We start from the raw sequence: 567630 nt of genomic DNA, 5'->3' as shown, positions 1-567630 counted from the left end.
TCTTGAATTCATTGACTAAGACCCAAGGGGTCCTCTCTCTCATCTGGCTGCCCCAGAAGTCTGTGAGTTGGCCAGTGCTCAGGAACTCAGACGCAGGTCCATTTCTAGCAATATAGGGAAGACGCTCTGAGACCCTGGTGTGAGGCAAAGGGACCAAAACCTGTTTCTACTTGCTTCCATGCTGCTGCGCGAATCGGCTGTGACCTGACTGTCTCATACTTGGTTTAAAATCTTTAATTCCAACTATACTCTGTTTGAGTGTTTCCACATGGTTATAATTCACTGAGAGGTAAATAGAATTTTTTGATTCTGCTATTTTAAGAGAGAAGAGAGATAATTTATACCTCTAAACATAGAACCCAACTCAAGTTTGGCTGGGTTTTAAGTCACCAGGTTTTGAAATGAAGGCAGCATTTCTGAAACACTGGTCCTGGTTATTCCTTCTTATTTGACTCTTTCTCACAAAACTTTTCAACAAAGTTTGAGCGCTGCCACAAATGGGCCTGGGTTAAAAGAACATGTTTAATTGGTTCTGGGTTTTAAAAATATATTAAATCAGTTTTGGGAGAAAACCCAAAGACCAGAAGGGTTACCAGCCCTAGCAAGAGGTGAGCCTAGACATCCTGTGAGCCATCAGTAGCAGACCCTTGGGAAGGAAGAGACAGAACTTTCTCTGGATTCTTTGATGAAATACACACTTGAATCACACACAAAAAGAAAAGGTGACAAGGAAATACTTTGCATCCTGAGCTGTGGCGACAGTTGTGTAGGAGAACACCCCATTTCCAGTGAAACAAACAAATGAGCGGTGGCAAACACGTTTTAAAAAGCATGGCGTCTCTTTGAAGAAGAGTGGAATTCGTACTCCACCTAACTCATTAAAGTTAGAAACTGCCATTTCTTTAATGAGCAGCCTGAGGGTGGGGAAAGGATCTTGAATAGCTATATTTCAGGGAGCACTTGGCATCATCCCTGAAACATAATGGGGGATTGCAATTGCGTGGGGGTTTTCCCCAGTGAATAGGAAGTGATCAAAGATAACATTGCCTGAGAAAGAATTAAAATAGTGTAACATTGCATCAAGTTATAGCCAATGCCAATCATCCTGTGGATGAATGAACAAGAGCCTTTAAATAATGGTGTAGACGTGCTGTGGCATTCAAAATATAATGACCAGCTTCAGTGGGGTTCAAATCAAAATGCAAAAGCATGTGCCCACTCGTTTGGCCAGAACAGTGAAGTAGAAGCACGTCTCTTTAAATAGATCCGTAAGCCACATCCTTCATCCATAAAACACTGGACTACAGGAAGTAAATTAACTCGAAAAGGCTGCCCAAGGAATTTTATCTGAGCAATGGGAACTGCTATCTAACAGGGGACTAGAAAAATTAAAGGCACACACACGTAAAGTACGTAAGTTATATAGTTAGTGTGATCACCTTTCCCTTTGTGAATGGACACGGAAGAAAGGCACAATACAGGAACTGAATTCATCATTGTGTAGATGAGCCCTCCCAGCATATAATACAAAACAGAGCTATTTACTGGAAAAAGTGTTGGTTTATTTACATGCTAAACAGCACCACCTTCTAGCTTCCGCTGACTGACAAATAACAGCACAGCAAGGAAAAGAAAGAAAAGGCCATCTTCCCTATTTCAGAGAAAATCAAAATAGGCCAGACAGGAATCGTCGCCAATCCAAAATCTTGACCCCATTATTATAAAATGGAATACGCGCTTCTCCCAAAACTCCAGAGATGATGTTTGCTTTTTGGGTAACAAGAACTGTAGCGAGGAGACTTGGCTGCTGCATCCAGAAAGGGGACCCTGGGGGGGCGGGGAGTGCACTGACACTCACCTTCAGCAGAGAAATCTCTGTGGCACAATTCTTTCAAAAGCTGGGAGAAATAAGATTTAATCTTTGTCAGGGGACTCGTAAACACCATCAAGTGCACCCTTGTGCACTTGACAAAAACAAAGGTGAAAAATATCTGATTTGCTGAACAAAGACTGGCCAATGAATGGAGTGAATTGTTTTAATACAGTAAACAGATCTGAATAAAGAGATCAAAGAAGGCCAGCATTGTGGGGCACCCACAATTTCAACTGCTCCCCAGGGAGTGACAAGAATAAAATCTGAAGATGTTGCCCGGAAAACTACCCTGACTCTGATCTGGCTGTCCATGCTAACCAACACAGCCTTTACGCGTCCTTTAAAAGTTTTCAATTTTTTGATTTAGAAAATAATGCTTGAACTTGAAGGTGGTGTGGATGAATTCTGACAGCTACCAAGAGGAGAAAGGAGGTCACTGAGTGGAAAAGCAAATAAAATATTTGTGAGATTGTTCCAGTCTTGTCCATTCCTTGTTACTCAAGCTTTGGAAAACAGTTTCATCTCTGTGCAAGAGTGGAATTGTATGCTTAGTTGTATTTAACAATTCAAAAACACCACACACACACACACACACACACACACACACACACACACACACACACCAACAACAATAGAGGCTGTTTTACTCTTAAAAACAAAATAAAACAAAAAACCTGGGTACAGAGAAAATTCATGTAAAAAAGTGTGCATTTTTCTTTTCTCATTTGACATTTAGTTTTCTGAGTGAGGAAAGGTGGATAAGGAGGTTTTCTGGGTACCGTTTCTGTTACTTTAAGATTTGTTAACCAGCCTACAGCTAATTGGACAGAGGTGAAAAATAAATGTTCGTACAATTCTGTTTGATTTTCAGTTAACTGACCTGATGCGTGGCGCCTAACTCACAATGACGTGACGCTTCAGAAGGTGGTGATGCAAACGGCAGGTCATTAGCTCCCAGATTCCCTTCAGAGAAAGTCTGTGAGTAAGTTCAGAGAGGGGCTGGCCTGTGTGAGCAGCTCCCGGCAGCCATTACCCAGCAGCCTCTGGCCTGCAGCCACTACCCGGCAGCCATTACCTGGAAGCTGATACCTGGCAGCCATTACCCAGCAGTTTTTGCCCAGCAGCCATTACTAGGCAGCATTACCAGGCATTATAAAGCGTGTTTGCTCGGCAGCCATTACTGACACCTTTGCCCACCCGCCATTACCGGCAGCGCCTGCCCAGCAGTCATTCCACGGCAGCCATTCCCCAGCAGTTTCTTTCCCGGCAGCCATTCCCCAGCAGCCGTTAACCACAGTCTTTGCTGGGCAGCAAATAGCAATTAGTCTTTGCCCAGCAGTCATTTCCCAGCAGCCATTACCCAGCATTCCTTGCCCCGGCAGCCATTTCCTGGAGTCATTACCCAGAAGTCTTTAGCCGGTAGCCGTTATCTGGCAGTCTCTGCCCATCAGCCATCACCTGGCAGACTCTGCCTGGCAGACGTTACCAAGCAGCCATTACCCATCAGACATTACCTGGTAGTCTTTGTCCAGCAGTCATTACCCTGCAGCTGCTGACCAGCCATCTTACCTGGCAGCCACTTTCCAATCACCCGGCAGCCATTGTCCTGCTGTTCCCGGCAGGATTTCCAGAAGGTTATTTCCCACCACCATTATCCACAGCCTTCGCTGTTCCTCCCCAGCATCCCAACATGCTTCTGCAGCCACCCATACCAAGCTGCATTCCTTTCCTTTCTTTTTTTTTTTTTGAAAGATTTATTTACACAAGAACTGGGGTACAGGCCAGATTCACGGGAGGGTGAGAGGACCCACCAGAGACAGAGCGGGGAACAGAACAGGCAGATTGACCGAAAGACACTGCTGAGGGGAGCAGCGGGGACACAGGAGAGGTCTGCTGCGCCATGTGGGATTCTCGCCGGCCGGGATCGAACCCGCGCTACAGAGGCTGCGGACAGCGTCACAGAGCGGCGTTTAACCACCTGAGCCACCAGGGAGCCCCCCAAGCTGCATTCTTGCAGGTGGAGCTGGCTGCAGCCTCCCTTCCTGACCAGAGAGTCTGGGCCATGAGCCCCTAAAGATTCCCTGCAGTCAGTTCCCAGGAGATGGTTTGTGTGAGGGGTTCCAGGATTGCGGGGGACAGACATCTTGGGAGGAAAAGTGACTTCTCACTGTGAGCTGAGGCTGAGTAAATCCTGACTACCAGGCACTTGCCCAAGACACTGGTAGAGGCCTAAGAAAACTGTAGCATCCTTCTGGAATTCTAAAGGGATTACTAGATTGGTCCATTTCCCACAGTGCATCTCACTTCTGGGGTTGGAGGGCTGTTTTGAAATGCTGATTTGGGTAAAAGAAACTGCTAAGGTGGCAGGTTAACAATAACCTTATGCTTTACCCGAATCCTCATGGTCTGTGGCTGGCTGCCCTCTACCTTACCCCCCTCACACCTGCATCTGGCAGAGCTCTATGAGTGAACTCATGCCAAAACAGTTATAAGATTGTGCCCCGTGGTGGAGGAATAGGTTTTGAGGTTAAGCAGGAGACTGTAGTTCCCGTTGTGCCCCAGCCCAGGGCTTTATCACTTCGGCTGGGTGGACGAAGCCTACATCACCTGTATATTAGCAGTGTGGCCTGGAGAGCCCTGCAGGGGCCCAGAGCGGCTGGAGGCCTCATCCACCAGGGCTGTCTACCAGCTCAGGGTTTTCCCTAGTCCTTGGGGGGGGTAGAGGTAGGAAAATCTGTTTTGTGGCTGTCACTGTGGCTGTTTTCTCCCCATGCTGTGTGGCCTGGGAAACGCAGAGAACTGGAGCTGCTGCAGCCCCTCAGCAGTGGATATTTGATAGACAAGCTCTGGCAGGGAGAGCGCGAGCTTTGTGAGTTATTTTGTAAACAGACTCCTGTTTGTGAAAGTGTTTGTGGAAGGTCTTAACATCTCACTTTCTGTGTGGAACGAGCGACAGATTTCAGAAGTCTGGAGCAATCCGAGACAAAAGCACCCCAATTCCTACGAAGGTGTCCCCACGAGATCTGAAGGGGTAGGAATACCTCTTTAATGAAATCAACAGAAACTGGATTAGTTCCCGTTAATGGAACTTCAAAATCCATGTCACATCTATATACGAATCACAGCTAGAATGATGTCCTAGGATGACATAAAAAGCAAAAGGTTTTGGGTAAAATCACGGCACTTCCATCCTGGAAACAGAATTGCATCTTGCAAACTTAAGTGCCAAGTTCTTCAGATTACCAGCTGATCCCAGCATGAACTTTTCAGGTGAGGTCAGTTTTGATTTTTGTTTTTACACCTTTAGGTGGAGGGATTTCTGATGGAAATATAATCCCCTAGGAGAACACCACAGGCCCTGGCCCCCAGGGCGGGACTGCAAGCCGGTGTGCCCAGCCCTGCTGCTGTACCCTGCTCTCAGCACCACCTTCCCTAGGACGGGTCATCTGCAAAACAGGGGGAGACAGAGAAAGTGGTGGGGCATGTTGGCATTTTCAGGGCAAACCCATAATGTGAGAAGGATTATTCTACACTTATTTTCGTAACACAAGTTACAGAAGTTAAAGGTTGACAACATCCTGTTGGCTAGAAAAGCACACATTGATCGAAGTAACAAAACAAAGATGGAGGAACTGTGTTACCATGACACTGGTCTGAAGAAATACTACTAAGAAGGACCTAGGTAGAGAAAATAAATCATATGAAAGCGTGAAATAGGGTTTAGATTGATGGAAATTTCCTGAGATCTGAATTGAAAACTGATGAAGGTTGCATTAGAAAACTTCATGATGAATGAAAGACTGGAGATTTCCAAAATGAAGAGGCTGTGATAATGAGATTCACCTTTTTGTTCCTATTTTTAGAGCAAAATAAATTTAAATTTGAAAGTAGACAAGTATTCAGATTCTTAATACTGTGATTTTATTCTGAATAATTGCCTTTTATTTCCAGTGCCCATTGTGTCTTTACTGTACCTCATGTCACAATCTAATCTCTCTTTAAACTTAATTTAATGCCCAATTTAATCTCAATATGACAGCTAATAATTAAGAGAACTCATGTTGTGTGGCTTAATGTTTGCTTATGTTGGTCATGTGTATGTGTCATGTACGATATTGTTTCATACCATGCAATTTAATGAACAGCATCACTTGATATGTTTATTTCTGAAGAACAAAAAACCCAGTCACCATCTTTTGAGAGTGAAAACATAGGTTTGCCTGGTGATATGAGCAGCAAAAGATTGTATGAGGTACCGAGACCTCCCCCTTTTGTTTTTTTTTTTTTAAAGATTTATTTATTTATTTATACAAGCACTGGGTACAGTCAGAAGTGCGGGAGGGTGAGAGAATTCACCAGAGCCAGAGCAGGGAGCAGAGCAGGCAGAAGGACCGAAGGACACTGCTGAGGGGAGCAGCGGGCGGCAGGAGAGGTCTGCGCGCCATGTGGGACCCTCCTCCCGTGGCCGGGGAGCAGCCGGGGATCGAACCGGCACTGCAGAGGCTGCGGGCAGCTTCGCAACCCAGCGCTCAACCGCTGCGCCACCAGGGAGGCCCTCCCCTCTTTTTTTTAAAGATGTATTTTATTTATTTATGCTTACAAGAACTGGGGTCTAGGCCAGAGGGGTGCTGGGAAGTGAGAGACACAGTGGGGAACAGAACAGGTGGATATACTGAGATACACTGATGAGGGGAGCAACGGGGAGACAGGAGGGGTCTGCTGCACCATGTGGGTAGCTCCCTGGCTGGAGACTGAACTTGTGCTGCAGTGACTGGCGATAGCTTGATAGCACTGAGACTTAACCCCTGTGCCATCAGGGAGGCTCTGAGAGACTCCCCTTTAGAACACAGCCAAATACATAAACCTGTAGCTATGTGTATCTTACTTGTACAAATTGGAACATTATATGAACAAATCTGAAATAGTCATTTTGTAATTATATTAATTTCTTGGATTAATAGTTTTTATCTGTGGGTTTATTTATATTTACATTTTATGTCACAAGGTATATCGTACATACAGGATGTGGCTCAGAGGTGCTGGAACACCCTCTTCAGAAGGATGTCAGCCTCACTCCCACCAGGCACCCACAGACTTCCACCACAGACTTCTGCCCTCCACGTACTCAGTGGTTTTAAACCTTCCTCTTTTTATTGTCAGTGAAATCTTTCAAAAGAATTCTTTTTACTTTATGGTAGCAATTATTCTTTTATAGTTTATTTTTTAAACTTTTTATTTTATTTTCTCAGGTATATACCTTTTCTCATTCTTTTTAAAAAATTTATTGTTCAAATTATATTATTTTTGTTAAGCTAACACTGGCTTAGAGCACTGCATATGATTTAGGGGTGCATGTTCACACCTCTTCAGAGGTGTACCATCACACCACACCCACCACCACAGGCCCCTGGGCCCCTCCAACTTCTGCTTCCTGCCGATACCACTCTCCCCTTCTGGTAGCCTCAGTTCTGCTATCATATTTCTAGGGTGTTTTTTGGTTTGATTTTGACTGTTTCTTTGTTTTGTTCGTGATAGTCCACATGAGTGAAATTACCTGATATTTGTCTTTCTCCTGACTTATTTCCCTTAGCATAATCCCCTCCAGTTCCATCCATGTTGTCACAAGTGGCAAGTTTCATCTCTTTTCACAGCTGAGTAGTATGCCATTATATGTAGATATACCACATTTTCCTAATCTACTCATCTGTCCTTGGGCCCTTGGGGTGCTTCCACAGCTTGGCGACTGTAAATAGTGCTGCAATGAACATAACAGTTCATACAGCCTTTCAAACTCGTGTTTTTATATTCTTTGGTAGAGAACTGGGTGTGAGATTACTGGGTCATACGAGAGATCTTGTACTTGGAAGTCCTGTTTGAAAAACAGGCAAAGAGGGCACTTCTCTGAGCAAAGTGTTTGCAGGGGCCTGGAGGCCACCTTTTAGATCCACTTTCCTCAAGGCATTCATGGAGCCCCTAGAATTCCTGGGGCATGGTTTGGAAACCACTGTCCTCCTTTTCCTCTTAACACCAGAGTCCTCACAGTTTAGATCTCCTCTAGATTAAAATGTGTCTTCCTGTTTGCTATGGAACTGTCCAATATTGATTTTATCATTCTGACTTACTTTGCTATACATACTGTCTCAAACTCCCTCCATTTTACTCAGAATAGCTGCATTTCATCCTTTGGCTGTATAGTACTCCATGACGTGGATATACCACATCTTGATCCAATTGTCCATCCAGAGACTTTGAGGCTGCTCCCACATCCTGGCTACTGTGAGAACTGCTTCCCTGCACCGACTCTTCCGAGCCCATAGATGTGATGTTTACACGTCTCCTGACTCCTACCATATTTTGCTTTGTACAATGATAGTTATTCACATTTAATATCCTCGCGTGTACATCCATGCCAGACACTGTGCTGAGGCCACAGAGGGCAGTGAGCATGCAGGGCAAAAAATGATATGTCAGAGAGAGATCGCTCTTTCTTTTTTGACAAACTGACAAAGAGTTGACAAGGAACACTCTATAGTGATGATACGGAGACATTTGAAATGGTCACCAAAACCAAATTAGCACAATCATCATCTTTCAGAGTTACCTTTTTTAAAGCTATGGAATGTTTCAGCGACACACGTGTGGCCCCTGCAAGGCCCGGTGACCTGCTCCATGTCATTCCAACTTCAGTGGGTGCTGTCCTGGCAAGTACCAGCCACTGTCCTTGACACAGTCCTGCATGATAGAAACGGAGACATGTAAACATTTATTCGTTTTAGGCATGTCAGTCTCTGTGCCTTCTCCAGTGCTGTGTTTTTTTCCTGGCCACCCCCCTCCCAGCCTCCAGTCTCTTACAGAAAGTGAAAGGTTCTTTCTTAATTGAGCTCCACATTCACGCTTCTTTGTGCAAAGAAATGGAATCATGTCTAAGGTACCCTGGACCTATTTTTAAATTAAGTGATTTGAAAGAGAGGCAAGGAATTTAATATTAATATTTCCTAATATTATATTCTTTCTTTACAATCTTCTGGGCTTACCCTTTAGTTCTGAAATGTTTTCCTCTTTCAAATTTATTTTTTCCACTTAAAGCTAAGTAACACAAAGTGAAATGGAATTGGAAAAATTAAAAAGAAAATAATTATCAGTATTACCCCTTAGAATTTTGCCTTATGAAATATTTTTGAAGCTATTATTCATGTTGAAGTTTTAGCATTCATTAATATATGTATTTTGTGCAAAATCAGCAAACTCTGCATTCCCCATTTGGCTGTTATACACACAAATTAATGAATGTACTTTAATGAATTTGATTAATATGCAGCAGTTTAAGATCCATTTTGTATTATTAGCACAGAAATGTTCCTCATTGAAGGCTGCTGAATCAGAATGCTGTGTTTGCTTGGGAAGGCTGTCACACATACACACACACGCACATCACAAATAATGTAAAGCTAAGATTTTCATAATTATCATAATTCACTCATTAATATGTTAGCAAACTGTTGCAACCACAAAGGACTCTGTATGCATGGAATTTTCCATCTTTTGCCTGCACCCAGGATATAAGGCAGTGCCATTTGCCAGAGAGTGTTAAATAGAAATCCTAGTTCTGCATTTTATTAGCAAATTTTGCAAACTACAAACAGCTTGAGTGTTGTATAAATTTATAGTTGTACTTGCACATTTGTGACGGTGGTTTTCGGCATGCAAGTTTTATCTAAGAGCTTGTGCTTGGAACTGCACAGAGCAATTCCAAAACCTGAAAACCAAAGGAAAATAAAATTGAAGTGCCTTTACAATTGAGTGATTTATACATTAAAGTATTTATTTTAAAACAAGATTAAAAATACTGCGCTTCTAGAAACATTCTCTCCCGGTAGAAGCCACTCAGATGGAAAATTTCATCTATTTCAAACTGATTTTTTGCCTGAATGACTCTCACATATTTTCCAAAAAACCTAGTCATGTCAAATGATTTATTTTGCTTTCACAATACTATGAGAGTAGCCAGGAAGACTCAAGTGTTGAAGCGGGCGAAGGTGTTAGCCAATTAGGCATCTGACTATATTTTGATTGTTTTATGCTCACGCACATTCTCATCTTACCCTCTGATCCCCACTGGGCAGGACTATCTTCTAGATGAGGATTTCTGCATATTTCTGTTCTAGGAAAACTTAGCCAAATGTGAGCCACAGAATACATTTTAGGGCAAAACCTCAAACAAGGATAAGGTGGGGAAACCCATTTTCCTAGTTTGAAAGGCAACAGAAGGAGGTCAGGGATGGCACATAAGGGGCACACGTCGCCCTGATGCCCTGCCTCCCAGTGCTGCACCATCTGTGCCCTGCACGGCCCTGAATGAGTAGGACATGCTGCCCCTGACCAGGAATGCCAGCCCACATGGCTGCCCACAGCCCATCCGCTTATTTGTGGATGCTCAGGGGCTCCCTGGATCCCAGGTCTGAGTCCAGGCAAGTCAGAGTCCAGGTGCACCACGGTCGTGGCGTCCCAGGGCAGGCCCTGGGACCAGTGGGTATGTGGTGGAAGTGCCATCAGTGACATTCTCTCTGCTGCCCTGCACCCAGCCTCAGCCAGGGAGGGACAATTAGAGCTTTCCCTGGCCCCTCTCGCACAGTAGGAAACCTCACCCAGGAAGCCCAACCCTGGACCCTGGCTGTAAAGAGGGTGCCCTGTCAGGTAGCCCACAGGGCCCAAATCCTCACACCCCGACTGCCTTGAGCTCCCATCCTTGTAGACTTCAGACTCGTGGCCACATGCTTTGTCCACGAGGATGCTTAGCTCACTTTTTAGCATGAGAGCACCGTCCAAGGTACAACATGCATGTAATATACAATTTGATCTGCAAAATACATGTGACATCCTGGCTGCACATTTGACCACTGTTGTGTTGAGAGCAGGGAATTCTGAGCTGCACCTCGACCACAGACAGGCTGGCCACATGTGGGGTGCATGACAGTCACAGGACACCATGTCCCGGCTTCTCGCCAGCGTTGAGTGGAAGAGAAAATGGAACAAGCACTTTGATAGCTCCATCGCCTTCAGCTGCTTGCTTTCTGCATTCCCAGGGATGTCAGTTTCTCCAACAAATAATGGCCTCTTGGCAAAGGCTGGGTTGGTTGAAATTATAAGAGAAAGGTTCATTGTAATGCACCTTAAGGTGGTGGTTCCAGAAATTCATCTAAAAACTTGCTATTTCAGGAAGATGGCCCAGCTCCTGAACTTACTCTGTAGTCTGTCAATTGGCGAGGTGTTACTCCACCACCGCCCGGGTCGGGAGTGGGAAGGGGCAGGTGCCAAGAGTCACAGCCGACGAGGTGGCTTTAGTCCCTGCGTTAGTCCTGTCCTTCAGGGCTGCGGAGCAGAGCTGCTCACAGCTAACACCAGAAGTGCTCGTTAGACTGATTTTCTGTGGGGAATGATTCCCCCCAAATGTCTCGGGCTATCAAGTAGCTCAGATTCTATCAGGATTATGATACCCACTGAGCTACAAGTTACAAGAAATGATACTTGAAATAAAGGCTTTGCAGGCAAATTAAAATAGTAATAATTCCAGTTAATGTAATATCTTTTTTTTAAATCCCTTAATATCATTCAGCCAAAATTACATATTTGGGCAAAAATGAGCTACTCAGGAAGATTTCCTCATTGTATGTAATATGCCCGAAGGCTTATTGCGGATGTGACTCAGATGCCTGGACACAGAGGAGGCGGCGCTGATGGCGGCAGTGTGCAGGAGGGCCTCGTTCTGCTCACAAACATAACAGCCAGCACGTAAAATTGCTCCCCAGGAAAAGAAGGCTGGGGGTATGCTCCCCAGTCTGCAAGCTCCGGAATCCCGGCCACACTCCGGAGACCATGTCACCACATGGGCCGGCTTCTCTGGACACCCCCAGACCGTCAAGATCCAATTCTGACAGCTCACACCCCACACTGCAAACGTTCGCGTTTATTTTCCTGAAATTCAGCCGCGTCTCTAAGCTCTCTTTGTATAATTTATGCCAGTGTGGTTTTCTCCCAAACAGTTCATTCCGGCTCACGACAGGCTAGCAAAGCCTCCAGCCATTTCTTGAGATGAAAGGAGGCTCGTTTCAACCAAGCATGAATCCTTTTCACTATTCACCAGGAGGAATAACGTTCCGCCGAGTTCTCCTTTATGTGACGCGGCGGAGCTGCCACTTGTTGTCTCTCTGTTCCCCGATGACATTTTACTGCAGCTCGGTGGCCGCAGGACGGGCCAGAGAGTGGCACAGCGTGCACGTGTGATCTGGACAAATGACTGAAAGGGAAGATTTTAGGACACTTGTTTTCTGATTTGGGATCTAACTCGGAGGAGTAAATAGGAGCTTTTTCTTTAACGCTCAGGCAGGGTTCACAGACCAGAAATGTCCTTTCGAGCACGTCTCCTGGTGGTTCCTACCCCGCCCCAAATAAGCTGGCCCAGGGGCTAGAGACCACCACCCCCCACACGCTGATCAAGACCCCTGAGACCGAGAGCCACGCAGAGAGCCGCGTTCTCGCTGCCTTGGCTCGAGTGGCACCTTCTGCCTCCAGGCGGCCAGTCCCTCTGGCCCTCCTTTGTTCCCCCTGCGCTGGGCCACCTGAGCACCACCGTGGGGCCTGCTCTTCCTCCTGCTTGCCTCTGGAGAAGCCGCAGCTTCCAGTCAGGCTTCTTGGCTGATCAACCCAGACTCACACGTGATCTTCCTCCGAGGCCTGCAGTCTGTCACGCCCGTCTCCCCAGGCCCCCAGGACAACTTCAAGGTCGCTTGTTCACCTGGGTCTCAGGGTGACCAAAGCATGACTGTGGGCTTTAGCTGCTGTTTGGCCAGGCTTGGACTTAATGCATGCAAGGGAGAACCCCAAGATGGGAGAGCAAAGCGGAATAAACAGTTGCTTGTCTGGCCGCAGTCAAAAGTCTCCACAATGATTTCCAGACACTTGGAAAGGGATTCAGTGTTCAGGATCAGCTCAGGGCTCAAGTCTTTCCAGAAGGCAAAGGAAGATGAAGCCTATTTCTAACTCCGGGGCAGGCTTTGAAGCAGGCCTCCGCCTCACTGCAAAGGCCCAGCGAGGCGCCTCCAGAGCAGGAAAGGCCTCCCACTTTTGTTTGATTCCTAGAAGAGGAATAATGGGCCCTTCCTGGCGCGGAGGACGATGCAGCTGGTGCCAGCAGACTCGGCCGGCGTCGGAGTCCGTGTGGGGAGCAAGCGCAGATTCCAGATGACGGTGTGAGACTCAGACCAGCACCGAGGGTTCAGCCGAGCTGGGGAGAGCACAGCCCCCGTGCCCGCCCGGGGCCATTTGCCATTTCATGATGCAGCTCCCCCCAGGAGCATCCCCAGGTCCCCAAATCATACCAAGCAGGGTCATTCTACTCTGGAGGGCAGGGAAGCTGGAGAGAGAGTTGCCTTCCTGTCTCTACCTCAGTGTGCGTAAGATGGCGGCTCAGCCCTTCCGTGCTGCCCCTGCCCGAGGGAAAGGCCCAGAAATCCACCGACTCCTCCAACCTCTGGGTCAGCAGGCGTCCTTGCGTGCCCAGCGGGGAGACCCTGGAAGCAGGACTCTGTGGGCGGATGGAGGATTGGCTCTGTTACTCAGGAACCAGGCTCCTCACCCCAACTTACTCCTCTGCTGAAAGGCTGACAACACACTCTGAGATTCCCAGTTCTGCCGAGAGGGGCTGTCGAAAAAGGAGCTTACGGACTCTTAGAAAAGACACTGCAAATGCCTGGAGATGATTCTAGTGAGCGGCAAACAACGTGCCAGGCACTGGGGTGGCCCAGGAGATGAGCGGTGAGGACCTTGCCTCCCAGAGACCGAGATGCTGCAGCCGTTGAATGACAGCATCTGCCCCCCAAGTAAGAGATGACCATGGGGGTGGGTGGGGAGGAGGAAGATCTTCTCTTAGTGACTCTGGTCAGGAGTCCAGCTGCTGCGGCCTGACTTCTTGCCAAGCAATGGTCCATATTTTTTTCCTGCACCTTTTCCTAATTTTCTTACAAATCCCTCTTCCTGCAAAACCAAAGTAGCACTTGGGAGAAATCAGGGGCAGTCAGGGCTGGGAAATGTGGCTCAGTTGACCACAGAAGAGAAGGGAGAGGCCTCCTCTCTCCCCCCAGCATCTCTCTCCCACACCGACAGGTAAAGTCTTGTACCGGGAGCCTCTGGGCTGGTTTTTTAATTTAAGAAAACGCTGGGATGGGGATGGAGAGGCCGGCCCGGGGCACACATCAGAAAGCACCGAGGCCCATGGGGCACTTCACTATAAACAAAGACAGTTCCCACAAGGCGGAAAAGAAGCCAGGATGCTCTTGGAGCACCCCCCCCCCAACCCACCAACTCATGGCGCAATTTATGGGCATTTGTTACTTGGCTGCTCTCTCCTGGGTGGAGAGCCAAGAAGGCCATTTTTTATTCTTCAATACGTCAATACCAAAGCAAAAACATTCTTCTGCATTCTAACCTTTCTGGAGTCCCACAATGCCCTTTAATTTGAAAGAAAATGAAGAATTGTTATAGAAATGCTCCCCCAAAACTTAATGTGCAATGAGCAGAGTTGTTTTGTTTCTGCTAGTAGTGCAATATTTTCTCACGGTTATGTTCTCGAAACATGAATCTGTGATAGTTTAAGAGCTGAATACATAATTTAATGCTGCCCAAGGCCAGCATTAGCTAAAGCAGATGTTTGTGAAAGATGCGTGTCTTTAGTGGAGAGCTGAGCCGCCCTAATTCAGTCCATTTCACTCGGCCTCACCCGCAGTGCCCACTAGAGCTCCCCCTTCTGCAATGATGGGGCTGGCCGTACCCACCCTGGAGACACCCCGGGGACCCGCCACACGCCTGATAAGAAAGCTGCCCTAAATGCCAAAGATGGCTGGTCATCTTTGAGGGACACCTTTCATGTCCTGGTGTTTGACGTGTTGAACCCCCAAATCTTACAGTGGGGAGACTCCCCTCAGGTTACAGGTTCTCCTGGATGCCCGGATCTCCTACTATATCCACTCAGATTGTCAAGCCCCTGCAGGATGAGGGGTGTCCAGAGACACACAATCGTGCTGTGGCCACGGGATCCCCACCAGGCAGTGGGCTGAGGGCGGGACTGGAGCACTGACCTGGTCCCCAGCCCTGCCCCGTCCTCGTGTGTGATCTGTTCACTTAGCTTCCCCGAGTCTGCGGCCTCGTGCCATCGACCGCCGAGGGCTGTTTTGGGGACCAGTGAGATCATTAGCGTAAAATCCTGCCGCAGTGTCTGCCCTACGGGAAGGCCTACGGAGCGAAAGCCACCGCTAACAAGCTTCGTGTTCAGTCTTGACGGGAGGGGCCATTCTCTGGTCCTGCTCCGCCCCCTGAGGCCAGCTGGCTGCGGAGGACAAACCCCATCTCTCCTCCACGTGCCCGTCCTCAAGTATTTGAAAATGTTCATCGCTTCCCTCCATCCTTTGGACTCTTTGTGGCAACATCCCTAATTTCTCCCATTTCTCTGCATGTCCAGTGAGATCCTGAACTCCTGATCCTTCCAGCCCGGGCTTCTTTCTTCCCTTCCTCTAGCCCCAGCTTCACCTGATTAAATCCAGTTTCTCCTTCAAGTCTCAGCTAAGGGCCTCCCCGGTGGCGCAGCGGTTGAGCGCTGTGTTGCAAAGCTGCCCGCGGCCTCTCCGGCACCGGTTCGATCCCCGGCTGCTCCCCGGCCACCAGAGGAGGGTCCCACATGGTGCACAGACCTCTCCTGCCGCCCGCTGCTCCCCTCAGCAGTGTACTTCGGTCCTTCTGCCTGCTCTGCTCCCCGCTCTGGCTCTGGTGAATTCTCTCACCCTCCCGCGCTTCTGACTGTACCCAGTGCTTGTATAAATAAATAAATAAATCTTAAAAAAAAAAAAAAGTGTCAGCTAAGACGTCCCTCTGCCTGCAAGCCTTCCCCGCCCCCCAGACTGGGTTAGATCCTCCTCTTCGGTGTCCTTAACCCCCTCCTCAGTGTCACTGCTCAGTTATCCCCCCCAGGGGCAGAACCTGGGCCAGCGCTGCCCACCACGGCTCCTCGTCTACCTGGGTGCCCAGTCAACGTTGCTGGAATTAAAGAGAAGACAGACTGATGTTGGCTGGTCCTGCCACCCGCGAGGCCTGTCGCCAGCGAGCACAGCGGGGTTCCTGCCGGACACCCTGAGTGAGTCAGTCATCGGACAGTAGAATCTGGACTTCACGAAAATGTCTACTTCCTAGAAATCCCAATAAAATAAAGCACTGAGTCATCCCCGATCACAGCACCATGACCCCTTCAAGCACAGCTCAAGAAGGGTTGATTCTCCCTTCCCTGCAGCCAGGGCCAGACATTGCCCCCCAGTGCCCCTTCCTCCCCCTCAAAATCCCCCTCTCGTCTCTGAGGAACTGGCTCAATTAAAGTCCCATGGTCCAGAATCTGGGGTTCTTCTCTTTCTTTCATGAATGGAGAATCCCTCCTCTTGTGCCTATCACCCAACACGTGCTCTTCAAAAGTTGCAATAAACCGAGTGTTCGAAAATTATGTTCAAAGGCCTCACTTTTACGACAATCATGTCCTACTCGACTCCTTCCATAAACATTTAAGTTAACTTCTAGATCCTTGTTGTCTGAGAAAGATATGCCAGAAACTTTATAAAAACAATCTTTCTAGCAATTTGCAGAAAGTCATTTACAATAAATGAAACAAAGATTTTACAATTCAGGCCCATGCAGAATACAGTATCTCAGCTGGCACAGTCAGGTTAAGGAGAGGGCAGGTGGGCAGGAGACGTTTCTTAAGTAGAATTCCACCCACCAGTGCCAGCTGAGGCCCAGACCAGGTGGGTCAAGGCTGGAAAGACAGAGACGTTTGCAGGGATTGTTGCGGCTTCAGTGGACGTTCATTTCCTTCTGGTCTAAAAATCTCGGGAGAGGCACTGATCTTTGCCAGCCGGACCCAAACACTCTGTGTAAGAGGAAGAAGACTCAGACCCAGCAGAAGCCAGCTCCCTGGTCCGCTGAGGAGTGGGGAGGACAGGCTGAGAGGGCCAGCAGGACCGACACACCAAGTGAGCTGATGCTGGTTTTCACTCAGGGGGTGTCAGAGGCTGGAAGTCCCGGCTGACTCTCCCCAGGCCCAGTGGCAGGTGCCTCAGCCTGGTGTCCTGGCCTCCAGGCCTTCTGGACGCCTTGGTGACTTGACGAATGGGGCTTGAGGAGAGGTACAGACCATGTGAGGTTTCTTTGAAGACTGACATTTCACCCCGGGTCCACCACTCCCCGAGGACCCCAGTGCACCCGCACATCTTTATTCCTCAAGGTCAGCACAGAGTCTGAGACCTGCAGTCTGTCCTGCCCATGCGTGTGTCCTTTCTCCTTCAAAAGCCATTTTTCAGGTTTGCATATTTGTGTGTGTTCAGCTGAAGCTAACCCGGCTGTCAAAAACGTCTCCTTTCAAATGGCTTTTGTGTCTGACTTCTTGAGGCCAGGGAAATGTTGTCTTTTCCTATCCGGTTGGTCTTCCTTCATCTGGCAAAGACCAAGCCGTCTCCTGTCCCCCTGATGATTTAGAACAGAGAGGAAATTAATATCAGGACTGGGTTTAACAGCAGGCGGCATCTGCCATTATCGAGCCACGCTGACTTCCTCCGCCAGCAGCAGAGACTGTCTTTCCTCAACCGAAATGTCAAATGTCCTTAAATAAGAACATGAATTTGACCTTTACCGGATGTCTTTATTCTTTAACATCCCTCAAAGATACACTTGGAAAAGTTCCCACTTACTGATACCCAGCATGGCCTCGGCTGCTTCCAAGCTGCCTGAGGCTTTTCTCCTGTGAGCAAAACGGCCATTTCCGTCCTCCCGAGCACAACTATTTATGCACCTAGCAAAGCAGGGGAAATCATTCTGAAACGACGCGCACAGAATGGGCTGTTTCCACCACAAACTTCCCGCAAAAGCAGAAATCTTACTTGGTAAGTAGAACCAAAACCTCGCTCCATTCTTCGCCCGGCAGAAAAATTACATGGCTTTTAGCTTTAATGGCCTTTTAGGCTTGTTGCCAAAAGAAGTTCCAAAAAAACTTTTCTGCTCCCAATCTGCCCTCTCCGTTCAGCTCTTTTGTAAGCAGGGAGGAGAGCGGCTGGAGGGCGGCCAGCGCCGAGCTCCATGAAACAAGCTGGGGCCAGAGGCCACGCCGAGCACCAGAGAGGAGCGAACAGGAGCCGGGGACCCGGGAGCCGACCCCGCGGGGCAGGGGGGACGGGCGGTGTCACAAGTGAGGGGACAGGGCCGCGGACCGGGCAGCGCCCCGGGCAGGCCCGTAGCTCCCCCGAGGTGGGCCGGGTTGAGAGGCTCCAGCTGCAGCTGAAGACGCTCCTTTGTTCCCAGCGGCCTGCCCATCTGCTCCTGCCTTCGGTGCCCAAACACGGCTTTTTTCCTCTCTAGAGAGTTCGGGTTTTATCCAAACATCTCTCATTCCTGTCCTAAGCTGTTCCTGAGTGTGACGCAATCGACTTTAATTCTGCACAGGCATCTCCAAGCTCCAGGATTTCAGAAGTAGCAAGAAGACGGGAGGGAGACAAGGCCAAGCCCTCTCTCTGGCAAGGCCTGTATCTGCAGCGGCTCAGACCCTGCCTCGCGGGCTAAGCCGAGCACACGGCTGTCACCTCTGTGCTGACACACACGTGTGGGTTTTCCTCTCCGAACACTGGCCTTCCGGTTGTCTCTCTCCTCCCACTGTGGATGTGCCAGAGCACAGTGTGGGATCAGGTTAAACGCCGCTCAGTCCCTGGCTTCCACATGCGTAGAGGGACGGGAGAGATCGGACCTGGCAGAGGACTTGTCTGAAGTGCCGAGCACCCCCGGGAGGGCCCAGAAGACCAAGAAGGCTCGGAAGGGCTGCCCTTCCAAGGAGAGGATGGTGCTACTGGCCGTAGTGATCAAAGGTGGCACCCATGGGGGCCTGTGTCTGGGACAGTGGGGGGGGGTCGTTTAGCATCCAGGGTGGTCAGTGTCCAGAATGGCCAGTGTCCAGGGAACTCAGAAGAATCTCTGGGTTGGTACACATGGGGACTGCTGGGAGGGCATTCCAGTTTGAGCTGAGGAAATGCAAAGAATGAAGCCCCCCCATTTCCTCAGGGGGTCTCCTGAGGGAGCCCAGTGCCACCGCAGTGTTGCTGGTGGCTATGCTCCAGCCCTCGCACTCCCCACAACCTGCCAGGTTAAAAATATGTAAAAGCTGACACAAATGGCAAACAAACCAAAAAAAAAAAAAGCCCCAATGCTTAGAATGATCTGGATTTGAGGATGTTCTAAAAGAAAGAGGTGCTCTGTCGCACCCACACAAAACCGGGGGGGCTGTGTCCTGAATGGTGCCTGGGAGCTCTCTGGCCTTGGAGTTGCTTGAATGTTCTCAGACCCAACGGGAGGACTAGAGCTCTGCCCTGGAAGCCTCTGGGGAGGGAGCTGGTGTGACTGTTATCAAAATAAGGATGAGTCCTGAGACCTCCTGACGGACTTACACCTTGGGTTTTCATATGAACAAATCCGAACCTGTGACTGAAATGTTCTCACAGTTATTTAAGGTCCCAGAGGGCGGTGAGTTTTCCTCCTCACCATCTCATTATTGTCGAGATGTAAGAAAAAGAAAGCTGAGAAATGACATCCTTCCTAATAGATGTTGAAGAGCCAAAAATGTAATAGTTCACAGACGATTCCAGGCCTTTCTGCTATAAGACAACACGGTTAAATCATGTTTATTATGGGCATAAAAGAAAAATTAGTATAAAATATTAAATGTTTATGAGCACAGATTCTGTTTTTAACAATTTCCAACTTAGGTGGGGCGATTTTTAGCTATGAAAATTATCATCACCTTCCTTGATACGAGAAGTTCATTTAGTGTCACCTTTGGGCCTGTATCGGCAAAAGACAGTGGTGTCTCCTGCCATGTTTGAAATATGCAATCCGAGGCCCAGAGTGCTCTTCCACTGAAGTCTTGTCTTTCCCTGTCCTCTCCTCTGAAAGTGCCCGCTGAGGCAGTGGGCAGGTTCAAACCTCTAGAGGGCCAGGCTGTGGGCAAAAGCGCCATCTCATTTCCTGGCACAGATGGCAGCTGCCCCCAGAATTTCCATCTTCAGAAAGGGTGGCTCTGGCAAAGGCACTGTCTGGTGAGGGTCGTGGCGGCTGCAAAGGCCAGCCATGCCAGCTTCCCAGGGCGCCAGAGCAGCTGGTCCTCAGGTCTCTGTGTCTGCAGCTTTCATTGGGCAGCCAGAGGGAGCAGGGAAGGACAGCCTCCCTCAGGCCATATTAGGAGGCTCCACTAATCCTGCCCCCTTGCTGAGATGGTGCAGACCCAGAAAGGCCGCATAGGTTACAGTGTCTTAATAAGGCAGCCTGGGTGGGTAAGAGGTGACAGTAAAGCCCCAAAGCTGGTGGGTGGGCTCGAGCAGGACAGCATCTGATGAAGCCTAAAGAACTGCAGCGGCCCAGAGCAGGCTGGTGCCCTGGCTGGGGTGGGTAGTGTGCTCATGTCAGGCTGGGTGGGGTGGCTGCCCAGCACAGATTGTGCATATGTGTAAATACACCTTCCCTGCTCTGTCCACCTTGAGGACCTGGAAGCTTTGATGGCTCAACTGCCCTGAGCACACCCAGCAAGGGAAAGTCAAGACATTAAAGAGCAAACAACCAGGCTTCCCTGTGGTGCAAGGGGTTAAGCACCTCACTATGAAGCTATCTGCAGCCTCTGCAGCACGAGTTCGATTCCCGGCTGGCCAGGGAGCTACCCACATGGCGCAGCAGACCTCTCCTGTCTCACTCGCTGCTCCCCTCAGCGGTGTATTTCAGTGGATCTGCCTGTTCTGCTCCCCACTCTGACTCTGATGAATCCTTTCACACACACCCCATCCCGCACCTCTAGCCTGTACCCCAGTTCTTGTGTGCATAAATAAATAAATCTTTAAAAAAAAAAAAAAAAGGAAGAGCAAACAACCAAAGTCAACATGTGATCCCTTTGCTATAGAAGCGCTATTGGGGCACTTATTCCGACTTCAGGACAGTTGGAGGGTCAGACGGTAGTATTACACCAGCACTAGTTTCCTGATTTTATGGCTGCATTTTATTTACATGAAAGAACAGGCTTGTTTGTAGGAATATACAACAAATATACAACAGTAGTCAGGGATGCCGGGAGCCATGTTCTCTGAAATGGCTCATAAAAGAGATCTTGCTCTATACATGCTTGCCACTTTGCTGTGAATTTTAGATTTCTGCTTTGAGAAAGCAGTTAATTCATTGCTTCTCTCTGCAATGAATGTTGGCTCTCGAGAGGAAATCAGCTCATACGGATTCCCACCATCCAGCAGCCTCAAATACACGCAGTGATGGAAAGATGAAGTTTGGAAACGTTAAGAATTGTTGACTGCATGAACAATTGAATTTCTTTTCTCATTACAAGTAGATACTCAATTCGCTTTATTAATCTTAGGTTCTCCCTCGTAGGGATTGCTGCATTGCGCTTGTCCAAATGGCTGTGTCATAGCACATTGAATAGAATCCTTCAGTAGATGCATCACCAGATCTTTTTTAAAAATAAAATACCTTAATTATGCATATTATTTAATTACGCCATTGTGGGAGCTTCTATCATCTTGATTTATAGAATTTCCATGTAAACACTCCTGGTTCATGGAACTGAGGCACATGAACATGCCAGTCTGCCATATCTAATAAGTAACAACTTTCTGGCCAACAAATTTGCCACTTACTAACTTATTCTTGATCTAAATTGATGAAGATCTAAAACCACAGTGTAACTTAGCACCTCAAGAGAATCTTTAGGTTACCCCTTCTTGGAATTTTTCTGTTATGTTACATAATCATTTTGTTACTGTCTAAGAAAGTAAACAGTGTTTTTGGATGAATAATGAATGAAGTGACATCTTTTTCTAAGTGAGACAATTACTTTCATTTCTTGGATACGTTTGCGTTCTCTCATTTTATGTCATCAGCAAACAAGAGTTTTTTTAATACTAATGACTTCATTTTTTAATGATTTTAATATACATATAAAGGTCCATATTATGGAAATACCTCTGAATCTTTTTTTAAGATTTATTTACTTATGCATACAAGAACTGGGGTACAAGACAGAAGTGTGGGGGTGAGAGGAGTCACCAGAGAGAGCAGGGAGCAGAACAGGCACTGACTGAAATACACTGCTGAGGGGAGTAGCGGGGAGACAGGAGAGGTCTGCCGAGCTACGTGGGTAGCTCCCTGGCCAGGGATAGAACTCATGCTGCAGTGGCCGCAGACAGATTCATAGGTTGCGTCTTAACCCTTTGCACCACGAGGGAGGCCCTACTTCTGAAACTTGCTTCTCAAATTCAAAAAAAGGAACATCATGAAAATCCCACCCAAATAACTGGTATAACTTTAATTTGTTTTAAATAGCGCTATTTAATGTTATATAATGGGGATGTACCATAATTTATTCAGCCATTCTGCTGACCGGGGTTAATTTCATTTCCTTTTTGGCTAGATAATGCACAAACAATGATCCTGTTATATGTGCCTTTCTGTGGATCACATTCCTAGGGACAGAACAGATGTTTCCAGCATCTTAAAAAGGCTGCAACAATTTACTGTGTGCCTTCTACACGTACCTCTAACAAACTAGGAGTTCACATTGAGTATTTAAACGTCTTTTCTAGTCCGACGACTGTAAGGTGATTCACTCCCTCGCTTAACACTGAGCACCTTCTCCATGCCAGTGGGCACCAGGACACGGCTGCGAAAGAAACAGGTCAAGTCCCTGGCTTCATGGAGCTTCCATTCAAGGGGTGGGGCAGACAAGAGACACCATGTGCCTGGACACAAAAGCAGCCTGTCCCTGGATGGACTGGATCAAGATGTGGTACGGCCACACGTGGAGTATGATATAGCCACAAGAAAGGATGAAATGCAGCTATTTTCAGCAAAATGGAGGGAGTTTGAGAGAATATTGTGCAGCAAAGTAAGTCAGAACAAACACTGGACGTTCACAGAGCAGACAATTTGATGCCATAAAACACTCTGAAAGCCCATGGGGTGTGAATAAACACCCTGAGGACTCTGAGGTTAAGAGAAAGGCTGGGAGGGATGTTGGGGGGAGGAACAAACAAACAAATGAAGACAAATTGCCACGTGTGCATTCACTTTGTACAGACCCCAGTGTGTCTCCCAGCAGTTTAAAACTGCATCTAGACAAGTTTCATTTTAAATCTAGATCTTCTGGGGTTTTGGTGCCATTAAGAAGGCCTTTGCAGCCCTAGATGTCAGGGATAGACCTTTAGATTTTCTTGAAATGTTTAGTGTGATTTTCTTACATTTAAATCTTCAGTCCATCTCAATGTGATGTAAGTGGGGTCCAGTTGTATTGTCTTTCCGAGAGCCATAGTCCTACGCTCCCTAAGGAATAACTCATCTTTAGCCCGAGAAATGACACTTTGTCGTCTATTATATTTTTGTATTTCGTGGGATATACTTTTGGCTTTTCGATTCTGTCCCACGGGTCCATCTCTCCCTGAATCTGCACGGCCGGTTTGCAGCATTTCCCATCACGCCCTGGCGCCTCTCTGTGCTTTTCACGACTTTCTTAGCTGTTCCGGGGACACTCACTCTCCCAGATAAGCTTTAATATGATTCCATCCAATTTGGAAACAACTCATTGAGATCTTAATTAGAATTAGATTACTTTTATATATTAATTTGGGAAAATTGACTTTTTATGATATTAAGTCTTCCGACTCAAGAAGAATATTTGTTCAGATCTTATTTTATATAGTTTAATAAGAGCCTTGGTTTTCTCCTTTTAGGGGTGAACTTTTTTTGTTCGATTCATTGCTGCCTATTTGTGGCTTTTGTTACCATCTGAATGAAATCTAATTTCCAGTTTCTACTTCTAGGTGCTGGTGTCTGTGTCTGGGCAGAAAACACAAGGTGGGCCCAAGTGCGGTGCCAGGTGTACTAGACAAGGAGGTATTTATAAAAGTGCGGGCACAAGTGAGGGAAGTCAGCTACCCTCGGCGCCCTGCTTTGCTTTGCCAGGCCTGCTTCTGCACTCACAGATTGGAAGGGAGCAGCATTAGAGCTTGGAGGGAAGCAGCGTTAGAGCTTGCAGGTATAGAAGGCAGGGGGAGAGCTGCCCTGGGCAGGGATGCCCCAATGCCCAGGTGCAGTCCAGCCAAAAGGGAGACACCCCACCCCTTCCTCTTCCCATCCACCCCTCCACTGCCCCAGCTGGAAGCCAGAGGGCCAGGACGTCCATCCACGCAGGTGAGCCAGGCAGGGAAGTCCCAGGTGAGCAGGGAAGTCCATGGACCAGGAGGCTGACAGAGGAGACCAGGACCAGGAGGCTGACGAGGAGACCAGGTTTAGCAGACAGGAAGGCTGCTGAGTTGTGGACCTTTATCTGTCATGCGACCATCTGACACGGTATCTGAGTGATTCCAGGAACTTAAAAACAATCGGGGCCCTTTGGGTTTTATGGGTATAAAATTGTGTCATCAAAAATAGTTGTTCTGTCTCTTCTTTTTAAAAAAGTGTATTGTTTTTCACTGTAGTGTTTTAGGGGTACAGGTTCACAGTTCTTTGGATGCGTGTTGCCACACCACATCCACCCCCGAGCCCCCACAACGCCCCCCATAGCCTACTGGGCCCCCCTCCTTTGCTCCTTGTCCCCACCTTCCCCCCTCAGGGGCCTCAGTTCTACAGTTGATTTCTAAGGTTGGTTTGGTTTCGTTGTCTGTGACTTTGTTTAGTTTGTCTTTCGCATGAGTGAACAGCTCTTCTTGTTCAATGTTTACATCAATTATTTCATTTGGTGACACAGAATCAGAAACCGCATGGCTGCAGCAGCAGAAATGCTGGTGTCCCTCTGGGAGCTGGAGGTGGGAGATTCAGGTGCCTGCAGTGGGGCTGGCCCCTCCCGGGCGCTGGGGGGTGTCTGCTCCCCAGAGTCTGCTGGTTTGCTGGCCTCTCTGACGCTTCTGACTGTGGGAGCACCGGCCACGTCTCTCACTGTGTCTTCAGTGGTGGTCCCCCCGTGTGGCTGCACCTCTGTTCAGATGTCAGAGTTTTATAAGGACATCAGTCGTGCTGAATTAAGGCCCGTCCTCATGGCTTCATCTTAACTTGATTATCTGCCAAGACCCTGTTGACAAATAAGATACTGGGTGGGGAGGTGAAATGGGGAGGGTTAAGATTTAAAACATTTTTTTTCTGGGGTGGACAAACACACCCCATACATCTTATTGCTTTTCTGAAAACCTCCAAGACAATGCTTAATAATTACAGCAATGACAGGCATCATTGTCTAATTTCTGTTTTAATTGAAATGATCGTTAGTTTTCCTCTTACAGCATATGTCTGCTCTTGACTTGATGTTCTTTATTAAATAACTAATAGTTTAGTAAACAAGTAAATAAAAGTCATTATTTCCTTCTCTTCCCATCCTACTTAAAAAGTTAATGATGAAATGACTGCTACACTTTATCAAGTTTCTTTCTAGCATCTGTTGATGTGATCAAGTTTTTACTCTATTAATTTATTTATGTCATGGATTATATTGATTTGTTGGTAATTGCAGAATTGTTGAACCTCTCGTGCCTTCCTGTAAAAAAATCCTTCTTGATAAAAAATAGTTTTTAATACATTGATGGGATTCTAGTTGCTAATATGTCACTTAGAATTTTTACATTGCTTTTCTTAAGTTAAATCAGAATACAGATGCCCTTTTCTGCAACTCAGCACCAGATTTTAGTATTAAAGTCCTGCAAACTTCATCAATTGAACTGGGAAGATTTCTTGCCTTATCTGTGGCCTAGCATAATTTATGTAATATTGGATTTGTTTATCTGATCTTTAAAAGTCAGATAAAACTCAGCCACGACCCCAGCATGGGAGGTTCTGTGTGCTCAGTGTGTTGAAGACCCGACACATCTTCAAGCAGTTTTGTGATTTCTTCTATGGTAGTGCCGCTATCAATGTTTCCAGTTTTTATTGAGTTAATCTAGGTAATTTATAGTTATTTTTTCTATATATTTTTCAAAGTATTTGCCATAAGGTATGTAAGATCCCCTTATATCTTTCCCCAAGCTCTTTTATTGAGATTCCATCTCTTTTCTCAATTTAATCTTATGTATTTATATGTTTTTGGTCTCATTCTCCTTTCCTTCAGTCAAATTTGAAAGGAATTTATCTTCATTCGTGTTATTTTGAAAGAAACAGCTTCTGGATTAATTAACCCTTCTCCTGTTTTTGTTGCTTTGTTTTTCTATTCATTAATTTTATCTTTTCATTTGATACCCACTTTCCAGCTTTTCATTTATTTTTCATTGGCTTTTCTCACTTCTAGCGTCTTATTTTTAATTTTATTTATTTTTTATTTTGATCTTATTTTTCATCTTCAATAATTAAATATTTAAATCTATAGATCTTTATCCAGTTAAAGATCTTTATCCAGTCTTAATGACAATGCTTAGGTGTGTACTGTAAGTTTCTACAACAAAGGGCTCCCTTGTCACTTTCTGGTGATACATTATTCTCCTTCAATTTTCCATTTGATCTAATGATTATCTAGCACTGTTGACTCTTCATTTTTAGGATTTTTGACTAAACTTTATTTATTTCTCCTTTCTTTGAATTGGACATGATAACATGGCCTCTAAGTATCTATTTTTCAACTTTCTGTGCCCTTGCTTACTTTGGATTTTTTTCATTATTGTTTCCTCTTTCTCCCTTTTCAAATGTTCTTGTTTAGTCAAGTTTCTGGTCATTTCATTTACTCCAGCCTAGCTGATGTGGAAATTTCACTGAACACATAACCGGACTTCCCCAAGAACTCTTGAACAGAAGCATACTCTAAATTATTATTATTTTAAATCAAGATACAAAATATTCTCTCCCACCAAATCCAGTTTTTCCGTTCTTGGACCTGGGGTTGGGTTGGACCCTGACCCTCAAAGTCGGGATTGTCTCTTCTTCATAATGGAATTTTAATTGATGACATGTGATTATTGCCCAAATTCAGAGTAGCAGTGACTTTTGAATATTGGACAGTCACCATAGTGACACCTTTTTATTACAGAGATAGAGAATTGGGGTAGCCAGTCAGCTCCAGCCTGATACACTTACTGGTGGTATTTCAATTCTACCTAGTTACACAAATGATCACATCACTCTTGACCTTTCTAACATAGGAAACATTTTACAATGAAATTTTTGATAGAGGTTCTGATACAGAATCTCCTGTAAGGGCTGAATTTATAGCCAAAGAAAAGGCCAAATACCAATTTTTCAAGAAGCAATCTCTTTCCTGCCTTCAAAATCCACATGTGCAATCCAGAGACCATTCAGCCACCACTTCACTCTATATTATTTTTATCTTCTCTTTCAAATACCACATAGCCTAGTTTTCCTAAGATTTGAACAGTGCTGACCACCAAGGATACAGAGTGCGCGGTCTCAGTGGCTTGCAGGACTGGGCGCTCCCGTGGGGCAGGCACCATTGAGTGCTCCGTCCCGAGAGCTCCCCTGGTGGCGGATTCTGCTACTGCAGGTGAGTGAAGGAAGGTCATCCCTACCCCACAGTGGACCTACCCCACAGTGGACCTAAGGGTCAGGCATAGGTCAACTTTTCCACCCCGAAACCCTTTGTGCCTGCTACGTGGGCAGACTGGGGTTAGCATATGAACTAGTCTCCAGTCCAGCATTGCACAGCATGGCAGTCACAGAGAGAAACTCCAGCAGCTGACTCCTGGGCAGCTCTTAATATGCACCAGGCATATCCTAAGGCCTGGTCAAGGATGAGCCTACTACATTCTCAGAATGCCCCCTTTGTGCCCTCACTGATTCCAGTTTACAGGTGAGGCAATGGCACTGACAGTGAGACAGCTTGCCAAGTTCATGCCCCATGAGCAGCGGCAGGCAGCAGGGGGGAGGGAGGGGTGGGTTTGGGCAGCAGAGTCCAGCTCCAGGCCTGGGGGGACGCTACTCTGTCCTGCGTGAGGACCGCAGGAATCTTGGGCTCTCGTCTTCGTCGGTGGCCATCATCTCCACCAACGCTGATCAGTCCGAGCTTGCTCTGTCCTCCTTGGCTTGAAGAGGGTTTGGGGTCATCTTTGGAAATTGGCAAGACATTTTCTTCTGGGCCATTGAAGAAGCTACGCTGGCTCCTTTCAACTGAACGCCGGTCTCTAAGACCTTGAGGGGGACAGTGGGGGAAACCTGGCTGTTAGTATTTGTAAAATTTTAAAGTCACTTTGGTATAAACTGGGCTCTGGACTGACTGTGGTTTCATCAAACATGCATGTTCTGGGCAGATGGGGGGCGGGTGGGCATGTGTAAAGAGATCCAGCATCAATCTGCCCTGAATCCAGGGGATAATAAAGTGGTGAGCAAAGAAACTTCTGTATTTCACTTCTTCATCTTTGGGGTGCCAGCCGCCTGAGACCCACATCAGAGACACAGCGAAGCCCAGCTTCCCCAGGAGTGTTTTAATCCCAAGAAGAGCACCTGCAGATAACCTTTTCCACAAGCCCCACCTGCTTCGTATTTATTATTTGGCTTCAAATTATCTCAGTCAGTAAAATTGCCATTGTTGGTTCGCACCTTTCAGAAAATTTGTGTGCATTAAACACTTTGGCAATATTTATTTATTCTGCCATCTGTCTCACTCTCCACACATTCTCAACAGTCTGGCCTAGAAAGTGCCCAAAATCACCTGAGCATCGTAAAATTAGCCCATGGCTGTCAGAGCAGCGCGGGGAGAACACAGCTGCCGTCCTGCTGCCTGGTTTAATGAGGTTCCGAAAGTATGTGGACAAGGATGCTTTCCCTTGGTTGCCATGGCAACAGGATGGGGCGCTCCGAGCAGGTGTCAGCAGCATGGAAATCAAGACGCATCAGCTGATGGCTCGTCAAGGCGTGGGGGTGGGGTGGGGTGGCCAGGCCCGCCGGCTCCAGTCTGCGCAATCGCCCCTCACCAGCTCCAGGGTGGAGACCCCAATCCCACCCAGACTGTGCTCCCAGCGCAGAGTGGCCCGGGCTCCACCTTGAGGGTCTAATAAGGACTTGGGGAATTTCAAACTTAGGGATGCCCTGGAGTATTTCTGTTCTTTCAGATGCTAATGAACGGGGGGATATGCTGTTTTATTTGAAAGGAAATAAACAATAGGGGATCCACCCTGCGCCCCCTCCCTCAACATGACTGTGTTTGATTTTATTCAAAGTCAAACTCTCCTCAGGAGGAAACTTTTTGTTGTGGTGAACAGAATAGGCGACCAGTCTTTCTGGCTAAACTCACCGTTTCTAGGGTCAAAGTCTTTTTACGCAAAGCTGGTTTTCATCCTAAAGTATGCTGCTGTGAGGAAACCAGTCGCTTATGAACTTTAGTGTGAGTTCCACTGGCCACTTCTCAGATGCCACATCGCTGGCAAAGACTGGGAAACTTGAATATAAAAGAATTCTCTCTAATTCCGCTTCTCGGGTGAAGGGGTGAGAGTGGCCATCGGGGCTGATGAACTTGTTATAGGACCTGCCTATTCTAAATGGGTTCTGCCATCCGCCGCATCAACACAAAACATAGGTAACTTTAATGGAAAGGCAGGTAAGGCAAAGAGTCTAGGAAGCACCCAAAGTTACCCATCCCTCGTGGGTAAAGTCCATCCATATGAGATAAAAGTCTAAAGCATCTTCCAGTGGGGACCCACAGCAAAGGGTCAACAAAATCAACATCAAGATAAAAGCTGCCATGGTCACCTCCCCACGGGTCTCACCCACATCTGTGTCACCCAGTGTTTCTTCACGTGTCTCTAGGCTCCACGCGCCTCCTCCAGGTCTCCTGGCTCCATCCTTTTTCCTTCCTCAGTCTCTTCTGCCGTGCTCAGCTCCACCCTCCCTTGGGTGGGGCAGGGCTGGGACCACCCTGTTACAAACTGACTAACTGCAGAACTGAGAAAAGACTTGATCCCCGATCTTCAGGAAGTTCCAACGTGGAGCCAGAAGCTTCAAACAAAATAACCTTTAGTAAAGATAGATCGCTCCGATTTGTGTAAAGGAGAAAGACTCTTTAATGCCTTGGCTTCATCTTAGGTTTTTTCTCCATCTTTGTTCAGGGTGAAGAGAATTCATTAGTCAATTAGCTCAGAAAATAAGGCCACATATATGCTACTTCATGTAGAAAAAGAGCCAAGTGTTCAATTCTTCTGCTTTTCGGCTGAACTGACAGATATTCTTTGTTCTCTAGGAATGTGATGATTTAGGCCGAAATTCTGCTTCCTGAATAATTCAGATAATTGCCTCAACCCCACACTTTGCTTGAACTGGAGACATTTGACTTCAAAAGGCAGGTGTAAAGAGACAATCATGTGATTCTAATTGATGGACCTTATTTTAAGCTCTTTCTGGAAGAAAAAAAGGCAGATATTTACTGCTTAATTAAACTTTTCTCTGTATTTCGAAAACATCGGAGAATCGCGTGAATGTGGAAGGATGTCGGCCTTGTGTTAAGAGGTGAGCGGAACTGAAACAGGCTGGACCTACGAGACTGTTCCGGAACAGTCATCCAGGCAGACGTCTTGAGCGGCAGACGTTGCCAGCTCTGCCCCAGCCCTCAGGAGTCCTGTGCCCAAGGTCACGCGTGGCTCTCTGGCCGCCCGTCCGCTGTCCTGCACTCTGGCCGGGGCTTGGGCCGTGTGAAGCATTTCTTGGCGCGGTGCTGACACAGGAGACTCCAACAACCGTTTAGGGAACCAAAGTTACCCCTGTAGGGGGAGTGAACTAATCAGGCTTTTCACACCACTGGCCTCTGCGGCCGTCACCTGCGGCCTTGATCGTGTTGGTGCAGAGGTGCTTGTGGGCGTGGGCTCGCGGGCCTGATGGTGGACACGTGCGGCGTGGTGTGGGCGTGCGTGAGTGTGCGCACCTGCGCCTGGAGGCTAGGGACAGAAGGCGGCGTCACTCCAAGAGGAAGACAGCTGCAGGAGGGCGAGTGACTACAGAAGAGGCCAGGCCATGAGAGAACGCCAGGGAGAGCCCAGAGAAAGAGTGTGGAGATTCACAGGGGGCTCTGTTGCCTCCCAAGCCTCCTGGCCCCCCACCTTGCCTGCCGGCCGCTTGCCACTAACCCCTGAAAAGAAACTAAGAAAGATTTGAGGGAAAGGAGCGGTGTTGTTAGCTGTGTCCACATTTCCTTGCCCCCAACCTGCTTCAGCCAGTAAGCTTCAACTCCTCTGTTCTCAACCTGTGGCCCCAAAACTGGTGCACGGGGTCAGCGTGAATGCAACCTCATTCCCTCACTTAATCGGGGCGAGTTCACCCTCCACTACTTGCCCACCAATTTGCAATAAAGCTTTTCTCCTTTCTTTTCTCAAACCTTGATGTCACAATCTGTACATGTTGGGTAGGGGGTCCCCCATTCAGCAACAGGTCCCCTGCTCCAGCCTCTGCCCAGCTCCATCCTGGGCAGCCTGCAGGCAACCTTGCCTCAGTTCGCAGGAAACAGACCCTCTCACAGAACACGGCCGACCTGCCTACCCCCGAGACTTGGCCCATTTTCTCCCGTTTTGATATCGCCAACCACAGGAGCAGCTCATGTTGTGCTTGCCGTGAAGTAGTCTGCACCAGCGCTCAGCCCTCCCAATAAAACCCTCATAATAACCCTATGAGGTAGGTGCTAGTCTCATTCCCATTTTACAGATAGAGAAACTGAGGCACAGAGGGGTTGAGACACTTGCCAGGGGACATGCCCGTCACGGGGGCAGAGCCGGGATGTGAGTGCTATTACCTCTGGGGATCTGCTTTTCCTCTCAAGCTACTTCTAACCCCACATACCTCTGGGGACTCCCTCCCGGGGTGTGGGGGAGAGCCCCTGCACCATCTTGGTGTTCAGCTTCTCGCTTCCCGCTGACCCCATGCACCAGCAGTTCAGTGCAACCCAGCCCCCTGCCCCCATCTCTCCATCTTTTTAAAATTCTGATCCCTCTTGTGTCGTCTTCTGCCTTCTCCCTTTTTCTCTCGTCTCCTCCCCACCCCTTTTCCTCGTATCCTTCTTTCTGTGACAGTCACAAGCACCCATGGGTGCCGCCTCCCACTGACCCAGCCCACAGCCTTCAGATGCTTGCCCCGTGGCCCTACAGATGCATCTCTCACCTTCCAGTGACCCCGAGGAGTGGTGACAGTCTTTATCTTGGCATGTAACTGGCTTTAAAAATGTTTGTGAAATAAATGAATAAACGGACAAATAAATATCTAAAATCTTACAACGAAAACTCAACTCACTCCCCTCCTGCACATACTGTGTCCTCCAGCTCTCTACCCAGCTTGCTTCTTGAGATCCCCCAAGTCAGCAACCCCCACAGCACAGTTTCTCTGAGGTAGGGGACCCTCCACATGGGAATCCACACCCACCCATCCCTACCCAGATCCACCAAGTGAGACTGTCTGTGGTGGGGTCTGCGCTATGGACAGGCACCCGAGCAGAACCTTAGGCCACGGCTGCCTTGCAGACTCAGAGAGGTTCTGACAGAGTCGCTCTGCCTTGGGGGCCCAGCAGTGCTGGTAGAAATGAGCCATGGACACAGCGTCCAGTCCCACCTAGAAAGGCCTGGAGACCAGCTCTCCCGCCGGGTTCTCTGTGGCAGTCACGAGATCCAGCAGCAGCCAGTGGCCACTCAACAGGGTTACGTGGCCAAGAAGGTCGAATGCTGTGGAATTTGGGTGCTGGGTGGGGATTGGAGGGTGGAACATGTCCTGCTCGGAGTGGGTGGGTACATGGGGGCTTCTTGGCTGAGGGGACTTGGATCTCTTTGCTCAAACTTTTACAGGTTAAGTGCAGGCGGCTGGTATCCTTGGAAAGACCAATTTCTTCCCTAGACTGGCAACCTTACTGCTCCTGTTTGGGTGAAAGTCTTTCTCCACCCCAAGAGCCCACTTTCTTTAAGAATCCTCTCACTTAGTATTCATTTCAAAGGGGTTGCTCCTTTTTTTAGTTTCTTTTTACTGTATTTATGATTTTAAAAAAGTAATCGAATCTCAAAAACAATTTGGAAAGTTGAGAAAAGTTCGAAGAATTAGGGGAAAATTCACCAATAATCCCATTACCTGGAGGCAACCATGGTGACTATTCTTGACATGTTTCCTTCTAGCATTTTTACAGCACTAGAGCATTCTTATAGGCAGAGATTCCTAATATTGATAAGCATGCATTAAATACATGGTTTGCGGTCCTTTCCACTGTCGTTAAAACCTCTTAAACCACTTTTTAAGTCATGACAGAATATGACATTCTTCATTACACTATGATTTAAATATCCATCATGTTTGATGTTTGGATTTTCTCAATTTTATGTTAATATAAATAAAGCTGAAATGAAATCGTTAGAAAACGATGCCCACGCTTTGGGTTATTTGCTTAGAATAGATTTCCTCAAAAGGGAATTATGGAAGTGGAACATTTTAGAATCCTAATTAGATATGTGTACCACAGTGCTTTCTAGAAAGTTTGCCTCAGAGTGCGCTGCCGGCATGGAGTCTACGAATTCTTTTTATGCGCCAATCCACTGCTCTTCCAGTTACATAGCATGGCCAGACAAACTACCACAAACCTACATGGCTATAATTGCACCCATTTTGTTAGATCTCACAATTGTGTGGGTCAGAGATTCAGGAGGGGCTCAGCTGGCTGGTTCTTCTGCCTCACAGGCATTGACTGGGGTTTCTTAAGCTCGCAACTGGTCTTATCTGGAGGGTCCAAGATGCCCCCCACACACACAGCGCACTCCCTGGCAGGGACAGCTGGAGGGCTTGACAGTCAGCTCCTTCTCTTTACAGCACAGTCTCACTCCCTAGAGGGTAATCCCTGGAACCGGTGTCACTTTCCAGAGCCAGGCAAGGAGAGCCGCCAGGCTCTGAAGGCCCAGTGTCCCTTCTGACATATTCTGTTGTCAACACGGTCCCAGAACTTACCCTGGTTCCACAGAGAGGACCAGGGCCCTGTTCCCTCACAGGACAGCTGTCAGAATTTGCAGCCACCAATAAATCAACCTATCAGCCATGAATATTATTGCAAGAGATATTTATTTGCTTGCTAATTTGAATGACCCGGCCAGCCAGCCAGCATCGCTTTCATTTTAATGATTCATTCCCATCTTCAACATTTTCCTTTACTACCACTTGATTTTTTCCACCTGCCCCTTGTTTGCTCCTGCCCGTGGGTCTCTCTTGGCTCTGCTGTTTATAACTTCCAGATGTTGGACAGGATGTTTAAACTCTGAATCTCCATGTCTTCATCTGTAGAATGGGGGAATAATATCTCAGAATCTGTGGGTTTCTCTAAAGCTTAAATGGGAGAAAGAATCTAAGAGCTTATTTAATACTGTGCCTCACCCATCATAGCTACTCAGCACACACTAGTGACTTATGGCGACTGTGCTGGTGTTCAGAGCCCCTGCCAGCACTCGGGGGCCGGGGTGGGGGGGGGGTGACATGCATCGGAAAGGTTGCAGGGCCCCTTGGGTTCCTGGGGGCACTGGTGGCTTCAGGCAAAGGAACAGCCAGGCATCCTCTGTGCTGGATGCGACACCAGCTGAAAGCCCTGATTCCCTGGCACCTCTGCCCAAGGGCAAGGAGCTGACAGCGGAAGAGCGGGCACTGTGCCATCCTACGAGACGGGAACAGGCAGCCAGGGGAACATGTCTGTGTCCTGCCGTGTTTGTTAAACAAACCGTTCCCAGCCGGGGAACACTAAAACAGCTGTCAATCCTGGTCGTACAACCCTGGTAATAGGAGACATGTAATCATTAATCCAGCTCCGGGAAGAATTACCTTTCATACTTTTTTTTTTTAAAGAAACAGTATAGCACACCTAACAAATACAGAGAAGTTGATTTATGCCTCATCCATCAACCTGAAATAAATGTTACTCCATGGAAACGAGACCAACACATTGAGGCTGGAGGTAGTAAATCCGCTGGCTGAGCCCTGGCGGCGGGTACTCACATTTGTCACTTCCCCCTCTTGTCTGAAGGTGACACTCTGCCCCCTGCCACCCGTGTGTGGCACACGCTCTTCCAGTGTCTCTCCTCCCCACCAGCGCTCATGGGCAGTGTCTGAATAGCCACACACGTGCCCTCCCTGGTTGCAGCCCAGTGGTGCCGGCAGCTCTGTGGGTGCCATTTTGGACTATGAGAACCAAAGGCTTTCCAGGCCTGGGCCCGCTGCAGGATGTCCCCGGGGGGAGGTGGGGCAAGGGGGGGCTGGCAGGTGTCCGATGGGCGGGGAGGCCTCCGGCAGCCTGACAGTCGCGTAGCTTGGCTTCCGAGGCTCGGTTTCCACACCTGCTCAGTGGGGACCCAAGAACGTGGAACCACCCGAGCCAAGACCTTACCCCGGGTGAGGGGCCATCACCGCTGAGGCGGCCTTCGTGTGTTCTTCTTTTCAAAGGTCTGTCACAGCTGATACAGATTTGATTCTCTCACAGCTTTGGAATGGTTTGAGGAATATTATTTCCCATTGCACAGAGGAGAAAAGCACGATGGGTTGAGGTTGGCTCGCCAGGGTCGGGCTGGGGAGCCCACTCCTCTGAGCCTCACAACTGCCCCTGGACCACACTCTCTCCAGATGGAAGGAGGGTCGGAGCTGGGAGAACGTCAGGGCTTACTCATTTATTAATGTTTAGTTCATCCTGGCCTTACCCCAGCTCCTGGCGACCTCCTGCTCTCGTCTCTGCTCGAGTAGTTTGGCCTGTTCCTGGGTATCAGGCGAAGAGAATCCTACACTACGTAGCTTTTTAAAATCACTCTCTCATTTGTCCCTACTGCCATCCCTTATACCTCTTCGACCCTTTCTTCCTCACCCTCCCTCTTAGCCACAGAAACCCCCTTCCTTATGAGTGCCCACCAGGTTTTACTGGTTATTTTGCTTCGTCCAGTCGTCCGCTGGGTCAGCGTCCCGGCTTTGTATCTCACAAGATGGGGAAGGGCGCGTTTCCCTGGTGACAGGCGAGGATGAGGCTGCTGCCATCTGTGTGTCTTCTTTGGGGAAGTGTCTGCTTCGCTCTTCTGCCCATTTTTTGATTGGGTTAATTGTTTCCTTGTTGAGTTGTGTGATCTTGGGAATCAGCCCTGCTTGGATGTGTGATGAAATGTGGGCTCCTGTCTCCAGGTCTAAGGGGGACGAAATTCTTTTTTTTTTAAAGATTTATTTAGTGATGCATACAAGAACCGGGGTACAGGCCAGATGTGCAGGAAGGTGAGAAGATTCGCCAGAGCCAGAGCGGGGAACAGAACAGGCAGACTGATGAAATACACTGCTGAGGGGAGCAGCGGGGAGACAGGAGAGGTCTGCTCGCCATGTGGGTTGCTCAGAGGCCGGCATGGATCGAACCGGTGCTGCAGAGGCTGCGGACAGCTTCACAGCGCTGCGCTCAACCGTCTGCGCCACCAGGGAGGCCTTGACCAAGGACTTTGTCACCTTTTGGGGCAGGGGGTTAGATGATCCCTGAAGACAGGGGAAGGTCTTCCCGAAGCTGACAGCTTTCTCCAGATATCTGGGAAACTGAGGCAAATCCTGGATGAGAACAGAGATACTGAAGTCCTGAGGGCTGACCATAGAGACCAGCGCATCAGCTCCTTGCATGTCATGAGTTTATTTCTAGAAAGAAAAGATTGCTTTTTTAAGAAATCTTTAAAAGCAATGGCCAAAATATTCCAGCAGGACACGCTGTTCCCGCCTCTCTCCCGCTATCTCCAGTTCTTGAGAACGAAAGTGCTTTTCTCCAGAAAAACGAGGACTAATGTTCAAAAGAAGCACTTGGGGGATTCTCCCTCTTCACCGATTTCACAAGTGTTCGCGGCACACACAGCCTGGGAGGAAACTGGAGGGAAAGCGGGCGCCTTCACAGGCTCTGTCAGAGGGAGCAGCCTCCCTCCGACACGGGGCGCAGGCGGGGGCCAAAGAAAAGAGCATCTTCCAACTCCAGGGAGGGAGGGAAGCCGGAGGGAGGCAGGAACACACGATAAAAGACATTATTCCCACTTTGCTGATTACAGAGCTCAACCACATCCTCCCACGCCGGAAAGAACAAAGTAATCGTTGCGAGCAACTCCAGAACAGAAGAGGGGATATTGGCGGAATCCCTCCATATTAAGGAGCAATTAAGCTATTAGGAGATTTCAGAGACCTTCCAGCGGAACTGGCCCTCCCTCCATGCGACAGACCCCCCGAGCCCTCGCGAGCGCACAAGGTCCAGCGCTGCGGGGTCACCTGCACTTGGGGGGCTGTTCTGTCCACCCACTCGCTTGCTCAACAGGTGACCTCTGGGGCGGGTCTGGAAAAGGATCTGAAGAACACACAGAATGCTCAGAAGGAGGAATCCAATGCGTTAGAAAACCTGGGCTCCAGCCAACTCCACCAGGCCGGGGTTTGGAACATCCTTTCTTTTAAAACTCCCGGGTCTCGGGTTTCTCATTTGTAAGATGCTGCCTGAGAAAGGCTTCCCAGAGCGGGTGGATGGGCTCTGCGGGCGCTCAAGTCCTCTACTAAGGTGAGGTGTGGCTGTGTGGTAGCTGCACGGGCGACCACACCCTGGTTTGCCCGAACAGCCCTGGCCACACCTGCTTTCCCTTCACTCTCCCCCAGGACCTGCTTGGGCAGGGACAGGATCGGGTCCCTCTGGCAGGATCCTCTGTGCAAGAGAAAAGCCCAGGCGGAGGACGGGGCTCGGACCCAGCGTTCCGTGGCCGTCAGCGCCCGTTTCTCACGAGCGCGGAAGCGCCTCTGCCTGGCAGCCCTGCTCTCTTGGAAGCTGCAGCCAGCTCAGGTGTGAGAACAAAATGTTTGCAGAAGTGCGTCCTCTGCTGCACGCTTGCAAAAGAGGTTTCTCTGAAAGAGAGAGAAGCAGTTGCGGTGGGTCCACCAGCAAGGCAGAGCCCGGGCGTGAGGAAATATTTTCCTGCACAAAACATCCTCCAATTCACAGGCTGAAAGATTGTCTGTCAAGGCCCAGGTGCTGCCGGCCTCGCAGTGGCTGAACCAGGAGAGCAGAGCCAGGCTCCTGGCTTGTGGTGGAGCAGAGGCACCGGTGCAGGCCACCTGTGCGCCCTACGCTGTGACGCTCTCGCCTCGTGCCCTAGGCTGTCATGCTGTCTCCCCGGCTTCTGTCTCCCGCCTTGGGGAGCGGGGTGAGCCTCCCTCCTCGTGCCACTCTAAGGCCAAGAGCTGACGCCCGCCATGGTGGGCTAGCATCTGACACCGCGCCCTCCAGGGGCCAGAGCTGGCCACACAGTCAAAGGCAGGAACTGGCCCCCAAGGGGCCCACAGCAAGGACATGCTGGGAGAACAGCGTCAAGAACGGGGGCCGTCTCGCAGCACCTCATCTTCTGCAGGAAAAAATGGAGGGAAAACATTCTGAGCACCTCCTAAGGGCTAGGGCTATTTTTGTTTCAAGAAGCCCTAAAAAGTAATGATTTCGCTCCATTTTAGAGATGGAGATACTGAGGCCTGGGGCTGCGCAGCTGGCTTTTGCTGGATGGCGAAGCACTCCCAAGGCGCACTGCTGCTTGGTCCACAATGGCTGTCAGCAGCGTGGGCTGATCTTGGCTGACCCCTGAGCCGGTGCCTTGGTGGGCGCCACGGCTGGCTGGTCTGCAGCGGCCTCTCTCCCCCGGGTGGCGGTGGTCCGACCCTGGGCTGGCGGCAGGGGTGCCCAGGCCATGTGTTTCTCATCACCCAGCAGACCAGTCTGGTTTGCTTACAAGTGGAGACCCCGGTTCCAGGGCAGCGGGAGAGCAAGCACTTTCCTGCCTTCGCCAGCGCCGAGGAGACAGAGGCCAGAGCAGCGTGGGAGGGGGCGCGCCGCGGGTAGACAGAGGAAGTCACATAAATTACGGCCACTCTGGTAATCCACCGCAAGGCCCTCGCTCGCGGCCACCATAAACGGGCCGACTTCCTCCTGGAGCTGGGGCTGCCAGTCACGTGGTCACGCCGCCTGCAAGGCTACGTGTCCCTGATGTGTTCCAGACACGCATGTCACTGCCCACCACGGCCACATTAAGGGCCCGCGCCTCCTTGCGCCCCTCACACACCCCAAGAGCCCCGTGCAGGAGTGAGATCAAAATTAACAAATGAGTGTTTATACCTTTGGGGGACCGTGAATGTCTTAGAGGCAAAACTGACTTTGGGAAAAGGAAACCTTGCACGTATCATGTCAGATTCTCAGAAAGCGCTTTCCTAGAAGGAAGGGGTGGGGGCCCCCGCAGGTCTCTGTCCTGCGACCCACAGCGGCACCCCAGCTTGTCAGCCAGGCTGAGTCTGCTTTCTAAAGCGGTGCCAGGGACCGCCGAGGGGCCTGGGTCTTAACATCTGAGCTTTCCCTATGGAAATCTGCTCAGATGCCTTCACCCATCCCGCACGAGGGATCTGGAAAAGGGCAGGACGGCGCTGCAGCCGGGAGGGGATGGCCGGGAAATGTGTTTGGTGTTATTGCAATTAGTCACGCTCTGGAATATCCTGGGGAAAGTCTACTCGCCAGTCATTATTGACACAGTGAAGTGGAGGAGGTTAAAAAGAAGTCTGCAGGCACCATTAATTAACCTCCCCATGGTTTTTATTTCCCCATGCATTTTTTTCTGCTGGATGGAGGATGGGGGTCAAGCCCTGTTAGAGCCGGGGCCGGCATTCCCAGCGCCCGAGCTTCCTGCTCCCCAGAGGCCCGGGGAATTGTCGGCTTCTCCGGATCATCGCAGCCGCCTCGGGTAGGCACAGACGGGTCCCCCATCCCCTGTGGGGTGGGCACCTCCTCCAAATCCTACCCGTCCTCCAAAGGCTGCTACTTCCCCAGGAAGCCTTCCTGGAATGAATTTCTCCTTCTGTTGCCCAAGAGCTAGTTTCTTGGTACCTCTTTGTAGCGGAAACTGGGCTACTCTGCCAGATGCCCTCTTCAGGATGAAACGTTCTTCCCCGCAGCTCACGGCCGCCAAGCTCAGGGCAGTGGCCTCCGGCAGGAGTAGATCTGCCCAAGGTCAGGCCTCTCCCAGAGCCTGTTCCAGCGACCGGCGGGAGCAGGAGCCCAACCCCAGGCCACTTCCCAGCACCTCCTCAAGCGCCATCAATCTGTCGTAGAGGACGGTCCTCTAAGAAATTCACTGAATGTTCAAGAAAAATCAAAAATGACCCTTTTTGAGAGGCCAAATAGCTCGATGCAACTTTCTACTTACTCACAAACTAAGAGGCCATGACTGTGCCAAGCAACCCTGGGCTTTGGGTCTTGGGCTTGCTTATTCAGGGAACCCCTCCACCCCCAAAAGAGATTTTGCCTCAAGAAGTCGTCAAATCAGAAGCGGTGTCATCACGCATCTTCCCATGCCGCGTGGCCCCGCAGGGAAGCTCCTGGTTGAGAAACACGGGGCAGTGAGTTGGGGAAAGGCGCCCACACCTGCAGCCGCGCCTGGAGAGCCCGTGATTCACAGGGTCCTGATCACAGCCCTTAGGTAACGGGTTCTGAAGTCCCCCCGCCCCCCGGGCATTTTATTTTCCGTGACAGGTGCTCCTGTGAACGGGTGGGCCCTGTCAGCCTCCTGACCCCGCCGGGGACGGGCGCCTCTCCGTGCGACGGCGGTCATCGCTCCGGTGGAGCGTGTGTGCGGAGGAGACAGGCGGGCCAGGCCCTCGCCGCGGCTGTCACTCACGCTGACATCTCCATGTCGGGGCGTTCTCTCTGTGCGACCCGCAAGTTCAAGATCAGGGGCTCCCTGCGCCCCGCCAGCCACGTGCCAATCATCCTCACCTGAAAATGAAAGTTACAAATAAGCGGGAGCCGCTGTTCATGCTCCTCTGCCTGCCCCCCGCTGTCAGCCTCCCCGGCAGGAGCCCGGGGCCTCTTCCGCCAGGCTGGACCCCAGATTCCTGCTCCTGGCCCTCCGCTGCTTGTTTCCAGTCATGTGCCCCCGGCCTGCGGGCGTCTGTCTCCCAGGCGGGGAAATGTCCCTCTGCTCCTCGTTCCTGTTTCCCTCTCTCCAGGGTCTTCCCTCCCTCTCTCCTTCCTTCTTCCCTCTCGCCTCCCTCTTCTCTCCTGGCCTCTGCTCTTCTTCCCGCTCCGCTCCTTCTCCTTCTGCTTTTATTTCACTTTGCTCCTCCGGCTTCATGGCCTCCCTGCCTCTGATGTCTTCGCACAGGAAATGAAGAATGACTCTGCTTCTTTCTTTGCTTCTGGCTCCCCACGCACCCCCACTCCAGCCCCCTGCCTGCCACGAGGGAGCCACCATTTATGCTGGACTCGCCCCCCCCAGGGTGGCTGGGCCTCTCCCGCGGCCTGGCCGTGCCTCTCCCCCGGGGTCTTGGCTTCCCTTCCCAGCAGCTTCCTTAGCCCCCCCATGCAGCGCTTCGAGAGAGAGGACCTTGTTCATCCGCTCACCTTCACAGCCAGCCCCTGGCACAAGCAAGACTGCAGGGGGACGGCGTCCTGTGCACAAGACGCGGGACACAGACCAGCTTGCGGGATGTGACAAGGCCACCGGAGGGACAGTCAGCCGGCACACGGGCACGGCCGGGTCCTCACGGGGCGGAGCAGCAGGTGCCAGCCTCTCGGGTGCCAGCCTCTCGGGTGGGGGCTGCTTCCAGGGTATTAGGGTATTAGAGATCAAAAAAAGAAAAAAAAACTGTGGGTAGCTTTTAAACTAGAGCAGAAGCCACAAGTCAGACAACGAGGTGGGGAGCTCAGGCGCACTTGCCGCATGCAGGGGGCAGGCCAAGGGGAGCCGGGCTCTGATAAGCTCAAAAGGGACCATCAGATATGGACGGTGAGGCTGGCAAGTGGCTGGTTTCCCAGCAGACTGTGCAGGTCAAAGCTGGCCTAGGAAAAGGAACACCCCAAGACTGGCCTGCGCTTCATCTGTACTATTATTAGGGGGCAATTTGTATTTCAGACCCATAGCTCGGGGGCCGAGCCTTTGAGAGGCTCACGGGGCAGGTTGCTCCTGGAGCGTCTCCTCCGACCCCCAACCTAAGAGAGACGGTGAGACAAGGCCTGTGAACAATGTGGCGCCCAACTGAATCCCAGCCCCGGAAGGCGGCCTTCTCTGGGCTCATCGGGACGGTGAGCTCGCACGGGGTGGCCAGCATCGTCCCGCGGGCGCTTCATCCTCTCGTAATGTCTCCATGTCCCTTGGATTCTCTCTCTCTCCAGCTGTCTCTCCAACATCATGGTTATCATCTTCGAAATCTGGTCTTCTTTGGGTTGCCAATGGTGCCATCTGTGCCCACAGCACAGATCCAGCTCCCCGATCTGTCCACACGCATAACCTTGGCAGCAGGTGAATAAAACACCCAGATGTGTGGCTGCCTCCATTTTCATCTGGAACCTTGGCAGAAGGCGGAGGAGTGCTGGTGGGGCAAAGCTTCCCTTTCCTTTGTCCACACTTGGTTGTCGTCCTAAGGCTCTGGGTCGTCCTTCTGCGCAATTTACAAACCCATCCAGGTAGCCATCAACAGGCATGCTAATGTGGTTAATATTCTACACAAACAATTATCCTTCACATGTAAGTTAGTAAATGGATTACAAATGAATCCAAGAAGATTTTGGCAAATATCCCCAGGACGCTGTCTCGGGACCGCAGGCAGGGTAACAAAGCGGTGTGTTCCGGCTGGGGGATCGATGGCTCGTTTGAAAAGCTCAGTAAGATGTTAAGACAGCTGATGTTGCTGGTGCCAGGAGGGTAGGCAGAGAAGTGTCATCAGGTATCAGGAAACACAGAGAATGTAAATAAAACAAACCGGGAATGTGTGTCCTGATAATATGTGTATTGGCATCTGCAGCGGAGGATGGCGCGTGGCTGGGGTACGCTCAGGGCACTGTGGGTATTAGAGAAGGCAGCGAGGTCAAAATATGCTGCCTTCTTCATTCCCAGCAGAGCCCGGGGGCTGACGGGCAGCCTGGGCCCTCCGCTCCCTCTCTCCAGGGTGCCCACCTGCGTTTCAGCCCAGCTCCTGCATCTCTGGAAGTTTCGGAAACCCAGATCCTCGGTGGGTCTTCCTCTGTGGCTCTTGCTAGAAGGCCTGTGTGTGCTCTTTTCTTAGTTGCTCTTTATTATAGAGAATTTCAAACATTGACTGGAATAGAGCCACATAACAATGGGCCACCTTTACCAAGCTTACGGCTGATTTTTTTAATTGTGTTAAAAAACAAGTAATATAAAATTTCCAACTTAACCATTTTTAAGTATACAGTTCAATAATGTTAAGAAGCTTCACACTGTTGTAAAACAGCTACCAGAGCCTTTTATCTCGAAAACCTGAAACTCTATGCCCATTCACCAATCACTCCTTTTCCTTCCCCCAAGCCCAGAAACCACCATTCTGCTTTCTGTCTTCAGGAATTTGACTGCTTCAGAAATTGCATACAAATGGAATCATACAGTGTTTGCCTTTTTGTGACTAGCTTGTTTCACTTACCAGGATGTCCTCAAGGTTCATCCAAGTTATAGCAGGTAACAGAATTTCCTTTTTAAGGCCTGCATAATACTCTACTGCACATGCACGCCACATTTAGTTTTCCATTCCTCTGGTGATGGTGATGGGCCCTTGGGTAGATTCCACCTCTTGGCTGTTGTGAAGACTACTGAGACGAACTTGGGTATACAATATCTCTCCATTCCCTGCTGTCAGTTCTACAGGGTGCATACCCAGAAGTGGCATTGCTTGATCATAGGAGACCCCTATTTTCATTTGAAGGTGGGGAGGCTCCATACTGTCTTCCATAGTGGCCACACCAATATACTCTCCTACCAACAGTGTACAAGGGTTCTGATATCTTTTTAATCCTCATCAACACTTATATTTTCTGTTTTTTGACACTTGCCATCCTGATGGAGGTGAGACAATGTCTCGCTGTGGCTTGATTTGCAGCCCCTGAGGATTAGTGAGGTGAAGCCTCTTCTCTCATGCTAACTCTGTTTATCATCTTTGGAGAAAAGTCTAATCACACCCTTTGCCCATTTTTTTAATTGGACTGTTTGATATTTTCCTGTTGAGTTTCAATGTGTTCATAAATAGAGACATGTAGAAGGCTTTCTACTTGGTTTTTAAACATAAAACTTATAAGAGAAAAAAATGACTATCATTGAGCCTAGAGGTCCTGAGCCAAGTGTTCCTTCATGGAGTCACCAGTCACCGGTTGCTGGACACGGAAGGTTCTAAAGTTAAATACTTATTTGGGTTACTTTTTTCCTTTTTTTTTTTTTTTTTTTTTGCCAAATTCTTCATTCCTATGGTTCAAACACTGAAGCAGCCCTAGAGGGGCCCAGTAGAATGCCTTCTGCCCAGTGCCCTGGTCCCAGCCCCCGACCTGGCCTGCCAGTCCCCCATCCCTCCCAACCAGCAGGGATGGGGTATTAGATTTGGATTTTGTTTTTGTTTCTTTTTGCTTGCAGAGATTTTTAAAGCCTTTATAATCCGAGACAAATAGATATTCATCTCCTCCTACTTTTAAATAAGTGATAGCATATTGTAGACATTGTTCTATATCTTGTGTCTTCCACTAAACAATATATTGGAGAGCTTTCGTGATGAGGTTTTGATCATACAAATAGTAAGAAATCAAGGCTTCTGATGGGAATAATTTTCGCAGAGCATTTAGTTATTACTTGATGACTGGCGTGTGAGTCATTTACAATCAGAGTCTGCCAGCACACACCAAGGTTCACAGCTCAATTACCTGGATCATTTAGGTGGAAAGAAACCCCATTTCAACCTGAATCACCGAGGCAATTGTGGCTGATTAGAGTGAATCTAAAAATACATGGCCCTTCCCCACTCCCCATCTGCCACACATTCTTGCCGACCTTCTAAGTCAGCCTGGCTGAGCTGTGGCCGGAACTAGGCAAATGCCAGGCAATGGCTCAGAAAGCTGAGAAACAGCTAGATGAGAGCCCGCTGGTCTTCTAGAACACACTGAAGAGTCAGTAAGGAACACCTGAAAGGCGAAAACCCCCTGTTACAGGCAGGTCGTGATGGAGTGGGGGTGGCATCCACGAAGCCTGTATGGAATTCGCTCAGGACATCCTTTCCCCTGGACACCTTCCCTGGAAGGGGAGGGGGCAGCGGATCCTGGTCAGTGGCTCAGCCTCTCTGAGCAAAATGGCGGCCATTCACCCAAAGGAGAGAGATCCCTCACGAGTGAGCACGGCTGTGGGGAACAGGATGAACAGTTCACCTGTCACCAGCGCTGGGCCATCCCTAAGCAGGGAGCGCTCAGGACACTCCGCTGAGGTGGATGGATTCATTTTATCAGATGAAAGAACGACACACCAAGACGGGCCGTCGAGTCCTGAAAGAAGCTAACCCATTCCTCTTGACCGTATGTGGGTGTAGGTAAGGAAAAATGTCAGGCTTTTCTGCCCTCCTGCCATCAGGAAAGATGATGGATCCTTGCAGTCCTGAACGCATGCCTGATGGCGGCACCTGGAGTAGGGTGTGGGCCTAGGTAGATGGGATTCACCTGGGCTGAGACTGGGCTTTTAAGGGCGGCGTCACGGGGACGCCAGCAGAAGCCGAGAAAGAAGCCAAGAAAGAAGTAGCAGAAGCCAAAAGAGAAGCCGAGAGAAGGCCGGAGAGCCCAGATATAGTGAGGATTTGCTGGGGGCTGGGAGGACTGCCAGCCTCTCGGCCCCCCAGCACCTCTGCCTGCCATATGCCTGGTGAATCCCAATAAAAAACCTGCAGAGCCACTAAGGACTCTGACTCCTCCTTTGCCCGGTCTGCGTGGGATCCTGGAAGACCTGCACTGTGTCCAGTCCTGGCCTTTACAGTGGGGAAATCAAGAAAGGTGAGAAAACTGGAAAGTTTCATTCTGAGCTGAAATAGTCCACCTCTAAGCCCCTGTGGTACTGGCCACCATCATCCTGTTAAAGTGTCCTCATGACCTCATCAGTTATCCCATCCCCCCATCATTGCATTTCAGCCCCCATCTCTTTGAAATAGACACTTCCCCAAGAAGCCTCCTCCTCTTTCTGACAAGGGACAGACAGACAGAAGAGAAACGGGCTCTGCCAGGCAGGTCCGCCCAGTGTGGACCCTGTCCCCGGGGCTCGGTCCCCCTGCCTCCCCCCCATGCCCCGGAGCTGCTGTCTTGTTCTGCAGCCGGACTCGTCTCCCCATGCTTCCTCTGCCTCGCTCAAGAATTTGCAGAATTTTACTATCTTCCCCAGATGTCCTGCGATGGTGCCAATTCAATGTTTTAAAAATAATCTATATTTTATTTCCTTAATTCCATGAACAGATTTATGACTTAACATTTCAGCAATAGCATCGACTTGAGGGATTTTAACCAGAGAAAGCCAATTTAATCACTGGGAATTGTCATTTGCAACATTACTCTTAACCCTCGAGTGAGAGGGGCTGGAGTGAGCTTCAGGGTCGGCCTGGGGATGACTCCATTTGGGCCACCTGCCCTGAAGCTAGACAGGGCTAGGGGGGAGAACCGGGGGGCTGGTGAGTGCATTGTTTTGGAGAAGGAGAAAGTGGCAGGAGGTTGTTATTTAATAACCAGTTGCCGTTTGAGCTGGGGAGTTAATCACTACCATTAAGCAGCGATCGCTCCAGGTGAGAACAGCTTGGAGTGTGGAAAGTTTGGAAGTGGAGGACCTAATGGGCTGATGCGCAGAGCGTGACAAGAGAGCTGTTTGCAGTTCCAATTGTGTTCGAGTGTCAGAGCCTGGCTTTTGGGTTGAGTTCCTTTTTTATTTTTTTTAATGGAAATTAAGATAAAACAAGTTGATGCCCCGGGACGGCCCCTTTCAGGGTTAGCCTGCCCATCATGCTGGAAAGTTCTTATAATAAGCCTGGATAATTTTTGTAATTAGGAAAAGCAATTGACATTCTTTAAAACAAAAGAAAACAATTTGTTGTTTTCATGCTCGCTGTTTCCGAGCTCACTCCTCTGTGGAAGGCAGAAACCGCCCGGGCTTAAGGATGCTCGCCCACCGGGGTGAACAACAGTAGCTCTCTGTATTCTGCCTCTGAGCCAGGAGCTACATGAAGACTGTTTCCAAGACAGGAAAACCCGAAACAACAAAGATGGCGCTGGAGAGGGTCGACACAGCATCCTGCTAAGCATTTGTCTTGGGCTCATCTTCAGTCCATTCCCCAAAGCCCTTCCAGCCGCCCAGCCAGGAACCAGCGCTGACGGGAAGAGCCAGAGGGGTTACTGTCGGGGTGGGGTGGCTCGTGGAAGGGAGTTGTGGAACTGATCCCGGCTCTAAAGCATCCGGTTGAGCCCTGCAGTTTTAATCACCTGGCCAGCTTCGCGAGACACTGCTGTCTCAGCCACCCCCTGAGACCCTGATGCGAGCGCTCTGGATACGGGCCAGGGGAGTCTATTGTGCACCAAGTCAAGCCCCTCCACCCTTCTCCTCCCATCTCCACCCCCTGCTGTAGCAGAAGCTCTCCCGTGACAAGGTGATCTATCTGTAGGCCTCGGCACGAGCCACATCTGGGGGCTCCACAGGAATGCAGCGTCCCAGGCCCAGCCCCAGACTTTCTGATTCAGAACCTGCATTTTAACAAGATCCCCAGGTGTGCCAGATGCACTGACGGGTGGGGGTGGGGGAAGGAGGTGGTGGAGGTGGCCCCCATCTAGGCCTCAGTGTCTCTTGCCTGGATTAATCCACAGTCTCTAAAGGGATCGTTTTCTTCTCTAGTCACTCCCACTTTAAGGCAACCTCCATATGTTGAAAGGACTCAGAATAAAATTATTTTGAGCTAAAGCCATTTGTATTCCAGAAATCACTTATCAGCCTAAAAACAGATAACAAAACATCAGTGGTCATAAATCCTCTCCCCCAAGCAACTTCAACTTTTCCCCTCTGGCCCGTAAGACGTCATCCCGAGACTCTCAGAGCTCCCACCTCCTCTCCGAAGGTGCATTTACCTTTCCAGTCATTTGCTTTTCCAGAAGTGTCCGTCCACGCCATCTTCTAAGAAGTCATTTGCTCTGCCCATCCCATTCCCTGTGAAGATGGTACATAAGCCCCAAATTCTAACCTTCCTCCTCAAGTCACATTTCATTGTGAACTCCTATCCTATGTGTATGTAATTTAATGTGTTTTTTTTTTTTTCTCTTGCTCGTCTGTCTTTTGTAAACTTCATTTGTAGACCCCTGAGCATGGATCTAAGAGGGTAGAGGAAAAGCTTTTCCTCCCCTGACAGTGTGCACCTGATCAAGTCCTGCTGCTGCCTCTAGAATGACCCCTTACTTAGCAACAGGTCTCTCAGAACAACACCTTTCTGGACTTACTGCATGTCTCTGGCCCTGGAATCCTCGCTCCAGCCATGTTCAAAGCAAGACAAGAATCTATGCATTTGGACAAACTGTTCGCTCTAAACACTGTCTTCCTTTTCCTCCCTGGTGATCTCTCTTCAGGAACAGCGCCAGCACTACCCCAGCCCCACAACCCACCCTGATTTCTTCCCTGCAGGATTCTCGTGCCTCCACTGTGGCTCCAGCATCTCGTTCAGTAGCTAGTATCTAAGAAGTAACCAAAAGTAGTTTTGTTTGAGTAAATGCTTGAGAGGAAGGCAGGACAGGTGGATGGAGGACTGAAATCTTGTTTCCCAAATTTCTTCACCCACAAAAATATTTAAAGTCCAGTCCCAGGCAAGAGGTTCTGTCATGGTTCTACACTTCTGAGGGCTCTATCACAAATATACACTCAATCCATTTTTTTAAAGATTTATTTATTTATGCATGCAAGAGCTGAGGTACAGGCCAGAGATGCGGGGGGTGAGAGGATTCACTAGAGACAGAATGGGGAACAGAATAGGCAGATTGACAGAAGTACACTGATGAGGGGAGCAACGGGTGAGTCAGGAGAGGTCTGCTTCGCCATGTGGGTAGCTCCCTGGACGGCCAGGGATCGAACTCATGCTGCAGAGGCCGCGGATTGCCTCACAATGCAGTGCTTAACCCCTTGCGCCACCAGGGCCCCTGTGTCATGGGGGATCTGCTAGGCAATGCTGGCACCATGCCACCAGCAGTCCCAGCCATCTACCAGGCCCTGGGAGGACAGCTCTCAACAGCTCCTGCCCGAAGCCCTCCTAACAGAAAGTGCCTGAGCCCAGATGCTGTGAAGGGTGGTGGGTTTGCCTGGTGATATCACACAGAGACACTACTTCAGGACAGGGAGCTGGAGCAGCAGAGTGCTTCCCCTAAGATCACACACTAATTAATTACCTTGTCAAATCCATCCAACCAGATAGGGTGAACACAAGAGATTCTTTCATAACGAAGCATTCTTGTGCTGCTGAGAGTCCATATTCCAATTTTCAACCCAAAGGTACTGAAGAATCAGTGCTTTATTTGCAACTATTAGTTGGTACCTGATGCATTTCCCAGTGGTGAAATAGCTCACATTACTCTTATATTTGCATATGTGTGGATCTGACTACAAAACAGGCATGAAGCCCCTACCAGCTCCTGGATGGGCATTGAATACTAGAACTGAAATTAGTCCTATTTTCGTAAACTTAATACGATTAGTTAAATTTTCAAAATGAAATAAAAATTCATCTTTTATAAAAGTTTCACTTTTTATACCTGTTAATGATACTTTCTACTTTTCCTCCTAATTTTAATTGATATTTTTAATATTTTGAAAGAGTGATTTTTAAAACATCTGATTTTGGGGGGTCATATTTGCTTTCATTTGCTTTTTTATATAAATATATTTAAGTTATTTTTACTGTAAAAACAACAACATTCCATTTTTTATCTTTAAGTCACCAAGAATAAATATAAGGCAAGATCATGATAGGAACAAAAAATAAAAAGTGAAGCTCAGAGAGGAACAAAACGCTGGAAATTTAAAATACCTTCAAACAAATAGCCTGCCTAGAAGCTTAAAGCCAGACGCAGTGAGATGTCTGTGACAGGTATGACCCACATAAAATCTGCTGGTAAAGCATTACTAATTCTATATTTAATAAAGTCTTAATTACTGATCAAAACAATGAAAACGAGTGAGAAAATTATTCTATTCAAATTCACAACTTAAAGAGGTTACATGAAATCTCTGGATTTCCTCTAAAGAATCATATTCTTTACTACATGAAGATTTAATTACTGATCAAAGCAAAGAGAATGAAAAAGAGGATGGTTCACAACAGATTCACGACTCAGAAGCAGCAAGTGCGACTCTGTCCATGAGAAGATGAAGGAAAATCTATTCAGAAATGAGAGAATTGGATGTGAAAGATGAACTCCTGGGAGTGTGGCTCATTTATTATAAGACAATCTTAAAAATGGCGTCAAGGTCTCTGGACAGTGGGAGATTGTTTCTGAAAAATGGATCCAGTTGAAACTAATGAAACGCAACTTTTCATTGGATGAGTGTGCCAGAGAACATAGTATTTCATTTCATACCAACGTTCTTTCAGGTGGAAAAAGACCCTCTAAAAGCAAGTTTTGAGGATGAAAGCCAAAGTATTTTGTTACACATGTTACATAACTCACATTCAATTTCCAAGATCAACTTTGGTCAAAGACGTTATCTGTGACCAGAAGCAGACTTGGAATTTTTTTTTATTAAAATAATGCAAAATGTCACTTACCCACATATCAAAAAGCACACTTGGAAGTACTAGACATTTTAAAATAGGCTGAATAAATAGCAAACTATCACTAGCACTCAACAGTGACAAATAAATACCAGTTTAGAACACTGTTGTGATGTTTTTAGAAATATATATTTTGGGTCCAATATTTAGCCAAGAGTTATGGTACTTTTTTACAGTACTAAAAGCACAATATTTACAGAAAGCGATAAAATTTTTCTAGGCTTAATAAAAATAATTCCAATTTTGGCTAGGGTAGCCAAAAATATAAGATGGATAAAAGTAATAAAACAATCACTATTTCGAATGAATAATTCAAAACGAGATGATTAATTCAGTAGATAATAAAGTGAACAAATCAATCAGCGTAACACAGAAACACAGACATTACTCAATGTAACTAAATGGCGTCACGGACAAAAGTTATATTGCACTATAAACATTATTATATGTGTTGTCGGAAGAGAAAACAAGAACATATTGCATTATTTCCACATCTTGAAGGGCCATTTTTGATTTAAGTAAAGAACTGGAAAAACAACTTTCAATTGTAGGCACTGATTTGAAAAATTGTTGAGAATAAGTAAGTCTGTGAAAATGGCATGAACAGAGTTGGTAAAGGTAAACGTGTGTGTGCCTGAATTGTGTCCCTAAATTCCTAAATAGCCCATGTGGAGCTCATAGTTTGAACTTGTTGCTACAACACTTGATCTCAAGTTGACCCACAGTGCTGCTTTCTTGGGGATAATTAAGCAAATTATATTAAGGATACAATTACAACTTGGATCTGCCCCAAAAGAAAACATCTTTATGATCAAATATGGCTCAAATCTGACCTTACAACCTGTCTCGGATGTGCAGTGGGAATCCAACCCAATTCTGTTCCAACAATTGGATTTAAACAAGACACAAGAAGCGTTAAGCTGAACAGAACACCCACCAAAAAAAGCAAATGGGTAGAAGATGAAATTAATTTTCATTTAGGGGAATTTGCATTATCCCTGTTGTTTGATAGATAATTGTTTCAATAACATGATTGAGAACTTTCAAAAGAAAAAAGTCATTTAAGTGTAGCTACTTCATTTATTATTATTAGAAGGTAATTTTTTGAAATTTGAAAGGAAATGGGCTTTCTTCATCAAAGAAAATAGCTGTGAAATTTGCAGCATTCCATTAAAATGTAAAGAACTTAGAGCAAAGAAACACAAATAATTGGCTATTAAGATCTACATAAAAATAATTCCCAAATTCATTTCTATAGACAACATTTTCTGATCCTTATGGATCAAGGAATAATGTCAGTTGAGTAAAGATTTGGCAAAGCAAGTAATTTACTGACATCTTCAGTTTTCTTTACAAAATCCCAGCATTCAAAATTTTGCAAGAAGAAATTAAGAAATATTAAATCTATCCAAAGACTACCTTAATAGATGGCAAAAACTGCTAAGTGAGTGATAATGGTTTGTATGATAAAATTACGTTTTCTGTGGTAAAGGACCATGGGCGCTTTGATGGGGGGTGTGGTACATAACATACATCTGAGGAGGTGTGAGCCTAGTCCCCTAAATCATGTGTCGTGTATGTTATTTTTTAAAGAATCCAGTCCGCTGGATGTTCTGGGGGATGGACAGAAGGCTGAGCCACCGTCCTGCAGGGAGGAGTGGTTTTCCAGAGAATCCGTGGACTTAGTGGGTCGTGGGGGTGCCAGGGTTTTCCAGAAGCACTGCGGCTCCAGGTGAGGAGAGGATGCCTTTCTGAGAGCTGCTGATAATATGCATCCAAACCACAGCTTCGAAACCACTTCATTTAAATTCATATCAAAACCGAATTCTGGTTTAGCTCAACTTGACTACTGGGGATGATGGAAATAAATCCCCGGGTCACACAAGGATAGTGGTTGAACAGAGCTTGTTTGCTGGCACAGAAACAACATTTCAACTGGGATTAAATTGTCTTTAGTTAACAGAACGAAATTTCTGTCATTCTCTGACTTGGATTTTCTTGTTTCCCAAGATAACGTGGACGAGACCCAGGTATTATCAGAGCCTGCAGAGGCAGCCAAGTCTGCTGCGGGCTTGCTTGGCATCCAATGGGCTCAGCTTCCTTTGGACAGAACCAAGGGAAGGTGCCTCCGTCTCCTCCCAGCCCTCACCCTGTCTCTGTCCACCAACGAGCACTGCCAGGTTCCAGATGCTTCAATCAGCAGCTAGACCACACTTCTCACTCCCCTGAACTCCAGCAGGTCACCCTCACCAGAGCAAGGGTGACCTTTGAGAAGCCAAAACCCAGCAATTCCACTCCTAGGGATCTACTCAAAGAATGCCAAAAACACTAATTAAAGGGATATGTGCCCTCCCGTTCATTGAAGCCCTATCTGCAATAGTCACGGTATGGAAAACAACCTAACTGCCTGATGACAGAGGAGTGGTTTAAGAGAATGTGGTATATATTCACAATGGAACACTACTCAGCTATGGTAAGGAGAAATCTTGCCATTTTTGACAATATGGATGGAACGGAAGTGGATTATGCTAAGTGAAATAAGCCAGGAGGAGAAAGACAAACACCAGATGGTTCCATGCACATGTGGAATATAAAGCAATAAAAGAGCAGAACTAAGCCAAAACAGACCTACAAATACGACTGCAGCATTGAAGCTCCCACTTGGGTTGGGGACTAATGTGGGAGGGGGCCCAGTGTATGAATATAGTGGAGGATTCTGGGTGGGTCAGTGGTGGGTGTGGTGTGATAACATACATCAGAAGGGGGATGATTTTATACCCCCAGATCATGCAGTGTTATGAACCAATGTTGCCTTAACAAAAAAAATAATTTTAAGCAAATTAATAAAATTTAATTTAAAAACCCCAAAACTGTGCCCCTGCTTCCTGATGCCCTGAGATAATTATCCCTTGTATTCCCACTGTCAGCTTCTCCCTACCACTGAAACCCTTCTGAGCCCGCTCTACCTCCCTTTGCTCATACACTGCGCCCAGCCCCTCAAGCCTTCTTTCTAGTTCCCAGACATCCCGAGCGCCTCAGGGCCTTGGCACCTTCTCTTGCCCCTGTCGAGCTGCTTCCCCCCAGGTCATCACACATAGGACTCCTGAATCTTTATTTATTTATTTATTTTTTAAACAAATCTTTTTTTTTTTTTTAAAGATTTATTTATTTATTTATACAAGCACTGGGTACAGTCAGAAGCGCGGGAGGGTGAGAGAATTCACCAGAGCCAGAGCGGGGAGCAGAGCAGGCAGAAGGACGGAGATACACTGCTGAGGGGAGCAGCGGGCGGCAGGAGAGGTCTGCGCGACATGTGGGACCCTCCTCCGGTGGCCGGGGAGCAGCCGGGGATCGAACTGGCGTTACAGAGGCTGCGGGCAGCTTCGCAACCCAGCGCTCAACCGCTGCGCCACTGGGGAGGCCCCTGAATCTTTAGATATGGACTCAAGGTCAATTCTTCCTCAGCGAGACTCCCCTGCATGCTTTCTGTTTTCATCTCTAGAATATTCATTCTTGATGGACTCCTGGTTTTTCATTCCTGCACGCTTATCTTCCATCTCGCCCAACTTGAAGGTGTTGTTAATGTCAGTCAGCACTATTATTGAGGCACCTGCTTAATAAGTATTAGCTGAATGAAAGAACAAGTGAGCACCCACTTCCGAAAAGACGGGCTTTCTGCTGTTAAACATGGAGGAGGAGATTTTGGAGGCTCAGCTTCACACCAGCCGACGTCTCCCTCGTCTTCACCAACTATGACAGGATTCCCTAACATTCTTTAAGGTCAGGCAAGTGAAAGTCTTATTTCTAGTAAGGGAAGCAAAAGCATGAAGTTAACTAAAATGTCAATTGCCCCAAGGTGTGAAAAATGTTTTAAAATTCTCCCTTTGCTCTTTTGTGGTAGTATCCTTTGTCAAACCTGTTCTCCAAATTATGCTCATGTCTGATAAATGGAAGGAGAGTCTTTCTAGAACACCATAAAATACTCGGAGCTAGATGGAGCACATGAGTTTTAAGTGTCTTCTAACTGGTAGTGTTTGGTGAATTAGAAGTGAAAGGAGAGAGGAAGGAGAGGAGTCGCTGATATATAGAGTTTGAAGATTGTGATGAGGAGAGAAGGGGGCACTTTTAGTGTCCAAAAGCCTTCTTAGAGGGAAGGGATCAGGACCCTCGCCCTTCTCACCCACGGTCAAAATGCCCAAAGCCTGCCAGGTGAGCTGGCACATTCTGGACAATGTCTGATAGACCAAGTATCCAGAAGCTTCTCTGGCCTCACACTCCCACTTCTGGGAACAGCCCACTGCTCTCTGAGCAGGGTGGGCAAATGAAAGCCCCCCCTCCATCATTATCAGCCAGCACTGTGATTGGTCAAGGGGTGGTCACATGACCCTAGCAGGCCTATCAGAGTCCTTCCCTGGGAATTTGCTGGCCAGAGCCAGAAGGGATGAGTCCTCCATGATCCTCTGGCCATCGGTCCTGTGGGACTTGAGATCCAGCTCCCTGAAGAAAGCCCCGTTGCTGTCAGAGAGCAAAACAGACAGCAGACAGACAATACATAGAGGCCCAGGGCATCAGGCTCAGAGCCGGAAGTGCTGGCTTCCTAGCCACTGCCCAGCCCAGGTTCTCCAACAGTGACAGCAGGAGGAACAGGCCTTTCCCTGCTGGGCTCCCTTGCCCCCCACTCCCAGGTCTCACTGTCTCTTCTCCACCTAGAATCCAGAACATGGACTCTGTGCCCATTTCACAGAGGAGGAAGCAAAGTTCCCAGGAAGCCAGGTGGCCAGGGAACTGGCCAGGGAGAAACCTGCCAGACTCCAGAGTGGGTCAGGTCTGTCCAGGGCAGCCAGTCTGCCATGTGTGGGCCGCCTGTCCAGCTGAGCGCGTCAGCACAGCTTGGCGCCGTGAACAAATGCTAGATCTTGCTGTTGATTGTAGGAACTGACAACTTAATGAGCCTCCTGAAAGTTTTGTGGAGAGAGTGTGACTCAGCAGCACCTGCACTTCCAGGCATAAACCCACCGCTTGTTCATTTAGACAATCAACAAATAAACCCCAGGAATTTACTTGGATTAAGAACCCAAAGTCTTCTTGAGATGTCATTTTTCAGTGCTTATTTCACTTTGGGTTGCTAGGAGATAAATTGGTTTTTAAAAAAAGCAATTTACATAAAGACCAGGAAAGCATTTTAATAATGTCAATATATCGCCAAATGGACTAAAGTGCTAAAGTGACGATTTTTCACTGGATAATTAAGCCTCCAAATTTAAATGTTAGAAAGGAGATATACTTGTATTCCATGGAGGTCTATTCCGCTTAGGTAGCTAATTATTTCTCAAGAACAACTGAGTCATGTTAGACATCTTCTCGCTAATCTAATAATGTGGCGCTACCGGGAGCCGGGTCCTAGCCTATCACATAATCAGGAATGGGAAGCGGGTAGGACTTTAATTGCAGAATTGTGAGAAATTCATTTTTCTAATCATGAGCACAAATCTGACAATCTGTCTGGCAGCCAGGAACTAAATTAAAGAAGTTTCCTTTCCCCATTCATATGCTGTAAATCTCTCTAATTCAAACTGATGGAGAGGAAGGGCCAATCTATTTCGGGGCATAATATCCACTGTAGGACTTACTTTATATTTTTTAAATGTTTTGCCTTGCACCCAAATAAAATCTTGAGTTTGGCAAAAAAAAAAATAATAATAATAATAATCCGTACAAAATCATTAGCCATCATTACTGTCTTATATTGGGGCAAGACTGGAAGGGAATGCGGGTTCCCCAAAGTGGTACAGAAGATTGTTTGCACACGTGCCCAGGACAATCTGTGCGTCCCTCCATCCCTGTGCCCCAGCTTCTCCCCAGTGGCTGAGTCACTTCTCCTCTGGCAGAGCGGCACTTGGTCCCCAACTTGAACCTGGCAGGCCAGTGACCTGCTCTGACCAGTGGACAGGGTGCAGGCTCATGGCATGAGCTGAGCACATCAGGAGGCCCTGCAGTTTCAGCCTGTCTGGGGGTACACTGCCACCGCATCATAAAGCCCCCATGCCCCCCTGAAAATGAAAGATCATGGGGAGAGAGGGCCAGCAGGGACTCAGCACCACCTGCCAGATCCCTTACACAGCCCCAGGAAGCTGCCAGAACTCTGGGGCCCCAGGACAAGTCCAGGCAAGAGCAGCAGAGCTCAGCTCCAGTCACTGGCCCAACGCATTGCCCACAAAGAAAATGACGTTGTCTGAACCCACTAAGTTTGCTAACGCAGCGCCAGGTAACTGACTGAGGTGGGTGTCTAATCCCGCTGGAGGCTCAGGAGCAAGGGAACAGAAAAGAAAAATTTCTCCAACAACTTTCCCCCAAGGTGAACTGGTACTTTCTTTCAAACTTTTTCTTCTGTGTTTTTTTTTTTTTTTTACAAGATTGGAAACATTGTCTTATAAACATGCTTTCTTATGCAGACAATGTGAATGCTTTTCTGCGTCATAAAATAGTCTTTGTCCAGGGTCCTTTTATGGGGTTCCAGCCACCCACACAGGGCAGAGGTACCCATGATAATGCACCAGACCCCCAGGATCCTGGGCAAGCAGCCTCGGATTCCTTCCTACAACCTGTAGTCTTAGTGCAAGGCCAACACGTCAATGTAAGTAAAACAAGCTGTTGAGTCCAACCCATAAACTCTAAAGGTGAAGAGCCAGAGGAGGGCACCACAAATGATAGAACAAAAAGCTCTGGAAAAAATACAAATCCAGCAGAACCAGACAATTTAGCTGAAGAAGTGTTTAAAGCAACAGCCCTAACTCCCTAATTACGCGTATTGAAAGAAGAAACATAACTGGTGAGCAAAATGAGAATTACAAGGATAGAGAAAATTCAGAAAGCTTCACATGGAAACAACGGACTTGAATTCTACGACTGACCTAAAAAGCACACAGAGGAGCTCAGCAGCAGACAAGCAGCAGCCGATGGAACAATGAGCATGAACACAAGGTGAAAGAAATCCCACAAACAGACCAGCAAAAAGAAAAAGCATTAACAGGAGTGAAAATAGTGTGAGAATCCTATGGGACAGCGTAAAACAGTATCCACATTGCAGGGTTCAGAAAGAGGTGAAAGAGAAAAAGGGGTAGAGACTTTATTTAAAGAAATAATTGCTGAGAATCTCACCAAAAAAACAAAAGTTCAGGACCAGATGACTTTACAAGTGAATTCTCCCAAACCTTCAAGGAATTTTTGCCTGTTTTATGCAAGCTCTTTCATAACTTATACCATGAGGCCAACATTACCCTGCCACACGGACAAAAAGATCCCAAAAAAGAAAACTACAGATCATTATCTCTAAGGAACATAGATGCAAAAATTCTCAATAAAATACTAGCGAGCAAAATTCAACAGTACATTGAAAGGATCCCACACCATGACAACTGGGATGCAAGGATGGTTTCACATACACGAATCAATTAACGTGACATACCACATCAACAAAAGGAAGGACAAAATCATATGATCATATCCATAGATTCAGAGAAAGTATGTGACAAGATGCAACATCCATTTGTGACACAAACTTAACAAAATGGGTGTGGAAGGACCACATACCTCAACATCATAAAGGTCATATACTGCAAACCCACAGCCAATATCATAATCAGCAATGGAAAACTAGAAGCTTTCCCATTAAGAGCAGGCACCAGGCAAGAATGTCCACTTTTACCACTTCTATTTAATTTGGTATTAGAGGCCTTGGCCCGAACAATTAGACAATAAGGAATCCAGATTGGAAAAGAAGTAAGATTATCATTATTTGCAGATGACACGATAATATACATAGAAAACCCTAAAGATACCGCATGTGTAAAGAACAGCACCTACTTCAAAGAACCATCATGGGGTTCCAAGAGAGGGCACGGGCAGTGCTGCTCATCGTGCCAGTGTGGATGGGTGTCTGGATCTCAGGCTTGGGCTGACCCTAGATCTCTCCACCGTGTAAAGTCGACGCATTGTCCATTCCATGGGGCCCCTGCAGAGCCTACCCACCGTCTGGGGAGTTGGGTCACCTGCAGTCTTGACACCTGCCAGGTGTCCAGCCTCAGTGGGACATGCAGATTTCCTCCTACAGGTGGTTGCTCGCCATGCCCCCTCGCCGCCTTGAGGATGTGAATGCCAAGCATAATCTATCAGTGACAGTAACAATGAGCACTGGTTGAGGTCACAGGCCCGGGCGGGTTCTGCTCACAGATGCCCTGTGGTTTAACAAAGTGGAGGAAACCAGCTGAGCTCACCTGGGCGATACCAGGGCCTGGGCTGGCACAGCTCAGCAGTCAGTTCACACTGACCTGTAGGAAGTGGGTCCTTGGGAAAGTCCGTGCTTCAGGCGCACAGCAAAGCCACAGCGCGCCCAGCCCACAGGGCCCAGACTCGTCAGCCATCGCTCAAATGGCCTAATTTTCACACCGAGAAGAATGAATCCAGAAAGTGCATTCTGCCAGTTGCAATGTCTCTTTTAATTCCGCATTTTGCTAATCAGTAGGTTTTACTGATTTCTCACTTGGAGGTTTTTAGAGACCCAGCAGATTCATTATAGGAAATCAAACCCATCCAGAGCGCAGGGCCAAGCCCTGTGCCAGCATCGACGGGGCTCGGAGTTGCTTCAGTGTGGTTTCCTGCACCTGGATCCAATCACTCCTTCTCCTAGGGCAAGACGACAGTGAGCACCCCTGAAAATGCCAGCCCAGGTGGCGCCCTCAAGCCAACACTGCATCGCTGGCCCCCTGAGCGGCATCCAGGTACTGGCACCCGTGCCGCTGAGCACGTCGCTGGTCTCTCCCCTCCCGTCGCTCTCCCTTTGCCACCTAAAAAAACCACGGCACGCTCTTGGCATGTCATTAGCATTTCCAGGTTCCGTGAAGCTGGATCCATGGAAAATTAAGATTTGATTTTGTAGCTGTGAGACGCTGAAGACCATGGCCATTGCGATTTCGGTCTCCCCGGGGTGACCTTGACCAGCCAGAGCCGCTGCGGAGGACACAGCTCTGCTGAGCCTGACGCTGGTTGATCTTCGCTTCCTCATGCGGCCGCGGGTCGGGCACAGCAAGTGCTGAGTCGAGCTGGTTGAAAGGGGAGATTCAGGAAAATGCACTCTGTGACGTCTAGGGTTCCTCTCACGGGCTCACATTTTTGGTGGCTGTGAGCTGGCCTCGTGCAAGCGACTTTAAGTCACGGTCACGTTCAATCTTCACGGCGATGCTATGAGGGCACGTGTTTTCCTGGAGCCGCCGGCAAGCTGCAGCCAGGCCTCCGGCTCAGAGGCCTGCTCTCCTCAACCTTCCAGCCGCTCGCCCCGGGGAAGGTCAGCGAGGGAAGCAGATGATTGCTTGTTTGTTTGAGGTGCAGACAGGGAAGATAATTCCGGAATGTGTAATTGCTCATCCCTGCTGGGGGCTATTAGCTAGACATTAGCGCTGATATGTGAATTGTGACACTTGTTTCCGGTTGAGTTATTACCCAGGCACATGGCTCTCGCCAGCATGGCTGAGCACACGCAGAAGGAGGGTCCTCACTCCGTTTTTCCCCTCTGCCGGTAGTTCGCCCGCAGCAGCTGTCCCTGGCTCCGGCCTCCACCAATACAACGAGCTGGGACCCTGGGAACGTTTTTAGGGATGTTGATCTCACAGCCCCTGAGCTCAGCAGACACCTGCAGTGTTTGGAGGGCACAGCAAATACTCAGCAAGGTTTGATGGAATGCACCTTCAGGCACCTCGACTTTGCCCTCAACAGACCTGCTGGGGGGAGCCTCCTTTTTCCCTGCTCTTGCAGCTCCCTGGCTGTCCCCAGTAGGAGCCGTCCCTAGAGGCAGCTGACCAGATTCCCAGCGACCTCCAGGGCCTGCTGTGGGCAGGAGGGGTGGCCTGCTTGGGGTCCCTCTAGGTGAGTCACAGATCCCTGTGCACTGCAGCTTCCTCAGTGGTCAAAAAGAAGGGGATAATGGGCCTCTCTGGGGATGCAAAGGGGTAAGACGCAACCTAAGAAGCTGTCTGCAGCCTCTGCAGCACCAGTTTGATCCCCTGGCCGGCCAGGGAGCTACCCACATGGTGCAGCAGACCTCTCCTGACTCGCCCACTGCCCCCCTCAGCAGTGTATTTCAGTCAGTCTTTCTGTTCTGCTCCCCACTCTGCCTCTGGTGAATCCTCTCACCCCAATGCCTCTGGCCTGTGCCCCAGTTCTTGTATGCATAAATAAATAAACCTTAAAAAAAAGAAGGGGAAAAGAGTGGGTTCAGCTGTGCCTGCAGAGCCAGGGTTCTGGATGCTCTTGGAGGGCAGGGCAGCCCAGCACCTGTCTCCCGGCAGCTGGGAATGCACAGCCTGCACCTTCATTGTGAAGTTCTGGAGCAAAAACTGTCATTTGGGTGATTAAAAATATAGGAAGGGAAACACTTTTCATCCACTCAGAGACAATCAGCTCCCTTCCACCACTCGGCTTCGTGTTCCAGTCTGGGAGGGTTTCCTTACTCCCCTATCGCCTCCCAGTGCTTTCCTGCCTTTCTATGCTGTCTGTCCCCACCCATCCTTGTTGGGGTCAGCGCGAAAGCCCCTGAAGTGCGGCTCTGGTGGCCTCTCCATCTGGAACTTGTGTGCACCCCGCGGCCCCCCAGGGCACCCTCGTACTCTGCCTGGACCCTGACTCTCGCTCCTCCATCAGGCTCTGGTTAGGCCCCTCTCACCTAGAAGATACTTGCGTTGGAGAGGGGATGGCGAGACGGAGGATCTCGTGGCAAAGGGAAGCGCTTTCTCTTTCTTTGTATTGTCTGGCTGAGAGGAGGTGGTTCGCAGGCCCTGTGGTCACCATTTCACAACAGATGTAAATCAAACCATCGCGCTGTACGCCTTCAACCTGCCCCCTGATTTATGTCCATTATTTCTCAATCAAACTGGAAGAAAAAGGAGAACTGGAGGCTGGGCACAGCGCCAGGGTTGGGGAGGGCACAGGCCGGGGCACCGAGCAGCACACGCCCCGAGCCCTCTCCACCCAGGGTTAAAGTCTGTTTAAATCTCCTGTCTATTTTTGAGAAACTGACATCCTGATCATTTCCATGGAATTCCTGTTAAAGATGAAGCAGAGGCATGTGGTGAAATGAGGCTTCCGAGTGGGGGTGCTCCTGGGGACCCCTGGCCAGCTGCACCTGCCGGCTGGGGTGACCTCTCTGTGGTGTGTCCTGGGCCCCACCTGGGGACCCTGCCCTCAGCCTGCCAGGTGCCCAGCACAGGGGGACGGGATGAAGTGAGAGGGTGATGGCCCTCAGGGGCAAGGTGCGGGAGGCTGGGGTGGGGGCCTCTGATTTCTCCCCTCTCCGAGCTATGCCAGCAGATAGCTGCCCCTGACAAGGTGGTTTCACTTTGATTTTTTTCCTGGTATCCGAGGACCTGGGAGGACAGGGAAGTTCCTGGGAAAGCTCTTGGGGTCCCCTATTGCTCCTCTCTCGAGCTCCCCCAGTTTCCCTCGTTTTTCTTATCCCTCCTCCCTCCTGTGCTCTTCTCTCTGACCTTCAGCTCATCTCCTGCCCCCCATTATACTCCCTCTGCACTGCCCCCTCCCTCCCTGGCTCCCTTCCTGCCCTCACCCAGTATTTTTCTAACAGGGCCCCCAAGATATCAGTTAACCTTTGCACTGCACAGAATAAGACAGCAAGAACATTCTAACTTCTAAATGACTGTCACAGGGTTAATGGCAAAATCTGGGGACCCCAATTCAGCCATGGTCTGAATGCAGGAGGCCTGAGGGGTGGAGGTGCATGGCCACCTCCGTGGCCCTGGGGTTCAGAGCCCGGGCATGGGTCTGGGGGAGCCAGTTCAGGGGACACCGGTTCTGGTGTTGGAGATCACAGCCCCTTCTCGGCCAGAGCTGAGCTGCTCCTGCCCCCTCAGGCCCCCTGAGAGCAAGACCCTCAGGAGGGCAAAGCACGGGAGGTAGCGACTCCAGAGGCTTGTAGAAGGGGGTGCTTCTGGGGCACCCAGGGCGATTTGGCTTCTGCACGCATGGCCGAGAGAGCTGGTGTCCTGCCCCGGGACCATCGCCTGTCCAGTCCAGGCTGCTCCCCAAGCAGAAGGAGCCTCGTGAAAAGGGTGACAGGCCTGGGAGGTAGAGCGGGGAGGGGGAGAAGGCTGAGCACAGGGGCCACTCCCCTGGGGGACAGCAGGCGCTGAAGGGCCCCTCCCAGCCGCCAGGGCCCCGCCCTCTGGGCTCCCTTCTCCCGACCCCCAGGTCCTCACCTCACGTTGTATTTCGTCCCCAACAGACTGCAGGCCCCGAGGTCAGGGCCCTGCTCACAGCGCTTCTGGGGCTGGATACATTTCCCCGTGAAGACGAGCGTGAACCGGGTCTGGGAGTAACACATTTATCAGAAACCAACCTTCTGGGTTGAAAAAAAAATAAAGGAAGATGCGTTCAATTCAGTTGGACTTTGCACAGCACTTTCATTTAGCTCTACTCAGGAATCCCCTTAGCCAGCGGGGCCGCTTCCCTCAGTGCCTGGATCCCTGAAAAGCAGCAGCAGTACCCAAGCCGATGTGGGGCGTGTTTCTTCCCGAACACACCTTCCCATGCTAAATGGTTGACTTACATATTAAGCACAGAAAGAGTCTATGACAATGACTAACAATAAAACAGTTCTACAACAACACGCAGAATCCAGTCATGCGGATGGGGCCTCCTCTTTCAGCATCTCCTGGACGGAATGTTCTCGCCAGGGGAACTGACAGCGCGGGCGAGGCAGGAGCACGCCACGTCATTGTTGTATTTTGGACTTTGCGGGTCTTGAGTATCTGAAACATTCTCCGGGCTCTAAAAATCAATTCCTAGAATCCCAACTGTCACAGAACTAGAAGCAGCGAAGAGACGACCCTTCTAAATGGCCAGCCTGACGGGATCGGCCCGTAATGAAATGTATTCTGGAAGATGAGATGTCAATAGAGTCCTGAGTTTTCAAACATCTCCGCGAAAATCCGAACCCTGACTGTCCAAACAGGTAATTATACTTCGTGTATTAAAGTCTTATATCTTTGACCTATCCAGTGCACAAAAAACAGTTTAACCTTTAAACCAAGGCATGTACACCATTTTACTCCTAGAAAGATGAATTTATGTTATTCCGTCAAATCAGTATCAACCTGACCTTTAAACACATCAGTGTTTCTTGGAAAAATATTATGGCTGGGTTGCCTGCCGAGGTAAACAATATTAGCTGCTCCTACCCGGCGCTGAGCCGTGCTGTGCGGGGGCCTATCAGAGTGAGGGGGTGGGCGGCAGCAGAGCCCAGAGCCCCTCTGATAAACTCCACAGGATATGAAGAACAATGTAAATGCACCGGAGCCGGCAGATATATTTCTATATTACTGTTCTGGAGATAACAGCTAAGGTGAATCATTTCCCACCACCTACCATTCCAAATTATTTCAAATTCTGAAGGGACCCTATTTATTTCATTGGTAGCTAGCAATTTACTTAGCTGCAGATCATTATATTTATGTGTCTGTGAAATCCTCACAATAATTACACATTTGAGCTGTCTCAGATGTGCTATCCATGTTCTCATTAGTCATATACTTGGGAGGATATTAGCACGTTTTTGTAGCAACCTTCACGACGCACATAGAAAGCACCCAACTGGATGTGAACTTTGATTGGGCTGGTTTTCTCGCAGATCAGATTTATCAAACAGCAGGAAGGCTTGCATTCACATGCAAATGCTTACCAAATGCGGGGAAATTGTCCTAATTTCTCTTTTCTCTCTATGGCTTCAGCGCGGCAGCCCTGGAAGAGATTGTATGGGGCAGCAGGGAGAACAGACCTAGCTGAGATCTAAAATTACTTTAGGAACTTACCAGAAAGTTCCATAATGGAGAATATTTATAAGGCAGGATGCTTCTTGCCCAACCGTGAAGTTCCTGGCTGGCGAGTCCAGGGCATTTGAGGTTGACAGAGATCTTGAGCCAGCGTCCACCTCTGAATTCTCTGGAAGACTCCCTGAGGCCGATTGGTTTCTCTCAGAGCTCTATTTGGTCATTTTAAAATCCGAGATGATTGGAGGGAGGAGCCTCCCCAGACGTTTGCCCTTCTCTACCTTTCACGTGTTTGTTTCAGAAGGGTTTGCTGTCACTACAAACAAGGCGGTTCTCTGAGCATCTCTGACCTGAGAGCACATAATCCGGAGGGGACAGTGAGTGGTGCCCTTCCTGAGAGGAGGAACAAGAGAACGCCCTGCCCAGGGTAGGCCATTCCAGAATCCAGAGCCTCAGGACTGGGAGCCTTGGTGGCACTGACCGCGTAAATTTCTTCTGGGGCCTTGTTAAAAAATGCAGACTCTCAGGCCCAACTGACCTTTTAAAATCAGAATCTGCGTTTTCCAAATGTCTTCTATGTCTTCTATGTCTTTCTATGCCCAGTAACGTCTGAGAAGCCCTGCTTCACGTTTCCAGAACCAACTCCTCATCATTCACATGCTTTCAATTCATTTCCTTTCCAGCTGGGAGTTCTCTCCATTTGGGGCTCAGATTATTTTTTTTTTTTTAATTTTAAAATGGTAGTATTGCCCAATCTTTTGTGTTGTAGTTTGTCTGTCCTTTGTCTCTGAAAAAATCCTTCTCTTCCTAAGATCCTGCAGCTCCTGTGCTGTGTTTTCTTCTAAAAGTTGCAAAGTTTTCCTTTTCACAGATTGTTCCTCCACCTGGAATTTTTATATTTGCCTGAGCTGTGCCATAACACTATCTGCTTCTCTTAATTTTTGCATGGATGGCAAAGATACCAGGGCCAGTCCTCGAATCGTCCCTCTCTCCCCTCTAATTCGCAGTATCTCCCGGCTCAGAGGTTGTCTGTCAAGTTCCCGACACCGTGCGGCCCACGCCGCCGCTGTACTTGAACTTTTCTGTTTTCTTCTTTTTTTATCTTGGAATCTTTTATTGATCTTCCATTCATAAGATGTAATATCTGGAATACAATATAGAGGGACATAAACAAAGAAGAGAGAGATGTATATGCTTCCAAAGCAGCTGTAACTAGAACGGTGAATTAAACAGAAATCACGGTTATTGGAAGACGCGGACATTTATCAGAGGCAAGGGTTCTTCTTAACCACGTATTGGCCACGCGTTGCCCGCACCATCCCTGTCCTGCTACGACAGGAGTGGGAACGGCCCTCAGGTCCCACCAGACTCCGCTTGGTCACACTGTGATTTTTTCCGTCTTGTGTACTGACTTGAGAGAGAGCCTCAGTGTGAAATGACCAAGTAGGTATATTTTTTAAAGCCTTTGATAGAGAGCATCAAATTGCCCTCCAGAAAAAAATGTGCCACTTTATATTCCCCTCTTCCCTGCTACCGCCCTCAGCGTGACTACCCCGGCGTGGAGATCCTGCCAAAGTTGCAGGTGAAACAGCGAAGCGAGGATGGGAGGTTGTTGTGATTCATGTGTCTGATGACAACCAAAGCGGAAGATGTTTACGTTTATTGGTCTTTCGTGTTCACTCCTTTGAACGTGGGAGAGCCCACCCTGTCCGAAACCCACGAAGGTGGGGGCCCGTGTTTTTTTTCTTGTTGATGGATAAAGGTCTTTATCTATGAAAAACAACAACTCTTTGCCTTTTGCAATGGTAATTTCTCAACATGTTGAAACATCGGCATGGTTAACTCTGGTCATGTTTTCCTTTAGTATTAGACCGAAAGAAAAACAATCATTCCTACCCTCAAATTTCTCCTCTGTGCTTGCTTTCCGCTCTTTTTAAATCTTGTTTTTCACATTTTACTGGTTCACTCGCTTGTTAGTTACACTCACCTTCTCTCCCTCTCCAGCCAGGTAAGTCCCCCTGGCAAGGCTCACGAGCTCCAGGTTCCTTCCTGCCCTCTTAGCTCTTTGCACAGTGTTTCTCTTTTATGGGGGGGTCTTTGACTGACGTCTGAGTCCTACCATGGCAGGGAAGCCCCAAGAAGGCAGAAGCTCTTTGTCCTTCCCACCATGGGTCCCCAGCACCCACCAACCTGCCAGACACCTGCTCCTCACGATGTGCTGCCACTTGGGCTTGGTTTGGGCTTGGTTTAGGGCACGTGAGAAGCCCCTTTCTTTCTTTTTTAAAATTTCTTAAAATATTTTTTATTTTATGTATTTTTACATCATTTTTCATTTTTGCACAGTGTATGCATTTTCACCTTGGTTATAGTCCCCGTACAATTCCCACCCCCATTCACCCATGAACTATCATATGGTCCCTGGTGCTCTTCCCACCCTTGTTTTGATCCTACTCCCTGCCCCCCATTCTTTCTATCCTCTCCTGTATGCATTCAGCTGGCTGATGTGTGTGTATAGTACACATATGTGTGTTCTATGTCTATTGCACAGTATGTATACGCAGTTGTATCCTATTCAGCCTTTATATGAGTTTGCAGCCAGACAAGGGGCTGCCTTGGTTCATTCATTTGACCACGACCTGTAGTGGTTGCTCAGGGAACCTCCCTGGGCTCTGCAAGCAGGCACACGTGCTATCCAAACAGAATTTAGTTTGTCTTATTTCCACCCGTCAGAACTCACATTTTTTATTTGCTTAATATTATTGGCTAAAACTTCCAGAACGTGTGGTCCTTTTATAGTCAGAGAGAAAAAATATATATACATAACACCAAAATAGAAGATGACTACATTGTATTTAGGTTGTAATTTTTTTCAGTTATAAATTCAAGAGAGCCCCTGGTGTGATGCACACACAATTTTCATCATTCTCTCCTCAGGACTGGCAGCAGCTCCATCCGCCCCCGGCAGCCCCTGTGCTTTGAGTCCTGTGTCCAGTGGGAAGCGAGGGCTGTGTTCCCTTTGGCAGAGGGGAGGAGAGTGGCAGCAGGGGTGCCATGGACGAGCCCACTGCCTGGGCGTGGGGAACTCGGATCCTATCCAAGCTCTGGCCCCAAGCCACGCCCTGGTCCTGGACACATCACTGTGCCCCTGTTGGTCTCACTCTCCCACTTCCCAATCCAGACAACCCTTCCCAGGTCTGCAGCCTGGTCTGCAGGCTTGTGCTGGAATGGCCTTCTGGGTCCTGTGGGTCCTGCCCACTTCCCTGACCTTGACCTCTGAGCAAGGCCATCCTTGCCAGAGCGAAGCAAGCCAAGTGGTGACTTCAGTCAGCTCTGACTTGGGAGCCGGCTGCAGGAAGCCTATTTAGGAGATAGGCCTCGGAGAGCATCCGATCCTGGCTGAGCTGAGCCTGCATGAATCAGGGAGAGAGTAAATGCAGGAGCACTGTCCACAGGGAAGAGCAAAACCAGCAGACGAGGGCTCCAATCCTCCATTGCATGCAGGTGCCATCTCCAGGGAGCCTTCCCTCCTTCCCCCGTAGTACCCCCACACCACCACCGACACCCCAGCATCATGGGGGTGTCCCCACCAACATGCTGTCTGCCTCTTCAGGGGCCATGGCTTGTCATGTTTGCCTTCCACAGACATCTTTAGACGCTGAGATGGTGGCATGAATTTTTTTCTTTTTCTAAGTCACATTTGTTTTTTAATTACAAAAATATCAAACACTCATTGGAGAAGAGCTACAGGAAAGAATCGATCAGAGTCACCCCACAGAAATCACAGATTGTATTTCTCTGTATTTTATTTTCTGTTTGATTTTTTTTTACGAAGCTGATCTTGTATGTGCATAACCTAAAAGCATATATCATTGTAAACGTTTCTTATATCATGAAATACCTTTCTGAAATATGACTTTCACTACCTAGTTTTTCAACTCGTAACTAAGCACCTTCCATTTGAGCTACGGTAGATAATTGCAGGAAGCATCTTGATACTCAAATCATTGTTGAAGTATCTTGTGGATTCCTCAGGATATGTTCTTAGATGGGCATTTCTTGGGCGAAAACACAGGCGTGTTTGTAAGGCTGTTCGTGTGTGCTGCTACTCCATTTCCTACAGAAACGCACCAGTTCTGTCTGAAGTTATCCATCTCGACAAAGCCTTGCCAGCACTAGGTATTTAAATTATAATAATAAAATTCTTTGCTCATTTCATAGTGAGAAATGGAAGCTCATTGTTGCTTTAATGGGCTTTTCTTTGATTATTAGTGGAGCTGAAAATTTTCTCATTTGGTTACTGTCCATTTGTAATTTATCTTTTGTGGATTTTCTCCTTCCGTCTTCCCTCCTCCTGCCCTCTCTCTTCTTCTCACTCAGTACAACCCTGCTGAGCGGCTATTCCTCGCTTTGCAGGCTTGAATCAGGGGACCCCAGTCTAGGACTCAGGGTGTCTGGGGGGACACACACCGAGGCAGAAGCCCCTGAACAGCCAGTGGCGATGAGGAGGTGACCGTCCGCTGTTTGCCAAAGTGGCCAAACACAAATACGTGCAACAAAAAATTCACCACCTTGACCTTGAGCTCAAGGGCAGAGGTCAGCGGTGTTGGCGGTCACATGTCATGTGACCGTCTCCAGAACTCTGGGTCTTGCGAAGCTGAAGCACTGTCCCCAGTAAGCAGCAGCCCCCACCTGCCCCACACCCACCACCCTGGCCAGGGGCCTCCCAAGAGCATTATCTTGCGGGTGCCCGTGACCCACACATCTCACTACACACCACCTCCTCAACACGCCCCCTCCACCGTGCTGGAGCCTGCGGCAGGATTCCCTTCCCTTTAAGGTCGAATAATAATGAGGACGTGGAGAGCCCACACTTTGGTTATCCCCCGATGGTGGGCACTTGGGTGTCTTCTGTGAAGAATGTCTCTGGCCTTGGGTGTCCAGATGTCTCTTCGAGATTCTGTTTTCAGTCCTTTAGTATCTATACCCAGAAGCAGGTTGGCTGGTTAAAAGGCAATTATGTTTGCAACGTTCTGAGGAAACGTGGGCTGTTGTCCATGGAGGGGGCGTCATTTTGTGTTCCCACCAACAGGGCACAAAGGCCCTCATTCCCGCACACCCTCGCCAGCACTTGTTATTTTCTGTTTTCTTTTTTTTTTTTTAAGATTTATTTATTTATTCATACAAGCACTGGGTACAGTCAGAAGTACGGGAGGGTGAGAGGATTCACCAGAGCCAGAGCGGGGAGCAGAACAGGCAGACTGATGAAGTACACTGCTGAGGGGAGCAGCGGGTGGCAGGAGAGGTCTGCGTGCCATGAGGGACCCTCGCCCAGCGGCCGGGGATCGAACCGGCGCCTCAGAGGCTGCGGGCATCTTTGCAACCCAGCGCTCTACCATTGCACCACCGGGGAGGCCCGGTTTTCTTTTTTGATGGTAGATCCCCTGATGGGAGCAGGTGGGGGCTCACCAGAACCGACTCGAGTTTCCCCACGACCAGCCATGTTGGGCCTCTTCTCACTCCCATTGGGATGGGCACATCTTCACTGCAGGTAATTTTTGAAATTGCATCCGCACACATTATTTGTGACCGAGAAACACTGGGAGGGCTTCACCTCTATGCATTCACTGCTTGCAGTAGCAGCTTTAATAGGAGGTGGACTTGACGTCTTCCCTGGGATTGGCTGATTTCAAAATGAGAGAAAAACTTCAAGTCAGCCCCTGATCGAGCAAATCCTCCTTGGCTCCTGGACCCTCAAGGTGTGGGCCTGAGGGGTCTGATCTGTCTGAGATGCCTTTGGAAGTGTGAGAAAAGCATTTTGAGTCCATCCCAGCTCCTCACAGGCTGACTGCGAATGTTTTATCAGCAAATATGTACCCAGGGATTTAATAACACATTAAAGAAAAGATTGGCGGTCAATTATTTTGAATGGCTGTCTATGCAGTTTGAATTTACAAATAATCAGTCGCCTCTGTGCTTTGCTCTGGAGACAGGGCATGGGGACATACTAATGTGGACTGTCTTATTCTCACCTCAGGGTAGACACGCATGTGAGAATCAGCTGAATTAACACGTGTGTGGACAGGCTGAAAGGTTTTCTGAGGCGCTGATTTTATCCGTAGCATCATCAGTTCTCAAGCCTTGGCTTTCGGAATGCTACAGCTGCACCAACTGTTTGTTTCTGAACTGGACAAACTTTGTGTTCCCAGATCCTTTCTTTCAGCTGTGACCTGTCGCAGGTTCCAGAAAGGCAAATTAATCCAGATTTGGATGCAAAACACATTTTGGCCAGTGAGCTCTTGTTCTCCAACCCAAGCCTCCTAGTATCACCAGTATCACCCTAAGAACTTCCCAAACAACAGTGAGATTTGGGGGTGATGCTGGGATGCTCACAATTCTCCATCTGCTGGAGCTCGGAGCAGTGCTGGCTGAGTTTGGGGAGTGGGGGGCAGCAAAGCCAAAGTCCAAAACACACGTCACCACACGTTCTGTGACCTTGGGCTGTTTGGGGTCTGAACTGAACTCAGTTCTCGACGCTGCCTTGAGAGAAGATTTCAGCTGGGCGAAGGGAGAGACAGCTCGCTCACGACTGCCGGGGCCCCCGTGGGTGCCCTTTGGGCCCCTGAGTCCTCCCAGGCTTCCTGGCCGCCTTGTGATTCTCGTCTAGTGTTAACTAGAATTTTAAGAGGTGTGTAGTGGGGCGTGAACTTGCCACAAGATGTCCAAATACTCACGAGATGTACAACCCCGCAGAGTAAAAAGGGGGAGAAAAGGAGACATAATGCAGCAGAGGAGACCCTGTGGCTTTTAAAGGAGCAGCATCCGGGGAGCTGGGGAGACAGAGGGGTGGCGAGAGGCGCTCAGACGTGGAGGACACAGGGCTCGCCCGCCCCTCCATGCTGCACGGAACCTCCCAGCAGGCGGCGCCCTCCTGCCACCCACAGGGCGCCCCAGCCCGGAGCCAGACTCGGGCCTGGTGCAGGGCTGGGTGCATGTTCTCTGAGAGGCACTGGGCAAAGCGAGGCCCCACCCGGCCCGGCACCTCCAGATGTTCGCGAGAGCGAGACGCAGGCTCCTGCGAGGCCGGAGAGCGGCGGAGAGGTGTCCCGGCTGGCAGTGACGCTCAGGTTTCAGCCGAAGATCATTTTCACTTTCTGGCTCGATTCATAGTTTCGTTTTTTAAATGTTTGTTTCCATCTGGGAGTTAGCAGCTTGTGAGGCGCAGAGCCCCACGACGCTTCTTCCTTGAGTCTACCCAGGAGGCAGACTGGGGTGGTCCAAGCCGGCGCTTTTCTTACCAACTTTAAACATTGAACATTGAACAGCGCCGGTGAGGTGTGCGATGTCATTTACGTGACGTGTCTCTGGAAAAGCCACCATGTCATAGGAACACAGCTGTGACTTCACACCCAGCAAGAGATGGGGTTGCCGGCACCCGGAGGCCGGGCCCCAGACTTGAGTGTCCAGCACCCAGCCTGGTGCAGCCACGTTGGGGGGGCGGCATAGAAGCTCCATGTGGTCTCAGCCCCCGCACTTCTGCTGTCAGCAGGTTTTGCTAGGCCATGGCTCTGAGCATGCCCCCTTGGGTCCTGGAGGCTATCAGCATGTGTACAGTGGACACTGGGGTGCCGACCCCCAGCACACAGCCTCATCCACTGTCTCACCTCCTTTTGGGGTGACCCACTCCCAACCCATCAGCACAGGAGAAAGGCCAGGCCACAAGTCAACACAGCTTTGGGAACCATGCCAGTGCCCTGCTCCTGGGTGCCAGTCAAGGCTGGCATTGTGGCCAGCATCACTGCCCTTCTCCCTCTGCCCTACCCAGAAACCCACAGCTGTGCCCTCCTGCTCACTGAGCTCCACCTGACTCTGCTCCCTGGAGGCCCCACCTGCCCCATGGGCCCTCAGCCTCCCAGCCTTCACTCTGGAAGCCAGTGCCCCATGCCCGCTCCATCCTGGGCACACAGGCTTCCTGAGGGGCGTCCACAGAGCTGATGCACACACACCGCCCCGCTTGGTTCCCGCTTCCTCCTTCATCCCTGCCGGCTCATCCAGCCGAGGCTCAGCGACGTAGCAGCTCTGCGCCGAGAGTGAAGCCACGTAAGCTACAAGGAGAAAAGTCCTTCCCTCCCCTCGAGCACCCGCAGCCCAGATGGCTGATGCCAACGGAGAGCCGGGGTTCCAAGCTGGGACACTCCGGAGCTGGGGGGGAGCGGGCAAGGCGGCGAGGCCTTCTGGGAGGGAGCAGTGGGCCCGGCAGTGGGTGCGGCAGCTGCAGGGCACGACGGATGAGAGCATACGTGCAGCATGGATGGTCACTGTCGGGCCCCAGAGTGCCAGGCCCCGGTGCCACCGCATCGCCACTGCTTCCACAGACTCACCAGGATGGCAGAAGCAGGGGCAGCCCAGTTCAGCCTCCCCAGCAGGGTCGGGGGAGCCTTCTTGAATTCAGCCCTAGAGGCTGGGGCCCTGGGCAGTTGAGCTGGGCAGCAGACAGGGGCAGAGAAGGAAGGAGGGCATCTGGGGCCGGGGGTGGTGGGGACTGAATTCCAAGCAACGAGCCTTGTGGCCTGGCAGGCTGCATCTCACCCCCTCCAGCGCCGGATTAGCTGAAATCCCTCTCTGCTGCTTTCTCAAGTCAACAGGATTTGTGGAATTTTGTATCTCCAGCAGGAGAAGAACCTTGAAAGAACAAGATTTTTCAAAATACACGAGTGAGCTGTTTTCACTAATTTGGTGCACACTGACACCTGAAGGAGCTTGTCAGTGCTTGAGTGTGGGTCAGACACACGCCTTCCCAGCACCTCCGCCTGAAGAGCGATGACCTCAGGCGAGGCTTTTAGATGTTGCAAAGATGAAAATATATCTTGGCTATTTATCAAATTAATCACCCTATAATGTAAAGACAAATGGGATTCCTAGGGTTGTATTCAGCCAGTAATTTAATACCTAAGTTTTTCTGATCAATAAACCATTAGCCTGTTAGCATATTTAAGTCGTGTTTAGAGTCATTCAGGAAAAAAAATCTATTAACTCAAGTTCTTTGAAAGCTTGTCTTAATTTAAAATGTCATTTTCTATTTAAGCATCACATTTTGTGTGATAAAAGAACACTGATCTGAATTTTAATAAAAATATTTAAAATTTTTTTGAATCAGAACTACGATGTTACTTGGTGAGTCTCTTTTTATCTAACAAAGGCCGCGTGCCGGCACCTTGTGCCCCACCCCCCACCGTACAGGGGCTGGGGCTGGGGCGCGGTCTGAGCTGTGACCTCAGGAAATGGTCCAGATCTGGGTGAGTCTCTTGGGGTGTGGGCATGCACTGCATGCTGAATCCCCCTCAAATCCACATGTTGAAAACTAACCCCCTTGGGATAGTATTTGGCAGTGGGGCCTTTGGGAGGTCTTGAGGGCAGAACCCCCTGGAAGAAGACCAAGAGACCTCAGACTCCTCAGCCTCCATAACTGTGAGACATCAGTGTTTGTTGTTTAAGACATGGCCGTCTGTGGAATTTTTGTTACAGCAGCAGAATTCTGACAGCTACCTGGTGATAAAGCACCATCCCTATCCTCAGAAACTTACACCTGGTGTGAGACCCACCCGTGGCAGGGGGTGGGGGTGGTAAGGTGCTCATGGTGCAGAAGTCCAGGGGCTACAGCACTGAGTGCCCAGGGCCAGTTGTGATTTCCACATGTTAAAGCCACAAGAAACAAAGCTGTCCCCTGAAAGGTTAGGAGGGGCCAGGGCTGGCCCCCGTGACCTTAAGACTAGATCACAATTTGCTTCCTGTGCCAATCGTGCTTGTCTGCACTCCCAGACTGGAGGTCAGGCGAGTTCTTGGTGCCTCCTAAACACAGACTCCTAATAAAATGTATTGGGGTCCATGTAGTGGTAAGACGCGCTTGGTATATCAAAGGGGGGAGTCAGCCCGTGTGCTGCTGTAGAGTTCTTTGCTATAGAGACAGCGGAGGCCATGCTGGGCTGGGGGCACCCCCAGAAGCCAGGCCGGTAAGGCAAACAACGCGTGCTCCATGGTGAGTCCGCCTTGGCAGCTGGCCGCGGGGCACCCCTAAGGCTGCGCCCGTGGCCCCAGGCAGGACAGCGACATCTGTGCAAAATCTCCCAGAAGCACGCTGCGGCAAAGATTCCAGAGGAACCAGAAGTTGAGCTGCTTTGGAAATTCCTGCCTGTTGTGATGGATCACTCTCTGATGACACCGGCCAAGAAAATCAGACACAAGCCTCATTCATCGGGAATTTCTTCCCAGAGCTGATCCAGCTTCAGGTCCAGCGTGGGAGCCTGGGAGAGTGTCCATTCTGAAGGGCTCTCTGGAGAGGCGGGGCTTCGTCTGGCCCTGCGGGGTGTACGGCTGGTAAGGGAGATGCTGCACTTATCTAGCATGTTTTCAAAATCATTTCTAAGGATTTTTATGGGAAAAAAGCAACAGTAGCCACTGTCTGCGGAGGTGCGGTGCGATGGGCCCCTGGCAGGGGGCAGACGCTCCAGGCTGGCCTCTGACCCCGGGGACGTGGGCGTGGGCCGTCACTAAGCGCTTACTGCAGGCCAGGCTCAGGCCCCGCTCCAGGCCAGGCTCTCCCCACCCTGGCAGCAGCCCAAGTGCAGCAGCTCAAGTGCAGGCTCCAATTTACATAAGAGAAGGACAGGTTTCTGGGGAGCGCTGGGCTCCACTGCAGCACTAGGCTGGCCCGGGGGCTTCCATCAGAGCCTCTGGGTCGCTGCCTCCTGGGACCTGTCAGCGATGACCAGGCCCGAGGAAGCTCCCAGGATGGAATGAGAGAAGCATCGAGAGCTGGGCCGTCTGCGGCTTGCAGGAAACATCTTGTGAAGACAATTGGTAATCAGAAGAACCCCGGGGTCTGCAAAGCCTGCTTCTTCATCTTTCTTGGAGAAATTGAGGTGACTTGAAATTACCCAACAAATTAGTTCATTTTAATGTCAGAATGCATGGGGGGAAGAGGAGGGTGTTCCGAGGTGAAAGAAAAATAAGTGTAATTGCTTCGTTTTTCAAAATCACATATTACTTTGTTCATTATGAAATAATGAAGCATTATTTAATCCCATTATGAGATAAATGAGATTGAGTAAATAGCACATCTGCATCCGTGCAGTGATAGAGAGTCAGGAAATGTTTATCCCACTGACATTTAAAAATAGCAGCTCCATTTTTCTTAGTAATGGAATGGTAGGTGTTTTTCATTACAAAAATATCTTTTCTAAGAAATACACATATGGCATTGTCAAATGAACGGCCAGGAGACCTCGCCCACCGAAGGCTCCCCGGAGTGGTGGGGCCTGAAAGGTAGAGTCCCTTCTTCACAACTGAAGCCTCTCGTGGGCAGTGCTCATGTCCACCAAAACCATCGCTGTCAGGCAGAGCCCAGGAAGCAGGTGCCTGGAGCAGGGCCGGCTGCCGCCCGTTCTGCACGTACCTGCGTGTGCCTCTGCCCTCTTGTGGCGCTCGTCTGCATGGTTAAGACCGAGCATCCCGAAGACCACCGGAGTTGGGGCATCCCGACCAGTGTCCCAGTGGCTGTCTGTCTTGTCTTGTCGCCTGGCCCCGGAGCCATGTCCCAGGACAGCGCTGCTCCCTCCAGCGAGCACTTACTGGGCGTCTCGTCCACCAGGCCCCTGGTGGTCAACGGCCCCACATTGGTGATGGCACCATTGGGGCAAATTCTGTGCCTGGCATTTGTTCACCATTGATTTTGCTCCAGCTGCATAGCAAATTACCCCAAGCTTAATGGTGCAAAACAACCATCGTGGGAGTCAAGAGTTGGGAGAGGGAGTGGTGTGCGGGGCCTGCTGTGGAAGACGCACAGGTGGGGTCTGGAAACAGGTGAGGCTTGTTGGCTCAGGGCTGGGACTAGAGGCTGGCTGGGGCTGGGGCCTCAGTTTCTTCTGCAGGTGGCTCTTCAGTAGGCAGAGCAGAGCGTGTGGTCTCTGGTCCAAGGGTGAGCATCCCCAGGGAGAGAGAGAGGGGTGGGGGAGGGAGGGAGAGTCAGGCTGATGCTTGATCCATCTCCATGTCTGCTCCTCAGAGTCAGATCTGCTCACTGCCACCATGTACTCCTGGGGACAAGGGGTGGACCCCGATTCAGCACGGGGGATCAGCACAGCACAGTGGACCTTCCAGGGAGGTGCAGATCATTGGGGACCAGCCTGAAGATGGCACATATTTCAGCAAAGAGCCTCTTTGAGTTTTGTTTTTAGGTGAGAAATCACTGCCATCATCTTCCACACCTGGTCCTAACAGGCTCTGTCTGGCTGTGGACCAGCATTTAGGACTGAACCCCCACCCCCGGCATTTCCACTCAAGTGTCTCCAGGAGAACGCTCAAGGGAGACAGCCCAGTTTGGAGAAATCATCCCAGAAAGAGATGAAATCTTGCAGGATTCAGTCCCGAAGAAAACAGGGAGGCTGAGGAGGGGGGTCCGGCCCTGACGGGGGAGGGGCCAGGTCCCTGGACTCAACTCTTCGGAGACGTCTTCTCCAGGCCGCCTCCCTCCCCCCACCCCCACCACCTGCATTTTTAAGAGGATTCTATCAAGGACTTCTGGCAGAAATGCCGATGACTAACAAACATCTTTTTAAAAAACAACTCAATTTCTCCAGTAACCCTGGAAACAGACACTGAAGCAGCCACCGGGCGTCCTGGAAGTGCTCGCGGGCAGGACGTGTGGTCGAAGCCCTCGGCCAGCGGGCATGACCTCGTTGGACCTGAAAGTCCGCTGCAGCCTGTAACTCTCAAGCACACCTCATGATTCAGGTATTTTTATGTTTTGAAATTGGGGTATTTTGGGTCACAAAACATGAGCAGAGGTCAGCAATGCAAGCACTGGAGATGACCTCTGCCCATAGCTGCTGGGGGCCATGGCAGGGGTACAGCAGGGCGGCGGAGATCTTAGTCCTGATCTGGAACATTCTGGAAAGGAGATGACCTGGGGAAGACCTGGGAGTGTGAGGCTCCTGAGGGGATGGCATTGAGCGACAGGTGAGGGCATCCTGGGGGGATCCCGATAGGGTGTGGTGAAGCTTTGAGGAGGAGAGCCAAGCCCAGCACTGGCAGCGAGGGCCGCATGCCCGGGCAGTGACAGGTGCCAAGGCCCTGGACGGTGACTGGGAGTGGGTGCAGGCTGCCCCTGGAGGATTATCCTGAGGGGACAGGCTTGGAGGGGGGTTGAACTCGATCCATCCGGAGCCGCCAGTGGTGGTTGACTGTTGGGTGTGTTTTAGGAAAGCCACCTGGAGTCTGGAGAGGCAGATGGGAGATGGCAGAGCACGTCAGCAGAAAGGGGAGTGTGAGGGAGAGGAAGGAAGAAGATGCTTGGAAACACTTCCAGGGCGGAGTGGCCGGGCACAGGGAGGGTGGTGGCCTCTGGCGGACTTGGGGGATGAAGGAGTCTGAGCTCACGGTTGGCCTTGCTGACTTTACGTGCTCACAGGACACGCAGGGGCCAGGCCCACCCTGGGGTATTTGACTCAACCATCACTTCTGCTTGTCTGCAGGCCTCCCCACTGGAGGCCCCCCAGGGCAGCGACACCCCTTGTCTTGCGTCTCCTCTGCCTGGTACAGGTCCTGGCACCCCAGGAGGGTGCAGAAAATTCGGCGGAGTAAACAGTTCACTATGGCCGATCACTACGGCCAATCTGTTGGTCCATTGGCCAACAGAGCGCACACAGGAAGAGGAGCAGGAGGAGGAGGCTGGGGAGAGGGTGCTGGGGAGTGGGGCCCTGGGGACCCCCATCCAGGAAATGGTCCAGAGAGGGGAAGCCAGTGGAGGTGAGTGAGACAAGAAGGGAGGGTACAAGAGAGCCAGGTCGGCTGATGCAGCTGCCCCCAGCTATTCTCTCCTGTCAACAAATCCAGCCATAGCCCACGAGGCCCCTCTGCTATGGTCCCCAGAGGATCACGGCTGTGAACTTCGACCTTGACAGTGTGGGCCCGGGGCCTAGGCTGGTGAGCCCCCCCCACCCGCCTGCAGGGTCCTTGTGAGTCATCCAGCTGTGCCCCTGCTCATTTTCTTACTAGACACAGGAACTAGGGGCCTAGCGCGTGGCTCCACCTTTCCATATCATTCTTACAGAGGGGTGTTCCCAAACAAGGATTACCTGAGAGAATCAGTAAGTGGGTAGGCCTGGTGGGGAAGCGCTGAGTAACCAAGGCAGCCGTGGACCATTGAGGGTTCAGGGTCCTCCAAAGGAGAGTGCAGAATCTCAGACTTAGGACACGTCATCGAGTTTCTTGGGTTTGAGCTGATTTACTTAATGCCCGAAGCCTCGTGCGGCTCTTGGTTCTGAATAAAAGCATCTGTTAAACAATCAAGGAATTGTTTTGCCAGGTTTTTTCCCTTGGTTATTAAACAAATATAGCCGCAGAAAATTTAGAAAATGGGAGAAAACTCCCCGCATCCGGCCCGGCCCACGGGTCTGATAAGGATTGAACAATCCCAGTCCGTTCCCCCAAGCAGGGAGTTTTTGTTGTAAACACAGTGTCCTTTGTATCCTGCTTGTTTTCACTTAACATTATCTGATTCCTTTTTTATGAGCAATGAAATTTGATCTGAGGTGCTGCTCACGGGTTTTTTTAAGGCTGTTCTAGGAAGAACTGGTGAGCACTTCCTAAGCCCCTTCGACTTCAGGGAATCAGGAAATTAAACTTTTTATTTATTGGTCTTTGACATTCCCATAAATGGACACAGCTCTGCCCAGTCTGAGTGCTGGTGGGAGCAGCTCCAGCTGAACAAAGGCGGGCAGGAGCCAGCAGGCCCCAGGGGCTGGCGGAGCTGGGTGAGGCCTCAGGCTGCCCGCCCCTCCCACAGAATCCTCCGCTCCTGGGTGCCAGATAACTTTAGCTTCCTTGGTTTAAAAAGTTACCTGACTTTGTTTTATGTTTTCCCAGTCCAAATGTTTAAAAACAATGAACTCAGCTTTTGCACAGTCTTATAAGGCCAATGATGAAGGATGTTGGCTTCATAGGTGATTTTTAAAAAGTTCTGGGGTACAGGACAGCGATGCGGGGGGGGGCGGGGTGAGAGGAGTCACCAGAGACAGAGCGGGGAACAGAACAGGCAGATCAACCAAGTACACTGCTGAGGGGAGCAGTGGGTGCAACAGGAGAGGTCTGCTGCGCCATGTGGGTTGCTCCCTGGCCGGCCAGAGATCGAACTCATGCCTGAGCGATATGTGTGGCCCTGGCATGGCCCAGAGGGTGCTGCCCAAGGCCCGGGTTCCTGAGTCTCCCCTGCACAGAGCAGGATCTCTCTCCTTGCTTCCACATGTGTGAGCCCCTGTCCCGCTCCTGCTGGGCTGTTCCTCCCAGCCAGAGTTCCGTGGGGGAAGCGGCTTTTGCTTTGGGGCCTCTTCCTCCTGAACTGGGTCTCTCCCTGGACTTAGTCCAGGGTCTAACTTGCATCTTCGCTCACTCCCCGCAAGCACAGCTATCACATAACTAAAGGGAATCTACCCTCAGAGGAGGAGCACATGCATGTGACCTCAGTTCAGTCTGCTCTTCTTCGTGAGCGCATCTTGATTTATCTGCCCTGCTCTGTGCAGGGAAACCACAGCGACCACCGCCCGAACGGGAAGATGCCTGTGCTGCCGGAAATCAGGTTAGACAGATGTCCACTTCTGCAAGCCCTGGTGCGGTACTTGGCTGTTTTGAAACACTGATGTTTAGGGCACTAAATCTGGGAAGGTCACAGAAAGAACTGAAGCCTGCGCCAGCTACAGGATGGGGAGGGAGGCCTTGTCCCCAAGCTCCTGCAGCCTGGGACCAGACAGAGAGCTAAGGGGCGGGGGGTGTTGTTGGGGGGGGGAGGGGTTCTGAGGAGGCAGAGGACTACTTCCCTGGGGCAGGGCTCCCCTTAGTGAGGAAGGATGAGGGGTCGAGGCCTCCCCAGCTCTATTATTGTCCCCCTAATGTCCTCAGGCACTAGAATAATTGTAACTAAGAACCTGATTCTGTGAAGATGTCCTGGCAGAGTCTTGACCAGAAGTGGGCCCCACTGGCTGCTCCATGCAACCAGGAGAAGGCACCAGGGGTCACTCACTGTCCCCCTGACTGGTGCAGACTCTTCCAGTTTGCTCCAGCCCAGAGAGGCAGAGCTCTGCCCTGGCCCCTGGAAAACCCCTCCCCAGCACCTACAGTGGCTTAATCCCAGGAGGTGGCACTGGTAAATAGCCCTGTGGAGCCAGCTCTGCCTGAGCAGGGTCCAAGCATGCCCGGCTTTACCCAAGGAAAACTCCAACTCTGAGATGGGAAGGCAGGCGGCCTCGTTCCTTCTGCTGAAAATAACCGCACCCTGGGCTCTCACAGAATTCATTCTTCATTCTACCTAGTGTTATGCTTCCAGTAAGTAAATAAATGAAACCAAAATAACTGCTTCTATCCACAAGTAATCAAAATGTATTTAGTGCTTTAGTAAATAGTTTGGTTTTCTAATTTTCCTGTAATTAGCAGAGAAAGAATTAAAATCAATTCCTCATCCAGCAGATAAAAAATTATACTCAGCTCTGGCCCTTACACACATCCAAATTTTAATGTACGCAAGAAACACAAATTCGTAATTGTTCTGTAATATAATACGTATCCAATATTAAACACATTTCTATGACATTTATCTCCCCGATCACAGCTTAATAAAATTATAATTATGACCTTTCAAAGCATTATCGCCTGATCCATGCTTAATCGGCATTCTTAGCTGGAATCCTTGGCTGCTGCAGGGGGGAGCTTGGTTTCACCCTCCGAGAGCCTGGGAGGTTTGGACTCCAAGCAAGGGGGTGTCTCTCTGCCACCCTTGGCCCCAGTGCCAAAGTAGTGACTTAAAAGCAGTCGTTGAAGGCCTCCCTGGTGGCACAAGAGGTTGGGCACCGTACTATGAAGCAATCTGCAGCCTCTGCAGCATGAGTTCGATCCCCGGCCGGCCAGGGAGCAACCCACATGGCGCAGCAGACCTCTCCTGTCTCCCCACTGCTCCCCTCAGCAGTATGTTTCGTCAGTCTGCCTGTTCTGCTCCCCACTCTTTCCCTGGTGAATCCTCTCACCCACTGTATCTCTGGCCTGCACCCCAGCTCTTGTGTGCATAAATAAATAAATCTTTAAAAAAAAAAAAAGCAGTCATTGAACGAAGATGCACATGGGGTGTCTGGCATGGTTCAAGGGTTCACGTGGGTGCATACGAGGTGCAGCTGCCCACAGGGCCCAGGGCAATGGTCAGTTGGGGAGGAACAGTGCAGACTGGGAAAGGGAAGCAGGGCATATGTAGGCGTGGCTGGAAGTCAGCCCAGACTCAGTTGGCACGTACACCTGCTTCACCCAGAACCAGCCTGCGCTCCCAGAGGACTGTGCACCAGCAGAGGCAAACCTTGCTTCAAAGACATAGAATATCTCAGATGTCAGGCCTCGTTTCCATACCAAATAGACTCGGAGGAACAGCAGGATTTCTCCCTGGGGTTACACTGAGAACTGCTAATCCTCTTGGAAGCACAAGGGCATTTGATGCGGAGGATCTGATTCAAGGATCTGACTCGATGCTCCACGACATTTGTCCTGGAACCTTAGACTGAGCTGGTAGAATGTTTAGGACACTTATGAGGCTCGTGCGGGCTGAGGAGAGGCCATGTTCTGCAGAGAAGGCTGCCGACCACGACGGCCACTTCACCCTGTGAGTGGCTGTTTGGGACGTGGTGCTGAGCAGAGTGGCTCTTCTGCTGGAGCTGGGATCGTCCTCTATAAACTGCAGCCGGACGGCGCCGGGTGGCATGGAGCTAACGGCCCTTAGATGCTCGCTCCTAACTAGGCAGCCAGAGGGGAAGCCGGGGGAAGATGGGGCTTGTGCTCTTGTGGGGGTATCACCCTGTTGGGGAGCTTGCAGACCTGTTTGATTCCAACTGGGAGGGGCGATAAAGCACTTGGGCCTATCCTGGCTCTTCTGCACGGAAGCCACACCCTGCCCACAGCACATGGCGGCTTCAGGGCCTCGGTGGAGTGCGTGAGCTAGTTTTATTCACCCCATTTATTCGGTGAGTCAGGCTCTGACAGGGGTTGATTTGTTGTCTAATGCTTGGGGGTATTATTTTGGTATATCCACGGCGTGTTTGCTTAAATACTGTGTGTTAAAGAGACGTTTTCGCTTGTTTTGATAGATACTCACAAGGCAGCGCTCGCGCTCACACTTCTGCAGCTCTCCCCACCCTCAGTGCGGGGCGGGGATCCAGCAGTGCCTGCCTGGGAGGTGCTGGCCACCCTGCCCTGAGAAAAGCGGGACGGCCCCGCCCCAAGCCCTAGCCCAGCCCAGCTTCCGGGGTCTCCCCCAGGCGTGGCTTGGGACACCGCACCAGGACCCTAGACTGTGGGTGCAGCAAAGCGCCTGGGGGAGGAAATTGACTCTTCCTGCTTGTTTTGTGGTTCTTGGGGTGTGAGTCTAACAGCAGGATTCTCCCCTGACTCAGCAGAACGTATGGGAAACCTATACTTAGCTGATGTGCTCAAGTCCATCGGCCCCACACCCAGTCCCCCCACCCCAGCAGTCCTCAATACCGAACCAATTCTGCAGGTTAAAAAATTGTTAAACTGGGGGACATGTCCCTTTCCCCTGACCGGGGGGCAGTGGTGCGGGCCCTGGGCGCAGACTGGAGGTGCAACTCACCACTCACCCGCCAAGTGGAGGCTGTTCCCACAACGGCTGGTCAGGGGACACACGCGGCCACCACGTCTGAGACCAGAGGGCACAACATGCACAAAACAAGAAGGCACGAGGCAATCTCTGAATTAGTCATGAACGTCAAAGCAGACCCGACGAGAACATGCTTCTCTGCCTGAAATAGCACAGAGGAGCTGGTTTTATCTGGAAACCTTCCCTCTGCTCTTTGCAGGGCCTCGGGATCCGAGTATAAATCAGACACTTGTTGTGTGCATGCCTATGCCGCTCACAGTGGGTCCCTGAGATTGTTCTAGAAAGGCAGCACCCCTGGAAACATCATTACTACCATCAGCTGTTCTTTTAGTGTCTCAGTCATTTCTAGGATGGCACCCGGCCAAATCTAATTCATTAAAACAGGAGAAATCTATGAACACCTGCAAAGAATTGATTAGTACGTTGGGGCTTCTTTAACTGGATGTTTATTCTTTGCTTCAAACACACTAAAACAAAGAACTGGTGATGCCAGGTCATCGACACCGAGCCACGTTATGGAAGACTAGTGTCTTGGTAAAGTGGGGGTTGGACGTGGGCGTCACCCTGGGGCCTCCGGGGCCAGCGCCTCCATTTTCTTCTATGAGGTCATTGGACAGTGTTGCTTTTCAAGTAGAAAGTGATTACGTGAAGAAAGACTGCTTTGCGGCCGGTGACCTGATGTGTGTTTCTATGGGTGGTCAGCATACCCCCCAATCTTTAACCCCAAGAGGAGAGGCTGATCCTCCCCCAGCCCCACATCCCTCGTTCACCTAACTCCTCAGCGCTATGAACCTCTTTGGCAATTTTTAAAATTTCAACTCTAGTGAACTGAATTGGGGGTCACTTTTGTTGTAGACTGTTGGTGTTAGGGGGAGAAAGGCAGCAGAAGGGGTTTGCCAGGGCACCCTGGGAGGGGCGAGCAAGCGGCAGGAGGCGCCTGGTGAGGGAGACAGGCCAGCCTTCCTGCAGGGCGCTCTGAGGGGCAGGCAGAGCCAGCCACGAGGCCTGAGGAGATGGGGCTGGAAACTTAAGCACAGTGGGGTTCCACAAAGATTTTCAAGGGTTTAATTCCTTCGAGTGTCTCGACCCATGGAACAGCCTTAGCAGCAGCGCGGGGTCCTGCGGGCTGCGGGGGAGCATGCTGTGCAAACCAGCTGGAGTGTGCAGAGCCGCCTGCAGAAGGGGCGGCAGGCAGCGCCCAGTTTCCCTCCACAAAGGACGCAGAACAGGAGCCGCCGTGTAGACGACTTAAGGTGTGTGGGGTGTCACGATAATGTCTTCATTCTAGTGTGTCATTGTTTCCAATTTATTTAAGTGAATTTGAAAGCAACGTGTAAAGGTGTGAGGAGGTTTACTATGACTCCACAGCCCTTTCTTATTTTTCTCCTAAGAACTGAAGGTTCTCAACGCTGGCTTCTGAGGGAACTGAAGGGTGAGCCCGCACCCCGACACTGGGACAGGCTGTGACTTTAAAACCAACACAAAGGGGCTGGGCTATTTGGGTGCTGGCCATGCTGTGGTCCCCAAGGTAGGAAACCATTATTCACACAATTACTCGGACATGAAAGCAAATACTACAGAATCAAAGCCAACTTTTAAGGGTTTGAAAATACACCCCACAAATTGGGGAGGACAAGGGCTGAGCCTACCCTCCACTGAATCCCTGTCAGGACCCTCAGGTCCCTAGGTGGGAGCAGGGAACCCATCTGGGGGAGACGTGACCGGCAGGTGCAGAGACCTGGTTTCCCTGCTTGAGAGTCTGTATCTCCTGAAATGTGGGAGACACTTGGGGTGGCTGGCAGAGGTGGCTCTAATAGTGGTGACTTACATGCTGAGTTGTTTCTTCTTCTACTCTATCTTCTGTGTCCCTTGAGGAGGAAGCTGTGGCCTTGGGGTTACGACTGCCCTTCTAACCCTCCCCTGTCTTTGCAACCCCAGAGCAGGCCTCCAGAGCCGTCTCTAGGAGGCAGCTGTGTCTGCTGGAATTTAATAGGGTTGCTCCCCCATCTGTTTGCTTCTGGGTTACTTTCTCTGTCTGACATGTGGGCCTGAGTTTTTAGGAGCTGGCCGCCAGGCTGCAAACATGGTGGCTGCTGCGGGGTGCCAGCGGATTTGGCCATGGATTTGGGAAGAAGCAGGCCCTGGCGCTCAGTGGGGTTATATATAACCCCCTGCCAGCATTGGTCCTCCTCGCATTGTCTGTGCCAAGCGGGGAACTGGACCATTGTAACAGGCGGGTCAGGCAGACGGCAGCGTGGCCCGATGGGGATCCCTTCCCAGAAGCCAGCCGGGGGCCCCATCCAGGGCGCCTGCCTCTCACTGGCCTCATGTGGACAGTGTGAGGACACACGCTCTGCTCACGGGTGAGCTAACAAGTGAGAGCTGGAAGTGGAAACCTGATTTAAAAAAATAGGTGCTTCCTGAGGGCTTCAGTGCTGAGCCCAGGACACAGTGCAGGAGGCGCTTGGTGTGTGCCCAGACAGGGGGGTCGTCCCCCTGCTCCCACGCACCAGTCAATTCCCACCAGCCAAGAAAGAGTCAGTATGAAGTCGGTGAAAAGTGAGAGTTGCGGTGATGGGGTCACGTTCAGTCTTGGGCCGGCGCGGCAGCTGGGTGTCTTCCCAGAGGGGAAGGCGTCCGGTGGGTGGATGTCTGGACGTGCCCCGGCCTGAATTTCAGTGCCTCCGACGCCAAGTTGGTCACCCAGACGTCCATGTGCTTTCATTCCTTGTCACAAGGATCCTTAAAGCCCAACATGAGCCTGAAACCGAGAATCAGCAAATGTTTGCACTATGCTGGGAAGACAGACAGACTTAGCAGTGCCTGAGAAAACACAGAGAATGGAGAAAAATAACAGGATGTTGAAATCAGTAAAATTATTATCAGACAGAATTAAACATTGCATAAATGAGAGCCCAATAGACACGTAGGAAATTTAAATGTTTGGTTACAGGAAGGCCAGGTATATTGATTTAGTAGCAGAATGGATCATAGAAAAGCCAGTTTGTGAACTGGAAGCTTAAGGTTTCTCCCAGTTACCAGTGCAAACAGGAAAGCAGGAAGAGAATATAAAGGATTAGTTGCAAATATTTCAGTATCCACCTACAAAGCATTCTAGAAGAAAAGGAGAACATGGAAAAGATAAAATAATCAACGACATAATTGCAGAAAATTTTTCTGTAGTGAAAAATCCCTGCTAGACCATAAAATGAAGAGCAAAAGAGAAAGATCTTCAAAGTGAAATAACCCACCCCATTCCCAAGTGTGCATATCTTGTAATATCAGGCTTGCCTAACCAATCTGAGATGGTCTATGTATGATGTTATAGCCAGTAAGGGACTCCAAACATAGATACACACACACACACACACGCACGCACGCACGCACGCACGCACGCACGCAGGCATGTAAAACAGGCAGCATCTGATAAAGTCAGTGAGTTGTACTGATGTCAGTGTCCTGACTGGGATGTTGGTGGTGGGCAGAATTCTAAGGCGACCCCATGGTGTTCACTCTTATAAATGGGCAGAATCTGTGAACATAACGCAACACCACTGCCATGACTATCACGGCCAGGTGGCTTCCAGATGTAATTCAACTTCCAAATCAATTGCTTAAGATGTGGATTGTGCCCTCCCGTCAGGCCCTTGGCCTCCTGAGCCCCCAGAACTGTAAGCAATAAATGTTTTTTGTTAATTTGGCAAAAGAAAGCTATGGAGAGTGTCCTGGGTGCATCAGATCCAATTCTGTGATCACTTAAACAGGTTCGGTCGCTGGGAGGTGGCAGAGAACACGAAGTGTGACAGGGATTCAGACTGAGCATCTCAGGTTGTGTTCAAAGTGTTTGTGTTTATGCTCGTCCACACAATTGCGAATCCACAGAATGAAAACACCTGGTTAGCTCCTTTCTGAGGCTCAGGACAAGGATCAGAGAGGTGGTAAAATCAAGGCCTGCTTGCTCAGTATTGCTTGACATTCCAAAATGAAAATGGACCCTAGAGATAATGCATCTTTATTTGATAAGAATGTGAATGTTTTCAAACTTACTGAAAATCATGAAACTGTTTTAAAGGTAGAGAATGGTAATGCAGTCTATTTCTCATTTCTCAATATACAGGCTTTTTTTTTTAGCATCTATATTATCACTACAAGAAAACTTAACCCCATGTTAAGGTTTGTAAAGTCTCTTGTTCTGAACAAATCTTATGTCAAAGGATAATGCTGGATGAGAAAGTACACGGTTTTAGAAAGTCCGATGAAACAGCAACATCACAAAACTCATGAAGAATCTTCTGGAAGGACTAGGGCTCACTTGGAAAAACGACATTTTTGTCAACAGCAAACCTGACTTTTGGACCATTTTTCAAAATCTCTTTGTGGCTTCTCTCAGGGATACATTTAAAAGTGCTCCAGATCTCATTATGGTGTCTTGGAAAGCGTCTGAAGAGTGGGACCTCCGCAGCTTTCTGACTGACATACGATATTTGGTTATTTGATAAGCCGTCCAGATGAGATGGAACATAGTCACACGCCCAAAGATTGAAATTTCTTGAGACATGTTGCCTTTTTTCTGGGGGGATCTTCTTACGCCCCAAGCCCTGGGGAAGAATTGCAGGAAGATTAAAAGGAAAATATTCAGGGTCACAGAGCTCAAGCTCTTTATTAAAACCAGTTACTTGACTGTTTGTTCTTAAACACACGAGACAGCCATGCCCAGAAACTCCCTTCAACAGCCCTTCGGATCCAACGTGTCATCCTGCTGGGGTCTGGTCTTTGTCCTCGAGGCCACCTCTCCACCGAGGGGACTGGACCAGAACCAGAAAGACCACAGGCGATTATCAACCTGGACTCCCAGGCACCCCAGGATGCTCTGTGCATCCAAGTGGCTCCTGGGCTGCCCCACTGGCCACGTCCCCAGCACGGGATGGATGTTCCTTACTGTGAAGAAGTTCATCCCTTCCCAGAGGGTTCCCATGGAGGAGGCAGCCCCTTGGGTCTCTGCCCCCAGGCTTCCTCCCTGACTCTCAGCCCTTCCATGTGAGCCTGGGGATTGCTGTGTGTTCTGTTTTATGCTTCCGATTCTGGCCTGACTAGGTAAGAAGTGAAAAAAGAAAACCATCCGTTCAAGCAAAAGACAGGAAGGGAATAGACACTCGTTGCACAGACATTAATAAAGTGAGCTTGTCTTTTCATAGGCATCGTTCAGAGCAGCAGCAGGAGTCACGCTCAGATCAGGCCTTCGAGGGGCGCTTAATAAGGGGACAGGGCCGGGCTCCGGGTGACCCAGCTCGTCACACAGATTACCCTGGAGCCCGAGCAGGAGGAAAGAGACAGAATGACTCAGAGGGGTCCCTGGCCCAAGCTCCTTCCCCCAAAAGACTCAAGGAAACCTGGGGAAACAATGAAAAGCAAACAAAAGGAAGAGACAAGGGACAGGGAAAAAGAACTACTACGAGGGAAGTAACAAGTAAAGCAACAAGTAGGGTTTGTATTTCAGCCTAAATACTTGCTGATAATGTGACTATGAAATATATTGATATTTTATGAATTCACAAAAAGGAAGGAAAGTAGGGGAGGAGGGAGGGAGGAGCAAGAGAGGGTGGGAGGGGAGAAGAGCAGGTAGGAGGGAGGAAGCCAGGCTGGAGCAGAAATTCCAGACTTTCTTTTTTTTTTTTTTTTTTAAACATTTATTTATTTTTTTTTTTTTAAGATTTATTAATTTATTTATACAAGCACTGGGTACAGTCAGAAGCGCGGGAGGGTGAGAGAATTCACCAGAGCCAGAGCCGGGAGCAGAGCAGGCAGAAGGATCGAAGTACACTGCTGAGGGGAGCAGCGGGCGGCAGGAGAGGTCTGCGCGCCATGTGGGACCCTCACCCAGCGGCTGGGGATTGAACCGGCGCTGCAGAGGCTGCGGGCAGCTTCGCAGCCCGCTGCTCAACCGCTGCGCCACCGGGGAGGCCCAATTCCAGACTTTCAACTTGACTGGAGCAGTCAGTGCCCCTGGTGTGACCTTTGGGAGGTGGCACTTAACTGTGTCCCGAGAGAATGGCCCCCCATGTGTCAGGAGAGCACAGCCTGGCCCCCCACAGGAGAACCCCTGGAAAGGGAGTGAGAGAGATAAGACACCCAGGAGGACTTGCCTTATTCTTGGGGAGAAGCTCTTAATTTTTATACTCACAGATTAATAGTGCTCATGTGATTCGTGAACGTTTATACTGAAGGTAACCACTAGTAGAACAGCATAAAAGAATGAGCAAATCCAATCTAGCAAAATCAGGGAGGCATCAAACAACATGCAAATATGATAAACAGAAAATGAAATGTCAGAAATAAAGCCAAAAAACATAAATTCTAACTGTGTGAATGGGCTAGACGCTCGTAAAAAGAAACTGGATTAAAAAAAATGTTAGTTCTATTTATGATAAAAGCAAACCCAAAAGAAAGACTGAAAAGTATAAAGACAAAGGAAAGGACCATAGTATAAAGAACAAACACTGGCAAAAAGAAATAGGGGTCATGCTGACGTCAGAGAATTCACCACTGGACGTACTGACACACATTAAAGAGGGTTTCTTCACTTAATAAATAACAAAAGCCACTAAAAGAATAAAATAATCATGAATTTTTATGCATAAGGACATGGTATGAAACTAATGTAAAAAGGAGAGAAATTCAAAAATAATCTTAGAAAGAGAAATTGATGGATTAAGACAAAAATTAAGAAAAGGAGAAAGGTTTTGAATAATATAATTACAGCCCAGAATTAATAAATACAAAGAACTTTATCACCAACAGAGAGGGAATATATTTTCTTTCTAAACACCTTGGAGCATTTGTTAAAATTAATCATGTATAAGCTAACAAAGATAATCTTTATAACTAAAAATGTAGAAGTGGATCATTTCCTATAAAGCTTATTAGAGGCCCTATAACTAGATATTTGCAAGAAAGGGATGATCTTTTAAAAATCCCAAACTTAAAGACAATTCAAGTCATTCTTCTAAATTTTTTTTTACTTTAAAGAAGCTAAAAATTAAGTCATGGACTATTTGGAAGCAAATAATAATGAAAACTTGCTAGAAAAATCTTTGGGATATAGCCAAAGCAGTAAGGCAAGGAATATTCATAGTTTCCATGAATTTATTAACAAAACAATTTCAAGTATATGTACTAAATATCGAACTGAAATAAGTTAAAAGAATAGTATTCAAATAAACACTTGTAAGATAAGACTATTCAATACATTTGAAATAAGTGTATTCAAATACATTTGAAAGTTACAAAATAAATTTTAGGCACCATGTATCCATAAAATAAATTAATAACTGAGGGAGAAATTAAAAAGGTATTGGGGAAAAAACAGCTCATTTTAAAAGATATCGAACCCAAATAATTTTATGAGCAAATTCTACCTAACCTTCATTAAGTTGAAAATCTGCACATTATGTAAACTATTCCAGAATGTAGAGAGAGTTGGAAAGTTTCCAAGTTTTTCTACAAGACTCGCATAACTCTGGTAAAATATATGTGTTATAAAATTTTGTTTGTATCATTAGCAAGATAAACACTTATGTGTGTATGTTTGCACATGAATTGCAAAAATTCTCAAATTTTACATACCAGATGATTAATGAATCACCAACATGAGATTGTGAGTAGGGAAAATAAAGGTGCAAATTTTTTTAATTTGATATAATTTTGTATTATTTGAAAAATGTAAAGATCATGTGTTGCTTTGGTAATTTAGTATCATTTTAAAAATTCCATTTAGAGAGGTGGCAAAATGTTCTGTATTCAATATTCTGCCAGAGGCAAACCAGATTTTTCAGGTTAAACCACTCCAATTAAGCTTGGATATTGTATCCTTCAGGGAATGAGTAATTTTGGGCAAGTTGTCTGACTTCACTGGCTCTCAGTTTCCTCATTTCTAAATTGAGAATAAGAGTAATTAACCAGTAGGGTTGTGAGGATTAAATGAGATAATATGAAATGCTAATACATGGCAAGGACTGACTAACTGGTGACCATTATTAGCATTATCATCACCATTATTAGCATTATCATCACACCACCATCACACCACCACCATCACCACACCACCATCATCACAATGTCTCTGTCATCATCACCACCACCATCATCACCATCATCATAGCATCTATCACCATCATCATCACCACCATCACATTATTATTGTCATCAACATTACTGTCATCATCATCATCATCATCATCATCATGGATTTTCAGGTTTGGTAAGGACTCTCAGAGAACTTCCATGTATTAAATCTGCCTAAGATGTGTTAACCCTGCCCTGTCTTGTTTGGGAACCCCTAGCCACAGGTGCAGTGGAGCCCTTGAAATGTGGGTCTTCCAAGTTGAGAGGGACTGTAAGAACAAAGCTCTGAAGACCTAGTAAGATGTCTGTGAGGTCTGTAAGATACATGCAAGCTAAAATGTAAGAGATCTCACTCATAATTCTCACATTGATTACATGGTGAGTTGATACTTTGGGGAATTATTGGGTTCCACGAAACAAATTATTAAAATTAATTTCACTTGCTCCTTCTTATACAAGGTGGCGACTAGAAAATCTCAGGTCACACACGCGGTTTGCACTGTTCCCACCGCAGCACCAAGTGCTGTGAGACTTTCCTTTCTCCAGGGAAGACCGTGCCCCTCTAGAGAAGAGACAACTCTGCTTCTAGGGGTTGCTTTGAGCCCTGTTTCTAGAAGCCTTGGCTCTGTTGTCCAGAGACATTCCTCGGCACCCCCTTCTCCCAGGACAGATCTTCCCCAGAAAGCTCCCAGCTGAGGACAGGTCTCGGGAGGCACGTCGGGGACCACGAGGCGTGGAGACCTTGGCAGCAGGAGCTGGGGTCGACTTTGAAAACTGCACGGAAGTGGCGAATGTCGTGCAATTTCTTAATGACACGTGACGAGACTTTACCTTCCACCTTGTCCCAATGTTGAGCTCAGTCCTTGAGTTTCCACTAGTGTCTGCAATGGCAGAGCCCTGACGCCCAGCCCAGCCCTCAGTCATTGGAGGGACGTGCTCACCATGTCCAGGTAGTGTCCAGAGTCCTGGAAGCTGTGCCGGTTGTCGTGTACGGAGAAGGGGAAGTTGTTATTCACGGCTTGCTGGAAGAGAGTGGGGGGGGGGCAGAAGAGTGACCTGAGAACCCCGTGTTTCAGAACCGGCACAGTCAGTGTGGGAGGGGGATGAGGGAGGCAAGGCGGCCTGGAATAAGTAGACCCGTCCCCAGCGATGGCCCGACTGCGCTGGGTGAGGGGAGGTCGGGTGCGCATCAGCTTCAGGCTTTGACACGTTTTTGTCAACTTACTGGAAACCAGAAGGAAGCAAGTCTCTTTCAAAACACCTTTGGAGGCAAGGAAGGGAAAGTTTATAGGTTCATGGAACCGAAAGCTGGAAGTCTTTTGAGGCCAACTTCTAGGATTCTTCCAATGAGGGTCCTGGAAGACCAGAGGCCTGGCCCCAGGGGCACGGGGTTTGTGAAGGTGTCAGGTCACTGCCAGCTTCTCCTCCCCACCCTCTGTGTCTCTGTGGCTGCTCGTCCCTTCCGGGTGGACAGTGCTCACGAATGAGCTATGAGCCTTGGCCAAGGCTCTGCTGCTTATATGCAGACAGTCTAACTCAACTGTTAGGGCCAGGAGGTGGCGCGTTCTAGAGAGCCTCTGGGGCACCACAGTGGCCAGGGTGTGATACAGGGGTGCCCCTGGTGTTGAGGGGCACAGGGATGGTGAAGGAGCAGTTGCTGAGAAGCAGGACATGTCCGAGGTGCCGCCCCTTGGAGAGCAGGGACGATGCGGCCTGGCCAGATCCGCGGACTCACCTTCTCCCGTATCTTGTAGATGGGAGGAAGCTTCCCCTCCACCTGCTGAGACAAATGTGGGCTGCGGGGCTCTTTCAGTGTGGCACTGGTGATGGATTCTGGTGTCTTCTGCGTTAGTCCGATGTGCGAGAACTGGAAGAAAGCACACGCCTTGATTCGAACCAGACTCATCTGACTCTGCTCCAAGTAGCAGGGCTTCTTTGCAAAGCGATTAAAATGCAATGCGGTCACGCCTGGCATGCGATGGAAATGGCATGATTTTTGTAATTTTCAAGTATTCTTTCCAAGACAAAAAATATTGTAATGGCCCGAGGCCATCCTCGCTGGTTGTTTCCAGTTACAGGCCCACCCTGCTGCGCTGGAGCCTGGCATTGTCTCTGCAGCCTGGTGGGGCGGGTGTGGCCCCCTGAGAAAGAGCTGATGTGTTCTGAGAGGCAGAGCTGTGTCATTTGAGATCTGGTCTGGGGGCTCCCTGCAGCTCACGGATCTCACTGGAGTTTGAAGGAAGAGCCAAGCTCCCGCAGGTGTGAGTGGGGCCAACAGCACAGGAAGGCCAGGAGGGACAGGCCCAGGTGATTCTGCACTGAGGACTTGGGGGGCGGGTAGAAGAGGGGAAGGTTATTTGGGGTGGGGGTCCTTGCCGTCAACCCATGGAAGGGAAGGGAAGAGAAGGACTGAGTGGAGGGAAGTGGCTCCAGCTCAGCCCTTAGCTCACCTCTCAGGGGCACTGGGTATGGGGTGAGGGGACTGGCCTTCATGTGCCCTTTTGGAGCAGTCATAAGGTGCAGGTGCCCAGGAAGAGGGGGTGACCTTGGGGAGGCAGCTGTCTTTAGCCAATGAACCCCAATGGGATGGCACCACCAAGAGCCACACCCTCAGCCGCTGGGAGAAGGAGCCCTTCACTCCGGAAGGGGGTGTGGATGGACTTGATGGCCACTGTTTAAGCACCTTTTAAAAACCACCCCAACGGGCCTCCCTGGTGGCGCAAGGGTTTAAGCCCAGCACTGTGAAGCTATCTGTAGCCTCTGCAACATGAGTTTGATCACCGGCCAGGGAGCTACCCACATGGCACAGCAGACCTCTCCTGACTCCCCACTGCTCCCCTCAGCAGTGCATTTCAGCAGACCCACCTGTTCTGTTCCCCACTCTGTCTCTGGTGAATCCTCTCACCCCCCACATCTCTGGCCTGTACCCCAGTTCTTGTATGCATAAGTAAATCTTTTGGAAAAAAATAAATAAAAACCACCCCAAGCTTTGAAGTAGGGCTCTCTAGGAGAGGAACATGAATAGAAACTACAATGTGACCAAAAGACAAGACCTCAGCTCCTCCCCACAAAGGGGACCATGGCACTGGGGTGTGGGGGGAGTCACAGAGGTGGGCTCTGTGGGAGTCACAGCAGCAGCCTCTCCTGCTAGGTGAACCTCATGAAGCCCCAAGTTCTTTAGCTATACAATGGGGATAATTGTATGTAGTCTGTGGGGTAGATGGGATTCAAAGGAAAAGACCTGCTCCCAGGGTCAACCATTCTGTGTCAGCTTGCATTTTGTTGACCCGCCGCTCTGGCCCAAGGCCAGGCTTCGACCTCCTCTCTTGGTTCATGATATTGGCCAACACCGCTGTCCTCGGGTCATCGTCGAGCTGCACGTCCAGGTGGCCAGAATCAAAGTCACCTGACACTGAAGGTGCCCTTCGTATGTTACCCTATTACAAAGAGGGGTGGGGATTGCATTAAATAAGTCATAGACTTGGGGCATTCTCAAGCCATGAGACAGAGGTCTAGACCGTGCAGCAGTGAACAGAGATTCTAAACTCGGTGCAGAGCAGAACAAGGAAAGAAACAGCGTGAGATCCCCAGCCAACATGATGCAAATAAACGATCCGGGACACGCAGCATGACATAACTTACAAGAACAGGTCCCAGTAAAGGAACTTCCATCAGACACATTTGAATGGCTGTCTGGGGAGGTTGGGGTGGCGTGGGGAGGTGTAGAAACGGGGATCAAGGCAGGGAAACCAGCTCACACCTCATGCCCTCAGGCACAGACTCCCCATGACAGACAGGAAATGACCGCAGGCTCCCCCAGGAGAAGGTGTTCGGGGCAAGAGGAAGACACTCTTGGCAAGATCGTTGAAAAGTTTCTTAGCTAATGATGTGTTTAACGTTGTCTTTTCTCTCCACAACAAATGTAACTCTGTTCCTGATTAGCGTTGTACTACACACTCAGGGTTTTCAGCAGTTCAAACGATGAAAAACACAAGGAAAAAAAGAACATCCCCCCAAAATCCTCAAACTTGCCCTTTCTGTTAACTCTTTGTGGCCCCATAGTCGTGCATCCCATAAAAACATACACCCCCATGTGCATGATTTTGCATACAGAGGATCACATTGAAGATCCCTCTGATTTCACAGTGACTTTCAGTGACTTTCTCCTTCCCTCTCCTGCCGCCCCTGCTGCCACACACATGATGTCGCCTGTGGGTCTGCTACTCCTAGGCAGCCTATTCGGCCGCCATTTTGTCACCTAAACAAGGTCAAAGTGGTCCGGCCAGTTAGGAACAGGAGCCCAATCCTTCAGCCCTTCAAATCAAACAAGAGCACAAAGCTGGATCACACTGGGAAGGTCATGCATCACAAGGCATGTCCAGAATGCCCAGGGGGCTGAGGACCAATGCATAACATGTGCATCAGGAGGTATGTCCAGAACGCCCAGGAGGCTGAGGAATGATGCATAACACATACTCCCGATTTATTCATCACGAGGTATGACCGGGAATGCCCAGGGGGCCGAGGACCGATGTATGACAAGGGACCCCAGAAGCTGATCAGTGGAGCGCCTTGTTGATAAGATTAGAACCATGGCTGGGGATTAGGGTGTATCATCAATTAGAAGTGCCTGGAGGGCAGACTCGCAATCCCTAATCTTCTACACCCTTCCCTTTTCTTTAATCTCCTTACAACCAATTACGTGTGTAAATAAAAGGACCAGGATCTTGCTCTTCAGCAGCATCCTGCATTACGTAGCCTGCTCCACGACTCCCGTTTGTCAGTGTGGTGTTGTCCGAGGCAATAGTCGCCAAGACCTGGACACTCTGTGGCCTCGTACAAACATCTGTACCCACAGAGGGACGTGGGTCACTTTACAAAAATTAGCCCCTATGGTCCACACTGCATCACCCCTGGCTTTTCCCACTGAACAAGATACTCTAGAGAGTTTCAAAGCCAAATTACATATTTCAATTTACTCTGCATTATATTTTTCGTTGTTTTTAAACTATTACTCCTATAGCAAATATCAATAATAAAAAGGGCCCCTTCCCCTCTCGCTTCCTCCAGCCTGACCTTATCCACACTCGTGCTCAGAATGGTGTAGAGCAGCCCCGATACAAAACGGGGTGCCTGACTGTGGGTCCTCACCCGCATGCTTAAAAGGACTTATCAATGCTCTACCGCAGGCACACGCGAAAGGTTAATAAAAGGTTTATTTACAAGGGAAGGGGAAATGAGGAAATGTACAGCTCAGGGAGAAAAGTGGGAGACAAAGTTTTAAATGAGTCCTACCCGATCCGCCGATCAGGAATCCCAAAATGGCACTCTCAGAGCTGGCCGCCAGCCAGGAGCGGTGAAGCCAGGAGGCGAGCGATCGCGAGCCAGAGAGCCCAAGGCCCACGTGTTTGGTTTTTATATCCAACCTGGCTGCCCAACTCCACCCTCAGGTCCCAGCCACCCTCCCTTTGGTGGTGACGGGATTTGTCTTTCCCAATGTCCTGATGGCTTTAGTCTGGAGTGGGGGTGGGGTCCACAAAGCCTGCATGGGATTAGCTCAGGACATCATTTCCCCCTAACAGGAACACTCCAGAAAACGAGACCGGGGAGGGAAGTTATGGTAACGCCTCTCACTAGCTGATGACAACTGACTTGAGTTAATCTGTATTCTGCACGTCTGTAGGTTAAATCTCTATAAAAATGGCTCTAGTATTTTAATTTCACTCTTTAAAATATACATTTAATGGCTATAGCATGATAGCTGTGGAATAAACCCTTCTGCTAGATATTGTAACCGTGAAATATAGCTTTTTAACTAGTTGGCGGTGAAATTTTTGCTGCATTCAATCTCTCAATGACTGAAATATTCAATAGGAAGGTGACAGTGTGTATAAAAAAACCCTTTCCTGCCCAGCAACAGCCAGATAACAACTTGCAAGGTCAACTGCAAAATGACTGTCACCTCTAATGTGGCAATTACTGTCCTCCCAAACGGCCACTGACTCAAAGCCAACAATTTCTTTAATTTTCCCAACTCATCTGCAAGTTACTTTGGAAAACTTCATGATCAGCACTATTTTTCCTCTGCTTTGACCCCTTAGTGAGAGATGAGCACCGTGGGCACCTTCCTGGATCACTGCAGAAAAAAGGTCCGTCCTCCCTCCCGAGGGAATGCTGACTGCATTTGGGGTTGCATTGGGGGGGGTGAAAAATACCACCCCAAACTCCTCTGGGGCCATGTGACCCAATGAGATGGACGACGGAAGCGGAAGTTTTCAGGGCAGGGATCCTGCTTGGGAAAGCTGTGGTTTTCCCACAAAAAGGAGCAGACTTAGCTGATGGGTGTTTTCTCTCTTTTTGTGCTTTGACCTTTCCTGCCCTGCCCCACCCTGAGTTGAACAGCCCTGCGCTGAGATGACAGACAGGTGGCAGGAGAGAACCAGACTGACAGCTCCCCGGGCTGCAGCCCCAGCAGCCCCAGCAGCCCCAGCAGCCCCAGCAGCCCCAGCAGCCCCAGCAGCCTGCTTCTGGGTGGATTGCTCCCCGAGGAAGACAAGCCCCTATTTGGTAAAGACACTGTAGTCAGCTTAGAATATTCAGTCAAACACAACCCTAACTGATATTGTAAGTGACAGAAAGAAACAGAGCTACTTAGTCTGAGAAATTTACGTTTTTCTCTTCACGACCAACTAGCATTATGTAGTTCACACCATTTCCTATTTTACTTTGGCTGCCAGGAAACTCAGAGCCAAAACGCAAAGCCCAAATAACTACCATGGAGGCCAGATGGCCTGTGTATCTATGTGGTACAGCTTCCCCATCTCAGTCTCTGATTTCAAAGTATATTTAAGCTGGCTTAGAATGTTTTTATTTCTATTTTACCATTATACTGTGGCTGTTTTCCACACATCACAGTTATGCACCACTTAACGACCGAGATGTGTTCTGGAAAATCATCCTTAGGTGATTTCGTCAACATGGGAAAGTCACAGAGTGTGATTACGCCAACGCAGAAGCTACAGCCTATACCCACCGGGGCCGTGGGCACCCACCCACAGGACCCATGTCACGAGCATGGTGTGGCCCACCGGCACCAGACACCACAAAGGGACACGTGACTGCATTTAGAACTTTGTGGAATGAAGCGGGACGCACAAACAATACATAGGTTGTCAGCGTATATTTCATAGACGGTGTGAACATGTGACACGTCAGTGGCACCGATGTGTGACGTGTCCACTGACATACATGTGAGTGCTGCGTGCCCGCCCCTCACGCTGGGCCGCGGGGCATGAATCCCTCCTGACCCACGCGGCCCTGTCACCTCGCCCGTCAGGCTCCTGGGATCAGGCAATAAGCTCAGATGTAGGCAGCACCGCAGCCAGCCATGCCCGGGGGGTGCGGTTGACTTTCTCGTGCCTGCAGACCTAAATTCTCCAAGATGTTTTTTCCACGTTTCCTTTTCCTTCCAGACAGCAGCGTGTTGAGCCTTTCTGAGTCCCCCGCCCGGGGACGCTAGCTCACACTAGCTCACACTTTGCTCGTCTCCCCAGGGTCGGGGCGGCGGGCACATCTTGGCCACCCTTTGCGGGTGGATGGAGGAACAAGGAATGGACAAGATCCTGCCGGAGACGCAACAGCCCTTGGGCCGCGAGGAGACGGGAGCTCCCCTTGGGGTGGAGCAGCGGTGCCTGGAGGGCAGCAGGATAGAGACCGTCCCCCGCTCTGAGGCACGCTCGAGAGGGGCCGAGGAAGAGCGTGAGGCTGCAGAGGTGCGTGTCCAGGTGATGCAAAGGGCAGCGCTGCGTTGCCAGCCCCTGCCCGTCTCGTCATCGGGGGCCACGGCCCGATTTTGAGGCGGCGGGAATTTGATTCTGCTTCTAGCCCTGTGTCCTCTCCCCCCACAGGTATTCGTCAAGCGCATCCTGTGTGCCGGACGCTGCTGGAGGAGCTCGGGGTACGGTCAGTAAGAGACAGGGTCTGCAGGCCGCAGAGGCCGCGCGCGGTGGGGAGACCCACAGGGCGGCCTGCGTTGTCAGTTGCTCGGGGTGAGAGACAGCGGCTGTGGGGAAGGCAGAGGCCGCAGCCTTGCCCCCGGGACACCGTGGTGCCTAGTGCTGAGGTTTCCACGCTGACTTCCTTCATCTCCCCAAGCTGCTGGGGCCCATCGCACAGAGGAGGCCCCGAGGCTGGCCTGTCAGGCTCCAGGGAGTAGCCGCAGGGGAGGTTAACTCAGTGCTGAGCCGCAGCACCCCTGGCTGAGGAGGCAGGAAGAGGGCCCTCCGCCTTGCTTACCCATCGCCCGTCCTTATCCGAAGGTGGGTTGAAGCGTCTCCCTTTGGCCATTTTTTACAGGAAACTGCTGGTGGCTGAAGGGGGCTCTCTTCCCTCTCCCCCACCTCATCAGCCCCACGTATCTGGGGAGCCGCTCCTCCTCCTTGGTTCGGATCTTGAGTTCTCAGCCTCACCAGGAGGGGAGTCCGTGGTGGCCATGGAACCAGAACCCGGCCGTCACAATGGGCTGAGGAGCGCGGGCCTTCCAAGCCTTCTGAGGGTCCCTGCTGCTGCCTGTCTGACCCCCAAGATGGGAGGCAGAGAGCACCTGGTCCCACTGAGCAAGTCCATGAGCAGGTCAGACCGGTGAGGACGAGGCGATGTTGGATCGTGGCAAGCTTTGTGTTCCGCCAAGCCCTGGCGCTGCAGATAGCTGAGTGGAGTGTCCCCATGGTAACCATCTGTCCCAACCTCTTGGTTTTCAGAGAAGTAACCTGAATCTGAGCTGGGGGAGGCCTTGTCCATGGGGGACACTGCCACGCGAGTTATTTGATTAGTTAACTAGTTAGTCGACTAGTTAGTCCGCTAGTCAACTGGTTAGTTAGCTAGTCAAATAGGCAGTTGGGTAACTAGTTAGCTAGCCAACTAACTAGCTAGCTATTCAACTAGTTAATCAGCTAAATAACTAGTTGACTAGTTAGTCAAGTGGTTAGTCAGATAGTTAACTAGTGAGCAGGCTAGGTGATGAGTCAGCTAGTCAACTAGTTTGTTGACTAGTTAGAACTAGCTAAAACTAGTTAGTCTGCTAGTTGACTAGTCAGCTACCCTTGGAAAGGTTTCTGTCATTAACACACTGCATCGTTGGAGGAACCTCCAGAGCCTGTGGGCCCCGGGCTGCCTGGACACAAGCCCTGAAGCCTATGAAACATCAACCCCAGGTCTGTGGTTCGCCTCCCGGGGGACGTACAGTGATGTCCGCCAATTTCCATGGTGTAAATGCTTCCACGTGGTGGGTTTCAAGCTACTAACATCACTGAACATGGAGTTAACGAGAGACGCACACAGTGGGCCCCGGGACCCCACGGCCCATGTTGTTGTCTCCCAGGCCTCTCCCTCCCAGGCCTCACTTAGGAAGGAGCCGTGTTCGTACCTAGCAACACGCCCACCCGCCGGGGCAGGGCCCCGGCCCCACAGCTGCAGCTCCTACTGTGAACGGCTTCCTCTCCCTGCCCCTTTGGCCGAGGGTGAAGGAGGCGTCCTGCTCTCCTGACCCCTGCTCAGCTCCCACAACCTGCCCACACCTCTGAGAGGAGTCCATTTATAACCACGCTCAAAGGTTCAATTGCCGACAGACCCTAGAGCACAAAACTAAAAAACACAACTTGTCTGAGCTTTTTCTCAGTTTGGTTTTCCCAGCACGGCAGAGCCCGGAGGCCTGTCAGCCAAGACACAGCCTGAGCATCCGCAGAAGCCACTGCCCTTGAGCGGAGTCCTAGGCCGGCTGGGGTCAGAAGGCACAAAGGCAGAGGAGGGGCCCCCAGAGGTGAGCAGCCACCCACGGAAACCCTAACTCCAGTTCTCTGAAAAAAGTCTGAGACGTCTCCGAGTGTGAACTGCCCATTCCTGGCCGATGAGCTTCCGCCAGGTTCGTATCTCTTTGCCCCAACCTGCTCCTTGGCCAATAAATTCAACTCCTTTGTTCTCAACCCTGGTCCTCAAAACCTATATCACCTCATTCCCTGTCTTAATCAGGGAGGGAATTGATTTATTGCTAATTGATTTGCAATAAAGTTGCTTTCTTCTCGCAAAGCCTGGTGTCATGGTAACGGCCCCGCTGCGCAAGCCCGTTGCTCCGTGACGCTTTCACTAAATGTTCTTCTTTCTTCAAGTGAATCTCCAGGTTCCCACTGGGACTCAGGCTGGGCGGAGGCAGGCGTTGTTAATTTTTTCTGGGCATTTTATTTCTTATTTTAATTTTTCCCCACCACCATTCCTCACAGCCTCCTGTCCCTTTCTCTCCTCCCGCTTAACCGCGCAGCCGCACAGCATTTATAAAGTCCACTAGTTTTTGTATTTTACTTGATGAAATCACCTGCTGTGCAAGTGTCCAGCATTTGTCTTTGTGATTCCCACTCGCCTTGCCACACGTTATTCCCTCGACTTACCTCCATTTTGCCAGCGCCAGCCTCAAGCAGGGCTCGTTCTGCTCACTTCCTGGCGTGTCACGTGAGTGGCCTGACAGGAGGGTTGCTTCCAATGCCCTTTCTTTAATCCGCATGAAACAGGGCTTGATTAAATGCCTAGTTCTGCACACGCCCTCTCTCCAGGGAGCTGTGCTGGGCCAGGGGTCAGGGGACCAGCATGATGAGCTACTCACACCCGACCAGTGGACACAAATCTGGACGACACTGCCTAAGTGAAATGGGGGTGGGGTGGGCGCTAGGTCACCATGCAGAGCCCCACTCCCTACACCTGAGACCCAAAATAGAGCACTAAGAGGATGAAAGCAAATACTGAGAATTTAAAAACCTGGAAAGAGGGCCACTTCCTGCGCAGCGTTTCACGGGCATTCACCTTGTCTCCACCAATGGAGCAGAAAATCCTTCGGGACAGAATCTCATTTTTAAATACATTTTGCATCTCCTCTGTCGTAAGTCTCATGCCGGGTGAAACAAGGGATAGGACCACTGGTTAAGGGGTGCTCCGATTTTCCCCTTTTCAACTTCTGTTTACAATTCTAACAGGTTCGTCCAAGAAAATCAAACCTGAATGGAGAAACCCCAGCCAGGAAAAATGGAATCCAGTTTGTCTTCGGCTAGGATTTCGCAGTCGCAGATGGAGGTAAGGCTGTGTTGTTGGTGTTTGTGTTTTCAGAGGCTCCGATTACCGGCCTGAACTTTGCAACCCACCTTTCTGAAAACAAGTCCTGTAGCTCTCGGGGGTCTCAAGTCATGAGGACTGGAACCCCGGGGGACCCAGCTCGTCCTGCCTCGGGCCTTTGCTCGTGCTGGGCCTGCTGGGAATGCAGTGTGCAAAGAGACAGCTGGGAGCGTCTGTGAGGGCCCCAGGAGCTCATGGCCACCTTTATCCATGCACTCAACAAGTATTTACCGGCCATCTACAGTTTTAAACTGCACTGACTTGTCGACCAAAATCAGTTCTTCATTAATAGTAAATCATCAATTCCTCAATACATCTGGTGACCTGGACCCCAAATCATTGATGAACCAAAATTATTTACCGAGAACTGTCCGTACCATTTGAAGTTAATTCACCCAATGTATTTTTTGACGTGACAGCTGTCGTGTGCTTTGACTTTTAAGAACTTTCATGCCCAAGTGTGAAGGATTTTATGAAAAGCAGGGAGGGCTGCCTCTTCTATGGGGCCAGTGCAGTCTGCCATTCCTTGTTTTAATTAACAACCTGCTGTCTTCCATGGGAGAGACAGGTGGAGCGGTGGGCACAGTGTGGGGAGGTCCGCACACACCCAGTCGAGACGCCCCGCCAGAGTGCAGACACTCGCATGAGGGTGTGCTTTCATTCATCATTCCACCAAGTGAGAGTTTCGTCTTCAAGTTCATATCCACAAATCCTAGACAATTTTACTTGTATCTGGGGAAGCCAACCCACCTGCACGTAAAAGGTTGAGCATCTGGGAAATTCACAGGCATCTGCGTCAGAAGACACATTTTCTTTTCGTCCTGCAAGGTAAACTATCTGGATTCTTTCTGCAAATAGCAGCTGAATGGGGGCTACTGAAGTGCACTTTTTATTGTGATCCATGAGTCCTATGGCATTGATGGAAATTGGAATGAGTGTGTCATGCATTTGCTCATCATCTTGAAAAGTACTCGGGCATCTGTAACATGAGGCAGATTTTTTTTGTTTTACCCTCTGTTGCAAACTAACTGGAAAACTAACTGCATCTCTCCCTTCTGCTCAAGAGAACAATTCCTGGATCAAGACAAGACTGATAGACAAGAAATTGACCTACTTGAAAGCTATTCAATGAAAAGGTAGAAATTCACCATAACATTTACAAAACCCTTGACTCTGCCAATGTGCATGAAACCCCAAGTTCAAACTACTCGAGACACTGTCGTTACAATGACTGAGTCTTCGCTAACCTTGCTGCAACATGAATTGAGACCAACTTTTCAGGTCATTGCAAATCAAATGGCACAAGTGTTTGGTTAACCGACCATACTGGACAGAGGGAGGGACACGGTGACACTTGCTCTGCCCCCGTGGTGTCACGCTCTTGGGGGAGACCAGCATTACTGCGGGAACCACTGGTCATCATCACAAGAGAGACAGTGGCTCTGAGGGCATATGGCATCGAGACCGGAGTGAACCCCAAAGGAGTTGATAAATAAATGAAGTAAAACTAACCACAAGGAGTGCCAGGAAGGGGGGGGGGTGCATGCCAGAGAGATGGAGAGCCTATCTGCCAGAGTCTGTGGTATGGGCGGAGCTTGAGTCACTGAAGAAAGAGAAAGGAGACCAGGCTGTGTTCGGCCTGGAGACAGCACTGGTTGGGGGGGAGAGAGAGGCGGCCTCTCAGAGTCTCCAGGCAGCCCGGGGTTGTGGGCAGGCACTTGCCCTCCGCCATGTCGAGACACCCCCTCTGGGCAGAAATGTCCTGGAATGTAAAGACAGAGCAAGAGCTGGAAAGCACAAGTCGGTGGCCACCCCCTCTGTGACCTTGGCCAGCTGGTCAACAACTAAAGAGCCAGTTGAGAGCTTGGCTTTTTGTAAGACCACCCCCCGAGATGCAGTAAGACCTGCCTCCCCCCTCAAGATGCAGCAGGCCCGTGCAGCTTATTCTGACCCAAATTCTGGATAAGAGAGTAGAACTGTTCAGTGGGATTTCACTTCTCCACATGTTGGGTCCCCCTGCTTCTCCAGTGTGGGCTTCTTGCTTGCCAGATGCACAGGGCACCCACTGCTGCTCTCACACACTGGAAAGACAGCTGCTGCATCCTCTGGTGGTTAGGGTGGGCCAGTCCTCCAAAAACAGAGCACAAGGCCTCAGAGACGACAAGAGTGGTTCTAAACGAGAGTGGAAAAATGAGAAATGCTGGTCTCCAGAATCATAAGCATGACAGCAAAGCGAATACCTAGTTTCCAGAAATGAATGGTATCTTGCCAGGGAGTTCACCCCTGCCCCACATAGGGAGAGCAGGCCAGGAGGGGGGTCCCTAGGCCTGTCTCCTGTTTTGAACTCTTAAACATAATGGAGATTTCATCAGCTTGGCAGGATATTGGGAGTTAATAAAAGTGCCTAGTTACAAAGATGATAAAAAGACAAAGTCATTCCAGACAGACTTAGCTGAGCCCTGGCCCTAGGGCCCTCGCTCTCCACCTCCACGGGGCCCAAGAGTCATCAGCCCAGCTCACAGCGGGGGTGGCCACCGACTTGTGCTTTCCAGCTCTTGCTCTGTCTTTACATTCCAGGACATTTCTGCCCAGAGGGGGTGTCTTGACATGGCAGGAAGGGAACACGCTGAACACTAAGTCTTGCAATAGCGCCTTCTACGCAGGTCCCTGCTCATGAGCTCAGTAGCCAAGACCCTGCCGTCCTGATCACACAGGGAACTGGATGCGTCCTTTTGCTGGGGAGAGCACTGGCTTATTCCTCATGACCATGCCCCCCCCCCCACACACACACACAGACACTCAAGCACTCTGGCTTCCAACCTGGCTGCAACCAAAGCATCACCTGTCTTTTTTCCTACTTTCTTCGATATTTGAGCCGCTGTCAGGTGAGGAGCAGAACTTAGTGCTCCAGATATGGCCCTCCAACCAGCTGCCTAGGGGGTTACTGGGGGAGTGCAGAAATGCAGATGCCCTGGCCCCGCCCAGACCTACTAACTCAGAATCTGTCTTTTGACTAAATTCACAGGGGACTCATCAGTATGTCACCAAATGCAGGCCTTGACCTACCCATGGCACCAAAGCCAAAACCCACACCACCAGCCTTGGAGAAAAGAACCAGTTTAGGGCAAGAGAGTGGAGGCAAAGCTCAAATCAGTCTCTTTGGGTGGAATTTTTGGGCCCGAGGAAGAAAGAAGACATAGCTAAAATCACAAGTCAGTAGAGATTTATTGGAAAAGTAGTGGATAAAGGTTTATTTGCCCCATTGTTCCACTCTCCAAGCCCGCCCTGCTAGTCTTTCAAAATAAGCAGAACCAGAAACAGATCATCATCGTATCTGTGGCACATAAAAGTTTGCAAAGCACCTTGCAGAGAATCAAGAGACACACAAGACCAACTGGGCCATGTCAGGGCCTTCCTGTGAAAGGACAGTGGACTCAGGGCACCGTGAACACTGCAGCCTAAATACGGGTAAAGATGACCGGGCCCTGCTGGATTTAAATATTCAGAAGCCAAAGCAGGAGGCTCCAAGGGTACATCATGTTTACCTAGAAGGTTTTCCCTCCTGAGCGCAGCACCAAGCCGCCCCTCAGCATGCCCAGGGCCCGGTACAGAAGTAAGGAGGTGGATGACACTTTCCCTGGAGGCCCTGAAACACGCTGTTTCTTTGCACAGTCACATAAACACGCGGCAGTGTGGCAGTCCTGGTGTGTAATTTAGATTGCTGCCCCATTGATTCAACTATGGCCCGGGCAGACGCAAGTAAACCGAACCCGCGGTTCTGGCCGGCCACGGTCCAGTTGCTCCGACTGCGGGAGAGTGACCACCTCGGCTGCACGCCTAACTAGGCAGTCGGGCAATAACCTGCGCCCTCTGGACCGAGCCATTTGCTTTATCCATTGCGGGAGTGAGATCAAGCTGGGCAGTGAATGTGGGTCATTCATGCAGGAAGAACTCATTGAAGGTGAGGCTGGATTGATTGGAATTAGTCATTCCCGAGTCGGCGCAAGGGCATGGCAGAGAGAGAGAGAGAGAGTTCTCCCTGCTTAGGAGACTCCAATACCCCTCTCCAAGGCGAGGCCAGGGCTGAGTCCAGCCTGCGGGGCCTGAGGGGGCCTGTGGGGCCTGCCAGGGAGGCTGCTGATGGCCGTAGCCCCAAGGGGGAGGTGAACAGCTCCTGGAGGGGGCCTCGGAGAGGGGGAAGCACTCGCATTGGTATGCACACAGCTCCCCGCCAGTGTTGTGTGTGTTCTGTGTGAGATAAGAAAGAACTCGAAGTCTCAGGACGGCTTATTGACCACACGCCTTTCTGCTCAGCCTATAACATCATTGTTAGGGGAAATGTCAGCGCAGGCACTGAAGGGTGGAAAAACATGAAGTCAAATTTCTCACATGACCATGGTTTGAATGTTTGTTGGGCTTTTGCTTCCACCGAATGAGGCTGAGGATTCTCTGCAGGCTGATTCGATCCAGCCAGCCTCACTGGAGTGGACACATTTGAACAAGTCATCTGCGCTTCCTCCTCGCAGAAGGGGGTCGGGAGCAGGCAGCCAGTTCAGCAGTCTCTCTGCAGAGAAATCATTTTCCTAACATCCCGCGCGTCCTCAGGCCGCGCCGTGTTCCTTCTCCAGCCATCTGCCGGGAGGATGCAGCCATAAGACATCTTCCCTCGCTGGCATAATTAAAAGAGATTCGCTCCTTTCAAACGTTGTGTTACATTTACATTCAAAGTTATTTTGCTCTCTCTTTGCCCTTGCCCTCAAGGAATTGTGGGATTTCAAGTTAATAGGCTTTTAATGGTTCTGTGATAACTGTGATTATAAACTGTGAATCGGATCGGGGAGCATCGCCGTTCGCCGGCAGCTCAGCAAAGACAACACTGTTGCTTTTGATCCTCGGTTGAAATTTGGTTTTCAGCGTTCAGACACCACCATCCTTCAGAAAGGGAAAACTGAAAGGCATCTCATTGCTTCACAATTACTTTGACAACAGTTTTAAAGCCTTGAACGACACGTTTTCCTTTTGATAGATTAGCAGTATTTAGAAACACATCCTGTTGCTAAAAATTAAATTTCAAAGTCTACAATTGTATTTCCTGCTTCCTTTAGAGGGGAAGCTACTGGGTTTATTTAAAACACATGCAACATGTTGGACGCACATCCGTGCCCGCGCACACACACACACACACACACACACACGTCTGCACGCGTGCGCACGCACCCGCCGCCTCCAACCTTTCCCTGCCAAATATTTAGAAATAAATTTTTACTGTGTTCTCGGAACATGTAATTACTGCTTTGAGGCTAGTTAATGAAAATATACTTTTCTTTGAAACATGTTGGCTCTCCTAAATGAGCTTTTCCTTCTGAGTCCGTAGATGAATCGATCGTGAGCCTTCTTGAAAAAAGGAAGATTCTGATGGTTGTCGCCAGATGTCTCCAGCAAGCCTGCCAAGCTGGGCCTGGGAACACAGCCTTAAAATAGTCCCGGCGTCGCCCCAGCAGCCAATTAGGGCCCTTGATGCAAATTAGCTCCCATGTCCCATTGGCCGGAGCAGCTGTGACCCGCGCCTGGCTGGCCGGGGTGTCCAGCGAGCCTCTCCTCTGGCCAGTTGGTGCTGGCATGTGACGAGACCACAAAGAGTGGCCAGCCTGAGGTCTAAACAATCGGCCTTGCTGACCACCACAACTCACTTCCAGGAAAATCCCCATGACCACTCCCGGGGACCGGTATGTTGTTTAGGGATTGGGATAGTTCCAAGTGACAAAACGCTCCCTGGAGTTGGCCTCCAGAGAGAAGGTCTCAGGCAGGGGGGCCCTCGTTGGGAAGAAATCCAGGAGATTTAACCTTAACCTCAAAGGGGTTAAGGCAGGTCCCGAAAGCCAAGTGATCAAGGCCAGGACTCAGTCCTAGTCCAGATCTTAATTTGAAGGACTATTTTGGGGGGGTCTTGGGGGCAGGATGACTGGGGATATGGAAGGCATTTGCAGCTTGCCTTTAGGGTTTCCACCTCCCCGATCCTAGCAATATCCCCCAACACTGCCACTTACTACGTGTGTGATTACAGGTAGTGGGGTTGTGGGGGAGGCTTGTAAGGACTGAAGCCGTTGACATAAACAAAATGCACAAAAAAGTGCCTGACTCATCATTTGGAGTCTATGCTGGCTCATTTTTTGCATATTACACGATCCCAGAGGACACATATTTTACCAGGATGCCCCTGGGAACTCAGACTTGGTGGGGGTGGGGGCACTAATAAATCAGAGATGGGCAGGACCCCAGCTGGGGCCTGGTTCCAAGGCCCTGGAGCTCTGCTCACACAGCCAGGCTGGGAGTGTGAAGGAGGCAGAGGTGCAGGCTCTCTCAGCCCACCTGGGGAGCCCACCAAGAGGACACCTCACTCCCAGGGGTAGTTTCTCCAGGACTTTGACAGCCCCGACCTTGGATTCTGCTCCTCAGTCTCTTCTCTGCTCAGACTGAGGTTCCCTGCAGCTGTAATGGCATCTGCCTTTCTTATGACTATTGGGGGGCAAAAAGAAGGGGTGCAGTGGGTGGCATTTGGGTGGGATGTAGGGGAGCGGTGCCGTGCAGAGGGGATTTTCGACAACAAAGGACGAGCATGGAAGAGGTAAAGACAAATGTGGGTTCTCTACAGCTTCACTAATAGCAAGTCCTGCTTCTGTCTGCATGCAGGTCTTCCAGGAAAGCTCCTCAGCCATGACAGCCTCTCCACTCCGGCTCCAGTCACAGGCCAAGGATCAAGCTTTGCTGAAGCAGAGTGAGGAAGGGAATGACAGTCAAACATCTTCTTTTTCCTCTTTCAGATTGTAATCAGCTCTCCACAAGGTCATCCGGGAGCGGCAAGGACAGTCTGGACCCCTCCTGGCTCTGCTCAGTAATGGACAGAAGCAATGGTGCAGATAATCTAGCCAAATGGTGGGTAATCCAAAAGTCATTTCCATGTGGCCTTGGGAGAAGTTTCCACGCTCATTCTGAGTGTGGGTGTTTGCGAAGCTCCTGGCCAAATCTGGGGTGCACAGTGGGTTGCGCAGTGGGTTGCACACACACGCTGACATCAGGCTGCACTGGGAGCAAGGCAGCTCCCAGCTGGGCATGGGCTGTGGTCACTGGTGGAGAGTGATGACAGTGGCCTCAGGGAGGGGTGTGCAGGGTCTCCATGCCCCACCCATTTCATCTCCATCCTCTCAGCCCTGCCCAGTCTGAGCCCAGTGCACCACTGCCAGGGCTCCTTTGTCCTCTGTCTTCCTGGAAGATCTGAGCCACAGGGGTGGAAGCAGACAAAACCCGACACACATTACCCCCCCCCCCAAAAAAAAGTGATGAATATTCCAGAAAAGAGACAGCACACATCTGGTTCAGCCCTTAGCAATATTTGTCACATTACAGTAAAGAAAATAGCTTTTTAATGTAGCCAAAACTATTGGGGGGGAGGGCTAGTGGGGAAGAGTATGTATGGAGAAAAGAAGGGCGTGGTTATAATTAAGTGTCCACCTGTCTGATATACCATGTATAGAAATCAAAATATAATGTTAAAAAAAGCCTGATAAGTGAAAAAGCAGTTGCCCAGACAAGTGAAGGATGAGGGTCAGGCAGATATTAGTGCATCTACATCTGGGCAGCGATGTTCAAAACAGCCAGTGCTGGAAGCAACCCAAGCGTCGGCAGGCAGGTGAATGGATAAATAACATGGTGTATACACAACGTGGAATATTACTCAGCCATAAAAAGGAAGGAAATGCTGTTCTAGGCTGCATGGTGGACGTGTTTCTGTGATGAAAGTAAAATTTAATTTAATTTTTTGAAAGATTTATTTATTTATGCATACAAGAACTAGGGTATAGGCTAGAGGTGCGGGGGGTGAGAGGATTCACCAGAGGCAGAGTGGGGAACAAAATAGACAGATCTACTGAAATACACTGCTGAGGGGAGCAGCGGGGAGACAGGAGAGGTCTGCTATGCCATGTGGGTAGCTCCCTGGCCGGGGATCGAACTTGTGCTGCAGTGGCTGCCAATAGCTTCATAGTGCTAAGACTTAACCTGTTGTACCACTGGGGAGGCCCTAAAATTTAACTTTAAACATATGCTGCAGTTAATATCTCTGTATTCCTATTTATGTCCGCAAATATCTGGTTCCTTCCAGTGATATATACCCAACTTTTATAAAAGACAAAGCACTGCACTCAGCTCATCTCATTGGCACAAAAACTATTCAAGTAACATGGATGCTGACAGCAATTGCATGTTTTATTGTAGAACTGGAGTGCAGAAACAAATGGCTTTCCTTGGTACTCATAATTTTTTCAACAGGTCTCCCCAGTTCTTTGTAGATCCCCCCCCCCCACTTTTCCCTCTTACTTTTCAAACAATCATCTCCATGATGCACCTGTGGAGTAAAACATAAGGAAAATGAGCACATATATCAAGCTCCCTTTAGAAACAGAAGAAAATAATTTTGCAGTTGAGAAAACATGTTGAAATATTGTTTTTATGGTGCAAATAGTTACATCACGATTTTCAATTACATTTCCATTTGAAATGGAGTTGATTTGCACCACCTACTGGAACATACCGCTTTGTATGGCCAGAGGTTTCAAAATTCTGAAACTGCTTTAAGGAATTTAGAGTTACATTTCCAATTATCTTTAAGAGGTCAGCCCCTTTGACATGTTGGAAATGTCAAATGCTAATTTACTTCAGGGAGCATTTTCTAAAACAAACTCTCTCTAGAAGCCAAATTTAATCATCTAACTAAATGAACAAATTGTACAACTGCTTATAAAAATAAAATGATTAAGGCCAGAAACATCAACCAAAGAGATAAAAATGTAAATTAGAAGCGAAACTGAAATCAATACACATTATCAGTTGCTAACTCACTATTGAAAAACAGGATTCAAGCAGACAACTGGAAAATGACAGGAAACATAAGCAAACAGGATAGTAAAGAGGACATAACTCAACATTAATTAAAAAAGAACTCAGCCAATGAAAATTTGATAGTGTTTATAGCCAAAGTAATAATCATTGCTGTGATATAATTGCAATTGAACATCCACGAAGTATTCATGTTTAGATTCTTTAACATTTTAAAGGAAACCCCAACAAAAACTTCCGTTTTTCATGACAAACTACTCCAAGCAAGGCATTTCTGAATATATAGTAGCAACATTTATTATTGTGTAATTGACAGATTCTGAAAAAATTACATCTACAATATCTACTATTCTGGATGAAATTGCTTTAGAATAGAGACCTAAATATATTACATTTTAATTTCTTGAAACCTATTATAGCATTTCACTTATTTTATGGGTATTTTGTCTGAAAATTGATTTTATTTTTATATGTCAACTAAATTAGATGTCAACTAAATTAACTGAAGCATAAAATATGCTGGCAAGATATATTTATAAACACACACCACCAAAGGGTGTGCAAATAACAAGAATCTAATTTAAACTCACACGCACAAAAAGACCCCAAGTGAGGGTGACCAGGTCATCCATAATCCTCTCCGTGGTTGCAGGTGATTTGTGTATGACAAGCTGTCTACAGTGACAAATGTCATGTGCAGGGGTGCTGGGAGGTGTTTCTTTTCCATTTTAGTTCATTGCTGGTAAGATTTCATTCTTAAGGTTCTCATCTACCCCCCAAAATGACCAAATCATTCTAAACAGGAATGTTCTACTTTCAGGTAATGGGGAGAACCTGTATTCTCCTGCCTTCTGGGTGCCCTCCTAGAGGTCTCAAAAGCACCCCAAGTTCCTAAATCCCAAACCCAGTGCATGACCTACTCAACCCTCCAACCACCCCTTTAGTGTTCTCAGCTTGTCCGTCCTGTTCCTCTACTGGTGTCCCTGATATCTGCTTCCCGAACTCATCATCCCAAAGTCCTGGCTATTTTCCTTTCTAAACCTCCCATCGATCTCTGTCCAGCTCCTCCATTACCCAGTGTCCAGAGGGCCAGCACATCTAGCTGGGCCACTGCACAAGCCGCGTTACCCTGATCATGTGGCCCCGTGCCCAGAGCCTTTCACTGGACATTCAGAGAAGTGTTTTAACAAGACCATGAAGGCCATGCCCACGCAGTACCCATCTGCCTCTCCAGCCCCACATCACACTTCAAGCTCCTGGGCTTCTGCCCAACATCACCACCTTCTTTTCCTGCTTCCCAGGCCCTGTTCTTGCTGCCATATTTGCTTCGCCCTCAGCCTGGAATTCTCTTCTCTCCTTTTTTTTTTTTTGGGTAGTTTCCTCCTTAACTTTCCTGACTGGGTCAACTCATAGTTGTGAGTTTTCATGTTGGGGGTGCTTATTTGAAAGTTCCTGCATGTCCCCACTAGGCTGTTTTTACTTACTTTTGCATTCCCAGCACCCAGAACTCCCTGCTTATAGAAGCATGAATTGCCTTTCTTAGACCAGAGCCAAAAGGATACCTGATGGAGCCCTCCTCTGTCCCCAACTCTCCCACAGGTGACAGGCCCACCTGGAGCTCCAAGAGCTCCAAGATAACAGCTCCAGGACTGCTTCTGGGGCCCACAAACAGGCCAAATCCTGTCCCCCAAAGCACCTAATGTATGTACCCCAATGCCCAAGGGGTGACTAAGGGGCATCTGTTAAGGTTGGAGGATAAAATATAATGGTTTGGGGCAGGGGATGATGACAGTGAAGGTATATTAAACAAGGAAGGAGGAAGAACATGTTTAATATCTGCCTAGCTTGATGTATGGCGTTAGATATTTGGACATATGCTGTGCCGGCCTCCGTTTGTGCGCCTCACCAGGTCCTGCAACAAAACAAAACAAAACAAAAATACGGGCATATGGCTGGTTTATTGCATATGCGAGAATAAACTTTATCTCTTCATGTAATAGTGAGATGATCCTCTGTATCCTTTCTGAAATGTGAATTCAAAGCAGAACTGACTCTGCAGTCAACAGCAATATTATAAATATGAATGCCAATATCCATTGATAAGCATGATGAGTGAACAGTTAAGCAGGCTTCAACTATTGAAGTCATTCAATGTTGAAAACATGTTCCAAAATCATTATATGACACTGAGATATGAAAAATCATGCTTGCAGGATGGTGGAACAATGCATATTCTTGCTTGCTTTGCATTTTGTTAGAGTTTGAATTTTTTAACATAAATATGCTTACATTTGTAATGAAAACCTTACTCGTTTAAAAAATCAAGTTACTTCCTGTTTCATTGACAAATACCAAGCTCACTAAACACTCTGTTATCACTCACAAAGAAGCAATGCTAGGAATTTTCTGCCCGTATATTTATTTCACTGGCAGAGGCAAAATTCACTTACTTCAGAACTCGGTAGAAAAGGACTATCGGTTAACTTGCTTTTTATAAACACAGAATCACAAATAAGTTTCATTATAGATTTTTTTTCAAGTTTAACTTGACCAGTGGACCCAGGGCCTGTTTTATTTTAGACAGCTACCTGAGTTTTCTTTTATTACCCCTGCTGCCTTATTAAACCCACCTTGATTTCCTTTGGTTTCCTAATTGTGGTTTTTTTTACTGAATAGTGGACTTGATACCCAATGTGCAGAGAACTCACTACCAATGACAGCAGGTTTTGAGAAAAGAAAGAAGGATTATTGTGATTCACCTGGCAAGGAGGCATGAGGTAAACTCAAATCTGCCTCTCCAACTGAGAAAGGAAATGAAGTTGTATAGGTTTGTTATTGACTAAGGAGTAGGCTATGGGGGAAGAAATATGGACTTGGTTGAAGCTCACTGTCTAGTTGTAGGGCAGTTCATACATGGAGAAGCATGAAGTGGTTTGCTTTGTTTTTTCAGATCACTGGAGTCTTGATTTTCTGTTGGTGGCCCTTGTCGCTGAACAGACCTCTCGTTTCTGTCTGCAGCCTCCTGGCTTCAGCCAGCCTTGGGGCCCAGCTCCAGGTTAGTCACTCCTGTTTGCTCAAACTGTGTCATCTGCAGATAAACTGTTTCTGTGAATACAGGCATCAAAGAGAAAGTTAGATATGTTTTATTTTGTGTTCTAGGGTCTAAGAGCAATTTCATCATTAAACCTCATTTTGGCCTGGAGATTTTTTTTAATAGCAGTGCTTTTTTTTTTTTTTTTTAATACAAGCACTGGGTATGTCAGACGCGGGGGAGGGTGAGAGAATTCACCAGAGCCAGAGCGGGGAGCAGAGCAGGCAGAAGGACCGAAGTACACTGCTGAGGGGAGCAGCGGGCGGCAGGAGAGGTCTGCGCGCCATGTGGGACCCTCCTACAGTGGCCGGGGAGCAGCTGGGGATCGAACCGGCGCTGCAGTAGAACCAGCACTGCAGAGGCTGCGGGCAGCTTCTCAACCCAGCGCTCAACCGCTGCGCCACCGGGGAGGCCCTAATAGCCGTGCTTTTAGAAATCTTCACTGGAAAATAAGAATTATCTAGTTACCAACCTAGAAAGAATTCAGAGGTTACCTTGAGAGGCCCAATGCGTGTGCTCCTTCTCTACCTCACCCCCACACACCTCCCGCCAAGCCCCTTGTACCATGTATCTGAGCCAACAACGGCGAGGTCACTCTCCAGTGCCCCCCATGACTCCTCCCGCCACACTTCGGCAAGTGGTTTTCCCTGCTGCCGCAGTCCTCCAAGTTCCTGCTCCAAACCGCCTCAGGCTCCACAGTCTTTTTGGACTACCTCCTACCCTCATCCTGCCCACCCCAGGGTGCTTCGCACATCCTGGTATCCCCAACATACATGGCACTTTCTGCAACCACAATCTGCCTTTTACTGCTGAGTGCTTGCTGCTGCTCTTGCTCTGTCTTGATCATGGGCCCCGGAGGCCACAGACCCTGCTGATCTCCATAACCCTGCGCGGAGCCCAGCACCAGGGAGGCTCCTGTTGAATGAAACTGAACTAAGCAAACATTGGCCAACTCCAGCATTTTTGTCTAAACCACTTAGGGCTTTTGAGAAATGTATCTTTTTTTAGCCAGCCCAACAGACTGACATAAGATAGTGATTGACAGGACAGATGAAAATAGCCATAAAGATGCAGCAGGGAAGATTAAACTAAAAATGAGATTAAGGATGAGCTAATTTTAATAATCATCTAAGAAAGGGGAGGGTAGGTAGAAGTAGACAGGACATGTGTGTGTGGGGGGTAATTGTTCGTGGTGGTGACGGGTGCTGCTCTACTTAGGCATGTTTTTGATGAAAAGATTTGAAGAGAGCAGCGAAGGAGAAGAAGCCGAGCTGATTTGCAGACTCGCACGAGTCCCAGGGAAGTTAGTGTTGGGACTTGGACGAATGGCATGTGTGGTTGAGATGTGCTATTGCTCCTTGGATACCATCCTTCCCTCTGCAGCACCCCAGCCCTCCAAGCACCTCTCCTCTGCATCTACACACCCCCAGACGTGCATATGCCCTCCCCCTCCATACTCATGCCTTGTCTTCTAGAACATTTCCACGTGGAAATGGGAGATCCTCAGAGCTGGGCTCTACTTCAACTAATTGGGTGGTAACCCTCACCCATGTATGCGATAAGACACATGGGTATCTACCTGGGCCAGAAAGTCTCTGATGTTTCTTAACTCATACCATGCAGAGCTCCCAAGAGAAAGGATCTGCAGGGGTCACAGGAGCCATCTTGGTGGAAATGACCCCGCTCTGGAAGCTTCCCGTGGCAGTGGAGGCCAGTACAAGCTACCCACCGCCCAGAATGCCTTCCTTCTAAATGTCCCCTCAGAGGGTCTGCCCAATAACTGTGATTCTCCCACAGGTAACTACCATCAGATAATAAATCCTGGTTGCATCCCAAACACAAAGCACTGTATTACTTCATACCAGGATCTTTCTGAAACAATCCCTAATACCCACACCAAATATGTCCAACCAGTTTTATGGATAAACAAGGCTGAGACCCTCCAATGGGGGAGCTTAAATTTCTCCTCCCACCCTTGTGCTGTCTCTTTCCTACTTCCATTCCATTAAAGGAATATTTGTAATGTAGATGAGGCCAGTCCTTTTGTGCAAGGTTGACGGACAAGAGGAAGATTCCAGAGAGAAATGCCACAGCAGCAAGTGAATATAAATGATCTTTTCCCATTTTGTGCTTATAAAATGCCTTTTGTCCCAGAATCTCCAAGCTGTCCAGAAAGGAGGCTGTGCCTAGAACTCCACTTCGGGTAAACATGAACCATCAGAGCTTCTCTAGCTGTCTGTGATAAGAAAGAACCAAGGTCCAGACATTTTAAAAATACAATATTCTTGCCTTCTGGGAAGTAACAAAAGTGTGCAGATGGGTAATGGCATCTGTGGATTCTGGCGCCATTTCCTAGAGAGGAAAAAATGTAAATAAATATGTAAAAAATTGTCATATGTGAATAACACCACGATTCACCCAGTAGTTACCAGACTGCCCGACCTCCCCTTGCTCCAGGTTCTCTCTCTGGGGGCCTGTGACTGCATGATGTGGGGAAAGTGTGACATGGCTCTTGGGTGCCCATGAGGAAGATGAAATGTTTAGAGAAATGTTTAGTGAAAGGTTCAGTGATGCTTTTTCATGAAGTGATGCTTTCCTTTTGTTCTCACTCTGGAAGCTTCCTAGCAAATGCTTGTAAGCTAAATGATTCATTAGGGTCTGCCTAGGCTGAAGCCCGTACCTGGAGAGGCAGAGGGGACTGACCCCCAAGCAGCACCTGGGATTGACCTGAAGTTTCATTTGGGATCCTTTCCTTCTACCCATAGTCATGGGGTGCACACAGCAAGGACGGCTGCTTGGGCTCCAGCAATGTGCTGAAATGCAGATAGTGATGGTGTGCCTAGGATTCACCTAGGGTAATCATCAACTTTGGAGGCTAAAACTCACAAAAACACTGAGGTTTCTGCTGTCAGGATAACACCCAGCAGAGACAGCCTTGTATTCAGGAAGTCGGCGCTAACAGCTTGCAAAAGAATTCTAGTTCATTGAGCCTCTAGAAAAGGCATTCCTTCAAATTCAATCCAAATGGCTTCCAAAGAGTTTCAAATACTGTCTTAAATGTTGTTAATCTTCAGGACAGAAATTAAAGAATTATCAGCTAATAATTAAATAAGGAATCACGTGGTTAAAACCGAGACTATCTTGCGATTGCACTGGCAAATAGCCCATCAACATCTGCAGGGTTTAGTACTTTAAAATTTTTCTGCTTTTGCCAAATGAAAGCGTAAAGGAAAGCATCACAGCTCTCGATTTAAAGAGTAGCTGCCCTGTGGTTTCTGGTACCATGGTGTGTCCACAACAGTCTTTCTAAAGCAACAATCTGTAAGCTTTCTTCTCTCGCATACCACAACTCGCTGAAAAATTTTCTGAACATGAAGCCCCATATAGGCCCATTTATTTATTTATCTATTTATTTATTTATTTATAAATGATATACTAATAGTAATACATTCACATGAAAACCAAAAGTAGAAAAGTTTTGAATCAAAAGCAATATTTGAAATGTTTTAATTTGTTGACTACAAACTAGCTCTGCTTTCATCACTGGAAGATAACAGTCACCACTGTGATAAGACAAGGTGAACAAAGCTGCTTTATTTTCAGCCCAGGGTGAGGTCCAGCCTGGGGAAGCAGGGTAGGCAGAGGGCTCTGGTCCTCTGAGCCCTCATCCCAGTGTAAGTGACAATTTATCAGTGTTGTAAAATGTGGGCTGAGGATAATGGGGGGAAAATTGGTGTAACAAAGTATGTGTTTCAGAAAGATACTAGATAATCTCCTAACACCTCTGTGTTAAGAGGAGTACATTGTTTCTGTTTGGGGGGGGGGTGTCTCTGTGGTCAGATGCAATCTACCAGTGAGAAGCTCAAGGACTAGATGTCAAAATCTTTATTTTAGAGGATGTGTTTTTTGTGACTGAATATGTGTGGTCAAACTATTTCATTGTTGTTTCTCCCAACAGTGATAGCAGGGAGACTTGGAACAATCATGGTCAAAACCTCAGGGTATTCACTAGCCAACATTACTTTGCTGTGCTTTGTGGTTGAATTAAAAGTCTTTGCTGCTAGGTTTTTTGTTTGTTTGTTTGTTTGTTTTATTGTTGTTGTTGTTCTTCCCAAGGCTGCAGATTCTCTTCTACACACCAATATTTTTTAAGTGGTCAAATAGTTTTATTTTTGAGAATCTTGCTTGAAAACTTTCTGATCTAATAATTTGAAGGTTTAAAGCACAGTTTACTTTAAAACTTGATTTTAATGGTTGTCATCACTTTAATATCTCAACAGATAAGTAAACTAACTTGGAAGAATTACATGACCTCAGGGTTTCCCAAGTCAAACTGCTCATTTTAGTTGCATCCATGTGTCATCCACGGTGCCCCCCACATCACCTAGTTTCCTTTCCATTTTTTGTGGGGATTGGTCTTTCTGGTCAACCAATTCAATGATCTCAAGGACTAATGCAGATTTATTTAGCGAGCTGTTTTACGAGCAATAGTTTTACTTGTATAGGAAGAAGGTCAGTAGGCTTGTGTCACAGAACAAAATTAAAAGCAGGATGCATAAAAGAGAGGAGAGCGTGAGAGTGTGGTGACAGACCGGATTAGAGTCCTGCAGGCAGACTGGTAGAACAATCCACTGGCAACTGACAAACTGAGGAAATCAACCAAACTGAGGAAATCAAGTGGAGGCATTAAAGAAACCAACAAGTGTGTCCTTACCTAGTAATGGGCTCTGCCACCTGATGTGCTCATCCCCTACATGCCTTGACTCTAGAGTTTGAGATAAGAAACTTTATTGCAAATCAGTTGGCAAGGAGACAAGAGGTAATGAGGTTATTTAGGTTTAGAAAGGAACCAGGGTTGAGAACAAAGGAGTCACATGTTAATGGCTAAGAAATAGGCTAAAGGCAAAGAAGTTCATTGACTAGTTACTGGGGGTCCAGGTATGCAGGGAAAAGGCTTTCCCCCCAGGTAACTAAAATTTGGGGTATCTGTTGGTAAGCCCCAAGTGGTCCCTCATCTGCATTTCTCTGCAGGCTCCAGCCAGCCTGGGACTTAGCTCAAGGTTAATCAATAAACCTCCAGGCTCTGGGCCTCCCCTGGTGGCGCAGTGGTTGAGCACTGAGTTGCGAGGCTGCCCGCAGCCTCTGCAGCGCGAGTTCAATCCCTGGGCACCAGCGAGGGTCCCACAAAAAAAAAAAAAAAAAAAAAAAAAAACCCTCCAGGCTCTGGGTGCCTTGAAAAGCAAGTCTCAGAGAATGTTGGAGGGGGAGGGCAGGGGGCGAGTTGAGGGGGGTGGGGAGGGGGTGGCTGAAAGTAATTTAAGCATTTAACGTCAGTTATAGCATGAGTGGATTTTTCAAAAACTCTGACAGGGCTGAGGAGCAGGTCTCTGTGTGACACCCACATCCCCTTTCCAGGGCTCGCACTGCTGCTCCCCACAGGTAAGCCAGCTCTGCACCTCCATCCTCCTGAAATTCTTCAGTATATTCAAAACAAAAATTCTTCACTTGGAAGATTTCCAAGAGGCTCAAAATTTCCGTTTCTAAGCAAAGTGTGTAGAAATGAGGTTTTTTTAAATAAGCAATATATGTCATTTTTAGCAACAGAATCACTCAACATTGGAAAGATCTCCAGACATCTACTTCCAAAAATGCTCTCTCCACGGGAGGATTCTTTTGAAAACCGATGACTCTCTCATCCACTGTAAAACCATCGCCGTTATCTTGAAGGAGCACGTTAAATCTGTTTATTTTCATGAAACTGTCTTAAACAGCCTCCAAATGTCAGCTGCTCATCATACAGAAAAGGTGAGGAAATGTGGGGAGCTTCTTGGAAAAGAAAATGGAGTACCCCATTTCTGATGCTTGACAGCTTTTTTAAGGTACTTTGTCACAGCTGATGTGTGATCTGTGGGGTACCTGAATTTCCAAGGTCACCACTCACATTATTACAAAACTCTGATAAGATCATCCTAAAAGCCTTGACTTGTCACCAAATTTAACCCAGTGGATGGCTCCCCCCACCCCCCACCTCCCCATGCCCTGGAAGACTATATAAGCTGTATAATATGTGTCCTGGCTAGGTCCACCATGCCTGGCACCCCTGCTGGGGAGTGTGGGGTAAATAAATTAATCAGGCTTTTTATGCCTCTAGTCTCTGGCCATCCTCTGTGGCCTTGATCATGCTGCTGCAGAAGGTGCTTGGGAGTGGGCACGCGCGCCTGATGGTGGAGGCCTGACCATGGGTGTGTGCGCATGCGTGAGTGTGTGCACCGGTGTGTAGAGTTTGGGATACAAGTGGCAGCAGTGGCAGCAGAGGAGGACACGTGGTGTGACAATAGGAGTGCCCAGACCAGACCACAAGACGCGTGAAGAGGGAATACCAGAGAGAGCCCAGAGGAGAAGCATGTAAGATTCGCTGGGGCTGGGAGGTCTGGTTGCTGACAGCCTCCTGCCCCCATCCCCAGCTCCATATGACCCCCGCCTTGCACCCTTGCACCTGGTTGCCCCAGACAGGGTGCATCAGTTTTCCCTGCCACACTGATGCCAAGCTTGGCTTGTGTCTCTTCTTGGCCCCCAAAAGTGTGTGGCGCTGATGTTTTCACTTCAGACCAAAGCTTGAGAACTAGTTTATGGCTCATTGATCTCCTTATTGCTCCGTCACTCCCACGGCAGAGCTCCAGATGGAGGCTTCTTCGTCTGCGTGGGTCCTGGAGTGAACATGACGTGGGCAATTAAAATTGTGTCCCAAAAGTGCAAGGGACAGATTAAATACCGCAACTAAAATATTCTACTAAATATTTGGGATAGTTTTACTCTAAAAAACTTTCCTATTGTTTATATAAGATTCAAGTTGAAACTGAGTGTCTTGTATTTTCCCCTGGCAACCTCATTGTTACTCACTGGTGTTTGGGGACTGTTTGATTCAGCTGCCTAACCCGGTATTACCTGATCACTGTATCAGCCACCAGGACCACGCAGAGCATATGTGTCCATCTGTATGTTATTAGTAAAGCTTAATTTTGCCCTGATTTTTCCGATTAAACAAAATAGAAATTACAGTTCTTCCAGCACCCAAGGGGACTATTTTGGGAGCTCACTATTAAGGTCTACAGATCAAAGTGATTAGACATCAGCACTCTCACTAGAGATGTAGATTCCTGGGTATCTTACCCCACAGATACTGATTTGGAACCTGGGCAAGAGGATCTGCTCACTTAGTTTCTCAGGTGAATCTGTGGCGTTGGTGGTATAGTGGTGAGCATAGCTGCCTTCCAAAGTTTCTCAGGTGATTCTGAAGCAAATAAAAGTTCTGCTGGCTGTGTTCGCAATTGTTTAGAAGGCTACCTGGGAGCTACACCTGGGTGCTGGTCCTGTCTTTGTCCTTAACTAGCTTTGTGTGCTGTTCAGTCTCTTCTCCTTTCTGAACTGCCTTGGTTTCACCTAGAGGAATAGGATTGCTCAGATAATCTCAAGTCTTTCTTCCAGGTCTAAGAGCCCAGGACCAGGAGTCAGAAACTCAGCTCCTTCCAAGGTCCAGCAGCTAGAGGAGGTTGGGTAGGTGTGAGGTCAAGGAGGGGTTTTGTGCAAACCAAAGAGCACATGGCCCAACCTAAACGATCCCCAAATGCCCCCCTTTTAGCAGCCAAGGCTGTTTAGGATTCCAAGGTCCCTAGTCTCATCTGCCTGATAAAACTGCAAAATTTTCTGAAAGGCTTTCTAATTTTGCTTTGTAAAATGCTGTGCACTACGAGTAACCAAAAGTATCTATGATTGACAGGGATTTCTTTGATATCATCGTGCATGCTGGGTTTTTGCAAGCAGTCTAATCTACCAACTGTTTCATAATGCAATAAACGGTGGATACTAACTAATAATTAATGGCATGGGCACCACAATACTTTGGAGATACTTCATTGGTCGTTTTTAGTTTCAATTTTGCAGATTAAAAAATTATTTTGGAGCCAAAGTTTTGTGTCTTGAAGATTTTGATTATTTGAAAAGCCTGTTGGCCATAGTCATTGTACCTACATCGCTGTGCCTGATGTGGGTGAGATCGGGATGCGACCTAGCTCTGCAGGCGCTCATCGTGGGCAGGGGGGCAGATACAAGTAGCTAATATTTTGGTAACGTGACGAGTGCAGGCCAAAGCTGCCGACAACAAAGGAACCCTAAGGAGATGTAGTAGGAGTGATACTTGAGATGAGGCCTGAAGAATAAGCCAGATGGGGAAAAGCAAAGCATTCTCTGGGGAGAGGCACCAGCGAACAGAGTGGAACAACTTGAAGAAAAGCCCAGGAGGTCATTTGACAGCTCCTGTGTGGAGGTGGGGGAGCTATTAGGGAGGTAGGTGTGGGGTCATCTCCCCAAAAGGGCCAGGAAGGCTTTTTTCAGAGTGCCCAGACCAGGCCTCCTGTTCCCTGAGTGCGGGAACTACACGCTAACGAGGCCCGGTGAACCCCCACCCTTACCCCACCCCAGGTCTACCCCTTACTTAAGGAAGGCAGTACATTTTAAGAGCAATGGGGGCCCTGCAGGGTGAGGAACTTGCCGGAGTCCCTCACCCTTCCCTGATAGAAGAAATTATCACTCCCCAAGCTCCCCTTTTTTGAATGGAGAAGTGATCACTGCTCCCCCTTTTATGACCTGGAAGAAGGAATCTGCGGGGTGTCTCATCCAGTGGCAGGCTCCTCAGTGAACATGTCCTCTGTAGCAGGCCAACTCATCTTTATAATCAGAGTCAGGCTGAGCACCCCCTCCTGTCATGTGACATCTCCCCACTGTCTTTGACACCCCAGGTCCCTAAATGCAGGATAACTATCGCTGGCATACTTGTGAGGGTGCAGACTGGTTACAATAACCCAGGGGAGGCCCCCAGTGTGTAAGTTTTTTACTAGGAAAAAGAAAAAAATCGTAAACACTTAGAGCTAAAAGAATGTGTAGTTATGGAACTCAGATGTGCCATTTCTCCTTCCCTCTGGGGTCACTTCCTTCCCTAAATCTCTCTGGCCCCAGTCCCTCCACCAGGAATCCCCCGGAAAACCTGGTCCTCCAGACTGCCCTCCCCCCCCACTATCACAGGTCTTCTCAGCTGTTGACCTCTTTTTCTGTGCAGAGTTCCTGGCTGTTTTACTCCTCTTTGCCTGTTCACAGGCTGTTCCAGCACATTTCCTCATTAAGCATCATCAACAAAGGTCTTCTCCAGGTATACAATATACATGAATCCTGAAAAAAGAATTACTGCTACCTTAGGAAATTCCATCCTATAAAAAGAAAATGAATTATGCAATAAAACAGAATTTAAAGATTGTTAGATGTTAAATTACATATATGTGCTTAAAAGCTTAAAATAACATTTTACTATAAAATAATGCATAAACAGGAAAAATAGGAAAAAACTTGAGTAAAGTCTAAATCACTTCATTTCACCACTTAGACACATGGTTTGAAGAACACAGAAACAGACACGTTTTTAAAATTAGGACCACCGAGCACAGAATCTTCATAAAATTTTATCATTTAACAGCTTGTCACCTACCATTAAATGCTCTTGCATTTTCTTGAAAAGCAAGCTAAAAGATGTACAATAGTAACACAATCAAGGTATTCTGCACCAAAAAAAGACTTAAGCATCCTAATGTCAGATATTTGTGTCCAGTTTTTTACACTAGGTTACCTGTAAAAATAAAAAACTGATTGCAAGACAAAATAAACCCCCAAATCAATACATACTGCAGCAAACGGCTACACAATGTGCCGTCAAGCTCATCGTTTCATACATTTCATAAAACTGTCTGGCTGCACTTGCAAGCGGAGGCTGCTCGGGCACAAGGCTTTCTGGACATGCACCGGTGGGTGAGCTCCAGTCAAATGCAATCATTTTACAAAAGCAAAACTAATGAGAAAAGCACTTCCAACCACTTCTGCAAAACCAAACACGTTTTGAGGCAGGAGGGGCGATTCCGCCCGGCCGACAGCCCCGGGGGCGGGGGGGGCCCGCCCGGGTCTCGGGCCTCGGGTCTGGGCCGGGTCTCGGGTCTCCGGTCTGGGCCGGGTCTCGGGTCTGGGCCGGGTCTCGGGTCTGGGCCGGGTCTCGGGTCTGGGCCGGGTCTCGGGTCTGGGCCGGGTCTCGGGTCTGGGCCGGGTCTCGGGTCTCGGGTCTGGGCCGGGCCTCGGGTCTGGGCCGGGTCTCGGGTCTGGGCCGGGTCTCGGGCCGGTCTCGGGTCTGGGCCGGGTCTCGGGTCTGGGCCGGGCCTCGGGTCTGGGCCGGGTCTCGGGCCTGGGCCGGGTCTCGGGCCCGTCCCCGGGGCTGGCGCGGGGCAGCCTCGGGCGCGGCGCCCAGACTCGGCCGCGGGTCCGGGCCCGGGGCTCGCAGCGACCGCGCGGGAGAACCCCGACCCGGGGGCAGGCCGGGCTCCCCGGGCCCCGCCGGGGCCGCCCCGGGGCCGCGGCCGCCGGGCTCTGTGACGGGCGCGCCAGCAGCGGGGTCGCCCCCGCCGGAGCCGGGCCCGGCCTGTTTGCCAACAAAGACGCGCGCGCGGGGGGCGGGGCCCGCGCGCAGATACCGCGAGACGTGGCTTCCGGGAGCGGCTCTGACAGGCGCAGGCGCGAATCAGGCCCCTCCCCCCGCCCCGCCTCGGAGGGGGGCCCCGCGCGGGGGAGGCGGGGCCGGGCCTCGGCCCGAGCTCGCGAGATTTGCGCGCGCCCCGCCCCTCCTTCCTGTCAGGGGCCGGAAGTGCGGCTGAGGGGCGTCCCCGGCGCCTGCTCGGCTGAGCCCTCGCCCCGCTGGGCTGTCGCGGCGCCCGGTCCCGCGGCGCCTCGCCCCCCGACGGAGGCGATGGGGGACCCCAAGGACCTCGGGGCCGAGGCCCCGCCGGCCGGGGCCGCCGCTCGAGGGGGGCTCAGCCTCGTGCCCCAGGCGGAGGCCGAGGAGGCTGCTGCCCAGGTGAGGCCGCCGCGGGGCACCTGCGGGGCTCGCGGGCCCGGGGCCGCCGGCCTGGGGCCGAGTCGCGCGCGGCCGCGGGCCCGGGGGGCCAGGGCGGGGGGCGCGGGCAGGGCCCGGCAGGCCGGCCGCGGGCGGGCAGGTGGAGGGCGGAGCGTGGGCGCGGACGCCCGGCCGGCTTGGGGGGTGCGGGGGTCGCTGCCGGGAGCCCCGGGGCTCGCCGCGCGGGAAGCCGCAGGTCCGGGCGGTCTGCGCGGATCTCAGGAATCACCGGTCACTCGCCTGAAGCCAACCCCAGCCCACCTGCCCGGCGCGTGCGGCTGGGGAGAGGCCGCGCCTGGACGCGGAGCGAGGTTCGGCCGGAATTTGCGTTTAGTTCACGGGGCGCGGGGACCCCCTCGGTTCCTCCGCCACTTGCGCTGAATAAATTTGAAAAGCGACCGGTGACTCGTTTCCTGGCTGGTCCCCACCGTCCCCACGCCCGGACTCTGTTTTCCCTTTGACATCACATCAAAAAGAAGTAAATGTCCCCCCTGATGCCTGTGTGTGTTGGATGCTTGAGTAACTCGCAGCCTGCATCCCCGGGAAGCCTGACGTGTGTGTCTTTTCAGAAAGGTGAGGTGTTTTTTTTTCATCCCTCCTGGTGTTCATTAAAATTTCATTCAATGTGTTAATTAGGGATCAGCTTTATTTCTTGGAGGCAATGAGGTGAAGAGCCGAGCCGTGGTGAAATACTCTTCTGCCCCTCCCCGAGCAGCATTTGCACGCCTGGAAGAGAAAACAGACTTGAAACTCCCACCTGCCAACTGGCTGCGAGAGAGTGCCAAGCTCGGGCCCGCAGGAACTACCATTCTTGGTAACAGTAAGAAAAGCAAGCCATTTTCAAGGTAAATATTTTCTACCTGTCCATGAGGCGCACCTCCAAAACGCTAATCCTGCTTTCTGGTTGAATCTGTAATGCCGATCAACTTGCTGAGGTTTCTCGTTAGGAAAAGATCCTATTTGGCTTTCAGAGTGCTTCTTGCCTCTAATAGTAGGAATAATTTATGATATGAAGATAACAGTTGCATGCACTTCTTTCAAGTCTGCCTCATGTTGCCAATGCTAATTTTTGACCACTAAAATTCTTTGAGCTGTTTCATCTTGACCCAGTTCCCATACCTTCCGAACACGTGAAAACAAGAATCAGGTGGCCCGTGAGGCAGCGCATCCTTCATGCTGCCTGGATTGGACAGTGACGGGTCATTGTGTTTGAACACGCCTACTGTAGAGACTCAGCATGTTCAGTGACCTTGTCCTTAATACTTGCTAGAAATTCTGCTGGCAGTATTTCAAGTTGAGAGAGTCATCTGGGGCCTCAAAGAAAAATGTACAAGTGTTGCACTCTTGCAGCCCGCTTAATGTGTGGGGGTGTCTTTTTCTTCTTCTCAGTGATTGACCCCAAAATATTTCCACATAGTGGATAGCAAGAGCCGTAAGCACGTAAATGCCTTGTGAGACAGTAGTTTGGGAATTATCCTAATGCTTCAGAAGTTAAAAGCTATATTTGTAAAATATTTGTAATATGTTTATATTAACAAGAAGTTGGAAATAGCCCAAAATCTTTTAGGCAAGTGGCTTAATAAACTGACATATTAGCACAATGGAAATGTTATCAGGTGGTTCAGATAATAATTATATTCAATGTGTAACGACACATCACTGTGTTAAGTACTTTACCTTGTTGAGTTTAATTCTCAAACACCTTTTTGACTTAGCTATTGCTAATTTTTTTCAGGTTGAAAAAATGAAGCTTAGAACGGTTAGGTAACTTGTAAGACTATGTGGCAGGTGATCAGCATGCTTTGCAGTGAGGCAGTGCTAGGTAGCTAGCACTTGAGTCTCTACCACTTACTAATTAAAAAATAATGACACCAGCTGTCATTATTTTCTGGCTTGTAGATTATAGTCCTGCCTCACGTGTGGTATCTGGCACAATTGGGTTGCTCACTTAACTTTTTCCTTTTCTCCTGGATGAATTGGTGTCAGGTACATGATTTCTCTCTATATATATATTGAGGGGTAGGGTGGGGAGGTAAGAATAGTGATCTCTTTCACTAGCACACAATCCCAGAGACGAAAATCCCGATAAATGTTTCTATTTCTACTTTTATCTCCGGATCTTAAAAGACTGTCTTGAGTTGACTTTTCTAAGAGAGATTTTTGGGTCATTTTTTTAAATTATAAAAATACAAATAATTGTTTTTATTCTAAATGTTTTCTATTAATTGCTTCTAATGATTATTACTATAGAAATTGAATCCAAGATGCTATTGATTTTTAAGTCACGCTGTTTTATCTACCACTAAGAAGGAAAAACGAACCATCTATTATGGTAATAGGCATAATGATTCAGAGATGCTAGAACATGAAAAACGTGTATCCTAGAAGCAGTGAGAGGCAGTATTATAAACTCTGCCTGAACCATTCTGAGCACAGCTTCCTAACCCTGCCTTGTTCCCTCCCTTAGCTTTGGTATGGCGTATGACTTTATTGATTCGGTGGGAAATGATGTGGATGTTGTCTCTGACTCTGAAGTAAGTGTCCTTATTTCGGAATGGTAATTGGGGTGTTTGTGCTGGGGATTTATAGCATGCTGTGTTCTGTAGCCATAAAAAATTAGTGATTAAAAGGTACTGATTATTGAAACCCATCTCCTCCTTTCAAAGAGGAGGGAGCAACCCCCCAGACATGGCAGTGGTAACTGACTAATGTGGGTGGATATGTTCTAGTAATAGCAAGTACAACTGATTATAATGTGTGGGATTATTTTGTATTATGTTACCAGTTGAGAATTAGAAATGATACGTCTGGTAAATTCTTTTGCGGATTTGGTCAGTTTTATCTACCAATCCAAAAGCCTTGGCCAGTGCAACAGTGTGGCTTATACACACTTAACCTTAAGAAAATCCTGTCATAAAAAAATTATTGACCATCATTTTCATTAACACACTATGACTGTTAAAGTGTGGATGATTCTGATTTTTAAGCTGTCTTCCTTGTGGCTGTGTGTAGCTCTTCTTGTAGAGTTTGCATGACTTTAGGAAAATAAGTTCATTCTTTAAAATTGGAAAGATTCCAGATCACACTATAAAGTCTTTCTAAACTGTTTTTCCCTTTAATTTTTTAAGAACATAAAAAAACTCCTGAAGATCCCTTACAGCAAGTCCCACGTTAGCATGGCAGTGCACCGTATTGGAAGGACTCTCTTACTGGATGAGCTAGACATTCAAGAGCTCTTCATGAGGTCGTCTCAGGTAATGCTTTTTATGAAAAACTACCAGAAAAGCACTATTTTAAACAATCACTAAAAATGATTGTGTTTCAAAGAAGGTCCAAAGGGGAAATGTAATTGAGTACTTCAGCCATGAAATGAAAAGTTTCATGCAAGATAAAGAACTTTTAATAAAGAAAAAAATAGGGGCCTCCACGTTGGCACAGCTGGTTGAGCACCGCGCTGTGAAACTGTCCACAGCCTCTAGTGCGTGTTCGATTCCTGGCCGGCCAGGGAGATTCCCACATGGTGCGGCAGACCTCTCTTGTCTCGCCCGCTGCTCCCCTCAGCAGTGTATTTCAGTCAGTCTGCCTGTTCTGCTCCCTGCTCTGTCTCTGGTGAATCCTCTCACCCTCCCGCGCCTCTCACCTGTACCCCAGTTCTTATATAAATAAATAAATCTTTTTTTAAAAAAAAAAGAAAAAAAGAAATGAGTACAGGAAAGAAGCCATAATTCTTGCAAAGAAAAGGATAGGGCCAGTGAAGAAATTGTGAAAAATCTGAAATTAAGGGACGAGTGTGTTCTTTTTTTAAACCTTTGATATCTCTAATAAAGTGATTCTCATGAAATATGGCTAACAAGGATGTGAAAAATGTTAAATGTTATTCTAGTGAATGTGTAGTTATTATGACTAGTTTTCTTAAAGCAGAACTTCTCACACTATTGATTGGTCCTTGACTGTTTCCCCCATGTGTGGAGCATGGAGACTACTGCAAGATACAGTAACAGCCTGGCAGTGTCTCCTGGCCTATTGCCCTTTTCTCCTCTTACCTTGTCTTGGGCAGGTTGCAAATAATTCATAGTCCTGCCAGCCCCATGGGCTACTGTTAAAGGAATATTCCTGCAATACTTTGATGAAGGAAAGTAACTTGCCATGGTGTAAGTTGACATTTAAAATAAATGTTTTTCTGATTAAAAAGACCTCAGTTCAAGTCAGTCTGTATCTTTGTGCTAGTCACCAGGTGGGGTCTTGGTAGGTGACCATGAATAAATCACAGTCCTTCAGTTACACACAGAAGAGCAGACCATTTTGGTGCAGTAGGCGCAGTGGGCCTTACTCCAGGCACAGCTGATCTCTGCTAGCCTGGCTTAGGGAGAGGAAGAAGGCAGAGATTTCCTAAAAGAGGTGGTGGGAATGGAGTCTATAAAAATAAGTGTTCCGTGAAAGAGTATACCAAAAAAAGAGTATTTTCTGTAAAAGAATAATAGGTAGCAAATTGTTTTTGACATGTATTAACTTTTTGTTATTCAGACTGGTGATTGGACGTGGCTGAAAGAGTTTTATCAAAGACTTATTGATCAGAAGTGGCAGAGGAAGAAAAAGAGCAAAGAGCACTGGTATCAGAAGGCTATTCTTTCCAAGTTTTTATATTACAGGTACCGGCTTCTTGCTTATCTGGAGTGAAAATGAAATTCTGATCTAAAATTTGATTTGAGGCATGTTTTGCCACTGTGATACTGTTAACCTTTGTCCTAAATTCCTGTTTTAAAAATAAGATTTGTGGGGCCTCCCCGGTGGCGCAGCGGTTGAGCGCTGGGTTGCGAAGCTGCCTGCGGCCTCTGCAGCGCCAGTTCAATCCCCGGCCGCTCCCCGGCCTCCGGGAGAGGGTCCCACATGGTGCGCAGACCTCTCCTGCCGCCCGCTGCTCCCCTCAGCAGTGTACTTCGGTCCTTCTGCCTGCTCTGCTCCCCGCTCTGGCTCTGGTGAATTCTCTCACCCTCCCGCACTTCTGACTGTACCCAGTGCATGTATAAACAAAACAAACAAATGAAAAACATGCCTCTATTAAAAAAAAAAAATAATAAGATTTGTGCTTGATTGTAGAATTAGTTTTTGGGAACGGGTAGACTGATAAGTGCAGTAGGCTGTGGTAACAGTGATCATTTTGTTTCCGGCTTGGCAGTATCAATGGTGATGGAGCCGCTCAGCCTGTCCCCTCTGCTGCCGAACAGCAGGAACCGTCCAGTTCAGATCAGGCAAATGAGTCCGACGGTGCTTCGTGGCCTGCCCCCTTTGAAATGCCAGCTTCGGTGTCAGAAGATCCCAGCACTTCCAGCCAGGTCAGTCAGTGCTTAGGTTCCGACTCAGTAAAACCGTATGAGAAGGCAGCACCACTGTTGTTGATTGGCGCCATCACTTACCTTGTTTTATTTTTAACAAAAAGCTGAACAGGAGTAAAAAAATTCTCTGAATTTATGACTTGCAATTGGAAAATATACTTTTTAGTGTTTCAAGGTAGAATTCACAAGAGCTATTTATGGATGACTTGATCAGATTTTTTAAAAAAAAATTCAAAATATTTAAAGGTTTTTCCCAGTATTTAAAATAGCTTACTAATAGCTTATCAATGCTGATTCCTTCCTTGGGTCATGAGCGCTATGTGGTGTGGTGATACAGTATGTTTGAAGCTTTTGGTATATAGTAATGCCTTTGAAAAACCACTACTCACAGGCCTCTTTGTAAGTTAAATATTGAGCTTTTCCCCTTAACTGCTAATGGGTGTTAAACCTAAAAAAGCCCTTCAGATTTGCTGAAGTTCCCAAGACTTAATCTTCATTAATGTTATAAAACTTTTAGAAAGGAAGAGAGAGTAGAATGTGTTGTCTGTTTTGTCGCTTATATTCTTGATCTCTCCTTATTGCTTGTTTATTTTCATCCTTATTATATCTACAAAAGAATAAAAAAATCCATCAATGTAAATTGTGCATGTCTGTGTTCAGGGAAACATGTTGATAAACTTGAAGAAGATAAAAATAAGAGCTTTGACTTGGTAAATTGTGCTTTTCGTCTTTCTGTGTGGCCTCACATATCGAACATTAGTCTGCCAGATTGTGTCTACACAAATTACAGGCCTATAGGAGGCAGATACATTTAACTTCAGTTCTAGCAGATTTTAAGGCCTAGAAAGCTCATTAAACTATGTAATGAATTTAAATTTTTTCCAAAGTGAAGAAATTTTTTTTCAAACTTGGGGAAACTCTCAGGACACAAGAGGAAGTCATCACCCCGCAGGTCCCTGAGTGGTGAGCCCGGGGCTTGGGGGTGACTGAGAAGGCACCGGCCGTCACGACTGGTCGTGGTTACGTGGGTGATTTACTTTGTCAGCGTTCCTTGGACTGTATCGTGTGCTATCCTGTATGTGGTTCTGTTTCACTAAAGGACTTTTAAAAATTCATTAAGCATTCCTTAATTTTAAATTCCTTGCTGCAGAAAGACCACATTGTAGAAATAATACTCTTGTACCCCCCACCTTTGCCAGCCTTATCACTGTGTGCTGTCCTTGCTTAGGGGATGCTGTGAGAAATCTTGGCGGCTTTCACAATCTGTAGACTTAGTGGTGGAGGAAGTGAGCTGGCATTATTTAATGCCACTTACGCCTATACTTCACGCCATCACACTGTGTGTGTGTGTGTGTAAAATTTGGAGCTGTTAATGTATTAAATGCTGTTGCCACTTTAAAAATAGGTCAGCTAAAATTCATAAAATGTCAGTGTTTTTTCCCATGGTTGCACAGATGGTGAAGTTCGAGCTAGGGTTTAGACCTAGATCTCTGCTATCAGAAGTCTGTTCTTACAGCAGTACTACATGTAGCAGGTGTCCTATCTCAACAATGCATATTCCTCAGTAGAACTAGCCTGCCATAAAAATAATTTAAAAATTGTTTTATGGAAGTGACATAGGTTTATCCCTTCATCGAGTGTTCAGGTGGGCAGCACTATCTTCAGCACCTGCATAGACTGTGCTGTGTTGGCCACTCAGAGCTTCAGCCATCCCCGTCACCTAACCCCTCTTACCTTATTTACCCGCCCCCCCTACTCTGTCACCCTTGGCTTTTGGTAGCTTCCCCATGAGTGAAGTCACAGATATTTGTCTTTCTCCACTTGATTATTTCACGTAGCCTAATGCGCGCGAGGTCTGTCCATGTTGTTGCAAATGGTGAGAAAAAATAGTCTTCAGAATATTTTTTAAACATACCATGCTGCCCCAATTTCAACAATGAGATATTTATTTTGGCTTATAAGCTGCCACCTCATGACTTCTTATTTTCAAAACCAAAACTGCTAGTTTGAGTCCTGTGTGAAGCAGTGATAGCGCTTAACTAGGTATGTGCCTTGGCCTTGAACCCAGCCTTTACTGAGAAGATTATAACCCAGACCCCAAATTCCCACTAGCTACCTGACAAATTCAGTTTTGGGGATCGGTTCATAGGTTGATAACTTGTCTATATAAACAAATAATAAAAGAGTTTGAAATTGTTTGAGAACACCTTAGGGAGCAATGAAGGTGCAGCACATCTGGGGTCTCTCCCTCAACCCCCCTCACCTCACCCCCACTTGCAGCCATGGACATTTCACGGGGGGGTGGCGAGCCTATTAGCATGGACCTATGATGAGAAGACAGCATTTTCCTGGAATAAGCAACACACACATAAATGCATGCCCGTCTTGGGGTCCGTAGAGCATTGATGTAATATAGAAATAGCGACAGCTGTCCTAATTCTTGGAAAACAGTGGAAGGCTGAGTTTACCCAGTGACGGAAGTCCCCCTTCCAAAATGTTTATCAAAATATATTCTATAGAATGTAGTAAGAATTGAAAACATTCTGAGATGACATCCGTTTGAGAGCAGCGGATAATACCCAGGTGAAGTAGGTTTTCCTACTGCAGAATCTCTTAGGGGCCTTTTTTTTATGGTTATCATTATTGCTGTTTTCCAAAAACAGACCTACAGAAGCAGCGTTTGACATACCTGGCTCTGGAAAACATTCTATTGCAAGATGTACTGTGTGATGCACCCTGAGAGAAGGCAGAACCACAGTCTGTTCTGAAGGCCGCTCCCGGCAGTATGCTGAGCTGCCTTGGGAATGCTGAAAATTCAGTGGAGATTAGAGGCAGGATGAGAGCAGTGCTGTTTGAATTCACCCAAAAAATGAAGAACTTTTAAAGCTGAGATACACCACGTAGTGATGAGTTCATTATTGCCTTAGCCCTGATTCACAAAAATAAATGTGGGGTGTGTGTTTGACTGTCTAGGTGATCGCTTTAAAAATAGGTCATTTTAAAGAAATACAGCAGCAGAATCACTCCTTATCCTTGCGCTTTTCACAGGGAAGTGAGCCTCTTGAGCCCTCATACATAGTGGGGCATGTGGCCTCAGCACCCAAAGAACAAAACCTGACTACTTTATTCAATGACGGGGAGAACAGTCAGGTATGCTTTCCACGGCGTCCGCGTTGCGACGTCTAGCCCCCAGCCTACTTTATTCAAAAACGAGTCTAAGTTGGAATTCATAGGGGAAAAAATCCACTGGATCCTGAAAATTGCCCTCTGAACACCTGTGCTCATGTAGCTCTGTGACTTTACTTTCTCTCCTTTGTCTTCTCTTTTCTAGTCTTTCTGTAGATCGTGGTGGGGAATTACGGATTTCCTGTCTACTCTATAGTAATGTTTCCTGTTTTATTTTAAATCAAAGGGTCTTAAAAATGACTTTGTTCGTAACATTTTGTGGACATTTGAAGACATACATATGCTAGTTGGCTCCAATATGCCTATATTTGGAGGAGGCAGATACCCAGCTGTCAGCTTGCGTCTCAGGTAAGACGGAGCTCTCTTCCTGTAGAATCAGAGCCCATTTCACGTTTCCCTTTGGGCAATGTCACCTTTTCCGAGGATTTTTCACTTCCCTTCTTGCCTGCCAATTAAAGTGGCCACAGTTAGGAAGGGCCCTGCTGCCGGCAGGGGCTGACAGCCCTCTACCTAGGTCTTCATGCTGGCCCTTAGTCGGATGGAGTCTGATCAGCTGGACTGGCTTAGTCTTAGGTCTGACTCTCTAAATTGTTGAGAATGTGGTAGAATTTAATTAGTGAAGGGGGTGGTTTTTACCAGCTTTGTTACCTAGTTGTGAGCATTTTTCTTCATGCTCCAGGCATATTTATTTGTTTTTGTTGTGGTTGTTGGTTTTTTGGGGTTTTTTTTTTTTTGTTGTTGTTTTCAAAGAGGCATGTATTTTTATTTATTTGTTTGTTTGTTTTGTTTATACATGCACTGGGTACAGCAGAAGCGCGGGAGGGTGAGAGAATCCACCAGAGCCAGAGCGGGGAGCAGAGGCGGCAGGAGAGGTCTGCGCACCATATGGGACCCTCCTCCGGTGGCTGGGGAGCAGCCGGGGATCCATCCGGCGCCGCAGAGGCCGCGGGGAGCTTCCCAACCCAGCGCTCAACCGCTGCGCCACCGGGGAGGCCCTCCAGGCATATTTATTTGTATTAGCGATATGACTTCTAACTTGGGTGTTACCTGAATGATGGTCAGGTGAAAATCTGATCATAGGGAACAGGTGCATGCAGTAGGCTTTGAGTCATCTGCTGTACTCCCTTGTAGTCTCTGAAAACTTAGGGAATCCAGCTAGGAACCCCTCATGGAGAGACGTGAAATACCGTCACGTGGCACATGCATCTCATCAGAAGGGAAAGCTGTGTGGCTCCCACTGGGAGAACTAGATCAGAATATTTAAATGGGAGAAAAGAGTGATTTATTATGGAATATCTTAATGAAACCAAAAAACACTAAAAATGTATATTTTTAGGGACAACAACAAACCAATTAATGTGTTAACTGGAATTGACTATTGGTTGGACAACTTGATCTGCAATGTGCCTGAGCTGGTGATGTGCTTTCATGTAAATGGAATTGTACAGGTAAGACAGTGTGACTTCTGGTAATTCTCGAACTCGGGCTGGTGCAGAGTACCTTATGTGGGGCTTTCACGAATGTACTACAACCTACAATCTATGCATGTAATTTTAATTTTAATGCCTTGTGTGTGCCCATAGTAATTACTTCAATGTGCTTATACAATGGAGGTGATTATTTAGTGTACAGATATCTACTCGGCACACGCAAAGCTTTAGGGAAAGACAATAGCAGTGATTGCAGCATGGATAGCCTCCATAGCAAGTTATTATTGGACATTTGTTCTCGTTTAAGATTTTTTATTTATGCATACAAGAACTGAGATGTAGGCCAGAGATGGGGGAGGGGGGCGGTGAGAGGATTCACCAGAGACAGAGTGGAGAACAGAACAGGTGGATCTACTGAAATCCACTGCTGAGGGGAGCAGCAGGAAGACAGGAGAGATCTGCTGTGCCATGTGTGGGTCAGCTCCCTGGCCTGGGATTGAACTCGGGCCATAGCATGATAGCCCCGAGACTTAACCCCTACGCCACTAGGGAGGCCCAGAAATGCCACATTCTAAGTGGATCTTGAATGGTAGCACACACCTTAAAAAACAAGACATGGATTTTAACAGGCTATTCTAAGTAAATGAAGAGGTTGATAACATCCAGTTAGGCCACACAAGGTTCATGTAGCAGCAGAGCAGAATGGTCATAGTTAAGTAATGGAGAGTGTTGGATACTGTACTTGGTTTAGTTTGTTAATCTGCAGTCAGTGAAGACTTTGTACCTGGGAGGTGAGATTTGTTATGTTGGAGTATTTATTTGGACTGTCACATCGGACATATAGGGAGAGCTTGGAGACAAGAAGGTTGGTTGGGCACTGTCCTGCCTTTGTGAGTAGTGTCATGTTCTCAACTACATGGAAATGGTAAGAATTGACGAGAACAGTGAGTAGCGTCATTTACTGAGGTCTTATTTTGTTCCAGACACTTTGCTGAGTGGCTTGCATGCATTACCATGTCTGGTCTCAGCTCCTCATATGCTGCTACTCTGATAGGGGGTGAGGATCAGGGTGCTCACGGGAGTCACCGGGCCCAATGTTAGTGAGTGGTGGTGCCAGTATTTGAGCTAGTATGTGACTGCCGCCTGCTTTCAGCCAGCATGTTCCAACCCAGTGATTCCTGACCTGCCAGATGTATCAGAATCACTGGTGGCCTCTTAAAAAAGACAGTTTCTTGGGCCCCCAGTATTTCACTACAGGGCCTCTGGGTATCTGTGAAAAAATAAAAAGAAAGCTTTGTAGATGATCAGAGCTGTACCTGTGATTGAGACCCACGGTTAATATTTTTATTCTAAATGGCACGTTTGAGGAGAGAACATGAGCAATGGGGGAGGAAGGAAGACTCAAAAGGTAGGCCCGGGGCCCAGGGACTAGAATAATGCTGCTCCTGTCATTACCCCAGATGGGAGCAGTGCCTCGATTTAGGCAGGGAAAGCGCTATATATGTCTTCATCATGTTTTCAGTGTGAGGAAACATAAAAATGCCCAGTGAGCATTTTGAAGTTGTAGTCATTAGAGAAAACGGAGCCAGAGAAGTAAGTGGGGGTGCCATCTGCCTAGATTCTATTCCAGTTCACCACCGAGGGGATCGATCAGAGTCAGGCATTGGCTTTTCTCCCTGCATGGCTGGAGAGGGAAGGGGAGCCGGCACCGCAGCAGACGGTCGGGAAAGGAGTGTTCTAAAAAGGAAGTGGCAACTTGGGGACTTTACATGAATCAGAATAGATGAAAATTAACCTTAGAAGACTATGTTTGGTCTTATTTTCCAGTTGCTTTGGCGTTTCTAGTTTTCGAGTGCTTCAGAAAGCATGCTAAGAAGCATTTAGGCAAGTGTGAGCAGAAGAGAAGCCAGAAAAAAAATATGAAGGTGCTTGGATAATGGTGGCGGTGGTGGTGTCTGTGCAGCCTTTACTGCCATCCTCTCCATTGCTGTACATAGCTCCAGAGAAGTGCAGCACGGGAGTCTAGTGTCCACAGAAAGCAAGCCAGAAATACTTTGAAAAAGCTTATCGGGTTCAGTCTCTCTTCACCTACCATCCTCCCAGCTGAAAACCATCAGGTGGAGTAGAGGAAAGTGTACCTGACATTGAGGACCTTGTTAGAGCAGAAATAAGGTCATGCCGCAGAACAGCCCAAGGTGGTACACCAAAGCTGCTGGGGGTGGGGGGGGGGGGATTCAAGTACCTTTGAGATGTTGGAGCAGTGAGGGGATCAAACCCATGAGTTTCAGCTCATGTTGCTTTGGCCTCTAAGCACAGGGTTTATGTATTAGATTGCTCTTTAACAAGAAGTGTTGCAGCCTGGGTTTTTTCAAACTGCCTGCTGTCGGTGTTTTACAGAAGTATGAGATGATAAAGACAGAAGAGATTCCCAATTTGGAAAATTCTAATTTTTCTACTAAAGTCATAAAAGACATTGCACAGAACATTTTATCATTTCTGAAATCCAATTGCACCAAAGAAGGCCATACCTACTGGCTTTTTAAAGGTAAGCTGATTCTTGAGTGAACCATAATGGATAGAATAACTACTGCACAATGAGGTTGTTTGTTTTTCTTTCCAGCAAGTGGCAGCGATATAGTGAAGCTCTATGACCTCACCACTCTTTGTGAGGAGACTGAAGACAAGTACCAGAACCCGTTCACAATGCCAGTGGCCATCCTCTTGTATAAGTGAGCGCTCGCAAGAGTGCACGTGAGGTTGAGTGTTCAGCAGTCTGTCAAACCAAGGCTTTGAAAAGCCTTGCTTTTTTTGTTTGTATTTTTAAAGAGTGTGTGAGGTGGGGGGGTTGAGGGGGGAGGGAACATAGAACGCATGCGAGTGCACAAAATAAAAGGGGGAGGCAGGTCACAGTATTTAGTTATTTCTTGTAGCCCTCTCTGTGGTAGAAAGAAGAGCATGCCTAGATTTGTGCCTTGCAGAGGAGGACTGGAGAGTAAAGTCGATGTAAACATTTTTTTAGGGTTGCTTGCAACATGATGATGAAGAAGAACCAAAATAAGAAACACTATGGGACTATTAGAACGTTGCTGCTTAATTGTGTTAAACTGTTGGACAAAAGCAGACATCCTCAAGTAAGGGTAACATTTATATGGTCTGAAACAGTCTGGTATGCTAACAGAGAACTGTATAGACATTAACTCCCCTGCCTCCTGACCACGCCATGCACGTGCCAGCCAGTGTCCTGGGTGTGTTGAACACCGAAACTTGTGCCTTCTCTGGAGTGAGATGTGCTTTGAAGACAGTGTGTTGAACATTTTGTTTCTGGACTTAAATATTGAACTATTTTAAATAAATAGTAAAATTAATCAGATTTTACTTTCTTAATGTACTACTAGAAAATTTCATTTGTGGCTCATAGGACATTTAGGACTACAAATTTCAAGCCCATTTAATTTAACAGAGCAGTGCTGTTTTGTTTCCTTTATCACTGTTAAAATGCGGAAAACTATCTTGTAGTACCTTTTAAAATAGCCATTTATAGGACTGACCTTGCTAAATATATGTAAGGTTCACATTCTAAGCTGCTCTTAAAATAATCTGTGCCATGCACCCCACGATTTTGCAATCCCCAACCCTCAGTTTTCTGAATTTGACAGTTGTTTTTTCAGTCTAATGCTAATTGTAGCCTATTTAAGTCAGAAAAGGTATGTCAATTTTTTTTTAAGGATCTAAGTTAATTTTAAGTGTGGCCACATCCAGTTTGATGATAAAGATTCGCCTAGAGACCAAGCCAAGAGAATTCTTTTTGAAGAAAATGGCAAAGCAAATTTTGAGTGGAATACCTAGTTGCTGAGTTAGGGTTACGGTGAGATGTGGTGTTTCATGGGAATGGAATGACTTCTGTGAAAGTATCTGTGTTTAAGAGTTCTTTACAACAATAGAGCAGAAGGAATGGTAATATGCAAGTGCTAGTTTAAAGAGCTACTGCGATGGGCTTTTCCCTTGTTCAGCTTTTGTGGGGGGATTCCTCCTTAGAACTGTAGGAAATGTAGTGTTTGTTGACCATTAAAGATAAATTCTTAGGAATTCATAGCTTGTGCAGAGAAATTCTGGTTCCTCAGCTTAGTTACGACACTTTACACATGCACTTTTTTGTCTCTGGTGAAATACAGTTGCCACATTTAAAGGATGAGAGCTGGGGATGGAATAATTTCAGAAACATAACTCTTGAGGGTTTTACAGAGTGTGTTCACAGAGTGTTGGCAACTTGGAATAGAACATTCTCTGGGTTGTTGCTGGCGAGGGAAATGCCCTGTGTGCAGAAGTACGAAAACTCATTAGTAAAATTTGCACCTATTAAGAGTGTTCAATTGTGGTAACAGTCATTTATACATGTTTCCTCTTTTCTTTTTATAAGATTATTGCTTCAGCCAATTACATGCTTTCAGAACTTTTTCAGTTGGATGAACCTAAAAAAGAAGAAAGTTCAGAATCTCCTTTAAATGAGAATTCTGATGAAAGTTACAGTGAAGAGGAAGAAGAGATGCCTGACAGCGATGAAAATGGGTCCTACAGCCCCAGTTCTGATCCATCAGATGATAACAAAGCAGTAGCTATAATTAAGTCTGTTGGAGAATTGTCAGTTCCAGAAAAATACAAATCCATTCATCAAATCAGAGTGAGCATACTGACATTTTATCTGTGCAAAAGCAAATAGTTGTTAGTTGAATTCAGTTAACTACTCAAAAAATGACTTCACTGCAGTAAGTCCTTCGCGGTCCAGGGTCTAATGATGATTGGCCTTGTGACATCTAGGTAGTTGTTGCAGGTAGTTGTTGCTCTGGTAGTTGTTGCAGGTAGTAGCTGCCACACATGCCCGCCTGATTTGGGGAGGTGTGTAAAACATGTCATGAAGTCGTTTGCACAGGGTTTCATTTCCAGTAACAGTGCAGTCAAGTCTCCTGCCCAGTGCCGCTTCCTCATCCCTGGGTGCAGGAGAATAGTGCGGAGCTGGCCTGGGAGCAGGCCCGGGAGAGGAGGTGATGGAGGGATGTGGCCCCTTATCTCTGTGTTCTCAGTGACTGGACTGGAGTGGACAGGGCCCTGCCCTGGCCAGGCCAGAGACCCCAACACCTCCCTGCCCTTCACGTCTCCATTGCCTGGATGGCCTTGATCCATCCAGGATCAAGGATGGATCCTGATCCATCCAGATCCATCCAGATCAGGATCCATCATACTTTTCAGACAGTATAATTACGTTTCAGTTTTCTAAATTACAATTTCTAGTCCCGTCTCCCTGTGATTACATCCAGGTCATCCTGAAAGGAGTTCTGGCTGTTCTTGGAACTGAAACACAGTCATATTTTATATGATGGTTTTAATTTAAGCTCTGAGTTAACTGTCAGATGGGAACTTTACAATCTAACTAGGGTTTTGAGACCCCTCCGCTGTCCTGCACCTCTCTGGTCTCTTCCCTCCGGTATCCCCCCACCCCGCCTGCCCTGACACTGCCCTTTTCTCTGTCTCAGACTCAATTCCGCTGAGGGCCTCTCGGTCTTCTCCTGGCAGCCTCTTCTAGGCCGTAAGTCTTGGCTGAAACTCCACCTTCTCCAGGAGACCAACCACACTAGCCAGTGTCTGCTGTTAGCTCCTTCGTGGAGGCGCTTATCTGTGCCTTTAGTTCTTGTCTGTCTGCCTCCTTTCCCTGGACGCATCAGCCCATGAAGGTGTGGACACTCTTGTAATTTCCGTGTCTAGAACACACAGTGGGTGTTCAGTAAATATTTGACTATAGCACGGCAGGAAAAGTTATTAACTGTCCATGTAAATTTTGGTATATACTTCCACCTTAAACTCCTCACGGTGGAGCAAAAGTTTTTCTGATTAGACATAGAGTTTTTAATTGCAAAAGTTGTGTTGTTATGATGCAAGGTCCGGGACTTGATGGTAAGCTACAGAATTCAGCACTTTGTATCATCCTTGAAGCACTGAAGCAAATGCAGCGGTAGTGTTTTTAGAAGCACATCTGGCCAGCACCGCCTTCTCGATGCTGTTTTCAAAGAATAGTCATCCTGTCTCCAGAGCTTCAGAGTCACCACTTGCTGTGCTCCTTGGGCACAGTATTCCGTCTCTGTGTTTGCTTCTCTTCCATGAGATGAGGACAGTAATTTTAGCCTCGCAGCTCTCACCAAAACGCAAGGCCCTGCAGAGGCCCTTACACTTGACGCCACTGAGTGGAGGGAGATGGCTAACTGGGTTTGCTCCCAATTAAGCTTGTAAATTACACAGTGAGACCATTGGTAACACTTGTTAGCTCACTGCTCAATTGATGATCCTGCTAACTGTGTTATTAAGTATCAGTGCTGATTAGAAATTGAGCTGACCTACTAGATTAAGTACTCATTTATCTAGAACATTACCACATGCGTTCTGACTTCTTTGTAATAGAATTATTTTTGCATTTTTAAGTACTTATAACAACTTGAAGGCAGGATAATCTTTTTAAGTCAAGTTTTTGTTGAAGATGCTTATATCAGTTTAAACTGCAATTAAAACAGTAAGTTAACTAATACCAGATAACCTCAATAGGCTGAATATGCAAGCAAATTTCAAAAATGTTGATTTGTAGACTTTTAGTAATTCCAGGAGATGAGAGCTGTGGGGTGTGTCGTGTTGCTGGCGCGGTGATGACTTTGAATCTGTCTCCGCAGCCGAGCTGCGCCTTTCCTGCGTGCCATGACACCGAAGAGCGCTGCAGGCTTGTGCTGAGCTATGTGCTGGAGGTGAGTGCGGGTCTGGCCCTCATGTCCGGAGAGCCATACTTGCTGTGTTGGCAGTGCTGTTGATGGAAGCCTGCGTGCTCTGAGTGACATTTTGCTGTGCTTTTTTCCCTTTAAGCATGAATTGAATATCGAATTAATTTTCCCCAACTCTTCCAGGTTAAGTGTGGCTTTTAATCTGTTTTCAAAATATAAATTCTCCTAAATGTATTTAGTAGTCCAGATGTTGCCTTATATTTAAATGTTTTCATCTGATCTTCAGCTACACATATCAAAAAATGTTTCTCTCTCTCTTTTTTTTTTTAAATAAAGGGTTTAAAATCTGTGGATAGCAGCATTAAAAAAGAAAGCGACCTTCCTGCAGCTGACCCCAGCACTCCAATCCCCTTAAAATACGAAGATGAATCCGCAAGGGGGGGTCCTGAGGGTTTGGAGAAGCAGATGGCCTTGTTTTTGGACAAAAGTAAGTTGAATTGATGTGCAAATAAGGCCTTTTCAGTAGCACAATATACTGGTCCCTTATCAATAGCAGACTTACGTCATTTCAAGCATTCATTGAAAGGAACTCAGGAAAGGATATCATGTGAATGGAAAGTAGGGGGAAATACCCTTTCATTTGAAGTGTAAAACAAAGGACAATTTCAGTCCTTCTTAGATACTTCTACTAGAACATAAAGAACCTGCTTCTTCTCCTTCCTACTGTGAGGAACTAATGTCCCCAGCCTGGCAGGGTTCGCCTAAAATTTCTGCTTCAGTAAAAGCAATTGAATGTTGAAGAGCACAGACTTAGGAGCCAAACGCCCAGCTTCAGATCTTGGCTTTGCTGGGGCAAGTTGTTCCACTTCTCGCTGAGCCTCGCTTTCTCTCCACGTGGAGACGACGGCGGTGCCTGCCCAAGAGGTTGTTACTGGGCTAGGCACGTCAGTGGGCCAGGTAGAGGGCGTAGGATGGGCACACCCTGAGCGCCGCCGCCTGGGAGTGTGGTCTTGCTGGCGCGAGAATAGGCTAGATTCACCGCTTACACAGTATCTTGTTCTCAGGAACAGCCCTTCTTGGGAACAGTGGGCTTTAAAGTGAAAGTGTTTTGAGTTTCTCGTTGGCTTTATTCTCAGTTGTATTTTTTTTAACTTGAGCTCCCCACTTCTTTTTTATTTAGTTGTTTTAAAAGTGTTTTGAAAGCCTGTGGTTTGTAATAATACCAGGTGCTTTCTAGACCTTTCTTTTCTTCATGAACGTAAGTGGGGATAGAGTTTTCTCAGGAAGCCTTTATGTGGCACCTCCTGTGTGCCAGGCTGGAGCCCTGGGGCAGTGAAGGGGACTGCACCAGGACTCTGGGCATCTCTGCCTTAGTTGTGGCATTTTCTGAAGTGCCTTTTCTGTGTCTTCCTTCCTCCTCCCTCAGCTGCTGGAAATTCTGCCCAGGTCCCCACACTACATGCTCAGTATCTTCACTCAGGACCCCTGAAGCCTCACTGCTTGTTCTCAGCACTTCCCAAGCTGCTGTGTGTGTCCTAGTGTTCAAGGGGTTATGTGCACACTCAGTTGTGAGCAGAAACTTCAGCTCACTCATCTCTGGTCTCACAGTGCCTCCCAAAAAACATTCATGAAGCAGAGGAGAAAGAAACGTACGCAAATGAGACTGATAGAAACCAAGTGCTTTCCATTGCATTGCGAGACTTGCCCTGTTTTCTGATAAAACTAGAGAAGTTGTGAAGGAAGGAGGGTGACATTGTTCCCACAGATTTTGTTCTTACTGAGCTACTTGCTTAGTGTCTTCTGCAGGGGCCGGAGTTACCAGTCATCTCCTCTGGTCTGTGCGGGCTCCAAGGAGGCCGCCAGGTGACTCCTTGTCCCTGTTTCTGGTGCCTGGCTCAGTGCTCATTTGTTGGATAAAGTAGATAGTAATGGTCTGGACTTGGAGTGTAGAATAGAATGTTAGAATATTCGATTTGAATATTCGAATAGAGTATTCCTGCTAGCGAAGTCAATTCAGGAGGCGGAGGGAGGGAGTCAATGTGGGCAACAGCAGTGACTCGCCCTGCTGGGAGGGCGGAGCAGCGGGAAGGAGGCTGAAGGCACATGGCCTTGGATGCAGTAACGTGCCCATGCACACCAGGTCAATGGCCAGATGCCACCCTGTATGCCGTGCCGGCATGCAGAAGTTGGAAGTAAGCCGATGCTCACCCAGCAGCAGGAGGCTGGGGTCAGCCCCCAGTTCAGTTACAGCAGTGACCCCGGGAGAGAGTGACGGGTGAGGCTGCAGGGAAGAGCAGCCTTGGGTGTTTGAATCAATAATCGAATTATTTTTTTGTAGTGAGACTTACATTCAAATAAAATGTGCTGCCTTTCCCCCCGTGTCACAGTGGGCTCACTTCAGAAGGGTAATTATTCCAGTCAGTCGGGAATGATCCCTGGTTCTTGGCAGCATAAAATGAAGCTCCAGCTGATTCTCAAGTCGTCAAAGGCTTATTACGTTCTGTCGGATGCCGCCATGAGTCTGCAGAAGTATGGGCGGGCGCTGCGGTACATCAAGTTGGCTTTGCAGAGCCACGGTGAGCCCCCCGGGAGGGCATGTCCGTGGGCAGGGGAGGGAGCATGTCCGTGGGCAGGGGAGGGAGCAGAGGCTTCAAGTCGCAGGGAAAGTTTACCCCTGTTTCTGTTGTGCAGCTTAATTTTAAAGTGACTTTTCTAGTCTTACATATCCTGTCTGGTATCTTATTTTCTGCTCTGAAGGTTTTAATTTAATCTTTTCGTTTTGAACTACATGATGCCATATGTGGTATCTGACATAAAATAAAGTCAGAATAGACACAGTGGTACAAAGCTTCCACCTGCTAGCAGATTTCTTTTAGTACTTTGTGTCCATTAACGTTCAGCGTGCCTGAGCTGCTTCTCTCTCCCACCCCATCCGCGTAGACACGTACTGCTGCCTCTGCACTAATATGCTGTCCGAAGTGCTGCTGTTCCTGTCTCAGTACCTGACACTGTGCGGTGACATCCAGCTGATGCTGGCCCAGAATGCCAGTAACCGTGCGGCACACCTGGAAGAGTTTAATTATCAGACGAAGGAAGACCAAGAGATCCTGCACAGCCTCCACAGAGAGTCCAGCTGTCAAGGTGAGCCAGCGAGGCCCGTGGGATCCCACCGAGGTTGCCAGTCCAGCTTGTGCTTACTTGACATGTTGAGAAAAGTGCCAGAAGTGTGTTTTGATGTTGCTGTCTTGTTTCATTCATTTCTTAAATTGAAATTGAGTGTGATCTTGGGTATTTGTGTATAAAGTGGTTTTAAAATTACTAATTACACAACTAAACTGAAGTAAGACCTCAAGACAAACTGTTGACTTTATGCATTTGTCTTTTCATGAGGTAATTCCCAGTAACCATTTTAGCCTGCCTTCCCAGGCTGTAACTTTGTCTTGAAAAGGAGTAAAGGTTAGTATAAGCGGATGGATTTCTTTCTGAATGATTCCTGAAGGCTAAGATATAACCAAGATCGTCATTTTTTATTTTTATTTTTTATTTTTTAATTTTTTTTTTTTGTGGGACCCTCGGCGGCGGCTGGGGAGCGAACTGGTGCTGCAGAGGCTGCGGGCAGCCTTGCAGCCGTTCGCTCAACTGCTGCGCCACCAGGGGAGGTCCAAGATCGTCGTTTTTTAAACGTGGTTCACAGCTGATTGTCTTAATGGATCACTGGTTTTGGTGTTGCCAAATCTTAAAACTGGGAAATAGGAGAATCGAGTCCAGGGTGCAGGACCCTCCCTCTCAGCTCAGCACCGTGACAAGCACAGCGTGACGAGCATAGAGAGGGAGATGAAGACCGTCTCTCTTGTTTACATCACCTACTACCCAGCTCCCAGAAAGTTTTGGAAGCCGACATCTAGAGAAGTACACTGGGGAATGTATTTTCTTGGTTTTTGTCCTTTTTCTACTCTTGCTTCTCTTTTCAAATCATAGATACAGCAGTGAGAAGCTTCAGTGTTTCACAACACTCATGTTAACTGGAAACGTGTGTTGTGAGATTGATGTTCTCGTTATCAGTGGTAGGTGAGCTCTTCCCGCCCCGGCTCCACCACCACCCCCCAGCCCAGGCTGGGGCTCTGTGCTGAGTCCCCTCCAGTCCCCACTAGTCTCAGAGGAGTGATAAACGGCGGCTTTTCCGTGAACTAAGATGCTAAGATCACCAAACTGCAACATACACCACCAGCCTCTGGAAGCAATCAGAACTTTATTTCAAGAACTATTTCTGTTAATAGGAAGAGAAAAGCTATATTGGTTTACAAGTGTCAGTGGAAAACTGTAGGTCTGTACCAGTAAGCACGTGAACTGGTAAATCTGAATCATGGGAATCATTTGGTGTTCAGAGGCAGGAAAATACTGCTTTTACTCAAGCAGTAGTGATCCAAGAGAATGTTGTTTTATAAATTTTAGAAATATTTTCTTTGCATTTATATTTTTATTTGGTATAGACTCTTAGTGGGTTTATACTCTTAGTGGGTTTATGCTAGTATATTTAATAGACTCTTAGTTTATACTATATTGCATTTATTTTATCTTTAAAATGCCAAATTACTTAGAAACTAAGGAAGAAGGGGTCATGAAATTCATGGTGATGTTTCCTTTTTTCTTTTAAGGTTTTGCCTGGGCTACTGATTTGTCTACTGATCTAGAAAGCCAGCTTTCAGTTAGCTGCAAATGTTATGAGGCTGCTAATGAAATCTTGCAATTTAGTGACTTAAAAAGTCAGAATCCGGAGCACTACATACAAGTGTTAAAGAGGATGGGTAACATTAGAAATGAAATCGGTGTGTTTTATATGAACCAGGCTGCTGCATTGCAGAGCGAGAGAGTCGGTGAGTATCTCTGGAATCCGCTCTTCATTGCCTGTTCTGTTAGAAAATCACTCCCGATTTTATGTGGTTCAAGCAAAAAACTATGGCGCTTGATTTTGTCATAAAGAAGTGCTGTGTTAAAGACACTGTTAAACTCTCCTGTAGTAGAATTGGGAAGAAATACTTCTTTCCCTTGGGGTTCATTACTTGTGTCCTCTGTCCTCCTGATCAGTTCAGAGCTAATTGAACAACCAGCCATGTGCTGGGCTCTGGTGATGGAACGTGGCCCTCGAGGTGGGAAGCCAGAGGTGAACACAGATCTTTGGCGCAGTATAACAGGAGTGGGGAGAGGAGAGGCTTAGGGAAGTTGTAGGTTTCTTGGGATATTTTTGGGAAGAAAGTGGATTTATTATCCATGCACGAACTGGGGTCTAGGCCAGAGGTATGGGAGTAAAAAGATTCACCAGAGACAGAGTGGGGAGCAGCCCAGGCAGATCTACTGAAATATACTGCTGAGGGGAGCAATGGGTGAGACCTGCGCCATGTGGGTCATCTCCCTGGCCAGGGATCGAACTGATGTTGGCAGTGGTTGGTGATAGCTTGATAGCGTTGTGTCTTTAACCCCTGAGCCACCAGGGAGGCCCAGAAAGTGGATTTTGACCAGGTTGATTTTGACCGGCAGGATGTACAGGAGAACACTGGGCAGATGTGGAATGGGCGGGAGGTCACCCAGACTGTGTGGGCACCATTAGGAATGAGCCAGAGGTGTTGGGACCAGTGGGTGTTCAGGGAGCAGTTGGGGGTCTTGTGTGGTGCAGGCAGGGGCCATTGGTTCAGCTGGTCCCATACTCAGAGGTATCCATGGACATGGGTGTGAAAAGGATGAATGTGTGCTTAGAGCATTGGGACTAGCAGGACATGACTGGGAACCATCCACAGGGGTCGAACAGGAGCCTTGAGAATGGGTGGCAGTGTGAAGTTTTGGCAGGCAGCATGAGAAATGGAAAGGGCTGGGCTAGAACTGAGGCTGCTAGGGCTACACAGAGTGGGTTGCTCCCAGGACAACCTGTGCTTTTTAGGAGACTCTGGAGGAGGCAGTCAGTGAAAGGAGTAAGACAAGCAGGAGTCAGAGACCTAGAATTAGATAAAGCAGATTGTGCAACTTCAAACTCCAGGGGGGCCATGCCTTTGCAATCTTGGTAAAATAGTGCTTTGCCCAGATGTCTCTGTTTGCTTGCTTTAAGATCAGTGGGTTAATATGGAGGAGGGTTGAGTGTTGTGTTCATCAGCCCGATCTGCTATAACAAGATACCACAGGCTGGGTGACAGCAGAAATCTGTTTCTCATGATCTAGAAGCGCCTATTCCCAGATCGAGGTGTCAGCCAGTCATCTCTCTGAGGCCTCTCCTTGGCTGGCAGAGACAGGACCTCGCCGTTCCCACTCACGGTCTTTGTGCATGCCTTGGTGTCTCTTCCTCCAGTAAGGACACCAGCCACGTTGGGCTAGGGCCCCCTCTGTGACCTCACTGAACCTTAATTTCCTCCCTAAAGGCCCTCTCTCAAAATTCACCCCTCCTGGGGGGCTAGGGCTTGAGCATGCATTTGGGCATGGACCAGTTGATCTCTCCACCACATAATATCGCAGCAAAAGACACTGGTGGACTTTCCACTGATAGCGGCTTACACAGTTGTTTTCTTTTTTTGTGAAGTGAGCAAAAGTGTGTCTGCTGCAGAGCAACAGTTGTGGAAAAAAAGCTTTTCTTGCTTTGAAAAGGGAATTCACAACTTTGAGTCAATTGATGATGCTACAAATGCTGCCCTTTTGTTATGCAACACGGGAAGACTCATGCGAATCTGTGCCCAGGCACACTGCGGAGCCGGGGCCGAGTTCAAGCGGGAGTTTTCCCCGGAAGAAGGCTTGTATTACAACAAGGTAACAGTGTTTGCTTGCCCCTGGGGCCTCATCCACTCGCACCTAATTGCCATTTATACTTTGCCATTGTGTCCCTAAAATATTATAAAGAAAAGGTAGTCATGACTGGGGACAGCCAGGATAGACAGGTTATTTACTTAGAAACTGACTCAACAATGTGGTATTAAAGATGACATCTTGAACTGGTAAGGCAAATTATTAATTTTCTGGTTATTCAGTAAATTGTTTTGTTGTAATCAAGTAAAGGTTAAGTAAATTAAAGATTTACGTGGGGAGGTAATATCTGTAAAGGTATTTAGAAGAAGATATAGGTATATATTCATTTGCATAGAAAAAGGCTTTCCCAGCATAACACAATAAGCAGAAATCACAAAGTAAAGATAGATTTCAATGTGTAAAAATAAAGTTGTGTTAATCCACAGCAAAAGGCAAAGTGGAAAAGGGAAAATCTAGCACACGTGACGGGTCAGCAGGTCAGTGAGCCTCTAGTAAGGAGAATTTCAGATGTTACGTTTGTATGAAATATAACAGTTGAGTTTCTTTTATTTACCAAGTTACCAAATATTTTTTGGCAAATGGTACATGCAGGTTAGAGCGGGCGCAGGGAAGAGCAGCATCCTTTAAGGGCACCTGGATGCTATGGAAATTCTGTCAAGACTGAGCCTTGCATGTAAGCTTGGAGATAGATGTGAGCTTGAGTTTTTCCTTCTTGAGTTCACATCTGTGCAGGAACAGTGGCCACGTCATCAGAGATGTAGAAGTTCCTGTTGTGTGTTAGCGTGACTTGTTTGCTTAAATATAATGACTGGATTGAAGAGTGCAGTACAACCCAGCAAACTTTCATCTATAGACTTCATCAGATTATTTTTCTTCTGGTTCACTAGTTACATGAACTGTAATTTTCATTTAAAAAGAAAAAGGGAGAACGCATCCTCACGCATCAGCCTGAGTCCGCGGTCCCCAGGAGAGCCTGACGTGATGGGAGGTGGGGACGTGGGCAGCTCGCAGCATCTCTGCGTGACTTTCTTTGAAATATTTTCATTGACTTAAGTTTTTCTTTTCCTCATAATGTCCTGTTATACATCTCCCAAGATTTACATCTGGGTAGGGGATTTGGATGGTTTAAATGTGGTGTTGGATGTAGATTTAAGCCGAGTCCGAAGTGCGCCCTTGTTCTTTCTTCCTTGCAGGCTGTTGATTACTATTTGAAAGCGCTGAGGTCATTGGGGACACGTGACATACACCCAGTGGTTTGGGACTCGGTGAATTGGGAATTGTCCACCACCTACTTCACTATGGCTACGCTGCAGCAGGATTATGCTCCATTATCTAGAAAAGCTCAGGAACAGGTAAAATGTTTCTGGATAAGAGAATGGGTTATTTATTCCTTTGTTAAATCTGGAATACCTGTATTGTCTTTTCTTGACACAATTTAAATGTTCTTAAAATGCTTATATAAGATCGTGGGCTTGTCTTTTATCTCCTCTCCCTTTAAAAAAACAGATTGAGAAGGAAGTCAGCGAGGCCATGATGAAGTCCCTGAAGCACTGTGATGTGGACGCGGTGTCTGCACGGCAGCCCCTTTGCCAGTACCGAGCTGCCACCATCCACCACCGGCTGGCCTCCATGTACCACAGCTGCCTGAGGAACCAGGTAGCTCTGTTCCAGTTGAAGTGGGGTGCCAAGTCCATTTAACTGTGTTTTGGAGCTTTTCTTACACTTTAGTGTCCAGGAGAGGCTGTGGGTTGGCTTCCAGAACACCTCAGTAAAGCTGGTCACGGGAATTGTTTGGTTTCCATAACTTTAGGAAGTAGTCTTTACCTATAGGCTGTTAAATGTTCCATAGCACTATGTCTTAAAAAATGTGTGTGACTTAATGAAAAATACTTGATTGCTAGGAGATGGCTGACCATCATCTGAACCTTCAGGGAGTCGTCTTTTTTCTGGCGGGGAGAGGAGCACCATGAAAAGCACTGTGTCTGCAAAGCATAGCACAGCATGGTGTGCCCTACAGGGGGAGCGCCCTTAGTCTCCTGGCCGTTTCAGGAAACAGGCAGTGTAGGGGTGTGCTCTACTCACGTATGCCATACGTTTTTCTCTACCGTGACTGATTGGGTCTTACTTTGCAAAATTATACATTTGCCTGGCTGTGTTTTTTAGTTTTTTTAAAATGTAGTTAGGCTTTATAGTAATGGTTCTCTGCAAATTTTGTAGTACCCATCTTCCATCTTTCACATTTTCACATTTTTTTTGTGGACTAGAGCAGGCCCCTAAAAGCATATAGAGAATGTTTGGAAAGCCTGCGTATAGTTTTCAAGAATGACAAAAAGAAGCCCCTTTGCCCATCGCTTCGAGGTTAAAGAATCGAAGAGCACTTGGAACTCTCCTGAGCCCCCTGTAGTCTCCCTCAGCACCCACCTAGATCAACTGCTGGCCCGGATATTCTGTTATGTCCATCTTTTGTGTTCTGGCACTTAATGTGTTTGTATTTTACCAGGTTATGAACTTTATAAAGACAGTATCAGGAATATCAGGAATACATGGTGGGGCATGGGGGTGTAATGTATTCTTCCATGGCTGTTGCCTGCCTTCTGCGGGGCTGCCCTGCTTCTGCCATCAGTCTGGTCTTTACAGCTTCTGAGGGCTGTCTTGTTTTACAGCTTCCCTTCCTTGTTAGCCACTTGCAGAATGGCAAACATCGCAGTCCCTCGGCTGTGGGCTTACTTCTGGGTTGTCCTTAACCTGAGAATATTGCCCTTTGAGGTCCAGCTTAATCTAAAGAGGATTTTCCCCCTACTTTTAGCCGGCCCTAGGCACTTTCCCTTGTCTGCCACAGGAGACCCCCCAACCAAAATTCAGCTTTGACCAGATGGTATAATATTCTCAAGGGAAGTACAAACTGAGGCGTTTGAAGACGGTTTGTCAGGGAAGGATGGTGTTTTCAGGAAATAATGCTGAGCTAGCTGGATATCCAGATTCAAAGAATGGAGTCACACTCCTCCCTCACGTCAGATACAGACAAAAGTTGAAAATGGATTAAATGCAGAAATGTGAGAGAGCTGAAACTATAAGACTTACAGAAAGAGCAGAAACTTGAAAAGCATTTACTGATATGCTCAGAGACTTGACTAAAGTTATTGTGAAACCCAAGCTTTAGGATTTGTGTTTCTTACTGTGTTTTTGGCTCTAGGTTGGTGATGAACATCTTAGGAAGCAGCACCGTGTGCTGGCAGATCTTCATTACAGCAAAGCTGTGAAGCTTTTTCAGCTTCTGAAAGATGCTCCGTGCGAACTGCTTAGAGTACAGTTAGAGAGAGTAGCATTTGCCGAGTTCCAGATGACCAGTAAGTCTTGCCCTTTCACTTCTCAGATTTGCATGCATTGGCTTCGTGCTGGATTGTCTTAGATGAGGCAGACCCGGGGGCCTCTCCTGGGTATGTCATGTTGTTTGCTTTGGAATCTACCCATTAAATGTCTTTGGCTAGGGGCCAGGAGAAGTCTCTGATTTCAAAGTGCTTTTTGAAATTTAGAGAAATAGATTATTTTCAGTAGCTAGGTATACTGAAATTAACTCAGGAGCCTTTTATAATTGTGGCAAGTCAGATGAGACGAAGATTCAATCCTTAAGAACATTTAGGGACTGGGCCTCACTGAATCCCTTTTGCATAGACCTGAAGCTGGCAGCTTTGGGTTCTGTTTCTAGAAAAGGCCATGTGTAAATCCCAAACAAGGCAAAGACAGGGTGGGAGTGTGTTTTTCTAAGTGCTAGTCGCCAGGTTCCCCTTCTACAGAGTGGTAGTTGAGAAATATCTCTTCTGTGGTAAAGAAAACAGAGACAATAATTTGAATCGTCATTTGTTTGGTTTCATTTCAGTTGCTTTCATCTATAAACTTAAAGTAAATTTAATATTTAACATGTATGTGACTCTGTCCAGTGTCCTTGGAAGGATGCGAAGGACGTGGTGCCATTATCACTTGGGGGGGGGGACTGGGGGATAATACATTCTTAGTTCAGTGTGTATTATCTATTCAAAATAGTTTCTAGAAGTGGTTTTTTGTGAAAGTGTTTTTGATGACTTTTTACAGTGTACAGCCTCGCTGAGTGAGTGGAGCAGTGACCAGAATTGATAGCTCTTTCTCGGGGTGGATTTGGGGTGGTCTGTTTTCATTTGCGTCTTTGGATTTTCCACCATGTTTGAATTCCTGAGAATGAGCAAGCATCATTTTCATAAAAAAAGGACAGATATAGATTTGCTAAGATGACATTGCATTTCATTCCTTTAAAAAATATTTTGAGTACCTTAGAATAATAACGTAATTGGTTTGAGGCTTCTGTTGACCAGGTTAATAAATGCTCTAGTTTACAGCACCTTCTGTTATATTTCATTATACCCAGTATTTTTTTCTCTAGTACACAGGACTCAGATTTACCTTCCTGGTCTTGATTATCTGCCCCCTACACCTAACACTTGCCTTCCAAATACCAAGTCTACACCAGTACCACCTTCATCTGTTGACTTTTTCATTTAATATATAGATTATGCTGTAAAGGAGGAAGGCAGCGGTCATTCCTTCCGCATCCTCAGGCGGCAGGTCCCCCAACCACTCCACCTCTGTGTCAGCAGGTTGGGAGTGGGGTTCCAAAGTCACTCTCCAATTTGACAGTTCACTTGGACTCAGATCTCCTGTCATGGCCTCTATTCACGACAGAGAAAGGCCAATGGGTGAAAATCGTCCATAGAAGGCAGCACACAGGGCAGAGGCCGGGAGAGCACCTGGCAGCATGCTCAGAGAAGCTTCCAGCTGTCCTCTCCACTGGTCACAGAGCATCACCTACAGGGAAGCTCACTCATACCTGTGTGTCCAGAGTTTTTACTACCGGGACACCAATAGACACAGTTAACTGCCTCATGACTGACTTGTTGAGGTCCTGAGACCCAACGCCAATCAAATAGCACATCATTAGGCTGTGACCCAGTGCCTCCTAGGTCAGCGGAGATGCTCTTAGCAGAAAGGACATTCCAGGGGCAAAGAGGTAAAGCCAAGGCCAGATTTGTCTAGAGAATGTTCATCTCCTGCATTCCCCACCACATGCAGCTGCTCCCAGGGCAGGCACAGAGGTGCTGTGTAGTCTCTAATGGCGATGGAAGGTGTATTCAGAGGCTCTAGAATAATGGCTTCCTGGGTTTGAGCAGTAACAGAATATGCTTATTTTGCAGGTAGGACCAATGCTCAGCAGTGACATGGCCAGCGTTGCATAGCTGCTCCAGTGGGGTGGCCTAGCCTGGGCGGTTCCCTTTGATGCACCAATAGAATGTTAGCTCTTATTCCACATTGGCCTAGCTCTCTCCCCAGCAGAATGAAATAGTGAGGCAGGGAAACAACTCTTACTAATTTGTGTAGACTTAATATCTTTCTTTCTTTCTTTCTTTTTTTTTTTTTAATATAGAGGCATGTTTTATTTATTTATTTGTTTGTTTGTTTATACACGCACCGGGTACAGTCAGAAGCATGAGAGGGTGAGAGAATTCACCGCAGGCAGAAGGACCGAAGTACACTGCTGAGGGGAGCAGTGGACAGCAGGAGAGGTCTGCGCGCCATGTGGGACCCTCCTCCGGTGGCCGGGGAGCAGCCGGGGATCGAATCGAACCAGCGCCGCAGAGGCCGCAGGCAGCTTCACAACCAAGCGCTCAACCACTGCACCACCGGGGAGGCCCTAGACTTAATATCTTTCTTTGGTGAAAATTGCTAAGCATGAGTTGGATTTAGAAGGTGTGTTAGGGGGCCTCCCTGGTGGCGCAAGAGGTTAAGCACCACACTATAAGCAATCCACAGCCTCCGCAACATGAGTTCGATCCCCGGCCGGCCAGAGAGAAACCCACATGGCGAAGTAGACCTCTCCTATTTCACCCGCCGCTCCCCTCAGCAGTGTATTTCAGTCAGTCTGCCTGTTCTGTTCCCCGCTCTGTCTCTGGTGAATGCTCTCACCTCCCGCATCTCTGGCCTGTGCCCCAGCTCTTGTATGCATAAATGAATAAATCTTTAAAAAAAAAAAATAGAAGGTGTGTTAGGATTCTCATGAACTGCCTGTATAGCATTTGAAAATCAGAATTTTCATTAATACACTGATAATGAGCGGGCTCTAGATTTATATTTAAAGGAAGGATCATTTTGTGTTTACTATCCTAGGTCAGAATAGCAATGTTGGAAAATTAAAGACACTGTCTGGGGCTCTTGACATAATGGTGAGAACCAAGCATGCATTCCAGCTCCTCCGGAAGGAGCTTGTAGAAGAATTTGACCAGGTAAACGGAAAAGATATCTGTCTTTTTTTTTTTTTTTTTAAATAATAAATTTTATTTTTATATTCCCCCATACAATTGCAAACGCCCCATTCTGACCCCAATCCTACCCTCCCGCTCCCCACCCCCCAAAAGATATCTGTCTTTATTTTCTTATGTGTCTTAAGCTAAATGGTGAAAGTGTGTAGTGGGGTGTTTGTAAGTGTGTATGTGTACGTTGTGTGTGTATAACACATACCTATGGCTGCATAAAAACACTTCACTAGGACTCCTATTTCCTTGGTGGAATTATTAAACTCTTCTGTTTACAAGTATCTCTCATATTTAATTTTTTACATCTGCTCTGATGAGGCCCATGGACTGGCCAGTAAGGCCCTGGACATAGAAAGTCTGCTAAGTTTAGCTTTTGTTTTTAAGAGAAAAAAGGCCTACCATGATGACTTTACAGCTTCCCCTAAACTGTCTGGGAGCAGTTCAAGGGCAGGTGGGCTTGGGCCGGCTCTTTGAAGGTCTTTCTGGGTTGCCAGGCATTCCTGTGTTCGTGCTTCTGCTGCTGCCGGAAGCTTCTCTGTGTCACCATGGGACAGCAGCCTGGTGCCTTTCACCCTTGACCTTGGTGCATCAAACCTGTGTGGTGTCCCTCTTCTGCACCTGATGTCGGAATGTCAGGAGGTTTTTGTTCAGGATTAATTTCATCTACAACAGCACCTATTAGGTGTGAGGCTTTCTGTTACTGTGTTTTAGTTCATCAAAATGACCTCAGGGGACGCAGAGGATGAAAAGGCCAAGGCCTCACTGCAGCCTCCACCAGGGCTGTCCCTGGGGGAAAAAAGATTTCAGATTTGCTTTTGGTTTTGGTTAAGAAAAGGTTTCCCGAGTTAGTGAAACTGCGATCTCATCACTTTAGTATGGAACTGTTGTAGCTGAGGTGAGATAACCTTGTGTTGTTTTCAGCGTGAAAGTGAGGAGACCTCTCCAGCTGCTGAGTCTTCTCCGAGTCTTAATCGAGAAGAAGTAATAAAACTCCTCAGTATATTTGAATCTCGGTTGTCATTCCTTCTCCTTCAGTCCATCAAACTGCTGTCTGCAGCTAAAAAGAAAACCAGGTAAATTCAGTTATTTGTGTGCGTTTCTTTACTCGCGCCTTTCCTGCAGAAGCAGCGCCGCCTTTCCTACTGCGCGGCTGGAGTGTCGCCTGTCCTGTCTCCTGTGGGTGAACTGGGGTTTTAACTGGTTGCTCTTGGCTGGTTAAAAGGTGAGAATCACCTCCTTAGTTCTCAGGTTGGTTCCTTGCCCCGTGACCCCAGTTCTCTGATGAAGTCAGCCAGTCATGAACTTGTAATGTGTCCTGCTTTTGTCGTTGCCGTGAGTGTGGGGGACTTTCCAGCTCTCCACATCCCAAGAGCACCCCGCCATCACTGCTTTGAAACCAGCCTGGGGGGCGGCGGGGCACCGAGAGCTTGTGTCTGGGGAGGGGCTCTCGGCGTTGCACCCTCTGCTCGTGTCTGCTCCGCGTCCCGCCCCCAGCAGGCCGTGTTGGTGACCGGGCCACAGTTTAGCTGAAAGGCAGAGGAGGCGGTGCGGGTGGGCACAGCGAAAGGAACCCAGCTTTTGACTCTGCCTTTTCATGGCCACTTTTTAATTTTACTGGTTTCCACAAGGGGGCGATATAAGCATAGGATGCGTGAGAGTGGGAGTTCATTGAGTTTCACAGTTGAGTTGTCCACTAAGAGGTAATAGTTCAGTCTTAATATCTTTAACAGTCATGTGAGTCTTGTGTCTGACCTAAGTAAATATTTTACAGGAAGGTTCTTTAACTTGTTTATTCAGGTTAATATGCTATAATACACTTTATGAAAGTTCTCACACATGATTTATTTTAAAATAATTTGTGTGGGTTTTTTTTTAAGATTTGTTCTAGAAAGACTAAAGTGCTATTCTGGAGATACAGCTTAAAGTGATCCTTGTGTCAGTACAATTAACATGTTGGTAGACTTCAAAACCTAGAGGAATTTTCCATCACTGAGTCAGTGGTGCTAGTCTCCTGTCCGCTGACCTGCCGAGAGAACAGCCTCTTGCTTTCCTATGGCCAGGATGCTCGGGGCTGCCAGGCCAGCGAGTCTACCAGGAATTAAAGAGCATTCCTTCTTGGAGAAGAGGGAAATGAAGACTAGACTTTAAAAAGAATATTGTTTTATTTTGACTATCTTCTTTCCTTCATCACCACCCAAAACCATAATAATCAAAGTCTTTGTTTTCTAAGAAAGCTGAATAATTACAATGGAATCCAGGAAAGGGAAGATGTGTTTATTTTAAAGCAAGTCTTTCCCATTCTCAATGAGCAGGTGCGTCCTCACCCAGCGGCCGCAGCCACGGCAGCACAGCGCTGCCGGTCAGGTCTTGCTTTTCTTCTGGGCTACAAGTGTATGTGCTCTTGTGCTGTATTTCACTATTCATGCGTTAGTAGATTGGAGCCTCTTGACCTTTTGATGACCTTGGGGTTTAATATTGTGAAAACCAGTAAAAAGTTGAGGGAATCTGCGGGCGTGGCCTTAGTGCAGGAGCAGGGCCTTCAGCGCTCTGGGCTCCCTGCCAGCCATGTGCATTTCATATTTGGTGAAGGTTATAAAAAGGAAAGTGAAAGAATATAAGCTCCTTCCTTTGGGAAAAAAGATAACCCTGTGAAACGATGGGACCATACTGAATAGTGTTCAAAGTCATTGTTCAAGGTCATTGTTGGAATGATTTGCAAGAGTTGAGATGAAGATTGAAGATTCAGAATCATGTCTGGAACATAGCTAAGGCGTGTCTTGTGTCTGACCTAAGTAAAATTTTTACAGGAAGGTTCTTTAACTTTGCGATCCCAGCAGCCACTGATTGTCTTGAGGCGGGCAGCCAAGATGACACTGTGGCCACCCGTCCCTGGAGAACAGTTCATATTTCAAACACCGTGTTAGTTGTTAACTGCTGTTGCCTTGATTACTGTAAGATTGGTTTTAATTGATGCATTTTAATAAATATCCGAACACAGGCCCATAGGCTGCAGCAGGTGTGACGAATCAGGATGTGATGCGGGGTCATCCTCTGCATCTCTTCCAACTGTCGGTGACGTTGTTCGTGTCACCTGTCCTTTTTTTTTTTTTTCAACCCAGTAGCAACATCGAAGAGGATGTAGTCCTCAAAACCAACAAGCAAATTTACTCCCAGCTTTTGCGAGCGACGGCTAACAGAAACACAACTCTGCCGGAGAGGATCGACGTCCTGGTGCGTTTGCTGGACCTGCTGGCTCCCGGCGCCGCTGGGCAGTGATGGCCATGCCGCACGCAGGGATGCTGTCAGTGCCTTCTGCACTCGGGGCTGCTTTGTCCATCGGTGCTTCGTGTCATTAAACATGAGAGGCGTGTCCACTACGCGGGCGCAGCAGTGGAAGCAGAGTCCCATTTCCTGTGCTGCCAGGGAGGCGATCTTTGGCCTCTTACTTGAAGTGCTAAAATCAGAGCCAACCTAAGCTCCCAGCGTTGGTGTCTCTCGAGGCATACGGTGCCCAGTGTTCTAGACCTGCGGGGACGCAGTTACACTCACGTATTTTTTAAGTACGGTAAGCTCCTTGGGCTTAAGATACGACTATTTTGTATAAATGTTACTTTGGTCAAGGGAACTTCTATCCACATGATTTATTGGTTCACGTGGGTTCAAGAAACGTCCCGTACATCAACATTGTTCCTTCTGAATCGCACAAAGAGGTCTCTGTCCTTTAAGCTTCGGGGCGTGAGCCCCTGGGGCAGCCTGTGTGTTCGTGGGTGCACAAGGGCCACCCTCTGACATTGTATGGCAATTGATCAGGAATAGGTACTTCCCCCCCCCCCTTTTTCATTTTAAACTTGAAACTGTGAATAAGGTAAGAAAACTATTTTGAATAAATAAATTATTTATTTAAGATGTCTTTGTATTTTTCTATTTTACATTCGTCATATTCAGTTTTGATTTGAACTGGCTTAATAAATTTTACAACTTTGCCATTCCCTGAATCCCCACTGGACAGCCCACTCCGCACCTGTTCTTGTCTGGTTGCTCACAGATGTGGCTTCCACCACCTGTGGTGTTCGGAGGCTGCCCTTGGCCTGACCTGGCCAATGCGCTCAGTTCCAGGAAGGCAGACGTGATGTGAATTGAGTCTCGGGTTTTTGCGGGGTGACTGGGCGTGTTTGAAGACTAGAACCGGCTCGTCCCCGTCCCTCCCTCCCTCCCCAGGCGTGGCTGCAGCGCTCCTCTCACAGCCACTCCTCTGAAGGAGTCTGAACTGCACTAGGAATTGTCTGCAATAAGCTTGTTTTACACTGAATTTTTACACACTGCTTTCTCATGTACCAAGGTTTTCTGACGTGTCGTCACATCTGTCACAGCTTGGCGAAATACCTCTTACCGGTTGTCTAACTCATAGTTTGCATTATCCTTGGGACAGACTTGCCTCAATTTTCAGAAATTAATCATTAAAGCTTTTAAAATTGTACCTAAGTTGTACAGTTGTTGTACACAGTCGCCGGTCTCTCCCGTCGGAGTGGCGCCCGCTGCTGCCCACGCGGCAGACACACGGGGGACGAAACCGGCTCTGCCCTCCTGGTTAAGCCTGGACACGTGCGCTGACTAGCCCCGAGTCTGCATTGCTAAATCAGAAAGGATGTTCTGTTCACGTAGAAACAGGCTGGAGTCAGGGGTGTTCAGAGTTATGGTCTTGATCTAGCCTCGCTGCTGGCAGCCTTTCAGGCAAGAGGAACATTTGTTTTGAAGCAGGAAGATAGAAATTCCAGCTGTCTTCCCTTGTGAAAACAGTAATACAGAGTTCCTACCAGGGGAAAAAAGGTCCTTTTCAAATGCGTAATTTGCTGATTTTAAAGTTGCTTTGTTTAGTTGTTCCTTTAGAGGAACTGGTGTGTGGCCTGGTCATCCAGACAACTGAATCTTTGTCGGGTGATTTTACTGCCCCAATTTTGTCCATGTCTTCACACGTGACATCAGGGCTTTGTGTTCAGCAGAGGCTTGACCCGTATTCTGTGAAAGCTAAAGGACATACATCCAGGGGTGATTGATGGAGGAAAATAAAAACTAGCTTCAGGAGTCTTACTGGTCCTAAAATGTAACTCCACGTGTCTCCTGCCATGACTGAAGTGAGCCAGGGAGCTGTTCTGTTGAGGGCCACTTGGGATGCAGTCCTGGATGTTGAAACCCAAGCCAAGTGGAAAGCCAGGCCCTCCCTGGGCTGCAGGGAGGGGCAGGACAGCTAGTGGGCTTTGGACCCTCAACTAGAAAGGTGCACAGCAGCATGTCTGCTGGCTGGCTGCAGCGACAGCAGAGGGAGGTGCCTGTGGAGAGTTACACGTCATCAGGTGCTGGAAGGTAGAATTCCTGGAGTGTCTGTCCCTAGGCAGTGGCCTCGCCTGGTCATGTGGGTGCCCCTGGCTATCTTCCCTCTACCCAGGAAGTCAGAAGCGGAGCAGGGGGCGGGTCCGTGCTGGGAAGAGGCAGGAGGGCGTGCAGAGCAAACAGGTTGCATGGGGTACTCTGGTGGCCTTTCCTGAAAGGCTTCTTAAGTTCATGTGATAATTCTTTGTTTTTTTGGGTTTTTGGGGTTTTTTTGGCTGAGAAGTATCTTTAGAGCAAGTATTGTAAAAGCTCCTGTGATGCGCTTTCCACTGGGCATTAGCCGAGGGAACAGTATGGCCTACGACTGGTGAAATCCAGTCGGTGCTCTTTGTAGAAGAAATCCTCTGTCTTCGCTTGCCTGTTTTTCTCGTCACACGCTCAGGGTGGAGGTGTGGACGTCACAGACGTCAAACCACTTCTCTGAGATAGACTGCTTGGGAAGTAAGCCGTTGGGAGGCAGCCAGGAGCGGTGCTGCTTGTCCTTGTCGCTAACCACTCTCCAGTAGGCGTTGCCTTTGAAGAAGAAAAGGGACTTGTGCGCGTAGGAGTAGTAAGCCGAGTCGAGGCTTCGGAAGGGGTGGTTCTGCGGCTCTACTCCTGGAAAGACCTCAGTCATCTTCTTCGGGTAAGAATCCAGCACTCGGTTCCTGTTGACATCAAATGCGAACACCTGCAAACCAAACAGGAGCGTAAGACGGGCTCCTCGGAAGGCCTCCGGTTGTCAGGTTCACGCACAGCGAGGAAGTCAGTAAACTGGGGCACCACGCACACCGCGTTCTCTGGCCTTGACCTTGGGGGTTCTCCATCTGAGGGGGTGAGCCGCCACTGCCACGTGGGTCTGCGTAATTGAGCACAGCCTTCAAGGAAGATCTGCTACCGCTCAGAGAGGGGCAGAAGCAACCCCAGGCTGGCGCGCCGCCTACTTACAAAGGCCTCCTTGAAGAAGTAGATGAGCTGCTTCCTTCGGTCATAAAAGGCGGTGTCTAGGGGACTTGGGACGCCTGGAAATCCTTCTGAAATCAGCCTGGGGTAGCGTTTTCCTTGTTCGTCTTCCGTGTGGGCTTGGTCCTTGTCACTGTCGTACCTCCAGTATTGATTTCCTGAGGGCCAAGCCAAAAATGTTAGTGCGATTTATTAATCCTCGACCACAGAAGTGTGACAAAGGACGGCTTTTCAAGAGGGGCCAGCTGCCTACCGCTCTGCCCCGAGCCCAGGGGCCCAGGGGCGAGCCGGACGGGGAGCGCCTGAGTGAAGCCTCCCCTCCAACGAGTGGTTGCTTTCCCCAGGTCTTGAATTACTTCTAGGTTTGGTCCCTGAAATCCATTATCCTGGAGGGCCACTGCTGCCGCTAGGTGCCCTGCCCACTGGCGGGCATCGAAGCAGACACAACAGGACACAATATGGTCTTAACATATACTCTGCTTTTACAGAAAAAAACCATGAGTTTTATTTTCGAATTCTACCTTTCCCCAGGCTTCCAAAAGCATCTCGTTCCATCAGCGCCACCATTTTACAAAAGGGGACACAAGGAGAGTTGACGCGAAGCTCAGATGACCCGGTTGCCCCAAAATGTGCGCAGTGGCTCACGGTTCCAGGAAATAGTACCTTGTCATGCTGCTGTGGGACGTCAAGGGCTGCGTGCTGTCGTCATGCCTTCATTCTAGGCTCCCTGGCTAGTCCCCTTCCTGCGTACCGGGTATTGTCATCAGAGGACATGAACCCACTCGTGCTTGCGTGTCGTAACGCACAAGCCCTCACACGCAGTTGCATTCCTGAGAAGCCAGGTATTTCTGTGAAGAGGCAGGAGGCCTCTTCTCTACAGAGGCCCACCATGGACAACAGTGACCCGTCCACCCGGGGTGCTGTTGACTCACTGGGATGGCTTCTGAGTGTGAAGTATTAAGGCACGTTCAATTCAAGGTGTTTTTAAAGCTCTAAGAAGAAGACAGCTGCGGCACCGCGCCCCCGTGGTGCCCTAACTCAGCAGCGGAGTCTGTCTCCAAGGAAACGTCTGGCTGGGCGCTCTGAAGGGCGTGCTGCCGGCCCAGCGTAATCAGAACTGTGGAGTGCACCGTGCAGGTTACTGAATGATCATCAGCCTTCCTCTCACCATGTGAAGGACAATGAGGACCAAACTTACAGCAGGACTCACAGGGTGAAGTTCGCACATGAAATTCCTCCAGTGCGGCTCGTGCCTCATTAACTGCAACTCAGAGCAACGTGGTTCTGTCTCTGGGATTCCGCTTCCCCGGAAGAGGCAAGGGGAAGAGAGCGCCAGCAAATCCCCTTTGCGGTTAAGCTGCGGGAGTGTGGTTGGCAAGGCTGGCCGGGCCCTGGCACAGAGGCTCCGAGCAAGGCTGTGGGTATGCTGGGGACACAGCAGCTAGAAGCCCCCCAGTCTCCTGCTGGGGGGTGGTTCGCCACTACCACCAGGCTTCTGCTTCCTGGCCCAGCACTGACCCTCCCTGCCAGCAGCGCCCCCATCCCAGCCCCCTCCTGGAGGGAGCCTGGCTTGGCGTTCAAGGCGCTCAGGCCGGGGAGCCTGTCTCGCCAGCTGAGGGACCAGCCCCCGCCGGGGCAGCTGTCTCCTGCACACCCCTTCCACTCGGCTCTAAGGCTCTGCTGCTGCTTCCCAAGTCCTCTCCTCCCACCCACGCCTCACATGTCATCCCTGTGTCCCTTTCTAGACGCCCCGGGGCCTCCCCCTCCTGCGTGGCCCCAGCGTGGGATTCCAGGCGGCCCTCGTCTCCTGTCTGCTCACTCTCCCCCCCACAGCAGACTTCCGGGCTTGAAAACGCGTTCAGAGAGACACATGCACGCCCGCGCGCAGCACGGCCTCCCACAGCAGCCAAGGCACGGAAGCAAAGCCCGCGCCCAGCGATGGACGATGGGGGAAGGTGTGGTCAAGATCCCCGTAGAAAGATGGGACGCTGCCGTGGGCGACAACGTGGGGAGACGGGGGGGGGGGGTGAGCAGGAGAAATACCAGATAATTTCACTCGTGTGTGGAATTTAAAGGGGAAAAGAAAGGGGCAATTTGGTGGGGGCGATTTGGTGATGGGCGCGGGGTGACCCCTACAACTGCTGAGGGAGAAACTGCGCCTGGAACCTACAGGGGTCGTGTCGCCCGGGCGAGGAGAGGACGGGCTGGACTTCTCCGGGTGGCGTCCGAGGCCGCGCGCCGCAGAGCAGAGGGCCCCTGGGGAAGGCCCTGCTTCCCGCCCTGTGGCCGCCGGCCGCGGTCCCGGCGAGAAGGTGCAGACCCCGGCGTGCGGGGCGCACGGAGCGAGCCGTCGGAGGGGCAGACGGCAGCGGCACCAGCACCCGCCCGAGGCCCGACGGGCTCAAAGGCACTGGAAGCGCCTTTGCTTCTCGGTCATCGAGCCCGTCACCCCTACCTTTAAAAAAGTAGCGCTCGTCTCTCCGCCACGTCCAGATGTGGACGAACGCGTCGACGTGTGCGGGGACCCCGCGCCAGCCCGTGAGGATGTGGATCGGGTCCCCGTAGCGTGTCCTGTTGTTGCGGTTCTCGTACAGCCAGTACCAGCTGTCGCGGAAGAAGTAGGTGCTGAAGCTGACCGTCACCTCCCCGCGGCGGCTTCTGGCCTTGCGGACCCAGTCGAAGGCGGCGTCGAAGGAGCCCTCGCACGCACCTTGAGGAGGAAGCCCAGCCGCTCGCCACCGGCACAGCCCACCCGCGGCCCTGCGCCCCTTCAGGAGACCTTCGCGAAGCGGGACCCGGGAGACCGCGCGGCCTGCCCTGGCCGAGGCCCCCGCCCGCCCTCGCTGCTGTGGGCCTCCGGGTCGCTCTCGACAGGCGTCCACTGGGCGCCGAGCTAGGGGCCAGCCTCCATCGGGCAGCGCCTCTGACCGTCTTCATGTGAGAACAGAAACGGCTGTTTCCAACGGGAAAGCGGGGAGCCCGCCCCCGCCTCTGTGCTAGAGTGATCATCTCGACTTTTCCCCCTAAATCTGTTGAGCTGTGCAGGCCACCCACCCACGCTGCAGGTCTGCAGGTGCTCTGCTCGCCTCCCACTTCGTGAGCGACGCCCGCCTGCTCGGGCCAGGCCCGCACATGGACGCAGAAGCCCGGCCGGGCCCGGGGCACCGCGCTGTGCCCAGGGTGGCAAACTTCACCCGCGCCCAGGCCCGCCCAGACACCGCCTGCTTTAGAGAACCACGTGTGCCCCTCCCTCCAGGAGCCCGCACGGCGGGGACACTGTCGGGGCACAGCACCTTCCTCCAAGAACTGCATCCCCTGCTAGGAGGCAGGCCCTCGGGTGCTCGGGGACCGTGCTCCCCAGGAGGGGTAAGCGGGGACCCTGGGCTCCAGGAAGGGCCTCCCAGCACCGCCTCACCATAGAGCTTCTGGATCGCCTTCCTGTCCGCCCAGTCCAGCTCAAAGGCAGGCTCCCGGGGGGTGTAATTGGGCTGCATGATGGACCCCGTCCTGTAGGTGTGGGGCAAGCCGAGGACATGGCCGATTTCATGGACGGCCACCTAGAAGGGAAGCAGGCTTGGGTGGGTGCCCCTGGCGTCCGAGCACCCCAGGACCCTGCCGGTGTGGAGGGCAGGAGAGGGGGCCTCTCGGCAGCCGGGGTGCTTCCCAGCGAGGCGGCTCTGTTCTGGACCCCGGCCGCGCGCCGCCCAGCCCCCGCAGCCGCCCCTGGCGCTCACCTTGAGGAGGCTGATGCCCGCGTCGCTGGTGGGGGCTGTGAAGTGCTCGTCGTCGTCAAAGTGGATGTCGCCCAGGCGCCAGGCGTGGGCGAACTCCTGCCCGCTGCCGTCGAAGACCCGTGGGCAGCCCAAGTGCCGACCTGGTGGGGAGAGGGAGGCCGCAGGTGCCTCAGCCACGCCGGGGGCACAGACACCAGGGGCCCAGCCCCCGGGACCTCAGGGTGCTGTGCGTGACCAGTGTGCTGCGCCAGGCAGGGAGCACCGGGGGCTGCGAGAGGGACAGGAGAGCTGGGTCCTGCCCGCCGTGCCCACACGTCTCATGCTGGGGAGTTGTCCCCTGAAACCAGCAGGGCGGCCGCTGTGGCCCTGGCTCCCGCGTCAGGCTGCGGACAGGCCGTGTAAGCCCGCATGCTCTGAGAGGCATGTGGACCTGCCTGGAAACTTGTCTGTGGCGGGCCCCTAGGTCCCCCGGCGCCTTCCCAGGAGTGGGGGACGAGCCTGGGGGGGCCGGGTGAGCAGACTGACCTGCCCTTGGCCAAGCAGGAGCCACAGCCGCGTCCCTGGGGACGGCCCTGGCTCATCTCTCCCAGCGAGGCCTAACAAGGTCCCAGGCACAGAGGCCTCAGCCCCCCACCCCGCCCCCCAGGGCGGCCACCGCAAAGCATCCCGCGGGCAGGGCAGGGCCAGCAGAGGGTGGGCCCATTGGGCTGATCCCTGAAGCTCCCTGGATGTGGCTGCGATGCTGACCGGGCTGACCTCAGGCCTGGGGGGGCCCACATAGAGCAAGGGTGGGCCCAAAATCTGCGCTCCTCACCTCGACCAAAGCCCAGCTTTATGTCCACTGCGGTCCCGGGGGCACTGAGGTCCTCCCGGAAGTTCAGGGGCGTCACCTCGCTCCACATCCTGAAGGCCAGCCTGAAGATGAACCTCTGCTCGTCCACTGACAGCTGGCTGCTGTAGGCCTCCCCCACCAGCCTCCAGGTCAGTGTCTTCTTGGAGAAGGCTCGGCTGCCCCCACCATGCGCGGCATCCTCGGGCTGCTGGGGGGGCCTGGGCTGCAGCATGTGCAGGGAGCGCTTTGGGCGGGCCCGGGGGAGCGGGCCAGGCGCGCTCGGCGGGGTCCCTGGCGAGGTGGCCGCAGCCTGTGGCAGGGGCCGTGTGTCCGGGACGCCGCAGCGAGGCCTGTTCATGGCGGCCAGCGTGGCCGAGTCCAGCTTCCCGCTCGCTGGCAGTGCGTTGACCTTCTGGAACCTTCGCATGGCTTCAGCCAGGGCCGCACCCCGGGGGCTCTGGGGTGGCCCCTCAGGGCTGGGACCCTGTGACGCCACCTCTGTCCTCAGGGGCCCCTGCGCCCAGCCGTATTTGGACAGGAACCGCTGCAGCAGAGAAAGCACCGGTCACACCCCGCCGCTGTGTGTCTCTGGGGGTGTGTTTTTTGCGGCTGTGGGCTGCTGTGTGTGTGTGAGGCCCCCGCCCCAGGGTGAGTCCACCCTGAGATCCCAGCTCAGAGTTGCGGGACCAGGAGCAGCCTGGCCCGAGCACGCTGGGAGGGGCCTCAGCTCCTGCTGGCCTGCAACACACGAGCCTGCGTGTGCAGCGAGTGGCCACAGGGGCGAGTGCCGGGGACGGCTTAAGGGGCTTTGGCCAGCACCGCCTGTTCCTTCGCTGAGTGCCTGTGGTCACGCAGGATGGCCACTGTGTGGGGAGTCCCGCCCATGCCGCAGTGGACATGCCCTAAGCACCGGAGCATGAGCAGGGCCTATGGAGTGGGGACGCCTCTGAGAGGAGGGAGGACAGTAGACCAAGGCCAGAAGAGCCCGACAGCCTGAACACACGCTCCACCCCAGAAAGTGGGGGGAAGGGGCACTCAGAGGGGCCTCCAGCCCAGCGGGGGAGAAAGTTCCAGGAGGAGGCAGGTGGATGGGGCACAGGTCACCATGGGCAGCAGCAGGAGCTGGGCTTGTCTGGGGAGCCCTTCGTGCAGCCCTCAGAGGGAGGAGATGAGAGCAGGACGGGGGTGACAGTGACATTACTGGGTTCTCCAGGAGCCGAGAGGGCGGAGGCTGGGGTGAGCAGGGCTTGCGAGCAGCAGAGGATCTGGGCACTTGCTGGGGGACCCTGTGGAGCCCCAGCATCATGAGTGAGGTGCTTGCCAGCACAGTGGGGTGCTCACCCAGCGGGGGCATTAGCACAGGGTCTGGCTGGGCCAGCAGGCATCCCAGGTGTGGTAGGACTGGGGGGCGGAGGGCCAAGGCTTGAGGTCAGAGGTCAGGTTGGAGGTGGACATGCTGAGTGCAAGGAAGGCCAGGCTGCGTCTCAAACCTTGGAGGAGGCTCAGTGAGGCCTGGCCGGGCCCTGGGGGCCGGGACCAGGGCCCTGGGGCTGGGTCTCTGCAGTCATGCAGGGGTTGGGGGGTGGCAGGGCCCAGGCTGCTCACAGCCTGGCACGACCCCGCGGCCACGGCAGCCGAGCCACCCGGGGCCACTCCTTCCTCACTGGCCTCCACCCTGGCCAGGCTTGGGCTGCACCTTGGAAAGGCAGGCCAGAGAGCTGTTGTGGTGTGTGGTGGCCACCGGGACCTAGAGCGGCCAGGCCGGGGCCAGCCTCTCCCAGGCCACACGCTGCCCGGCCCTGCTGACTTCCCCGGGGAAGGAACCGCCCCCGGGGCCCCTCCTCTGCCGTGGCAGGGCGTGGGCAGCACGGCGGACGGACAGCCGCGTTACCCCGGTTTCGCTGTGCGGGGCTCTCGCGGCTCGCCCAGCTCTGTGGCCGCCGAGGGGTCGGGGCCGTGGGGCTGACTAGAGGGCGGCTGGTTAGGGGGGGCTGAGCGTCAGAGACTCCCGCTTCCTGAGAGCCCCACGGAGCCTCCAGCCCCATGAGCCCCGAGCAGAGCGCCCTCCTGCCCGTGGCGGGCTCTTCTCCACCGTCCTTGCCGCCCCCATCGGCGGCTGCGAGCGGGGCCCCTGTCAGCGCGTGCAGAAGCGCGGCCCGCACCCACGGGCGCAGGCAGCACTTGGTGAAGGGACAAGGGGCCGTTTGCCGCAGCAGCTCTGCTCAGGGTTACGTGAGAGATGTTTCTAACCAGGGTGCCAGTCTGCAGGGGTGTGCCTGCGCCTGCCTGCGCCTGCTCTGCACGTGTGTCTGTGTGCATGTGTGTCTATGTGCATGTCTTTGCCAGTGTGAGCTTTGCACATGTGAGTCTCCATACATACATGTATGTCTGCGTGCATGTGTGTGTGCGTGCACTAGCGTGGGGGTGCTGGTCTCTGGGCTTCTCCTACCTGCGCGGCGTGGAGGTCGGTGATGGGCCTGGCCCTGCGCAGGGGGGACGGTGCCAGGTCCGAGCGGTCCCGGCTGTGGAAGAGGGTCTCTGGCCGGGCAGGCCGTGGCGCCAGGAGCCAGCAAAGCAGCAGGGCCGGGCGGAAGATGGCGGCAGCGCGCATGGCCCCTCGAGCCCCGCGTCCCCTCCTCTGCTCTGTCCGTCTCTGTCCTCAGGGAGCGGCTGGGTGGGCCGCTTTTATCAGCAGCCATGAGGGAGCTGCCCCGCGGCAAGCCTTTCTCACCCAGGCCTGAAGTGTGCCCACAGCAAGCCTCCTCTTTGAAGACCCCAGGAGCACGCCCGGCTGCGGGGGGAGGGCCGGCCCTCTCACCTCCTGGGTTTGCCACCGCGCCAGGGAACTTGCAGGCACCCTGGGGCGCCATCTCCATGGAGATAGGCCTGTGGGCTCCCGTGCCCTCTCCCCGCACCTTCCCGTGGACGGTCAGTCCACGCACAGCACAGCAGCGGCCTGTCCGACCCAGAGACAGCGACGTGTGCGGCGGCCCAGCTGGGTACACGGCAGCTGTGTACACGGCAGGCGTCAGCGGGCGGCCCGGCAGGCCACGGTGGTGGACACGAGAGGACCAGGGCAAGCGGCTGCCAGGGCCTGGGCGGAGGACCTGCTGGCCTCTCCACTGTGGGCTTTGCTTCCACTTTTTAAATTGAAGTCCAGGTGGGGTTTGCTCAGGAGACACCCCTATGCAGAGCCCCAAATGCTTCCTCCTGGGAGGAACAGGACCCTGCGGAGGGGCGACCGAGCAAGCACGTCCAGGCACCCCCGGACGTTGTTTTTCCCGGGAGGCTGCAGCAGGCCCGGAACAGAATTGAGAACTCGGAGGGCGGCGTCGGGGCTGATGTCACACAGCCCGCTCCTAGGCGGCCTCCGCGGGGGGCTGGCGCTGTGCTGCTGCGTCAGGTCTCCCAACCCTGCGGGGCCCCGGGCGCTGGGCGTGGGGTGGCTGCCGAAGGGGCTTGTTCCTGAGATTTTTATTTAACTGTTTTTTGCCCGTGCGGCCGGGCCGTGCCGTGCGGGGCCACAGGACGCCTTTTGGGCCGTTGGCTTCCTCGGGGTGTTTGCATCGTTTCTTCAGGTGAGCTGGATGGGAGGAAGTCGACAGGGTGCAGGAGGCGGGGAGGGTGTGATCATAAGTGAGAACGAGAGAGAAGCTGGTCTGTGCAGGACATGCCCCGTCTCTGAACCTGGAGGGGCTTGGCCAGAAGCTTCTAGACGCTCCTCAGATGCCAAGACGGCACGATCCAGTCGTCCACGGGAGAATTAAAACACTATTTTTCCTAAAACACGTACAAAATGGGTTTCCCCCTTCTCAGCCTGGCGTAAGACGCCCTCTTAGCTACTCCCCCGGGTGTCCTTTAGAGTGATGTCCGGGGGGGGGTCAATGCTGACTCGGAAAGCGGGCATCTTTTGGGGGGCCTGGTGTTGGGGGGCAGCTGTGTGCTCGAGCACACTTCTGAGCGGGTCTGGCACTTCCCACCCCCGAACTGACCTCCTCCCTGGACTCTGCCCCGCGGTGGGCAGCACGCGGTTGCCAGGTGGGGGCCGGGGGGTCCCACCAGCAGGCACCTCTCTGCCCAGGGGCGTCACGATGCTGAAGATGCTGGACTTCGAGATCATGGTGGCCATCGGGGGCGGCCTGCTGGTAGCCGCCTTCGTGCTGCTGTGTGCCGTCATCTGCCTCTACTGCAGAGTGAGCAACGCGCTGAAGTGAGTAGCGTGGGGTAGAGGGACTAGCCCCCCTTGAACGGGACCCCGGGTGCTCTGCTGCTGCAGGGTGGCCGCCCCCGGGTGGGCCAGAATGGCGGGCGGGCGGGCTGGAAAAGCAAAGGCAGGTGAGCGTGGACTCCCGGCTTCTCCCCTCCGGGCCTGGGGCTGTGACCTCTCAGGTAGGAGTTCGCAGCTGGCGGCTCTGCCATCACTTCACCTCCCCCAGGGGCCCGGGCCGGGCCCTGCTGTCCCAGGCCCTGCAGGCTGGACACTTGGGGGCTCCATGAACAGGTCCCAGCCTCACATTCACCCCAAGGTCAGGCTGAGCTCGCCCCCTCCTGCCTGGGTGGAGCTCTCGGGGTGTCCCACCTCCACGCCCGGGGCCTTGGGGACAGCGAGGTGGCCTCGAGGTCTCTGGGGAAGCTGAGTGAAGGCCCGGGGTCCCCCGGCGAGGGGTGCATTACCAGGAAGCTCTTTGTGAAATGCGTCGCACTTTATCTGGAGCAGAGGGGCGTTTTCGTGAGGGGATGAGAATGGTCAAGGTTTGGGGAAGTCAAAGCGGCGAGCAGCATGGGGAACCCCGAGCCCCGGTGTGGGGGTCACCCACCAGGTCGGGGGCCACGCCTGCTGACTCTGCATCTCGCACCCCTTGCTTCAGCTTGTCCTTGTTGACACTTCCCCGGCGGTGTGGGGAGGAGCGGCGGGGCTGCGGCTGGGGGCGGGGCGCCTCCTCTCTGCGGGCAGTCGCGGGCTGGGTCTGGGCGTCACCTGCCCGCCGAGAACCTCCAGACAACCCCGAGAATGGCCTTTAAAGCAAGAATCTAACACTTGCCCTAAATCTCCGCAGGAACCTATGACCGCCCATGGCGTCGGCACACAGGGCGGGCAGCGCGGCCTGGAAGGCCGTCCCCACGCTGGGCCGTGCCCTCGTGCTCCACCGCCAGGTGCCCAAGCGCCAGACCTCGGAGAGCGGCCCCGTGGCGCCTGCCCCCCCAGAGAGGGGGGCGCCCCTGTCTCCTGGCCACGGTTGTGGTGTGAAATATAGACTGGCTATGTTGAGTGTGGGCCTCCTGACTTCATTCTTTTGGGGTGTTTGCAGGCCTCAAGGTCAGAAGCTGGGCTGCCCCTCACCCCCAGGGAACCCCACGGAGGCCGGGCATCTGGGGGTGTCAAGTGGCTGCCGGTGCCGCCTTTGCCAGGAGGGAGCTCGGGGCAGCTCCATCTTAGAACCCAGACTCGCGGTTCGCCTGCGCTCGCCCTGCGGCTCCCTGGCGTCGGGCACGGGGCTCTGGTTGGCAGCAGCGGGCAGGGAGCCCACCTGTGTGGGTAGAAGCGCTTCGGAGCCACAACAGAAATCTCCAGAGGCGACAGCCCCGACCTCCCCTGACAGGTAGGCCAAGGCCGCTGGGAGGGCAGAGCCTTCTCGGGGTCAACCAGCAAGGGTGCCGGGGAGTCTGATGCCCCCTCCCCTCCCCCAGCTTCGTGAACCTTCCCGCCCGAGCTGGGGGTCCTGCCTGGCCTCGTGCACCCGGGCCGGGCACCAGGTTCAGTTATCCGAGTGTCTGTCCTGGGGCTGCCTTGGAGACTGTGGGGCAGAAGGGCGTTCACTCCCACCTCCCTGTCCAAACACCCCACATTTACAAAAACTGCATCTCTGGCGGCAGAGGGGGCAGCAGAGCTGGGGAGCACCTGGCCAGATGCCCAGCAGGGACTCTGCGGGCAGACAGCCCCGCCCCCCGCCGGCCTCTGGACACGCAGGTCCCGGGTGGTCGCGGACAGCCCGCGCCCGGGAGCCCCAGTAAGTGGTGGGTGGTGCCGTCTACACCGTCTGCGGCTTGGCAGGGCCTCAGGGTCTGCTCTGCCCCCTTTACACACCACCTCGTTTCAGAGACGCTCGCCTCCCCCAGGCCACAGGACGGCAAGGACAGGACCCGGGCACGGGAGACCTGCTGGGGCCGCTGCTCCCGCCTCGTCCGGGCGCGCGCGCCAGCTCCGTCACGCTGCCGCTGGTGGGCCGCTCGCCCCAGCCGGGCGCCCTCAGACCCGCAGGCCCCCATCGCTTCCTCCCCCTGAAATGGCCCCGGGGCTGCACCGCCTGCCTCACCAGCAGCACCCCGGAGCAAAGCCCAGGGCCCCGGGGGAGCCGGCCCAGCCTAAGGGCTGAGCCCGAGGCCCGAGGCCTGGAGGCCACAGCTTCTCTGGTCTGACAAAGCCCGAGCAGGTTTCGACGGGTCAGGCTCCAGGCCGGGGCGGCTGGTCGTGGGGGTTTCGTCCGGTTCCACCCCGTCTGCTGCGGGGGAGCCTGTGCGGGCCCAGCCAGCAGCCCCGCACGGACACCCTGCCCCGCCGCCCCTCGCCCCTGGCAGGAGCCGCCAAGGCTCACAGCACAGCGCAGGGAGGAGAAAGCGCGCCGGGAGGAGGCCGCCCCAGCGCCGGAAGCGGACTCGCGGCCCAGTGGCCTGCTGGCCGGCTCGCGCTCTGCCCAGCCTGAACCGTGGGCCCGACCCGGGGTCCCGCCTCAGCCAACACAGCGCGGGGAGGCGAAAGCCGAGGAGTTTGCACAGCAATTTGACACTGACCTCCAAGCACCAGGTGGGGGCGCAGGGTCACCCCCACGAAAGCCTCTCGTGGCACCAGCTGCATCTGGTCTACACCGTCCTGGCAGTGACCGCAGGCTGGCTTTGCAGGAGCCCCCCCCAACCCCCGGCCAGGGGGGCTGGCTCGCTTGGCAGGCGGGCGCCGGCGCGGCCATGCTGCACGAAGCACGTGACCGCACACACGCCAGGGTGGTTTATTTGGTTTCCTTCCACTGCCGGAAGCCTCACGACCTGGGAGCTGACATGCTCCAGGCAAGGGTCCAGGCGGCCTCCACTCAGGGGTCCCAGATAGTCTCCATGGAGGGAAGGTGAGTGCTCGTGGGTCGGCTGCCGGCCTCGGGTCGGATCCCCAGCGTCCAGATGATTCCACGCGGTACAAGGCGGCGTGTGCAGGCCCCTGGATCCCGGGCTACACACAGGGCCTGGCTCCCCTCGAGGCTGCGGCAGGCCCCCTTGTTCATGCTCAGGCCGGGCCCACGGGGGGCAGCTCCCAGCGAGGGCCTGGGGCGGCCTTCTCAGCAGTGGCCTTGGGACTGAAGCACCCCCCGGATGCAGGCGGCCAGGGCGCCCGGCGTGGGGCTCTCTGCGGTGCAGCTCACGGGCAGGCCCTGGGCGGCCAGGGCTCGGGCGGTGGTGGGCCGATGGCGGCGAACTGTAGAGAGGAGAGCGGAGTCAGCACGGCAGCAGGGCCGGGAAGAAGGGTGCTGACGGGTCGGGCCCGTTGCGCCTCACAGGAACCTAGGTGCAGTCACACCTCCTGGCGTGCCCTGGCCTAAGAGCCGTGAAGCCTTCACCTTCACACTCTTACCCAGCCCCGGTGGGTCTGTCCCTGGGTCTGGCTGCGGGGCCTGGACAGGGGGACCCGCTGGCTGTGACACTTCTGTTTGGTATCTCGGGGCCTGGGGTGGGGGAAGCGGGCAGGGTCGGGGGGAGCACACGGCCATCTGAAAGGGGCCTGGGTGAGGAGAGTGGTGGCTGGACCCCTTGGGAAAGCGGAGCGGTCAAGACCTGGGCCTGGAGCCAGAGGCTGGGGTGCAACTCCCAGCTGCCCGGGATGTGGCCTCTGCAAGGGAGCGCGCTCTGGCCTGTCCCCCATCCACAGAGCCGCGGGGCTCCTCACCGGGCAGCCTGGGGCCTCGCGGAGGCAGTGGGTGAAACGCCTGACAAAGGCTCAGGGGCCGCTGTGGCCACCGCTGGGAGGATCACGGTCACCCCAGATCCGAGGCCCCTGCGGTGCAGCCTGGTGGTTTTCAAGCGCACGCAGACTCCCAAAGTCCCCCGGGCGCACGGCAGGAGCGCTGCTTCCTGAGAGAAGCTGGAGCAGAACCCAGTGGCCGTTTTCTCTCCCTCTAGGCGGACGCGCACGGAGGAGCTCGGGTGACCGGGCGGCCCAGGCCCGTCATGGGCCCGGGTGGGCTGAGGCCACAGGGCCAGGAGAGGTGTGGGCACGGAGAGACAGGAGGCGGGGCCAGCCTGGTTCCCAACATCCCCTCCACCAGCGCCCACCAGCCACCCACGACCGTGCTGGCTTCACCCCCGCCGCTCCCCTTCCACCCGGGGGAGTCGGGTAATAGCTCCCTTCCCCGGTGACCCTGTGACTTTGCCAAGCTGCCCACACGCTGGGCTTCAGTTTCCTCCTTCCTTGCCACGAGGAAGCTGTCCCGGTTGTGCTGGCTTCCTCTGCCTGGCTTGGCATGGGAGTCACCTCAGAAACAAGCTGTCCACTGATCATGACCGACCTCGGCCTGTGGCTCACTGAGTGGCCACCGTGGCCATCCCGAGCTCGCATCCCGCCCTTGCTCCTGTGTGACCGGGCAGCACACCACTTCCCTGAGTTTAAGAGCTCTGAGCACAGGGCTGGGGGCTCTGGAGCCCCTGCTGTGGCACGTCCCCGGACGGCCACCAGTCGGGCGTGTGCTGGTCAGGCGTGCTTTGAGTTTCTGTGGAGACCATCAGGTCAGAGGTGAGGGTGAAAAAGAAGAATCTAGAAAGGACCCAAGCCCACTGAACAGCTCACCTTAATCTGGTCGATGCTGTCGCCTGAAAGCTCTTGAATGTACTTGAGGCTGTGTGTGAGGCCAGAGGGGCTGAAAAACGCGATGCTGGCTGGGATGCCCTGCAGGGGACAGCAAGTGGTCCTCACCCGGCCCAGGGGCAGGACGGGGCTTGAGGCCCCACACCCTGGTGCCAGAGCCACAGGAAGGGCCCCAGCCCGGATGCCCACGGGAGGGGCCCTGGCCCCGGCAGCCTCCTGCAGTCCTCCCGGGCAGAGGCAGGTCAGGAAGACTGGCCGGACAGGCCTCCCGCCACGACCACAGGGGCACCAGTGGAGGAGGCAGTAGCCGAGCCTGTTCTCTGGCAAACCCGCCTCCTTCCGGGCACAGTGCAGATGGGTGGGCCTGAGTGGCCTGGTTACCCCGGGCTGTCCTCCCAGAACCGCCAGCACCGGGGGAGGCAGAGAAGCGGTCTCGGGAGATGCCCGAAGGGAAGGCGTCCTGCTGAGTGAGGTGGGGCAGGCTTTGATCAGCTCAGAGCAGGCTGTGCCCGCTGCTGCCTGAAGCCTCCCAGTCACACTCCTCGCTGGGCCTGCAGCTTCCCAGTGCGGCCTGTCTCCCTCCCCAGGCTCTGCCCCGCGGCTCCCTCAATGGCCCCACAGCAAGGGACAGCGACGACCTCCAGGTCCCCGCTGGCCACGGGCTCAGAGGTCTGCAAAGAGCACCAAGGGCTTTGCGTGCGGTTAGACATGAAAATCTCACTCCTAGGTTGCCTCAGATACGGAGACCAGACCTGCAGGTCACGTCCAGTGTCACGCGCTGGGGGCAGTGGACGCGCGCGGCTGCCCGCCCTCCGGCCTGAGCGCCCCTGGAATCAGCACGCACCTGCTTGCAGTAGTAGCTGCTCAGGTTCCCCTGTATCCCCGGGTGTGGAATCGTCTGGTACACGGTCAGGCTTTCCAGGGGGATCCCTGGGCGTAACCAAAAGCAGGAAACAGCCTTTACTGCGCCGGCCATGCCCGGGCCTCACCCTGCACCCTGCAGGAACGCGCTCCCAAGCTACAGCAGATGGGGCCTGCCCTTTGACCCTCCATCAAAGGGCGGCCCACAGGCTGTCCCTGGTCATGCCGCCATGGATGCTGTGAGGAATCCCACTCTGGGGGGCGGGGGTTGCACAGAGCCTGAGGGGCCTTCAAATTCTGAGGTGAAGCAGGCAGCCGAGGACCTTCTAGGGCCTGGATGCTTGGGTCTCAGCAAGCTGAAGCCAGGAAGCGGGGCCAGGGCAGCCCAGGAGAGCAGCCAGGGGCGCCGGCTCGGCCGCGCCTCCCGGGGACTAGCCCTGGCCTCACGGGAGGGCTCCCTGACTGGGCAGCGGCTCCAAACATTCCCGGCCTTGAGGGCTGGCAGCGAGGGAGAGGCAGTGCGCCCGGCACAAATGTCCGTCCCACAGACACGGTCATGACCCGGGTGACCCCCAGGCTTGTGCAATAAAACGGAGTAGGAAAGAAAACCCCGCGAAGAAATGGAGATGGCGCTCGCGTAGAACAGCAACCAGCGCCAGGCCTCTGCCGGAGGCCGAGCACGAGGACACCCGGCCCACCCCACTTGCCCCGGTGCTCCCGGTGCAAGGCCAGCTGCTTCCGGCATCGCCCGGCGTCCTGTCACCAGCGTCTGCCGTGCTCCTGGGGGCTGGAGGGCAGCGAGGCCGGGGCAGACGGACAGCTGAGCTCTACGCTATTAACACGGGAGAAAGCTGAGGGTCTCGGATGCCCTGGGCGCTCCCCAGGTGCCCGGAGCTTTACAACAGGGGAGGCTGCAGCGGCTGCAGTCCCCCAGCTGCCCGCCCTTGGGGGCCTGGCATCCAGTGGCATCACCTCACCACGGCTTTGCGAGGCCCAAAGGCACTGCAGCCCCTCGCAGCTGGGCCCCTGAGGCGCGGGGGGGATGGGCGGGCCTTGGCTCACACAGCCAATGGGCAGCAGCGGGAGAAGGCGCAGCTGCTGGGGTTCGGACGCCAAGGCCCCGCGAGCCGCGTGCCAGGAGATGGGAGCCGGCGCACCTCGCTGTGGGGCCACGTACTTGCTCCAAGGTCAGGCCAGTTTCTGGGAGGGGCAATCCGGGGCTCTGGGGGCTGGCGCCAGAGCGGCTGGGCCGGAGGGCACTGCCGGCAGTTAGGCACCTTCTCAGCATGTGGGAGCTGCCCAGTCTCCCCCCATGCAGACACAAGCCTCTCTGCATTCAGCCTCCCTGGGGAGGCGCAGTGACCCCCGTGGGCTTCCAGTCAGGGCCCAGCGGGCTGTGGGGGCAGATCTGAGGTCAGGAAAGCAGGCGCCCACCCTGCTGCCGCCTTAAGGCCTGCTGGTCATCCCCCGCCTGCTGGGCCAGCCGGCTGTCCCGGTAGTCTGGCAGACTGACCGCTCCGCCATGCCGGGGCTCCTGGTGCCCCACCCAGGGGGAAGGCGGGGCTCCAGGCGGGCACCCCAGTTACCTTGGTCCTTGAGCATTTTCGGCAGGACTTCTCTTTTGAGGGCCCCACAGGGAAACAGCAGCGGCAGTGCGGGTGGCTCCCCTGAGGGCAGACAAACAGACGCTGCAGCAGCTTGGTAGCGACTCTGGGGAGACACACGGGGGCCTGGGAAGGTCCGGGTCCAGCGCCCGGGTGGGAAGAACAGCTGCTCCCTGGCTGCTCTTGTGGGCGAAGGTGCCGAGAAATCTGTGCGCCCACACAAGCCGGGGGTGCTGTCACTGGAGGGGCTCCGGGGCAGTAGTCACTGTTTGGAAGGGGGTTTTGCATCCAAATCAGAGTCAGGAATTAGAGGTCAGGCCTGGCGCTGGCCGCTGGCACTGAGGAAGCATTTCCTAGCTCTGGGGGAGCCCCGGGTTGATGGAGATGTGGGGCGCCAGCTGCTGAGGAAGCCGGGAAGTGGCAGCAGCCTCAGCAGCAAACAAAAGCCGCGTGCTTCAGCGCAGCTGTAAACCCTGGGTCCTCACAAGCCCTCCTCCCCACACCCACGCCCGTCCCTGCCGAGCCACGGTCCGCGGGGAGAGGGGCCAGAGGAGGCAGCTTTGGAGGGCAGGAGAAGGCCACAGTCACAGGATGGTCCTGGGCCTCCGCGCATCCCCACTGAGAACCAGTGCAGGCGCTCTGGCTTCTGGGTTGCTCCCCAAATGGTCTGTGTGGAGGGGTCAAGTGGCCGCAAGCCCTTTGGTACAGGGGGAGGAGGGAGCTGGGCTGAATCTCCGCCCGCACAGACAGACACAGAGACAGGAGCGGGGGCCTCCTCCTGGGAGGGCCCAGGGAATATTCCTGCCCCCCAAGGGGTGGTGGGGGTGAGACCAGACACAAGAAATGGGGGTCACCTTTTTCTACTTACTGGAGCAAATATATTCTGCAAGCCTCTCTGCATTGCCGCAGCCCTCGCCTTCCGCGTCCAGGCCAACTTTACTCACTGGAACGCAACAGAGAGACATTTCTTCACACGGTTTATTAAAGTCCTTTTTAATGTGCGAACCCAAAGGCTCGGGCTTCAAGAATCAACAGGGAAAGTCTCCTCTGGAAGCCGGGGCAGGAAGGCCATGGACCCGGGCCAAACTGGTGGGGGGCAGTGACACACCGTGTCTCAGAGCCCCCAATCTGGTCCACGAGAGGGAAGACAAGCACCACGGCCTGTTTCAGGATGTCCCGAGGTGACGAGAGCGAACTGCCTGCCATCGGGGGGAAGCTCAGCACAGACTGGCTCCTGTCTCAGGAGTGGGGCCTGACGCACCGTCACGGGGCCCGAGAGACCCTCATTTTCTCAGGGAGACAAGACCAGCCCCGCCAGAAAAGTGTCGTGGGTTGGCACCGTCAGGCTGCTCGGAAGGGGAGGAAAGGCCTCACCCATGAATGCAGCGGACACTGGTGATGTGGAAGCAAAGGACATCCCAGCCCCGAGCAAATCGGGAAGAATCAAGGAGCAGACAGTGGGGCGCCGGCGAGGTCTGGCAGAAGAGGCGCTGGGCCAAGGTTTCCCAGAGTTTACGACGTGGTGACGAAAACCAGAAACATCGTTTATAAAGTGGCCAAACACCTGTGTGCAGGGGACGGGGCAAAGGAACGCGGCCCAGGTCGGGCCCTGGCACCCCACGGCCTCCGTCCCCGGCTGCTGCTGCTCCCAAAGGAAAATGGGCTCGCTCAGGCCTTGCCGAGGAAGACGAGGTGGTGCTTACAGCAAGCACGCAGCGAGAGGCTGCTCTGCCACAGGGGCGCCAACGCAGCAGCTGTCGGGAGCCGGAGGGCAGCTGGCAATTTGTTCCAACAGAGCAAACAGACAGCTCGTAATGAAGCAGCCGCCTAGGGTCTGTCTCGGGTCTGAGTTAATTCCTAAGTTACCCTCTGTGGGGCAGCCGGTCTGTGGACGAGGCCAAGCAACATGTACAGATCATCAGGCCGGGAACCAGCGGGCCCAGGCGCGGATTTCCATAGAGCTTTTAAACACAAACTGACCAAGTATTTCTCAACAGATGCGAACCCATTTTTAATGCCACTCAGCAATATTTCAGTGTGTTTCCTGGCACCTTATCGGCAGCCTTACGGAACACACTGGCTATTTTTATCTACTTCATAAGCAAAAAAATCATCACATCTTCAAATGGAATGAAAGTATCGAAAAACCAAGGCAAGAGCGTGCAGGGGGACCAGCCACCGGGGCCGCTCTCCGCCGGCCCCACACGGGCGTTTCCCCACACCCAGCAGCCTCCAGTCGCAGCAATTTAACACCGTTCTGACCCCGGCCGCCGGCAGATGGCACTGGCCCCTACGGCGAAGGGTTTGGTCCTGTGGGGTGGGCCCCCTTTCAGATGCCAGTCAGAGGCCGGGTCGCCCGCGTGCTTCAGTGCAGCTACAAACCCACGGACCTCACAAGCCTCCTCCCCGTCACCTGCTGGAACGGCGACCGGCCCCGCCACAGAGGGGCTGCTCGGCGTGCGGCGGAACCCAAGGGTGGCGCCAAGGACACAAATGATCAGCCAGGTGGAGAGGTTGAGGACAGGACTCGGCGGACGTGAGGCGGGGGGGTGGGGGGCTGCCGTGGCGCTCCCACGGCCTCTCCAGGCAGGCAGACACCCTCCCAGCACCTCCGGGCGGCCCCACCCTTTGGGCTTTTTATGGGGGCTTCGCGACAGAGGCGCGATTAATGAGATCACAGGCCACCGGTCACCGGGGACCCTCGAGCCCATCTCTGCTTCCTGGAAGTCCTGATCCTCTACTCCCAGGGCGCGTTCCCCTGACAACCGGCCCTCAACCCGAGGGGCTCTCCAAAAGTCACCTCACTCACACACGCCCAGGTGGAGTGAGAAGAATGTCATTACACAGACACTTTTCCCCCGCCCTGAGGAAACGCCCAGGTCTGAGGAGCGGAATGCCAGGAGCGGGGACGAGACCGGGAATCTCGTGTGTGAAGCGCATGTCACGGGCACGCACCAGAGCTGCAGTGGCACTTGGCCGCTTACCCAGAGACGCGGTCGCCTTTCCCACCACGTACGCCGGCTTGGCATTCCATTTTTCTTTCAGGGATGCCTTCCAGGCTGCAAAGCATGAAATGATGTGTGAGTCGCAAGACCAAAGTGGCCGTCTGGCCGCTGCCCGGGCCGCGGGCTGATCCCGGGAGACTCGTGGGTGCGGCAAATTCTTAGGCGCGGCCGCTCTCGCAGCAAACAGCTGCAGGAACCAGAAAGCGAGGCTTCAGGGCTCTGGCCCTACCTCCAGAGTGCCCCTGGCGCGTCCCCTGCGGGTGTGCCGTGGCAGACAAGGCGATGGAGGGTCAGTGAGGTCCACGGTCAGAGAGAAATATGCTCGCGGGCCTAACCTGAAGCAAAGGCCTCTGGGCTCGACCTGCTGCTCACCCTCCCTCAAGCTCCCCGCCCCCCTCAGCTGGGCAGGCCTGGGTCTGAAGCCTCTGAGCTGGGCCTACAGTCTGGCAGGTGCCCACTGTCCCCGAGTCTCGGTCTCCTCATCAAACCCATGAGCTGGTCGCCTCGGATTCCAGGACACAACGAGCACAAGGTATGCAACAGGGCTTGGCACACAGCAGGCACTCCACACATGCCAGCTATGCGGCGGCTCCACCAGACAGACTAGAAGGCGGTGTCCAGTCTGAACCTGGGCTCTGCGCATCCGCTCTGACGGGGAGGGAAGGAGCCGGGAGGAAGGGCGCCCGCAAGCCTGGCCCGGCAGGGGCTGTCGCCTTTGTTGGGTCCTATCATCATCCTTTTGAGGAGGGACAGGAGCCCCCGAACTGAGGGGACAGCAAAGACCCCGGCCCTGTCTGCCACGCCTCCAGCCCCCAGCAGGGCTGGCAGGCTAACAGCGGTTCTGTGTTGGACACGAAGAAACAGCTTGCAAAGGGTCATTTTCTGTGCCCTCCCAAGAGGACAAAAACACGAAGAGACTTGGTACCGACACAGTTTTTCAACTAAAAATCGTCACAATCCTTCAAACCTGAAGTACAGTAATTTCTGGAATCCTGTATTCCCAATGGGAGGAATCAGAGTCAAGAAAAATCCAGTGGAAGTCACAGCAGCGCCAACCTTACCTTCAATTTTATTGTCTTTCTCCAAGCACAGTTCCACTGCTTCCACCGCTCGGGGGCTGGTGAAAATGAGTCCCCCGTAATCTTCCGGGCGAGACAGCTGCACCCAAACAAAGGTACTTTCTATGAAGGCTGAGAGAATGTGTCCCACAATCCCGAATGTTTCATAAATCCACCCGTCCACCCATCATCCATCTACCTACCCACGCACGCACCCGCCCATCCACCCGCGCGCTCCTCCACTCACTCACTCGACTCTTACTGGGCACTGACTCTGCGCCTGAAACTATTCTAGGCCTTTTGGCACATACAGGTGAATTCATGACTCATGGCACGTCCCTCGAGCAGGAAGGGAGGGGAAGGGCGAGCACAACGCTGGCTGGCAGGAGCAACAGAGCAGAGCACTGTGACTCGTGCTGGGCTGGGGGCGGCGCAGCAGGAAGGAGACGCGTCACCTGCGTCGGTGACGCAGGAGTACTCAAGGGGTGACGGCCTGGCTGAATGCAGGCCTGATTTTCAAAGGCAAGAACAGCGATATAATGTACTGAGCGTTTTTCCCCAGCCAGGCCCCGGGCTGTTTACACGCGCTCCGTCTCGCTGTGCGGACCCTGTGGAGTGGGACGTTCTTCCCACCTCACAGGTTAACACAGGCCGGGAGAGGTCCAGGAGCTAGTCAGGTGAAGCGGAGGCAGGACTCTGGCCTGTGTCTCTGAGTCCCAAGGCCGCCATGTATTCGCTGCACACCCAGAGCTTTCTGGAGTGTTCAGAGCCCCTCCTGGAGCACACTGGATGGGGGTGATGGGAGAGGCTGGGACCTTTATGACCATTAGGCTTGGAAATGATCTCCAGTGGTGAGCTCTTTCCTCGCTTTGTAAAGCCGCTTCTGGAAAAGTCTGCCCATTTGTCTACTCTCATAGGTTCCCTCAGCACGCAAATCCAGTGCAGTAGCCCAGGGCGTGTTCCCCTCAGACCGAGAACAGAACCCAGAAGGCTACCCCGAGGGGTGTGAGGTTGTGTTTAATGGGGGTGCGGTGACCTGGCGCCCACCCGGGCGTGGGGCCAGGCGATGGGGGCTGAGCCCCAGTCTCACCAGCCACCCTCACGTTCCCCTGAATCCTTCCTCAGAAACTTCTGGAAGGCCCTTCTGGATCTGTCTCTGGCAAGTATCTATCACTCCCACACCTGGCCGCAGAAATGAGCCTGCAGGGACCAATCCTGGTCCCCAGTCCCCCAACTGACTCGAGGCCTCCATCTCTCAAGTGGGACTCCCCCGGCCCCCCACCTTGGGCGTGCTGCTGGGCACAGCTACAGAGTTGGGGAAGGGGTCAATTGCTGGGAACAGTGGGGTGTGGGTCCCACCCGGCCTGCTCTCCAGCAGCTCCCTGGAGGAGCTGAGACGTCCCTAGCTACGGGCTGGAGGAGGGCAGCTTGTGCGGCCCTGGCTTTGAGGTGGCTGGTGACACGGGGGCTCCAGGAGCTGGAGGGGAGCCCTCCCCCGCAGGACGTACCTTCTCGGAGAGCCCAGGCAGAGACAAGAACTCAAATGATAACACAGGGATCAGAGTGGCTTCCATCCCGAGCAGCCCCAGGTCCTGCCGGGAGAGAGAGCAGTCCCGGGTCAGCCAGGGCCGTGTGGGGAGCCCCCACCCCGCAGCCTCGGCAGCCCGCCCTGACGTGGCACCCACCCGGATGTAGGGGTCCTGGCCGCCACTGTCCTCCTTCGGGTCTTTCAGTAGCAGGACCTTCATGGCGGCCTGGCCGGCGCTCCAGCTGCGCAGAGCGGGCACGGCTCCCAGGAGACGAGGCTCCCCTAAGCGAGGGGAGAAGGTAATGGGGTGCTGGTGCTGGCTGCGGGACTGTGCCCCGCCGAGCATGACTTGGCAGAAATCCGCGGAGGCCCCGTCGCTGATAAGGCCAGGCCCGCTTGGGCGCACCTGATAGCGCCGGGGGCGGTGGAAGGCCTCGGGGCCGCGCGAATCTGGGTGGTGTCCACCGAGGACAGCCGGGCTCCTGGCGTTGGAAGGACAGAATTACTTCTGTTTCAAGAAATACACTAAGTAGCTTCTAAGCTTTTTAGGAAATAGCTATATCCCTCTTCTGGAGGCTGTTTCATAAATGTTGTCGAGCGTCACCAGGTAATCTTTGAAAAAATTTCTAACAGCCTGGAAAACGATTTGTATCAAATGTCTCAAGAGCTTTACTTCTCTCCTAACCTTTCTTCCTGAAGTGTCACGTCTAGGGATAAACACGAAGGCAGCGCTCGAACGTGCAGGAAACGTCCAGGTTATTCCCTGCATTTACCGAGAGGTCCCGGACTGGGCGCGCTGTGAGAGGGGAGGCCGAGCTCGAGCCGAGGCGCCTATTCATCCTTTGCTCGCGGAGACAGCGAAGCTCTCCTCCGGCAGCAACTGGGAGGCGCTCGCTGCTGCCCAGGTGGCCGCGCCGGTCTCTCGCTTCCTGGCTTTGCTGGCCCAGGACTCCACGTTTGTGTCCTGACCTCCCTGATTACAGCAGGAGACGCCGTGACGCCCGACGTGAGCGAGACGGCTAACAGGGCAGGCCCATGACGTCGTAACATCACCCCAAATAACTTTACTACAAAGGTAATTTATTAATTAATTAATTAATTTATTTTTTTTAGATCTTAAATCAGTAAACTTTATTTTTTTTTGACAGGTTTATTTGTTCTGTTTATTCCAAGTGGTGATAAAATTAGATTTTATTGTATAACATTTTTTTTTTTTGCCCACTACATTTTGCTTTTATTATTAGTTACCATTAATCTACATAACAATCCTATTTTTGTTACTACTGTAATCCTGTTTTTTTAATTAATAATAAATTTTATTTTTATATTCCCCATACAATTTCAACCCCCCCATTCTGACCCCAGTCCCTCCCCTCCTGCCCCCCACCCCCCAAAAAGTGTCTCTGGTTCATAGTTTTTTGTTGATTTTGATTTTCACTTTCTTATAGTTATTCATTTTCCTGGTTCCTTATTTAAGTTTTCTAGATTCCTGCTATGAGTGAGACCATCCGGTATTATTTTCTTTCTGGCTTATTTCGCTGAGCATGATCCCTTCCAGCGCCATCCATGTGGCTGCAAATTGCATGAGTTTATCTTTTTTGAATGCTGAGTAATATTTCATGGTGTATATGCACCACATCTTCTTGATCCAGTCATCTATTTTTGGGCATTTGGGCTGTTTCCAAAGCTTAGCTATTGTAAACAGTGCTGCTATAAACATAGGGGTGCAGGTGCTCTTTGGAATGGATGTTTCTGTGTCCTTTGGGTAAATACCTAGGAGTGGAATTGCTGGATCCTATGGAAGCTCTATGTTTAGTAGGTCCAGAAATCTCCACACAGCTCTCCATAGTGGTTGGACCAGTTTGCACTCCCACCAGCAGTGCAGAAGAGTTCCTTTTTCTCCACAACCTCGCCAACATTTGTTGTTGCTAGTTTTTTTAATATGTGCCATTCTCACTGGTGTGAGATGGTATCTCATGGTAGTTTTGTTTTGCATTTCCCTGATTACAAGTGATGTTGAACATTTTTTCATATGCCTGTTGGCCATTCGCATTTCCTCTTCAGAGAAGTTTCTTTTTAGCTCTTCTGCCCATTTTTTGACTGGATTATTTTCTTTGTTGTTGTTGAGTCTCATCAGCTCTTTGCAGATTTACAAAGGTAATTTAATTGCGAAAGAATGCAAAATTCCAAAAGCAGGACTGAGAACCGGGCAGAGCACACGTGTGCAAGAACATGGCCCCAAACACTAGCAAAACACTTTTTCGGATGGTAGATGACGGGGGTCATCTTCTTTTTTACCTCTTTCTGCATTACCCCCAATTTTTTTATGATAAACATTAAATTCCTTTGGTATCACGGGGGAGGGACTACGCCTTACACCCACCCCAAAGGCCTAAAAACAAACGGCCCGAGTTGCTGCAGGAGAAGCTGGCGGACATGCAGCCGCCGCCCGCCGGCGAGTGTCCTTGGGCCTAGTCAGGACTCACTGGCGAGGAAGCGGCTGATGACAGCCCCCAGGCCCTGCTTACCCGTTGCTGCTGAGTCTCTTCCGGAGCATTGTAAGAACGAACTGCTTGTGTCGAAGCAGCCAAATCTGGGGGAACAAACGGGCGCCCCGCCGCGGGAGTGCGGGTCGGGGGAAGAGGCTCAGGGCCGGTCGGGACCCCCAGCGAGGCCGCGCGAGGGGGTCTGGGCGAAACCACCTGCCCACGACGGGTTTCAAAGGGTCGGGGCCAGGGTAAGGGTCTCTCTTCTCTGAAACTCCAGGGCGCCCGGCGTCAGCCTCGCGTGGGGCGCGGACGCCCGCAGCCCAGGCCCTGGCACGGCCCGCCCGCGTGTGCGGGAGGACGCGTGGCGACCTACTAGTAAGAAAAGCTGCGGCCGTCAGCGCACGCAGCAGGCGGGAGGACATCCCGGCGGCCTTGGAGTGGTAACTTATGGGCGGGGATGTGGCGTGTCATTGCTGTCCCCACGTCGAGCCTCCCCCCTCTCAGAGGTGGAGCCCCTCGTTACTGACGGGGCACACGGTGGCCCAAAATAAAACCATGTGGCAGCCGCGCCCACGGAGGGGGGAGCCTGAGGGACACAGCTCGGCGGCACTGGAGGGGGCAGGGCCGAGGGCGTGCGGGGTGCGCAGGGGAGCAAGTGGGGGCTACTCCCCCCTCTCTCATTTCTGCTTGCCCTTTTCTCTTCCCTCCCCGTGGGGGGATCAGAACCGGCCAGGCCGAGGGCCCAGGAGCTGGGTGCTGGCCACGGCATTGTCACCTGTAAACGGGAGTAACAGCTGCCGGTGCTGCCAAGCCCCAGGGCTGCGAGGGCCCCACAGGCGCTGGGGGGCAGGGGCAGCTCGCCGGGCCGTGCCAAGGCCGAGGCTCTGCCATAGCTTCCAGGCATGACATCTGTGGGGTTTATCCCGTTTTGTGCATAAGGAAACTGAGGCGCACAGAGGACAAAGCTCTCCGGGGTCGCAGCAAGTGGCAGAGCTGATGCTCACGCCTGACAGGGTGGTGCCAAAGGCCGGGGCCGCCCAGCGGGGCGCCGCCTCTCATCCCTTCCGCGCGCCCACCCAGTGCGGGCAGCGGAGATCAAAGAGCCAAGGGTCCGTCTGGGACACAGGGCTTCAGCGGGTGACGCAGACCCGTGAAAGCAGAACCAACCTACCCAGGCAAACAGAGCAGCCCTCTCCCGCCCGCTCCCTCCTGCGAGCAACCTGATGCCTCGCGGCAGGCCAGGGCCGCTGGGAGTCCTGCCACGGGGCTGACAAACAGAACCTGTCCCCAAGAACGCAGGCACGCGACAGCCACCGCCACACGGTCATTTAAGTTGAAGGTGTTTTGAGAGTTGATGCCCCATAATTGAACTTCTGGGTACCTTTAGGCTCCTCAAATTGGGGTGGGGGGTGTTTTCAAAAGGCCCTGCAGAGTCAAAGGGTCACAGCAATCGCACAGGGACTTGGTGACAGAAACTGCCCTTAGCAGGGGACATACTCCCAGGGGCACTGGCCATGGGGCAGCCGAGGGGCACCCCCTCAGCTAAGGGTGCTGGCTGTCCTGCCGGCCAGCACCTGACTGTCCAGACGCCTTCTTCTCACATTCCTGCTGGTTGCTGAGATGGGAGCTGCCCCGCAGGCCCAGGGGAGGACAGAGCGATTCCAGCGTCAGCGCAGGTGGCCGCGCCTACCTCGAGGACCCCCACATGCCCAGTGCTCTTGTCGCTGGCCAGATAAACAGCCTCCTCTTTGCTACTTTTTCCTCAGCAGGTCTCTGAGCCACAAGACCACAGAGAAAACAGCCCCAAGGAGAAGATGCCAGCACAGTCTCACCCCAAGTCTCACACAAGGTATGAGGAGATACAATGGACTGAACCGTGGTCTCCAAAAAGAAGTCCTATCCGCAGATACCAGGGATGCGACCTGGAAATAGGGCTTCTGCAGATGCCATTAGGTTAAGGTGGGCCAGTCCTACAGACCCACAGCCGACCCAGCACGCCTGGAGTCCGTATCAAGAATGCGCCCACCGGAAGAGGCAAGGAAGGACCCTCCCCAGGGCCTCCGGAGGGAGCGCCCCTGCTCATGCCTTGCTTCCGGACCCCGGTAGAATTGAGAGAATGAACGTCCCCTGTTCTGAGCATGTGGCCTGTGGTGTTGGTTTCAGCAGCCCTAGGAGATGACACAGAAGGTGGACGCCTTGGGGCGCTGTCCCCTAGGAGAGCACTGGGTGTGCTCCCAGCACAGACAAGCCTTTTCTTTTTCAGCTGAGGAAGTCCAACTTGGGGTGGGGGGGTTAAGAGGCCCTGCCTGAGCTCACACGGCGTCCAGGCAGCACTGGCCCTCAGCCAGGTCTGGGGGGATCTCAGCATAAAAGAGGGAACCAAAGCTCTAGGTCTGAGCAGCGTCAGGGCCACACAGCCCAGGCAGAGGCGGGGCGGGAATTCACTCCAGGTCTGGAGCCATGCTCTTCTCCTACCTGCAACCCTCTCTCTGCTGCTGGAGGATGAAATCTGAGCTAAAGGTAAAGACTGAGCCAGGAGGTCAGCAGGCCCAGTGAGGACACTCGTTGCCGGAGGTAGCGCTGTTTTCCCGGGTGACAAAACCCCAGGGAGTCCATGCAGTCACTTCTGCTACTCCAGTGCATCTGCTAAGTGCCCAACACCCAAAACTAATCTGAGGACACAAAGTAAGGCTTCCCCCCTTCTGTGATCAAAGCAAAATATGCTCATTTTGGAAAATTTGCAAACAACAATAAAGTGTGAAAGTGGATGCAACTATTCCACTTCTGAGTATTTAACCCCGAAGAATTAAAAGCAGGAACATGAGAAGATTATTTGTACACCAGGTCCACAGCACCATTACTCCCAGGTGCCAAGAGGTGGCGGTCACCTAAGGGTCTGGTGGATGAATGGATAAGGAAAATGTGGTCTCTACAAACAGTGGAATATCACTCAGCCTTAAAAAGAAAGTAAATCCTGACATATGCTACAACATGGAATCGGATTGAAGATATTATGCAGAGTGAAATAATTCCGCCATGAAAGGACACACATATGATTCTCCTAAATGAGGTGCAGCTATGCCTCTTTGTCCACTTTTCATGTTCTTTAGTTACCTGTGGTCAACCAGTTTGAAAATACGTGCGGTAAGATACTGAAAGAGAGACCACATCAGAATAACTTTTACTAGAGTATCTTGTTACAATTGCTCCATTTTATTATTATTCATTAATGTTAATCTCTTACGGTGCCTAATTTACACATGAAGCTTTACTGTAGGTTTGCAGGTACAGGAAAAACCAGCTGTTGCCATCCAGTCTCCGGCATCCGCTGGGAGGTCTTGAAATGCATCCTCTCTGGAAAGAGGGGATCTCTGTACCTAGAATGCCAAACTCATAGAGACATAAAGTAGAGTGGTTTCCAGGGGGCTGGGGAGGGGGGCAGGAATGGGGACCTGGGGTTTCAAGGGCACAGTTTCACTTTTACAAGACGCAAAGAGCTCTGGGCACGGACAGAGGTGATGTCTGCACAACACTCTCAGTGCACTTGGTGCCAGCGGGCTGTACACTTCAAAGGATGAAAACGGTGACTTTCATGCTGTGCGTATTTGACTTAAACAATATATATAAAGAAATGGGGAGAAAACAAAGAAGAAAAACCCCCCAACGGGGGAAAAAAAGACAACAGACAGGAAAAAAATGGTCTAAGTGTCAGTGCAACTCTAAAGATAAGCCGGCACTGTCTTCCTGATCTTTCCCCCCATCTTAACCTTCTGATGTTTTTTTCTCGCTCTCCTTCTTGTAAGGATAGGAAGATGACTTTGCAGTCGCGGGGCCCAAAGACCATTTTCAAACTGCCCCCTCAGGTGTGGAGCCTGGAGACATCCACGCTGTGGCCAGGCAGGCAGGGGCGACCTCACAGAGCACAGCGGGGCCGGGGGTCCGGGGTGTCCCGGTGGCTCCCTGCGGCTGGAGGGGTCAACCTCTCCAGCGGCGGCCGCCTCGCGGCGGGGGCGGCTCGCGCCGACCGCAGAGTCACGGCTGCGGCCCACGCGTCCCGCCGGACAGGGGAGCGCGCGGGCCGCTCAGGCCTCCCCCGGGAAAGCGCCGTCCCGAGCGAGCGACCTTCCCCCCGGCCGCGAGCTGGCATCGGGGGCCGCACCTGGGCGGCAGGTGGTTGTCACCTGGCGCCGGTTTTAACATCCAGATATTTCTTGGGAAGACCCAGAAGTCCGGGCCGTCTTGGAATGCGGGGGTCAGCGGCCGGCACCCCGCCGCCTGCGTCCCCTGTTCCCTCCGGGGCGCTCCGGTGCGTCATTTCGACCTTCGCGCGCGCCCTGCACCCCCGGGGCGCCCCCGCTTGGGCGGACGCCGGTCAGGAGAGGCGCTTCCAGGGCGGGATCGGACCCCGCAGCGGGGGGCCCCGCGCGGACCCCGCGACCTGCCGCGCGTGGCGAGCGCCGCCCGCACCCCCAGCGGCGGCCGGCCGCGCCCACCCTCGCCGGAGCGCGGCGGCACCTACCTCGCGGGGCCCGGGCCCGGGCGGGCCGCCCCCTCACCACGTGGCCTGCGCTGCCATGGCGACGGCCCACGCGGGGCTCCGCGGAGGGGCGCTCAGCCGGCGCGCACGGCGGGGGCTCGCGCATGCGCACCGCCGGAGCTCGCGCATGCGCACCGCCAGCCGGCGCCGAGGCGCACGCGCGGCGGAGGGTCGAACCACAGCGCCCGGGGGAGGTCGCGTCTTGGGGCGTGAGGGAGGATGGCGGGAAGGTGAAAAGGACCAAGATGGGAAAACAGGCTGAACGTGGCTCTGAGGTATTAAGGCTGTGGGCCCGCAGGGACGCTGGCGTGGACGCCGACTCAGCGCCGAGGCCGAGGCCCTTGGGACTCGACGCCCCCCGGCGTGGTTGGCCCGGAAGGCGGGCGAGGCCTCGGGTGCGCAGGCGCAGAGCGGGCCCGGCGCAGGCGCAGAGCGGGCCCGGCGCAGGCGCAGAGCGGGCCCGGCGCAGGCGCACAGCTAGGCGCAGGCGCGGGGGCGGCAGCATGGCGTCCAGGCCCAAGCGCCGCGCGCTGGGCGGTGTGGCCCCCAGACCTCCGGGCGCCCCGGAGCCGCGCGATGAGCACGAGGTGGACGAAGACGAAATTGAGGACGCGACCGAGGACGACGAGGATGAAGACAGCGACGAGGAGGAGGACGACGAGGTGGTGGACGAGGTGGGAGCGCGCGCGACCCTCGGGCGTCCAGCCGGGGACGCGGCGGCCGCTTCGGGGGGCGGGTCCGAGCGGCCGCAGGGGCCGTGGGGTGCGGGCGCCTCCTCCCCTCTGGCTTCGGTCTCCTGTGGAGCCGCGCGGGCCGCCTCCAGCCCCGGACCGGACCCGCCACAGCTGCCTTCACCGGCCCTGAGGGCCTTGGGCCGGGGCCCCGGGCCTGCCCGCCCCGGCCCGGCGGCCCCTCGGTGCCTGCAAGGGCCCTGCCCTCTCGGCCACGGGCTCTTCCAGACGCCCGTGTGCCCCCCGCGCCGACTCCTCTCGTCTGCTGGGCTGCCAGCTGAGCCGCCCTTTCGGTCTCCTGGGCCGCCGACCCTGCCCAGGCTCCTCGGGGATGGCCTCCGAGGTGGGCGCTGTCCTGCCCGGGCGCCCGCCGCAGCGTCCGGGCCTTGGCTGAGGAGTAGATGGGCCGCGTGACCCTCTGAGACCCCTGAGGGTCTAACTGGCCCCACACACCAAAGCCAGCCAGGGTAGGCCTGTGCCTCCTGCGGCCGCCCCTCGGCTCTGCCACTCGTGTGACCGGGTCCCCAGTTCACCAGTTGCTCAAATCGCAGATGTGGACGTTAAATTTAATTTCCCCCTTTTTTGTCAGCTCACACCCAGCCTGTCAGGCTGCCGAGCTTTGATTCTGCAGCCGCAGCCCCAGGGCCGCCCGCTGGCTGCCGCCTTCCATGCCTGTGCTGGAGACGCTGCCCTCCACCTGTCAGCTGGCCCTGTCACACGTGGCCCTGGTCTCCCCTGCTCCGAAGGCCCAGTGGTTTCCATTTGAGTTAAATCCACAGTTCTCACGTCTGAGGGACAGAAAGGCAGCCAGTACTACTGGATCACTATAAACTAGAGGGAGTGATGGGAAGTAGGTCGTGGAGGCAGACATGAGGCAAAATGAGCTGGGAGGGGCGCCCCAACATGGTTGGGGAGAGGGCAGACTGGCGAGGGTACATCTCCAGTGAGAAGCGCTTGTCGGGACACTTCAGCTTTGGCCCCTTGACTTGAAGGCAACCTCACCATTTTCCTCTTAGAAGAGCCTTTAACCTGATCATTTGCCAACGCTGGTCACAGAACCGGTGCCGGCTGAACGTGGCATCCATCAGGCTGCCAAAGAGAAGACTTTGTAATAGGGTCTGTAGTAGCTGAGGGGGCGGCGCTTGTGTTAGTGCTCGGTGGGTAAACTGCGCGGTCCCTTGGAGGACACTTGGCTAAACTGCTGTTTAGATGCGCACATGCCCAGACTCGGCAGTGCGACTCCAGGGGTCTGTTCTCCAGCGCCAGGGACAGCTGCTCATCCAGGCTCTGCTCTGTGTGGCCTGGTCAGCGCCTCTGCCTGGGGTCACTGCTACTTACAGCCAGGACACAGCCAGGAAGGCAGCGCATGTCATGCAGTCTTGGGGGAAGAGGAAAAAGAAAATAAATTTAATTTTGTATGTTTTTTTTTTTTTAAGATTTATTTATGCATACCAGAACTGGGGTACAGGCCAGAGGTGTGGGGGTTGGGGGGGTGAGAGGATTCACCAGAGACAGAGTGGGGAACAAAACAGGCAGACCTACTGAGGGGAGCAGCAGACACTGCTGAAGGCAAGACCGGAGAGGTCTGCTGCGCCATGTGGGTTGCTCCCTGGCCAGCCGGGGATCGAACTTGGGCTGCAGAGGCCATGGATTGCTTCATAGTGCTGTGCTTAACCCCTTGCACCACCAGGGAGGCCAATTTTGTGCATTTTTTTTGAAAGGTTAATTTACTGTTGACAGTTTACTGTTATGACCATGCGGGCTGGAGGGGCGGGAGTGGGGGGCTAATTATCTCTGCTCTCTCTATATTGTTTTCCGCTGGCTCCATTACTTTTTCGAAGAAAGCAGTTCTGAGGTTATTGGGGCAGTCCTTATTAGACCAGGACACTTAGTAGATGTTGATTGCTTTATTTGAAGAAGGCTTTCCTGAGAGTTTCGTTTATTCCCAACTCATTTCTTTGATGTAGAAATCAATGAGAATTACTGTGGAAATTCAGATCTGTTCTGAAACAAGGTGGTATAGGGCCTCGCTGGTGGCCTAGGGGTCAAGTCTCCGTGCTAACACTGCTGTGGCCTAAGTGTGATCCCTAGACAAGGAGCTGACCCCCACACACGGCGCAGCAGACCTCTCCTGTCTCCCCTCAGCAGTGTATATCAGTGGATCTGCCTGTTTGCTCCCCACTCTGTCTCTGGGGAATCCTCTCCACCCTCCACTCTCCCCCCCCCAAGATCTCTGATCTATACCCCAGTTTTTTGACTCATAAATCGATCTTTAAAAGAAACAAGATGGCATAGAAGGTGGGCAGGAAACGTGCCCGGCCATTTAAAGCCTTAAGCCCCTGGTTGGAGGCAGTGTGCTGAGCTGCAGTGGACAGTGCTCGTGAGGACTCTGGGAACAGTGCCTGGGTGGGGAACGGGCCAGGTGAGCTTCTCGAGTCCTGTTCTTTGGACTCTGTGTTCAGTTGAGTCCCTCAGAGGTTAGCGTCACCGAAAGGGGAATTGGTGGTAAAGATACGAGGGTCTCCTAGAGGCCTGCGGGGGCAAGAAAGCAGCTGGGCCTCAGGGATGGCCTCAGTCACTGAGCTGGAATTTTTCATCTCTGCTTTGTGTTTCTCTCTCTTCAAATATTTTGTTTTCTCTCCATTTCTGCTTCATATAGCAGAAAATAGAAAATGCTAGTGCCTTTGAGATGTTCCACTCCTGTGAACAGGCAGGTCACACACCGCATTTAGTCTTCATTATAAATTCTGTACCACCTGAGTGTGGGTGGTGGGGCTCAGTGTCACAGAGATGACTGTTGCACTTGAAACCTTGTGGATGGGGAGCCGAGCCCCGGGAGTGGGTGCGGGCCAGATAGTCTGGTGTCTCTTGCAGTGGTGGTGCCATAATAGCCAGGAAAGAGGTTTGCAATTTCTAGCTGGACAAGAAAAAACGCTAGAAGAGCATTATTTATTAACCACTTACTTTCAGGGCCTACCTTGAAGGCCCAGACAACGGGAAGTTGTAACTTGCTGTAGTTAGCGCCTGTCTGGAGCACCCTCCCCCACGCTCACCAATTCAGAGACTCACCCCAACGCCCCCCATGCAGGTCGGGGGTCAAAGGCTGAGGTTGGACTGACTGCCCTCTGTGACCGCCTTCAGCTGAGACCCACATTCCAGAACCTGCAGAGCTTCACGTCTGTGAACACACTGTTTCATCAGCGCCCCGAGTCCAGTGTCACTTCCTGGGCCATGATTTAGGACCCCAAGGACTGATTCTCATCACTGAAAAGCTTCTAACACTTGTCTTGGGTGTGAAGTAACCCTTCGCTTACTGTGGGCTCATTCAGGGGCGTCGTCTCTGAGGGCCTGTCTTCGTGGCTTGAGGAAACAGGTCGGGAGGCCCTGGACTCGCCGTATCGCCTCCCGCCCAGGGCCTCCGTCTGTGCTGTTCGTCCCTCAGTTCCCACTTCAAGTGTCAGTTCCCTGAGGGAAGGCTTGCCTGACCTCTGACCTCCTGTGTTTCAAGGTGTTTTAGAGCCCACCGGCTCGCAGCGCGCACACACTTGTTTCTTGGTGTCACTTGTTTCTTGGTGTCTCTTGGTGACACTTGTTTCTTGGTGTCCGGCCTGAACGGTGACACCACGAGCCAGGCTGTGCCAGGTACATGGCGGCACCCCCGGGAGCTTTGCCAAGTGAGCGCAGTGTCGTCTCATCAAGGGCCCTGCCGGCCACTTTGGAAGTGCGTCTGCTCTGCTCGTGGCTGCCGTGGCCGTTTCACCCAGACAGACCCGCGGCCCCCGCGTCTGCGAGGGCAGGTGGAGGCCCCGCGCCTGTGGGCAGGGGTCTCTGGGCAGCAGGACCGTGACAGTTCTTGGGCCCTGTTTTCTTCTAGGCCTTTCCCCGGCGTGTTCTGTGCTGAGCTCGTAGGGAGGGTCAAGCGTGGCGGTCAGGGGAGTCTTCCAAGTGGGAGATGACGCTGCATTACGGAGACATTTGTACGTGATGGCCGGTCTTGTGTTTATTCACAGGAAGTGAATGTTGATTTTGAAGCGTACGCCATCTCGGCCAGCGATTATGACGGAATTAAGAAGTTGCTGCAGCAGGTACAGCCTTAACTCTGAGCCCCGAGACTGCCCGGGGCCTTCCCCACAAGCTGTGGAAGATCGTCCTTGCGATTCAGAAGCACCCCTCCCGCCCGCTCCCTCCAGGCATTGCTGCTCCCCTCCAGGGCTAGCCCTGCTCTGTGCCTCCACTCCCAGACCCTTGCTGGGGTGCTGAACCCCACCCTTTTCATCTGCTGACGACTTGAGCTGCGTGTCTGGCTTTCTCTAACTCTCAGCTACACTTTTTAGGGTTGAATTATTCTTACGTGTAAGTCACATTTGGTGCTATAAAATCCATGCTTTGCTTCTGCTTATTCCTTTACAGAACCAAGTAGGGCTCCTGGTGCCCCACCCTCACCAGCCTCCAGTGCTCTCGTCCCCAGACCCTCTGGCCTCGAGTCCGTCTGCTTCCCCTCCTGGCCCTCCTGTCTCCCCACTGAGCGCCGCCTCTCGGCCTCGGTGCCTTCAGCTTCTCTGGCTCTCCTGGGCCTTCCCTTTCGCCCGGGGGTTGTACTTGTCGGGCATTTTCCCAGTCAGGTCATTGCTATCGCCTTGTTTTTATTTGAATGTGGAAATTTTTTTTTTTTTATCATGCTTTGATTTGAATTTGAAATATTTTCTTCCTTCTCTTAGCTTTTCCTAAAGGCTCCTGTGAACACTGCAGAGCTAACAGATCTCTTAATTCAGCAGAACCACATTGGGAGTGTGATTAAGGTGAGGGTGACGGGTGTTTATCCTGATTAAATTAGTTCTTTGTCCTACTGAGTTGCTCCTGGTTTTTAGCAAGCAGGTCAGGAGCTAAAGTTGGAAGGAAGTATTGCTGGGAACGGGAGACTGGCTCGAAAACCACTGCAGTTCTCCAGGTGCTGGGGGTCGTGGCCCCAGGAGTGGCGGTGGGCGAGGAGAGAAGTGGCAAAATCAGAGTCATCTGGAGGCTGAAATGGGGTAGTGCCTGGCGAGGGGTTGGGTCTGCGGGAGAGGGAAAAGAGGTCAGGTGACTCCCGCTACCTGGCGTGGGCAACCAGGATGGCAGCCTTGCCTGTGACGCGGCCAGCGAGACCCCGCAGGGAGTGGGTGTGTTCCCGGATTAGGCATAGGCAAAGGCAGGACTCATAGGCAGGACTGAAGGCGCCCGGGCAGGGCAGGGCCCGACACTGTGGTAACCGCATGGCCTGGACGGGGAAGGTGAATGGTGGAGCTTGCAAAGGAGACTCGGCGGAGCGAGTAGAGAGGGCCGAGGCCGTGCAGTGGGTGGCGCCCTGCAGACAGGGGAAGAGGGGATCCTCGGCCGTCAGCTGGAGCTCTCGGCTGTTGTCGCTGCGCCCCTCGCCGCCCCGCGTCATAGATTCTTAGGAGAGCAGCGGCCGTCTCCGGTCGGCCGTCTCCGGTCGTGCGTGTGCACGGCGTGCAGGGAGAGTGGCTCGCTCTCCTCGTGTCCCAGGAGTCGGGGAGGTGGGCGGGCTGGGGTGCCGCTTCAAGCCAGCTCGCTCCTGTGACTGGCCAGTGAGTACGTCAGTGCTGCCCGGCTCCTCCCCACGTGGGCCGCTCTGCGTAGGAAAAGCGTCCGCGGGTCTTGCATTAAGAAATGTAGAACAGGGCCTCCCCGGTGGCGCAGCGGTTGAGCGCTGGGTTGCGAAGCTGCCCGCAGCCTCTGCAGCACTGGTTCGATCCCCCACCACCTGCGAGGGTCCTACATGGCGCGCAGACCCCTCCTGCCGCCTGCTGCTCCCCTCAGCAGTGTACTTCATCAGTCTGCGTGTTCTGTTCCCTGCTCTGGCTCTGGTGAATTCTCTCACCCTCCCGCGCTTCTGACCGTACCCGGTGCTTGCATAAATAAATAAATCTTTAAAAAAAAAAAAAAAAAAAAGAAAAGAAACATAGAACAACACGAGCTGTCCAGCCTGTGCACGGGAGCAGGTCAGAGGGAGGCACGGGTGAGAGCAAGGCCGCGCGGTGTCCTGTGGGATGTTCCCTGAGGTGAGGAGACAGAAAGCTGGGTTTTGAAAAGTAAGACGAAAAATGAGGCTTAGATGACCAGACTTGGTGTTACGCTTCTTCCCAACCAAATATAAAGTTGAACTTCTTTTATTTTTAAAAATAGCAAACAAGTGTTTCAGAAGACAGTGATGACGAGATGGACGAAGACGAGATTTTTGGCTTTATCAGTCTCTTCAATTTAACGGAGAGAAAGGTGGGTCTCGCTGGGCGGCCTCTGGGTGCTTGTTCCTTAGCCCACACCCGTGTGTCTCATCGGATGAGACTGCTTCTCGCGGTGATGTTCGTCGTGGGGACGTGTGCCCTGTGAGGTTGTGTGGGCGCCCCAGCCAGATGAAGGTGTCAGAGGCGGTGAGTGGGCTGTGCAGCCCACGGCTCTGACAGCCAGTGCCGGCTTCCAGGGGCTGCAGCTGGGTGGGCGCCGGGCCCAGTGTGCAGGCCCCTGCCTCTGACCACGTGGGGGCTCTGAGGCTTTGTTGTCTCCTGAAGCTGAGGGCGCTTCCTGACTTTGAATAGTGTTTTCGTCTTTGTTGTCTCACTGACGAGTTCTAATAAAAAATAAAAAGCAGCTGTGAATCCTCCTCAAAACACAAGGTGGGCTGCCCTTTGACCTCAGAGAACTTTCCATTTACTCCCCTCCATCTTTATGATGGACTTGACCACTTATATTGGTGTGTCTGAGTGTTTGCTATAACCCTCGCGTGCTGGGCATGGGCAGCCAATGACCGCTGAGCTGCTTTCGAGAGCTGCTGAAGCCCACGCCGCTCAAGACAGCTGAGATTTTAAAGGCTCTGGCAGGAAACTGCCCTTACCTGTAAGATGAACGTGCCTGCCCTCGCGTTCAGGTGCTCTCCCCGAAGAGATGGCCTGTGATAAAAAGCCTCCTCTCTGCTTGCTAGGGTACCCAGTGTGCGGAGCAGATTAAAGAGTTGATTCTGAGCTGCTGTGAGAAGAACTGTGGGAAGAGCATGGTTGAGCAGCTGGAGAAGCTTTTAAAGGACACCACCAAGCCTGTGGGCTTCCTGCTGAGCGAGCGGTTCATCAACGTGCCCCCGCAGGTCGCCCTGCCCATGCACCAGCAGCTGCAGTAAGGGGCCGGGGTCGCCTTTCAGCACCATCCCCAAGTGGACGTAGAGTGTGGTTTAAATGAAATGCTAGTGTGGACAGCGTTCCCGCGGCCTCAGCGGCATCCTGGGTGTGCCCATCCTTAATGATCAGCTTGTTAGGGGCGTTGTGCCCACAGCTGCAGTCTTAAAGATTAACTGGTATAAAAAGAGACGCTTCATAGACATTTCTTAATCCCTCATTAGGACAAAGGTTTTCACCCTTTGAGAAGTTGCTGCCGCAGGTATAGCCTTAAATCTGAGGTGCAAGAAGAGCTGAGGCCTGGCACTGCCTGTGCTTTGAAGTAGAGGAAGAAAATAAAGACGGGTCCCCTGGGCTTACAGAACGTCGTTCCTTGAGGATTGCAACATGTGTTTAGTGTGGGTGCCCCTGAGATGGTGTGTGGGCCCGTCCCTGCGCTCTGCTAGGTTTTCCACGTTTCTTTTATGGATTCACTTTTAGTTTTACTGTCATTCTCCCGCAGCCCCCGGCTGCTCCGCGTACTGTGCTGGCAGTGCCGTCGGTGTTTTTGGTCTTGCCTTGTCTTGTTCCTGGCCAGCTGGAGCTTATTTGGATTCCCAGGAAAGAGATCTGCTGAATTGGGGTGTTCTGGGCTCCTTATGTCTTTGTTCAGCTGCACAAGTCATGTATGATTTCTAGTAAGAAAACTAAGGCTTCGTTGCCGTCCCCAGGACTGTTGGGGAATTTGAGGTGTCCCTGTCTTGCCCTGCTGTTTCTCAGTAGTCACCAGTGGCCCCGACTCCAGTGGCTGTGGCCTGTAGCAGGCCTGCGCCCTAATGCCATTTGGCTGTGGCCACGTGCCTTTGTGTGTTTCACTTCAGTGTTCCTTGCTTTCAGAATGCAGGTTCTTGCACCAGTTGTTAACTTCTGGGCCAGGGTCCTGAGTGAGACTGAGACGCATCTCTTAGTTGCAGGAGTCCACACTCGGCACGTGTCTGGTTCATCATAGTGTTCACTATTAAAACGCAGCAGAAGGTGCTGAGACCGCATAAACCAGACTCCTCGTTCCGCGTGTCCGCCCTGAAGTCTGTGCCTTAAGCTGTGTTGTGACCCCTGTGGCCTCGCGGGTCTGGTTTGCTCCGGGCTCTGGTTTGGATGGACTCGCCTGGCCACTGGGTAAACCCCCTACGCTTGCTTTGTAGAAAAGAAATAGCAGAGGCACAGAAGACCAACAAGCCCTGTGGGAAGTGCCACTTCTACCTGCTGATTAGCAAGACCTTTGTGGAAGCGGGAAAAAACTCCAAACAGAAGGGGAACAGCCAGGACAAAGAAGGGCTGATGTTTGCAAACGCGGAGGAAGAATTCTTCTACGAGGTGAGCCCTCCGCTTCCTCTGTCAGCTATAACAAGGGATTTTTTGGGCAATAATCAGGAATTATTGCTCTTCCATTAGTGTCAAAATCCTCCCACAGCGCCTTCACATAGTAGGTTCTTGGTGGGTTCGTCACTCCCCCCCACCCCCGGGTGTCCCGCGTGTGGTCCCCATGCTGCTGCCAGCACCACTTCATGCCTTTAGTTCTGGGTGATGCCTGTGGTGACTCCTCCTAGAAAGGTGCTTGTGCTGTGATGGCCAAACACCAGGATATTCTTTCTCATACTGCCTTTCTCTCGCGATCTTACATCTGAGGAGGGAAGATATTTTCTTGGATTGGATGATATCACCTACTACTTTCAAGACCTCTGTTGGAGTCTTTCAGGAAGCAAAGAGTGAAAATCACATTTTTACAGCTTACGCCTCAGCTTGTCAGGGACCATTTCAGGAGCGTGTACGAGGGAGTTAAGACGGCCTGGCTCTGCAGTCTTTCCTGTCTCACCAAGGAGCTTTATGCCAAGGAAGCAGCCGGGACAGTGGACACAGACCATGCTTTTTATTGTCAGATGCGCCAAGCCTTAACTTGTCTGTCACAAGATTACGTGGCGAATCGGGTGAGAGCAGGCTAGGAGTGGCTGTGCAGCCTTAGTGCGTCAGCACGTGAGCTGGGGAGCGGCACTTGGCTCTCGAGCCCCTTTTAGGAACAGGCCACTTCTCGCCATTCCTGTAGCTCAAAATTGTAATTTCTGCTTGGTGGTTTTTAGAATTTCTGCCTAAACGTCCCTTTTGAGCACATACTGCGTTTTGCTTCCTTTAGCCGTCATTCTTTAAGCAACTTAGTGTTCTTTGTTACAGAAGAAATGAGTTTGGTCTTTAATTCATGGCTCTCGGTTGGGTTTAGAAGGCAGCCCTGAAGTTCAGCTACTCGGTGCAAGAGGAGAGCGACACGCGCCTGGGAGGCCGGTGGTCCTTTGACGACGTGCCGATGAAGCCCTTGCGGACAGTGATGCTGGTCCCCAGCGACAGGATGGGTGCGGTCATGGAGAAGCTGAGGGACTACCTGTCTGTCTGACCGTTTCCTGCTGGGTGGGGGGCTTGCATTTGTGAAGTAACCGGAAGACTGAAGATCTTACTGGAAAACTCATGACTTTATTCAGATTAAGGTCCTCTACAAAATGTAGGGTCTGTCACCCGTGTCTGTGACACAGTACAAAATATTTTCATTTTGTTCGAATTATGAATGTTTAAAAACTTTTCCAATAAAAAGAAAAACATGAATAGTAATTTAAAGAACTCAATAAAAACTTCTATTTCTTATCTTTAAATACTATACAAGCGTTATTTTTCAGAGACCCCTAAGGGTTGCCGCCCCCCTCCACGGTGCCTGCACGTCACTCCAGGACCCCTCGCGAGGCGGCCCGGGTGCTTATTGCACATGGGCCCGCGGAGGGCGAGGTCACTGGAGGACGCATCTCTGCTCGGCGGCTTCGGGGCCCTGCTCGCCTGCCTTCTGCTCTGTGCTCATGGCTGAGAGGGCTGAGAGGTGATCCATGGCCTGCTGGAGGATGTCCTTACTTTCACTGGGAGGCAGGTTGCTGAAATAGTACTGTGGTGCCAGCTGTATGAATCTGTTTAAAAGAAAAAAAGGGATAGATTTTGGCGAGAGTCAATGTTTGGGCACGAACCTGCCCGTAGAACTTGGTGTTGAGTGCGAAGTCCTTGGTGTCCCGGCCTGCCTCTGTCGAATAAATGCTCTCTGTGGCTTTCATGGAGCCCGTCCAGTTATGTTTCTAGAACATGTGGCTCCTCTGGTGTTATGCCACACCTGGAAATGATGCCACCCCTTGACTCCTGGGGGAAACCGTTACTTCCCTGAGGCCTCTCACAGAAAGCGGGGTGTCAGCGCAGATGCTGGTGGGTAAGAGAGGAGGAATGGCCTTTCCCTCTTGTTAACAAATCCCGCTTACACCAGCTGCTGCGGTCAGACACCCACGAGTGACTCTTGGTTCCTGTCCAGAACCTCACAGCTCAAGTGGCGGTGAGCCCTTGGGAGGGTCGAGCCACCGCAGAACCCTCCCAGGGCCTGACCAAGGCCACTTCCACACTGCAGTCTCCTCATTTAGCTGGCAGAGCCACTTCACAGACTATGGACAAGACGTTACCCTTGCTTAACACTTTCAAACTGCACTTGGAATAAACAGCTCTGTGACCCAGCAGCCCCAGCCCCCTGGCCCTGCCTGTCCTCTGTGGGCGCCTCTCCCCAAGAGGTCCAGCCTTGGGCGGGTCTGTTCTGAGACGGCTGAGCTCACTCCACACCTGCGCCCACCACTGCTGCCTGCTCCGCGGCGTCTGCTTCCGCCCTGTGTTCTCTGCCACTGCGTTTCTTAGACAGTCATCCACAGAGACCTGCCCCTGCGCCCCGCACATAGGCTGGTGCCAGTGCAAACTGACAACTGGAAGTACAACAGAAACCACATTCGCCATTTCTCAAGCATGAATTCAAAGGAAACTGCTTTCTCTTCACTTACAGTTCAGGAGAGATTTCTGAGGTGACCCTGATGTAGTTGTTCTCAGATATGCTGAATCTGTGGAAGAGCACCCACTCGGGCATCTTCTTGGTGAGGGAGTAGCCGGATAGAGGGTGCAGCTGGGCCACCTGCTTGTGTGTCAGCATCAGGTAGTTCCCCGAGCCGTCAACATCCCGAGCGATCTGAAGGGGAGTTGTGATGCAGAAAAAGCATGCTTATGTGGCGATAAGGACACAAAAATATTAATAGAGCATTTCATACAGAATAGCTGAAACTACAAATTTGCCACACATTTCCATTTTCAGACCGAGAAAATGAGCCAGGAATGTTTTTCCCGAACCCTGTGACAGCGATGCTGTTGAACACCGGAGGCCCTTCAGGGCTGGTGTGGGCTGAGGCAGCAGCACAGCTGCCGGCAGGGGGTCTGGCCCATGTCAGATGTCAAGCCCACGTCAGATGTCAAGCGCTTTGCCTTTGATGTAGCTTAACCCTTACCCTACTCCTGTGAGAAGCTGCCTTAGGTTTTCACTACAGCTGAGGAAATTCATGCTACAATGTTATCTTTCTCCATGAGCCTTCTTGAGGAGCCAATCGGGTTAGTCTTGAGCTCACCTGTAGGCAGGCGGGATGAGGGTGACACGCTGCCAGAGAGTGAGGGACTTTCCCCCGGTGTTGAGACAGATGTTCAGTGGAAGGGAGTGTATTTAAATGCTAACTCTCTGATAGCACAGGTTTTTTGTTTTATTTCGAAGTCACCATCGGTCAGATCACCCTAGCCTACCTCTCAGCAGGTCCTGGGCTCACCGAGGCCTCCCGTCTCACCTGTAGGAAGTGGCCCGACAGCAGCGCCTTCTTGACGTTCAGGGTGTTCTCCTCTGAGCCGAAAGCGGGTTCTGCATAGGGAAGCTCGATCCGCCTGATGATTTCTAGGAGTTCTGCTCGGATAGTGTCTGCCATCCTGAGGGCAGAGCAGCTGAGGAAGCAGTCGTGGCACCACTTTTCCACACAGTCTGGGAAGGAGAGAACAAAGGCCGTTTAGAAAGGGCATAGCTGACAGGGCCCAGGCTGGGCAGGCACTGCCTCTCTCTCCTGAAAAGGACATCATGCAAAGGACTGGGCTCTGGCTGGGTGGCACTGCCAGCGAGTCAGTGCTGCTCCTGGACCTGCCGCGGCTGTGGGGGGCCCCAGTCCCCTAACTGCAGAGACAGCGTGTTCCCAGTGCTGCTAGGACCCTTACTCTCGGCTCCTGGGGGGCAGTGGAAGCAGCTTCGAGGACAGGCATGGCCACAGCACTTCACACAAGGGGGCCTATGGTATCGGCTGCTCAGACCGGAAAGGCCTCACATTTAACTGCACGGAAAGGGTTACTTCCAGGCTACCTGGGGTGTTGGGAGTCTGCTCATCTTCCGACCCTGGCTGCAGATTTTATTCCGACTCAGCCACCTGGCCCAGTGTGACCGCCACCCGTGCAGGCTGGGCCTGGCGCTGTGCTCCACCCGGGAGGCTCATGTGCTGGTGCACCTGGCAGAGAGCAGGCCCTGTCCTGCCCACTCAGCCTTGCTCGGAGCCATGAGCCCATCCTGCTTGTTCTAGAAGGTGCCATCACCTCCTTTCCGACCCTGCTGACAACTTTATCTCTTAGCTTTGAAAACGTCTTACACTTTATATCTTTCTACTGCCATTCAAATGGCTGTCAGTTTTTTTTTCAAACATTTTTATTTTTTTTAATTCTTTTTTTTTTTAAAGATTTATTGATTTATTTATACAAGCACTGGGTACAGTCAGAAGCGCGGGAGGGTGAGAGAATTCACCAGAGCCAGAGGGGAGAGCAGAGCAGGCAGAAGGACCGAAGTACACTGCTGAGGGGAGCAGCGGGCGGCAGGAGAGGTCTGCGCGCCATGCGGGACCCTCCTCTGGTGGCCAGGGAGCAGCCGGGGATCGAACCGGCACTGCAGAGGCTGCGGGCAGCTTCGCAACCCAGCGCTCAACCGCTGTGCCACCAGGGAGGCCCTGTGACAGTTTTTTGCTTCCCTTCAAATATATTCCACTCTACCTACTGGAGCAGAGGACGTAAAAGATGCTTTGTGAGAACAGCTGAGACTAAGCCTCCCTGTGGAAAAGGTGCTCCTGGCTGGGCCCCCAAGGTCTCCTACTCCTAGCACGGGTGCCACACAGAGAAGCTTCATGTTCCTGTCACTGGGTAGGGACCCTCCTGTGAAAGTCAGTATGCCCACTACTGCATGGGCACATCCAGGATCTCTGCCTCAGTTTACCATTCTGATATGGACACCCTCCACTGTTTCTCCCAGCCGGTGCTCCCCTGGCACACCCACCTGTTCTTTCCTGTGTCTGGAGCTGGGCTTGTTCTGTCTTATCGCTGCTGCCCCTCCAGCTAGTGGCGGGCAAGCAGCCCTGTGAGAGCAGAGCACAGCTCTGGCCAGGGGCAGCGCACCCCAGCTGCCTCCTCCCCAGGGCCGAGAGGGTGAGAGCCGGGCCGGGCAGTCTCTGTCACCCTGAATCACTGCGCCCAAGTCAGCACACCGGGGGCTGGAGTGCTGTGAACATGGCGCAGGGCACGCCCCTGTGGTGCCTGAGACCTAGGAGGGAAGGAGCAGGCTACCGCCGCTCAGCTGAAAGCTCATGCGTGGCCAGGGCCCACGTGCATCCCACACAGGAGACAGCGGGGCTAGAGAAGGGAGCTTCACGAGCAACAGCGTTCTAGGGGAGGCTGCTGTCCATCAACGCCTGCACTTACGCTCACTGGTGGAGTTCAGCGTCGTGTCTTGGTAGGCCTTGTAAATGTTGATAAGGGTGAAGTGGTCTCCTTCAGGATGTAAGAACGTCTTCCAGCAAGTCAAGGCAGCCTCCTCGGCGCCCGGCGGCAGGCGCAGAAAGCAGCTTGGCGCTTTAAGATGCAAAAGCAACAGGTCAGCAGCGCCGGGGCAGCCGGGAGCACCGCACGCGGGGGCTGTGTATCCCAGATGAGCCCTGGCTCATCCCGGGTCCAACGGACCTTGCAGGCCGAGCGGTCACATGTTCTCCTTAGCTGCGTCCGCTTTCCCCGCTGGGCCTGAGCACCAGCTGCCTCATGAGCAGTGAGGGGTGAGGGGCCCGGACGTAGGACCAGGACTGGGACTCTGGGTCCTAACAGCGCAGCTCTGGTCTGCTCTGCCCCTGAAAACAGACGGACACAAGAGGTGTGCAGGTGCTAGGATGTAAGCCCACCTCTCACAGGACCTGGGTCCACAGGGGCGCAGCCATGGACGTGGCGCCGCCACACTCCTGAGAAGGGCGCTCGAGTTTGATTTAGATTAAAGTAATTCTTACACTATTTCTTTTTAAATAATTTTCTCCTTTTAATCTATTAAAATTCTTCATTATCATTTCAAAAGGTTAATGAATCGCTCACAGTCACGTCACTCCTGGATATTCCCAGCAGCGTGTGTCTCGCCTGCTTGCACTTGGCCCACAGCGAGGGCGGCGTACCTGTCACCATGGCGGCGATCGTCAGCATTTCGTCCACACAGTCAAATTCACAGGATGCTAAGATGGACTTTGAGAGTTGTGGATCAAGAGGAAACTCTGACATGATGATTCCAAACTCAGAGAGATTCCCATCGTTGTCCAGTGCTGCCAGGTAATCCAGGTCTTCCAAAGCCTGCATCAAGCTTTCTGGGGCTGAGCAGGGCCGAGATAAAAAGAAGTGAGATAATCAGAAAATCTAAACCAAGGTGGAGAAACAGGTACTCGAGTTTCCCTCCTACACAAAACCACCACACACTGGGCCAGAATCTGAGGGACAGTGATTCCTGGGGGTGGGTGGAACAGGGGGGCTGAGCTCCATGCCTCGAGGAAGTTTCCAGCTATGGTGCTGGAGGGGAGCCTAGTGGGGCCTTCAGACCGGAGTCAGGAAGACCGTGCTAGGGCCCAGGGGAGTGAGGGGCCAGAGCTGGTGGGAGTGCCCAGGGAGAGAGCTGGGGGAGAGAGGCCCTCGATTCCTTGGCAGTGCAACAGAGGCTGGGAAGGAACAGTGCCAGGCGCTGGCACAGGATACAGGACACTGCCCTGTCCCGCCAAACTGGAAACCTCATGCTTCACAGGCACTGGCTAGGGAACCGCCAGGGAACAGCACTCCCCACCCAGGTGTCCTTCCCCACAGAACCCGACTGGCTGAGCTCCAGCACATGTCTGCGTTTTCCTTCCAGGGCATCAGCTTCCAGAACAAGAGGGTGGTTGATATGAAACGGGGGGGTCAGTCCACCAGCCCAAGAAAGCAGACCCAGAGCTGTTTCAGAGCAAGAGCTGGAGCCTGGAGGGTCCAAGGCCCTGCTGTGTCATTTCCAGAACCCACTGCCTTCCATGACAGCTTTGTTCATTAAAAAGCCCCCCCCCACACACACACACACAGGGCAGGGCTAGCTGCTTTGCTAACCTCTGGGGTCCTCTGGGCCACACAGACCCTGCTGCTGGCCTGCACCCACTGCTGGCTGCCAGGGGGCTGCAGAGTGACTGCTAGCCTCACAGCCCACTCCCCAGCGGGCTCCAGCCTCCTCTTAGCATAGACCGTGACACGTTCAGCCCTTTCAGTGAACTGCAAAGTCCCATGTTCCTAGCACGTGCACCAGTGAGGCCTCCAGCATGGCGGACAATCCCAGAAGACCCCGATCTGCCGATGCAAGACCATCTGGCTGACCCCACCATGTGCCCTCATGCCTTGCTGGCCTGGCATTCCCTCCCACTCACTTGGCCCGTCTTGTCCTGCACCCCTGTCTGGCAAGTCTGCTCAGCTCATGTTACTTTGCATCACCCAAGGGATCAAAGATCATTCTAAAGCCAGTGGCCTGGGCACTGAACACAAAGATGCCGTCAGGGCTGGGCCATCCTGGGCGCTTGTCTCCACTTCTCTGTGGACACCACCACCTCCCAGGATGGAAGGCCAGCCAGAACCACCATCGAGTCCACTGGTATTGGGTGAGGTTCCCGACCCAGGTCAATGTGGTGCCAGCGACAAGAACCGATAACAAAAGACCCGTATCAAGGGAATTCAATTAGTACCGTGTGGCCCAGGTATTTCAAGTTCATCTTACACGGTTCACGAATCCAGAAGGGGTGACAGCTTTGCTGCATTTGAGAATTTCAGTTATACAACAGCTGCAAGAGCTGAGCTTTTTTTTTTTTTTTTTTAATTTGGCTTCTGAAACGATGAGTCAGTTAATCCAGTTACGTTTTCTCCAAGCACAGCAGACAGTTACACGCGTGTCACGAGGAGACAAAGCCAGACCTCCACCCTGGCCTGCTGCCCCGTCCCCTGCGTGGACCGCCTGCCCTGGCATGCGTGGGCTTCCTTCTCCCCCACGACCAGCTGGCCACACGCCTGCTGGCTGAGTGAGCAGCCACCTGGTGAGTCAACCGTGGTGCCGCCCGGGCACCAAGAGCAGTCTCCACAGGGTGGGCGCGGGGATGTGGCTGTGGCTGGCATGCTGACGACAAAAGCCAGCCGCTGCCCGTGCTGGGGTCCCCAGTGAGGAAGGTGAGAAGCAGGTGGCAGAGACCCTCACGGCTCAGATTCCTTCTTCCTTGGGGACCAGGAGAAAGTGCCAAGACAAGGAGGGCCTCGATATTCCAAAGTTACAGGGTCATGGCTTCAGAAACACTGTCCCAGCATGTCCTGGCCTGTCTGGGCCACGCAGCGCCCTGGGCCCCACTGGCTTCCATGGTAACTGGCCACAGTCGTCGCCCTGGAGGTCTCCGTGTGCAAAGTGTGCTGGCTCTGACCCTGCCACGCACACTTCACAACTCGGCAATGTCTTGTGTGACTGTCCCTCCTCAGGACGACTCCTCTTAGGCATTTACCACAAAACCCTACCCATGGCTTAAGGTAGTTGGGGGCCAGGCCTAGTGACCCCGCTTTTCAGCTGGACAAGAGGATGAGCAGGCAAAGCGGGCTGATGCCCTCGGTGGCAGGCACAGGCATGGGGCCCCTTGCCAGCTGTCCAGGAGAGGCCTCCTTCTCCCAGGAACCTCAGTGTCCAGGCTCCGTACTCTGCATAGACTTTCCTGCGCGCTCTGAGCACTGCTGCCCTGCCGCCCTGCCTTGCCCGCTCTCCTCCTCCCCTCACCCCGGAGAACTTCCCAGTTCACACTGTGCTGAGACCATGGTCTCCGAAACCCTCTGGAAGCTGGTGGTCAGCCCAGGAACAGCTGCCCCCAGGGCTCCAAGCTCTAGTTTCCTGTGGCTTCAGGGCCCAGCAGATTTAGCACAGCAGGCAGCAAAAGGGGCGGGGCAGGGTCCTTCCTGCGGAAGTGCCAGAAGTGCGTCTGGACCCTGGAGCAGCCTGCACCAGGGGAGGAAGCTGCTGTGGAGGAGGGAGCTGCCCCTGAAGAAGGGTGGGGAGACGGGAGCTCACCTGGCCCCTCCCTCTCAGCCATTCCACTGCTCCTGCAGGAAACCAAGATTCCACAGGGTTCCCAGAAGTAACTGATTTGTCAGTGTTTTGGGGGTCATTTCAGGTAAAATACCCAAACTTTCCAGGAAGGACTGAGCTTTGTGAGGAGCATGGCCCTCCTGCTGGGCCTGGGAGGAGGAAGGCGTGGCAGGCGTCCTGGTGGGGAGGGGGTGTCTACTCTGCATGGTTCCCCCGACAGTGATGAGCTGTCCCCAAGGTCTACTTCCCTTTTCTCTTTTATTTCAGGGGCTGGCATCCTCAGGGGACCTCCCTGTCACTTAGAAAAGGGCCTACTCCACTCCAAGTTCTACTGGCCATTTTAAGTTTGACCTAAATGACAAAGGCGTGATCTTGGACTTGGCTTTCCCACTTGAGGTGGCTGGGCTGTGCCCCACCCAGAGACACCGACGACCCACAGTCCTCTGCTCTCCTGTGGCTGCAGCTCACCTCCACACCCCTTATTTCTACTCACAGGGCCCATCACCTGTGTCCAGGGGCCAGCAGCAGACAGTCCTGCAGGTGAGAGCCCACGACCCCAGGGTGTTTTATCAGCGCCCCCAGGGTGTGTCTCCCTCTGAGGGAGGAGGCTTGGGGCAAAGCAGAGCCCATACTTGTGGGTGCTGCTGGGGACACCAGCGCTGAGGCCCAGGGCGTGCAGACCAGGCAGCCCCGCCCACCCCCACAGCCCCGCTACCTGGCCTGTTCATGAAGTCACAGTGGCCGAGGCCCGCGATGTCAATCCTCTTCATGAACAGCACCATGCTGGTGAGGTTGGCTTCCTGCACTTCCGCCGGCTTAAGGGGCTGCATGTCTTTGGAGGCAAATTCCTCAGAATACAGGCAGAAGAGTTTTCCTGAAAAGAACCAAGGGACAGGTTTTTGTGCCCCTGTGTGGCCTTCACCCCAGACGAGAATCAGCGAGTCTCGTGTCCAAGCTGCTACCTGAAGCCGAGGACCCGAGAATCTGCTTGCGGGTCTCCGCTTGGCTCTGGCTGATGGGCTGCAGGACCAAGGAGTTGGCTCTGATCCGCGGGTTGTACACCTGGAGGGAGAGAAGCTGTTCAGCACCAGACCAGCCACTCCCCATAAAGCACCTCCCTGGCCCGGAGTGAGTGTCTGCGCCTCGTGAGACGCTCTGCTGAGGACTCGTTTTCTTGGCATAATATTATTGTTTCTCCCGCCCTAATATCGGAATGGTCGTGCTGTGCTAAGTGGGCTCAAGGGGGTCGGCTTTCAATAAATGGGGTGTCGGAGTCACCTGCTGAAACCCCAGGTCTCCTCTGTGAGCTCCCGAGAATGACGGTGGCTACGCACAGCCCCGTGGAGAAGGCAGCACTGCGGCTCCTCGGGGTGTCCCAGCTGTGCCCGCAGAGGCCCCCGCCTGTCACAGCCAGCTTTCCCAGCCACCTCTGCGAACACAGAAGCTGCATGTGCGGCTCACAGGGCTTTCCCTGCGGGCATCCCAGGCCTCCGAGGGGCACGCTAATGCACCAAGACCAACCCTCCCCGCTTCCGAGGGACCCTCCATAACCACCAGGGCGGCTGTGTCACCGGAAGACAAGGACGTCAGGAGACCAGATCTCCAGGGGGATAAAAGCCACGCCGCACCTGACGGTGGTAAGTGCATTCTCTTAGGCCTTCAAGGCCAGGATTGCTTTAAAGCTGGACGTTCCCTGGGGTTTTTTTTGCCTGTGATAAAATATATATCCATATAGCTATCTCTCTACATTTATCTTTAAAATTCGGGGTAGAATTTTTATCATATATTTAAGTCAGTGTAGTTGAAGCTGGAGGAGATGCTAAGTGCCTTGAAGACGGGGCGCCAAGAAGTGCCCACGAGGAGGGGAGCACACAGATGAGGGTGCCCTGCACCCCAGTGTCTCAGCAACGGAGGAAGCTGGGGCAGACATGACCGCCTTATTCTGCAGCAGGTGCGTCTTTCCTCAACGTGTTTTCCTCCGGCACTCCCTCACTCCCCAGACCGGAGCGTGTGCTCGGGCCTCGCATTCCTGGCTATCAGAGTCTCCTTTGCGCCCGGGGCACAGAGAGAAGCCCCAGATCGCACTGCTCACCCTCCCTTCCTGCCAATAAAATGGTTGGAACTCAAGAACTCAAGAACCCGGCGGTGGAGGAGCTCAGCAGCCTGCGTGGGCCCTGGCAGCGGTCAGGTCACCTTTCTTCTCTCCACGCCCACGTCGATGACGAATCTGACCGTCTTGCTCCAGATGAGCGCCTCCCCGGAGCTGGCCGTCAGCACCACCCTCCGCGGGGAAGCCTGCCACTGCTTCTCCGCGTCATCCTGGGTCCTGAACAGGGTGCACTTCTCTCTGGGGTACAGGGGGATCACCACCAGCTCCCCAGCATCCGGGTTTACGTGAGCGCCCTCCTGGCAGACAACTTCATAGGCCTTCTCAATGTCCTACAGCAAAGAAATGAAAGAAGAAGAAACAGATCAGAGAATGAGCATGTCCCAGATTACTTCACTACTTGAAACGTTAGCCAGTAAAAGTTTGGCCCAGTAACAGTCTGATGAGAACACAGGCACAGGCAGGAGCGTTCGCGTCCGCGGCGTCGCAGGGACGGGACGCCCGCGGGGAGGCCTGTGTGCCCGCAGTCAAGAGGAGGGGCGGCCGGGCCGAGACATCTCTCCAGGGACGTTAAATGGAGTTTTACACAATTTCACCGCTTTCAGTCCACGGTCTCCTGCGGAACGTACCATGTCTTTGCTGTCACGCGTCTCTCCTGGAGAAGGTGCGACGGAGCCTGCACTCGGGCGCTGCCATCATGCGCTGTGCCCTCTGGACGGAGGGGTGTCCCCAGGGCCAGAGGGCACCTGGGCTGTGGCAGTAAACCCCAGCACGCGTCCTGGGAACCGCAGGGTCTACCTGCAACCTCGGGGACCGTCAGTGTCAAGATGCGCGCAGCTGGCTTCGCAGGAAAGGCCTTTGCCGTCTGCCTTCCGGGAGGGCGGGCGCTGGCAAGCCCAGTTCCGTTACCAGCCTCGGCAAGTTGCCTCTTCCAAACTCAGATAACTGGGGCCACAGTGCCATGAGCTGCAGCTGAGGCTGAGCGACTGAGAATGGATAAAAAGACCATGCAGTCCCCCCAGTTCTGTTACAGGCTTTTTTCTTCAAAAACCCTTTTGGAACTTCTTGCTGACTCCATCTGAAGGACGACCACTCGCGCTACCTGTCTCATAATTACAGCATTTTTCTTCTAGAAACGGATGTCTTCTCTTTCAGCTGGCGATTCCTCAGATGGTCGGGATGTCTAATTCCGCCACTCTTGCCCTACGGCTTGACCTAGTCACCCTGAGAATCTCTAATTGTTCCCATACATCTTTCTGCCTGTCTCCTTCACGGTTTTATTACTTTCCTCAGGCCTAAATTGAATATCTTGAATCATGCAGGATTAAGGAATGTAATAGAATAAATCACTATAATAGGTAGAAGATTTACTATTCAAGGAAATGTGTATAAGCTATACACAAAAAATTGATAAATGCACCGTAGTTATCATATTTGAGGTTCTAAATTACTTTCTTCATGGAAATGGATAAAATCTAAGTTGTGAGAAAATCATCTCAAGCTCCCGGAGCCGGAGGCTTTCGTCCTCTGTGCTCGGAATGCAGAGCAGAGCAGACCTTCAGGGAGTATCTGAGGCTCTGGAGCCAAGGGAAAGCTGGGACAGGCGGGCGTGCTCGTCTGCGCGGCCAGCAGCTCAGTCAACATCCCACACTTTCTTTTTTGTTTTCTGTTTAATCACAAGAATCACAGCATATTTGGATCAAGGTCTGAACACTAGCAGTTTACACCCTGGCTGGGATGGCGTGTGCGGAAGCCCCAGGAGGTGACGGCACTGAGAAGGATCGTCGGATTCTTCAGATCCTGGGGGCGCTCAGGCTCAGCCGGAGCAGGAGGGAAGCGGGGCTGGGTGGCGCCAAGGAAGGCGCCTGCGGCCCAGGGCACACAGGGCGGCACGAGCCAGGGGCTGCTGGCTCTTTAGAAGGAGCATTCTCCAGAATCCACGTGAAGACTCCCCACTCCTGCTCCCCGCAGGAGCAGCCCAGGACGGAGAGCCCGCTGGGCAGTGACCAGCAGCCCTTCTAGCCCTCGTCCTTGGCCGATGCACAAGGGACACCGGGGGACCGTCCCAGTGTCACAATGTTCCCCCCAAGGCCACGGTGAAGTTGCTCCTCTCCCAGAGGCTCCTGGCCGGGGGGAGCATGGACTCCCAGCCCGTCCCAGCAGTTGTGGTCTGTGCCCTGGAGAGAAGCCAGCCCAGAGATGGCCGCTGCGCCCTCATGCTGCTGCCCCGCCTCCCCCCCCCCCCCGCCTTGGTTTCTAGAGCAGTGTATGATTTCAGAAACACTTCCTTGTTCTCCTTTTAGCACAGGCTTTATTTACCCAACCTGTGTTTCTTCTAAGGCATAAAAAAAAAAAACAAAAACCCGAGCTGTGATGGAACTAAATGTTTAAACAGCTCATCAGCAAACAGAAACCCCTGTGGTGGTTAGCAAGAGCTTCCCGACGGGCTAGAGAGGCCCCTGTGAGCAGCCTCACCGGGGCCACTGCAGGACATTACTTACTTACTTGTTCGCAGGCCAGAAAGATGACTATGTCGCCTGGCTCCCCCGAGCGGTGGATTTCAAGGATGAGGCGCGGAACGGACTCCAGGGGCTCCTTCTGGGCCCCGCTGAGGTGTACCACCTCCACGGGGTGCCCGTGCCGCACCTCAATGAGAGGCACATTTCCATAGTAAGAGCTGAGCTTGCCGACCAGGTGCGGGGAGGAGCTGATGATGAGCTTCAGCTCTGGCCTGGCGAGCAGCACGTCCTTGAGGAGCCCCAGCAGGACGTCGGTGGCCATGCTCCGCTCCTGCACGTCGTCCAGGATGACCACCCCATAGCTGCCCAGGAAGGGGTTGGACATCATCTCCCGCTGCAGCATGTCGTCGGTGCAGTACCTGTGGGGAGCGGCACTCCAGTCAGCGCGCGTGCAAGGCTCCCGCCCACACCGGGAAGCTGTCCCTGCGGCCTCCGAGCTCAGAAGCCGCCATCTTCTCCAGGGCCGAGATTCCTCTATGCCCGTGAAATGCAGAGACCTTGCGAGCTGAAGACGCCCGCCACCAGGTCTAAATGCTGCGTGTCAGGCCCGGCTGGCTCTCAAGACCAGCCTCTGTGCCACGTGTCCCTCAGGAGTGAACAGGACCACAAGGTGGGCATCCCATCCAGCTCCCGGTCAGGTCAGCGAGCCCCTCATGGGGGAATTCTGGGTGCCGGCACACGCGGTGCGAGGGGCAGGTGCGGGCTGGCCATTGAGGCGCAGACCATGGCCCAGCGGGCGCCCCGGAAGGATCTGCGGGTGACCCCGTGGGACACCGTCCCTGAGACGTCAGTGTCAGCACGTCTGAAATGCCCCTGAAATAACCACTAAGCAGAGCGTCTGAGAGGTGAGCCTGCGTGAGGGCGGCACGCAGACTGGCGGCACCTGGAGGAGGAAGGGGCTGATTTATTGGAATTTTCCACCGATTCTTAGAATTTTTTTTTTTGTCATCCAGCGCGTGCAAACACCTGCCATAGTCACTTCTCTGTTATTCCTTGAAGACACCAAGTGTGAGGCTTCTACCCAGTCTGTGTCTGCCCTCGCGAGTGACGGGCCTGAGCTGCTATTTTTAGAGGCCTGGGCCGGACACTGGGAACTTGGCCTGGGTGGGTGCTGCCTTTCCAGAAGGAGGAATGGCTCCCGGGGCTCACGCACACAGCAGGCCGCCCGCCTCCTTCTGAAACATCGGGACACAGCAGCGGAGGACACAACATGACCGGCCTGCCACGCACACCCCAGCAGCCCCGCAGGACCGCGTGTCCCGGGTGGGGGTTAGGCTCCCGGACGCCTGGCCCTCCCTGGCTTCCTCTGGCCTTCCCCCAGCGCCACTCCTCCCTGCCAAGGACTGTGCCTGCCGTCACTGCGGAAATCTGAGTTGTGAGCAGCTACATGCAAGTCCTCCCGGCAAGTCGTCTAACCTGGAGGTGGCCTTGGGGACCCTGACACAGTCTTCACGTTAAGTCCTTCAAACCAGCAAGGAAGCCCCTGGCGTGTGCCAGACGCTGCGTTGGGATTACGTTTCTCATTTAACCTTCAGAACAAGCCTCTGAGCTACATATTTGCAACCGAGGGAGGCTTAAACCTGAGTGTCTGTGACACTGACGCCAATATCATGTGATACAGGTGGCCGTGCTCGGCCCTTGTGTGGCCAGTGGCCATGTCCACATCGCTATTCCCACTCCCTGCAGCTTTGCTGCTTTTTCCTCCTTTTCTCAAACTTGGAGAAGAAAATGTACTGACTACACTTACACTTTGTATAAAAGGCAAACAGATACTTCTGAACCCTTGCTCTCGGCCCCCTCTCGCTGATGCTGTTAGTTTGCTACAATGACGTAGTCACGGTTTGCCTCTTGTCTAAAAACAAGCCAGTCTACGCTACTTCCTTCATGTTAAATTAAATCTTCATTCCCTTCTCAGCAAGACTCATCTACACGTGATCCTGCAGGAAGAAACGCACCCTGCCAGGTGGAGGTGGGTGTTTGTAAATAGACCTGGGCTCCATTAAAGAGGGAGGAGACAGTGACTCAGGACCTCACCCTGCCGGGCAAGCAAGGCCAGGCCTTAGGCCTTCCCACTGATTATGTAACAAAAGGGAACGGGCTGTGCAAACCTTTCATTTTCTACCTAAGACAGATCTAGCTGTTACCCTCATGTCGATAACCCAGCACGTGCAGTGTTGACAAAGGTGCCGTTCCTGTGTGCGCGCACGTCCCGAGGTGGAGGAAGCAGTTTATGCTTTAAATTCCTACAACTAAATGTGTGAAAAACAGAATGCAGAAATTTTCCCCCTAAAGTTATATACATCAAATCTGAGTAATTCTTTTAAAATCTGTATCCCAGGGGGTCAGGCCTGAAACTCTTGAGTCAGGGCCACACGTCATCACAGCAGCCGGTTTAGCAAGACTGAGCTGTGCTGTCAGCTGCCCACTGGTGAGGAGCAGCCACAGGGAAGCCCAATGAACTAAGCTGCTAAATACAGCCCTGAGAACGGTCAGCGGCTTTGCATCAGGTTAGTAAGTGCCAATTACACACCTAATCGACTAGGCATGAAGATCCTACAAAGAACAGGAAAGACAACGCAAACATACAACATTGTCTTTCACAGTCAAGTCGACCTTAAATCCTTTCATTTCAGTCTCAGTTTGAGCTCATTAGGAAAGGCAGGAACGCCTACATCCCGGGGAGGAGCACCTGTCTCCCGGCACGTCAGAATCATGCAGGCAGCCACCGTGTGCCCAGCACGCAGGGCCAGGAGCCCAGGAGCCCGAGGGCCCCCGGCACCCCGAGCAGGCCTGAGCACCAGCCCATGAGGACCCAGAATTGGGGGGAAGTGCCCACGTCCCCGCCCAGAGCAGGCTCACATGTGCCACGCGGAGTGATGGGCGTGTAGACACGCCGCTCTCAAGGTCCCCTGCTGGGCCGTCCTGTGACCGCCAGTGCCCAGGGTGGCTGAGGCCATGGGGCTGGTCCTCTGGCTGCAGGCAGCTCTGACAGTGCCCCCACCTCCTGAGTCCTGTGCACAGCGTGGGCCTACGAGGTAAACCTGCTCAAGGAGCCCAGGCCCACACCGTGCTCTGCCCGGCTGCACTTCTTCCGCTTTCTGTCCTTTCCTAGTGTTAAATGCTTGGGACCCTTTGTGGAAAGCAAATCTTACAAAGAAGCTAAATTCAAAAGGACATTGCTTCCCCACAACTTGTGGTACCTCCTGAGGAGGCCCTGGCACCTGGGGGGCTCGGGAAGGACAGTCTGAAAACAGTGAGAGGCACCAGGCTGACGAGGCAGCCGGGCACCGATGGACCCCCATGGTGGGGAGCTGGAGAAGCACCAGTCAGCGGGTCTCTGGGGGCCGACCTAACAGGTCCCAACTTCTGGAGACTCTGGGGCATCCTGAGGAAGTTCGGGGGGCTGGTGAGGGGGCACCACTGCGTGGGTCAGGCTGGTGAGAGGCCATTATTTCACCAAAGATGCTTAAAACGTGGAAGGCAAGAGTAAGGCTCTTCGAGGGTCAGAGAAGAGCAGCAGGCATTGGGGAGCGGCTGAAACCCCAGAACCAACCTCAGGATGGTCTCGCTGGTACAGCAGTTCTCAAAGGGGATCACGTAGCCAACCTCGTGGCCAATGTTAACGTCCATCTCATCTGCGACCCGCAGGGCGAGCTGGACCGCAGTCTGCTTGTGGACCTGCGTGCACACCACGCCCCCGTGCTGGTAGTGGACGGAGAGGCAGTACTCGGCGCACCACTGAGGCACCTGGCGGGAGAGACGAGGCGGTCAGCGGGCGAGGAAGCCGGCAGCTAAAGGAAGGCTCTTCTCACGCCAGTGCACACCCGGCTACTCCGCTCAGCGACACTGGGTAAGCTGTGCCTGGGAGCAGGGCTGTTGCCCGAAACTCAAGAGGAGAATAAACAGCAGTTAGCAGGGACCATCCCCGTTGAACTCCCAGATGAAAAAAAGGCTGATAAAGAGAAAAACTTAAAAAAAAAATGGAAACCTTTTACTGTGTTTCTCGAAAGACTAATGTCTTTCGAGACTCTTATTGTCATCCTGGCTACAAGAAAGTGCCATCAAAACATAGCTTCTGTCATCAGCCCCGTGTGTTAGGCAATGGATTTTCCATTTAGATGGAAGATAGCGACTCACAATTAAAATTTTTACAGCGACGTGTCAGTGATCATAAGAACATACCCAGGTAGGTCTGCTACCATTTCCCTGGCTGTAAACACTGCAGTGTGCTGGCATGACCCGCCAGGTGAGCCCACTTTGTTATATGTGTCTTTAAAACAAATCACCCCAGGGCGGGAGGGGAGGGATTGGGTTCAGAATGGGGGGGGCTGCAATTGTATCGGGAATATAAAAATAAAATTTATTATTAAAAAAAAAAAAAGAATTTTCATTAAAAAAAAAAAAAAAACAAATCACCCCAGGAGTGTTTTTAAATACATCTAGAATGTTTGAAAGGTTCTTGCCCTCCTGTGCACAGGGCGGCCCGCTTCACGTCCCGGGTCCTGGCACTTTGACTTCAGCCCAGAGTCATGGAGTCTAGAACCTGAACAGAACCCTAAGGACCGTCCATTCACCCATCCCGTGTCAGCTTCCTCCCCAGCACAGCACCTGTGTCCAGGGCTGCCTGGTGTGTGTGGCGTGACACGTCAGGAGAGCCGCCTGCTGAGGCCAGCGGGCAGCCTGTGTGTGTCCCGACATGCCCCCCATGGAGTGCACACAGGAGGGCGCTAGCGGCAGTTTCTCTGTGGGGTGGGGATGCCCAGACACCATGGACGGGGGATTGTACACCCCAGACACTGCTGGGCACACAGCAGACGTGCATACACGCTCAGGTGTGCGTTCCTTGCTCTGTCCGCGGAGGGGGCCCGGGGCAGTGACCAATCCATGTCCACAGGCACGCTCGCTGCCAGATCTCAACTCAGAGATCATTCTCCACTAAAAGGGGCCAGGGCGCCTTGAGAAAAATGGCATTTCCGAGACTAGGAGAGAAAATGTGCTGGGGGAGGGGGCAGGTAACACCTGAGAGTGGAGAAGTGCTCAGGGTGGTGAGGCCTGTCGGAGGGACATGGGCCCCTCTGAAGGGACCCCATGGGCCACGAGGAGCAAGGGATGCATGACACAGAATCCACAAGTCCTCGTTTAGATAATAGAGACAAGAAAGCTCAGCCGTACAGAAGAACTGCACATGCTGACCGCGGGAGTGTCAGGATTTCGTCACCACCGGTGTAGTGACATCAAGGGAGGAGCCATCAAAGGATCCTGACCGGGAGGGGCATCCTGACAAGAGCCAGGTCTGGCGTGGCCTGGGTCTCCTCACGACATGCAGTGACTGGGGCAGTGGCTGCAGCAAAGCACAGGACCGACGCCCCTGTCCCGTCACCAGTCCCGGGAGAAACCACCACTTCCTGCGCTGACCGCGGGGCACCAGATGCCTGACAAGTGCTCTTCACGGAGGACGAGGAAAGGCCGAGAGGCCATCATGGGTTAAAGGTGACCAACGAGAAATGACAATGAAATGTAATCATTTTGGGTTGGATCTGGACTAGAAAAAAATTAACCTTTTTTTTTTTTTTTTTTAATGGTGAAGGCCATTAGTGGACAGTTAATGAAATCTGGACGTCTGCAGCTTAGCAGACGAGACGCCACCAACACACACCTGGTGTTGACCACCATGCTGGCTGTGCCTTGTTTCCAGTGAATGCTCACGGTGGTATTTGGAAGCAACTGGCATCACGCCCTCAGCTCACTCTCGAGAGGTTTAGAACAAACTTGCATGTGTGTGAGTGGGTGAGTGTGTGCGTGGACAGAGAATGGTAAAACAGATGTGATACTTTCTTAGTGTTTAGGGAATGTGGATGAACAACATAATGAAAATCCTTGTACTTTTTTTTTGCAACTTTCTTGTAAACCTGGAATTACTGCAAAATAAAAATATTACTTTTTAAATTTGCCATTTGTCCACAGAAATCAGGAAATTATACTCATTCGGCTTTCATCATTTGCTTCTTGTGACAAACTGAAATCTTTTGTCATCAAGTCTTAATAAGCCCTCGCTATCTGCAGAGTGAAAAATATGAAAAATGCCTCCTGTTCAGCCCCACTTCCCTCAAGCTACATTTAAAACAAGTGAGTGCAAGAGGCATAGACAACTTGGAAAGAGCAACACAGAATGAAGAGTGTTCTATCACCCCAGCTCAGTGACCTGACACTAACGACAAATCGTCACCGTTTTCGTCATCTGAAAAAGGAACAGGTTTGTTACATCACCCACGTGGTCTATTCTAACTCTTAAATCATAAGAATCCATAAGTGAATTTCATAATAAAAACACTTATTGTTAACTTTGTAATTTAAGACCAAAATGCAGCGCTCACTAAAAGCAAAATTCATAGTGCATATACAAGAACTATGTGGTATCTGGACAATAAGTATTTGTGGGCCGCCTTAAGTCTTTCCCTCATAGGCGATCTCAGAATGTTTGGCCCTGCGCCTCAATCCTGTTTGGTCAAAATTTCCTTGTGCTTTTGAATTCCTGCAGCTTCCCCAGCTGCACCAGCCAGCAAGCGCCTCTTGGTGGACACGGCCCTCAGACCCGGATCTGCTAGCACGCCTCTTAAAATAGAATATGTGCATCGAGATAATGTGAGTGATTTTATTCTGCTATCCCAGAGAGAATTCAGTGCTACAGGAAATACAATTACTATCCACATGAGTGTTATTAACTGTGACTCCACTGATTTGAATAAATTAGGTAACTAAATTGTCACATCTGAATTGCTAACGCTCTTTGGTTTGGTTTGGTTTGGTTCAGATAACATCATTATTCAAACAGAAAGCTGCTGGTGACACATAATGATTAAGGATCAACAAAGCCGAGGTGGCAGCAGGTCTTGCCATGGAGGCCACTCACCTGAGAGCTCTTGCCGCATTTAGCATCTCCAGAAATGATGACAACTTGGTTTTGCAGCAGGTTCTCCATAAAGGAGTACTTTTCTTTCCATATTGGAAGCTCCTCCCTCTCTTTCAGAAGTTTATAGTAGCGCGATGAATACGGCAAACCGTCAAAGGGGTTGAGCTCCAGGTCCTCGCAGGCCAGGACCCCCTCCTCTTCCCCATCACTGGAGTCCAGGGACTCAGGAAAATAGCGTTTCTCAGGGGAAGCGTTAGAACACCCCAGTGCTGCCTCTTCCATCTTGTCCGGCAGCGAATGGATGCATCTGACGCGGGCCTACTGAGTGTGTCGTCCTGTAACCCCTGCACGCAGCGTCACGCAGCCCCTGCACCAGCGTGGAGGCGCAGGCTTCGGAAGTGCGAAGTGCGCGGTCTCAGGCGGTGCCACTCCTCAAACCTGCATCTGTGCTTCTCTGCCCTGCGGGCTCACCTGGCACCTCCCGACGTTCAGTGACTCAACCACACTGAAAGACAAACAACAGGAAAATCAGGTCCCCAGACTAGAAGATGTTAAAAACACAAAGCCCAGATGATCAAAACAAAAGCAGTATTTTTTCTCACTGGCTGGTGTCCTCCCTTTCTGTGGCCCGTTTAAAAGACCCACGGCTCGCCGAGCCGGGCTGCTGCAGTGTTTCCCTGGCTGACCTGGGAAATGACTCTGCACCGGACCCGGTGCTCTCTGGCTGACCTCGGTCACGGGACCCTGCGGTTGTGACTGACAATGGACAGAAAGCAACAGGGGATGGGCCGCTGTGGCTGAGAGGTCAATCACCCGACCACTAATTCCATTATAAAAGACATGCGGGGGCCTCCCCTGATGGCGCAGCGGTTGAGTGGGCTGCAAAGCTGCCCACAGCCTCTGCAGCGCCGGTTCGATCCCCGACCGCCGGCGAGGGTCCCACATGGCGCGCAGACCTCTCCTGCCACCCCCGCTGCTCCCCTCAGCAGTGTACTTCGGTCCTTCTGCCTGCTCTGCTCCCCGCTCTGGCTCTGGTGAATCCTCTCACCCTCCCGTGCTTCTGACTGTACCCGGTGCTTGTGTAAATGAATAAATAAATCTTTAAAAAAAAAAAAAAAAGAAAGACATGTGGGCCCTCACAAAAGGGGAAATCCAGCAGGCTGCAGCGCGCGCCCCCACCTGGCTACAAGGAGTCCACCTCACTACTGAGGAACCCAGTATTTGAAGGAGAACATTTCAGAGTCAAGTGAGAGGCGCAAACTACTGTTCCTCCCATCTGAGGCCATTGCTAACTTTATTAATAAGGTCTTTTGTTTGTTTGTTGAATTAAACCTGAGCTCCCACACTGTCTTGAAGCTCCGGGTCCTGAGCCCAGCATGGCAGATTTAAGAGGCAATCAAGGACATCCAGTTTCAAGGATCACGAGAAATCACCCAAGAAAAGGCCAGACTTACACCAGCAACTGATTCCCCACATGTCAGGTAAGAGGCCCCTCCTCTCCCAACCCCTGGTGATTTAGAAGGAATCCAACCACTAGGGCTGGAAGTAAGCCCTTCCGCCGAGCAGGTGAAAATGAAAAAGGCAGGAAAACCCAAGCAAAAAAGAAGAAACCCTAAATGCAGTTCACGATCTCTTGTCCATAAATTACTTCTCACCGTACCCCATTCACCACACTAGTGTCTCAGGGCGTCAGGACTGGTGGGCTCCTCACTAGCTGCCACGGGGTCTAGCCCGTGCCTCAGGAACAGCCCCGAGACCACGTGCTGAGCGAGGGCCTCTCCGGCCACAGGAACCAGCCCCCCCAGACACCAGGCCGGGAGGACGGAGGGGAGACTGACAAGCAGGGGAGAGACCCCTGCAGGGGCAGTTCTCCATCATTCTGGGCGCGGGTCTGCGAGCTAGAGGCGTGGCCGTGGTGTGACACAGACGCGCCACGTTCCTCCCGCAGCCTGACGGGAGCTGTGCGGCAGGGAAACAGGCGGCCGGAGCCCGCGGGCGGCTGCTGGCCTGGAGGAGCCTCCGAGAGCTAGGAAGCTCGAGTGCTTAGGAGGAATGCAGTCTTTGTTCTGGGCTGGTCAGAATCCCTTCCGAGGGGTCAGCTGTCACTACAGGCAATGACTGCCTGACGTTCTATTTCTGGACAGTTTTACCTTAAGGAGAAAAACACAGCTATTGTTCCTACCAAACAGATGCCCTTGAAATGTTTCTCTTAATTCTGTAATCCTCCCTAAAGGCACAATAACCTTTTGAGTCAAGTTTTACCGACAGAGGACTGGCCACCTTGAGCCCCCAGAGGGCAGTCCAGTGCATGAAGCAGCGATCAAGGAGGCCCCAGCCTCCCCTTGCCGCCTCTGCACCCTGTGAGCAGTTCCCTTGCCACGCCCGTCACGAGATTAGACATGCCCAGACTCCCCCGCTGCTCCCTGAGAGGGGCGTCTCTCCCCACTGGAGTCTGAGCTGACCCTGCAACCTGCTCTGAGCAAAACACTGGTGACCGATGCCCAAGCACCTCCTGGGCTTGGCTGTACAGACAGGCCGCCGGGGAGAGGCCAAGGCTGGGCCATCGACACGGGCTGTCAGCCCTGAGGACGGGCCATGGAGGAGGCGTCCCTCCTGACGACTGCAGTCCGGTCAGCACAGCCAGGGCAGAGGCCAGGAGCCCACAGTGTGTGGAGTGTGTGGACCTGGGTGCTGAGCCTCCAAATCCCAAGGTGACTCATGTGGCAGCGATGGGTGATGACCAAACCTATGTCTAGTAGGACAGTCCACTCACAGTCACTGCGACATCAGTTCCCATCCCGGAACAGGTCATCAGGTTTCCCCCAAGTAACCAGGGTCAGAGGCTGGATGCTGCCGGGACTCGCTGGTCACCTGCTCTGGCCTGCAGAAACCAGTCAGGCTCGTCCAACGAGAACCCGCCAGGACCCAGCCCACCTCGGTTCTGTAAGAACCCAAGTCTGGGGGGATGCAGAGCCACATGCCCCATCTGACCGCAGGACCCGGGGCTGGGGGACTGTGGGGCCACACGCCTCTGCTCGTCCACCCGCCACCATGCTCAGCCGATCCCTTTTTGCGCCGACGTGGAGCGGAACGTGCAAGGGACCCACTTCCCGGCCTTTGGCAAATGCAACAGCACTGACTTGAATAAGGGAAAACAAATGACATGGCAGGTTACGTGTCATTAAATAAAACTGAACAAGAACTGTTCCGTATCAGTATAAACAACATTCCACTACGAGAATTTCAAGCCTGAAAGATGGCCCTTTGCTCCCTGAGTTACCTCCAGGCCTCCCGCGGATTGCGTAAGCGCCAAGACTGCCCTTCAGGCGAAGCTACTCCGTGGCACAGACGGCATTCATGGGACACAGGCCCGCAGCACGAGACCACCTCGCGACAGACCCGGAGCCCAGACCCGCCTCCTGTCAGTGATGCGCATGTAGCTCTGGCCCAGTAATTCTAGAAACACAGTTCGTAGAAACGGGAGGGCGACGTCTGCAAGGGACTAAGTGAAACACCACCGCCAAGCCTGCCTCGGGCTCTACTGCTGCTCCTGTTGTCTGTGCCTCTCCCACGAGGGTGTCCGGCGGCTCCATCTCACTGTGCCCTCACACCCACCAGACGCTCACAGGCACCGGGGAGCACTCTGGGAGATCATCGTTCATCCGACACCTGAGCACCTACTGGGTGCACTGTGAGCGCCCCAGTGACAGTGTGACGTGGGCCAGCTCCTGCCCTCACAGCGCTTACAGGCCAGTTGAGGCCAAGGGGGTGTGACACGAGGTTCTCTGTCTTGCAGTCTAGTAACTAAAAGAACAAAAGCTTGTTCAGAACAGGAGAGAGCAAAGGACTCTGGGACAGAGTGGTCCCGCTGCCCGTGCTGCGGCAGAGGCTGCGCCTGAGTCGTGTGCCCGAGGTGCCCTGGCACTGGACCAGAGGCCTCACTTTTCAATCCTCTTGCTTGCCCCTGTGAGCCTCCTAGATTCAACACGCTGCCCTCCTTCCCAGCGAGCTGGCCGCGGCTGCGAATGCTGGCCGCTCACCCTCAAGGCCTGGCTCTGATTTCATTGCTGCTCTCGTGATGGGGCACAGTAATGCCCCAGCACCAGGCCCCACGTCCAGGCCGTCTCCACAACTGCCACAAATAAGATGAAGGGCTTTGCACAGACTGAGCTATCACTGTACCCAGACCCGCGATGACAGCACTTAGAAGAGGTTAGCGAGGAATGATGAGTAGATAAAATGATACTGAATTTTGGAGACCAGACGCACGGGTCCAACATCCCACGCCAGCTCTAACCCAAGTGTGTGTCACGGCAGGGCAAGAAGCTCACTCTCCGCTCCCCACCGCTGCCCCCTCCGTCTTGCTAGGAAAGACCAGCCGCACTAAGTGGTGTGGCCAGTGCCGCGGCCTGCTGAGGCTCCAGCGTGGGCTCCTCGCCGCTGCCAGACAGGGGTGGCAAGGCCTGGCCGGGTCTGCAGTCTCGCTCGGCGCCGGGGCTCTCCACACTGCTCGAATTGGCCTAATAATAATAATGATGGCAATAATGATAAGGATGCTAATTCCACCAATTAGCCTTTATAGAGTGCTTATTATGTGCCAGATGCTGTGGTAAGTACTTAAGTACTTCATACACGGATTATTTCATTTAAACTCTTAAGAACCCCTTGAGAGTTTACTTTATTATCTCAATTTTTCAAATGAGGAAATTAAGCCTTCGGGGTTTCCGCTCATTGCTGCAGCCTGCAGCGGCCCAGCTGGGGCAGAGCCGGTACCTGCGTGAGGCAGGCCGCCTCCAGCCTCACCTGGAGGTCGCGCGGGCAGGCGGGCACCTCGACCTCCCTGCATCCCAGAACAGGCCTCAGGCTCTGCCCTGCGGGCCCAAGAGGCTCCCGCCACTTTGAGATGCCAGGCGGGGGTCTGAATACCAGGAGACTGAGCATGTCTTACTTAATGGAAGCAAGACATTGAAAATTTTCGAAAGACGTGGTGCTAACTTGCCCGTATGGATTACAGCCACGTTTAGCACGCAGACTCTACCCGCTGGCACGTTTTGCTCCAACTGGTCCTCCCCGGCGCCGCTCGGAGGGTCCGTCTTTGTTTGCCTTTGTTTTCATCGGTGCTCCCCAAACACATCCTATTTGGTTTCCAGCATCTACTTTAAATGTGGTACAAGAGAAGACAAAACTTCAGAATTTCCTGTTTTTAGATCCCTAAGAAGTTGACTTTGCTTTCATTTTAAGTAGCCAATCAAGCTAATTGGCTTTCAAAAAACACTCAAAATGATTCATTTTTAATTCAGTATTGGCTGGTACCAAATACAGCTTAAGTAACCAATCCTGCAGGTTTTTTTCTGTTTTTTGTTTGTTTGTTTGTTTTTAAAAGAATCCTACCTTCTAAGGATGACTACAAAAAAATGAGTTGACAGAGGAGAGACTCCCCACTCACCCATTGCTTTTGGGTAATGACACAGCCCTGGGCACAAGGAGTTTCTATGTCAGGGGTTGCTAAATTTCAACACCCCCGCCCCCCGACTGGCCTGCTCAGAGCCCTTCAAAGCCGTTCCGTGGTCTGTGCCGGCACATGCCAGTGCGGACATCGGCGTGAGCGCGCGGGGCCTGCTGCGGTCACCTCCCACAGCAGCGCCTGCTCCCGCGGCCCCGCAGCCGCCCAAGGTCCCCTTTCACTGGAGCGGCTGTTCCCACGGGAAACTGCAAAACCCGCAAGATCAGGAAACTTTCCTTTTTGTTAACAAAAAAGAGCACGAGGAACAGCACTAACGTTCATAAAACAATAAACTAAGTTGTGCGTCTGTGGCTGAGGCGGGAAACAACCCTGAGGCTCGTGGGCTCCGGGGGGACTCAGTTCACTGCATCCGCCAGGCGCCGCCCCCACCCCAGGGGAGAATGTCCGGGCCGCAGGGTTTTGACCTGGACCCTCTTCTCCTTCCACATGGTCTCCCTGGAGGAAAATCGTCACGTTCTAACTTCAGCCACTGGAGGCCGGGTCCAGTCTCGGCCTGCACCGCAGACCCCTTTCTTGAGCTCAGCCCCCCCCAGAAGACAGGACCGCAGACGCTAATGCTCACAACCGCGCTCGGCGCCAGCCCATTTCTCACGCTCCTTTAGAGAAAGAAAAAACTTTGTCCTCTGTGTCCCACAGAATTCAACAGCACGCGGAGCCACCGCCCATCAACTGGGGCTCATCCCTGCCTTCTCCCTCTCCTCACCCCCACACCTGGCCTTCTCGGTTCTGCCGCTCCAGCGGCCCCTCTCCTCTCCCCGCAGCCCTGGCCTCAGTGGCCACGTTATCCCTCCCCGAATTGCCACAGAATCTCCAATTCCGTTGTCTCTGCCTGGACATGGGCTCCCCAGCCTTCATTCACAGGCTTCCCTTGACCCTTTTCAGATGCAAAATTGATGATGTCACTGACCTAAATCTCTCGTTACCGTTACCCTGGGGATAAAGCCCACAGCCCTCCAGTTCTTTCTGACTTGGCTGCTGGGCCTGCCCCCTCCCACGCTCTTCCAACAAGTTAGTACTCTCTGCTCCGGCCGCTATGGGTCTCTGCCGCTGCCCACGCTGCCCGTCGCCTGGGAGCCTCCGGCCTTGCACACAGCCCTCCGGTTGCTCCTTACTCCTTGGTATGCACAGCGACCCCAGAGGCCAGGAAGACCCTCACCCACGAGGTGCTGGCGGTGTCCTCTGTGTGTGCGGTCCTGACCAAGCCTTTACCCCGAAGTTCTCTAGTGCTCACCAGATGTTTTCTTCCCTGTCTCTGATCACACTTCCTGGACCAGGCGACAGCGAAGGGGCTTTACTATCCCCGAGGGCCCAGGAGGAAGGAGCAGCTCCTGACTTGCCCGGTGGCCGGTGGCGAGGAAGGAATGCAGCCATCCAGGACCAAAGCTTTCCTCTTTTTATTGTCCTACTTCAGCTGTCAGGGACATGCTGAGACCTACTATGCGCTGAAAGGAAGAAGCCAAAGTCACGACTCAGCTCCTAAAACGTTTAATCCAATGGAGGGCACTTGATACACAAAATGGGAGAAAATTCTTAGAAGACAACAGAGGGCCAAGTGCCAGGGGCGCCACGCCCCCAACAGGGAGTGAAGTTCACTTACTGGGCATCGCCTAGCTCTGGGAGACCCTCCAGACAGGCCACGGGACGGGCCCAGCGCCCCGCAGCTTGATCACAGGGCCGGGCAATCCTCAGCCCCACAACCTGAGGGCAGCCCGAGCCGGCCTGGAGGAAACAGCACAACGGAGATCTAGTTGTCTCCCATGAGCTCCTTGTGGACTTCAGAGGGTGGTAAAACAAACCCCCAAAGAAAGAGGAACATGTTCTCCGGCTTGTGATGATAAGGCGAGAAAAGAGAACACTTTCATTTATTTCTAAATCACCCCACTTGCATTAGAAATGTCAACTTTCTGATATTGTTATTTTTGCTTAGAACTCTGACGTGGAGGAGAGACCAAGGCTACCCTTTTGCTACCCTGTTACTGCGCAGCCACGCATGTAGCTACAGCGTCAGCCACGTGAGCAAGAAGGCGACTTTCTTTCCAGTGATGGGTTTAGAAAACATCAGGTGTTTGTTTTCACGTGACTACCAATAGCGTTCTGAACACGCTAGTGAACATAAATCAAAAAACAAAGGTAGAAAATCCCCAAAAGGGAATTCGATCGCTTTTACCACTCCCAACCCCAGCACCCAGCGGCTTCTGACCTCAGGGCGGCCCTCCAAGGGAGCAAGGCCCCTTTCCTGAGCCCCTGCTCTAACACCTTTCTCCTTCATTCAACGATAGTTCCGAGCTTTCTCTCCCTCCACTTCCACCTGCAACCTGCCACTTCTCCCAGGGGTGCCCTGCCCCCCGAAAACCAAAGGCTCTTTTTCATAGTGGCCAAAGTCACCATCACCTAAAAGACGCAAGACGTCCTCAGCGGCAGCCTCACCCCGAGGGTGTCAGCCTCATTCCCTGGCCAGCACCTCCCGCCACTCCCCCAACCCGCAAATCCGGGGCGCCGCCAGACTTCACTTGGTTACACTGGAGCCAGCTCTGCAGGGCCGCGTCCTGCTTTCTTGAGAACAGAAGGCCCAGTCCTTTCCCGGGGCACGCAGCCCTGTCTCCCTGTTCCTAGCGCCTGGCTCTGGCCCTGGCGCCCGGGGCGCCCGCTGCAGCGGCCCCGCGGCCCCCCAGGCCCCAGGAGCTGGGGGTTCGGGCCGGCGCCTCCTCCACCCTGGATTTATTCCTGGAGTCCTGCAGCTGCGAATCAGGGCTTCTGAACGTAGCAAAGGTGTGTCCCTGCCCCACCCGGGCCTTCCTGCTGCGACGGCCCGGCTGGAAAGGGGCCGGCGGGGCGAGGCGCGTCTCCAGCCTCCGGGGTCCCCTGACCTCGGGGCGATCTCCCGGGAGGCCGGCCCTTGCCCCCGTGACCTGGGGCGCCCGGGACGAGTCATCATCCGCATGGCCCGAAGGGCTCCTCTGGGCGCGCCTCCCGAGCTCCCCCCGACCCCGCGACTCCTTCCCGGCCCCGGCCCCGGCTCCCCTCCCGGCGCGCGGGTCCCCCCGTCTCCGCCGCCGCCTCCCGGGTCCGGCCGCCCGGGCTCCCGAGAGCGCCGCCGGCGTCCGCGTCCAGCAAACCCCCGCGGCCGCGGGGCGGGGCGCGGGGCCCCGGGCTGGGCGCGAGGCCGACACCGCCTCCCCGGCGGGGCCGAGGGCGGGGGCGCCGCGGACGGCTCGGGCGGGGCGCGGGCTGCGCGGGGCTCCCAGGGGCGCCCTCCCGGCCGGGCCGGCGCGGGATCGGGGCGCGGGGCTGCGGGGTCGGCGCGCGGGATCGGGCCGGCGCGGGATCGGGGCGCGCGGGGCTCGGGGCGCGCGGGATCGGGGCGCGCGGGGCTCGGGGCGCGCGGGCTCGGGGATCGGGGCGCGCGGGCTCGGGGATCGGGGATCGGGGCGCGCGGCGCCAACGGCGGGGCCGCGGGCGGAGGTCCCGGCCGGGGCCGCCACAGGTGCCCCCGCCGCCCGCCCGCCCGCCCGGCCTGTACCTGCACGGCGGCTCCGCGATCGGGGAGGCCCGGCCCGGCCCCGCCGCCAGGCCCGCTCGCCGGCCGCGCTCCGCGGGCTCCCGGCGCGAGGGGCGGAGGCGCGTCGCCCGCCAGGCCTCGGGGCGCGTCCCCCGCCGCCGCCCCCGCTCCGGCCCGCGCGCGGCCTCCTCGTGCGCCCGCGCGCCGAGGTTTGGTCCCTCCCGCCCGCCGTCCGGCCCCGCCCGCCCGGTTGCCAGGGCGACCCGCGCGACGCCGCCGGAGCCGGGCGTTGGAGGGCGGCGGCGGCCGGGCTCGGCCGAGCGGCCCGGAGCGCGGACCATGGAGCCCCAGAGTAAGGCCGGCGACGCCGCCCCGGGGCGAGGGGAGGGTGGAGCCCCCTGGGGCGTCGCCGGGGGGGGGGCGGGGGCGGGCAGCGCCCCGAGTCTTCCCGAAACCACCCCCGGGACCCCACGTCTCCGGAGTCACCGCGCCGGCCGCCGTCGTCTCGTGGCGCTGGGTGTCGGCACCCCACGGTCGCGCCGCCCGGCGGGCGGGCGGAGAGCGGGGCCGGCGTCCATCCGCTGGGGCCCCGCCCCGCACCCCCCGCCGCGCGGGAGAGGGGCGCGATCGGGCGTGGCCGCGGGGCGACCGGGGCTCCCCGCCCAGCAGCGGCCCGGCCTGCGGGGCGCGGCTCCGCTTTGGCCAAGGGTCCGTCGTCTGGAGTGACCGGATCTCACAGGAGCCCTAACTCTGCTCTCTTTCCCCAAGCCCCCAAAAGACGGTGCGGGGCCTCCGCTCCCGAGCTGGCGTTTCGCGCTCTGTAGAGTAGGAAAGTGCTCTGGGGGCGCAGGGTCGCCCTCCAGGAGGACCCCCGGCCTCTCAGGACGGAGCCCGCGTCCCTTGCACCCTCCACGCCGGTCCCTTCCCGGGGGACACGCCGGCATTTTAAACGTTCACTTGTTACAAATGAGAAGATTTCATGGAACTTTACCTTTAAAAAAAAAATTCAGTTGCCGGGAAAGCTGACCGGTGGTCCGCAAACAGTGGCTCGAGTGCGCGGGATTCAATGCCCTGTTTTGCTAGTTACCCAGCGAGAGAGCGAGATACCCAGGGACGCCGACACCTGTGTCTCCAGTTAGGCCGATGCCAGGCTCTGTCCTGCGCGCTCTTTTGAGAAGACACGGATGGAAATGAGCGACTTTATTTCTAAATAAACGTAAGCTGTACTTATGGTATTACTTAAATGTAAACTCCACTTTTCAAACTTTTTAATGCTTCCTGGCTTTATCACTCATCCACTCGTGTTATCTGTGCTGTTCGGACCTGTTCTAGGGGTTGGGGGTTCAACATGGGAAAAGACAGCGTCAGTTCTGGCCACCCCAGGAAACTGAGCAAACACTTGCCAAGAACTACCGAAGCTTTCCTGGTATCAGAGATTGAGAGAGAGGAGCTGGGGGAAATCGTGCTAGGTCTGCAGCGTGACACAGCGAAGAAAGAGGGAAAGGAATTCCAGGCAGAGGAGTCCCTTGGCCTGGGCCCTGAGGCTCAGAGCTAACCCGGGAGATTGGCGGAGGAGTAGCCGACACGCCTTGGGGAGTGGCGGGGAGCAGAAAAAAGAGATCGGATGAAAAAGTCACTGGTGTCTGATCGTGATGTCTTTGTGAGGCTATGTAAGAAATTATTATGTATATGAATGATAGAGTTATATCTCATTTCATTGGATTTTGAGGTCAAAAATATTTGTTGAGTCGTCTGTGGCTGGGGAATGACTAAATTTAGTCCTTCCCACGTATTCCTGAATGCTTTTTTCAATTTAATTTTAGATAATTCAAAAAATTGCTATTTACTGTAGGGACTCTTTCACAACCCAGTCAACTCCATTCTGGAAAAATACTTCTTACATCACTCACTGTTAGTTAATACCCCAAATGACAAACTTGATCTTCAAGGTCCCCTTTAACTTAGAAATTCATGTCCCAGTCAGATTTCACCTGAGGCTCGAGTTACTCCACTCTCTCAAAAATATTGAGCGCTACGGAGAGGACATTAGCAAGTATTCCCATTATACATAATCACAATTATATTGTTATCCACATTATCTGGGCATTCTATGATAGTGTCCCAATATTATCGAACATAAATTAGTAAGCCTGATGTTTACATGGCGCCTTTTGTTACTGAGGGATTTCAAATAACATTTCACAAGTATGGTTGACTATAGAGCATCAGTACATTGGTTAAAAGAAAGGCTGCTTCTTAATTGCTTTTGGGATGAGACATATATCTAAGGATAACACCAAAAAGCTACTAGAAATACCCCCGAGTCTGTCTCCATCCATTCTGTTTCCACACACTTAGGTTTCTATTACTTTTAGGAGTGACCTTTATTAACGGAGTCATTAAAATCCAATAACCATAAACTCTTCAAGCCCCACAGCTGGATCAGGCTCTGGCAATAGGCAGAGGATGATAAGGGCCACCACGGTGTTACAGAATAATAGCAAGTCAACGATCCAAGAAACGACTCCTCGGGGAGAGGGCAAATTACACACATTCTCAAACCTCAGGCTGTTCAGAGCGGCGTGGGCTCTTGGCTTACACATTTACATCTTTAATTATTTTCTTCCTAAACTAGCTACACTGTTGGAAAAACAACCCAGGTCTGCGCTAACATGGAAGCTGTACGCCAGACTCCTCTTTCTTTTGAAACTATTTAAGTTTGACAGTATTCTCTCTTCCCGAATTTCTTAGTGAATGACAGTGCAGAAGGGTGACTTTTGGGGGGATCTTTCGTCGTTTCCCATCATCTTCCTTTGCCCCCAAATCGCCCCAAGCGAACATACAATCTGCGTAAAAACTGCTTTGTTGTGCCCCATCAAGAGAAGTCCCCAGCGCTAACGTGTTGCTGCCTGCTCCCTAAAGTCCCCCTAAATAAAAAAAAAAAATGTAGGCCCAGTTAGGATCAGGCCGCAGTTTACATGTCCACTGTTCGGAAGCCACGCTAAATGGAGACGTGAGCTCCTGCGGTGACTAAGGAAGACTGAGCCGTAAAGCTCAGGCGTGACGGCTTCTCTCTCTCTGAACCTGCTCTTCCACTGGCCTTTCCCATCTTTGAACAGGATTTCACCATCTTCCCAGTCACTCCAGCCGGAAATCTGAGCGTCAGCCTCCACCGCTTTACTCACCTCCCTCCCTCCCACTCCACCCAGAAGCAGCCGGTCTGTCTGTGCCACCTTCAGGTGGCCCCAGCGCGGTGCCTCCCTCGCCCGCCCCGGTGCCCGGCAGGCCAGCCAGCTGCGTGCTCAGACCGGGCTGCAGGGAGAAGCTGCTGACTTCTGCTTCCCTCCACTCCGCTCCCCACCCACCCACGCTCACTCAGAAGCCAGAGGCAGCTTTTCAAAACACAATCGCCATCGTGTTGCCTTAAGCCCTCAGGTTCTCAGCACCCAGCGGCCCCTGCACCCTCATGGCAGTGGCACGGACTGGACTTCAGGCGTTTGGGTTTCTTTCTGTCCCGTAAACGTATCAAGTCCCACGAGGGCGAGTCGCGAGCTTTTCCCTCCACCAGGGAGACTTCCCTCTTGCTCCCGTGGGGCTGCCCTGACCCGAGTCCCCCTCTGAGTCCTTCCCAGACCCCTCAGGTAGGCAGGGCCCCTCCGATGAGTCACTCCTGTCTGCGTTTGTCTTCCCAGCAGTGATCGCAATTTGTCATGCCTTTCGGGAATGTAAAGAAGTGGTTTCCTGCTCAGGACTGTAGGGAGGTGGAAGAGGGCCCTGTGTGCCCGTCTGCCCATCCGGCCCCAGAGTCCAGGGAGCCCCAGGGAGCGCCTGTTGCGTGGAGGCTCTGAGAACAGCTGCCTGTCTCCTCTAAGTTTACCACGAGTCTTGCGTGGTGCTTCGAGAAGCAAGCCGCCTTCCGCTGCAGCGGGGGCTGTGCAGCAGTGACATTTGAGGTGCCCCCTGTGGGGAATGCGGCAAGTTCATTTAAAGCAGGTGCCTTTAAATGTCAAGTTGCTTACAAACATGGCATTCCTTTTTCTTCACCAGCCTAAATGAGGTGATTTAAGAATCTCATTCTATCCAGTAAAATTGAGGAATTAAGCAATCTGACTTTGGAAACCCAAGGACTGCCAGGTCATAACCCCAACAAAACCTCTGCATTACCATGGAGAACTGGCCTGAATTATCTGAGAGACTGGAGAACACTGAGGGGTCACACCAGGAAGCCCACGAATGTTCTTAAAAGTCTGTGTGACAATTTTTTCTTAAGTCCTCGTCTCTAAAGAATACGAATGTTGTCAATTAGGTTAGCGTTCAAGTATTATCATTAAGAAATAAATGCTGATATAAATCCAGATTAAAACTTAAAAAACAACAATTTCAAAGCAACACCTTTCAAAGCAGCTACAGTCAAATATCCACCAACGTACGAATCCTCGCAGTCCTGACCTCGGATGCTCAGCCAGTCACAGCGAGGGCCCAGGCGACTCGGTGGCGGCACATGGCTCTCTCCAAAAGCTCAGGTTCACCCCAGCATCACCCCCAGACCAAGACTGACCCCCAGACCTTGGATTTTTACCTTGTCCCGATGGGAAAAGGAAGCTCTGGTAGGACCTGTCTACCGGGGGACCTGCCCAGGACCTGGACCAGCCAACCAAGTTCAAGGCGGGGCGGCCATGCCCACAGCAGCGCGAGAGAGGCCGGGTGAGTCACGACGTGCGTGCGGAGGGTGGTGCAAGCCCATTAGCCAGTAAACAGCTCACCCCACTCTTCTGCGGATTCACCGCTCACGGGGCTGGGTGCCGAGGCAGGGGCAGCACTGGACACAGCCACCCTCGGGACCCTCCTGCCTCCTCCCGGGGTCCTGTCTCTCCTGCAAGGCAGAAGGAGGGGGAGACAGTCCTCTCCCTCAGACCCCATCCGCTCGAGGCTGGCAGGGACTTCCCTGGCCTGGTCTTCTCGGCCGGGTCCTGTCGTTCTCATGCTCACCTGCCTCCTTGTCGCTGCCTGGAACGTGCTCGCTGCCCACCCACTCGTCTGTCCTTCAAAACCCTCTTAGGAGCTTTGCCTAATGACCCACGTCCAACCCAAACAAGAGTTCATTGCTCCGTCTTGAGTACTATGTCCACATTTTATTTTGTGTTTATCTTTTTAAAAGATTTTATTTATTTTTGCGTAGAAGAACTGAGGTGCAGGCCAGAAGTGCGGGGGTGGGGGGGTGAGAGGATTCACCAGAGCCAGAGCGGGGAGCAGAGCAGGCAGACTGACTGAAATCCACTGCTGAGGGGAGCAGCGGGGAGACAGGAGAGGTCTGCTGCGCCACGTGGGTAGCTCCCTGGCCGGGATGGAACTCAGCTGGTTGCAGGATAGTGCTGAGACTTAACCCGTAGGCCACCAGGGAGGCCCCCACATTTTATTTTTCTAACACGTACAATCGATATTTATTTATATGTTCGACTCTCCCATTAAAAGTTAACTGGAAATGGATTAAGTACTTACACCTAAGGCTTGAAAGCATAACACTCCTAAAAGAAAACACAGGGGAAAAGCTCCTTGACGTTGACCTTATGGTGATTTCTCGGATATGAAATCAGAAGCATGAGTGACAATGGCCAAAATAGATGAGAGGAACTACATCAAAACAAAAAGCTCCTGTACGCAAAAGAAGCAGTTAACTAAAGAACAGGCAGCCTATGAGTGGGTGAAAATATCTACAAACCATACATCTACGAGGAAGCGATCCTCCAAGTGGATAAGGGACTCCTGCAACTGCACAGCCAAGCAAGCAAACACACAGCCCAGTTTTAAAAACAGGCGGATGATCTGAGTGGAATTGACGTTTTCCAAAGAAGATATACAAATGGCCCGCGGGTTCTGAGATGTTCCAGACCTCGAGCCCTCAGGGAAATGCAGGTGGAAACCATAACGAGGTGATGCCTCACACCTTGCTAGAAAGGCTCTTCCCGTGAGAACAAGTCTTGCAAGGATGGGAGAAAGCCCCTGGGTGGTGCTGATGGGAATGTGAATTACGGAGCCACTTGGAAAACAGTGCGGAGCTTTCTCCAAAACTGAGAAAACAGAACCGCGCCAGGATGCAGCACGGCCGCGCCGGGCGTGTCTCGGGCACAGGAAACTGGGACCTTGAAGGGAGGAGGCCCCCAATCTCCGCCTATCTCTACCCCGCAACCCCGCAAGGGGGATGGTGAGCTTGCTTCTGTTTTTCTTCGGGGTCGTGGTCCCTTCAGTCGTGGGGGTTTAGCAGTCCTCGGTGATTCTGTCTCCCAGCTCAGGCGCCGGTGTCTGCTCTGCGATGCCGCCTGGCTGGCTCACCGTAGGGGAAAGAAAAAATGTCAGACTTTTCTGCCCTCCCACCATCAGGACAGATGATGGATCTTTGCGGTCCTGAATGCATGCCTGATGGTGGGCACCCGGAGTAGGGTGTGGGCCTAGGTAGATGGGATCCACCTGGGCTGAGACTGGGCTTTTAAGGGCGGCGTCACGGGGACGCCAGCAGCAGCCAAGAACAAACAGAAGCCTAAAGAGAAGCCGAGAAAGAAGCAAGAGAAGCAGAAGCTGAAAGAAGGCCGGAGAGCCCGGAGTGAAGACCTGCTGGGGCCTGGGAGGCCTGCCAGCCTCCCGGCCCCCCAGCACCCCTGCCTGCCATATGCCTTGTGAACCCCAATAAAAGACCTGCAAAAACCACTGAGGACCCTGACTCCTCCTTTACCCCGTCTGCTGGATAGTAGAAAACCTGCCCTGTGTCATTCCTGACCCTACACTCACCAAGTGCCCAGGAGCCCACGGAGGGGGTGTAGGCCAACTTCCCCACCTTTTCTTCTCTCTGGGACCTTCTACCCTCAAGTCTTGCCCAGGTTTGTTGTTCTCGGATGCTGTCCAGCAGCTGCGCGTGAGATCCAGTTTCCTTTTCGTTCTTTGGGGATACATTAGTTTGCTACCTGCTGGGCGTGGAAATCAGTAACGAACATGTTAAGAGAGCTCTAAGGAGGATTAATTCCAAAGAATGAACCAGAGGGGCCTCCCCGGTGGCGCAGCGGTTGAGCGCTGGGTTGCGAAGCTGCCCGCAACCTCTGCGGCGCCGGCTTGATCCCCGGCTGCTCCCCGGGCCACCGGAGGAGGGTCCCACATGGCGCGCAGACCTCTCCTGCCGGCCCGCTGCTCCCCCCCCAAAGAATGAACCAGGGCTTTCAGTAACTCATGCTGGTTATTTTTTAAACATCTGAAAGCATGTGCAAAAATTTATTAATCTGACAGCATCTTTTATTCAGTATGCAGTTGGTAAGGGAACAAATGCGAATTAAGTTTATATGTAATATTCATCTTTTCCAGTTTCTGATCAAATGGCATAAATCTGAGTTAAGAAGGAAAACTTGAAACTTCAGCTGAAAATTTTTTAAGAGTTAATAAGTTTTATTTATAAGGCAATATTTTTATACTAAACCCTTGAAGAGTAAAAGAAACTTCTGTAACTATTTTATGAACGTGGCATAGAAAGCAGCTGTATAAAGTACTTTCTATGCCATGGATGTAAAATAGTATATATTTATATGCGATTTATCTTTATTATGTATGTACTGACATATTCTCTATAAGCACTTTTACATGTTATTTCGGGGCACACTCAGGCACACACATTTCTGAAACAGGCCCGGAGATGACTCATGGAACAGACACTCTCCAGGAAACTCATCTCCTATCTTGTCATATTTTGCTGATCAGCTGGTGTGGGGAGTACCCCCCTCCCTGGCGTCACTCTGTTCTGTCCCTGTGGCTGGCTTTCTTGCGACTCTGCATTTTAGGCTAAGGACACATCCAGTTCCCAACTTGTCATTGGTTTCCACTCCCCAAGGACAGGCTGCTCTTGTTAATTCTAAGTCCCCAGGAAGGAGCTTATTGAACCAGCTGTGTTGGATGCTGCTCCTCGACCGGAGCGTGGAGGGAGCGTGCCTCCGACAGCCCGGGGGAGGCCTCGAGGGCCTGGGGGCCAGGGGATGTCAAACAAGTGGCCGCAGAGCCGAGGCAGTCCTTGTGGCCCGTGGCTCCATGTTGTGCCCACCGGCCTTTCCACCTGTTGCTGTGGCGGGGTGGAGGGGGCTGGGGTCCTCGTGATCCATCTCCCCCAACATGGCCCAAGAGGAGCAGGCATGTCTTCTCGTTGAGTCACTTCTGAGATCCTCCAGAGAAGCTGGGATGTCCATTTAGCACCCACCTGACTGCCTTGCCTGAGGTGGCAAAGGTGAGTGCGGCTGAAACAGCATGGCGTGCCAGGTCTTGCTGACCAGCATCACATGCGCTCATAGTCCTATTTCAGTTGCCTACTTTTAGTTTAAGCATTTAATTTCTAATTTTCAATTGAATGCTTTCCCAGTTCAATTATTCATATTTCAAAGATAATCTCTAAACCCAAATTTATTTTTTAAAGATTTATTTATTTATACAAGAACCGGGGTACAAGCCAGATGTGTGGGAGGGTGAGAGGATTCACCAGAGACAGCGGGGAACAGAACGGGCAGACTGACGAAATACACTGGTGAGGGGAGCAGCGGGCGCGACAGGAGTGGTCTGCTGCGCCATGTGGGTTGCTCTGCGGCCAGCAGGGATTGAACCGGCGCTGCAGAGACTGCGGACAGCTTCAAAGTGCTGCGCTCAACCGCCTGCACCACCAGGGAGGTCCTAAACCCGAATTTATTAATTAGTATTTTCACTTTCCCATTTCTTAGAGGAAAACAGGAACATCTATTCTTTAGGAGGAGAGAACTAACACCATGAAAGAATCTTCCAGTGGGGACGGATAGTCTTCAGCTTCAGGGTAAGGGCGAGCCCTCGAGCAGGGCGAGAAGACCGAATCTGTGAATCACATGGGTCGAGCCTTATTCTCCATATTGTCATTTTCACGCTTCCTCCAAACACGTTTCCCCGCAGCCGACCCCGTCTCTTCCTGCTGTCCATACCCACCGTAGTCACGCGCCATGTTCTTCCTCGCCCAGGCCGGCTTGCTGGGCCCTGACGCCGCTGCTCGCCATTCTCTGCGGTCCTGGCCTCCAGGAGGCCCCGGTGGTGTTCCTCCCTCCTGGGATTCCACCCTGGCACCCTTGTTTGTCGTGCCAAGGCTGGGCTGTCTGGCCCAGGGTGTAGGGCAGAGGTGCTGCAAGATTCACTTATCAAAACTAGGGCTTCTGCCCTGGACTGTCTTCAGGATCTGTTTCTCGCTCTTTTTCGGGATCACTTCTAACAGCCACGGCTCACACACGCACGCCTGCCACCCCCCCCCACCCCCCACCCTCGCCCGTAGCTCATGGGGTGCTCTGAGCATGCACCCAGCTGTCGGCTCAGGGACCAGGCCTACAGCAGGTCTTCCGGGCCAGCTGAGTCTTGAGACCATGGCTCCTTGGCCGCCAACATCCCGGTTAGCAACAGCCGATAACTCTGCGAGCCCTCAGAGAGGCGCTGGCCAGATCCACCGGCCGCGTCACAGGGATTCCTGACCCTGAGACGCCGGGAGATGAAGGACGGCTGCTGTCCAGGCAGTTTGCTGGGGGCTGAGTCAGGCGCTGGCGGCCTCCCCGTGAATCAGGCCTTTGTGACGATCCTGCTCTCCCGCCTGTGCGCCCGTGGGAGTGTCTTCTCTCTCTCTGACGTCATCCCTTTACTTTTTGTGATATGAATAGTACAGTTACAAGCTTCAGAAGTCAAAAGCCAGAAGCACACATCAAGAAGCGCCCCTTGTTCTTGTGGGGCCCCTGCTGCTGCTCCTGAGATGCCCTGCGGGGGCATGGACGGCAGAGCCAGGCCAAGTCCAGGCTGCCCTTTCTCCATCTACTTCGCATTTTTCACTCGCCTTCCGTTTGGGGGAGCTTTCTGCTGAGCGGCCGATGAGCTTGCTCTTTGCAAAACAACAACATCCTAGCGTCCGGCCTGCCGGCCGCTGGCTTAACGAGCCACTGCTGATGGGGACCAGAGTTTGCGTCCAGACTGTTGTTGCTCTTTGTGAGGGAGTGAATAAAAGATGTCAGAATCCCCAGAATCTGTGAATAGGTTACCTCCCACCGCACAAGGGGCTCTGCAGGTGTGAAACGTTAAGGGTCACGCAATAGGGGCGTGGCCTGTAGGCCCAGGTGGGTCCCATGAGCTCAGCCCCACGTGTCCATGTAAGAGGGGCAGACGTGTCCAGTCCAGTCGGCTCAGAGCTGAGGGTGGAGGCGGGAGCGATCCTGGGCCGGGAACCAAGTCTGCCCGAAGCTTCTAGAAGCTGGCCGAGGCTCCAAGACAGCTCACCCCTGAAGCCCCCAGAAGGAACCAAACTGGGGAACCAACCACTTCTGACTCCACAACTGTAAGATAATACACTTGTGTTATTTTCAGCCCTTGCATTTGTGGGAATTGGTTGCTGCGGTGGTGGGAACCAGGACAGCAATTTTTACAAACGACTATAAACAAAGTTGATTTAATGACTTGCGCCTCTGGGGTTTTGCGGGTGTGCGGGGAAAACGCCTGGGTGTGGGGTGGCCCCGTCGGAGACCCTTTTGGTTCTGGTGCCTGGTTACCCACTCCGTGGGCCCCGGCTGGTCCACACCGCAGCAGCGGCCTCCAGCGCACCTCCATCCCGTGGCCCCGCAGCGTGCTTCCAAGCTGCTGCCGTCTGCCAGTGAACAATGGAATCGCTTTGACCTAAGTGCTAGTAAATGTCTCTCCCCTGCCCCAAATGCTTAGGTCTCCTTTAACCTCGGGACTAGGTCCTTACTCCTCTTGTATTCGAAAGTGCTTGTCTTTGTGTTCCTCCTGCTACCTTAGAAAGAGGGGCTTCTCCCTGGGGTGCTGGCCGGGAGTGTTTCCAGAGGCGTCGTTCTAGGTAGTGGGCTGGAGAGGTGATGTGCAACCCACTTCACCCACCTATGGAATCCACGAAAATAAAATCTTCCCTTTATTTTGGACAAAAGCACCCTAATTGCAATCGAGTAGAAACTCTCATGGTTGCCTGGCAACTACGTCCTGATCCTTCGGGAAGTGACTGTTGGACTCACTTGTCATCTACAAAGGCAGGGATGGGAGGGCCCCACCCACCGCTGGGCACCGCAGCTGCTCCAGACCCTCCCCACCAAGGTCAACATGACCCGGGCTCCGAGTAGCCGCTCCTCACCCCCAGTGTTTGCTCGGCGATAAGGCCTGTTTGCTGAGCCCTATTTAAGGACTAACAGCTGCGCAGCAAGCTAGCCCCAGTGACGAGTGGGGCCTAAAAAGCAGCTTCCACCACCTTCTTTCAGCTTGGGCGTTGTGCTTTTGTACTTCACTTACGTTCTTGCTTGTCCTGCAGACCCGTCTTTATTTAGGCTGTTGAGCTCTTACAAATTCAGGGAAAGAAAACGCTACCAACTTCTTACTAATAGCCGAGCCTTAAGTCAGCGCCTCTGTCTGTCGCACAGCCTGGGTGCTGGGGAGGTGTCAGGCTGGGAGGTGGGGCCTAGGACACTCGGCTGCCGGTGAGCGTGTCTCTGACGCCGAGTGCTCGCTCTCGGCCTCTGTCCAGGTGAGAGACACGGTCGACCTGTCACAATTTCTAAGAAACTGCCAAATGCATGAATTGGGGCTGCCGCACTGTGGGAACACAAAACTTTTGTCTGGCGGCTGTTTTGAATCACACCGCACAGGTGATCTCCAGGTGGCTGCTCCTCCATCCTGTCCCCACACACCCCCACATTTAGACCGTCCCTCGGCCCCCCACCCCCGACATCTGAACCTGAGCTCGTCAGCGGCCTGTTGCGGGAGGGCACACTGGTGAGCAGCTGTCGGGGAGCCTGGCACCCCCTGTACTGCTGGGTTCTCAGGGGGCGAGTTTGTACAGAGGACTTAGCGGGCAGAGGCAGGCTGCTTCCCCGCAGCTGCTGCTTCCAGCACTTTCTCTGAGTCACTGCCCCACTAGTGCCAAGTGGCATCTGTTTGCTTAGAGTTACTTTTAGATACAAATCAATTAACTTACAAAACTGTGGAAACGCCCAAGCACAGTCAGGCTGGGGGGACAGTGGCGGGGGGCAAGCCCTGGTCACCCTCTGCCACCTCCCCTGGCTAAGGGGGTGGGGACCTAGCCCCTGGGAAGAGGGAGCCTGGAGAGGTTGGTGTGTGAACAGCATCTACCACTGGGCCTGGCTTGTTAGTGACACTTGATATAAACCAGGAAATAGTCCAGGAGAAAACTCACCTGACGTCAATCCAAACTGGGTGTCTGAGGCTGGCATGGACACCCCCATCTCTACCTGAATCCACCACCCTGTCCCTTAACTTGCCATTAGAGCTACTACTTCTCCCCCAAGTGCCCACTGCCGTGTGGGACAGCGCACTCTTCCCCTCGGGGACAGCCCTGCTTCCCGACACAGAGTGACCAGTCTTCCTTCTCGAGGTGCCCCGTTGTGCCCCGTTATGTTGCTTTTTCTTCATTTTTCCAAATCCCCATTGTGCAGCTCTTACTTTCTTAGCTCAGCGACCTGTTTACGTGGTAATCTGGTGGCCCCGGGTGTAAGCCCCATGGGGCCAGGGGCTGGCCCGCCCGCCCCCACTGCCCCTGACATGCCTGAAGTGCGGGCACGTGGTAGGCACTCAGGTGCTGGCGGAGCAAATGGAAGAGCTGAGCACGTGGGCTGGGCTGAGAACCCGAGAGCAGAGAGTCCCCGTGGGGCAGGCAGGCTGGGCCTGGCCCCTCAGGATCCCACGACGTCTCCCTAAGGGCATCAGGCACCCAGGAATCCGATCTTGGTGCCGTGGGCTTCCAAGGCTCCAAGGGCCATGGCGATATTGTGACACTGAGATCTGCTCCCAGCTGCCTCGGTGCACCAGTTTTGGGGGGATGCGCCCCAGTGGGCAGGGCAGGTGCAGGCCAGGCTCCTGTCTCCTGTAAGTCAGCTTTCACTTCTGGAAGTTCTGCCTCTGAAGAGGGGAGGGGTGGTTGTGACCAGCAGTGTGGCCCGTGGGGTGGGGTTGGGTGCGGTGGGGGTGTGCAATGAGCTACAACTTCTGGCCATGACGCCCCTCTAATCTGAGAGGTTTGAGGACGGGGAACCTGTGGGCAGCAGCAGGTGGCCAAAACCCCAGAGGGTCGGAGAAGGCCCAGCCCATCTGTACCACCGTGCGCGTCACAAGGACCCGTCAGCTGCCGAGGAGGGTCCTGCTGCCCCTCGGTGGATGGAGCCACGGTGTTCCCATGGGACCCGCTCCTTGTGGGGCACCGGGCGTGAAGTCGGGGTCAAGGTGTGTACCTAGCCAGGCGCAGTGGAGCTTTCTGGCTGCACCAGGGTGGGGGTGGGGTCCTTGACAGGCCTGTCTCTGTCTCCTTGGGCCCCTGGTGAGCGCTGGGCCCACAGCTGTGGGGTCCCTGCCCTGTGCGTTTGCTGGAAAGACTGGGGCTGGCCTCGGACCTTTCCTTCCCCTTTCCTGCTGCATTAAGACCTGCAGTGAAACGCTGGCCGGGGTGGTCCGGGCCGCTTTCCAGCCTCAGCTTTCCCTTCCGTGTCTGCAGCCCCAGAACACGGTCTTGTGCTCGTGGCCAATCTCCGGCATTAGGTTAAGGATGTTCTCCTGTTTCTAATTGCTCAGTGTTTTTAATCAGAGACTCGGTCTTGAATCTTATCAGATGCTGTCTGCATCGGCGCCGGTCATTTGCTTCCCCCCTAATCCGCTAATATGGTGATTATCTTAATTGTTTTTCCAGCTTAAAATCAACGTAGCATTCCTGGAAGGAACAAAATTTGCATCGTTCTCTCTGCACGCTGCGGGCTTTAGCGTGCAAGCAGGTCTCTAAGCCTTGCTTGAATATTGGCATACAGCACACTTTCCCGTCGGGTGGACAGGCCGGGTGCGGACCACTGTGGAGTCACGTGGCCACCCCCACACTGAACACAGTCCTCTTGGCCGCTGCTGGCCGGCACCCTCACGGGCGTCACCTGCTCAGAAGGGTGTATAGACGAAAGCGTCCCCAACGCCAGCGTCTGGGGCTCTGTCTGGCTGCTGGCCCTCACCACGAGGCATTCGCGGCTTGGCTGTGTTGTGTGTGGTGACAGCGTGCATGGGGTTGTCAATTGCTTGTCATTGGGGGAACGCGAAAGAGCCCCACTTGGTGCTTTTCCACTGTACTCACCACAGGCATCCTCAGACTGGTTTTGTGCGAGTCTGGGATTCCTTTTCTCTCGGGTGAATGCCTCGGGGTCGGGGGCCGGGGCACATCGTTCGTTTGGCTTGGGAAAACAATTTGGCAATTTCTTGTGTCGCGGCTGCCCCATCTCGGTGTCTCTAGCAGACACAGGTGCCTTCACGCTGCCTATTTCTTCTGGAGTTTGGGTCTGCAAGGAGGCAAAACTGTCTCCCTGACAGTTTAACAAAGAGATTAGCAAGAGAAAAGCAGTTTATAAACAGCTGCAGGGCAGAACATATGGGAGAAAAGCAGTGCTAAGGGGTGGCGTAGACTTCGGGAGGAGATGGCCTCTTCAAGAGAGAGAACACACAGCTTTCGTGGGGAATGTCAGGAAAAGGCGGTTCTAGGCTTCCAAGGCTCTAGGCCAACTGTGGGGTGACACGTGGAGGGGGGAGGGGTGGGGTCAGGCCAGAGTGCAGATTCCTCTAGCGCCGTCCCAGGGCGGGGGTCTTGTTGGCTGGGAGAGTCCCATGGAGAGAGAGAGCTCATTAGGTGATCACTGGGAGGGGGTGGAATCTGACCTGGGAGAAGAAACAGGTGGCAAAGGCGTCCTCCCCAGCTGCTTCCGCAACTCCCACCCACCAGGTGGGGTTTGGTTTATTGAGTGTTGGAATCGGGGTTTCTCAGAGAAAGAAGTTACATTTGAGACCAGCACAGGCCGGAAACAAGGGCATCCGGAAGCCAAGGATTCATGTTCACAGGGAATACGTTAATTCCAGCCAGGGTGACTTCTTTATCCCTGGGAGGGGGGAGCTTGTGTGTGAGGAAGGCGAGCACTTTGGAGAGAAGCGATTTTGACATGAAGTGCCCGCTCGGCCGGATGTGGGCCCGTCACTCCAGAGGGGCTCTGAGCTTCTAGACGGCCGCTCCTGGTGCTCTGTGTCTGCGGGCAGGGCCGAGGCCAGGGAACCTTCCAGCAAGTCTCTGACCTGCTGACTTCTGCTTCTGCAAGTCCTTCTTTGCTCAAAACTGGTTGACTTTCCCTCAGTCTGTCCCCAGTGAAAGAAGAATTTCTATCCTACCTTTAGGTAGTAAAGGGGCAGGGTAGAGGGTGTTCTCTTGTGTTTGCCGCTGCACCACTGCCTTCAGCTGAAAATGATTATGTTGAAGAAGCAATTTTGTCTTGGGTACCTTCTGCTTCTCCTTCTTCAGTAGTTCGTGTCTCTCAAGGAGTTGATCCATTTAATGTGTAGAATTTCTAAAGCTTTCTTGCAGAATTGCTCCTTGGCCTCCTTGTGTCTGGCTTTCATCCCAGCTGCTTTGTGTTTCTCCCCTTTTTCTTGGGCAACCTGATTAGATGTTTTATCAATTTATTTTTTATTTTTATTGAATATTTTATCATTTGAAATGACTGAGTTTTTATTTTTTCAAAGAACCAGCTTTGGGTTTCATAGACCTTTTCTCTGTTTTTGCTGTGTTTTAATTTTATTCTTCGAGTTTGGTATAAAAGGTGTTATTTAGCTGGATATTTGGTCTTCCTGCTGCATGTCTGTCCCGTTCGTGTTCTTTAAAGTCGATGCTCACGCAACCGACTTGATACTTCTCTTTTCTAATAAAATATTTCATGCTATAAACTTACTTCTTAGTACACATTTTAATACTGTGATGTTCACTGAGTTGAAATATTGGCTCCTTTTCCTTGAGATAGACTTTTTGAGCCCTGGATCATTTAGAAGTACATAGTTGAATTTCCATTTCCATGTTTCCCTAGTTTAATTTCCATAACCGGAAGTTCTAGAACTTTTGGCTAAAAATGATCCCGATTTAATTCTGTTTAAATTAATCCTAGTTTGATTCTGTTAGCATCGGGGAACACAATTTTTTTGGATGGCAAGTCTTTCATTCCTTGACTTTGTTATTTTATGACTCAGATTATTGTCACCTCACACTGCCATACACATCATTCCAGTTTTGATTTCTTTCTGCATCTGTCTGCTACTTTTCAGACAACTTCATTAGGTTGTTGTATTTACATTTAATGCAGTTTTTGTTGTGATCTGTGAGCTGCTCCCTGACAGCTCACAGATCACATTCTCAATGCATTTTAAAAATTACTTCTCATCCCTGTTAAATAATACCAGCCTATAAATATCTTTTCTAGCACTTGCCTTGCAGCGTTTTGGTATTGAATCAGTAGTCAAAAGTCTCCCTATCAAGACAGTTTCAGACACAGGTGCTTCACCAAAAAGTTCCAGGAAACATACAAGTAAAAAACAAAACAAAACAATTAACATCCCAATTCACTTTGTGAGATTAAAAGTAACCAATGCGCGTCTTCTCGTGCCCAAGTGTGCACTTGGATGTGATCTGGGCCTGGAGGGGAGGTGGCATTTCCTGGGTTCGGCTTCCCGGAAAACGTGCTCAAGTTTTCCTGCAGTCATTCATACTCCTAACTGTCCCATCCTTTCCGTATACTACCGTGTCAGCTTTCAAATTTGTTTCTTCTAATTTAGTCCTCCTGGTGGGCGTGTTGTTCTGTTTGCAATACAGATGGTTTGCAGCTTGGAGGTCCTGGTGCCCAAGCAGTGGAGTATTTTTCATGTTCCAGTATTGGCCACTTGAACTTTCTCTTGGGGAAGAGTCTTGTTCACTTTTCCTGCCTAATTCTGTATTGTTTCCTATCTTTTTTTTTTTTTTAAGATTTATTTATTTTATTTTTATACAAGAATCTAGGTAGAGGCCAGATGCGTGGATCCGGTGAGAGGATTCACCGGAGACAGAGCGGGGAACAGAACAGGCAGACTGATGAAATACACTGCTGAGGGGAGCAGCGGGCGAGACAGGAGAGGTCTGACCCGTGATGTGGGATTCTCTCTGGCCAGCCAGGATTGAACCCGTGCTGCAGCGGCTGTGGACAGCTTCACAGCGCTGTGCTCAACCGCCTGTGCGCCAGGGAGGCCCTTTTTTTTGGTTATTCTAATTTGCAGGAATTCACAGACACATTCTGAATCAAAGTCTGTTGGTTATATTTTCACCCATTTTTCTCTGAATAATTTCTTTTGCTAAACAGAAACCATTTAAATATAGTCCAATTTATCAACATTTTCTTTTTGGATATTTTTGGTCTATTCTATAATTTTTTTTTTTTTTGCATAATCTAAGGTCATGATGTTATTCTGTTATTTTCTGGAAGCCTTTTCCTATTTATATCATCTATCTGAACTTGATTTTTATGCACAGTGTGATTTCTCCCCTATGACTATCCAGTTGACTTAGCACCATTTATTAAAAGGCCCATCTTCACCATCCTTCAATGTCAATATATTTATTCATCTCCAAACCGTTCCCTTGGTTGATTTGTCTACATTTTGTTTGGTTCTGGGAATAATGATCAAGCATAGTCCCTGCTCATAAAGTGCTTACAATCTAATGTAGGAGTCAACTAAATAAATAGCTAATTTTAATGTAATGGAGTATGAAAACTGTGCTTGTTTAAGATTTTAGAAAACAACTGTTATTTCCTTACGGAAGTAAAATGTAATGCAGTAGGAAGACTTTGCACGACTGAACTTTTCTTTTCTTTTTTTTTTTAGGATTTTACTTTTTTTTTTTTTAAAGATTTATTATTATTATTTTTTAATTTATTTGTACAAGCACTGGGTACAGTCAGAAGTGTAGGAGGGTGAGAGAATTCACCAGAGCCAGAGCGGGGAGCAGAGCAGGCAGCAGGACCGAAGGACACTGCTGAGGGGCAGCGGGCGGCAGGAGAGGTCTGCGCGCCATGTGGGACCCTCCTCAGGTGGCCAGGGAGCAGCTGGGGATCGAACCGGCGCTGCAGAGGCTGCGGGCATCTTCACAACCCAGCGCTCAACCGCTGCGCCACCGGGGAGGCCCTGAACTTTGCTTTTCATGACTTGGCTGTTCTTTAAGACCAGTCATGCACAGCACATCCGGGTACATACACTGTGTCATTTTGCCTGTTTGACTTGAATGTATCAGTATCACAGCAAGGTATTCTGTAGCTGTTTTCATTGTGCTTCCATGTGAGCTCCTATATTTTAGTGATGGAATTTCAGGTGGTGGAGAAAATTTTGTGCCAGGTGCTGATTAAATCAGTAGTTCCCGGGCCTCCCCTGGTGGCACAGCAGTTGAGCACTGGGTTGCGAGTTCAATCAGCGCCAGTTCAATCCCCGGCCACTGGCGAGGGTTCCCCCCCCCCCCAAAAAATAAACAAACAAACAAATAAATAAATCAGTACTTCCCACAACGGGCACATAATAGGACTTTAGGTGCTATTTGGACAAGCATCTCAAAAAGTGATTATTTTTTATGTTTATTGTTTTAGTTACTTTCTGAGGATTAAACAATTAAACTGGTTTTCCATTTGCTCTTAGCTTAAGATTTCCAGTCAGTTTATTAACAATTAAGCCAATATTTTTTATCAGTTGCAGATACTTCTGTGTTGTAGGTGGCATGCAGAACCTGGGGGCTGTGGGAATGGCACTCTTGGGTATAGCATGGTCTCAGCTTGTCCGTCCGGGGCTGGGTGAGGAGGGTCGTCGGTGCCCGCTTTGTGCCAGGAACACTCCCTGGTCCAGGCAGAGCTGTTCCCTAGGAACGTGAGCGGTGGCTGGGAGGGCGGCGGTGGGACGGGCGAGAGCCACCTGAGACTTGCTGCTCCCGAAACTGCTCCCTATGACTCAGCATAGTACTAGGGACGGTGTAATTGGATGTCAGCACATTTGTGATTTCTTTGCTTACAAGATGCAGCACCGCCTGTGTCTGGTCTTCTCCTCTGACGCATGGGGAGGTGAAGGGTGCTCTCTGGTGCTGGGTGGGGCTCTGGGTTGAGGAACCGATGAGCAAATCCTTGCGCTACAATATCCCGAGGAGGCCTCAGCTCCAGAGACAGCATGAGGCGCAGAGGGTGGGTTTTGAGGGACAGGCCAGAGAAGTAAGGCGCAGAGCCGAAGAGTTGGGGGTGGAGGCTCCTGAGCTGGGAGGATATCCCCGTCCCAGGGCAAAGCGCCAGGCCCCAGCGCATCCAAGGGTGGTGAAATGGAGCAGATTTCATCATGTGCTCAAGTCCCTGCTCATAGGTCATGCGCTGACAGGAAAGAAGCAAGAATCCACAACACCCGTGGCCGCGGCCGTGGGCGCTGGGGGCCGTCGGAATGCAGGTGCAGGCGGGTCCAGGAGAACTCGTCTGTCTGACAGCAGGACCGGTGTGGAGAGAGCTGGGCTTGGGGGGAGGACAGGCTCCATTTTAACATCATTGTGAAGTGTGGGGCTGTTGGGCCAGCGTGTGAGGCTGGATGATCCATCGGGGCAGCCTAGACAGGCAGACTTCGGCTCCGCGTCTCATAGTATTTGTCGGGACGTGTGTGAAATAGCTGCGTGGACGCCGGGGGCCAGGGATCTAGCAGATGTAGGGAGATTTCAGCTTCTGCGGGTGGAGCCGTGGCACGCATGACCGGCCCGCGCCCTGGAGCTGCAGGACGGCTTCAAGCTCTTGCTGTCGCAGGTCACCTGAAATAAACCCTCCAGCGCCTTGTGGGCTCCTTTGAGGTATGGTTCTTAGTAAGTGACTCGAGACCCCGCTCCTGGGCAGTGGCTGAGGCAGCACCACCGGGGGTGAGGCCCAACCTCTGGAACCGGGGCGGAGGGGTGGCCCTTGATGACCGTATGTCGCTGACCACACTGCACTTGATGAGCGTCCACTACTAAAGACACGGGGCTCTTTTTGTAAACACAGAAAGTTGGGGAGAGAGGACAGGATGAATGGGGGCAGGTCACACCCCTGCTGGCCCAGGGGCGCCCCCCAGCTCCTGCCACTTCCTGGGGCGCCCAGGAAAGTCCGAGCTTCCGAGGTGGCAGCCCCGGGCAGGCAGGCCAGCGGGCGGGGTGCTGTCGCCAGGGCCTCTGCGCAGATAGAGGCTGATCCCAGTGCCCTGTGGAAGGAGCTTTTAAAACAGGCTCAGCGGGGCGGGGGGTAGAGCTGTGGGTGTCTCGTCCTGATAGAAACGTGCAGACGTCCCACGTGTATCACACGTAACCCGGCTCCCTGTACCCCCCAAAACCTTTTTTTTAAAATAGAGAAATTTTCAAAGGCTGGGTTGTGGCAGAAGCAGGACTGCACCCCGTCAGCCGCGTCTCCAGCTCCTGCGGCAGGTGTGCGCTCCTCCCCGCGGGGTGTGCCCGACTGGTCTCAGGGGCAGCTAGTGGCCGCCCCGCAGGCAGGTGCCATGGGCCTTGCTGAGCTGTGGATCCCAAATGCCATTTCCCTCTCCACCCCCATATTACCTACTACATTATGACCCCAGATGGGCACAGCCGCGCTCAGCTGGGGGGCCGTGAGGGGAGCAGGCAGGCATCTGCTGGGCTTGGCGTGGCTTGATCCCCCTGACTCTGCGTCAGGCTCGGCCACTGCGCATTGTTGCAGACGCCGCACTCTCGCTGTCCTCCCTGTGTATCCCGCACGTGTGGGTGGGCTCTGGGCAGTGCCTACATCTGACCACTGTCAATAGAGCTGCTGTGAACATTCTGGTTCATGGTCTGGGTGGGCCTGAGGCAGCGTGTTGCTGTGCTGGACAGAGACTAGCCGGCACTGGTGACACAGGTGGCACCGTCACCAGGGGTCTGAGGCCTGGCCGCTCTGCCTCCACAAGCACTTGGTATTTTCTGTGTCTCACTTTACACACCTCGTGCCTGCAGGCTGGGCCCTCACTCAGGTTTTGATTTGCACTGCGATTTTTGAAAGTTATCAACAGCCTAGAAAAGGTTCTGCTTTGCAGGTTGTTTTTAGAATTGTGCAATTTTTCAACTTTGTTGTGAGATGTGGGAAAAGCGACCCATTTTATTTCAAGTAGGAGCTAAAGGCCTGGAGAAATAATCAGTGCTACAGCCACTCACAGACATGCCTGACCGTGAGCTGAACTATAGGGAAGGTTTCAAAAAGATGGTGACAAAAAGCAAGTCACAGAGTGTCAGTAGCTGCCTGTGCTGCCTGCGTGCGTGTGTCTGTGCATGTGTGTGTCTGTGCATGTCTGCAAAATACGTGAAAGTAGAAACATTAACAACGTGAGGTGGGTGGGATCAGGGGAGGAGGGTTAGGGGAGTGAAAGAGACTTAAAGCTACTTAGAAAAGTAACTTCAATGGTTCGCTGTTAATTAGAACAGTTAAATTTACAAGGATGGAAAGCAAACATTTAATACAAACAGAAGCAAGTGGACCTGCCTGTTCATCAAATTATTAGCCACGCAGAAAAGTAATTCATTTAACTCTTGAACGTACTTTCAGAGCCTACAACTTAGTGGTTTCTGTTCTGAAGATAGACTAAAGGATGGTTACAGGGCAGGGAGGGGGGCACCTCAGACCCCGCAAACCTGCCAGCTCTAAATAGGTTCTGCCATCCGCTGCATCAGCACGAAAACCTATGAGACTTTAATGGAAAGGAACTTTAATACAATTAAACAGTACAGGAAAGGCAAAGAATCTGGTTTCTAAATCAAGCACCCAAAGTGACCTGTCCCCTTATGGGTAAAAGTCCACCCCAGCAGGATTGGCCCAGAGCAAGGCCCCAAAGCTGCCAAAAATCCTAAGCGCCTTCCCGTGGGGACCCACAGAAAAGGATCAGAAACACCCAGACAAGTCTGGGAGGAAAAGAGCAGAATCAAAATCAAGATAAAAGTTGCCACTGTCGCCTCCCCACGGATCTCACCCACGTCTGTGTCACCCAGTCCACGACCAAAAGGCAAGCGCAGCTTCTTCACGTGTCTCTCGGCTCCACGCGCCTCCTCCAGGTCTCCTTCTGGCTCCATCCTGCTCCTTCCTTCCTCAGTCTCCTCTGCAGCTTCTTCTCTCCCTGCTCAGCTCCACCCTCCTTTTGGGTGGGGCAGGAAACCTGGAATCTCCCCCTTTCCTGGGGACCCCCCTGTTGCAGAATGAATGTTACGGATTTGTTGATACCAGTTTTGATACTATTTTTATGCAGGTTCTGAGATTGAGCAATTGAGAAAGCATGTTCGTGCTGATGGAATTTTTTTATTTCTCAATATTTTGTTTTGTTGAAGTTACATTGCATGGTAACACCCCCACTTCTGGGGCTCGTCATGGAGAAGGAACATGTGTGTGTAGTGCATGGAGTTCCCCACTAAAAGTCCAAATTTATCCTTCACCCAATTGTTCCCCTTCCCCCAGCTTACCCACCCCTTCCCTCTGTGACCATTGATTGGTCTTATCCAAAAGTTTATTTTAGTCTTATCCAAAATCCCAAAGTTCATTTTATTTATTTAGTTCATCTGTTTGATGGTGCAGTATGCGTGAGAGCACAGTGTCCATCTTTTCTGTCTGGCTTATTCACGAGCACCGTTCCCTCTAGCTCTGTCCAGGTTGCTGCCAAGGCAGGGCTTCCTCTTCCTGCTCTGGTAGTTGCTGGTAACCGTCGTGTACACGTGCAGCGTCTTCAAGCCTTCTGCCAGTCAGTGGGGCTCGGCGGCTTCCACTCGTGGCTGTGTGATGCGGCGGGACGGCACACATGAGGTGCATTGAGTTAGTGTTTTTGTACTTTTGGGGTAAACATCCAGAAGTGGGATAACTGGATATTTTAGAATTTTTCTTTCTAGTGTTTGGTGGAATCGCTGTGCTGCCTTTCATAACAGCTGGACCAGTTCACACCTGATGTGGCTGCAGCTTGCCCTGGAGGGGGGACATGCGACTGTCAGGAGCCACAGGTCGCTGTTGTGTTGGGCTTGAGTTGCAGCTGCCAGTGTGAACTCATTCTCTAGACATCCCACCTGTCCCCGAAGCACCTAGAATGACGTCTCCCCGGGAGAAATGAGCACTCTGAGGGAAGTGGCTTAGCGGACTGGATGACACCAGTGTTGGGCCTGAAAATACCAGGTGAGCTTAGGATGCCTGGATGTGCCACAAACAACAACACACCAAGGAGATACTGAACAAATCCATGCAGGCATCTAAAAAGATACAGAAGCCAGCTGGACAGTCTCTCATTGGCCAGCGTGGGGTGATGCTTTCCCAAAGTATAGTCCCCTGGAGCCAAGGGCTGAAGCTGGACCTCTCCGAAGCACGGCCTCCGCCGGATGTGAGGCTGTGGGAAGCTCGTGACAGCAGTTTCTTTGTTAGAAAGGTTCAATCTGAAAGTGGTCATGGCTATACAATCAGAAAAATTCACATTATAGCACGTTTTCCAAAGCAAATGACCTGGACACTTAAAAATTGTGAACATAATAAAAGACAAGATGAAGATCTATCCAGAAGAAGAGACGTAACAGCTAAAGGCAGCTCATGGTTATTGCTTGAATGCTTGGATTCAGGGAAGACTCAGGGAACAAGAACATAAACAGGTCAAGTAGCCCACAGTCAAGTTTCCCTATAATATAATATAATATAATATAATATAATATAATATAATATAATATAATATAATATAATATAATATAATATAATATAATATAATAAAATAAGTTATGCTGTCCGGGTATGGCCATGTCTTAGGTTCTGTGGGCACTGTTCTTCTTCTTTTAGGAGACATGGGCTGAACTATTTCGAGAAACATGATCTGTAACCTACTTTCACATGGTTCAACAAAAAAAAAAAAACAAAAAAAGACATATGCACCTATGTGGACAGTCTTAGAACAATTCGAGCTTCTAACTGAAAGCAGCATAGACAATTAATGTGTCCCAAGCAGTTGTTAATTTCAAAAGACCAGTTAATGTTAGCAAAACTGTAAATGTTTTCCATTCACACACAAAGAGAGAAATATTTGATCATTTCAATGGGAGCAGAAAAATCATTTGATAAGTCAACACCCAAACATGATGATGAATGCGCTCCAAGCTAGCAGTGGGACTGCCCTTGACCTTGAGTGGCACGGACCCAAATGGTGGGGTGGGGTGGCCTTAGAGCATTCCTTTAAAAGTTAGAACCGGGCCTCCCTGTTGGCGCAAGGGGTTGAGACACAACCTGTAAAGCTATCCGCGGCCTCTGCAGCACGAGTTCGATCCCCACCCGGGGAGCCACCCACATGGCGCGGCAGACCTCTCCTGACTCCCCGCTGCTCCCCTCAGCAGTGGATTTCAGTCGATCTGCCTGTTCTAGTCCCCACTCTGTCTCTGGTGAGTCCTCTCACCCCCCACACCTCTGGCCTGGGCCCCAGTTCTTGTATGCATAAATAAATAAATCTTAAAAAAAAAAAAAAAAAGGACCGTGAACACAGCACCATCGCTCGAGCCTTGCGGACAAGAACAAAGGCTAAAGACTGGAAAGGAGAAAAAACCAAATGGTCCTTTTTGAAAAACTCTCAGGCCCACACAAAGCCCAGGCAGGATCCTGCTGGCAGCTTTATTTCTGTTAGTCAAACTCAGACATGACCAAGTGTCCTTCGGCGGGTGACCCCCCATCCAGACCCGGCGAAGGTCACGGTGCTCAGGGGAGCCAGCAGGTCCCGCTGCATGAGGCTGCGCTGACTGGAGATTGTTTTCTGAAGTTCCCGCTTCCCGTCTGGAGTGCTCTGATTCTCAAGATCTTATTCATCATGTCGGTTGTCACTTTTACTATCTGTGCTCTTGGCAATCGTGACTCTCTCTGAAGTGACCCTGCGGATTTGCAGCCGCCAGGTCTTTTCATTCCCGTCGTTACCGAGAAGTTTTTGACATTTTGAAGCCTCCTGCCAAGCCTCGGTCTTCCGATTTTCACTTTCCGCTTCTACCAGGATCCTCCATTCTGTTGCTCCTGAGTCCTGAAATGATCAATAACTGCAAAGAAAACCGGCAAGTTTCCCCGAGATGAAGGCAGACATGAGAGCAGTTCAAATGCATTTAAAAATGGCTACGGTGTTCAGCTGAGCCCCGTCATCGTGTAATCAAATTTTTCTCGTACTACAAATCCTGAATTAGTGATGGAATGTGTGTGTGGGGGGGTTTTCACCGGAACATTTGTTCCTTCAGGCTCCTTTGCCGTGTTGCGGGCGGCAGTTTTGCATGCTGTTTTATCTGGAACCGTCGGTCTCTGCGAGAAGCTACTCTGGACAAGGTGTGCAGAAATCCAGCCGCCGCCTCAGTGCTACCAGCTGTTTGTCCCGATATCTTGTGTCCTATAAACCAGGGATTGGGATCGATTTTATCTCATGTGATTTGCTGTGGGGGAAAAAGACCATTCATTTAACTAAAAGTTCAAAAAGAACCGTTGCCTAAAGTTAGAACATCAGCAGAAATCGCCTTAGGTTATTTTTTTTTTTTATGTCACTTGCTTTGCTTGCCAAAGAATTTCTGTGAAATATTCAGTAGTCGATGCAGGTGACTTGCTATTTTTTAAGCTGTGTTTTAATAGAAACTCAGTTATATGCTTCATCTTGAGTGATTATTGAGCTCCCCCACAAATTCAAGTTCTTTCCAAGAAATAAGATACATTCCACAGCGGTGGAATTTGGGGGGGGGGGGTGCTTAGCTCATGCTTCAGGAAGATGAAAATATTTAAAAAAAAAAATATTTATGCAAGCACTGGGTACAGTCAGAAGTGCTGGAGGGTGAGAGAATTGACCAGAGCCAGAGTAGGGAGCAGAACAGGCAGAGTGACGAAGAAATACACTGCTGAGGGGAGCAGCGGGGGCAGGAGAGGTCTGCGCGCCATGTGGGACCCTCGCCCGGCGGCCGGGGATTGAACCGGCGCTGCAGAGGCTGCGGGCAGCTTCCCAACCCAGCGCTCAACCGCTGCGCCACCGGGGAGGCCCAAGATGAAAAGATTTTCACAGTTTGACTGTTTTCTATTTAAATGAACTGTCCTCAATTATCTCGGCCAAAGCAGGATTTAGTCCCATTTTTAAAGACAGAACCAGAAGGAAAATGGAGATCTATGGAGAGCTGGGCCGTGTAGTGGTTTGGCTAGAAGGGTTTCTTCCTGTCTACTGGAATAAAGCTGTTGCACACTTCACACCAAATGTAGCCACTCCTGCAGCTTAAACTTATTTATGATACTTTTTAGGGACCAGCAGGGGAACAGCCAAGATAACAACTGAATATATTTGAAAAAAAAAGGAAGGCTTTCTCAGTGCTGTGCGAGAATGGTTCCTGGAGATGCACCTGGGTCCTGTGTTCCGGCGCTGACGCTCCCTGCAGGCGGCAGCGAGTTCTCCTGCTCTCGAAAATGGGAAAGAGCCATCAGCCCCGCTCTACAGGAGCACGCACCATTGTTTATTTACATGTTTTTACATCATTGTTCATTTTTGTGCAATATTTGATTTCTCCTCTCAGGTGTTGTCCCCTAAAATTCCCAGCACCGAGACACCCTCGCGCCGTCACCATACACGCGTGTGGTCTGCCTCTTCCCTCCCAGTTCCCTCCCTCTCCCTCCCCTCCCTGATGAATGTCTTCCATTCATAGTTCGCCTGCGAGTTTTCTTTCCTCCCCCCTGGTCCCTTGTCTGGCTTCCCTGTGTTCCTCCTGTAAGTGAAACCATCTGATATTTATTTCCCTTCCGACTTATTTCACTGAGTGTGATCCCTTCCACCTCCATCCATGTTGCTGCAAATGGCCCGAGTTTATCTTTTTGTGATGGCTGAGCAGTATTCCATTGTGCGCATGGACCACATCTCTAGTCCAGTCATCTGTTTTGGGGCATCTAGGTTGTTTCTATATATTACAGGCTGCTGTGGACAGTTGCTGCGATGAACATAGGTGTGCAAGTATCCTTTTCAAGGAATGTTTTTGTGTCCTTTGGGTAAATTCTAGAAATGGAAGAGCTGGGTCCTATGGTGATCCATTTTTAGCAATGTGAGGGTCCTTCAGTGGCTTTCCGTAGTGGCTGGGCCAGTTTGCACTCCCACCCGCAGAATAAGAGGGTTCCTTTTTCTCCACATCCCCACCAGCATTTGTTGTTGTTAGTTTTTTCACTGTGTGCCGTTCTTACTGGTGTGAAGCGATCTCTCTTTGTGGTTTTGATTTGCATTGCCTGATTATTAGTGATGTTGAGCATCTTGGAGCATGAGCAACTTTTCTTTTTATTGCTTTCCCACTTCAGATCAACTTTACTTTTGATCAAGGGCTCTTGTTAGTTTTGCAGAAAGTTAGCACTGAAATGCAGCACATTGACTGGGAAGCTTGTGACGGGATAAAGTAATTAAAGTGAGACTAGGCCATTTACAAAATATTTAAAGTTATCACTTAATGATTACATCACTATGTGATCCTCTGTGGGGCGCTGACCTGGCACGGGAGGTGGTTCCCCAGAGCAAGGCGCCCCCATTGCACTCCGGATTGGCTGACCCCTGAGATTTCTGTAAATGTGGGAAACTCACCTGCATAACTTGTGGTAGTGGGGGCCACGCTCGCGCGCTCCTAAAAAAAAAAAAAAGAAGAAAAGAAAATTAAATGGGAAGAGAGAATCTGTGGGAATGTTCATTTGGCCATTTTGTTAACCCAGGAAGGACTCACTCATGTTCCTTATAGTCTAGACAGCTGGACAAACTAGAGCAAAGAGAATCTTAACAACCATGAAGGGGAAATGTGGACATTTCCGCGGGTGCGCGGGGCGCTGGGCAGGCACGTGCAGTGAACACATCATCGCTGGTGCCGGCTCCGGGATCCCACCACACGGTTTGAGTTTACCACACTCTGGGGGTGAGAAGACACCTCTTTACATTGTGTATAAGAGCTGCTCATTCTGGCTTCTTGCCCCTATTTATATCTTTGATCTTCCTTTATTCTGGGCACGTTGGGTAAATTCGTCAACTGTTGGATTATCTCTGCTGAACTTAGCAGAGTCCGCCCGCCTAGTTTTGGTCTCAACTGTATTCTCCTTTCTGGAATTTCCACTTGCTTTTTTCCACAGACATTTCTAATAAATTTCTGTAAATAAAACTTTCCTGCAGCGCTTGTGGGTGCCCTGAATGTGATCGTTCTAACTGCTGCCGTCCAGGAAGGCTTGCTCCACTGCGGGGCTGCTGTGACTCAGCTATGGGGAGGCCACAGGCACTGGAAGATCGTTGGACTCAGGGTTCCCTGGGGCGGGGGCACCCATGCGAGCCGCGTGGGCTGGGGTCAGCCAGGAGGTGGAGGGAGTGAGGGGGCTCCAGCCACAGGCTTCCCCGTGGTGTCTGTGGAAAGCCTGGCAAGGGGGCCGGTAAGCGTTGGGGCTGGCTACTTTGGAGGATGTGGGCGGCCTGTGTTTGGGGCCTTGGGGCCGTCCACGTTGTTTGGGGCCTGACTCTCTTGGCCTGGAGTGTAAGAAGCGTCAGAGGAGCTGGGCCGTGGTGGGTTTGCTCCACTGAAAGGTGCATTGGGAGCCTCTCCTGGGGTCAGTGGGGCCGTGGGTGTGGAGCACCAGACGCTTCCCGCACGCCTTGGCCTCGGTGTCTGCTCACCTGCCTGGGGGTTGGTCACCTCTGCGTCGTCTTTTTTTTTTTTTTTTTTTTAATGTTTTTTGTTTAAATTGCTATTAAGTTTTTTTTTTTTTTAAAGATTTATTTATTTATTTATACAAGCACTGGGTACAGTCAGAAGCGCGGGAGGGTGAGAGAATTCACCAGAGCAGGGAGCAGAGCAGGCAGACTGACGAAGTACACTGCTGAGGGGAGCAGCGGGCGGCAGGAGAGGTCTGTGCGCCATGCGGGACCCTCCTCCGGTGGCCGGGGAGCAGCCGGGGATCGAACCGGCGCCGCAGAGGCCGCGGGCAGCTTCGCAACCCAGCGCTCAACCGCTGCACCACTGGGGAGGCCCAGCTCTGCGTCGTCTTAAAGGCAGTGGGTAACTTGGGGCATCTTTCCTTCACAGGGCAGTGGCTTCTGCCCTGGAGGTGACCGAGGGTTGACTGGACGTGGCCTCTGTGGGTGCCCTGTGGCACGCCCAGAGCCGGTCTTGGCTCAGCCCTGCTTCTCGCCGCTCTCCAGGGTCTGCGCAGACAGTTGCGGGATCCCTCTGGCCTCCTGGGCACCCCGGGCCCTCTGCCTGCGGATTCGGCCCCGCATGCCACCGGGGAAATGTGCTAACCTGAGGAAGATTTAGATTTCCAATATCTAAACACCGCCTGGGTTTCTTTCTCGAGGCTTCCAGCACATTTGCTAGAATTCACGCCACGGCGTGGTGTTTATCACGTTCTCCTTACGCAAGGCTGCACCACAGGCCCTCCACGCGCCAAATTTCATTTTTAGGGTTATTTCGTAATGTGAGTTTGACAGGGATAGGCAGGTAGTGTGAGTGAAAACGGGTTTGTGGCTTAAAGAGCATTTGAAGTACAAATCTCTGAAAGACTTGTTGGAAACCTAGGGAAAGGCCTGAAGGGTAGGGCGGGGTATACGTGGGAGAAGGCTAGGGAGGGGTGAGGAAGGCAGCTGGGGGACGCTGAGCTCAAGACCCCGTCGGGAAGAGCTGGCGGGCCTTGGCGTCCAGGCTGAGCTCAGCGGAGCGGGCTTGGGACTGCTGCTCGGCAGGGAGTCACTCTGGCTTCAGAGCGGCCCTTCCACGCCAGCCGAGAGGCTCTTTGGAAGGACCACTGTGGCGGAGTAGCTGCCTTGGAGATTTCTTCACCGAGAAGGTTTAGTGACTATTTACAACGAAGGGACCGACATGAATCTTTGCCTCTGAGACGCTCTTGAAGCCGAGACACAGATGAATAGGAAAACAATCCCCTATTACAAGCAGGGGATTTCCTCTTCAGGACATTATTTTGATAAATGCATGGAACAATGACCATTATTTATAATTAATACCCAATTTATGATCCCCGTTCTTTCCATCCTGGCAGCAAAAGTGCCATTTATTTCCTCCCGTGTACCCTGCTAACCTATTTTGAATGAGTGAGCTTGGAGAGATTTATGGTCAAAAATTTGTTTTTCTATGGTGCGATCACCCGGCCCTTCTGTTGTTTCTCTTTTACCGCAAGCCCTTGCAGGAAGCTGTTGAAGAAGCAGGGACGTGGTTATAAATTATAAAAAAAAACCCCATTTGGAAGAGGCAGAGTGTGAGGCGAGTATTATGGATTGGTCCATAACAGAAAATTCGGCGTTTTCATGAATAAATTACAACTTTTAAAGATCTTAGGTATCAGGTATTGTGATGACAAGGGCTGCGTCTCTCTCGGGGGTCTTAACATTAGTGGATTACTGACTGGGTCGCTGTTAAAATGACCTCATTTTCGGGTGTGGGTTTCCACCCGGCCACTCTGCGCCTCACGCGGCGGCTGTCAGCGTGTGCGACGCGGGGCCCTTTTCCCGGCTGTCGGGTCTTTGCGGCCCTCTCTGGCCTGTGCCCTTGAGGCCTGAGCACAGAGTTCTCTCGGGATCTTTGTTCTTCCCCTTTCCAGCAACAACCCCCATCGGGAGTCGCTTTCAACCCAGTGGGCTCGGCTTTGTGGCTGTGTCTGCTGCAGGCCCGTGGGCTCGGGGAACTGGATGCTTCTGTTTGTCCTACCCTCGCCTCAGTCCTTTCCACAGGGTCATGTTTAAAAGCAGTGTCCAGAATCAAAGAACAGGGCCTCCCTGGTGGCGCAGGGGTTACAGACACAGTGCCGTCAAGCCAGCGCCAGCCACTGCGGCCCGAGTTTGATCCCCAGCCAGGGAGCTACCCACATGGCACAGCAGACCTCTCCTGCCTCCCCGCTGCTCCCCTCAGCAGTGGATTTCAGTCGATCCACCTGTTTTGCTCCCCGCCCTGTCTCTGGTGAATCCTCTCACCACCACCCCACCACCCCCACCCCACACTTCTGGTCTACACCCCAGTTCTTGTATGCATAAATAAATCTTTTTAAAAAATCAAAGAACAGAGAAGGTTAGGAAAAGGGGCTTTGGCAGGACGGGGAACAGACAAGGTAGTTGAGGGAAATTCGAGACGATGACCCCTGTGGAATCACTCTTTGTACCGTGCAATATGCTGAAAGCTCTAGGACCCCAAGGGTTTGGTGTCAGCCTGCTCCGTTCCACTGTGCAAATAAGAGAGATCCGCGCAGCCCAGGTGATCTGTGTCACAACCTGAGTTGAGTTCATTGCTAGCACATTCCACAGACGGCAACAACCTCTGAGTCAGGCATGTGGCGTCCTCTGGGGTGGACACGCGGGAACAGGCGACACGTGTGGGGATGGGGGGCTCTGCTGCAGAACTTCTGGAAGCCCCTCCGAAGGGGCTGTTTCTCGCCCCCGTGGCAAAACAGTCAGCAGTTGAATTACTGATCCGTATTGACAGCTGCAGCGTAAACTATGTCAAGCTCTATTGTATGTGGAGGAACTAATCTTTCATGGTTAAATTAATCGTAACATGTTTTAAGGAATTATAAAACAATCTCATGAATACTTGAATCATGTGAGATCAGCTCAAAGCAAACACGTGCTGAGTAGTGCCGGGGCGGAAAGCGACCGAACCTCCGCTCACTCGCCTCCGGGAGCTCGGTGTCTAGGTGCAAGTTGACGATGGAGTGTGACTGTCTCAGGCGGAGGACCCCTGTGGGGTTCTGAATTGAAGCTGAGCCACCTTTCTGTGGCACGTGAGGATCGCGGTGACGTACACGGGGCCGAGATACCCGCTCGCTCGGGCGCTGGCCGAGACGGTAGGGGCAGAGCAGCGGCCAAGGTGCAGCGCCTTGTTCTGTTTCATTAAGCAGTTCAGGCATAAAATCAATACCATGATCTTCACTGGCTGCCACCCAGCTTGAGAAACAAAATGTCCCCGAGGCAATTATTTTTCTGCTGTCCCTTCTCCCCCACCTCCTCTTGATAGCCTTTGATTTGATCAAACTTCATGAAAACGGTTTCATTCCGTATGTACGGATTGTGTGATCCAGCCTCCCCCCCCCCGCCAGATTTATTCACCCACATTTATTTAGAGCCATTTAATTTCAAGTGCTGCCCAGTCTCCCAAGGTGTGATCGCGTCCTCACGATCCGCCTGACCCCCTCATGCCGACCACTGAGGGTCTCAGTTTTCCCCAAGCGTGAGTTGCCGTGGACATTCCTGCCACGCAGGGACTGCGGCTGGGGCGGAACTGCTGGAGTTGAGAGAATCCTTCCTGAACTTTCTTTCTCCGCGTCCATCTGCTGGCCAAAAAGCTTTCCCGGTTCAGACGTCCACCCGGGCATCTTGCACCATCTCCCTCCTCTCTCATGGGCGGACTTAGATTGATGACCATGAAACCTCATCACGTCGACCCGACTGTCCCGATTCTCAGCGCAGTGGGTGCATTTCACTGCCCTGCTGCTTCTGCACAGTTGTTCCTGGGGACACAAAGCAGGTGTCCCACAAATGTGCTGAATGGAGGGGTGTAAATTTTGATTTTTGCACAGTTGGTTGGTCCCACCCTCTACTAGCATCGTTTTCTAGAAGGTCTGTCATCTAAGCCAGTGCATTTTGAGTATTCCCCTATTCTACTGTTAGAACCGCCTGCCATTTTCACTGTAAGTGGATTTTAAGCCTCAGAGGCGTTCTCCGTGTTAGGGTTAGGAGAGCAGAAATAGCAATTTGACTTTTCATACCTGCTCATGAAAGACGCTGCCATTTTGCAGGAATCCACTGTTGGTTCCCACAGAGACTCCGGGGGTGGGGGCATGGGTGCCGGTGCTGTCGATGGGCTGGGTTCTGGTGTCCAGCGATTAAGGAATAGTCACGACACTGCAGCTGGAAGATTTGCAAGCTCAGGTTTTCTGCAAGGAAGTCTCCTGACAGCAGGAGGGGCCCCACGGGAGGAGCCCGTTACCGAGGGAGGTAGGCGCCCTTTCTATATGTGCTTTTGGGGGCCCTCCACCACTCTCAAAAGCCCCCAGGGGCTTTTTTCTACCTTGGGGTACTTTTCCACTGCCCTACTCTGCCTCATTGTCCCCTTTTGGCACCCAGAGTTGTGTTCTTTCCCCACCTCTCCTGGGGCTGCCAGCTCTGGGACTGTCAGCCTCTGCCCCCCGCCCCTTTGCCTCACCAGAGACCTGGCCGGAGCCTCTGCTGCCCGCAGCCGGGACTGGAGCCCTGAACAAGCTGCTTTCCCTCTCCGAGCTCAGTCTCTCCCTCTGCCTTCCTCATCTGTACGTTTAGCGCCTGGGCCACTCACGAGGGTCCGGCCCAGGGCCTGGCGCAGAGCGGGCCCCGCGGCGGGGAAGTTACTGTGAGTAGGTCCAAGAAGAAGCTCAGACGGTGCTTCCTGTCCGCCTCCAGCACGACGTGGGTTCCAAGCAGGGTTTTCAGTAGCAAAAAGCAGAAAACAGGTGAACACTGGGAAAGCTCAACCACTCCTCTGTTTTTATTTTAAAAATAAAAGCCCCTAATGTATTTGAAATCATCTTACAATTATTTATCACGTCGTTTTTGGGGGCAGTAACCTGAGAGGGAGGCAGCAGAGCCGGCAGGGGAGCGGGCCAGGCTCAAGGTTCTTGCTCCAGGAGGTTGTGTTTATTTTTTGTTAGTTTACTGTTAATTTTTTATTTTTTGGGTAATCTTTGATTTCTGCCCTTGAAGAGCTTGTTCGCAAAGTAGACGGAAGCAGTTCATTTTATATAATTTTTTTTTTTTTTTTTTTAAGATAGGGCTGCTTGGGAGCCTGAACAGAAGAATGTCTGCAAAGTAACTGAGCATGGTGTGTTGTCTGCCACAGGCTCTGCTGGGCTCATTCCCAGGACCCCCAGATCTCACTTTGTTGCCCCCCCCACATCAGCAGAAGCCTCCCTAGAGGTCCCCCCTGCACCTGCCTCCACACCCCAGGGGTGTGTGCCTCTGCGGGCCCTCAGGCAGCATCTTTCTTAGATCACTGAGAAAGAAGCAACCTGGGCCAGCGCTGGAAGAATCCACGCTCTCTGGGGACCTGCCCCCTGGGTCGCTCAGCTCGCAGTGCGGTTTCTAAGAGCCCGTCCTGGACATTACGTGGGGACCTCGTGGATGTGTTTGGTGTCCAGGTTCCCTCGTCCTTCCCCACCTTGGTCTCGCTGAGCCCTGGGGACACAAAGCAGGTGTCCCACAAATGTGCTGAATGGAGGGGTGTAAAGTAAACGCGCTCCTTTGGGAATAAATGTGATGTGGCTCATCCGCCGGCTTCCCTAAAGGGAGCCACAGTGTACACGGGGCGGCCCGGGCGCCGAGCTTCCTCGCCGACTCCTCCTGGTTTATTTTGATCATGCTTGTTGCTGTCTTGCCCGTGTAGGCTCAGGGGAGAAGAAACCAGGCTGGGGCTTACCTTAGCTCAATTTTGTTTTCATTAAGAATGAGTGAACATGTGCAATTTACATGTTGTTTGTTTCCTTATTTGATGCTCTCACAGCGTCAAAATTCACCTCCACGACAGTCATTACTTGGCCACTTGAATTGTCTCTCAATCCTTTTTCAGTCCTCCTGTCGCCGTGCACCTGTATGTGGTCACTCGTGACATTCCGTCTATCTGGGTAGTGTCCGTCTGTGCTCTTCCCTCAGCACTTAAGTCAGTCCAGATCCTTCCAGGTGGCTCTGCAGTGGCTGCCCTGTCCTGCACTGGCATGGCGTATCACGGTGCGCAGGACGCGCGCCCTCCCCATGGACGGCACCGCGGTGCGCAGGGCACGTGACCTGTCCTTGGCTGGCTAGAGCTCCTGCAGTTCTCGCCGCCGGGAGTGACAGGGGATTCTCCAGGTCTTGGCTTGCGGTGTCGTGTATGCAGGTGTGCACGTATGTGACCACAAGGGGGCAGTAGATCCCGCGCAGTGAGGCCAAGGACATGGCTCTGGAGTCCGGCACGCGGGGTTTGAATCCCTGATCTGCAGCTACCCGGGCTCCCCCGCTGGCAAGCTGCCGGACCTTGTGCCAGGGCCTGTCTGTAAAATGGGTGACATTCTGGTCCTTCACAAAGTGTCTGTAACGATTATTATTTTTTTTTTAATCTTAAATTTTATTTTTATATTCCCCCATACAATTGCAAACGCCCCATTCTGACCCCAATCCTTCCCCTCCCGCCCCCCACCCCCCAAAAAGTGTCTCTGGTTCATAGTTTTTTGTTGATTTTGATTTTCACTTTCTTATATTCATTTTCCTGGTCCCTTATTTAAGTTTTCTAGATTCCTGCTATGAGTGAGACCATCCGGTATTTTTCTTTTTCTTTTTGGCTTATTTCGCTGAGCATGATCCCTTCCAGCGCCATCCATGTTGCTGCAAATTGCATGTGTTTATCTTAACGATTAAATGACAGGCGGATTGCTCAGGATGCCGTCGGGTGCAACACCCAGTCTCCCAGCGTTCAGCAAAGGAACCGGCCTGGCGAGGGGAGCGCAGCTGAAACAGCCACTGGCCACATCCTGCCTATGAGTGGTGGAGCTGGGTGCCGGGAGCGCGGGCACGCACCACGCAGCTTTGCAGATCCACTATCCACACTTTGCTTATGTTTAAAATTTCTTAGTAAGTGGAAGTATACACTATACAAAAACATTTTAGCTTTTACATTTATTTTTTCATTTTGGAAGATTTTCTTTGGGCCCGTTTGTAGGTGGGGACTGGTTTCTAGGTGTGGGTATTTTAAAGTTATTTGTCAAACACTGCCACCGCCCTGGTGAAGGCTTGTTGAGCACCTGGAGCTGCCCAGCCGTGGCCTGTCCACCTGTGGTCTGTCCACTGTGGCTTGCGGCAAGCCCGTTTCTTCTCAGTCTGAAGAGCACCTTCCCATTCAGTTTTATAGTTGCCTCACAATTAATTTCACTTTCTTTGGTTAGTAGAAATGGAGCAATTGCGTCTCCTGGTGGTTATCGCCACGTCCGACCTTGGTCCTTTCGTCTACGAGGCTTTACAGGATTCTGTGTCGTGCACACAGGGGTGACGGCACCACACACTCGTCTGCGTCTCACTCTGTTTTCAGGTGGAAGGAGAAACTGTCGTCACCACGTGACAGTTACGATATTTTGCTTGAAAAATTCCTATTTCGATACGTATTGATGACAAGCATTTTCTGACACCTGTAAGGCCCGGGACGCGGGCTGATTGTCCGCGTCACGCTGACGTGGGTTTGTTTCCACTCGTGGTTGCATTAGACGGGACAAGGCGCCGCTCCCAGGTGACGGCCACCGCTGTCCTCCAGTGTCCCCACAGCATGTGGCCTCTTGGTCATGGGCCGTCGGCCACTAGAGGCCAGGCTGCAGGTGTCCCTGCCACTGAACTTTGACCTCGGTCGGTTTGCAGGTGTGTTTGAGAGGACAGGACCCGTGATTCTGACCTTCTGTGTTCTGCTTTGCTACGAGCATCCGCCGCGGCATCCTGTCCAGCTGTCCCCGCCTTCCTCGACCTGGTCGTGACGGCTCCGTCCAGCACACGTGCCATCACAGGTGCCCCTGCAGGATTTGAAAGGCAGGCAGCGGCAGCCTGGGACGCTGAGCAATCTGCTGCTTTAGTGACTCAGCTTTTGCGTCTCCTCCTGCGGGGTTGGTACATTTCTGTTGTGTGATATGATTGCAACCTCTATCTTAAAAAATTTCGAAGGCTAAGCCCTAATATTTTAGAGTGGTTTGCTACTTCTTTGTCATATTCTGTGTTTAAGCCTATAATTTGTAAATGACAGCTTTTAAGAACGGGGATCTGGCGCGCTGGAGAGCCCATGTTTTATGCCATCTCTGTCTCCATGGGGACTGAACAGTGACAGTGTCTCAGACCCATATTTCATGTTCATGTTATTTATTGCTTGACAAATGGCAACAGGGGCATAAAATTGTTTTATTTGTCAGATTTGCATAAGAAGTTTCTTACAAAAAGCTTTTATGGCACACAGCACATCCATAAATTCTGACATAATTGTCCTTTGAGGTGGGCCTTGTAGTTTCGTTGTTGCTGTTTTTCCTTCTTTGGAAAACTTTTAACAGTAGAAAGCGCCTGCCAATTATTTAAAGGAACCGTGCAAAATTAAGAGAATTTTCTTTTTGTCCGTAATCTTTAGGAAAGTTAGATGTTGTATCTGAGAGCCCGCGACTGGCTTCCTTTGGATGATGATTATCAGGCCTAACGCAAGCAAGCAAAGCACTTTTTCGGAGGTATACTTGGGAAAAAACAGAGTTCTAGAACTTCTGTATAAAAATCAACATCTGAATTGTTTATGAATATGCGCTTATGGGTATGTTTGTACTTTTTATAAAACTTCTGAATGCAATTCCCAAAATAGTTCTTCTGCTTACCTAAGATAAAAACAAGTGTGGCTAGAAACGCCGTCGTTAATAAATTAATAGCAGAGGGCCTCCCCTGGTGGCGCAGTGGTTGAGCGCTGGGCTGCGAAGCTGCCCGCAGGCTCTCCAGCGCCAGTTTGATCCCCAGCTGCCAGCGAGGGTCCCACATGGCGCGCAGACCACTCCTGCCGCCCGCCGCTCCCCTCAGCAGTGTCCTTCGGTCCTTCTGCCTGCTCTGCTCCCCGCTCTGGCTCTGGTGAATTCTCTCACCCTCCCGCGCTTCTGACTGTACCCAGTGCTTGTATAAATAAATAAATAAATCTTTTAAAAAAAAAAAAAATAGCAGAGATGTCAGCTTTTGAGTTTTTCTAAACATGGACTTGGGAAAGGAGTTTTACTAGTCACAGCAGTAGGCCAAACCTGGGGTAGCGCGGGGCCGGCGCTGTGGTCCAGGATGCACTCATGACCCCTCTCCCCACTTCAACTCCTAGGCCAGGTGACTTTGGACTAGAAACACCAGTGACTCCCACTTCCATGGAGGGGGATTCGTGCGCTGAACTAGGTGGAGTGTGCCCGGCTGTGCCCGTGCCATCTTCACAGAAATTCCAAGCCTGCATTTTTCTTCGCATCTCGATTTTGCTTCAACAGTATCTTCTGGAAATCCTTCCAAGACATCTGGAATAGTCTCATCCATTTTTAAAAGTCTGCCTACTCTTGATTATTCTATGCTGTAGGCCGATGATTTATCTGATGGTTCCCTTAGTGGGTCAGCGTCTGTCCTTATAAGCTGCTGGGAGCTGTAGCAGTTGGGGTGCTCACATGCGCGTCCCCATGCGCCTGCACGCTGGTGTCTCTGGGAGAGACTGGCAGGAGGGCAAGCCTGGAGAGGCCGGTAGATGCATTGCTTTCAAGAAAAGGCAGAATTCGCTTTCTCCCTCCACCAGTGTGTGCGTGTCCTCTCCCTTCAATGTCTCGGCCAATAGCTAATCTTTTCACTTGTCCCTCTGGAAAGGGAGTCACATCTCGCAGTAGCCGTAGGCTAGACCACTCGGGACACGGTGTCATTTCGGCTCTCTGGGGGCTGTGGGTTTTGACTCCCGTGTGCACTGCTCGTGTTTGCTGGTTGGGGACCAGCCTCCAGGTTTTCCCTTGGTGCACATGGACCCTCATCAGCACTGTCATCTGGGCTGCAGATATTTGGAGCAGAGATGCCCTTTGTCTCTAAGCTGCGTCCATCGGTGGTTCACGGAAGGTTCTCGTGTCTGTGGGGTTTCTTCCGCTCAGAGACCCGTCTGATTGGTCTGACAGGTTACACAACCTCTCGGAACCTTTGCGAGAGGTGGATTTGACGAGGTTCCTGGCAGGCCGTGGTGTTCACAGGTGTGGGCTGGGCCTGCAGACCCCACCTGGGGCCCTGATCCTTGAATGCTTCCCCACCCATGGGCCACCCCCCTCAGCCATGAGTGAAGGGTGATGCTGCTGGGCACGGTGCAACCGCGTGTGAGGGCTGGGGCAGCTCACATCAGCCGAGTGTCCCATCGCTGGGCTTCTCAGAGGTCCACGTTGGGGAGCGAGAGGGCGTGGTTGCCTGGCGTGTGGAAGACAGCTTGGTGGTGGGCGAGCAGCTGTCATGCGCTCAGCTCATCTCCTTCCTGGAATGGAAGTCTTGAAACCCTCTATCTTTTTTTTTTTTTTTAAAGATATCGAACCTTCCTCCAAGCCTCACCCGCCTGTCGTGGGCAAAGTGACTCATCACAGCATCGAATTGTACTGGGATCTGGACAAGAAAGCCAAGCGCCAGGGGCCTCAGGAGCAGTGGTTCCGGTTCGCCATCGAGGAAGAAGACCCCAAAATGCACACTTTCGGCATCATTTACACGTAAGTGCGGCACTGAGTCGCTGAACCTCGCGCTTTGATTTCCTGATTAGCTGTGATGGTTTCTATTGTCTCGAAGAAGACGCGTTCTTGAAATTCAAGGAAAGAGTGAGTCAGTGCATGTGCATGCTGCTCCTTAGGAATGATAATAACTTTGAAAAATAAGCATTAGCAGCAACTTGGGGAGGAAACCACCTTACGATCGAGAGCGCCTTAGGTGTCTGAAATAGTCTAATGGCGTATTGAGAAAAATCCACACCGAAGAGACAGAATTGACAGATGAAATTCAGCGAGGTTCCCGTCAGGCTGCACTGCTCACAGGCGTGGCTGGGGCCCCGCAGACCCCACCCGGGGCCCCTGATGCTTGGGCTCTCCCCACCCATGGGCCACCCCTCTTAGCCTCAACCAGCTGCTCCCACACCGGGTCTGTCTCGTGGCCTTTCCCTGGAAATTGTCCGGTTTCCACGCGACTGGTTCCGTCGGCCCCTGCAGACATCAGGCCGAGTGCTCCCGCCTGCAGAGGCCCTCAGTGGGAGCCGCGTGCCCGGGGTGGGGTGGGGGGCACGAGGGCTCGGCCGCTGCCTGAAAGGACATCCCTAAGATATGACAGATGTTCTTTGAACCAAAGAAAAATTGCATTATCCAAAACGTGCTCGCCATAGGAAAATAATTCCTGGCCTGGCTGATCAAAGCTGTGGTTTTAACCATGTCACATGTTTCTCTGTTGACGCGTTTCCACCCGCCAGCCTGCACGAGGGGGACGTCAGAGCAGGTCTGTGGAGGAGGAGGGCGTGTGGCTGTCCTGGGCAACCCTTCCCTCCCCCCTGAGTGTCCCCTCTACGGGGCGGCCAGGTGGAGAGTGGCCGCGAGCACCAGCCCCGCACGTGTCCCCTGGGTGGTGGCATCTCCCTGCCCTGCGTTCTCCCGCCCTGGGGGTGCGCTTGGACCGGCCTGGCCTGGCTGGGGTGGAGAAACGCCTGTGGTCCCTCGCAGAAGCAGCCGCGCACCCTGGACACTAGGTGGCAGGATGGGACTGTCCATCCCGACCTCGTCTGCTTCCTCCTGTCAGCTTCTCTAGGAAGCGTTGACGCTAGCTGAGCCTCTCTGTATAGAAGCGTTTCTCTGGAACATCTGACCTTGGGGGTGTGGATTTCCCGTCTCCTCCTGACCTAGTGTCCATCCACGTCGGCCACCAGCCAGTCTGGAATTGATGTCCTGCTGCTCTGGGCTCCCTCCTCAGCGCCAGTGGCCTGGTTTTGTGGGCTCAGCCCCTTTGATCCCCCCGTTAACCTGCTGTGTCTCCTTACAGGGGCGCCGACTAACGCCATCTGCTCACTAGTGCGCCGCTGCCCCAGGGCCCCGACCCAGCACACCGGCAAGAGCATGGGTGGGGCGTCCCCGGTCCTGCCCCTGCCCCTTCTCGCCCTCTGTCTGCAGCTCCTTGCCCGCTGGCCTTTCCTCTGCCCTCGTCTTCAGCGGTTCCCTGTGGCTTGGAGGACGAAGGTCAGGCTCCTTAGACTCTGCTCAGGCTCCGTGCTCGGAGGCTCCATGTCCTCCAGCCCCACACGGCCTTGCCCTGCCTTGTCTGCGGAGGGCCCTGCAGGCGGCTGGGAAGTGGTCACTTCACGCCGAGAGCCCAGCCTTCAGCAGGGCACTGTCCGGGGCCTTCGTGGCCCTCCCTGCAACAGAGTCACTGCTTGTCTGACGGGGAGTTCAGGACGGGGATCTGGGAGGTCGTCTGGGTTTCTCAGAGGAACCAGAGGCTGCTCTTCCAGCTGCCGCCCGGGCTGCTCTCCAGCCTCGCCCGTGGGTGGCTGCTGCTGGGCTGTGAGGGTGGGCGTGGCCGTTTAATCGTTGGGTTGGCATCAGATGCCCACCCGGCCCAGGGCTGGAGCCGTGTTGTCAGGGGACTTGAACCAGCCACGGGCTGGCTCGGCACCGTCGCGCGCCCGCCAACTCTTGGCCGCGCCTGGCGGGAAGGGGCCCTGCGGAGCTGAGCTGCGTGGAATGAGAGGGATGGACTGAATACATGTTTAGGTTGCATGTGAGCCCCAGAGAGTGCGTCTGGCCTCAGGAGAGCTCTGCCGAGGAGGAAAGAAAATTGTAGGACAGAAAATGGAGGGGCAGTGGCCGGGGAGGCCTGAGGTGCAGGGGAGTCCACGGGGGAGGCGGGGCTGGCGGGAGGTGAAGCTGGGGGAGGCCTCCGAGGGGGACAGCAGAGGCGTGACCACCCCAGCCAAGGCCAGCCCCGGACTGGAGACGGATGTCGCGTCCCCCCGCTCTTCCGCTGCCTGGTGTGGGGGTGTCGGTAGCTCACTGGTGTCCCGTCTCCAGGGGGTACGCGACCAAGCACGTGGTGGAGGGCCTGGAGCCACGGACTCCGTACCGGTTTCGACTGAAGGTCACCAGCCCCTCCGGAGAATTCGACTACAGCCCCGTGGTGGCCGTGTCCACGACCAGTGAGTATGGCCTTACGGGCGCCGCTGCGGAGGACAAGAGGGGGCGAGTCGACGCTGCCCTTGGGGGGCTTCCCTGGAAAGCAGAGACGACCGTTTCTTCCAGACAGTGATGATGTTGCTCCCCAGGGGACCTGGCAGGGGCCTGCTTGCCCTCGGCAAGCGGGGGCTGTTCGCTGTGCCGGGACCGCCCTGCCCCGCGTCCCCTCTCCTTGGGAGCCGGGGGGCACGGGTGCAGGCTGAGCACTCGCCCCTCCTGGAGCCGGGGGCTGCCTGGGGTCCTCAGGAGCTGGACCAGGTCTCGCCACGCTCTGTCTGCCTGGACGCCCCCACGTGCGCGTCTTGGTCCTGGGGCTGCTGTGGGGCAGGCAGGACCCTCTGCCGCCCGGGTGAGGGGGGGGCGTGCATCTGCTTGGACGTGGGGGCTCGAGGCTACCGCCCCAACCCACTCCCTTTGCCCAGGTCAGGTTCAGGGGTGCAGCTACTTCTTGCGATCATGGTGGAGGCATGTGAGGCAAAGATTAGCATGGGCGGAGCTGTGCTTCCGGCCCACAGAGGTCTTGCCTTTGTGAGTCAAGCGCTGTCCGGCGCGGCGTAGCTTTGACCGGCACATGTATTTCTTGTGGCTTTCAGCTGTGTCCGTGAAGCATTGATTCATGGGAGCCTGGGTGCGGGATACAGATGATTTGGATCTAGAGTTAGCCTGGAGTGTCTACACCCTAGCACATCCCCTGCATCTCGCTGGACACGATTTGGCTCTGAAAGGGGGTCAGCTGCTGTGAGCTGGCAGAGGCTCCCCACTCAGTGGGCCGGCAGAGAATGAAAAGGCCCAGAGGCAGAACTCTGAGGAGGAGGGAGGCCGAGTTCCCGCCATGTCAGCTGGGAGACTGTCTCCTTCCCACAGTGGGGAGTCTGCCTGCACCAGCCAGGAGGGGCCAGCGGGGTGCAGTCCAACCCTGGGGCTGCCAGGGCCGAGCTCTTGACCTTGTCCGTGTGCGTGGATGGCGTTGGTGAGCCGCGTGGAGCTCAGCTGGGAAGGCAGAGGCCATCTTTGTAGGGACAGGGCTGTGCCTTCCCCTGCAGCTGCTTCCAGAGGCCACCAGGGTCCCCTGGTCTCCTGGGCCAGCGGGCCAAGGCATTTTCCACTGAAGTCTGTGACTTCCATGGGACACGGCCTCCTGTGGGGCCAGAGGCGCTGTGAGGCCCCTGTCTACCCAGAGCCTCTCCCTGCCAGTCACAGCAGGAGGCTCTGAGCCTCTGACCTGTCCCGAATGCTGAGGCCCCAGAGCTCTCCCTGCTGCCCCCTTAGGCTGTTGACACGTTTATGGTACCCAAAGCAGACCCAAGCAAGGAGGCAGAGGATTCTACACAAAGAATTAAAACTGCAGCCTCATGCCAGAGAGGCGGGGCTGCTGCAGGGAGCGGTGATTTGCATGGGGCCTGCAAGTGTTTTAATGGATCACGAAAGCAAATATTTTGCTTGAAGAAAGGTGCTCGGCCTGTTTTTTCTTCCTGCCCAGGTAAAGTACACGAGATGCTTGCTTAAATGAGGCATGCAATTTTAATCAGCTGGGTTCTTAAAAAGAAAGAAAAACAGCTGCTGCTCATTAATTGGCAAATATCCTCTCCAATGCGCTCACCGCTTGTCGCTGCTCCTGATAGAGACCTGCACAGCCTAAGCCTGGGCCTGCGGCTCGCCACCCTCCCGGGCCCCTGAGCGGGCGCTTCCAGACTCCGCCCGGCCCTGGCCTGCTGCAAGGGCCCCGTGTGGGCCTGCCCAGTCCTTGTCGCTGCAAGACGGGGGTGAACATTAGAAAAAACACACCCACATGGGCAAGTCCTGCCTGTCACACTGCTGGAGGGTGACCCCTCAGCCAGCCCCATAATACCCTGCAGGATTTGGGGGCGGGCAGAGTAGAGTTCCCTCTCTGCTGCCTGACCCTGCCCATGTGGGGAGCGCGGCTGCCTGCGCCAGCACCAAGCAGCTCTTCACTTTTCTGTTTCTCTACCAAGTTCCTATAAATTGCACAGCTTTTCTGAGCCTCTGTGCAACCCCTTTTGGTGGGGTGGGGACCCTCCCTGCCTTTTTGCCTTCCTATTGGTGGCCCAGGAGGGGTGAATGAGTAATGCTGAGAAAGTGCTTTCAGATCCCAAATGAAGCTGCGGCTTCCTGTGGCTGAGCCAGCAGGCTGGGTGGTGAGCGCTGCTGTTGTCCCTGGGTCTTCCTCGGGATGCTCGTGGTCCTCAGAATAAGCTGTGAGGGCGCGAGTTACCTCTTGCAGGAGCTGCAGCACGTCATGTGTTTATCTGAATCACATCCTAACATCGAAACATCCGGGTCTTTGTGCCTCAGTTCCAGACTCCCAGCTGGAGGTGGAGTGACTGGGTCTCCCTGTGTCTCAGAGTGTCCCGATGGGGTGGCTAGAGTTGCCCCGTGGGGGAGCGGAGCCCCCACTGGGCTGGGCAGGGATGAAGGAGGGCGGTGCCTAGTGTCCTGGAGAGGTGACGGTGCCTAGGAAGCTGCTGGGGATCCCCCCTTTCATCTTGTAGGGATGGGCGGGGAGGTCAGATCTACTTATTTGAGGTGAATGCTTGGCTGGGAATTTAATCAGCACAAGCGCAGCCGGTGAGCGGCAGGCAGGTGCCTCGCTCCAGGGGGGCTGCAGCGCACGGGACCCCTCATGCCTGGATGACTCCGATCAACTCACTCGACCTTTCTGGGCCTCCGATTGTGGCCTGAGGAGACTCTGAAAAGCACAGTCACGTGCTGGATGCTAGGATGTGAGTCGGGGGTGTCAGATTTAAAGTGTGGTGGAAGTGAGGTGAGCTGCTTTGTCCTTCTAGATGATTCCATGCCAGGTACCTGTTTTCCTGTATTTTTGTGGCAGTGGGAACTTGACGGTCATGGACGTGCGGGCTGTTTGGGGGGTGACAGACCCTCCCCCAAGCAGCCCTCCCCCCTCCCCAGGAAGCAGGAGGGAGAGGAGCTTTCCCTTTGTCCCTGAGCCGTGCTGGGCCCCCCGAAAGGTCAGTGAGTCCACATTCCTCTAGCCCAGGGTTTCTCCACCTTGGTGCTTTGGACCATCAAAAATACCACTGGACGTTTCCAGTGTCCCCTGGGAGGGGATGCCCTGCCCCTCCCTGCTCCCGGGTGGCCCCTGGGCTGGACGAGCCCTCCCTGGGGGCGGGGTCCACGGCGGGCCTGGGCCTTTGACAGTTTATTATGATACTTTGATTTGCGGCTTTTGGTCTCAGCATGTGTGGGATGATGGAAAGGAAGCATCACGTGCTTCAAAAGCTTTCGGAGACTGGTGCGCTCTAGCAGGCGAAGCTGTTATTTCAAAACAATTTTGACTCGGCTGGCGTTTACTCTGCCCAGAGAAGCAGAAGGGTCTCGGCCAAGTCCCTTCGGTGGTGACCCCTTCCCGCCTCGCCCAGCGGGGCCCCGGGACACGGGCCCAGGGCTTCTCCCCAGGGACTGGGCAAAAGCAGGATCGGGGAATTTTTTTTTTCTTTTAGATTTTAGAGCTGGCGATTCCATCATTCTTTGTTAAGTTTTGTTCTTTAGTCATGTAAAATAAAACATGCCCAACATCAGAGGCTGGAACTACTGGCGCCTCTGTCCTGATCCCTCTTGATTCCTACCATGAACCCATCTTTCAGATTTGGATTTCAAAATACGCCTGACCTTGCTCCTGTAGCTCTTCAGCTCGCGCCTTGTGTGCAGAGTAAGGGTCCCGGGGTGTAAATGATGCTGCAGTGAGGAGCCAAGGGCCCTCCAGCCCCACCGCCCACCCACCCCTGCCCCCGTCCTCCCACCCCGCCCTGTCTCCCCCGCCTTCCTTCCTGCCTCCTCCTGCCCTTCCTTTCTGCAAAAGGGGGTGCGACTTCCCGTCTGGCGAGAGCTCTTTCTAAGGAGCCCAGGGGTGGGTGCGGCCCGGAGAAAGCCCGCGGTGCTGTGCAGGAAGACAGGGCGGCGGGCATGTCCTTTCAGCGTTCGGAATGAAGCTGTTCTGAACGTGGGTGCTTGGTGTGATGGTGAGAGAGGAGCGCGGGGTCAAGGCCCCTCTGGACCCCCAAGTGCCCAGCACAAGACCCGGCACGTCCCTTACTGAGTGAATAATTGTTGAACAAATGAAGGGGAGACCTGGGAGACGCCTACAGCCAGGGGCTGTAGCTCACAAGCCTCGGGGTCAGGAGGGTGTGGGGGCAGAGGAGGGGGGCTGCCCTCCGGGCCTGTGGGTGCCCTGCAGGCCCCACGGGCTGGCCAGGCAGGTGCTGTCCCAGCGCCTGCTGTGTGTCTCGTGGCACCCGCAGCATCGTCATGCACAAGATCAGCAAGTCGCAGTGTGGGGCAGATGAGCGTGGGGGCGCCAGTGCCGCCCGGTTCCCGCTCTCACCTCAGCTGTTTCCACCCTGGGGACCGGGGGCCCTTCCTCGGGGTTCATGCCCCGTCCGAGGGCCGCCTCCTTTCTGGCCCTTCCGGCTGTCTCTTTGCCACTTGGGTCCCGGCTCCTCTGTCCCCACAGGCCCCTGCCCGGCCTGTGCGCGACCCACTGGCCCCCCGCGCAGAGGGACAGGGCCGACCGGGCCGACGGGCGCGGCTTTCCCGGGGCGAGCCGACCTCGGGCTCGGAAATGCAGGAGCAGTTTGTCCTTTTATTGCTCGTTTGTGGCTCCAGCAGTCCAGTGACTGGCAAATAAAACCGCTCCGTGGGACAGGCCCGGAGCCTCTCCCACTGGTGAGAGATGTTTGTGAAGCCCGATGACATCGGGACGGTTATTCTCAAAGGTCAACATAGCTCGACTCAAGTGCCTCCCTAATGTGAAGACACCCCGAGTCTTCAGGGCCGGCCCAGAGCCGAGCTCCGCCCGCGTGGAGAGGCCCTTGCTGGGCCAGGGTGGGGGGCGCCAGGGGCACCTGCCACCCCAGGCCCTACGGGCGAGGCGGGGGCTCCTCCACTCTCTTGGGCGCCGACGCGTCCGTCTGCTTCCCCAGGAGAGCCCATCAGCAGCGAGCACTTCCACCGGGCGGTCAGCGTCCACGACGAGGATTTGCTGGTCCAGATACTGCAAGGAGGGTGAGCGGCGCCGCAGGCCTGTTTTCTCCTTCCCGCCGCCTCCCGACTGCGGGGGGAGGCGCAGGGCAGCGTTGTGCCCCCCGAATTCCCGTCCTTAGAGACAGGCTCCTGAACGATGCCGTGAGTCCTGCACACCCCGTCGGAGGGTCGTCCAGCCCCACGCGGGGGCCGGGCACGGTGGAGGTGCAATGACGTCGCAGAAGGGAGTCCCGAGTCCGGGCCTCGTGTTTGCTTCCCAGAAGGAGGTTCTGCCTCTTGCGCCTAGGGACGGACGTCGCCCCAGGGCCCGGGTCTATTTAACCGACGATGAAACGAAGGAGTCGCTCCATCGGTTCTTCCTGATTCAGAGGCTGGAGGACCCCTGGGACTCGGGCCAGCACGGGCGCTGCAGGGGCGCCGCAGGGGGGCAATGGAGCAGACGCCGTGGCTGGGCTTTTCCTAGGATCCACAGTCTGATCGCCTCTGGCGACAAGTCGTTGCCCAGTGGGGTGCTGTAGTCAGAGACAGCACCCACAAAAAGCCTGAGCTGCTGAGCTGACTGCCAGGGCTCCGCTGTGCTTGGGCCATGGTGCCCTGCGCCCCCTGGGGGAGGTGAGACTCAGAGGGAAGGTGGGGCGCCCGGCAGTGGGGCGCCTGCTCGGGGGCGTGGAGGTGCGGGTGTCCCCCCAGCGCTCTTCAGCGGGGTTGTCGTGCGTGCTGGTTTCGAGTCAAAGGCAGGGCCTGTTGGAAGTGAGCGGACAGCAGTTCCCTCCTTTCCTCTTGTGAATCCAGATCTTTAAAAATACCAGGTAGCGCGGCCTGAGACAATGAAAAGTCAATGGCCCAGGAGAAACTGGAATTTTCAGGAAATGTACTGTTTTAGCCACCTGCGCCCACAAGAGGGACAGGTGGGTGTGCAGGCCCTGCCGGGCGGGGTCACGGCTCTGTTTCTCCCCAGCAACATCCAGGTGGACGTCCCCAACAAGTTCGGCTTCACCGCGCTGATGGTCGCCGCCCAGAAGGGCTACACCAGGTGGGCACGGCTGCTGGCCCCGAGCCGCCGGCCATTCACGGCTCCCGGGGGCTCGCAGGGGGGTGGGAGGGGCCCTGGTGGAGCCTGGCTGCTTCTCTTTCCAAAACGGCACCCCAGAAGGCTGACCGAGCCCTCAGCTGTGCTGAAGTTACAGAAAGATGCGGGAGAGGAAACAAAAATGGGGAATCCTGTGGCCAGAAAGAGCGGCAACCACTTCATGGTACTTTTTGACCTATTTGGTATGTTGCTGGGAAAACTAGTTATTGGAATTTGAATTTCCTTTAAAAAAGAAAGGGTTGGGGTTTGTTGCTGGTGAGCAACCTTCCCTGGCTGCTTGGTTTAGGCGTCCTTTCTGCTGACACTCTGTGGGATGCAGTTCTCTGGAGATAAGCATCAATCTAAGTAGCTTATTTAGATATTTTATATATATATATATATATATATATATATATGTATAGGTGTTCTATATAATGTAAATATTAATCCTATTTTTATTTTAACTACTAAAATGCCATTTTGACAATAATGGAAACGAAGCCCCCTGACAGCTGCATTTGCCTTCGTGTCCTTTAGGCTGGTGAAAATCCTCGTTTCCAACGGCACAGACGTGAATCTGAAGAATGGAAGTGGCAAGGACAGGTGGGTGGGTGGTGGCACGGGCCCGGAAGGGTGCGTCTGTGCCCATAGGCTGCACGGCCATGCTTGTGCGAGGGTTTTTGATTTAACCCAACTGTCTGACCAGTTTCTCTCGACAGAACGGAGAGGTGAATTGGCCGCAAAGCAAAGGTGGTGATGACGAAAGTTGACTGTCGAAGGGCAGTCTGGGGGAATCTGATGCTATGTGCACCCCGTCCCTAGACCCGTGCCCAAGCCACCAGCTGCTCAGCCATGGCAGTTGCTAGAATAGTTGCTACCTGCTCTGGGCATTTGCTTCTAGGTACCGCGGTCCGTCCCTGGACCTCCCTTGAGGCTGTCACTGCATTTCTGCCTATTCTGCAAGTAAGCATCTTATGTCTCTAAAGACACAAACAGCTCTGACCAAAGAACTTCCCAGAAGTTCCAGGAAAAGTTGATAAAGAGAGCCTGACGGGGAACCCACATTTGGAGATGACAGAGTGTTTTTGAGAGAATGAAAGCAATCACTAATCTAGCAGTTAGGCCTAGTTAGCCAATTCAGTCGAATCAGGGACTTCACTGATTGGCGACAGGACAGGCCTGAACTGGGCACCTGGCCCCACGGTAAACAGAATGCAAAGGCTGTGCTCAGGGAGCCCCTCGCCACCCCTGCCCTGCGCAGGGGCTCTGCCCTGCCAGCCCCGCTCCGAGGAGCTGCTGAAACGACAGAGAAACTTCGGCTTCTCAGACCCCAGAGGGCCTCCTGCACCCTCTCCAGACGCTGTGCTGGGCGAGAGGTTAACTAGCAGTTGAAAAAATTACTTGTAAGTATAAAAATGTAGTTTTCTACTCCAGATGTTTGCAAAAGGAATAATGACAGTTTAGGGGCCTCCCTGGTGGCACAAGGGGTTAAGAACCGCACTATGAAGCTGTCCGCTGCCTCTGCAGCATGAGTTCAATCCCCAGCCAGGGAGCAACCCACATGGTGCAGCAGACCTCTGCTGCACCTCTCCTGTCTCCCCGCTGCTCCCCTCAGCAGTGGAGTTCAGAGATCCACCTGTTCTGCTCCCCACTCTGTCTCTGGTGAGTCCTCTCACACCCCGCATCTCTGGTCTGTACCCCAGCTCTTGTATGCATAAATAAATAAATCTTTAACAAAAAAAAAAAATAATGGCAGTTTGAAAAAAGAAAAACATTTAGAGGTAGGAAAAGGGAAGAATTAAAAGTAAGGTAGAAATTGATTAGTTCAAAAATATCATCAGAGTTGCCTCTTAAACATCCAGGCAGTAAAAAGGACCGAATTCTCGCAAGTCTGAGAGTAAATTAGAAGTTTCAAAGTGTGTAGCTGATGGTTCTAGAGGCCGTGTAAACCGGAGAGGAAGCAGCTGCTTCTGTAGCAGTAAATCTGACAAGTTTGTGGGTGTAGCTATTTTTATGACAAAATTTAAATCATCAAAATCAACCCAAGAAACATAAAATCTGAAATAACCAATATCCGCATAAGAAATGAGAACGTGTGTTACGGGGCCCCCCAGTCCAGTCGGGGGCTGGCTGTGCCACCAGCGAGCTTGCTTAGGGTCCCTGGAATCATTCTTGGTGCTGACAGTTCCCCTTGGAAAATCCGCAGCAATGTCCCCGCAGTCAAATCCTGATTCCTCTATGGTTGCGGGGAGAGTGCGCGGCTGTGGGCAGGTCACTAAAGCTCTCTGTACCTCAATTTCCCCATCTCACGCGAAGAGATAATACCAGTCCTGACAGACTCATGGGCACTTAATGAGTTTCATGTATCACGACACCTGGCACGCGGTGACAGCGAGTTCCATGTTATTTTATGATCGGCATTTTGGAAGGCTCATCAGCTTGGTAAGGGTTGAGAGGAGGCTTAAGAGACAGGGTTCATTTCTTGCAGAATCCAAGAGAACCAACTTTCAAATATTTGGACTTAAGGTGGAGGCTCAAGAAAGTGTACAGACATGAAGAAAGAAGAGATTATCTTAAAGAATGGCACTAGCCAGTCAGTAAATACAACGGGCGAAACAAACTAGCATAAAAAATAAAATATACAAGAAAACGTTAGAAACTTGTATTAAAAACCTATGAAAATGTACTGAGATAACAAAGATTTAAAAAATATATATGCCACAATGACAACGATTGAGTACAGTACTTTTTATTTTGTCCCAAGTTAATATACAGAATCAGTGTGGGCTTAACTGGAATTTTTCTTGGGAACCTGTCAAAATGATTTTGTAATTTGCCTGGAATAAGATATAGATGATAGCAGGTAATTAAACTTTCTTGAAGAAGAATGTGGATTTGCTTTGACAATTTTTAAAGCACCTTATCAAGTGATAGTGACCAAAGTAGAAGGATAATTGGGGAAAAGGAGAAAAGGAAGGAAAATGCAGTCTTGAAACAGACCCTCATATGCCCGAACCTCGCGTGTGGTCACGGGAAGAGGCACAGCGCTGAGGAAGATGTCGGAAGAACAGACTACTCGAAGGCAACAATTTAAGCTAAGTTCTGATCTGACAGCATGTACCCAAACAAATTCCAGATCAACTAGATGTAAGTGCAAAAAGAAAAACCAGAAAAAAAAAGGACCAGAAAATACAGTATGTGACTCTGATCTTACAATGGGAAAGACAAACGCATTGAAAGAAATCACCAAAGAAAAGATTGAGCAGTGACACATTTTTAATGACTTGATTCCACAGTTAAGGACATTCTGGGGAAATATTTGCCAACATAGTAAGGAAAATAGCTGGTCTCTTGAATAGGTAGAAGATACCTCCTTCCCCCCAAACCCCCGCCCCCCAAAAATCAAAACCAACTATACACTTGAAAAATAGCATTTTTTCCAAGAGCATTCATAGTAGAATACATTAAAAAAGTTGAAGGTGAAAAAGGTTTAGCCTTGTTAGTAATGAAGATTAGAAACTTTCAGGGATCATGCTTTGGTGGATTTGGAAGTTAATAGCAGGGGTGCGCCGCTGTGGCCCCACGGTGAAGGGGGTGAGTTAGATCCAGGGTTTCAGCTGGATTCAATTCCGGTGACGTTTGCGCAGGGACGCCTCAGCTGGTGCTGTGGCTTCGGTGGGGCACTTCCATCGGGGCCCACCGTGAGGGTGGTCTCCCCACAGCTGGCGACGGGGCTCGGTGAGTGGGTTAGGGTGTGGCCCTCGGCCTCCTTCGTAAGGAGAATTTCCCATAGCAATGAGGAAATAATGGGTGGGGTAGCCCTCTGGCCGCCGTGTGAGTGTCCCTCCTCACCGGCCTTCATCAACGTGCTCAGCCTCCCCCCGGGATCTGTCTGAATTGCCGCCTATTGAATTGGGAGTTGCGAAAATGGGATTTCTGAATTTCATGATTTATTTTTACTAGCTGTGGGGAAAAAAGACCTTTCCCTCATCAGCTGAGGATGCTACTTCTCCTGTAAAGACAGAGTAAATGTTTAACAATTTTCTTGAAATACCAACATTCAGAGTAAGGAGTTGGCTTGGTAGTTCCCTCAGATAGTGTCAAATGGGAATTGTGTTTCCCTTTCCTTTCAAATAGCATCACGGCTCTAGGTCACGCAATCACAGTGACTCTTCACTTTTAACACAGGTAAAACTCGCGCGCCACAAAATCTACTCCCTTAACATGTGCAACTGGCATTTCATTTTCCAGTACATTAACAAAGTTGCAGCTGTTTCTACTAATTCCAGAACATTCCATCCACTCGGAAGGAAGGAAGCCCTCTACCCATTAGCAGGCTCTCCCACGCCTTTCCCCCCAGCTCCTGGCATCCGCAGCCTGTTCGTGGACAGGACAGTTCACATAGACGCAGTCACAGCAGAAGTGGCTCGTGCGTCTGGCGTCTTGTATTTGACACAGCTTTTTTTTTTTTTTAAAGATTGATTTATTTATGCATACAAGAACTGGCATCCAGGCCAGAGTTGCGGGGGGTGAGAGGATTCACCAGGGACAGAGTGGGGAACAGAACAGGCAGACTGACTGAAGTACACTGCTGAGGGGAGCAGCGGGCGAGTCAGGCGAGGTCTGCTGCACCATGTGGGTTGCTCCCTGGCTGGGGATTGAACTCATGCTGCAGCGGCTGCAGGTAGCTTCATAGGTTGTGTCTTAACCCCTTGCACCACCAGGGAGGCCCTTGACACAGCTTTTTAAGGTTCATCCATGTGGCAGCCTGTGTTAGTGCCTGAGTCCTCAGTGTCAACCTGAGGCTTCAATTTTATTGATAGGTTCTTGGGAACTGCAGCTGAGCAAGAGATTGACTAACAGGAGCCAGGCCTGGAGTAGCATTGGTTTGTTCTTTGTCAATGAAATTTAATGTTTTTTTTTTAAATTTTTTTAAAGATTTATTTATTTATGCATACAAGAACTGGGGTCCAGGCCAGAGGTGTGGGGGAGGTGAGAGAATTCCCCAGAGACAGAGCCCGGAACAGAACAGGCAGATCGACTGAAACACACTGCGGAGGGGAGCAGCGGGGAGTCAGGAGAGGTCTGCTGCACCTTGTGGGTAGCTCCCTGGCCGGGGATCCAACTCGTGCTGCAGTGGCTGTGGACATCTTCATAGGTTGTGTCCCAACCCAACCCAACCCCTTGTGCCACCAGGGAGGCCCTAAATTTAGTTTTTCTTCTCAATGTTATCGTGAAATGATGTTGAACCAAACATTGTTGCTTGAGGAGCTGGCCTACTCCATTTCCATGGCTGAATAATAATCCAGGTGTGCTAGACCACGTTTTGTCTAGGTGTGTTTCCTATTGTCTCTAAGTCATTTTTAAGGCTTTCCCACTCCAATTAGGCTTCTCTTGGGTAAGCCTGGGAGGGTGAGAGAGGGCCTGAGTCTGCAGACGGCCCTGATCGCCCAGCGCCCCTGCTGTGTTGCAGTTTGATGCTGGCGTGCTACGCCGGCCACCTGGACGTGGTGAAGTACCTCCGCTGCCACGGCGCCTCCTGGGAGACGCGCGACCTGGGCGGCTGCACGGCTCTGCACTGGGCTGCGGACGGGGGCCACTGCAATGTGATCGAGTGGATGATCCAGGACGGCTGTGAGGTAGGGTCCCCGGCCACGCTGCCTGCTGGGCCGGGAGGGCCTCCCGTGGGCACCTCCACAGGTGGCTTTGATTAGGTGAACTGAGTTGCTGGAGAACTTTCTGGGAATTCTCAGCATGGAGGTCCCCACAGCCTTGGGGAAAAAAGACCACTGGGCACTCCATGAGGCCGCAGACTGTCCCGGGGCCCATCTGGTCTGGGGAAACCACAGTGTTGACTGCTGGCTCCTGCTGTTTCTCCCACGGTGTCTCTTCTGCCCCACCCGCCCGCTGAATTCTGGGGGGCACCTACGCCAGGCGTTTTCTTGGGTGCCGCTCCTTGGCTTTGAGAATCCGATGCCTGATTCTCTTGGTTTGCTTTCAAGGTTGGTCATGATACCTTTCCAGAGCGTGAGTGGGCCGTGTCAGGGTTAGGGCACGTCGGTGCTTAGTGTCTCCACCTTGAAGCAGGCCCCTGCTCGTTTGTGATTCCACGTGACCAGAATGTGCACGTGAGACTCAGCAAAGAGAAGCAGAGTTGCTGGGACGTCTCTGAGTAACTGAGGATGGGCAGTAGCGTTCGCTCAGTTCTCGTAACGGCCGGTGACTTTGAAAACTTTAGCCCGAGGTGTCAAAGGAGCAAAACAAAAACGGAAGCCCTGGAAACAAGGCGTGACCGGCACGATGCTGCCGGCTTGTGCTCACAGGCGGTGCTGGGTGGCGAGCACGTAAATCCACGCCTGGGCGGCAGTCTCTCCTGGAACACGTCGGCAGATTCGTCCTGGTCTGTCTCTGAGGCGTGAGGCGGGAAAGCAAGGCCTAAGCGGGGGTCTCACCACCTGCTGCTGCTTCAGAGGGTGGAGCAAAGGGCCCCAGATGTGAACGTCTGTTAGGATAACGCCTATTTATTTTATGTCCTGTGTTCTTTGTTTTGAAGCTGTAAGGAGGTCAGGCGGGTGAGCCTTGGGCCTCGTGGTGGTCCGGGCCCCTGCCTTGTGTGGGGCAGCCACCCCCAGTCTGGTTTACGACGAGCTGCGCTCGTGCTGTGGAGTCCTTGAGGGCTGGGAAGGAGGCCCTTGCCGAAGGGGCGTGTTCTCCACCTGGACACGGGCCCTGGGCCTCTGGGAATGGGCTCTCGGGGCCTCGGGGACAAGCACACTCCCTCAGGGCGGTTTCCACCTTTCTCTCTCCCACTGGAGATACATGAATGTGCCACTGATGATTCACATGTGGCTGGCAGGTGGGGAGGGGAGGCTGCCCTGTGACGAGGCTCAGTCGGGAGAACCTTGCATGGCCGTCTGCAGGCTGGGATGCGTGTGCTGGATCTGGCTGCTTCTGCATTTGCTCTACCTCTGGGTCTCCCACCTAAAAGCCACAGGTGCTTTCAGTTAAAGGGCACAAGCATCTAAGTATCTATTAACAGGTTAGTCAAGAAAGGATTTAAAAGTGCTTCAAAGGCGGGCCTCCCCGGTGGCGCAGTGGTTGGGCGCTGGGTTGCCGGGCTGGCCACGGCCTCTGCGGCGCCGGTTCGTTCCCCGGCTGCTCCCTGGCCGCTGCGGGGGGGGGGGGTCCCGCGTGGTGCGTGGACCCCCCCTTGCCGCCCGCTGCTCCCCCAGCGGCGTGCCTCGGTCCTTCTGCCTGCTCTGCTCCCCGCTCTGGCTCGGGGTTCTCTCGCCCTCCCGCGCTTCTGACTGTGCCCAGTGCATGCATGGATAAACGAACGGACAGATAAATAAATAAATAAAAATACATGCCTCTTTGAGGAAAAAAAATAGATAAAACTTCCTATTTCCTAACCTTGATTAAAAAAAAAAAAGTGCTTCAAAGGCACTTTAAAGTAAATAGAGCAAACTTTAAAAAACTGGTGAGGTAAGTCAGACAAGAGAAAATAAGGCAGGCGCCCAGGAGTGATCATTTGCATTTTTTCTCATCGTTGAACCATTTGAACAGAACACAGAGATGTGGGGGGCCCCTGGGGCCTCTGCGCCCTGGCGGCGAGGCCAGCGCAGCTTCTCACTGTGTGTGAATGGCAGCTATCGGGGTCCCAGCTCCGGCCCAGCCCAGGGAGATGCCGTCTGCCCTCGGGCGCCCGCTGAGGATGCGCCTCCTGCAGGGCTGCGTGGCCTTGGAGCAGCAGGGCCGGGCTCAGGCAGGTTTCCTCTGGCATCACAGGTGGACGTGGTGGACACGGGCTCGGGATGGACCCCGCTCATGAGAGTCTCCGCTGTCTCGGGAAACCAGCGGGTGGCCTCGCTGCTGATTGAGGCTGGAGCCGACGTGAACATGAGGGACAAGGACGGGAAGACGCCCCTGATGGTGAGTCCTCCGTCCCAGAGCCGCCAGGCCTTCTGCGTGGTGCAGCCAGAGCTGCTTCCCGGCCGGCTTGCAAAGGCCTGGCAGTGCCCTGTCATGGTTCTTTGTCTGTGGACAGCGATCCCTTTCCAGACCCCCAATTCCAGTGCCAGGTCCCTGTAGGACAGCACAGGCCTGTTAAAGCAGCTCTGCCCGCAAGCCGGAGGGCCTGGCCTGCCGTGTGCTCGTGTGGAGAAGGCAGCTCGGTGTGCGTCTCCGCGAGGCTGTCCTCCCTGCAGAGCGAGAGCCGCACTTCCAGCGCCGTGGCAGACCGAGGCCCAGGCAGCCCCGCCCGCTGCTGCTGGCACCGGCGCGCCCCTGCGGGCAGCTCACTGAGCCCCGACTCTCGTGTTCAGGTGGCTGTCTTGAATAACCACGAAGAGTTAGTCCAGTTACTTCTTGAGAAGGGGGCAGACGCAAGTATAAAGAATGAGGTAAAGAAGCCAGTCTCTCTCTGAGGTGCTCCCCTGGAGGGGAAGAAAGAACACACGGAAGATAACAAAGCTCCTTGTTTTCTCTTCCAGTTCGGCAAAGGTGTCCTCGAAATGGCCAGAGTCTTTGACAGACAGGTTGGAATGGTCTTTCCGCCTCTCAAGGCTGATTTACACTACTTAAAAGATGAAAACAAAAGAACACCACAAACACCCCAAACCTTGGATCCCAGTCACGTGTTTTTTGTTTACCTAGAATGTGATCTCCTTGCTGGAAGAAAGGAACAAGAAGCAAATGCCCGAGAAGTCTCTGGTCCGCTGACCGCCGTCCGCTGGTCTCCGAAGGCCCAGGGCCACAGGGCAGGGCCTGGCTGTCGAAGCAGAGAGATGCGGCTGCAGCCCAGGGGGCTATCGCCGGATTATTTATGTAGTCGAAGATTGACAGTGACTTTTGTAACCTACAGATCTACAACTGCTCCCATTTTGAAATACATCGTTTTACCTAAGTGCCACCGTGTCCTCACTGGGGCCATGGAACGTGCGTGTTTTCCTACACTTGTGTCTTTTGAGCTAGACATGAAATGAAGCATTTATGCACCAGAGCTGCTCGCACACAGGTCTCTTCCTTCTTCCCCGACCCCTGGCTGTCCCCCTTGTGTGTTCTCAGTTCCATCCTCCCTGCTCCAGGCTGTGCTGGGCTCCCTCCTGGGTGAACATCCTCCTGAAAGCCCAGGAGGCCAGGTGAAATGTTTTCTTCTCAACTGTTGGCCTCCTATGTAAGCACAAAATCGGTATTTCAGGACTCCCATTCTGCTCGATGCGGGGGTTGAGGGTCAGTCTCTCCTGGACAGACAGGTCTGAGCAGGTGTCTGTAGCTCTGTACCCTGACAGTGGAACCACCGGCTGACATTGCCCAGGGCGGTGCACTGAGTGTTGTCTTGACAGCAGAAAGGTTTTGATGATCGCATGGTTCGGAGTCAAGGAAACAAATGCAACTAGGCCTGCTGACAGGCTAGTCACAGCGTGGGGCACGCCGATTCAGCAGGAACACGGAAAAGCCAGCAAAGGAGTGAGCGAGGAGACCACGTGCGTTGTGTCTCCACCAGACACAAGCTGGGTAACTCGGCCCCAGGAGAGCACCTGCAAAGGTCTGCGTTGGAGCGGGGTTTTCTCGTGGGGGAAAGACCACTGGAAGCTTTGGGAGAAAGGCCCAGAGAGAAAGCACACACTTTTGTCGGTGTTGGCTGTTCTCAGCTTATCCCATGCAATGGATAGACAATCTACTGCAGGAGGTGGATTCGTGGGTCATAGTCCCTTAGCTGTTTTGTTAATGCTTCACTTTGTGAACAAATGCATGATCCTTTAAATTGGATAGATTAGGTTGCTTAAATCTCTCTCAAAATCAGATCGGAGTCACACAGTTCTAAAGCTCTACTTGAACTTGTGATCAAGGTTGACGCCCGCCTTCATTTCATTTCTCCCGTCTCTGCAGACAGCACTCACTAGCCCGCAGAGGCTGAGCTCAAACCCCCGATGACATCAAACTTGGAGACATCCTCCTGTCCTCGGAAGCCATGGCCATGCGCGGGAGCGGACTCTTCGGTTAATGGCACGTGAGTGGAGATGACTCCTCCCTCTCAGCAGAGGTTTTAAGAGTCTCCCTGCCTCAGTGGTGACCACTGGCCCAGGGCCCTGAGACAAGGGCCAAAGCTGTCTAGGATGTGAGGAAGAAATGATCTTTAATGTTGGAAGCCACTGAAACTTAAGAGTGGCTTGTTACTGCTGTGTGACAGCCACAGTGACAGCCCCTAAGGCCCGATCATGTATCTGTGTTTACTTTTTCACAGATGATGCCACCATCTTCCAGCTCCTGTTGTTTGCATCTTGTTTTATTCGAAGTTTTAGTCTCAGGAGAGGGTTTATATGGAATGTTATCAGATGCCCTTTCAGCGTCTATGGTAATTGGATTATGGCCTTCCCTTATGACCTATCGGTTTGGTGGCCGACATACAGCTTTCTTATATTGAATTATCCTTGTATTCCTGAGATGACCTTACCAGGCAAGTGGGCAGAAGGATGCTGTGTGCTCAACATGCTCCCTGTACTTACGTTTCATATGCGCTTTCCTTAATGAGATCAGATGGTGGATTATCTTGTGTTTCAATTTTCCCAAAGCAGCAGCTCATGGTTTTATTCTATTTTTTATGGTTAAAAGTTTTTTATTTGTACAAATTCATTCCTGCTATTCCCCCCCCCCCAGGTTTGTTTTTTGTATTATGTAGTTTTTATGGTGGATAGTAAATTCACTGATTTTCATCTTTGTTAATATGTGCGTTAGGGCTACAAACTTTCCTCTCAGCACAGCCTTATTTGTATTTCCCACAGGAGGTTTTCTAAATGTTCCCATTGAAAAGATTTAATTGGGATCTTTTTAAAACATAAACTTGTAGGTGTCAACTCAAACCTTCCCAACTGGGATCATCAAGTAGAAGGTAGGAGGGATGGATTTTCACAAGTGTCCCAGGTGAGTTCTTAGAGTTAAGGGGGATGAGAAACAGGTGTGTGTGTCATCACGTGTGCTATGACACATGTTTTGTTATTTGCTAGATAATCTGATTTGTCTTTGACTCCAGAACCACGACATTTTTGGGGGCCCTAGAATTGTTTTGCTCTTTTCAGTGCATTATACTTTTGAGAATTTGTGCCATCTGGAATTTGTTTGCTTCATTTTAATTATATATACCTAGATTTATATTTTTATGTTTACACATTATATATTAAAATGTTATATATTATGTGTACATGGGAACATAATTTTCTGGAGGCACTTTGAAAGAAGGCACATTCTGTATTTCTGGAGTGTCCCATTTGCTATATATCAATTTGATCAACAATATTCATGGTGTTTGTACATATTTGGTATGTATTTGTTTTGTCATTGGTGGAGAGTGGTAAGAAGAAAACCCCTTGTTACCATTCTGTGTATCTATCTTACTTGGTAGGGCATTCATTCTTTACGTATGTAGTGGGTGCGATTTAAAAATTTTCGATATCAATTACGCTTAGATTTTCATTCTGGTTAAGTCCGATATAAATGTTTTAACCTGCTTGCTTTTAAAATTTATTTTTTTGGTAAACAAGGTAAGTTTGAAATTTATTCTGATAAGTTATGTATTCATATTGTTCCATAAAACTGTTCCTCTCTCCCCCTCCCGCAACCCTCCCCCCTGCCATGCATGTGCAGAATCATCTTCTTCCCTTCTTGGCCGGTTACTGGATGCCTCCCCTGAACCCACCCCCACCGCCCACCATTCTTCTTAGCTCTTCTGTTATTCCAGACTTTCCATGTGCATCTACATGAGGCCCAGGATACATTTTTCTATAGCAGGAGTCCTCCCCCTTAATTGGTAACATCCCTAGCAATGAACGAGACACATCTTTACCTGTATACCATTTATTGGCTATAATATGCTTAATGAATTTTTCCATGGAAATAGCAGGTTGCATTTACCTGAAGAACCCCAATGCGTGTACAAAAGTGACAGACTGTAACATAACAAGGTACGTGGAAAAAATGAGCAAACCAAAGCATTATAAATGAATGAAGCACTATAAAATTAATGTACTGGTGTAGTAGCTACAACTGTACTGTGCTAAATCGCCCGTAGCCAGGTTTTAGAGTCACACGCACACATCCCAACAACGGACCTGATGGGAGGTAAGGAGAACTCAGCACCTGGCCCGGCCTCGCGCTCGTGAGGGCTTTTGTCTTTCTGGTTTCCTTTACTCTCCCTACCTAAGTACCTGCTCGCAGGCCGTGAACATAAACGTCATGGCACTTCTTTATAAAACTAAAATGATCACCTGATATCTAGTATCTTGTTTGGATTAAAATGTGCACAATTAAGAACTAAACAATTATGGGAGATGCACAGGGAACGTGCAAGATGTTTCTGGAAGATGATGGGGAAAACCAGGGTAGGTTACAGAGAATTCAATCTGAAAGGTCCTAATCGCATTGAGAACCACTTTGTGTTAAATTTTCTGGCTCAACAGTCATCCCAGGCTCTCACAACAACCTCACACGCAGCGTTTCTTCTCATCTTTCCCATAAGGAACAAGCTCTAAGTGGCTGGACTCTGAGCTGTCCTTGTCCTGAAGGTGAAGAGGGGATTTCCTTCATGAAAGGTAGGGACACTGCACACCCCACCTACAGGGAGGGGGGTGGCTTCTGGGAGATTCCTTACTGCACAGAAGTGGTTCTCAGCCTGGGGCTCGTGAATCTCTTAGTATGTTTTTTAAGCAGGATGAGTTTTCAAAAAGGTTTAAGAGATAGCTGTCACTAGGAGCTTTGGAGGGAATCATGATTATAGATGCAAAATGAACTGATGTCCTAAGGCAACTTCCCTTCCTGAGATGGGAGGTCCCTGTGGGTGGGTGACTCTGCAGGGGTTTGCGACTGCTGGGCTGCTCTACCCTGCAGCCCTGGGAAGGCTGGGCGTCTGCCTGTGGGTGGAGCAGCTGCAGCAATGCCGGCTTTGGCTGGGAAGGCAGAGATCTGAGATCGGTGTGGGTTCGGCCTGGGGCTAGGGCATGCATGAGTGACACAGGGAAGCAGACGGATCTACTTAGCCAGGTCTCCCTGTGTCCCGATGAACCTGGGCCTGCTCAGTTCTGGGGAGTAACTGGCTCCTCCAGGGAGCAGGCTTCCAGCATGGCCTCTGTGGTGGCAGGAGAAAAAGAAGGGGCCTTCCAGCACTCACAGTGTATGCCCTCCCCAGGCTGAGTCCTCGAGGACGTAACCCCAGGAGGAAGGCCCGCAGAGGGTCGGCCCACGGACCGTGCAGCCCGGTCCACGGCGGCCGTGTGGTGTGGGTCTTGTTGGCTCAGCGTGCGTAGTAAACATGGGAGGGTGCTGGGCCTGCTGGCTGCCCGCACCAGGCTCTTTTTAGCACCATGGGAAGGTCACAGGCTCCTAAGAACAGATCAGAGTTCTAGCAGTTTTCCTTAGAGGGCCACATCCATGATCTGTATCAATTTGCCAGACAACCGTGGCCTGTGGTTCCGTGGGCCTGAGAATTCCTGATAAAGTCCGGGAGGCGTAAAACGTCGCTTCTGAGGCTCGTCAGCAGCATTTACTCTCATGCCAGCGAATTTGTTGCTTTTGTGGTTTTTGTGTTGTCCCCCCCACACGGCTAGCCGGGGCAGCTGGCTGGGATAGGCGGTCCGCGAGCACGTTGAGAGATGGACAATGTTAGCCTGTTTCTCTCGCTGCTACACGTCTGATCCCACGTGTTAGAGAAACAAGCTATTATCAAACATTTCAGGAGATAAACTTGTAAATAGAATGCCTGGAGGATGAGGCGTCTTACTTCCCAGGAAAGTGAGCTCAACACCTGCAAGCTACAATGAGACCAAGAAAGAAGAGGCCCCGGGCCGGCCTGTGGCTTTCCCGGTGAGTGAGGCCTGAGGAGCTCAGGTCAGCTCCTCGTGTTTTCATGTCTCTACAGTTTTAAAAAAGTATTAAAAATAGACCGTCTTTGAAATATAAGTATTGACCTTTGTTTCCATCATCTATGAAGCTATAAAAATGGGGTAACACCTCCCCACAGAAAAATCTGGCTACTGATTCCTTTCCTAAGTTATGTTAAAATGGAAGTTATTGCAGAATATGCTTCATTTCGTAAATATTACATCTTGGAAGTATTGCTCCTTTGATAATACTCTCCGTGTAGCATGAGGGAATATTAGCTTTAAATATGCTCTTATCTAGAAAGAAATTGCCTGGCTCTATAAAAGCAGTGAGTCCTGCAGGGATAAGAAGGTGTCATCAGCCGCAAACCCTCAGTGGCCACTGGTGACATGCGATCCCAGTGTTAACCTCCATAACACCGTACTCTTCCCGGGCCTCTGAGAGAGCTAGTGTTCCCATTCTACAGACAGACCCCAAAGAACTCTGTTCACATCTTCTTACCGTAGGGGGAGGGCTAAAATGCCAGATCTGAGCATTTGGCATCTAGCAAGACAATACCCACTTAATGCACCATAAAAAAATTCTGTAAACTTTTTTCAATAGCATGTGTTTTGGCCCCAATACGATGATCCCACATGATCTCCGTGACGGTCTTTCTGCATGCACTCGGCAGCGGTAATGCTTTCCAGCCTGGCTTACATCTTTGAGACGTGACTAGCTGCCTAACAAGCCGATGCGGGCTCTGAGACATGGAACGTGTTTACGCGGGTTCCCCTCTGTCTGTGTGTGTGATGTGGATGGGCCACAACCGGGAGTCCTCTGTTGCCTAGATACGGTGGGGAGTCAACTGCAGTCTTATTTTCTGGAAGGCAAGCTGAGATTCCTGGTATGTTTTCGCTCTGCTCCAAGGCATAGGCAAACCACTGAAATAAACCCCAATGAAATCTTTGCCCTGAAACACCCTGGCTGAATTATGGAGTTACCTTTTGAGGTGAAAACTAGTCATGGATGACCCCACTAGAAGCAATGCACTGTGGCATTTTACCTTGTCTATTTTTTAGAATATTCTTGCCATTAAATGCGGGCATCTTCGAGATCTTGTGAAAACAGCTCCCCAGCCAGACAGTGGAAGAGAAAGAGGTTGAAGGCACTGCCGAGCCTGCAGCTCGAGGATCAGGAAACTGACTTCCTTATCACATTCCGGCAGGGGCCCAACAGGCAGGCCACACAAGTTTAAGGACTAGATGGTGAGGGACTTGATGCTAAAACACCTTTTAAAGCTTCTTGCGGCGAAGCTGGGAAGAGAACTTACTAGCACCTTCTGCTCCTTGTCCAGCCTGCACTCACAAGCACTGCAGGCCGAGCCAGGGCCGGCGAGCAAGGGGACGGCTTGATGTTTCCTGAGCTGCCCTTGCAGTGAGAGGGGTTTATCTATGGAGCCAATTCTCTGCATCTGGCGACTTGGTCACATCCCATGGGCAACCTAATACACAATCATCGGATTAAGCTGTGGAGATGAGGGGTGATTTCCTTGGCTCTGAACAGCTCGGGGCAATGGCCTTCCTGGAGAGACCCCGCCTTGCCCATTCTAAGTGGTGTGCCCGCACCAGCGTGCCCCTCCATAAAGGGCAGCCGGGAAAAGAAGTTCTGGGTGTTTCTGTAAAGCCCCTTTTTGCCTGCTCCCCAAATGTGCTCAGGGTCAGTGAGCTCAAGGTCAAGTTTCTGCCTGGAAATTCCTTGATACAACCCAGGTCCTCTCCGGGACTTCCTGGCTGGAAACCAGACCTTCCCTGTGACCTTGGAGCTTCAAGGCATAGCAGGTGGGCTTGCCTGTCGGCCGTGGGTCTCCCTGAAAGCCAAGCACAGCCTGACCCTGAAGCCCCTGGCTCTGGTATGAGGTGAGGGGTTCCAGACCATCACTTAAGGCTCTACCTGGGGTGTCTTGAGCTGTGTCTGACACCAGAACCACAGCCGTGGGTTAAATAAAGCCTCGATCAGAACGTAAACATCCCGTCCAGAATCCCATAAAGCACATTTCAAGTTCATTAAACAAGTTCACTAAATAAGCCTTCCTTCCGTGGAAAACTCAGTGATGGTGAAGATGCCCAGGACAGCGCCCCGCGCCCCGCGAGCATCCTGCATAAATTAGTAATTTACAAGTACCTGAGCACGTGGACAGAGCCGCAGCGCAGCGCCGCGGGGGCGGCAGGAGCTCCGAGTTCTCAAAGTAACGGTGTTTCAAACATTAAAAAAATTCTAAGAGTCGGTACAAAAAAGTAACTCCAACTGGCGCTGGAAGATAGTGCAAACTTGTGTCTCCACCGCTGAGCAGAGCCGCCGGCTGCTTCTCATTTCGCGCAGGTGGCGTGGGCGGACCTGGGCACTGGATGCGGGTGTTTCGGAGCAGGCCTGCGTGTGGGCCGTGGAGAGAGGAAGACGCAACAGCCGTTAGAGGCCCGAGAGCGACGCCTGCACTCGCAGACCTCAGGGGTTGGTGCTCGCCCTGCTCTCTGATGTGCTTCCAGAACCCCACCCCACCGCCCCCTGCCTGGAGCTGCAGGTCGCATGGGGGCCTGCTCCTGGGGGCAGGATGTCCTGTGGTCTGGCAGAGGACCCCTAGGGGAGCCCTTCTCAGAGCTACCCCTCGCCCACCACAGACGTAATTGAGTTTCCAGTCATGAAAAAAGTAAAACAGGGATGCCATGCATTCCGCTACTGTTATTTAACCTTGTCCCTCCGGAGTGCTTGCATGTCAGCATGCGCCCCACTGAGTTACGAATGGGGTCACTGACATTTCCTGGGTGCTGTGTCTAAAATCCAGTGTTTTCCTGCCCTCACAGCTTATCTCACATGTCACAAGGCACCTGCACTGTGTGACTGTGCGGTTCTGGGGCGCAAAGCCGCCATGCGGGATCCCTCAAAAATGAACATGCAGAGTCATCCTTCCCTCGCGGGACAAGACCCATGTCGGCTGGCACCTGTGGAAGCAGCTACCAGAGGTGAGACGGGCGCCTGCTCGCACCGAGGAGCGGCTCCCCCCTCACACCCCTTCACACTCTGTGCAGGAGTGGCTCTTGTTTGCTCCGTGAGGGAAACTTCCAGACCAGTGCACACGCCACCTCGAGACAGTTAGGGTGTGGTGCTGCTTTTCCCCTATTTACGCAGCTGGGAAATGAAACCATTATCCGACCCTTTGGCCGGCTTTATCTCTGAGACTTCTTGGGCCCCAGTTTCACAGACTGACCATTTCCCCCTAGAGTTGTGGTGAGATCACAGGTGTGTGGCCCCCTTTGCAGAAGCTGAGTTAGTGACCCAGGGGCTGGCTCTTGCCACCCCTTTGCCTCTGATGAGCTTAAGGAGCCAGCCTCCTGCCGCGGGAAGCACTGGCTACAGGTTTAGCCCCCGGCGGGGGAGAAGAGGGGGCAGTGGTAGCCTTTGCAGACTCCCACGGTGTAACTGGTCCGTGGCCACCAAGATCCCAGCAGAAATGACAGAGGTGTGAGCGCCAGGAGTGTGGCCAGTAGTGCAACTGTGCTCACACCCGGGACTGAGCAGTCTGGAGCATTTACCTTTGTTTTCAACTGAGCCGACCTGATTGCAAGTTTTTATTCCTTCGAACAGTAGGTAGGTCTTACCCCCTCGCCGGTGAGGTTCCTGGGCGCGCAGCCACCCCCGCAAGCCCCTGTGAGCGGGCTCTCACCCAGCTCTTGGTGTGCAAGTCTGCAGAAGTCAGGGTGTAGGGCTCCGCCTGCCGCCTCTTCCATGGGAGGGTGCAGAGGTGACTCGGCTGGAGAGGCCTTCCCCGGCGACAAGAATCGCCTTTTAAGCAAAGGTCGGGGTGCCTGGGGCTCCCTCTGCCTGGCCACTGACTCTCATCCTCCTCTGGTCTCCTCCACTGCCCCCCCGGCCTCACCTCACGTCTCGGGGCCCAGGGGCCGGGCAGCGTCACAGATCAGAGGGAGGTTTCTGGAGCCACAGGCCCAGCCTTCCCCACACCCCCACCCAGGTCTGCCGGATCTGTTGGGGACGGTGGGGCCGTGGCGAAGAGCTCTGTGGTGACACCTGGTTATCCCCACACCTGCCCTCTCCTCCCAGGTGGTTCCCAGGTGTGGGGTCACGGCCTAGCCCACTACCCACCTCCCCTCCCCGCTGCCAAAACCCCGGACTGGTCTCAAAAGCCTGGCTCAGCGAGACTGGCCCGGGACAGTTCAGGGGAGGAGGGACAGACGAGGCCGCATCAGACCAACCTGCTGGGCGCCAGGCGGAGGCTGGACTCGGGCCGGCCCAGGGTCCTGGCTGCGGTGCTGGCCGGCCGGGCCGTCTTGCTCAAAGGGTCTGCAGGCAGAGGCTTCTGAGGAGGGTTTGGCTTACGAGTTCCCTGCAAAAACCCACAAGACTAGGCGTCATTCCCCGTCTTGGCGAACGGGGCCCACACCCAGTGACCCCATGAGCCCCGAGTTCTCTGCCCAGGGGACACGGCCTCCCTCCTGGAGCTGACATTCTGAGTCTGGGGGGAGCTGGGGCCACCTTTGGTAATCTCGCCACAATCATCTGGAGCGGCCTAGGGGTGCCCGCCCAGAGAGCCAGCCCCGCTCTGCCTTGAGGGTCTTTCAGCTCAGAGAGGCTGAAGATGAGAAGGTGGTGGAAGGGGAGGAAATGCAGTCATCGCTTCCCCTCTGCCAGCGTCTACGGCAGACGCGTTCACCGGGGGTGACTGGGTGAGGAGGGGCGTCCTCTGCTCGTCACTGCGGGGTCCCTTCCCCCGCGTGGGCCGTGATTGCTCACTGAAGGGCCCTGAGGCACTGGGAGATGCCCAGAAGGAAGAGCCAGGACTCAGCGGTCTGGGGGCAGGAGAGCCCCACGGGGACTCAGGAGGCGGGGGTGGGGCAGCGGTCGGGCGAGCGGGGATGCTCTGTTTGGGGTTTGAGCCGAAGACCGACATTTTTGAACTCGGGCTTGTCATGTTGTTAGGGGGAAAAGGCAGTCCCAAAGCAAATTCCATACAGGCTTTGTGGACTCCACCCCCACCCCAGGTCAAAGCCAAAGACACTGGGAACTCCAAATCCCATCACCACCCAAGGGAAGGTGGCTGGGACCTGAGGGTGGGGTTAAGCAGCCAGGTGGATACAAAAGGCAGACACGTGGGCTTTGGGGGCTCTCTCTCCATTTTGGGACCCTCGGCCAGCTCGCGGCGTCCGTCTAGCTCTGAGAGTGACTTTGGGGTTTCCAGGTCGTCGGATCGGGTAGGACGCATTAAAGACTTTATTTCCCTATTTTCTCCCCGAGTTGTACATTTTCCTTATTTCTTTTTCTCTTGTAAATAAACCTTTTATTAACCCTTTTGCGTGTGTCTGTAGTAGAGTATTCATAAGTCCCTTTAAAGCGCGCGGGTGAGGACCCACAGCCAGGAACCCATTTAATATCGGGGTTGCTCTATAACAATGTGACCTCTCTAGACCCAGCTTTCCCCCCGCAAGTGTGCGGAAACAAGGCCAATCTCAGAGCACTGGCAGCCAAACCAAGTAAAATAACCGTAGGAAGCTCCCAGAACAGAGATATCAGCATTTAATAACATCAGCATTTCCTTAGCCACAGAGTTTACAATGCTGAATGGAAACATGAGCGAAACAGCAGAAGCGTCTAGAGCAGTAAAACCAGGATGGATGTGCAGGGCCCCTGAGGCCGGCTGCCCCCAAGCGGGGGGCTTGGCTGGCCGGCTGGCCAGTGAGTGTGGCCAGTGCCCCCGGGGAGAACAGCCCTCAGGAGGCTCACAAATGCACGGACGCAGGCTGGAGCCTGTCCTAGGGGGGTGAGTGGGGACAAGTCACTCCAGAAAGTAAGGATTCTGTTCACCACCTGGGATTCGGGAACACGTGGGGGGACCCTAACATGTGAGTCCAGCATCTCACAGTCCTCAGCCCCCTGAAAAGGCATATCCGCAGCCATCAGAGCTGGGCTGAGAGGACGCCACCGTCCAACGGCCCAAAGTTGCTGCCCAGGACTGTGAGAACCACAGCTGCATGGGAACCGGGCTGGGAGGCGAGGCCAGCGGGGCAGGAAGGAGCCGCTGAGCAGGTCCCACTGAAAGGTGGTGGTTCTGGCCCTGCTCGCCGGATGGCACCAGCAGCTGCGACCTCGACCTCGCAGGCCCCTGGTCTGGCAGCAGGGCCGGAGCCTCAGCCCACGGAAGCCTCAGCTCAGGCTCCCGCCCACAGGCCCGTGCGCACACCTGAGGCACCTTCCTCTGGGCTCCCAGGCAGGTAAGATCACCTGTAAGTCCTTTACCCGAGCAAAGCTCTTCAAACACGGTCAGTGATTGCTGCCCATGGACTTTGCCAGCCAGAACACCACAACACTGCCAGGAGCCAGGGGTCCTCTCCCATGCTCTGGCTGTACATCAGGCTCCATGTCTCACAGGGCGGCAGAAAACCGTGAGCAGGATGTTAGAGGGAAATGTAAGAGTGAAGACACCCTCCATAAAATTGAAAAACTATGAGGATTAAATCATTTACTACTAGATGATTCTAGTCTTGTTGCTAAATATGAATAAGTATCTAGTCCTGGCAATAAAGATAATGTCCAGTTTTTATTGTAATGCCCTAGAAAAAGCGAGATATATGTCACCGTGTGTCACAATATATTTGGATTTACTGTGGACACTCGGGAGGTAATTGGCCTGGCCATTCATTCAGGTTTGCCTGGGACATTCCCAAGTTACGTTTATGGCAATGTTTAATTATTCATCCCCCTCGGCCGTGTCCCGGAGAGGATAAATGATGTGGTCACGTGGTGATAATAGGCTCCCAAAGTTGAAATGCTGATGGAAATTCTGACTTCAAACCTGGGGACTAGCTGAGGCAACACCCTGACTCCCTTTTGCCTACGACATGGTTCTGATGGTGGCGTGGACAGATGCCACTCGCCGGTCTGCCTCGGCCCCACGCTGGCTTCCCACCAGGCCCAGCTGGGCCCAGGAGGCCGTGGAGGCAGCAAGTGAGTCCAGGTGATGCGTCCCGATCCCTCAGTCTCCAGGTACGGGGCGAACGGTGGGGCTCAGAGGACGCTCGGGAAGAGACACCAGCTACGTGTGCTGTGGTCTGGGGGGAAGGGGTGACATTTTCACACTCCCATGAGCTTCTCTTGCTGCCTTGGCCAAACCGAATCTGGGCTACTCCTGAGCAGGCCGGTCGGGCCTGGCCACCAGGTTCGTCTGAGTGGAGGCGGGTGGCTCGGTACGCGGTCCTTCAGACCCGCTTTCCTTTTAAACAGGGGAGTGAGGATTCAGACCCTCGTTTCTTTCCCTTTTCAAATTCTAGATCGTGGTGGGAAAAAAACAAGCTATGCTATAAAACGGTCCCATTTCTCATTTCTTCTGCTCATGTCCTACTAACAATAGCCACATATTTGAAATTTCTTAATCCAAAGACAGCCCTTTGTCTTGGCCATCAGGAAGAATTCTCAGCTCCTCTGCCAGATAAGAGCAGACGCACCCTCTTCCCCAGGGAGCCGGTGCAAGATGCTGGCACTGTCACAAGAGACGCAGCAGAGCTCACGGGGCGCAGGGAAGAGGCCGCTCTCCAGCCATGCTCCCCTCCTCCACACCGCCCCCACCCCCCAACCACGGCCGCTTAACGGGTCAACGAGAAAATCGAAGGTGCAATAAAAGATTCTTAAAGACAAATGCAAATGAAGACACTGCTTACCAGAACCTACGCTGTCTCATAGGTTGGAAATTTTATAGCAAGCAGGCCCACCCCAGCGACCAAGCAGCAGCATGGCCAAGCCTCTGAACTTGCCCCCCAACAAACTAGAGAAGCAATTCCGGCAGCCACGAGAAGGCAGGAAACAGTCAAAGTTAGAACAGAAATCAGATAGAGATCAAAAAGCCAGCCCCAAAGATCAATGAAACCAAGACAAATCTCTAATCAGACGCAAAAGGAGAAAACAGGTGAATAAAATGCTAAATGAAAGGCGATGTCACAGCAGACACTGCAGAAATACCAAGGATTATGAGTGTGACGAGCAGATACAGCCCAGGGCTGAATGAGGAGGAGGCAGAGACCTCGGGGGTCGGGCCTGAGACTATGAGGCGCACAGGAGCAAACCCCGGTCACGCTCCTGACACCTGAGAGACGAGAGCTGTTTGGGGACTCAGCCCCCGGCAAGGGCCCTGAGCAAGGACAGGCACCGGGGACGACGCCAAACCCAATGAATTCCGCACAGCCGAAGAAAGGATCAAATGGACAGACGGCCCATGGACGAGAGAGCTGCACACCTCGCACAAGTGACCTGAGAAATACCCAATTAAAAGACGGGCAGAGGCTCGGAATAGACGCTTCTCCACAGCAGACGCACAGATGCCGGCGCGGGACGGCCTCGCTCGCTCGGAAAAGCGAAGCAAAACAATGGGCGATCCCCTCGCCCCAGCGAGACCGGGAGAGAAGGGGCCTGGGTCCCTGTGGATCGGAACGTGAATCATGGGAAAGGGTCTGGATGATTCCTCAAATTAAGAAGGGAAAATCCCACAGGACCTCGCCGCCCCCACTAGTCTTTGCCCAAAGAAGGCAGAAGCTTTGCTCCAAAGAGAGGTGGCTCCGCGCTTTTCTCTCCAAATCTTAGAACCTCTCTCTGCAGGGGGGACTGAGCCGTCCACTGTGCTCCACGTCGTGATCGTGATCTACAAACGCCTCGTCCCGAGGATCCCACCTGGGAAGGGAGCCTGGTGGCAAGGTGGGAGGGCGGCTAATTGTTGGAATTTTTCATAATGTGCATAATTATTACAAAAGGGAGAGTGGAAACGTAAAACCCGGGCTTCTGGTTTTCTCACATATAATCTGTGTTCACAGGCGCAGAAATGAGTGGGGAGCAAAGACCCCTTTGGCCATTGTGGCCCCTGGAAGGGGCCTCCTGCCGTGTGTTCCGAGTGTGCTCCCGGAGGAGAGGTGCTCCCACATGGCACAGACGCCTCCGGCGTCCTCAGACGGGCCTGTCACGGGAATAACCCACGCGCGGCGTGGAACCACGGCTGAGCTCAAGTTTCTGGAAGCACCAGCAGGTGGCAGGGAGAGGTGACCAGGGGGCCAGGACCTTGCAGCTATTTTTTTAGATTTATAGGAGGAAGGGACTTGAATTTTTATTAATCCATGACTCATGGAGTGTGACGGCCGCGGAGGAACACTCGATACTGTGACAGGCCGGCTCTGTCCACAGCGCAGGATCCTGTCAGATCCTCGTATTTCCTCCATGCCCGCCTGTCGGGGAGGGGCCTGTGTGGAGCCTGGGGTGGCCAGGCGTGAGGGGGCTCCCCTGAGGCAGCAGGATGCGGGGAGCCTGGGGGAGGTGGGCTGGGGAGCACCCCAGCAGGTGGTGGCATCCCACGGGCAGGCCCAGGGGGTCCCGCCCAGCCCCTTCCTCAGGGAAGCCTTGTGAGGGGGGGCGTTTTCTAAAGCGCAGTCATCTAGGGTTTCCTCTGGCTTCTCTGGGAGTCATTTCCCATCAGAATTTCTTTTGGCCTCACATATTGGCATCTCCGACGAGCAGGGGCGAGGAGGTCGGCTCTCCAGGCCCCGGGTGCTGGTTTGAACGTCGGACACCCTCGCGGCCACGGAACGCAGGTCCTCAGCGTTCAGCGCCGACGGCTGCAGTCCAGCCTGGAGAAAGGGTCCACGAGTCTGGGCTCCCCCCACAGAGCAAGGGCCTGCACTGATCATGCTAGAGTCCTGGTAGAAATGGGCTGGTTTTGAACCCAACAAAGCATGTTGCTTCCCAGTAACTGCTGAGCCCACTGTCCCTCACCAGGTGTGTGTGTGTGTCTGGGGGAGGGGGTGGGCGGGAGGAGGCGGGGGGGAGTCTAGACCTTGAATTTGAAACCCCTGTATGTGTCCGATGCTCCCCTGCTGTCCTGCTCAGCCTGCAGAGACCACAAGTTTGCCCGGTTGGTCTTGTTTTTAAAACCGTGTCTTGTGTGTTCTCCAGACACAGGCAAGGTTCCGACTAGGAGGAACGCCCCGCCTACAGAAGGTGCCACCGCTCAGAAAATTCATAGAACCTTCTCCAGGGTCTGAGATGTAACTCTCCTGCTCGGTACCTCTTAGCAGCAGCTGAGTCCAGGGGAGATCAACTGAGACAAGAATGACTGGAGCTTAACAGTGTTGCAAGAAAAAAGATCCACAGGGCTGTTGTTACAGGCCGAAGACCAGACGGGACTGCCCTGCCCATCACTTTGCCTCCCTGGCCACTTGGCCAGGGTGGGGGCGGGTGAATGTTCTAGAACATGCTGTGCAGTTTTCTCCACCCCCCCCCCGCCCCCACCTCTGGCTACCTCACTAGACAAGGTCTTTCTGTGCCTTGACACAGCAGCACCCACCTCCCAGGCGCCTCTGCTCCTGCAAGCAGCTTAGGGCAGCAGGACCAGCCAAACAGGGGGTGCTCACCAAGTTTGAATTTTACAACCACTCAAAACACACCTAGAAGCTCCTTGTACCAAAAACAAACACCACAGCCACATAAGCAGAAACATGCATCACTTGGCTACAATGGCTGTTCACAGTTGGTGCCGGAACACTGGGTTGGCAAATATTCTCAGGGGCCTATTGTCTTTTTCAGGAGAGGACTTTATTCAGCAAAAAGTCAGCCTAAGAGATGGGTTCAGTTGTCCTTTTGGGCCTCCTATCATTCTACCGAAGAAACCAACAGAGCTGGAAAAACACTCTCAGCCGGTGGGTCCAGCCTGACAACTCTCTGGCAAGACAGCGTGGAGGGAAACTGCTGCTGAACTTCAGGAAACCAAGAGCTGAAAAACCCACACTCACAAATACCCCGACGCGGACTGAGCACATGACAGCACAGGTCAAACGCCAGCTCACACACGAGCCTTAAATCCAGACAAGTGCCGCGCGGCACCTTGACGGCTCCTCACTCGGCTGCCGCAGTGACCGGGGCCCCCTTAGACGCAGGGAGCCCGGGGGCTTGACAGCGGGAAACTGCACTTCGATCTGCCGAGCAGCCTCCTCCAGACAGGACCCTCTGTGAGCGATCTACTTCTTAGATGTGACATCGAACATGTTTTTATTTCAGCTTTAAATGAATTGAGTCAATTAATCGGAACAGACTGCGCAAGTATCCCAGGGGATGTGTCCGAGGCAGCTGACCGAACCCCGAGGGGGTTCATCCCCCTCCTTTCCTCCTCTCCTTCAGGAGTGAGGCACCCCCGGACAGGTAGGAGTAGCGCCTCGTGTCCTTGTGTTCCCGGCCTCTCCTGGGTCACGCTGACTGACCTCAGTAACTTGAGACTCTTGCAAGAGTGTAGGACACACCCTGCGCGCCCCAATCCCTCTCAGGATCCGGTGTTGTCTCCGTCAGGCTGCCCACTCCACCCCACCCTGGGCACAACCTCTCTGAGCGTCTCAGGCCCGACTGCAGGAACTTGTCCACCCCTGCTCATTTGGAGCTTTTCCAACCAACTCGGGACTCACAGGAAATTAGCACATTTGTTTCACAGGTTTGAGGATGTTGTAAGGGAACCAGCATGTAGAGAGGGAAAAGGTGAAACTTCTCCCAAACAAATGCCCAGAGTCAGGTGGCTTTACAAATTCTATCCAATTGTTAAAAAAGAAAGTATGCCTGTTGGGCCTCTGTGGTGGCACAGGGTGAAGTCTCAGCACTACGAGGGCTCTCAGCTGCCACTACGGCCTGAGTTCGATCCCCGGCCAGGGAGCTGACCCACATGGCACAGCAGACCTCTCCTGTCTCCCGCTGCTCCCCTCAGCGGTGGATTTCATCATTCTGCCTGTTCAGCTCCCTGCTCCGTCTCTGGTGAATCCTCTCCCTATCCCTCACCTCTGGCCTGTACCCCAGCTCTTGTATGCATACATAAAAATAAATCTTTTTTAAAAAAGTATGCCTGTTAAATTATTTCTCGAATTCCAAGAAGGAATGCTTCCTGTGCATTTTATGATAACATCACCATAATGCAAAAACCAGATAATGACAACACAAGAAAATCATAGACCAGTATTCCCTGATGGACACGGGCGCAGGAATCCTCAGCACAGTGCCGGCGACCCCAATCCAACAATATACCACAAAGATTACACATCAAGCAAGATTATCCCAAGGACATATGTAAAGGACATATGTAAATCAGTGTAACATATCATGCCAACAAAGGTAAGATAAAGATGATAGTATCAGTGGATGCTGAGAAAGCATGTGGTAAGATTCCGCACCCATTTATGAAGAAAACTGAACAAGATGGCAACAGCAGGCCCCCTACTCTCTCTAATGAAGGCCACATCTTTCAAACCACCAGCCAGTACAATCTAATACTGAAAGCTTTCTCCTTATAATCAGGAACGAGGCTGTCCACTACCACCACTTCTGTTTAATTTAGTGTTAGAGGTCTTAGCTGCACAATCAAAAACAGGGAAAAAAATAAGGAATCCAAGTTGGTAAAGAAGTGAAGCTGTTATAGAGCAGCCCCGATATTAAACCGTTTCCTGGCTGTGGGTCCTCACCCGCGCGCTTTAAAGGGACTTATGAATACTCTACTACAGACACACGCAAAAGGGTTAATAAAAGGTTTATTTACAAGAGAAAAAGAAATAAGGAAAATGTACAACTCAGGGAGAAAATAGGGAAATAAAGTCTTTTAATGCGTCCTACCCGATCCGACGACCTGGAAACCCAAAGTCACTCTCAGAGCTGGCCGGACGCTGCGAGCTGGCGGAGAGCCCAAAAATGGAGAGCCCCTCAAAGCCCACGTGTCTGCCTTTTGTATCCACCTGGCTGCTGAACCCCACCCTCAGGTCCCAGCCACCTTCCCTTTGGTGGTGATGGGATTTGGAGTTCCCAGTGTCTTTGGCTTTGACCTGGGGTGGGGGTGGAGTCCACAAAGCCTATATGGAATTTGCTTTGGGACATCCTTTTCCCCCTAACAAAACTATCACTCTTTACAGCTGGCGTGATGTTATATAGAGAAAACACTTCACAGATGCAGTGAAGTGGCAGGTTACGAAATCAGCATACAAAAGTCCATTTCATTTCCATATACAAACAATGAATGATTCAGAAAGAATCAAATTACAGAATTAACCTAACCTAACCTAACCTACCAAGGCAGCAAGGAAAACTCCAAGACATTGTTAAAGGATTTATATCCTGACATGAGGTAGAAGGACATTTCACACGTTGGGGGAGAATCTATAATCAAGATGACTTTTGCCTAAAGCAATATATAAATTTAATGCAACCCCCATCAAAATACCAACAATATTCTTTAAATAAGTTGAGGAAAAATTACTGAAATTTATTTGGAACTGTAAAAGCAATCCTAAAAACAAAAAGAGAAATGGAGGCCTCATGTTAATTGACTTTAAGCTACATTATAAAGCAACAGCAATTAAAACAATATGGGCTTGACATAAAAATAGACACATGCATCAGTGGAACAAAATTGAAAGCCCAGAAATAAATCCACACACGTATCAATACTTAATTTATGATACTGCAGCCATAAACACACAGTGGGAAAAGAGCATCTCTTTAGCAAATGGAGATGGGAAAACTGGACAGCCACATATAAGAATGAAGGTGGATCACTCTCTAAGTCCATGCACAGAAATAAATTCCAATGGATGAAAGATTTAGATGTAAGACCCACCAGAATAAAATGTATAGAAGAAAATATTGGTCCTCTGTTTCAGGACATCAATGAGAAAGATGTTTTTGGAGATTTGACTCAAAAGCAATAATAAAATATAAAAGCAAAAACAAATAATTGAGATTACCTCAAATAGTTTTTACATTGCACAAGAAAATATAAGTAGATTCAAAAGACACCCAACTGAATGGGAGAAAATATTTACACATTACACAACCAACCAGGGGTCACTAGCCAAGTATCTAAGAAACATACAATTCAATTAAAAAATCCAAACATTCCAATTAATAAGTGGGCAGCAGATCTGAACAGACAGGTCTCCAAAGAGGAGATGCAGAAGGCTAATAGATATAAGCCTTGTGAATGTTCAACATTGCTTTTAATAAGAGAGATACAGGTCAAAGCCACAATGAGATCCCATCTCACACCTGTTAGAATGGCACATGCTAAAAAGGCCCCCCAACAACAAGTGCTGGACAAGACGTGGAGAAAGAGGACCCCTACAACACTGTAGGTCAGGAATGTGAACGGGTGCAGTCATTTTGGAAAGCAATTTGTAATTACCCCCAAAAATAAAAAATGGAAATATCCAATGACTCGGCAGCCCCACTCTTGGGCATCTCTGTAAAGAACATGAAACCATCACTCAGAAAACTCTCTGCCCTGCGATGCTTACGGCAGCGCTGCATTCCATAGCTAGGCCAGGAAGCACCCTAAGTGCCGCTGACGGGGAACTGATCCAGACGACGTGGTCTAGCCAGACAGTGGAATACTCTTCAGCCATAATGAAAGCCAAAATGGTTCCACTTACAGCAAATTGGAAGGCGTTCAAGGAAATTCTATGCAGTAAATCAAGTCAAGCAAAGACAAATACTGGATGTTTTCGTAGGGGACATTTTGACAAAGGAAATATGTATAAAAATGAGGGGACGCTGATGAAGTGAGGTCTTTGAGGTTGGGAGGGAGAGGAAAGATGGGTGGACAAGGGGTTACAGAAAAGATACGATTACAGAAAATATGGACTTTGGGGGGGTACAAAGTTGGATGATTATTAACATGTTGTAATCAGAGAAAAACAAAATATTTTAAGATTAACCATCGCCAAGTGTCAGAGACCCAGCCACAGCCACGCCTGAACTTCTCCTATGCTTTAGTATTTTTTTTAACCTCCTCTTTCCCTGCCAGAGTCTGAGATGAACGCTGCCCCCAGCAACCAGGCCGGAGGGCTCCCCTAGTGTTTCTGAAGTGCTTGTGATATGCAAATGTGTGCCCATTTGTCTGCGCTCCCCACTGAAGTGCATGTCCCCAGGGGACAGGAGCGCAGGCAGGCAAGATCAGTGCCAGCCACAGGGAAGATACCCCGAGCCTCTGATCCGCGCCCACACACAGGGGCAGGCGATCCTGCCTCCAGGAGCCCTGGCTGTTTTCCTCACGTCACTAGCCTCTTCCCAGTTCCACCCTTTTTCTTTTCATGCTCAGCTTGTGGTTCAGGAGAACTTGGCCAGAGCCAGCTACGAGGTAGATGAATCCACTGATTTTCCTCCACGATAGCGAAGAGGATGAAAAGGGAGTGAAAGTGGCTGAGGAGTTAGGTTGAGAGGCTGAAATTCCCAGGGTCCTTCCACGGGGGCGGAAAGGGTCCCCTGGGGAGGTCTGTTTGTGGACAAGGGAAGGAGCTGATTCAACTGTCCTCCAGTGGGAAGAAAAAATTAAACAGAACGGTTGATGGGGAGAGGGAATGTCTTCTCCAGAGAGCTGAGGCGGCTTCCAGGTGCGAGGTGGGCAGCAGTGCAGTGCTCCGGACAGCGTCTTCCTGCGGGGCTGTTGAGCTGGCAAATGTGTGTGTGTGTGTGTGTGTGTGTCAGGCTGTGTGGGGCAAGGCAGGGGGACGCCAAAGCACAAAATTCCAGTGAATTCAACCCGTGCTGCAACGGAGAGCCCCGCAGGTATCCGCCACACCTGCACGGGATTACCCCGCAGTGCTCGCGCGCAGGTGGGAGGGGAGCGTGAGCTTTATCTGTATCCTCTGCCTCGAAAAAGCTCCCGAGAGACAGCAGCCTGCAGTGAGAGGTGCGGGTTTTTCAGTTACTAATGTTTAAAGGGTAACATTTCCTTGGCTTCCTGAAACAGAACCAAGGCCTCTTTAGGGTCTGCTTGAAAGGAAAATTTGAAGGTGTTTCTCCTGCCGGCATCCGCCAGGGTAGGAGAAAAAGAGCCAGCAGCAAGTCACGCATCTGCCCTCGGATCGCATGGTCTTTCGGAGACAGCCCCAGCTTGCCTTGGCTGAGTTCTTGGAGGAAGACGCCAGCCCGGGGAAGGGGCTTGTAGGTTCCGGGCTGGTGGAACGTTGCATGCAAAATATTGAGTACGGGCTTGCCTCGCTGCAAAGAAGTGGAGCATCCTCATTGGTATGATTTTGTGGGTTATTTTTCAGGACTGGAAACACTGGTATGTTACCATTAATTTATATGGACTAATTTTTAAGTGTTCTCTGGCCCCCCAAATAGTCCACCAAGTCATACCAAGTACGAACAGTCTACTTTCTGATAACAGGGGAAAGCTGCGTTGATGCATATTCTGAGGGTGCATAGATTTCATCAGCTTCTTAAGTCATCGGCCCAGGAAAGCTTAGCATGTGCTCACCACCTTCCTTCCACGTGTAATTGAAGGCGTTTTAGAAAAAAAAAGTAAAAGAACTGTCAACAGAATGAGTTCTCTGTGGATCTTAGCTGATACTGAAGTGGAAGAGAACTCTGCAATCATGAGAGGAAGGGAAAATTCACCAAAGAGAAGATGGATGCATTTAATATTCAAAACTGGAATTCTTTCTATACAAGAAAACTCATTAAAAAAGACAAATCAAGGGAAAGTGTATGAGTTGTGGAAAAGGGTAAATCTACTGGGAAATTCTTTATCTACTGGGAAAATACTCTCACAAATCAAGGAGAAAAAAACTAGGAAAAAAACAGGCAAAGAATAGAAAAGAGTTTAGAGAACAAATAGTTAACAGCAGCGGGAAGCTGGGCGCAAGCGAGGCTCCCACCAGCCCGTCTAGTCCTCGCTCAGTGACATCACATTAACAGCGAGACTGGGGGGCCATGGGGGGAGATTTTACAGCAGAGAGAAGATCTAGAAACCCAGGCTTTTTTTTTTTTTTTTTGACAGCCAATTTGCCAGCACACCACTGGTTAATAGACATGTAAAAAGTGGTTCAGTAATCACAGAAATGTAAAGAAATGAGTCTGCACAGGATGAAATAAGCACATTTTACTTGATTCCTCCTATACATTACAACAAGGAAAACTGGAGAAAATTCATAAAGCAACTTGTGATCAATTTTGAAAATTATGCTTGAGGGTTGAAAGCAATCACGACACTTCTGAAGTGATTTTCAATGTACCAAAAGGTAACACTTAGTGTCATAAAAGGAGGGAGATAAAGGAACCTAAGAGGCATAAAGTTTTTACATTCCACTTGCCATAAAATAGCGACACCATGACTCTGTGACAAATTGTGTACATATATTGTCATCTCCGGGAGCAGCCATGTTTCACTTAGATGATTTTGCCCCCAGAGGGCACCTGGCAGTGTTTGCAGACATGCTGCTGACATCCAGCTGAGGGAAGTCAGGCTGCTGCTAAGCCACCTGTGAGCCACGGGGCCATCCCCGCCCATAAATGTCATTGATGCCAAGGTTGAGAACACCTGCCCTAGAGCAACCACACACAAAACTACACAAGATGGACTAAAAAACAAACCACCACTATAGAAAAACCAACATGGAACACTAGAAAAATGTTCAACTCGTAGGAATTCAAAAGAGCAGCAAGCACAATTCTACAAAAATCAGGAACTAACAATACTGAAACAGTAGACTTAAATCTTAACATTGATTGCATTAAATATACGTGGTCTAAACAACTATTTATTAAAAGACACTGACGGCCAGAGTGTGTGAAAGAATCCACATAGCCCAGTCGTGTGCTGTCTATGGGAAATCCATTTCAAATGTTAGGACATAGGTTAAAAGTTAATGGTGGGGAAAGACACACCTTGCAGATGCTAATGACAACTCAAGTGGATACACGAATCTGAGATAAAGTACACCAGTGAAAAGGAACCAGCAGAGCTAAGGCGGGACGGTGCACAATAATACAAGGTCAATTCAAGAGAACACAGCACCCCTAATTGTGCGTCACAAACAGCAGCTCTTCAAAACACACGAAATGAAAGCTGATGGACCGAAAGGAGATACATTTTCAGAAGGAAACTACAACATCCCCCCTCAGGAATGGACAACACCACTAAACCGAAACAAACAAACAAACCAACCGATACTTTATGCCCCACATTGACAAAGTCCTGAAATGTCAGTGCTGCCGAGGTGGCGGATGCACTGTGATAATGTGGGGACATACACGGATGCGACATCCTGGAGAAATATTTATCCATCAGGAATCTTCAGTGGAGGAACCATTTTCAACCCATTATTTCCACTTTTAGGGATTCTCTTAAAAGAATCATTAACTGGTTCAAAATTAACATCTATGACTGTACCCAGTGCATGTATAAACAAAACAAACAAACAAATAAGTAAATAAAACATGCCTCTAAAAAAAAAAAAAACAAAATTAACATCTAGACCTTCATAGTGGAGTTATTTACCACCTCCAAGCAAAAATTAGTGATGCTTAAACACACCTGTTCATTGGCACATTCTTAAAACATTATTCTATGTCCACACACAATGATATTATTAAAATAACATCTTTAAGAATTTTTTTTAAACTTTTTTTTTTAAACATTTACTTATTTATTTATACAAGCACTGGGTACAGTCAGAAGCACGGGAGGGTGAGAGAATTCACCAGAGCCAGAGTAGGGGGCAGAGCAGCCGGCAATTGAACCGGCGCTGCAGAGGCTGCGGGCAGCTTCGCAACCCAGCGCTCAACCTCTGCGCCACCGGGGAGGCCCCATCTTTAAGAATTTTTAATGCTACTACAGTAAACAGGAATGCTTTTAAGGCCCCAAAAGACCAGCATATAAATCAACGCATGTAGAGAATAACTTATGTTAAAACAAACATATAACTATACTAAAAGTCATCAGAAGAAAATAAAACAATGATAGCAGTGAAAAAACCATCAGTGATTATCGCTGTGTTTTCATTCACATATTTTTACCCATCCCCAACTTGTGAAATGATATTGAGCTCGTTTTTATCCCTCAAGTGACTGTTTCATTGTCCAGCCCAGTTATTAATAGCGCCTGCGCCATTCCCAAGTGTCAGGGTAGACGTAAGTTGCATGGCCGACCCCGTCATTCTGGATCTAAAAAGATCTTTTATCCTTACTATCCACCAAGCCCCATACTGAAAGCTTTACGTTACCTCATTGTCCCCTACCCGGAGCTGGCTAATCTCCGTTTACAGAGGCATCAGAAGCTAAGCTGCTGGTGGGCCTCCCTGGTGGCACAAAAGGTTAAATCTCAGCACTATGAAGCTACCGGCAGCCACTGCAGCATGAGTTTGATTCCCAGCCAGGGAGCTACCCACAGGGCGCAGCAGACCTCTCCTGTCTCTCTGCTGCTCCCCTCAGCAGTGTGTTTCAGTAGATCTGCCTGTCCTGCTCCCCACTCTCTCTGGTGAGTCCTCTCAACCGTGCCCCCGCCCCCACATCTGGCCTACACCCCAGCTCTTGTATGCATAAATAAAACAAATCCAAAAAAAAAGCTAAGCTACGGGTCCAAGTGCAGTCATCGGCAAGTAGCACAGTCTGGCTTTGAACCCACCCTGCTGTGCGCGGCGAGGGCCTACCTGGGCTTGCCGAAGTGCGGGGTTGGCCGGCAGGGGTCTGGCGGGAACGCTGGGGGCCCGAGGAGCGTGGTGGAGGGGCAGGAGCACTCGCTGAGGCGAACTGGGCGGAGGGAGGTCAAGGGCCGTGAGGGGTCCACTGATGTCCACGTTCTGACCCTGTGGGAGTCTCCTGGGATTGTCCTGCAGGTGGAAGCAAGCAACCATGATGGAATCGGCCTCAAAATGTTTCTGTAATTCCTTACAGCTGGGGTGGGTGTGGGGGCACAGGAGACAGGTCAGGAATCGTTGGAGGGGGAATCTACTGCTACTTATTTCAACTTCAAAACCCTGGCCCGCAGCCGCCCTCATGTGCACAATTGGGTAGGCTCTGGCAGACGCCCACACCACGAAACCATTGCCATGAGCAAGTGCTGAACGGGGAACACCCCCATGGGTTCCCGCCCCTCCACCCTTGCCCTTCCCTGCAACGATGGACTCCCCAGACAGCCGCCACACATGAGCCCGCCTGTTCCAAGTGCCACAGAAGGCGGCACTGGGCGCGCTCTTGTCCTGGCCGGCTGCTCTCCCGCGGCACCAATGCTCTGAGATTCATCTGTGGCAACGTGCAGCGGGGAGCACTCCCCTCACCGCCATGGGGCGTTTTGGGTGGAGATGCCAGAGTCCATTTGTCCTCCTGCCTGGTGATGGTCTTGGGGCTCGCTGGCAAAGCTGCTGCTGCTCCAGGCCCACGCTGCCCATGCAAGGAGCAAAAGCTCACGAGGAGCAGCCGCCTCCTCTCTGGGGCCTGACACCTGACACTCTTTGGATGGGGACATAGACAGTCCATTGCCTGCTGGATATGGGGCAATGATTTCTCAAGCTCAGTGCTGACCGCTGACTGCTCACGGCTGTCACCTGGACACATTAAGCTCAGTGTTCAACATTTCTTTGGTGGGGAAAATGAAAAATTCGAGTGGACCCTGGTGCTAATTCCCCAGGGGAGTGGAAGGTGAAGAGACAGCAGGGAGCCGGGAGGCACCCCGGGTTAGGGGCCAGTTCTCCGTGATGGTGGGTGGACAGAGCTCCCACCAGCAGGGCCAGAGCAGCTGGAAGGGCCGAGGCTCTGGGTAAGTCTTAGCAACACCCCGGGAGTAGCAGGGGGCGCAAATCAGCTCACCCAAACTGAGTCGGTGGCCAGAAGGGGCTGAGGGTCACAAGCCTGCGTGGGTGGTGGGCCCAGAGGCCCCCTGGGAATCTGGCCAGTCAGGATGCCTGGAGGCAGCAGGCTGACGATGAACCACCTGCCATGCCATGCGGGGACTCGGTCCACCCATGCGGGTCCAGCCGTGCTTCCCTGGGCACTGAGAACCTCCCTGCGGGCCCTGACTGTCCCTTCCGTCAGTCTGTCTTGCCGATCGCCTGGACTCAGCCTCTTCTGGGGGGCCTCTCGAGGATCATTCCCACTCTGGGGTCCTCCTCACATCCATGCACTCACCTTCGGCGCACTGGAATGTGGTGGCTTCCGCATCAGGCCCTGGCCAAGGGGGGCGAGGTGAGCCTGACCAGGCTGGGAGGCTCCGGGTGGCTGGGGCGGCCGCACACACCTGGAGGAAACCCCAAAACACGATCAGCTTTCACAATTTAACTTTCTCTATTTGCACAGTCATGCTCAAAGTGCAAGGTGCTGACTTCAACTCAGTGCGGTAAACAATAAAGGAAAATTATCCTCTCAGAAGATTAAAAAATATCGATTCTCCCCACCCCCCCAGCTGCCATTCTGATAAATTCTTATCACTCATAGAAACACAGCTTTGCTGCACGAGGGAGGCATTAGGTACAAAGCTGGCATTTCAGCTATAATGGCTTTGAAGATATTTGGATCAAAAGTTACCCAAACTGATGAAAAAAACTACATATCCGTCTCGTAAAAAGTACTAATGAGGGCCTCCCTGGTGGCGCAGGGGTTGAGCGCTGGGCTGCAAAGCTGCCTGCAGCATCTGTAGCACCGGTTCGATCCCCGGCTGCTCCCCGGCCACTGGGTGTAGGTCCCGCATGGCGCGCAGACCTCTCCTGCTGCCCGCTGCTCCCCTCAGCAGTGTATCTCGTCCTTCTGCCTGCTCTGCTCCCCGTTCTGGCTCTGGTGAATTCTCTCACCCTCCCAAGCTTCTGGCTGTACCCAGTGCTAGTATAAATAAATAAATAAATCTTTAAAAAAAAAAAGTACTAATGTAGGCGTGAAAAACACACATCAGCAGAATTCATCAATGACCCTACTCTTTTCTATAATAAGCTGCACAGCATTTGAAGGGAAAGTAAAGGAGACAGTTGGTCTGGCAGGAACTTAAAAATGCCAAAAAGTGTCTTCTGAATGTCCAGGAAATCTGGCCTCTTCCTTCCAAGGCGAACAGCCGAGAGGCAGCTGCAGGCGCGTCCTTTCAAACACCATTTCCCACAGAGACGGCCCAGCCCAGCACCTTAGCTTCTCGATGGTGGTCTTCTTATTTGTAAACAGCAGTTGTAGCAAGGCCTTCCTCTTGAGGTAAACCACAAGCCCGGCAGCAAGCAGACACAGGATGGTCAGCAGAATCCCGATAGTTAACCCTTGGTTATCTGCAATGAAAGGTCTCCGGCTCAGGGGACAGTCACGTGAAGAGCATGCGGGGGCACCAGGGCGACACCGATGGCAGGGGCAGTGCCCAGCGGTCACCGGACCAGCCTCCATCAGCGGTCGCGCCAATGCTCAGCTGTGGGGCTTGCTGCCGGGACTTCCGTCGGGGAGGTGGAACCCGCGCTGACCACAGAGGACCCCACGTGCACCAAGAGGGGGCAGTGACCATAGAAAGTCACCGGGACCATCATTAAAAGCCTGTCAGATTAAAAGGGGCCCCCAAACGAAAGCCTGTCTCGCACCCACCACTGCAGAGCGACCCAGCCCTTCCTCCTCAGCCCTTCGTGTGCTTACCCTGGCCCTGTTTCACCATTAGGGACTTAAAATCCCGCCTCTGGGGGCCGACTCCTTTCCCCGGGAGCCCGTGTCTACTCCCTGGACACATCCTCGGCCGGGACTCGTCCACGTGGTGAACACAGGGCACCCAGGTTCCTCAGGGTGTGGGAGGAAGAGGCCAAGTCACCCCCAGGGTCCTGCCTGGCCCTCAGCTCCACGTGTTTGCTCCTGCAGGTCCCTTCTGTGGAGGGAACACCGCTCCTCAGGCCCGGGGCCTGGCCGGCGCCCACAGGGGGACCCTCATGCTTCTCGTGTCCGGCCTTTGTCCCCAGCCAGCGAGGCCTGTCGGGACGCGTCTCAGCCTAACTGGACCATCAGCAGGGGCGGCGTGATGCTGGGGGAGCCTGGGCTTCCTGGCCCACACGCCACGCTGGCTCCTCGGCCTGCTGTCTGTGGTCTTTCGCTGGACTCTTGAGCCACGGGTTCTAGTTCCTCACAATCAAATGCCTAACTCTTAAACGAATCAATTTATCCAGTTGGACACTCACAAGGCCCCCAAATGAGCCGGTTCCTCCCCCGACCCGGGCGCCTGTCTCCATATCGCCATAAAAAGCGCCAACCATTGAGCTGCTCGACCAGAAACCTGGGCAGTTTGGTGACTCCCGCCCTGTCCAGCGAGCACCGTGTCCTCTGGAGCCCACCTTCCGCACAACCCCCCCTCACTGACGGCAGCTGTCTACTCTGTTTCTGCCTGCTGCAGGCGGGGGCCGAGGTGGTGACCGCGGGAGCATGTGGAGACACAGCCACAGTCAATCAAGCAGGATGACCCCTCCTCGCGACACGGTGCAGAGGGTCCTGCCCTCCCGCGCGCCGGCCTGGCCCTGCGCATGTTGTGTCTGTTGTCATGGAAATGATGGTCGAGTCACGGGTCAATGTGCTGCTCGCAGCGGGACCCAGGGACATGCCACGTCCTCTGCGGCAGCGTGGGCCACTGTCTGGGTGTCCCTGGGCCTGGGTGACGCCCACCTGCCCCCCAGGGGGCCCTGTCTTCACTGCCTTTCTTTGCCTTGCTTCTTTCACATCAAACCTCACCGGGCCTTGCCCCGCAACCGCCAGCCAGAGCTCAGCGCAAACAGTCAGCACCTGGAGGCCATTTCTCGAGGTTGAGAATCTCAAGGTCGTTCGGGCACTTAGGCCTCTAGCACAGCTCAGCTGCCCCAGAGAGAGACAGACTCACTGCTGTCCTGGCTGTGCCACTTCAGACGGGCGCTGAGCCCCGTGGTGCCTCCGGACCTCCGCATGTGGGGAGAGGGCAGTGACCTGCCTCCGCGTCCTCGGCTTTAGGTGGGACACCACCTATGAGGCCTGCCGGCAGGTGCATGCACCAAGCAGGCTGTTGCCACGACTGCTGCTCCTGCTGGGAGTGGCGTTGGGGCCGGGCCGGTGGGGTGGGGGGTGGGGGGTGTCTCCTAGTGAGAGTTTAGAGGCATTCAACCTCACCCCCCTGGGCCCTAAACAGAGCCTGACCTTTGCAGCCCTGTAGCTCTGCGGCAGGGCTCACAGCGCTCGGGCAGTTTGCTGTTGAGATGCCCTCATGCCCACCAGAAGGGCCGCAGACTGAGAGCTGCCTTACTTCCCGCGGTTAAAACAGAGCCCGAGTCCCTGCCAACGTCAGGCAGGGCTGAGGGACACCTCAGGCGTGCCCAGGGGTGGGGTCCCCACCAGGTTCCAGCACAGCGGGGAGCCCAGCACCTCTGCCCCCGGCCCGTCACGCTCACCTGCTTGCCGGCTGGGGCCGCTGTCCGTGCTCCCTCCAAAGCCAACCCGGTCGCAGAAGGGCGGCGCCCAGCGGGCCTCGCAGTGGCAGTTCTTCCTGTTGTTGCAGACCTGGCGGCAGGGACCCCAGCGGGGAAGCAGCCTCAGAGCCCGGCCCGCCGGGGACTGCCCGGACTCTCAGAGCCCTGCTGGGCTGGACCCGGAGACCCCCCACCTTGGGGCTCTGGCAAGTGGCCCCAGAAGCTGCTTTCGGCAGAGCGAGCGGCAGCAGGTGACGAGTCTTTCACGGTCACCAGTGGCCCCACTGGGGCTCCGGCTGCAGGCAGAGGCCAGCAGGGATGGCGGATGGCGGTGCCCCGGGGCCGGCTGTGGCTCCTCCAGCTGCAGGCAGTGTAGCCCGGGGATTCAGTGCCGGGATTAGGGGATGCCCCATCAGGTGGGAGCCGCGAGCTGGTTGGTGCTACCGTCCAATCAGACCTGGGGAGGGCCTGAAAGAGGAGACCAGGCAATACCCGCCTCCTTCTGGCAGCCTCCTGGGGGCTGCCGGGCCTCATGGTGCGAGCTTGGCTCTGGGCGGCAGGAAAGGTGCCAAGGAAGCGGGGCAGGGGCCTCACTCTGGGTGGGCCCCGGACACATGTCCTTCCTGGGAGACCAGAGCACTGTGGGCAGGGCCGGCTCCCGCTTGCCTTTCCGTCCGTCTTGTTCCCCGGTCACTCGAGACCTACTGCGTGAACCAGCACAGGGGGCATGAGAACAAGAGCGCGCGGATTCTGCGACTTTGCGCTGAAGACTTTGGCTGCACAAGACTTTGCACAAGCCTGGCTGCGGAGCTGCAGCGGGGCAGGCCGGAGGGACAGGCTAGGTGGCTCCTGTGCTCCCTGCCACTTAAAGGGACGCACTTAGTCCCACCGAGGAGGCACCTGGAGGCTCAGTCCGGGAGTTAGCTCAGGGCTGCCGGCCTCAGCCCTGCAGCAAAGTCTTGCACACATGGAGAAAGAAAAGGTGTGGAGGTGTGTCTCGTCCGTGGGGTCCCCTGTCTGCACTGGCTTCCTGGTGAACCAGCCGCCTGCACAAGGGGAGCCCGCACTGAGGCTGCCTGCAGTCAGGTCGTGACCCAGCATGGCCTCGGCCAGATCCCCCAGGTCTAGGTGCTGTACCCACAGTTTTGTGGGGTCTCCCCACAACTCACAGCCATGTGCCCGTGACATAGCTGGTAGTGGAGAGGGCCCCCGACACCCCAGGTGGGGGTGCTGCCGGGGAGTCTGCTCCACCCACCCAAAAGACCTGGGCCTTCCCGGCATGCCGGGGCCCTAGGGTGTGGGAGAGAGAGGAGCCCAGGGCCCCCACTTAGCCCTGCTCCCCGTGACCACGCAACCTTGGGGCAATGCTCGCTGTTCCTGGGCCTGGGTTGCTCTGTCGGAAGATAACGAGGCCACAGTGGATCGTCTTGCATTTGAGGGAAATCCACGATCCATGGAGACAGGAAAAGATTTCATTTTATATCCTGTGTCGCCTGACTCAGTCAGCAAGCCCACTGGAGGTGGCGCCCCCTCTTCTATGGCCACAAACCGCCCCCCCATTTCTACAGAAGAATAGTGTCTGCAAGATTTGAAAATAGAATTTGGAGCATGATTTCTATAGGACAGGTCTCACAAGAACAAATGAGCTACTGGTGTGGCTAATCAAGATGAATATGATTCCACTGGAAATAATTAAGCCCATCAGGAAAAATAAATGATGTTTTAAACAATTAGAGTCTTCTCCCCTAAAATGTCTCTGAACTAAAATAACAGCCTTTGGTCGAAGGCTATTGTATGCGACTCCAGGAACGTGTGGCCCGTCTGCCCTGTCTTCTTCGCTTAATTCCTTTTGGAAGTATTTGGGTTCAGAGGCGACTCTGCCCCTGGGGTGCTGGGGGGCAGCTCTGTTTGAAATGGTAATGCAGAACCCTCCCAGAAGGAAGGTCACTTTTGAAATTACTTTGAAGATGACAAAGTCCTTTCTTAAAATCACAGAATGTTAATTTGAAAGATAATTACTGCTCAATCTGATTTTCTTTGTTAAATAAAAACCATTTCTTTTGCTGTGTGAAGGTCAAAGGAAATGACTGTCTTCAGAAGAAAATATCGAGAAGTTTCTATATGTTTAAAGTCATGGATGTCCAGATCTTAGGAAGGCCTGAGTGCTCAGCTAGGGGGGTGGGTGGGGGCTCATGGGGTGAGTCTGGCTCCCGAGGGCCCTCTTCCCTGCTTACCCCTCTGCCGCGGCACTGCCTGGCACACTCCAGAACCCCGAAGACGCTGATATTCTGACACCGGCGGTTGAGGCAGAGCTGCAGAAGGGAGGAAAACAACAGCCCTCTCAGGCCCTCTGCAACTGAGTCGGGTTAACCAGGCAGCTTCAGGGACAGCGCAGGCTGGGGCTTCGGGAGAGAGAAAGAGGCTTCTGAGATCAGGACAACTGAGGGGCTAAGGGAAGCCCCCGAGATAAGGGCAGCAAACTCCAAGGGGGGTTAATCAGATACCCCAACACCAGGGACAGTGGCTGTCCCTGGACAGGGCAATAAGAAGCGGGGTTCTCTGATAAGGCTGTGACGCGGGGAGAGTCCAGGCACCGTGGCAGATTAAGTGAGACCACCGAGAACTGACTGGTCACAGAGAGATGACGGAATTTTAGAAGAATTAGGTGGGAAAGTGTGTTCCCGCAGCAGGACTCCAGAACACTCCCTTGCCCCTCCCGGGACATCACCCCCGGGGTCTTTGCTTTTGTTTTTTTCCCTAGATAAGCTTCACTTTTTTTTTTTTTTTTAAGATTTATTTATTTGTTTATACAAGCACTGGGTACAGTCAGAAGCACGGGAGGGTGAGAGGATTCACCAGAGCCAGAGCGGGGAGCAGAGCAGGCAGACTGATGAAATAAACTGTTGAGGGGAGCAGCGGGTGCAGCAGGAGAGGCCTGCACACCATGTGGGACCCTCGCCAGCAGCCGGGGATCAAACCAGTGCTGCAGAGGCTGACGGGCAGCTTCGCAACCCAGCGCTCTACTGCTGCGCCACCTGGGGAGGCTTAAGTTTTACTTTCTTGAACAAGGTTTGCTTCTCTCTGCTTACTTATCTGAACGGCCCGTGAATTCCCTTTTATGGCTTTGCAAGGCAAGAACTTGTGATTAAGGGGTCACCAGGGCGGGCAGTGGGGGCAGCTGTAAGCACGGCAGCAGCGCACGCCGGCTCCACAACCACACACAGGCCCGCGTGTGCATTTACCAAGAGAAGCCAAGGGATGTTTCGGGGAGACTCTCCTCTGGGTGAATCGTGCCTCCTCCATGGGGCACTGCCTGGGCACTGCCAGCCCCACACTCAGCACATTTCCAGACTCACACGTGAACACAAGCGAATTCTTCAACATCTTAAACAATTCAGTCAATTCTGACTGTAGGGCAAGGAAAAATATCAGGCTTTTCTGCCCTCCCGCATCAGGATAGACGATGGATCCTTGCAGTTCTGAATGCATGCCTGATGGCGGCACCCGGATTTAGGGTGTGGGCCTAGGTAGATGGGATTCCCCTGGCTGAGACTGGGCTTTTAAGGGCGGCGTCACGGGGACGCCAGTAGAAGCCGAGAATGAACAGAAGCCGACAGAGAAGCAGAGAAGGCCAGAGAGCCCAGCTAGAATGAGGACTTGCTGGGGGCTGGGGCCTGCCAGCCTCCAGGCCCCCCAGCGCCCCTGCCTGCCGTGTGCCTAGTAAATCCCAATAAAAGACTCTCAAAAGCCACTGAGGACTCTGACTCCTCCTTTACCTGGTCTGCTGGGTCCTAGAAAACCTGCACCGTGTCTGTTCCTGCCCTTTACACGGACGTTATAACTGGTTTTTTGTGACTGTAGAGCTTGCAAAGGAATCTACATTCCAGCATTTTTTCCCCTCCATTATAAAATACAGGAGAGGGTGAGATGAGCTAGTCCTTACGCTGGGTCTGCACAGACTCAGAGCCTCGGCGAAGCCAGTGGAAGTCTTCCAAAGTGCCGGCGGACAGGCGCTATCGCGTGACATAAACCATCGACAGAAGTGCCCGGCGGAGGAAGCAGCTGAATCCCCTTGTACTTATCCCGCCTTCACAGAGGCCGTCATTTGCTAAATGAGAGTGGGCTGGTGGGGGGAGTTGAGTCTAATTTCAAAGGTGTATAACATTCGCCAGACTCCAGGGATCAGGCACTTTATCTCCCATAAAAAGTTACAAATTAGTGCAGGCAAAGGCAGAGTCTGAGATTGCAGAAGCATTTTTGATCAAGCCGACCCTTCCTAAGGGATCCTCACCACCCGCCTCCACGGCTCCCACCAGGCTCCGGGAACGCCCTTGAAAATCGGGCTGCCAAGCACGGCTGCGGCCGGGGGCTCTTGGCCGAGGGGATCGTCACATTCCAGCAGATAAAATAAATTGTCTGGGGTGCAGGCGATGAGCACAGCAGGACCCCAGGAGAGCCGTGTGGGCAGAGGCGGTTCTGGAACCCAGGGGAGGCTGAGACGCCGTGGAAGGCCTCGCGCTCAGCACACGGGGCCTCGGAGCCCTCGGAGCCCACGGGTCTTCCCGCGGAGCGAAACCCACGGATAAGTTGAGTCTCTGGCATTCCCGCTTCGGGGCTGCTGGCCCTGGCCATTCAGACGGTTTTACAAACGCTGTCGCTCTAATGTCAAGGCCCGAACGTGAGCTGGGGTGTGCGGCTTGGGAAGACCCCAGGAGGCTCGGCACGTCCAGAGATCGCCCCGCTTCCGCTATACGCGCTGCGGCTGGCGCCGGGAGAGGGGCGTGAAGGGGACCCTGTGGGCCTCGGCTGCAGGAGCCGCCTCTGTCCTTCTGCTCTGTGACCTCACGTGACCTCCAGGTGAACATGGAGCCTGCGGAAGTCAGGCGGGGTTGACTCATGTTTCTCAAACATTTGAAGCCGCTGGCTGCCGCCTGATGGGGTGGTGAGACGATCCATGGGCAGAACGTGAACCCCCCCACTTCTTTCCTTCGTTTCCATTTTTCACTTTACTTCTAAACCTCAAAATATCTCATCGCCCCCCCTTTGGCTAAGACTGTCCTGTCTCCTCCCCCCATTCTCTCTGGAAACACACCTGACCCCCTCCTGTCCAGGTGAGAACAGGCCTCCACTGACTCGCCGCGGCCAGGTTCCCCAAAACAACCCAGGAGGCAACTTCATTTCCTTCCCAGTGATTTCCTGACTGGGCCCCACGGGGCACTCGGGTGAGGAAGAGACTTGTCAGCACTGAGGCGCAGGGCAAGCGGAGAGCCCTTCGGGTCAGAATAAAATAGGAAAAGCCTCGGGGGAATAAGGAGGGCTCCAGAGAGAAGGACAACCACTGAAGAGGGCTAAGCACACTCCCAGGACGAGGGGCAACAGGACGTTCCGGAACAAGGATGACAAAGAAAAGTGTGCGAAGATCAGGGCTGGGACGCGCAGACGGAGTTCTGGGCACAGAGACAATTAGGCAGTGAGACTATAACAGGGGGGTCCCCAGGAAAGGGGGAGGTTCCAGGTTCCCTGCCCCACCCAAGGGAGGGTGGAGCTGAGCAGGGAGAGAAGAAGCTGCAGAGGAGACTGAGGAAGGAAGGAAGCAGGATGGAGCCAGGAGGAGACCTGGAGGAGGCTCATGGAGCCTAGAGACACGTGAAGAAACTGCGCTTGTCTTTTGGTCGTGGATGGGGTGACACAGATGTGGGTGAGACCCGTGGGGAGGGGACAGTGGCAGTTTTTGTCTTGATTTGCTCTTTTCCTCCCAGACATGTCTGGGTGTTTCTGTGGGTCCCCACGGGAAGGCGCTTAGGATTTGTGGCAGATTTGGGGCCCTGCTCTGGGCCAATCCTGCTGGGGTGGACTTTTTCCCATGAGGGGACGGGTCACTTTGGGTGCTTGATTTAGAAACTATGTTCTTTGCTTTCCTGTCTTGTTTCCTAACTGTATTAAAGTTACTTTTCTTTATGTTTTGTGCGATGCGGCGGATGGCAGACCCTATTTAGAGCAGGCAGGTTTGCGGGTCTGGGCTGCCCCCCTCCCTGCCCTGTAACAAGACCACCGAGCACTAACCAATCAGAGGGACTGGATCAGGGCTAGACGGTCTACATTCCCTGAGGCTCGGCTCCACTTTGGCTTCCTTGCCCCTCCCTGGCCCGGGAGTCCCACTTTATTTCTGTTCCTTTTCTCCTCAATAAACCTTTTCTGTCTCTAAACAAATCTGCCTCTTCTCGCTTGCTTATCTGAGTGTCTGCCGAGTTCCCGCTGCGGCTTCGTGAGACACCAGCCCCTGGTGGTCTAGGGGCTGGACTCGGCGCCGCCCTGCAGCCTGGAACCCATTCGGCTGGGAGACTAGGCCTGAAGCCCTGAAATTACGGTATCAGCTGGAAAAGGTGAGAAAACAAGTTTGATTTCTCCACAGGCTGATCTCGGTGGTCAGCCAGATGCTAGGACTCGCTGATTTTTTTCATCTAGGTGCAAAGAACTTGCTTTCAGAGACAAGGTTCTGGGAAGCAGTGGGTTTAGAAAAACAACCCCACAACTCAGTCCTGGACGCACGCCCTCAGCGGCCCGTGGGGTGCCGGCTAGGACGCCAGATGCCTTACCTTCCCCTCTGCACACTTGGTGCCTGCAAGCACCAGCCCGGGGTCTGGCAGGTCATCACCCAGGTACACGTGGGTCCCCCGGCACAGGATGCGACCACCTTCCTGCAGTGGGATGTTCGTTTCTATGGAAACAGCGTTGGTACCAATGACGGGCCGGCTGGCGCCTCCTTGACACTGGATTTTTCCACACTGAGCATCTCTGGAGGGCGAGAACAAAGGGCCCCAGAGGGGGAGGTCTGGAAGCAGCCCTGTGGGGGTGGGGGGCTCCCGTGGCCGGCGTGGGGCGCACCCTCTGTACCTGGTCTCACACTTAGCAAAGGAGCTCTTCGAGTCCTTCCCGCAGTTGCCGTAGGGGTCGCCTGCAGAGTTGACTCTCTCGAAGCAGATCCCCGGGGCCGGCTTAGCACCTGCAACAGAAGCAAGGTGCCCTTCACCTCCTGCAGGTGTCGCCAGTAGTTTCCACGGCGCAGACCTCTCCTGCTTCCCCGCTGCTCCCCTCAGCAGTGGATTTCAGTCCATCTGCCTGTTCTGCGCCCCGCTCTGTCTCTGGGGAATCCTCGCAGCCCCCGCACCTCTGGCCTGCACCTCAGCTCTTGAATGCATAAATAAATCTTTAAAAAAAAATGAAAGGCACCGGGCCTTCAGGTACAGGGGAGGTGTGTCTGTGGCCCGGGAAACCACGCTAGCATCCCGCTGACACGTGGCAGCTGGCGGCGGGGGCCGGGGCAGCAGCCCCTGTGCGCAGCTCAGGTCAAGCAGCGAGAGCTCCCTCCTCGGTGCTCAGGGCCCGGGCAGCCTCTGGGGAGGTGAGGCCTGGAGGCAGCCCAGCCCTTCCAGCCCAGCGAGGGGCCGGCCGGCTGGCTGCTGGGAGAGGGGAGGCTTGTTCTCTTTAACGACTTCCCACGCAATTCCGGTGAGAAGGCGCAGGCGAGGGCGGCTGCACGGAGTAGTGACTAATGTAGGGGAGATCAGACCAGCGAGGCACACAAGGAGCTTGTCCAGCCCCGGGAGGCGCCCGGGAGAGCACGCACAGGCCCCACCACGTGCAGGGCACTGCGCCCCCCAGGGGCCGCGGAGATGAGACCCAAGGCCACGGCCCAGCAGGGAGGCCCGCGGGAGCCGAGGGGCCCAGGAAACAACCGTTCTTAGCACATCTTCCTGCCAGGGAGAGAAAGCAGATAAATTGCAGGTGGCGCTGCCCAAGTTTTGGAGGCTCCAAACCCAAAGAGTAGTGACAGCTGCTGAAGGCTCTCTGAGAAAGTCAGGAAAACGCTCCACATCGAGAAGGAGCCGTGCCCGGGAGTGACCGCTGCTCCTCTCCCCATGCTGTCCTGGCCGGACGAGCCTCACATTCCCGTCCACCTGCCGGGACGCACCTGGCCCAGAGCCCCGCTCGGCCCCTGGCCCCTGCGCTGCCAGCCCTGGGGCTCCCTGTGCTGTTTCAGGTGCCACCGAACAGCGGACAGGCGCCCCTGCTCCTGGGAGACACGACCCCTCCTCCTTCCTTCAACCCGCACCCGGCTCCGTGCCCCCAGCTGTGAGCAGACGTGCTCGGCACCTCACTTAGACGGCAGGTACATCGAACCCAACAACACCCGGCCACAGCTGAGGCCAGCAAGGGGTTCAGGCACTGACACGGGAAAAACATCACTCTGGCCCCGGGCCTCTCATTTCCCCATGCTGTCTTTAAAACTATTTTAGAGGCGCCTCCCCATACCCCTTTATCAGGGCATCACCCCAAACCAGACACAATTCTCTGTCACGGGAAAGCTGAGGGCCCCGGTCCTCAGCATCAGGCTTTGTTTACTGCTCCCAGGCTCGCATCTTTGCTCGTGGTGTGACGGCACCAGTGCATGCCATGGGCCCTCCGTTCCCACATCCTCCCCTCCTAGGCTTTCTCACCAACCTGTTAGAGGGCGGGGTGAGGAGGATGAGGGACAAAGAGCATCCTCGCAGCTGCGCCTTCCCTCGCCCTTACACAAGCACACCCCGGCCCGCCCTGGGGCTCCAGCATGGGTGGGTCACATACCAGGTACACACACGGATCTTAAATCCTTATCCCCGCCTTGTGAGGCCCACATAGCCCTTTGCACAGCTTTCACCACGCTGCAGGCTTGCTGAGGGTCACACGATGAGTAAATGGTGGAAATGAGCAAATGGACGGAAAACCAAACCGTCTTTCCGTCCAGGCACGGTCCTGCTCTGCCTTCCCCTCGGAAGCCCTTGCGGGCCAGACTCCTTTTCCTCCAGGACCACCAGCAGACTCCGGTCGCCCACCTGTTCTTGGGCTGGCCCTACCTCCACCAAACCCCTTTCCAAAGAGCACCTTGGCAGGCCAAGACACAGCTGCCTGCTGGTTTCTCCTGTGCTGGCCTGAACTAGGTGATGAGCCCTTGAGCCCAAGCCCCCGGGGGCCTCCCTCCCAGAGGAGGAGAGAGAAACTGCGGGTGCCTCAATGCCTTATTGTTGACGCTCCACTGCTGCAGGAAATGAATGGAAAATTCTCAATACAATGACTTGGAAGCTTTTCAGGGGGAAGCCAGCCCACAAAGAAACAAGCTGAGGAGTCAGGCCAGCAGTGCGGTGGAGGGAAGGGAAACTGGCCCAGCCTCCATGGGAAACAGCTGGAGATCCTCACAAGATTAAAAATATAACTTCCGCACAATCTAAGAATTTCTCTACTAGGTGCTATCCCAAGACGGCGAAAACACTAATTCAAAAAGATCCACGCACCTTGGGGCCCCGCAACTCTATCCACAACGGCCACGTCCAGGGAACACCCTGATGCCATCAGTGGGGGTGAGTCAAGAAGATGAGGTCTGCGGAGGGGAGCAGCGGGCGTGTTCTGCTCCCCACTCTGTCTCTGGTGAATGCTCTCACCACCCACACCTCTGGCCTGCACCCCGGCTCTTGCGTGCATACATAAATAAACCTTTTTTTAAAAAAAGATGAGGTCTCGATACCCAATGGTCCGTTCTACAAAAAAGACGAAATCCTGCCTCTTGTGATGTAGTGCAGGGAACTGGAGGGGATTATGTTAAGCAAAGTAAGTCAGAAGGAGAAATGTTAGGGGGAAAAGGATGTCCCAAAGCAAATTCCATATAGGCTTTGTGGACTCCACCCCCACCCCAGGTCAAAGCCAAAGACACTGGGAACTCCAAATCCCATCCCACCAAAGGGAAGGTGGCTGGGACCTGAGGGTGGGGTTCAGCAGCCAGGTGGATAAAAGCCAGACACGTGGGCTTTGGGGCTCCCATTTTTGGCTCCCGCCAGCTCGCAGCGTCCGGCCAGCTCTGAGAGTGACTTTGGGTTTCCAGGTCGTCGGATCGGGTAGGACGCATGAAAGACTTTATTTCCCTATTTTCTCCCTGAGTTGTACATTTTCCTTATTTCTTTTTCTCTTGTAAATAAACCTTTTATTAACCCTTTTGTGTGTGTCTGTAGTGGAGTATTCATAAGTCCCTTTAAAGCGCGCGGGTGAGGACCCACAGCCAGGAACCTGTTTAATATCGGGGCTGCTCTATAACAGAAAGACAAATGCCGGATAGTTCCAGGCACACATGGGATATGAAGAAACAAAGTAATGAGCTAACAAAACCCAAGAATAACGATTCTTAGACTGGGACAGCAAAATGGTGGCTACAGAGGGGAAGGGATGGGGTGTGATAAACAGGCCTGGGCATCAATTTGAACTCTGGTGCTGGGGGAGATGCAGGCTACACGGGTGAGGCGTGGAGCCGCACTCCTGAACTCCACAGTGTTGTAAACCCACGGCAAGGCAATAAAGCGCTTCTTACTTCACTGGTATTCTCTGGCCTGGTGGCTTGAGCAATGCAGAGCTCCAGAAGTAACTTTCTGTGTGTCCAGGGAAGCAATGACTGTCTATATCCAAGAGTTTTGTTTATTTGGGTTGTCATCCGAAACTTCAGGTGCAGGACATGCCATGGGACACATGTTGCCCATTGCCAAGGGGCACAGCTCACCACAGAGGCAAAGAACCCCCCCCCCCCACGGATGAGCTGTGGGCAGGCATTCACCAGCACACAAACCCGGGGAGAGGACAGACCTCTGACCCCAAGAGCAGGGTATGGCCCCAAGCCCCAAGGCATGTTCTTCCTTCCCCCGCCTGGAGCGTGATGGGCAGCCGTGCTGGAGAAGGTCTTTCGCATCCTGGGTCATCCTGCACTTAGGGACTGAACCCCCACCGTCCCTCCAGACCCCCGAGCTGTTTCCAAGGTTGGGGGTGTGAGTGGGCAAGCTGGAGGGGGCGGGGCAGGGATGGGTTTACGGGGGTGTTTCCATCCAGCCGACTCCTGCTTCCTGCCTTGGAGTCTCCTTACTGGATGAGAAATCCTCCGCAGAGACACCGATGTTCAAAGGCCGAGGGGTTTAAGATGAGTGGAACTTATTTTAGAAGTTAATAAGCAGCTGAGACTGGGCCCTGATGCTTTTCCTCCAGGTTCAGGCTGTAGGACGGTGCCAGGCACGGCCCGGGCCACCTCTTGGGGCCAGCAAGCTTCCAGCATCACCTCTTCTGCTAGCACCAGCTGCACCCCGGCCACGCCTCCTGCCGAGATCGCTGTAGGACAATGCGGGGAGGACTTTGCTTTGGGGCCGGGACAACGTGAATTGCAGGAGACATGGGTCGATCAATTTCTCTTTCATCTGACATCTCTCCTGTATTCCTTTTTCTAGAACAAATACACTTTTCTTCAGGGAAATCCATTCTCTATAGTTCAGGCGGGACTGACTTTCCTGCCCAACACCAAAGGGATGGGCACACAACCCGAGTGGCCAGCGCACAGCTGCTGAGGCAGGGTCTGGGCCAGGCACACAGCTGAGCCCAGGAGACCGGCGTCTTCCTTGGAGTCTCCTGCTGGAGCGGTTACCAGCAGGTCCCGGCTGCTGTTCTGCCCGACTTTGCCCATTTTTCCTTCATGCCTTCCTCTGTCCCCACCTCCCCATGCGGCTGGGGTCCCCCCTTGGCTCTCTTCCAGCCGTGTGGGCCTTCTCCTCCTTGCACCTGCCACCCTGGCTTCTGCCTCTCGTGCTGTTGTCCCAAGGCGGCCCCCGCAGAGCGGGGCACAGAGCAGGCAAGTTCCAGAACCGAGCTAGGGAAGCGCGTCCCCTCTCCAGCCCCTTCCCCAGAGGGTGAGGATGGCCATTCCCGGAGAACAGAGCATCTGGGGGAATGGAGGCAACCTCCTGGCTTATCTCGTCTGTGACAGGGGCTTTTACTTTCTCACTGAAGCTGTTACCAGGCTGCCTTACAAGGAAAGAAGATCGAGTGAGACCAGGAAAGGACAGATATTTCAGTCCCTGGCGAGAGAAATGGTCATCCCCTCCAGCTGAGGTCAAGTGGGAGACGCGTGGGCAGGGGTCAGGGTGGACGCTCAGCACCAGGCAGGGACAGCTGGGGGCTGAAAGGAAATAGACAGGGCCTCCCCGGGGGCGCAGCGGTTGAGCGCTGGGTTGTGAAGCTGCCCGCAGCCTCTGCAGCGCCGGTTCGATCCCCGGCTGCTCCCCGGCCACCGGAGGAGGGTCCCACATGGCGCGCAGACCTCTCCTGCCGCCTGCTGCTCCCCTCAGCAGTGTACTTTGGTCCCTCTGCCTGCTCTGCTCCCCGCTCTGGCTCTGGTGAATTCTCTCACCCTCCCGTGCTTCTGACTGTACCCAGTGCTTGTATAAACAAAAACAAACAAACAAACAAATAAAATAAATAAACAAAACATGCCTCTATAAAAAAAAATAATAAAATAAAAAAAAAATGAAAGGAAATAGACAGCAAGACACAGCCCCAAGACAACTTCCTGGGGGCCTGGGTCCTGCCAACCCCAGTGATGACGGCAGAGAGGACTGCGGCGCGTTCACGTGGCTTTGGGGCGCGGGGGCAGCCGGTGTCCAGCTCACAGCGGGCAGCAGTGTGGCAGCGTAACTGATGTCTCTGCATGCGCAGGAGGCTACAAAGGCACAGTTTGGCCTCAAAGTTGTGGCTCTTGAAAATGTGCATCTTGGGCCCTCTTGGTGGTGCAGGTGGTTGAGCGCTGCACTGTGAAGCTGTCCGCAGCCTCTGCAGTGCGGGTTTGATCCCGGCCGGCCGGCGAGGGTCCCACATGGCACGGCAGACCTCTCCTGTCTTGCCCGCTGCTCCCCTCAGCAGTGTATTTCGTCAGTCCGCCTGTTCTGCTCCCCGCTCTGTCTCTGGTGGATGCTCTCACCCTCTGAGCATGTGGACTGTACACCCCAGTATAAATAAATACTTGTATAAATAAATAGATCTTGTATAAAAAATGTGCATCTTCATGTTTTCATGAAGACGAGAGACTGCGTGTCTGTCATCAAAAGTGACAGTGGCTTCCTTTTTGTTCTCAATAACGGAATGATTAGCGCTTTGCCATTCTCCAGAGGTAAGGTTTAGCTCTTCAGAGGGGATTCTGACATTCTACTGTATTTTATTATAGAGGAAGGGCTGGATTTTAATCACCGGTTTTACCTTCAGAGGGATCTAGCTTAAATTTATAATTGTCTAATTGTTGTTTGGAAGTTCCCGGTGTCATTATGCCTTCTGAGAGAGAGAGGATGACATCTCAGCATTAAGCCCACGATTTACTCCATCCTAATCTTTCCCTGTAAATGACTCATTATGTAAATGTACTGCTCCAATTCAGTCCCATCAGCCCCCGAGCCCCCACCACCTCCCTAACCCGTCAGTAATATCCACAGAAAAAGACATTTTGATAAACAACTCAAGGCCTCTTCTCCTCCAAGTTCCTCCCTGTCTTTCATCTCCAAATTGACCTTTATATTCATTGGAAAATGAAACCCAAATGAACAGATTTGATCATTTCCTTTGCACACAATGGGACCAAAGGGAGGCCCTCCTGACTCCTGCATGATCTGATTCTTGGCAAAAAGAGCTTTTCTTCCCATCTGTAGCCACCAGAGTCACAGACGATTAGTCAATGTGCTGCCCCAGGTGTATCCAAACAAAGAAAACACATCGAATCCAGCCCTGCAGGTAAACACCGAAGATTAACCAGCCCATCCAAAGGGTCTGGCCCAGCTCACACCACATCAGTCGCCACATCAGTCACGTGGTGCTCTTTTCTGGTCCATGATAAAATAGATAAAACTTGTATATTTCAGGATTTTCCTGATGCAAAGTGTTTGTGGCTCCAGACATGCAGCTACTGTAAGGTGAATCTCTAAGAAACGCCTCCAGTAACTGTGCTGGGTGTTCAGATAAATTACAGAGGCAGGAGTCAATTTTCTACCTGGAGAAAAATACCCAGCTGCATTTCAGAAGGACTAAAGGTCACGTCACATTGACAGAAAATCTTTGTGGCTATTAAGACTAGCGTGGACAAAGAGAGTTAAATATAGTTACACAGTGTGAACTACAGATAACATTTATGTGTTTGACATCAACACATAAAGTCTGAAGATCTAAGACGTGTGAGAGAAAAATTTGCGTGCACAGAATCTAAATTCCTAACAAGAACATCCGTGGTTGATATAGAGTTGCTGAGGTGAGACATTGTACACCTGCAACCTATACAGCATTGTAAACTAATGTTACCTCAATGACCTACACGGAGAGCAACAGGTGTGGCTTGTTGAGGGGGTGGGGAAGAGGAGACCTCGTGCACTGTTGGTGGGAAGGCAGATGGGCCCACAACAGCCTGGAGGTTTCTCAAAATATTAAAAAAAGATCTGCCATATGATCTGGCAATTCCATTCTTTGTAGTCAAAGAATACAAAACACTAATTTTCAGGGATATCTGTACTCGTATGTTCAAGCAGCACTATTGACAATAGGCGAACATGGGAACAACCAATGGAGATGTGTAGGTTAAGCTATGGTCCACATACACAGTGGAATACTACGCAGCTATGAAAAGGATGAAATCTTAATTTTGCCATTTGGCGGGCTCCAATACAGACTGAGCTGGAGGAAGGATGCTAAGTGAAGTCAGTCAGAAGGAAAAAGACAAATGCTGGATGTTTTCACTCAGCTGTAGGCGATAAACAAAACAGACAAAACAAAACCAATCTGCCTGCAGACCTGAGGCACACGGGAGAGGGCCCAGCGGGCTGTGGTAGAGGATGGTGGGGACCTTGGTGGTAGGTGGGGTGTGGACACACTTCTGGAGAGGTGGGAACCTGTATCCCCAGATTATGTACAGTGTTGTAAACTAAGGTTATCGCAATAAAAATAATTATTTTAATAGACTATATCATTAAAAAAATCTACAGAGAATATGAAAAATAAAACCACAGAGCAGAGGCAGAAAAAAACCCAGGGACTGGGCAGGGCAGGGGGTTCGTGGCGTCTGCTTTTAAAACCCTGCAGAAATGTTAGCTCTTCAAAGCATGATGTGCAGTCCTTGATAAGAACTGAAATGGCAAACAGGAAAACCAGTCAACAACGTGAACCAAGAGAGAGACGAGACCAGTAGCCAGGAAGCAAGAAAACTGTAGGGAACTAGAATACTGTGGGGAAAATGGAGAGGCTCAAGTTTCTGTTCTGCCCTTCCGCTGCCAGCTGGAGCGGTGGTCTCCACGCCTCCGGGGCGGCACTGGCTGCTGGGTCAAGAGGTGCGGGTGCGGGGTGCGTGCACCCAGGGTTATGGATGCCTGGGCCCCGGGAGCACGGGACGTGCGCATATGTAAGTGCAGGCACCTGGGCCCAGGAGGCACCAGGAGAAAGGGGCTGCTCAGCTGGGGTGGGGGGGTCCCTCTGAGGCTAGGGGCTCAGTTTCTGAGCTCAGGTAGGGGTTCTGTCTCCGGATTCAGCATTAAAGGCCTATAAAATGATACCGAGGGCTCCAGAATTCTCTTGTCCTCTGTGAGAATGGAGGATGAACCTGCCGGCCTGGGATGGCTGCACAGCGCATGCTCAGCCCCACTGGTAAAGAAATTCTTCCTAAATTAGGTATTTCCCCCTTCAGAGTAACAGATTAAAAATGCTGATGATTCCTTCCCCTCCCCTTCACTCCGGGCCGCACACTGTTGGAGTTGTAAACTGCTGTAACTTTTGGGGGCAGAAATCCCTCAATAATTAAGATGTGTGCATCATCTGACCAGGCAATTCTATTTCTAGCCATTCAGGCTACAGAAATGCTTGCCCAGATATACACATTATATAATACCCAGCAGATCACTGTCAGGACTTGATAAAGTGTTAGGTAACATTTGTCTATCAGTAGAAGTTAAATTAAAAACATCTATTTAGATCCACCTGTTCTGCTCCCCACTCTCTCCAGTGAGTCCTCTCACCCCCTGTACCTCTGGCCTGCACCCCAGCTCTTGTATGCATAAATAAATAAATCTTTAAAAAAATCTATTTAAAAGACTACTAGTAGGGCCTCCCCGGTGGCGCAGCGGTTGAGCACTGGGTTGCGAAGCTGCCTGCGGCCTCCGTGGCGCTGGTTCAATCCCCGGCTGCTCCCCGGCCACCGGGGATGGTCCCACATGGCGCGCAGACCTCTCCTGCCGCCCGGGGCTCCCCTCAGCAGTGTACTTCGGTCCTTCTGCCTGCTCTGCTCCCCGCTCTGGCTCTGGTGAATTCTCTCACCCTCCCACGCTTCTGACTGTGCCCAGTGCATGTATAAAAAAAACAAACAAACAAATAAAAATAAATAAATAAATATGACTCTATAAAAAAAAAATAAAAAAAAATAAAAGACTACTATGTAGTTAGTACTTTAAGAGGATGCCATGCACAGCCCCAGGGTAGTTTATCTGAGAGTCTTAGGTGGAAATGCTGCAGGACTTCATGAACGCCACAGATGTCTGCAAATGTACAAACACGGATATACGCACAGAACAAATCGACAAGGGTAACAAATTGCTAACAGTAATTTTCCCTGAGCATTTTTGCTCTCAATAGTACATTCATATTTGTCTTTTTTTTTTTTAAACTATTTTTATTCATACAAGCACTGGGGTGCAGGCCGGGGGCACGGGAGGGTGAGCAGATTCACCAGAGATGGAGCAGGGGAGCAGAACAGGCCAGAAGGACCGAAACACACTGCTGAGGGGAGCAGCGGGCGAGACAGGAGAGGTCTGCCGCGCCATGTGGGTATCTCCCTGGCCGGCCGGGATCGAACCTGCGCTGCAGAGGCCGCGGACAGCTTCACAGCGCTGTGCTCAACCCGCTGAGCTACCAGGGAGGCCCAACATTCCTATTTGAATTTTTTGTAACAAACATGTAAGGTATCAAGACCAAAATAAAAACAGAACCAAACCTAAAAAACAAAAAACAAAAAACAAAACCCAACAATAGGAACTAGAAAAACAAATAAGCAAACAGAACACAAAAGGTGCCCACGAGTATCTTACTTTGCCAGTTAGGAGCTGCGGGCATATGTTTTGAATTTTCTATTGTTTTAATTATAGCAAGATTTGGAAGGAGGATTGATTCATTGAGACAGCGCTGGACTGAGAAAGGCCCATTTCAAAAGGGAGTCACGTGGCTGGAAGGAAGCGCTCCACCTGCCTGGTGTCTGTGCTGGAGCCGGTTTCTGATGACTTCACAGGGTGACCGGGTTGTGGGTGGGGGAGCTGGCAGGGCCAGTGGAGCAAGAGCCACTTGACACCTCCAGTTCCGAGTCCCTGGGCCTCCTGTGGGGCCTGAGATGACCCTGAGCAGACAATACCCAGAGTCCCGAGCACTGGCCAGCGCCGGAGAGAGCAAGATCTGAGGGGCCTCCTCGACAATCACGTCCTCTTTTTCTGAATCACGGAAAAGTGGAGGCTAATCATCCACAGGAACAGCCTTCAAATGCTCCCCCCTGCAGCGAGCTGGCCGGCGGCCTGGCCAGGAAGTCCCCCGCCCCCGGGAGTGTAACGGTCACATCCTGACCAGCCCAGGCCCAGGGCAGCGCACTGGGGCTGTGGGCAGACGTCACGGGGGAGTCAGGGCTCTGAGTCAGCGCCTTACACTAGCAGCACATGGACAGATACTGAACAAGTGAGAAAATGGAGTAGCAGAGGAGCCTGCCCCCCAGGTCACGTCCCCGTTCCAGCAGCAGAACTGTCCCGGCGTCTGTTCCGTGTGCTGTTGCTCACGCAGGACACACCGTTCCTCTCCCAAAGCTCTGGCAACCCCTTGGGCATGTGGCCTGTGCTGCCCCCCTACATGGAGCCACCTGTGTGCCGGGCTCTCTCCGGATCACAGTCCTGCATAGTGTCAGGGTGACATGTGGGCCCTGGGTCACGATGAGCTGGGCACAAATCCTGGCCTCAAGGCCTCAGAAACTGGCTGTCAGCCTCGAGGCGACTTGGAGGCTCACCCTGCACAGCCTGGTAACATCGTGCCTCCCCCAGGGGGTGGCTGGAGAGCCTCAAGAGACAGCCCTACTGGGCACCTGGTCCACAGGTAGGGAGCAGTGAGGGGGACAGCAGCCCCTGGCTGGCCCTGCATACCCGGTGCTTTGTCTGGAGCACACGAGGCCGCACCTCTGCCTTGAGAACCAAAATGGCATTCAGGGCCTGCACCTGTGTCTCCCACCTTGCTGCTCCGAGCTCCCGCGCCCAGGGCCCCACCCCAGCCGGCCCTCTGAGTCACCCCTCAAAGCCGCTTGCTGCTCCTGGCAGCACTACAGCTCCCTCCCTGGCTCTCCTGGTTGTTGCTGCTCCCACATCATTTGCTTGGGGTGCCCCAGGCAGCCCCCACCTTTCAGCTGCAGCCACTCCTGGTTTGAGCTCTTACTCCATCAGAGTAGTGATGAAAGGTCTGTTTGTCCAACTACCCGTTAGCCCGAGGGCAGGAGTCATGACTGACGGTTCCCTGTTACCCCATGGGGTACAAACTGAGCTCCTCGGGGCACCCCAGTGCCCAGCATGGCCCCAGCCCCCCAGCCAACCACGCATTCCCCTGAATGCAAGGAAGCTCCTTCGACAGTGCGTGGTGCGTGCTCGGAGCGAGGCTTCCAGAAACGGAGCACTTGCCCCCGCGCCCCGCCCCGAGCCGGGCACAGCCACCTACCTGGCCCCCAGAGCGTGACGCACTGCTGCTCGTGGGTCTGGCAGACGCCGTTGTAGCAGTAGCCGTCCAGGCCCTGGCACGCGTGGCCGTCGTGCAGGTACACGTTGGCCGGGCAGTGGGGGCTGGCCCCCGTGCAGAACTCCGGGAGGTCACAGGAGTTGCTAGCGCCCCGGCAGGCTGTCCCAGCGGGCTTCAGCTGCAAGGAGAGGGTGTCATGGCGGGCCCGATGGGGCGGGGCGGCCAGTCTCAGCGGCACCCTGGGGCGCTCATTAAATTAACAGGGGCTCGCTCTGGGCTCCGGGTCTCCACTCCAGTCTGGGTGGGGGTGGGGGCTGCCTCTCTTCACGTTCCTGCAACATTAGGGCTTTCTGAGCAGCAGACAAGAGGGCGCCCCGCACCTCACCAGGAGGGGCAGCGGAGTGAGCCTGGGAGCACGACTCTTAGGAAAAGATGCCGGGTTTAAGAGGAAGATTTAGGGCGTCAGCATTCGTGGGCAGGGTGACTGGAGGAATTCCGGGGACACAATCCCAACAGCGGTTTCACAGTTTCTGGGCTTGCCTCCGGCCCCAGAGCTGGGCATCCGCCTGCGGGACTTTGCGGAGGAGGCGGAGAAATGAGGCCCATCTGACCAGAGGGGCTTGTCTGGGCGCTCCACACCCCATCCTGGGCTTCCTTCCCTGCCTGCTCCCCAAGGCAATGAAGCCAGACACCCATGCCTTCTGGAAGGTCTGAGCTGACAGGAACTGTTTAAAAGCCACGGGGGGAGAGGGGAGCACTCCGGGCACAGCCACGGAGCCACCCCTGATGTCCGGGGTCACCTGGAGGGGAGCCCAGTCCTGCTTCCTTCACTCCTGCTCAGTCCCTGGCACCACCCGCTTCTGCAAGTCGCTGGGGCCAGATTCTTTTCATACCCCCACCGGGTCATCCCAGCAAGGGCAGGGAGGGCATCTTAGAGCTGAGTGTGGAGCACCGCCATGCGCAACTCCGTGCACGTGAGAGGCGGCCAGAGGGGGTCCCCCGGTCGGGATGCCGAGATCACTTGCTTAATTAAAGAGGAAATAAGACTCGGCCCTTGGAGCCTCCGAATCGTGAGCTCAGGCTTCTCCTGTCCGGGCTCGGCTCTGAATAACGAGGCCCACCGCGGAGCTGCCCAGACCGGGCAGGCGTGGGGGCAGAATGGCCGAAGGTTCAAATCACCCGGCCGCACCTCCCCAGGAGCACGTCAGGCTCACCGTGCTCAGAGTCCCTGGAACAACACACAGCGCCCCAGCAGGCAGCCGTTCTTGGGGGTCAGCAGCAGTGCCAAGCGTGACACTGTGTGAAGGGGACTGAGCTCCACTCGCCCCGGCACGGGGACAGGGGACGGGACCAGAGCTGCCGCCAGCGGCCCAGCGGGATCGTTTCCTGTCAAGTTTGGGTTTTGATTCAGTTCCTTTCTATCCCACCCACAAATGATCACAGATACCAGCAATTAAATGGGAGGGTCACACCCGGTTATGACATGGGGGGTCGCTGATACCATGAATGTGATGAGGGGCTAGGCTCCCGCAGGGGGTTGGGGCGGCCGCTCCCCAGCTCGCCCGCCTGGGCGTGGGGCCGCCGCACGGCGCCCGGGGGCTCACCCGGCAGTCCTCGCAGCACAGCCCGTGCGCGCACACGGCGTCCGGCTTCAGGGTGCAGGTGGTGGCGTTGCAGCAGCGGTTGGTGCATTCCTGGAGAGGGAACGGGACCGTGGGGCAGGGCCCGGCGGCTGCTGCCCACGGAACACAGAAGCGACTGCAAAGGAGGAGGCCGGAGCCGAGGGCTGGCTCTGGAGCCGAAACCAGCCCGAGGCGCAACATCCTCCGCTAGAAAGCAAAGCCTCTGTAGGTGCCATGAGCTGCCTGGGGTCCCGGGCGCATCAGAAGCACCGAGTGGCTTTCATGAAGGGGTCGGGGGCAGGCAGGCTGGCCAGGGGGCCAGTCAGCTCAGCGGGACTGGGGCTTTCTGGAGGGGAATCTCCTGCTACTGCAGGTCATATTGCAAGAATCGTAGCAGAAATATCGACTTATTTAAAAATAGAGAGGCAGCCCTACGCTACTCTTCAGAGCCTGCCTCATTCTAGAGCACTCCGGCAGGAAATGAAGTTTGAGCCACTGTTCCCCGCAACCCAACCAAATCTGGGTCAAGGAGGCCTGGCCCGGCAGGGGCGGCTCTGACCTGGTGAGGAAAGAACAAGAGGCCCGAAGGAGGCCCCTGGGCTGTGCCTGTGGACTGCAAGGGATTTAACCAGGGGGAGCAAACCCTGATGTCTTGTCCCCTCTGAATAACAGTGAGGAAGGAAATGAACTCCTTCATTATGCTGTGCTTCAGAAGTACCCACTTTTTCTTTTTCTTTTGTTTTTAAAGATTTATTTTTTATTTATTTGTACAAGTACTGGGGTACAGACCGGAGGGGTGGGAGGGTGAGAGGATTCACCAGAGACAGAGCGGGGAACAGAACAGGCAGACTGACGAAGTACACTGCTGAGGGGAGCAGCGGGCGAGGCAGGAGAGGTCTGCCGCACCATGTGGGACCCTTGCCGGCCAGCCGGGAATCGAACCAACGCTGCAGAGGCTGCAGACAGCTTCACAGTGCGGCACTCAACCCGCTGCACCACCGGGGAGGCCCTACCCACTTTTTCTAACAAAACAAGATTGATCCCCTTTGTCTAGCTCTCTAGAAGAGGCCGATGCCTGCCCATCTAGAGTGCTTATAGAATCTTGTGCTCGAGAACTTTCAGTACTTGGAGTTGAGACACTTTAGAAGAAATTGAATTATAAGAAGGAAGAGTTTGCAGGCTCTCCTGTACTGATTGATCAGTGACCTTTTATTCTATCCACTGCGTGTGTTGCATTTACATACTGTGGGCTAGAGTGAAGCCAACCATATACTCGATTTTAACAGCTTCATAGTTTACTCCTGACAACCACCTTTCATAAATTTTTCACTAGTATCATAAATGCAATTTGTAAAATGTTATCAGGGATCAGACTGATGACATCTGGCGAACCTGGAAATCGGAACTGGATCCACATAAAACTCTGTGTGATGCTCTCATTTCGCGCTAAGCATTTGTTGCTATTGTACATACATCCAGTGTTATTGCACTTCAACTTTGTTTAAGGACTTTATATACATCCGGAGCGTATAAGATAAACATAAGATAAAGCTGCCAACTAGAAGTCATTGCTGTAACTTTCATGACAGTAAGGGTTCCTAACTCCTGTTTCCAATCCTGAAAGTGTAGGAAGTTGTTTTGTTTCAAAGGATCCCTTAACTGCCACCCTCTGATGCCATCAAAGGCCAGCCGCGTCCTCCTGCTCATTAGGGTCTCAACGGCTCTGGGGATGACACATCGGCCAAGGTACAGGTCTGGAATGCCTAATTAAACCAACTGTCCTACAACTGGGTTCCCAAGACCCTTTAAGAACCACCTCCTCACCCTGCTAAGTCACTAAATAATATAAGCATCAACTCAAAGGGAAATGCAGCCAAGTAGGATGGCTTTGACTTCAAAGGGGATTGATAATGTGAGAAAGATAACTAAGTTTAAAGAATATTTGCAAGCTACTGGCATCCTATTGACTTTAAACAAGGAGATAAGGCGACTTTCCCAAGGCTGTGAGCTGGAAGAATGAGTGAGTTGTCAGCCTATCCTTATGGCTGATGTAAATCCAATGCCCTGTACGGAGGCCTTCAGTAGTCGCCTGCCGTTTTCTTCTGCAGGACTGTATTTATCAGAGGAGACAAATTCTTCCTCTGCTGATACATCTATCATTTTAGTACTCGATAGAGAAGTTCAACAGAGCCAATGAAGTCTCCACAGTAGAGAGAATAATGAAGCCATTAGAGAATTCTCTGCAAATGCCCTAATTGTCATTCTCTTGCTGTAGGTAGTAGACATAGATTCTTAATCACTGTGAGCTGGGATAAGATGATAATGCATCTTCTTGAAAATAGTGGAGATTATTTCTGGGAGCAAGGGAGCAGAGCTGGCTGCAGCATGAGCTGGAGAAGTTGCTCTGACCCTGTTCAGATCCTGATGTGGGGCTGCACACGACCCCTCTGGGGGTCCAGGGAGCAGCACTATGAATAGTCCCAGGGCCTGGGCCAGGGTCAAAGAGCTCCAATTGGCAGGTCTGATGAAAAGTCTTGGTTGAGGTAGTTTGGAAATTGGAAATGGGCTGACATATGACTAAGTATAGTTTGAACTTGGACCTTGAAAAATAAACCAAACCCCCTAAAAAGTGAGGTGAAAGGCGAAGCTGTGACTTTGGAAGATTTCTTGGGAGAAAGAACTTTCTTCCAAGTTCTCTAAGGAGAATGAGAGTTCCCTATAAATACCAAGAACTTATCCTATGAAATAACCCTAACCGCAGAAATAAAAAAGCTGGGAATTGCATGCCAGTAGAATTTGGCTCTACATGAGGAAGCATTTTATCTGATCCAAGCTGCCCTGCAATGTGATGTGTGGGCTGGAGACAATGAGCATGCTGTCCCAGTCGGGTGTCTCCAAGGAGGAGATACGATGAGAGCATCACAACATCGGAGCTGGATGGAGTTCAGACACTGGGGCCTTTGCTGACATGATGGTAGTGGTGATGATGGTGGTGGTGATGGTGGTGGTGATGCTGGTGGTAGCAGCAGAGATGGTGCTCATGGTGGAGGTAGAGATGCTGACAGCGGTCGTGTTAATAGTGATGATGGGTGGATGGAGAAGCAGGCGATGCTGCTGGTGAATGGCAAATAGGACTGCTAAGGTAGTCATTCCCAGCCTGAGAAATCATGGTTTCTGAAGAGCTGTTTATTTTAATTTATTCAGTAATTGTAGTGAACAATTACAAAGAGTTCAAAGAGAAACCATTTTAAGTTAACTGGGTCCCTCCTGGGAGATACGGGTAATTTAAAGTGATTTTGTTTTTTCCCCTCAAGTAATTAATAGAACTTCCAAGGAATTCTCCCTCTGCTATGCCCCTCTGAGGATAGTAGTGATGTTTAAAGTTTTCCTCCTCTAATCTTTGGAGGAGTTTCTGCAACATCACACGCAGGACTGGTTCCAGGGCAGCAACATTCCATGCTGGACATGAGCGGATCGAAATGCTGTGGACGGAGCCGTTACCACTGACACGCACCAGTTTGGCAAAGGCACCGACCACTCGATAAAAGCATCTCTACCACCACCTCCAGGCTTATTCACACCCAGCATTTCTGCAGAGACGGTCAGACCAAGACCAGGATCACGTGACCCTGCTGGCATGAACCTCAGAGACTTGGGAGTGGGATTTGATGAACATTCTAGAAGCTGCTGTTTGATGAACACAGGAGTTTGAGGGGTAACCCAGAGTCTCAGCACAATTTTCCTTCCACCCAGACACCCCTTTCAACACAGCCCCCCCACCCCCAGCCCCACTCTCCATGAACCCTCATCAGCCTGTCTGTGAGCTTAGCTGGCCGGCTGTGAACGTGTCTACCCGCTCAGCCGGCAGGAGCTCCGGGGAGGGAATCCCGCAGCAGATCGCCTGCGGGACCCACTGCTGCTTTGACTTCTAGACACAGCCTCCCCCGGGCTTTGAGGGGACACTGCTGTTCCCAGGAGGGCGCCCTGTGTCCTCCTCCTGCCTTTCCTTCTCAAGATTATTCAGCATTGACAAAGGGACTGTTATCATTTTATGCTGATTAACTTTATCTTGGGCCCTGCAGAAACAAGAAAATTTCCTGACATTGCCTGGAAAGAGGGTTAAATAAGCCCTTTGCTGGATAAAATGTTCCCTGCTCTTGCTTATTACCTCTGAAAGCTAACAAGCAGAGAGCGGCCGCCTCGCCTGCCTCTGGCCCTGCATACAGAGGAGGCTGCAGGCACCAGCAGAATTTCAACTGGGCAGGAAGTGCTTGGTCAAAAATGAATGCTGCTTATTCAAATTCCCCTCTGGTCCTCGTCTTATAAAGAGAGAGAAATGGTGCTTATTAGCCATTTGGAGACAGCACCCCAAGGCTTGCTTCTCTGTCAGACTCCAAGCTGAAGGCCTTGACATTGTTCGTGGCCTCATCTCGCCCAGCACCGGTGTCCTTCAGGGAAGATGATTCTTTATCTCTTTCAGGACTGGAACCACTTACTTCTTGCAAGAGTTAAAATCCAAGAAGGCCGCCTTGACTCGGGATGCTTCGAGGTGGCCATCTTGAATTTTCTGTCCTGAATTTTCTAGCATTTTCAGTCTGCTCCCCACCTCCTCCAGGATCCCCCTTCTTTAACAACCAAGAAGAGGAGGTTGGGCCTCGCTGGTGGCGCAAGGGGTTAAGACGCAACCTGTGAAGCTGTTGGCAGCCTCTGCAGCACGAGTTCCATCCCTGGCCAGGGAGCTACCCACATGGCACGGCAGACCTCTCCTGCTTCGCCCGCTGCTCCCCTCAGCAGTGGATTTCGGGTCTGCCTGTTTTCCCCCGCTCTGTCTCTGGTGAATCCTCTCACCCCCCCCACATTTCTGGGTTGTACCCCAGTTCTTGCATGCATAAATAAATCTTAAAAAAAAGAAAGACCGGGAGGCACACGCTCCAGGAAAGGCCGCTCACCTCCGGCTCGCCGCAGTCACACTGCTCTCCTTCCTCCACGTACCCGTTCCCACACTGCTGGCCCCCGAACGGCTGCTTCACCTCGGGCAGGTTGAACAGGCACATGCCCACGCCCTTCTCCAGGCTGGCCTCCAGGTCCTCCCGGCTGCAGCTGCTGAACACCATGGGGAACGGGAACCTGTGGGCGAGCACCGCCGTCAGCCGCGCACCCCGCGCGCTGGCCCGGAGCCCCAGCAGCCCCGTCCCGACACCCTCCCTGGCGCCGCCAGCACGGCCCACCAGGAGGTGCTTTGTCCAAAGAAAAACCCCGTGTTCATCTTTGATGGTTTTTAAATCAACACCTTTAGACAGTCTCCTCACAGACATCACCAGTGGCTGTGTGCGCATCTGCAGGCTCTGCAGCTGTCCCGCGAGCACGCGGTGGCCTCCATGGACGCTCAGGAGAAAATTTACAAGAGGAGCGAGTGGATCAGGCCGGGGCTTGTGGTTCTGAGGACGCGGCCCCCTCCGAGGGCAGGGCTGACCGGCGCGGCGATGGGATCTGTGAGGGGCCCCCCGCCGTCCCCCGAGCACAGCGCTGAGAGGACGGAGCGCCCCCCCCACCATCCCCCCCCCGCGGGCCCAGCTCTCCCCTTGAAATGCCAGGGCCGCAGGGACGCGGGGGAGCAGGGCAACTTCCCTGCAGCATTCAGGCGCCCCCCCGCCCCCCACGGACTAGAGGGGCTCAGCCCTGTCCTGGTGGGCCTGCAGCTAACTCCTGGCCGTGGGCGCTGAACAGAGCAGGTGTGGTGTGGTCACTCCTGGCTGACGGGCTCTGGCGGCAGTGACCTCCAGAAGACGCTCCTTCTCCGTCCTTTCTATGCCCTGCTGCCCGCTGAGCTCAGGGCGCTGCAGGGTCCTAGGAGAGCGGGCGCCCGGCACTCACTGGGCCCTGACCTGCTGCCGGGGGCAGGTGCCCTCTGGAAGAGCGACACACCCCTGCGGAGTAAGCCTCTGAGGCCGGGCCCGTCTCCCACAGCAGCCAGCGCCAACCTGCACGCGGGCGTGTCACAAGCTCTGTGACCAACGCCCTCGCCCGCGTCTTGAGGCACAAGGATTGTAAGGGCCGCGCCAGACTCCCAGGAACGCTCCATCCCGGGCAGGCATGGGGCTGGCCCTGCAGCTCGCCCAAGCGCCCTGTCCCCCGCACATGTGTCCAGGATGACACTAGCAGCTCCCGCTCGGGGGCGCAGCCAAGGATGACTCGTGAGGAGTCCCGGTCACGCTGGCACCGCCAGGGGCTATGTTCTGAGATGGTGCTGAGTCCACGGCCAACCTGGTAACACCCACCCACCCCCTGAGTGTTTTCTATCCACTTCAGGCTAGTTGCCCTGGAGTATAATTCTTATCTACAAATTAATAAGTCAGTCCTGCTCTTGGATGCAATGACAATAAAGCATAAAAATCTTTGTAACTCTCCAGATGGATGGATTATTCTTGCCATCAAAATGATGTTGAGTAGCTCCAAAGGACCAGCCCGCAAGAAACATGTCCACTGAGCGGGGCTTTGTGCCGAGAAGACGCTGGGACACAGGGAACTGAGTGCTTTTGTCTCTTGCAAAGAAATAAGCTTCGTATATTAGCAGTAAATAATCAAGACACAGACAATGGAAGAAAACAACGTAAAAAAAAGACAGAGCTGGACCTGCCCCCCAGGGAGGGTTTTGCTCCAACTCGTGCCTTTGGGGGGCGGGGCCCAGATCTGGGAGATAAGACCATCCTCCCTTAGGGATAAGGAAGGGGGTGTGGTCGCCAAGTCCTATCAGTTCTTCCTGGGAAGGAAGTGACTTTCAGAGAACTTAGCAGTTAATTAGGATAGACAATAGGATGTGTTCAGGCCTGAGATGGGCTTGGAGTAACGGGGTTCAGAGGCGCCTGCTGGGAGCAGGTGGGAGTCACCCGGCTTTCCCAGGGCATCTATTTGTGCGCAAAAATAAGAAATGCGAAGAAGATGCAGCACAGGCCACCCTCCCTGCTCGCGGGGATTCTCTACTGAGGTTTCCTTTTCCAAGAAGGGCCCAATCAGCACACAGCCCCTTGAAAACCCTGGGTGATTTTTGGGCTATCCTTCCACCGCTGTCTGTCTACCTGTCTCTTAAAGCCAAATTCACATCACGCATGGATGTGCACGTCTCCGCAGGACGCAGCAGATGGGCTGAGTCGGCAACGCCGTTCATCAAGGTGCCAGGTGCTGCTGGCTGGGGGCACAGGACGCTTCTCCTCGGAGCCAGCTCCTCCCACGCTCCAAATCTGAAACAGGGTCGTCTGCCTTTCTGCTCCCCCGCCCCCTCACCACCGCAGAGCTCCCTTCTGGCTTGCCGGCCTTCCTCCCCGGGCACTGAACTGGACCAGAGTCGCCCCGACATCCACGGTCCTGCGTGGTCCCCTGATCAGTCGTTGAGAAAGACAAGCCTCCTCCAGGCTCCGGCGAACTCACCGCAATGTGCATTTTTAAAGTGTCATCTATCACCCCCGCTGTCAGGACAGCAGCTAATTGAATTGACAGATAGCAAGACAGACCTGCGCACAGCAACGCGAGGGAGAACTATTCTGAAAAGCAGCCTTTCACTCTTACTTTCCCTTGGCACAGGAATGCTCGACAGTGATTATACCTCCGACCCAGAAAAAACTGCTGTTTTCAGCTCCGGGCAGAGGATTTGTCTCGGACACTGCGCCGGGGTGACCGTGGCTCCTGCTTAGCGGTGACCTGTTTTATTCGACACAACCGCCTGTTCTCTAATATTTAGTACCCACAACACCGGGGGCAGTTACCATGTGAATGCAAGCGTAGAATAAAAGGGGGGTGAAACAGACAGCTGGCAGTTCGGGAAAACTAAACCAAACCTCTTTTCCAAAGAGGATGCCACCTTCAGCCCCCGCCAGAAAGGATGGGGGCGCAACGATGCAGCAGCCACGCGCGGCCAACTGAAACATTATCAGGGCTTACTCAGACTCTGACAACTCTGCAGTCAGAAACTTCTTTTTTTTTTTTTTGGAGGAGCCTATGGTGTGTTCCCCACTGTATTCTTGGGGTGAATCATCCTAAGCTAACTTATCAACCTTGGCAGGAGAAGTCGGGAGTTATCTGCCTTGCAAAAGCTCTCTGGGAATTATCCAGAGACAACTTATTGGAAATTGGGCAGTCCGGGAAGGAGCTGGAACCAGGCTGAATCCACGGGAGCTGCAGGTCACTCTGGGCCGCTCCCTGGAACTTGGGCGCCTCAGTAATGACCAGGCATGCACGCAGTGCCAAGGGGTCCCGATTTCCAGACGCCAAGCTCTGGGGTGACATGGGCCTGCCTGCTGATGGAAGGAAGGACATGGAAGTGGCCAGAGGAGGAAGGATCAAACAGCCAGGGCAGCTGCTGGGAAGAGCCCGCAGCTGACAAACTGCAGGGCAGTAAAGTCAGCATCGCAGGAAATCAGGGACTGGACGTCTTCCAGATTTCTGCTAAAATCGATTGAAAAAAAAAAAAGAAAGAAAACCTCACATCTCCCACTGCTGATAAATGATCAGACGGTAAAGGGATAACTGGTTTTGGAAAAGATGTTGCTGACATTCTGCTTCCCACTAATTTCTTTTGCAGACTAAAATGGAGTTCTATTTTCTCCTGACAACCCAGGTGACAGCTTCAGGCGGCTGGGGTCTCCGCTCCCCGGCCCGCGGCACAGGAGGTGGGGAAGAGCCGAAATCGGAATGAAGCCTGAGTCTGCCATCTACGAAAACCAAAGCTCGGTTTTTACGCAGAGCCTTGGTGACAGTGATGACCACCACAGCCTGGCGGGGAGGGCTGCCGGGCTTCAAACAAAAACTGTGAGTCTGGTTAATTTCAAGGCAATGGGAGATGCTAATTGCCCATATTTATGTGAAAAGCTGCGGGTTCCTTTTTTTCACTCAGAGTTGGCGCTCTGGCGATTTCAGTGACTGACGGCCAGGACGTGGTCCATTCTAGTGCTTACGAAATTTCCAAAGCGGTGCAGAATCTATTGTAACTGTGGCCCGCATGCTGCAGTCTTTAAACTGTAAAACCACAAGTACAAGTGGGTTTGAGAGGAAGATGATTTGAGAAGGCAAAGGAATGGCCCAGGTGTTAGACATGATCCCTCGACTTCACACATCCCTGAGTGTTAGACAAGCCAACAGAGCCCGCCCGGCTCTGGGAAGCTGCTTTTCTCTCGCAAAACCTCAATGAGGACTTGGGGCATTGATAGCCAACCCAAGCACCCACAAACTGACACAAAGATGTTGCTCAGAAACCTGGTACGTGCCATGCCCCTGGGGAGGTTTCAGTTCCTGGAAGCTTTTTCTAAATGCCTTTCCCAAAACTCATGTCACCTGTCATGGGGGCAGCCAGCTCATTATCTTGTTCTTCCACAGCCAACGCCAACTGGGCATCCATCCACCCACCCACCCACCCACCCACCCATCCATCCATCCATCCATCCATTCTCCTAACCATTCACCATCCATCCATCCATCCATCCATTTGCCCTTTTAGTCAAGAGGTATTTGCTGTGCATCAAACATGGTCCGAGGCATTGGGGATTCAACAAAGAACAAAACAGACAAAAACCCTTATTTACTGGAGCTTCAAGTTGGTCCTTTGGGACACTACTGGCTGGGGAGAGACCCAGAATGACTTCTACTCTCAAGCGGCAGGCGTCACAGGCCGCGAGCCCCAGGGTGAAGAGGAAGCCATGAGCGTGGGGTGGGGGCCGGGGAGGGATTGGCAGGATTTCAGCTGTAATGTTTTCACACATGTTCTACCACAAATAAAATGCTGGATTAACGAGCAATGGCAGGAAATAATTCTCTGCTGTTGTAGCAAAACTTGAAGGAGGTTTGTAGAACTAAATGGGGCAGCTTTCCTGCTACCACAAGTCACACAGGGACTCTGCTCTGTCTTGAGCAGGCTTCACTCTCCACACAAAGTCCAGACACGGCCGTGGCTCCCTCTGTGTGGCAGACACACCGGGGGTCAGATGCAAGGCTGCCCTGTCTCATCGCAGCTTCAGCCCAGACCCAGCCAGGCCTCAGCCTCAGCCCCAGTCCTAGCCTCAGCCCCAGCCCCAGCCTTGCCGAGTGGAGCCGGCTCCACGGCGCTTCTTTAAGGCTGTAGTTGGAAGCTGAGAGCTTTTTTTCTCTAACATGCTTTTCTCTTCTCTCTAGGTTTAACGGCTGCTGCAATCTTTTATTTGGGGTAACGCGAAGGTGGAGAGGCAGAGGCCCGGCTCTGGTGATTGAATTTATGACCTGGGGCTTCCACTTGGGCAGTTTGGACAACACAGGCAGCTTCTCTGAGCTCCGGCTCTTCTAGTTTTAAAACAGGCACGATGAGACCCGCCGCCTACTGACTCCTGAAGTCAGACACCCCGAATGCAACCGCCAGGGTCAGAGTCAAGTTTGCCTAAGTGCATTTCCCTCAAGAGGGGCCCTCACGGAGCCGTTCCCCGGCAGCCCATCTCCCTGGCTGCCTCCTCAGTCCATGGCCAGTGTGAGACCGGGCAGCCCCCTGTGCCCACGGGCAGAGGCCTGAGTACCCCAGCTCTGCCCTGATGGGGGGAGAGCCTCCAGCCCCAGAGGCAGGAGCCAGTGATAGGGAGAGGGCGTCAGAGCGTGCGCCGTGTGGATGCACCTGCCTGAACTGCAGACAAGACTCTCCCCGCCAGCTCACGTCCCGATGAGAACGTCTGGACGCGGCTAAATGGCTAAATTACTCCGGCTGGATCATTAAATTGTTTCCCGCCAGTCGGGTTTTAATCTTACTAGAGTTCCTCACAGGAACCTTGTTTTTTTTTTTTCTTCCTTCAAGATTTCCCCTTTTCCTTTACACTTGGAAAAAGGAAGGGAAGATTTTCTCAAACTTTTCACCGAGAAAATAATTGCCCTCAGGGCCCGGGGCGAGGGCCCGCCTCGCAGCTACGTCCTCCTGGCCCCTGTGCAGCCGCCTTCCAACCTGCTCCTTTGCATGTGCTGTTTTCCAGTCTGTCTTCCCCACTGGGATGCAAGTTTCGGGAGGGCAGAAATGCCCCCTCTGTTGAGGCCCTCAGGGAGCCTCCAGGCTGGGGGGCTGGGGAGCAGGTCACAGGCCCGGCTGCCTCCTCCCCTGAGTGGGATCCACGCTTCCCACTCTCTTTTTAACACAAAACTCTCTGCAAACAAAGAAGGAAGGAGTGAGTCATTTTTTGAGTGCGAACACGGCTTTGCGCCTCCTCTAGGAAGGGACATTGACTATTATGCTGACGATTCAGTCCCCAAAATATTCACATGATTTTTCGTCCCCCCATAAATATGGCTCGTGACCCAATGCTCCAAGCAGCTTATTATCAGAGACTCACTGGCATGAGAATCCCCAGAGGTGGGGCTTGCCAAAGGGTCATTTCCAAGACAGGCCTCGTGAGCTCTCCAGACATAAAGCACACGCTCCTGCACTCGGAGACCCGCAGCCGGGAAGGCCAGGCTGTCAGGAGCCCCTGGCAGGGGCCAGCGCAGCAGGGACACCAGGCTTGGAGCGCCCCAGTCCGTGCCAGTGTTCTCTGACTGTTTTCAGAGTTTGGCTTCTGGACTGTTTTGATAAAGAATAAACAAGATCTGTCAGAGGATGCACTTTTCCCTTGAAACCATCTGCGATTCTTTTTGATGCCGTGAGAGCTTAAGACCTTCAAAGCAGCCTCTGCTTCATCTCTTTGCAAGTCACCTCTGGGGCTCAGACTTAGTAACATTTTCACGTTACTCAACCTGAGTCGACGTGGGGGGACATCAGGGGAGGTGGGGGTGTGGGGGTGGGCCAGCTGAGCGCGAGCCCCTCACAGAGACTGAGGCACTGCCCAGTGACCACTCTGTGGCCGCCTGTCCTCAGCGGCCATGAGCAGGAATTCTGAAAAGGCCTCTAACGTTTCTATAGTTCCACGTCCCAGGGCGCTAAATAATGGAAACAACACAGCTGTGTATCTGTGGAGTGATTTACAATGTACAAAGAACATGATCTCATTTATCCACTCTCCCGCTCTCATGGGGACCCGATGAGGTAAGAGAGCCACCATGTTGAGATAATACTGGAGATTAAAAACAGCCTGGGAACTCCAAGCGTGATGGACGACCGAGGGCTCACTGGCCAGCTCGACCTCCCCCTCGCTGTGGGCTTTTGTGATTAATTCATCCATTTGCTTAGGAAGTTTCTTTCCATCTGAGAAAATTAAAAACACCACTCTCTGGGCAGGAATCTGGGATCATAAAGGAGAACCAAATAGAAACGATTTATACAAAAGCACAAGCTCAGCAAAAAAGGAAACTTAGAAATTGCTAATAAGGTACATATAAATCAAGTAAAGATTATTAGCCAACCCCTGGTAAGAAAGAAAAAAGGCTTTTAAAATGATTTGCTAAGCTCCTAACAATACCATTTCTGCCTATGATTTTCAAATATCTCCAGGGTAGTTTGGCTGGGGTCCTCACGAACAGCTGTGAAGACGTCCCTACAAGAAATGGTGTAGGGGACCAGAAACTGCTTTGCCATCACGCCTCACAAGCATGTGGTTCCTGAAGCTGTAGGGGCCATGCCTTCCTCACAATAAGCAGAGGCCAAAAATAGTTTGGTATGTGAGTAAGTGTGATGGGTAGAGGGATGGGTAGAGCAGTGACTAGATGGAAGGATGGGGCTGGAAGTCACACCGTGACTGCCCCCTTGCCAGCAAGTCCTCCAGCAGCCCAGTCTCTGGGCAGCCAGTTAGCAATTGCTTCTTACTCCCAATGTCCCCTTTCAGCAAGGCCAGAGCGTGGGCTTGTCCAGGGACAGCCAAGGACATCGTAAGCGCCAGGTTGTTCTCAAGCGCCAGGTTGTTCTCAAGGTGTACAAATGAAGATGGTCTTTTAACAAGGACATGACTCCTTCCTACTGAACATCTTCGCATTAGCACAACCTTCTAGTTGGGATGGGCCCTTGGGGGTATCAGAACACACAAGAATCTCTAATTACTCTGACTTGCATCAGCATCTGCCTCATTTGAACGCTCCAGCAATGAAGCTGTCTTCCTTTTTTACTGGGTGAGCCAAACCTAGTTTTAGAAAGTCATCCAACAAGGAGGAACAACATAATTCACTGAATCAGAAAAGTCATTTAAACCTCTTAAGAACTGAGAAGGTGGTGTGCATAAGATGTGCCCTCGGGCCAACCACCCCCAAGGGAGGCCATGCCCCCACCTGGTGCCCCCTGAAGGCATGTGCCTCATTTACCCTCACACCCCGCAGCCCGTTTTCACCAGGTCCTCGGATGACCCTGGGTCCATAGGCTCAAATTAAAAGCAAGTGCTGGGGGCGTGGGACCACTTTCTAAACCAAGACAGCACCCCCTCTACCACTTCTCGGGGAGGGCGGTGCTCATGCCTGAGACTCACCCACAGTGTCACGGTGCACTGGGCTCCCTCTCACTACATGGGAAGGAACTTATGGGAAGGAACTTCCTTCTGGAAGCTTCCATGGGTGTTCTGGTCAGAAATCCCAGGACCTTTGTGCCCAGCTGCTTCCTGGTATGCGATTCATGCTGAGCGCTCTCTACAAGCCTGCACGGCGCCAGTACTTGCCCTGTGGAGGGGTTCATGATGCATCCCCCTTTGTCAGCCGCCATCTTGCAGGTGCAGCCCCGCTCCAGTGTGTCGTGGTTCATCCCAAAGTTGTGGCCCAGCTCATGCGCCAGCGTCACTGCCGCGCCCAGGGGGCTGTCTGAGTGGTCCTCCAATAAAACACAAGGGCACAAATGTACAGCTCGCCTCTCTTCAGCCTTATGTCCCCAGCCCCCGCCGCCCATATTTCTTTCATCAACATTTGCCCGGATGCTGCTCCTCGTAAAGAACTGACAGAGCCTCATCAAGCTTTCAAAAAGGATTCAACGTGTTCTATTAAACCAGTTTGGGGGCCCCCTGCAATCTCTTGGAAAACACCTCTCTGTAGAATGGATCGAGAGGCTCATCCTCCTGGGGGACCAGGACCCTTCGGCATGGACCGAGGGGCTGCTCATGGAAACCCTTGGGCTTCTTAATCAGACCCGAGCAGCTGCTTCTGAGCCTGCCTCTCCCTGTCTACTTGTCAGAGAAGGTCGCGCGAGAAGTCCACACTAACTCACGGCAAAGGCTGACCCTCTGGAGACGCAGTGACTGCGACCCAGCCGCACCGCGGTCTTGCTGGCCTTTAGTTCTGTCGTGCAGACTTTAGAGATGGATGGCGGTGTCCTGAGTCTCTGAGTCTGCTGCTGGGGTCCCTTCTGCCTGTGGCTTGGTTTTGGCAGGCGAGGTCTTCAGCGGCGCGCAACGCCGGCCACCCTGGCTTAGAGGAGGGCATGGCGCACAGAGAATCTCAGAAACTGATCAAGGATATATAGTCACGTCACTTTAGCAAACTAAAATCAACTAATTAATGAGTGGGATTGGCAGAAATCATGCCCATGAATGGCACAGCCGGGTAGCAGGGGCACGTGAGTCGGCTCCTGCTCCAGGGAGGGGGAAGAGGTTTCCAGGCAACAGCGACGCTATGTTGTAGGGAAAGTGTTGCTCTTCTTACACACTCTCTTGGAACAGGTGTTTTTATCCAAGATCCCAGGTGGTGGGCGGTGGCATTTACAGCTACAGCGGCCTCTCTCACCATTCCTCAGTCTAAGCAAAGAATGGCGTGTCAAGGAGCCACGTTCTTCTTAGAATAGATGAAATTCCTAATAAGTTGCTTTGTTTAGATTCTACAGTTTCCTGTTGTAGGAAGCTTCACAAATCTGTTTCAGGAAATCAATTCTCAAGAATAACACACGTTGGTGAAGAATGCAGTCCTTGTAAGAACGTGGAGCACAGCTTTAGCAAGCTCTGGCACAGAATACAAGGAATTCATCCTTAAAAAAAGACTCCACATCTGATGCTTTTGTGTCACTGAGTCTCTTGGTTTTGTTTTTAATTGGCGGGTTGTTTTACATTCTTTCACGCCTAGGTGATTGCAAACAGAATGTCTCTTAAGAGATCCTGATAAACAGTTTATATTTGTAATCAGGAAAAAAACTGCTTCTTTATTCATGGGTTATCCTCAAGCCAAGCCCGCTGGAGTCCAGCTAGATAAAGCCATGAGTGTAAGTTACTGCTAAAGTTCATGATGTGCTCCGTCTTGAAAGAATAGAGACATTTTTCATTTGATGAGACGCCTGACTTCGTGATTCCCTTCCTCTTAGGGTCTTGAGTTCTCCCATGAGGCGCTGCCACCTGGCACCCCAAGGAGGCAACCTGAGAGACATGACAGGAGCAAGACAACCCTGGAGCCGTAGAGTTGGTCGAGACATTGTCCTTGCTTATCTCACAAATTTCATAGAAATTGAGGCGCTGTGGCTTTTTCATCCTACTAGCTGCTCCTTTTACATGTGGAACGAAGAGAGAATGTGCTGGAGGATGACCTTACAGGTCCTGTGTTGGTGAAACATATTTCCTGTTGGTTAATTTTGGTCTTGCTCTGGTCTTATGGCAGAATACATATTTGCTCATATTTTCCATATTCCTCTTGGTCCATTTTCTTTAAATGAGGTTGCTCTGCATACTTTCAAGGAAAGAATCTTGATAAAATACTTGTAGGGAAACAGAGTAAGAGGCGGGAGCTGAGGTCATCTTGCTGCATGCTTAGACCGCGTACAGAGGCAGAACCTGTCATTTGTATGAAGAATCCAGTTTCAGGCCTCAAGAATAGTGATGCCAATTTGAAGTGGCCTGGTCAGTAGCAACTGACCATGGGAACATGAAACAAAAATACTTCCTCTTAAGACTGTATAGACTGCTCTGTAAACATAGAGTTGGGGTCTGATTGAAATGAACCGGGCACTGATGAGAACTCAACTTTGCAGTGATTTCTTAGGGGGACAGCCCATCCAAGGCTGCTTGTAGGTTCACAGAAAGCCAGAAGGCAGCCCATTCAGGTCAGAAATCCCAGGAGTGGGCGCAACCACCGTCCAGCCTATTCAGCTTCTATATTTACTGCTAAAGGATCAACATTGCCCAAAGAACAGAATGTTGGGTGGTGGAGCTGCTCTAAGATTGGGAATAATGTATGGGCATGGAGAGAGGAAACACTGGTCGAACAGAGCTCCTTCTGCCCTTCAAGACAAACGGCATATTCCTTGACGTTCACTTGATGGGTGTGGAGGAGTTCACGGTTTCTTGACAGGACAGGGTTCTGTTAAAGGGATGGTGGAATGGGCTCTGAGGACCCCCCGTCTGGGGGCCGGTGCCAGGGGTGCACTACATTTCCAGAGTAGAGGCAGCAGGGGTGAAAACCTTGCCTTTAGTGATCTGGCGGAGTGAAGTGGGGGTTGCCTGTTGGGGCGCCTATCAAAACTCCCTCCCTCTGAAATTCATAAGCAATGAGTCCCAACTAGTCTTCCCATTTTATTTCCTTTTCCAAACATGTATAGCCCATATGTGATTCAATTATTCTTGTAAAGTAATAAACTCAGGTCTCTGCCTTCCAAGAATAAGGTTATTATAAAGACAAATTGGACACTGGCTAGGAGGAATGTGAACTGTCGGCAGTGGCAAGAGTTAAAAACCTCAGACTTTTGGCCGCTGGGCCTGGAGGCAGAAGCATCGGGAAACTGTCGTAATGGGGATGCTTGGTGAGATTCTGGTCCCATCCCAGGGTACCCAGAAGGAGGGCAACCCCGGTGCCCTGGCTCCTCAGCGCTGCGAGGAGTTCCTGGACCGGGAGGCTTTGACCGGAGCCTCCATGGAAACTTTGCTCCATGAAGAGGACAGACAGGCCTCTGTGGGGCTCCTTCCATACTCACCTTCCTGTGTGGTCTTGATGTATTCTATACACAGTCCCGAGAGCACTGTGGGCTAGGCAGGGTCACAGAGCTAGAAGGGGAGGCTTAAGTCTAGCCTGTATCAGAGAAGTGGACAGGGTTCCACAGTCCCAGGGAAGTAGCCACACCCCGAGGCGGGAAGTCTGGCTGGGACCTGTGGTCCGCACTGGGGCTCTGGCTTCCTTACCATGACAATGCCCCCCGACTGCTCCGCGGTGCACATGCTCATGATGGGCGCCATGCCGATGGTGGTCCCCTGGAAATACACGCCGCTGGAAAGCAAAGACAGGACTGTCTCAGGAGGATCTGGGAAGAAGACATGCTCTCACACTTGAAATTCTCTTGGACATTCCTCGACTCTGCAAGTAAGAAAATGCTGAGGGCACGTGGACCCGCGTGTTCAGCTCTAGTTCCTTTAAGATTTACTTTCCTGTTGCGGAATGGTTCCACGACCCTTTCAGATCTTTATTTTCAAGACTCAGACAACCGCCAGTCATACTTCTGTGTTTGTAGGTTGTGTTCCTGCCTGGTTTCTAATGGACTGGAGGAAGCTGCTCCTTTTAAACACGGTCTGCTGCTGGAGGGGCTGAGAGCATCACAGAGAATCACTGTTAACTAACGAAATGCACTAGATGGTTTACTAGATTTTGTTTGTAGCCGCCTTTTGCTTTCCTGTGTAACATACCATGAGGCCAGAAGCCCAAACTCCTTCAAAATGTCCTGCCAATGTAGCTTGAAAAAGTGAAGCTGGCAGAAAAATGACTGTTGCTCTGAAGCCAGCTGAGCGGAAGTAAGTGCCTACAAAGCCTTGGCATCCTGGCAGGAAGCTTCTGGAAGGGGACCTCATGGCTTAGGTACAGGCTTTCTCCTACAGGGAATCTTAAAATCTGATCAGAGTCTAAGGACCTCAAGGCTTATTTAATGCAAGGGCTGTTAATTCCAACCTCATGCATTAAAAATGGAACTTGCGGGCATCTGCCCAGAGGACATGACGCCATCAACTCAACAACGACACGCTCTCCCGTGGCCATGGCAGCACTACGTACAACAGTGAGGACAGGGGACAAAGCAAGAGGCCGCTATTTAAGGACTGATCAGGAAGATGTGGTCCACACCACACCACAGAACACAGTCATAAGGAGACACAAGGTTGTCATTTATGAGGCATGCTGTGTGGGAAATGCTGTGTGATAATGATAAAGAAATACTGGGCATTTATATACACAGTGGATGATTTGACAAAGCAAAATACTTTCTAAAAACTAGCAGACAATAGAGAAGTGAGGTTCCTGAGGTTAAGAGCAGCAGGGAGGGAGGAAAAGGTCGGAGGGCATAAGGGAGAGTGATGGGGGAAAAAAAAGAAAAACATGCAACACTGCATTGTCAAATCTCCTTGCAGGGAAATACGTGTGTACATGTTTCCCTGGTGCGTGCTCACATAGAGTTTATGTATGTTATTTGATCACTTAGCCATTCTGGCAGTGATCAGTTGGACAAGGCGTGTGTGTGTATGTACGGACGATGTTCTGTCCATCCACCCATCATCCGCTCATTTCATCGCACTCACGGCCGGCCGGGGGATTGCAGGTTTTATATTTATATCTATAGACACCATTTTAACAGATACACTTATACTTGTGTATAAATAATAAGGTCCTAGAAGAGGCTAATTTATTTCCAGATGTTCAAGTTGGACAGACTCCATTTGGGAAAAAACCCAAAACAAAACACTCTGACTCTACTTTTAGCAGCTCAGGATTAATCAATGCATAAAATATGAGGCGACCACAAGTATCCACGGCGGGCAAACCTGTGAAAATGGCCAAAGTAAATGATCAGGGAATTTGAACAGCCTGTTTGCACGTGGGCATTTTCTAAAGAGAGAAGGGGGGAGGGCTTTTTTTTTTTTTAACTTTTCATAAATGTTGAATAAACTAGACTGGCTCGCCAGAGAAAAGTGTCTTTGACCCTGTAGTTTTCAGTTCAGGGAAATACCCGAGAAGCAGGGAATAACGGTGCAAACAGGTGATGGCGGAGCCGCTGTCACTTTAAAAAACATCTCCACGCTGACTTGGATTACTATAAGGTTTTTCTTTTAAATACGGAGGTGTCTGCAGCGCATCACCAATAGATGATGCTACGTGAGCCTCTTTCCCCCCAGGTCACTACTTTGACCACATTCAGCGCCCTCGGCATTTCCTTCTCTGGGCGCTCAGGGACTCCCTCCAGCTGGGAGGTTTACAGGTTTGTGTTGAAAGCCCCTAAAACAGGTAGGTTCCTAATGGGTGCTGAATACGTATGGATTGAGAGACAGAACACGGGGTTAATACGCTGCACCTCTGGGGTCCTCTGTCGGGAAGCCGAACCCTAACAGGGAAACAGGAGGAGAAGTGGTTTCTCCCGGATGCACGGCCTCAGCGGTGCTACAACCATTTTTCACTAACAATGAAACAAAACGAGCTGTATGGAAAACAGCCTACTCAGGGCGACTTTACATCAAGACAGAGATGAGGAAACATGTGCACAGGGAAAATGCCCGGCGCTGGAAGAAAGAAATGAGAGAGGGGTGGTTTTACAGGATGTCCAGAGGGAGACTTTCCCATCAGACCCACAATGCCAGCCGTGATGGCCTCTGTCCCGCCCGCGCGGCCTGAGAAATCCCCCGCAGACGCCCTGGTGCCTGCAGACCGGGCTCCGCCTCGGGCCAGGGACACTCCGAGAGCGCACAGCGCTGGGTCTGTCTCTAAGCAAAGGCGAGTCACCCGAGCCCCACCTGATAAGTTGGGCATTGTCGTGCGATTTTCGAGGTAGAAGCTTCATCTTCCTCCAGTCCAGAAATTCGTGGAGGCTGGTGAATGGGTCCTGGCTTATAGAGCACTTGTCGATGTCATTCCACACCTCCACGCCAACCAACACAACTCGAATGTTCAGCGGTCTGTAAAACTGAGGAAGACAGGGGCCGTCGGGATCCCATTAATGAGAACATAAACAACAGGGTGGAACAGATTGGCATGTTTTGATTCATTGACACAGGTGAGAAAAACATCCCCCTGCTCTCTTATTCCCAGAACATTCGAGCTCAAGGAATATTTGCAGTGTCTGACGCAAAGTGTCAGGAGTCTCAGATGCTGCTGACCAGTTAGGTGCTGATGTTTTCAGCCTTTCTGATGTCTGTCCACGGAAGCACACGTCTCTGGTGATGCATTTACCGGTGACTTACAATGTGCGTGTGGCTGTGTGTCACGGCTAAAGCAGTCATGCCATTGTGCGTGGCTGCCAGCTAATATCTACTGCAAGAAAAACAATGAGTGAATTAGGATCTTTGAGACACTCTGCCAAGGACAATAATTTGTTCACTTTAAGCAAAATGTTCTACCTATGAGTTAATGAAAAGGAATCTGCATTAATTTTTCAGCAAAGATTCAGACTTGGCTGACACTATCCTATTCTGTCACCTATAATCCACCTCGGAGGTTTTAATTAAATGAACGAGTCAATATCTTTCAGCATAATAAAGGCACACACAGAACCCTCTGCATGCACTTTTATGGCCTTTCTCCTCACAGCCAGGAGCAAGCTCAGCGACAGTGTCAGGGGAGAGCTCTGGTGAGGGAAGTTCCTCTATGGCAAGGCTGTGAAATGAAGCTTCCAGGAGAAGGCAAGTCTTCCCCTCATGTCCACTTCTGTCCATATTCCTGACCTCAGTCCACAGCCCTTTCTCTGCAAGCCTGGGGCAGGCTTGCAGAAGGGTGGCTCTTCCAAAGGCTGAGGAGGGCTTTGTTCCCGACAGGCCGCTGTGGATGAGCAGTCAGGGTAGAGGTAGGACTTCCCACTACCCGCACTACCTCGATGCCCTGCATGCAGGCCAGAGACAGGGAGGTAGTGCTGTGCTTAGGGTGAAGGAGGCCAGGACATGGGGTCCCCTGGCTGGCTGTCCGATCCTTCAATGCCTGTGGTGTGTGAGACAGGACACAAAGGCAGAATCTTCTTCTTGCTACTCCAGGCAGCCAAGGAGAAAGATGTGGCTGGAGATAACAGCCAAAGACAAGTTCCAGATGTGAGCAGGTTTCTTCTCGGTTGCTAGAAGCATCTGGCCAACAAGTCACAAAAATCACAGGAGCTCTGCAGCTGAGAGCTAAGCCCCATTCCAAAGCGGTGAACTCACATGCAAGAAACTCCCCAAAGCCGAGCCTCTGACCCAGGTCCTGACCCGTGTGAGAGAGGCTCATGGTTCCCTGGCCCATCTCCCATCATCTGGTGAGCATTAGGTTAGCAGAGCAACAGGACTGAACACGAGCTACGGCAGAGCCGCAACCGGTTGCTGCGGGTCAGCATGGCTTCAAGAGACACCACAGGGGCACCACACAAGTGAGTTAACGAGGCGATCGCACAACCCAGCACTGCTGAAGAGCTTGCCTTGAGCCAGGACGGCTTGTCCTTACCTCCCCGGCTGCCTCCAGTCCAGGCTTCCCAGAAACCCCGGTTCCTGGCCTCCTGGAGCCCGCAGGCACATGCTCGACTGCTGTCCTTTGGTGGATAGATCATGTGGGGGATACCAAGGAGCCTGGGAGAAGCAGCAGGAGGCCAGCGGGGTCCCCACCTGAGCCAAGTGCACCCTTGGGCTCAGATGCCCTGTGTGGGCTTCGGGGTGGCAGCTCTTTGCCTCCGAGGAGCGATGCAGGGAAGCTGTCCCCGTGTATGGTGATGCCCACAAATGTGGCTTCTCTGGTCACTTCCTTAGAAGGGGTTTCACCCCCACAGTAGATGCCGCACCCCCCTCCAAAACCCGTGCTCTGAGGAATGGGTTGTGTGTGACCCACAGAAGTGGCCGCGCACCGTCCCGTCCTGCCTGCTCTGCACGAGCCCCCCACAGGCTGCGACGCCCCCTCCAGGGTCTCCCTAGCGAGAGTCGCGCTAACACAGATGAGCTCTAGAGTCAGAGGCAGGGTCCGAGGGCCTCTGTAGCGCTCAGCGCCCCCAGTGACCACGTGTAAAGCTCCCACTGCGCAGTTGAGGGCGTCATGACGCAGAGGTCTGTGGCCGGCGGCCCAGCGCCAGGCTGTAACCGCCAGGCAGCACGGCCACCCTGGCCCAGGGCTCAGGTGCCCTCCCCCGGGGAACCCAGAGAGAAGGTCCCCTGGGGCTGGGCAGCTGCCTGCATGGCTAGGAGCCTAGTCTACGCGCGCGTGGGTCTGAGACCTGAGTCCAGACGCCCGAGGACAGAGGCAGCAGCGTTGCCTGACTCTTGCTGCGGCTCTGCACCTACAACACCTGCCTTGAGCCCCTGGCTACCCCGAGGTCAGCAGGAGGCATGAGGCACAGGGCACGGAGCCCTTCAGTACCGAGATCTGCCCAGTAACAGAGGGTTCAGGGGAGGCCTAGTTGAGGCTCCGGGAGGGCTTTCTGGAGGAAGTGGATCTGAAAAAAAATGGGTAGAGTGAAGGGTGACCCCTGGGGTCCAACACGGGAGTGTGTTTCCTTCAGGCTCAGGTACCTGGAGAGGGAGGAAGACCGTGCACAGGGGAAAGCGCCCCGAGAAATTGCATGCGTGGAAAAGAGCTCTTTCCCAAGCAGGTCACGGAGGTTCAGCCTTAAGGAATTTGCAGCTGGGGCTAAATCCTATTGAGTAGGAAGTAGGACAGATGGGAGGTGAAAGGTTCACGGCGGGGGGGGGGGGGGGGGGGGGGGGGAGCATGGCCACCCCTTTACTGGGCAGGTGCCCCCACCTCTGCAATCTGATGGGGACCTGGGGGCGGCTCTCAGCAACTCGGGGAAGGTTGGCTGGGCGCCCGCGGGCTTTCTGTGTCGGCTCCGTCACCGCATCCTTCTCTGTCACCTGTTCTGGGGCTCCCTCCTCCCCTCCCCTGCCACCCCGTGTAGCCGGCCAAGCAGTTATTATTTCAGAGTGCAAAGAGGGCGCGGATTTCGGCAAATGAGGATGGTGGCCCTAGAACAGTCATTTTGGGGGCTGGGTCACTCCCCCTGATCGGCAGCAGCACAGATCCGGAACCCACGCTAGGGCCTGGTGCTCCCTGCTGTCCCCCGGGCCCACGGGCACACGTGCGCTCAGCAACCCACGCTCTCGCCGCCAGGAACGGGAGCACAGCCAGCCCAGCCAGCTCCACGAGCCCGTCAGGACTTCTCCGAGCTACGTTGTTCTTTAATTACCAGTGCAAGCTGTTAGGAAACCCCCGATCGCTCATTTTTGCTTTTGCAAACTGAAGCAAGCGATGCTATGGGACAGGATGGCAAGAAGCACGAACGGGGAGTGGACGTGCCTGTGAGACGGAGCCATTGCCAGCCGGGCTGGATCTTGCCACGCTTTCCTTTGCCCTCGGAGGCCGGAGAAAGCTATGTCCAGTGCCATCTGAATTCCCAGGGGCCCCCTGCACGGCTGGGACTGTCCAGAGGGCAGGGGGTTGGCTACGTGGGGTTGGATTTCTGGAAAGGCCTTGCCGTCATTTTTCTGAAAACTTGGAAAACCCCATTTGCGTGTTCTAGGGCTGTTTGCAGGACGGTCACTGGAGGTGTCCTCCCTGCTGCGATGGCTGCCTTAGGGTGTGGCTGCAGCAGGGAGAATCACCTGGGGGTCATCGATGATCCTGCTGTCTGGCTGCCCCCCCCACCCGCCCCGGGAGCCAAGCCTGGGGAGTTCCAGGAGCAGGAGGAGCCCTGCTTGAGGCCAGGGGCCACCAGCACGAGAAAGCTCAGCGCAGGAGAGACGGGTGAGGACCATTCACCATCTTCTCACGACATGTAGGAGCAGAGTGATGTGCAACCCACCCTGGGGTGAGCCAGGCCTCCAGGGGCCCTGTGGGCTTTGAAATCACCTTTGCCCTCCCAATTCTCGGTGAGGGGTTTCCCACAGCTGATTGAGCCCAAAGTCAATTTCTGTGTCCAGGACGGGGAGCCCGGGTATCCCTTCTGAATGGCAGCAGTGATGGGGGCTGGTGAAGAGGCCTGTGGGGGCTTCCAGAGAGACCTAGGTAAGAGCCCAGAGGGGGAGCCCTCAAAAGGGCAGATGCACCCTGTTGGGTTCTAGATCTAACTGCAGAGGCCGAGGTCTCTTGGCAGGAAGAGCCTGCAGGGGCTGCAAATCGGCTCAGACCATGGGGGTGGCCCGGGAACCCCGCACTGGAGGAGGGGATTCCGCTTCCAGCCCGGGACCAGGAAGGGGGGCGGCCAGTCGGATGAGGGCACTTCTGTCCCTCCACCCATTTCCAAGCATTTATAGGATCTGAGTGATTTAATTACCTGAAAAAGGACTTACCTTATCAACGTGATTAGCAATCTCTATTAATCGCTGCTTAACTTTCTCCAGATCCTTTCCTTGCCTCTGAAACTTAACAATTTTAAATGTCAGCATTGTTAGTGGCAAGAATATCAATCAAATCTCATCTCCCCAGCTCCTGAAAATTTGAAGACTTCAGCTTTACAAACCACCCGGGATCCTCCCCGGTTCCCACCCTGCCGAGCAATTTCCCGTTCAGGGACTTTCTGAAACTCCCTGAATTTCACCCAAGCCAAGTGTGCATAAGACAGTAACTTCTGCAATTTTTCCAGCCTCATAAAGGATGGAGGCAGTGACATGTTTTGGCAAAGAGAAAACAGACTATTGGAATGCGGTCTAAAGCCATTTCTCATCTCATCAACTTGATTTCAACTTCCTTAGAAATTTCGTTTATATTTGCTTTTAAAAATTAAATAGTAAAAGGAATTGCAGCTTGTGGCAAATAAGTCACACAATGCAGAGGAGAATGGATAAAAAGTGAGTGAATTTCCCTTTCTCTCCTCCACTTTGAGCTTCCAGAATGGGAATAACTTTCTGAGAAATTCTCAAGCTTGTTTTGTCCATGAGTGTTGAGCGGGACTTCGAGAAAACGTCACTGAATTCATAGCATGTAGCAGAGGCAAGAAATGAATCCAGAGAAACTAGCCTAAAAAAAGCTATACGATATTAATTAAAAGAAAAAACCAACTTAGTATCAAGCCATACTGCAGTAGGCTTTTTCTGCTGCATTTCCTTTTTTAAAAGAAAAGTTTTTTAAATTTTCACTGACGTGACATTGGTTGATAGCATTGTATAAGCTTCAAGGGCACCGAGTTGTATCTCGACCTCTGCACAGGCTGCATTCTGCTCAGCACCTGAAGTCTAGTTTCCACCACACCGCAGACTGACCCCACTGCCTCTCACCCCTCTCCAGCAACCACCATTTTGCTCTCACAATCTAAGAATATATATATGTGTGCATGGAGCTGCTCTCAGCACTCATGAGATGCATGCTGAGGGGGTGTTCTGTCCCAAATATTCCTGCATTTCCTTCTTTTTAAATCAAATGTTATTGATTTGCTATTTGTTTACAAAACTATCTGATATGGGGAGCAATTCCTGCTGCCTTCATTCATTCATTCATTCATTCATTCATTTGACTTAGAACATAATTGGACATGTTTTAAATCAAGCTTTTCCCCAAAGCATTTGGGAATATATCCTAAGGCCATCTGCTACTTCCCCCAAATAATTCTTGTTTGGAGAGCTTAGCTACCCGGCCGCTCGGGGGTTTTGTTTGTTTGTTTTGGCAAGCTTTGCTATTATTTTGTAATATCAGATATACTGTGAATATTTTATACTTTATAATATCAGAAAACCACTTTTTTTTAGAAAGTTATTTACAACGCTTTTAAGGACTCATCGAAATGAGGTTAAAGTACGTAATGATGCGCTAAACATTTTCTTTACCCTGTCTTTAAATTTTTTCACCAACTCTACTGAGAAATTTCAGAAAGTTCTCACCTCTCGGTTATCTGCAACAATAACCAGCTCCACGTACTTGGTCATCTTGAGGGTTTCTCTTTTTTGCTGCCGAAAACAAACATGGACTTAAATCCCTTCAACACTTCTCTGGGGCCTCCAACACCTCGCAGACACCTCTCTGATCTAAGCACCTGAGCTGGGGTGACACTTGCCAAGACCACCGACCACCGACTCCCGAGGCTCTAACGCTGCCCCTCCAGGCAGAAGCTACCCCCGCCCCGACAACCTCAGCAAAACCTCAACACGAAAGACCAGTTCCCATGTCATCAGGGAACCCTGAGGAGGGAATCATGACCCCCGCTGAGTCACTGGTCACCCGTCAGAAGCAGTGAAGCTCATCAGTCAGCAGTGCACACAGACCCCGCGCTCCCGGGGGCGGCCAGCCAGCGCAGCCGGCGCACCCGTCGCGAGATCCTAAAGGTGAGGCTGGAGCTCACAGGCTTCCCTTCGCCTTTAGTGTTATCTTTGTCTCGGTTTTGTGATCTGAGAAAAGTGAAGAGAATATACTTTAGAGCAGGAACCGCAGAACGCCCCGCGTCACCCATGCCAAGGGGCTCATTTCGTGTGGCCCGTCAGAAGCCAGCGGACACACGTGGGCTGGACAGCAGGGAACACACCGACGGGCTGATCATCAGGGAACAGCCCAGGCGAGAAGAAGGCGTCCAGAGGAAGCCCAGAGAGGAACCAACAGAAAGAAACAACGTCCAGGGAAAAGCAGACTGAGATGAGTGCCCGGAGCACAGGGGCAGGGGCGGGGCCGAGTGGGGGAGGTGAGCAGGACTTTCCCCAGGGGCAGGAACAAGATGACCCAGGCAGCAGCCATGGGGACGCCCTCTCCAGCACAGGCAGCCTCGGAAGGGGTTCCATTTTAATCATATTTACTCATAAAAAGCCATTTGCCTTCTCCTTGAACGACTGGGAGAGCCCCAGAGGCGTGTTCAGGAGGACGAGGGCGATTTGCTGGGGGGTGTGGTAGGGGGGGTGGCCTTACACAGCAAACACCAAGAAGCAAAAAACAAAGCCTCCTGTTCTGCCATCAAAGGCAGTGGGAGGAGACGGCCGGAGGGGCCTGGGCGGGGGTGCTGCCCATGAGCTCACACTGCGTGGCCCTTCCAGGCGGCCCGTGGCGACCGCACCTCAGCCCAGAGCAGAGACGGCCGAGGCGCGCTGGGCTCGGCCGGCGGTCACAGAGCCTGAGGATCTCGTCTAAAACGAGCCGGGCGCCCCAGCAGGTTTCTGCAGGAAGAGTGTTTGCAGGCGGGCAGTGCCCCCGGCCTCCCCCGGCTGCCCGGCTGTGTGGCTCCAGGTCCCTAAAGAAGCCTGAAACCTGGGGGAGGAGGGAAAAACAGCCGGAGAGGTCCGAGCGCTCACACTTTCTCAGCGTTATGAAAAGTCAAGCTTTGGAGCTGCAGGCGGGAAGCGCGCTGGAGGGGGACAACTCTGTGTTTATAAAGGAAACGAGATTGCTCCCAGGGGTGGCCACAGGTGCACACAAAATGAGACACCTCCGCAAGTGGGGGGACGCGCCCCTTCCCGGGCGGGAGAGGCGTCTCCCCCTCCCCACGGCCCCCCGTGGGCATGAACAGGCCCGGCTAACGGCAAGGGAGCAAACTGCTCATAAGCGAGGACGACATCAGCCTGGGCACTGCACTGGCGGGAGCTGCTGGTTTGGGGGACCGCACTGTCCCCCGCAAAGTGGCGAAATGAACCCCTGGGGCCTTGCCAGGAGGCCTGGGAGCATCAGTCAGACAGACACAATTCCAGACACGAAAGCAAACCGAGTACAGTTTTCCTGTCCCTCCGGTTTTCAGAGTCGCCCAAAGGCTCCTGTGAATTCAGCTCAGGGAGAAGCATCACCACGTGATGATCAGAGCTGGGGTGGGTTGGGGGCCCCCATCAGCCGCACACACAGAGGCCCCATCTCCTGCATGCCACTGCGGGGCGCCCGGGGAACAGATGGACAAACAGGAACATATCTCCGCGGGGGCCCCCAGGGTCCCGAGATGTGCTCCTGGCCCCTCGAGGGCGTCACAGCCGGTCCCGGGAGGCAGGGATCCGGGAGGCTGCTCCGGGGGCCTGGACGGGGCTCTCGGCTCGCGCCAGCCCAGTCTCAGAAGGAAGGGACACGAGGCCACAAAGCCTCACTTCTTTCTTCACCTGGGCCACACCCTCTGGGTCTCATTTTTCAACCCCAGAGATGCCTACTGAGAGCACTACAGTGCCAGTCACTGGGCTGGGAGCTGGGGCTACCTGGACGGTCAAGCGACCCCAGAGACTGCCCTCACGAGGCCCGTCCTGGCAGGTGGTGGGGGACAGGCGAAAAAAGGAATCCACAAAAATACAGCGAAGTCCGAGGAAGGCACAGCAGAGGCAGTAAACAGAGATCCAGAGCAAGAGAGACGGAGGGCGGGGCCGCGCGAGCCCAGACCTGAGGACGAGGAGCAGGGAAGTGTGGAAAGCCTGGCAGGAACAGTGTTTCTGGCAGCTGGAAGAGCCACAGCGGGGTCCCTGAGGCTGGCATGTTGGCACGGCAGGCAGCATGAGATGGGGCCAGGCGCCTTGACAAGAGGTTGGTCTAATAACCTAAGAGCAACGAGAAGCCCTTGAATGTGAGAATGACCAAATTCCAGCCTGGGTGCTGGAAGAACAGATGACAGGAGACAACAGCAAAGCAGGAGGCAGGGGAGCATGGGGGTGGCCGGGCAGGAACAGAGGGCACAAGCAAACAGCTTCCTGTTGGGTGTGACATCAGCAAAAACCAAAGGGCAAGCGCGGTGGCCCGGGCCAGCCTCACGCAGGTGGGAGGGCAGCGAGTCTGTAGGGCCGAGGTGGGCTCGGCCTCCTGGGTAAAGGCAGATGTAGGCTCACGGGACGCCTCGGGCCCTGCCTCTCAGGTCATTGCACGAACACTCCCAAGCTGAGCTTGAAAAGCCGTGTCCACCACCACCCCGGGCCTCGCGCAGGGCACACCCGGCGTCCCCTGCCTGAGGTCAGCCTGTGCTGCCTGACGGAGCTAACAGGCACCAACAGGGGGCGCTGCTGGAAGGACAGGCTGCCCTGCAGGGGCCAGACGTGCACCCCGACCTTGCGCCCAAGAAGCCAGTGGCCCCCGTGAGACCCGTTACTTATCCAGAGGCTTAACAGATTCCAGACGCAACAGGAATTCACACCTGGAGCCTCAGCTCACCTGAGCGACCAGGCCCAGGGCAGGGAAGCAAGCTGGGGGCTGCCTCTGCCCTCCGCGGAGCGTGAAGAACCACCAGGCGGGAAAGCACGCGGCAGGGTCTCTAGTGGGGACGGGCGCGCGGCTGTTATGTGAGAGGAGCTGAGTGTGTGTGCGGTGAAGAGTGAGTTTTCCAAGGGTTCTGGCGGGTCCCGAGAGCAGGTGTTATTAGACACCACCTGCGACGGGCGTTACATCACGGGGGTCGGTGACACCAACGTGATTGTCGGAAACGTCAAAGGCAGTCGCACGGGCCTGCGTGGGAACTGACGCACAGCGGAGCCTCTGGACAGCGTCCTGCTCCTGCTCAGGAGCCCGAGCAGGCCGCGTCTGGGGAAGGCGTGCGCTTGTAGCCCTGACCCCTAATTACCCAGACAGCGGAGGGAGCAGCCGCATGGATAATCTCCAAAGGAAGGGTAATTCACGAATGATTGACGTTTGCCTTTGGGGTGCACCGCATGACTCCCCAGCAGCAGATGTATCCAGCGTGCTCAGGCCGGCGCTACGGGGAGTCTGCATTCCTGGGCACGGGGCTGATGGAGGGAAGGCATGGGCCGCAGAAGAGCTGTGAGTCAAGGGAACTACAGAGGGAACTGCCTCTGAGGCTCTGGAACCCACACTCCCGGTAAGATGACCGACAGCTCGAGCTTCTGGTGCAGCCCATGGACACCCAGTGCAGACTGACTCCTGCCGCCCCGTGCAGGAAAATGCCCACGTGGACAGAAGAACCGCGGCCTGCAACTGCCCTGCAATAGTTAGCTCTAGGCAGAGGCAGAGACATGCTGGGGAAAGCAAATGCAGTTGGTGCAGGATATAAACCAGGTGAACGAGCTGCACTTCCAGTGATCTGGAGCATCAAATACAGGCAGTGCCAGGAGGCAGGAGAGGAAGACCCAGCTGGAGTCAGCCCCTTCACATGCACCAGGTGCCACCCAAACCAGTCTTGTTCCCACTTACTTGTAAATTATTTTCTGTACCCTTCAATCAAGGGTGCCTTCTCTTTCCTAAGAACAATCACAATATCTGCAGAGAAATATTGAACTGAGCTAAGACTGCGGGGACTCACTCCTTTTCAGTTTAAAGGTTCATTTACACTTCACTATGCATTTTTAACAAAACAATGTCGCTATTCTGCTTCCCCCATTTCTAGGCAAGTCCAAATGACTGGGATTCCTGTACCAACCTCGGTCGAGAGAGCAGGAAGCTCAGGTCAGGGTTAGAATATGGCCAGCGAGCCCCGACCTGGCTGGGGCTTTCAACAACAGCCCTCCCTGTGTGGCTGACACCGCCGACTTACACATCTCGAGTGTGGGTAACGTGTGGGCACCACGGTGCTCGGAGCAAAGTGCCCGGAACACAGAATGTAAATGTGGGGCTTGCTCATGTCTGGAAAAGCTACAACTTAGTCACCTCTTCTCTGGGCCCGGATCAAAGTGAAGCATGCCCGGGACCATGGAGTGGTGGTCCCAGCTCCCGAATGTGTCATTCTGCAGGGGTGGCGAGAAGAGCAGGGGAAGCTTTCTGGAGCCGCTGCTGCTGGGGGTGCGGGGGCGAGGGGGTGATGGGGTATCTTTCAAGTTCAGGGATTTAGATCCAACCTCCTCTCCTGAGTGTCAGTGTCAAGGTGAGCTGCTGTACCTACAGGTGTCTTTCCTACCTGCGCCTGCATGGTGGGGAACAGAGCTTGAAAGCACCCGCCATAGAGAATCTCAGGAGCCTCTTAACAAACAGAGGAAGGTGGGGTGACATGGGTAGAACAGGAGGAGGAAAGAGAATCACGTGAAAATGAAAAGTACAAACCAGCTCAGAACAGGCTCCGGGGACGCACACCTATCCACAGGTAAGAAGGGCATTTTAAGGAGGATGAGCCCTTCAGATTGCCCTTATGGTTTGGAAACACAATTAGAAATGAACCAAGAGGTGGGGCCTCCCCTGGTGGCGCAGGTGGTTGAGCGCCGCACTGTGAAGCTGTCCACAGCCTCTGCAGTGCTGGTTCCATCCCTGCCGGCCAGCGAGGGTCCCACATGCAACAGACCTCTCCTGTCACGCCCGCTGCTCCCCTCAGCAGTGTATTTCGTCAGTCTGCCTGTTCTGTTCCCTGCTCTGGCTCTGGTGGATCCTCTCACTCTCATGCGCATCTGGCCTGTACCCTGGTTTTTGTGTAAATGAATAAATACTTAAAAAAAAAAGTTTAAAAAAAGAGAAATGAAGCAAGAGGAATAGTATTGATGAAGAGCTGAGTGTTGAGTAGAGTAACATTCACAGCCATGATGGCTGCAGTGAGAATCTCTGAGGTCGGGGGTCCAGGGCAGCCCTGCCCCGCACGTGGCGTGAGTCGAGGGGCACTGCAAGGAGCTGCCTCTAGGCTGCCCAGGGCAAGCCCAGGGGCCTCCTGCCCACATCTTGCTTCCTGCCGCTTCCTGGCAGCTCATCTCAGCCCAGGCCTCCAGCTGAACAAGGCTGCCGGCTCCTTTGGGGAGTCTCTGCAGCCACTTGGGGGGACCCACATTGTTCAGGATGTGCCATTCGTTCCTGGTGGAGTTGCTGGGGTTGTACCGTGGGGGGCTGGGCACCCTGTTTCTGTCCATATGGCGGGGAGAGCAATCTGGGGCCTACACTCCACTAGGCCACTGCTCTCTGCAGTCCCGCAGCAAAACGGAGGCACGGGGTGCCCCGAGCCAGGGGAGGAGGCCGAGGACACGGTCCCAGCGGGGGAAGGACGGGCGCAGACAGTTGGACAGGCTCCACGGACTCTGCTGCCCCTGCGGGCCAGCACCGGCTGCGGGCAGAGCGCCCCGAACACCCCCGTGTGAGCCGGGCGTGCAGAGAGGAGGCGACTGTCCCTTGGGGCAGCTGCCCAGAGCTGCCAGTTCCTCTTATTTGCTGGTGGCGCGCCTGGGTCCTGCACCCCGCTGAGGCGTGGACGGTGGCCTCGCTGTTCCCTGAGCCTGGGCTACCCAGCATGGTTGAGGAGTTGGAGGCCCCCGTGTGCAACACAGTTTCAGGATTTGATTAAGCTCCACCCGGGGGTATCAAGCACCCAGAGACGCCGTTGAGCCCCTCCTCCCACCCACACCCAGCTGGCGAGACTGTCCTGGACGTCTGTGCGCTGGGCGCCCATAGCGGGAACCCCGAGCTCCCCACAAACACGTCCTGGGGCTTCCTCCTACCCTTCTTGCCCGCGTCTGGGAGGGTGGTGGAAGCCGGTCCGCAGCTGCGCCCCAGGGCCCGGGGTGGGCACCACAGGACCCCCAGAGGCCCGCCAGGCTCTCCGCCGGGGAGAGCTTGTAGGCGCCGGCTGACTCCTCCGTGGGTTCTAAGACGTAGGTTTTATTTTCAAACATAATAAGTCCCCTGTTGAAAAAGAAATGAGAAAAACATATAATTTTTAAGGGTAGCTTTTGGTTCCTGGCAAACTCCCAGTTCCTAACAAGACAGACAATGAGAGGAGAAACACCAATTTATTTACATTCCCAGGTTTTAATCAGAAAAGACACTTCTGTGCCATATGTTGGCACGGGTTTCTTTTGAAAAGCCTGAGAAATGTTTTGCTTGTAAAGAATAGACTGAGTTTAGTCTTTGCTTTTTTTTTTTTTTTTTAACCTCTCCGAGATATACGTCCAGGAAGAAAAGTTGAGAGAGAAGAGTGTTCATCTCTTCGGAAATAACTATTTGAACTAGCACACACGATTCAGAAGGCAAATCCTTTTTTTTAAGGAAAATTCCTGCCTCAGAATGTCTCATCCTAATCAGCCACATTTCCTGAGTATTGCAAGGGCTCTGACAGAGGATGGATCTAACCACGCCTCGCACAACATGTCACAGATGATCTGGACTCAGCACCAGTTCAAGCTCACGTACACTGCGCCAGCCCAAGGGCGTGAAGATCCCTCATCCTTAAGAAAAAGCTGAGGGCCTCCCTGGTGGAGCAGGGGTTAAAGACACAGCTATCAAGCTTTTGCCAGCCACTGCAGCACGAGTTCAATCCCCGGCCAGGGAGCTACCCACATGGTGCAGCAGACCTCTCCTGTCTCCCTGCTGCTCCCCTCAGCAGTGTATTTCAGTAGATCCACCTGTTCTGCTCCCTACTCTGTCTCTGGTGAATCCTCTCACCCCCCCCCAAAAAACCTCAGGCCTGCACCCCAGCTCTTGTATGCATAAATACATCTTTAAAAAAAGAAAAAGCTGAAAAAGTGAGGTACTCCCTCCATTTCCTTTTGAGGACCTCAGCTTGTTTCCAAAGGAGGGACCTGGCAGGGGTTCCTGCGTCAGTCCTCACTGCTCACTGGCTTAATCAATCACAAATTTATCCAGAACTCAAATGGGGAGCACAATCCAACAATCCACTCTTTATTGTTCAACTGGGGGGCTGCACCCGTCCTACTGTCTGATGCTTTCTAGGCAGCGAGTGAAGCAGGAAGTTCAGCTTGCACCCTGGTCCAGGAGACAGCTCTGAGACACGGGGACAGCCAGAGGCGGAGGAGACCCCCAGCCCAGAGATGGGGGAGACCCAGCCGGCTGTGAGCTGCCCACACACAGCACCGAGTACTCAGAGACTTGGAGCAATTGAAGAGTTTCAGCTATTTTCAAATCTCACGGCTGAAGAGCAGGTCCGTGCAGCCGCTCTGCACATCCCGCCGCCCCTGCCACCCTGTAGGGAGAGCGGACAGATTCTACTCTGGGGCGCCCCTGGGAGAGACGGTCTGCACCTCTTCGCTGGAGCTGTTCTTCGGGCAAGCAGACGTAGAGCTCTGAGTTTAGAAGTGGCGAGTAGCTAGCAGATGTTCGCTGATGAAAGTTCATAGCAAATAGCCTCAGTTGAGGAAACAAATCAAGGAAAAGCAGGCCAGGGGACGGGAGCACAAACACGCTTCAAGGCAACGCAGGGATGTGCTAGAAACCCGGCTCCCTGTCCTGGAAGGGAAGGGAGCTGGCTCCTGGCTCTGCGCTGCGCCCCCCGGCCCAGCGTGCACAGGTGGGCTCAGGACAGGCCGGTTGCTGAAAAAGTTTTTCTACTTAATGGAAAACTTCTAGAAATTGTTACTGAGTCATAAAAATGTTCTCATATCTGCTTTTATCTCTTAAGTCATCCAAAGGCCAGATGTTGAGAAACTGGGGTGAAGCCTTTCCTTTTGCTCCCAACAATTGGCAGCCTAGAATACAGTTTAATTAAATAATTGCTTTGGACTATCTTGGGTATAATTAATCACTTAGCTCTGGAGATTGCTGGAAACAACAGTGGACACGAATTTCAAGGTTCAGGGTTTCTGAGATGTAAAAGTTTGATGTTCTCACAGCCCTGCCTGGCCCCAAGCTAGATAAGCGAATGCAATGGAAACGGAATGTCATAAATATTAAGCTGCAAACTTGGAGCTGGAAGTATCTCGGAGCATGGGATGTAAATCTAGCAGATATTGAATGCGGAGTTCTTTTCCCCATGGAGGGGTGGGGGAGATGGAAACAGCTGATACCTTTTTTAGGGGAGACACTGGGCCAGCCGCCACGGGAGGGTGAGGCCAAGGTCCGTGCTTGATTTGGGTGTTGTGAGTGTCGGGCAGAAAAGAAGGGGCGGTCGGGGTGATGCGGACCAGCCCTTACGCCCCCTTCCTAGGACCCAGGCTCTGGGCCATCACGGTTACTGTCCAAGGATCCTCACACAGCTGCTGCTCTGGCCACGTCCCCACGGTCAAGAGCTCACAGATAACGCGATCAGAGCTGGCACCCGATCTGGACCCACGTATCCAAGTCCTGTGCTTTCCAACCCCAAGCTGTCCCGCCTCCTCCCAGTGCTGGTTTGGGGGGATGTGGGCCCCAGAACAGGGACCAGCGAGCATGATGGAGGCGGGAGTCGATAGCGGACAGAGATCCAACTTGCTTTGAAACGGGCAGCCCGACGCTCCAGTGGAAAACCCTCCTGCTTTCCCTGTGGCGGAAGTGAGGAGGCAGCTACGGGAATTTGAAGTCGATTTTGCAAGTTTTCAAAGTGAAAACTCAGGCGGCCTGCGCATCCTCAGCATCAGCGTGTGTCCTTTTTAAAATTCATTTTAAATCTCTGAAGCCACGACGTGTCAGGCAAGGTCGGGCCTGCACGTGGTTGTTCTTATTACGATTTTCCTCACTGCTCCCGGGCAAGCGGGTCATGGCACATGCAATTCGCTACCTGTAATAAGCTGGTGATTAGAAAACAGGAATTATCTTGGCTAGTTCTGTGTTCAATTGCTAATTGCATTTTCTCGGAAAGAGACTTTTGGTCCAATATCGTGCTGTCAATCATAAGTTGGAAATGCAGTTGGCATGAAATTTAATTTCAGTCCTTTTTTGGAGTAAAAGTAATATCCCACCTCCTATATGCTCGACACACAGTGATGGCAGCAAAATTAGCTCACACAGAAGCACCGCGAGGCTTATTTTCAATAAGTGATTTCCATGTGAAACACTCCCATGTAATCAAAACAAACAGTCAGGACCCCCTCCTGTGCGTGAGGCGCCGGGCAGCTCCGGGAAGACACGAGGTGACATGTGCATCATTCCCCCGTGGCTACGTGATTCATAGCCAGGGAGGGGAGGCAGGGAACAGAGCTCAGATGCTCCACTATTATACAAACTGTAGGAGCAGTTATGACTAGAGCATCCATGATGATGATAATGATCATAATAGTTGCAGCAACAATTCACTAAGAGACAACCCTGAATCAGGCTTCTCTTTAAAATAACGACTTCGTTGAGAGTTGATTCACATACCATTAAATTAGCCTGCGACGCTGTGGTTTTAGTACTCACTGAGTCGGGCCAACATCAATGCTGTCTACTTCCAGAACACTCTGACCACCCCAAAAGGAACCTGGTACCAGTAGCATTTAGTCCTCGCTCTTCCTGGGCCCCTGAGCCAGGCCCTCCATGTATGACTTTCTCTAACATCTGCCCCAACCCTGACAGCAGGCAGCACGAGCTCATGGTACTAACAGGAGGCTCAGGATAGACTCAAGGCCATGGTTGCAGGCTGAGTCGTGTTCCCCAGAAGGGATGCCCAAGTTCCAGGGCATGGTGCCTGTGAATGTGACCCTTGGGGAAAGGGTTTTTGCAGGACGATTAAGCTGAAGGGTCTCAAGAGGAGATCATCCTGGATTTACGGTGAGCCCGAAACTCAGTGGGGGTGTCCTTAAAAGAGACAGGAGAAGAGGACACAGGGACACAGGATGATGGTCACGTGAAGATCGAGGTGGAAACTGGAGGGGTGCAGCCACAGCCAAGGAACTACAAGAGCACCAAGGGCACCAGGAGCACCAAAAGCACCAAGAGCACCAAGGAGCATCAAGGAGCACCAAGAGAAGAGCACCAAGAGCACCAAGAGGCGTCAAGGAGCACCAAGAACACCAAGGAGCACCAAAAGGCATCAAGGAGCACCAAGAGACATCAAGGAGCACCAGGGGGCACCAAAGAACCCCTGGAAGGCAGGAGAGATGCCCAAAATGGAGTTCCCCTTGTAACAGGGTGGTCCCCAGGAAAGGGGGAGGTTCCCTGTCCCACCCAAGGGAGGGTGGAGCTGAGCAGGAAGAGGAGAAGCTGCAGAAGAGACTGAGGAAGGAAGCAGGATGGAGCCAGGAGACCTGGAGGAGGCGCATGGAGCGGAGAGACACGTGAAGAAACTGCGCTTGTCTTTTGGTCGTGGACTGGGTGACACAGATGTGGGTGAGACCCGTGGGGAGGTGACCATGGCAGCTTTTATCTTGATGTTGATTTTGCTCTTTTCCTTCCGGGCTTGTCCGGTTGTTTCTGACCCTTTTCTGTGGGTCCCCACTGGAAGATGCTTTAGACTTGTGGCAGGCTTTGGGGCCTTGCTCTGGGCCGATCCCATATGGATGGAGTTTTACCCACGAGGGGATGGGTAACTTTGGGTGCTTCATTTAAAAACTAGACTCTTTGCCTTACCTGTATTGTTTCCTAGTTTTATTAAAGTTCCTTCCCATTAAAGTCTCCTATGTTTTGTGTTGATGCGGCGGATGGCAGAACCCATGTAGAATAGGCAGGTTTGCGGGGTTTGGGCTGCCCCTCTCCCTGTCCTATAACACCCTCAGCCTCCAGCCCACAGAGCCCTTGATCACAGACTCCTGGCCTCCAGAACTGTGGGAGAATGGTTTCCTGTGCTTTAAGCTGCCCCGTTGGCGCTTGTCTGTCCCGGCAGCCCAGGACACTGACCCGGCCACATAGCTGGCCCGCAGCGGAGCCGAGGGTCCCCACGTTCACTGGCTCCCAGCCCCTTCCTGTCCCACCCACGCGGGTGGTCAGCCCTCTCCACGGGAGGCCACAGCCAGCTTCCAAAGCGCAGCGCCAGAGCTGCCGTCGGCCCAGTGGTCAGCTCGACATTGACCCAGGGAGGGTCTGGGTGGGGCCGGGGGCAGGAAGGGAGTTTTGGAGGACAGAGAGGAGTTGGAGAGGTGGGGAGCATGGGGGTCAGGTGGGGGGCCTTGCAGGGGCAGCAGTGCAGGCCAGAGAGAAGCCAAAGGGGCACAGAGTGTGCACGGGGCAGGTGAGGACACACGCAGGTGGGCAGTGGGAACCGCCGCAGGAAGGGGGCACTGGGCGTGGGGGACAGTGAGTGAGGGTGAGGTTCTGGGGGCTCCATTCACTGCCATTCTCTTTAGCTTAGGCCTCGGGTCCCACTGGCGGTCTCGGGGCTCACTGTCCTCCATGCTCTTGACGCCTAGCCCATACCCGCCGCGTCTCTCCTCCCTCAGCCCTCCCGGGAGACCCCTATCAAATTCCCCTGTTCTGTGGCCGTCACTGCTGGCGGCCGCCCCGCTGGCCTCGTGATGCCGGCTGCTGCAGGGGCAGGGCTGTGCCTTCTGTCTGTGCACCCACCCGAGGGTGCTCCCGGGCAGCCCCCGGTCAGAATGACCTTCTAGGCCAATGTGCAACCTTGAGTTCTGAGTGAGTCGGTCTTCCTTGCGATCCCTGGCCTCAGGGCCCTTGCTCGTATCTGCCGCAGCTCTGTGCACTAGAGAGCGCCATGAAAGGCTGCCACGGCCCTGACGCATGCTGTCGCTGCAGCCCCGCCGTCGCGGGGGCGCCATCACGGCAGTGAGCACCGGAGGGGGTGCTCGGCGCACATTTGGGGATGCAGCGGCACAGCTGTGCGTGGATGAGGCTTCTACTGTGGTCACCGCAGGCCGTGGTGGCCCATGCCGGAGTGAGGATGTGCCCGACCAGCCCTTGGAAACGCCGCCCCCGATGAGCGAGGCGGTGCGGAGGGGAGGGGAGGGTGGAGGCAGGAAGCTCAGGCGGAGGCCAGTGAGGGTGGCCCCAGGGTGGTGTCCAGGGAACGTGAAAGGAGAGACAAAGACAAGGGGTGTGGTCAGGGGAGCGCACGGGTGGGGAGGTGAGTGCATAAGGAGGAGCCCAGAGACCCCCAGGGTCCTCGCTCGGGAGCCTGAAATGGGGGGACCTGGTCAAGAGGTCAGCGTGGGGGGCCAGAAGAGCTGGGATTGGGACATTTCAAATTTTGAGCAAGTGAAGAGACTGGGGAGGGTTGCAAGGCTTGGCCTTGTGAGTCCCTCAGGGTGGAGGTCAGTGGAAGGTTGAAGGGGGCACAGACGGGCGCTGAACCCAGCAGCAGCTCCCCCGACGGGTGTTTACACAGGAAGCCCACGTGACCACCCGCCTGGGAGGAAGCTGCAGGGAGCAAGGTGGAGCCCCGCCAGACAGAGGCTGCGGACCAGAGGTCACAGAGCAGACATCAAGGTCAAGTTTTCATTAAGGTTTTACCTCCACTCCCAGCTAATATCATATCTTCCTTAATATGATCACACACTTTAAGGATTTTTTTTTTAGCACTTAAACTGGCTGGGATTAGGCTTCATTGACCCCGTGATGGCTTGGGGAGAGCACATCATCCCACCCAATGCTCTGCTGGCCACACGCAGGCTCCAGGCAGTGCCAAGTGGGCACAGGGCCTGCCTGCTGGGGCTCGGGGTCCAGCGGACAGCAACGCGGCAAGGGCATCGCCTTGTGCCGACTTTCCTGTCTCTAGACCTCTGTGCTGGGGCCATTTAAGGTGAGCTGAGATCAGGAAAAGCTAAACCACCTGGGTCAGCAAGGACCGGGGTCGCTGGAGGTGCAGGAACAGGCTCACTCCGGGCGCCCACTGCCCGTCTTCTCTCCCTTCTAAGACGCTTTTCTCTGGTACTTTCTCAGCTGAGATTTCTGGTTGGATTTCTTCAGCTGGGTCAATCAAAATTGTTAAGATGTAAATAATGAAAGTGCATCCACGCTGGCCTTTTTGCTTTTTAAACATGGTTGCGTTTGCCCTGATGGCTAAATTGGGGATGATTATGTTCATTATTTCTGATTCCACGGACCACAGCACTGATCAATTCTGCCCTTGGAGAAATAAGTGGACTGACTGTTTTCTATTGTGTGGGAGGGAGAAATGTCAAGGCAGCTTGTGTTATGGTTGTTTCCACGATCTAAGACCCGGTGCAGTAAACTTCATCACACAGCTAAAATCAATGCACGGCTTTGGAATGATAATGTGTAGCTTCTTCAGGTACCGAACAGCCTCCCGTCTGCACAGTTTTATTTAATGGACTCTAAAAGGCCAGTGCTGAGAGTCCAGGGAATGTGCCAGAATGTCCCCCAACCTGAAGGTCCTACAAGAGGGGAGCTGGGAGCTGAGGCAGGGGTGATGGTCAAGGGTGAACGGGGCGAGGATGCGCCCCCAGACACCCCGGGATGCCCACGTGCAGGGGTGACACACGAAGCAATGGAGGGTGCAGATGTAACAGAGAGGAACCTGGCACTGATGAGGTGCTACGGGGGGCTGTGCATCTTGGGGAGACCCTGATGGGAGACAAAACTAACTTAGGGCCTGACCTTTGCATCTGACCTGGTACCCTCCGCAGGAGCAGACTCCACAGTGGCCCTGGTGGTTACGACCTGGTTTCCCCCTCAGACTCCACTCCCTCCATCAGAGAACCTGTTTGCTACGAACCCCTCTGCCTGCTGGGGCCGGGAGCTTGTCTTCCCCTCAAGCTTTCAAATGAGAGAGACAGTTTGGGTCCCTCAGAGCTTCTCCTGCCTGCTGTTGGGCCCCGCCTTTCCAAGTGGCTCGCGCCTCCTCTGATTTCTCGGCACGGCTGGGCTGGGATGAACGCTTCCCTACGGCTCCTGCGCTTTCCCGTGGTTCCTAGATTTTAAAGTTTTAACATAATTTTAATCCCGACTTTCTTTCTCAAAATCTACTCAGCTTGGAGCCACCCTCGTGCATTCCCCCTTTATTTCCAGGCTCAATCGATTCCTCTGCCAGCGAGCAGTTGATGGAGCCCAGCCTTCCTCCGCTCTGGTTGTCTGCTCATAAGATCATAAAGTTGACGCCATAACCTGAGAGTGTCCCTGCGGATACGTGGTCTCCTGCCTTCCTGACAGCAGCACAGAGCTGGGAAGTCAACATTCTCAGGAGCAGCATCCTGTTCTGGGGGCGGTTCCCACCGGCTTGGTGGTCGACACCGCACGGCACCACTCAGCTTCCCGAGTCCCAGCCACAGCGTTTCACTGCCACGGCACCAAGAGCCTGCACGCCAGGCCCTGGGAGGGGGCCGCTCCCCGGTGCCGGAGACGAGAGGCGGCTGGGGTACGCGTGGGAGAGCCGTATGTGCACACACTCGGGAAAGTGGGCGTCCAGCTCTCCACTCGGGGAGACAGGCAGGTCAGGGGACAGAGCAGGCTGGGGTGTAGGTGCTGTGGCCCGAGTACTTTGACAGCAGATGCCCCCCTGCCTGGACTGTTTGCTGCATGGGAGTGAGAAGAAAACTGGGGGCCACACCCCATCTGTTGTCCCCTGAGCGGGCTGGGAGCGGGGCTGGGAGCAGAGACTCGTCATCATGAACATGCTGGTTGATCCCAGGGGCACGGACTCAACAGGTCAGACCCGTCGGGCCTTGGGGAGACGCGAGGAAACAGACCCCTCGACCTCTGACGGTGGGGGCAGAAACGAGGTGGGTGCGCGGGGAGCAGAGAGGCAGGCATTGGTGGAAGGCCGGAGGACTCATGCAGCCTGACCCGCACCTCGTCTAGACCCTGGCCCCTGCCTGGCACACCACGTAGCCGGGCAACGTCAGAGTCACACTTGGGTGTGGCCGGGCGGCCAGAGCAAAGCAGGCCTGGAGGGCGCCGGCTGTGAGCTCACCCACTTGCTCACAGATCGCGCCGGCGGAAAGGCTGAGGGAGGCTGGTGTTCTGGGAGCACACGCGCCCCGGCGGCTGCTGTGGTTTGGAGGGAGATGCCAGAGGGAGGATGGACTGGCTGGACTGGCTGCAGGCCGCTGTGGCCTGCTTTGTGCCAGGGCGGGGACCACGCCTGGCCCCCCGGTCCCATACCCACACACCCCCATGAGTGCTAAGTTGGCCCCTTGACCTTGTCTCCTAGAGGCCCTTTCAGTGCTTGCCAAGCCAGAGTCTAGTGTTAAATGTCAACATCGAGGGCCTAGAGCTGTCCTGGGAACAGCAGAGCATCAGAGTGACATCGATGAAACAGTCTCCAGCAGCCCAGCACAGTGGCACCGCTAGAGGCGCAGGCGAGCTAGTGGGCAGCTGTGCTCTGGGCAGCATCCCTGCAGGCCCGCCCCGTCTCTCCCGGGAGCGGAGGCCCTGGGCTTCAGCCTCCCGGTCACTTACCTGAGGCCAGAACACGCGCTGAGGCTGACCATGGAACCCACGTGTCCTTGCACACTCCCGTGGTAGTAACAGTGACCCTGGAAGGGAGAGATTCAGTTCAGTCAGGTCTTCAGGACGTCCCGCAGTAAGCCAGGCCCTGGATCCGACCATCTGTATTTTTAGCTCAGAATTCCCTTTGGCATGAACTATTGGACCTGGAGTCTATATTCAAAGCCAAGCCCACCGTGCGCCTGCAGGAATATCTGGTCTACTTAGAGGTCATCAGGAGGGTTCAGAAGGCACCCCGGTTCCCTCCTGCCCCTGACACCTCTGAGCCCTGCGGGTGCAGAAGGTTCCGCTTGACCCAGCAGCACAAGCCCGTCGCTGTGGCCATCTTACCCTGAGGAGCCGCTCAGGGTGTTTAAGCTGGGAAATGTCAGAAAATGGGCTTAAATCTATGGCTATGAAAGCAAGTGAGGAGGAGGGAGTGCGAGGAGAGCCGGAGGCATCTCTGCGAATGGTCCAACCGAGAGCCAAAAGCCCACGGAGCAGGAAAGAAAAATAGGAAGATTTTCTCGTCCAGGACAGAATCCTGCGCCATGCCGCCCACCGCCTGTCTCTGCGACAATGTCACTGTTTGCAAAAGGAAGCCGCGGCGTGTCCGTGGTCAAGACAGAGACCTACCTGGAATCAAGGGTAATTTTATCATTGAACACGGCTACGCAGCAGCCCCAATTAAGTGGCTGAACGGCAAGAAATGACCAAGCACACACAGCTGTCCTCGGTCAAGGCCACCGAGTGCCCGCCGTGAGGGTCTGGCAGGAAGGTCAGGGTGCTCGGCTCCCCCGGCCTGCCTGCTGTGCCCGTCTCAGCATAGGGTGCCTTCGCTCACAACCACAATAACCCACGTTCCCCACGGTTCAGGGTCCAGCTGTCCCACAGCGAAGACAACACGTCTTAGCAAAGACCACCTTTGCTTGGCCAGCCAGCAGGCCCAGACAGGAGCGCGTGGCCACGGAAATGTGACAGCCCCTGAGCAGGCAGCAGAGGGCAAATTTCCAGGATCATCACAAAGGGAACAAGGGAGGGAGCTGGAGGCAGAGTGGGAAATTTGCTATTTTGCTTGGCTTTTTCTTATTGACTGTAGAAGCTCTTTATATAGTCAGGCTATTAGCACTTTGTCTGTTACTATATGAGACATGCTTGATGCTTGAACTTTACAAAGACTGAGGTGTAACTGACATACAACATTCCTCTCACGTGCACAAGCTAACGCTTCACATTTGCACACACTGCAGTGAAATGTGCAACGCAGGTGACAGGTTATAGCCCCAGGGGGTGCGTTACTACTCCTCAGCTTGTTTAGTTTGTAACTGGGAGCTTGTACCTCTTGATCCCCATCACCCACCCCCAAAGTTCCATCCCCCGGTGACCACAAATCTGCTTCCTGCCTTGGTGATTTTAGTTTAGTTTATTTTGATTTTCATACTCCATAGATCAGTGAAATCATACCATACTTCCCTCTCTGAGTTATTCACTGAGCATAATTCCCTCAAGATCCACCCAAGTGGCAAGATTGCCTTCTGTTCTTAAGGCTGAGTAATATCCCCGCCTCTCACTATCTCCTCTCTAATTCCAAGACATTTCATCACGACAAAGAGACTCCTACCCGTGCTATCCCTTCCCATAGCGCCTCTCACACACACTCATCTTCCTGTGCCCAGATCTGCCTTTTTAAAAAAAAAGATTTATTTTATTTATATATGCACACATGAACTGGGGTACAGGCCAGATGCGAGGGGGTGAGAGGATTCACTAGAGACAGAGTGGGGAGCAGAACAGGCAGATCTGCTGAAATCCACTGCTGAGGGGAGCAGCGGGGAGACAGGAGAGGTCTGCTGCGCCGTGTGGTTCAGCTCCCTGGTCAGGGATCGAACTCAGGATGCCATGACAGGTGATAGCTTGATGGTGCTGAGACTTTAACCACTGAGCCACCAGGGAGGTCCCAGACTTGCCTCTTGTATGCACTTCACGTAAGGGGCACCCTACGCCGTGACATCATTACTGTGCTGTAGCCCACGGCCGGCTGCAGCGGGCATCGAAGCTTCATTTCTTTTTACCAGGGACTGTCACCCCATCGCACGCATGTATCGAGTTCTGACACAGCCTTTCATGGGCGCATGGGCTGGGGTGTCTCCACTTTGTGGCTGTCAGGGGCAAGGCTGCCGTGAGCACCTCTGCTCGAGCTTCCCCGAGGACACATGTTTGCAGTTCTCCTGGGCATTCGCTGTGAGGAGGTCCCCGAGCACATGCCTGCAAGTGAAATTGCTGGGTCACATGTTTTAAGTCTGAGTTACTGCCAAACTGTTTTCCCAAGCAGCCGATCTATTTTATATCCCCAGTGTAGGGGAAGGACGGGCGAGGCTCGACTTCCCGACTGCCTGGCCGGCGCCGGCTGCATCCGCGCTGGTGCTGTCCCCGGCCCGCGCCGCCAAGGGGCACCTCGCCGTGGCTCGGTCGCCTCTGTCCTGGCGAGGGGTGCTGAGCATCACAGTCGGGGCATCTTCTTTGGAGAGATGTCTATGCAACTTTTGGCCTCATCTTAAAATGGGCTATTTGCTTCGTGTGGCGGAGTTGGGAGAGTTCTTTATATATTCTGGAGTCGAAGTCCTGAGCTGATCCCTGACTTGACGGTATTTTCTCCCATTCGGCGCGTGGTCTTGCATTTTCCCGATCACGTATTTTAAAGCATAAAAGCTGATTATTCTGACTAAGCCCAAGCGACCTATTTTTCCTGCCCTTGCTTGTGCTCTAAGTGCCTTCTCTGGGAGACCCTGACTCACCCCAGGGTGATGATGCCTCCTCTCTGTGCTCCCTCGTGAGCGCTGCATCGCTTTGCTCCTCACACTTAGATGGTTGATCTCTCTCGGCTGCTGGTGTATGTGGCTCGCAGCAGGGGCCCACATCACTCTTTGGTGTGAGGGCATCGGCTTCCTGGACGACCACCTGTGTCCCCCGTTTACCTGGGCATCTTTCTCGGGAGCAGGTGACCTTTGGTGTTCTTCTTTTCAAAAGCTTCTAGGACTTTTTTGCCTAGTTCTTCTCTCAGGTAAATTTTAGAATCAAATTTCAAGCTCTGTAAGCACCCGTGGCCACATGGCCCACACCAACAATCAGGAAGCTTCGTCGTGACGGGAAAGAGGCGTCCCGGCGGCCGGGCACAGGCAGGCTCTCCCTCCACACGGCGCTTTGTTTTCCTGGTCTCGCTTCCGGTTTATCTTTCATGCATTTATCAGAGGGCCTGGGCATTGCATAATTTGCTGATACTATGACTAGGATCCTTTTCTCTAATGTCCCACACGCGCTTCCTTCGCGTGCCAAGCCACACTTTTGCTCTTTTAAGTCCGTCCGTAGAGGCCTCTTGCTGGTCCCTCTCATCAGCTTCATAGTTTGCAGCCTGTTCGGGGTTTCATATCGATTATGTCACTGGAAGCAATGAAACTTTTGTTCCCTACACGACACTGAAGAGGGGGCTCTCTGCATGTCGGGGGCAAAGGCAGAGGGAGAGCCGCAGGAGTGGGCAAAGCTGGGGCAGGGACGCTCATGCCAGCTTGACTCTCTAGCTTCCCTGTGAAGTACTTTCTGGAAGGCTCCGTGTCCCTCTCCAGGCAATGCAGGCATTTGGGGGAAGGCTTTCGGAGCTCCCTGAGCAGGAGAGGACTGTGTACCTGGGTGTTAGGCCCAGGCTCCGGGGGGCCTGGTGCACTTGGGGTGTTTCCAGGCTTGAGCTGAAGAAGACTCGGAAAGTGGAAGGACAGAGGCTAATGCTAGGCTCGGGCCGCCTGGGGGAACCAGAACCGCTGGTTCTGACTGCGACACATGTCTGAGGGGCCCGTTTATTAGAGAAATTGTTTCATTTTCGAGAAATGTGAAATGTTGCTATAGGCAGCTCAGTATTGGTTAAAAAAGGAAAAACCAAATGGTGACAATAATTGTAATTACTGGCCTCTGAAATCTGAAACTCATTTATACTCAGCTCCAATTTGTTTTCTTAATAGATTATTTATCAAATGTAGTTTCAATTAAATATCCAGAAATATAAGCTCATTAAAGCATGCGCTGCAAACAAATTAGTGTAAAATTAGTTTCCAGTTCAACAGTTTGGTTGAAGGAGGGCTTAGAAGAGGTAGTTTCAGCTCTCACAGACTGTTTTCGAAGTGAACAGTCCTACCTCCTCAGTCCTTGCCGGGATTAACTTATTTCAGGACTCGGGGCTGCGCCGGCTTGGCCGTGGGAGGTCCGCAGAGAAGCCCACCGCGCACTGGACTCCATCCTCAGTCACCAAGCAGTGTCATCCCACCTTTCAGATCCTCTGGGACAGTCACAATTTCATGAAGTTTTTTTTTTTAAGGATTTATTTTATTTATGGGTGCATACAAGAACTGGGGTACAGACCAGAGGTGGGGGGAGGTGAGAGGACTCACCAGAGACAGAGTGGGGAGCAGAGGCAGGCAGATCCACTAAAAAATACTGCTGAGGGGAGCAGCAGGGAGACAGGGGATGTCTGCTGCACCATGTGGGCAGCTCCCTGGGCAGGGATCGAACTCAGGTTGCAGTGGCTGCCAATAGCTTGATAGCACTGAGACTTAACCCCTGCGCCACCAGAGAGGCCCAGGTTTTTTCTTTTTAAGAAAATATAATTCACTAAATGTGGATGTGATGTCGTTTTGATAATGCATCTTAGAGATAAATGCACATCTAGGAAGACGGAGGATGTGCTCTTCTCGTGAATGTGACATCTGTGGCGGGGGGTTTGGTCTTGGGGTCAGCAGTGGCCCCTCAGGGGAGTCTGCTGGTGAGCCTGTGCCTCACATGCAGGGTCAGGGGGCGCCCCCATGCAGTGGTGCCGAGAGGCAGGTGGCCCCGGGCTGCGGCTCCACCAACACTGGCCTGCTGGGTCTAGGTGTGGATGAGCCACAGGCAGCCACACCTCACGCCTGAGAAAGAGGCCTTGCGTCCCAGGCCCATCGGGTCTGCTGATAACCACAGCCTTCGAGAACTTTCCCTTTCTGATTACCTCTGAGTGCAAGCCCCGCCCGGTCTGTGTCCTGCCCTGGCCGCGCAGGGGCTGCTGAATAAGACATTGTCCTATTAGCGCCGCCGCCGCGCCCGGTTCTGCTGACCCCAGACATTCTATTTCTACCAAGAAAACACAACGTAGAAATTAGTCCCAAACACACTTAACCACAAAATTACATCTTTTCCTTTGCAAAACCTCTAACCATGTATTTTATAGACTTATTACTTAACCTAATACATTTCCCCATTCTGGTAAAATAAAATTTCCTTCTGTTTAATACTATCAATCAAATATAATGGTGGGTAAGAGGAAGATGGAATAAGAACTCTTGAACTTGAAAATAGTGGCCCTCCGCGGGAAGTCAAAGTGGAATTTTGTTACTCAGCTCTCGCTGGAATAAAAAGAAAGGAATTTCACGTGCTAAATTGCTGACAAAAATGGTCTGATCTTGTGACAGGAAAGGACTGCCAGAGGAGGTCTGAGGGCAACATGCGGCGGGAGTTCTCTCCCCTGTGCCTTCACCTTGGGGACTCCACAGCAAGCCCCTGCCCCCCGCAATGCACGCCCGCCCCCACGGACACAGGCCACGCAACCTGCGTTTAGTGCTCAAGTCACACGACCCTCTCGTCAGGCCAGCCTTCCTCTTTCAGCCCCTGCCCTGCCCGGACGTGGACACCGAGGCCCCGATGGGGTGGGCAGCCAAGTCCCGGAGTTGGTTGGTGGCAGAGCAGGGACTGCAGTCCAGGTCTCCAGACCCCCGTGCAGGCGGCCGCCCTCCATCTCTGGCGGTGAGTCCCTCTTTTGGAAATCTTTGGAAACCTTAAGTCCACACTTGGATGGAATGCTCTCTCAAATACAGCAGACCCCACTACAGGGTCACCCAGAGAACCGCAGGAGAGTGATGTCATTTCCAAAACGCAAAGCGACCTGACGACAGGAGGGGTGGGCGGGCGCCTGAGTGTGTGCGGTCCGTGTGGATGTGTGTGTGTGAGTGCATGAGCTGGTGACCCGCATTTCAGCATGACCATGGGCTGACCTTTGTTCCCTTGAAGGGCACGACAGGCCTCTACACGTCACGTGATGGCTGAAGACTAAAGCAAGGTGGCAGTGCGTTAGAATGGGGAAGAAATGACTTTGCTGTCCTGAGTGTCTCTGTGGCCACGCCACGTTATGCTTATCCCTGAGCAAGTGCAGGACGGGACTGTTGAGAACATCTCAGCTCACCCCCAGGCGATCTGAGGTCCCAGCTCTAACGAGAGCTCCTAGTGCTAACCACGTCTGGTGAAAGGACGAGAAAGGATCAACCTCAGGGGCCACGTGCGCTGCAGGCGGCGTGGAATTCAGGGGCCCCCCCCTGCACCTCGGACCTGTCGACGGCCTGTCTGCTTACCCGGAGCACTGGACTGGGCCAGGAGTCGTGGGGTCTGAGACCTCAGTGTTCAATCTGTCTAATGGGATTCACACATATTGCTCAGGGCTCAAGGGACTGAATCAACATCCCAGGAGGAAGCAGCGTGAACAGCAAGTACTGTCACTCGTCTGGGTGAGGGTCCGTGTGTGTTAAGCCCACTAGACTATAAGCTGCATTTTCCACCTGCCTGTTTCTCCTGCAGGGAACTGGGTGCATTTCAGTGGGATGAACGCATGTGTGTGGGAGAAACAGCCCCACTCAGGAGGAGGGAGTGCGACTTTCTGACACTTCCTCTCTGGGTCCTAACCCCCCGCTCCTGATCTTCTAGGAAGTCGTGTGGGACGTTGTGCAGGTCCTGAAAATGAACGGGAGGCGCGGCGGGGCTGGAGCTGGCTGCTATTTCACGGGGACACTCACGCTTCACAGCTGAGTCCCAGCAAGACCCCTCCTTCGCGCCCAAAGCCCACCGAGTCTCCTAGTCTCAGCTCTCTGAGGCACTGCAAGGGGGACAGACGGGAGGGGTGGTGGGGGTTGTGGGGAACGGATCATCACAACAGCAGGGCCTGCAGCTGGCCCTCGTTCTAAGGGCCCGACAGTGTGCCGCAGGCTCAGGGTCCGTCTGTCTCAAGTTCAATTCACGGCTGGGAAAGGACTTGTGGGGTTTGGACCTGGACAGCCTGCTTGCCGGCTGAGGGCCACCTCTGCTGGTCAAGACACAGGCCCAGCCCAGACCCCTTCCCAACCACTTTAGAGAAGGCAGTTCCTGGGGACTCAGTCTGGCATCCGTGTGGATCTGCCTCTTCCTCTATCTGGCTCCCAAAGTGTCTTTGTCACTGGCATGTCACTCATCTGCTGTCGGGCTGTAGGTCCTGGGGGGAGGGGGGGGCGGGGCTCTTCCTCCTGTCTGCATGCTGTCACCAAGTGCTGGGCCTTTATGGGTCTCTGTTCAGTTGGGCCTCACAGCCATGCAGGGAGTGAGCTCCCAGGACTCGTGGGGTCTGACCCCTCCACAGGACATGGGCAGCAGACACCCTTGCTCTCCCTGGGGATGGCTTTGTCCAGGAATCCCCTAGGCCACCTCAACACAGCTTCATAGACTGACTCTACTACAGCGGCCCCTGGCCAGGGATGCAGAGCAGAGACACTCAGCGTCTGTTCCAAGTGAGTCAGAGGCCGTGCATAGCGCGGCTGGAAGCTCAGTCCTGGAGTCGGGCTCTGTGGGTTTGAATCATGATTAGCTGTGGCTTGGTCTAGTTGCCCAATCCCTCTGCCTCAGATTGCCCATCTGGGTGTAAAAGGAGCAAACATTACTGCAGTGCATAAAAGTGCTTCACACAGTCCATGCACGTGGCTGATGGTCACTCCATGGCAGCGTACCGGGCGCCGAGGACGTGCTATTGAGCTTATGTGTGTGTGCGTGCGTGAGTGCACCAGGAGAGGCAGGGCCTCACTAAGCACAAAGTCAACACCCGGACCAGGGCCTGGTTGGGGGTGCTGGGGGGGCTTCACGATGAACTGGGAAGACCAGAATACAGGAGCAACAGGAAATGGCATGCATAGAAGGATGTTCTAGAAGGATCACTCAGGAAGGCATGGGGGTGGACAGAACCTCGGCGAGACTGGATGTGGGGAAACAGGCAGATGATGATCACACGCTCCAGCTGAGAGCAGGGACTTGATGGGGTGCGGCAGGGGTAGAGCATCAGGCCAGGAGACCAGACACGTGGGAGTGACCTGGGCGATGAGGGTGTCGGTGCCCCAGGCAGAGAGAGAGAGAGATTGAGGGAGACAGACAGAGACACAGAGAGAGAGAGGGGCAGGCCTGAAAGAGCTGATGAATTCCATGTGTGCAAGAGAGCACTGGGATGGCAGGGAATTAAATCATTTTAATTTATTATTTTAATATGAAGACTATGGTAAAAGCCTTGCTCAAGCCCGCACACTCGAGACGGGCGTCTCTGAGGTCCGCCCACCTCCTGTGCTTTGCAGATGCTCTAGCTGTGCTGGGCCGTGGCGGACCCCTGACATCCATCTGCCCCAGAGGGTCAGCCAAGTCCCTGGTGGAAGATGCTACGCCTCTGGAATAGGAAGCAGTTGCCATGGAAACAGAGGGAGGTCACCCAAACCATACTTTTGACCAGTTATTGGATTCCGGACCTGCTGATGCCTCCCTTTCAACATCTCTCAGAGCAACGGTCTTTGTAAATCTTTCCAGGGAGAAACACACACGGTCGGGGGCCCTTTGTGGGTGCCGCACACGTGTCCAGGGCCGGAGAGCTTTCCCTCCCCACCTCGGGTCCCTGACCTTGGCAGCCACCCTCTCCCCCCCCCCGCCCCCCCGCTGTGGGCTCTGCCCCAGGAGCGGCCGCTGACATCCCCGTCCCGCTGTGGTTCCCTGGGTGCCCGCTTGGCTGAGCCGCCCGGGTCTTCCAAGACCCCTCCCTCGTCATGACCCCCTTGGGTGATACCCCCTTTTGACCAGCTCCCCAATTCCTCCATGACGACCAAATTCATTGCCAGGACTCTCAAGCACTACACCCCCAGCGTTGTCAACTTGCAAATGCCCCTCCCAGGAGGACTCGGCCTCGGCCTTGGCCTGCAGTGTGCGGCCCTTGCTGCCCCGGGCTCGGCCTCCTTGCCCTTCAGATCTGGGTTCCCATGTTCCTCCTCCAGGAAGCCTCCCTGGCCCTCAGCGGGGTCTGGCCCCTGGGCCTTTCCTTCTGTGTACTTGGCACAGACTCTCCCTAGGTTTGTGATTCTTGGAACACGTCTGTCTCCTTGGCTGGCCTGCGGGGGCCCGCCTGCTGCTGCCCAGGCGCCGTGGGGCCTGGCGCTTGTGGGCCTGGCGTGCCACACGGGGGAGGCATTTCTACCCGCACGGCAGCGCTTTCGGGAGCCTCTCCCCTCTGGCCATGCCCCGACTGTCTCTGGGGATGTGGCGAGCTCAGTGTCAACGGGCACGGCCGCCCACCAGCCTGGTCAGTCGTGGCCGGACGTGGCAGCCGGCAAAGGGTAAAGCACAAGCATTTCCTCTGGCCTGGACGGCAGAAGGAACAGGGCAGGCCGTCAGTTCCCAAGGTACAAGCAGCCACCCCCGGGCGGGCCGGCCAGCCCGTTCACGCTGAGTGCAGAGAGCCGGAATGAAAAAAAGGAGCAGGCACGGCAGCCAAAACGCGGTTCTTATCTTATATATAATTTCACATTTAGGAGAAGGCTCTGTGTGCTGACTTGGGGGCTAAGGAGATGACTCAGCACATTTCTTGTTGTTTTCCAGCCTGATTCAATAACACCCCCGCTCCCAGCTGCCTCCTCCCTGGGAAGACAGCGCTGGCCTTGAACCCTGGGAGGGGGTTTGCGGGAAGAAGCAGCTGTTGAGGGCTGTGGGGTCTGCAGTGAACAGGGGCTCATGCCGGTCTCTGCAGTAACGTGGCTGACGGCACAAAGATTTCTGAGAAAAGGCGTTGCTTTTCTTCACTAAAAGCAAGAGGGCAGGTTGTTCTCAGAGGCCTGGGGCGCCAAGGAGCCTGGCCTTTGACAGAAGAAAGATGCAGAGTCAGACAGGGATCAAAACACAGCATCAGCTGAATTATCTCCCGAAAGGGGCTTCTGGTACACTCTATTAGGGACACAATTTAGGCCTGGGTGGAACTGAGCCTCTTGGGGGGGTTCCCCCCAGGCCCCTTGTTTGGGCCAGGGTCCCCCTGGAGGAGGCCGAGGCTGCAGAATGCCCTGGTTGGAATCCCCCGTGGAGGCTGTGAGCCAGGTTCACTGGCATCCCGAGGACAGCAAGCCATCCTCCCTCGTCCCCAGTGACCCGGGGCACGGCAGTGGGCTGCCTGGCCCTCATCCCCCTATCTATGGTTTCCATGAAGGGGCAGGAAGGGGATGGGGCAGGAGCTGTCTCTGCCCTGTCCCCTCAAGGGGGAGTGAGGAGACAACAGAGAACGAGACCCTGGTCCCCAATGCCCGCGCACGGGGAGCAGAGCCTGCAGAGCTCTCCCTCCACACACACACGACGGACGCCTGCGCCCTTCCATCTGCCGGCCCAGACAGCCCTGGCAGCAGCTGATGCCCCCTGATCTAGCCCTCTGCTTCTTCTCTCCTACCACGTTTGTCCTCCCAAGTGAGACACGAGAACAAGAGCCCAAGAACAGGAACATCAGTAAGTGAGCGTGAGACAGAAAACACGGGCAGCGCGTCCTGGCGGGTGTGGCCCGCTGCCCACGCCGTCCACCGTCAGGGGCTCGGGGGTGGGGGTCCAGCAGACCGGCACGGAATTTCTGGATCTCTCATCTCCGTTTCCACTTGGAACAACAGTTCACACTGTGAGGACAGCCCTGCGCTAACCCTGCAAACACGCCTCACATGAGATCATCTGAGGGAAGCAAAGGGGGGACAGAAAGTCAAGTTGCAGTTCTGGCCCCAGCAGTGACTTAACTCTGGGCTTGACTGTCAGAGACTCAGATCTGGTCTCCATCTTCTGCCTGTGCCCGGCTTCACAGGCCTACTGCGCCCCAACACCCCCCACTGCCGCCTTACCGGGCTGTCCTGCTGCAAACTCATCAGGGGCCACCTACGCCATTGTCTCCTCTGCTTCCAGAACCAGTGACTGCCCCTTTGTGGCACCAGCGAGATGCAAGTGGCCCCTGGGAGCTGTGCCGACACCTCCCTCACCCCCTTAGGAGACCCGGAATCCTGCCAGGCCCAGGTCTGCTCCTTAGGCAGAGCTGGCACCTACTCGCGCGGACCCCAACACGGCTCCAGCCTGCTGCCTGCCACGTCCCTGAGCAGCATCTGCCTCCAGAGAGTGTGACCACTTCCTATGGCTCTGACCTTCAATAAGACCATGTTTTCTCCATTCGGCACATTTAAAGATCAGGGTCGAGTATCACCTGTGAGCGGCTCCCTGGGTTCTGTGCACACCTGTTACGGCACCAATTGGAGTAAAACCTAATTATCTCTAAATTCTTAAACGCCTTTGCTCTAGTAGAATTTCTGTGCTGGGGAATAGGTGTCACTTGCCTGTAGGCTCAGCCTGGCAGCACCTGGCTCTGGAAGGCGACGGTGTTTGCTGACATAGCGGCGGAAATGCTAACGCGTCACAAAATCCTATCAAGCACGCCACTTAAAAATACGCGAAGACCAGATGGTGAGTGAGTGGATGTGTTCTCAGTGTGCATTCCCCGAAATGCGGCGAGGGCCATGAAGCAGCTTCTGAGAGTCCAGGGTTTCTCGGTGCTCTTGAGGCCCTAAGGGACCAGTGCACCCCTGGGCTCCCCCGGGGCTCCACGCGGGCCCACGCAGATGCAACTGCGGGGACAAGATCAATGATGAAACTTTCCCGTGGAAGATATGAACAGGTGGAATTGGGTTAGTGGAAACCCCAGTCAGTGTTGAATTATCTTTGATTTTCTCAGCGAAGTGCCACTTGGACATTAAGTATTTCTTAAATTACGTGCTAGATGCGATTTGTGAATATTTAGGATTTGCATCACTACGTCAGCCATTGAAACTAGCCCAGACATTCACTCTGTGCTCTCTTCCTGATTCTGGTGGTTTCTCTCTCTCCCTTAACATTTTCTCACATCCTTAGGAGCCATTTGTTCCTTAGAAGTTTGGTAAAATTCACTAATTGTTTGGGTTTGATGTTGTTTTGGGAATGGATTAAAAAATTACTGTTATTAATTTCTTCGTAGCGTTATACGGAAATTTTTCTGTTGCACCCAAAAAACAGGATTAAAAGTTTTCATCTTAAAGACATTGTTTATGACATAATTGTGGTTTTATAGATTGTGTAGCAATCTATAAAAAAAAATCTATAAATAGATTTATAATCTATAAAAATCTATTTAATCTATCTATCTATTTATAATCTATAAAAAAATCTTTGTGTAGCAATAATTACACTCACCTTTGTATTCCTACCATTGATGACCTGGGAATCCTTTTTTCTTTCTTTAATTAAACTATATCTGACATATAACATCGTGTAACTTGAGGTGCACAACATGTTGATTTGATCCATTCTTCTGTTGTAAAATAATTGTCATTGCAGCAGTAGCTAGCGCCCCGACCTGTCCTACAACTATAATGTCTTTGTCGTGGTGGGAATAATTAAGGTGTAATGCACAGCGGAGTGAAACAATCATATTGGAATATAATCCTCAAACTCACTAAGAGATGAGATCTGAGCTCCTCTTTTTTCATGAAAAAGCTGTAAATATTTTGCGGGGGGGCGGAGCAACATGGCGGCGAGGAGACGCTGCGAGTAAGATCTCCCATTAAAAAAAGTGAATAGGGAGGAAAAGCGGCAGGTCCCAGTGAGAACTGGGACACGGAAGATAAACGGGTGACGCCAGTGAACTGCCCGAAGAAGAAAGTGGCCATAAAAGAGGACGAGAAGGGAGGGAAGCGCAGAACCCTGCTCCCCTCCCCCGCCCACAGAGGCGGCACTCTCCGACCGGCAGAGAGGAGGAAACAACAAACCAAAACGGCCCACAAGAACAAACGACGCAGCAAGCGGGACTGTGAGCGGAAAGAAACTATTGCAGCCACCACACCCCGTGAACGGGAGCTGAGGCGAACCCTGCAGGATCCGCCGCGGCGGTGAGCGAACGGCTCCGGGCGCCATTAGAGAAGAACAAAGACCCCGGGAGACGCGCACACAGCCCGGGCTGCCGGTAAGCCTGCGCGGGAAACGCGGCGCGCCTGGCGCGCTTGAAAAGCAAGTGCAGACCGGGATCGCGGCTGCCCAGGTCCCCGCGCCTGCGACCTAGGCTTGCGGGGAGACGACCTAGGCTTGCGGGGAGACGCACGGAGGTCCTCACTGAGGTGAAGGTCCCTCCCTGAGTAAGCAGGAACCAGGCGCCCAGGCACGGGAGCCGGGTGCAAAAGGCGCCATTCCCGCGCCACTGAACTGGGCTACAGCCCGCGTCCTGGACCTGAGGGCTTTGAACTGAGACCCGGGGCACGAAAATTCGGGGCGTGGTTTCTCCACGACGGTAGGGCACAAGGCAGACACAGCACCCCAAAGCTGTTGAGGTGTACCCTACCATTCCCGCTCTGTTCTCTGTCCCACGGGGTGGGGGGAGGCGAAAAACAGCCCCCCAAGGACAATAGGAGAGATCTCTGGCGCCACCTAGCGACCAGGAAAAAAAAAAGTCACTAACACCCTATAAAACAGGACATTTCTTAAGTCTGCTTGAAAAGGGCAGAAGGTTTCTGGAGGACCCAGTGGCCAGCCGGGAAGTTATTCCACGCCAGGCCCCTTCCGACCAGCAGTCTGAGCCCACAGAGGGAGCAGGCACCCACGTCCGGGGCAGACCGGGTGCGCAGAAGAGTGTGCCTGAAACCGGAGGCGCAGGGACTGCATCCCGCTTCGCCATTTGAGAACAGGGACATTTCTTCAGTAAAAACTGCCTAAAACCAGCAGAAAGCTCCCCCAGAAGACAGAGATGGCTCCTGGAAGAGCCAGAGGGGAGCGGAGAAGTTCACCCAAGATGTCAGTCAGTCCGAGCAACACAGTGTCCCAACGCATACGACAAATTAGAAAACAGACAGTAGGGAGTAGAAGAACCACACGCAACCTAAAAACTCCTCAGGAAAGAAGCACACCACAAAAAGAAAACCACTCCCCAGATTGCAACGACAGCAACTTGGAAGAACTTCTGAGCCTTCCAGAAAGAGAATTTAAAATTGCCATGATTAAAAAAGTGATAGATCAGAAGAAGGAAATTGAGTCCCTAAAGAGGGAAGTAAGAGAAATGCAGGAGATCAAAGAATTAATGGAGGAACTAAAGAACTCTGGGAAAAGCAATGAAAGCAGAATAGATGAAATGGAAGAACGAATAAGTAATCTTGAAGACACAGAAATAAAAAGAACCAAAACAGAAAAGGAAAGAGAAGTACGAAGGAAAAAGAATGAAGAAAGACTTCGGGAACTATCTGACTCCATGAGGAAAGGAAATATAAGAGTTATAGGAATTCCAGAAGGAGAGGAGAGAGATGTAGGAACAGAGAAAATATTCATGGATATAATTGAAGAGAACTTCCCAAATGAGAAGAAGGAGCTGAAAATTGATATACAAGAAGCAAGAAGAACACCAAACTTCCACGACGAAAGGAAAAACACAGCAAGACACATAATAGTAAAGCTCCCAAGAATCCAGGACAAGGAAAAAATAATGAAGCTGACAAGAGGGAAGAAACAGATAACATTCAAAGGAAAACCAATCAGGCTGACATCAGACTTCTCTGAAGAAACACTACGGGCAAGGAGAGAGTGGAGGGACATAGTCAACAGACTCCAAGAAAACAGATGCCAACCAAGAATACTCTATCCCGCAAAGCTCTCTTTCCTCCATGAAGAAAGAATATGGACCTTCCCAGACAAAGAGAAACTCCGGAATTTCATTGCGACTAAACCCCCACTCCAAAAAATACTACAAGGAATCCTAAAGCCAGAACCTCAGAGGGACGAATAACAACGAAAGAAGACCAAAAAAAAAAAAAGTTATTAAAAGAATAAATAAATAAAATCAAAGGAAAGACAAACATAATGGCAAATACAGATGCTAACATATCAATATTAACTCTAAATGTAAATGGACTAAACTCTTCAATAAAAAGACACAGAGTTGCAGCCTGGATTAAGAAACAAAACCCAACCTTTTGCTGTCTCCAGGAAACACATTTAGCTACAAAAGATAAAAATAGGCTCAAAGTCAAAGGATGGAAAACAATCCTACAAGCAAATGGGCCAAAAAAGAAAGCAGGAACAGCTATACTTATATCAGATAAAACAGACTTCAAACTCAAAAAAATAAAAAGAGACCCCAATGGTCACTACATTATGATTAAGGGGACAATACTTCAAGAAGAAATAACACTCATTAACATATACTCACCAAACGAAAGAGCACCAAAATATATCAGACAACTGTTGTCCTCTCTGAAAACAGACATCAGAGAAAACACATATGTAGTGGGAGACTTCAACACACCACTATCAACAATGGATAGATCAACAAGACAAAAAATAAGTAAAGAAACTAAAGCTCTAAATAAGGACCTAGAGCATTTGGGCTTAACAGACATCTATAGAACACTAAACCCAAAAAAAACGGAGTACACATTTTTCTCAAGCGCACACGGATCATTCTCCAGGATCGATCACATACTGGGGCACAAGACAAACATCAACAGATACACCAAGATTGAAATCATACCAACCATCTTTTCTGACCACGAAGGCATCAAACTAGAAATAAATCATAAAAAGAAGGCAAGGAACTATCCTACCTCATGGAGATTAAAAGCCACACTACTGGAAGACCACTGGACTAACGAGGAGATCAAAGAAGAAATTAAAAAATTCTTTGAATTGAATGACAAGGAGGACACCAATATCCTAAATGTATGGGATGCAGCAAAAGCAGTAATAAGAGGAAAATATATAGCAATAGAAGCTCACATCAAAAAACAAGAAAGAACTCAAAGAAACAACCTAATCTCGAAGCTCAAAGATCTAGAAAAAGAACAACAAAAAAACCCCAGAACCAGTAGAAGAAAAGAAATAATAAAAACCAAAGCAGAAATAAATGAAATTGAAACTAAAAAAACAATCCAAAAGATCAATGAAACCAAGAGCTGGTTCTTTGAAAAAATAAATAAAATAGACAAACCCCTAGCCAGGCTCACAAAGGAAAAAAGGGAGAAAGCACAAATACACAGAATCATAAATGAAAGAGGAGAAATCACAACGGACACAGAAGAAATCAAAAGAATAATCAGTAACTACTATGAACAGTTATATGGAAACAAGTTCAACAATCTAGAGGAGATGGACAAATTCCTACAACTCTACAATCACCCAAAGCTAGATAAAGAAGAAATAGAACACCTAAACAGACCAATTACAAGCAGCGAAATTGAAATGGTAATTAAAAACCTCCCCAAAAACAAAAGCCCAGGACCTGATGGATTTACAAATGAATTCTACCAAACATTCAGAGACGAATTAGTGCCTATCCTTCACAAACTCTTCCAAAAAATTGAGAAGGAAGGGACAATACCAAACACGTTCTATGAAGCCAATATTACACTAATACCAAAACCGAATAAGGACAACACAAAAAAGGAAAACTATAGGCCAATCTCCCTAATGAACACTGATGCAAAAATCCTCAATAAAATTTTAGCTATCAGAATCCAACAATGTATCCATAAGATAATTCACCACGACCAAGTTGGATTCATTCCAGGGGCACAAGGATGGTTTAACATCCGAAAATCAATCAACGTTATCCAACACATCAACAAAAAGAAATATAAAAACCATATGATAATATCAATAGATGCTGAGAAAGCTTTCGACAAAGTGCAACACCCATTCATGATAAAAGCCCTTGAAATTCTTGGGATACAAGGAACATACCTCAACATCATAAAGGCCATCTATGACAAGCCAACAGCCAGTATCATTCTCAATGGTGAAAAGCTGAAAGCAATTCCATTAAGATCTGGAACAAGACAAGGATGTCCACTCTCACCACTGCTTTTCAATATAATACTGGAAGTCCTAGCCAGAGCAATAAGACAAGAGAAAGACATCCAAGGAATCCAAATAGGAAAAGAAGAAGTCAAACTAGCACTATTTGCAGATGATATGATAATATACATAGAGAACCCCAAAATCTCCACAGAAAAACTAATTCAACTCATCAATCAATTCAGTAAAGTGGCAGGATACAAAATCAACACGCAAAAGTCAGTGGCCTTCCTATACACAAACAATAAATCTGAAGAAGAAGAAATCAAAAAAACCACCCCTTTTATTATCGAAACAAAAAAAATCAAATATTTGGGAATAAATCTAACAAAAGAGGTAAAGGACCTATACAAAGAAAACTATAAAACACTGTTAAAAGAAATAGAAGAAGACACAAAGAAATGGAAAGACATCCCCTGCTCATGGATTGGAAGAATAAACATTATTAAAATGGCCATCCTACCAAAAGCAATATACAGATTCAATGCTATTCCAATCAAAATCTCAATGGCATTCTTCAAAGAAATAGAACAATTATTGATGAAATTCATATGGAATCACCAAAAACCCCGAATAGCCAAAGCTCTACTGAAAAAAAAAGAAGGAAATGGAGGCATCACACTCCCAGACTTCAAACTATACTACAAAGCCATAATCATCAAAACTGCATGGTATTGGAACAAGAACAGACATACAGACCAATGGAATCGAATAGAAAATCCAGAAATAAACCCACAGATGTATGGTCAACTAATCTTTGACAAAGGAGCAAAGACTATGCATTGGAGCAAAGAAAGTTTGTTCAATAAATGGTGCTGGGAAAACTGGGTCGCTACATGCAAAAGAATGAAGCTTGACCACTACCTCACACCATACACAAAAATCAACTCAAAATGGATTAAAGAACTAGACATAAGACCTGAAACCATAAAATACATAGAAGGAAATATAGGCGAAACACTACGGGATTTGCACATCAAAGACATCTTTACAGACACATCACCCAAAGCAGTGATAGTGAAGAGAAAGATAAACAGCTGGGACTACATCAAATTAAAGAGCTTCTGCACAGCAAAAGAGACAATAACAAAAACAAAGAGAAACCCCACCAACTGGGAGAACATTTTTGCACCCAACACTAATGATAAAGGACTGATCACAAAAATCTGCAAAGAGCTGATGAGACTCAGCAACAACAAAGAAAATAATCCAGTCAAAAAATGGGCAGAAGAGCTAAAAAGAAACTTCTCTGAAGAGGAAATGAAAATGGCCAACAGACATATGAAAAAATGTTCAACATCACTTGTAATCAGGGAAATGCAAATCAAAACTACCATGAGATACCATCTCACACCAGTGAGAATGGCACATATTAAAAAAACTAGCAACAGCAAATGTTGGCGAGGATGTGGAGAAAAAGGAACTCTTGTGCACTGTTGGTGGGAGTGCAAACTGGTCCAACCACTATGGAGAGCTGTGTGGAGATTTCTGGACCTACTAAACATAGAGCTTCCATATGATCCAGCAATTCCACTCCTAGGTATTTACCCAAAGGACACAGAAACATCAATTCCAAAGAGCACCTGCACTCCTATGTTTATAGCAGCACTGTTTACAATAGCTAAGCTTTGGAAACAACCCAAATGCCCAAAAATAGATGACTGGATCAAGAAGATGTGGTACATATATACCATGGAATATTACTCAGCATTCAAAAAAGATAAACACATGCAATTTGCAGCAACATGGATGGCGCTGGAAGGGATCATGCTCAGCGAAATAAGCCAAAAAAGAAAAGAAAAATACCGGATGGTCTCACTCATAGCAGGAATCTAGAAAACTTAAATAAGGGACCAGGAAAATGAATATAAGAAAGTGAAAATCAAAATCAACAAAAAAACTATGAACCAGAGACACTTTTTGGGGGGTGGGGGGGGGGAGGGGAAGGATTGGGGTCAGAATGGGGCGTTTGCAATTGTATGGGGGAATATAAAAATAAAATTTAATATTTAAAAAAAAAAAAAAAAAAAAAAAAAAAAAAAAAAAAAAAAAAAAGCTGTAAATATTTTGTCCATCGCATTCATATTTTCAAACACCCAGTTTTGGGGTTTAATTTTTCTCTTGAAATGTTTAATCTTCTTTTTCATTCATTTCTGCCCATTCTTGAAAACCTTCATTTCTGAGAGAGGTATATTTCAGTCTCTATCTCTGCTTGCAGATTCGTCAATTTATCCTTGTAATTCTTTCGTTATTGCTTTATATTTTGAGCCTATTTGCTGGCATATACAGGTTTACAACTCTTTCACCCCCCTTTGAATTGTTTATCATTAAGTAATAATTTCCTTTATCCTTAATGATACTTTTGTTTTGCCTTAAGGTCTGATAGTAATATTCCTATAGCAGCTTTCTTGGGGTTGAGACTTGTCTTCTCTATCTATTTCCATCCCTTCTATAACCATTTTGTACTTCGAATGTGAAGCTTATGATGTAGCTGGGTTTTATTTTAAGTTCTAAGCACGGATTCTGTTTTGATTTTAAGAAACAGATTCAATCCATTGCCACAGAATGAGATTAATATGTTGACTCATTTTCATGTTATTATTTTGTGTTTTGGATTTGCTCTGCTGCTTTTTTGATTCAGTTCCTTCTTTCCTGTCCTCCATTTGGAATGCTGTGCTATTGTTATTCTCCTTTGATTATTTGGCTGTATACACTGTTTTTCTGTTCTCTTAATGGTCACACTTAAATTTGCAAGAGACATCCTTTACTCACCAAAATCTAAAACTTAATCAGAGCCTCTATTATTTTCTGCTCCAATACAAATTCTTAAACTGTTTTAAATCTATTTGCTCATCTTGTTTTCAAGCCACCAAATAGAGTCATTATTGTTGTAATTATTATTTTAAATAGTTTATTTGGACGTGCTCATAGGCGATGGTTTTGCTTACTATCTCCTCTGAAAGCCTACTCCTGCCTTCTGGGTTCGATTCCTTCTGACAAAGATATTCTTGGGCAGATGCTCCTTTGCTAGATGTTGTTTTTTTTTTAGGATTTGCGGGTAGTAAACTCTCTTGGCTTTGCAGGAAAATGTATTTCAGTCTTATTTTTGTAAAAGATTCTGAGTGTGGAGTTGAAGTTGACAGTATTTTCTCTCTGCTCCCGGGAGTTTAGTTCTCTTTGCTGATGGAAGTCTGTGGTCAGCTGCTCTGTTGTCATTTTGCACAAATCCCTTTTCTCACAGGTGGGTTTGCAGCTTTACCTTGGGGCCCTGCACTTTCCCCAGCAGCTCCTGGAGGGGGGCTGAGTTTATTCTTCTGCTTGGCTGCATGACTCTCTTCAGTCCAGGGGCATCCTTCACCCTTGGTCTAAACATTGCTTCTTTCTGCCTTTCCCTGTATTTCACCCTGGAATCTCTAACAGTCCTATTTTCATTTCTTTCTTTTTAAAAAAGATTTATTTATATTTCTTTATGCATACAAAAGCTGGGGTGCAGGATAGAGGTGCAGAGTGGGGAGCAGAACAGGTAGGTCCACTGAAATACGCTGCTGAGGGGAGCAGCAGGGAGACAAGAGAGGTCTGCTGCGCCATGTGGGTAGCTCCCTGGCCAGGGTTTGAACTCAAGCCGCTTAACCCCTGTGTCACCACGGAGACCCCTATTTTAATTTCTTTAGAATAATTTTCCCCTCTGATTTTTCTCTCTTCTCACATTCCTGGAGGTGCTAATTCTTGGTGCTCTTGCCCACTGATCTCACGGCAGCTTTATCATCGTGTGGTTTCTTATTTGGGTTTGGGCTCCTCTCTGAGCTGGCACATGCATCACGTGTGATCTGGCCGTAGGAACATGCCTAGACCCATCTGGGTTGGCTCCAGCATGGACTGGCACCGACTGAGGTCAGTGCATTTTCTGGGAGCTCCATTCCTAGCCTGGCATAGAAATCTGACTCCAGGCCACCACATTTCACATATCCTCTTAGGAGGCAGCTGGGCCCACTGTCTCTAGTTCTTAGGAAATCTTTCTTCGATCTGGGACACGTGGAGCTAATTTCCTCTGCTTCCCCTTCTCCACATTGGGGTCTTCCTTGTACCTTTTCCCCAGCAGAACGGCTCTCCAGGGCTCCAGCTTTTGTGGGATTCTGAATTGCTGTCACCTTCCTCTTGTCCCAACCCCAAAGGTCAGGTCCCCTTGCTGGGCTCTGACTAGCCTTCGGGGTTGCAGGACCCTGACTCACTAGCCTCTGCTCTGGGCTCACATCTTCTCTTCGTTTCTGCCTCCTGGGGTTTCTCTGGCTCTCAGGCTTGAACAGCATGACCAGCAATTCTCCGAAGCTGCTATTTATGCTAGATTCCTGTGTGCTGTGCTCGGGCTGGGGCTGCCGCCTCAGCTCTCTCCACCAGCTTGCGGGAAGTCTCAAGGCATCAGTGTGTAGGCGCCAACCACACAGTAAAGAGCAAGAGCATTGGCACAAGGCAGGGGAGGGATAATCACTGCAGACAATACTGGCTGCTAGACAGCTCTTCCTTCAGAAATGCACAGTCATCCCCGAGGCTTACCCTGTGCAAAGCCAGGACCTGCAGCTCTTTAAAACAAGTGGACTTGCCAGTGCCCAGAGGGCAGCGACTCTGCCCTTACTCTCCGAATCCCCATGTTCTTGTGAGCCAGCACGCTCCAAGAGGGCACGGTAGGCATTTGACAAAAGAACAAATAAAATCAGCTCCTTGTCCAAGTTACATGTAAAACTTCAAATTCCAGAAAAGCTGCCCAAAGAGGGGTAAATGTCACCGGGTATTAACTGCCCTGCCACAGGGTCAGATCTGCCTGGTGGGTACACTGAGGCATGGTAAGCAGAGTCAGATGTCCTTTGAATTTTTTTCTTTTTTAAAGATTTGTTTAGTTATACAAGAACTGGGGTACATGTCAGAGGCGCGGGAGGGTGAAAGGATTCACCAGAGACAGAGCAGGGAGCAGAACAGGCAGACGGACCAAAGACACTGCTGAGGGGAGCAGCGGATGAGACAGGAGAGGTCTGCCGCACAATGTGGGTATCTCCCTGGCCAGCCGGGAATTGAACCTGTGCTGCAGAGGCTGTAGACAGCTTCACAGCTCAACCTGCTGCGCCACTGGGTGGGAGGGGGGCTTCCAAGTGCAATGTGGCCAAGTTCAGCCAGGGTGACGTTTTCTGAGCCATCTCTAACTTTGGCTCAGTTCTCCAGAAAGTGTCCTGCAGTCCCTGGCAGGTGGTTTCTAGGTCAGTCTGCAATGAAATCATACCTCCCTGGGCCGTCCCGACCCCCACCGGCCAAGGCTGAGTGTTCCCAGAGCTACCAGGGCTGGTGAGATGCTGAGTGACAGGAAGTGAAGGATCTGGGGGTCTGACCTTGCAGGACAGAACAGCCAAGCACAGTGTTGCTTAAGCACAGAGTTGCTAGCACAGCGCGGTGGCAGCCCCGGCTCCCGGAACTTACCGTGTAATTTCGAGTGAGGGTGACATCAGTGCCATCTTGCAGGTAGTGGGTTTCTGTGAAGCCACCAGCAATGAGGCCTCTGCAAAAAACAAGAACGCACAAAGATGAGCAGTGTGGGGTCACATGGGTAGGTTGCTCCTGAAGGTCTGGGCCACAGGCCAGCCCAGGGCTGACCCGCCCTCATTGCACAGACGGCCCCTGTGAGGCTGCGGGGGGCCTGCATCCTGTTTGTGTTATTCAGGGGTCAGGAGGAGACTCAGGCAGGTCAGATTCAGACGTGAGCTTCCAGCAATGGCCCTTACAGTGCTCGAGAGCCCCGCCACAGGCACGGGTATGCACGCTGGAACACATAGAAATGTGTGCTGGAACTTACACACTTGTGCAAATGCATGCTGAAACGTACACACATACACTCTGCTACGAGTAGCACTTGCAGATTTCTGCGTACCTACTACGCACTCGGTGCTGGAGATAAACAAGAAGTCGCGAGGCCCTGCTTCCCAGAATCAATGACTAATCCTGGCAACGGTGGCCCTGGGGGGGCTCCCCCTGGCTATGAGACCCGGCTGCTAACATTAAAATGTCACAGAAGCGTTGGGCACAGCAGTGAAATATTGAAAGCAGTGCTAGAGGAGTCGAGGAAAATGCTCTGGGAACACCCAAGGGTTGCGTTTCTGGGATGAATTGAAGGAGAAAATCTCTCATTTATGGTAACTGAAACTGTGTGTGAGCTGCTAGAGCCTCACTGACGAGGGCGAAGCATGGACTCATTTAGATTTTAAATTATTTGGCAATTTCTTTTGCACTATTTTATCCTTCCAGCATAGCTGCAACGGGTGTTTCATGTATATCTACTATGTGCTTGGGTGCTGGGGCTACAAAGATAAACAAGGACATGACACCTGGCATGTGAGAGGTGAAAGGTAACCGGGGTGGGGAGGGCTGTTGCCAAGGCGGGAGGTCTGGCTGGTGGCTGGAGGCATAGCAGGGTGGTGGCGCGAAAAGGGAAGGCTGTGCAGAGGAGCTGGTGGGTGCCACAGAAGTCGGCCAAAGGAGGGTGGGAAGAGAAGGGCTCTGTAAGCAGAGGCTGGCAGGACCAGCAGGCCTGAGGGTCTGGAATGCAGAGCCAGGTGGGTGCTGGGCAGGGAGAGTTGGGCTGGAGCCTGGTGGTGTCTCTGGGCAACAAGGATGGAGCGTGTTTTAAATACCAGCCTTTGCAGCGCCTGCAGATAGAGCCCTGTCTTTAGAAGACCTGCTGCCCACCTTGGTCCTGCTGGGGGTCACTCCATGCCCTGTCTGGAGATGAACGTGGCACGCATGCTCAGCCAATCACAAATCTTGGCTGAATCACGCTTTGGGTGGGCGCTTTGGGTGGGGGCTCGTGGGCAGAGATCTTGCCTCTTAGTTCCCAAAGCCCCAGGTGTGAGCCCTGGGCTCCTTTGGCCTGGCCTGGGGCTCCAGAGGGCGCTGCCCCCAGGGCAGCACAGCCAACGGGCAGAAGGCAGAGCGGGGAGGGCTTCCAGGTGCCGGGGCCCATCCCACCTCCCTCTCCTGGTCCTCAGTAGCCCCCTCCTCTGGCTCCCACGGGTGGGAGCTGGGGTTTGCGCCAGAGTCCTGATAAATACCATCAGGGAAGCTGGACGTGGGAACGGGACACAGGAACAGATGAGACGTGCTTCCTTCCAAAGTCAGATTTTTAGACCCTCTCCCAGCCAAGTCCAGCGCTGAGAGTAAGTGCGCTGTTTTATATGGATTTCCATCTACTTAGGACATGCCTGGTTTAAATCCAGAAGCTCCTTCCAGCAGGTCTGAGATCTGCTCTCTCAACAGCGAGCCTCTGAGAAGCGAGGGCCTAAGTTATGAGACAGACGATGCCCCCCACTCCCTGACAGAGGCCCAGCCCCCCGCCCCCACCCCCCGCCTCCGCCCTGTTCAGGGGTGAGATCAGGCCGTGAGGTGACTCTCCCATTGGCTTTTGGTCTCAAGTCTGCATCTTCTGAGCACCCCTGCTTGAGCTCCTACAGAGCCCGTGGGCAGGCGCATGGGGTCAGGGGACCCCCCCAACCCTGCAGAGAGGGCCAGGAGCAGCGGGAGGGAACCTGGGCAGGGGCAGGAGGGGGTGCTTTGAGGGCGGGGGGGTGCCCCACATGGCCAGAGAGCTCCAGGAAGCTTGGTCAATGAACCTTTCCAGAAGGTGGTTCTGAAGGAAGCAGAGATGGGATGTGAAATTGAGAGGGGTGACTGGAGGGGAGGGGCCCCCGCAGGGACAGGTGGGGTGATGGGGATGGGTGGGGAGCTGCAGCCTCACAGGAGCCGAGGGAGGATGGGCAGAGCACAGGGGAGGCAGGAGCAGGTGGGCGGCCCACCTCCCCCAGCAGGGCAGGGCCTCGGGGGTCTTGGTGGAGGAGGAGCTTGGTCAGATTCAAGCCCAGAGAAAGGGCGAAAGGAAAAAAATATAATTTAAATTATATGATTATTATATTATTAACTTTACTAACACTTATTATTTTATTAAGCTCACAGTTTATTAATCGTTCAGTCATTCCATGCTTAGCAAAGCCAGGCCGGGCCCTTCTTTGAACAAACAAGGCATATGAACACTTAACATGAAGAGGATTAACTGTCATGGAAACTTCTAGACCAAAGAGACATGATGGGAAGGCTTCTCACTGGGGCTCTGAGACTCGGCAAAGTGAGGTGACCCCCTAAGAGGGGCGAAGGGTGGGTGGACGGATGGCTGGAAGCTGGGTGGCTGAGGGGAATCCCACACGCACATGCCCTTGTCCGGCGGCCCCGTCCTGCCCCACAAACACCGTTCCGCGTCCTTCGCACGCGCCTGGACAGGCCGGGGGCCGTGGGGGACGCTGAGCAGCGGCTCAGCCGGGCTCTCTGCAAACTGGCTGCAGCACAGCTGCTTGAGCAACCCAGAGACACAGGTGGGTAGCGGCCTGCTGGCCACAGAACAGCAGCGGACCTGTTTCCTTTAGATTTCCCTGAGGAGAAAATCCAATTAGTTGGATTCCCTATGTCAGCAAATGGAAACAGAAGGTGAATGCATAATTTCGCGAGAACATTCTTTTCTCTGCTTATTAGGTTAGCCGCTCTAACAAGGAATTCTGCCCCTCTCCACACGAGAAAAGGAGATGAATTTTAACTGTGCTAGGAGTTAATTTTGCTGTTAAAGTGACACCTAATTATTCTCTCCTTTAACAGTATTTATGGTGCTCAGCGCAGAATAGGACACCCCAAAAGCTCACCATCTGCTGAAGGAATGACCGAGGGATGACCAGCACCCAAGCTTGGGTGGGGGGCTCCAGGTTTCCAGCCCAGAAGCCTGCCTGGTGCCCTTGTGGGCCCAGAAAGATGGGGCAGGAGCAGGGCTGAGTGGGGTGCAGCGAGGTGAGAGGCAGCGAGGAGGGAGGAGAGCATTCCAGACAGCAGAAGCTATACCTGCAGGCATGGAGGGCACAGAAACAACATGAGCGGGGGGTGGGGATAGGAGCTTGTGGGGTTCCAAGTTCTTGGGGCAGAGGGACATGCAGCTGCTGAGATGGGCAAGCTGGGGAGCAATCCCATAGGCCTCAGGTGTCACCGACTTTACCCAATGCGACGGGGAGCGCTGGACCAGCAGCCACCTGAACCCACCCCTCTGCAGCAGGTGCTTGAGACCCGGATGGAGGGTGGGAGGCAGCAGGGGCTGATCCTCTGAACAAAGGGCCACACCAGGGGGGTCCTTGGGAGGGGAATTTAGGAGCAGGGGCAGGGCTGGGAGCCTCACTCCTCTACAGAGACATTTGAGTCGGGGATCCCTAGTGGAGGTGGGAGGAGGTAGGAGGCTCTGAGCTCACCCGCTGGAGGCCGAGACTCCCCAGAGAGCTGCTGGGAGTGAGCCGTGGGCTCGGAGAGCCCCAGTTTAGGAGCTGACTGGTGCGGAGACATGCGTCTCCTCACGGGTAAGCAGCAGTCCCCCCTCTGGTGCAGCATCGTATTTTCTGGTTTTGAAATCTTTGGGTTCAGAAAGCTGGAAACGATCATTTAGGATTTGCATTAAAACTTTAGGGTTCTTATTTATACAATGCTTTACATTTCTGAAACAATTGAGTGCTGGAATAAAAAAATTCCCCCAAATTGCTTTCCCAAGATCACTACTGAAATGACCCTCCACTAAATCCTCCATTACAGAATTTAATTATATAGTTCAAGCGAGATGGATCTCATCAAAATGACATATTTTATTCCCCAAAGCACAGGGGAGCAGGCAGAAACCCCCTCCGGGAGCCCTTTCTCCATCCCCACCCCTGGAACGAGTTAAGTCCTTGGGCCCTGCCAGGATGTGTTCCAGAACTCGCCTTATTCTGTCCTTGTGGACTTGTCATGTCCCAGATTGGGCTGAGCCAGAGGGAGGAAACCACTTCCTAAGCCCAGCAGAGCGCCTGGCACACAGCCCGAGTCCCATCCATAATGGATCACAAACCCAGGGCGCTGGTGCAGGACAGAGACCCAGCTTGGATAAAAAGTGTTCCAAGAAAGTGGCTCAATTAAAGTTGAAAGATTCGCGGCGCAGAGGTGCCGCCACTGATCAAGAGGGGTGGGGGTTCGCGGCGTCACACTCTCTTCCCCTTTCTAGGAACTCCGGATGGCGCCAGGTCAAGGCCAACCCTCACACTGAGGAATCACTTGAGGCCCACTTCCATGAGCGAACGGGCAGCTGGGACTGGCCTCGCTCAGAACGAGAAGAGACTCATCGACGGCAGGTCAACTTTTCATCATGTTTCTTTGAAGACAACACACGTGGCTCGAGGGCTTAGTTATTCTGCACAACATAATCACGGAAAAGCGTCGCAAGACAGCTCTTGTTTGTCAATTAACACCAGGAGGCACACGGACCCGCTCGCAATTAAATCCCACATCCATGGTTGGCTCCGCCATCTTCCGTGCGTCCCACTTGATATTCAAAGGGCTCGACCCAGTTTTCTGCTGAAGATTGACTTCGCCATGAGTTATTATTCCACAAATTACAAAATCATTCATATATAAATTTGGGTAATGGCTTTCTTTTATGAGAATTTGGGTACAGCTAGCTACAAATACTTTTCTCTGAGGGCTTAAGTGCCTGGAGCTTTAACAAAACAGCACACAAGAAAAATCATAATTAAAAATCGTGAGCAGGGTTTTTGTACTTACTAAAGTGAATCTCCCTGATTGAAAATTATCTATTCCTCCACCAGAGTGAAGTAAATCAGAAAGAAGTTGAGAGCGGAGCCAATATGGCCCCTCAAGACCTGGAAGAGCTACTTTATGAGTGACGAGGCCACGGGGCCATTCCCTCGGAGACAGCGCGCGAGGTGTGACTGACAGGAGGGAAATGAGAAGAAAAGAATCCCAGATGCGGCCTTTTCCATATCTTTTCCAAGCTCAGCTTTGCTTGAGCTTCTTTGACAAGGTGGTCTTTGCAGATATGGACGCAGTGGGTCTTCCTTAAGGACAGTCGCTGTCACCTGGTAAGGGGTGTGCGTGCTCTGGGTTCTAGATCTGGGCAGCGGGAGCAAAGCAGCACCACCCTCGCCCCCTCCCGCGCCTGCTGCTGTTAGCTGAGCACGTGCTGGTCAAGAGCACCTCCCTTCCCCACCTTGGCCAAGCCCCGTGGGGGAGGGACAGCCATCACCTCCTCGACAAGGGAGAGGGAAACACTCAGAGAGGGTGAGTGATTTGCCCAGAGCCACACAGCAGAGACCAAATCTGGCCCTGTCTCCAAAACCCACCACTCAGAGACCTCGGGTCAGTGCGGCCTTGCCTGGGAGAAACACCACACGCGGCTCTGAAGGTCTGGAAATTCAGCAGCAGCCAGTAACGTTCTAGCTTTTTCTGAAATATTTTTTCCCCACAATGCAAAATGTGGCTTATACTGTTTCTCGATTCGTTTTAGCTACAAAATTAAAATTATTTTTGGTTATAACTTCAGCATTTTGGGATCCTAAGTGGAACTGTGCATCTGTAAGAACAATGGGGCATTTACATTCAATTTTCTTTTGTTATTCTCCATTTGCTAAAATACTCAACATGATCAAAACAATTTTTTTTTTTCCTGGAAGAAGAAAATTCTCCCTCTCCCCAGCACTCTCTCATTTAGTTTCACAAACTATAATAAATAAAACTGTTGATACAGCATTTTGGAAACTGCAGGGGACAATTAAATTTCCTGCAAAATAATTTCTAATATACTGCTTCCATTTAAAGCCAAACATGCACAGAATTTTGTCTTAATTCTTGTGGCATTTATAGCTAATCGTTCCTGTCATTTGAGACCCTTCAATGACTGTACCCTCCACGGGATGGGCAGACTCCATGTGCCACCCTGGCTGGTGGAAATCTCCGAGGATGGTAGGGTTGGTTTGGAAATTGCATCTTCCATTCAAAACCTTCAAGTGGAGGAAGAATGGCAGGCTCCCCGCCGCCAGCAGAGCTCCCCTTCTCTCTCCCCAACTGTTACAGGCAACCCCCATGTGCAATGGGTTGAATGGGTTGGACTGACTGTGGGTCCTCACTCACGCACTTCAAAGAGACTTACAATGAGACTCTACTGCAGACACACACAAAAAGATTAATAAAGGATTTATTGACCAAAAGGGGAAATGAAGAAATGACTAACTCAGGAAGAGAGAGAAATTGGTGAATGCTTCCTACCAGTTCTGCTGATGTGGAACCCCAACAGCACACTGAAAGCCGGTGAAAAACCCAGGACCCCCAAGACCCACATCTGGTTATACCAACCCTGGCTGCTGACTCCACCCTCAGTTCCCAGCACCCTCCCTTCAGTGGCGATGGCGTTGTGGGGTTTGTCGTCCTTGGTGTCTTGGATCTCTTGGGTCTGGTGGGGGCGGGGCCATAACACCTATGGTGGAGTTTGTGCAGGACATCCCCTCCCCCCCACAACTCCCTCCTTTCACTGAGAGAACTGATTTAGAGCAGGCAGGCTTGGGGTTTTGGGGTGCTCTTCTCCCTGTCCTGTAACACTTCCAGAATGTCATCTGCAGCTTTTGCCACGTGGCATATCCACCGTCCCAGGCTGCTCTTGGTGGGATGTCCACAGTATGTGTTTTGTCAAGTTTAATTCACACAATTTGTAGAAAAATAGGTCTGTGGGACACAGAGAAGTCAAAATCCCAGCAAGCACCATCTCCACAGGCGACAAGAGCCTGACCTCTTCGGATGCCCCTGCCAGCTCAGGTACAACCCTTGCTGCTCTTTAGCTTCCAAATTTTCCTTCTTCCTTTTCATAAATGGCAGTTGATGATAACAGAAGCACCAGGAGCGGCAAGCATTTGCTTGAGCCCTTTCTATAGACGTGATTGTGTTTAACTTTCATAGCAACCCACTTCTCGACGAGGATGTGGCGCGGGGCCTGCTGGTTCTGTGCGGGCGACGTGTCCCGAGCCCAAGCTCCTACCGCTGCCTTGTCCCTCTGCTTCCCCCTGGCTCACACTGGCCTGTTCTGTTCACTTCCCTTTACACGGTCCCTAGAGTTAAAATGCCAATTCCTGACTTTGAAAAGAATTAGAAAGGAATCCTAGCTTGGGTTGGCCGGACCTGTCCATTTCCCATTGATTATCATGGGTTCAAAATAGAAAGAAGCCATCAGGAGCAGCAGGTGGGGTTCTGCTCACCTCTGATCTGGAGAGGAAACCCCCAAGTGGGGTGGTTTTGGGTGCACTGGGATAGCAAAGGCTGGTGAGTATTCCACATGGGAAGGTGGGTGAGAAGTCCCATGATGCCAGTGAAGAATCGGGTCCACCGACATTTCTGCAATGGTGTGAAACATGATCTGAAAATAGTCACGTCGGTCTGACCCCAGAAGGAAGAGGGGCCTTGACCTTGGTCCACCTTCTGATCGATTGTCCATCGTGGCTGGAGTGAAGCTTCTTCAAATCTGCACACTAACCCTGCTGAGCTCCTAGCCACGCTGCTTTATGGATGTAGAAACTGAGGTTTGGAAATGCTGAGAAGCTGGCCGCAGGCCTGAGAGCTTCTTAGTACTTAGCGGCAGCGGGTGGGATGTTGGAGACACACCTTGCACCAGCTTTCGGCCCTCACTGTCCTGGAACACTCGCCTCCCTCCCCGCCCAGCCAATAAAACCCTTGGCTGAGGATTCCAGAGGATGCCTTTACCTCATCGAATAACTCAACAGTGCTCAGAGGGATGCAAGCTACGGGCGGGGCCTCCGGGCTGAGCTCAGCACTCAGGGCTGGGTGGGGTCTTCCAGCCCCTGCAGCTCCGGCTCCCTGCAGGCTCTCAGTCAAGTCTGCGGGATGCTGGGGCGGCAGGATTCTGAGTAGCAGAAGTCTGGAAGAAAGACAACCCCCTTTGGGTTCTATCCTCGGTGGCGGGTCACACTGGGAGGCTGTGTCCTCCCCATGTCCTAGCGGGAGCCCAGCGCAGGGACACAGCTGAGCCCCGTAAGCTGTTTCACAGAAAGCTGGATGCACTTCAGGCCATTTTCCTTGCCATGCTGCTTGGTGAAAAATTTTACTAACTGGAGACAGGAGAGAGGGCATTCTCTTGGCCTTAGTGGCCGCCTACTGCTCGCAGGCCGGCAAAGGGGCTGCCGGGCGCGTCCAGTTGGCCTCCAGGGGCCGATCCGTAGCCGCGTGCTCCATCGAACGTGCTCTTGCCGCTCGCTCAGACAGGCCTGCAAGTCTCCAGCCAGGTGGCCGAGGCAGGCCAGAGCAGCGGGGCGGGAGAGCCCTGGCTTGCTCTTATTTTCTAAATTGGCCTCTGAGCCCCTCAGAGCCTCCTGCAGAGGCGACCCAGCGCAGGGCCTGGGCTTTGAAATGGACACCTTTCTCCTCATGAAGGGCGCCTGAGCCTGTGTACGAGGCTCTGGAGAGAGCACCCCTCTTTCACCTGCTCACACCCCAAGGCTGAGTCAGACGACCTGAATCAGCCACATGCATCCCCGTCAGCAGAAGCTGTGCGGTATTCCCAGAGAGGCCAGGGTGAGGAGCCTGGATCTTTGGGGCCACGAAGGGCTGCTGAATGTAAAATTGCAAAATTAAACCCTAAATCCTATCGGGATTCTAGCTGCTGCATTCTTTGTAGGAAATATTCTTGTGTTTTCTTTCTTTCTTTTTTTGTTTTTTAAAAAGAAACCACAATAAGAACTTAGAAACCCCCAGGGTGGGTATTTCCTTCTGCCAGCAACTGTGCTCCTCAAGTGTGATGATTTCTGCCTGGGCAGCCCCTGGGAATTCGTTGTTGGTGTTTGTACCTGGAAGGGTTTTGCATTTAGTTCTGATGCTTTTGAGAACCCTCTGGGAGGAGCCAAGAACAGACACCAGGAACAAGGGCCATGCGGCTTCCTCACCAGGAAAACAGCCACACCAAGCAGCAGCCCACGGTGCTGTGATTCCACCCAGCTCCCCAAGGGGGAAGGAGCACGCTCCACAACACCTCTGCTTCTTTTTCAATCCTAGCCCCTGAGGGTGGTTACAAAGAAGTTTGGCTAATTCTAGCAGCTCACTTTCCACAAGTACCTAAGATATTTAGTCAGTGACGGCTGGGAATATTTTAAGTGGCTTTCGTTGTTCTTCACATAGGCCAGTATGAATGACCTTGTTGGTTTAGTTAAGCGACGCAGGGCACGCCAAAATGTTACCGTAGGTCCTGAAAAATGGAGAGCTCTAATAAGCATCATGGTCTCAAATTGTAAAACTGGCTACAAACCACGACCGGTGACTCGCTGGCTCCTATCTGATGGAAGCAGTCATCCATTACGTTCACGAGACCTTCCGAGCTCATTTGCTGTCTGAACATTCTGATGTATGACTTACTTGGGATGCATTTTTAAAAAGCTGCTGGCATTTGAGCGCGACAAATCTTACAGCGCTTGCTATGGGTCAGAGCTTTTTTCTTCCAGACAGTTCTTCCTCACTGCTGAGTGTCCAAGATGTGCTGGGTGCTGAAAAATTTGGGGACCTGCTTGTGCTGCGTCCCAGAACATTTCTTCACCTCCCTGGACGGACTCTGGCCAGAAAAAACACAAACAGGCTTCCAGTGCTTCTGACTTCCAGTCGTGGGACTGTTTCTCAGATGACAAGATCATGGTGTCTTCAAAAAGGAGACTAGAAGGCTACTTCCTGCGAAGAGTCCAGCGCTAGGATTCAGCTGGGATGCTGCATTTCCCTACAACAGTCTTGCACGCAAAGTTGGGAATTGGGATTACATCATGTGCGCCTCAACTCAAATTCTAAAAACGAGCCCCAGAAAGGAGTTCTTCATTAGGAGCTCAAATCATTCCATGTGTCTGGGGAAAAAATAGCAAACTATGTTGGGGAAGAGGAGGGCACACTTAATGATTAAAAAATGCAATTTACAAGGGTTGGTCTCTGTAATCTTTCCTAATAGTTTCATGAAAAAAAAAATACTATAACCACCTACAAGCTTCTTGAATTAATCAACACTTCTCAGGGGGCAGCAAATAATCCTGTACCTTGTATGTCAGAAGGCTGAGGAAATGGATCAAACTAGAAAATGGATAAAGTGTCAAGTTCGTGCGATTTATTTTTCCCATAAGGGCAAACTTTTCCAAGATGAAATAATCCTATTTCAAGCGTTTGGTGCAGGACAATGAACCTGGACCAGTTATGACCTCACACATTCCTGGGAATTACTGTTCATGCTGCTGGGTGTGACGTGCCGTGGTCACATCAGAAAGTGCCCGTATTATCAAAGAAACCACATTGTAGTGTGAGCGGGGAGTGATGTGATGTCTGGTGTCTGTTTAAAATGATGACAGAGGGCCTCCCCAGTGGCCTAGGGGTTAAGTCTCAGCGATATCACCTGTCCTGTTGGCCTGAGTTCATCCCTGGCCAGGGAGCTACCCACATGGCACGGCAGACCTCTCCTGTCTCCCCGCTGCTCCCCTCAGCAGTGTATTTCAATCATTCTGCCTGTTCTGTTCCCCGCTCTCTCTCTGGTGAATCCTCTCACCCCCCGCATCTCTGGCCTGTACCCCAGCTCTTCTTTAAAAAAATAAAATGACGTCAGAGAAGGGGCAGACGTGGATCAGGTGCACCCCAGTCCTGCAGTGCTGCCTGGGTGATGGGTACAGGGTCGCGCTCCACCCCATCCCGTTGGGTTGGCGCCGGTCACTGCTGTGGTGGGGCTGTCCTGGGCCCTGCGGGGCATTTAGCGGCATCCCTGGCCAGTAGGTGCCAGTGAGAGTGCGCAGGGGTGATGCTGCCCAACTCCCGGGGTGCCCGTCACCTCCCCAAGAGCCTGCCATATGGGAGGGGGCAGCACTCTCTGCTCCCCCGAGGGTATGTGGGCAGTTTCAGGATAAGATGCTTCAAAGTTAGTGGAGACACAGAGTGAGATCTTGCTGCTTCAGACTCTCGGCTGTTTGGAGAAGGTTCCTGGGGGTGTGGCCACGTGTGCCAGGGCTCGGAGCAGAGAATGTCCTGGACCCCAGTCCGGAACCTCAGCCGCGTGCAGGCCTGGCTGGGGGGTGACATCTGGGCCCAGGAATACGCGCGGAAAAGAGCTGCAGCGGGGGATCATCCCATCCTGCGCCATTTGTTTTATCCTTCGTACATTCTCCCCTTCCCCTTCCACCCTCCCTTCTTAGACACACACACACACACACACACACACACACACACACACACACACACACACACTCTCTCTCTCTCTCTCTCTCTCTTTCTCTCTCTCTCTGATTTTTACCCCCAGACCTTTGAGGGCAAGTCACAGGCACCACGTCCACCCCCTGCGCTTCCCCTCACAACCCAGCGCCCTGCCTGTGCCCTGGCTCCGAGCTGGCTACTCATCCCTGCGGCATCAGTGGTCACCGACCAGCATGTCCCCCTCCAGTCCTGGCGGCTCGGCTGCCTCCGGGGGCTGAGTGGGCTCCTCCCTGCCAGGAGCAGACCCAGCCTGGGAACCTGTACTGCGTGCATGGCCTGTCCCAGCCTCCTCGTGACACCGCCACAGTCACCAAGAGCTTGGAGAAACATAGGCCAGGCGGGGCGCGCATTCAAAATGTATAATCCAGTATTTTTCGCAGACTCGCAGCTGTGCGGCCGCCCGCCCCATCTGACGTCTGTCCTTCCCCCTCCCGCTGCCCTTGAACTTACACTCATCACCCTTCGTCTCTGGATTTGGAACATTTCTGCTGCCTTTCATTTTCTTTCCTGATGTGGACATACACATGGGGTACGCCTGCCATTTCCCTGTGATTCTGTGAGGACACACACTCTCAAGCCAACCACCCCCAGCCCCCCACAGGGTGCCCGGGCCTCCTCCGACTTCAGCTCTGATCACCTGCCTGGGAACCGCCCAGCTTCCCCGCCGCAGGGACAGCAGCGGGTGCTGATCCAGGGGGTTTGCAGGAGGAGCCAGCTTACTGCCCTGGCCAGCATCTCCTCCCTGTCAGGGTGCCCAGCGGGGAGCTGACCACCGTGGTCACCTGGCAGCCTCAGGGTCCAAAGTGGACTCAGCGGCTGGCTGCTGGGTGTGAACAATGCCCAGAGCACAGCACGTCTCATAGAGAGAGGGATGCTCTAGGCCTTTCTAGGACCAAGGGGAAGAAGAGAACACACTTTTGGAAAGAAGGTCACCTTGACTTCATGTGTGAGGGGGGCACCTGGCACGCCCGCTCACCTGCTGCTTCCTGAAAATACTCAGCCACCGTGATGAGTGCGAGGTGCCCGGGGCTGCCCACCTCGTGGCTCCAGCCTCTCGTGTCCCTCCGAACACCTCCTCTGCAAAATAGGGCCTCCACACCAGGGAGGCGGCCTCTCGCTTCCCTTGCAGGGTGACACGGAGGTTGCAGGGAAGGTGATGTTCAGCTGTCACCAACTCAAAGGCAGCAGGAAACAGGTGGCGATGCTCAGAGGGCTCCCTGGGGAGCTGCTTTCTCTCTGGACCAGAGCAAACCCGTCCTCACTGCCTGAGCCCTGGACGCAACTGAGAGCCACAGAAGCCAGGGGCTGGCGTGGGCGAGTAGGGCATCACTGCTCAAGAGATGAGGTGTCTGGGGGACAGAGAGGAGGCAGAACAACCTTGTGAGCCAGGTCCTGCCAGAGTGGCCAGCAGCTCAACAACTAGGACAGCCCTTCCCGAGGAGCCACAGCCTCCACCACCGGCGTGGACATGGGGTTTCCTGGGAAAGGACAGGATGACGTCGGGGCCACAGACAGGCCTGTCCGGCCCCGGGCCCCACCGGCCACACAGCCAGGTGCAGAGCGTGTCAACTTGCCTCAGCCTTGGCCTGCCTGCCGGCCCGGCTGCCTTGAAAAATATTATTTAATCGTAACAATAACAATTGCCCAGAAAAGAAAAACCAAAACAGGCAAAACCTTTGGAACACCAAGAAGAGATTTTGAAGGGTTTTTTATTTTAAACACATGTTTCTAAAACAGCCAGTGATCGTGCCAGAGACACAGCGCCGAGTCTTCCCTCTTTCTGTGTACACGGTTTGCTTTGGAAACTGCCTGTGGATGCCCGAATTTTTTTCTCTCATCCAAAACGATGAAGGAACAGCAGAAGCAGCTCTGAGGCCTGACCTAGTTATTTCCTCTGAGTGGGGAGATGTGATGTTTGTGTGACCTGACCACAAACTTGGGGGTATGGGGAGAAGGGGTGACTCAGCCCATCGTGGGTCACACAGTTGGGCTGTGCATGGTTGTGCGGAAGAGCCAAGACCCTCGCTCCCCTCCCAGAATCCCACGAGGGGCCCACGGGAGCCCCGGTGTCCTGCAGGGAGTCCGGCTGGCGTGCAAACCCTCGAGGCAGGAGGGGGGTTCTGGGCCTTTCTTTTGACCACACGGCCCTGGAAGGTCTCAGCCCAGAGCTGCGGGATGGAACCCCACTCCCTGCGTGTGATGTCAGCCGAAAGAAACGCCGGCCTGGCCCTCACCCCACACACCACATGGTGCTCCTCTGAGGGGCAGTGCCCGTGGGCCTCAGGCCCAGGTAGGGAAACTTGGCGGATAGTAAAACAGAGCGGGCGCTGCGTGTGGCGGTGATGTCACCGAGCTGACGTCACAACCCCATGCGCGGGAGAGTATTCTTGGGGACTCCGCCTGAATGAGTGTTCCGAGTTAACACACATTCGGGGTCTTCTCAGGCCCCCTGCCTTGGCCCTGAAGCTTTACAACCCAAGTGAGGAGAGTAACCAGAGCTCTGCCCACGTGGAGGCTCAAAACCAATTCCTGGCTTTGGCATCCTGCTGCGTGGGAGGAATTATCACAAGGCCGCTTAAGAAATCATGTAAATGTGATGTAGAGTTTGCTGTCACTTAAAATAAAAGCACTAGACAAAATTCGAGGACTACGGAGGGCTGAGAAGATGCCCCAGGAGCGGCAGGGTGGAGGGGTTCGGTCCCGAGACCCCGCCCCGCTGCCCTCCTGCCCCGCCCCGTGCGCTCCCTCCTAGGCGCACAGTCAGGAACAGCGGATTAAGTCCATTCTGCATTATTTGTGCTTCGGAGTAGCTATTCTAAAGGAAGCAGGAGTGTAACTGAAATATGAAAATCTTTTAGACCAAGAATAATGAATTTATAGGAAATTAACTGGAAGAGAAACTTACTGGGTTGTCAGAAAAGTCATGACATATTTTTGCATAGAAAACATAGAAAACTATGTCATGACTTTCCTGACAACCCAATAAGTCATAAGGGTTTTTAACAAAATCTTTTATTGTCTCCTGAAGTCTGGAGAATTACGGTTAAACGTCAAGTGGTCGCCTAGAGCGATGACAGTGGGTGGTGGACGCCTTCCTCCTGGGACTGACCACCTGCACCCCAGAGGGGAGAGGCGTGGAGAAGCCTGGGCCACCGTTCCCGGTCGCCAGGAAAGGGCTCCCTCATGTGCAGGGCTGTCTCGCCGCTGGTGGGAGCCATGGGGAACCCGTCACTGCATCGTACTTCACCAGCAGAGAGAGCAAGAGATGGAGAGTGGGGCAAGGAGGGAGCTGGCCGAGCCTGGCCAGGCGCCCTTGGTGTCTGTTTATGGCTGCAGTTGGTGGCAGCTGCTTTATGGGCAATTCCTTTCACAAAACCTAAGACCAAGAGATCAAGACATAACAAGGAAAATGTGAAATTACTTTACTTTGGAGCAAACTAGATGGTCGCATCAGATAATGAAAGGAAAGAAGAGGAAAGAGGATGGAGAGCTGATGCTGGGGATGCAGAATGCAGATAATGATTCCAAACCCATGACAGCAGTCACCGACAGTGACTGATCTCTGACAGCGTCCAGAAGAAGGCTAAGCACACACTCATTTAATGTTTCGAAAGACTCAGCTATTCCTGAGATTCTGCCCACTTCACAGAAGAGATAGCTGAGGCCCACAGAGACCCACAGAGGTGTCAACAACACAGCTAGGAGGCGGCAGGTGCAAGACCGGAACCAATTATAAACTAGGCCACCTCCAGAACCCGTTTCAAGGATTCTGATCGAAAATTGGAGACTCATAAGAATAAGCTTCTTTTCCCCAACTGACTGTTTACGAGACAACAGTAAACAACATTTTCATTTAAGAATGCAGCAAGGAAGCCCAGAGAGAGAGCTTAGACAAAAATTTGCAAAGAAACAAAATACAATGCAATGAATGAAATGAAATGAGATCAAAAGCTACCCCATGCTTGATTCTGGTGCAGGGGAGGGTGGGAATTAAGTTGCTACATTAGCAGGTTTTTGACCAACAAGAAAGGAAGGTTTTAACTTGACTGGAGGCACTTGGATATAAGCAATAGGCCATTCAGCCTCTGGCATCTTAACTCAGCTTCATTAAATAGGAATCACCAGGTGTTCATTCAATTTAATTTGTTAACCTCAATTTGAATAGAATTTTAGTCTCTGGTTTAATTTTGGAATCTCTTGTTAACAATAATTTTGTGTCTGTTTATGACCATCAACGACATGGCAAATACCATGTCATATCTCTGTGTCTACATTAGACAAAATCAAACATCACAGCCATTTCAAAAATTTTCCAATATAAATGAGATCTACTCTCTTGTGTAAAGAATCAATGTAGCCTCAAACAATCAAGAAAAAACCATTGTCGTATCTCTATCAGAGGACTTTTTGCATATAAGAAATGGTACTGGTATTAATTCAGTTTTTCTGGAATTAAGAGAATTTAGTGCCATATTCAAACCAATCAAACATGTTAGAACAGCTGCAAAGTCCTTCTTTATTTCCCTTTTGACTTACCCTAGTCTTGATTAAAGGGCATCGATTTTTTTTTCTATAAACATCTCCAAGCTGGATTAAAAACCCAAGTGTCTGAGTCTTTTTATGTAAAAGAGCAAAATGTGGAAAGGCAACACATTTCCTTATGTGCTTATAAAAACAATTATTTATTACTCTTTCATGGTATCAGAAGTACTCAGCGATCTCATCTGCCATAGCATTGTGAATGTATGTGCAAAAAATTTAACCAAGGAAGTAAAAGATCTATTCAAGAGAATTACAAGGCCTTGATGAAAGAAATTGAAGAAGACACAAACAAATACAAAAACATTCTGTGTTCACGGTTTGGAAGAAGGAAGTAATAGTTAAAATAGCCAGTATAGTCAATGCAATCCCTCTCAAAATTTCACCGGAATTTTTCACAGAAATAGAACAATGATTCTAAAATTTGTATAGAACCACAAAACCCCACCAAGTATCCAAAATGGTCCTGCAAAAGCCAGAGACATCACAACTCCTGATTTCAAACTATAGTACAATCCGTAGTAATGCAAACAATATGGCACAGTCATAGAAACAGACATGCAGACCAATGCAACAGGCTAGAATCCAGAAGCAAACCCCTGCATATGCCATCAACTAATATATAACAGGGCTCAAAGAACACTCAGTGGGGACAGGATAGTCTCTACAAATGGTGCTGGGAAAACTAGATAACCACATGGAGAAAAATTAAATTAGATTCTTATCTTAGACTACCCCAAAATTAACTTGAAATGGATAAAAAACTTAAACATAAGACCTAATACCATGAAACTCTTAGATGAAAATATAAAACATAGGAAAGAAACTCCTTGATATTGGTCTTGGCAATGATATCTTGGATATGACACCAAAGTACCAGTAACAGAAGCAAAAATCAGTATGTGGGGCCACATCAAACTAAAAAGCTTCTGCACAGTAAAAGAAACTATCTCAACAATCAGTGATATGAAAAGGCAACCTACAGAAGGGAGAAAACATTTGCAAAACACATGCTCATACCTGCTGCAATAGCTGCAGACCTCCTGTTACTCAAGAATAACCGCGAACCAATCCAAGTAAAAAAATGCACATTTCCCAAGGGTCTCCCTGGTGGCCTAGGGGTTGAGCTCAGTGCTATCACTACTATTGCCTGAATTCAATCCCCAGCCAAGGAGCTGACCCACATGGAGCAGCAGACCTCCCCTGTCTCCCCGCTGCTCCCCTCAGCAGTGGATTTCAGTGTTCTGCTCCCCACTCTGTCTCTGGTGAATCCTCTCACTCCCACACCTCTGGCCTCTACTTCAGTTCTTCTACACAAAAACAAATAAATAAATCTTAAAAAAAAAAAATGATGGGAGATTCCTGACTCCAGGGGCTCAAGTTCTAAACCCCAGCAAGGCTTGTGGTGAGGAAAACCTTTTTGAGCATCCACATTCAAGAAGCAGGCTCTGGGGTGCTGGGGGGTACCCCAGCAGTCAGCTCTCTGTGCAAGACCACACTGGCTTGGCGCTGGCAGGTGAGTGTGGCTGCTGCACGTGGCAGTGGTGAGGGCGATCACCTTGCTTGAGGGGAGGAAGCATCACGTGTCAAACAGTGAAACATGGGGGATGTGACCGTGCAGGGCCAGCGTGCTAGTTGCTAGCCCGCGTCTCCAGGTGCTCAGCTGCTCCAGAAACCTCGCCCGCAGGAGTGGGCCGCAGACACCAACCGCCGCCCTCCAGAGGCAGGGAGCCCAGGCGGCATGGCATGGCAGGCTGAGGGCGCTTTGAGTAGCTCATAGCTGCTGCCCTTCACTGCGTCTCCCGTGCGCACGGACGGATGAGGGACTCTGCGGTCCCATCATCAGGGCACTCATCCCATTCATGAGGGCACAGACTGCATGACCTCCTCACCCCCAGGGCCCCACCTACTAACACCATCACCTCGTGGGCTTAGGGTTTAAATATGTGAATTTGGGGGACACATGCCACCGTGACATATGCCACTCTTTTTTCCAAAACAAAAAACAGGAAAAAAGCAGAGGATTTGCTGCCTGGCACTTGCTCCAGGAGGATTTCAACCCAAATAGCCACTGCCTTATTTTCCATATATAAATATTTATGAGGCTTCATTTGCTTTTGCATCCGAAGCTATTGATTCTTCTGCCTCTTCAATTATAAAACCTTATCACGTACAACGAAGCTTCTGAGAAAGTGAATGAAGAGCAAGTTGGTTATTTTGTTGGTTTTCATTTCGCAGGCAGGGAGCAGGTCCTACGTGACCTTTGCATCTGGTCGGACACTTGCACTATTGAGCCACCGGCCATGGTACTGTGGAGGGGAGACGACACCACCGTCGGACGAGGGATTTCAGCTGTTTAAGCCTCTGATCTAAGCAGTGGGTACTGCCCCTGCACAGAGCCGCGCTGGCTCAGGAACATGAGATCCAATGAAACATCTGATGACCGTGAAAGCAGACCGTGCTCTACGCGGGAGCGGGCTCCTGCCTTATTCATTCCTCAAAGTCCTTTCAAGAGTTATACCGATGTTCATTGCTAGGCACACCTTCCCACTGTTTCTATGGTATTTGTCTATTTATCCAGCCATCCAGCCACCCATTTAGTCATCCAAGAAGCTTTAAATAAGCACCTGTGTGGGGAGAGAATGACAGATGTGACAAGAGAACTGAAGAGAAACATCAGGAACGAGGAGAGCCAGAGGGAGCTGTGTCCTGGGGTCCCGTCCCCGGTTCCTACATGGTTGACATCTCAGCCTGTGTTTGCCTGCATTGGGGATGCACTACATCACCTGGAAATTGCCCAGAAGCTCCCACACACCATTCCAAGAGCTGAGGGCGTGAAGAAAATGAAGACCAAGCTGTGGTTTCATCCTTCCCTAAGCACCTTGAAAGCAGAAACAACAGCTGTTCTCTCAGAGCCCACACCACAGGCATCCAGCACAAGAGTAATGGGTGGGTGGGTGGATGGATATATGGGAGAATGATGAATAGTTGGATGGATGGACAAAAGCCGTAAGTGATAGCGTGCTGTGAAGTCCAAACACGGAGCTGTTACGGCAATTTATAGGTAATGATAGAAGAATCGATTACCGAGTCCTGTGACTAACTCTCAAGAACTTGGCATCACAGAATGTTTCCTGAGTCCATGTTTAAGCACTGATGATGTAATACAATGAATTATCTAGTATTCTTTCCTTACATCATTACTCTCTGTGTTTTATGCTTGCTCTTCTCCAAGAAGAACATGAAATCTCTGTTTAACTTATAAGCCAAGGAATCTGGATCTGGTCCTTCCAAGTCTGTCCCCAGGACCAGGGTTTTATCCCACGAAGGAAGATATTTCTTTCCCTCCCAAGATCCTCTCCATCCCCCCTTGTCTAGTGCCCTCCAAATCCAGAAAACACCAGAACTGAACCCTCAGAGAAGGAACACGCCTATATTTAAGTGCCACGAAACCTTACTGTGTTACAGCAACAACTTCTAGATAATACTAACGAATTCACCTACTGCTGATTTTTCCATTTTTCCTAAGAAATGCAGGGATTCTCTACAGAAAACCGGGCTCTTGAGAATTACATAAAAGTGGTCTCAAATTTTTAATATGGCACAGAGCTTCTTCATCCTGCTCAGATTTCATACTTAACCATCCATTATGACTTGAGTCATCCAAATATGATTTATTTGGACTTACACACTCCAGTTTTTATGAAGAAATGGCAAAAGCTTTATCCTATTTCACAGATTACAAATGCCTTCTTTCTAGACTAGAATGAAAGGATTCTGCAGTAAGTTCAATTTCAGTTTTGTCAAAAATGTAGTAACTGGGTGTCTTCAAACTCAATGACCCCCGTTGGCCACACACTGCTGGTGTCTCTCCAGTAACTGTGCCTCATCTGTTGACAGCCGTGTTGCAAGAAAACCACTCCCGGGGCAGCCTAGGGCAGCAGAAAGAACAAAAGACCCACCTGGGAAGGTCAGAGTTCCAGCTCTGGCCAGCCCCCTCCCTTCCCATGTGCATGTGGACAGCAGGAACAAGACAACGCCATCCCGCCACCAGATGGACACCCAAATGCGGGGCGGGGGCGCTTGGGCATGTGCGATGGCCTTTGCAGGATGCACAGACAAAAGCCAACCTTGCACCCAGACGATGGTCCTACTGGATTAAATCCAGACGCCTAACAAAGCCAGGGCGTTGCCCAGACACCCCCTTCTTTCTGGGCTTCCTTCATGTTCAGGACTGCCTTCCACAGTGGTTTGGAGTTTATGATGCAAAGCGGAGGCCTAGCTCATGGCGCGGGTAAGGAGGGGGGACTGTTGCGGGCCGTGGGCTGACCTGTCCCCCAAGTCAGATGGCAGCTTTTTATTCTGATGTCCATATAGAGTAGAAGATGTTGGACGGCTCTGCATTTTTGAACATGTTTTCACAACTCAGCAATGGAGTGAAATGCCAAGGGTCTGAACTTGCTCTTGGGCTCTGTTTTTGGCCAGCCGGGGCTGTGGTCCGAAGGAAAGGACCCTCGTCGTCCCGGAGGCGAACGGCAGCACCTCTTGTGACCATGGTGCACCCACATGCAAGAGTCAGGGTTGCTGGAACATGGAGGTCTATTAACATCTGTTTTTGAGAAGAAAGGGAAAGTGATTTTCAGAAAACGTGTAACGGGGCCAAGAGTGATGCATCTACGACCGATGTGGGCGTGCAAGGGGAAATGAGAGGCTTTGCAAGAGGCAGGGCTGCCAAGAGCGGCATGTTTGGGGGCAGCGTCTAGCATGGCAGAGACGGCCGTGCCACCCAGGGGTTGGGGAGCCACAGGGACCCCGAGAGGACATGAGTGATAAAGAGCAAATGGAGCTTCCGCGGCCGGGAACTCACTGGCCAGCTGGTGCAACGGCGGCGGTCACTTTACCAGCTTTTGACTGGCCCTGAAACAGGCCTCTCCGCTCTGGGGCATGAAGCCTTGGAGGGGGTGAGTTTTCAGAGCTGTCTGCAGATTAGCTGGGGGAGTGGGCTAGGGGGCCATCATTGTCCCCTGTGATTCTGAAGTTGGAGGCTATTCTGTTTAATGTGCGTTATAAGTGTGAGCCCATGACCTCTCTCTGGAGGCCCCCACCCCACTAGCGAGGAGCAGCTGAGAGGGGCAGGTGGTCCACCCTGCGTCCCCGGACCTGGTCGGTGATGTTCTGCACCAGGAAGGCCTCCACAGTGACCTTGGACTTCTGTCTTCCAACTGGACAGCATGCAGCACCAGGTCTTCACCTGCTGCCCCGCAGGGCGGCACTTTCTACTGACCAGCATGGCAGCCTCGCCTTTGAGCGACTCCTCTCGCCAACAGCAGCAGAGTCGTGGCTGGGAGCAGAGGCACAGCGCTTTGTCACAGTGACATGTCTGGAGAGGTGGCTATCTCCATGGGGGCACTGACCTCCCTGAGCCACCCCACGCTGCTGCTTCAGCAGGGAGCACCATTTGACATTTTGACATATCTTCCTCAGTGCCATGGAACTTGATTGTTCCATCAACAACTCTTAGATAATACTAACAAATTTACCTACTGCTCCGGTGAATGGATTGTTTTCCTTGGGGTATCGGAGGCAGGCAGTCCTGGGGTATCGGCACTAGCAGCCGCATTGTACCGATGGGGACACCGAGGCTGGGGGGGTGGATGTGCTTTCCAGAGGTTGCCCAGTCACAGGCACGGGCAGATCAACCCCGCATCGGACCCAAGTTTCCCATGGCCTTTCCCTGCCTGGGTCTTATTCTCCAGCTGAGAATGTCAGTGATGCAGCAGTTGATGATCTTGTTCATTTTAATACTGAAGTGCCGCTTTCACTGGAAAACACCCGCATTATGGGAAAGACGACTTAGCTAAGCCACCTCACGCTAGAGTCCGTCTCAAAGCACAGGCACAAAAGGAGCAGCGGCTGGGCTGAGGCCCTCCCTGGTGAGAGAGTCTGTGGCGATTTCTGCTGTTCTCCTGCCTTCTCTTTCTTGAGTGCTCCCGACTGTGAGGGAAATGAGATGAAAAACACATTTCAAGTTGCAAATGAAATACCAACGGCCTTTTTGCTGCCAGGAGCATTTCAGTGGATGGTTCTGACCTTCCTTCCTTCTAGCTCCTTCTAGTTCCCTCTACAAGGCCAGGAACAGCCGGGGGCAGGCAGGCTCCGCCTCAAGGGATTTAAAGCCTGGGGGGAAGCAACAAGATGCCGGAGCCGGTGACCACTGGCGGCTGTGCTCCCTGCTTTCTGGATGCCGCCAGCCCATGGGGTTGACACCATAGAGGAAGACCTATGCTTTCGGAGACTAATCAAAGACAGAGACATGGGAGCGCCCACCTCGCCATTGAGTGAGGAGCTGGTTTGGGACAGACACGGGTCGAGGCAGCATCGTCCCCCACGCGGAGAAGAGTCTCCGAGTCTAAGCGATGCTGGAGTTGACTTGAGTCATCCAGCGTTATCTGACATGATCGTGGACGCCTTCGCCTGGTGTGCTTCTCCCAAACAACATTGGATTCACCCGGGGTCGTACTCCAGAGCTCCGCAGAATGAATGAACTCGATCCAAGGACAACGTCCATCGCCCTCACGGAATAATGTGGTCTTGGGCAGACAAAATCGCTGCTGTGGAGGGCCCGAAAAAAATGTAACCGGGAATCTGCTCCTGCGCTGGTTCGAATAATATACCCTGTGCATAAGGGCTAGTTACAGAAGCGCATGGAAACCTTCAGCTTCGTTCGCCAGGAGAGCACAGTCAGATCTCAAACGTCACCCAAGAAATTCTGTCCTGGAAGGCTGTGTCGGCAGGAGGCTGAGCGCCTGGGTTCCGAGCCCAGGTCAGCACCTTCAGAGAGTCACGGATCTGTATCGATTACGCATCGATCTTAAACATTCTTGGATGTCTAGGACATGTTGATTATTTTATTTTTACTACTTTATTTAGAAATGATATGCTCTTGGGAACTGGTGTCTAGGAGATGGGAATCCATGAAATTGCTAAGAGAAATGAACCAGAACTTGGAAATACGACAGAAAGCTTAGACCGCGTGCCTTCCAAGCAGAACCAGCGCCCTTGTCGGCCAGCTGGCCGAGGTCGGGCGCATTCAGGCTGGGCTACAAGAACACCCCCTCCCGTGGGGCCTGGTGCCCCAGGGAGGCACGGCCTGCACACCTAAGATATTAAATATCCAGTCCTTTGCAGAAAAACTCGCTTCCCTTCTTTCCGATCATGCTATTTGGGCTGATTCACTAGCTGCTATAGATTAGGGGCTGGATTTTGTAAAAGCAGATGTTGCCCCGGAGAGGACTGATACCCTGCGGGGATTCTGCCGGGAGAAAAGACCCTGTAACATTACAGTTTCATTGCCCTGAAGGACGCGAGGAGCCAGGTACTGCCGCGCCCTCATCTCCTTCTTCATCCCGACACTACAACCTGCTCGCCCCCATCAGCGGCCGCGTGGACCCTGCACAGACATCACAGCAGGGCTGTGTTTGTGCTATTCTGAGCGTGTTGATGAGCGCACAGACTGACCGGCTGAGGGTGCAACACCCATGGGGCCCTTTCTCCGTCTGGAGGGATGTGGGACAAAGACCTGCCCTTGATGGACAGCGTGGACGTGACGCAGCAGTCCAGCAGCCACCGAGCGTCACGCACGTGCGCTCCGAGGAGAGTGTGGCCGAGAGCCACAGCTGTGGGACTAGGACTCCATCGTGACCAGCTCCTGGCGGGTGTGGTCACGGGGAGTCGAAGCTTTGCTTGTTTACTCTGCATTTTCTGTCAAAAGCATCTCTTGCTTTTTATAAAATTTCTTTAAACAGGGAAGATTTTAATTTTATAAAAAACTAACATAAAGGTCAAAGGAAAGGCACAAAGAATTCACTTAGTGTCAAAAGAAGAGGTGGTTATTTTCCTGAGGAGGTGATGCATGTGCTGACATCTCAGGGGGACCCCTCAGGGGGGCCCCTCAGGACCCAGGGGGGGCTCAACTGGGATGTGGCATGTGTGCAGACTCGATGTGGGCTGGGCCAGAGGCAGGGAAGAGGAGGGCTTGGACGCTGGGGTCAGGGGTACGGAGGAGCAGCCTGGGCTGCGGGTGTTGCCCTGCTGGGTTGGAAGGGGGAGCACAGTCAACCGGGCATCTGGAGAGGAGCAGCGAAAGCATCACAAGTGTCAGTGGGTGGTCTCAGGAGCCCCCAGGGGAGGCTGGCGCACCCAGCACCCCAGGCATAGAGACCAAGGAGCCTGAGAAGGGCCCGCAGGCGGGAGGGAGCCGAGACATCCGCACCCTCCACACCTGGGCAGGCTCACAGCAGAAGCACAGGTCCCAGGGCATCATGGGCGCCATGGCAACTGGGCGGGCAGGCAGGTCGAGTCAGCTGCAGGAGGGCAAAGGAGACAAATGCCCCTGGGGCCATGGGCATGACAGGCGGCAGAGTCGAGCTTTCCCAGGGGCCCCGGGGCGGGACACTTGGCCCCGGGCGAGCCACCGGGGTCCCAGCACAGGACGAGGCCCCGAGGGCTGTGAGTCGAGGCCGGGAGAGCCGATGTGCAGGGCAGGGGCCTGCTGGCCCAGGGCGAGACCAGGGCATGGACTTGCAGAAGGTGGAGGCCAGAGGAAGGGCCACTCGTGAGGAGGAAGGGCTCGCCTGGGTGGGAGCGGCGTGAGGCAGCCGCTGCTTGGAAGTGGCCATTTCCAGAGAGTGGAAGAGCCAGAGCCAGAGCTCCGGGAAGGGGGACACCCGCACACTTGGGGGCTGGAGGGAGGAATGTGTGTGGCAGGAGTTACTAGGAGAGGCCGCAGCAGTGGGGCGTCTCCGGGGAGGCAGGGAGGACGCAACTGGAGAAGCAAGACCGCCGAGGGGGCCCACGGGGCGCCGGGCTCACACACCCACACTCGGAACGGACATCCGGATTCGCAGCAGCAGACGCGAAAGCAGCGTCCCCTGCACCGGCTCGGCCAGCTCTGAATCAAGCCCAGGAGCCCGAGGGGGTCCCCTGCGGCCCTTCCCGCAGCCCCTGGCCACAGATCTGCAGACGGGGGCGGGGGGCGCAGAGAGGGCGGAGCCACCCGGCCGATGCCCCCTCACGTCCAGAATCAGCAGACGCATTTCAAAGATTTAATCTCCACCTTGGCACAGGCGAGCAGGGGTGAGGGAGTGTCAGAGGGCACCACGTACACAGCCAGGGTGAGGGCCACGGGGCCACCGAGCCCCGCCTCTGAGAAGGAGCCCCAGGGGCAGACGCTGCGCCTTGCTCTGGCGGGGAAATGTTTGCCATCTGGTCTGCAGAGGAGAAATGTGCTCAGCCCGTGGACGGACGTTCATCCTGTCGCTGCCATTTCCAGGCCTGAAGACCAGGAGGCCCCCAGCCCAGCCTCCTCCCTGCCCCCCCCCCCGGGCCGTGGGTGCCCGGGGTCTCTGCCCAGGCCGCCAGTGAGGGCCGGGCGCCTGGCATCCGTCCTTGCAAAGCAATGAACAGCCAGTTAGAAACAAACCCATTTTTCGTCTCAAGGTCCACCTGGGCTTCAAGCCGACACTGGCTCTCTCCATCCTATTTTTCTTTAAACCCCACCACATTTCATGTGTATTTATGAATATACTGTTACTGCCAAATTCCCGGTGATGTATTCACATTCGAAACTCCCAGCTGTGGTGGGAAGAGAAGCTTTTCAAGAGGGGAAGAAATGGCTTTGCCAATATAGCAAAAGGACGTCCTGGTCTGGCCACGGGTCTGGTATCCCAGAGTCGAGGGCGCAGGCTGGAGGGGAGCCGGCCCCGAGATTCCGGAGTCTTCCTTCCTCCTCTCGCGAGCTCTCCTGCCTCAGGAATAACGCTCAGGGGCTGCACGACTCCTCAGCAGGCTGAGGGGCCCGCTGCTCTCAGGCTCGCCTCGGGAAGGCTGGGGTTGGGGCCATTCTCACGAGGGTCCAAACAATGTAAGAAAAAGTGATTTCAAAGACCTAGCGGCTGTCATGAGGAGAGGCAGGAAAGGCAACTCTCCAAGCACTGCAGTCCCCGAGCACTCTGCATGGTCCCCCGAGGCCACAGCTGCCTGGACACGAGTCCTCCAGGTACGAGGTGCCTGCCAGTCTCCCGAATGACACCCCTTCATGACCAACTGTCACGTGACCAGGCCCTCTGGCTTCCACGTTGGCATCAGGGATCATGACCATGGGGGGCAGGAAGGGTGCACATGAGTCCTGTCCACCCTGATGCCCACCTCCCACCACGGACACTCTCCTTCACCTCGGAAACCTGCTCACGGGCTGCGATCGGTGACACGCGTCTCTTGGCCCTGACAGGAAGCCGGGACAGCCTCGTCAGGAACCAGGGTAACGTGTGTCCTGGTCACGTGACGGACACACCGAGTTCTCATTCGCAGACATTGTGAGTTTCTTTTTATTAAATCAGAGGAAAATATTTGAACTTACAAATAAAATAATACAAAAATACTGTAAAGTTTCCCTCCATGTCAGCAATATCCCTTGTTCATGGACAGGAGAAGGAATTCTTCGAATCTGTCTGCCGCCCTCTCTCTAGCTGATTGAGATGGTACTTGATCTTGAAACGGTAACTGAAGCTCTGCCTACAGACACAGGCAGGGACGATGTGATTAAAGCAGGCGTTTGGGTCAAACAGCTGACTCTGCAGCTCTCTGGAGGAAAGGAGAGGGAACTACTGGTGATCTGGGGGCTGCAGCCCTAATTGTGGGGTTGGCCTGGGGCCCTGGGCAGAGACCGCTTGGTGCTGGCTTAGCCATGGTGCAGTCCACACAGGGGACGTCTGATGAAGGACGGCAGGCGGCCTCTGCATTTGTAGTGGACAAGTGGATTTTACATGGTGGGTGAGCACCGGAGGCCGCCCTGATGTAGCTGGAGACCCACCCCACGTGCAGAAAACAGCTCACAAGGGTCTAAGCCATGAGTGCCCGTGGAGATCTTCTGGCTTATGTCAAGATCTTTAGAAAAATAAACAAGGCATGCCATAATCGTAGCTTAATTTGTTTTCAGTTAATTGATTCCAGATTTCGGCCTATCTGATCATCACCACTTTTACCTCTTTTGGGCCGCCCTTAAATTCACGGGGCTGTAATTTTGCCTACACTAATGACACCATGGAGTCTGAGAACCGTCCCTTTTCATCTGGAAGTGTCCCACCCTGTAATACTAGGGCATGGCCCGCTCCCCCTCCTCCAAGGGTTTCCTTCTTCTCGCTCTCTCTTTTTTAACCAGAAGAAAATAAAGGTCACTTTCCAGTCAGAATAATTGCTAGAGTGGAGAGAAGGTATTTTTAAAAACTTTCTCTCAAAATTATAGATTCAAGATGACAATGAAAGTAAAATTGTAGTTGAACTCGAAAGCAAAACTGAAAATACCAGCCGCTCACAACGTGTAATTTGGCTGGGACCGAGAGGCCAAGGGCACGTTGCTTCGACAGAATGTCCATCGCCACGGAGTGTCCACAGAACTCAGTGGCTCCTGACCTATGAGGTCCCCCACACGCCTGTCTCTGATGTGCTATTTTTCCGAAGATCAAACAGAGTCAATCCTCAAGCTACTGACAAGAAGACCACACCTCCCTTCCAGAACTTTCTCTATTTCCCATTGTTGCTGACGGTCAGCTCCAGGGGAATAATGTGAACGCTTTTCTGCTGGTTCCTGCTGCTCCCTTGACCAAGTCATCCCAGACAGATCTTTCCCTGGGACATCTTTCACTAGATCTCTTGCTAAAGGTCAGATTTTCCAGAGCACCTGATTTTAATCAGGTGAGAAGTTAGCAAGGAGAACAGAAGTGCGGAGCTCAGACGGGCAAGTTGTTAATACGACAAACAAAACCACGCAAAACCCTTATTTCTAAGCCGAACGTTTATGTGGTGCAAACAGGCGTTTGAATTTTATTTAATCTTAGGAGTCACAGTGGTGATTTTCTATAAGGAATTGGAACATTCTTTCTTTGATATGTATATTAATGTTACCAGCCAGTCCACGGACATCCATTCAAAAGAATTACCGTTTTTGAGGGAGAAAGAAAATACCTCTGCTCAATTGTAACTAAAATCATCTTTAAGGTAAATACTGCAACAGACGTTTTAACTTTATTTTATAAAAAGCAAGTATAGTGGAATTCCTGTATGGAATGTAGGTGCTTCAGCCAAGAAAAATTATGTTTTGCAGATTTCAGACGTTCTTTTTTGAACAGAGAAGCACAGCCCTGCAGAAACACAGAAGTCAGTGAGAAAAATGATTCCGGCTGAACCTACCGAAGCATCAAATACCACTTTACCGAAGAACCATCTAGTTCCTAGATAAGAAACCCGTTTTCACAAACACACCCTGAATATCCTGCACTTCCCTGACAGGATCTGACCAGCTCTTTTCCCAGTTGCAGTTTCCTCTCAATTCCCACGGATTCCCCTGAACGTGTGGTCATGTTTGCTGGGTGGGGGGTGGGGTTACCCCTGTGCGGAACCCCCAGGCCTCTCTGGGGAGCCTCTGTCTCCTGACCAGCCTTCCTTTCCGTGGGAGAGGCGTTCTTGGGAAAGTGGAGTAACTCAGACTTGTTCCTGGGACCCGAGCCGCCTTGTCGATGCCCTTGGGAGCGAGGGCCCCTGCAGCGAGGTCTCTGCTGGGGAAGCTGCCCCGGTGCAGCTGTCATGGAGGCTCGGCTGCCCCTCCAGCCGGTGTCCCAGCTTCTTCCTCCCACTGTGGAGGCTGAAAAGGCTTGAGCTTCTAGCCCCTGACACCCAATCACCTTTTTTTAAATTGTTAGACGTGTTGGGTGAAGGGGTGGCATTTGGAACTGCGGCACTGCCTGAGAGGAGAGCCCAGAGATACCCTCTCCCCCCCAAGCAGACATCTGAGGGTGGTTTCCAAGAGGCCTCTTGGGCTGGGGGCTCCAGCCCTCCCTTGGGAAAGCTCCACCAGCCTCAAGTCCTGTCATCAGGGGTGGAGCCTCTGGAGACGCCTCTCGTCCCTCAATGTTTAGCCAGTGGCCAATCTCGCCTGATGCTTGAGGCCAGACAAGTCACCCTCTCCTGCACCCTGGACTGAGATACACTAGGCTTTTATGATTATTTGCTTCTTAGAAGGACCAGCTACACAGCCTGCGGCGTCCCAGAGCAAGGACAGCGTGGGGCTACTTGCCTGGACGTTATTACTTTCAGGACAGAGACAGCAGAGCGCTGCAGCCCCCGGGGTCCCCTGGGGCCAAGCAGCCTGACACCCGTGAAGCTGGCTTTCCTTGCTCCCTAGTTCTTGTGCCTAATGGAACGGGGTCAGCAGATCTTTTCTGTCAAGGGCCAGATAGCAAACATTTCAGGCACAGTCTGTCAGGTGTGCCCAACTACCCAGGGGCGGCAGAGCAGCCACAGACAATCCATAAGTGAACGGGCGTGGCTGTGTCAATAAAACTTTATTTATAACTGCAGTTGGCTTTGGCCCGGGGATCCTTGTTTGCTGGCCAATGACCTAGATCAGAAGCTCCTAAACTCCAGGTGTGCAAGGATCCTGAGGCTCTTGTGAGACTGCACCCCGCTGTACTGAGGTAGTGCCCCAGGTAGTGCTGAACCCGCAGTCTCTGGGATCCAGCCTTTTGTTTTGTTTTGTATTTTGGTAAGTTAGACACTGTTGGGTGCAGGTGGGATGCCCAGAGTGGCCACCCCAAAGCGCAGTGGTGAATGTAGTGAGCTGGCCAGGCTGCCCCGGAGGACCGCTAGGTGAGATAAGACCCACCCAGGACACATTCATGTCTGACACACACGGCTGGGAGGGTGGGGCCCTGTGGTTTCTCCCTGACCAGTGCCCTGCCCCTACCCCCTTTGGGGTACCCCATGAAGTCCAACACCCCGTGGAGGCAGAGACTGGACTTGCTCTGTCCAGCGCCCAACACTGATCTGGTGTGGTTGCACCTCCACAAATCCCTGGAGCTCCAGGAATGTCTGCATTCACCAGGACACAAGCTCCCATGGAACAGGAACTGTTCCTATGACCCTGGCACCTTCTGGACTTCCCAGGCAAAAGCCTCTGCAGTACAGATTTTGAGTAAGTGTTGCTGACTCACTTTGTGGTTGTATCTTATACAGGTTCTATTTCCACACGTCCAGCACTGCAGCTTTAACCATGCCTTTCTTTTTCCTCTCTCCATTAATCTTCCCCCCTTCTACTGATAACACAAACCTGGACTCCTGTGAACCCCTATTCTTAAGGAGATTAGGCAGTCCAACCCCATCCACAGTCACGAAAATCAAGCTTGACTAGAAGAACCCATTTCCGGGCGCGGTGCTGGGCTCAGGGGCAGATGGGGGATGCAGGTGAGCAGAGGAGACACCAGCCCAGGCTTGGCTGCAGGCTCCACCAGTGGCCCCTGTGGACCGTGCATGTGTCTGGGGTGCTGATGACTTCTTGTCCTTCATAGCAGGAGCCCCAGAGCAGACAGGACCTGATCACCTGCTCAGCCCTTGGATCCAGCCAGGCCTGAAGCAAACTCTCCCTTGCTTCCCGGTTCTGTGCAGCAAAAGCTCCTTGACCTGCTCTCTGGGCACTGAGTTGGTTTCTGTCATTTGCAACCAAAAGAATTCTGGCTATATAGAAACAAAGCAGTCCAACAATTCTATTGTGGGCCACCTTCATTCCTCTTAAGTTTAATTTGTTTACTCACAAGGACCCGCTTGGCTGGGGCTGGCTAAAGATTTAATCTCCTGTTAGTGACTGTGCAAAATCTGACCTCAAGGGGACACCTCCACCCATTGACATGTCACTATTTCTAGAAGCTCAGCTCAGTGCACACCGACTTATGGTCAGCACGCCTGTTAACAGGGCCTGACCATCACACCGAGAGTCCTTTTCCAGGGACAGACCTGTCATCACCCTGGGTGAAGTTCAACCTTACACATTTTCTGCAAGTATAGGCAGAGCCCAGGCTGGGCACTCTTGTCTCAGGCCCAGAAAAGCCCCTGACTTCCTTGCCCGTCCATTGCTGCCCGGCCCTCTGTGGCTATCCGTGGATGTGCAAAGCTGGTCGGGGTAGCAGGGGGTATTCTTTTTTATTGGTGTCGATTCTTTGTAAAATTTGAGATAGTCTGGTCACCAGAGGATCAGTTTTGTTTTTTTTTTAATTCTTTTTTTTTAAAGATTTATTTATTTATTTATTCATACAAACACTGGGTACAGTCAGAAGCGTGGGAGGGTGAGAGAATTCACCAGAGCCAGAGCGGGGAGCAGAACAGGCAGACTGAGGAAACACACTGCCGAGGGGAGCAGCGGGAGGCAGGAGAGGTCTGTGCGCCATGTGGGACACTCACCGGCCGGCCAGGATTGAACCAGCACTGCAGAGGCTGCGAGCAGCTTCACAGCAGGGCGCTCAACCACTGCGCCACCAGGGAGGCCCCAGAGGATCAGTTTTATGAGCAAAAACATCCCCAGTATCTGAGTAAATGCTAATAGCGGACACTAAAGCACTCATTCACCCACATTACACCAAAAAAACCCAAAAACACATCAGAGTCTAAAAATCTGGGTGGGAAGGCTGTGACCTTGCTTTCCCAGCAAGGCTCCATGTGTCTGGAAAAATCTCTCTTTTTCTCATACAATCTAAACAAATTACCCCAAGTACAGCAAAGCCGGGTCTAACCGGGCCTCCGCAAACTCTGACACTGTGTTGTGGCTCAATTTTCTTTACTGGGAAAAAAGGGATCCTGAGAAAGCAAGGTCATTCCAGAAGCCAAGACCACTGGCACACAGAGCTAGTGCACAGAAACCGAATTTCTCTCGGACCCTTTTCAAAAGTACGTCCTCTGCGCATGAGTGTGACCTCCTGAAAGGCTTCAAGACCCGACATCCCCAAACATCAGCAGGTCGGCACAGCACACTCCGCTGGGGCTCTCCTACCTGGCCTAGGAAGACACACTAATTCAATTTTGAAAACATTTTCCAAAAAAGCATTAAGGTAAAAGCATCGACTCCTGAACCCTCAGCCAGAGAGTTAACCTCATCACCACATCACGTGAATAGAGAGAAACCACCTCCCACTTCAAGAACATTTGTGAATATATTAAAAATATTAAGGTGTGTGTATAATGTATCAATTATATGACATATAAAAACATATCTCTAAAGAGTTGTTACCAAAAAATAAAAAAAGAACATGTATATTCGTGCCATATGTTGACAAACACAGCCACTGTCTGCTGTCAAAAGTACACTTTTAACTTATTACAGATGCTTTATCGATATCAACTAAGATCAAATACTAGATAATTAAAGATAATCTGGTCAATACCGACATGGAAAAAAAATAAACACAGGAGAGTTCCTGCTATGGTCTAAATGGGCTGAGTCAGTGGGTTTCCTTTCTTCTGGAAGACCAGCACCTCTCCTGTGACGGGGAGAGGCAAGCGAGGCTTTGGAACACACACTAAGAGTCAGCTCCAGAGGACGCTTGTGCTGGTGGGCTGCAAAGGCGGGGCGAAGACCGGGGGGAGAGAAAGGATGAGGGGCGAGGCCTCGCACCTCGTGTCAGCGAAGGCAACGCTGCATGGCCCCCAGATCTGAGCAGAGCTGACAAACTTCTGAGAAAAGGGCTGATGCACAAGCGTCTTCTTCCCACCTGAGCTGTGTGACAACACGCGTTACGTCAATGACCACGACTCCGTCTGGAGTCTGAGAGCTCCTGTGAAACCATGTTCACATGCTCACGGAGGAGACAGTTCTCAGAGCAGGCCCACGCTCCACGTGCGGGGTGGAGCAGACGTCACGCCCCCAGGTGGGAAGTGCCGCTGGCATCTGGGAGCTTGTCTGGGCCATGTCTGCCCGAGGTAAATTGGACATAAACTACGACAGCTCCCATCCTAGTTAAACAGAGTCACAAGGCCACCGGCTACCGCGCTGTCATTTCGCTCGTGGCTCTCTGATCTTTTTGTAAAACTTTCAAAATTCATATCCTTCTAGATGATTTCCTGATACGAACAAGACGCCCACCACGTTACTGAAATGGCTCTTGAAGGCCAATGTTCCTCCAGATTCCCGCGGCACTCATCTCTTTACCATCACCCCACAGGAATTAGAGATTAAATTCCAGAATACAAGATAAGATGACAAAAATATACAGAAACCCTTCCATATTTTAACACGATAACGAGGAAGAATGGTGAACTGCTAAGCCTTCCAAGTAACCACCATATTTCAGTGATCACCGTCATTTTTTCCTGGCAATGCATGTTTTAAATAAAGACAGTTATTATTCCTAGAATTGCATTTTATGTATGGGATTATGTAGGTTCACAAGCTCTGTGTTTCTTGACGTGGAACTTATGCTGCTCTGAGGAAGAAATACTCTTGTCAGTGGACTGAGATAAGGGAGGGAATTCCCTGGAGGATTTGAAGAAGCGTCCATAAAAGGTTCTAATTTTAAATCAGTGGTTCTCAGTGGGGGTGACGCTGCTGCCTTCCCCTGCCCCCAATCCCAGAGGGGAGGGCAATGTCTGGAGACATTTTCTGGTTGTTAAAATTAGGGGCCAGGGAGGCTGCTCAGTTACCTGTGATGAACAGGGCAGCCCCCTCCACAGAGTGACCGGCCCCCCACGCAGAGTGAGCCGCCGTGCTGGCTCTGAAGGGGTTCTAGCCTCGTCGGGCACTGGTCCTTGGTGGGTTGGGGTGGGTCGGGGTGACTGTGTGCAAGAGCAAGTCAATGGGTGTGGGGCACAGGCCAGACACAGAGTCCAGGTGTGTGTTCATGCCGTTGCAGTAAAGAGGAAGCGCGAGCAGGATGTATCCTTTGCTCTTCAGTACTCGGACACTGGACAACAGGAAATAGGTCAGATGTTGACGGGGGTCAAATCCACAGCTGGACACGGAGGAAGAAACCAGCAGCTCCGGCCAGGGCACCGGGCAGAGCCGGCTAAGCCAGCTGGTCCAAACAGCAGTGGAGACGGTTGCAGAGAAGGGCAGTGAAGCCCAGTGGGGTGAGCAGACGTCCTTGGAGCTCATGCAGAAACTCGCGCATGGGAAGGGGCAGGAAAAAGAGGTTGCTCTCTCGTTGCCTCCCTGGCTTTCTTGGTGCCGATGTCTCCTCGCCCAGACACACAAGCTTTTGCTCAGTTACATGTCAACGTCTCGTCATAAGAATATTCTCTGAGAATTGTCAAGTGACAGGACATTTCTCTTCAAGAATTAATGAAACTTTTCTATTACTCATTATATTGCTGTCAGAAACCAGAGCAGGAGAGAGGAAGGAATGTCTGGATTCTGAAGACAAGAGCCCGTCGCTTCACAGCGGGGATTCTGTCAGCAAACCCCACTCCTATCAACTTGGGAGGTGACGTTTTCACTCTTTAATTGCTTCTCCTGGCTACTTTCAGAAAACGCAGCCTGCTCGCACCTTGACGAAGAGGGCAGAAAGATAATGCAGCTTCTGAAATCTTTATTACGGTAGCATCCCTGGCTATAAATTTCTTTAGACACCTCTATAAAATTCTGCTGGACTTGTAAATTGTTCCGAACTGATAAAATGAATAAAATCTCCTTTATCAAGAGTGCCATTTTTTTCTTGTCTTGACATGAAAGAAAAACCTGTCGAAGGAGGCAGAGTCCATCCTTTAAATTCATAGGATAATTCACAGTGAGGAAGTGGCTGGCGGGCACCCAGCTGCCAGCAGCGCTTACGGGACACGCTGTCGTGACCGCTGATCGATGGCGCCTTCGATCGTGACAAATGCCCCCGTCAGGTCATACAAATGGCAGGGACTGTGGCAACGGTCACATGATGATCAAAATAATCCAGATGGTTCAGCTTCTTCCTGCAACAGCTATTCAAGGTTTTGAGTCAAACAAGTGCTCCCTGGTCACACTGGCTAGACTGTAAGCGGCAGAGAATGCGAGAAAACATTTTTAAAACAAGCAGCTCTGTCCTCTTCCTTCACTAAGCTCACCAGTGCCGTGGGCATTGCGCTCGACAGCAGAAGACATGGTCTGACAGATTTGGGGGCACCCAGGACAGCTCAGCCTGCAGCTGGTCGTCCTGCTGGGCACCCACCACCCTGGGGAGTCAATGATCTTTGGGGAAGGCCCTCTCCTCGGCCGCTGCCAGCACTCTCCATTCCTCCTTCTAGAAGAGACGCTTGGTGTGGGGAGACTGGGGCTCTGCTCTGCGCCAGGCCATGCGGGTGCTTTACACACAGGGCTGGTGTCATCCTCCAGGCCGCAGCCCAGAGGGGTGAGCACCCTGCAGCAGCCCATTCCTCCCTCCCCCATGCCAGCCACGGGGTGGGGGGAGTCCCCGGCCTCTGACCTCACGTCCTGCCCACAGTGGGGTGAGAGGAGGGGCCAGGGTGGCGGGGGGCAGGAGCGGCAGACATCGCGGAGGGTCCTGGCTTCCTGGCTGGCGAGAGGCAGGGGCGAGTCTCCCCGAAAGGTTGGACAAATGAGCCGGATGGCGAAGGCGGAGGGGAGATGAGTGCTGACATGACTGGGGGGACAGTGATGGGCGCAGGCAGGGCGCCAGGAGGCCCGGCAGAGGCAGGGCGCCCGGACCGGGTGGCACAGCAAGGACATTTCCCTCCGGGAGGCGCAGGGAGAACGGAAGCCGGGCTGGGCCGAGTGTGGGATGACTGGGGCACTCGAAGCAGATCAGGAATCCAGGGAGGACGGGAGCCGGACGCACAGACAGGCTCGCCTGCGCTGATGGGCCCTGAGGGCGGCACTCCCCACCTCCTGCCCTGCGCTGCATCCCCCTGGGCGACTGCCCTTCTCCCACTCTCAGACCTGGTGTCTGGTAGAAAGGACTTCCCTGAGGGTGCCGGGCGCCCACACTGCAAGCTCAGGCAACCGCAGGGGGCACACTCAAGGCAAAGATGCCACAGAGGGCGTAAAGATGGAGAGGCTGCCCTCAAGGCGTCCTGGCCAGGGAGAGAGCCTCTCCCGGGGACACCAAGTGACCGCTCCCTTCAAGGAAGGATGCGTCAACTTGCTGTGACCGTGTTCCCTCTCCAATGTTCACAGGGCAATTGGGGGGCAAAGGGCACAGGGGGATGGGCAGGTGTAGAGATGCACCTGAGTCAGGCACACTCCCCAAACCTGCAGGCCAGCTGACCCCCCAGGGTTAGAGACGGGTCCTCTGCGGACCCTGCCACAGAGCCTGCGAGTGAGAAGGGGAACCATGGACCCCGTGACTCTGGACCTGCCAGTCACCAGCTTCGCTTCCCCGGGACAAGGAAGCCTGCAAAGCCCAAGTACAGGCCGGGGTGACCACGCGGGCTGGGGACACCCTTTGAGTTGGACTTTCTGTCACTTGGAATGAGCCCGCCCACGTCACGTCCTGAGGCCGGGGACCGTGGATTCTGGGCATGAGGCAGAACTCCAGCGCCAGGCATGGAAGCAGCCACCTGGGGCTTAACCGCAGCCCGAGCAGCTGGCCCAGGGGCTCCATGCGCTCCCAGCCCCAGGCTGCCAGCCTCGCCTGGACTCCCTGCATGTCCCCCAGTGTCCCCCGGTGTCCCCCAGGCGGGCGCCGTGCTGTTGACCAAGAGTTGACGTAGACTCTTTTCCAAATGCGCATCTCTTCCTCTTTTCTGCTCAGACTTCAAAACTGCTCCCCACACAGATGTGAGAATTCACTCAGTAGCAAAGCAATGCGACTTGGGTTCTTAATTAGAATTTTGAAAGAATAAAGACGTGTCCTAGGGACCAGGATGCCGCCATTTCCCATGTGACGAAACGGGGGCCACTTGATCCAGAGCGAGGAATAAAGGCTCGTGTAGTTCTGAACGTACATCTGTCCGCCCGGCTTCTGAAAACTCAAGGCCTGCACACTTGGATGAAATGTGAATCTTCTGCGAGCAGCGTCTGAAAGCACGGGGCAGAACCTGGGCCCCAGAGAGCCCAGCGACAGCTCTTTCCTCCGCCCTTCCGTCCTGTTTGGGCCAACCCAGCCCCGTCCTCACCCTTGGCGTCACATGCACCGCGGGACCTCAGGCGCGCTGCACGCCCACGGAGGGTGCAGACGGACACGGGCTGCTCTTAACATGCGCATTTGGATTCCTCTGAGCTGAGCTAAGAATAGCTTCGATTATGGAGAGATTTACTTTTTTCAGTTTCATTGTAACAGTAGGCAGTGGAATTCTTCTCCTTGGTTACAACCAAATACTCAAGAAAGATGGGTCGCGCCATCTGCTTCCCATGCATCTGCCTTCACGCTGCCGGGGAGCTTCTTAAACAATCGCTTTATTGAATTTTAATTCACATGCCATGAAATCCATCCCTTTTAACACGTGCAACTGAGGGGTGTTTGGTAGATTCCTAGGATTGCGCGAGGGATCTTTTTCAGGCTGTATATCTGATCTCACCCCCACCCCTCAAAGCCCCCGAGACTGTGTAGGATTCAAATTTTCTCAACATCTTTCGGCAGCATGCTGCCCAGGCCGCGCAGGTACTAGGTGCTCAATAAAAGTTCTAAGCCCAGAGTGATGCTAAATATGGAAACACAAGTCCTGGCAAAGGCAGGTTATAAACAGTGAGCTGCTACAGGTCGTCTTTTTTACTGGACAGTCTGAGATTGTCTGTGATGTGACGAGTCTTGGCCTTGCTCTCTACAAAGGACACGCTTCCCTTTACCGAATTGCAGATAAAGACATTCCAGAAACCCTCAGATGATGTGGCCGGGGGGGGGGGGGGGTTGTTGAACAATACTGAATTGAAAGTGTCGGGGCGGGGATAGGCAGAACAAAAATCAACGATAATTAAGCACTTATTTCGAAAGGCCCTTGGAAGTAACATGGCCGGCTTCTCCTTGAAATAGGTGAATCACCCACCAAACACACTCAAGCAGGTGCCTACGAGGGTCACAGAATAAGTTCTAAATACAAAAATATGCACAGGCCGCCTTACCCGTCAACATAAAACCAAATGTTTATTCTTAATATTCAATCTCCATGCAACCCAAACAAATTATTGTCATGGTCTATAATCCATATTTTGAATAGCTCCCTGGATGCTGGAAGCATTGGACGGAAGCAGAGGGCAGGATGTGGTTCCTACAGCATCCTGTGCTCTCCTGGGCCACACGCCTGCCTGGATTCTGGCTGGCTTGCCCTTGAAAGCAGGGCCATCTTGACCCTTGACTGTCCCTGGACACAGAAAAAGCAAATTAAAGTAGGTTTCTTTTTTTTTTTTTAAATGTTGGTGAATTCCAGGGTTAGTAACAAATGGTTTCTTAAGAAAGTAACACAGACTCCTAACAGCAACCTTGGCAAGGACACGAGAAGTCGGAACCCATACGCAGAGCGGGGGGTGGCAAGTTGGTGCGGCACTTTGAAAAGTGATCTGGACCTTTCTTAAAAAACTAAACATAGCAGTACCACGTGATCATCAACCCCACGCCGGTGTAGCTATCTGAAGACCACAAAACCATCAGCTCCAAAAATGACACGCACCATGATGCTGAGTGTGGCATTATGTCCAAGTCCACAGCAGCCCAGTGGGGAACGTGGCCGCGTGCCCAGCGAGGACTGGACGAGAAGAGGCCTGGGCACACAAGGCAGGACAGACACTGGACGATTCCACCTGGGCCGGTAATGTAAGGACACAGAGTGGACGAACTGACAAAGCAAAATAAAAACAAACTAGTGGACTCTGATGACCAAACTGAGGTTTCCAGAGACGAAGAGGGTGGGGGTGGGAGAAACATTGAAAGGGGCAGAAGGGTTGGTGGTGGGTGTTTTGTTTTGGCTTTTGGTGCTATTTTTCTTCAAGGATAAACAAGAAATAGAACCCCCCCCCCAAAAAAAAATACAACAAAAATAACAAAGTGAGCACAAAAATTTAATTTTTGTTGACCCCTAAAAGCACTTCAAAAAGATGAAATCAGAAGGCTGGAAACAACCAAAAGGCCCATCAATTAGAAGTTGGTCAGAAGAGCAGGCTTGGGCCTGGCAGCTCTCCAAGGGCAGCTGTGTCCAGGGGACGCACGGGGCAGCAGGCAGGCAAGGACGCGTTCCCAAGGCCTGAGACTGCGGCCCGCCTGGCTCCGCCCTTCACCAGCTGCGGGGCTGAGCCAGTCTCGTCCGCCTCCCCTGTAAAATGGGCAAAGGTAAGAGCTCCTGTCTCTCAGGGTGTCAGGAGGCATTTCTGTGAGGGAACATTTCTAAAACCCAGGCCGGTGCTGGACAGAGTGAACATCACCCAGGCCTCGCTGCACTCTCAGCGGCACAGGCGCTCACGTACGTGGGGATTGTGATGCGGGGCTGGAAACAGCTCTGGCTGCTGAGAGAACATTCCAGAAGGTCAGAAGATGCACTCACAACACCAGCTTGTAATGAGTTTCTTTCTACCGTGTGCATTTGTTACTTAATAAAACAAAGCACTGCACTTCTCAAAATGAAAGAACAGGGCATCTGCGGGAACGTGTTTCCAGGCGCGTTGTCCGTGGCCCTGACAATGGCGCAGCCTGCACGTCACTTAGCACAGCGGCCACGTGGCCAGTTTGGTCCCTGGAATAGCCAGCTCTCTGGAGCCCAGCAGCCCAGAGCCCTTGGCCTACTCTTGGGGTGCCTCTGCAGGGGTGGGGCACTGACGGCTGTGTGGATGAGTCTCACCTGCCCTGCTAAGGGCTGGGTCCTCGCTCCAACCCGTCTGTCCTGGAGGGCTCCTTGTGCACTCCAGGCTTGGGGGCCAGAGCTGGGCACTGCGGCGCTTTCTGCAAGCAAGGCCCACTCTGGAGATTTCAAAGCAGGCTCCACACAAGCTCGAGTCAGCTTGTCGAGGCCGAGACATTTGTTTCCCGACTGTTACCAGCCGGAAGCTCTCTCTCGCCTCTTGGAGATGAATCCCACCCGCGCCTCCACATGAATCACGGCTCTGACAGCATTTTTGTTTCAGCCTCAAGAAACCGTTAGGCCTGAGCAGCTCCAGGAAAAGGGCTTATCCTCCAAGATCATAAATCTTCTCCTTCTGCCGTGATGTGCGATGTATCGCACCGCTTCAAATGTTACTCCAGACTTGTCGTTATAAATGATGCCTTTGGTTTTGACCATTTGGATTGCTGGACATTCATCAGAAGGCCAGCTGGCCGCGTCGGTCAGGGAGGTGACCTCCTCCCACCCCGAATCCAGCCAGGCCGCCAGGGTGACCCTGGCAGAGACCAGAGACGTTGCCTGGGATGAGAGGGAGAATTCCAGATTTTTACTGGCCACCCTGGAGATGCCTCCAGGTCCCACCACTGGGCCTGGTATCTTTGCCCTAAACCTTCCCTGCACCGTGGTTCACCGTGGTTCACTGGAAAGCCTACGTGACAATGAAGGAGTTTTCTGTTTCTCCCTCTTGCCTTGCTGCTCAACTTTCAAACTTGGGGACAGCAGCAAACAAACCCTCTGTGCAAGAGAGGAGCTTGATTAGTAAAATTATAACATAATTAAGACCATCTTACGGTGAATAAGATGGACTTACATAATGATGATTCCAGAAGTTTAAACTTTAGTTACCTAGTGAAGGTCCTGGATACAGGTGACTTTTGAAACGGTTTATGAAAGTTTATCTAGAAGACAGCAACGATTACTGGGGGGAAATCAGGAGGAAAAACAAGCACCCTGTGTGCACAGACAGAGCTAGCACAGGAAGACAGGAAATGCTCGGGTAGTTGGTACATTTTTGGATCCACATAAATCATAATATTATCTAATAGGAAATATAAGTTGTAATATCATCTAATAGGAAAAATGAGGCGTCTCTAATTGCATGGAAGCAGAATATAAAAGAGGATTTTTTTTTGTTTATGTAATTCTGCCCTGCTGAGCCGTTAGCAATAACAGACACCGTTATGATTATAACCATCCATCAAGGACCAAAGCAAATTCAGTTGTTGGGTGTCTGTAAATTAGGGTGATCATAATCCAAATGGGGACACCTTGTGAATAAAAAGGGGTGTTGTGAGAAGTGTTTGCTGACAATGGGCATAACCAAGGTCCCAGGCAGACCTGGATGGCTCATCCCACCAGCTCTGCGGCCGCCCCAGGCGGAGCTGCCGTTATCTCCGTTCACACACGGGAGCAGAGGCTCCAGGTCATGCTGGCGGCAGCGGGAGAGCCGGGCCTAGAGAGTCCAAATACTGGCTCTGGGAGCCCCGGCTGAGAGGCGCCCTGTGTCTCGCGGCCCCTGGGTGTGTCTGCAGGGCCAGGCCTGAGTGATCAGGAAGGAGCCCCAGGACCCGGTCTGCGGGCAGGAGGGTGGTGGCTGCTGCAGGTGGGCTGCCTGGCTGGAGGCCTTGCCCCTTGGCCCGGGGGGCTCTGCTTCTCCACTGCTCAATGGTGCCTGTGCCCAGCCCAGGACTGAACACAACAGCCGACGCCAGCAACAAGGCCCTCAAAGGGAGGAAGCGCTGCCCGCACCTGTCTCCTGCGAGAACGGCATTTGCTAAATTCAGATCTGCAGAGAGGTTTGGGGGCTGCAGAGAAAAGTCAGTGGCATAGAGATTTGCAACAAACATCAAATTTAATGGCCCCTGTCGGTGGTGCAAGCTGCAGGGAGGAAGGTGAGGTGAGCCGTGCAGGGACCACACGAGGTCGCTGGGCTCAGAAAGCTCAGCACCCACGTACCTCCCTCCACAATGGTGCCACCCACACGGCTCAGCCTAGCTGGGGTCGCCCTTGAGTGAAATGGATAAAAACAGAAGCAAGTGCACGGCCGGAAGCCTCCAAAGGGTCCGTGCTGCCGACGTCAGGCAGCAACAACGAGGGTCTCTGGGGTCAGGCTCTAGTGCCCTCACCCGGCCTGGTGGCGCTGGTGCCCGCCGCCCGTACCCGCAGCGGGGCACCTTGCTGTCTAGACAGATACTCGCTCCATAGGGCTGTGCAACGTAAATACCAACTGTCTTTCTCTTTTTCTTTTTTTAAGATTTGCAGAGCTATAAAATCTCCGTGTTTTACAGAGAAAAGGAATGTCCATAAATCTAACTGTAAGGATGACTGTGATATCGTATTTAATGGCTCCGAGGAGCTGGGGAAATCTTCCAGTTGGATGATCTTAGTCAAACATGAGGCGTCGGTGAAGTGGACACACGGCTGTTGCCTGAAGACGCCGCTGCCCACGCGGCCTCGGGCTCCTGAGACTGTTGTCTGGTGACGCCAGCTAAGCCATCCGCGTCGGTCACCGGCTTGACCCTGTATTTACTCCACCCAGCTAGAAACAATACTTCTCAATGTTCTCTGTGCTGTCGCTTACACCGGTCAGCGCCGGGTCACTGGAAACACTGCCAGTCTGTCGGGAAAACAGGAGCCGGGGTTCGGCGTTGAGTCAGAGAATAGGCGGGACTAGCCCGGGCCACGCTTGCCAAAAGGAGGCCCCTGGGAACTGGACGTGAGGTGGACGCACAGGGCAGAGAGGAGTGGGGTCATCCTGGAGTTTGCCACGGTGGTAAGAGGTGCCTTCCCGTGCCACGCAGGACGTTTCGGAGCCTGCGTGGGCACCGTGGCTGTGCAGGTGTCTGGGGGACGCACCTGCCATGGGGCCACCACTCCTGGGGAGCCTCCCTCCTCCAGAGGAAACGGGCCGCACCTCTGTGGCCACCTGACACGAGGCGGCGCTGGAGGTGCTCTAGGACTGGGGGCGCCTTCTGCGGGGAGCAGTAGCCGCTCTGTTGAGTCCTTGCTAGCACCCAGCACTGAACCCTGTCTCTGAAAGTCAGTGTGGACACTTCCTGCGAGGAAACAGTGGTCAGCAGCACGAGTAACCGTCCACGACCTTGAAGCTCTAACGAGGACACTGGGCATGTTCATGGTGCTGGACAAAATATTGAACACCCAGTCAGGCTTGATTTTCAGACAACCAGTGCGTGCTTCTGTAGCATCAATATGTCTCACGCAACACCAGGGGCATATTAACAGAAGCGTATTCCTTTTCTAGAATTCAGCTTTAAGTGGACACCCATCTTTGTTTTTGTCACATTTGGCCACCCTTAGCCTCTTTCCTTCCTCCACGATGCTAATGGCCCGACCCACACTTATGAAGACTGCAGTTGTGAAACCCTGACGAGCCTGTGCTGCCAGGAAGGACACAAGCCCTGTGGGTGCTGAGAGCTACTGCTCCCCTGTCAGCACCCAGGCCCCTGCCCTGCGGCGCCCGCCAGAGAGCCTGGCCTCCTTGGCTGTGGTCAGCGCCTCAGTGGGGAGGCAGCGGCTCTGCATATGTGTGTCCAGCAGCCACCAGGCCCAGGGCTGCGGAGCACATTCTGATCTTGCCCTTTTAGGGAGTGAGCAATGCTTGGACCCTCCCGCGGCCCGTGGAAGGCCATTTGAGGGACACCCCAGGACCTCCTCTGCCCTGGCCCGCCTGCCCCTGACGTGGCACCCACACCCTCAGGTGGCTGTAAACTAGGCCCTGGAGGCCTAGCAATGGGGGTAGCGCCAATGCAGGCAGAGGGCCCAGGGCGCAGGGGTTAGAGCCTCCTGCAGCAGGGAGGCTGGGCACGTGGCACATGGGGTGTTTTCAAAGAAGGATGCAAGTCGTGTTGACATTATGATGTAACACACACACACACACACACACACACACACAAGTTCCGAAAGGGGCATATAAAATCACAAATATCATGCTGAAGTTATTGGATTATGGTGATTTTAATATGCGCCAGTTTCCACGCTTTTTATAATGCTATAACATGTGGTCAAGGTTAAAATACCTAAAATAAACTCTTCACCATCTGCCTTTTCTCACTCACTTGGCCGGCCAGCTGCTGCTCCTTGCTCCACCCAGGAGGGAGAGGAGCTGGCACCTGTGACGGGGCAGCGGGCAGGTGAGAGCTTCGAAGGCCCTGGAACCTCCCTTGTACCCTCGCTATCCCCCAAGAGCAAGTGGGCAGCTCCAGGGTGACAAAACCATCAGGTAAAGAGACGCCTCGTTCCCAAAGCTGTCGTGAATCATGTGACAAGCAGCAGAGTCCTTCCGGAGCCTGTGCTGGCCGGGACGGCACTGATCAGGCCCAGCCCCTCAGCACCAGAGGCCAGGCTGGAGCTCGGGAAGTCCTCTTGTCCTGGCCACCCGGGCATGGCCCCCTGCCCTCAGGACGTGCCCCCTCCAGAGCACTGTCTCCCCAGGGTCTCAGCGACCTGAGTCCAGCCTCCTTCCAGCTGTGAGGCCGGCACCTGTCAACATCTGCATGACATGGAGGGTGGCGGCGTATTCCTTAAACAAAGAGACAGCTCAGTGGTTTCTAGCCTCTAGGATCCCTGACCAGATAGTCCAGGTTTCTGCATAAACCTTCTGTTTGCAGAGGATGCGCAGTGGGAGAGCTCTGCTCCCAGCATCCTCGCCACAAACAGGCTGCACCCCAGGGCAGTTTGTGTCCATGGCCTCGGCAGTTCACGAGGCCTGGCCCATCCTCCTGTGTGTCCTCGGGCAGATCCCTTAGCCTCTCTGCCTGGGACAAGGCAGGTGCATGGGAGGCTGCAGGAGGAGCTGAGCATGTCCCTTATGCAGCGAGTGTCCACCGCAAGGCGACCATGTCTCTCCTGCAACGTGCCTCCTGGGGCCCCGGCGGCCCCAGCACTGGGCTGGCACCCCACAGTAGCTTCTGGGGGACACTCGCCCAAAGCTCATCCTGCACTACCTTCTGACCACGCAGAAGAGAGGCGCTGTGGGCGATGCGTCACTCTCGGGAAAGGCTGGTGAGGGCAGAGGCTCGGCGTGCTCAGGCGCTCCTGGAGCAGGAGGCCGGAGATCAAAAGGCAGCCGTCCCCTCCGGCCGCCCCCTCTCCTGAGAGCCCTCTGCCTTTTCCATCCACACTCCAATTTCTTGAGGAATCAGACTTGCAATGGGAAATTTTCCACCGTTTCACACAGGGCCAAGGGGAAAAGCCTTTGTCAGCTGATTTCTCGTACTTACTAATTGTTCCTTGCAGACTCTGGAAGCGCGCCGGCCGGCCTCTGCAGAGGCTGCTGTTCCGGTAAAAGACCGTCTTCGCTGTGCCTCTGTCATTTTCCCTGTCGAGGTGCAGTTATCAGTCTCCATCAGCTCATGGGAGCAGCTTGGGGAGTGATGCCCCGTGACAAGCACCTGCCAGGTAACCCGGTGGACTTGATCGAGCAGTTCTTGCTTCCAGACAAGATAGAAGGAGAATTTGGCTTCCTAGAGGTAGTTGTCACATGTAGGCCTCTGCCAGTCCCATGCTTTTTGCTCTTGCAAATCAGTGGAGGTTGTGAGTCCTGAGCACGTCGACCCTACCTGGGCAGGTGAGAGACATTCCCGGGGTGTCTGTCTTGGCCACACAGCCACCCGCAGTAAAAGGAAGCTCGACCTTCCACTTTAAATGTCCTTGAATGAACGAGGTGAGGACCCATCAGCTGTCCAGACAACACGATGAAAAGGCCAGAGCTCAAATTTGACCAAGAACAATTAAAGGGAGCTGTGTGGGGAGCAGCACCCAGGACTAAGCCAGCAAATGCACAGCACCCAGAGTACAAGAAAAGAATCGAGGTCCCCCCAAGTGTGTGGGGGGGATGTCAGCGTAGCCTCAGAGCAGGAGGAGTGTGAGGAGGGACAGTGGCTGGAAAAAAGAAGAAAACCCAAAAGGAAAGGAGTGAGGGCTGGGGAGGGGCAACCGGGGCCCCCAGGGCCCCCAGGAAGGTGGGGACCAGCCCCAACACAGGTACAGAAGCCCCCCTCTACAAAGCAGGCTACACCAGCTGGCTTTTCTGCACACACCGCCTCAGCTGGACCCCGCGGGCGCGGAGGGCTGTGTGAGAGCAGCCCCGCACCCATGGCCCCGCAGCTCCTCTCGAGCCCGGAAGCCCAGCTGGGCACGCGGTCCCTGTCCGGGCCTGCAGTATCCACCCGTCCCACCCCCAGATGCAGCGAAGATGGAGCTTTCCATGGCTTTAACCGAAACAGGGGTGTGGAGCAAGTTCTTCCTGAAACCTGAGCCGGCATCTGGGGTTTGGCCGAGCACCCTCGCTGGGCAGCGGGACGGGCATCTGGCTGGAGCAGCTGCAGGCCCAGGGCGCCTGGCAGCAGAGGCCCACGCACCGGATCGTGTTCTTCACACGAGCTCCAGATGAGTCGAGAGGACGCCGGACAAGGAGACAATGAGCTCTGTGTGAGGCCCGGGGCCCGGCGCGGCTCCTTCGGCCTGGACGCCTGCCTGCACATCGCTCCGGGACTGACTCAGAGCCCTGGGGAGGGTGGCGAGGCCATGGACGGGAGCCGGAGGGAGCAGGAGGTGTGGCCGCTGGGGTCTTCCTGCCTGCTGGCCATGTGCGAGAAGGGTCAGGGGCCCCTCAGGGGCCCCTGGGGCCTGGCGTCATCACAGCGGGACGGGCGCCTGAGGTCAAGGGCTGGGGTGTAGACGCCGACAGATCTGAGTCTGAATTCTGGCTCTGCCCCAATCTGCTGAGTGAACTTGGACGGGACTTAGTTTCTGCATCTGTGAAACAGGATTACAGAATTACCCCCTCCTGCCCCGACGTGTCGAAAGGGAAAATGAGAAAAACGGAGGGGGCACATTTGTTGAACGTAAATGTCGTAAATGAAGTAATGACGTAAAATGCAGGCAGCCAATTCAGGGGCCACTGCCTGCCTCGCCCTGCTGCTGGGGCCAGGCCCCAGGGCAGCGAGGGCGACTCAGTTTCTGCCTCTGGAACGTGTGGTCTGGAGGACAAGGGCTGCTTTTGTAAACTGCACGGATTCCAGGGTAGAAACACGAGCACATCCTTGACGGGAGCAAATCTCGGCTCTCGGTTTTCCTGGATGCTTGGCCTCCAAAAATAGCAACAGTCAGCAGTGATGTTTCCATGAAGACAGACACGTCTGGCCTTGAGCACATGGTCACCAGCTCTTCTGCCGTCACCACCAGCACCGTCACCACTGTCCTGTGCACCATCATCAGCGCCGCCATCACCCCCAACACCCCACCCGCACCCCTCACCACCACCAACACAACCATCGTCATCACTGCCAGCGTCACCATCACCCCCCAGCCCCCCATCACCAGCATGACCACGTCTTTTCATCACCATCTCCAGGCACGCGATTAAGCACTTGTTGGGCCCAGTCTTTGTTCAGCCTCACGCACGGATTGCTCACTGACTCAGGCAAAGCACCTTCTGCCACGGAAAGCAGGGGCCGGCAGCACGCACTCCCCATGGGGGCTTGTGGGGAAGATTCTCAGGCCCACCCCAGGCCCTTCAACAACAGAATCTGCCTTTCCACAGCATCCCCAGAGCCTGGCTGGGAGCACGGCGCAGGCTGTGGTCGTCTCTCGGCAACATGGGATGCTTCGGACTCGGACCCTCTCTTCTTCCTGCCCAGGAGCCCCAAGATCATTCCCGACAACCTCACCAGGCTAAGCAAACACAGGACAGAGACACACAAATCACCATACGGTTATGAGGCCGAAAGAGAGCTGGAAGCAGGCAGGAAGGACAGGAGGAAGGGCCCTGGGTGGGGAGGGCAGGCTGCCCCTCCTCCCCTCCAAGCCCTGAGGTCCCGGGGAGGAGAGGGTGGTGCCTTTGTACAAGGGCACCCCAAGTCAGGGCCTGGGGCCTGGGAGGGAGGCGCTTCCACCAGTCAGGGGAGAGGGAGCGTCAGCCCCGCCCCATTCTCGGTCCCCACTTGAGATGCAGGGAGAGGCGCCTAACTGACCACCCCAGTGACCACCGGGAAGCTTGCACCCCAACGACACCCAGGTCCCCCACAAAACCACATCCTGCTGATAAACTGCAAACCAACAGTGACTGAGAGCTTCAAGAATGTCCCCAAATGCCCACAAATCATGCTGTTAATAAAAGCTTAACCTTGGAATTTCAGAGCTCTGGACACTTTAAAGTTCATCCTGAGACCGTCCCCGATGCAGCCTCCCTTCGACGCATGGTTCCAGAGATCATTTCATTCAAGCCAAAGACCGAGGCCCGGCAGCCAAAGGAACAGAAGCGAAACAGATTTTCACAAAGGCGCGTCAAGTGTACAATGTTGGGCTCAGATAGAAGGATTTAATTTTTATAAAATCCTAAGAAGGTTTAGTCATATTTTTTTAAACACATGGTATTTTTTTTAGAAATACTTAAATGGAAAACATCCTGCTTAGCAGTCTATTTCATACTAGAGTGAAACCAGATAATAGAAGTCAAGTTTCTGGTGCTTTTTTTCCAAACACCCTGGAAACGGGACCACTTCACAAGAAATGAAACAAGAACGACACACACCTGTCCCCCCTCCTAGCATTTCACCTTCTGGTCACCAAGAGGACGTGGCCGTTATGCTCCCTTTTGTGCCTACGGGTCGTGACCTAGAAGAGAGACAGGCCAGGCCCCCCGGCCCCCCAACCTGCACGACCTCATGAGTAGGAGCCACCTCTGTTCTTTAAATGAAAAAGGCTGTTTTCTTTGCAAGGACATAATCAATCTATTTGTAAATCCAGCGATTACTTGGGATGCGATTTTTATAGAATTTTTTAACATCAAAAAATCTTCTTGGCAGCACATATAAGGGTTGTCAGATGCAAGAAAAAAATCCATGGGTGGAGAAGGACAAATCCCAGTGCCTTTCTGTGATGCCCAAAACCAAGCCCGCCCCGAGGTGACCGCGCACAGGACACTGGAGCCTAAGCCGGCCTTCCATGGCCACGAGGATGCTCCGCCTCAGCCCCAGCCTGGAGGCAGGCAGAGCCTGGGCTGGACAGAGAAGGGCAGGGGGCAAGTGCTATTATTTCACCTGCAGGTTCATTTCCCTTTTGAGAAAAAGTCTGTGGAAACCGGATCCAAATCCAGTTGGATTCCACAGGAGTCTCAATTTGGGGGCTCCTCCAGTAGAGCCCCCCTCCTCTGAAGGGTGCAGCAGGCAGAAGGGTAGCAGGGTTGGAAGCTGTAAAACATTTCTTCATTTTAACGCTGTCATAAGTAATCACTTTAAAGATATCTTTTGATTATGAAAGTAATATACATTAGAGAAAATTACAAAGACATCTCGAGTCCGCAAGTAACACACCCAGGGGATGTCAATGAGCCTTTCAGGTATAGCTTTCCCTTCAGTCTTTTGTAGTCTCCCCCTCCCTGGGCCCTTCTCTCCCCTCCTGCCTCTGCTCGGGAGCCCCCCCTTCTCCAGCGCTACCTGGGACTCAGGCACCCCTTGTCCTCCAGGCAAGTAAACCCTCTGAGACGTGATTCTTAGCCTCACGTGGGTTTTGTTCTCTTGCTCTTGCTGTTAAAGGGTGAAGCACGGCCCTTGTGGCCGAGGTCCTGGTGCGCACCCCGATATTCCACATGGATGGCACCCAGAGCTGTGCCCTCCACAACCCTTTCACCCCCAGACGTGCCAGCCCATATCCTTGGCCTGGTTGGTTCCCACTGTCCTTTACATGTAACCCACTCTCACCAACCCTCCTATCCTGGCGGAGACATGGCTTCCCGCAGGAAGCCCGCCCGGGCACTGCCCAGACCCAGGGCAGGCGTGTGTGATGGCTGCGTGGGCTCTCAGGCCCCTAGCACCCCTGGCATGGGCTGTCAGAGTTCACCTGTCTGTTCCTCAGCTGCAGGGTGTAGGGGGAGGGAGGGAAGCAGGGCTAGGCCGGCCCCATCTGCCCTCTCCCTTTACCTCCCGGCACCCATCACAGGCCCTGGCTCTTTGTTCATTCCAGTAAATATATCTTCAGTGACTATCACAGCCAGGCTTCAAGTATACCTTGGAATACATTAGCACCTTCTTTAGAATAAATTCCTGATGTGGAACTGCTGAGTCCAAGGGCATAAACATGTCTAATTTTCTTAGTATTTATTGTCAAACTGCTCTGTGAAGGGTGTGGACATTGCTAATCTCCGAGCAGAAACATCGGCACTGGAGAGTCTAGAAGGTCTTTGCAGACCCAACACACCAGCAAGAGCTCCTCATTTGAATATGCATTTATTTAAATATAAAACTACTGGGATGTTTCCCACATAGTCATTAACCCTTTGTACTTTCTTTGTGTAAGTTGCAAAAGATGGTATTTTATTTATTTATTTTTCTAAAGATTTATTTATTTATTTATACAAGCACTGGGTACAGTCAGAAGCGCGGGAGGGTGAGAGGATTCACCAGAGCCAGAGCGGGGAGCAGAGCAGGCAGAAGGACCGAAGTACACTGCTGAGGGGAGCAGCGGGCGGCAGGAGAGGTCTGCGCGCCATGTGGGACCCTCCTCCGGTGGCCGGGGAACAGCTGGGAATCGAACCGGCGCTGCAGAGGCTGCGGGCAGCTTCGCAACCCAGCGTCAACCGCTGCGCCACCGGGGAGGCCCCAAAAGACGGTATTTTAAAAGGTTGCAGGTAAATTTTAGCAGCTAAACCATTGTGATAAGAATGTCAGATACAACTTGGAAGGAATTCTTGGTGGCCTGGACACAGTGACTTGTCTACTCCTGCACATTAGCCGAACTCAGGCCGTAGCAGTGATAGCACCGAGACCTAACCCCCAGGCCACCAGGGAGGTCCTTATCCCTGGGAATGAGCAGAGCAGTTCTCAACAGCACTCCCCCTGAGCCAGCCGCTCCTCCTCCCACTCCTGCTGCGCCTGTGAACACGCTTCCCGGCACCCTTTAAACCAGAGCCGCTTGGAATGTTTAATTTGCAGATTTTCTTTAAAACTACTGGGTTTCCTTTTCTGGACCATGAGAGATAGATAACCCACCATTTCATTCTGTGCTCGGGCTATCAGGATGCGCTGGGAATTCTCTGTTGGTTTGTTGCTGGTCTGCAAGGACAGTTGTTAGCGACGCAAAAGATTCATCCCAACAATCCTTTAAGAAAGCCATCAAAACGGTTTTATTTGTAAGAACTCGACTTTCATACCATCTTAGGAATACATGTTGTATAAAATGAGGTTTCCCCAAACACTTGCTATCATGCTGTCTTAAGGGACATCCTGAGCATTTAAGTTTTAAGCCCCAAAATACACAGAACATTCTAGAAGTTAACACAAACACATGGACTGTAATCTCTAGAACAGGATTTCGTGCGGCTATTATGCTTAATTATCCATGTTGCTGCTTTTTCTAGTGAGTATCTCATAAAAGATAGCCACCCCCACCTGCCCCAAGAGCCACAAGCTCTCAGCTTGGTTTCTGGTGGCAAAAAGCTGAAATTTCAGCAGCTCTTATTCTCCATCCCCCTTCTTTTATAAAGAGGATTTGCTTTCAGAGGCTCTGCAGACAAATAAATTATTCATGGACAAAGAGATAAAAGAGAAGGTTTCGGGACTAAAATATTTAGGCCCGGGGTTCTGTTCTGTGAGGTTGCTCACACAGACAGACCAAGGCCCCTGGGGAGCCGAAATCAACCGAAATGAAGAAGTAAGAACTGTGCCAACCTCTTATTATTTTGCTGAGGGCAGAGGGGGAGGCTACTCCAGCCACAATGTACATGAACGTGACGCTGAGTCAATTCCAGAAGCGTGGCAGGTACAGACAACTCAGCGATGTTGTAGGATGTGAAAACTACAGAAATAAAAATTATATTAAAAAAAAAAAAACACCATTTCCACGGATCTAGGATATAGCTTGTCTTCTGGTGGTGAAGTGAAATTCCAGCAGCTCTTATTCTACATGCCCAACTGGGAAGGTGCCTATAGGAAGAATCTTTGATATGACGAGACGTGCAGTGCCCCCCTCCATGGCGCTGACGCAGCCCCGTGTCTGGATTTCCATCCACCAAGCCCCGGGGATCGCTGGAGACTTTCAGAGCAGTGGGCAGCTCAGCCCTTGTGCGGGTGAAGCAGTCAGTGCCCCGTTCTCAGAGGAGTGGCTACGAGGCCGGGGGAGGGATCTCCAAAAGTCAGTCTAAAAAACATACATTTATTTAGCTCTGTGTTTCTCTGTGAGGAAAACAGTCATCTTGAAGAATTAGGAAAGTACTCTTCACTGTTGGATCTCAGGAATGATGTAACGCTGGGTTGTAACTTTTTATTACAGATCTCAGTATTAGGTTTCTGGGACCTTGTGAGGTTGAAGGGAACCAGCCATTTCCTCCAGAATGATCTGATTACATATTAAGAATTTTCTAATAGGAATAGAAAGTGGGGTCCCTTTCTTTCTAAGGAAATCACAGACATTATGTTTTTGGTTTGCTGGGATGTATGCCAAAGTCTGTGGAAGAGAATTTAGAGTGACGTGAAGATGTCATTCCGAAATTAATGCATAGATGAACAAAAGGAGTATTCACATAGTGGAATATTATTCAGCCACAAAAGGAACGAAATTCTGACATATGTTACAATATGAGGAAGTCTGAAAACATGGAAGTGAAAGACACAACAAGCCCCACCCCGGGCCGTCCTGTCAGGTGGGCACCAGAATGGGCAAATCCACAGACACGGGAGCTCAGGCTCACCGGGATCAGGGACCGAGGAAAATGGGGGCCAGCTTTGGGGTTTCTTTGGGCATGACTGAAATATTCTCCAAGGAGCTGCGATGTAAATGTACTAAAAACCACGGGACCTGTCCACTTGGACATGGTGAGTTTGACCATCACGGGCCCCAGCCATGCTCCCACGGGCATCCGTGCGAAGATCAGGGCCGTTGTGCCTGAAAGAAAGGCCTGCTCTGTGATGTTCACTGTGACGCTATTTACAACAAAGAGACAGAAGACCGGATCCAAAGACATGTCTATCCACACAAGGGAACATTATTCAGCCATAAGGAAAGGTGAAAATGTGGCCATTTCAGCAAAGTGGACAGAGTTGGAGGGAACCACGCAGTAAAGCCGGGAACGGAAACAAAGCCCACACTGGGCGTCCCCACAGCGGACAAGTCAACAAGGCAAGATCCTTGACGGCCCAGGGGACACTGGTGGGGGTTTCTGAGGTGAAGAGGGAGTGCAGGCAGAACAGGTGAGGGGGCTGAAGAGGTGGGTGGTGAGAAACCGCCTTTTTAAAGTACAGTCGCATCAGCCTAAGTGTGAAAAATAAAACAATGAGCTACACGTTGTATGAACTAGTCCTCCACTGGGAAAATCACAGCTAGGAAGTGGAATTGCCTCTAAAGAGAGTCAGCCAGTAAACGGTCTCCCCCGGCGCTTGGCCAGCACCCGCACCCGAGCCACAATGTCTGGCTTCAGTCCTGGCCAGTCTGTCGGCCACCGGCCCCTCTGCCACGGCCCCTCTGCGGTTTGCAGCACCCCGGAGTCCTGGCGGGAAGTGGCTCCTGCGGCCTCTGCTTGGCGGGGAGACCTGGGAAAATCCTGGAAGAGTAGAATCTAAGACTGGGTGAAGGGAATCCCCTGGCGCTGGGGGTGGCCTGGGGCAAGCTGAGGAGCGTTCTGAGGAGAGGGGCAAAGAACAGCCCTCAGGTTAGGCAAGGCTGAGAGACCCAGCGTGCAGGGAATGAAGAAAAGCTGCGGCTACTCTGTGAGTAGTGCTTATAATGCTCTGGGGGTACCCTCGGCGGTGTCCTGGCTGTCAGTGCCTGCTATAAAAACCCCCGGGCCCCTCCGTGGCAAAGCAAGGCTGCTGAGGTATACTTTGGAAACCGAGCATTTTTTTCCCCAAAACTAATAATCATCTCCTGACACACGAGTTTGCAAATGCCAGCTGCTTTCTGTCCCCGGACATGGGTCGGTCGGCCCACTTCAATTTATGCTTGCAAAGCTCTGTTTCTCCAAAGTTGCTTGCAAATCAAATTTTTACAATTCTGATAATATTTTCCCATTGTTCCACATTTTATGCTCAGGGGTGATTTATCTTCATTTGTGATTCATTTTCAATTGGCAGCAGCTCCTAACACTTTAGTTTTAAGCTTCTTTTCTCCCCAGACTCTGTCAAGTTGTAAAAACATACTTTAAAACACCCTTGACATTTCAAGGGACCCCCGCGCTCACCTAGTTTATAAAATCTGACTTTTACTGGGAAGGCTGTTCTTCAGCGGGGAGAGGCCTGTCCTTCTGGTTCGGCACTGAACACTGAGCAGGCCTGCTTATTTTCCCCCAAATCCCCCAGAGACTTTCAAAATCAAGGCAAAATGATGCAAAACGAAGCACAATGTAAGCAGTTCTGACACGGCGCGGGTGGGAGGTGAGGCGGCTCCTCCCGAGGCTATGCAAACACAGCAGTCGGCCAATTCCGGGCGCCTCCTTGCTGTCCGCAGCGCGTCCCCTGCACGCCCTGACACCGGCTACGTGGAGACGGGTTCTGCGTGACTTGAGTTGAAACAGGGAGGGACGTGCCGTCTATGGCTTTCCATATAAGTGACAAACGAGGCCGGGGCTAGGGCCCCCGGATGTCTGCACTGGGCAGAAGGATGGAGCCTGAGTCCAGCTTCCAGCCCTGGGCTCACACGTGGAGGGAGGCAGTTCTGGCCTGCTTCTCTTCTCACGCCTGGTCCTGACATCCCCGCGGACCATGATGTGACGTTTATAACCTGGGGGAGGCACGGGGCTCTGTCCCCCTCACTGAAGCAGTGCCTGAAAGGGAGGCGGCCCGGGCAGGGCTGTGGCACCGAGGGCTGGATAAGCATAAGCGAGCCCCAGCCAGGACGCCACGGCCCACGCGGGGAGGTGCGGACAGCACCCCTCTCCAGCCCTCAGGCACCGTCCTGCTGTCTGTGCGCTCGGAGCAGCTGGGACTGCGGCGTGATGCCTGGACGGGGGCCGGCCTGGCCCTCGCCGGTGCAGCTGCCCTCTGCTGCAGGCACCTCTTGCTGCGGAACCCATCCCAGGGGTGCAGGTGACCCCGCTGTGTCCTTGTCCAAGGTCCCTGCCCGATTCTGGGATGTTCAAGCAGCATCAAAGTAAAACCAGTGTTACGGACACATGTTGAGTGAGAAGCTGTGGCCCCACAGACACTTTGTTGCCTTCTTACTCTGCACCCCACACTCTTTTCTTAATATGCATTTATTTTACTGAGGTAACAGTGGTTTACCATGTTGTCTGCGTTTTGGAGGGACAGGATCCCCCCTCATCAGGGGTTATCACTGCACCACACCCACCACCACAGCACCCCACGTTTTTGCTTGCTCCCCACTGTGTCTGTGCCCTTCCTGCTCCCACTCTCCTCCTGGTGGTCTCAGTTCTACAGTCACATTTCTAGGGTTTGTCAGTAGTTTGGCTTTATCTGCCCCGTTGTTTTGTTTCTTTATATTCCACATAGCAGTGACACCAACCAGCATCTGTCTTCCACCTTCTGACTGATTTCTCTCAGCATTGTCCCTCTGCTCCATCCATGTTTTGCAAATAACAAGACATCATCTTTTTTAACAGCTGAGTAATACTCCCTTGTGTATATATATATATACAGCCTCTTCCTGACCCCCTTATCTGATTTGGGCACTTAGGTACTTTCCACAACTTGGCTGTTGTATCCAGTGCTGCAATGAAGATGGGAGTGTACGTTCCCCTTCAAATTAGTGTTTTTGTCTTCTTTGGATAGATACCAAGGGGTGGGATATTTTGAGAACCCTTCATACTATTTTCCACAGGGGCTGGACCACCAACAGAAGGTTCCTTTTCCTCCACATTCTTGCCAGCACTTGTCGTTTATGGTCCTTTTGATGTGAACCAGTCTCACGGGTATGAGGTGGGATCTTGCTGTGGTTTTGATTTGCATTCCCTGATGATAAATGAAAATGAACATTTTTCCCATGTGCCTGTTGACATCTGGATGTCTTTGGAGAAGTGTCTATTGAGCTCTTCTCAATTTTGATTGGATTATTTGTTTTCTTTTTGTTGACTTGCAGGGGTTCTTAGTAGATCTTGGATATTGGCCCCTTGTTGAATTATGGTGTGAAAATATTTTCTCCTACTTAATACGATGTCTTTTTGTTTTAATGACAGTTTCTTTCACTCTGCAGAGCTTCTCAGTTTGATATAGTTCCAATTGTTTTATTCTCTTTTGTTTTCCTTGCCTTTGAAGGAAAATCCACAAATCTCTGAATCCTATGTCAGTGTTTTGTACATTTTTTTATATGTATGTTATGGTTTCAGATCTTATATCCAAGTCTTTTATCCATTTTGAAGTGATTTTCATGTATGGTGTGAGAGAGTGGTCTAGTTTCATTCTTTTCATGTGGCTTTCCAGTTTTTCCACACCATTTACTGAAGAGGATTTCCTTCCTCCAGTGTCTACTCATGCCTCCTTTGTCACAGATTAACATTTCATATAGGTGTGAGCTTATTTCTGGACTCTCAAATCTATTCCATTTGTCTATAAGTCTGTTTTTTCATTTCAGTACCAAGCTGTTTTGATCATTATAGCTTTGTGGCATAGCTTAAGGTCTGAAATTGTGATAACACCATTTATGCTCTCTTTTGGGTCAGCATGTGTGCTAAGATCTTCTTGTGCATCATGTTAACTTGCTGGGTTCCCTGTAGGGAGAGAACAAAACTATCCTCACTGTCGATTTGTGTGTGCCCATGTATGTACATATATCCAAGCACATGGGTATGTGCATACACGTTTGTGTGAAGTGTGTGTGTGTGCATGTGCATGCGTGTGTGCATGTGTGTGTGTATGTATGTATGTCTGAGGAGGTCCTTCAAGCAAAATTAAACATTCCTAGGATGTAATTTTCAGTTTCAGGGTGCATTCATTTCTATTGACTTTATCTTTCGTAGGGGGTATGAAAGAGGTATCAGATACCTGATATTCCACTAGGAGAAAACTAATACCCTGCTTCTTAGAGAACTATCTAGACATTTTAGAGAAGCAGCCACACAGAAGGAACTTCTAACTTCTGCTGTCCTGGAGTCAGCTCACAACTGCTCTACAGAGCTAGGAGGTGTCCTACTCCCTGGCATGGTGCACACATTTGTATTGGGGAAATTAAGGCTCCACCTCAATGACTATCCTCTATGAATAAGTACTTTTAATTTCTAGAGTAAATGACTTGACAAAAGATTTGTAGCTCTGTTAAAGTCTGGCAAAGGGCACAGTACCAACTGGATCAGGCTGGGGGCAGAAGGTTTCTGTGGCTGAAATTCTAGTCATTTCCAGACTCCTACTCATGTTCTGGCAACTCTGTGATTACAACACAAGGGTTCAGCTTCAAACCGTGGCTCTGATGGTCTTGAATACTTGGAAGTGAAGTATAAGATAGCTAAACAACTCATCAAGCATTTGATGTACAACTATGTACAGACCACGGAGCCAGCACTGGTGGTATTCAAAACTGTCCAGCATGGCCTCTGTTTTCGTCCAGCTTACTCAAAATTCTGGGAAATGAGGCAAATAGTGAAAGACAGCTGGAGAGCACACCCAAGCAGGCACCGGCTGATCTGAAGAGAGACTGTGGGCGTGGGGAGAGAGAGGAGGGCAGTGATGGTGGGGAGGGAGCACGGGCCCCAGAGAGGCAGGGCGGGGAGCAGGCATAAGGAACGCACGTGTGGGAAGGGGCCCAGGGTTTTCTGGAACACTGGGGCTGACTGTGTAGTGGGGCGGCAAGTTTGGACTGGTTAAGCCAATGAATAGGGGCACAACCCTGTCCCTTCAGCAGGAAAATGTCACAAAGTTGAGCTCAACCGGTATATACTGTCATCAATTAATCTACAGGTCTGGGGTTCAAAAGAAAGACACTGCATGTCCTATCTCAAGTATATAAGCACAGCTGCCAACAGATTTATTTAAATGCACACACGATGATAAAGTTGTCTGGGTAACAGGAGGAGGAAAGGTCCTACCTGAACTGGGGCAGGGTGGGGACTGCAGTGTAGACGGGAAGAACTCGGTAAAGGTGATGGTGGAGATGTGCGTGAACCAATGGAAAAAGATAACAGGAGATAAGATATGGGCAAAAAATGGCCCTAGGGACAGAGTGATGACCCTTTTCTCGGAAACTTCAAGAAGGATGAAGAGACACCTACAGGGATACTGACTTCTTGATGCCAAGTTGAGTAATCGCTTAACGCCAATAAATTTTGAGGCTGTCATAGGACATCTGGGGTCTAATAGTTCTAGCTCTGAGAAAGTTCCCTGGACAACTCAAGGGAAACTGCCAGTATCCAGCCTCCCACACAGGTACAAAGTTAAGCTTTTATTATTATTATTATTATTATTTTTTACAGCAAAGAAATGTCACTTGATATTTAAATGAAAATGGTCCCAAACTGTATAAAATCATTTCTCTTTGGGAAAGAACTCCAAAGTGGTGCCTAAGAAAACCTTCTTTGTGGCAAGCCTCAAACCTTCAATCGCAAGCCCACCTTGCTGGACACGGCGCCAGAACGGTAGGAAGTGGGAGAATCAAGGCCTGCTTTATGGCCATCTTTGGAGCCGGTTTTAAAATAACACCATATAAAACCCTCATATATAATATTAACTCTTCTCACCCTTTTCCTTAGGCAAAACAGCCCTGATTCCACTCAAGCACATTATCAACTGAAGCAGCAATGAGAAGACTTTCACAGCAGCAGAACTGTGAACCAAGTCCACTCCCACCTCACAGCCGTGCAGACCGGGGAGCTCTCACCAAGAGACAGTCACTGCTCGGTATTTAGGCAAGAGAGACCCCTGGGGAAACCCCAGCGCCCCCACGAGTCCTGAGAAACTGATGTGTTTTCTGGCTCCAAGTCCTCAGGAACTGATGAAAAAGTGAATCATTTAAGACGAGGCTGGGCTGCAACCTTGAGACTAGATCACCAGCCAGGAACGCTTGCTGGTGTCTAGTTCTGGTACGAGCAATGATGTCCACCATGAATAATGGACATGGGACTAAAAATACCTCTCCGGTCAGGGTGTGGGAACAGACGGATGACACAGCACGCCGTGGTCAGCTTCACTGCTGCTCTTGTGCAGTCATTCACCAAAACCCCAAGAGTTAAGAGCCAAGCCTGCTTCCTGTGCCCCCACAGGAGCCAGTGACTCAGCGGTGGCTCTTTGAACATGGTCATTTTTTCAAACCAAAGACTTGAGGATCAGGAAGATCTCCCAGAGCCACGAAGACAGTAGGTCTTGGTGGAAAATTGCAGGAGAAAGTGTGGGAAGTGGGTCTTTGTCCCTGGCCCTAGCCCCGGGGCCAGAGCCCGTCCCTGTGTATTCCGCTTCAGACCACACCATCTCCTCTCAGCTCTCCTCTGGATCACCGGCTTATGGGAAGACCCAGAGGCCACAGTTCACATATGCTCTTCAGAATAATGCCTGCTTGAGCCAGTGCTGAGACCCTGGGTGCTGAGTCCCTGGGTGCTGAGTCCCTGGGTGCTGAGACCCTGGGTGCTGAGTCCCTGGGAGCTGAGTCCCTGGGTGTTGAGACCCTGGGTGCTGAGTCCCTGGGTGCTGAGACCCTGGGTGCTGAGTCCCTGGGAGCTGAGTCCCTGGGTGCTGAGACCCTGGGTGCTGAGACCCTGGGTGCTGAGTCCCTGGGAGCTAAGTGCCTGGGTGCTGAGTCCCTGGGTGCTGAGTCCCTGGGTGCTGAATCCCTGGGTGCTGAGTCCAGGTAGGTGCTGGGACTCAGATGTGAACCAAACCAGCCTCTCCCCACCTGTCCCAGAGCTCCCCACATACAGGTGAGCACCTTGGAACCACCATTTCCATCCTTTCTCCTGCTCCCCCGACTCTCAACTGCCACATCACCCTGGGGTGCCCACACTCAGGAGTCCCCACCCCAGGCAGCTCCACCATCTTTTGCAGCCACCACCTCAAAATCGAACCCATTTTCTCCACTGCTCCCTGATGGCACCCACTGGTCCACGCCACGCTGGTGGCCAGTCATCCTGCCCTAAGCCCGGCCTGGACACATGGAAAGAGATTTCCACATTTTTGACGGCTCCTGAGCATGCTTCACGAGCAAGGCTTGGTTCTGAGCACTTCCCAGGCATCCAGCTGTCTCCTTCCGGCGCCCCCCATGGCCACGATCACCACCCCTCCCTCATTTAGTCTGAGGAAACGGAGCAATTATGCTGTCTGCCAGAGACCAGTGCTGTGGTCCCGAGTCCTGCCACCTCTAGGCGAAATGCCCTGTCTTGTCCCCACTGGGCCTGGAAACAGCTTCTTATCATTTAATCAGTGCCGCCTCCTGGTCTGGCCACACCTAGTGGTCAGTAGAGTCCAGGCCACAGTCACAGCTCCCTGCCAGGCCACCACATGGCACTAGGTGGGGGTTGCACAGTCAGCAGGGGAGATGGCAGTCACTCCGTGAAGGCTTGGGAGACCACGGCCGGGCGGGCCGGCCCACAGCACATCTCACAGCAGGGCCCTCAGGTTCCAGCCGACACAACTGCTCTTGGACCACCCAGCGCTGCGCCACGTGCCCAGGACACGGCCCACCGCCCCCTTGTCATGGCTGGGTTAGCTGCAAATTTCCTAAAGTCAGAACCTGGGGCGTGGTGTCCACTCTGCTTACACAGGGGCCGATGCCCGGTCGACAGCGAATGATCGTTAGTTAGAAGAACTAGAGAGAGAAAGCCTGAATGCGTGAAGCTGGTGCGTGGCCAGTGCTGCCTCCCCCCAGGGGGGCTGGGCTCACCCAGAGAGACCGCAGCAGCCAAAGGCCCCTCCCCAAATGCAAGCTCTTCAAAGCCTCACCCCAGAGTGTGCAAACAGGGACCCCAACAAACCCCCACAGCCCACACTCCCGGGGCCCCCATGACTTAACAGACGGCGGTGCAGGAGGTGAGGCTGGAGGGCACACAGCTCCCCCGCCGCTGGGGCCGAGCGTGTGGGGAGCTCAGCAAACCTCCCACAGCGAGGGTTATTAAAAAGGGACTACGCAGCTCAGACCTGGCTATTTTATCATTGTTACTGAGACATTTGCTTGTCTCAAATGTTAATAAACAACATTTCTTAAAGATTTTTTTATTTATGCATACAGGAGCTGGGGTGCAGGCCAGAGGTGTGGGGAGGGGGTGGGAGGATTCACCAGAGACAGAGTGGGGAGCAGAACAGGCAGATCTACTGAAACACACTGCTGAGGGGAGCAGAGGGGAGACAGGAGAGGTCTGCTGCGCCGTGTGGGTAGCTCCCCGGTGGCCCGGGATCGAACTTGTGCTGCAGTGGCTGGTGATAGCTCGATAGCGCTGTCTTTAACCCCTGTGCCACCGGGGAGGCCCCTAATAAACAAATTTTAGTCCATCAAGATTCTTGCATTTTTAACAGCATTTTCCTGATGATTTCTGAAGGGTAGGAAATTAAAATAATGTCCCGAGTGGGGACAAAAATATCTTCTTGGGATTTTGAAGTCATCACTAGTTTCTCTCTCTTTCTCTAGCTGAATTTTTCTGCAATCACTGTAGAATTACATGCAGTTGTGAGGAAATAATCCGGAGAGCTCCTCGAGTATTTTTCCCAGCAGCACCACTTCTGCAGAGTTCGGGCGTAGTGGCTTCACAGCCGGAGGGGGACACTGAGGGACCCGCCGTGGGACGTGGACTCCCAGTGGAGTCTCTTCCCTCGGTGGCCGTGGTCGATGGGGACTGGACTGCCCTGCTGCCCAGCACCCACCGCCCTGTTGTTCTCACATCTGCTGACCTCTCGGTGCCTCCAGCGTGGCTGGCCCAGGGCCAGGAGCTCTCCACGCAGGGTGTCCATTCAGCACCACAACCCCCTGCCTCCTCCTCACACTCTGCCTCCCCCACACTCCGGCCTCCCTCTGCTCCCCGCCCAACTAAGAGACATGGTTCCTTTGCCCGAGAGGTGGGATATGACTGAACAGGCCTTTCAGACACTCAGGAGGCACAGGGACTGTCCTGCTCGGGCCCGAGCACTGTCCCTGCCCCTCCCCGATCCCCGGTGGCCTGTCCGTGTCCCAGGCGAGCCCGTCTCTGCACTTTCTCCCTCGGCCAGCCCCGCCCCTCCCAGGACCCTCCCGCAGACATCGCGGGTCTTTCCATGCCCTGCAATCAAAGAAAGCTCTCGATGGAGGGGGTGCTGGGGCTGTGGCCCCCCGGGTGAAGATGGACACCTGAAGGGGTTCAGGGCCCGGCAAGGATGGAGCGAGCGCCTGCTGCCCAGCTGATGGCCCTGGCCCACGGGACAGACGGGGCGGGCAGGGTGGCTCTGTGGGCCCCGGCGTGTCTGCATCCCAGGTTGGGACAGGCTGCCGAGGACGGCGACTCCCAGGGATGATGCCCCTTTGGGCCCGCCGGCCGGCTCCGCACCGCCCTCACTGCTGGAGATGGCCTGTCTCGCTGCCCTCCCCGCCCCTCCGGCCAGGGCCAGGGGCTGCACAGGAAGAGCCGTCTGAGCAGTGTTGACATTTACTGCAATTTTTTAATAAGCGAGAGTGCGAGAGACAGAGACAGAGAGAGACAGGGAGAAGGGGGCGCAGCCCTCACGGCTGGTCTGCAGCCAGGGTTTCCATCTGCGCGCCCGCGGCCCCGGCCCTCATGACTCACGGGGAGGACGCGCTCCCTTCAGCATGATTTATACTTGCTTATCACCGGCCTGTTCTCTGGGGGAAGCTGTTCTTCCAGCTCAGACCACGTAGGACTCGCCACGAACCGGCTGCGTGCATGTGAGGGGGCGGGTGATGGCGCTGCCGCCGGGGAACCCCGCTGGTCAGGTCGGCTCCCGCAGCTGCGTGCCAGGGGCCCACCCCCAGAGCAGCGCTGGGGCCTGGTGGTGCCGGGACTCGCTGCCCCCATCATTAGATATGGTCAAGCCTCAGTTGCCAGCTGGTGGACAGGGGCAGGAACGGCACATCCCACGGCAGGCCCGAGGACATGCTCATGCGGCGAGCCATGCTGAGCTTGGGGGACGTGCGCCATCGAGAAGCCCCAGCTGGACGCGGGCCACATAGCCACTGGGTGGCTGCGGACCCCTCCCGAGCGGGGCTGGCGAGTTCTTCCCCTGGTGCCCATCCCCGCCCCGGGGCCAGTCGCGTGCTGCACAGGAGCCCGCCCACCCCGGCAGGTCTGAGTCCCTGGCAGCCAGACTGAGCCAGTCCCCTCTGCCCCCCAGAGTGGCGGCCACACGCCACCTTCTGCGGTTCGCTCGCCCACCCGCTGGCTGCTGAGTGCTCCCCACCTGCCCTGCTCCCCCCGAGGGCCCACACTCCCGCGGACATGCTGGCAGGCGGTTCTCCGTCCTGACCGGCACCCGCTCCCTGGACACGTGCGTACAAGGCACAGGGAGTCGGGGCTCCAGGGAAGGCCAGGGCTGGTGACGCACGATGAGGCGTCCTGGACCCAGGCTCGGGGGGGCCCACCCCAGTCTGCTCACCAGAACACTTCACTGAGTGCAGTTCTGGGGCCAACGTGTGCCCTCAGCTGCTTTGTCACTTTTTAGGGGAAGGAGGTCCCCTGAGTCAGCAACGTCGCTGGCCCAAGAGAATCAGAAGCAGGAAGACCCGCTTGGTGCCGTGAGAATCTGCCAATGTGGTTCCCACCGCCCTGCTCCGGGGCCGCGGGCCCGCGCTCCCAGACGGTACTTAAAAAAATAAAATACCGACTCTTTAAATAAAACTCTTTGCACAATAATGAAAGAAAAATTGAGGAAATATGACCTGCTGTGGTAATCGCCTAAGAATTATGCCGCATATACAATACCACGGCCGCTTCACGAAATAACTTTCATCCATCAACCCAGATGGCAAGGAAATAGGACGGTCCCCCTTTCAGAGGGGGGAGAACAAAGATAAAGCCTAAAATCTCTAAATGCACAGGTTAGAATAAAAATAACCGGCCCTTCCAGGGACTCAGGAAAGGCAAAATAACAAGTTCACAAAGTTGAATAACAAGTTCACAAGCTCCTAGGGCTCGAAAACCCTCTTTTCCCGAGTTTTGTTTACTGAAAGGGGTGGCACGCGCTGGCCTCCATCACAAGACCAGAAGTCACTCATTTATTTATTACGTTTCATCTGTGTAATGAGGGGCGTTCACGGTGGTGGCTGTTCCTGGGGGTGCCAAGCCGGACGGCAGGGCCTGGGGCCGGCTGGACACACGGGGCGAGGGCGGTAGGTGAGGGAAGGTCCTCTCAACCTCATAATGGAAGGTGCCAGAAAGACCTTTGGTTATCGTGTACCTATGTTTGCGTTTTCACACACGCACTGTGGAAACACCGAGAGAATTTACTTTGGTGATCTGGTTACCGATGTAAAATGTGCTGCAAGAGCTGTTCTTTTAATGTGGCTTTCCCCATCTCATAACTCACAAAGTTTTTTTATCTGAAATTTTTCTCATTGTCAGAGTCCTCTGCAGTTTCCTGGATTCTGCATCCTCACCTGCTCCGGAATGCTTTGGGATTCGGGAGCTCTGTCCTGATTATTTCTGAAGCTCCTCCCCCTCACTCAGCCTCTGTGAGCCCCTGCTCCCAGCTGCTGATTCTCCTGTGGGCCTGGATCACGGCTGCAGGGGCCCCTGACACCCACTCCTGAGGCCCCTCTTTTTAGGTGAGTCAGTGCGTCGCACTGAAAACACAGATTTCAACCTGTCCCTGCCTCCTTCCTGCCTCAGTGGCTCCCTGGGATGTGCGGGAGAGGATCCGAGACACATCACAGGCTGGCGGGGGTCTGGTCTTTGCCAGTCGGTTCTCCCAGTTCTGCTGGGTACCCCCCGCTGGCATTCCTGCCCCAAGCTCCTGCCCCACCTGGGCCTGTGGGTGCCCAGCTGCCCGCCATGCCCGCCTCTTCATCCACCAGCTCTTACAGGTCACTGTGCACCAGCCTGTGGCCACCCTAACCCTAACCCCTAAGTCTAACCCCTAACCCTAGCCCTAACCCCTAACCCTATACCTAACCCTTACCCCTACACCTAACCCTAAATCTAACCCCTAGCCCTAACCCCACACACCTTCCCACCGTCTCTGTCCATGCTCACCAGCACAGCCAGGGTCTGGACAGCTGTTCACACCTGCCAGGAGCCTTCTGGGGGCCCGACCACGTCTCCTTTGTTCTCCAGGGCCGCCCCGGTCTGCACAATGCTCGCTGCGTAGCTGGCCAGACATTTGGCCGAATTAATAACAGCTGCCCCTGCTAAGATTTAAGGGGCCGAGGAGGCCCAGGTGAGGCCACGGCCATTTGCGAATGGCAGTACGTGAGGCCTAGCACCCAGGGTGATCCGGCGACCCCCATTCTGCAGACATCAAACCGAGGCTGAGAGGCCATTTCCTAGATTCTCCCAGCACAGCCCGGGCTGCAGCAAGATTCTCCAATTTCCAGCCCCGGGGCTTCCAACTTACCCAGTAAAATAAACAAGCTTCTTGGGTATCCAAACCAATGTGACCCTGAGCAAGAACAGTTTTAAAAACAGATTTAAAAAGATTGAAGGGACCAATCGAATCTGCAAAATAACAAGTTCACAAAGTTGAATAACAAGTTCACAAGCTCCTAGGGCTCAAAAACCCTCTTTTCCCAAGTTTTGTTTACTGAAAGGGGTGTCACGCGCTGGCCTCCATAACAAGACCAGAAGTCACTCATTTATTTATTACATTTCTTCTTGACTTGAAAGTCGTCCAGCGTGTGCTCCCTTCTGAGGCAGCCGTGCTCACCGGGGAGAACACGCCTAGCACCGGACGCCGTGACAAGCCTGACACCCTGATGTCTTTCGTTTTCCCTGACAAAGGTCTGCAGGGACCCCCCGCACTGTCTGCACCAGGGTCAGAGGGTAAGCACCCCACGCCGACCTCACCCAGGGAACACAGCCCCCTCTGAAAATTAAACCAGGACAACCGACCTGACCCAGAAGGCTAGAAAGAGTATCAGAGCCCTCAGAATACAGTTTGGTGGGCAAACAAAACACCTAACAATTGTTTTTAAATGAAAAGGATTGAAATGGCGCTTGGCCGTGGTAGTGGGGGAAGCAGTGGCCGAGCTCAGTGAAGGCCCTTTCTTGGAAGGACAGGCTAGTAAATTCAATGAAAAATGGAGGTTGGGGTGTCCACTGCAGTTCCCCTACACAGTGAGCCACTTCTGAGGTCTGACACTAGAAGGCGTGGCTGTAAGCAGGGGAGCCTGGCTGACCTGGGGCCTGGAATGGGCCCAGCGAGGTCGGGAGCTGGCGGGGTCAGGCTGGTCAATCAACAAACAGGAATCAAGGAGGGTTCATCTGACACCATCACAGAGAAAGGCACTGATGTGGAGGCCCCCCACTGTCCTGGGCCAGACACTGGGCAAAATGCCCGTGAGAATCCACATTTCAATCCACCCAACTCGGGAAGGCGTCATTCCCATTATACAGAGGAAGAAACTAACTACTTCAGTCATAGGGCCTCCTGCCAGTCTGCTGGGATTCCTACCCAGGCACCGGGGAAGAGGGGAACAAACCTACCCCAAAACACTCTTTGTGGGTACAAAAACCCCAAACAGTGACTTATCTGTCTGCCCTGCAGGGTCCATTTCAATGGATGTCAAAATAAACCCTAAAATCAGCATCCCTGCCTTTGTCCCACCGCCATATTTGTTTTTAAAATTATTGTCAAAACATTTAGGATCAGGATGTTAAGGTTGTGATGCCCTGCCAGTGTGTCAGAGGCGCCCCGGCTTCCGTTAAATGCCAGGGCCTCCTCTGCTGGACCTGCCCCGGGTCTCCATCCCACAGCGTGGGCGCCCCACGCTCCTCTGTGTGGCCCTGAGCTCCCCCCAGCACCCGCATCCTCCTCAGGATACGCCAGCGGGTTAAGTCTCCCAGTAGGCTGTCCCGGGGTGCAGGGAGGCGCCCCCAAATGCTCATGTGTCGGGGACAGAGCTCGGCCAGCAGAAGGATGCCCGGGGCGGAGCAGGCCCGGTGTGGCGAGCACCAACGCTGCGGGGATTGTCTAACCGGCCGCGAGGCTTCAATGCAGCGTGGGCGCCACGATTCCCTGTCTGGATCTAAGTGTAATTTCTCCCAGTGCGATTTGTTCAAGGATTTCCTCTGGGTGATGTAAGCGCATATTCGAGCTCAGGAAATCACCGAGGCCACCTGAGAGTGGAAATGTGCCCCTGGAAAGCCGTCTCGTCCACCGGAGAAGGCGCTGTTACCCCCAGACCACGGATGCGGGCGGCCCAGGGACCTTCATGAGTTTGTCTTGAGTCACAAACTTACAAACACCAGAGATTTCGTGTTTCCTTCCCCCGGCTTCACTGCTGCTCTCCTGGACCACATGAATTTTCTTTGCTCTTAAAAAAACAAAAGTAAAGCAACGCCAGGCTCACATCCCACATCCCCAAGCAGGAGTCTGCCCAGCGGCTGTCAGCGGGGGCTAGAATCGCGGCTTGAAAACAGAGTAAGAGGCGGAGCATTAGTGTGGGGGGGAGATTCTGTACCCCTGATGTGTCTTTTTACCATCCTTGAATCATCTCTGGGTTGTGACAGGGCATTAGCCATTAATAGTAGTCTGCCACTTATATCAATAATTATATTACATTCCTATTTGCAGAATTATTTTAGAAAAAGCAGTCATTCTGAATAATTTTCTAAGCAAATTTCTAATTTATGGTCCCGGTTAATAAAGCAGACTTCTGGATGAACACGTGTTCACAGAATGCGGGGGGTAAGGTCATCAAATCATAACCATCAGCCTATTTTGTAAAACAGGCTCGACATTGAGCACCCCCAGCCTTTGTGACCCCCAAGAGAGACCTGGCCTGGGCATTCGTTGTTGAAGGTCACGACCCTGGCACATTAAGGCTCTGGTGAGCTTCATAATGGGAGCCATAGGGTGAACCTAACCCGGGGAGGAATCTAACATCGCAAAAAGGAGACAAGCAGAAGCCACCAGAGCCCTGCTGTGGCACAGGAGAGTCCTGCCCAGACCCCAGGCCCTGCATCTGCTCAAAACTGTAGCTCTAACGCCAGGGTCACTGATGCCATTGGGCCAGGGGAGGGGGCCAGCAGCACCATGGGTGAGGTCAGGAAAATCTAGCACAGGGAGAACGCTCCGGGCCAGCCACTGGCTTGCCTCAAGGAGTCCAAGGTTCAACAGCAAAAGCAGAACAGTGTGTGGCGGGGAGCGCCCACCTATTAACAGAGGCTTGGATACGGCACGGACGCGAGGTGGGGGAACTGGCATCTGACTCAAACGATCCAACAGCCCAGTCTTTCAGGCTCTTGGAGAGCGACACCGTAGAGGCAGGAATGGACACAGGGCAGGTTTTCTGATCCAGCAGACCGGGTGAAGGAGACGTCCTGGAGCCCTCAGTGGCTTTTCAGGCTTTTATTGGGATTTACCAGGCACACGGCAGGCAGGGGTGCTGGGGGGCTGGGGGGCTGGCTGTCCTCCCAGCCCCCAGCCAATCCTCACTCTCTCTGGCTCTCTGGCCTTCTCTCTGCTTCTCTTCTTCTTCTCTCGGCTTCCATTCGTTCTTGGCTTCTGCTGGCGTCCCCGCGACGCCGCCTTATAAACTCAGTCTCTCAGCCACTTCAGGTGCACCCACTCCAGGTGCCGCCATCAGGCATGCGTTCAGGACCGCAGGGTTCCCGCATCTATCCTGATGGCGGGAGGGCAGAAAAGCCTGATGCTTTTTCCTTACCCTTCAGACACGTATGGCCTAATGACACAGCCTAAGTGACCAACGAAGAGTCAGAGGTCACATACACATCGTGGCCTTTCTGCTGAGGGCGTCACAACCAGGGGAGGGGGAGACGCCACAAATGCACCTGCACAGCCTCTGCACGTAGCTGCCGGCCACACCCCGCGCAGGGATGAAGAGACGTCACTCCGACGCCCAGAGCCCACCCGGAAATGGAGGGGGTGCAGCATCCTGCAGAGGAACCCCGAGGCTCAGCAGGATTTTATCTGGAGCTTGCAACGCCCGCACGCACGCAGCGTGAGCAGTCAGGGGGCCGCGGTTAAACACAGACATTCCCTCCCCTATCAAGTGCCCGTTTCCAACCCTGGTCAGTGTAAAGAGGACCCGGAAGAATGCCACAGGCTCCAGCTGGCCCCACTGGGAGGAGGCTGATCGGAACCCGTGTAGACACTTCCAAGTTAAGCCAGAAAACCTCTAAAAATGGTGTTCTGACCTTTTCCAATGTCCGTGTAACTTCAAAGACTGAGATGAAGCAGGAAGCTCAAGGGAATTTAGTTCTTACACAGGAAATAAAATTTAGCCCAATTAGAAAACTCCTAAATGTTAAGGCTGAGAGATTTCAGCTGAAAGGGGAAGGAGTTTGGTCTCGGTGGAAGATCCCAAGCCCCAGGCAGCTCACGTGGGTCCGGTGAGTCAGCAGCGCTGCTCGGAGAACTTTGTTTCCCTTCACCAAAGGGCAGAGGTGGCTCCTGGGCCAATTCTGACTCCCTAAAGCACACGATGGAGCTGACTGTGCTGTGAGAATTAGCCAGCCTGAGGAGGTGTGGACACTCCCTATTGGAAAGAACATTCATTCCATGGTGATGCATCCACGAAGACAGAAACCCCAAGCCAGAGGGTCTGGAGGGCTGGCCTGGCCCTGTTGTCCGCTGGGCCGCAACCCGCCTGCCGTGATGTACGTGCTCACAGAGCCTCCTGCAGCCACGGAGCAGTCGAGCTGAGGCTACCATGACTGAGGAACTAAAATTTTAATCTTATTTAAATTAATTTAAATACAAACATGTGCCAGTGATTCTCCAATTAAAGTATGAATGTAATTCCTTGCAGAACGTGTTAATAATACAGTCCCCCGGGCGCTAGATTGGAGATTTCAGTTCAACCCAAAGAACTGGGCTTGCAGCTGCCTTTTTAACAAGCTCCCCAGGCAGACTGATGCTGGTGGTCCCCAAGCCATGCCCTGGAATCGAGGGCCAGCTCCCCACCCCCCACCAGCCCGGAGGCAGATGGCAGGCAGGACACGGATCAGGACAGGGGGTGAGCAGGCAGGCACAGGTTTGCCCCAGCAGACCCCACTAGAAATGACAGGCAGCACTGTCAAGGTTGTGGGTCGTGAGAGCCATTCAGAAGCCCAGGGCCAGGGCCTCGCCCTGCTCCAGCCACCCAAGGCTCCTGCTCTCCAGCACCCCCCGCCCTTGGCTCAGCCACAAACATCCACAGAGCCCAAAGAAATGCCATAGCCAGTGCCAGCTGTCAGCCCTTCACAGGAGCCTCTAGACTGGGGGTGTGGACATTTGCTTCAGCCGGAACACCCACCTTCTCCCAGACTCTGAGGACCCATGTCTTTGTGTCCCAGCCACGGGCCAAGGGCGTGGCTCTTGGTCCTTCCCACGAGCTCTCTGCTCTGATCAAAGGCATCACTGTTCTAGAGGTTCACGTCTAAAAGTCACCCTGGCCATGCTCCTTCCCCTGGGGCCTGCCTGCCGGTGCTCGTCACTTTCTGTCTATTCTCCTTCCAGAACATTCCCCAACTGTCCACTCCTTTCTGCAGACTCCCCCTGGTTGGCGTCACCATAGCCTCTTTTCCACACCCACTCTCCACTCCCCCCGTGGGGCCTCCCCTCCTTCAGTGGGGCCTCCCCTCCTCCAAAGTGGCTTTTTATTAATCTTTGGAACTCACACAGAGTATGATAAAGACCACCCAGTGGCATTTAGGGAAACTGAGATAAAAGGTGGAAGCAGATAGCCAGGGGCCCGAGCCGGGGCTTGGCCTTCACTGGAGCCAGTGGACCTAAAAGGTAAATTAAGCTTCTGCAAGAGTAGAAGCAAAAGCAATGGTGCTCCATGCACAGAGGGGCAAAGTCTCGGCTTCCCGTGGATGGCAGGAGTGTGGGATGAGGCCCTTATAACAACAGGAACCTTAGGGACCAGCATGGCCATTCCCCCCTCCTCCAGGGAGGGAGACGCTGGGCCAGCATCAAGCCATGCAGGTAAGACCCCACCCATGTAGGAGCCTGCAGGGTAGAGTTAAGGGAGAGTCCGGTGAAATAACGGATAACACCAGAGCCCCAGGAATTTGTTGGCGCAAACCCAACCCCAGCCATGACTTGAGCTCTGATCTCTCACACCGACTGCACCTGCCTTTGATTACAATTTGCAGATGAGGAAGCAGAGAGAAGAGAAGCAGACAGTTGTTGGAAGCAAAGCTGAGTTGCAAAGCCTAGCCCCATCTCACCACTGAGTTTTCATGCTCCGAGCGAAGCTGTCAAATCAGGGTCTTCCCAGAGATGGAAGCCCGGGTTTGATAAGCTTAAAAGGCATCTCTGCTACCGTTCAGAGTGAATGTCGGTGAGAAGTGCCCCTAACGTGGGGTCTGGAATTCGTCCAGACTGAATGAAAGCCAACGCCAATGTTCCCCTGGCCCAGGGACACCCCACCAGCAAGGCTGCAGGCCACAGTCTTCCCGAAACTGCCTTCTCCTGCCAGGAGGCATGAGGCCTGCACCCGACCACACATGGCTGGGGCGACGCGTGCAGTGTGAGCCACCACCGGCACTTTAACTTCGGAGCCTGCAAAGCGGGGAGCCTGGCAGCAGCCGCTGCGTCCATCAAAGCATTTTTTTCTTTTAGATTTATTTTTACTTATTTTTGCATAGAAGAACTGGGGTGTAGGCCAGAGGTGCAGGGGGTGAGAGGATTCCCCAGAGACAGAGTGGGGAGCAGAACAGGTGCATCCACTGAATCCACTGCTGAGGGGAGCAGCCGATGAGATGGGAGAGGTCTGCTGTGCCCTGTGGGTAGCTCCCTGGCAGGGGATGGAACTCAGGCTGCAGTGTCTACCAACAGCTTGATAGTGCTAAGACTTAACCCCTTGTGCCACCCGGGAGGCCCCCAATAATTCTTTATGAGTCATGTGATATTCACTTCAGAGATGGGACCAAAAAAATAGAGAATCAAAAATTTTCATTTAAAACTTAGGGGAACTACTTATTCCTTTGGAGGAAAACCACCTTATTTACCGGGGCCCTAGAAACCATATAAAAAATAGAATACTTTGACATGCCCAGAGAGAAAAGAGATTCCAGACAGTCCCGAAGTCCTCTGGCGCCACCAGGGAGGCCCCAACAAAGCATTTTGCTCAAAGCTGCAGCTGCACAGAACACCTGGTTTCGAGACCTGGCCCCAGCGTCCAGGGGCTGCTGTGCTGTGGGAGCGAGAGTCCCGCCCAGAGTCCCGCCCAGAGAGTCCCGCCCAGGGTGCCCACACAGGCACCCCCATGAGACGCTCCTGGGGAACTCTACATTTCTCTAAACACTCAGTGACAGCCCTGCAAACAGATGTTAAATGAATACTAAAAACCTCAACATTCCTCTTAACCACTTTCAAGTCTTGACAGTAGAATTTTCCTTCAAAGTGAAACCCTTTCCTAGTTTGAATAGTGATATTTTCTTGTGCAACATTAGAAAAGCTTCAATGATCTTACTGCTCAGAGATGCATGGGCACGTGTGCAAGTTCAAGGTGAAAAGGGAGCAACGTGGCCCAGCCTCCGTCACGTCGCCCAGCTTCCAGCAGGCCGCGACCTTGGTTGGCATCAGGAATTTTTATTAGGAAGAGAAGGCACCCCACCACCGTCTTTAATTGTTGCAGGGGCTTCCTCTTCACAGCTGTCAGAGTTAATTTCATCCACCCCTCCCAGATGTTTGAGGTCAGCGTGCAGCACAGAACGTCTGTGAACACGCCAGTTCCCGTGTGCAGGCACCGAAGCAGGTACCAGCCCTCAGCTGCAGAACGGCCAGCTCGCCCCTGCCTGCAATTTGCCTTTGGGTTCTCACAGCTTCATTTGAGTAAGTTCTCTAGCTGGATCTGCTGGGCCAAAGGCCACGCAAATGTCAGCTTCTATTCTGCACCGGATGCCAGATTGCCTCTTGTGTCTAACAGCGCTGAGCTCTCCACACACACACACCTCTCACTCCACCTATCAAATGTTTGGTATTCATCGTCTCAAAAATGAAGTCCATTTGGAACAGACCCATGACTTTTTTCTCAAACAAATTGTTAAACCAAAGTATTTTGGGGGGATTCACTATTAACATAGTCACATTGGCAAAGTCTGATTATGCAAATGTTATTTGAAACAGAATGGAGGCTGGCAATGGCCCGAGCCGGGTCGTTCAAATTAAGCTCCAGAATGTGGCGGGAAGGCATTAAGCACTAGATACTTTCTGAAATGTATATTGACTGTGAGGTTGATGAGAGAAATAAATCCAGGACGGTTTTATGTTGTCAACTTTTCTAATTTTGAAATTATTTGGGGAAAGGCCCAGAAGTGTACGTGAGCTAATGAACGCTCCTTTTAAAATGATCTCTGATACAACTCAGCCCCGTCTGACAGTCAGTGTGTTACACCATCCGCGGGAACCGCTTTGGGAGGGAGTCGTGAACGGAGCTAGTGACCACTTTATGCACGCGGAGAGCCACACTCAGAAGTGCAAGTCTGTCTGGGAGTGTGTCCAGGACCCAGCTCAGCGAGCACCGTGCGCTGCCCACAGCCTGAGACCAGCCAGGACGACAAAAGACGCAGCGCCTTATTTATAAGGAGAAAACCTACGCGAACCAGCCCATCTCCCGCATATCAGCCAGACTGCTTGGTAATGGGGGGGAATTTTTTCTTGGCTCTTTGTTCTTCTTTATTCCCCACAGTTTCAGATTTCCCTCACTGGCTTTATATTCCTTTTACAGGAAAAACAAGCCACTGTGCGTTGGACTGAGTCTGTTCCCATCCCTCCGCTGCAGCTTCTCCCGCTTCAAACCAGCCTCGCTCCTGCCGTTCCCACATTCCCCCCACAGGCTACCGGGGAGCCCTCATCGTGAAGAAACCTCCTAAATCTAGCTGCCAATGTGAAAATCCTGTCAAGGACACGCATCGCACCAGAAGCCTTCTTTTGTTTTGCTCTTTTAGAGGACACCGAGTTTCATCCACCAAGACATTTTCAAAACCAAACACCAACGGCAAAGTACAAAGGTGAAGAGGAAAAAGCATGAGAATATTTGCTGAGTCACATCAAAAACAATATCCGGACATATCAAAGCATATCAAAAATTTCCGTTCAGCATCCTGATTATCCAAGATGAGTGCCTGCACCTCTGGTTTAAGATCAAGTCGCAAAAAAACTAAAATTATTTACTGCTCACTGAAGTTTTAAATAATTTGAGCTAAACATGTAAATAACAAGAGCTAAACATGTAACAAATATGACAGGGCAGGTCAGCATCCCAAGGAACAGGTCACGCTATTTTACATACATTCATTTTAGATAGTTTTAATTTTAAATGTATATACCTTGCTCCCTCCCTCGCTCCATCCAGCCACCTGTCCACCCACCCACCTACCCATTGCTCTGTCCACCTATCATCCATCTATCCATCTATCTGTCTATCAATCAGTCTATCAATCAATCTATCTTATTATCATGCTGCTGGCCATGGCATTAGCTGCCAAAGGTGAGACCTGACTGTTGACTTTCTTGCCATCTGATTGCTCAGAACCTCAAAGGAAAGCAACGGACACAGGTCAGTGACCAGGCTTGCCTACCTGAGACTCAGAATCAGATTTTTATGACTTAATGTCCCTGGCAGAACTCATTCCCGCGAGACTGGCCTATCTTTACTGTCATTCTAACAACAACAAATCAGACTTTCCCTGATGGATAGAGAACAGGCCCTGTGGTCCTAGGAGGGAGCCGCTCCTGCTCTACATCAAACAAGACTCAGGAAATGGGTTTCTACCTTTAAACACACATCGCTTATTAGCAGATTCTTTTCTGGTCTCTCAGATCTGAAGAGCCCGTGGGGATGGCCACAGCGTGTGAGGGATGACAAGGGTACGCCTGGAAGTAGATAGTTTTCTACTGGAAGGCTTCGAAAATATGTGATGATATCCATGTGTTCCAGGGAAAAAATATAAGACCATTTTCTGGAAATTTACATGATTTTGCAAAAAAGGGCCAAAATTTAAAATAAAAAGATAAAATAAATACTTTTTACCACTGGAGACAAGCTCTGAAAGATAAAATAAACTCTTGGTATTTCTTAGAGAAAAAAAGAGTTTCTGTCCACTTGAAACTCTTTCTCCTTATGTAACCCAGGGATTGCCAAAGGTCGCCTCATTACGGAACACTGTTATTTGACCAGGAGAGGGGATGCTTAAATTCGACCCACGAAAAATTAGGCTCTGAAAACAGAAATAGCAGAAGTACGAGAAAAAGCTGCTGAATCACAAAGTTCCCTTTTAGAGGGATAAAATTCTTTGTTTTTCCATCAGATCCTTTTTTTTTTTTAAGTTAATTCCAGTCCCAGACCCAAATTTGGGTCATGAAGCCACGCATTCAGCTCTGCTTCTCTAAAGCCAACAGAAACCGCTCAGCGCTTCTCAGCACACATTGCCTTCACTTTCTCAATCGTGCAAGAAACAAGAATTCACTTGACTTACTCATTTCTTTCCAGGTTTATGATCAGTTCTTTGCTTTCCAGTTGTATTCGAAAATTCAACACTTCTGGGTGATTCTGAAAGATAAACAGCAGCAGTCAGTCAAAAAACATGGTGCTTTGACTTGCCAGTATCCTCTGGAGGTGTATTCACGGGGAGAGAGAAAAACCCCTTTTCTTCTTGGGATCGTTCTGCGATCCCTGGTGGAGGAAACCGGGACAAGATTCTAGAAAATCCTCCTCGCTCCCCGCGGGCACTGATGTGCACACACTTCTGGTGCTGGTGCTCCTGTCCTTTGCCCACATTCTCCTGGCACCCCTTCTTGACTCCACCTGCCCCAGAGTCATCTCTTGGGGTGCTTGCCTCCCTGCTGTCACACCCAGTAACCAACTTAACCCCAACACTTCCAAGAAGACTTACCTCCCCGATCTGAGTCCAACCTCCCGCCCCAGCCCCCTCCACCACCCTAGGAATTCTTTCTTGCAGTCCCTAGTCCTTTCCTGATGAGGCAGGATTTCCTTCCTACTACAATGACTCAGTAGGTTGATGTGTGGGTCCCCCGGGCATTGTGTCCACGAAGGCACCAGACAAAAACGGCAGCTCTCTTAACACTGAGAAGGAAGGAACCGATGAGCAGGACAAACATCCTATGGAGCTGGGGCCCTAGTGCTGGGCAGACACGCTCCTTTTTCTTCTGGACCCCAAGAAACCCACTTGTGCCTGTATCGGTTATCAGGGAGCAAGCCCCTATATTCTCCATTCTGCCCCAGAAATCCCAACTACTTTCTGGTCCTGCCCTGAAACATACCCCAAGGCAGCGCCCCCTAACCCTCAGCCGTCCTGGCTCTCCCCCACAAGCTGGTGAGTACACCACAGCCCCGCCCGTGAACCCCAGCCTCGATTCGGAGTCCTTGCCCAGCCCAAGACCTGTCTGCGCCCCAACATCATCCGACAAAGCCTCCGCTGTTTCCCAAGCCCCCTGCACCCCCCCTGGTTCCGGGACTGACGGGCAAGTCCCTCCCCCGCCCCCCCTCCAGCGAGTCTCACTGGGCCTCCCGGGGGCGCGGGCCACTCCCCACGACAAGGGTTTATTTTTGACTTGAAAAATGTCCGACTCAATTTTTTTTGTGCTTTCTAAATGTCTTACATAGAAAATACATTATTTTGATGTTAGAAAATAGTCACCTGCATAGAGCCCATCACAGGACACTGCACTCTGTGTGCAAAAATAATTAAAGAAAACTACACTCGCATATGCAAATGAATATGTTGGTTCTTAGGCTGAAATGGAGGGACTACAGGATTTTAATCCTGTTAATCGAGGTAACATTGGTTACAAGGCTGCATATGATTCAGGGGTTCACACCTCTACAAATGTATTTGATCATACCCCACCAGCCCCCCCAGGAGGGTGGGCGCACAGGGGGTCAGAGCCCAGTGGGCCTTCCTGGAGGACAATAAAAGTTCCTAGTGTTTGTTTCTGAAAGTGAGCGCTGTGTTCATCCCGATGGCGTGTTGAGACAGGCGACCCAGCAGCACTGGGCCCTACGGGGTCCCCTGCTGCTCCTGGGTCCCAGCTGGCGTGATGCAGCCTGATGGTCCAGCCATGCGAGAGGGCAGGGGAGGGCCCCCAGCAAGTGATGGGGTCACCCAGGCAGGACCAAAGGCCCTCCCAGCCCAGGGTGGAGAGGAAGGTGTCTCAGCAGCTTCAGAGCCAGGAGAAGGAGAGTCTTCTCGGGTCTGCCTTGACACCACGTCCCTGCAGGTGAGCATGCCTGACACCCAGCACTGCCCTCGCCACGCCCGCGCGCCAGCGTCATCGTGCTGCCGTGTCTGCTGCATGAGAGACATGCAAATATAAATTTATGCCTGGTCTCCCAATCTTCCCCACCGAAAGGCACCATGGCAGTGCCAGCCTTCAACGAACGTGTTAACCACGCAGCATTTCAGCTTAACCCAACCACAACCTACCCCTCACCTAGCCCTAACCACAGCCACTGGGACCGCACGGAGACGAAATGGGTCCAACACGCCGATGCCTGACACTAAAATAATCAGCGAAAGTGAAACAAAACCTGAGCAAAACCCACCGCCCCGCAAGGGCACACGCGCCCTGAAACTCGTGCTGCTGCTGGCCCGGCCCGTTGGCGCTGGTGCCCTGGAGGGTGAACCCTGGCCACCTTCCGTGAGGGCGGATTTCGCTCACCTCTGTCCCCTGTGTCTAATATCGGAGGTGTGTGGCTATTAGCTTTGAAATCAAAATGAAATGAAATTTAAAAAGCAATTCATTGCCACATTAGACACATTTCAAGCCTTAATAATTAAGCAAGATGTGGCCTCACCCGGCGACAGGGGGAATGGAGAACATGCCCCTCTCCAAGGAAAGTTCACGGAAACTTCCATTTGCACTGGAAGTCACTGAGTCCATAGTGTCGAGTTAAAACTGGCATCCTCCACTGGCAGTAGAGTAATGGATTATTTAAATTATTAATGTCCTCAGGGGATCCAATTAGGTACAAGCCAAAGGTTGTTGCTTTTTAAAAAAAAAAATGCGCTTTAAGAAGGGTCTTCTCAACTTTACTTGCTGGGTGGTATTATTTATTTTTTTTAAAGATTTATTTATTTTTACAAGAACCGGGGTACAGGCCAGTTGTGGGGGTGAGAGGATTCACCAGAGACAGAGTGGGGAACAGAACAGGCAGACTGACGAAATACACTGCTGAGGGGAGCAGCGGGCGAGACAGGAGAGGTCTGCCGCACCATGTGGATTGCTCTGCGGCCGGTGGGGATCGAACCGGCACTGCAGAGGCTGCGGACAGCTTCACAGCACTGCGTTCAACTGCCTGTGCCACCAGGGAGGCCCCAAGGTGGTATTAGTTTTTAAGTAGCTACTCATGCTTAAGAGTTAAACTGGTGAATTTCCATTTACGTGAAATGCTCTGCATATATGCGAACATCTTATTTTTCATGGACGCTTTCCAGCAAACCACCTCACAATCTCTATGATTCTTTGAAAACCATACTTCTTAATTGATATATTTTGACACTGTGTGTTGCTGAGCTTTTAAAATTAATATTACTATTTTCTCCTAGGCAACATTAAACACACACCACTTCTGTTGTAATATATTGTGTCAAAGGGTGTCTGAGTTCTATATTTGCTTTCGAGTCTGTTGCAAGGACATTTACCTAAATTTGCCTGTACTTTCTGATGTCTGGATCTAATTACAAATATGTACAGAATGTTCTCTCTCGGGCTTGCAATTTGTACTCATTAATTATATCTCAGAAGAACAAGATTATTAATTATGTTTATGAAAATATATTAGAACAAAATATGCCTTGATATTTTGTCCAGCTGAGCCTGAGGGCATGTCTATGTCCCAATATCTGTACGTCGTGTTGTCACGTGTGTAAAGAGCTTAGTGACTGTGATGATCAATTGCATCTGCCTAAGATATTGACACACCTATCACTATTTTAAAGAGAAGTCCTGACAATTATATTTGTGGATAGAAATAAAATATTTACAGCCCATTTTCCATGCAAGAATTGAGCTAGTGTAAGCATTAAGATTTGTGCTAACTCCATGGAAAGCACCTACAGGAGCTGCTAGAGCATTCCAATGTCAACATCTTTCAAAGGAACACATTTTCCCCCAGGGATGCAAAAAGATCTTCATCTGTATATTTTCCTTGAGATCGGAATGGCCCAGCAGAAATCAATGAGGAAGGCGAGCAGAGAGCTACTTCAGTTCAAAACCACTAATTGCATTAGCTGTCTTAGTTCAAAAGCACGAATTCATTCTGTTTTCATTTGATTGCTATACACTGGAGACAATGAACTAGTACTGGTTAAACACGCATTCTTCTTAAAAATGCTATATTGATTACCCTAATGGAACTGTGTCTGCTTAAAGAACTGCATTGGCTGAATAAATCAGTTCTATGCTAATCAATAGGCCAGACATGTTTTGGCATTTCTTATAATTCTGTGTTTTTAATTGGGGAAAGTATATCCAAAAGACATATAAAATGCAAAAGTACAATTTGGAAAACAGCAATAGAATAAGCATCAGGGTATCTAACACTCCATTGAAAAATCAAAATAGCATCAGAATCTTCGATGTCTCCTGTATTCCTTAGCCAGCGCCAGACTGTGGGGGCCGGGAGGGCTGAACAACAGAAATCTGTTGTTGCACTGTCTGCAGACGGGAAGCCCCAGTTCACCCGTCGTCCCTGGTCGCTTCATTCCCAGGCCTCTCTGCTTGCGACGGCGCCTTCTCTCTGCGTCCCCGCGTTAGTCTCTCTTGTGTGTCCCACCTGCGACCTCATTTTACTTTAAAGGTCCTCTCTCCAAACAGTCACATTCTGAGGTGAGGTCCTTGGTGTTAGGACGTTGACGTATGAATTTTGAGGGGACACAGAGCGCCCATATTACCCCTCCGGCTTAATTTCATTGCTTTAATTCCCTTACTCCCAGCAGAAGTAACCGTTACCCTCGATTTTCTGTTCATCAATATCTTGATTTCCTTTATAGTTTTACCCCCCGTGTATGTGCCCTCTAAACAACATGCCCAGTTTTGGGACCTACAGCAATGCCCTCATCTTCGTATATTCCCGGATGGTCCTGCTTTCTTCTTCATCGTCATATGTTTGCTAGATCCATACACGTGTTTGCATAGAACTTCAGCTCATTTATTTTCCTTGCTCTGTTGTATTCTTATTCCATTGCATAAACCATTTCTATATTCCCTCTTCAGTGTGTGTGTGTTTAATCTCTCATACCCTCCAGCCTGGGTCGGACACTGCTAGAAACGTTCTTACACACATGTCTGGGGTGGCTTCTCGGGGGGGTAGGGTTTGCACATTAGCTTTCACCAGGGATCTTTAAATTGTTTTCCAAAATACAGTTGGGTCACACTCGGTCAGCCAGTGGAGAAAGGTTCCCAGCACTCCATCCCCTCACCACACGCGGCCAGTCGCTCGCTGAGCGTGAAGCTGCCCCGTGCTGAGGTGTGAGCGTGCACCTCCTCCCTGAGCAGTGCCGAAGAGCCTCTGTCCTCACGCCCATGGACAGTTGCTCGCGCTCCTCGGCGAAGCACCGCTCCATGTTCTGGGGCGGTTCTTGCTCCGTCCGCCCACTTCTGCCCCTCCTTTCCTCTCCCTATCCTTCGCTTTTACTCTTTCTCGTGTCTGGACACTGTCCCTCTGTCCACGGCATGCGCCACAAATCTTTTCTCCCAGCCGGCGGCTTGTCCTTCCCCCCGGCCAGGGTGTGTCTTGGGAAGCAGAACTTTGTAATCAAGTCACCCCTGGTTTCGGCTCTTTCCGCCTTGAGAAATTCTTCCCCGTGCCCCCGTCATAGAAACAGCTCCCGGTGTCCTCCGGCTGTCTTGTCATTCTGTCTTTCAGGTTTAAATCTTCACTCCATCAAGGCTTGATTTTGTGAATGCAGAGCAGGTGTCCAATTTCACTTTTAAAGATGCCATAAAATAATTGCCCCAGCCCCCGGAGGTGGCCAGCCTGGCAACTTGTACCCAAGTGGACAGATGTCGCTTTTTATGGACACAGGGAAGCCCATGGCCTGTCCCCTCTGCTGGAGGGAACGATGCATCATTTCCTCGATGCTTCTGCCTCCTTCAAGGACAGTCAGTTTCCAATGACTCAGAAAAATCCAAACCTGACCATGAGGTTGAAATGAGGGGGCAGTGAACCCCCAGAAAAAAGGGGGCATCGTGTTAAAAAATGAATATGGAGGGTCCACAGCCGCGTCCACTCCCCCCACACCCCCCAGGCTGGCCTTTGAAGAGGACGGTCGCTCGTCTCGCCCGCCGATGCTGGACGCTCTGAGGACTCTAATTCCTCAAGTAGAACAAATATTAAAATATGGCATTCCTGGGACTCTGGAACAACCAGGTCCCTCTCCAGCACTAAATAGATGCTTCTGACTGCGGCCCTGGCATTCATGGGGCACAAGGGAGCCATTTATTGCTATGAATATTTAGAGGCAATCTTGATCACCACTTTAATACCCGAGCACCGGCTCCGTGGCCAGGAAGCTCGGCGCACGGTGGAATTTTGAGAGGACAAAATTGAATTAGCGGCCATGAGGGATGAAGGCGCTGTGGCACCGTAATGGGTGTCCCTGGCTTAGAGCCTTTTAGTTATTACATAAATGATGATAATGTTTATTCATGAGTTATTTATAATTTTTTCTGATAGAAAATTGACCTTAGCAAGCAGCTTGTTAAAATGCAGAGACCGGCACACGCTGGCCTCAGGTGCAAACCACTTTGGGAAGAGCTGTAAGAGAGTTGGAAAGTTATTAGGGTATGAAAGTTGGGCTCCTTTCTGTACACTCACTGCAGCTCTGCGCCCGGGCGGCCCGGGAGGCAGCCGCTTCTCGTCTCTCTCCGGGGAAAGACGCAGCCTGGCCCCGGCTTGCACGGAGAACGCTGGGGGCAAGTGTCGTGTCCTGCTGCTGTGGGTCTGTTCACTGGGGCGTCAGTCTGCAGCCAGCATTTTACATCCCCGTTGCAGATCACCCGAGCAAAGCCAGAGCTTCTCAGAGCCTCACTTCCTCACGGGCCACACCTGTCCCCTGCCCACCCGCTCGCGTCACTTCTTCCCCCGAGGACAGGGATGGGGCTGATTCTAAAGGGGGTGATGACACCCTGCTCCCTCCGGGAGCTTCCTGGTGGGTGGCCAGATGGGGGTGGGGTGGGGAGTGGCCACATGACCCAGCAGAGCGTCATCTGGAAGGACCACGACCACGACGCAGCTTCCCAGACGGCGCACGCGTAACACTCAAGTTTTATTATTCTCCACCCGCCACATCCATCCCACGGGCAGCTGCGGCCAGCCCACGCCAGCACCCCCCAGAGCCCCAGGACGGGACCAGCCCTCTTCCTTAACCCCTCGGAGGAGACCCACCCCAAGGGCCTGGCCCCGTTCCCTCGCGGCCTCAGCGAGCCCTTCTGCTTGCTCAGCTCAGCCTGACACCCAGAAGAGGCCTTGACTGGAGCCACGGCCCAGGCCACTCTGAATCCAGGGGCCAGCTGAGAAGGGGGCACTGAACAGACCGACTTCCAGGAGCAGCCTAAGTGGCAATTTGCAAATGCTCTAAAGGTGAGATTTGCAGGCTGACAGGATCTCAGTGCTGTGGTGTCAGGAAGCAACAGAGCATTGTCTTTTGAAAACACTTGCCTAAACTTATAAGACACAGCTGTAAAATAACATGCACTGTGTTTATTAACTAGAAGCTTGGTTTCCAATTCAAAGTTCATTTATCTAACTAATTTGCTGTCTGGAAACAGTCATGAACCATTTTTTTCTACACCATTTCAAAGCTGTCAGTCAAAGGAGTTAATAGCTTAAGTTGCCACTGTGTTTGCACGCAAGCTGTCTCCTGGAGAGCCTCTCCCTTCACACGCGGGCAGGGGCTGTTCATAAGGCCTCCCTGTAACCTCTCTCGAGCGCACGTTAGCGGAATATAATGAGCTCTTCAAAAGTAATCCTGCTATCGATCACAGGGGCACCGCCGAGTCACTGTACGCCACTGGAGTTTTTCTATGAATTACAGCTAATTGCTAACTTTTAATAAAACATACACTAATCTCACCGTGAAAACCCATGTAAAAGCCTCGCAGAGATTGATGAGAATTAACGTTTCACAACTTCTGACAAAAACAGGAGGATGATCAGCTGCTCCCATCATGTGCGGGCCGCACTGCTTCACAGAGCATTCAGGCCCGAGGAGAGGGAGGCAGGAGTGCAGTAACCAGCTGGGAGCTGGGCTGGGCTGGAGGAGGTGCTCCTCCCCACCCCCCAGAGCCCAGGAGAACAGGCCAGGGTGGGACAGGCGCAGGTGAAGGACTCAAGCGGCCTCTCGGGCTTGCCGTGTGGACCACACACCTGGAGTAGACTGGCTCCCTGGAGGACACAGTTTTCCCTCCTGGACCTTGCTCAGGGCTGGGACAAAGAGGTCCTCAATCGGTATATACTTTGATGGATGAAAATCTGAGTCTGACTCTTTCCTTGCTAAGGTATTAGTAAAAGCAACCAGCCGTAAATACAGGGACACTGGGAAATCGTACCCTCCATGCAGAAGACCCCCAGCTCCAAACTCCAGTCCCACTTCTTTCCAGCCTAATGGATGGGGTGCAGGTGCCCCATAAGATGCATGGACGATGCTGGGAACACCTCACAGCACCCACTTTCCTGCACCCTCTCAAGTGCCACTAGGCAAAACTCACCACCTTTTGTACCCCAGCATCCCCCACCTGAGTCATGTGCCTGGAGCCCTGTCTGTTCCCTCCTGCCATCATCACCATCCTCTGGGGCCACACTCCCACCATCCTGGGGCTCACTTCTTCCTTTCGATCACACATGAATTACTGGTGGAGCTGGGGGCCCCCTCTGCCTGTGCCCACTCCGTGATCTTGTGCAGGTTGACAAACATTTCTGTAAAGAGCCAAATATTAAATAGTCAAGGTTTGCAGGCCCCACAGTCCCTTCTATCACTCTCAACTCAGTTGCTAAAGCATGAAGCAGCCTGAGATAATATATAAGCGCAAGTGGGCTGTGCACCAACAAAACCTAAGTAATAAACACCAGAATTGGATTTCATATAATTTTATGAATCACAAAATATTGACCTTCTTTTGATTTCCCCCCAACCATTTAAAGATGTATAAAAACATTCTCAAACTCAAGTGAGCATCAAATTCACTGGGAGGGCTGGTGGACACACAGAATGTAGGTCCAGCCTGGAATTTCTGACTCGCAGGTCTGGGAGGGGGCTGGGCAGATGCAGTTCCCAGGTGCTGCTGGCCTGGAGCCACACTTCTGGAGCCACGGTGCTACACCAAGCTGCCCAGGGTGAAGCACGAGTTTCATTCTGCCTGCTGCCATCTTGGTTTGGGCCCAAAGGGTTTGCTGCCCAGCATTGCCAACTGGATTATTCACAGACACCTGAGAGTCAGGACATTTGTCAGACACATTTGGGTGTGTCGTCAGCACATCATACATCCGATAAGGGGTTGGTAGCCCAGGTATATAAAGCACTCCTCCAATTTAACAAAAACCAAAAACACCCAAACTGCCCAATTTACAAATGGGTAGTAGATCTGAATGGACACTTTGCCAGAGGAGATACAGCTAGCCAACATAAATATGAAAAAGTGCTCATCATCCCTTATTATTAGGGAAATGCAAATCAACACTGTAGTACGAGCTCATCTCCACATGCAGGAATGGCCTACACCCAAAATCCTGCTAACAATAAGTGTTGGCAAGAGAAGCAGGTCTCCTGGGCACTGTTGGAGGAGATATAAATTGTTGCAGCCATTTTGGAAGTAGTATGGATCTGTCTCAAAAAATTAAGGGCAGAACTGCCATCTGACCCGCAATCCCACTTCTGAGCATCTATCCAAAGGCCAACATCATCCACTCGAAGAGCTACCTGCACCACAGAGCTCACTGCAGCACCGTCCACAGCACAGAAGACATGGGAGTGACCCAGGTGCCCGCTGACAGGGGATTGAATAAAGAAGGTGTGGTCTAGACAGCCTACGGAATACTCTTCAGCAACAAGGAAAGACGAAATGCTGCCGTTGCAGCAAAATGGAAGCAACTCAAGGAGACTAGGTGAAGTGAAATCAGTCAGGAAGATAAGGACAAATTAGGTGATTTCAATATATGTGCAATACAAGGAAATGGAGCAAATAAATGGTCAAAACAAAATAAAAGCCAACTATTGGGTAGTAGACATAGAAAACTGAAGTGAAGCTACCAGAGGGGACGGAGTGGGGGAGGTTACGGATGGTGACGGGTGTTTTGTTTTAAAAAAATAGTAAAAACAAGAGAAAGCCTGGCTGTGCAGCTTCTCGGAGGAGACCCACCAGGGTGAGGGCAGCCCTGGGCTTGCACTTTGGGCACCGACACTTGGCTAAAGCTACGCTGAGGTTTCCAGTCCTCCTGAGCCCCGCGCCCAACTGGGCCTGCACGGAAAGGCCAGGCGCAAAGGGGCCGTCCCACATACCTGGCCAGCCTCACTTGCTGGCAGCCCCCAGAGAATCGGAATTCGCACTCTCTGGTCTAAAGGCCAATGGGATGACACAGCCGTGGGCTGATGACGGGACGAGCACACCACAGCTCCTCTCGCCACCCACCCTCTTCCCGAGTCCTCCTCATCCCCGGTGGACCCGAGGGGCTCCTGACCCCGGAAGCCTCCCTGAGGGCTCAGGTGGAACTCTCTCTGCACGACACACAGCCACACGCCGGCTGGAGCCCCCGAATGCTCTACGCTCGCCAGGCTATGTGCTCCGTGAAGCCTGAGCCGACCTGGAGGATCCACCAGGATGCCTTGGGCACTGCTTTCTAATAATGCAGCTCAGACACGAAATCTATGTCCAGTGGCTTGACTAACTTCATCATTACATTATAAAGTATTGCTCAGTCATTCCGTCACCAAATATTTATATGCCAGACCCTGTGCTGCTGTGGGCTGTCTCCCCTGCTAACCATTCTGACCTTCACCACAAAGTTCAAAGTCATGAAAATGTCATATTATGCCCAAAAAATGTCAATGCTTTGTTGCCAGAGTTAGGGATTTTAATTTCCCCGTCATACAGATCACTTCCAGACCAGCACAGAAAATCTGGTCCTTGCCGAGAACTAGGCTGGAGTTGTCACAAATGTGTGGTTTGCACACGGCTGGCCTATCTTGAGCCTTCCTGGAGTAGCTGATCTTAAACATTGCATGTGAACGTGACAGCACTGAAGGGGCCGCTGTGGACACCAAGGATCGCTACCTCGTCAGTCCTGACTTTTTCTACAGGTAGACCCAAGGGTTAAGTCCACGGTCACTGCTGCCCTCCTGTTCTCCACTGTTGCTATCCATGGCTTGGCTTTCGGGGGTGGCTAGTGGGGATTGGGGAACACTCTCTGTCCTGCTAGGGAGAAGAAAGAGGAGCTCTGTCCCTCTGAATGACCACTTGACAGGCATGCAAAACCAGACAAGTAATTTCACTGTACTTGAAAACTAAGTCATGTTGATTGGATAAAAGGCACACAGGGAAGAGACGAGACTGTTAACAGATGCAGAACATAGGCATGAAGAATTCATAACCCACTCAAACAGTCGCTAACCAACAAAAATCAAAATTCCATTATTTTCTAGATAGGATGCCATACAGGGGACTGGAGTCCTGCTGAAAAATCTTTTATCTGTAATAGTTTCAAAGAGAATAGTTCAGTAAATATTGTTAGTTAGAAGATACTTTATATAAACAAAATAAGGGTGTGTGTGTGTATTTTTCTTAAATATAAAACAGAATCTTACCTAAAGGTGCCCTAAAACAAGGAATTGTAAACACTGCAGCGTGGCCATCAGGTTTAAATGAAAGGTTTCCCTGCTATTTCTCGATAAATAGAAAATCCAGGCTTAGGGGATGAGGACAGGAAATGAGAACTCGTATCTTTTATTACAGCCTCTCCCTCTTCCCCCAAATAAATTAGGATCACATAGATCTGGGATCAGAGCCAAGCTCCAGGACTGACTACCTCTGCGACGCAGTCATGGGGAGCTCCACTGAGCCCCGTCTGCTCACTTGCAAATGACAACAGTACCAGCCAGAGGGGCAAGCAGCTGGGTTTAAGTCTGTCCTTGAACGGGGCTGCCACGTCAGGTCACTTAACGTGACTACAAGGATTACTCCCCATGGCCTCTGCTTGGATCACACCTCCGTTCCTTTTCATAAGAAGATATATTTGACCTCTAATCCAGCAAGACATTTTCAGTCTGTCATTTCCACTTTGTTGCAAACCGAAAAATCTTATCCCTCAAACACACACACACACACACACATTTATTTATTTTTCTGTTTCTCTGTTGGAATTGTTGAAAAAACAGAATTCCTCTTCAGGCAAGAGGAAGATGCTTGACAGCCGCTTGGAGATATAGGAAGAAATAAAGAGGTAAGATTAATGAGTGGGACCCTCTAAATTAACATAAAGGTATAATAGGGGCAGAGAAGAAATTTCATCTCTCCAGGTTCTTCTTGATTTAGTCCAGCAATCAAATTAACATCAAACAGATTAGCAGGAGAAAAAGAATAAACTTATACATATGTGAAGAATCGACATGGATATAAATTCTAAAGTAAATGGGGCACAGAAAGGGTATTTATCCTGATCTGAGGGCCTGGGACTTAAAGAGAGACGAGAGGACTCACACGATGAGGTGGGGGTGACTCCTGTACAAAGAGCAGGTTCTTTCTCTTTGGAAGTTTGTCCTCCATAGCGACAGCTTTCTCGGATAGAATATCAGAGGCACACTATTTCTTGATATCCTAACTCTGAGTGAGGCCCCTGGTTCTCCTTCTTCTAGGTAGTTAATGGATTGGTAAAAGTTTCTCCTGTACCCACAGAGCCTGGATCGACCTCAGCTCAAAATAATGGACATCCAAAATGGCATGACTCCAGGCATGTCTTTCAGCATGAGGCGGAAATAGTAAGAGAAAGAGGCAGTGACTTTAATAACCCAGCGAGTGTGCTGACGGCAGTCTAGACCGGGGCCGGGTCCACTTCCACACCCTCTTTCAATGACGTGTTTTTCAACCAGATGAGGAAAACTCCCCGACCCCAGACCTTCGTTTTCCTGCCTGGAACTGAGCCACTAGGGGGTAATGCCGCTTCCTCCTGGGTTGCAGCCATTTCTTCACTGTCGGCCACTTAGTCAACAAAGCCGTCCTGAGTCCCGCCTGGACTGGGGGCTGGGCCCACGAGGCGAGATGCCCATTTCACAAGTGAGGAAGATAAACTCAGCCAAGGTCGCCCGCTCACGGGTATCAGAGCCGCACCCCTGCTCCCGGGCCACGCTGAAGGGGCAGCGGGAATCTCCCCACGTGGTCTCCTGCTCGCTGACGCTCTCCGGCCTTCCTGTCCAGTGCGTCACATCCCTACCTGCCTGCCCCACTCTTCACAGCTTCAAATTATCTCCAGTTCTCTCTGCCTTTACAGTATAAAATACCTTGGTGAGATGTGCAGCTGTGTTTCCACAGACATCAACACCCAGCACTGAGCACGGGGAAGTCGCCCTGGGAATTTCAACCACCCAGTGCCATGGATCAGACACATCTGCTGACCCAGAGCTGGGGTCAAGGTCAAAGCCAAAGATCCAAGATGCCCACGAGAGAAGGGGAGAGGCTGCTGCTTTCTTCCACCTGCCTGACCCCATCCCACCTGGCAGAACCTGCGCCCGGTGCCCACTGACGCCCTGCAAGGGAAGGCACTGGCGCTGATGCTGTGGAAGCGACTCCTCCCTCCTCCCGCCAAGCCTGTGCCCACCGCTCAGCGCTTCCCCTTCACTGGGGCACGGGCATCCGCAGAGATTGACGGCTGGGAGGGAAAGCATTTCTGCACAGCGATGGCCGCCACACGTCTATGCAGACTCCAGAGCCAGGGCCCTGGAGCCGGGCCTCGACATTCAGGCGACTAGGAAGCTCCCGGTTTGATTTGCTGCAAACTTGTTCACATAAGACATCACGTTCTTTTATTAATAGGAAGCACAGAAAAGCCAAGCTAACCAGAGAATAAAATTCTAAACAGAAAACCAAAAATAACCTTGACACCAACGTCTACAGGGGTCAGGTGTGTCACTCTTTACACACGTCCGCAGACCAAGGGCCGCTGCTGTGCACACATCGCTGTCCAGAGTTGCTGCCGAGGGGAAAGACCAACTTTCAGGGACCCAAAGGGTCTGCTCACAGGGCTGCTGAACAAAAGCGAGAGGGAAAGGGAGGGAGAGAGGAAGGAGAAGGGAGGGGGAGAGGAGCAGGAGGGCCAGGGGGGAGGGCCGTGGGGGAGGGCCGTGGGGGAGGGCCCAGGGGGAGGGCCGTGGGGGAGGACCAGGGTGCTTTGGAGGTGGAGAGCTACAGTGACCACACCTGCGAGGGACACACCCCACACTGTCAAATATTAACAAAGATATAAACAATAGCACTTTATTAATAAAAAAAATAAACAAAGAGAAAACTGTAAGACATGGGGGAGAAACAAACAGGGACTTTACCTAAGAGAAAATGCAAACAAGCCTATGTGAAGCTGTTGAATTTTACTGGAAATGAAGTTGCTAATTAAAGCAAAACAACAAATATCAAAAGAAGCAACTCTCTCCATGGGCAGGCCCCAAGGTCATCTTCTGAGGTGGTTTTGCCCCCAGGGAACAGGGAGCCAGGTCTGCAGCCATTTTCCTTGGAGGGGCTGCCCCACCCCATGTGCCGGGGAGAGCTGGGGTGCTGCTGACATGACCCGGCACAGCCTCCTCCCTCCCCCAGAATCTCACAGTCCAAAATGTTAATAGCGCCACAGCTGAGAAATCCTGGTTTTAAATTTTTCTCCGTGAACAGCCGTGTTTAACCAGATGGTCTGTAACTTAATAAGCACTAAGGACCGTCTGGCTTACACGCGCACTTCTCGTTACTTTATTTATATACACAAACAGATGTATTATGTATTTTTGGGACCACCTTTGAATGGGCTAAAACTTGCCAGAATATAACAACAGGAATGTCAGCGTGAATGTGGTTTCACTCAGTCCTGGAGATGGCGGCGCGGGGCGAGGGATCCATGTGCTGTTTTGAATCTGGGAAGAGACGGGAGTGTCGGTCTCCCTGAAAGGAAGACCAGGACACGCTGGGGAGAAAAAGAAAGAACTCTCACGGGCCCGGGGCAGATGTGCAGGAACTGGGGGTCTGGCAAAAGAGCCGGGGGGGGTGGTGGGGGTCGAGGGGTGGCTGACTTGGCTGAAACTGCGGGTTGCTACAGGGGGTTACACCTGTGTGAGATCAAGGTTTGGAGGGCGCGACTGGTAGGCAGGAAGATGAGACGGAGATCGTCAGAAGTTCGTCTCTCGTCCTGATGATGTCCAGGCAGGGGCCTGCCGAGTGCACAGAGAAATACCCCACGAGCACCCACACCGCCCTTGGCAAATGTTGCTGGGTCCTTCCAAATGCGAGGGCTGGGCAGACCCTGCTCCCTTAAGTCCTACGTTACACCCCCCACCGCGGCCTCATCACTTGATCTGTCTCAACTGAAGGTCGATGCACGGCCGCATGTATGATGTATGTGACGACGGGGCAGCTTGAGTCACTTAAGAAAAATTTCATGCCCAAACAGTGCACAGAAACATCCCGGGCTTATCTACCATCTGACATCCTCTGGAGCAGCGACAGTCTGCGGTGCGTTCTCCGGAGGGTCCTCAGCTCAGCCAACTCTGATGCTTGAATTAAATAATCACTTGGCTCATTCGCTTCTTGCTCCTCAAACCCTCCTGCCCGCCCTCCCCGGCCCCAGCATTCATTGTTCCAAACTGTTCATCCTGCTTCTGCGCCAAGTCCTGAAACTTCAGCCTCCGGCCTGCAGACTCCCTTTCGACAGAACCCGACTCAGAGCAAATCCTTGCTCGCTTGTTATGGCCGTGACAGATGTGCTCCTGGCCCCGGCGCCCTGCCCGCCATATCCTGGAGCTGGGGCTGAACATGGCCAGTCAGCGCTTTTTCTAAAGTAATTGGTCTTTTATAATATTTTGAATATGATAAATGAGTTTGAGCACAAACAGAAATGATGATGATAAAAAAGAACACAGACAGGCGGGGAGAATTCACCCCTTGCTCGAGGACACTTGGGGCAATGAGACAAGCCCAAGGTCCAGGGGGTGGGAAGGTCCAAGAGTCTGAAATGATCTCCGGAAATTTCCATGAGGAGCACAGTTCTCTCCCGGCCAGAGCCAGTTTGTACTCAGCTGGTTTTCAGAGGAACCTACCAAGGGAGAGGGCCCTCTGCGATGTGAAATGACAAATCAGTGCTCAAAACTGACTTCTAGAAAGAAAGAAAAGGACTTCCCCAATGGACTATCCATTACTAACGAATGAGCCTTTCCAGAACCGTAAGCGCCTGAGCTGCATTCTGAGACTTAACCCAGGAAGGTCCTTCTTCCTTCCCATTTCCACGAGCTGAGCGCATGGTCGTGCTGCTAGCGAGGAGTGACCTTCGGGAGGTCACGCCTTCAGGACAGCCGGACATGAGGATGAAGGAAGAATAGAGGCCACGGAAGGTGGAAAATGAAAAGTGGGGGGCCGTGGAAGGTGCTGCCGCCTGGGGGAGAAAAAGGCGGTGGGGAGACACGGCAGAGCTGGTGGATTTTTACAACGAAGATGTTCAGCATTTTTACATGTGAGTTAGGGTGGACGTCTCAAGGGCCCGCGGCTGTTTCTGGAGCAGAGACGTGGTTCTCACAGGCAGGTTGGTAAACTCCCCACATTCGTCACACCCGCCACAGTGCCCACTGCTCACACTAGCCACACATCACCACACCAGAGCAGCTGCCCGTACTGCTGCTGTCACTGCACCAGAGGAGGAGAGACGTGTCTGGACAGCTCTTCTAAGATAAACTCTCCTTTCCCTTTGGAGGCTGGTCTTTCGTGACTAGTGGGAACTGATGAAGAGCTGCTGAAAGCCACTGGAGAGAGCGATGGCTCCGCCTCCACCGGGCCCCAGGCCGTTTCCCAAGACAAGTCAGGAAATTACTTGAAGATTCACATGCAGCATTTTTCCCTCAAGATACTCACTCAGGGCAGTTAGGAAGGTGTAACCTTGCTCCGGCTCTTGGGGATTTTCTGGGGTGAGGTGTCGTGCTTTGAGAAAGACCAGGGAATATGGTAAAGGGAAAATCTTTCTGCAGAACAGGACCAGGAAAGAAGCAAGTAGGTTTGAATGCTGGTTGATGCACAAATGCACAAACACACACACACACACACACTCATACACGCACACACACCACATGCATAAACACATACCTGGCACATGCATACACACATGTAAACACTACACACACTCACATACACTTACACACATGTGCGCGCACACACACACTCTTCAAGATGGACTAACCATGCAGAGCAGAGCCTCTTAACATCCTTGACTTAGGCTCCTAAGTTCACTGGAAGGTAATGCCTCACCTTGCTTCTTCTCCTAATTGTGAGACCACCAGTACATTATGCTGCAAACTGGATGCTTTACACACATGTGATAATTGAGGGCTGAAGGCATTTTTAAATTCTTCCACCACAGTATAACATTATTTGACAGTAGACTATGAATAAGTTAAAAAAGCAGACTGTAAGTTCCACAGCCCTTTTAAATCCAACTTCCTCAAGAGAGAAGCTGCAATGCCCTATGACATCCATTTTACATGATAAATTAACTCTCCTTACACACAAGATGGTGCTTGATTATGTACCATTCCTGGGAGAATAAAAAAGATAAACACTCAAATCTTTTTTTATTTTTTATCTTTGGTGATTCAGAAAAAGAAAATTAAAAAAAAAAAAAAAACACCTCTGAGAAAGATTAACCTTACACAAGCACCAAAAATAAATGAATATATCAACAAAAGCAAAGAGTTAAGATACCAACAGTGTAGAAAAATAGAACACAAAACAAGAAGCCCTATGCTAACTATGCTAATCCAAAGCAATCTAGGAAAAATGAACACAGAAGAAACAATAGAAAATAAACAGGAACCAAATCAATACAGTTAACAATATCAATAACTACATTAACTATAAATGGTCTAAACACTCCAAATAAAAAACAGAGATGGTCAGATTATGAAAAAGCAAGACTTATCTATATCAGCGATAAACCCACTTTAAATATAAAGATGCATGTAAGTTTAGAATGGATGGAAAATGATAGGCTATAGAAAATGAAAAGTTACTCGATATATTGGACTTTAAATTTAAAAACGTTTTCTCATCAGAAGAAATAAGGAAGGAAATATAAAGTTAAGCCACAGACTAGAAGACTGCTCAGCCTAAAAAGGAGTGGGCTATCATAGCATCCACAACACAAATGACTCTGGAAAACATTATGCTAACCGGAAGAGGTGAGACACAAAGGAAAATACGTTGTACGTTTTCATGTATCTGAATTTCTAGAATTGCGAAATCTAATATTTTACTGATAAAAAAAAAATAGATTGGGGCCAGGTAGATGGAAGGAGCTGACTGCAAAAGAAATATGGGGGATGAAAATATTCAATATCTTCATTCTGATGGTGGTTTCAGAGGTACAGATATTTGTCAAAATTCATTGAACTAAACACTTAAAAGAGGCCCATTTTATTCTTTCTGTCAAGATTATTTTTAAACCAGTATGATTTGGTTTTGACTAGTTCTCCTTTTACCTTCACTATTTGTATGGTATATATTTTGAATAAATTCTAATGGAAGTTTTCCAGATTGAAGAGTAGTATAATGTCAAAAGGAATCATGACAAATTAAGTTGCCCTTTTCTCATTCTGAAAGATCCATCTTTATTTCCAGTTAGGCTTCTTTTGATTCTACTCAATTCAATATTGGACTTTATTTTGATTAGTGTTTGCATGGCATATGTTTTACCCCATTCTTTCACTGTCCCTTTTCTATAGAAATGTCTTCATTCCCAAATTCTATATTTCTATATGCCTTAATATTTAAAGTGTATCTCTTGTAGGGAGTTTCTTTTCTTAATCCCATCTGACATTGTATATTTTTAACTTCTCCATTTAATTTCAACATAATTACTGCCGCAGCTGTGTTTAAGTCTATCGTCCTTCTATTTATTTTCTGTTCCCATTAGTACTTTGTTCCTTTATTCCTTCTTTACTTTTTTAAAAAATTAATTATGGATTTTTCTCCTCTAATAGCTTTTTATTTTTTGTATTATTCTGTTAGTGTTTAATTTAGAGATTAAAATGTGCTCCTAGAACTATTCCAGTGTGTCTTAAATTAGTATTTTTCCAGGCTTTCAGAACAATATAGAAATATCACAGCCAGTTAACTCCGCTTATGTCTCTTTTTCTGCCACTAATGTCATATGTTTCACTTCTATACAAGCTGCAAATTCTTCAGCATCTCCTAATTGTGGTTTTATACAGGCGATACTCATAGTTACAACAGCGTTGCTTTCTCTTGATCTCTCTCCAGTTCCATACTTCCATCTGGGATTGTTCTTTGACCTGAAGAACATTCTTTTACATGTCTTGTAGTCTGAGCTTACGAGAGATGAATTTTATCCCTCTTTTTGGTCTTTCAATATTTTTATTTCTCATTCACTTTTGAAAGCTATTTCCAATGGATTTGAATCCTCGGTTGCAGTTTTTCTTACTTTCTGCCTTTTGAAGATATCTTTCCATTTTCTTCTGACTAGGCCATTTCTGTTGAAAAATCAGTTATCCATCTAAATTTTCTCCTTTGGAAGTCTTTTCTCCTCTGGATGTTTTAAAGATTTTCTCTGGGACTTTGGTTTTCAACAGGTTTTTCTTGGTCTATATGCTGATTGGGTTTCACTGGGCTTCAAAGTATGACCTGGCTGCTTCTCTTCACTTTCGAAAAATCCTCAGCTATTTAGCTGAACCTCGGGCCCCTCTCTCGCCTTTCCTTATAGGATCCTATCACATGCAGAATGTTACTGTTCCATTTGTTTTTCTCCTTGTGTCTTGTTTTCTTCTGTTGCCCTATCTTCAAGATCATTACTCCTAATGTTTGATTACATTCTGCTGTTTAACTCTGCAATGAATACTTAACTTTAGATATTGTATTATTCAGTTACAAAGCACTCATTTGACTTACTCTGTACATTCCAATTCACTGTTGAAATCCTATATTTTTCTCCATTTTAACATTTTAAAAACCATACCAATCTAATTACGTTAAGTCCTTCTCAACTAGCTCTATTACTTGGATCATCTGTCACTCTGCTTTTGCTATTTGTTCTGATCTCCTGATCGCTTATCACAATCTCCAGCTTTCTTTTTTGCATGTCTAGCTATGTTTTCTTTCGTGGTAGCTACATTTTGGGCAATAAAGGACCATAGAGACTTGCCGGCCAGGAGCTGGGCCGGACCAGGGAGGGCTGCACTTAGCAAGATTCAGACCACTGCCGGCTAGTGCCTGTGCATTGAGGGTGACCCTCCTAGGCTTTGATTGAGAGCCCGTGGGGTCTCTGTCCTGTCTCTGACAGATTGTACAGAGTGAGCTCAGCTCTACCTTTTACAGGCTTCTAGCTAACTCTTTATCTTCCTTATCTAGGCAACTTCCAATCTGGCACACAGGCAAGACCAGTCAGGTGATTATTTCAGGCACAATCTCTGGCTTGTCTTCCGAGGACCCTCAGCATGGAAGGCTTCACTCCACACCCCGCCCCCATTCAGCTCCCAAGCTGCACCAAAACTCACAGGTAAATGTATCTCCCAAAGTCAGGGGGACTTTTAACACCACAGACCTTTTCTTTAGCTTAGACATCCCCACAGAAATCCTGTCCGTAATATTGGTTTACTTAGCATTTTTAATAGCCTGTGAAGCAATCTTCTACACAGCAGTGTTTAAAATTAATCCAAGTTTTAAGTGTTTTTTTCACTACTCTTTTCAAATCTTGATGTTCTGTTGGAGGAAACACCCTCAACCAGTATCCTAGATGTATAAAAATATTCACTGCAAATTGGCAGATGCTGGGTGTGCTTTGAGGACCCCTGAACGTCTCACATCGGATAAGCAGGGTTATCGGCTCACACTTATCAACTGCAAATAACAGCTGCGACCCGTCCAGTCCCTTTAGTGTCAGATCCGCAGCTGTGGGTCGGATGTTATCACCTATGCCCAGGGATGGTGCCCACGTCAGCTATCTCGAAGCTTCACCAGAGGGGCTCGCCATGCAGCTGGGCACTTAGCTCGCCTTCATCCTCCCCTGCACAGCCCAGGGTGCAGGTTTCATTCTCAGCGGGAAGATGGAACACACGCAGTATATAAATGTGTGGGCTGGAATGCAGGGCGCACGTGCCAGGAAGCCTGTCGGAAGAGGGCCAGACGGCATTGCCCCCACACCGAGGGTGCGCTGGCACCGCGCTGACACCGCGGGTCTCTCTGTGGGAGCTGCCTACACTGAGGTTCAGTGCGTGATCAGCCCTGCAGGGAGCCCCCTCTGCGCTGCACCCCTGAAATCCAGACTCTACCTGCATGGAGGCCCTCTTAGCCTCCCCAATGCTGGGCTGGCCCCAGCAAAGCCCAGGATACTATTTTCCACTGGCCGGAAACTCCAGGAAGGCAGGGGTTTCGTACATATATGTGTGTGTATGTACAGTAGAGACATACTGTACAGAGTATATATAGTCCATAGCTCAGAGTCTGGAACAGGTGGACAGCTGGTTAGGGTTACTAGATTTAGCAAAAAGGAGGAAAAAAAGGACCTCTAGTTAAGTATGGAATCCAATTTCAAAATTCAAATGCTGCTTGGGAGATACTTTTACACAAAAGATTATCTGAAATTCAAATTTCTGGGGGTCCTGTGTGTATCTGACAACTGCACATTCCAGCCAAGTTTGCTGGCTGAGTCTGGGGCAGGTGAAAGCAGGGTGCCCGAGAGGACATGGCAGGTGGGAGAGGGTTCACGTGCTGGGGGAGAAGGCTGAGCTGTGGGGCTGCAGCCAGCCCAGGTGCCATGAGGAGCACCCACTGGTGACAGGGTCTGCTTCTCAAGCTGCACAAGCTTGGGGCGCACAGCTCACTCATAACCTGCGACCCCTCACGTCAGTCAAGAGACAGGACATGTACGTTCTGGCAAGGAAGACCTGCCTAGAGCCCATCTTTCATAAGAGCAGTATCGACAATCTGAAAACGTGCACGCCTATGGGGAAGGCTTGTTAACTGTTTAGGAAAATGATTTCTCAGTTTTTATGGCATTTATCAAACCTAAATAAAAACCTCTAGACCCAACAAAAGCCCTGAAAAAGTCACTGGCTGGAATAAAGCACCAGAAAGGTGAGGGGCTGTCTCGGCCAGTAGATCTGCTGACTCTGATGTTTGGGGGACATGACACCCCAGAGCACAAAGGGGGGGCACCCTTTGGGGCATCCAGTCTCCCCGGGAAGCCCAGAAGACTAGCAGTTGTCACGTGTGGACAAGGCACTGAAGTTGGGGCCTGGCGGGGCAGATGCTGCCAGGGGGGTGGGCGCGAGGCATCTGGGGAGAGCAGCTGCCTGAGTCCACTCCAGCTGCTGCACCAAACACCGCACAGACACTCACCTCTCAGGGGGCTGGTTGCGGGACAGCCAGGGTGCGGGTGGTGCCCAGGAGCTGGGGCCGGGCTCGCAGGTGCCACCTTCCCATGGAGCTCACAGGGCACACAGAGCACTCTGAGGGCGTCCTTTTCTTGAAAGGTCACTAATCCCGTCATGGGGACCCCCATCCCAATCATGACCTCAGCTAACCCTAATTCCACCCCCACCGCCCTCTCCAAACACCATCACTTTGGGGCTATGGCTTCAACACCGGAACTTATGCGCCCTTGATGCCAAGCACAGGAAAGATGGCTGTGACGTGGCCGCTTAGTGGGGGCGCTGGCCTGCGGTGGCCGTGGGCAGTGAGCAATGCAGGGACAGCTCAGCTCGTGCTGCGAGAGGCCCCTTGACAACGAGGAGGATGGACCTGGGAGGCCGAAGGGGAGGAACCACGCAGATGCTACCACAGACGTGCCTTTAAAATCCAAATTTTCTGAGAACATTTCTGAGGACACGGAAGTATAAAAACAAAAACAAAGGCCCCGTTACCAAGCCAGGGCCCCGGAGAACCTGGAAGCACATGGCGAAGGCAGTTCATTGCTTGACTCCTGATAAGGCCGTTAAAGCGCCTGGCTGATTCACTTGAAACAATGCTGTCTGACTGATTCACATGAAACAACAGTCAACTTGCTGACCGCGCCCCGCCAGGTCTATCTGGCTCGAGCAGCCTGTGTCTGCAAGGGGGCCCCGCCCGAGCCCAGTGCTGACCCTGAACCAGCCCAGGCCTCGCCGCACGCTGCCGTCTGGCCCAGGGAGGGCTCCGCTGCCTTTTTCGGAACTCACCGGGAAGGTGAAGGTCTGTTCTGCTGTAGCCGGGCCCAGCACCCCACCCCCCCAATCCCTTTATTTCTTAAACGTTTCCAGTCCGCTATCAGAGGCGGTCTGCAGCGTGGCTCCCGCCTCCTTACTCGTGAGTAATCGTCTGTTCCTCCGGGGACCAAGCTGGGGCTGGGCAGCTGGCTGAGCTCCCGGGCGGTGAGCCCCTGAGCTCGGAGACAAAGGCCGGCGGGGCCACCTTATGCTCTTAGCTGAAATCCTCTGAAATAGGGGCTTTGGGGGCTTCGTTTTTAATGGGCAAGCAGAGGTTCAGAGAGGTCGTGTGACTTGCGGGGAGTCACAAAGCGAGGGGGCGGTCCCCGAGGCCATGCCGTCTGCCCACCGTCTGGGAGGATGGTGGCGCGGAGGGTCCACATGGCACCTGGACCTTCCCCCCTTCTGGTGGAAGACAGCCCCTGAGTCAAGGAGGCTCTGCAAGGGTAACGTCCAGGGGAGTGGCTTTTGGGGGGCATGGGGGCTTCCCACACCCCAATCCCCTGCAGGGCCACCGTCTTGTGTATTAAGAGCACAGTGACTTGGGCTGCTGTGGCCAGAGCCGACCACTTCCTGGCTCCCATGGACACAAGGACCCCTGAGCTGCCATGGGGCCAGGGTGGGGTGCAGCGGAGCAGGAGGAAGCCTCACCCCAGGCCTCCTGATGGCTGGGGCTCTGGTCTCTCGCTGTCCTCCACCAGCAGGGGACAGGGGACCTGGGCCAGCCGTCCTCCCTTGTTCCCCATTTTGTCTGTTCTGGGTTTGCTTTGAGTCTGTAGAGAACAGAGGCCTCACCCTGTCTTCCCTCTCCTGCTCCCCACTTCCCGTCCCAGCACAGCCTCCTAAGCTTTGTCCCTACTCGCCTTTCGAAAACAGATCTGCTCTTCCAAACTTCTGCTACGCTGCAGCCCCAAATCTCAACTACCCCAAAACCTCCGGGGCCTCCACTGCCTTCAGAATGGAACGTCCACCCTTCAGGGGCACTCGGGGCTCCTTCCCCGGAGCCCAGGGCTGACGGCATCAACTGTCCTGGGTGCCTCAGAGGCCTTTGTGAAAACAGAGACACCCACAGCGCGCTGCTTCACACAGGTGGCGAGGAGCAGGCTGCAAAGCCTGATCCGGCCCTCCCCAGGCAGGGCAGGGAGGCCGACGGTGGCGGCTGGCTGCAGCAGAGGCCTGAGCTTGTCACGTAACTAATGTTCCTCCCACGTGAGCCAGACACACAGACTGAGGAAACACTCAGGTTTGCTGTTCCAGCCTCAGCTGCTTCAAAAAATATATATTAATTTGCTGTCATGGCGGCAGGAATTTCTTGACAGAAGCTGCCTCTGAGGTTAATGAGGATAATGGGCCGATTCTGGGGGTGCCCAGGTTCTCGCAGTCGGAAAATACAGGCCGTTGTCACTGGTGAGGTTTCACTGAAAAATGTACACGTGTTGTCTTTGAGGGTGTTTACTTAAGTAAAGACTTACGTTTCCACGGCTTCTGGACATTTATTTTATAGGAAAAGATCTTTAAAGCCTCTCCAACTCATTTCCCCACCTGCCAACTTGGCTGGCCAGCCCTGCTCGTTATGCCTGCGGAGCCAGAAGAACGTCTCCATGTTCCGGCTTCTTAGAACCGACAAAAATGCGCTCAGCGTTGCGTCTGTGACTTGAGAAGGCTGTTTCTGCCGTCCCACCCAGGGCTCCTTCTAACCCTGTCTGGGTGGCTCCAGCCCGTGGGATCTGGGACTTGCTTTAGTCGTTGGAGCTCGGGACGACCAGTTAGCATCCCGCCCATTCCAGGCGTTTCCCGCGGCAGCGGCCTTCCCAGAAAAGCTTCCAGAAGGAACCAGACTGCTCCATACCTGCCAAGGAAGCGGAGGCTGGAAAAACGCTGCAGCTCCAAAAAGACTGTTTTGGAGAAGAACCTAAAAAAGCTCCCTTCTCCCCTTTCTTACACTAGGAAGCTGGAGTGGGGGAGGTTTGGGAACCGGAATTCTCCGCTCCCCAAAGCAGCCCAGACGTGAAAATTGCGCTGCAGATGAGCAAGACCCCCACGTGGGGAGCACAGACCCCAGGGCCCCCGAGAGCTCCTCCCAAGCCACTGATACCCGTAGCAGCTCCCGGCAGTGCAGACACATTCCTGCTTCTCCTGCAGGCGCCACTGGAGAGCCACGCCCCAGCGGTCTTGCTTTGAACTACAGGAGAAGGGGCTGGATTTCAAAGGGGCTAGGACCGAGTTCTTGGCCCCTGTAGGCTCTTAGCCTGTCCTCTTGTTGGCTCTGCAGGAGGAGCTGGCATTCCCTGGGGTTCTGCTTGAGTGAGCTTCAGTGTGCCCCTGGGGTGGAGCTCTGGGGTGGGCCTTCCTGGGTTCTCACTGACCATGTGCTGATTAATAGGTTTTTCTCCTTAAACAAAGTGTCCCACCAGAAGTCCTATGTTTCCTGGCTCCAATGTTTCCTGGCTCTTTGGCAGGGACCCCTCCTAGCCAAGCAGGCCCCACACTGTCAACTCCAGGAGCAAATGGACCCTGCCCTTCAGTTTGGCAAGGCTGTGTGCGTGGCTCCACGTGGCTGCCCTGGTGAGGTGGTTGGTGAACATATGGTGGGTGGAAAATCAGAGACACTGTTACGGGTCTAAAACACCGGTTCAGACAGTGCCACGTGGGCTAACAGAGGTGCACACAGCCGGCCTCCTTCTAACTATATTCCTTTCGTGTGTGTGAGAAAACAGTAAGTGTGTTAAACACGTATCAACTACCAGGTGGGGCTGCATCTATAATTAGGGAGTCTCGGGTGACAAATGGGTGTCATGTCACCTACAGATACGTGGGCTCAGGCCGGCTGGCAAGACCGAGGTAGTGAGCCGGGCCGACAGAGACGCCCTCATGGAAATATGGCCCTCACGGAGACACCCCCCGCGGCCCTGCCGCATGGGCTCTGTCCCGCCCGCTCTGTTTTGGGTGGATGACCCTGTCTGCGCATGACGAGCTAAGAAAATTATTAGGTCCAAGCAAAAAGAAGATGCGTACACCTTTGCTGAAAAATCGCACATGAATACAGTCGTGCCGGTCTCCCTCCAGGCTGTAATGTCACCGAAACTGGGGGCTAAGGAGCTGCCAGTGCCAAGTAGAGGCTGAGGCTCAAGGACGACCAAGTGCAAAGTCATGTCTGGACGGACATGCTGTCAGCCAGAGCCCTTCCCCGTGGGCAGGCAGGCCCGGGCGACCCTCACGCGCGACCCACACAGGCATGATCTAAGCAGCCATGTCTCTGCGGTGTCCTAAAGCTGAACTGGCAGCGCCAGGAACGTGAGGTGCCTGGGGCTGTGGTGCTGGGTCCATTGGCCACCAGTCCCTGGCCTGACAACAAAGCGCTACCCACCCAGACCTGAGCTCTCCACTCCCCAAATCGTGTCAGTCACGGGGGTTTCCTGGGTGCACTGGGCAGATGGCCCCCACCATTGGGTCCCAATCCTGAGGGGGAATCGCAGAGACCGAGTTGGGGCCACTTGCAGACAACAGATGGCATCCTAGCTTCTACCAAGATGGTTCCTGGCTGTGGGCTTGGCCAGAGATGCCATCCCTCCTCCCGGGCCTCATGATGGTGGCGGGAGGAAGACGCTGGAGGCCAGAAGCCTGAACTGCTCCTTCCAGCTGCCCACCAAGGACAGAGGCCTTGAGGACTGTGCTACACCCCTGCAGAGCACATGACCCACCCACACATGATCCAGAGCACACATGATCCCCACAGGCATGATCCACACATGCATCATCCACACAAGTATGATCAACACGCTGGTGTGGCCCACACTGGCATATCTGAGCAGCACACAATCCACAGACATGCATGATCTGTGCCTGTATGGTCAACGGACACAATGATCCATACATGCGTGATCCTCACATGTGCATGGCCCACCCATATATGTGGTCCGTGCACACACATGGTCCATGCATGTGGATCATAAGCAGCCATCTTGCCATAAATGTCAATTTCTATAAAAGCTTTTATCACTTTCCAACTGTTGTAGCAAGTTCTGTAATTTAAGAAAGTGTTGAGATTTGGCAGATGTAGAGAAAGAAGACACTAGTTAAACTTGGATTTCAGATAACAACAAAGACATTTTTGGTATAAGTGTGTCCCCAAATATTTCTTTATACCAAAAAAAAAAAAAAAGACTTTATCTGAAGTCCAAGTTCAACAACATATTCTGTACTTTTATTCGGTTACCTGGCAACGGCAGCTCCTTCCACCCAAGAAACTTGAGACTGTTTCACATTTTTGTATTATCAATTAATGCCCATCAACATTTTAAGCAGGTGTCTTTCCTTTGTAAGGCAGTACACTTTTTCTGTATCTATCACATTGTTTCTAATTGTGCTGATTAGTGGCACAATGAAGCTGTTTTGAATACCTTGAGTTTTTCTCCCAGAAAACATCATCACCACCCCCAGGACTGATTTGTTCTTTGCACACTCAATCCACAACAGTCCCCAGGACACAGGAATGTCCTACAAGTACAGGTTGTGCCTTGGCATCCTCGAGGCAAACTCCCAGAGTTTCCACACGCTCACTGTCATGGGGGAGCCTCCAGGACACACACTGGGGGTGTAAATTATAGTGTCGGTGTCGCTCCCCAAAAAGGTGGCTGCTGCAGCCGTCAGAGCTGCAGGGGATTTTCACAATCCCAGCTGTTCTTTTTTTAAAAAAATCTGTGTTCTATTATGAAAAATAATTTAAAAGTAGTTCCACACGACAGAAGGACTAAGCCATTTGTGTGTTCTCTCGAAAGAGCCCAAGTCCCAATAGATTTTATCACTTTCCAAGTGTTCCGACAAGTTTTGGAATCCAGGAAAGTCATGTACATCTGGCAGCTAAAACTCACCAACGTGTTTAATTTAATCGCTCATAGTTCACATACTTTTATTCTTTTACATCACAGAAGACTCAAGTCAAACGTGTTAAAATATAAAACTACACTACAACTCATCACAAGCTTTTTTTTTTTAAGATGCAGTAAACTGTTTCTACCAACAGTCAATTCACAAAATGAGAACGTTGATGACAAATAGGAATACAGAAAAACACCCAGCGCTCATGTAAAATGATCTGGAAGTTGTCTCTCTGGAAATGTAACAAGCTCTGTGTGTTTGAAAAAGCACTTTCAACAGATGCAGCCACAGCTGGACCCGCATCAGAATTGCTGCATCAAAGCTGATTTGTATTTTATCTTCTTAAGAAACACCTAAATCTATTAAATTACATTAAGTGTTAAGACAGAAAATTCCCTCTTCATCCGACCATACATTTCGTAACTTAAAACATCATCATCAAGGGTTCACTTCATAAGGATGAAGTTGCCATTCAAGTAGACAAAGACAAACTCAAAGACAAGAATACGAATGCAGCCATCCAAGCACCAAAGGGAAAAAACTCCAGAGAACTGACCTTTGAGTGGCCACTCCTCATCGGGTCCCAAAGGTCGCCATTCACAGGCCAGATGCGGACAGCTTCCTCAGCTCTTCCCCTGTCCCTCGCTGCGGCCTCTTGCGTGGAAGGTGCCAATCTACTTGCCAGGTTCGCCCCTGCGTCAAAGAGAAAACAGCTTGTTCTTCCACCAGGTCAGCAAGACTTTGGTGTCAGCGCTTATGACTAAAGGACCCAGTGCCAATATCTGCAAGTGGACAAAGGCCAGGGACACACCTTAATCTATTAAATCACAGTAACTGTTACAACGGAAACATTCTCTCCATCCGACCATACAATTTTGTAACTTGAAGAAAACATCATCGTCAAAGTATGTAGTTCTGCCCTTCAACCAGCAACCAAAGAGCACAGTGAGTCTTTAACTGATGAATTAATTCTTTGCTTAGGATCAGCTCTATGGAGCCTCCCTGGTGGCGCAGGGGTTAAAGACAGCGCAATCAGGCTATGGCCAGTCACTGCAACATAAGTTCAATCCCCGGCCAGGGAGCAACCCACACGGTGCAGCAGACCTCTCCTGTCTCCCCGCTGTTCCCCTCAGCAGTGGATTTCAGCAGATCTGCCTTTTCTACTCCCCACTCTCTCTGGTGAATCCTCTCAAACCCTGCACCTCTGGCCTGCACCCCAGCTCTTGTATGCATGAATAAATAAATCTTTTAAAAAAAAATCAGCTCTATCAAAAGTCTCAAGGCTTTAGCTGAATTAAGACTAAACCCATTTACCTGAGTCACAGCGAATTTGTTACATGCAATGCCAATTCTCCCTCAGTATTTACGGAAGCTAATTTTATATGCTCCAGGGGCTGATTTGATAGACAAAATTAATTTGCCAAGTTCATCCTGACTAGACCGGCTTATGTAAGAAAAGATTGTCATTCAATAAACTCCTAGACACCCTCGTTTCTTGGGTCCTGTCTATAGAATCAGCCAACACATCCGCACGGGTTCAGTGTTGCCCCCTTGCCACAAACATTCCCGACGGAGAGTGGGGCATTTTTCTCTCCTGGAGAGTGCATCACTTTCTTAACAAAGTCAGGAATTTCTCTGGGCCTGTGCTCCGTGAGTTCGTGCTCCCGTGAGGTCACGCTCCTGTGAGGTCACGCTCCTGTGAGGTCACACTCCTTGAGGACACCCTCCCGCTCTTTGCTGTGACCACAGGATGCCCCTCACGGCGAGGATGGGAACAGACTCATTCGTGTGTTATTCTCATTTCTTCGACCAGGACTCATAATTTTCAGGCCTGAGTCATCATAACGCAGTTTTAGGTTTCCAAAAAGTTCACGTTTATTGGGCACAAATGCTATTGAAATTTTAATCCTAGACATTTTACAGTTCCCGGTACACTTTTCAATCCACACCATTTTATCATCTTCGATGTGGAAGTCTGCAGTTCTATTCAGATTACAAAGGGATTACTACTCGGGGATCAGCAGTCTGACAGACTCTGGAGATCGCTCAGGCTGCTCTCGGAGCACGGAAGACGCCCAGTCGTGAAGGCCGAGGAGCTTGAGGCAGGGGGTGGGAATATGGCGGGTGGCAGAGGGGAAGAGAGAAGCGTGAGCACTGGGAGCCAGGGGAGGCCTGTGGGGTTGGGGCTGCAAGTTCGGCCTTTGGGTGTGAACCCCTGTTGGGGAGATGAGGCGCTTCCACTGTGCAAGTGTAGCAGTGGCTGAACCAAGGACTGTTACAGGTGGTGCCCCCTGGAGGGGGCTGCTGGGGAGGACAGACAGCCCCAGGGAAAATGCTAGAAAGTGTCGCATTTTGAGGTGGGGCCACAGGTAAGAAATAGAAGTGACTGCAGAGGGGGCAGATGGATTCAGTCTTCAGGAGTTCAGCCGTTTTCGGATCTTCAGCATTTGGGGTCAGCAGATTTGGGCCCCCACCGCGCCGATCTTCCAGAGGCTGTTGCAGGCCTCTGAAGCGGGAGGCCTCCCGCAGCCAGCCTTGGAGAGGAAGCGTTCAGAGGGTTTGCAAGTAGCTGGGGGGCTGAAACTGTTCCTGGTTTTGCTGCTGTTACAGCCTGGCAGGGAAGGCCAGACCCGGAGCCGGGAGCCTCGCTGGGCTGCGTGGGGCTGCGCTGGGGCGTCCCTGCAACTCTGGGGGCGTCTCCTGCTGTCTCTGCGAGTCGGAACCTGGCCTGGGTCTGGCTCCCGCATGCTCCAGGTAGGCAGAGGCAGGAGTCGCCATCTTGGGCACGTGGGCTATTGTTCAGGAGAGGAGCTGTGTGTCCTCAGTGGCCAGAAGACACCATTTTAACTGTTTTTGTGCAGGACTGAGAAATACTGGACGCAGGTTTGGGTAAGATAAAGGCCAATACTGGCCTCAATAACTCCTTTTTTCCCTGGCTTGTGAAAAAAATCCCTTTGCTGTTCCATGAGCCCGAGTAGTCTTGCAATTGTGCACGGGTGAAGAACTCACAGTGATCGGAAAACTATTCGGGCAGTATCTGCAGCCAGTTTAGTGCTCCTGTCCCTGCCCTGTGTCACAAGCAGAGGGCCTGTCCGGGTGGCGGGTATGGTAGAGGCCGGTTGGAGGTGGGGGAATGGGCGATGTGCACACGTCAGGGGGTCTTCCCCAGGATGCAGAGGGGGCACCTGTTGGCAGCGTGGAGAACCTGAGCACATGAGCCTCACCGGGTGGCTGGACCCACGCCCCGAGTGTGCACCAAGGCCGTGCAGCCTGCCCACCAGAGGCCCTTCAGAGTCAGACACAGCCAGCCCAGCACCCAGCCGACCAAGGGTCAGCTGAGGGCTCCTGGTCCAGGGGTTCATTCCCCGACTCCCTCAGTAACTCCTGCTGACTGCCTGCCCTGTGACAGCACCTCCAAACCCTGCGTCTTCACGCAAGAGGCCCCTCCTTTCCACGTCTGGCCGCTAAGCCCTCATGTTGGCCCTCTCTGACTCCACTGCCCGGACCTGTCTCGCTTTCTCCACCCTGTGCACTGAGGGACACAGACAAAGCTGCTCTCGGGACTCATGCTCCTATAGTGGGAGAGAAATGACGAAAGAGCCGGACCATGCAGAAAGCTGGAAGGACCACGGAACAGGACTATCCTTCCAAGTTTCCTGTAAATCAAAAATGTTTTCAGAATTAAGAGTGACTAAAGAAGCAGGATGAGTGGAGGAGCAGAGAGGGTGCCCTCGGGGACAGGCCGGGGAGGCTTTTATTTGCCGAGCTGGGGCACTAAGCTGGGACGTGAGATCAAAAGCACCGGCCCCTGCAGCGCAACCATCCCACACCGGTAGGTCCATTACTGGTTCTAGCAGCCGTGTCGGTGTCTCCATGCTCTCCGCTGTCGCCGCGCTCGGTCGCCTCTGCCACTCTCCGTTGCGCTCCTCCACACTCCCTCCGCACACCTCCGTCCACCCCTGCACCGCTCCGTCCACCCCCTGCACCGCTCCATCCACCCCTGCACCACTCCGTCCACCCCTGCACCCCTCCGTCCACTCCTGCACACCTCTGTCCACCCCTGCACCCCTCCGTCCACCCCTGCACCGCTCCGTCCACCCTCTGCACTCCTCTGCGCCACACCACACCCCCCGCACCTCCGCGCCACGCCCCTTAGCCAAGTGCGCGTGCATGGTGGGAGGGGGGCCAAGCCTGCTCCCCTCACCCCACAGCCCCACGTGGGGCCCCGGAGGGCCACGGCGGGGCAGCCAGCACCGGCTCCCATAAATGAGGCAGACGTGGGAAGCCTTGGAGATGATGAAACAAAGACCATCCGCTGGATTTCTGAGCTTCGGTCTCCGAGCTCTGCCCAAACCCAGGGCTCCTGCTCAGGACCTCGGTGAGTTCGCAAGTTGGCGTCACTGAAGTCCAGTGAGTGCTGAGCCATCCCCAGCGCCTGCCAAGCAGGACTGCAGCCTGCCATAACCTGTACTTCGCAGAGAGCGGGTGTGTTACTTGAATCCGATGGAGAAGATTCTGAAACACCAGCAATTAGGGAGCAAGCCCTGGAGAGGCATCTGAATCCCCTTCAGCTGGCGGAAACCATCCCATGTGCCAACAGTTAGCACAGCCGTTATCTTAATCTTTTGAAATGTTACCTAAAATTGTTAACAAAGTGAGTGCAAGCATTTAAAAATTTCCTTTACACAAACTGATTTGATTAGAAGCTACTCCTGGCAGTTGTGGCAGCTGAGTTTTCAACACAAGGGAATCGTTCAATTGAGTGGTTCATGGAAAAGCCAATTATCCAAGGGTCTGTTAAAGTAGACAGAGAAAGTTCTAAACTGGAGTCCAGTGTCACCCACTGCCCGGCCGCAGAGGGGAAAGACAGATAATTTCTGGGGGTATCCAGACTCAGAGGCCTGGAAGACGTCCACCCCAGCCTCAGACACGTGGGAGAAAGTCTTAGCATTTAAGACAAGTTGCGTGAGAAGCTGAAAATCTCCGAAGGAAGATGGCGCCATGTGTGGGTCGTCCAACCGTCAGCCAGCCTCTGCCAGCAGGGGGCTCTAGAAGAGGCAGCAACTCCCTACCCTCGACTTTGTGGAGGCTGGGGAGGCCTTTGTGGGGTCACCCACAAACCAAATACACAGGATTCCCAGGCCTCAGACTTTTTCTTCCAAGGCTCTTAGAGCAGAGAAGCATGAGTGACTCTTCTGACAGCAAAATATTGCAGCCACGAACGTTTTCCTTCTCATCTACATACTCCAGCATCTTAGTCCAAAGGAAGCCCTTTTTGGCTGAATTATTTTTTCCTCTTAGAGGTTTAATTTGTAAATATTCCAAGGAGAATTGAGAGGCAGACAGAGCCAGCTCTTGTAGAGTGTTGTGCAACCTTCTTAAGAAATTGAGTAACCGCACTATTTGCTGAGTCGGGTATTTATTATCTGTGTACACAGATAATGAAGCCATCACTCAGCTTTTTAATTGGTTGCACAATATCCCCCCAGCAGTATCTGCAGTCAGAAGATTGTTTCTTATCAGCTTGGCTTATGTATTTAAACTGGTATTTCTTTTAGATGATGCAAATAAAAATTTTATTTGTGCTGCATGGATAGACAGAATAACTTACACGCAGCTGTGAGATATCAGAATGTATTTTATGGAGTGGTCTTGTTGACAAACCATAAAAGCGCATCTTGAATGATGCATACATTCAAGTTCTAGAAAAGCAGGAAAAATTACAGCCTTATAAAATATAGTTTGCATGCATTTTGTTTTTTGTAATATTTGGGCATCAAAAACGGTTGCGTAAATAAGAAATGTGAATATCTTATACTGGAGAGGAACGTCCAGCTTGCCTGCTGCTGGCACACTGCTTGCTGTTTTGATAAAACGGCCAGTTTGCTTCATCTGCACAGTGGGAAAAAGCGTGAGGTATTTTGGTTTCGGACACATTTCTCTAACAGCTCTGCCGTCCTGTGCATGCATGCGCGCCTCGCTTGCTTGCCTCCTTGTCTGAATTCTCACCATTAGTCCTGCTTAGGGCCGGTCGAGGGGGAAGTTACAGACTCAGCTCTTCAGGCAAGGGTCTCTGCAGCATGCCTTTTAAGGTCTTAGAAAATCCAGCCCCGGAGACATCCCTGCAAAGTGATTTTAGACCCCACCTCCCATGTGAGTCACCAGAGCCTTGGCTGCCTCGTAAGGCCACCTCACCCCAGCTCCTGCAGAGTGTCCTGCGCTGGCCTTGCTAGGGGCGGTAGCTCCAGCCTGATGCTTACCTGAGGCTCCCGAGCACCAAGGGAGACCCCAGCGCACCAGAGGGGAGACCAAACAGGGCTCTGAGATCATGAATCAGAACTTCTTGAGCCATGATTCCCAGCTCTGGCCTCACCCCTCTCTGCTGCTCTGCCCTGACCGCAGTCTGCATCTGAAGGCCCCCCTTTGCGAGAGACCCCCATGTCCTCTCCTGCTGATCCTTATGGGACTAAGGCAGCTCGAGCGAGTCAATGTCATCCCAGGACTCAAAAAGCGGCATGCAGGGAAGTGGCCAGGGGAGCGAAGTCAGGTTTCTAGGGCCCTAGGCAGTGTCTGCGCAGATCGCACTGGTGCTGGGGCAGATGATGCTACCAAGTCATTGCTAGAAAGTGCCAGAACTTAGGGGCTGGTGGCCGAAAACACAGCCATCCAGTGGGCCACTGGACAGGCAGCCGGGCAGACCGCTGCCGCTGGCCAAGATGAAACTTCGACGTCACGCCTGGGGTTCCAGGCAAGCCCCACACGACCTAGGAGAGGAGCAATCTGAGGTGCCAGAAAGGAATTAAGATCAAAATTCTTTTCAAAACTCGGCAGGAGAACCAAAGCAGAGGTGCCGTGAGGAGCGGCCAGAGCAGTCCGGGGCCATCCCGGACACCCAGAGGGCTTCGTCAGTCCAGACGGCCGCGCTGGGGGAATTCACAGAGCTGACTGGCGGCTCCCTGTGACAGGAAAACACAGCGGCCACGATCCCGAAAACCCAAGAACAAATCCGTGGCTCCGCTTGGGACCTGCGGACCAGAAGACAACGTCCCTCGTCTCACCCGCGCACTGCCCGGGAGCAGAGAAGCGTGTGGTTTTAAAATGACACAGGTCAGGGACGCCTGGAAGAGCTGGGGCGGAAGTTAATGTGACATGAGTCATCTTGCAGAGGAAGCCCTGGGAAAGGCCATCCAGCCAGACAAGCAAGGTCGACAGCAAGGCAAGGTCGTGTCGATCGTCATGACGACGGCCCTTCGTGGGGTGTGATGAAACGACGCTTTACCTCTGCAGCTCAGTCCCTGAAACCCATGGCCCCAACCTAGGCTTGAGACAAGGCCCCACAGAGGCGCCTCCTATCATGTCAGTGCCTGACCCTCCTCCACACTGTCAGGTTCATCCCAAACCGTGTGTCAGCCAAGCGGAGCCGACGGAGGCGGGGTGACTACATGTACCTCGGTATGGACGGGGTCACGGAGAACACGGACTGCAGTAAAAAGAAGAAAGTCTAAATAGGACACGAACTTTCCTTAAAAGTAACTCGTTACAGGGCCTTCCTGGTGGCGCAGGCGGTTGAGCGCAGCGCTGTGAAGCTGTCTGCAGCCTCTGCAGCGCGGGTTTGATCCCCGCCAGCCTTGGAGCATCCCACATGGCACAGCAGACCTCTCTTGTCTCCCCGCTGCTCCCCTCAGCAGTGGATTTCAGTCAGTCTGCCTGCTCTGCTCCCCGCTCTGTCTCTGGTGGATCCTCTCACACACACATCTGGCCTGTACCCCGGTTCTTGTATGCATGAACAAATCTTTAAAAAAAAAAGTAACTTGTTACCAACTCAAGCAAAACCAGTCCCAGAAATCTGAGTATAGAACCGAGGCCACCGGCAGAGGAGAGGTGAGCATGGGTGGGGAGAATCACAGGGGCTTTGGGGGGCTGGGAACATACATCTCAGGAGTGTGAACAGGTACCCCTAAAACTAGTGATGTAAGCCAGTGTTACTTCGATTAAAAACTACAATAAAGCGTTATGTCACGATTAGCTCGCTAACCGTAGCCCATGTGCCATGGTGGCAGTGTTGAAGGGGAAACTGGCGTGTGGTATGCAGTTGCTGTCCCAACTAGTCTCGATTTTTGATACATCTAATACCATCCTGTAAAGCAAAATCTGTGAACGAGCACTTTGAAACTGTGATGTGAATCCAACAAGAATGACGGTATTCTGGGGCGATTCTGTTTCAGAGGCTCAGTCCCCGAGGCCCCGACCCCAGAAGCTGGGGCGTCTGCCCTTCACCCCGCCTGTGACAGGGATGTTTGCTCAGAACAAGGTTTCCGGGAGGAAGGGGCAGACGGAGGTGAGAAGAGCGGGCCCCAAAGAGCTCCCCCCAGGGCTTGAGAGAACACAGAAATGACACGGAATGAACACGGGCACCGCTGTGGATGGTGGGCGTGAAGATCCTGCAACAGTTGGGATGTGATAAGGAGGACCTGCCCCCTGGTTCGGGAAGGCCGCACCCAATGACTGTCACTTAAGTACTTTGGTAAAAGGGTGGGGACTCAGAACCAGACCCCCCAAGCCTAAGAGGCAGTGGTGTAACACTGCCTGCCAAGCCAAGACGCAGCCGGTCTAAGGAAGCCGCCTCGCGACTGCAGGAGACGGCCACGTTTCCAGGGGGACTGATGGGCACCTGGGGTCCCTTCGTGCAGGTCCGTCACATGCCCCACGCGGCTGGGGACTGGCCCGCAGCAGAGGCTGGCAAGGGGACCGAGAGGGACCTGGTGCAAAAGTGGATGTGGCTGCCACTTGCTTCACTTTCAAATGTATGTGAATGCACAGAAACCATCTGTGCACACAAAACGGGTCTTGGGACAGCAACACGCCAGAGCCCCAGCGGTTTCTCTCTCTGTGTTGGGCTCTGAATCCATTAGGCTCTTTACATTTGTATTTCTGAGATTTTTATTTTATTTTAAAGATTTATTTTTTATACAAGAGCTGGGGTTCAGGCCAGAGGTGTGGGGGGTGAGGGGATTCACCAGAGACAGAGCAGGGAGCAGAACAGGCAGACTGACGAAATCCACTGCTGAGGGGAGCAGCGGGCAGGGCAGGGGAGGTCTGCTGCGCCATGTGGGAATCTCGCTGGCCGGCCGGGAATCGAACCTATGCTGCAGAGGCTGCGGACAGCTTCACAGTGCGGCACTCAACCCACTGCACCACCAGGGAGGCCCTATTTCTGAGTTTTTTAAATCAGCAGAACACAGCACTTGCACGATGGATAAACTTTATGACGAATAAAAAATATGCAAAACAACCATCATTTGTAGTCATAATGACAAACCCACTGAAGGGAGAGGCCGGTCCGGGGTGCGCCAGAGGGCAGAGCCCGCCTGCAAATAAAAGCAGCCACGCACCGTGGAACAATTACAAATTTCAAAGACATTTTATATGTCATTTCAAAGGAAATTCAAAGAAAGCTACTTATTGCTCCTCATAAATGTTTCCATTGGCTGCATCCGTGGCACCAGTTGTCTGTCCTACACACAGAAGTAGCTTTTCATGCCCTGGGTCCTGCCGTCTATCCCGCCAGCATTATCTTGTTTACACACCCCTCTGCAGGCCGGTGGGCGCTGGCGCAAACCCCACTTATCAGAGCTGGGCCCAAAGTCTGTGACGCGGGGCTCTTCCTAAGGCGGCCCAAGGCAAACCACTGAATTCAAGGCAACGCGTCGACGACTGTCAGGCCTCCACTCGCCTGGTGATAGGGACAATGACAAGCTATAGGAACTCATGTCCCTCCTCCAGGGGTGGGGGCTGTAGTAGAATTTTCCAGTTTACTTTGTAAGAAATGATGGAAGAGGAAAAATGAAACCAATAATGAACATCGACCCCCCAACCCCCAAAGACAGCAGTGGCAGGACAGCCCCTTGCATCTGTACTGAGCCGCTTCCACCTGGGGGTGCTCTGAGGTCCTGCTGCCCTTGGTCATCTGCTGAAGCAGACGCCCCCCCCAGGGCACACGGACACCCTGGTTTCCGCCTGCTGCTCTGACGGGTCCACCTTCACTGGGGCTCCACTCTCCAGGCTCCGCCCTCCTCGGGAGGCCTGAACACCGCCAAGCCTCAGCTCTCGGAGTCTCCCCTCCACTGCCCCCCGAGAGCACATTCGTGATTAAGCACATGTTGCCCAAGTCAGCGATTCCCAACTGGCCACTTCACCCAGCGCAGCCTGCAGGTAACGGCCCCCGACACTTGATTTCACCATCTTGTCACAGTCACCCCTCATGTCAGCATGTTTCAAAACTTCCACCCCCAGTTAGAAAATGAGACATTTTCCTCCATCTGTGTCTTGCCAGTTCCACCACGTTCCCCATACTCCTGAAGCCACGGGCGGTGATTGACAGGACACCCCATTTTTTTAATCCCTCCCAGTTGGGTTCTGTGCTGGGTTTTTGTCTCCTGCTTCTCAGTGGGGCCTTGAGTCCACCTCGCCCCATGAGGCGCTGTCTTCCAGGCTTGACGGGGAGGGCCCTGTGCAAGAGCTCATGTCCTGACGCGTCTGTGGCAGGGTTTTCTGCAGGGGAACCTGAAGGGCAGTGCCCGGAGGCAGCAGATGGCAGGGAAGGCTCTGGGGCAGGAAGGTTAAAGAGGCGCAGGACATGCATGGAGGGCGGTGTGAGCAGAAGTGCACACGGAGGCCAGCCTAGACCACGGCGGCCATCCAAGTGGGGTTTGGATTTTATTTGAGTGGAGTGGGCAGGCTTTCTAGAGCTTTTCAGCAGAGTAAACCATTTGTATCAAAAATATTCTCTGAGAAGGAAGAGGGTGAAGGCCAGAGAAGCATGAAAAGTCAGAGCTGCTGACAGGGCGGAACCGAGCCGCTGACATGGACAACACCCGGGCACTGGTGGTGGGCGCTGGGGGACGCTAAGGGGCCGATCTCTGTGTACCGAGCCCCATCTTGTTCCTGTGCAGGCATAACTGGCTTCACCTCACCACCATCTACGTCCACCCCCGCTGAGTAGACCGGGACACCAGTGCAGAGCGGTCAGGCAGCTGGGCCGCCGCGGACCTGAAGCCATAGAGGTGGCCCATTCCCCGGCTCCAGGGCCAGCTCCAGGCAAGCTGCAGGGCAAATGGAAAAGTACTGGGGCAGGAGACGCTGGGACAAAATTCCAGTTCCTTCCAATTCCATAAATTCTAGGCCCGCGTCCCCCAAGAGTGCCATCTCGCCCACGTGATTGTGGCCACACTGACCCCAGTTCTGACCCTTTCATGTGCCAGGGGCTCCTGCCTGTCTCATGTCTGGCCCCCTCGGCTCGGGAGGCTCTGCTTTCAGACCTTTGCATGATCCCCAAGTCCCATAGTCATGCCTCTGCTCAAATGTTAGCATCTGGAAAGGCTACTTGAGCTAATACCCCCATTCCTCTCCAGCCCAGCATCCCATTTTGTTCCTTTCATAGCATTCGCCAGCACCTAAACTTGTCTTATTTATATACCCTTCTGTCTGTGTCTACCGCGCCCCCCCCCCCAGCCACCTAAAATGGCAGGAAGTGGAGGCCTCCCCTGCCCATCTCACTGTGACCGCCGCACGTGCAGACCCCTGTTCTTCAGCAAGCTGGCAGCAGGCAGGCAGGTCCGGCTTCCTCCGGATCACACGAGCACAGAGGACGGTCCAGGGCTGGCTCGTCCCCAAGGTCCTGACAGGTGGTCCACTTTCAGCTCACCCAGCATCATCTGCTCCTCACAGGTTGATGCATAAAACCCACGCCATGTGAGCCTTGTTTATAAGCCAGAATTTCAATTTACTTATTTTTAATGAGAAAGAACTGGTGAGTCAACCAGACTCCTCATCTAAGACATTTTGTTCATTATCCTCCCAGCAGGCAGCCTTCCTCGAGAAGCCAAATTAAGAGCGGAACAGAGAGCCGAGGGAGCAGAACAGGAGTTGGCATCCTGGAAGCCTGGCGTTTCCTCCTTTGTCAAGCGAGCACCTAGCGGGCTCGTGGGGGGAGCTCCCCAGCAGGAACAGGGCAGCACCGCGAGTGCTGAGCCCAGGCCGAGGGGCTGAACCCAAACCCATCTTCCCCAGACACCACGAGCTCTCCTGGCCCTCGCTTATTAATCCATCACGTCAGTCACCCCGTGGCACACTTAGGGTCATTGCCTTTCCTTGATGGGATGGTTGCGCTTGGAGTTTTAACTCGTGACAGTTTATAGACCTGAAGCCTCATGTGCTTATGCCAAAAGGGATTCCGAACTCCAAAATGGAACACCAGGGGCAGACCCTGGGCCTCCCTCCCCACGTGGGAGCTGCCCCTCGCTCCTCTCTACCCGCTGGGCACTCAGGCTGGGAGGACGGAGCAGGACGCTGGGGAGCGGGGCAAGAACAGGGAGCTTGGGTTTCAAGGTGGGACCTGATGACAGCGGGGAGGGGTCCTCAGCTGGGGGCTGTCTGTTGAGCCCCAAGGCCCTGGTGTGGAGGCAGGCGCTGAGACGACGTTGGCAACTTGTCATGTTCTTGCTATTGACTTTGCCCATTGAGTTTGGGGAACCCAAATGGGAACCCCAATCAGTATAGTCCAACGGGATAACCAAGACGATTATAAGAGCTCCGGGCCCTGAGCTCCGGGACGTTCTAGTTCCATGTGGTGGGACAAGTGTTTTCCAGGCGCGCACGATGACCTAGGGGAATCCTCACACTGCAGTTAGAAATATCAGGTTTTGAAACCTAACAATGTGCTCAACTGTCTTCAAACCCTGACAAGATCACTTAGGAATTTGTAGACAAGTTCCTCGTCGCAACACCCGGATTGGTTCTGATCTATTCTAACAGCAGAATCGTGCGCTGGTCAGCCCAGTCTTCTCAGAACAGCTGTCTCGGAGGGCGCAGGGTCATTTCCCTGGTGAAATAATCACCATCGGGATGCACTAGTGATTCCCACGGCTTTTCAATTCTCTGCAGAGTTAGCAGTGATAGGTCACCCAAGGGCCACCTGCCTGGGGGAGGGCGGGGCAATCCCAGCAGCCCCCTTCCTCAGCAGAGGGGCGAGGGTCCTCCACTGAATCAGTGGATGCGCGAGGGGGCTTGGCCGCCGGCCCCCTGTGAGGGGTGGCGAGCGGGTTCTCCTCCCTGGCCTCCGCCCACCCGCACGGAGAAGCCTTCAGCTCGCTCAGCAGCGAGCAGGGACTGGCCACGGAGGACTCAGTAGCTGATCATCGTAAAGACAAAGTCCAATTTTTAAAAAGTGACCATTTGTCAGGACAAAAACCCATGTCTTTGTTGCTTTAATATGCATTGTTATGGAAGCTGAAGTTTTTGCACACTTTTATCAGTTTATTTTCAGTTCCTAATTTGGGAGTCGTTTGCTCATTTTTAACTGATCTGATGTGTTCTGATTTATTTATGTGAGTTTTGATGGGTTGAGAATATTACACAGGTTTGTTTCTAAAACACAATAAACACACAATTTCGGGGTGACTGGAATTCCTCCATGAGAGTGGGGGCTGGGCAGGGAAGGTGGGGGTGATTTCCTGTCTGCTGTTCAGCAGAGGGGTGCGGGACACAGCGGATCTCAGCGCTCCATGTGAATCAAGGTCAAGCTCCAGGGCCTCCCCGGTGGCGCAGCGGTTGAGCACTGGGTTGCGAAGCTGCCCGCAGCCTCTGTAGCGCCAGTTCGATCCCTGCTGCTCCCCAGCCACCGGAGGAGGGTCCGGCATGGCGCACAGACCTCTCCTGCCGCCCGCTGCTCCCCTCAGCAGTGTACTTCGGTCCTTCTGCCTGCTCTGCTCCCCGCTCTGGCTCTGGTGAATTCTCTCACCCTCCCGCGCTTCTGACTGTACCAGTGCTTGTATAAATAAATAAATCTTTAAAAAAAAAAAAAAAGGTGAAGCTCCAGCTGTGCCTGTCCCCAAAGGGGGGCCTTTCTAAGGTACAGTGGAGTGGGGCATGCTGAAGCCCTGAAAAGCTGGGCAAACTACGTGAGGTGCCCAAGGACCAGTTTCCTGCCAGCTCCCATGCTGCCAGCTCTTCCCTTAAATCAGCCTTGACTCTGCCCTGGGCTGCACAAGGCTAAACAAAGATCAACAGGGTTCGTTCCTTCAGGGGAAATCAGAGCTGAGCTGGGAAACTGACTGCAGTTGAATCCAGAAAGGGGTGCCCAGCGCGGGCTTTGGACAGGTAGGGTCTGGGCACTGATGGGGGGCGGGGCATGTGGGGGAGAGGAAGGCTTCCTGGACTCACACCCCAGCAGACAGCACCGCCCGGCGAAGGTGGCAGAGGATGAGCAGGTGTGGGCCGAGGCCCACCAGGTGGCTCAGACGGGCGGGGCCGCCGCTGTCAGACTTGGTCCCGACCTGGTGTTTCTGGAAGGACTGGGCCACGTGGGCCCTCGAACTCACAGACCCTCATCACTGAGTTTTCTTTGACCGTCATTGTTTATGAGACCAGAGGATAAATCTGTGCTGGAGAGTGGCTGGATTTAGCAAACAAAAATATGGTTTCTGATCTGATTCCAGGTAGGTGACAAGCGATTTCTGGGGAAGTACGTCCCAGGCAAAGCTAAACTTACACTAAAAAGTGATTCTGTGAACATCCATTCCAAAGAGCACCTGCACCCCTATGTTTATAGCAGCACTGTTTACAATAGCTAAGCTTTGGAAACAGCCGAAATGCCCAAAAATAGATGACTGGATCGAGAAGATGTGGTACATATAGACCATGGAATATTACTCAGCATTCAAAAAAGATAAACACATGCCATTTGCAGCAACATGGATGGAGCTGGAAGGGATCATGCTCAGCGAAATAAACCAGAAAGAAAAAGAAAAATACCGGATGGTCTCACTCATAGCAGGAATCTAGAAAACTTAAATAAGGGACCAGGAAAATGAATAACTATAAGAAAGTGAAAATCAAAATCAACAAAAAACTATGAACCAGAGACACTTTTTGGGGGGCAGGGGCAGGAGGGGAGGGATTGGGGTCAGAATGGGGGGGCTGCAATTGTATGGGGAATATAAAAATAAAATTTATTATTTAAAAAAAAAAAGTGATTCCGTGTCCATCTGAAATTCAGTCTTCAGCAGGAGCCTCTGCTTTTTCTGGCACCCCCAGATCCAGGCTTCCTCGCATAGTTCACCGGCCACAAAGCCAGAAACGGCCTGTCAATTCCGAGGGCCGTGTTCTCTTTTCAGAATTTCCAGTTAACATGAGATGCCTGGAACGTAGTTTTTCTCCATCAATACGGCGTGTATGACAATATTTTCTATGGCACCGGATTTGAGACCAATAACCCAGTGACACATTTGGACGAGGAAAGAGGATTTCCAGCTCCCGGGTGGACACTCCTCTCAAGTAACCGGATCCTCTTAATCTCGCAACTGCTGAAAGACACAGTCTCTACACAATAAAGAGTTTCATTCAGGGGCCCAGAGGACTCCGTCCCTCACACAGCACATGTTTGGCACGGATTGAAAGCCCCAAGCAGCCTAACATATATTTCAAAACTGAATTTATATCTTTCTAACACATGGTTTATACACGGATGTAATACCTCGCGAGCTTTGCAGTTCTCAAATCATATCCTGGCTAAGCTACAAATAATGTCTGCAGCAGACCACGGCACCCAAATTATTTGCCTTTTAAATACGTTAAAGAAGCTAAGTGGGGGGTGGGGGTGCGCCGGAGACGCGCGCTTTAGTGAGCAACTGCTGTCAGGGACAGGAATCCAAACGCAGCCTCCAGGAGCCAAATACTCGCATCACCCCTTCTGCAAGCGGGAGCGCCCGCCCGGCCTCCAGCTGCCCACGAGGACGGCGGCGACGCGCGCTGCCCGGAGCTGCAGAAGCCCCGAGAGTCGCCTCCACGCGGGGGCTGCGCGCGCGGGAATCCGGGCCACGACCCGCTGCCCCCCGCGCGGGCATTTCCGAGGGGAGCAGCTCGGCTTGGGGTGCAGGCGGGGGACTGGGCCGGAGGGCATGTCCCCACGAGAGCCGGCGGCGCCCAGGTCCCGGCCGTGAGGAGCGCGAGGCCACGAGGGCACCTGCCAGCCGCGCCCTTCGCGCCCCGACGCCGGGAGGCTCCGGCGGGTCCAGGCCGTCGAGGCCGGCCACGCGCTGGCCTGGGGTGCGGGCTCCCGCGCTGCGGGGTCCCCCGCGGCCCCCAGGGGTCGGGCAGGCGGGGGGGGGGCGCGGCCTGGGGGCCCGGCTCTGCCCTCGCGCCCCCGACGGCCCCCGCTCCCGGGACGGAGCCCGAGGCGGACACCGGCGGGCACAGGGGGACACCGTCGGCCCGGCTCCCTCCCCGGCTTCCCGCCCCCAACCCCAACCGGCCCCTCAACCCCCAGCCCGCCCTCTGCGGTGTAGACGGGCTCCGGTGGAGACGCGCTCAGCCCGCCCGACGCCGCCCTCGCCCGGGCTCAGGGTTCCCGTCCACCCAGAGGACGTGGAAAACACTGGAGAGAACCGAAAGCAGCCGCCGCTCCGCCGTCCCCGCTCCAGGGCGCCCCGACGGCCTCCCCGGCAGGGCCGGCGCCAGCAAGAACTGGTCACGTTGATTTTCTATGGAAAAATACAGTTTATACTTTTTAACTTGACAGTATGAACCCAAATCAGAGCCACATGGAGAGACTCTCTCCTGGGCACCCCCCCATACACACCATGCAACCCCCCAACACACACGCACCCCACCCCACACCATACACCCCCCCAACATACCCCCCCAACACACGCGTTCCCCACTCCCGGCTCGTGGAGGGGGAGGGGGAAGGGGGAGGGGCAGGTAGGACGACCGCTGCCCGGATGTCCCCCCCCCCGTCGCCCCCCCCCGGGAGAGGAACCCCCAGCCTCAGCGCCACGCCTGGCTTGGTCCGCGCAGGGCCGCGCGCGGGGAGCCGCGGGTGCGCCCCACACGGCAACCTCGCGGCGGGCAGCTCCCGCGGTTTACACAGAGCTTCTGCCTGTTGTCCCCTGCACCCCAACATGCACCCCAACATGCCCCCCACTCTCCCCAGGGCCGGGGATGGGGAGGAGGTGGTGGAGTGAGCTGGGGGAAGCCAAATGCCTGGCGGAGCCCACAGCCCTGCCCCTGTGCGCACCCCACCACGCAGGAGAGGAGGTCCTGACTGGGGGCTCAAGTGGGGGCTGAATCCAGATAAACCCCCGTGACTGTTCCCAGATCGGGCCACCGGGTAGCTCACCGCTGGCTGCCCGCCTCAGCCTGGTGTCTCAGCACCCCGCTAAAACAGCAGGCTTGCCCACTGCTCCAGGACCTTCATCCTCCCACCCCAGGCAGCGGGGGCCCCCTGTGTACCAAACCCATCACCCCCTCTCTCCAGAGGACACAGCCCGGGTGAGGGGCGCCAGGGCTCCTGCCCAACAGCTCCCAGTGCCAGAGACCCTCTGGCCAGCCGCCCACTGGGGCCCGGGGTCAAGAGTCTAAAGTGCCCAGCCCAGCTCTGCAGGCCTCCACAGCGTGAGCAGTGACGCCAGGCCGCGAGCGCAGGTGCCCGGGGAGCGTGCCCGCCACCCTGCAGGAAGGGCCTGGTGGGGGTGAGGAGAGCCTGGGGTGGGCCAGGGGCCAGAGGCTCCGGGGGGCAGCCCCAGGAGCAGTCCCAGCCAGTCAGCTATGGTGTCAACAGCCACAGGCTGATGCAACTCAGCAGACACCGCGGCTGCATTTGTTTGCCATTGTCCCCTTCAGCTGGCAGAAATGGGTAGTGAATTAAATAAGAGATTTCTGACCCCACCAGTGCTAACCGTGCCCGTGAGCAGACGAGGCTGACGGACAGTCTCGCTGGTCCTGCTCGCACACCTTTGGGGAAACATCATGGGTTGACTGCAGGAGGGGAACCGCCCCTCAATGGGGGGTGGAGGGGTGGGCCGGGGAGCTCGCTGCAGGGCACACAACCCCCATGGCGCCTGAGCCCTTCATTGGCGAAACACATTCCTGGGAGATGCCCTGTCCCAAATCTACAAGGTCACATCTTAACCCCAGGCAACAAAATAGTTTTCCAGCAAATTCCACACATCTGAATGTCAGACCAAGGAGGTTAGTCAATTTAAATATGAGCAGAATCATTTAAAAGCATCATTACACTGGTAACCAAACTTCTGCAAACGGGAAAGACACTGGCATTGTCCTCGAGGCTGACTTGGCACCCACAGCTCAAGCAAGATTCCGGCCTCCTGCTCCCCCAGTGCGTTGGTGTCTGTCTTCGACAAGCCATTTGACTTCAGGTTTAACCTTCTCCATGTCAGATTGTGGGTTGTGGGGCATCTTGGGGTTCTGGGAATGTCACGGTGGGGTTCCATGAGCCATTTTTATTGAAGGAAAAGCCCAGAGTCTGTCTCATAATAATGCTGGTTTGGTTAAGGCCAGTGGACCCTCCCCTTCACCCAACCTCAACCTCCAGACAACCACCACCCCGTGTTCTGGGAGGAGGGTGAGGGAGCACTCAGCGATGCCTAGTGAAGGCTGGGGGAGTGATGGAGAGGTTGCAGTGCTGGCCTGGCTGAGCTTCTGGGTTCTGATTTGTCTGAAATCCTGCGACTCCTCATGTTCTAGAAACTTATTGACAACTATACACACAAGTGACACATTAAAATTTTTATCCCTACTTTTTCTTAAAGTGGGGTTTTAATGGAAAAAAAGTATGTTTAATGTTGAGAACGAACTGGTTGACTCTTCAAAATGTGAACCCTGCAGGGGTATCCTTGGGGAGAAAGTATCCTGGGCAGCTGAGGCTCCTAGTGTGGTCATTAGCAAAGGGGACACCACGGAATTGGCCAGAGGGGACTTTGGACAGACACTGCTAAGAAGAGTCTTTTGGGAAAAAAAGAATTACTCAAACAAGATACCCAACTGATAAAATTCTCACTTGATGTTCATTTTACACTGGAGTCGTAGCAAGACAAAATGCTGGAAGCTTGCCTCGTTCATGTTGCCACTTTATGTTGTGTCAGTATTAGAATTCAGAGCAGCCCACAGAAAATCCGCCCTATGAGAAATCTTATGTCAATCTACAAGTAGCAACTCTCCACAGAAAGGGGAAAAATTAAAGGTAGGTATGTCAAAATAAATGGGGGTGAGGGGGGAGGAGCCAAAAATTTACTAACAGGAAAATATATATCTATATATTTCTTTTGCACATAGAGGAATTAGGGTGTAGGCCACAGGTGTCGGGGTGAGAGGATTCACCAGAGACAGAGTGGGGAGCAGAACAGACAGATCCACTGAAAGGCACTGCTGAGGGGAGCAGTGGGGAGAGACAGGAGAGGTCTCCTGCGCCCTGTGGGTCAGCTCCCTGGCCAGGGATTGAACTCAGGACACAGTGGTGATAGCACCAAGACTCAACCCCTCAGCCACCAGGGAGGCCAGAAAATCTATACTTTTAATATCAGTAGATCAGAGGATGAAAAGAGAGAAAGTTATGGTGCCTCAGTAAGTGTCTAAAAGGCAGTTAATAAAATTCAATACCCAATGCTGATTTTTAAAAATACGTATTTGGAAACTAGGAATAGATTCTTCCTTAGAATAATGAACTTATTGCTTAAACCTACAGTTGATATCATAATCAATAGTGAAACACCTGAGGTTCTCACATTAAAGACCAAAGCTAGTGGCTCCAGCAATTTGCACACACTTTAAACACCACTCTGTACATTTGAGATGCCATAATAAAGCAATAAAATAGAACTTAGAGAAATAAATGCTAGAAAAAAGGAATTATTTATAGATGGCTAGATTAGTTATTAGGAAACCTAAGAACATCAACTGAACATCTACTAAAACCAGCAAGATGTTTCAGTGAATAGGCCAGTGCCAGAACAGACATATAAATCAATATAAGAAAATACTAATGCTAAATAAAGTTAAAATCAAGCCCCATTTATTAAAAACAAGAAAAATAGCTAGAAAAAAAGCACCAAGAAAAGGCTTAGTAAGAAATGGATGATCATACCATTCCTCCAAAATTATGGTTCACAAGAGGTAGAGCCATAATATACAAATAGCTCTTATCAAATCAATAAAAGACAAATATCTCAATAACAAAGGCTGAAGAACTGACAATTCAAAGAAGAATCACAAATTATGGTAAACATGAGGGTGGATGCGCAAGAGGAAGTATTTAAAGAGACTCTCCTGCCCCCACACCCTCCCCCACCCTGTGTTCTTGTTTCTGTGCATGAATTTCCTGCTCATCACTCCAGCCTCCCCTCCACTCCCGGCTCCTCCAGAGAAGGAGCAGAAGCACAGAGGAGCCACCAGACTGGGAGGAGGCGCTGGGTGTTACAGCTCTGGGTTCCGCTTCCTCTGAGTCCTCCTGCTCTCCCTGGATGGGTCTCCAGCACATTGACTCTGATCTGCCCTCTGCCGCAGCTAAGGGTAGTGACCCCACAGGGCAACACCTGCTATTATCCAGCAGGTTGGCTGACTCTCAGAACTGGAGGTGAAGGAGCTGCCAGCCCACTCACCCTTGAAGCCAATTCTCCAACGAGTGTTCCAGAGGCCATTATAGCTTGTTCTCTGTCTGACACTCAGCCCCCTAAACACCCAGAGGTCCTGCATCAAAGAGGGGAGAGTGGTGTTGCTTATGAAACTCTGAAAACCCATGTAAATGATTTTAAGATATGAATTAAAGTATCCTAACCTAGAAAACTGGGGAGGAAATTGACCACAATAATGCTGCCAACCACAGAGGAAGGGGCTCCAGCCAGGCTGCAGGAAGACGCCAGCGGAACACAGACCCAAGTGGTCACACGGCCCACATTTAGAGGTGCTGACACCTCTCGCTTAGTGGCATTTTTATTGTAACAGGATGTTCACAACTATTGTGACTTCTTTTAGATACCAAAGTTATGTAGAAAAGAAGATGACAGAGTAAAATTATGAAAATTGTGTGTAGGGTCGTCATTATCAATTAGCAATATTAGCAAGGATTCTGAGCACCTGGCTAGACAGATCCACAGAAGTGAAAGAAACTGAGAAAACTAAACCAAAAAGATGTAACTTATGTATTGCAAATAAATGCAGATGGCCAAGATAGCATTTCAAATCAATTGGGAAAAAAAAGTAGTGGTTACAACCAGGTAGCCCTCTGAAAAATAGTGCATTCCATTCTTATTCTTCACATCAAAATAAATGTGAGCTGGATCAATGACTTGAATATGAGAAAATAAAACCATCAAACTACTGGATGAAAACACCGACTTCCTGGAGCCTCTGGCGCGTGCATCTGTCCCTTTCTGTGACTCCTGCAACTGCAGTAAGTCAAAGATATATATTCTAATCCCCCCACGAACCACTAAAAACCAACCATAATTAAATTGAGAAATACAGCTTTGAAAAATGGGATACTAAAACTACTCCATTCAAAAGAAAACAGGGAAAGGAAAAAAAAAAAAGAAATAAAAGCATATTGGGCAAATATAAAAGAAATAGCAAGATAATTAACTCCCCAGAGGAATAATTAGATTAGATGTAATTGGATTAAATGTTCCATTTTAAAGGAAGAGACCCTCAGAATGGATTAAAATGCAAGTTCAGCTATTCACTGTTTAGGAAATGCACTTGAAGCGTAAATACATAGACAGGTTGGAAGTTTAAAAAGAAAGGAACGAGGCACCCCAGGCAGAAAGATGCAAATCTAAGTGTAAGCTGAGGTGGTGCCTCTGTTACCATCACCAGACTTGAAAAAAGGAATCACTGCCTGGAATAAAGAGGAAATCTTGCAACAATAAAAGGTTCAATTCATCATGTAGCAATCTTAGGTGTGTATAAATCTAGTAAGAGTTTCAAAACATATAAGGAAGCTGATAGAAAAGGGAAATAGATGGAGTGACAACGCCGGAGAAAGGTTCTACCACTTTTCCAGTAATTGAAACGGTAAACAAAAAGGCAGCACGCTCGTGCGTGCAGGAGATTTGATGACACCATTTACCAACTAGGCCTGGCGCAGAATTGTGTTCCATCCAACAGGCAAAACACACATTCATTTCAAGTGGTGTGTCCTCAGGATACACGAGAAGGTGGGGGTACATCCCATCTCATCCAATGTATAGACCCAGATCATGAAGATTGCAAGAGAAAGAAATCTGAACTTAGCAAAACAGAGATCTTATCAAATCCCTGGGTATGTAGAAATGCAGCAGCGCATATCTAAATAAGCCGCGGGTCAAAGAATAAAATGACAAGGGAGATGTGTCAAATCTTTTGAGCAGAAGAATAGTGAAAATGTGGTCTATGCAAAAGCGTTATGTGCAGCCCAAGAGGCACTTGCAGGCCCAGCTCTCCAAGGCTGTGTGGGGAAGGAGAGATGATCTCAGGACCCCTCAGAAGAAGTTAACGGGACAGACCAAAGAAAGCAGACAGAAGGGAGAGGGAAGAAGTGGAAGTCATCACACAAACCAATCTCTGCAGCCGATTGTTTGCCACATTGTTGAACTGTTAAATTATAGCAAGACACAAGAAAAACATGAGAGAAAGCATTTCCTACCAACTTCAGGAGTAAAGAGAGGGAGATCATTATAGATACCATCAGGGTTAAAATGATAAAATATTACGAAAATGTTTATGCTAAGAAATTTGTTAACTCAGAAGATATTGTTAGGGGAAAAGGCTGTTCTAAAGCTAATTCCATACAGGCTTTGTGGACTCCACCCCCACCCCAGGCCAAAGCCAAAGACACTGGGAACTCCAAATCCCATCACCACCAAAGGGAAGGTGGCTGGGACCTGAGGGTGGGGTTCAGCAGCCAGGTGGGTATAAAGGCAGACCCGTGGGCTTTGGGGGGCCCCCCATGTTGACTCTCCGCCAGCTCGCAGCGTCCGGCCAGCTCGGAGAGTGCCTTTGGGTTTCCAGGTCGGTGGATTGGGTAGGACGCATGAAAGACTTTATTTCCCTATTTTCTCCCTGAGTTGTACATTTTCCTTCTTTCCTTTTCCCTTGTATATAAACCTTTTGTGAACCTTTTATGTGAGCCTGCAGTGGAGTATTCATAAGTCCCTTTTAAGCGCGCGGGTGAGGACCCACAGCCAGGAACCCGTTCAATATCGGGGCTGCCCTATAACAATATGACCATAGTTTTTTATTTGTTTTTGAAAGACACAGATTATAAGACTGATACAAGAATGAGACATGGGTGTGGCCCCAAAGCTATTCAACAAATTGAATTAATGATGAACTCTGGCCCAGACACACACACACCCCCCTGGCTCCACACCAAGATGCCTCCACTGATGAATTCTGTCATACAAGTCAGAGAAAAATAACCACCTTACCCTAGCTCCCAGAATGCAGGAGGAAGGGAGACCTTCCTGACTCTTACAAAGCCAAGAGAACCCTGATAGAAATAGAACAAGAATACAGGTAAAAATATTATGAGAAAAATATTACGAAGCAGTATCTCTTCAGAATATAGACATAAATTCTTAATAAAATATGAAGAAATCAAACACATCATAGTCTCACTTTTCCTGTTGTCTTCTCCCACCCCCCACACCATCCCCTAACCCCACACCATCCCCCACCACCCCTAGTTCCCCCGCCCCCAGAATAAAAGGCGACATGCTCATTTATGGCCTAAAATGGCCCCTATTCCTGGAAACAAACCTAACAGGCCACCCGGGTCTTATTTATATTAAAACTCTTCAACAACATGAACTTCACTGTTCCTTTGATGACCTACTTCAATATTTTGTAATCTGGGCTTTGTTTTTATTCTATTTCCACAGAAGACGGATGGTGAACCACAAGAGAGAAATGTATTCTAGAAAACACATACGGCACAACCTTAAGAAATACACTTTTAAAATCACTGTGAGTTTATCAACAATACACTTTGATGCTTTCAAACTTCTCTTTGAATGTTTTTCCTGAAACCACTGAAATCCTGCGATGGGGACAGAAATGAAAGGCCAGCAGGGCCATGCGGGGAAACAACATGAAACAAAATAAAAGCCATGATTCGCCAACAAACCTGACCTGAGGTTTGGGGTTTTAGAGGCTGCTCTCGTAGCTGCTGAAAAAAGAACCATTTTCCCCCTAATTGAATTTTGACTTATTTGAGTCAAAATCACTTCAAGAGCTTGAAGCGGGAGGGGACAGCACTGAAAACAAACACACAGTTGGGGTCATCTTCTCTGGGCCACAGGTGGGAGATGGACACCATCGGACAACCCAAGTTTCACCCCTCCCATCCGGTGCCCAGGGGAGCCCCGGGAACCCGTGGGACCTGGGGACAGGCTTCCAGTCTTAGCAAACACCAGCACCCACTCCCCACCCAAAATAAAAATAACATTCGAAACGGAGTCTCTCCTCAGTGTTCCCGAGGGACGTTTCTTTGGGATCGGGGCACTAACTACTTTCTCCTACCGAGTACCATCAGCACAATGGCTTTGATGATGAGATTTCTCCAAGTGTGCAAACTCACCGACACACAAAATTTGTACAAACAAGAAGTTAAGAGTAGAGCGCCACAAAATAAACCTGGAGAAAGACAAACGCCTGGCTTTGCTCCCGCATGGAACACAGAGACACAGCGCAAAGGGCGCACAGACGTTAACCAGGCCCAGCCTAGAAGTCTGACTGCAGAGCTGAGGTTGGAGAGGGGCGGAGTAGGGGCCCGCTGGGCTGCGGAGGAGGAGGATGGTGACTTGGGTTAGGGGTGCTAACACAGCTGGGGAGACGCGAGCCCACACTTCTGAATCATGCAGTGCTGTAAACCAGCGTCACCTCAATGAAAAGAATACAATTTTAAAACAGGAGTGGAGCGTTACTGAATCACCTTTGTTGAAAAGCAAAAGCAGCGCAGGGGGTGACCAGTCCCTCACGCGCCAGCATCATGCGCACCTGGGACAGCCATGCCGGAGGCACGGAGGAGGGTGCGAGCTCTCTAGGCCTCAGTCTGTGTGCACAGTGGCACGCAGAGTGGTGCACGCTGGCTCTGGTGACACTGGGATGAGAGAATTCATGTAAATGGATTAGTCCAGGTGCAGCTGACCAGTGGGTTAATTGTCGGTGCCACCACGATTATTGCTATTACTGTGTCCCCTATTTGCACGGTAATTATGTATAAACCCAGTGTGCCACCTGCTAGCTGGCCCACCTTGTGCAGGTGTGATTTCCTTTCTGGAAAAGATGATGTATCTGCCTCCCAGCATGTGGCGCAGGTGAACCGAGAACCTACGTGAAGCCCTTGGAACAGCACAAGGCCCCAGAAATCACCAAGGCTCGAGCTCCTCTTACAGAATCACTTACTTCTACCCTGCAAGAGCAGTAACTGTCAGGACACACAGCTCGTCCAGGCATGCAGGTAAAGCTGTCATCAGAAGCCTCCGGGTGTTGTCTGCCGTGTGTTCCAAGCACAGGCGATGTGAAGACCAGGTGGACATTCCTGCAATGTCAGTTGATCCTTTGCATCTCAGAGGAAATAGCAGCTGAACCAACAGTTGAAGTAAAACTTGGGATAGAGCCTTTTAGAGAGGGGTTTCTATTCCGTATCTTCTTTCTTCCATATGTTGGGACAATAACACCAACATCTGGACGTAGAAAGGAATATTTCTTTGAGATTCTAGAATGTTCTAAATCTGCATGGGTTGGAACCACAAGGAAGCAGGGCCACACTGCTGGGATCATCACTCTATTGCTAGTGATTGGCATGTAAGAGCGTGCACATGTACCTCACACACAAAACGTGAAACATTCCTACTTCTCCAGCAATTCCTATTAACACCTACCCAGGACCCTGATGATATTTTACAATTTTATTTCCCTTGTTATTTTCCTCTTAGTCTTGCTCCTCGCCTCCTTTCTCAAGAAGCCAGTGGGAGCTGGAAAATCCCTGCCTGACCTGGACCTCTGCTGTCATTTGCTTCCCCAGCCCTATGGCCAGCTCTATGGCCAGCTCTATGGCCAGCTCACAGTACATCCCGCACAGGGGAAAGGAAACTAATTGTCATTTTGTTTCCTCTAACAAGATGAATCGCAAAGAGTTGGCATGATTAGGACAATCTCAAAGATGCCCTAACCCTAGATCAATAACACAAAGACTTGAATAAAATGAATAAACGAATCAACAAAAACACGAGATCTGAGAAGAAGGAACAGAACTCTCCTGCCCTCCCAAACTTCTGCTGCCCTTGTCGACCTTTGGGATTAACTTGGACACTCACCCGCCAAGAGCAGGCAGGGAGGGCTGTTCATGGCTGTGGAAACCTTGTGCCGTCCAAGCGCAAACCAAGCCTCTGGATGTGCAGTGCATCCTGTGTCCCTCCCCCCAGTATCCAAAGGGAAGACTTTAAATTACAAGACAATGTTGCCCAACATTCCCTCATTCAATGTCACCCCAACCAAGTGAGGTAGGCTGGATTTTGTTCTATGTCAACAAAGGAGGTTTAAAACAGCGAAGGAGACTCCACGAAGTCACACAGCCCCGAGGAGGCCAAGCCAGGACTTCTCACTCCAAGTCCAGAATTTTGGCCACGATCCCAGCCCCTCCTGACATCATGAGGAGGACTCTTGACCCAGTAAATCCACACAAAAGTGACGTCAGGCAAGATGGATTGAAGAAATCTCATTCTTTGAGTTATTTATTCCCATGAGAGAAGCAGAACCTGCTATTGGGGATTTTATGCCCTTAACGTTTTTTGTCTTGACTTGGCTTTTCAAACGATCTCTTCCAGTGCCTTCTGCCATCTCTTCTGAATCACCTTCATACTGAGCAGCTATAATAGTTTGGCCCTCAGCTGTGTTGAGTAGGAAAAAAGTTTGAAAAGCACTTTTTAAGGGTGATCAGAGATAAGAAAAAAAGAGACTGAAATATGTGTCAACTGTGAATAATTACACCCAAATGAACAGATTTCCCCTACTAAGAAGTTGGAAGTAAGACTTAATGAGTTGAGTGGACTAAATCCAGTATGTCTAAAAGTTTAGTGACAAACCAGTTTCTGATTTTTTTGGATGAACCAGTGAAGAAAGCCATATACGATCATGTTATTCATTCCAGAATTTTCAAAGAAACTCCGATGAGCATGTCAATCATGAGTTATCCTGCTACACAATCCACTCTCCTTAATAGAATGTTAAGGTAAGAAGCAAATTCAATCCACAATCCTGGAAGGCTCCCACGATGACATTCTGTTGTTACCTCCTCTGGCAGAGCAGCGGCTTCTGGGAGTGGATGGCGGCCTTGTTTCCCAGCTGTTCTCATTTTGCTCATCCAGAGGGAGACGGGAACAGCTGATGGCTTCACCCCTGAAGCTCAGCTTGGCCTCATCATTAGCACATCTCACCCCTGCAGCTGCCAAGGCTAGACTACATGCCAGCAGAAAAGCAGCTGACTTGCGCTTCTGACCGAGTGCTTGGAGAACTGGAAGCTGAGCATCAGGCACCATGTAGATTCAACTCCTTTTCTGTACAGCTCCAAGATTCACTTGCCTCCTTTGCTAAGCAGTGAGGGCCTGTGTCTGTTTTTCTCACTGTCACCTCCCAGATCCTAGCCCATATCCGAGATTATAGCTGGCAAATAAATTTACTGAGAATCAAAAATCATTGAGGCCTCCCAGTTCTGAAAGCAGAGTGGACTAAGCTGATGCGGAGAGAAAACCTTCCCACCGCAAACACATAGAAATGCTGAATAAAATGTGACATTTTAATAGAATGTACATAATAACCACACTAGAAAGAAAAGAAAGGAAAAGACCAGGATCCATAAATAAATGGGGATTCATAGCCAGAATTCAAACACGGCTAATGCCTTGGAAATCCAGGAGACTCAACAGATACAGACTTTCAGCCGGGAGCTATAATTTTAACAGTAGGAGGTATGATCTGGCGCACTGAGACAGCTAGCAGAGCGGAGACCCTTGCATAAAGGCAGGGCCAGGGCCTCCCTAGTGGCGCAGCGGTTGGGCGCTGGGTTGCGAAGCTGCCCGCAGCCTCTGCAGCGCCGGTTCGATCCCCGGCTGCTCCCCGGCCACCGGAGGAGGGTCCCTCATGGCACGCAGACCTCTCCTGCCGCCCGCTGCTCCCCTCAGCAGTGTCCTTCGGTCCTTCTGCCTGCTCTGCTCCCCGCTCTGGCTCTGGTGAATTCTCTCACCCTCCCGCGCTTCTGACTGTACCCAGTGCTTGTATAAACAAAACAAATAAACAAATAAATAAATAAAGGCAGGACCAGCCAAACTACTCTCCCTGAGGGACTAGAAAAATGCTACCAAATGCCCCCAGAAGGCAAAGCATTTAAATTCACCAGGAGAGCATGGGAGAGGTGTAGAAGTCCCTCAAGAGCAATCCAAACTTCCAGCTTCCCTCCTGGGTGTGGAGATCAAAATTACAATAGCCACATGGTGTGAAACCCCTCTGGTGAGAAATTAACAACAACAACAACAACAAAGCTGGTTTCAGAAGGAGGGAAGTCCTCGAAATACCCATCATAAGTAAACAAACTCAGTTCTATCTAAGCCAAGTGGCTGGGGCGCCCACAGAGGAGACAGCATTAGAGGGAAAAACTGAAGCTGAGTACACGATTCAAAATTGCAAGGCACTGGGAGAGATCAAGTATGGTAACACAGACTCAGCCCCCTAAGAGGTAGAGAGAATACAGTCATCTGAAAGGGATGACAATATATATCCAAAATTTTATAGACACAGAATACATAGAAACTACAGTGGAAGACAATGAAAGGACATTGTTTTTCAGAATCTCACAGGCTTGAAAAAAGAACAAAATAAAGCTTCTACAAATGAAAAAAAAACATTGGAAAATGCAAAGCAGGTCCATAGATAGATTAAATCATAATTTAGACGCAGCTCAAAAGAGAATTATGAATTGGAATTGGACTCACTCAAAATATAAAGTGAAGTCATAGACAAAGAGAAGTTAAGGCAGATGACTAAACAATATATATAATGTAAGTTTGAGGAAGGTAATGGAGAAAATATTAAGGCAGTATCTGTGAGTAAATGCCTAAGAATTTTCTTTGATTGAATTCAAGAAATACAGCAAGGGGCCTCCTGGTGGCACAAAGAGTCAAGTCTCAGCACTATGAAGCTATCTGCAGCCACCGCGGCACAAGTTCAATCTATCTCCGGCCAGGGAGCACCCACATGGGGCAGCAGACCTCTCCTGTCTCCCTACTGCTCCCCTCAGCAGTGGATTTCAGTCAGTCTGCCTCTTCTACTCCCCACTCTGTTTCCGGTGAATCCTCTCATCCCCCACAGCTCTGATCTACATCCCAGTTCATGTATTCGTAAGTAAATAAATAAATGAAATACAGCAAGGCCAGATATACATAAATTTTTAAATTCCATATTAAAAAAACATGATGAGAAAACTACAGAACTGCAAATAAAGAAAAACCTTTAAAGCAATCAGAGTAAAAGTGAGCTTTACTGAGAAAGAACACTCACTAAGCCAAAGACTTCTCAACAGTAATAGAAGCCAGTATATTAAAGCTAATGTCTGCTGAAGTGAAAGAGATGTCAACAGATTTCTATACATAAACTAACACTAAGAAAAAGATAAGAAATATGTCCCAGGCAAACAAATACAGGGAATTTGCTGCTCATAGATCTTCCAAACAAAACTACTTTTGCAAGAAGACCAAATGCAGGAAGAGAAAAGGTTTGTAAGAAACCATGATGGGGGAAAAGCAATGTCAGACAAATGAAAAGCAGTCTGGACTATTAAAAATGAAAACAACACCTACCACCACCCCATTAGTTTTTGATGAGAGATGTGTTTTAATATAAAATAATTGATAATAAAAGAGAGGTGCAATGAAAGGCATTCAATCATTTTTAGCCTACAGTATTATTTGGGAGCAGAATTATCTTTAGACTTTGTTACCTGAAGTCCAAATGTGAAAGATTGAGAATTACTACCAAAGTTGTGGCCTAGCCTCTAAATTAAGAGAACTGAAGAGAAATAGATGTACACAATCTTTCAGCAATAAAATAGAAGACAGAATAGAAAGGGGTCTAAAAATAGCAATGGTAACTAGAGAAAACGAGCAAAGAGTTGAAAATATCAAAAGTCACAATAAATGTGATGGGATAAAGCCAGTTTGTTAAATGGCAGTAATTATAAAGCTTTAAAATCCAGACATATTTTTTTTATAATCAACAGTGCAATATAAACACATGGAAAATTTGAAAGTAATGAAAAAATGATAAGTTACACCAGAAAAATACTAGCTAAAAGAAAACTGATACAGTTATGTTTGTGTTAGCTGAGTCTGATGCTGTCCACAGTGAAATGGACACAGGAAACTAGTCTCAAAATGTTGACAGAATGACAAGAAGAAAAGGAAAAGCCATGTTAGAATTTATATTAGATTCTTAAAACCTCTCGTGGAAATAGAAATATTGAACAGAAAATATCAGTCTTAACAATTGACATCAGCTAATAGGCTTAATCTAATTGATGTATCTAGAATTCTCTACCCACTACTTAGCACATATACATTGTTGTCAAACACACATACAATTGTTACAAAAATAAACCATGTATTAGCTCATAAAGAAAACCAGCTATATGAGTCAATTTGACATAGATCATTTTGACAGCAGTACAATAAAGTCAGATTTCCATAACAAAGACCACTAATCATACTCAAGCATGGGAAAATAGAACACACACTCACATACACACTAACTAAAATATGTGTCTGAGCTATTTAGTCATAAAAAAATACAATCTACATTACGGATTATCTTGGATGGAAGATGCACAATTAAAACCAAAACTTGTATATAATGGAGAAAGCAGTAGTCAAAGAGAAAATGTCATTCTTTGTGAGTATAACAGAAGAATGGTTGAAAATAAAAGAGCTAAATTTTCAACAGTACAAGTGAGAAATAGGGTAACAGTTTAAACTTGAAGAAAATAAAAGGGACAAAAGTTAGTGAATTAGAGAAAAAAAGTAAGAGACCCACAAAAGAAAATGCAATAAAATTATTGCAGAAAGAAAGAGAAAGTGTGAACAACACTATAACCATTAAAGACATTGAATCAACAGTCCAATTTCTGATAAAAACAGCACCACACCCTGATGATACCAAGATCCAAGTTAAAGTAAAAATAACCTCTTACATATAAGCTGCCCCAGGGTTAAAAAGGGCATAAAACTCCCTAACTCGCATCATAAGGCTAATAGGATAGCTTTGAAATGTTTGAATGTTGGATATGAACATTGTCATACCGAGGCTAAAATCCTAAATAAAATCTTAGCAAATGAAATATACCCTTGTATTCTAAAATGCATCAAATCATGGAGATTTTATCCTAAGAATTCAAGGATGGTTTGACAACATCAACTATTTAATATAATGCACACAAGCAGTAAAAGGGGGAGAAAATGACCTAAGACCAAGTAATCATACCAGTAAATTCCGACAAAAAGTTTAACAACTATTGACATAAGTTATAAATAAGACATTTTAGCAAGCTAGCAGTATCTGAACCTGATAAAACCTACCTAACAAATCTTTGCAGTAAACATCTTAATTCCTGATTTAAAAAAAGCTACTTAATCCCATTAAAGCTGAAAAAACCATGAAGAATTAATCACCAATGTTGCTGATCATTGTCATGAATGCGCTAGCCAATCAACAGAGAAAAATGTGGTGAGAGGAATAAAAAATATAAGCGAAAAAGGGAATTTGCTTCATTTTCAGAACATATGTCTCTTCAGATGTCCATGAAATCAATCTACAAACTAGTAGAACCAATGAAAACCAAACCAGATTGCTAGATTCAAGAAAACAATACAAGTCTCAGTAACATGAATTATATTGGGAAAAAAACATCAATGAGAACGTTTAAAATAGATCTGATTCCAAAAATAAAACAAGAAGAGCCATGAGCTGCACTTGCTGAAGCTGAGTAACAGGCATGTTGTTCTTTGTATCAGTCCCTTTGCTTTTGGATTCTTTTTTAAATTTTCCAAATTAAGAGTCAAAAAGTCAAAAGTAGAGGTACTATTCAAAAAACGACAAATCTGTTAGGTATTTCGGGACCTCAAAATATATCTTAAAAATGTAAATGAGCTTTAGAGAGAAAATTATTTTAAACCATTGAACATTAAAGAAAACAAATTTTTTTTTCAAAATGTCCATGATGTCATGAGGATGCCAATTCTTCCCCCACATCAATTTATGTCCCCAGAAGGTATTTTACAGAACTTAGCAAAAAGACCCTAAATTTCATATTGAATACTAGTGTTTCAGGAACAGTTAAGACAATTAATTTTAAAGGAAAGGAACAGAAGGAGAGGAAATTAACGTTTTTTGAGCACTTGCCATCTATTAATCCTCCCCATGCCCCAGTCAGAGGCGATGCTACCTTCTGGAGGGAAAGGAGAGGATTACACAGTACTCTGAGGCTGCCTGGCACTGAGGATTTCCTGTCATGTGGGATTTTCAGTACCAGGGTTGGGACAGCACAGGATGGGTCACAGGCGCATCAGTCACACGTCTGTAACAGGTGGCAGAGTTGCCATCAAACCCCAGTAAGGTGACCTCAGTGTCTGCCCTCCCTACCACTGCATCCTGCCCACCTAGACACACACAGCTCACTGCAAAGTCGAGAACACTGGGAATAGCAAGCCACTGGCACTAGGATAAAGAGTCCCACAGAACAAGGAAGCCATCTGCCTATTCTTGGTGTGGACCAAAGAGAGGAGAACTTGATACACATCACTAGGAGAACTGGTTATCATATCTATATGGGGGGGATAGACTTTGTCTTCATACAGTTTTTGATACAGTTATACTAAAAGTGACCAGCAAAAAGTTATAATTTAAAATAAATCATTTAAAATCTCTTTTGGGGTTCAGGATAGAGAAAATGGTTTCTTAAGTCAATTTCTTAAGATGGGCAAAGAAGGAATTTAACGAAGAAACACAAAGAATAATATATAGATAAAAAGTCTTAGAGGGCCTCCCTGGTGGCACAGGCGGTTGAGCGCAGCACTGTGAAGCTGTCCACAGCCTCTGCAGCGCTGGTTCAATCCCGGCTGGCCAGGGAGATTCCCACATGGTGAGGCAGACCTCTCCTGTCTTCCCGCTGCTCCCCTCAGCAGTGTCTTTCAGTCAGTCTGCCTGTTCTGCTCCCTACTCTGTCTCTAGTGAATCCTCTCACCCTCCCACGCATCTGGCCTGTACCCTGGTTCTTGTATAAATAAATAAATAAATCTTTAAAAAAAAAAAAAGTCTTAGAGTCCAGGTAACCAAGAAAATGCCGATTAATACTATAAAATATTTCACATCCAGCTTGATGTTTAAAAGTCTGAAAACGACAAGTTTTAGTAAAAATGTGGGGAGCCAGACCTCTCTAACAAGGAGGCATGAGAATTGGCACAGCTGATTTAGGAAGCAATGTAGCAAAGTATATTAAAGTAGAAAACTGGCTCATGTACAACTCAACAGTTCACTTTTAATAGAGTCTCCAGAGTGCCTGCCTCTCCACGGCAAGGGGGGTCGAGGCATCTTTGCGCCACTGTCATAGCAACAAAGTTGGGGAAACAGACATTTATCATTAGAGAAGCCACAACTTACGGTTTAGTCATGCAACAAAAGTAATGTATTAGCATGAATAAGGCTTTTAAAAATACACTGATTTTTAAAAAGTTGTAGAGGCTATTTAGACAAGAAGGTACAAATAAGGTAATATCTGAATACAAATATCACATCAAATATCAATTAGGGTGTCTAGTAGTGGTCGCCTTTGTAAAAGGACAGAGGAGACTGCGGGATGGTTATATATAAAACTAACATTTAGATCTGTCCATTTTAAAACTTCTGAAGCGTATTTATAAAATCTGGTTCATAATATACATGACCTTCAACTTTTAAAACGTTTCAGTCTTGTGAAAGAATGTGTGATGGGGTCAAACATCCTTTTCAATCCTTTTTCCTGATCATATCACAAATTAATCTGAAATTGACTTGAAAAATGATTTTAGTTTAGAAATTTGAGTTGATATGCTTCATTTCAAGAATATACCTGTTCCACAAACTGGCAATTTTATACCACAGACTCTAAATCCTAATACATGCTCCAAAAAGACTACCAAGTAACCAGGATTTAAAAACCAAAACAGCAAAGCCAGGTTCTCAGCCGACGCTCAGATTCATATTAACGTGACTCTCACAAGAAATGCTTGCATGTGACCTGAATTTAACTGCACCATTGCAAAGACAAAACAAGCCATCTTTCAGTCAAAGTACAGAGCAGTGCTCACCAAGCTCTACTGAGGGAAGATCAACACTTCCAAGAACGGATCTTCTAAAAGGATGAGGGAGGTCAGAGCTTCTAGATCAACGTTGGTCTGATAAGACTCCCCAATTTTTTAAGCAGTTGCCTAGAAGCTGAGCTGGTGATACAGCCTTGGGATAACATAAAAGCTTAAAGGATAAAAAAAAAATCAAGATGATGCTGAATTATTTGGCTCCCCCATTCCATCTGTCAGGGGGAGGCAAGGTATCCTGGGCCTTAAGGGAAGCGCGAGGAAGCAGGATGAAAAATGACCTGGACAAAGTCAAGAGGATGGAAACGGCAGCCTGCTGGAAAGCACCACCGTGCATGTTTCAGTCAGCAAATAAGGTTTCTTTGAACTGCACCACCTTTCTGTTTAAAGCCAACCTTAATTACAACCCCACCGCTATGGACATTGCAGTTATGCCAAAGAAAGAGACCATGGGTTACGAAAGGTTCCTGCACTGAGATTAAGGACTGGTCTCCATGGCAAGCAGCCTACGGCTGGCCCTGTGTCGGCCCCTCAGTAGACGCCGACCGGCTATAGAGTGGGGGTCAAAACAGTCTGACCGCGAGACCTGCCACAGGAACTGCAGGAGACAGTGTGTGCAAAGATCCTGGGGCAGCTGCCCCCACCCAAGCTTTCAGTAAATGTCTTAGATGTTTCTATGTACCATTATGCAAACTTTAGCTTTAATAAAAACTTTACTAAGCACACACACAAAGAAACAGCTACTAAAAATGTACAGAAACCATTTCCTAAAGCAGTTTATCTAGATCATATCCATTTCCCTTTCTCAATCCCCGAGAACTGATAATTAAAGACCATGTACATACTGCAGGGCTGCCTGACACGGCTCCCAGTGGGCTGCCAGCCAAAGGGCTCGAGGGCAAGTCATTTGGCACAGAAGAAACATGTGAAAATGTTTCTCACACCTGTCTTTATAAATCATCGATACTGCAGGAACATTGTAGTTTAAAAAGGCCACTGGAGCACACTCTGAGACAAAAACATTTTTTTTTTTTTGCAAATGTAATGAGTTCCTTACAGCATCATCTACACCATGAAGAAAGATGCTTATCTTCTTCAGATGATGTAGTTGCATTCCTTAAAAAAATAATCTTTACAGTTTCCGCAGCTGCAAAATCTATCTAATTGGGTATATGTTCATTTTGAATATTTATAGATTTTTAAAAGAAAGTTTTCAAACATTTTAAAATGGAAGTAATTTTTGTTTCCACAAAGAAGGAAGAGAAAGAGTCAAATGACAAGTGGGAGAAAGAAAACATGTCAATATGTAGAATGGGGCTGTAAAAGCCTGGGCTGACTTTTAAATATACATGGCGGAATCAGAGGCGTTTGTCTGTGTTCCTCCTGACACCCTACGGTCAAGGAATGATGGCAGTAATAACGGTAAACAAATAGGAGGTAACAGATAAAAGCAACAAAGCTTTGGAAGACAGAAAGGAGGGCAGAGAAGAGCTGGACCCGGCTGGCTGGACAGCTAGGAAGTCATCCCCAAGGTTCAGATGAATGAGTGAAACCCTGGAAAGGTCTGGAAAGGCGGGGTGCCAGGTATAAATAATGGATCTATTACCTGATGTGTTTGATGATACTGAAAGGTACTTAATTCCCTCAGAAGTAAAATAGATGTGTAGCGATACAAAGATACAGTGGAGCAGACATAAAAGAACAAGCAATTATCAACTCCAGGAAAACAGAAAGCTGCAGGAATCAGAGAACATTATGTGTCTCAACTGCGAACAAGACGGCAGTCCTCATCATGCAGACACAGAATGTTGATTTTATTTTAATTGTGGCAATACTGCACGGTGAAGTTGGGAAGAAGAGAATCCAGTATGGCGAGAGCAGAGTGAGTGAGGACAGACTGGTTCAGAAAAGAAAAAAAAAAGATTATAGAGCAAAACAGATTAAATTATCCAGAGATTTGGAATTTCTTTCCCAAGAGCCATAGAAAGCCCCTGGGAGTTTCAAAACAGGAAACCAGCAGGATCCAACTCATGATTGAAAATGCTGACTTTGGCTGTGGTACCAGGAATACACTGCAGGGGCTACAGGGGAGACACCCAAGGAGCCAGGGGCTCCTACGCTGGGGAGCAGAGGTGTCTGCAGAAGAGAGAAAAAGGAAAGACAAACGGAGGTGAGGAAGGCATGAGCACATGGAGATGTGTTCTGGAGGTTGTTGGCTCATGGGGGGACGGGCCTCCCAGGGATGACTGGCCTCCCAGGGATGACTTTCCAGGGTTAGCAGCCACGACCACAGACAGCAGAAATGGGAAAATTGGAGAGGAATGGATTCAGGGTGGAGGGTTTGGGCCCCAGGGCTCTGTGTTGGATCTGGTAGGGCAGATCCCTGAAGGGTACCAAGTAGGCAACGGTCCTGGCACAGAGGGTAACACCCTAGGCTGGAGAGAAAACAAATAAAACAGAATCTGCTCTGCCTTCAGTAGCAGCTTCTCTTGTCAACACGAAGAGAGCCCTCGCTGTATGTCTGGATTTTTAACCACCTCCATACCCGGACTGGAGACTTAATTCTGAGACTCCACAGGTCAGCAAGCAATGGGCCCGGGAATTTCGCAGCATCTGACTCATTCACAGTGTTTAGGCCTCGCGGGCTTCCTATTTTGAGTCCTATCTATCCTCTTTCCCCAAATCTGCAGCAAACAGGTGTCCCTCCCCCAATAATCTCCCACTACTGTCTGGCATTAGTGAATATTTGCCTCTAAAAAAACCACCCCTGCCGGTGGATTTGTCTCCGCGTCCGCCGCGCCTGGGTTTTTGAGAAGTTCTTTCTCAGCCAACAGCGAAAGGGCCGACTTGCAGAAGCGGTTTCCGGAGCAGGTGACCTGCGCTTCCACCCGCAGCTCAGGGGCCTGCCATCCGCCACCTGCTCTTCCTCGGGTTCCTCGCGGCTTCTGCGCTCCGCATGCACTTCTCCGGTCCCCCGACGCCCAGGCCCGCGTCTACACCCGCGGGGTCACGAGAACCAACCGGGCTGCGGCCCGGGTGCAGCAGACGCGGGGGCGGGGGCGGCCGGGGCGCCTGGAAACTAGAGGTGCCACGACGAGGGGACGACTCGCGACGCGGCCAGGTGTGGGGACAGGAGCGGGGTCCGCCCGGCTCTCCGGCTCCCGCCCGCCCGGCGCGTCCCCGCGGCCCACGGCGCCCCCAGCGGCGGGACGCGAACCGGCGGCCGCGGCCCGCGAGCTGCGAATGTTTCATTAGGCACCTGCCGGCGCGTCCTGGGCAGGCGAGGAGCCACAGGTGCTCTGGGGGCTGCACCTCGGGGATGCACACCTGGAGCGCCCCCGCGTCAGCTCCCGACGAGTCGCCGCTGGGCACAGGCTCGGCTAAGCCCGTGTCAGGGCGCAGGCCCGAGGGGGGCGGGGGACACCCTGGCGACCGGGGCGCGCCCCACCATCAGAAAGAAGAAAACTCCAGCTGGCGCGAGTCAGTCCAGGAGGAAATGGGAACCCGCGGCGCGCGGGCGGGGGCGGGGCCGGCTCACCTGCGGGGACGTGACCCCCAGGTGCGCGCGCGGCGCGGGGAGGGAACCCCCGAGGGCTGGCCCGGGCGTGGGGTGGGGATTGGCAGGGTCGGGGCAGGGGGCCCCGAAGTGCACCCTCACCGACACGTGCAGCTGTCAGGACGCTCGGACTCCCCGCGAGCGGCTCCGGGGCGGGCGCGGGGCGCCCCCGCCGAGGCTGCGCCGTCCAGGCTCCCGCGGGCGGGTTCTGGGTCCGAGCCAAGCGCCCCCTCCTCCCCGGGCAGCTGGCACCTGGGTGGGGGCAGGGTCTCCGCACGGGCGCCCGAGTCCTGGGGGCGCCACCTCGCGGGACACCCCGCCGCGTGCAGGGCGCGGCGCCCCGGGGGAGCCCCCGGGCGGCGGGCGAGCGCAGCGGGCCGGGCCGGAGCGGGCGCCGCGCGCGGGCGACTTACCTCGGGCGGCGCGGGGCGCCAGCAGGGCCCCGGCCAGGGCGAGCAGCAGGGCGCGGGCGGGGGGCGCGGGCGGCGGGCGCGCGGCCATGGTGGCCGGCCGGGGGTGCAGCGGCTTGGGGGGCGGGCGGCCGGCGCCGCAGCATCCCACGCGGGCGCCGAGGGGGCCGGGCGTGGCGGCCCGAGGGCTTCCTGCGCCGGAGTCCGCTCCGACCCCTGCGCCGCCGCGCGCGTCTAGGCTTTCATTTTGGAAAAGTTTCCCGTGCGCGCGCGCGCGTCGAGGGGGCGCGGGGCGCGGGGGCGCGCGCCGCTCTGGCACCGCCGCCGGGACCGCGGCGCGAGGAGCCCCAGCCGCGGGGAGCGGGGGGCCTGCGAGGTGGGTCCCGCCGACCCCGGCCCCGCGCCCCCGGGCGTCCCGCGGGTCCTAGAGCCCTCTCGGGGGGCCCGCCCCGCCCCGGCCGCGCGCCCCGGCACAGACGTGGCTCGGTGGTGGCGGCGCGGCGGCCGGAGCGCACCTCCCCGCCCCGGGATGATGTGGCCGCGGGGCCGGGCGGCTGCCAAGAGCACACGCGGCGGCCCCGTCCAGCCTCCAGCCCGGGCTGGAAACGATGACTGGGCGGCTCGCCCCGGCTCGCCGGAGCCCGCGGGGCGCGGTGGCGGGTCTGCGAGGCGGGCGCCCCGGCGGCCCCCGGCCCCCTGCGGCCTCTCCTGCCCGCGGCTCGGAGGGCACCGCGGGCCGGGCCGCCTGCGGCTGGGCAGCGCCCCGGGTGCGCTCCCGGCCCCAGGTGGAGAGCGGGGCTCGCGTGTCTTCGCCCCGGCCGCCTCCCAGAGAAGGGAGCAAGGCGAGGTTTCCGGGACTTTGCCATCATGAGGTGAATCTGGGTTAAAAATACAGATTCCAGGTGCCCCCCCTGGGAGACCTCCAGGCTGCAGAGCCCGGGCACGGGGTGGGGAGCACCCTCTCTCCAGGCCTGGCTCTGGCCTCGCAGCCTCTCCCCAGGCCCCGCGCCCCCAGGCCAGCGGTGAGGACACGTCCCTGTGTTGCCCTCTGGGGACCATCGAGAGCAGAGACGGGGCCACACAGACCCAGGATGGTCACCCCAACTCCACCCTCCCCTGGGGACTTACAGAACTCTAAGGGCTCAGAGAAAACCCACCCCTTCCAGGCTAACAGTCTCCCAGGGTGGGTGCTGCCCGGCCCCCTCAAAGCCCCAGGGAATCACCAACTGCACCAGGCCATGACAGCCTTAGAGCTCTGTCCCCCAAGGCCCACCCATTCCTGCAGAGCCCCCATGTCAGGGGCTGGCCTGTTATTTTAAAGAAAACTGCCCTCTCTGAGAAGGCAGGAAGTCCCTTCCTGCTGAGAAGTAGCCTTTCTCACTCCCTCCCACCTTAAGGTTTTTGGGGTTCCCAAGAACCAGAGAAGCCCTCTCAAGGAGGGCAGGCCTGCCAAACAACAAAAACAAAGCCAGAGGCCCAAAGGGCAGCTTCCCTGCCACCTGGGAAGGAGGTGTTGAAAGTCAGCAAACTTTTGGGGTCTCACAGTGAATTGTCTCCCACGTGCTCAAAATAGCAAGACACGGCTCCATCTCGGGGTGCCACAACAGGGCTTACAAAGGGAGATCGGGGTATGGCAAGAGTCCTAAGGCCACACATGCCCACTGCCCTACCCCACACAGTGTCCACAGTGTCCACTAGCCCAAACCAAAAGCTGTCCGTGCAAGGGGCACCATCCTCCAGGGAGAGCCGGGTACTGGGGGGCACAGGTCAGCCGTGCACCAGCATCACGGTGGTCACGGTGGTGCTGCTGAGGCCGCCCTGCAGCAGCTGCCCTCCTGATCTGGCCAGACTTTTGGAGCAAGCCGAGGTCTGTCTCCTCCCAGAGTCGGCCCCTCCCACCCTCTCCTGTGAGCACTGGGTTCCTCCAGGAGCTCAGCTTCTGCTTCTGCCCCCTCCAGGGGACCCGCCTGTCACACCTGATTGGTCCATTTCCCAAACCAGCTGTTCCCAGATGTGATTGGTTCCTGTGCTGCTTGACTCTGATTGGTGTCTGGGAGACCAGACCTGTTTGTCTGTTTTCAAAACCAGCTGGGGATTCAAACCCTGAGGGAGCTGGAGCTGAGCAGGCGACCTCTGCTGGCATCTGACTGTCTCTGGCCAGGTTCTAACCTGACCCACATGTCTCCAAAACTGCCATGATTCTCTCTCTCTGTCTCTCTGTCTCTCTCTCTCTTTTTTTCTAAAACCTATCCCAGGTGACCGTGGCCTAGTCTAGGCTGATGCCACTCAGCTGGGGTGCTGGCACCTTCAGAGGCCCCCAGAGGGGCGGGTCTGCTCTTACAGCGCAGGCCCAGGCTCTGGGTTAAGTCATCCCCACGACTGCCGCCTGCTGCCCCTTCTGCCGTTTCTCTGTTCCTTCAGTCACTCCATCGCGATTCAGTGGGGCTTTGGGGAACCAGACTCAGGAGAAAGGACTCTTGCCTTCAAAGCCTTTTCTTTCTGGCGGGACAACCTGAGCCACCAGGACCACTGAGCCACCAGGACTCACCTGTTCTGTGGCCGTTAGGTTACCTACATCCCTCACCATTTCCTGCTGGGTTAGTTCACTTTCGAACCTGGCCCAGCAGGGGAGCCTGCAGCGGCGAGAGGGAGGGCACTTTTCTTGGGGCCCCACAGCCATGTAGCCAGGGCCCAACCCAGTGGGTTTGCACATGCAGCCTGTCTTTAACCAAGTGTAGCGCCTGCTGCAGCCGCCCAGGTGGCGTGCACTCCCGGAGCTGATGCGGGATGCCCAGCCCCGAGCTGCCCGGGTTGTGTGTGAAGAGCCCAGGTCCGCAGCCCTTTGCCTGGAGGTTCTTGTTAGGAAGGTCTGGGCAGAACGCGGAGCAACTGCCCAGTTCTGAGACTTGGGTTCGAAGAGCTTTCAGGGACGCTGCATGAAATAATGAAAGTTGTTTCCTTTGAGCCCCTGGGGCAGACGGGCTTTCGGAGGAGCCCAGCCGCTGAGCCCTTGAGGCCTTCTCAATCAGCTTAAAGTGCCTGCTCCTGGTGGGCCTACTGTGTGCTGGGCTGGGAGTGTCTTACATTTTCTTTCCTGACGATCCACTTCTTTTGATCCTTCCTATTCGATTCAGCTGTTCCACTTGCAAAAAGAAGTCCACATTTTTAAAATCTAGAAGTTGCAAAACTCTCTCCAAAGGCCTGAATGTGCCCCGAGCCGGTCCTTGGCTTGTTTCTGGTGGAATGAAACAAAACAGCCAAAGGAGGGAGGGGCAGAGAAGGAAAGAAAACCCGACCCTTGAGTCCAGGCTTCCCAACTGTCTGATCCCCCAGCCCCATGAAGCAAGGGGCCTGGGCTGACTCGCCGTTGAGACCTGACGCTGGTCAGTCAGCGAGGCAGAGTGGCCCTTCGGCCCAGCAGATGGCCGGGCTTTGGAGGGGAGCTCTGCCTCCTGGCTCACAGGAAATGGGGGCCAACATGGCATTCAATGCTGGATTGTTAGGTAATGGTGGGGGGTCAGAGGCCAGGATCTGCTCATTAAAATTTCAGATAGATGACTTGTCCCTTCCTTTCCAGAAGAATTGACCTTTGCAATACTGTTTCCTGTGTGCTATTTTTGTCTAACAGCCTGGGCATTCACAATGAACAGGGCGCTTATTTCTTACCCAAGCGCACATTCAGCTCACCCAGCTTTGAATACCAGCAGATGAAAAATGGAGGCAAATTTTCCAAAGCCCGGGCTTTGCAGGCAGGCAGGCTGGCTCCTGCAGTAAGTACAAGGTCGGCCCCTCGCAGCTCGGCCTGCCGAGGCTGCCGCAGACACAGCCCACAGAACAGCTTTCGTCTGTCCAGGCACAGCTCCCCGGGCTCGCTGCAAAGCAAACAAACACCATCGCCCATGATTAAGATTCTTGGAAATCTTTTTAATTCCATCTCTTGGGGTGATTGAAACTCGTGATCCTCTCAGCCTGGAATAACGTGTGCACTTCCTCTTCATGGATCTTCTCACCAGGAATTCATGCCCTTGCTCCTCAGAAGCCCACTCCCCAGACCCTCCTGAGCAGATGGACACTCCAGCTTGATGCTTCCATCACTGTGCAGCTTTGGGGGGGTCAGGGGTTTATGGGTACTCCGGGCCAGGGGGCACCTGGAAGATCATTCAGGCTAGTTTCTCCGTCCCCCATCTGTGCTCACCCTCGCACTGACCCTCTGACTTCCCCTAACATAGCTACCGTGTTGGGGAACTCCTTACCCCCCAGGGAGCCCACTTTACCCCAAGTGACAGGTAAGAGCCAGTAGGAAGGAGGTGCCCCATGCCAGAGCACAAGCTGCTGAGATGCCCCTCAGAGCTGCCCTCGCCCGTTCTTCCCCCACCCCTGGGTGCAAAGGCAGAGAAGTGTTCACTTTGAGAGACTGACTGGCTAGGTTAAACATCCGTGACTCGGGGGGCTCCCGTGCAGACGCCCCCAGGCTCGCGCGAGGGAGGGCACGGTGACTTCAGGTAAATCCACCTTCCCTCTGGGGCAGCCGGTCTCATCACGCGATGACCTCCCCGTGCGGATCAGGAGACCCCAGATCGCTGAGGGTTGTGCTTTGGGGAGAGGTTGGAGGTGAATAGGCATGAAGTCTGGACAAGAAGGACTTCGTCTGGGCCCCCTGTGTTTCCTTCTATTCTTAACGCAGGCGATCTCAGAAATGAGCACGAACAAGGGCGACCAGACATTCCAAGGCCCCTTCATTCAACAAATGAAGTTTGGTCTCTGTGGGCCAGGCTGGGGCTGCCCCAGGGGCCACGCGAGCTGAGAGGGCAGCACAGAGGCCTCTGGGCTCCTTCCTGGGCTGAGCTCGCTCGCCCCGGGGCCATCAGCCAGGGGGCTGGACACTCCAGCAGCCCGGGGTGGGGGAGTGGGGGAAACTGAGGCACGAAACCGCTGTTTCCAGCCAGCAGCACTGTGAGAGGACCATCTCCGCAGGTCCTCCAGCCCGGTCCAGTCCGCAGCAGCTGGCCGCCCAGGGCAGCCTCAGGAGGAAGCCTCTGGAGAAACCCTTGGTGGAGCCCCTTCACCTCAGTGCACTTTCTCTTCATGGAGAAAGTGATCCACACAGTGATCCACACAGTGTGTGAGGTGGTGAATGCTTACTGTTTGGGGGCACTAATTTGGAGAGTAATTAGATAATTAAAACAATTAATAAAGCAAACTCCCATTTCTATAGTTTTTCTAGATTCGAAGTGTCCTTGATAATGTCAAGGGCACCTCCCTTCTTGTTTGGACCTTGTCACATCACAGACGGGGCGCAGGGGCGTCTGGTCCCGGGCTGTCAGCGAGACCTCCCTTTTACTCTTGGAGTGCCCTGGTCTGCCGGGGAGCACGCCCACACTGGCTGCCGGGCGGGCGGGTCGGCCCCCACCGCTGGCCTCTAGCCCGGCTGGGATCCCTCTGTGAGTGGCGGGTGAGTGGCGTGGCTCGGTGATGGATGGGGAACCATGACAACCGGAGCGGGCCTGTCAAGGGGATGGACTTTCACGAGGCTCTGAGTGTGTTCGCTGCACGGTTAGCTGGTCACGCAGAGATCTGCTCTAAGCCGCCACTTCCGAAAGCTGTAAGATGTTTCTTACCAGCTGCATTCGCCAAAGGCTGCGTCCTGAGCACATCAAAGAGAAAACGTGGGCTCAGGTCCGGGGACGGGGTGGCCCAGCCGAGTGGGCGCGGCGCTCCTGCCCCCCCCCCCCCCCCCCCCCCGTGGCTGCTGGCTCCCAGCTCTGGAGATGCTCCGCTTCTGGAGGCCGGGGCTGGGGTCTGGGGGACACGAGCCAGGGCCCTTCCCCGGGAGAGCAAGGCCTGCTCTATCCCGCAGCCACCGCAGGGAGGCCAGGCCGGCCCCAGAGGGACGCAGGGGACGGGCCTCTGCTCTGGTCTCTCTGCGGGCAAAAGAGGAAGAAGCCCTCGTGCCTCCTCTGTGCTCCCTGACTCAGGAGAGGCCAGGACACCGGCCACCACGTGCAGCTCTCCTTCCAATCTTTGCTGTTTTTAGGCAAATCGACCCCAATTTCGTTAACTTGCCTCTTGGGTCCTATTCTCATTCTCTCATCAAGCTTTGTCCCTCCCCTGGGGTCCCCGTCAGTGTCTCTCTTTCTCTTAAACTGGGGAGGCCACATCTGACCCAGGAGTTCCAAGGAGGGTGTGCACCAGGCCAGGGGGTCGGGCTGGGGCCTAGAGGGAGCAGGGGGGTGGGGAGGTGTGGTTGGGGGGAGGCTACTGGTGGTGAAGGCCTCTCTGCACTGGGCACTCTTCAGATGCCTGGACTAGTTTGTGCTCTGGGGGTGAAGGAGCGTCACTGGGGTCCTGGGGGAGCCAACACCTCCAGGGCCTTCCCTGTGCAAAGCCCGGCCTGACGTCAGCTGCAGCTTCTCTTGTAAGCAGTGACCAGGGACTGGCCATTTTCACCCCCTCCCCTCCTCTGCGGGTGGGGAAGTCCACTTGGGACTCCTGGGGTGAACCTGGCTCTTGGAGCCTTCCCACAACACCCTTAAGCAACACTCAGGGGCGGTCTGACCAGTTCCTCAGGTCTAGGTGTGCGGCAAAGGTAAGAAGCCCTTGAGCAGCTTCTGTGTCCCGGCTGGGGGTGCGGACAGACCTTACCCGGTTCCCTTCCCACTCCATTTTGTGACGGAGACTGGCTTCATGGCGTCTGCCTCTCCTGCCAGGTCCGCAGCCCCGCCAGCACCCACGAAACAGGACCACTGCTCCTCCTGGGAAAACGGAGGCCACTGGAGGTGATTTGTCTCTAGCCACAGCACCCAAAGGTGCTCCCTCTGGGTTGGAAGCTGGGTCTGTCTGTTCCCAAGGGTGATCCAGTTCACCTGCTCCCTGTGATGCCCACACGAGCCCTGGCTGAGCCTCTGCTCTCACTGCCCCTTCCTCAGCCACACCCTGCTCGTTACTCATCAGGAATCGGGCCTGAGTCTGACCCCCAGGCCGAGGCCAGGCAGACACGGCTCATCCCTGCCTCCCCCACAGCCCCAGGCTCCTGGGGACTGGTTTAGCTCATTCCAGCTACTGCAAAGACACCTTTCAATGAATGTCTGCCGAGACTGGAGCACATCCTCAAGCTTCAGTCATCTGCCCGCCCCCTCGGGGGCCTCCAGGCCAACCTCACCCCAACCCAGGCACAGAGCCTAGCCTGCAGGCCCCCCCTGCCGAGACACTCCACATCTGAAAAGAGTCCAACCCTCTGGTTTTCCCCGCGCTTCTCGCAGTGTCGGCACAACCTCCCCTCTTGCTCTTTGCCCACTTGTCCTTCAAGACCCGGGGTGCCCTTTACTGGGGTTGCTTTGCTACGACTCCAGGCAGGACGGAGACTTCCTCTCTCGCTGTGCAGTTCTGGGGTGCAGCGTGGCCCGCTTTGCACTCGAAATATCACAATGTGAGCCCAAGTCTTCTGGCCCCTGACAGGCGCCCTCAGAGGTAGGGCCTCAAAATGTCGGTATCGCAGGGGCGCCTGCAGCCACAGAGAAAGGCCCGCGAGTTCCGGGCCAGAGGACAAGGGGCCAGAGTGTGGCCGCGGCCACTGGGGTCCTCAGGACTCCTCTCCTGGGGCTTCTCAGCCGCCAGGGCAGAGACCCCAAGGAAGAAGCAGTATGTCACTGTTCCCCCCCACCTGCCCTCCCGAAAGTCCCGCAATCACTCCCGCTCCCGTGCTGGCCCATGAGCATCGCAGACCCCGGGGCTGGCTTTCTCGGAGCTGCTGACTGTGCCCAGGCGGGCTTTACTTGCTCAGATCCCCGGTCGCACCCAGTCTGGCCTGGTCCTCCTGCTTCGAGTCTCCAACTCTCGCGGAGACAGACTAAAGCTCTTTCAAAACCCAACCACCTCAAGCCGCGTTCTGCCCTAGCAGCCAGACAGCGCGTGAGGACGGTGCTTACTTGGAGATTTTGCCAACAATGGAACAAATAAATCAGGCCATGAGTCAGAATAACTTGAAACCAGAAACGAGTGTCAGTAATGACTCCCCAAGTCGTGGGGGAGGCCCGGGCCACAAAGTCAAACCTGATAGCTTTTTAAAAATGATAACTGCCCCCCTCAAGGGCCCCTCCCACATGGGAAAGAGCTAAGAAACCTTACAAAACCTCGCCTGGGGAATGCGACACCCGCACCATCATGCTGTCTGGTGGGTGGGGTGCCAGATGGAGAAGGGAGGCCCCAGTGTCATTAGGAGGGGGCTGCTCAGTGGGACCCAGCCCCCCCCCGGGCCTGATGGTGCGTGCACTTCCGGAGCAGCCAGGGGGGCCCAGCTTTGGGGCGGGGGTGGGGGGTACACATCCCATGGACCATCACCGAAGGTTTGCTGCTCAGTGATGACCACTTCTCCCCTAGCACAGAGGGAAGGAAGCTCCCAGCTTTTCACCCCAGGAAAGACACCCCCATCCCAGTTTACACTCCTCAGCCTGACGGCGAGCCACCCCGACCCTTGCCTGGAGGGGTCCTCCAGACACCAGAGAGCATCACCCCCTCAAACATGGGGCCCGCAACAGAACAGGCACCAGAGGCCTAGATGTGAAGTCTTTCTAGAGCTGAACCCCACTTCCTTCTGCTCAGATTGATGGCAATTGACCTATTTTACAGCTCTTTTGCTGACCTACTTTGGAGTTCTATTTCAGAAGGTGACCCAGAAGGCTCTTGTCTCTGTGAAAAACAGGAGGAGGAAGAAACACACAGGGGCACACACGTACCCCCCAAAATACACGCTGGGGGCAGTGTCCTATGTATCCCCCAAAACAACATAGTGGGGACACATACACCCCCAAAATACACACAAAGGGGCACACACATACCCTCTCCCCCAGAACACATCCAGGGGGGCACACACACTCCTTCCCCCAAAACACCCACAGGAGGTACACATATACTTCCCCTCCCCAAAACAGAGGGAGTTCACTCCTACCCAAAAACTTGTCTGGAAGCTCTTACGAAGTGCATCGCTTCTTGCAGGAGTAGGAGGTACAGATTTACTGTGTAGAGCCTTATTTTCCGCTGAGACGCCTGCAGGGTGCTGTTGGTGCATGGTGGGGTGGGGGACGGGGGGGCTGCTTTACAGACACGAGCCACTGTGCCAGTGGTGAAAGACTTAGATGCAAACATTCCTCTAACCACCTCCCCATCAGTGTCCCCGAAAGGGAGGGTGCCTGTCTGTGTTGTGTTCGTAGTCCTGGGGAAATGAGATCACCCCTTTGCCTGCGGAGAGCCTCTCTGGCCTGCCAGAATTTCAGATGGCCGCTCTCCAGGTGCTGCCTCTCCGGCGGGATGCTGTGAAAATGGCGATCAGCACCTGCTGGGCTCTATGTAGGGTCAGACCCCTCATGCACATACTTTTAAAAAGTCCCTATACCGCGTGAGGTATATTTTAGGTTCTCATTTTATAGATGAAAAACTAAGGGCCTATGATCTAAAATAAATCATCCAAGATCTCAAGGTACTAAGGAGCAAACTCATACTAGAACTCAATCCCAGGTCTGTCTGATTGCAGAGTCTGCACTTTCTTCCCCTGCACCAGACTTCCTCTACTAAAAGCAGGTTCCAACCAGATTCGACTGAAAAATCTTGTCATCATCAGCTGCCAGCAAACCGCAGGGCGTCTGTCCCCTACCGCTTGTGAACTGGGAAATGTCTAGTGCCCATAGGTTGTTGGATTCATTCAAAATGGATGGATATTAAATGCAATGTGATGTTCTGGATGGGATTCTGGAACAGAAAAGGACATGAGTGGAAAAACTACTGAAATCTGGACCAGGTCCAGATTAGTTAATGGTGATGAAACCACTAACGGATGTTAGTTTCCAATTTTGCAAATGAGACGTTACTTTAGATGTTACCATCAGGGGAAGTGGGTGAAAGACAGACGTGAACCCTCTGTACTATGTTTGCAAATATTCTGTAAATCCAAAGTTATAATAAAATGTAAAAGATTTTTTTAAAGGCCATCTAAATAAATAAAAGGAAATCAAATAAATAAATAAAAGGAAAAAAATCAGAAAAATAGTAGTTCTCCTGTGGTGTCTGAGTGTCAAGATTAGCTGAAGTTAAACAGACGTGTGGACTAACATTTTACATGTATGCAACAATGCCTCGGGATTAACACGTTTACTTAAATAAACTTATTTCAAGTGCTACTGAATCTATGGTAGTTTTTGCCTGTGTATATTTTTGTAATCAGCGAATGCCAGAAGTGGAACTACTATCCAATGTAAACATTTTTGACATGACAAAGCAGTCTCCAAAGCTAAGGGGAGAAAAGTCTGGAGAATGTGCTACCACTTATCCAAGAACATAGGACATGAGCAGGCGTGCGCCTTTATACTATTATATATTATTTTCTAAGTGAAAGGAGAAATCATAAACATTTTTAGATTTGTCCATGTAGTGGGAGGAGGCACAGAGCAGCAGCCCGTGAGAGAGGAAGGGACTAGGATTCACGCCTCTAAATATACTTTGAAGATTTGACTCTGAAACCATGAAAACATTCTCAGACAATCATAAAACAAATTGAAATAGTCAACAAAGCAGTTCCACAAAGTCAAAAGAAAATTGAAACCCATAAACCTACTGATTTGTGAATGACCAGATCCTAGAGATTTTAAGACATTAATTTGCCTGACACCCTTAGGCAGACACACCTGAGGAAAAGGGAATACTTAAAAGAAAAAACAACTTAAAGGACTTCTCACGATCATATTAATGTTGTTATCCTGAGATTTAAGATTAATGAGATCAAATAAAATAGCCCCTAAATTCTAACTGAAAGAATTCTTATAAACTCACTGTAAATTTTATTTTAAAATCATATTTTCTAGCTTTATGGACTGGAAAGCCTGAAACCATGATCAGCCCCTCAATAATGAAAGCTTCCAGCACCTGCATCATGGTCTCTAAGTACCATTTCACGTTCGCTGCGGGAGCTCTGGGAGGAGCGACAGGCTCCAGCCTGGGGCAGGAGATAGCACGGTGAGTCTGGAAAATATGTCATAGCCACAGTAAATTTGGTTTCTGAAGGACCTAGGAGCTAAACTCGGTCCCGGTTAGTCACATTTGAGTATCAGAAACAATAGCTTAGTGAGTTGAAATATGCCAAGGAAGCTTGCATTCACAGATTCAGTCACTTAGATCAAAACCAACAAGGAAACCCAGCTCTGGCTGCTCAGGATGCTGGGGCACCAACTCATTATTTTGAACATGGGTTAATGAAGAAAAGATTCAGGCATTTATCCTGATTTCTGTATGAAATCTACTTTAGGTTATTCAATTAGTTGATGTGGGAAAGTCTCTCTTTGGAGAAGTAGACCAGGGAAACAGTTAAGAAGGAACGATAGAATTTGGAATCACCATTTGGCCAATGACATAAAGGATCGAGGGATAATTAACCATCAGTCACTAAGGTCTCAAAGAGAGATGGCCAGATATTGTCCCTCCTGATGAGAGGATACAGCATTACGTCTGCATTTAGCAAATTAGCTGTACAAAAATATCAAGAAGCAGACATATGAGAACTGCACTGAAACCCACGGGGCTGCCCCAGCTGAGCCTGAACCGTGGGAACCAGCACCTCAGGGGGGCTCACAGCCCATCGTGGCCTCCTTTGGGAGGTTGTCAGAATGCAAACTCTCAGATCCCACTTAATCAGAAGTGCTGGGGCTGGGCCCAGGAATCTGTATTCCAGCAGCACTCCAGCTGATTCTCAAGCTCAAGTGTGAGAAGTGCTGACGTGCAAGGCAGGTGAGTCTCGAGTGAGCTATGAGAAAAAGGAGGAAATGTACAAACACAGAAATAATTAAAAAAATCAGCACTCTGCAGCACGTGAACTTTGGCTCTGGATTTGAGTATCCTGCGAAAATCTTTCTTGAGCAAAATGGGGACATTTAAACATCAGCTTGATATTTGATATTAAGAAGATGTTCATTTTTAAGTATAACAGTGGTCCCACAGTTCTATCTCTTGAAAGGCTGTAAGTGAAGTGCACGTAAATATTTTTGCATGAAATGATGTATTTAGATTTGTTTCTGAATAATTCTGGGGTGGGAGGTGGGAAAACTGGGCAGGATAGAGCCTGAAGAATTAGCCGCGACATCATAATCACTGAGGCCAGGAGCGGGGTGCATGGGGTTGTTATCCTGCTCTTTCTCTAACGCTTAAACATTGCGCAAAGTCAGATGGCTGGAAAAAAGGACTAATCCAGGAGAATGACACGGGGAGTACAAAATGTTAACATTGTTAAGGGGACTGGTGGCTACATTAGGGCGGTTCCTCCGCTTTTCTCAACGCTTCTCTGTGTGATTGAAAATGTTTTCATGAAATCAACAGCCAAACACTCCACTGGAGAAGACCTGAAGCAGTTTGTGCTCTAAGACATGGAGTCGCCATAGAAGACACCGCCATGGCTGCTCCGACACATTGGTCAAGCTTCTATGTGGGGGTGCCACATTCGGCACCGTTAGCTGCTGTTAATCAAGTGTTGTTATTACCTCCAGCCCAGAAGTGCCTGAAGGGAGGACCCAGGAGGCAGTCCCGTGCCGCGCGGGAGGTCTCTTCCAAGTCGGTCTCCACCTGGTTCTGGTTCTGCCCATCCCTCCATTAGGACGGTAACATTTAAGAACAAAACATCTTTTCCCCAGCATGTTGTTCATAATTCCTACAAGTCTGGGGATCCTTGACCCTTGTTGCTTTGTTCCAAGGCATCTGTTCTTGATTTTTTTACTTTAAAGCTTCGTATTGAGTTGCATCTGTCTGGCAAGATGTGTGAAAATGGGGCCTCCCCGGTGGCGCAGCGGTTGAGCGCTGGGTTGCGAAGCTGCCTGCAGCCTCTGCAGCCGGTTCGATCCCCGGCTGCTCCCCGGCCACCAGAGGAGGGTCCCACATGGCGCGCAGACCTCTCCTGCCGCCCGCTGCTCCCCTCAGCAGTGTACTTCGGTCCTTCTGCCTGCTCTGCTCCCCGCTCTGGCTCTGGTGAATTCTCTCACCCTCCCACGCTTCTGACTGTACCCAGTGCATGTATCAAACAAACAAACAAACAAACAATAAATAAATAAGACATGCCTCTAGAAAATTTAAAAAAAAAAAAAAAAAAAAAAAAAAAAAAAGATGTGTGAAAATGAAGAATACAGCTTCCTGACTTCCATGGGCACCTTGAACCCCCCCCCCCACCAGATAAAGACAGAGACTGTTTCTGGCTCCTCCACCCCTTCTGCTCCTGCTTGTCAAAACCTCCCCCCAGGGAACAACTTTGCTGACTTCTACCCCCCCAGACATAAATAAGCTCCTTGTGGGTGGTCTTCGGAGCTGGGGTCTTTCTCTCATCACTCTCTGGGAGATCACACTGTTCCTGCCTGTGGCAGAAGCTTCCTCTTTGCATTGCTGCATAGTACTCCACTATAGGAACACATCTCAAGTTACTCGCCAGTCCTATTTGATGGAAGCTGGAGTTGTTTCCAATTTTAACTTCTGTGAGTAAACTGGCAGTGAACATTCTCCAAAGTGTCATCTTATACAGGGTATAAACCCAGGAGCGGAATTGCTGGGTCATGGGAAATGAACACGAGGTTACCACCTGAGCATCCTCAGCTCTGCCATTGAGGGGCCCTCCTCGGGACTGTCCTGGCTCTCCAGAATTAGTGCTGCTTCATCTGCCCCCCGGACCTGTCTCCATCTCTGTCTCAACTCTACCCACCTCCAGCAGAATCATTTATTTCAAGGGTCTCCCTCACTGAAATCTGAAGCCCTAGAATTGAAAGCAAGGTCTTACCCTCCTTGGTGTGTCAGTGTTTAACTCAGGGCCTGTCAATGTCTGCTGCAACGAATACACGAAGGAAGGCATCCATCCGTCATCCCATCAATCATTCGATCAGTGTGAAGAGCCTAAAGCCTACTTTCTTGGGCAGACTTGATTTCCATTTTATATAAACAACTCCATTCTTTGGCCCATGCAAGCTTATTTCCATCGCTGTAACCCAGAGAGAATTTGGCTGTCTCAGAGCTGTCAGGGATTGGAAATAGGTTTCATGTCCACAGCCTGGAGGGACAGGAGCGGGGGGAGCTGCCCTGGTGTGGTTTGGAAACCCCATTCCCTCCCCTCCGGCCACCCACCGCTGTGATCACAGAAGAAGAAGACAGTTCTCAGGCTCTACCTTCCCGATCCCTGACACAAGCGACTCTGTGGGGAAGCTGGAGGATGCTCGGCTGTTGCCCTCATTCTGGCTCTGCATTTAGGAGCTCCCAGCAGCGCTCTCAGGGTCCAAATGCCCGCAGAGAGGAGAATGGGCACGCAGATGGGGCTCTGGTCTAGCAGACGTGTCCACATAAAGGCTGCCCTTTGTATAATGGAATCTGAGACTGCACCACGATGTTCAGACAAACCTGGGCGTCTGTGCCGGCCATCATCACTGCCAGCAACGCAACAAAAGCCCATCTCCCGCAGACATTTGGCTTCAGGAACCCCTGCAGAGTGGTGGCACCAGAGCACGGACATCTGCGGCTCTGGTTCTGAGCATTCTGCGGATGTTTCTTTGTGGTTCTGCAGAGTGAAAATTAAAATTCAAAGAGATATGCGGAGCGTGAGAGGAGCGTAAGAGGGAGGTGGCGGGAGCCGGGATGAGGTCGTTCTAGTGTGACAGGTGCCTCTTCAAGTCCCACCCGCCAGAGGCGAGAACCAACTGCGGGAATTGGGTCTCACCTTCCGTGGCTGAGCTGGCTCGTGGGCCCACGTGAGGACAAAGACTCAGGCCTGCTTCCACGTGCCCCAAGCCCCCGGGGGTTTTAGTGAAGGTGGCACTGTTCGGGCTGACAACATGTGCATTGGAGGCCGCTCTCACACTTACCTCTCCCCGCAACCCCGGGAAGAGGCCTGCGCGGGCGGGCGGCCCTAGGCCTCTGGCCTGTGGGGGGTGCTCTGGTTCCGCCAGGCACTCCCTGGGCTTGGGCTGCAGGAGGAGAGGGTGAGCGGAGAAGGCAGGGGAAAGGCCAGCGAGAGAGCTGCATGGACATCGGATTAGAGAGTAGTTAACGCAGACAGAGGGGGTCTCCTTAGAAAGAGCTGGGAGTTGGAGAGCAGAAGAGTAGAGGACAGATGCCTCATTTGCGGGCAGAGAACAGTTAAGAGTGGGTAAAATTGAAAATGGACTCCAACAAGAGGGTGTAAGTTCCCTGCTGCTGTGATTCGGAACCCCCAGAGAAGGGGCGCACATTGTCTGGACTTGCTTGTCACTTTTGATCCGGCTTCCTGACGGTGACGCCAGCCTCAGGCCCAAGGCCGCACTCGCCAGGACTCAGGTGCGGCCTCCCAGGACTCAGGGGCGCCCTCTGACACCAGGCGCCCGCCACGCTCAGGACACCCCGCCCTGGGCCGCCAGAGACACCTCGGTCTTCAGCGGTGAGAGAGAAACCCGACTCCCAGCCCGCAGGACGGGAAGAGAACACATTTGCGCTGTTTTAAGCCTGTGGTCACTTGTTACAGCGGCGACAGAAAGCCGCGTTCGTGATAAAAGTTTCAGAAGCGACGTGAAAACACAGAGAAAAAGAACAAAACCATCTAGAACCCTCTTATCTCCAGATGATCACAGGCAGTGACTTCGGGGGCTCAGACCCGGAGTAGCTGAGCGCTGCCCCCAGGCCCCAGGCCCGGCCCGCGGTTCTCAGCTCTGTCCTGGGCAGCGGCCGCGCTTTCCCGGAGGGAAGCTTTCAGTTGCGTTTGGAATTGAATTGTTTTGTTCTTACTTAACAGATTTGAAAGTTTCCCATATTAAAAAATGCTCTTTTCCACTGCGAAAAATGGAATTTGGAGCAGATCTTAGAAGTGTTGAAGTCGGGGTCCCCCCGGTGATGGGGACCAGGACCAATTCCCAGGAGCGAGGAGGCTTGGAAGAGCGAGGGGGAGTCTGGAAGGTGAGGGCGCCTGGTGGCTTTCGCAGTAGAAGGACCAGTGTGGACAAAGGTTGGGGGGTCTCCTCCCCCCGGGCTGTGCCTGCCCCTCAGCCTGCCCTCCTAGCCTGGGGGTGGGGGCCCAGATCCGACCACCCAGGACCTTGGGGAAGCCCCTCCCCAGACCCTCCTCTTATCTGGGTCTGGTCACTGTTTCCTGCAGGAGCTTCCTTTTGACAACTGACGTACGACTTCCCTCTGGACAGGCGCGGCCGCCGCTGCGCAGGAAGGAGCCGCACGCGGGCTCTCCAGGACAACGCCCCGACGGCAGAGACGCCACCCCACGACGGGGACAGGACGCTGCGCCGCCATCCCCCCAGCCTCGTGGAGAGAGGACGTCACGCGCCTCTCCTGACCGCAGCCCGCTGCAGAGCTGGAATCCGAGCCACAGAACGGGCGCGTTTAATGGTGCTGATCCTCCAAGGGGGTGTTGGCCTAAGGCATCCATGTGGGGTGCCCCCGGCCATGATCTGGAGCTGCGAGACACACGGCGTTTTCCGGGCTGGGTGTTCTCATAAAAGTTCGACTTCTAAGCAGCTGCTTACGTGGGCAGCAGGTGGCTGGGGAGGTGGGGGAGGTATTCAGGAACCCCTCGGACACAAGTAAGGCCATGGGGCCCTCAGCAGCAGCTCATCGGGGACCAGCCTGGCTCGTTCTAGCCAAGGCCGTGAGCTTCAGCCCTTCATCTCGGGAAAGCCCAGGCAGTGGCTGGGACCAGCAGGCCCCCTCGGCGCATGACATCGCGGTACATTGCATGACGTCACGGTGATGAAGCCATCCCCGCTCTGTCTCCACACTGGAGGGGTGAGGCTAGTTGAGCAACACCCTCCCTGCGGGGGCATCTTCCCACGTGGGAGAGCCTGGCGCTGCCGAGGCCCTTGCTGTCCGCCGGCCAGAGTCTGAAACCGTAGACCTTCCCCAGCCCCTTCCCTATGCGCCACCTCCTGATCCAGCCTAATCCCGCCGGGCACTGTGTCTGCTGCTCTTGGGAACATCAAAGGGCAGCTGCTCCCCAGCAGGACGGCTGTCAGCGTGTTTCCTGCACCCCTCCCGCCTTCCAATGTCACTTCCTTGCAGATCTCGCTTGGAATCAATGAAACTGATCTGAAAGCTCAGGCTGCCCGTGGCGGGACCATGTCTTTGCCGCCTTTGGGCTGGCCCACCCCGGGGCCCGTCCTGACCCGGATGGGAAGGGCTCCCTTGCAAGTCCTGGAGACACTTGCGGTTTCTAAATCCTTCCTGTCTGAGCTGATGGGAGGAGGAGGCACCCCCAGGACAACCTGCTGGGCGGGGGCAGCGTCGAGGACACGGCTTGTCTTGACAGCTTTCCTCTCTCTTCCGGCGGCAGTTACAGCTGTGTTCTTTTTAGAAATGAGTGTTTTTCATAAGATGACCCGGTCCTATCCCAGCGATGGATTTCTCTGTGTCCCGCATCCAGGACGTCAGGAGGTGGTCGCCCCGAAGAACTAAACCAGGTCCCCGTAGTGGCCTTGAGAAGGAGCAGGACAGTCTCTGGGGCTTTGTGGCCTCTGTGAAATGGAGATGAAATGTGGCCGCTCACGCAAGTCAAAAATGAATGTGTTTCCCACCTCTGTGGCCCGTGTTTCTGAAGATCCTCTTTCTGGAGATGGATTTTCATCCTCAGGCGCCTGGGCTGTGGGCATGGCCAGGCACTGGCCCCAGCACCGCCCCAGGCCAGGCCCCAGCAGCCCCATCCTCACATCCCCTCCAAGGCCTGGCTCAGGGGCAGACATCAGTGTGGAGCTTCCAGCATGTTGTCGGGAGGAGGATCCTGAGGCCGGCAGTGGGCTCCGCGGCAGAGAAGGCAGCCGTCATCCTGGACCCTCCCTGGACGTGCAATGGGAAGGTTAAGTCCCCTCTGCTGGGCTCACCCTCCTGTTAGCGGGACCCCAGAACGTTTGCTTGGGGCACAGTGCTCTCTGGACTCTTCCCCGCAGGGGAGCTGAGCCCCCCACACCAGGGGGTCTCCATGTAGGGGTGTCTATGTCGGGGACTCCCTCGGAGTCTTCTCGCCCGTCTACACCACTGTCCGCAGCGTGGCCGTCGGTCTCCCGGGTGAAGGTCAGAGCTTCCCACAGGCCGCTCGCGGAGCCAGCACACCCTTCCCAAGCAGACACGCCCGTCCCACAGCCTTTCTCCGCGGCTGGCCATTCAGTTACTCACCTTAGTTTCTCTTTAAAAGGCTGCCTAATTCTGTCCATCATGCTGTTTTGTTTTTTTTTTTTAATTTTTTAGCAGTTTCTTCAAATAAAATCTCGAAGTTGCTTTATGAGTACAAAAGAAAAGCAGGTTTTAACACTTAGGTATAGATTTCTGAGTTGATTTCAAAAAGCTTGTGTCAACTTTTGTCTCACTGTAATTTTTAAATTACTTTAAAAACGTGAGAGCTAAGCAGTTGGGATTTATGTCCTATAACACAAGGTAGAAAATTAGAAAAGGGCTTGATTTCTGCAACTTACTATCAAATAGTTTAGAAAAAAGATGTATAAAGTATAATATCCTATATAGCACGCTCGACATTCATATCACATGTAAAATATAGCTAATATTGTCTAGAATCACTATACATACAAGATATGCTATTGTACATTATGTAACACCTATTATGTGGGATATAAAATCATATATTAACAATAAGGCAGCTGTGACAACATAGCAGTAGTCCCGAGCCTGTGTGAATAGATGAAATTCTTTGTACTATTCTTGCAACTTACCCATAAATGGGCTGTCACTTCAAAACCAAAGTGAAGAGATTTTTTTCAACAATTTTCTTTCTTTGCATAAAACGCCATCTCCTGCCAATGTGGGGTTCACATTACTCGGCACTTTAGCGGCAGCGCAGAGCTTCTCCGCTCCCAGGAAAACACCGCCCTGACCTCTGCCGGCTTCTCGTGGACACGAGCAACTTCCCGCCCGTGGGATGTTAAAGTTGGTTCCACTTTTCAGTTTTGGCAACATTTCCCTGAGTGTCCCTGCACTGAGATCCTCAACCACATCTTTGACGCAGCCCCGTCCCAGGAAGGGCCACTCACACACGTGGCAAATGCCCCTGGGCGAGCCCCACCCCTGGACCCCCCACCTCTGGAAATGCAGGCCTGCTTTGCAGGGTGCTGGAGATTGAGCTGGCCACAGGCAGCGCAGGTGGGAAGCGGGGTAGCCACAGGCTCTGGGGTCTCAGCGCCAGCTGCAGGAAGCACAGCCTGGCATTTCGGGTCTGGAGCGCGGGCAGCTGCCGCCTGCGTGTCTCTCCTTGCAGCCCCTCCAGCTGCCTCTGGGCTGCCTGGCGGATGCCCCGCAGGCTCCGGATTCTGACTCCCCCTCGCTTCTGCTCACAGAAGCCTTTGTCTGGGGTGGGGGAGGCTTCCACTCGGGTCTGCACTCCAGGCCCTGGCGGCCGACCTGCTCTCCGGGGCGATGCGGAAGGGAGAAGCGGAGGGCGCGCCTGGGCAGTAGCAGGGGGCATGACCCCACCTGGAAGCCATGTGGTCCCCTGTGCTTTCAATGCATCGTTCTTCAATCTCGAAAAAGGCTAATTTGATAAGGTTGAATGTTTGCTGCTGTAATTGCATTTCTTCAAATACCAGTGACGTCTAGTGTCTGTGCATCTTGTTGCCCTTCTGCCTTCTGGGGGCAGTGGTGGGGGTGGGGGTGGGGGCTGGGACGTGCTGCTCAGCATTTCCCTGTGGAGTTTTCCCTCTGAGGAAGCCTTCGCAGAGGATGGAGCCCTTTGTCATACAGTCTCAAATATCTGTCCCACTTTGCTGTTTTTCTTATTTTTTTCACTGCCTTGGCATTCAGTAGTTTCACCTTTTTGCATAATCAAATCTAAGCCTTTTCTTAAAACCACAGCTCAACACTTATAGATACCTTCTTTGCTTTCATTAGAAAGGTTTTGCTTCCCACACGCTTATACATGATGCATCTGTGTACTTTCTTCAAGTCATGCTGCCAGGTTGCATTGCACCCCGCCACCCACAGGGTGCTGAACACAGCGCCCCAAGTCAGCTCTCAATCAATAATAAGTGTTTGCTGGTGACTTGAATGAAGGGTAATGAAAACTCTTTATGGTCTAATGACTTCTGAACATTATTCGCTAGGCTACAAATGAGAATTCAAGAGGCAATGTCCTAAATGCACCCTAATGCCTCTCTGAGGATCTGGTAATGGAATTGGAACCATATGTGGGGGCGCCTTTCCCATGAGGATATTCCCAGGAGGAGGCAGGGACGAGCTTTTCCTGGGTCCAGGGAGTCCCATAACAGGGCCAAGTGAAGACTGAAGTCAACCTCGTCCTTTGCTCCCTTCCGAGACTCGGGTCACCTTGTGGCCCTCCTCACGTCAGTGACTTCTGGAAATCTGTGGATTGATGATACAGGGCAAAGCCAGGGTGATGTTTTAAGGTAAAATGGAGTCTGATGGCTGGAGGCACATCTTTCTGTGGTGTTTTCAAGCACATTCATGGGAGACAATGACAGCTTCTTTGTGGTGGCCTTTACGATGGTTCTAAGGCTTCAGCCCCCATTTCAGAAAATGCCCACAAAAGCAAAAATCACACATTACATTTCTAAAGACGCAAGTCCCCTGGTGCCTCTGCGCTTTCTGAGCTTTGGGGAATAATCTCTGGTTGGAAATCTTGCTTTGTTAACAGAATTATTGATCCTGTGTTGACTCCTTGACTACAGGACTGTGAACTCTCTTAGTTAATAGCAACCAACCATCTGGAGAATTGTCTCTTTCTGCCAACGTCAAGGAAAAAAAAGAGCTTGAGTTTTCTAAATAAAGTGTCTGGAGGAAACCAATGTGTGTGTTGCGCAAGTTACATGGTTAATAATACATTTTTAGATGAAGTTAATATTTGATGGGTTATTAATAATCCATGTGTTTAGGGAGATGCGTATATTCTATAGAAGAGGAAGCTACAAACCGAATCTCACATCTTTGCATCACAGTGCAGTTCTGACCTTGAGTTCCTACCATCACTTTATTTTTTTTAATAGAGGCAAGTTTTATTTGTTTGTTTGTTTGTTTGTTTGTTTGTTTATACAAGCACTGGGTACAGTCAGAAGCGCGGGAGGGTGAGAGAATTCACCAGAGCCAGAGCGGGGAGCAGAGCAGGCAGAAGGACCGAAGGACACTGCTGAGGGGAGCAGCGGGCGGCAGGAGAGGTCTGCGCGCCATGTGGGACCCTTGCTGGTGGCCGGGGATCAAACCGGCACTGCAGAGGCTGAGGGAGCTTCGCAACCCAGCGCTCAACCGCTGCACCACTGGGGAGGCCCCCTGCCATCACTTTATACCAAGAAAAGAGTTCCTTCCTTGCCGTAACCTGGAAGGTTCGGGATTCAGGCGTCTGGCTGAGGGAGCCCCATCAGGCACTCATCACCCTGACGCAGCCAAGGCTAAAGGTGGGCTTTGTAAACCAAACAGGGGCTGGGAGTGGCGCTTATTTGAGTGCCTATAAGGAGTCTCTCCTACCTCTCGGATATGGTTCACACACAAGGGCCACTTCTGTTCAGAATCTGGAAAAGGTCTGTCTCCTTATGTTTGACTTTGAGGAGAGAACTTGTTCTGTGTTCACATTCCCCAGTGGAGCAAGACGACGTAGAAGGAAGAAAAGCGTGAGGAACACCTGATGAGGTCCACACGGAACCAGAAAAGTTAAGTCGTGACGGTGGGTGACATTGAAGCAAGAACATCCCGACACCCATGGGTGCCAAGCACTCTGCGGGGTGGAGGAAGGAGAAGTCCTGCCCCGGGTGCTGTCTGTGCTGCGCACACATCGGCTTCCCTTTCTTCCCTTGTCATGATGAACCTATTTAGTGCCTCCCTCTTCTGCAGAGGCTGATGTTCTGCTGCCAGGGATGCAAGTTTCCAAGGCAAATATTTTCTGATTTTATTTCCCTGAATTTGTGAGGTTTCCTACACAGCATGTGAACAGCCCGGAACCTCCTCTCTGTTCCAGAGAACAAAGCCATCCACACGGGCTTCGAATCAGAACAGGATGTTCTGTAACGCAGCCCAGTTGCCTGCTGCCTCAGGTGAGCCTACCTTTCAGGCCCCGCTGAAGACCGAGGAGCCGACGAAGATTTGAGTAACAGGGATCCTGCCTTTGCGCCTCCACATGCATCCTCCAGCGGGAGGAAGGTAATGATACCCCCACTTGCCCGCCTCTGCGCATACATGGTATCGACTTTTCTCTGGATCACAATAACTCGGGAAATCAGAAGATCAAAGCCAATAAATCAAGACCAGAAGCCCCCTGACAAGAGGAATCACATTTTCATGACAACTCACCCTCCCTCTTCTACACCCACCTGCTGCTCCAGCCGGGCCTAGAAGCGGAACCCACGCTTGTGAGCTGGAAGCTGCAGAGTAAATCTGTCGGGTGCTTTCTGGGTTCCAGTGCTCGCTTTATCTAATAAACTGCTACTGAGACTTATGTCGTTCACATCTACTCCATAATTTAAGTCTGATGGGGCTTGGCACACTCTACCTTAAAGACGCCCCGCCCCGGCTTATCTAATATTGAGGGAATCTGGGGCATGGCCTGGATCCCCAGGAGGGACTCCAAGACCCCTTTTTCCTGCCATCTAGGGACCTGGAGGAGAGGCAGGGTCCTCTCTACACCCGGGGAGCAGGAACCAGGGGGGAAGGAACCAGGTCCTCTCACAGGTCCCGGCACCGGGGAGTCCACACCAAAGCGAGGAGAAAAACCCTGGCAGCCAACTGCTCCCTTCAGCGGTCATCTCCTGACGACGGCCCCCAGGTCACGGAACACGGATCAGACACGCGTGTCAGTGTAATTTTCGGGCCCTGCCAGGGACCCCGCAAGAGCCAAGGAAAAGCTCTGCCCTCGATGTCAGGGTATCGGTATAAGAGCTTGGGGCCCCGGAGGGAGACAGGTGGGGTTCGGGTCTGTCCCCACCCACCGACACCAACGCCCTGCGCAGGTCGCCCACCTCTTGCGCTCCCTGTCCTCATGGAGACACTCGGTGACCCTCTTCGCACCCCTGCGCTAGATGCAGAGACCAACTCAGGGGTGGGGAGGCAGCTGCAGAGCCAAGCCCCGCCCGGAGGAGGGCCCGGCAGGAGGTGGGGGCCAGGGGCTCCCTGGATCTCAAAGTTGGACCATCTGGAAGAGGCTTCGGCCCGTTGGGATGTGTGCCGGGAGCTGTGGACGGAAGCCGGAAGATATCACCCTGAAATATGTCTTTTGATGCAAAAATGATTGCGAGCTGAAGGCCATTAAGAAACAAGAAATGCAGGAAAAGCTCTCTGCCCTCGCTTCTTGCCTAAAAGGAGGACACAGATTTCACAAAGCGCCCCCTTCCTGCTCCGCCAGCAAGGACACAAGCCCATCGCCAGAGCCAGCCTGGACTCTGCCCATGGCCTGGGAGGTGCAGGGGGCAGCCGCAAGGCAGCACCAGCCTGTCCCTGCCTGGTCTCGGGGCTCTGCCGTTCAGTTTCCCACCCCCAAAGAGTGAACATTCATTTCCTTTGTCCTGTCATTCTTCTAGAAGCCCCCTTTGGGCAAAGACGCTCTCTCAGCTGCTAAGCCGCCTCTCTGACGTGCTCCTCCTGGCTTCTCCCGTGCGTCTATGAGAAACAAAGTGCATTCAAGGCCCCGCTTATCTTTCTCGACGAATCTGTCTGTTAGATTCCCGGTTGAGGACCTATGATGGAGAGAGGGGCCGTCTCTCCACCCCACAATGCACAGCACATGGCAAGCACGTGGCATGTGGCGAGCGCCCCGCCAGCCTTCCCAGTTCTAGGCTATTCTTTCAAAGCGCGGTTCACGGGCCTGGGCGCAGGGCCTCCTGTCCAGGCCCCCTCTGGTGCCGCGGAGGTTGCTCATTATCAACCAAGCAGAAACCGCCAAGTGCATGGAGGGGCTGGAGGTGGGGGGCGGGGGAAGGGTGGTGTATTTTTCTTAACAGCTAATTGACAATTAGGGTTGAAACACCCCAAATGCTTCAGCAGAAACATACTTCACGGAGCCGAATCGATTACACCATCTATAAATATCGATGCCCACGCTTACCCATTCAGTCCACACCACCAGGCCTCTGCTCTCTGAGGTGAAGACACAGGCCCAGCCCCACAGGGCGTGTGAAAGCCCTGAGCTGCGCTGAAATAGCGTCATTTCAACAAGCCCCCTGACGCGAGCAAGACCTGGAGTCGTAACTGTGACGATGCGTGAAAACTGACCCAGCTGACCGGCCGTGAGGTGTAGCTTTGAACAGAAACAAACACCCACATTCTGCGTGTGGGCACCTCCTGGGCACCCCAAGGGGCAAGTGGGCCCATCTCCGACTCCCCAGGTCAGTGACAGCCGCTGCCCCCTCAGGAGAGACACGTCAACAAAGAGCGAACCCCAGATGTCACCCAAGGGACACCCATAAATCCCTCTTGGGGTTTAAAAAAATAAAATGTTTAAAAATCAATATACTTCTTCTTAGCTGCGATTTGGACCCCCGCTGCTGCCGCCTCCCTTCTGCGATCTGATAACAGCCCAGCATCTTGGAAGATCCCGGACGCCAGTCAGGGCCTCCCCCAGCCCATTCAGGTTCTTGATGTGGGAAGAGGGTGCAGCTGTGAGCGAGGGGCCGCCGGGGAGCTGGGTCCCGGCTGCAGCCGGGCGGGCGACAGTGGCCTCCAGAATGTGTACGGGAGACTCTTCGGGAGGCACGGGGCTGGGGGGGACACTTCAACACCCCCTCCACTCACACACACCAGACACTCCCTCAGACAGCCCTGGGGGCTCACCGAGAGCTCTGCCCAGGAGCCAGCAGCACTGGCAGAGCCCCGGTCCTGAAGGAGACTGGCCCAGATGGTCTCTACATTCTACTAGGAGCAGTGGGAGGCAGTGGCACCACCGCGGGCCAGCACCTGGAGGCGAGGACAGCGGGCACTGGCGGGAGCTCGGGAGTCTGCTGGTAGCTCGGTCCCTTAGGGAGTAGGGACATCAGTACTGGACAGTCAGAAAAGTCGGGGGGCCAGACTCTCTCCATTTTTGCCTGGCAACACCAGCTCCTTTGGGATGAGCTGGGCATCAGGGGCAGCCCACCCCAAAGGAGCTGGCATCGCGGGCAATGCTCAACTATCGCGGAAATACAATGAATGGGCTCCGACGAGGGAGCCATCTGCCCCCCTCATCCTCATGCCCTTGGGCCTCTCTGCTGTTCCTGTGTGCGTGGGCTTCTCACAGACCACAGGAGTGAGTCACTTCCCTGCTGCTCTCACTGCCTACCCCAGAACGCGCAGCCCCTGCTGTTGCTCCCCTCCGGGGCGACCCCTCTCCCTGCAGCTCTGCCCCTGCCTGCCTTGTCCTCCGGCCCCTGGTCGCCGGAACCATCAGTGACCAAGTCCAAGCTCTGTAGTCTTGATGCTGACTGGTGTTGCCACCAGAGAAGTTCTCAGGGAACAGGCTTTCCTCACACAGCTGCTCTTCACCAACGGGGTGTCTCACAACAGCTCAGAAAATCTCCTTTCATCTGAGCAAGCGTTTGCTGACTCACCCAGGGAGCCCACAGCTTCCAGGAAGTTTGGTTGGCAATAGACGCTGGCTGCGAAGACCAAGGCGATTGTTTTTCCATTATTCCATTACCAGCTGGCAGAGAGGACAAATAACCAAAATAGGAATTTCTCCTTGGACATGAAGTCATGGAGACCACAGTGAGGCAGCCGGTCTGCCCCTCGCACACGAACCCCGGGGGGCCTGCGCGGGCTCATGGACACAGACTCCAGGGCTTTCCCGCGGCTGCCGACTCCATCACCAGTGAGCGGTTCCAGGCCAGTGTCCACGCACATGTGAAGCTTCAGAACCCACTCAGATGCAGAGAATCAGCTCCAGAGCAGAATCTGATGACTGAAGTTACAATGCAGCTTAAATTAAATTAAGTTCGACTTAGATTCCAAAATCCTTACAGTCTTTCCTGAAGACTGATTTTAACAAAAGAATCCAGCAAGCCTTTACTTCCAAACTTATTAAGACCTTATTCTATTCCTGTCCTAACCTTATTGTAACTGAAAAGAAATGCCAGCTATCTGGAATCCACTCAAGAGCATTAAAAAACAAGCAACAGCACCAGCCACAATAATGGGGAAAACAGCAGTGTTCCAGAAGGAAAACTTTAACTTGTAGCTTTGTCCTAAGTGGCAAGACCAGAACAAAGCAGATATCATTGCCCAGTACCCTCCTCGGGCCCCGCCATTAAAACTGTCACCAGAAACACAGAGTTCCATGGCATTTAGTCTCCAGTTGACTCACCGATTCTTTAGGTTTTAAGGCTTGGCATCGAGTCTTACGGGGGTAAGCGCTTCACAGGCATTATCGAAAGCTGGCTCCCTCAGGCACTCTCTTGGAGCTATTTAGATGTTAGCTGACATAAATCCACTTCTTGGAAAGTCTCACAGAACCATCTAGAAGTGGGTAAGTCCTGAATTTAAATGCTTGGTTAAGGGAAGCTTTGACAACTGTCTGAAGATACTAAAGGAAAAGTGTGGTGGGCTCTTCCCCTAAGATTGTCTGAACTAAAAGCATTTGAACAGGTATGTAAAAAAGCATTAACAATAGAAGTTCAGTGCAGCATCCTGGAAGCAGCCCGAGAAGCTGGGGTGATCTCCAGGGTACATTTAACCCATACTGTTGAACTGGTTCCCAACAGCGAGGAGCGCAGACCCTTCTGGAAGCATCCTGCTGGGTGCCCCGTTCTGTATCTCCGCAGTGCTGAGAGGAGGGAGGATGAAGAAGGCACTTTCCTGGGCTCAGAGGCTTCTCAGGGCACACCTGCTTGCACGTGTACCTGTGACAGGAAACGCCTTTCCGTGTTTGCGTTGAGACCCCATTCTCCTAAGCACCCAACTCACATCGACTCAATCTACCCCCCATAACAACTCCTTGGAGAAGGTACCGTGACTGTCTCTGCTTTACAGCTGAGGAAACTGAGGCCAGGTTAAGTAACTCCCTGCGCCAGGCTTGGGCTTCATCATCTCACCTCCCAATGCACCCTTTTTGCCTGCTCTGGTAAAGTGGATCCAGGCCCCTCAAATCTTCCCCCTTGCCTGCTGGCGCAATGCAAAGACTTGCCAGCAGAGGGGGCACGGGAGACGGCCAGAGAAAATGGCGCTGCTGCCCGGTCTGGGGCCCGCAGGTTCCTGAGCAGGTGTGGCGTCTCCACGCCAGGCTCCCGTGGGCCCAGGGCCTGTGGCAACCTTCTTCGGAAGAGCCAATGAGACAGAGATTTCCAGCAAGCTCCACCAGCAGGGCACACCTTCCCTGGGCACCATCACCCAGGTCTCAGGACCGGGGGAGCTCCCGGGCAGCCAGCTCCTTTCACTGGCTGCTCCTGCCTGTCTTCCTTCTGCTTCTTACTTCCCCCTTGACGGTGTGGCTCCTCTCTCCTAACCGGGTCTGATACCTTGCCTGAGGCCGCAGGACCTGCAACAGCCTAGCTGTGAATCCAGGCTCCGAGTCTGCTCCTCGCCCTGCGGGGAGATGGCCCGATCCCCCGTGAGTCGCACAGGTGGAGCTGAAGCGCCAGTCCACACTGACAGGCGGCACAGGGCAGAGGCCGGGCAACAACATGGTTGCTATCACCTTTTGCTCCAACCTCAGTGGAGGGGGAGGGCAAGACAGCAGAACTCACCAGGCCTCCTGCTCAAGACCCCAAAATTCCTTCTCA

The 567630-nt window shown here is 52.1% G+C and overlaps 8 protein-coding genes and 4 long non-coding RNA genes across 28 annotated transcripts; 7 read left to right on the top strand and 5 right to left on the bottom strand.

The window, feature by feature from the left end:
* Positions 1–86988: 86988 nt before the first annotated feature.
* TEX36 (testis expressed 36) lies at positions 86989–99660 on the bottom strand. The gene is made up of 4 exons (XM_037496791.2): positions 99452–99660; positions 92892–93023; positions 92098–92178; positions 86989–87633 (listed from the first exon to the last, which is right to left on the bottom strand). The coding sequence occupies exons 1-4, from the start codon at positions 99500–99502 to the stop codon at positions 87337–87339; spliced, it is 561 nt and encodes a 186-aa protein (XP_037352688.1). The 5' UTR covers positions 99503–99660; the 3' UTR covers positions 86989–87336.
* A 27-nt stretch (positions 99661–99687) lies between these two features.
* On the top strand, positions 99688–120517 carry LOC119234036 (uncharacterized). Of its 12 annotated transcripts, none has more exons than XR_008550071.1 (7): positions 99688–99883; positions 100298–100439; positions 100833–101075; positions 102175–102271; positions 109132–109243; positions 114153–114257; positions 119892–120514. It is a non-coding gene; the product is annotated as an uncharacterized LOC119234036 (long non-coding RNA). The 12 variants fall into 12 exon arrangements; XR_005122528.2 differs by lacking the exons at positions 99688–99883; positions 100298–100439 and adding exons at positions 112802–112903; positions 113879–113979 and having other exon boundaries at positions 100551–101075; positions 119892–120517; XR_008550074.1 differs by lacking the exon at positions 100298–100439 and having other exon boundaries at positions 100847–101075; positions 119892–120513.
* A 4610-nt stretch (positions 120518–125127) lies between these two features.
* On the top strand, positions 125128–158968 carry EDRF1 (erythroid differentiation regulatory factor 1). 2 transcript variants are annotated; one of them, XM_037498016.1, is made up of 25 exons: positions 125128–125235; positions 125911–126119; positions 127742–127808; positions 128403–128528; positions 129799–129923; positions 130451–130607; positions 133656–133757; positions 134020–134141; positions 135130–135241; positions 137621–137768; positions 137844–137952; positions 138243–138354; positions 139641–139901; positions 141934–142005; positions 142315–142465; positions 144366–144554; positions 144919–145119; positions 146634–146852; positions 148541–148764; positions 149955–150113; positions 150268–150417; positions 151955–152108; positions 154954–155069; positions 156021–156172; positions 158219–158968. In XM_037498016.1, the coding sequence occupies exons 1-25, from the start codon at positions 125128–125130 to the stop codon at positions 158373–158375; spliced, it is 3702 nt and encodes a 1233-aa protein (XP_037353913.1). In that variant the 3' UTR covers positions 158376–158968. The 2 variants fall into 2 exon arrangements, with proteins under 2 accessions (XP_037353913.1, XP_037353914.1); XM_037498017.1 differs by lacking the exon at positions 133656–133757.
* A 369-nt stretch (positions 158969–159337) lies between these two features.
* On the bottom strand, positions 159338–168606 carry MMP21 (matrix metallopeptidase 21). Its single transcript, XM_054690519.1, has 7 exons — positions 168445–168606; positions 165978–166539; positions 165164–165303; positions 164845–164986; positions 163885–164139; positions 161415–161587; positions 159338–161157 (listed from the first exon to the last, which is right to left on the bottom strand). Exons 1-7 carry the CDS (start codon positions 168604–168606, stop codon positions 160858–160860), a joined length of 1734 nt encoding a protein of 577 aa, XP_054546494.1. The 3' UTR covers positions 159338–160857.
* A 757-nt stretch (positions 168607–169363) lies between these two features.
* LOC119234011 (uncharacterized) lies at positions 169364–171264 on the top strand. 2 transcript variants are annotated; one of them, XR_005122517.1, is made up of 4 exons: positions 169364–169398; positions 169523–169573; positions 170077–170205; positions 171053–171264. It is a non-coding gene; the product is annotated as an uncharacterized LOC119234011 (long non-coding RNA). The 2 variants fall into 2 exon arrangements; XR_005122516.2 differs by having other exon boundaries at positions 169377–169573.
* A 1715-nt stretch (positions 171265–172979) lies between these two features.
* On the bottom strand, positions 172980–189914 carry UROS (uroporphyrinogen III synthase). Of its 2 annotated transcripts, XM_054690518.1 has the most exons (10): positions 189902–189914; positions 183051–183175; positions 182874–182957; positions 181369–181465; positions 180287–180361; positions 178171–178245; positions 177285–177365; positions 175682–175767; positions 174813–174918; positions 172980–173454 (listed from the first exon to the last, which is right to left on the bottom strand). In XM_054690518.1, the coding sequence occupies exons 2-10, from the start codon at positions 183111–183113 to the stop codon at positions 173318–173320; spliced, it is 804 nt and encodes a 267-aa protein (XP_054546493.1). In that variant the 5' UTR covers positions 183114–183175; positions 189902–189914; the 3' UTR covers positions 172980–173317. The 2 variants fall into 2 exon arrangements, with proteins under 2 accessions (XP_054546493.1, XP_037352562.2); XM_037496665.2 differs by lacking the exon at positions 189902–189914 and having other exon boundaries at positions 174820–174918.
* Positions 176816–188305, top strand: LOC129145052 (uncharacterized). The gene is made up of 3 exons (XR_008550075.1): positions 176816–176885; positions 183593–183968; positions 187149–188305. It is a non-coding gene; the product is annotated as an uncharacterized LOC129145052 (long non-coding RNA).
* Positions 189915–190421: 507 nt separating the features above from the next.
* BCCIP (BRCA2 and CDKN1A interacting protein) lies at positions 190422–200489 on the top strand. 2 transcript variants are annotated; one of them, XM_054690517.1, is made up of 7 exons: positions 190422–190593; positions 194661–194735; positions 195369–195449; positions 196837–196926; positions 197630–197817; positions 198998–199169; positions 200071–200489. In XM_054690517.1, the coding sequence occupies exons 1-7, from the start codon at positions 190423–190425 to the stop codon at positions 200236–200238; spliced, it is 945 nt and encodes a 314-aa protein (XP_054546492.1). In that variant the 5' UTR covers position 190422; the 3' UTR covers positions 200239–200489. The 2 variants fall into 2 exon arrangements, with proteins under 2 accessions (XP_054546492.1, XP_037353386.1); XM_037497489.2 differs by having other exon boundaries at positions 200068–200488.
* DHX32 (DEAH-box helicase 32 (putative)) lies at positions 194820–228749 on the bottom strand. 2 transcript variants are annotated; one of them, XR_008550069.1, is made up of 13 exons: positions 228700–228749; positions 219656–220160; positions 216299–216492; positions 212732–213104; positions 210313–210558; positions 209082–209181; positions 208835–208993; positions 205181–205372; positions 204450–204599; positions 202517–202704; positions 201695–201876; positions 197543–200794; positions 194820–197278 (listed from the first exon to the last, which is right to left on the bottom strand). XR_008550069.1 is itself a non-coding variant. In XM_037497487.2 (12 exons), the coding sequence occupies exons 2-12, from the start codon at positions 219935–219937 to the stop codon at positions 200623–200625; spliced, it is 2238 nt and encodes a 745-aa protein (XP_037353384.1). In that variant the 5' UTR covers positions 219938–220160; positions 228700–228749; the 3' UTR covers positions 194820–200622. The 2 variants fall into 2 exon arrangements, 1 of the variants encoding a protein (XP_037353384.1); XM_037497487.2 differs by having other exon boundaries at positions 194820–200794.
* LOC119234506 (uncharacterized) lies at positions 215611–220297 on the top strand. The gene is made up of 4 exons (XR_005122640.1): positions 215611–216595; positions 218710–218998; positions 219284–219387; positions 219557–220297. It is a non-coding gene; the product is annotated as an uncharacterized LOC119234506 (long non-coding RNA).
* Positions 228750–228974: 225 nt separating the features above from the next.
* On the top strand, positions 228975–285389 carry FANK1 (fibronectin type III and ankyrin repeat domains 1). The gene is made up of 11 exons (XM_037496299.2): positions 228975–229030; positions 267602–267779; positions 270111–270235; positions 275231–275312; positions 276250–276324; positions 276898–276963; positions 281834–281999; positions 284149–284292; positions 284685–284762; positions 284853–284897; positions 285016–285389. The coding sequence occupies exons 1-11, from the start codon at positions 229018–229020 to the stop codon at positions 285079–285081; spliced, it is 1038 nt and encodes a 345-aa protein (XP_037352196.1). The 5' UTR covers positions 228975–229017; the 3' UTR covers positions 285082–285389.
* Positions 285390–288071: 2682 nt separating this feature from the next.
* Positions 288072–540003, bottom strand: ADAM12 (ADAM metallopeptidase domain 12). The gene is made up of 23 exons (XM_037496121.2): positions 539969–540003; positions 502330–502466; positions 473928–474001; positions 398651–398729; positions 376169–376245; positions 366670–366853; positions 360256–360321; positions 358732–358803; positions 354235–354404; positions 351649–351733; positions 348223–348371; positions 339604–339781; positions 334637–334726; positions 333015–333210; positions 321321–321429; positions 321023–321221; positions 316661–316738; positions 314409–314517; positions 312161–312296; positions 311182–311290; positions 309708–309887; positions 294480–294610; positions 288072–292641 (listed from the first exon to the last, which is right to left on the bottom strand). The coding sequence occupies exons 2-23, from the start codon at positions 502348–502350 to the stop codon at positions 292581–292583; spliced, it is 2553 nt and encodes an 850-aa protein (XP_037352018.1). The 5' UTR covers positions 502351–502466; positions 539969–540003; the 3' UTR covers positions 288072–292580.
* Between the last annotated feature and the right edge of the window lie 27627 nt (positions 540004–567630).

The sequence above is a fragment of the Talpa occidentalis genome, unplaced genomic scaffold (assembly GCF_014898055.3).
Source record: "Talpa occidentalis isolate TD23 unplaced genomic scaffold, MPIMG_talOcc4v2.1 talOcc4.8, whole genome shotgun sequence".
Taxonomy (NCBI): Eukaryota; Metazoa; Chordata; class Mammalia; order Eulipotyphla; family Talpidae; genus Talpa; species Talpa occidentalis.
The sequence above is the reverse complement of the archived record's forward strand: the minus strand, read 5'-3'. Positions and strand labels throughout refer to the sequence as shown.

Bases quoted from the DNA above. Each gene is read 5' to 3' on its own strand.
- EDRF1 (XM_037498016.1), top strand. From the start codon at position 125,128: ATGGGGGACCCCAAGGACCTCGGGGCCGAGGCCCCGCCGGCCGGGGCC. The intron at 138,355-139,640 runs GTAAGGGTAACA...TCTTTTTATAAG, and splicing joins ACAAAAGCAGACATCCTCAA to ATTATTGCTTCAGCCAATTA. The intron at 144,555-144,918 runs GTGAGCCCCCCG...CCATCCGCGTAG, and splicing joins GTTGGCTTTGCAGAGCCACG to ACACGTACTGCTGCCTCTGC.
- FANK1 (XM_037496299.2), top strand. The intron at 267,780-270,110 runs GTAAGTGCGGCA...TCCCGTCTCCAG, and splicing joins ACTTTCGGCATCATTTACAC to GGGGTACGCGACCAAGCACG. The intron at 284,763-284,852 runs GTAAAGAAGCCA...TTTCTCTTCCAG, and splicing joins ACGCAAGTATAAAGAATGAG to TTCGGCAAAGGTGTCCTCGA.
- MMP21 (XM_054690519.1), bottom strand. From the start codon at position 168,606: ATGCGCGCTGCCGCCATCTTCCGCCCGGCCCTGCTGCTTTGCTGGCTC. The intron at 164,987-165,163 runs GTGAGCGCCAGG...CTTCCCTTCTAG, and splicing joins CGGGCATCAGCCTCCTCAAG to GTGGCCGTCCATGAAATCGG. The intron at 161,588-163,884 runs GTAGGGGTGACG...CTTGGCCCTCAG, and splicing joins CGAGCGCTACTTTTTTAAAG to GAAATCAATACTGGAGGTAC.
- BCCIP (XM_037497489.2), top strand. From the start codon at position 190,423: ATGGCGTCCAGGCCCAAGCGCCGCGCGCTGGGCGGTGTGGCCCCCAGA. The intron at 194,736-195,368 runs GTACAGCCTTAA...TCCTTCTCTTAG, and splicing joins TTAAGAAGTTGCTGCAGCAG to CTTTTCCTAAAGGCTCCTGT. The intron at 197,818-198,997 runs GTAAGGGGCCGG...CTTGCTTTGTAG, and splicing joins CCCATGCACCAGCAGCTGCA to AAAAGAAATAGCAGAGGCAC.
- ADAM12 (XM_037496121.2), bottom strand. From the start codon at position 502,350: ATGAGGAGTGGCCACTCAAAG. The intron at 376,246-398,650 runs GTAAGTTCCGGG...TCTCCCTTCCAG, and splicing joins CCCTCACTCGAAATTACACG to GGTCACTGTTACTACCACGG. The intron at 366,854-376,168 runs GTAAGTGACCGG...CTTTTTCAACAG, and splicing joins AGCGCGTGTTCTGGCCTCAG to GGGACTTATTATGTTTGAAA.
- DHX32 (XM_037497487.2), bottom strand. From the start codon at position 219,937: ATGGAAGAGGCAGCACTGGGGTGTTCTAACGCTTCCCCTGAGAAACGC. The intron at 209,182-210,312 runs GTGACCTGACCG...CTCTCCCTCCAG, and splicing joins TGGGCGTGGAGAGAAGAAAG to GTGTACAACCCGCGGATCAG. The intron at 204,600-205,180 runs GTACGCCGCCCT...TGCATCTTAAAG, and splicing joins GATCGCCGCCATGGTGACAG to CGCCAAGCTGCTTTCTGCGC.
- TEX36 (XM_037496791.2), bottom strand. From the start codon at position 99,502: ATGGCCAAAGGGAGACGCTTCAACCCACCTTCGGATAAGGACGGGCGA. The intron at 93,024-99,451 runs GTAAGCAAGGCG...GCTTTCTTCCAG, and splicing joins CGGATAAGGACGGGCGATGG to TTCTCGCACATCGGACTAAC. The intron at 92,179-92,891 runs GTGAGTCCGCGG...ACTCTCTTCCAG, and splicing joins TCTACAAGATACGGGAGAAG to CAAGCCGTGAATAACAACTT.
- UROS (XM_054690518.1), bottom strand. From the start codon at position 183,113: ATGAAGGTCCTGCTACTGAAAGACCCGAAGGAGGACAGTGGCGGCCAG. The intron at 177,366-178,170 runs GTAAGTAGAAAA...GTCTGCCCTCAG, and splicing joins TGCAGAATATATTTGCTCCA to GGGAGCCACCCGCACTGCCG. The intron at 174,919-175,681 runs GTGCGTGCTGAT...TGTCCCCTGCAG, and splicing joins GCAGCTACTACTGCAAGCAG to GGCATCCCAGCCAGCATCGC.